The sequence below is a fragment of the Staurois parvus genome, unplaced genomic scaffold, assembly GCF_062004578.1.
Source record: "Staurois parvus isolate SC_StPar_1 unplaced genomic scaffold, SC_StPar_1.0 ptg000145l, whole genome shotgun sequence".
Taxonomy (NCBI): Eukaryota; Metazoa; Chordata; class Amphibia; order Anura; family Ranidae; genus Staurois; species Staurois parvus.
Window position 1 is genome coordinate 5097504 of NW_028317941.1, and position 543193 is coordinate 5640696.

General features: G+C 41.5%; 2 protein-coding genes and 1 pseudogene across 6 annotated transcripts; all 3 read right to left on the reverse strand.

The window, feature by feature from the left end:
• Positions 1-2270: 2270 nt before the first annotated feature.
• Positions 2271-282683, reverse strand: KCNQ4 (potassium voltage-gated channel subfamily Q member 4). Of its 3 annotated transcripts, none has more exons than XM_089673868.1 (14): positions 281895-282683; positions 122955-123045; positions 100821-100947; positions 74547-74722; positions 71971-72096; positions 67349-67459; positions 66475-66570; positions 34668-34756; positions 23855-23995; positions 20027-20244; positions 16250-16349; positions 15882-16013; positions 13605-13746; positions 2271-8160 (listed from the first exon to the last, which is right to left on the reverse strand). In XM_089673868.1, exons 1-14 carry the CDS (start codon positions 282167-282169, stop codon positions 7942-7944), a joined length of 2043 nt encoding a protein of 680 aa, XP_089529994.1. In that variant the 5' UTR covers positions 282170-282683; the 3' UTR covers positions 2271-7941. The 3 variants fall into 3 exon arrangements, with proteins under 3 accessions (XP_089529994.1, XP_089529993.1, XP_089529995.1); XM_089673867.1 differs by having other exon boundaries at positions 16250-16352; positions 281895-282682; XM_089673869.1 differs by lacking the exon at positions 23855-23995 and adding an exon at positions 21761-21805 and having other exon boundaries at positions 16250-16352; positions 281895-282681.
• Positions 110044-110670, reverse strand: LOC149464907 (isochorismatase domain-containing protein 2 pseudogene; annotated as a pseudogene).
• A 111117-nt stretch (positions 282684-393800) lies between the features above and the next one.
• Positions 393801-474864, reverse strand: NFYC (nuclear transcription factor Y subunit gamma). Of its 3 annotated transcripts, none has more exons than XM_089673871.1 (10): positions 474683-474861; positions 428500-428609; positions 415844-415915; positions 414245-414358; positions 411090-411185; positions 402066-402239; positions 401173-401331; positions 399108-399215; positions 394763-394822; positions 393801-394677 (listed from the first exon to the last, which is right to left on the reverse strand). In XM_089673871.1, the coding sequence occupies exons 2-10, from the start codon at positions 428599-428601 to the stop codon at positions 394558-394560; spliced, it is 1005 nt and encodes a 334-aa protein (XP_089529997.1). In that variant the 5' UTR covers positions 428602-428609; positions 474683-474861; the 3' UTR covers positions 393801-394557. The 3 variants fall into 3 exon arrangements, with proteins under 3 accessions (XP_089529997.1, XP_089529998.1, XP_089529999.1); XM_089673872.1 differs by lacking the exon at positions 474683-474861 and adding an exon at positions 455598-455888; XM_089673873.1 differs by lacking the exon at positions 399108-399215 and having other exon boundaries at positions 474683-474864.
• Between the last annotated feature and the right edge of the window lie 68329 nt (positions 474865-543193).

A 543193-nucleotide genomic window follows, 5' to 3' on the forward strand; every position in this document is an offset into this window, starting at 1 on the left:
AGTTCATTCATACTAGAAATATTTTTGCACACTAGTTTCTTATTTGAAATATACAGTCGGTTATGGTCCAACAAGTTTAATGTCAGCACTGCCTCTGTTAGTTTTTCAATTGACACCTTTCAGTGTGTAATTAATAAGATATTGATAGGGGTAATCATATATTTTGTTAGGTGCTGTGGTGGTTCCCCCTTTAGTTGCCCTATATCTCTTTGAGAGCCACATGAGAGGTACATGCTCCCAGAAGGTTTGCATTCACAGCTGTGGAAAAGAGTTGGAGGACAACAGTGAAAGAGTATAGAGGTGGGTAACCATCAGTAAAACCTGGGAGGGTAAAATCTACAAGTGCGTGCGACTCAAACTCTGAAAAACACTGGGTCAATGATCTCTGGTGAGTGCAGGGGGAGCACAAAAAGTTTGTTTGCATGAAGCACAGAGAAGAATACATATGGATTAAGATTGCAATGGTGAACTGTCTATAAAAGAAGGATCATTTAATACTGAATTGGACCTTTACTGGACAAATTATTGTTTATATAAGTTTTGGTGTTTTCGGTTGATGATTCAAGGGTAATAACACAATTTTAGTTAGGTGTTGGAGAAAGTGCTGTGTAAGGAATAATTAGTACATGTGGATAACCTGGCATAGGTTATTAATGAACAGCGGCAGTCTTTATTGTACACGGATCACTATTCTATCATTGAATTTGCTTTGTATTGCAGTATCACACACTGTATGTAACATAGCATGGTGAGCACATACAATTTCAGAATAATGTTCCTCAATGTAAAAGACTTGAAATATATCTTCATCTACTGTACATAATATCATCAAAAGATTTCAAGAAATCTGGAGAAATCTTTGTGTGCAAGGGACAAAGCCAAAATACAATAGGGCCCTCAGACGGCACTGCATTAAAAAAAGGTATGATTCTGTGATGGACATCACTGCATGGGCTCAGGAATACTTCCAAAACTAATTGTCTGTGAATACAGTTTGGTGTGCCAACCAAAAATTCAAGATAAAGCTCTATCATGGAAAAAGAAGCCATATCCAAACATGATCCATTGTGTAACTGTAGGGATGACAAGGTAGGCTTATATTCCATTCGCCTATTTATACCCAACCAACTCTTATAATGAAATTGCTGACAAAACACTTTAAAACAGGGGTGTGCAACCTTTTTACTCTCCTGGGCCACATTGGATGAAGAGAAATTGTCTTGGACCACACATAAAATACACTGACTAGGTGATAAGTAGAAAAACTTGATCACTGATATAGATAAAGTACCTATCTGAGTGATAAAACATATTTTTTTGTAATATTTTTCATTATAAAACTAAAAGAGGGCAACATAAAACTAGGACATTATTTAACATTGTTTTTAATAAACTATGCATAAATATCTGGTTTGATGGATGCAGTAGAAATTCTCAATGAATTCTCAAAGTGCTCATCAGATTTTGGTTTTAATTTTGCCCTTTGTGTACTTCATCCTTGAAAACAGTTGCTCATAAATATAGGTGCTATCGAAAACTGATGATATGAATATGGCGTGACTGTGAAAAGTGGGATATTTTTCTTTGTGAAGATAAAACTTCTAAAAGTCCAGTAAATAGATACTGTCACATTTTCCATTGGCTGCATGTGTAAATGCACTGTTACAATTAGAAAAAAAAAATAAAATTTTTGTAAGTTTACGTTTTTAAGTAAGTTTTGTGTTGGTCCACATTCATAGCTGACTTGGGCCATATGCAGCCCGTGAAGGTTAGACACCCCTGCTTTAAAAGATGTAAGAGTAGAAGATGTCACATTTTCTAGTCATTGTTTAAAAATTTCTGTGGAATGATCCCCAAAAGCATTTGAGAGGAGATACATGTCTAATACAAACAAGATAAAATCCATATAAGCAAAGAGAAAGCAGTAGGTTTGTCACTCATGGATACATTTAGGATTATTTATTAAATGGGATGGAAATCTACCTTCAGTGGGATTGATTTACTAAAACTGGAGAGTACAAAATATGGTGCAGCTGTGCATGGTAGTCAATCAGCTTCTAATTTCAGCTTGTTCAGTTAAGCTTTGACAATAAAACCTGGAAGCTTATTGGTTACTATGTAGAATTGCACCAGATTTTGCACTCTCCTATTTTTTCAACCACAATATGTCTGCTTATATAATGGATTAAACTGTAAGAATGTAGTGTATAAAACCATAAGAAATATATTTCATAAATGTATTTTTCAGCAGTGTAAAAAAACACACATCACACTTTCTAAGTAAAATTTATTTAAATCAATAAATTAGTGAGGTACATAATTGTTCTATTGCAAACGCATCTATTTCCAAGTCAAGTTTCAGTAGCTCAAAGCATTCTCCTAACCCTTTATAACTAGAATTATTCTTCCCCCTAAGACAAAAATACCCCTCTTTCTGATGATCCTACAGAGTGAAGGAGAAGCAGGTAAATGTCTGCTTTGAGGGGGAACCACCTACATTGGATGCAGATCCTAACTCCATGCTGGTGCATGCATAGCATTCGTATAGGAAGTGCAAGGTCCGATTATCACCAAGCACTAGGAGGCAGGGGGCACCAACCAAGGAGGACCCCACACAGCAAGTGATGCATAGGCAAGGGAGGGTGATTAGGTGAATACAATTTCACTAACAAACCTATATGATCTGATTTCTGGACTGAATTACTGGTAAACTTGTTTTCCTTTGAGAATGAAATGGGTACATAGTGCTATTGTATTGTAAATGTCCACAGAAATGCATATGGGGAACATCTTTTTCCTTCCCTGATTAGACTTCACCTAGCCTCTCAAAGATAATGCAGGGAACATTTACAAGTGACTGACAACAGAGGCCAACAGTGTGCAGTGAGGTAGATAGCCAGGTTACATACATACATTGTAACTCCCATTGTTGTATGGGAAAACGTACACACTGGACCAACAGGTAATGGGCCATTAACATTGAGAAAAATCCATACCATCCCTATAGCACTGGACTAATAGGATATGTGCTCTGAAATTTAAAAAATAGTGGGTCATAATAAAATATATCCACTGCCTAAGTAAAACAAAAAAATGTTCCAAAACATTTTATAACAGGAACCTTCAATGCGATGAACTGTCACTCTTCACAACTTGAATTCTGCCAAATGGGCAAAAGTCAGCAAGTGAAGGTGGCAGTTTACTAGACTTTTACTGAATGCTTCAAGCTCCAAGGATGCCTGCATGAAGATTCTTTTTTTCTTTCTCTCCAAACTCACAAGCTATACATATAAATCATAGTCAATAACTGTGAAAAATTTGCATACACATACGGCAAAAAAGACCAACTGTTTTTACAAAGGCATCTGCTTCCATAATGGCACCACAACTTCTACTACCCAGACAATTTAAATCAATGATCTCTAGATGCACATGGCTGTACAGGCATCACCTATGCTCAGCAAAGTTATGAAAGATACATTTTAAGAGCTGGTAAAAATACAAATAAATCTGTGGTATAAAATACCACACTTCAGTCTTATCTTTGTATATAAGATTTTAAACATAGTATCCATTGTATGTGAATGTGTGCGGTGTATACAGCAGTGTGCACCTGGAGATTAGCTACTGTATATAATTAAAGCCAAATTCCAGGCAAAACCTTCTATTTGGTTTTGGATTGAGTAGGGAAGGGATACAGCATCTGTCAGGTGTCCCTACTGTGGAGAGCTTAAATACATGGTAAGTCATCAGCACACCACGTTGCTTGTCCAAACCAAAATTAATGATGTTTCAGAGTCACTAAGGGAACTCCTTCTGCAGGAAAAATGAAATCATTGCTTTTGTCTAATGAAGGAGTTCTGTTGGTGACTCTGAAACATTTCTGCGTATTCCCTCTGATGATGTATCACATATTCAAGATTTATATTGCTGGTACCATCCATCATAGTCATTTAAGCACCCTTTTTTTGATGACTTTCTTACAGTAATGAAATGCACCTGAAGCAGTTGGTAATCCATCAACCAGGATGCAGACAAAAACAAAAACACAATAGTATGTTTAGGAAGCATCAGAGTTTCAATGGGTGTCTATGCTTTCCTTTCCCAATGAAAACTGCTCTAAATTTCATGTCCTTGTGTCACATGTTGGAGCTGTTTTACCTGTCTAGGATTTGTATTTCTGTCCATCCATTCCTGGATTTCACTCAGCTCTGTCACATAGCACAGCCAGGTGGATCACATCACAGTTAGATACTGCGGTGTCCTCTGCCCTTCCTCAGCCTACTGCCTGGATAGTAAAAAAGCAGCAGCAGGTCATCCTTCTGCTCACCCTGCCTGCTCATCAGCATGTTCTTTGTCAGCACATTTGCATGCAGCACACCTGGTTAGCTCCCAGTCAGACCCAACAAAGATTTCTGCTGTATGGTGCATTGCAAAAAAACTATACCAACTCCAACATTATAGATAAAAAGAGATTCATTAATTTGTGTCTTTAATACCCAAATTTAGTTCAGCTTTAACGCTTCCCAACTCAATCCATAACTGGATAGCAACAGAGCAGCAGTAGGTCATCCTTCTGCTCATCCTGCTTACTCATCAGCATGTTCCTTGTCAATCCATTTGCATGCAGCCCACCTAGCTGGCTCCCAGTCAGACCCAATAGAGATTTCTGCTGTATGGCGCATTACAAAAAAAACGATACCAACTCCAACATTATTATAAAATAAAGAGGTTCAATCATTTGTGTCTTTAATACCCAAATCTAGTTCAGCTTTAATGCTTCCCAACTTAATCCATAACTGGATAGCAAAAGAGCAGCAGTAGGTCATCCTTCTGCTCATCCTGCTTACTCATCAGCATGTTCCTTGTCAACTTCGGCTGGTTGGCTCCCAGTCAGACCCAATAGAGATCTCTGCTGTATGGTGCATTACAAAAGAACTATACCAACAATATTAATGAATAGTGTGGTGCATTCCTTTGTGTCTTTAATACCTACCTCTAGTTCAGCTTTAATGCTTCCCAACTCTATCCATAACTAAAAAAATACCCTGTACTACATGGTGCACACCCATGAGATTGTTGTCACCGCCAAACAGAATCAGTGAAGCTTTGCAGATGATATGTGTATACATTTTTTTCTGAGGTTGGAATGAAACCATCCAGGTGGAGGTGCCCTTGAAGCAAGCAGGTGGAAGAAACTTTTTTTCATTAACAAAAAGTACCTTCAACTGTAAATATGTACAGTACTTTAAGCATGAAACGTAGAATGTTTATTATGAACTTATATGGATATCTATCTTTGATGTATGAACTATGCTGTGCTGGCACCCAGTACAAATTTCCCAGGCTAACCAATATTGCTAATAAAGAAAATGTCCCTGTTTCACCAGACATCATGGATATTTGGATATGCCTACCAAGGAATGTGGCTTATTAAAAGCATGCTATATATGCTGAATACTGGAGCAGGTTGGGGTGAATGGGAATTTACAAATCAGAGATTAAAACAGCCTATGATGTGTTCTGTGTGATCAAAATACAATGTCCTGTTCTCGCATCCTCTCTGTTACTGATGATTGCATAAGTGTGTATAGTTAATACTGGCCATAACTCTTTTATCAGTAAACACAATGCATTACATTTAATGTACGTTTGATAATGTATGCATTGCAAAGTCAAACTACTAAGGAAATGATTAGACATCTAGTGTAATTTGAGGTATGGTACCTCAGTGCACATGGGCATTGCCCACCAGTTACATGCTTAGGGAGCAGAATAGAGGACATCATGCTATGTGTGTGTTTCCGAAGGACGGAAGACAGAGCAATGCAGCGAAGCACAATGCTTTGCATATATTTAAATAATGCTTCTCCTACAGAGAAAGCTGTGCAAATAATATTATTGATTGAACAGGGATCTTCCCCATAAACATAAAAATGACGTACTACATTCTACATCCCATCATAATCTGTAGCGAGCTGCATACAAGCATCAATCACACTCAGAATCTCTGCATTCTACCATGCAGGTACAACCAGAAATGTATGTTTGTGTAAAGATAGTTCAATGTGTACATATAGCTTTGTATGGAACATTTTCATTCAATCCACACCAAAAAAAAAAAAAAAGTATAAATTCCAGTGTTTAAAAGTTACAGAGAGGTCAGTAGTTCAAAAGAAAGGTGGAGATAATGCAGTAAATGCATTTACTGATTTTGAGTTCTAAAGTCCTTTAAGTCCCTTTGTTTAATAATATTTACAATGTTTAATAATGAGTTTATTAAATGGGTAGTAATTTTCTGCTATCGAGAAATGCTAGACAAACCTTTTTGACGTTGCACTGAAAGTGAGAGTTACAGTGACAGCTAAATTGCTTATCAACAGAACCAGAATTCTCTATTGTTTGTTTAATAATGATAACAGCAATGTCCTCTAACTCATAAGGTACCCTATGTATAAGAACAATATATGGCAAATCCCCTTTGACATAGAGTCGAGGCCTACCACTCTTCCTCCAACAGGTCTTGCAGTTAGTGCATAGAAGAGGAAAATTGTCCCCTTGGTAGAAAAAGCACTGACAGCATGTTGTATTTAGAGCTCAGCTCATGGGTGGAATATGATCAGCAGTAGACTTTGTAAAATCTAATCACTGATACCTAATGGATAGGTCGTAGAAGTCTGGTTGAAAGAAGATGCGATTTATGGCTTTCGACAAATCCTTTTTTTTTTTACAATATTCATTGCCCTCTGAACTAACTACAGAACTATACAACATGGTAAAGATGAAAGAACAACTTACCACCATGGAAATCTAAGGTCAGGCTATAGAACCAAAGTACATATAGTTTGTGTGTGTGTTTCTTTTCATTAATTGCATGTTTTTATTGCTATCAGTCCTAAATCTCTTTGGGCAGTCTGAGAATCACCAGCTGCAAAATGTGAGCAAAACTTGAGCGTCACCCTGGATGAACTGGGTAGTCAGTGCAAATCTGATTTGAGCCAAAATTATTCCCAAAAGGAAAGCGAAAATTATATTATTGGGTATTTATCTTTACACAAAGAGCATTGGTTTGTATTTTTGTATCAATAACTGTCATTCAGATATAATCACCCACTCATCAACATTCATACACACAGAGATCATCATACAAACACATTCCTATAAAGACATCAGTGTTGTAGACATTCACTGAAATACTTTAAGTCATCAGGTAAGTTCTTTTTTGCCCACACATTGTCCACTCCAGCAGATTACATTTTAGTATTCATAACGAATGTGTCCCTCTTCTTCCTCTGGAGATGAAGTGTGAACAACCAAAATCCATGCTTAATTAGATTGTTGAAAAACAGAGCAAAAAATAAAAAAATAAAAAAAAAAAGACCTCAGCAAAAAGAGCATTAAGTAACAAGCTCAAATTTCATGTGCACCAGTCCACCTGCTGCCCCACACTCAGGAGATGAAAAATCAACAGGAGCAGCATCTGCATAATAAAATCTTTGAGGCACTTTCTAGAGGCTGAGTGTTATACAAAATGGTATTCGCCATTTTAGCAAGACAAGGAAGCAAGAAAGGACAATGCTAGTTGTAGCCACAGTGCAGCTCATTATTGTAACCTGATTGACATCTCAATCGCTTCATAGCCGAGACTAATGACGAGTCTCCTTTCAATGGCAACGTGTCTCAGAGAGAATATATGGCTTGTCAAGTCCTCCTCACCTCTCTGTCACATTAGCAAAGAAATCCCATTTCCAGAGGTCCCCACTGAAATTGCATAAGAATGATTTAGGGTCATTTCTTTTTAAAATGTGGAAAATACAAGAGTCAATCCAGCAAGTTTACATAATCAAAATGACCAAATGTGGTCTTTGTTCCTGTAATTGTAATGAAATACTTCTTCTTTTAGAGCATCTCAAGTCAGGGAACGCCTTTTCTTCATGTAACTCATTCCATATTATTGCTGTCTGAGCGGGAAATATTAAGTGTCTGTGCAGACACGGATATATCTCCTTGATCTACTGGACTATGGTAGTCAGATGTCATATCCTGGTCTATTAGGGGCATATGCAAGGAAGTCAGTGTGAAGGAGCTCACGGGGCCTTTCTTCAGACACTGAGAATAAAAGCCAAGAAGAACATCGAGCTTCTCTTCAATAGACTGGACCTTGAAAAGAAAATTAACCTATTAGATGACAATAGATACTCATAGTAACATCTGATGAATGTAAGAATAACAATTATGTTACCAATTCTTTCCCAAAATAAGGGGGTAAAATAAATCATTTAAGGCTCAGTTTTGAATCTATAATCTAATAGGTTTAGAGCGCTGAGCACATAACTTGTCCATGCAGTTTGATTCACCTGACACAATTTAGTTTAGGCTGTTCATGGATCATTCTTTAACATATTTGACTAAGTCTGTCAAATCAAATCATTTTCAGCATCTGTGAAGAATGTTGTGTGGGAAAATGATAGATGTTACCTAGAACAGCACACACATACTGATGTGGTCCTTGTATGCCGAACATCCATAGGATCTGTTTAAAATGCAAGTGGATAGCTATTGGCTTTTTAATGTTGGAGATGGCATGCACATGGCACTTTCAACTTAAGCCCAAAAAAAAAATAGGATTGCTGACTTACCAGTAAAACTTGGAGAACAGTACAGGACACAGGATCTTGGTCCTACCTTTGAGTTATATACAGCTACCTTCAGGTGACTGGACAATAGCAATAAAAAAAAAAGCCACAGGAACTTCCCATATATAATCCCTCCCACTCCTAACACACCTTAATTTTTGTAGCAAGCAATAGAGAGATTATAAGGAACAGAGGAAAAAAGAATGCCTGAATGTGCACCTGGTAGAACTTGTGTGAACAGAAGCCTGCGTGGCAGCCTTACCAATCTGATAAAAATATACCCGATGCTGAGAAACCATGGAGAATGATAAGATCTTGTAGATCATAGGCTCAAATTATGACTTCTCTATAACCACCAAGCAATGATGGAGCAAGAAGCTAGGAGCTTCAGGAAGAACAAAGAAGGTATGCAACTGCTAAAAAGAAGCTGTAGCCGAGAGTAGGACTCTTATTGTGCACACCATGCCAAGATAGTGGAGAGAAATCTTTTTGTGATGTTTAGGAGCAGGATATTCAGTGGAAAGGATGTCCTGGTTTAGGTGGAGGGAGAAAACCCCCTTGAGAAGAAAGGAGTCTTTAGGTATTAGGACAACGTTGTTCTAATGTAACACTAGGAAATACCCTTTACAAAATAAGGCTGCTAACCTAGAGAACCTCCTTGCCGAATGATGACAAGAAAGGCTGCCTTTCGAGTGAGGTCAGACAAGGGCATATGTCCCCTTATGGGTCCAAAGGTAGCTTCTAAAGCACCAAAAGAAGCAGGTTAGGTCCCACTGAGTCACAGTATTGGGGAAGATGCAACACCCTGCAAAAAGCCTTAACTAGGAAAAAAAAGGCGAATAGCCTCTGAAATATACTGACCAGGGCAGGGATTTACCACATGATGGTACAAGATGCATCCTCGGGAGTACAGTACTTCCAGGAATTAAATTTTCTAGCCTCCACCATGCAAAGTAGACCTTCCAGGTGTGTATTTTTTTTAGAGAAGTTAGCCTTTATGAAGGTAGGGATAACCAAATCCAATAGGCTCCTGTCCTACAGGACCTTGACTTCAATTACCATGCTGTTAAGGCCAGAGACTGAGAAGGTCTGGATGATCCAGAAGGGCCTGCGGAGATTTCATCAGTCCTCCTGGACCAGTTTGGTGCAATAAAAATCACCAGATTGCTCTCCATCTCTATCCTGCAGAACAGATGAAGGAGGAAGGGAAGACATAGCTTAGGTTGAAATTGTCTACCCAAGCCACCAGAATGTCCACTGCAAAGGCCTGAGGGTTCCTGGACCTGGCCACACACCTGTCAAGTTTGTTGCTGAATTAGGATGCTAGAAGATCCACTTCTGCTGTCCTCCACTTGCGGCAAATAGCTTGAAAAACTTTATGGGTGGGAAGTCCATTCCCCTGATCAGTATGTTGGCAGTTGAGAAAACGGACCTGCCAATTTTTCACTCCTATATGTAGCCAGCGAACATGGTCAGAACATACAGCCCTGCCCAAGTGAGAATCAAGTTTTCTTAGAGCAGCAAGACTTATAGTGCATCCTTGATGGTTGATGAATTGTAGACAGCTGTCATGGCATAGCCTTGGCAAAACTGGATTCTGGTCAGGTGACCTTGCAGCTTAGTCCAGCTTCCTCCATCGACCATGTCCCCTGTACCAAAAGGGTATCCAGGACTCCTCTCCAGCCTGTTAAGCTGGTGTTAAGCCGTTGTGAGAACCCTCCATGTCTTTGGGGGAAAGGATTTCCCTGGTCCCAGTGCTGACCCAACAACATCAGGCAAAGTCTGACATTTTAGGGCAGATACATGGGGCTGACCAAGTCTTTTTTTGTCCCATGCTGCCAGAATGTTAAGTTGCAACTGTCTGAAGTGAATCTGGGCATACAGCCCTGCTTAGAAGATGGATACCATCAGATCCAAGGCCTTCATGCAAGTATGAATCAAGGGCAGCCTTGGGACTAGAGGACCTGGGAACAAAAGTAGAGGAACAGAAAATACTGCATAGGGCCATATCAAATGTTCTAGGGATGATTTTGGATAATTGAGGATCCAAATGAACGTCTGTACTGTCCTCTAGGCATTGGCTGATAGAGTTAAGGAGGTCTTTTAACAGTAGATTGTCCAGGTATCCCACAACATGTATCCCCTGAGAATGGAGAAGAGCTAAGTCCTGGGCAAGCTCTTTGTGAAGACCCAAGGTGCTATAGACAGGCCAGAGGGGAGGGCAACAAATTGGTAAAATTGAGCACCCACAGCAAATTGCATATAGTTTTGGTGTAAGAATCTCTGATGTCCACAGAAGGCCTAGGAAGACGGAAGGCAATGATTCCATGTGGAACCTTTGAACTCAATGGAACTCAGATCAAGAATGGGCCAAGTGCCTCCATTTGCCTTGAACTGTGAACAAGTCTAAACAAAAACCCTAAAATTGTTCCTCGATTGAGACTAGGGTAATGACCCTAGTCAAAAAGCATGGAGAGTTTGTAGCCCCCAAAAATGAAGCTCTTGACCTAAATATCTGAGCTTTCTTTTGCCATAAGGCTGACAGACGTCCCTCCACTTTGACAAGTAGGGGCGCTCCTTTAGTGGCAGACAATCACTCTCCAGATAACTTGCAGAAAGGGTGTGTGGTTGAAGGGCCAATGCCAGTTCTCAGGAGAAGGCAGGGGATCAGACTGGGGACAGTTGTCAGAACAGAGCTCCTTAAGTGTAAATATGTGACTTAAAGTTATAATAAATCCTTAGGTTTTTAGGGACTTTCAGCAAATGATTTAATCATTGCTGAGTATGTAGCTTCTTTATCTTTTAATCCTTGCCTATGTTGCAGTTTAAGCTCATGCCATGTCTGATGTCCCAGTACTCCTGCTTCAGGGTGGTTCCTTTCTCTTGCAGCATGCTATGGAGCCACCCTTGCATGCAGGGACTAGAGTTGTGTGCTGTTGTGCACTGAGACAGTAGGACCCGGCAGCATTGAAAGTTGTGAACTGCAAGTGCTGGGGTAAGAATTTTTACACACAGTTACAGGGGAACATTTTGTTTTATTTTGCTCAGCCTGTTAACCCCTTGACGCCAACGTCACACAAATATGCGGCCTCACGGAACTGGGCTTTTTTCGTGGGGCCACATATTTGCGTGCCTGTCTTTGTGCTGGGAGCGCGCCGCACTGCGTGCTCCCAGCACAAAGACCGCGGTGTCACTGAGAGCCCTGGGTCCTGTTCTAACGATCGGGACCCGGGACTCCCGATTCTGGGTCACGTGATCGCTGTGATAGCCTCTGATTGGCTATCACAGTGATCAGTCACTGTACAGCCCGGCCCCCTTGTTTTTTCTCTCTCTATGAATGGAGAAGAGAGATACATTGTATCTCTCTAACTCCTGACATAGAGAGATGAAAAAAAGTTTGTAGAAAAAAAAAAAAAAGAAGATAAAAAAAAAATTATAAAAAAATAAAATAAAGAAAAATTCCTAGATCAAGGTTTGATCTAGTTCTGTGCCAGGGTTAGTGTTTGGGTCAAGGTCAGGGTCAAAGGTCAAGGTGAAAGGTCAGGGTCAAATGTCAGGATTTAAAAAAAAAATGGTATCAGTGTCAGTTAGCGTTAATATCAGTGTCAGTGTGTTTTAGGTAAAAAAATGCGTACTATTGTTTCTGGGCTGTACTACGGGTACAAACAACAAATAACATACACATATATGGTATCGCTGTGATCGTCAAGAGCTGGAAAATTTATTTTGGCTTGTACTATGGAGGTAGGTTATGGTCGTAACAAGAAACACAGCTAAATAAAAAAAATGATTTTTTTTTTTACTATTTTGGGCCAGTTTTCCTTTGATAATAAAAAAAAATTAGGAGCTATCCATTACCATTTACCACCAAATGAAAGCCCAATTTGTCCTGAAAAAACAAGGTATAATCCACCTGGATGTACAAAGTAGTTGTGATGATATGTACGGTTTTACTATCACATGTCAACGTTGCAGAATTGTGCTTAGACATTTAGATTTGTTTTACCCTTAGGCGTGAAGGGGTTAAGCTAAAAACAAGTTGAGGATTTATAACTATTTTAAAGGTTTCAGGATAGTGTGACTTTCTAATCAACTAGGTCTCCTGGAGATTACTATGCTATGGGTATTTTGGAAGGCTGAATTTGTTGGGAGAACCTTACAGCAATCCTAAAATACAGAGATAGAGACAAATGGTGTGGTTTGGTGATTGAAAATCACAGAAAGTTATCACAACGTAAATGATACAATGTCAACAAAAGTGTGATTTCCATGTAATGAACCACATTTGCTTTCATATCTAGAGCATGATAACCTATTCCTACCTGTGTAATCCTTGCTGGTGTAATTAAAAATGTCCACAAGAACAATAGCAGGCAGGCATATGTCCCTGATGGGTTAAACTTGTTCCTAACCTCAGGTCCAGATATGGCTGCATCCTTACATTTTCAGCACAAGTATTGTTTTCTTTTTTTTTTTTTAAGGAAGAAACATTAGAGGGTCCACAATTCTGTTTTAATATCAAATCTTGTTAGAACTACTACTGCTGCTACTACTTAATCTGAAGTGCTACTTGACTTCTTCAATGCATAATGTTCCTGACTTACCTTGAAAACAATTTTCAGACTTTTTTCCTGAATGGACTTTACCATGAGTAGCTGGTAAGCCTTCTCTGACAGCCCAATGTACATGGAAAGCAGAGTTTTTGATAATGGAGTACAGCACAAAAAACATAAATCAGATCAGACATATAATGCAATTTTAAATTAAATTATATGTGGCCATCTTGACATTGAGTCAAGGAAATGTAATCACAATCCAAACATGTTTTTATTTTGGTATATGCACAGTGGAAGGACTTTCTTTATATTTTGTAAAGAAAGGGAAATTAAACTTAACTGCTAAAAATATTCCAACATTTGGAAATCTCTTTTCATTTTGACCCAATACTATGTACAACATGTTGCTTACCTGCTTCTCAACCTTCACCACTCTTCCCATCATACTCAATTCATCAGCAGCATCTACTTCATGTCCAATAGGGGGTTTCTCTCCTTTTTCACGTGGCTTCTTCTCCACTGGAACAGGACCTCGGCCAATAATTTGGTCTACTCTGTGAGTCAACGTTAATAAAACTGATTATATATGAATGCCTTTGGGTCAGTCTTTAACATCATCAAACATTTTACTCCACTTTATTCCACTTACCAGCACTTTAAAAAAAGCATTGAAATCAATCTGATTTTTAAAATTCTAGTTTCCTGACTTATTGCTCACCCTCTCAATGTGCACTGGGTCAATGATCTGGAACCAGTATGTATATTCGGAGTACTGACTGTATGCTGACTTCAGTTGTTGCATGCTTGTTTTGGATCTAGCATATTCTAAAGAAGGTCAGCAATGGCAGTCTTGTGTTTGTCTCATAATAATATTCCTTACATTGTTTTTCAATATGCATCATCACCTTGATTTAAAGGAAAAGACCTCTTCTACTAGACATTTATACATTTTTCAACTAAACCTTCATTGTCAATTACTGAAATTATGCCTGGTTGCATATTTAGTAATAAATATTTGGCTCCTTTCATTTTTTATACGGTTCCCCTGAACACTTTTCCAATCTGTTGATTAGAGCAGTGTTAGGCTTCTACTGCTGTGTAGTACAGTCATGGTTTTACTCTCCTGTGAGTTAGCAGTACAAGGCTATTTTAATTCTTGCTACAGCACTTACTAGTGTACTAAAAAGTAAAAGGATTAATTTGGGCTTTAACGTATATGTAAACCTAAGAACAAAAATGTAATATATTGGAGGTACAGAAAAATACCTACTGATCCTGCCAGAGATGAAGTGTGCTTGTAGAGACCTGTGTACTGCATTGAAATCTCAAAATATGTTATCACATTTCCAGCTATCTATTGTGGACAACATACAACCTCCTAGTAATGGATGGTCATAACCCCTGTCAGTTTATGTTTTGCCATCTGGGGAGAATTCCATCCACTTCCTGTCCCATAGCCAAAACAAGAAGTGAGAGATTATCCCTGCAAATTAAGAGAATCCCTAGGGGACTCCCAGGTCATCAGAACTAGTGTCCCCATTGGAAGATTTCCCCTTTTTCCCTCTTCACTGGGGACAACCAAAATATTGGGATTTTCTTTTACTTTCACTTTCAGTGATAATGGTAAACAGGACAAGTAGAGAGGGTGAATCTCCCTAATGGGGGCACTGACAGCAACCACAACTGACAGGGGATCTAATTCCTCTCCACTCCGTCCAAAACATGGCTTTAGTTGTACTTTAACAGATTTTCTGCATTAAGGTAAAAAATGTCCCAGTAGCAGTATCACCTACCCCCCTTTAAATACTTACCTGAGTTCTCACTTGATCCAGGGTGTGCCTGTCTGTAGCAGCTCTCTCCTCTCTCCCTGAATTCACAAGACAGAGAGGCAGCAGCTCTGTGCCTATCTTCTAGATTGTAAGCTCCAAGGAGCAGGGCCCTCCTATCCCTCTTGTATTGAACTGTATTGTTGCTGTATTATCTCCTGTTATATTGTAAAGCACTGAGCAAACTGTTGGTGCTATATAAATCCTGTATAATAATAATAGCTGCAGTCTTCTCTCCTGTCTCTTCCTCATCTCACAGGGACTCAGGCAGCTACAGGAGCCACTGACTCCTGCTGCTGTCAAACATTGTGAGCAGAGAGCAGGGGGCGGGGCCAAGCTGTGTTGTGTGCGTTTATGGATGCACGCAGCCCAGATCAGGAGTGAGCTTGCAATTCTGCCCCCATAGCAAGTGGCTTGCTATGGTGGCAAGTACAGAAGGGGAGGAGCTGAGAAAGTCAGTGGGAGATCCAAAAAAGGAGGTTTGGGTTGCCCATTGAAACTCCATTGCACAGAGTAGGTAAGTAAAACAAGTTTGCTGTTTTAGGGGAAAAAGCTGCCCTTACAACGGCTTTAACACCCATACTAACCATCCCTGTAACCCTACTACTAAAACTAACCATTCCCAACTTAATTGTATTCCATTTGTTTCCATATTCACCTCTCCTGCACTGGGGTCCTTTGCTCCAAAGATTAACCCTTCCTGCACTGAAATATAGTTTCACTGGAATCTGCTGATTCGCGAAATGGTGCAGTTTCTCCCAATACTAGTTTGTGAAATTATTATTATATACAGCCAGATAAATCAAAGGGGTTTTATTTATAGTAGTATTACAATCCATCCTATTATGTAGTTGACCACTGACCGACACTGGAGGCTTTTTATTCGTCCCAACATATCTAGATGGCCAGCAGAGTACTGCTCAATCACATCCTTCACATCGTATGGACGGAGAGTCTCCTTGAATTTCCTCTTTGCTACAAGGAACTTTAAGATCCTATAGGGACGACACATAGTATAGAAAAACAGTCTGGGTCAGAATATTACATACTTTATTAATGTAAAACTTTTAAACTAAAAGGCATATAATGTAATATAATACCTATAAATGTGCATTTTTATAAAAGGTATTCAAGTGTGCATTGTTTAATCTGTTTTATTTAACAGCTGTCCAGAATATTATTGTGTTTATTCATATCCATTCTGCAGTACATAACAGTATGCTATGCTCACCGAAAGGCTCTGATCAGTGTTTTCACAGTTGGCATTATTTCCTCCATAGTTAGATCACTGGGGAGCCTCTTCTCATCATTACTGTCATCTCCTACTCCCTCTGCTGGGAGGAAAAGATAATGTTCACATAATTGTGGAATTGCAGCCAGTTACTGTCTACCTCTTTTAAAGAGCACACAAATTGCTAAAAATGCAGTTTCCATTGGTGTATGGGTCATTTGGGGATTTCAGTAAAAATGTATGTTGCCCTCTTACTAAGCAACATTAAATACAAATATTACACATTGCTGCAAACAGCAATAAATTTCAGTCTGGCTGTGTACCCCTTTTACTTATCTATGCTGCAGTGGCATGCAAAATGTAGTTCATTACAATGAATTTTGAAGATTTGAAGCTTAGTACTGCATTGGTGTAAAAAACAAAGTTGTAGACACCAGCCCTGTACCCAAGGCATATCAAATCTTATCCCTAAGGCTGGAAAGCAGTAAAGGTGAAGCTCCCCTTTTTAATTACCACTTTAGTTCTTAAAGACATTGGGATCATCTGCACATCTGATGCCTTATGAGGTGGTGATAGACATAAAAATAACCCGTATTAATAATAAAACAAAATTCACATGTGAGGGGGAGAGTAAGCCATCCTCTCACTCTGTGGCAAAAGACTTTATGTTGAAATCGCATTGTGCCCATAGGACAGTTGTTTCTCAATCTGACCTTAACCAGCAATATTCACCTTCCTTGTCACACTTATTTGTATTTAATGATAAATTCCTGTATTGCAAATTGGTACCATGTTAAAAAATAAATAAATTATATATATATATATATATATATATATATATATATATACACACACACACACACACAGTTGTGCTCAACAGTTTGCATACCCTGGCAGAAATTGTGATATTTTGGCACTGATATTGAAAATATGACTGATCATGCCAAAATGCTCTTTTATTGAAGGATGATGATCATATGAACCCATTTATTATCAAATAGTTGTTTGGCTCCTTTTTAAATCATAATCAACAGAAATCACCCAAATGGCCATCATCAAAAGTTTACATACCCTGGAATGTTTGGCCTTGGTACAGACACACAAGGTGACACACACGGGTTAAAAGGCCAATTAGAGGTTAATGTCCCACATCTGTGGCTTTTTAAATTGTCAATGTATAAATAGTCAATGAGTTTGTTAGCTCTTACGTGGAAGCACTGACTAGGCTAGATAGTGAGCCATGGGGATCAGAACTGAACTGTCAAAAGTCCTGCGTAACAAGGTAACGGAACTTTATAAAGATGGAAAAGGACATAAGAAGATGTCCAAAGCCTTGAATATGCCAATCAGTACTGTTAAATCACCTATTAAGAAGTGGAAAGTTCAGGGATAACTGACAGAAGAATTGTCCAGGATTAAAAGAAAAGGCAACCTCAAAAGAAATACAGGCTGCTCTGAAAAAAAAATGGTGTGGTTGTTTTTAAGGAGTACAATACGGTGATACTTGAACAAAAATGAGCTGTTTGGTGGAGGTGCCAGAAAGAAGCTTTTACTGCACCAATGCCACAAAAAATCCCAGTTACAATATACCTGACAACACCTTGACATGCCTAACCAGGCCTTTTTGTGTCATTGATGCAGTAAAGGCTTCTTTCTGGAACCTCGACCATGCAGCTCAATTTTCTTCAAGTGTCATCCTATTGTGCTCCTTCAAAACAACCACACTGTCTTTTTCCAGAGCAGACTGTATTTTTCTTGTTGTTACCTATGGGTTTCCCTTTGTATCCCGAACAATTCTTCTGGCAGTTGTGGCTGCAATCTTTCTTGGTCTACCTGACCTTGGCTTGGTATCAAAAGATCCCTGTACTTTCCACTTCTTAATAGGTGATTTAACAATACTGATTGGCATATTCAAGGCTTTGGACATCTTTTTATGTCCTTTTCCATCTTTATAAAGTTACATTACCTTGTTATGTAGGACTTTTGCCAGTTCTTTTCTGATCCCCATGGCTCTGTATCTAGCCTAGTCAGTGCTTCCACGTAAGAGCTAACAAACTCATTGATTATTTATACGCTGACACTAATTGCAATTTAAAAAGCCACAGATGAGGGACATTATCCTCTAATTGCCATTTTAACACGTGTGTGTCACCTTGTTTGTCTGTACCAAGGCCAAACATTCCAGGGTATGTAAACTTTTGATGATGGTCATTTGGGTGATTTCTGTTATCATTATGATTTAAAAAGAAGCCAAACAACTATTTGATAACAAATCGATTCATATGATCTTCATCCTTCAACAAAATAGTATTTTTTGGTATGATCAGTCATATTTTCAATATCAATGCCAAAATTTCACAATTTCTGCCAGGGTATGCAAACTGTTGAGCACAACTGTATATATATATATATATACATATATATATATATATATATATATATATATATATATATATATATTGGGTTTTTTTTGCAGGCGTTAATTTTATATTTTTTAAAAATAACAATGGCGTGGTGATCTGCCAGCACCTGCACTGTGTTCACAGATCACGGGTATAGTATGGTTTAGACTTGCTGAATCTGCATTCCTTCTTCTGCTGGACATTCTTCAGCCTGCGCATGATCAAAGGATCTATTTATCTGAAACCCTGTATCTTTAACTGCTTTCTTGAATAAATTTAACATGGGTCGGATTTTGTCTTCCTCCTGCTTTGACCACCTGTCTGTGAGATCACATTTCTGCTCCACAGTTCTTGGTCTTGGTTTGCCAGCTAATCGGCAATCATCATCTGAGCTTTCTCATATGTTTCAATTCAGTGTGTTGGCAGTATGACATCTGTAACAGCAGCAGCTGTCGTGAAGACGTGACACACTTCAGCTGCATTTTGGCAAGAGTTCCACACCCCTACTTTTGACCTGAACGAACCACCACATATATGATATAAGTTGTTCTTTTTACAATTTCATGTTATTCATCTGGTTCAGTGGATTGGCTTTCAAAGATTTTTATGGGTATACCTGCTTTATATTCCAAGTGGAAAGTATACACCATGGATATCCAGAACAGGTCTAAAGCTTTATTCAGGGATCACATCATGATTACAGAAGCAACGTTTTGGACCCTTGCAGGACCCCTTCATCAGGCATCTGACATCATCAGGTCACATGCCTGATGAAGGGGTCCTGTGAGACTCAGAAACATTGCTTCTGTTCTCATAACGTGATCGCTGAATAAAGCTTTGGAATATCCATAGTGTGGTGGTGACATACTTTCCACTTTGAAAAGTTTTTGTTCCCAGCCAGTGGTTGCTGCAGCACCCATTCACATTCTCAGCCACTTTCAGGAACATGTGGGTTGGGAATATTATGCCTGCTTTAAATTCTGGGGGGCATAATTACAATGTCTATGTTTCCAGCTCTACCCACAGTAATTTTACAAAATCAAGAGGTAGCCTTTCTTTTACCAATTCTTTCTATTTGTATTTTACAGCATAGAGAATACAGCCAGAGGACAAGGATTCAATTGCTTGGTGAAACTACTGCAGCAAAGGTCTGATCTGAGCGCTCTAGCAGATGAACCCCCACTTAAACATCTAGGGCAGTCAACTGGTAATTCAAACCTCCAAAAATTAAAATGTTAGTATTGGATAAATTTAGCCTTTAACATTTACATTTGAATAAACCTTGTCCGTAAATCATCAGATTATTCCTTTCACAATTTCTGTTTATTTCTAAAACAAAAGGTCCTTGGATACATCAGCAAATCCATTTACTCACCATCTGTCTGTGGTTTTGGTTTAAGCCTTAAAGAAGCCCGAAACCGTGTACGGTCATTAAAGCTCCAACTCTTCTGCACCTTGGTAGGGCTAGGTGATTCTGCAGGAAGGTCTAGTCCAGGAGAAGTGCTTTCTGGAGGAGCCAGATACTGTTTGCTGCGTGCACTCTGTTTTGGAGCACCGGTACCCCGCATTCGATCTTTCAGTCCTACCTTATTGCTAGGGAGTTGGGTAATACAAAATACAAATAGTTTTTATGAAGATTTTATAAAGACAACTTGAAAGCAGATAACTGAGCCATGGAACAGGGGAGGTAGAAACATATTAAGGGTAGTGAAAAGGAAAGAAATAAAAGAATTGTGAGGGGACAGGACAGCGACAGAGAACAAAAGGTATTCTCCTTTCTCTTAAGTATATGTGCCTATTCTTTATGCTACCTCTAAAAAGGAATACTTTAGACACTAGTAGAGGTTAGGAGTCACTGCTTCTTCTAAAAACATATTTATTGATGCCTGTGGGACTTGCAATAAAGTTTAGCCCTTTAAAATGTATTATTGTAAACCTTTCAGAAATCCATGCATTTTCTGAACCAAATGACAACAAACCAGACTGAATTCTCATTATGGTGAAAATATGGTCGGATAGGGGTCCAAGATTAAAACATAAGGTCTTGCAATGTTTGCTAAAGCTGTGGCTTTGACACTGCCCTCACATTAAAGAACAGTGTAAAAACATGGATAACGTATGCTAAAATATCCATACATTATAGATTTCAAAAAGGACCCTGAAAAACAGATTTTAAAAAGACTTTCTTCTTGAACAACAACTCTTTCACCATGTTGAGTACTCATGTCTGGAGTTATCTAACAAGCCATTCTCTGAGGAACAAACCTTCTTTAAATTAGTCCTCCCAGGCAATGAACAGCCTCAATTTCAAAACATGGCCTTTTACATTCCATTTCAAACAAAATCCCAAGACCACAAGACAGATCTGTAAAGCACCTTAGGTATGGCACTTGCTTCACCTGGAGATAGCCTCTTGTAGTGTGTTATAATATACTTCAGTACAGCATGCTGCCAAGGCAGGCGATTCTACAATCCTCATTCCTCTATTGCGATGCTTCACACCTCATTCCTCTACTGCGATCCCAGGAAACCATCTGCATGCAAACACATCTTAAGGACACTCTTAAGTCCTTGTCAGCCATGAGTGCCACCATAGCTGGAGACCCTCATAGCAATGAAAGGGTTTAAGAAATATTGCGACTAATTTAACCCTATGTGTGCCAGCAAAATTGAAAAATGTAAAAATACATTTTTTATGATACAGTATAACTGCTGGTACTTGATGGATTAAATTAAGAACTTAAAGTGTTGGGGGAATAGTCATAAAACAATACATTACAGCATAAATACTATGAAAGATGTCTATATATTATGACACAATGGATGAGGGACAGCTCCAGATAAACAGCTGCAAATGAAAACTTTAATATAGACCTAATATAGGGCCAGAATTTTAGTTTAGGAAACTTTAGCTTGTAATAGTTTGCTCCCTCTTTTCCTGTATCCCAATACATAGAAACCCTCTGGTAATTTTAGCCAGCTTTCTAGATAGGAAGCACAATTCTCGGACCTTCCTTATGTAAATAGAGCTTTTATTTTAGGCTGGTCTTTATGTGGCCAATTCAGACACGCACATGCATATCATCATCCCATTCCAATGGATAAATACCTGGGCTTCCAACCAGCGTACAGACGAAAGAAACTCCGCTTATTACTGTAAAAAGGTCAGTGGTTACTATTACAAAGAGTTCAGTCTGCTAAAGGAAGGCAATTGCTGGAAATACGAATTTTATGTAAAATATAATTTTATATAATGTTGTTATATACACAACAACAAGGTTGTCTTGGGATGTACATTCTTAGTTGACTATCAATCATTTGAACAATTGGTAAAATAAGACATACTTCATCTATGCAACATCAAGTCCTGTATGGATTTAAAATTTTATTAAAAGCCACTTGTTGGCGCATTCCTGTACTTCTAGTCTCCCTATACAGTATGGAACCATAACAAAAGCCTGCTCAAGCAAGACAGAAAACTGTAATGAAACAACACCATAGAGGAGAAATATATCCCTATAATTGGTCATTGTAATCCATCAGCCTGTCTCAGGGATGATAGCATTTACTATACTAAACGAACAAAAAAAATGAGGTATAATAAAAGAAAGCAGGGATTGTAAAGTGAATTTAGTGACAAGGTTAAGAAAGGAAAGTAGGTGACAGTCACAAACAATACACTGACAGTCACAAAACACAGAAGACATAAGACACTTCATAGTCAAAGGGGCCAGCAAACCTGTTTTCAGATGTTCGCAATGCACTTCACAGGCTAAACATTCATATGATGTACCGCATTACAGCAAGCTCTCACATTCTGTTCTGTGTAAACAAGAGATCCTTCAAAGAAAACCACTGCCTACTGTGCTTGATGTATTTACAAATTTCAATTTTGACAGGTACGAGACCTCTTATCTCAAAGCATAGAAGTGAGTTCCAATATAGTGAAAAAATATTTACTGTCATGGTATGCCATATTTATGAAGAAAATAAATGTAATATTATTTAGAGAAGAGCTAAGCAATAATAAATATTAGGATCTTTGAAAGTCTCTTCTTCCAAAAAAATTATTTCCTCTTCTTGCTAGCAACTTTTTTTTTTCTTTGGTATACTGCCTGAAGTGCAGCGCAATTTGCACTCCCGGCACATTCTGACATAAAAACGTTGGGCCAGAAGAAGTGGAGAAGATGACGGCAAATGGAGTGATTAAGAATAGCACCGAACTGTCAATGATGGCATTATGGCAAGAGCATCCCTTAAAAATGGCAATTAAGGCTTGCTTTAAGCACAATGAAGCTCCAGAAAACTCTAGTAGGCATGAATATAATATGCCATGCCTTGGTGCAAGGGTGATCCAATGAACCTTATTAGCTTTACTTACCCCAGTATACTTCTGTCACTGCTTCTTTCTCAGAATTCATTTAATAACCTAGCAGTGAGGCTTATGCTGTCTTTATTTGTGCAATCCCTGCCCTTTATGTACATTTTAGGCTTCATGCTCCCCTATCTCCTATCTAACCTTGCTGCTCTGGGTACTGGTCAACAAGTGCCTTATGGTAAAAAAAAAAGCCATAAGCATGTACTGTACCTATTGTGCAATATACAATACTCTATAAAGTCCAATTTTTATAAATGGTACCAGTTCCCATGGTTTATAACTTCATGCTTCCATGTATATTTAATGTTGTGCATATTTTATTTTGTTTATTTAATGTAAATTCTAACTGATGTAATCTAAGTGACTGATGTTAACTGATGGTAACACATGTAAGCGTGTACAAGCACCTAAACTCAAGCAGTAAAAAACTGTTGGCTTCCTTTAGTATGGTTCTGCATGCTAAGGAAGGCTACTTGTGTGTGAATGCAGTCTATAGTAGCTATGTGAGTAATGGGAAGCAAATAATGTGTAATTACTGATGGGCTCACTTGAAGTTACAAATTGCAATGTCACTTTGTTTACACAAACACAGATTACAGCGAGGCTGCAATAGTTCAGAAAGGAAATTCTTGATGGATTCAATCATGGCAAATAATTTTATCCTAACTGCTAAAAATTCACAACAACCTTTATAAGAGAAATACATAAATACATGGATTATTCTTCATGCCCCTATATGCATTGCTATGCTGTTTTGCAGGCCTCTCTGCCATGAAACGCTTGGACAAACACTGGGCACTTCTAACACTGGCAGGACACCCATACCTTTCCCCTGCACAGAAAGGATGTGCTGCAGATTTCAGAGCAGGGGATACTGGGTGATAGCGAGGAGATCCCTGACAAAGCCTAGCTCCTCCATTTCGGCTGCGGGTTCGATGCCAGGTATCAAACAAAAGAAGTAGCTCTCTGAAGGGTGAATATACAATAGCAAGTTATCTCTGATGGAAATAACAGGAGATGGAAGCAAATGATGAGACAATATTTAAAAAATAAACTTCATCTACATCTAGAATACTTGACATCCCAGAGCAAAATACTATCTTATGGCAGCCAGTAGTTTTGTTATTTATATATACATATATACTTGATATGTTTAATATATATATATATATATATATATATATATATATAAAAGTCATTTTTTTACATACACCAGCCACTTTATTAGGTGCACCTGTTCAATTGCTCGGTAACACAAATTGCTAATCAGCCAATCACATGGCGGCAACTCAATGCATTTAGGCATCTAGATGTGGTGAAGACGACTTGCTGAAGTTCAAACTGAGCACCAGAATGGGGAAGAAAGGGGATTTAAGTGACTTTGAACGTGGCATGGTTTATTGGTGCCTGATGGGCTCACTAGAGTATTTAAAAAACTGCTGATATACTGGGATTTTCATGCACAACCATGTGTAGGGTTTACAGAGAGTGGTCCAAAAGAGAGAAAATATCCAGTCAGCGGCAGTTATGTGGACAAAAATGCTTTGTTGTTGTCAGAGGTCAGAGTTGAATGGATAGACTGGTTGTTGCGACATTCAGGTGGTAGGGTTAGAATTTGGTGTAAACAACATGAAAACATGGATCCATCCTGCTTTGTATCAATGGTTCAGGCTGGTAGTGGGTGTGTAATGGTGTGGGAGATATTTGGCACTGGTAAGGTGCACCTAATAAAGTGGCCAGTGAGTGTATGCATATATACATATATATATATATATATATATATATATATATATATATGTATTAAATTTGTATTTTTTTCCATGACCTGATGGTCTTGTAGCTGCTGCTGTCTACCAAAAGAGCTCAGTTTTAAAGATGGTAAAATATGAATGTTGAACAAATACCATTTCCATTGTCATTTGGTAAAATTTGCATGACTACACATCTGTGAAGGTTCTCACATATCAAGGTCATAGTATAGCTATTAATAGCTAGTCACATTCATCTGGACTTGTTCTCTAAAATTTAAGATGTTTCATAGCATTTCCAAGCCACTTCTTTTATTCTAATGAGTGTCAGGAACATACCCTAGCATTTATATCCACACAGGTAGCAAAGTCACCCTAAAGCCGAGCTATGCTCACCTTGGATCCAGCGATGCAACATTTCTAAGCTCCCTGCCAGATTCTGGGTCTTGATCGCTGGCCGCTTTCATTGGTTGAGCAGGGATGACTTCACTCCCATGCATGCATGGGAGTTCATTCAGATTTGGCATTTATACAGTAAGCTGCGTGTGCGCAGCTCCACCCTACAAGGGCAGAAAGGCAGGTAGGTAACGTTAACGCAGAAGAGACAAATCATGTCTCTTCTGTGTTAAAATTCCTGCCTGGTCACCCTTTTTTATTTTTTGACCTAAAGTTCCACTTTAATACATTCACTATGGAATGATTGCCTAAGAACAGAATGGGATGTGTGAAAGTTGTAGAACCACCCTGTTCTATTTACATAGTCCCATCCTTGGTTTCAGGAAGTCTGTATATATATTAATCCCTGATTTACATGGCTGTAGATTTGAATTGTCAAACTGCTGGGTAGAAATGTTAAAACAGAATTATATGTGGAAGACAGATGGTGTTGAAGGCCCCTTCCCCTGTTCAGGGATAGTTGCTCCAGTTTTCACATTGTACTTTTCACATTCTGTGCAAGGTAAAAGATTCACTTAGCTCCCCCTTTCTCATATTGCCTCACATCCTTGATCTTCAATATCAAGGTCCTATTGCTGGTTTTAGTGGCTTTAGTGAAAAGGATCCTGCCACAGTACATGTTGGGTTTACATTTAATTTAAGGAAGGTTGTGCCCATGTCAAACCTGCAAACCTGTTGCTTGAAGCAACTTACCAGGATCGCTCAAAAGGGCAGAAAAACTACTGACTTGGTTGTACAGCATCATTCCCTTGCTGGCTGGGTGAGTGAAGTGTTGATTCCTTGCTGATGGCAATGATGCAGGATCTACCTTTAATGCAATTCAGATATGTCTCACTCATCTGGGAGCTACACTGCACAAAGAGAAGAGTATTCTTCTTCCTTCTTTAGTGATCCCATTACTGTTTAACTGTTGCTGGCACCTGGATCCCATCAGTGATATTAGGTCAGTGGTAGGGTTACAAGAGTTGCTAGTGTTAGGGATAAAGGGAGGGTAGACTTACAGTGAGCAGTTACAGAGAAAGCAAACTTGAGTGTTAGTGGTATAGTTAGTGTGAGTGGGAGGTTTACAGTGAAGCTCAGTGGTAGGGTTAAAGGCAGGGATAGTGTTGAGGTTAGTGGTAGGGTTACAGGCAGGGATAGTGTTGAGGTTAGTGGCAGGGTTAAAGGCAGGGATAGTGTTGAGGTTAGTGGTAGGGTTACAGGCAGTTATAGTGTTGAGGTTAGTGGTAGGGTTACAGGCAGGAATAGTGTTGAGGTTAGGGGTAGGGTTACAGGGAAGGCTAGTGATAGGGTTACAGGCTGGAATATTGTGGAGGCTAGTTGTATGGTTCAAAGGAGGGTTACTGGTAGAGTTACAGTGAGGGTTAGTGCTTAAAGCGATACTAAAGGCTGTTTTTTTTAAAATAACAAACATGTTATGCTTACCTGCTCTGCACAGTGGTTTTGCACATAGCAGCCCCGATCCTCCTCTTCTGGGGTCCCCCGCCACCGCTCCTGGCCCCTCCCTCCTGTCGGGTGCCCTCAGATCAAACAACTTGCTATGGGGGCACCTGAGCCGCTGCTCTGCGTGTCCATTCACACACAGAGACTCCTTATTGGCTCATTGGCTGTGATTGACAGTAGCTGGAGCCAATGGGGAGGTAGAGTCCCCAGCTCTCGTGCACAGCGCTGGACCACAATGGTGCTCAGGAGAGTATTAGGGTGCCTGGGGGGAGTGCTGCACATAGAAGGTTTTTTACCTTCATGCATAAAATGTATGAAGGTAAAAACCCTTGAGCCTTTAGAACCACTTTAAATTAGTGGTACAGTTACAGGGTTAGTGATAACCTAACAGAAAACGTTTTTGTGAGAGTTAGGCATTAGGAGATTAGGGGCTTGTATCAGATTCCTACAGTATGAATCAGTAGATTCTAGTGGCTAGGATCACAGGTGTATGCAAACAGCTTTGGCTGGAAAGCCTGTACAAAGCAATGACAGGCTGACAGGAGCCAGGGCTGTTTGCATGTATTCACACGTCCATTGCTCTGAGGAAGAAAGGATCTCCCTTTGAAACGCTCCAGCCTTTCACGAGAGTCTCCTTGTCTGAGATTTGCACGCTACTTGATCTCCTGTGATCTACTCTTGGATACTATATGCTTTTTATATTGCTACGTTTATGAGTACACATCTTATTTTAATAAAATCTTTGTATTGCTGAGGTAATGTGCAAGGTTAGTGCACTTTCTTTTGTTCTTATTTGCAGTGTTGTTCAGGCTTCCCCAGCCTTACCTAATGGCTGCACAACCTTTGATAGCTTGGTGGACGTGGTTTACGGAGGCCGATTTATCCAACTGTTCTGGATCTAGGCCTCTGAGCGCTGGAGATGTCGTCTTGATTTTTTTACAATCTTTCTGTGTCCAGGGTCAATCTTCCATTCCTAACTACAGGTAACAAATGGATGCATGAATACAAACAAAAAGCAATGGTTCTGGTCAATCTGATATTGCTTTTTGCAGGCTTCCCAGCTACAGCTGTTCATAAACACCTATGACCACAGCCACGAGAATTCACCAATTCAAGTTTATCCTTGGTGTATAGCTTTGTGCCAAAATCTACCAGCGTCATCTTTCTGTCAAAGAAATCTAGTGTATCAATAAATAAAACCCATATAATGAAAAGATAAAAATTTTGTACAATTTAACTCTGACCCAGAGGGCCATGTTTTTTGGCTAGGGTACAGAAAACTTGAAAAAAAACCCCAAAAACATTATATTTAAGAGGGGATCCAAAACTCAAACAATTTGTATCAGTATTGGTAGTATAAACATTACCATCTCATAATGCAAGCCAGTGAATATGTACTAATGAAACATCAAAATATAGGTATACCTAGTTATGTGCAAAACAGCCCATAATGTTTAAGCAATGTACAAGCTCATTGTAGGGTCAGCATTAGTAGTTTACAATCAAATAAATCTAACCTTCAATGCAAATCACCAAATCATGTTAAATCCCAGCTAGAAATGCTTTAAAATACAATTTTCTACCCTCCCACGGTATACAGCATCATCCTGGTACAACAGCTCAAATTCCAGCAACGTATGGGTACATTGCTGGAGCTGAAGTGCCCTTATTTATGCAATGAGAACAGCTGGAACATTAATTTATAGTTAAAGAAAAATTCCAGGCAAAATTACTAAATGCTTGTTTCTGTCTAGGGACTCGGAAAGCAAAGATATACTTACCTAATCCTGCGGTCCTCCGAGCGCAAGACCGGTTCCTGATGCTCCTGCCTCCCTGCACACTAGCGGTCTTGTGAATGGGCTGTTCCTGACATCATCGCACCCACAGACCATTTCCAGACGTGAGAATGGCAGGAAAGGCCACCGCTGGATATGGGGGAGCATAGTTTTCCAGAGGATTTGAGGAATGGGAAAGAACAGCTTTTCTCTGAGCCCCTGGACAAAACGAGTACTTCACCCATGCAGTGCAGGCACAGCCCCACTGCATGGGAAAATAAAAGTTTTGACCGGAGCTCTGCTTTAAATGTTTACAAAAAAAGGTATGTCAGCCGATACAACAAAATACTACCCATAAAGCTGTACAGTATATCAAACATATCTATAAACAATATACCTATGATATAAATAAATACGGGATTACTGTAAACCTTCTACTTCCTGAAGAAAGAAAACTTGAAACTGAAGTATCATTGGTAGAATTAAATGTAAGACAGTTAAAAGAGCTTGAACTCAAAGCGGAGTTCCAGCTAAAAAAAATAAAAGTCAGCAGCTACAAAAACTGTAGCTGCTAACTTTTAAAATACAGCCACTTACCTGTCTCTTGTTCCAGCGGTGTCTTCACCACCGCTGGTTTCACTGGCCATCTTCTCTCAATTGGCACAGGCATTTTCAGTGTGGGCACTCAGCTGTGACAGTTTGTGGCTTCACTGCCGGGTACCCACTGCGCATGCATGAGAAACACTGCGCTTTGCGAATGGCCCTCAGTCTTCTGGGACCTGTCATGTGCCTCAGAAGTCTACGGGGAGGGAGGGGGGGAGAACAACTTCCACTTCCGAAGAAAGCAGCAGAAGTGGGAGCGGGTACCTGTCAAAATTGGGTACCTGCTCTCCCCCTGCTCCCAAAAGGTGCCAATCCTTAATCAATCTTACTAAACAACCTGCAAAGCAGTAATTGTACAGACTACACCCTTCAATATTAAGAATCTACAGTGACAACCTCTATTTAGAGTAAAGTTCACTGATACAATAATTGTTTCAATGGCAGGAGCAGCAAGAATCTAAAGACCATTCATTTAGGAGTGTAGATGATAAGAGTAGACCTAGCCTGGCCTATTCAAAGTAAAGTGACATTGTCTATGAAAAGGCCTCAACTCAACCCACTGCTACTTGCCAGTGTTCTCCAGTCCTCTTCCTCTGTGTCAACTGGCTCCAAAATACCCCATATTGACTGATGTCTAGAAGGAGCAGTGACATCACCCCTTTGCCTTGTAGAAGTGCCTAGGCCTAGCAATTGGCTGCTAGATCTAAGCATTGTCACATATGAGGAGGTCCCATGCTTCCCCATAGCTGAAAGCACCTGGTATTTTGTGCTAGTGGAAGCAGAGGAAGGTGTGCCAGGAGATCACTGAAGAGGTATAAGTGTTTGGACACTAAATGGGCACATTGACAGGGTCTCTATAATAGCTGTTGAATAGAGGGGTCCTTCCTAACTTTCCCCATGTGATAATAAAGAAATACCCATAGCTAAGGAGCTGGACATAATTTAAAGGATTACACCTCACTGATTTGGGTTGTGGGGAGTTAGGTAAAAAAAATTGGAAGCATACTTAGTCGAGTAATCGCTTCAGTCTGCTATTAGCTGCATAATAAACTGTAATTACATGCGTTTACACTGCATTTTGGTATGTAGCCTTCTATTCTTTTAGTCCTTTACTGTTTGAAATATTATACACTTACAAAGTGCAATCTGATTATTGCAACATCTTCAAGAAGTGTCGGAAATCCTCCCTGTCAGCATTCTAAGGCCCTGTGTGTGCAGGCTTTTGTTCACTTCATATTTTACATTCTCATTCAAGTCCATGGGAATGCAAAAGATACTTAAGAACTCAGATAAAAATGTTTGTCATTTTATTTATCGTATATAGCACTTGGTTCCATTCTGATGGTGGCCCCATTGTCCCCTGAGCACACTTTTATATGCTGGATTTAGCTCCATCCCCTTTTAATGGCCAGGTTATGGGCGTTCCTGTGGGGGGAGGTACAGCTAACACAGAGCCCCTGTGATCTGTCACTTTTATGAATGAACAATCAGCTGTGTTTGTAATAATAGTAAAAGTCCACTTAGAGCTGCGGCTCTGTGTGTCTATCTGTGGCTGCTTTTACACATGCACAGCCCCTTTATGATCAGTGATGTTAGAAATGGAGCCATGTATAACAGTGCCTAACAGTGCTAACTGCTCACCCATAAAGATGAACGATCACTTGCACTGCAATGCTGTTTGATCCATAGGCTGGGCTATGTATGTGTAAAAGCAGCCACAAATAAAAACATAGCACTGAATGGCAGCGCTGTTCTCCATGGCAGCCCCTGCTCCCTGTGACAAGAGATGTAAATCACAAAACCTAACTCTCCTAACAGTGTTGTTGAACAAGGAGGGAAGCTGTCCAACAAGCTGCTTAGCACATGGGAGACGAATTTGAATGGGACCAAGTACTATATGCACTTGGTCAGTGAGGAAATAAATACAATTTAAAAAATTGTAATAAGACTTCTTCTTTAAATCAGGTCAAATGGCAGTTCAAATGCACTTGTAACTGACTTCCTAACAAGTTGCTGACCACCCTACAGCAGTCACTCTGTATACATACAGTTGTGTTCAAAATAATAGCAGTGTGTTGAAAAAAGTGAATAAAGCTCAAAATCCTTCTAATAGCTTTTATTTCCATACACACAAATGCATTGGGAACACTACACATTCTTTTCCAAATCAAAACATGTAGAAAAATATATCAAATTTGTGTTGTTCCTCTAAAAAAATTTAAGAAAAGTGAATATTAGACTGTTCAAAAAAATAGCAGTGTTTGTATTCTTCTTTACAAACTCAAACATTCACTATATAAACTGAAAAATGTTTGAAGATTTTGCTTTCCTTTGAATCACTTAATTAATATTTAGTTGGATAGCCACTGTTTCTGAGAACTGCTGTACATCTGTGTTGCATGGAGTCAACCAACTTCTGGCACCTGTGAACAGGTATTCCAGCCCAGGATGATTGGACTACATTCCACAGTTCTTCTCTATTTCTTGGTTTTGCCTCAGAAACTGCATTTTTGATGTCACCCCACAAGTTTTCTATTGGATTAAGATCCGAGGATTGGGCTGGCCACTCCATAACGTCAATCTTGTTGGTCTTGAACCAAGATGTTGCATGTTTACTGGTGTGTTTGGAGTCGTTGTCTTGTAACACCCATTTCAAGGGCATTTCCTCTTCAGCATAAGGCAGCATGACCTCTTCAAGTATTCTGATGTATTCAAACTGATCCATGATCCCTGGTATGCGATAAATAGGCCCAACACCGTAGTATAAGAAACATGCCCATATCATGATGATTGCGCAGCCATGCTTCACTGTCTTCACAGCGTACTGTGGCTTGAATTCAGTGTTTGGGGGTCGTCTGACAAACTGTCTCTGGCCACTAGACCCAAAAAGAACAATCTTACTTTCATCAGTCCACAAAATGTTGCGCCATTTCTCTTTAGGCCAGTCAATGTGCAAATTGTAACCTCTTCAGCACGTTTTTTCTTTCAACAGTGGGACTTTGCGGGGGCTTCTTGCAGATATCTTGGCTTCACATAGGTGTCTTCTAGTTGTAACAGTACTCACAGGTAACTTTAGACCTTCTTTGATCTTCCTGGAGCTGATTGTTGGCTGAGTCCTTGCCATTTTGGCTATTCTTCTATCCATTTGAATGGTAGTTTTTTGCTTTCTTCCACGTCTTTCAGGTTTTGGTTTCCATTTTAAAGCATTTGCGATCATTTTAGCTGAGCAGCCTATCATTTTCTGCACTTCTTTATATGTTTTCCCCTCTCCAATCAACTTTTTAATTAAGGTACGCTGCTCTGAGCAATGTCTGGAACGACCTATTTTCCTCAGAATTTCAGAGAGAAATGCACTGTAACCAGCATATACAACATTTGCTGCCTTCCTTACTTAAATAAGGGCAATAATTGCCACCTGTTCTTCAAAGAATGAATGACCTCACCAATAGAACTCCACACTGCTATTATTTTGCACATGCCCCTTTCAATTAGTGATTCAATTACACAGAATCAGCAGCATGCATGTCATGACTGTTGGTTCTGTTGGATTTCTATTACTCTACTACACCTGCTAGTAAATTATTTGCCATGTAGAAATATCATTTCTACCAAAAACAGTGATTGATCAGGTTAGTGATGTCTGACTGCTATTATTTTGAACACAACTGTATATGTGATTCTGCACTTCCAGATAGGGGGCGCGGACATGTGCTGCCGGTACACCGCTTCTGCTGTGATTAGTCACAGCATAAGCCGATCAGCGGATGGATAGATGATGGCCGGCAGAGCTCCGTCCTGTCAGCGGGGTTGTGCTGGATTTTCTTTCCATGCAAAGCAGTGAATAAAATCCAGCACATTTCTTAGTAAAAGCACCGAAAAGTAAGCACAAACACACTGGTTAGGGACACAGTTGATCACCCTAGATGTTTAAACCCTTCCCAGCCAGTGTCATTAGTACACCGACAGTGTATATTTCTAGCACTGATCACTGTTTTAGTGTCACTGGTTCCCACAAAGTATCAGTTAGTGTCAATTAGTGCCATCTTGTCCACTGTAATATCGCAGTCCCACTATAAGGCACTGATCACCACCATTACTAGTATAAAATAACTAAATAAATAAAAATTTGAGTATACACTCACTGGCCACTTTACTAGGTACACCTGTTCAATTGCTTGGTAACACAAATTGCTAATCAGCCAATCACATGGCAGCAACTCAATGCATGTAGGCATCTGGATGTGGTAAAGACGATTTGCTGATGTTCAAACTGAGCATCAGAATGGGGAAGAAAGGAGATGTAAGTGATTTTGAATGTGACATGGTTTATTGATGCGTGACGGGCTGACCAGAGTATTTAAAAAACTGTTGATCTACTGGTATTTTCACGCACAACCATCTTTAGGGTTTACAGAGGATGGTCCGAAAAAGAGAAAATATCCAATAAGTGGCAGCTGTGTGGAAAAAATGCCTTGTTGATGTCAGAGATCAGGGGAGAATGGGCATGCGACTTCAGCTGTGACATTCAGATGGTAGGGTGCAAACAACATGAAAAGCATGGATCCATCCTGCCTTGTATCGTATTGTAATGGTGTGGGGGATATTTTCTTGGCACTAGCAAGGTGTACTTAATAAAGTGGCCAGTGATTGTGTATCCCACAGTTTGTAGTTTGCGCAAACCAATCAATATACGCTTATGGGGATTTTTTACCAAAAATATGTAGCAGAATACATATTGACCTAAATTTATGACATTTTATTTTTTACATTTATATTTTTTATTGGAAATTTTTTATATAAGTAAAAATATTGTTTTTTTTTTCAAAGGTGTGGGTTATTTTTGTTTTATAGCACAAAAAATAAAAAGCACAATGGTGATCAAATGCCACCAAAATAAATCTCTATATGTGGGAAAAAAATTACATCAATTTCATTTATGTACAGTGTTGCAGGGTCGTGCAATTGTCAGTTAAAGTAACACAGTGCCAAGTGGCAAAAAAAAAATGGCCTGGTCATGAAGGGGGGTAAATCTTCCGGAAGTCAATCAAAGAAGTGTTTCAAACTGATGTTGAATTGATGGCACCATGGACACAAGACCAAAGCCCATCCACATTGGGCCTTAGGGAGATATGTGTCGATAGCCAACTTGATGCTGAAATCAATGATACCATACTTTTGCAGAAACAGATCATTACTTTGTCTAACAATGTAAATCAACATACCAACATATTATTGTCTTAATATCATGGGGCTAGCTCAGAATACATAAATAATGTCAGTCTTTTGCAATGTCTCTGACACCAGCTTTACCATGTACTATTTGTATTTGCTTCCTTACTGGAACCAGTTGTTTTTATAAGTATCCTAAATCTCTATAGTGTTGACAATATCCTGTATACAGTTTAGGGATGTCCCTCTATTTCTAGGTTATGTAAGAGGAAGGGTGGGATTATCATCCAGTAAAACATCCTTTTTAAGCTGCTAACACGTCATGTGTTGTAGGAAAGTTCTGATGTTATTTTTGTACTCCTCTTTTTAATCTGACTAAGCTAAGTACCTACGATTCTCATTAGTCACATCATACGACGGTCCCAATGTGGTGGCAGCACTCACCTGAATGAAGGCAGGATACTGTCATAGTAATACCATGTGGCTGTGAGGTAGGACCGACTCACATCTGTAGAATAGAGACGCCAGGCAGCCTTTAAAATAGAGAACAAACCTTTCTGTCAGTCACCACACTACTGAGTTATATAATACAAATATTAGGTATAAATCAAACATAAATCAATTTAACAATGCTATATAAAACAAGCACATTACTACCCTTAAATAAAATGTACAGTATCCTTCACTTTCAATAAATGTTATTGAAATACATTTGTAAGAGATACATTGGTTGTCATGTGTACGGATAAACGCTTGATAAGTCAAAGACTTATCAAGTCAAGAGCGGTAATACATCATAATACAGCTAACTTCTGCAAAAGGTATAAACTGTTTCCAAGCCTTCGCTATAGTTTGTTTCACTGCCAGCAACACATATGTAGCCAGTTTAAACTGGTATTTATTGAGGCCCTGAGGTTTCAGATGTAGTAGGACATGCCACGGGTCCCTTGGGAAGAGAAAGGTTAATAACGAGCATAGAAGTTTAAGGACTTTTGTCAAGAACATAGGACATGTCCACCAAATATGGAAAACATCTCACAGAGTGAAACACCCCCTGAATCAGGTGCCAGGGGTAGAAGGATGGAAATATGTTAGGCGGGACAGAACAAGATACCACCTCATGACCATTTTGCAGGCTGATTCCATGGTGAGGATATTAATGGAGCAAGAGGTCAGTGTGGTCCAGATTTGTGACCAGCAGCCCCTGTCTTTGACACTTTTAAGATCTCTTTCCCACCGGGAAACATAACTGTATTAGGGTTTTGGAGATTATTCAACTGAGTAAAGGGAAGATATAGGTTTAGGGGACAAAGGTGTCTGATGACAAATATGTTCGAACAGCAAAAATTGGGTCGTTGGGTCTTTATCAGCAAGCACTGAGGTTAACCAGTGTTTGGTTTGTAGGAATTGGAAAAGTTCAGTGTGAGGGGCTTGGTATTTATTCCTAATTTCCACCTAGGTGTAAATAGAGGAACCAATGAGGAATGAGTGGACACAGTAAAGTATGTGGAAGATCCACCAATGGAAAGCACTAGGAGATTCCAGGCCTGGTAAAAAAAAGTGGGTTGCCCAAAAGGGGGAAAAGTGGCAAATGGGGGGAAATTAGGCAAAATATACAATATCTTTAATGCATTTATATATATTTGTGAGAGCATCTTATTAATATATGCTAATGCTTTAAAAATCTTGTTCCTTTGTATAATATGCAATTATATATGTTCCTAGCAGTTACATTTGTTCGAAACATACACAGATTCTGCTTCTTGCTTTGCAGCGCCACTCAACAGTTGTTCTTTACTGCTCCTTCTACAAAAGTCAAATTGAAAACAATACAAAACAACTAGAGCAATAGCGCAGATTAGTTGGTTTGCACCGTAAGGTTCCAACTATATAAACTTAGGTGCCAACCCCCACCTAATGGGGATCATTTACTAAAACTGCATGGTGCAAAATCCAGTGCAGCTCTGCATAGAAGAAACCAATCAGCTTCCAGGTTTTATTGTCAAATCTCAACTGAACAAGCTGAAGTTAGAAGCCTTCTGCCTACCATGCTCAGCTGCACCAGATTCTGAGTGCTCTCATTTTAGTAAATCTACTTCTTTAAAGAAACAAACAGCACAGTGATGCTAGATCATCCAAATATGTATCTCTCCTAGTGACAAATTCTTGGTCACCTAATCACCAAACATCCCAAATATGTGATGAGATTGAACCTCTCAGCAATGAGGCAATCATTTATGAATCAAACAAAGTATATGTATTACACATGTACACATATACATGTGAAAACAGTGTTTTAATGTTACAGCTTAGTTTGTTAAAGGAAGTTGAAAAATAACAGATTTACTGGCAGGATCACCAGGTTAAAATACAGGGAAAAAAAGCCTAAAAAATAAATTAATGCAACCACCATATCTAAGAATTAGTAAGCTGCAATATATGACATTTTTTTTTATTCATTACCACTTTAATGCAATGGACATGAAAATGCAAAATAGCTCACATGAATGTACATACGTGGTAACACATTACAACTTATTGCACCAGTGCTAAGGGGCCCTTACCTTACCTTGACTGTAAATGCTGAATACAGATCTCAATGGAATTTCTGCTGTAGCTTTTAATACACTTTCGGCAGGCTTAAGCAAGCTTCGGCATTGCCAGAATATTACCAAAACATTCTGAAGACTGATAAAAGCTTGTAGGTAACATAGTGCAAGGGTCCGAGGTGGTAATGTACATAGTGCAGGGGTTTGGGGTGGTTAACCTACATAGTACAGGCGTCTGTGGTGGGTAACGTACATAGTGCAAGGGTCCAAGGTGGGTAACATACATAGGGCAGGGGTCTGGGGTAGGCAACATATATATTGCACACATCCGGGGTGGGTAATGTACATAGTAGTGGGGTCCAGGGTGAGTAAAGTACATAATATACACACATACATACTCATACACACATACAAAGTGCAAACATACACAATCACAGAGTAGTATTGTTGGCATCTTCAGTTCCCATGTTTCAACTCCCACTGGCTGCTTATATGCTTCCTCCCTGGGGCAGCTCGCCCCTAGCCTGTCCAATTTTGCTTCTGCACAATTCCCCCTCCTTTCCCTCCCACCTCTAAACTCGCAACAGTTTAAATCTCAGAATTAGGAATTCTGAAAATGTAACGATTCTGGTAATGATCCAGAAACCAGGGCAAAATTCCACATGCAAAGTTCCCAGGTATTAGTGTAGGGATTGTAGGCAGTGGTCTTTTAATAAATACTGTATGCAAACCCTTACTGAAAGTCCATTAGATAGCAAATGCACTGTACCTTGGGGGATTTCAGGGTGGAGAGAAGGAAGGATTTTTATATTTTGATGCTGCTTATGTACTGAAGATTTTTTACAGCCTCTTCCTGTCCACATGTACTACAGTCATAGCAGGCTGCAGGTGTTTATTCACAGGGCATATTCCCTATTTGTTTCTGGGTGCATTTTTAAGGCCTTTTTTGTAAAAACTGTGTAATATTTCTGGGTATTATGAATGAGCACAGAAGCTTATTTTTTCCTTTGGGAGAGCATGGCACAGGGTGATTTACAGGACAGAAGATTTTGGGACATGGGGCAGTGTTGTCACCTTAATATCATTATTGCTAGATGTTAGCTTACATAAGATTCCTGTGATTGGATTTACTTCTACTATAACAAACTACTTCAACAAACTGCTTGAGTACTTCAAATTGCACTGCTGGGGTACATTTTCGTATGAGCCCTGTCTGTGTCCACAGACCTGTACTCCTAAAAATTCTTTTAAGGACCAATATCTGTCCACAACAACTGATTGTTACTTCAACTGTCAACACCTTAGCCACTTTTTAACTTAACTTTATCTTCTACAGTATCTTCTTTCTTGTACAAAAACCCCTAACTGTGCTCTTTGTAGTAAATATGCACCTGTAATTGCTAGTTAGAGTAGTCCAGCTGCTGGTAAATTTGGAACTGCTGTGTCATCTGTGGTCTGTTAATTCTTGTAGTAAAACTCCTACATGTGCTCTTTGTCTCTACTGCATTTCAGACAATTCTCCCTGGTTACAAATTCCCTGCGGCTGGCAATTTTTTTAAATTTTAACTTTTAGCTTGGGTGGTTAAAGCACATCAGCCAGTTGTTACTGACACTCCATTTTAGAGTTTAAGAGTACCTTTTTTTTTTAAGCAGCTCATTCCACCCCCCAACCCATGCATAGATGGCCCTGTCTGACATGGCACAAGCTGAAGAGCAGGCTAAACCTCAAGGTGCATTATGGGCCACCTTCAGCCAGTGGTACATCCTTGAGACCCAGTAGTTCATAGATATAATCACTATCTTTCACGTCTTTTTGTTGCGTGCTTGACCAGTGCAGGAAAAGCCTTACAAGTATAAAATATATACCTACTGTCCCGGATCCCCCACACGCCACGTCCACAGCGACTAGCTAACCGAGGCACGCACGTGCGGCCGTGACAGGGGGTATGAGGGAGTAAAGAGGACTTAACTTTGAATATATAAAACCATATATAAAATCAGCCATGATACCCTTTCACAGCCCGCACTACCTTTGGCCACCACCAGATGGAGACTCCACTCCAATCCAGCTGGTCAACCACACACTGGCAGATATAAATCTTATATACAATCTGGTGCACTGATTAGAGTTGAGGACCAGCTTAGTGATTACACCCTTCTAAGGTCCCTCCAGCTACCTACAGCTTGAACCCTGGTGTTAATCACTCTTCTACTGTCCACACCCCCCCCACACAAGACACACCACAAAAGGCAGCCTGCCACCACCCAACAGTTTATTCGCAGAACGGTCTGATGGGACACCCCACACACACACAGATCTCCATCTGGCATATCTTTTACCTTTGCAATCTGCATACAATCTGCCCACACACAGTGCAATTGCATACAGATTGGCAATGAGCTTGACCGAACATTTAAAGGCACTAAAATACAATACAATCTAATCCAATCTAATCTCTCCAATCTAATCTCTCCGAAGATATGAGCACATGCTTACACAGAAGTCACTAATTAATTTTAAGATTTAATTTCCCGAAAGTGGGCAGTGCATAAAATATCTACAAAATATAAAAAGTTACAGAAATACAAAAAATACAAGAAGACACACAAATGACTATTCACTATAAAATAAAAAGGGAATAAAACAGAATAAAACTTTTACCAAGATCTATCCTGCGGCCGGAGCAAGTCAGAGCGTCAGCAATCCGTCAGTCAAATCAAACTGGCTCCATACGAATCACAAATGTCCCAATGCCGGGTACTCCTTTTATGGGGATATGGACGTAGGTGGGACATTAGTCCTTGGCCATTTGACCATGGGGGTCTGCTCCTGTACCGGCCCACAGGATGTTCTGGATGCTGACCTGCCCAAGTTCAATCGGACTAAGACCGGCTTGAAACACCAAGTCGGGGATTGGATTTCCTACACCAGCACATCAGTCCGATCGCAACAGTACCAAACACCATTCGACTGTCGCAATCCAGCGCCACCTAGCCATTTCCTTCATTTTCCTGTCCTTCTACCTAAGCCACCAATATGGTTTTTATGTGCCAATGTAGCCTACAGAATGCCCTACAAGAAGGGAGCATTTCCATCTCTCTGCAACTAATATTTTAGCTTTTATGAGAGATGAAACATACCCCTTTTGATGTATGGATATACTTTTTAGCTCCCCCAGACAGATCGAGCCCCCTGCTGTCATGAAGCCGAAATGTCTGGCGCCACTTCCTTTAAATTGGTTTCACCAGAAGGTGACAACCTTATTAACACAAAGGTGTCACATCCCTGAAGCTGGGCTTTTCAGCCTAATTGATGCCAATTGATGACCCCTGTCTGAGTACCTCATTTCCCCAATGACAAGGACTGAATACATCCTTAATGACAATGGAATGTCCCTACAGTTACGATTACATATTGCTACAGATTGCATCCTATCTACTCAAATCTGTACATTTAAGTCACATGTACATTACATCATGTCACATGTACGTTACACCTACATGTTTCTGCCCTTTCTATCTTGTTTTAGGGACCGTTGGTTTCTCATTCCTTGTTTAAAAAGACCTAATCTGATTCTCTCTGCACTTTAGAAATAGCTTTTTTTTAAACTATTACTTGAAGCCATCACCTCTGCCATTACCTGAGCTGACAGCCTTATCTTGCAAGGAATAATTATTTTTATTTTTGCATGAGGCCTGGGAGTTCCTATTTTATAAAGATTGTGCCCAGTTTGTGTTGCTGTCCTTGCCCAGGGTTGCTTTACCAGGGCAGGGACACACTTAAAAGGAAACAAATATAACATTTAAAATATATTTAAAAAAATAGTAAAAATATAAATAGTTAAATGTATACCAACTACAACCAAAGAAGATTTGAAGAAGGGCAGCCTATGGCCGTAGGATTCTATGCTTATCTTTTTTTGTTGCCTGCCATTCCCCCTGGCTGTATCATTTCTCCCATCTATTTTCTGCTATCTGCCCTTCCCCTACATTGTAGAAGGGTGGGAGGCCTTTGTAATTTATGCATAGGGAAAAGGTAGCATACAGGCCTACAACTGTCTTTTTTATAAAGGTAGTAACCAGTTTGCATCATTGTTCCTGCCCATGTTTTTTACCCAGGACAGGGACAATCTTACAAGAAAACAAAATGTAAAATGTAAACAAAAAGTTTTTAAAAATTGTGCAAATATGGAAATTAAAAATGCATATACTAAAAGTGCAAACACAACATCCAGTCTATGACAGTTGAAGTCCACCTACAGACTGCCTCTCTGATATGTCTGACCACCGAAGCAAGACTTTTGCAAGAAAAGACAGCCTATGGGTGTATTGCTGCTGCCTGCCCTGTTTGTACAGGTTAGCGCATCCATTTAATGCCGCCTGCCTTTCCTCCTGAGTTGTGGAAGGGTCGGTAGCTTTTCTGAGTTCTGCATAGGGACAAGCTTGTGTATAGACATAGAACTTTCTTTGTTATAAAGCTAGTACCCAGTTTGCAAAGCCATCCCTGCCTGTGTTTACTTCACTAGGGCAGGGATGGTTTTACAAGAAAAAAATAAAAAAACAAATGATAAATATGATATAGTCATCCCCCATGCGCTTGATTCAAAGAAATGGTGTATTTCTTATGTTACCCTCATGTCAAAAGGAGAGCAACCTACCTGCTTTATGATATTTTTTCAAACTTTTTTTGCATTGGTACATGTCCTCTACAGCAGTGACCATCTCGCCATTTTTTTTAATACATTTTTTTAAAATAAATTCTTGCCTATTAGTTTTAAAAATGGCTAAAATGTATTTCCATGATTTGCCCCCTATAGACTTTCCTTTAGGTTCGATTTCGAGCTTGATATTTTTTGTGCACAAACCTCCAAGGAACCAAACCCAGGCACATTAGCTCATCCCTAATGACTACAAATTATCATTGCAAAAATATTATAATGATTATTATAATTATTATTAAGCAACCAAATTGTACAGAGGATGTGCATATGAAAAAATACTGTATGTGTCCCCACCTTTTTGCTCTAAATTTTTGGCTGTCAATTAAAGAAAAATGTAAACCCTGTCACAAACCAGGAGTCTGCAACCTATATTTCCATTCTCACATGCTTACTTTAATTGATTCTGAGGATGCACGTTGGTGTATAGTATGTGAACAAGGCAATACAAATAAAGTTGCATCCCAAAAAAAACTGTGGGGAGGTTCAGTGAACCACAGGCTTTTGGAACTCTTATTTGGGGTTGAAATAAATCTGCTTCCCACGCTGGCATTCTGCAAAGTATGTTTATTTTAGTAGCCATCAATTCCACTTTTTAAATATCTCTAGTCATTCCCAAAGAGCAAAGTTACTATACTGTTTGTGAAATCTGTGGTTAATAAAATATTATACATGTAAAACTATGAACAGAACTTTTATGTTCATAAATTTCCCTTTCAGTGTATTGCCCAGAAAAAAAGAATGACAAACTACTAAGGCATGAATCATTATTATTCAGATAATATGGTTTTTGCATCATATATACAGTATAGTTATAGTAAATTGCATTCTAAACAGTATTTGACAACAAATCTAATAGCCTATTAGCAGTCTAGCAAACACTGACTTGTTTATTGAATAAAAAATAATTTTTAGCATCAGCGTGCAAATAATTGAAGTTATTATTGCAATGTTTACCTTGACTACTTTGTGACTTTTACATTCTTACATTCTTGCATTTTCTTATTTCAGTTATTTTATTTAACGTAAAGCTTTGTAGATCAAATAGATTTGTATATTAGCCACTTGAAGTAAGGCAGGTATGCCAATACAAGGATCCTGCCTATCTGCTCAACAATAGTTGAGATAAAATATCAGCCACATGGGGAGGGCATTTTTTCAGTGAGTTAACTCATATATTTGCATTGTGAGAAAAAGCAGTACAACCATTACAAAGAACTGCAAAGCAAAATAGAGAACCAAAGTATGCTATAAGCAGATATGGCTGCCCCCATGTACATATATGTACAAAGTATTCAAAGAAACAAGGTTTACAAAACATTAATAAACATCGATAACATTTTTGTAAAGCTTCTCTACATCTGCTATCTAAAATAACATTAAAAGAACATATATTTTCACATATGAACTGTGTCTGGGACCACCTGTTCTAAGTAGTCCAAGTAGTCCAGTTCAGTTTCTTAGGCCCCTGTCTGTGAGTGCACCACAGGGCTCTTTTCTTGGACCCCTCTCCTTTTCATCTATATTCATGGTCTTCACCAACCGGTTAGCTCATTGAGCTTTAAATATCAGTTCTATTCAGATTGTACTCAAATCTATTTTTCTAACCTCACTTCATGATCATCTCTTGTTCCTGACTGTCTACCTTTCATTGGTTGAGATTTAAAAAGCATAAAAGTAAAAGTATGTGTGATAATGTCTTACGGCGCCCGTCAAAAAAAGAGGAATTCTAATTGAAATAAGAGGCGTTGTATCCTCTACTCTTCATGATTCCATTCCCGATCCAGAGGGTAGATTTATCACTAGTTTTGTAAAGCGCTGTGCAAACTGTTGGCGCTATATAAATCCTGTATAATAATAATAATAATTATGATCTGTACTATTAATGCTAAACCCTTTACATTTGTGTCTGTATATGCCCCAGAATCGCAGCAAATGAGATACTTTCATAAGCTTTTCAAACAGATCTCTAAAGTGCGACAAGGTAATCGGCTTATATGTGGAGACTTCGTGGAACACTATGGAACACATATGGGTGGATAAGTAATTTTACCCGGTGCAGTCAAGAAGTAGTGCAGTGCAGTGGAGACATTTCAAAGTGTGATATAGAAGGAATTAATGTAATTAAAAGATAGAACTATGGCTGCACCCTCCCCCCGCATGGATAATCTTAACTGCTCAGAGCGACAAGCTTTAAAAAAACGCAAAAACATTGTCATCTGTGAAGCGGATAAGGGGGTGCTGTAGTCATTCTTTCATCTACAGACTACAAAGCTGAAGCCCTTAGACACCTTAACTTACTGCCTTCTGAAGAGCGACCCTACCAAAGTCTTCAAACACCAATTATCACATCTCTTAGATCAGGGTAGAGATCTAGGTGTGATATCTTTGAAATTAGCGGAGAATTTGATGGTGGAGCATCCAGTTGTGCCGGTGTTCCACCATCTACCCAAAATATATAAAGGAGATGTCCCGGTGATAGGAAGACCAATAGTAGCTGTCATTGGTTCTCTCTCTGAAAGGCTAGGGGAGTGGGTGGACCAATTTTTACAAACTCTTGTAAGACTACCAGGGTATGTAAAGGACACTTCATCAATACTACTACAGGCACAGGATACAGAATGGCAGGATAACTTTACATGGATTACAATGGATGTAAAATCCCTTTATTCTAACATTCCTCATCACTTATCCATAGAAGCTCTTAAATATCACCTGTCCCATTATGCAAACTATGATCCAGTGGTAAAGGAATATTTAGTACATGTTTATTTTTTATTGGAGCACAATTTTTTTATTTTTGACAGAGCTTTTTACTTACAATGCCAGTGAGTTTCCATGGGTGCCCAATTCTCACCCTCAATGGCCAATTTATATTTGGGTTGGTGGGAGGAACTTTTCCTTTTTTTCAATCTTAACCCTCACAAACGACATATTTCATGGTACACTAGGTTCATAAACAATATGACCCTTATATGGAACCATACTGACACCTCTTTGATGCAATTTGCCAAATGTGTTAATAATAATGATCTAAATCTTAAATTTTCATATGAAACTGGGAAAATCTCTATAAATTTTCTTGATGTGACCCTGACAGGTGATGTTAAAACAGGCAAGGTGTCTACACAAACTGTCCATATGCCAACTGCAGGAAATTCACTCCTGGCTTCTAGTTGTTACTCTAAACACACCATTTAAGCCATTCCGGAGGGTGAATTACTAGAGCCAGGAGGAATTGCTCTACTATGGATATATATGAAAAAGAATGCACAGTGATTTCAAATAGACTTCGAGATCGTGGTTACAAGAGTTGGCTTTGAGATTGTGGTTACAAGAGTTGGCATATTGATAGGGCAAAACATTTAGCCTCCAGTAGATAAAGAGCCTCTCTACTTGATCATGCCCATAAGGTGACTAAAGATACAGTAAATAATCCTGTCACTTTTGTTACTACTTTCTCAAAAGAATAAAAACAAATTGTCAGCATCATCAAAAAGCGTTTGCCAATATTATTTGCTGAGGATCTTGCGTCCATCCTACAGGAGGGATGTCGCTTTTCTAATAGATGTTCCCGCACTTTGGGTAATATGTTGTCTCCCAGGTTTTTCTCTCCAAATCCCCTGATAAAACATGGCTTTCAACCACAGGATCATATTGTTGTGGTTGAAAGCACTACAAACGTCAAACCATCACTTCTAATACCACTGGGAAAACTTATCCCATATGAGAATACATAAACTGTGCCTTGACCTTTGCAATATATGTAATGGAATGCACAACTTGTGCACTTCACTATGTGGGATGCACGATCAGACCTCTATGAGTTAGGATAGCAGAGAATTATAATGACACAAGCAACCCTAATGCAAAAAACATCTCCAATGTTTCCAAACACAGGGAGGTACATTTCACTAAAATGGGCTCTTTCAGAGTCAGCGGCTTAGAAAAGGTTACCAAACCAGTGAGAGGGGGCATATGCACCATATTTTATTGGAAAAAGAAACTAAATAGATTTTTTTCTTGCAGACTAGAATACCTGCAGGACCTAATCACAGGTAGGACAGGGATTTATTTCTTAACCATTTCAATACCGTGCAATTTTACACCTTCCTGCCCAGGCCATTTTTCACGTTTCAGCGCTCTCACAATTTGAATGACAATTGTGCGGTCATACAACATTGTACCCAAACTAAAATTGTATCATTTTCTTCACACAACTAGAGTTTTCTTTTGGTGGTATTTAATTTCCGCCGGGATTTTTATTTTTTGCTAAATTAACTAAAAAAGACCAAAAATTTTGAAAAAACCACGTTTTCTTTGTTTCTGTTATAAAAGTTTACAAATAAATAATTGTTCTTCATAAATTTAGGCCGAGATGTATTCTGCTACATGTCTTTGGTGAAAATAACCCAAATTAGGATGTATTATTTAGTTTGTAGGAAAGTTATAGAGTTCACAAACTATGGTATATATCTGAATATTGATCAATCCTGAAGTACTGACAGCCAATCTAATTTCTTGAGGTCCAAGAATGTCAGAACAGTACAGATATCCCCCAAATGACCCCTTTTTGCAGAGTAGACAGTCCGACGTACTTCATAAGAGGAATGGCGAGTTTTTTGAAGTTGTATTTTTTTTGTCATAATTTTTCGGAAAATAAAAAAATTAAAAAAATTATTTTCACTATTTTTTTTTTTTACATACTGTCACCAGTGCAGTACAGCATCATCATATAACTGGCATGGCGGTGAACAGGGATACTGACTGGTGACAGTATGAAAAAAAAATATATATATATATTTTTTTTTTTTATTATTTATAATTTTTTATTACATTTTTTTTATTTTTTTTTAAGATTTTTTTTTCATATTGTACTATGACCAAAGTAGTACAATGTTACCATAGTAACATTGTACTACTTTGGGGAAGTGATCAGTATTTTTTTTTTTACACAATTTGCTTATAGAATTACTTTGCTATAAGCAAGCATTTACCTGAATGAAATCGATTTCATGAAAACGAAAATGACCCTAAAAAATGTTGATTGGCTCTAGTTTCCATGATATATTCACCCATCTAATGACGTAAGCCATTCAAAATTATGATGCAACTTCAGCTGCATATTGCGCAATTGATACTGGTGACCAATAGAAAATTGCATGTATACTGAGATGATGCAATATTAGCCTTTAATTGCATCACTTCACTGCATAAAAGCTGCAGTATCTGTAGCTGATTGTAGTTCGACAGCGTCTTTACATTTCGTTTTATGCTTATATAGGCTACTCAGTAATGCCTCGAACTTGTGTGAATAAAGCAGATAATTTCTGCTATATCTGCAGTGAAATAACTTTTATCTCACAAAAAAGGAGGATAACAGGAATGATTAAGAAAGCCTACAACTTGTATTTTGGCTGCAAGATAGGAGACCAGGACAAGAGCTGGGCACCACATATATGCTGCAATTCTTGTGGGACGGCACTGGAGCAATGGTTGAATGGAAAAAAGGCATCTATGCCTTTCGTTGTGCCAATGATTTGGAGAGAGCCAACAGATCATGTTAGTAATTGTTACTTTTGTATGGTGCCTCCAATTGTAAAAGGGCTAAATAAGAAGAAAAAGTTATCTGTGCACTATCCAAATATTCCATCGGCAATACGTCCAGTTCCTCATGGAGAGGGGCTACTAATTCCTAAAACACCAGAATCCTTCGTGGTTGAGTCAAGTGAGGAAGAACCTGAAGCGTGTAGTCACGTGCAGTTGTAAGAGATAGCCCTTTCCTCGAATACAAGAGAAAAGCCAAGAGAAGCAAAACCGACACAAACTGAAGACAAAACTAGTGAGAATCCTAAGTATTAAAATGATTCAACTTAGCTTATGGCTATAATTTTTCTTGGTAATCCTATGCAATATATTATGCCATTTAGGCTTTGTTATGTAGTCAATATCACTTGCTTTATATTTGTGGAAAGACATCTATCTATATAATTATTGTGCATTATGTAGTCATTACGCCTATAGTAGAAAACTTTCCGTTTACAGAAAAACTAGAGCCAATTGACAAATTTCATTGTTATATTTGAACTCAGAATGTGAAATTCATTAAGAAATGGATCCTTTTGTTTCCAAAACTGGCAAAAAATAAAAATTTGTTGAACAATGTAATCTATTGAATTGCCTGATGAGTATGAGGAGGAGTCTCTTTATTAGATTCACTTATTTGGTATATATAAATGTAATGTCCTGACTTTATGGCTATGACTAAAGCTTACTGCTGAAACGTGTAAGTCATTTGAGATGCATATTTTACTTGTTCAATAAAGTTTACTTTTTGGGAAGATGAGTGTCAGCTATACCAATCCTCATTATTCAGTTGTATCTGTGCTGGGAAGACACACAGAGCTAGAGCACTGACATTCCACCTCCGTGGGGATTATTTCTGGGTGTAGCACCTACTTGTTCATACTTGCCCTCTGATGAAGTCCTATGGACACATATAAAATCTTCAATGGTAAAGGTTCAGTATCTTCCTACCCTTCTTTTAGAAGATCTCTGAAAACAGCTAAAGATAGGTAGTTTACCTATGAATGTTGAGTCATCACTGCTAGCATAGCAAGCTCTGTTTAGTCAATCAGGCATATCCACCAATACCCACCATATACGTATGCCAATGGTGGTGTTGAAAATCCATATACCTTACCTCTCCATTAAGAAATGGACAGACCAGGACATACAAGGGTAGAACACATAATGGATAACACCGTACTTAAACCCTTTCATAAACTGACCAGACAATATGGTATCCCTGCCACGGAATCCTACACATATCTGAGAATTTCCCAATTTTTGTGTTTTAACCCTTTACCAAATCTTCGTCTCTCCACTGTGATATGGAATCATTACAATTTACCCTCACCCTCCCAGAGCTGCCTTTAAGGAGGAGAAAAAGGGGCAGCTGCCCTGGGCCCATTCATTGCTGTCGGGCCCAAAGCAGCTGCCCCATACTTTCCAACTGTCCCAGTTTGTATTTCCTTGTCCCTTGAAGTCTTTGTTCCCGGGCTGTGTTCAGATATCACAGTGTGAAGTGTTGTGACTTATGCTGTCCAGGTCTGCCCTATTGCCATGTGAAGACAACTAGTGTGCAGACTGTGTCAGCATTCACATATAAATAACTGACATTCACATGTAAATAGCGGCAGCATTCATATTTTAATAGGGCCAACAATGTGGCATTCATACTGTATGTAAATAGCGGTCAGTGTCAAAACCTCCCTTTGTGGTCCCCCTTAAGTTGGTGGTCAGTGCAAATTCCCCCTTACATTGGCAGCCAGTGTAGAAATGTATTGGTTGTTCGTGTAAAATTCCCCATTCCATTAGTTGTCAGTGTAAATTCTTCATTACATTGGTGGTCAGTGCAAATTCCCCATTACATTGGTGGTCAGTGGAAATTTCCCTTTACATTGGTGTGAAGAGCAGAATTGCCCTTACATTGGTGATCAGTGTAAATTCCCCCTCATACTGGTCATCAGTGATATCCCCCCTAACATTGGTGGTCGGTGTAGAAATGTCACTACCCATCCCCATCCAGCACTGCCATTGATCCCATCCACCTCCAGCACTTCCACTCACCTCATTCCCCCAAGTACTGTCACTGATCCCGTCCCCCATCAGCACTGTCATTCATCCCATCTCCCCAGCACTACCACTTATCCCATCCTCCCCACCACTGCCACTGATCCCATAGTAATAGTGTTTAGTAACCTCTAGCAACCACTCAGTGAGCAGTGATGATGTGCAGTGACCTCTAGCAGCCAAACAGTGAACAGTAGTGATCTGCTGTAGACTCTAGCAACCAATCAGTGAGCAATAATGTTGCGCCCTAACCTCTAGTAACCAGTTAGCAGTGATAATGTGCAGTAACTTCTAGCAACCAATCAGTGAGCAGTAATGATGTGTAGTAACTTCTAGCAGCCAATGGGTGAGTGGTAATGATGTGTAGTTACCTCTAGCAACCAAGCAGCAAGCAGAAATCATGTGCTGTAACCTCTAGCAACCAGTCCGTGAGTGGTAATAATATCCTGTAACCTCCAACAACAAATCGCAATAGCTGCCTAATCTGCTGCAGTAAACTCATTTTGAGTTTAACTGCTATTTATTGTATGTCTCAGAGCAGGCAGAGAGTGAATTTGCATGGGGGGTTGGGGGTCCAAGAAAAAGTTTACCCAGGGTCCTATCAATATTAAAGACGGCCCTGCACCCTCCATAAAAAAACTCTCTATTTTACAACATTCTTCACAACAAGCTAACCTTTTCTAAACCTGCCCCCCTACTAAAATGGGAGGAGGATCTACAAATTTCCATACCACAGTACAGTGGCTACATGCCTTCTAGTACATATCTTCCATTGCGTCAACCACTGGGAGTTCTCACAAAAAATTACTGCCCGATGGCTTCTCACACACTTCTGATTATCAAACTTCTACACTTCTATATCCCCTCTGTGCTGGCGCTACTGTGGACAAACTGGCAATCTATATTATATTCTCTGGTCATGCAAAAGTCTTACTAGTCTCTGGAACCAAGTATTTCATCTCAATCCTCTGTTACTGGTATCTTGACTAAGCCTAATCCAGCCCTAGCCATCCTTGACTTAGAAATCGAGAACTTCCCGGCTAGCTACCAATCTATAGTCACACATATACTACTAGCAACTAGATTAGTTATAACTAGACACTGGTGGAAAGACTTAGTTCCAAATTTGTCTGAAGTGGTAGCCTCCGTTAAGATTTCTTATGAGTATGAAAGAATGTTGTCATTAAGACTAGTCTCCAAGACCAAATTTGATGATATCTGGAAACCATGGAATATATGGGTTAATACTTAAAAGTTTTCATTGCACTCTGGATTGTATGCTGTAGCAATCGTGCACACCGAGATGGACACGGTCATCCATCTTGTTAAGAATCTTCCATTTTGTACCATCTCTCACTCCCATAATCAGCTTTCCTCACCCCCCCTCCCTCTCTGTTGAGTGACATGTGGTCTGTTTGATGCAGATCACAGGCAGCACACTCCATGGGAGGGCGTCTTGGCTATAAATCCCACTGGGGCCTAGTTGTCTGTTAACTTCGCAATCTAGGCTCGTAAAGCCATAAACCAAGTCCTTCACTGAGTTCAAAGGACATTCCGGGGGGGGGGGGTCGTAAAAACAGACTTTTAAAAACTCACTTTTTCATATAAGTGATATCTTCAAATAGGACATAATTACACAAACATGGAGCACATATTCAGACGGCTGACGTTAAGACAAGATATTACACCCTCTATCTGACATATATAGGAAAGCGGAGAGCAGAAAGTTATATCTCCTGAGCCATTCAAGTAGATATGTCATGTTTCATATCTAACCGGTCCGCAGATGCGGCTGCATATTAATCTACTCGTGGATAGAGAGTTGTATGTCTCCAGGGTAAGTTATGAACCATAATATAATTTGTGCAGGTTTTGGTCATAGCCTGAGGTCCCTGCCTACACACCCCCCTCCCCAAATGAGGTGATTGGTTGCAGGGAGATACCCCGTGGAGTTGCTAGAAAAAGCTAAACTAGGCTGAGTGAGCTGTGTGTAAGAGTTGAAGATTCTCCCTTTAACATCTGAACTGACAGTGGGAGATAAGAAATCCTTTTGGCTCATGAAACTTGAAGCTGCTTAACCCAAGGCTTTTTGGCAAGTACTTTATCTACCTAAACTTCTTTCTGTTATCTCTTTGCTGTGCTATTGTTCTCTGTATATATATGTATATACAGTGGGGATCGAAAGTTTGGGCACCCCAGCTAAAAATTTGTATTAATGTGCATAAAGAAGCCAAGGAAAGATGGAAAAATCTCCAAAAGGCATCAAATTACAGATTAGACATTCTTATAATATGTCAACAAAAGTTAGATTTTATTTCCATCATTTACACTTTCAAAATAACAGAAAACAAAAAAATGGCGTCTGCAAAAGTTTGGGCACCCTGCAGAGTTAATATCTTGTACTGCCCCCTTTGGCAAGTATCACAGCTTGTAAACGCTTTTTGTAGCCAGCCAAGAGTCTTTCAATTCTTGTTTGAGGTATCTTTGCCCATTCTTCCTTACAAAAGTCTTCCAGTTCTTTGAGATTTCTGGGCTGTCTGTCACGCACTGCTCTTTTAAGGTCTATCCATAGATTTTCAATTATGTTGAGGTCAGGAGATTGTGAAGGCCATGGCAAAACCTTCAGTTTACACCTCTTGATGTAATCCCCCGTGGATTTTGAGGTGTGTTTAGGATCATTATCCATTTGTAGAAGCCATCCTCTCTTTAACTTCAGCTTTTTCACAGATGGCATCAAGTTACCATCCAAAATTTGCTGAAATTTTATTGAATCCATTTTTCCTTCTACTCGTGAGATGTTCCCTGTGCCACTGGCTGCAACACAACCCCAAAGCATGATTGATCCAACCCCATGCTTAACAGTTGGACAGAGGTTCTTTTCATTAAATTCTGTGCCCCTTCTTCTCCAAACGTACCTTTGCTCATTCCGGCCAAAAAGTTCAATTTTAACCTCATCGGTCCACAGAACTTGTTTCCAAAATGCATCAGACTTGTCTATATGTTCATTTGCAAAGTTCAAACGATGATTTTTGTGGTGAGGACGTAACAGAGGTTTTCTTCTGATGACTCTTCCATGAAGACCATATTTGTACAAGTATCTCTTTATAGTGGAATAGTGTACCACAACTCCAGTGTCTGCCAGATCTTTCTGGAGGGATCGTGCAGTCAAACGTGGGTTTTGAATTGTTTTTCTCACAATCCTGCGAGCTGTTCTGTCTGATATTTTTCTTGGTCTTCCAGATCTTGCTTTAACTTCAACTGTTCCTGATGACTGCCATTTCTTAATTACATTCCGAACAGAGGATATTGACATCTGAAAACGCTTTGCTATCTTCTTATAGCCTTCTCCAGCTTTGTGAGCGTCAACTATTTTCAGTTTCAGTTTTCTAGACAACTGCTTAGAAGAACCCATGGTGCTGATTGTTGGGGCAAGGTCAGATGAGTCTGGGCATTTAAAACCTTTGAGATTGACATCACCTGGTCTTCCCAGACGATGATTGAGAACAATCTATGACACTGGCATGTCTCAGCTTTGCAAAGGGGGCAGTGCATGCTATAAATTCTGCAGGGTGCCCAAACTTTTGCAGACGCCCTTTTTTTGTTTTCTGTTATTTTGAAAGTGTAAATGATGGAAATAAAATCTAACTTTTGTTGACATATTATAAGAATGTCTAATCTGTAATTTGATGCCTTTTGGAGATTTTTCCATCTTTCCTTGGCTTCTATATGCACATTAATACAAATTTTTAGCTGGGGTGCCCAAACTTTCGATCCCCACTGTATATATATATTGGCTACATCTTTTTCTGTAAATATTTTTATTGCACCCTTTTGACCTTTTAGTAATAAATCTTACTTTCTGAAAGTGTTGAACTGTTTCTAAAGCCCTTTAATGCAAACTACGAATTCCTGCCTCTGAAGAACGCTACTGTGTGTGTTTTAAACTTTGGTATATCTCTGCCTGCGGTGACAGTGGTATACTGACAATTATTCAAACATCATAGTGTTATTGCTAATATTGCAGATTTTCCTCTTTCTCTGTACAAAAAGGAGGTGGTGGCAGTGTGAAGGGTTAATTGCGTAATTAACCTGACCCAGTAACAATTGCTCCCAGGCTGCAGATACACAGATTGTGGTTCATTAGCTGGAAAATCTTTGTGCAGAGTTCATCTGGGCGTGGCATTGTTCCGCATGTGACAGCGTGGTTTTAGATTGGCTAGTCCTTCGGTCACGAGTTTGGTGAGAAGAGCTGGGGTTTAACGCCGCAATCGTCACATATGCCTCTCTAAATAACTATATGTGGCTCCTTGTGGTCTTCACACTGATACTTGGATAATTTAATGTACATGATAGGTTTTCTCTACACCTTTGTACCTTGTGTAAACTTCAATAAAAACTATTAATATGAAGATGAAATGCTAGGGGTGTATTTTTCAAAGTGACTTGGATGGAAGGGTGAGTTTGCTTAGAGTATTAAAAATGAACTCAACAGCTTTTTTAGTTTGTGGTGCCCAGATACAACTAAGTTCCACTTAAGGTGCGCAATAAAAACCCCTTATTTCTACTTTGGATGATGTACTGGAATTACATTCAGGCAATACATTGTGGAAAATAGCGCACCAAGGGGGGATTCTCTGTGCCCTCTCTTTTCTTCTGGGATCTAGCTATATGGGAAGAAAGCCTGGGGGCTATAGAATAAATATTTTGAAATTCAGATCTAAGAGAAGTCGATATTTAACAGTATAGCATTTCAAATCTAATTTTCAGCAAGTTTAGGTAAGCAAGTGTAGTGCTTATTCCCATAGGAGACACTGTACATTTTCCCAGGTTCTTCTCTAGTGGACTGCCCGGCAGCCAGGCACACAAGCACAGTCACTCTTTTCCTCAATAAGCAGTGTAGGGCTGTTTTGTTTTTATTTTTGGAGAACTTGGATAGGGTTGAGGGAATTGAGTGGGATACGCCAAAAACAGAAACTATTTACAAACTGAGGACAGTGAACTCCTTTCTGTAAAGCTGAAACAGAAGTCCTTGAATATAGCAAACTGTGGACTTGGCTTGTAGTAGAAACAGTTAAAAGCAGAGCTGAAGCAAAAGTCACTTCATATTGCAAACTGTGGACTTGGCTTTGTAATAGAATCAGTTATCAGCACACAAGCTCCTTCCTTTAGAGCAACAAAAGCGGAGTCCCTCCAGAGAGAACTAGATACACTAAGCTCTCCAGAACACCAGCCAATGTTCTCTTTAGCAAACACACCACTGACTCTCTAGCATAAGAGGGGTGGCAGCAGCCTGAAAGTCTCTAAGATCTCTCACTGCAGTCTGTACTCACAGAATATCCAGGGAAAGTTGGTTGCCTCCTTCCTTCTCCCATGCAACACCTTCCTCCTAAGATACCTGACTAGATCTTCAGCAGACAGCCCCTCAGTCGGCTCTCTGTAGCTTCAGCATCCAGGACCTCAGGTCGCCAACCTGAGGCCTCACAAACAGCAAGCACATGGCAGTGTTGCCCTGGAGGGCAGTAGCCCTCAAGGCCGGACTGATCCTCAGCATAGAGAGACCCAGAAGCCCAGTCTCTCAGAGTATTTAAACAGTTACCCAGAAGTCTTTAGGGTCCTTACTCCCTGGGATTGGCCAGGGCTACATAACTATTCTTACTGCCATCTGCATAGCTCTACACCTATGTTCCAAAAAATTCTACAACTGTCTGGAAAGCAGAGGAAGCTATCAGACTAGCAGCATCTGAGAACACTGAACTGACCTAATTAATCAGCTGCACTGGTTACAGCAGGCTAACAAAAACCTAACATACCAAACAAAAACACACCTAGCTCCACTGAGCACAGTCAGCCAGCACTAAATGTAACCATCTAGGAGAGTGCTACATACAGTCAGGTCCATAAATATTGGGACATCGACACAATTCTAACATTTTTGGCTCTATACACCACCACAATGAATTTGAAATGAAACGAACAAGATGTGCTTTAACTGCAGACTGTCAGCTTTAATTTGAGGGTATTTACATCCAAATCAGGTGAACGGTGTAGGAATTACAGCAGTTTGCATATGTGCCTCCCACTTGTTAAGGGATCAAAAGTAATGGGACAATTGGCTTCTCAGCTGTTCCATGGCCAGGTGTGTGTTATTTCCTCATTATCCCAATTACAATGAGCAGATAAAAGGTCCAGAGTTCATTTCAAGTGTGCTATTTGCATTTCGAATCTGTTGCTGTCAACTCTCAAGATGAGATCCAAAGAGCTGTCACTATCAGTGAAGCAAGCCATCATTAGGCTGAAAAAACAAAACAAACCCATCAGAGAGATAGCAAAAACATTAGGCGTGGCCAAAACAACTGTTTGGAACATTCTTAAAAAAAAGGAGCGCACCGGAGAGCTCAGCAACACCAAAAGACCCAGAAGACCACGGAAAACAACTGTGGTGGATGACCAAAGAATTCTTTCCCTGGTGAAGAAAACACCCTTCACAACAGTTGGCCAGATCAAGAACACTCTCCAGGAGGTAGGTGTATGTGTGTCAAAGTCAACAATCAAGAGAAGACTTCACCAGAGTGAACACATGAATACAGAGGGTTCACCACAAGATGTAAACCACTGGTGAGCCTCAAAAACAGGAAGGCCAGATTAAAGTTTGCCAAACGAGATCTAAAAATGCCTTCACAGTTCTGGAACAACATCCTATGGACAGATGAGACCAAGATCAACTTGTACCGGAGTGATGGGAAGAGAAGAGTATGGAGAAGGAAAGGAACTGCTCATGATCCTAAGCATACCACCTCATCAGTTAAGCATGGTGGTGGTAGTGTCATGGCGTGGGCATGTATGGCTGCCAATGGAACTGGTTCACTTGTATCTATTGATGATGTGATTGCTGACAAAAGCAGCAGGATGAATTCTGAAGTGTTTCGGGCAATAATATCTGCTCATATTCAGCCAAATGCTTCAGAACTCATTGGACGCTGCTTCACAGTGCAGATGGACAATGACCCAAAGCATACTGCAAAAGCAACCAAAGAGTCTTTTAAGGGAAAGAAGTGGAATGCTATGCAATGGCCAAGTCAATCACCTGACCTGAATCCGATTGAGCATGCATTTCACTTGCTGAAGACAAAACTGAAGGGAAAATGCCCCAAGAACAAGCAGGAACTGAAGACAGTTGCAGTAGAGGCCTGGCAGAGCATCACCAGGGATGAAACCCAGCGTCTGGTGATGTCTATGCGTTCCAGACTTCAGGCTGTAATTGACTGCAAAGGATTTGCAACCAAGTATTAAAAAGTGAAAGTTTGATTTATGATTATTATTCTGTCCCATTACTTTTGGTCCCTTAACAAGTGGGAGGCACATATGCAAACTGTTGTAATTCCTACATCGTTCAACTGATTTGGATGTAAATACCCTCAAATTAAAGCTGACAGTCTGCAGTTAAAGCACATCTTGTTCGTTTCATTTCAAATCCATTGTGCTGGTGTATAGAGCCAAAAATGTTATAATTGTGTCAATGTCCCAATATTTATGGACCTGACTGTAAGTATCCTTTAGTCAACATGTATGAGGTAAGGCCAATGTGAAAAATGCTTTCCCTAGTCTAATGTTAGCCGAAATCTGACTGGTTACTATGGGCTACTATACTTTGTATGTTTTTGTTGCTGTTTGCAGCACCCTATTATATAAACACGGTACTGAGTTAGTTTACTAAATTGTTGGATCTGTTAATAATGAAGCAACCAATCTGATTCCAACTATCATTTTGTCTATTGCAAGCTATAATATAAAAGAAAAAAAGGTCTTCCTTTGGAAACCCCTCCACTTTACTTTTCCTCTGCCATAAAGCACCCCTAAAAAACAGAATGGAATTTCACCACGTAAAACATATCTGCTGTCTTTTAATGGCATTTTACATAATATTTATTGAAGATCACACCATTTTCCACTAATAGGTGAGAAAGCAATCTGCTTTATGTTACTGTCAGGAGACTGAGATCCTTCTATTCCCCCAGTGGGTTTGATAGTTTCCAGCTTCCAAAGATCTCCCCCCACCTCAAAGTATTAACACCCCCCATGCACAAAGAGCTTAACATTTATAAACCAGCAACTGCCAGGGTTGGGGAGGGGGAAGACCTGGGCCTTTTTATTTTGATGGGAAAATAAATACCTTCCATAGCAACACTCTACTCTCCCCTAAATATTATGGCAGTGAGCAGAAAATTCACTCACGAGGACAAGAGCTCTGCATACTCAACACAGCCCGAATAGCAAGAAAACACACTTTTCTGTAAGCAAACACATAACCGGTATTCAGACAACAGCAATATAAAAGCAAGCTTTCATTCTCTCTAATATAAACATTACTTTATGGATGCACCTTATTCCTACAGCAAAGTAGGAATAGCAAAATGAATTGGAGCCAAATAGAACAGATAGGCGTATTTGTATGCCTAGACAACAAAGGTGTGCAAAAATCAGACGCCTACAGTAACCAAATGGATTTTACCTTTCATAGTTTAGAGCCGCTATGACAATGAAGCATTATTGCAGACTGTTAACTGCTACTGCACTTCATATATTATGGATAAAAAATTGACAATACTATTTTTTAAAAGATATTCTTAAAGGAGAAGTGTGGGAATTAAAAAAACAAAACATACATAGTCACCTCTATGTTTGCAGCATTGCTGTGATGCTGCAGTTGTCCCCCACCGGCTCTAAGCCTGAGAACTGAATGATCATATGACCTCTGATCACTCAGTATAAAATTGGCTCTGAGCAGACAGAGGTGACTGTCAGTCACCGGCTCTTTACTCTTCCCCTCCAGCACTAACTGGAGCGAAGGGCTGAGAGGAGGAAGAAGTGGCTGGCTCAGGCCCTTAGCGGCACGTGGCAATGCAAGTAGCCAAGATTTGACCTGATGCTGGTTAGGAAAAGTATAGTGTTAGGAAAATAGGAAAAGTATAGTGTTTTTCTAGAAATCACATATTTTGAGTTTGAGGCAGTGAATGTGTTATGACAGTGGTGGTCATCTAACCTGACATAAACAAAGGATCACATATAATAAGCATTGGATGTAATCACACAGAAAGCTATCAGAGACTGCAGACATGCAACAGGCGTTTGTCAGAGACCATGAGCATACTACAGGATATTGTCAGAGACTATGGGCATACTACAGGAGATAGTCAGAGACTATAGGCATACAACAGGTGATGGTCAAAGACTATGGACATATTACAGCAGATGGCCAGAGACTATGGGCATACTACAGGAGATGGCCAGAGACAATGGGCATACAACAGGTGATGGTTAAAGACTATGTGCGTACTACAGTAGATGGTCAGAGATGATGGGCAGACTAGAGCAGTGTTTCTCAACCTTTCTTCAGTCAAGGCACCCTTTCAAACTATGGATAATCTCAAGGCACTCTTTACAATTATGCCCAATCTCAAGGCACCCCAATCTAAAATGTAAAAAACTATTCTACACACATCCAGTACACCCAATGTTAGAGGTGATTTATTCTTCCAAAGCAAATGCACCTACGCACACTGGTACTGACTAGTATTCCAGTGTGTCTCTCCCATTTTCTCTACCTCACTCTGCTAATGTGACCCCAGTTCTGACGCAGAGGGGAAACCAAGGATGCTGTGCATGTACCCAATATCCTCTTTATCAATTAATGATGTCGTCAGTTGGTAGGATGCTAGCAGCTTGAAGGTCATAAAAGTGCACAATGAAAACTTGTAGCTTTGTGTACTAAAAGGCAGGATTGATCCACCTGCTGGCTTGTATATAATTTTGGGACATTTTGCCAAGGCACCCCTGAAGAAGCATGAAGGCACCCCAGGGTGCCTGGGCACCCTGGTTGAGAAAGGCTGGATTAGACGAGAGCATCAGAGACTATGGGCATACTAGAGGAGATGGTCAGATACTATGGGCATATGACAGGAGATAGTCAGAGAATGCACAAATTATATAGGAGTTGTTGAAGACTGGGGACATGCTGCAGGGTTTAGTCATGAACTGGAGTCAGCCATGGAGACACATTACAACAGAAGGATATCACTGTTAGTATGGCCTTTTTACAAGTCAATACTGAAATAGTTGTGATCCCTTAAAAATTATTCATGTCACATTTGATATTTCTTATAAAATATCAGATGGGAAAAAAAATGAGAAAACTGATGGACAGCACAGAATACAATAGGACATTGAAAAACAAATAAACCAAACCATTTAACGCCAGTCTAAAGAAATTTCTTCCTTCACTGGTTAAAGAACAAAAAACAATGACTACTGTCTTCAAGGGCCATACAATAAATGCCAAACAGCAGCATGCAGCCCCCAGGCCATAGGTACATTCCAAGGCCTTATGATTTGTTCTTTATTACTGTATTAAAATAGAATTACTGTATAGGCAAAACCTTTTTTTCATTTTGGATAGGGTAAAGGAGGGTTATTCAGTATTTTTGCCATCTGTGTCACATTGGGGAGATTTACCTTCACTTCCTGTCTCATAGCCAAAACAGGAAGTGAAAGCAAATCCTTGCAAATGAAGGGAATTCCTTGGGGCCCCCTAGGTCATCAGAACTAGGGTCCCCATTGAAAGATTTATCTTCTATTACTTTTCTGGGGACAACCCAAAATTTGAGGTTTTCTTTACTTTCATGATAATGGTAAACAGGGCAAATAGAGAGGGTGAATCTCCCTATTGGAGACAGACAGCAATAAAAACCTAATAGGTGTTCTAATCCATAGCAACTTTATCCAAAATGAAAACAAACGTTTTGCATTTAGTTATACTTTAAATGTAGAAACTTGTAAATTAACCATTAGAGGAAGCTCTGAGTTCATCTCTGTCTTATTCCCTTTTGCTGTTTAACAGTTGTTGAGAAATATTAGCCTAACAGAGTGTGCATTGTGTCCAAAGAGTCGGTTGACTCACAGAGGTTGCATTCCTACAGGAACGGAGTTTATTCACTTAGCAAAGTGAATGTTACTCTGTGTTCACTTCAATCAATGGGAAGAAAAAAACACTCTTTTCTGTACATAATTGGGTATTTACGGTAAACACAGCTTCACTTATATACTTGTAGCCAGGTGTCGGCTACTGCAAAATAGTGTCTAGAGGACATTATCAAGCTGAACCATACACTCTACCGCCTAATGCCAGACCGTTACACCACTCCCTGCCTATAGAGTTGGGGAGCTGTTGTTTCTGTAACAGAGCAGAGGACCTTGGGACCGGTAGTCTTGCAGTCAACCCTTTCTGTATTTTACAACCCCTTCGGAACTACAAATTCCACAAAGCTGATCCAACAAAGTATTATGGGAAAGGCTTTATATTTGACTGTTTCTAACGAGCTTGCTCTCTCGGCCCGGGACATTAAAGAGGACAGTAGACTGCAACACTGAATGTTCACAGCTGCTCTCAAATATCCAGCAATCTTAAAAGCCCTTTTAAGCATCATCCACCATGGCTGTCAGCACACTAGCAGCCTACTGTATAACTGCTGTGCCTTCTGTGGTGATATAAAGAACTACTCAGTTCATTCTGTAGTGCTGGAAACTACATTTGTACCAGGATTGGTGAGAGAACAGCTGCCCACCTTTCTGTTTACTCAGTTGTATAAAGAAACTACTAGTGGACACCAGTTTAACTAAATCAATCAAGGAATCCTTGCTTTGCTACCTCCTTAGTTCTGTCTGCAGACCTAACTCTGTCATTCTTCATTACTCTTCACCTTTAAAGGGCCTCAACGTGTTAGTAGAATATACTGTCCCCAACCTTTGGATTGATTCTATTCCGTATCTACAACTACTCATCACTTACTTAAAATGGTGCCCCTTCTCCTATACAACTATCCATAACAAGGCATTCACGTGGTCCCATTGCATTGCATCAGTGGTCACAAGGGAGCTGGTGGTTTTGTTAAGTCTCACCGTCACACACAGGGGTTGATTTACTAAAACTGGAGAGTGCAAAATCTGGTGCATGGTAGCCAATCAGCTTCTTACTTCAGCTTGTTCAATCAAGCTTTGTCAGTAAAACCTAGAAGCTCATTGGTTTCTTTGCAGAGCTACATATGATATTGCACTCTCCACTTTTAGTAAATCAACGCAGCAGTGTTGCACTCTCAACAGGCACCATTGATGGTTATTCACAGTCTGCTAACATTATTTTTTGCATTGATTTCACCTTGTGTTACCATTACTTAATATTTCAAATTGAGTACATAACTGTAAAAAGTATGTAACCCCCTAAGTGTTAACTTGGGTCATTCTTGAGGTAATAAGTACAATTGTGATTATTGAAATATTGTATACATTGCCCTATTTTCTTCTCTGTGCTGGGTATTATTGGTAACATCGTTTGCCTAACCATGTCTGAACCTAGAGTGTCAGAAGGCTGGAGGAGTTTAGCAAGGTCAGAGCAGAACCAGAGGACAAGCACTATCCAGCGTCATACAACAGTAGCACTACATGCTAAACTCCGTGAACATTCACTTTCTTAAGGAAACAGCTTCTACTCCTATTTTAAATCAACCCCATAGACTTCTATCATGGGAAGTATCAGTAAAGCACAATCATTATGCATCCACGCAAAGAAGCTGTTGCCTATCTAATTAGCAAAAAAGACTGCCCCATGAATATATATATATATATATATATATATATATTATTGAAAAAAATTTTACAATTTGCTATTTTATAGGGTTATTGTATATATGGTTTGCCAGTCATCATTCCAAGCAACTGCATGAAGCTGTTTCTGGTTATAAAATGTATTGTACACTTTAAATGGCAAGTGGAGATTTGCATGACTGTGAGAACTCTAGACATCCATGGTAACCCAGAGAGACATAGGGATCTATTTATGCATATCTTTATGTTTTCACCAAAGATTCACACAACTTTCACCCAAGATTACATCTTCTTTCCAACTGAAAAATGTGTACATCCTGGGTGAAAACATTGATAAATAGGCAGCATAGGAACTTTATTTTGTTAAAAGAGTATAGAAATAATAAAAGCCATAAATATATATATATATATATATATATATATATATATATATATATATTGCTACCTATGTCCCATTAGGGAAATCTGCCTTTGACACAACAGTGAGATGGAAAGTGAGATGGAATCTATCCAAAGTGAGAGGAAATTCCAATGTCACCTTAACAGGGTTCCCCATTGGAATATTTCCCCTCACCTCCTTTCCAGTAACAACTGCAACATTTTGGATTTCCCATTGCTTCTTCTCTCTGTAACAGTGGTCACTTAGGACAAAAGAGGGGTAAATATTTCCAATGTGGATACAGACAGCAATAAAAACCCTTCTTAAATGCAACCAAAAAAAAAAAAAATCACTATTTATACACTTGTATGCATCTTCTGCTTATCTCAGGGTATTACTCATGATGGTGCACATAAAGAAATACACTTTCCTTCTTATTAGTCGGTGTCAGTTTGGAAATCCATTTATTCTGCTGCATAGAAGCTGCAAACCCCTCGTGTGAAAGAATATTTGTTCTCTCTGTATCCTGCAGACATTGTTTTCCCTTGTCTGTGTTCCAGACACAAGCACTAGGAAACTTTATCTGTCCTTTTCTGCAAGGAACTGGCTGACAACATTTAGTTTTGTAATTAAGCAGAAACCATTGAGTACTGTCCGTGATACTTTTTTTATTTGCACTAACATACAATTTTTAGGACAAGCTTTTGGTTTATGTCCCCTTCTTCAAGGTCCAAGTACTGCTTGGACCTTGAGGAAGGGGACATACCCCAAAAGCTTGTCATTAAAATTTTATGTTAGTGCAAATAAAAAAAGTATCACGGACAGTACTCAATTGTAATTAAGCACTATGTCCTATGGCACAGCACAGCTCCTTCATGTGTTTACATTAACACTACTTTTATTTGAAGACATCCAGAGGTAACATCAAATTATGAGGCAGCAAGCCTGTACCCTGTGGAGTAGTCAGGTTTGTTAATATTTATTGCTCTGAAAAACATTAAATTTACAAGTACCCCCAATATACACTAGTTATACTTTTCTGATTTGTATGAGAACACTGATGCTGGACAGGTAAAGAAAGAGTGACAGAAAATATACACATGTATACGTACACAAAAAAATCTCAGTTAAAGCGGAACTAAACCCATCAATTTAATGGTTTTGAAAAAATCAGTTACAGTACATGCTGTCACATTTACCTGTGCTTTCAACCAAATTGCCAAACCATCAAATGGCTGGTGTCATAACTGATTACATGTGCAGCACCATAGTAGTTGAAGATCAAACACAGGCTAAGATGGCAGCTTCCATGGCTGTAAAGGATAGGAGGGTTTAGTTCCACTTTTAAGCGGAATTTTACTCAATAACAATTGATACAAAATAATGTTCTTTAGCAAGGAACATACATTCCACTTTATTAATTATGCAATCAAAATGACTGTGTGCTGTAAATTGCCCCCAGCATTGTTCCTGTTTCTTCTTGCTGGAGCCTGCCATTTTGTTGAAGCCCAAAGCCCTGAGTAGCAGTTAAAGCATAACTAAACCCTCCTATACTTTTCAGCCAAGAAAGCTTCCATCTGATCTGCAACTGCCATGGTGCTGCACATGTGATCAGTTATAACACCAGTCTTTTGATGGTTTGACAGTTTGGTAGAGAATACAAGCAAATGTGACAGCATTCTTGGCATGCAGGGAATGTAACTGTTTTTGAAACTGTTAAATTGCTAAGTTTTGTTCCGCTTCAATCTTTTTTTTTTTTCAAAAAGCAACTTTGTTAACGAAAAAGATGGTACAAATTAAATGATCCACAGTTCAGAGACGGAATATACAGAATAAGCATTTGCTAAACCAATAACAGGTAGTAGGTACATTATACTAGGAACGAAAGAACAATAAAGTCAGTCTTCCCATGGAAGGGTTCACGTAGTTGCAAAAATACTGTTAGACAGAGCCAGACAGTTAGAATCAAAATATTGGGCACATTGAGCCACCTATCCCATAATTGGGCACGTTAAGCCACCTATCCCATATTTTATTACACTTCATGGGACAGCCCCTGTGTAAATAAATCAATTTCTTATAGGGGAGTGTCGAGTCAACTTCTATCAACCAAGCTTGGAGGGTAGGAGGTGCAGCCTGCATTCAACGGCGTGCCACTAGTTTTCGAGCACTAAAGAGGGTTTCATGCAAGAAGGTCATGAAAAACTTCAAGAACTGCAGATCCAGAAGGAGGCCTAGCAAACACGATTTAGGGTCTAGTTGAAGGGGAAAACCCATATGGTAATGCAAGAACTTGATAATTTGTTCCTAATATGTCTGAATAACTGGACAGGACCACAGCAGATGGAAAAAAGTACCTGTATCCCCTGAGCAGCGAGGACACAGAGGGTTCTGCTCCAGGTAAAATCTAAAAACTCTAAGTGGGGTTAGATAAGCTTGGTGTACTATATAGAGCTGAGTAAGTCTATCATGTAGTCTTGGTGAAACTAGTTTAGCATCTTCTAGTAACTCATCCCATTCCTCTACTGCCAGAGACCCAACACCCGGCTCCCATCATGTTTTGGCCCTATCCACAATACGGGTCACCATGGGAGAATGGATTGTGGTGTACAGTAATGATATCAATTTAGTGGGTTCAGTACCAGTAATAACGTCTAGAAGGGAAAGGGTTGGAAGAGAAGGGACCTGAGCAGGAAATTGGACCCGCAGAGCATGCCATAGTTGCAAATATCTAAATAACATATGGTTTGGAAGATCAAATTCCTCTTTTAAGGTTTGGAATGCCTTGGGTCCAGAGGTCGTAAGTACCTGGTATAGATATATAACCCCTTTAGAGGTCCATAGCTCAGGGTTGGGAATAGAGATGAGTTCAGGTAACTGGGGGTTGTGTGTGAATGGTAGGGAGGGCATTCATTTGCCTGAGAGCCAACTTTCAGATGCAACTATGATCGTGTAGTAGAGGTTCAGGTGCCGTGGGGGTCCCTACCTGCCTATTTCCCCTTAAAACCACTTGTAGGGGGGATAATGATATATGGCCTGGTTGCCTACAAACTAAGGCCTGATGATGAGCAGCTTCAGACTTGTCTAGGTCTGCTTTAATCTTTAGACTTTCAGCAGATCAGCCTCTACAAATTCAGCACAGTGCCTAAAAATGCCAAAACATGAAGAGCAACTGAGCAAGTGCAGAGCAGGGTGAGACAGTGTAACACTGGATTTTAAACAGCATAGACACTTATTTTGAATATTTTACATAGCTATACACACAAAAGGGGCCAGCCTAAAGTGATCTAGCAAGACTTAATTTCCTGAGTAAAGTTCCACTTCAAGCTGGCCACAGACTACTAGAATTTCTTCCCAAATTTTTTGTTTTAAGAACATTCATTCAATTTTCAAATCATTATTGGGATCATATCACATTCATTTTTGACATTGCAGTGACAGGAAGATTTTTTGAGAATAAATAAATTTCTAACAGTGAATGTGTTTTTTATTTAGTAAAGTCTAAATGACATTGATCAAGTGTACTGGAAATGTTTTGTACAAATGTTCTTTCAAAAAACTAATAGTGTATGGCCAGCTTTAGGTCTGGTTTACACTGTTTCACAGCTGCAGGGATAAGTCATTAGTTCTTAAGGAGCCGGCACCCACTGGTGTTCAAACAACAAGGGACTCATCTGTGCTGTCAGCCAGGGATTCCCAGCTGAGAGCAGAATGTAAATAATGAGCCTGCCAGTAAAAATTTGAGGGATCCTACGCAAAAAAAAAGGTGTAGGTTCCCCCTCAAAATTCATACCAGACCTTATCCAAGCATGCATCCTTGGTGTACTCAGCCAAGGGGGAACCTGGCCAATGGCAGGGATGAGTTATTGGTTGTTAGGTCGCCAGCGGGCACCGGATCCTTAACAACCAATGATTCATTCCTGCTGGCTGATGGCAAGGATGAGTCAAAATGCAGTAATATCTAAAAAGCATCAAAGCAAAACTAAATCACACACACACACACATATATACATATCTATATAATTGCACTGAAAATCCGATCAAATTGCAGCTGCACTAATGTGAACCTAGCCTTAGGAATGAGCATGTGTTTGTTGCAAACTGAGCTGAAGTCTGAATCCAGACGTCAGCTGTCATTCCTGGACAAATGAGCGGCGGGCAGGAAAATTCCTGCACCCCAGCTGACATACACAAAGGGGCAGAAATACTCATGACATCAGAGATCTAATATGACCACATGGCCCAGGAATGACAGCTCATTCCTAATCACAGTGGATCCTGCAACACTGCAGCAGTTGTGTCACATCCTACCTTACCTGTATAAGATTAGCTGCAGGAGTCCGACGCTTCTCAAAATGTTTTTGTCTGTGTTGCTCTTGAACTTTTAGGGCAAACCCTGAACCCAGGATCCCCTGTAAAACAAGAAAATATTCCTAATTAGTAGTACTCAGGATTAAAAAATCCTATTGGTTTATTTTTAACTGCTTGTGTCCCGATGGAGGGTTTTTCTCGTCACTTGCTGTCCTGGAGATGCAACAGCAAATAGGAAATCTTTTTAAAGGGAGCATAATTCTCAGAAAGCGGTCATAGGAATAGGCGAGGTTTTTCCCTCACTTCTTGCTGTGGAAAAAGTTTGGATAACCTATCACTTTCTGTCTCGGTGACAATGGTAACCAGAACTCCCCAGTAGGAACACAGAGAGCAATAAAAAGCTGACAATGGAAAAGGGGGCTTATTCACATATGAGGTTGAAGGGTCTTAAAGCCAGGTGGTTGAGCCACGGTTTTATTGCCCTTCAACCACAAACTTGAACACTAACATACAGCCATTCATGGCTGTACACATGACTCAGCGATGCAAAAAAAAAAATGACAGCATGCCAAAGCCAAACGCAACTAATGCAGTTCTGTGGGGCTGCATCTGAATCATTGCTGCAACTGTGTGCAATGCACATGACTGCAGCATGATAGTACAAAAATTATAGGGTTAAATCGGACAGTGAGAAGGTAACATATTACCTCTTCACCACCTGTCAAACACCTCTGAAAAGCAATCCAAACATGGATTGATTTTCAGAAAAGCAGCAATGCCTGCTGCATTGGTCAACGAGCCCTAACCCTTCTCCACTTTATCCGAAACAAAAAAAAATGCCTTTCTATACATTTTAAGAAACACATTTTGTATACTTACTGCAGGGAGCGCAAAGAAAGAGATGCCTAGAAGAGCAAACCCAGCAGCCAGGACTCTCCCCAGCCAGGTACGGGGTGTTTTATCGCCATAACCAATAGTGGTAAGAGTGATCTAGTGGAAAACACAGACAGCATGAATACATACAATTGCACTAAAGGACACAAACAGAAATAAAAGGTTTAGCTAAATAGCATATATAATAGTTTTTGTTATATTATTTTGACCATTTACAGGTTTATAAACTGCAGGGTTTTTTTTAAACTGCTGATATGAAATGTTTATTTTAAAAATAAACATAATATATGGGGTGTGCCCATAAAGCTCAGTGTGCAAAGCATGCTTGGGCTTTCCAATAAAATGCCTGTGTGTAAGCAGGGGTTAATTAGTTCTTCCTAAAAATCCTCCCAGGAAGTAAGGTGCGCTCACTTCCTTCCTGGCAGGATCCTATTTAAAATGGTTCTTCACCCTAGAAGCAAAAAAATAAATGTCAGCGGCTACAAATCAGGTGAGCAGGTGGATGCCGCTCTGGCCACACCCTTTGATGTTCCACCAGGTCTTGATCACAGAGGTATAGCTGCTAAGTTTTAATAATAGGACACTTACCTGTCCAGGGATCTAGGGCCATCCTCACCTAGGTCCCTGGCACCAGCATATTTAATTTGGGGGCAGGGGCGGACTGACCTTTTGGAAACTCAGGCACTGCCTGAGGGCCCAGGGTCAGTAGGGGGCCCCATGAGATGCCACTGGTACCTTTTTCATAGGATTTTTTGAGTTTGGGCAAGGACACTAAGGACCCATGATTTCCTATTGCCCGGGGGCCCCATGCGTTTTCAGTCCGCCCCTGTTTGGGGGGCAGGCTGTGGCTGCTTGCGACTTCACAGCCAGCTTTCTACTGCACATGTGCAAACTGTGCTGCGCTTTGTGAATGGTCCCACAGCCTTCTGCGACCTGTGACGTGTTCCAAAAGGCTAGAGTGAGGAGGGGGGGGTATTTCCACTCGGATCATCTAGGCAATCCAGGGGGGGAAGGCAGAAACTTCCCCTTTTGTGTGAAGTTCAGCTTTAAGGTATAATGGAGCATAGCTAGTATTGAGTAGACTGATGGGAATGGAAAGGTCTGGTCATAGAGACGCACTATGACTGAAGCAAATTTACTGAAACTCAAGGATGGGCACCTCTCATGCCGGGTGATGGCAGAGGTACACTTTTGAATTAAAGAGGACCTGGTATTGACTACTGAGATGGAGAGCATTTTTATTACTAAATGTTATTGTTGTGCTGGGAATAAATGGAGTTGAACCAAGCCTCTGGCTGAATTATGGTGAATCAAGTGGAAGCTTGCTATCTCTGAAGGTGTGAGCTGGGAATAGACATGTGCGGTTTGCTTCTCTCCAAATTGAAATTCAGACACATTTTTCGTTGTGTATGTGAATTTCCAAAATATAATGGTAACAAATTTAAACGAATCGGAAATAAGGAAATTAAATTTTGTTCGAAATCAAAACAAACTGAATTCAAAAACAAGACTAGAATAAAATAGAAAAGAGTCATATAATAATAGAATAGAGTAGATAAGAATAGAAAATAAAAGAAAAGAAATGAAAAGAATGGAAAAAAAATAGACCAGAATAGAGTACAATATAAAATTAAAGACTAAAATAGAAAAGAATAGAGTTAAATGGAATAGAATAGAAAATAATAGAATAAAATAGAATAGAAAATAGGGAAATAGAATAGAAAATAAAAGAATAGAATATAAAATAATAGCATAAGATAGAAAGAATATAACTGTCTTCCAAAATTTGACTTTTGAATAGAATAAATTCAAATTCAAATAGAATAGAAAAGAATAGAATAGAAAAATAAAATAGAATAGAAAAAAATGGAATAGAATAAAAGAAAAAGAGTATAACCATCTTCCGAAATTCGAATTTCGAATAGAATAGAAAATAAAAGAATAGAACAAAATAGAATAGAAAATAAAAGAATAGAAAAAAATAGAATAGATAAAACAATATAACAGCATAGAATAAAATAAAAAAAGTCTTCATTAACCGTTTTCCCGCCGCCCTATAACAGAAATACTGCTAAATGGCGGCAGGGGCGAGCAAAATCACATATATATATATATATATATATATACCGGTATACGTGATTTTGCATTTCCAGGTAAGGGGCGTGTGCGCCCTACCCTCGCTGCCATTGGCGGCCTCGACTGTCAATCGCCGGATCCCAGCCGATGATTCCCCGCCGGCACCCGCCGATCACCGAGTATCACGGATAAGGGAGAGACCTGTATGTAAACAATACAGATCTCTCCCATGTCAGCTCCTGCACATTGCTTTGTATGGCTCCTAATACCTTCTATTGATGACATTGTTGGAACTAGTACAAGTAGATGTGTGTCTGCACTTTATCTAGAACAGGCTGATCAGGAGGTCTGTTCAGTTTAACAACTCCATCTGTCTTGAAATGACAGTTCAGGGCTACTTTTTACCAGCTTTGGAATTAGTGAATGCATTCCCATGGCTTAATAAACTAATGTGCTAAATTTTTGATGCACTAAAATATAATTTAGCCTGATCTGCACCAGATCCCACTCTTGCAGTATTTTTATACATTCTCAGGAAAGAGGTAGTCCCAGCATATGTTAGGTGCCTAAAATAGCAAGTTATTTCTTGCTTGAGTAGAAACACTACATTTAAGTTCAGAAGCTGCAAGAGTTGTGGTCCATACTCTGGGAGTGCAAACAAACTGTTTAAAATGTGCAATCATCTTATACTCAGTTTGCTAGATAATGTAATAAAATTATACAATGAATCACCCTAGTAAGTTATCGTAAAGTTATCATAAAGGAGGTAGCAAAAATTATTAGATGTTCTTGTTTTAAGTGAAATCGGGTTAATAAAAAACTGTATATATTGTAAGAATTTAGTAAAATGACCTATAAATTATTTTGTGTCTGTTGTAGATAGTAAGACAGGACATGGCAGTGCATTTGCTGAACAAGAGTGAAAATCTGCCATAAAAATCAATTTTTATGTGTTTTATTACTTTTTAAATCAAACTTTAAAGTGTTACTTAACCCACAACAGTAAAATCAGTCTGTACAGGCAATAAAGCATGCTTGTTATACTCACTGTGAAGCTTAAGGGTTACTCCTCTACATTGTGTAAAAAAGGATGCTTAGTCCTGTCTTTTCTGATCCTCCCCTTCTTCCACTGTCCCCGACTCATCTCCTGGTAGAACAGAGCCTTGGGGGCAAGCTGCACATGCTCAGTTTAGTGTGTATTGCTAGAAGGTATTTTTTGTTCTTGGGAGAGTGCATGTGATCAGTACAGAACAAATCAGCACTGTCCAAACAGAGTGTCAAGGGCCCTGCAGTCTCATAGGACAGTGGGAGGAGAATGAAAACTCCTCCTACAAGCTTAAACCAGTGCTCTGCTGGACACTGACAGAAGTCACAAGACTACTCTAACTGCTGTTGAGAAAAGGCATTTAACAGTGACGGCAGGGTCCTGGGTTTAGTAACACTTTAACCCCCCTGGTGGTATTCCCGAGTGTAGCTCAGGGTTAACTTTCAGTACCAAAAGCGGTAACACCGAGCTGCACTCAAGATTGCCGTGCAGCATTGCTCTGGGATCCCTCTATCACTTAACTTGTCCTGCGCTCCCGCGATGTCCCCCCTGCAGCGTTCCCGGCCATGTCCTCCGGCCGATGTCGACATCTGTCTTCCTGGTTCCGTTCCCTGCGAGTGTCGGGATGTACGGGGGACGGAACCGGCGGGAAATTAAAAAATGTAAAAATTTCTCATTCACTCAATACACTAAAATCTCATAGTATTCCATTACTGTATCAAACCATTTGATCCTTAGATTGTACGCCCCTTGAGGGTTAGGGACTGATGTGAATGTTCAATATATATGTAAAGCGCTGCGTAAATTGATGGCGCTATATAAGTACCTGCAGTAAATAATAAATAATTTTGCATACATTTTGTCCCTAGTGCTTTGTCCTGTGCCCCGCCTGCATTTTTGCCGTTCTTTCTGCCTGAAAACTGAGAAACATCCATGGCATCCAAAAAGCGTCCCTTTAGGTCAAAAGAGATTTTAGACCAGCTAGAGAACAGCGATAGTAAATTAGAACTACTTGCAGAATTGAGTGATAATGATTTGTGGGGAAATTCATCATCAGACACTGAAAACGATTTTGCGACTGAACTCAGCAATGTGTGAACTTGGCGCTCTATTTCAAATTTCAGTGTTTTTGGTTTGATTACATTATTGAATTACATTTTTTATTATTATTATTATTATTATATTATTATTTTTAATGATTATTTATATTATAAATTTATGCTTTCGTGTTTCAAGTTTTATTATACCCGGGATGTTTACTAGACTCTTGTTCGGACAGAACAAGTGAGTTAGTGCTAAGAATTACAGGCCTACAATAAAAAAGCAACATATTTCTATGCAAAAAAATGTACCACTTTGAGCACAGAAATACTGACATAATCAGACTGCTAGGGATTAGAGCAGGCATGTTAATCCACATACTTTTCAGACATCACTAAACACTTCACAACATGCTCTTTGTATCACACATCAGAGGAAAACGTACCGTTCCCCACCAAAGAGAGTCAGCATAGGTTGAAAACTCTTTGTTTGCATCTTTTTCTGCCAAGTAGACCAGGAAGGAGGCAAAGATTAGCACCAGAAAACCAATATACCACGCAGTGATCAGCTCCTGGGGATAGGAAACGCAATGACATGGTTTATATTTATGAAGAAGATAAAAGTTAATCTGAATTATCCCTAAATCAATATTCACACTTTTAGGAGTGTAGGGAGATAAGCCCTGGTTCACACCAGTATGCTTTGTCATGCATTTTGACATTTCCAAATCGCATGACAAGTCACACGCCTTTTCCAGCAAGGGAACGATTCAAATCGGTGCGACCCAACTTTGCGGTGCGGCATCATTTTTGAAAAAAGATTCCTGCACTATTTTTGGCGATTTCATGTGCGACTTGCATAGACATCTGTGCATGTGAAGTAACGGGATGTCAAAGCCGCATTCAGTGTGAACCAGGGCTAAAGAAGCTTCTGTGGGGCAGGATCACATGTTTTTGGTTCCACAGGTTTTTAAAATAGGGGTGCCTAAAATAAAGACAGTAATGTGTATTTTTTGCACACTCCTATAAGGGAGCCAATGGGGCCAAGAAAACCCCATTCTGCTTCAATAGTAGCTCATGTACGTTTTGGAACTTTAGGCGTTGGTGGCTGAAGGGGATAAAAATCACAAGTACATTTACTATTAGTATAGTCTTAGCTTTACAACTCCCATAGTTTGCACACTAACATATAGCTGTTAAAAGAGAAGCATGGAAATGCTTTTTTAAACAAAATCATAGGGTGGGTGCCGCATCGGTCCGATGCCGCATCTGTCCCCCGCCTGCTCGAAGTATGAGAACTCAGCGTTCGCATGACCACTAATTGCTGCGTTCTTACAGCCACTCTGAGCAGAGAGCGGTGACTATCAGTATAAACCACAGGAGAAGTACAGCCAAAAGAGCATTGGCTGTACTTCTCCTTTAAGTGAATGCAGCTTCCTCTGCTCATATGTGTTCATAGATTAATGGCTTATTCACACCAGGGTACAGTCATTTTCTCTGCTTGTGCACAACAAAATCAATTGTTCTCTATGTGCCCTGTTCATTCCACAACACTAGTATCCCATGCAAGCTTTTTTTCTGCGTAGGAATCTGCAACATGTATAAAACCCATTGAAACACGCATGAAAACTGATGGGAACTGATGTCTCTGCAAGTGAAATCTGCGTGTCAAGTTTCCATCAGTTTTCATGCATGTACGGTGTGAATGACCAGACAGAAATTGATTATTGTGGTGCCAAATGATATATGTTAATATATTAACCCCTAAAGGGTGTTTCCAGCTCCCCCTAAAAAGTGAATGCGACACTTGCAAGTGAATTAGTGATGAACAGATAGGCGCTGCGCTCAAATAGGGTAAGTAGCATAAAATGTAGGTATGCACCCTATACTCCCCATATAATAGCTAAATGATGAGTTTTGTGGATGAATACCAATAAATAATAAAATATCAAACAATACATATACCAAATATAAATGAATTAAACATATAAAGTGACTGAATATTCTAAATGTTATAAAATTAGGAATATTCAGTCACTTTATATGTTAAACAATACACATACCAAACATAAATGAATTAAAAATGTAAAGTGACTAAATATTCCCAATTTTATACAATTGGGAATTTTCAGTCACTTTATATGTTAAATTCATTTATGTTTGGTATATGTATTGTTTGATATTTATTTATTGGTATTCATCCACAAAACTCTTCATTTAGCTATCATATGGGGAGTATAGGGTGCATATCTACAATATATGCTATTTACCCTATTTAAGCACAGCGCCTATGGTGTGAATGAGCCCTAATGGGTGTGCAAATCACTATTGGAAAAATCTGTGCTAATTTGTAAAATCTCTCTAAACAGGCAAAAAGGCCAACCTGATTCTAAATAGGTTGCACAAACATCTAGATCCACAAATGTTGGAGAGCCACAGGTTGGCCATTTCTGTGTTACAATATGGTATTTCTACAGTATGTTACAATATGGTCACCTGGCTTAAGTCGGCCATAGATGGATCGAATCTCGGCCGGGTTCAGCAGGGATAGGCTAAAATTCGATCCATCTACGAGCAGGCTGGTTGTACTCAAATCAATCCATCGAACGACTTCAGTACAACCAGCCTATTGGATTTTCTCCTGTGATCACTGCGGGTGGCTGTAGACCCTAGCAGTGATCATTGTGTTCTGCCAGCAGGGAAGGCTCCCTGGTGGAACACCACAATAGTTCTGTGGGAGGGATTCCCCCATCAATTCCCCACAATGACTGTGTTGATGGGGGTATCAAGCTATTTTCTTTTCTTCCACCCGTGGTGGGGGAATCAAGCTATTTTCTTTTCTTCCACCCGTGGTGGGGGAATCAAGCTATTTTTTTTTCTTCCACCCGTGGTGGGGGAATCAAGCTATTTTCTTTTCTTCCACCCATGGTGGAAGAAAAGAAAACTTTAGAATCTATGGCTTGCTTTAATGAAACTGTCCTGCTTATGTATCAAATCTGAACAAAAAGATCAAATAGTTTACCTTGCTGTGAGCATATACTACTGAACCCAGCAATTTCCAAGTGCCTCCTCTCCGGTCCATGCGCACCATGCGTAGGATCTGCAGGAATCGCATACTGCGTAGAGCTGAGGTTGCAAAGATGTTACCCTGAGTCCCAGCTGCAATAACTGCCAGTGAAGCTACCAGGACAATGAAATCTATAGAAAGTAAAAGGAATATACATCAAAGGCAATATTGGTCTCTATTTCTAAAACATCCTAAATTTATAGATCAGAATGTACCTACTTGACAAACATTGTGTACAAATGGGAGTAGGATAAAAGACTGGGCATAGGCCAAGGCTGACTAAACAATATAATCAACATTGTCCTGTTGATGCAGTTGCTTTTATATAGGCACAAATAATTCACTGTTCAACTGCTCTTATGAGAAAATATTCTTCAAAAAAAATTGTAATAAAATTGTGTGTTTTGTAAACATACATCATCATCATCTCATTTCTGCAAGAAAGATCTTTCTGCATGTTAGGGGTCTAATCAGCTGTTATTTGACTAATAGAAAGTGTATCTAAAGCCAAAACGTTTTTGTTTTAGTATAGAGTAGAAGGAATTAGAACCCATCAAGTTTTTGTTGTTTGTGTCTCTGCTAAGGTGGATTTAACCTTTATGTGTTCTGATGACCACTGTCACTGAGACAGGTAGACCGAGTGGAAATCTTGACATGGGAACTTCTGGTAACAACTGTCTAATAGCGATGTGCATGACGGAAAAATGTGTTTCTTTTCGGATTTGCTCATTAAGCTAATAATTTAGTTTTGTCATATTTGTTAAGTTAGAATGATTCGTTTTTGGAATTCATTTAAATTCGGATTCATTTCATAAATTCCTTATTTTCAAATCGATTCAAAATTCGAATTTCAAAATTTGAAATTCAGAAGATGACTATTCGTTATATTTTATTCTATTCTAATCTATTATTTTTTTTTTCTATTCTACTCTATTCCTTTCAATAGTTTTTTATTGTTTTTTTTTTTTAGTATTCTTAAGTACAAAGTACAAACTCGACCGCTTTCTAGTACAAAAACAGAATCACAACTATGAACAGCAGTCAACAGCAATCCTTTACAAATGGAACATAACTAGCATAGGTAACATTCTAAATAACTTGACAAAGGAGTGGAAATAAAACATGCATTTTGTGTCGATTAGTTAGTGCACAGATAGGGTTGTCTATTTGTAGCTCAACAACTGACAGTGGTAAAAGGGTTATATCATTTAAAGTGGAGTTCCGTTCACTCTGTAAAATAATAAAAGCAGTTAGAAAAACTGTAGCTGCTGAATTTTAAAAAACAGCCACTCACCTGTCCCACAATCCCACGTTGCCCCCGCCGCAGCCCGTTTCACCAGCCGTCCTGTATTCCAAGCACCGGCATCTTCAGTGTGGGCACCCAGCTGTGACAGCTTGCGGCTTCACAGCTGGGTTCCCACTGTGCATGCGCGTGTAGCGCTGCGCCTCCTGAATAGCCCCGTTGTCTTCTGGGACCTGTCACGTGTCCCACAAGACTTCGGGGAGGGAGGGTAGGAGGACAACTTCTGTTTCTGATTGCCAAGGCGAACGCAGCAGAAGTGGTAGCGGGTACCTGTCAAATTTGGGTACCCGCTCCCCAAATGTGCCAATCCTTAATGGGGAGCGGGGGACCAATCTTTAAAGCGGAACTTCCTCTTTTGGGTGGCACTCCGCTTTAAGATATGCGAAAATGCTATCGAAATAAGAGATGTGTAGGACACCTCGTGGTTTGTGGGGCATCCCTGTGGAACAGCCAAAAAACGGGATTCAAAAGACGAGAGAAGAAAGAGAAAATGGAGACAGATTGGCAGGGGTGGACATCCAAAATGCTTGAGTTCAGTTTGTAATGTTTAATGAGGTTATAGTGAGGCGAAAATGTTCGCTGAAATCTCGGGGTGGGTGTGTTGGATCTGTGGAGCCCAAGTTTTGAGGAATTCCTCATGGGTGTCTGAGAGGATGCTAGACAGTTTTTTGTTTATTAAGAAGAAGTCAAGGCGGCAGTGAACTGCTGTTTCTAGGCTTTAGCTATGGTTTGTTTGGCTGCCAATACTATGTGAGTGGCTAGTTTAAATTGTTGTTTAGACATACTCGGAGGGTTTAAGTGTAAGAGAGTATACCAAGGGTCTCTCGGAAAGGGGCAAGTAAGTAATGATTGGAGTAGTTTGAGAACCTTTGACCAAAATCGGGAAAGCATAGGGCATGCTATTCTACTCTATTCTATTCTTTTATTTTCTATTCTTTTATTTTCTACTCCTTTTTATTCTATCCCTTTATGTTCAATGCTGTTCTATTCTATTCTGTTTTATTATATTGTTTTTTATTCTGTTCTATAAAGCAGCTTACATAGGATTCATCATCTTATTTCACTTTTATACCTTACTGTATTTATTGCAATATTTCCATTTCAAATGTGAATTCATTTTCAAATTTGGATAATTTGTTTCATTATAATTTATTTTAGGTTTGTTCAAATTTGTTATTATTTTGATTATGAAATTCGGATGCATCCAAATATTGATTCGTAGCTAAACAAATCCAATGTCTACTGTCTAATCGAAGATTTAATTCACATTGAAGATACTGTATATCCTCCCATTTTATACTGTGTCTACAAAACAGAATAGGACACAGATGGCAAAAATAAAACTCTACTCAAAACTCAAAAGGAAAAAAAAAACATATCTTTAAAGGAAAACTCCGTTCTCAATAAAAAGACAATGATCATAGCACATACAGTTGATACAAGCGTCACTTTGTAATTTAAAGGTATGACAAAAATACCTCTCCTTTTTATTCTGCAGATGCAGAAAATTAAACATTATTTAATGCAACATGGCAAACTGTTGGTGTTCTGTACACTACTGGTGTGCAGAATGCTCCCAGAAATGTCACTTCCTGCCTGTGTGAATGGATCACTGATTTTCTGAGACCTCTGTGCTAAGATACACTGGTGGGTGGTACTGCTGGGCACAGTTGGGTGGCACTACTAGGCACTGATGGGCACAGGTGGATGGCACTGATGGGCACAGGTGGGCGGCACTGATGGGCACTGATTATCAGTGCCCTGATGATCGGTGCTGATCAGTCCTTTGACAATTGCCAGTCATAGGCAGTACTTTCCTCACACTGTGACAGCGTGAGAAAAGTGCAGCCGATAACCGCATTTACCGGTGATCATTTACAACTGCATTTACCGGTGATCTGCGTTGTCATTGGACATGGCTGATAACATGGTAAAAAATTGCTGTGATTGACCTTTTACCACATCACGTGATCAGCTGTGTCCATAGGACACAGCGGCCACAGGGATCGCCGGGTACTCCCCCCCCCCGGGGATACGCGGGAGGGTGCGTTCTGGGAGGACGTCATATGACGCCCTCCCAGAACTGGCCGGCCACTGTGAAGCCATCTTTCAGCTATCTGCGGTCGGCAAGTGGTTAAATCAACTGTGGCCTTTTTCAGCACTTTCTTATAAGACCCCTTTCACACAGGCGTTCCACTGGTCCGCTTTTCATCCATCTGTTGACGGATTAAAAATGGACATCAATCCATCTCTATGGAAAAATGGATGTAAACTAATTATTATCCATTTACATCAGTTTTCATCCGCATCTGTCAACATCTGTTTTTTTTATGGAAAAGGGATGTAAATGGAGAAAAGGTCAATTTTTGCATCTGTTTTTGCATTGGTAATGGATATAAGAAACTGATGGCAAAACTGATGAAAAACTGATGTAAAACTGGTATAAAACTGAATCTTTTTTTCTTTGAAAACAACGTGACTGAACTGATGAAACAAACGAAACTCCCATGTAAAAGGACCCTAAAGCTTCAATTTATAAAGTGAGTGGGCAATATTTGTATATGAATGGTCTCTTCAGTCTTATCCATTGAAACCTAAATCTCCTTCAGAGTAGTTGCTTTTGGTCTTCTTGCATGGTCAATCAATTTTAATAAATGGTCTGTTCTTCTAAGATTTCCAGCTCTGTCATATTCTTTCCATGTCATAATGATTAATTTAACTGTACTCTAGGGATTGTCTGTGATCTGTGCATTTTCTTGTATATATAGCTTGTCTTTTCCTTTTTAATTCCCTTTACTTGGAGCTGCCTAGAATGTTTTTTTTACATTCATGGAGTAAGTTATATCATGACACTGAATGACCAGAAATTTGAGACGTAAAGCAGGCCATACATGGGTCGAATTCCGAACGATTTTTCGATCTAAAATCGAAAACATTATTCGTTCTGTAATCCGATGGTGCCACCAATGATTTAAAAAATCGGATGTTTTTCATGAATTTTCCAGCATGCCTGATAAACGAAATGGGGAGGAACCACAAAAGTCGGCTGGTGCCATTGCCCCACTAACAGAGCGAAAATCTGACGATTAATCTTAGGTCCGATTTTCGAATGAAAAATCGTTCGAAAATTGACCCATGTATGGCCAGCCTAAAGGTGGGAATACACGATTAGAAAATAGACCGATCGGTCATCCAACGACCGAGAGGCGTTCGTTGGTCGAAATCGTGGCCCAATCTAAAAAAATTGTTTGTTGTGCAATACGTAATGTTGACATCTTCCGTACAAGTGGAAGTGATGCGGTGTGCGTGTGACCTTGTAGCCACGCCCTTCCGGCCAGAAGGAGCGATATACACAACAATTAACAGCAATGATTATAATATAGTTTAATACATTAACTATATACATTAATAGTGATACATAAAATATAATCTGCAGAATTCTGGTTTCATTATCTCATTAGGCCAATCTACTTTTAACATTTGGATTTTTCGTTCGTGTTTACGAAGATTCCTTGGACATAAACATTCGGGTCATCTTCTGTTTCCGCTCATGCGTGATAGATTTTTTTCGTACGACCGCCATACCACCGTATAGAAAATTGGTCATTCATATGCGAAACAACAATATTTTTCACTGTTGTTCAACCGGATTTATTAGTTCACAATATAGTTATCGGTTAAAACATCCTGCCCATCAAGGCAGAGAAAAACGGTTGTTCATATGCGAAACAACAATATTTTTCACTGTTGTTCAGCTGGATTTTTTCGTTCACAATATTGTTATCGCTTAAAACATCCTGCCCATCAACGCAGAGAAAATCGTTCGATCAGTGGTTCCTCAAAAATTTTCAGACGATTTTCTTATCGTGTGTATGGGGCTTAAGTCTGTTCTGTCTGTCTATTGATCCAGATACAAATATTACAAACACCTGAAACCCACTGACTACACTGTCACCCCTGATTCACATATATGCGGCTGTGCGGGCTGCATTCTGCATGGGCATGAGAGCCCATTCATTTGAATGGACTCCCGTGCGACGCAAGGAAGAAGTCCCTGCACTTGTTTGGAAAACGCAGCCCACATGGGAACCTCAGTTCCCAGTACGGTTGCGTTTTCTAGTGCGGGCGGCGTGCCATTAGAATTAATGGCACCTGCCCGCGGGCCCGCATTTCTCTGTGTGGGTGGTGGATTTTTGTGTGGATCCACAGCGGCACCACCCGCACAGATGTGAACCTAGGGTCATGCTCTCTCATTTAACTAATTATACTTTATATTGTAAAGCGCTGAGCAAACTGTTGGCGCTATATAAATCCTGTATAATAATAATAATAATAATAATAATTATACGACATTGCAAACAAATGGGTTGCACTAGTGATGAATGATTTAGGAGTGTCATATTAAAGAGAGTGTATACTTATGCAGTCAGTTATTTTTATTATACATCATTTAAATCACTTTGCAGAGATTTGGGATTAGTTTAACATTAACTCATCTATTTCTGTTTATCAATAGACACTGTTCTATGATAATAAATCTTCAAAACTTCCTAGGGGGTGAATACTTTTCATAGACATATATAAACTATATTGGAAAATGATGTGGTTAGAAGTTAGAATTCCCCTTTATTTAAACAAGATCAGCACATTCTTATCAATGCAATGACTATTGTGCATATTTATATTAAAAGGAATGTGTTAGTTGCAGAAACCTAGAGGAACATACTAAAATCATTTTTCATTGTAAAATAACATCTTCTTGCCACAGGTCACTGCCCTTTGCATAACATTCCTGCTCTCTTCAATGGCTTAGAATTTGACCCTACAAGCACAGCTAATGGAATTCTCTCCACTGCAAATACAAAGATTTTCGATGTAACCTTTTGGTCAAGATGCATGTCCTCACTAACACCTGCAGATTAAAATAGGCCAAGTACATTTCAAAATAACATATTCCCAGTTGGTCTCTGCAGAATATAGCTTTTGTTGTTGCTGCATTTGCCATAGAGATCGGTCATAAACTGAAAATATATTTAGACACCTAAACAGTAGACTTTTAAAGCTGAAAGTGTATCAATACCAAAATATCCAAATACTCCTGTCAGGTTTTATGGCTATCTGAGGCTCCCTTTAAGAGATTTGCCTTCACTTTCTGTTCTGGGGACAACCTTTTACCAGACAAGAAATGAGGGAAAATCTGCAACAGACAACAATAAAGCTGACAGAAGTTTTAGCACTCTGCTTTACTTAAAGTGTATCTAGACGCAAACCGAAGATGTAATATATTGCAGCTTACAAATCCTTTCATGTTGTGGCTGTATTTTAAATGTAGGGTTTTTTTGGTTTATTTGCACCTAGCAATCAGGCTACACTTACTCCTACACTGAATCTATGGAGAATCAGCATAGCCAGTGTAGGGAACTGTAATTTTATACACTAGTTGTGGTTTGTTTACATCCATATACAGCCACAACCATAGAGGTCCCATTACAGACAAGTCCCTGGGTGTGCTTCCTGCCCCTACAAGGAGGTCAGGAAATCCCAGGATGTTATATAGTTGTTTTCCAGGAAGTATCAGGCAGAGGGTACCAGCCTGCCATGTGCTATGTATCTGGGGAGAACCGTCTGGGGATTCTGTGAGTACTGATCCAGATTAACAAGGCTGTTATCTATTTAGTTGTTACTGAAGCAGATTAGGTCTGCCTCTGTTATATTTCAACTTCTGTATAGGAACCCTAATATCTCTGTAAGAGAGAGATTTGTGGTTCATTATCATTATTCTATTTACACACTGCACAATCCTTATAGTTGTATATATATATTTATATAGATCCGTGTTTTCACCTGCATAAGTCTGTCAGGTGAACTTTCTGTTAATTGCAGTGTATCTTTGCAGCCTCTTTGCTTGAAGAGCCTTATTGGTCTGGATCTCTCTTTAGCTAGGATTAGCATAGGGAGTGTTGGATAAGATTAGGCTAGAGGTAGGTTAGCCATCCGACGGCCACTTAGACAGATAGAGGCCCGGTTGCATTGACAGCCCAGTTTAGGGATAGGGACTAAGAGTGAGGATAGATAGGGCATTTTATCCTTTTAGGTGATGCATCGCTGACCTTCAGACAAGCAGTGCAATCATCCGCATGTTACTTGGACGCCATCACAGCATCTAAAGTGGAAGCGTGCATCTTATGGACTCTCACCTCTCCAGGGGCCCCTGCAACCGGACTGCACTATAACCCATGGTTGGAGGTATTCTGTATACTACATGCACATATACCCGGGTATAATTGCAACCTCCCAATTTATGCTAAATTGTAATTCCTGAATGTTATTCTTATGCATCCTGTTTTATGTGGCTGCTTTATATAAACTTTGCATTAATCTCATACAGGTGTGGTGACATGTTTTCATGTTAGAAATATAAGCTGGGTGCATTAATACTGCTATGTATAGTTACTTTAAGTTGTCTACATGTTACATTCCTAGAAAGGGGTGAGTCTCCTCAATTGCAGGATCCCTATTCTAGGTGGAGGCACTGCCATTTGTATTATCACACAACCCCCTCTTCCATATAGCGAAGGCTCAGGATTGCCTACTCATATACAGGTTAGCGCCATAGCTTGTTTGGTGTGGGCCATTTCACATAACCCCCCCCCAAAACAGGGCTACATTTGGAGGCACTGCTGAGATCGAAGTGGGTTTAATAGTCAGTCATGGAGGAGCAACACGAAGAAAAGTGGCACCCTCAACCTACTCATAGAAGGAGGTACCTTCCCTCTGTCCCACAAAACGTCAGTGTAAAAGAAGAACAAATGCCAGTTAACTATTCTTATCAGGAAGATGTCAATATTTCACAGTCTAGTGAGAATGCTGTTGGCACTTTAAATCAACTGACTGAGATGCTAGCACAAGGGTTAGAGGCAGCACATTATAGAAAGCTAAAAGTGTTCTCTGGTAATGTCCCTGTACCACAAGGAGAAGAAGCTTTCGAAGTTTGGAAAGAGCACACCCTTCAATGCTTGAAAGAATGGTCCTGCTCAGAGGAAGGCAAGCGTCAGCGTGTTATGGAAAGTCTGCGATCTCCAGCAGGAGAACTAATCCGCTTGTATCGAGATACCCATGAGGGGGTAAGTGCAACAGACTATATACAAGTACCGTCTGACCATTTTGAACCATACTATGACCTTGAACAGATGGTTGCTGACTATCGTATGACCCGTCAGAAAGAAGGAGAGAGTGTTTCCACTTTTATTAATCGATTGCAGTTACTGTTGTCACGTCTGGTGTATCACACTGCTATACATCCTGATGCAGTGAATTCAATGAGAACTAGTCAATTAGTACGGGGGTTGTCACCTCATCATCCTCTCGCACAGCTCCTCAAAGTGAAGTTATCTGATGATGATCTTCCTCTTCATGGACTAATGAAGTTAGTGAAGAAATTGGAAGCTGACATTCAGTTTAGCACCCCTAAGAAAGTGAAACAACCTTTTAAAGAGGACCTCCCTTCTCGTCCTGTTCAAAATGATCAACCTGAATTCACTTGGTCCAAGTCTTCCATTAACAAGCCCGTTGCATTACACAGAGGGAGAGACTCTAGAAAGTGCTTCAGGTGTGGTCAGACGGGCCATTCAGCTAGACAATGTCATGACGATTATGAGGGAATGGTGCAAAGTGTGTCATTCCCTGTACAAAAGCACAAAGGACGACTGAAATATTCAAAGTCAGGATCAAAACAGCCTATCATAGGCTCCAAGTCCATTGTTAACGTTACTGTCAACGGACTTAAAACTTCAGCTTTGTTTGACACTGGGTCTCAAGTTACCCTTATCTATCGTTCCTTCTATCAGAAGCATTTGAGCAACACACCACTTCAATCTACTGGACAGATGAAGTTGTGGGGGTTGAACTCTAAGTCATACCCTGTTGATGGAAGCCTGCGCATAATTGTTACTGTACCTGGTTTAGAGGACAAAGGTGTTCCTCCCATGGAGATCACGGCACTTGTGTGTCCTGACACTGGGGACTCCAATGCCGCTCCTGTGATATTAGGTACTAATTGTAAAGCAGTACACTGTGCTTTTCAGAAGTTTCTTGAAGGAGGTCGAACTGCTTCTTTTGATCAAACTGAACTGTCTTCTGATCTTAAAGAGCTTTGTAATGTCCTCTCTGTTGGCTATCAACACGGAGTGGTGTATCACATCGGTAGGCATGCAGTGGAAATTCCTCCAGGGGGAGAGAGAATACTAAGGGTTGCTTCCAGCATTGCTCCTGAGCTACTTGGAGATGGCAGTTACGTCCTTATGGAAACACCTGAAGAGATGATCAACAAAGAGGGGTGGAAGGTGATTCCTGAAAGGAAAGACTGGAGAGCCAGAGTGGACCTATCTACAGTTGTGACTGTGAGAAACTGTTCACCTTACCCCGTTGTAATTGATCCTTACCAAAAGGTAGCCCATTGCTATCCTGTGGTTGGTGTTAACCCCTATGCTGAAGTGTGCAAAGTGCAAGTTGAAGGTACCGCTCCTACTGTTGAATTTGATCTGACTGATCCAAACTTATCAGAGCTTTGGGTTCACAGATTGACACAGCAGTTATCAGGATTACCAGAAGTATTTTCTATGGATGAAATGGATGTAGGCTGTGCCAAAAGTGCTCAACACACTTTCAGGCTAACAGATGCCACTCCCTTCCGGGAAAGGCCCAGAAGGATAGCTCCAAAGGATGTTGATGAGCTCAGACAGACCTTACGTCAGATGAAAGATCAGGGGATCATTGCGGATAGTAAAAGTCCCTATGCTTCACCTATTGTTGTGGTAAGAAAGAAGTGTGGATCTATTCGCCTATGTGTGGACTATCGAACCCTGAATCGAAGGACAATACCTGATCAGTATACACTACCCAGGATAGAAGAGGCTTTGGAAGCTCTGAATGGAAATCAGTGGTTCACAGTTCTTGATTTGCGGTCAGGGTACTATCAGGTTCCAATGGCTCCTGAAGACCAAGAGAAAACAGCCTTCATATGTCCTTTGGGCTTCTATCAGTTTACCCGCATGCCACAAGGAATAAGGGGTGCACCAGCAACATTTCAAAGATTAATGGAACGCATTTTGGGTGATTTAGTGCCACGAGAGTGTCTTGTGTACCTCGATGACATTATTGTATTTGGAGCTTCATTGGAGGAACATGAAGAACGTCTCATGCGAGTGTTGCAGCGTCTAAAGGAGGAAGGGCTGAAGTTGTCTGCAGACAAGTGTAAGTTCTGCCGTTCATCTGTTACCTATGTAGGCCACATTGTTTCTGCTGAAGGAGTGGCCACAGATCCTGCCAAAGTTGAAGCAGTTGTGAATTGGCCACGACCTCAGAATATCACAGAGTTACGTTCATTCCTTGGATTCTGTGGTTATTACCGCAGATTTGTAGAAGGATATTCCAAAGTGGCCAAGTCCCTACATGACTTGTTGAAGACTGATTCGAGCGGTCAAGAAAAACAGAAGAAATCCACCAAAAATCCTTTTGGCGATAAGTGGACTTCAGCCTGTGAGGATGCCTTCATTCACTTAAAGAAGAAGTTAACAGAGGCACCCATTCTGGCCTATGCTAATGCTCGAAAGCCGTATGTTCTCCATGTAGATGCTAGCTTTGAAGGACTGGGTGGAGTGTTGCACCAGGAGTATCCAGCTGGGTTGCGACCAGTTGCCTTCATCAGCCGAAGCCTTACAGTTAGCGAGCGCAATTACCCAGTTCACAAGTTGGAATTCTTAGCTCTCAAATGGGCTATTGTCGATAAGTTACATGATTATTTTTATGGAGCAGCTTTCGAAGTAAGAACGGATAACAATCCTTTGACATATGTCTTAACCACAGCAAAACTAGATGCCACTGGACATCGCTGGTTGGCTGCTCTATCAAATTATCAATTCACCTTGAAATACAAACCTGGTCCAAAGAACATTGGTGCAGATGCGTTATCCAGACGCCCTGGGTTAACGCCTGTCTCTGAAGACAATGAATGGGAGGAAGTCCCTGGTCCTGGTGTTGGAGCACTATGTTCTATGGCTGCAGTAGTGGACGATAACGTGGCTTTCTCAGAGATGCGGCTCATAGACTCCATAGGAAGTGGACCTGATGCTGTACCAGACATGTTTGCTTACCCAGCAGCCGTAGGCTCATTTGAGAACTGTTCTATATCTCCTCAGCGGATGATTAAGAGTCAAAAGGCTGACCCTTTGATTGGACCTTTATATAGAGCAGTTAGTATTAATGATCCAGAGATATTGAAGAAAACCTTGCCTGCTGAATGTAGCTCATTTCTGAGAGACTGGGATAAATTCAGGATTGAAAAGGGCCTACTCTACCGTGTGACTCTGTATCATGACCACCCAGGGAGACGTCAACTGGTTCTCCCTTATTGTTTTCGAAAGATGGTTTTCAGAAGTCTACATGATCATCATGGTCATTTGGGGCCTGAGAAGACCTATGGCTTGATTCAGGACCGCTTTTATTGGCTCAGAATGAGAGAAACTGTGACTAGCCTTTGTAGAAGGTGCCTCCGTTGTCTGAGACGAAAAACCCTCCCAGTTCGAGCTGCCCCAATGGGACATTTACAGAGTTCAGGCCCCATGGATTTGGTCTGTATCGATTTTCTATGCATTGACAATGATTCAAGAGGAATTGGGAACGTGTTGGTAGTGACTGATCACTACACCCGGTATGCACAAGCTTTTCCTACCAAGGATCAAAAGGCAGTGACAGTCGCCAGAGTGCTTTGGGAGAAGTATTTCATCCACTATGGCTTACCCCACAGATTGCATTCGGATCAGGGAAGAGACTTTGAGAGCAGACTACTTAAGGAATTACTTCAACTGCTCAACATCCATAAAAGCCGGACTACCCCTTATCACCCTGAAGGTGATGCTCTCCCTGAGAGATTTAACAGAACTTTGCTTGATATGTTAGGTACTCTACAGGTTGATGATAAACGTACTTGGAGTCGTAAAGTTGAAGCCATGGTTCATGCTTACAATAGCACAAGACATGAGACTACGGGATTCTCCCCTTATTTCTTAATGTTTGGAAGGGAGCTTAGACTGCCAATAGACCTCTTGCTAGGGGTCTCCACTGATGGTGTCGATCATCAAAGTCACTATCAGTATGTAGCTCGTCTGAAAGATACCCTTAAGTCAGCTTATCGTTTGGCTGAAGAAAATGCTGCCAAGATAAATGAAGGGAACAAAAGGAGGTTTGATCGTCGTGTGAGATACAGAGAATTGAAACCTGGTGACCAGGTATTGCTTAGAAACCTGGGCCCTTCTGGGAAGCATAAATTAGCTGACCGATGGAGGAATGAGATTTTTACAGTGGTGAGCAAATTACCTGGAATTCCTGTGTACAAAATAAAGGGACCAGAAGGTAGAGTAAAAGCTTGGCATCGAAACCATTTGCTCCCTATTCCTCAAGTCACTGATGATGATGACTCAGAAGATACTGTGGGAAGGGACTCCCCACAACCTCAGGCTAACATTACAACTGACCCTCCTGACTCTAATGAGAGTGACTGGACTGTAGTTCCTGAGATTCAGAGCCCAACAGCTTCTCCTCTTCCAAGAGAGGCACTGAACCCTAGATCTCCAGAGTTTGTGCCTGAGTCAGTGAGTACGCCTAACCAAGGATCTAGTTCTACTCCACAATCAGTGCCATCTCTTCCCATGACACAAAGCCCTCATTCAGTACCTGAAAATCAGGGATTACCTCATAGGGAAGTGCGTAGAGGAGGAAGGGTTAGACATCCACCACCTGTTTTGACTTATGATACTTTGGGAGATCCCAGCATCATTCCTCAGCCCCATCTCTACCATGCCTGGGTAGGGGCAGTATCTAATCTGGTCAATATGCTACCTGTATTTGCATCACCTGGCATGTATTTATACTAATCTGTTGTTTTCTTTAGCAAACCATTGTAATGGAGAGAGGACAACGTTGTGTATTTGAAATTGAATTTCATTATTGTATATAATGTGAGCTTCCTTTGACGGGACGTAAAGGTTTCACCAGGGGGAGAGTGTAGGGAACTGTTATGTTATACACTAGTTGTGGTTTGTTTACATCCATATACAGCCACAACCATAGAGGTCCCATTACAGACAAGTCCCTAGGTGTGCTTCCTGCCCCTACAAGGAGGTCAGGAAATCCCAGGATGTTATATAGTTGTTTTCCAGGAAGTATCAGGCAGAGGGTACCAGCCTGCCATGTGCTATGTATCTGGGGAGAACCGTCTGGGGATTCTGTGAGTACTGATCCAGATTAACAAGGCTGTTATCTATTTAGTTGTTACTGAAGCAGATTAGGTCTGCCTCTGTTATATTTCAACTTCTGTATAGGAACCCTAATATCTCTGTAAGAGAGAGATTTGTGGTTCATTATCATTATTCTATTTACACACTGCACAATCCTTATAGTTGTATATATATATTTATATAGATCCGTGTTTTCACCTGCATAAGTCTGTCAGGTGAACTTTCTGTTAATTGCAGTGTATCTTTGCAGCCTCTTTGCTTGAAGAGCCTTATTGGTCTGGATCTCTCTTTAGCTAGGATTAGCATAGGGAGTGTTGGATAAGATTAGGCTAGAGGTAGGTTAGGCATCCGACGGCCACTTAGACAGATAGAGGCCCGGTTGCATTGACAGCCCAGTTTAGGGATAGGGACTAAGAGTAAGGATAGATAGGGCATTTTATCCTTTTAGGTGATGCATCGCTGATCTTCAGACAAGCAGTGCAATCATCCGCATGTTACTTGGACGCCATCACAGCATCTAAAGTGGAAGCGTGCATCTTATTGACTCTCACCTCTCCAGGGGCCCCTGCAACCGGACTGCGCTATAACCCATGGTTGGAGGTATTCTGTATACTACATGCACATATACCCGGGTATAATTGCAACCTCCCAATTTATGCTAAATTGTAATTCCTGAATGTTATTCTTATGCATCCTGTTTTATGTGGCTGCTTTATATAAACTTTGCATTAATCTCATACAGGTGTGGTGACATGTTTTCATGTTAGAAATATAAGCTGGGTGCATTAATACTGCTATGTATAGTTACTTTAAGTTGTCTACATGTTACATTCCTAGAAAGGGGTGAGTCTCCTCAATTGCAGGATCCCTATTCTAGGTGGAGGCACTGCCTTTTGTATTATCACACAACCCCCTCTTCCATATAGCGAAGGCTCAGGATTGCCTACTCATATACAGGTTAGCGCCATAGCTTGTTTGGTGTGGGCCATTTCACATAACCCCCCCCCAAAACAGGGCTACACCACCCTTGGACAGCTGCATTGTCAACCTGTGGAGTGGGTAGGGTTAGATAGAATAGTAGATACAGATGGGCTTTACATATCTCACTAACAATTTAAAGCCTAGCTCCAGCTAACACTTTTCAACCTCTTGCTCCCCACATAACATATATGTTGTTTAACACTCATGCATATGCATCCATGGACAGCCAAAGTTTCTGTGTTGACAGCGTGCTTGCTGCGCACTCCCAGCACAGTGACCGAGCTGTCATAGACAGCTCTCGATCTCTAGTTATGATCAGGAGTCAGTGGGATCAATGGCGTCCCTAGGGGGGTGCTGGGGGTGCGGGCCGCACCAGGTAACACCATCACAAGGGGGTGCAGAAGCAGGATGCCAGCAGAGCTTCTGTGCTCAGTGAAGGTCCTGGCCAGTTATTGGGGTGATTCCGGATTACAAGCACTGTGACAGCTGCCCCTGGTGCAGCAGTAAAATGAGTATCCCGTGAAGATATGTATCCCCTGAAACAAGTGCGCATGTGCCTGTTTCAGGCCGAAGAAGCCGATTACCGATCTCCGACTTCAGCACAGAGCTGCCACAGTTAACCCCTTACAAGCTGCAAACCGCTGAAGCGGATCCCGCGGATCACTATGGGTTGCAAGATCAGTTAACCCCGTATAAGTTCAACCTATATGGGGTTAACTGATCTTGCAACCCATAGTGATCCACGGGATCAACTTCAGCAATTTACAGCCTGTAAGGAGTTAACTGTGGTAAAGTCAGAGATCGGCTTCTTGCATATGCGCAGTTGCTTCAGGGGATACATATCTTCATGGGATACTCATTTTACTGCTACACTGGCACCGCTCCTTCCTCTCTGGAGGGGTGACACCACGTGTTACCGCACTGGGTGACACCAACCCTAGGGACGCCTCTGAGTGGGATTACTCCCGATCATGTATCCGCTGTGCCAGCCAATCACAATGGTCACGTAATCAAAAAGTCTGTCCCTCCCCTGGATGTAAACACCCATTTAAAGAGCTGGTCAAGGAGGGGTTACATATTTACAGAAACAGTTTTTTCTCTTTTGGAGTAATGTTTTTAGCTAAATGAAGAAAAGTTAACTATTGTAAATGTAGCCAATAAATGAATAGACCTCCCAGTGATTTTATTACTAGACTGCAGCTAGGGGGAGCTCTACTGTTTAGAGTAAGTCCATAGGAGAGCACTACCATCTAGCTTACATTAAACACAGAATGCAAGTGAGCAGCACATGTGCTGTGCTCTCCTTTGCCTAATATAGGTTAGTCACACTTTGATTATGTTATTATTTTTCAGTTCAGTTTCATAATATGTTTGTTTTTGTATTGTATATGTCTGTTAGTGTTCTATATGCTAGTGATGGTAACCTCTTTAACAGAAATTGGTGTGATTCCCTTGTGGCCTGCAGTATACTGAAGGTAATTATCTGTATGTTGTGATCCATTTCTGCCACTTACTGAACACAGGGTGCTGCCTGATTGGTATGGGCACAATTTTGGGAACCCTTGCATTTTCTCACCTGGATGCAAAGTATCCTCTGATTAGAGGAGGTGGAGTTGTGGGGCGGTAACATCATGATCTCCACTCCATCCAATCCTAGAACACTTTGCATTCATTACAAAAATGCAAAGTGTTCTCTGAATGGCACCCATGCTGATCAAGCAATGTACTGTGTCCAGTAAGCAATTGAAAGGGGATAAAGGTTTGCCAGATATTCAGCTATATTATAGGGCTCTGCACTTGGAGCACATGTGGTTAGTTGGTGTATTCAGGTAAGGGTGAAGTCGTGGGTGGTGATAGAACAGGAGTATTCCTGCTGTTCTATAGTCCTGTGCTCCCTTTTTACTGTCTTTGCATCTGCTATCCCTTGTCGTGTACCTGATAATGGTTGCTATGTTAAAGGTCATGGTCTCGACTTTTCCTTTAGTGGATATCTCACCTTCCCCCTTCCCGATGATACCTATTATAAGAAACTTCATAGTTCAGAGTTCATAACTGGCACCTCTGCCAGACACATTGATCAACTCCTAGATGCAAGCAAAATTCCTCTCCTACACTTTGTGAATCCATTTGGCTGTTTACTACTCTTGTCTATTCAGCAGGCAGTAGATCCTCCTGTCAACATGTGGCCGGCGTATAGGATTTGTCGCTTTCTGACGACTACTGTAGCTCAAACAGGCCCTATCCCGGACACTATGAAAACCTATGAAATTAATTTTCCTACAAGCCCTATCTTAAATTCTCACCCACTGGGATACATCCCTTCTACAGAAATGAAAGAGTGAGCTGGGTATGACCTTTTACCTTGCTCAAATTGACACAGCCATCCTGTTTAAAGTCATCCATAGCCAATAAATTGCAGGAGCAAGACTATAAGATCCTCTCAGATTGGTACCAGGCTCCTGCAGTTCTCTATGCAGTTCTTCTCTAAAATCTTTCTGCAAACATCCAACCTGTGTTGGCACTGTTATTCAGAAGAGAGTACTCTTTCTGAATATCTTCTGGAGCCGGCTAAAGGTATTCCCATTTTGGGAGGGTGTCAGACAATTGGTCCTTCAGCTTACTTCGCTAGACTTGGCTGTCATCCCTTCAGCTATTTACTACATCTTAATACATGCAGCTTACCCGATCTAAGTCTTCTTTAACAATCCACCTCCTGAAAAATACTCCCCCAATCTCTCTTTGACTAGCTAAAATGAATGATATTAGAGGAAATGGAAAGTCTTACAGTTTCTCTCTAACCTAAAAGAAAAGTTTTGTAATGCTTGGTAACCCTGGACAGCTTTTATGTGCTCTTCTGCATACCAGGAGTTGTTACACCCTTCAGACATAAAGGTGACTTAAACTACCTGGATGTTGTCCATGGCTTATCCTCCAAGATAGGATTGCGAAGTGTATTTATGAGCCCATGGCGAAGTGTATTTATGAGCCCATGGCGAAGTGTACATTACTGACTTATAATAGCCTGCATTCTCTAGCCCCTGGAGCAAGATTTGAAAAATTTACCTTGGGGCACAATCCATACTTAAGTGCTATTAAACCCAACAACAAAAATGTATTATATTGCAGCCTACCAATTATGCAATGTTTCAACTTTTTTTAACAGACCAATCTGTCTAGGAAAGGGGTAGTTAGAAGGTTGAGACAAACCATTTAACACTAACAGGGGTGTGTACAATGCTTTTGTTTACTTGTGTCAGGCTAGGTTCACATCTATGCAGGTTGCAGTTGATGAGTTATCCGGTATGTTTTGCGTTTTTTGAACACGAGTTTTTCCTGCATTTTGCAGTTTGTTTATTTTTTGCTAATAGACAGGTATGACAGCTCTGTTCATGTAGTGCAACTTTGATTTGACTTTGATGCAACTTTGATGCTACTTGAGTGCCAGAGAGTCTAAAGTTGCATCAATGTCACATTACATGAAAAGAACTGTCATACTTTTCTGTTAGCAAAAAAAACACCACAAAATGCATCAAAAACACAGCAAAAAACGCAACACTTGCGAACTACATTTCTAGTTATTTGTAAAAGAACTAGTCCTAGCAGCCAGAGTATCAATTGCTCAGTGTTGTTGGAAATTTACAGTACCTTAGACATAAACTTAACTGGATCATGATCAATGATAAGATGACAAAATACTAAATGATATACAAAATAAATTTGAATTGATGTTGAATCCAATACAACTCCACCAAGTAATTTTCATCATGAGACACCTTCAACTGAGAAATCTGTTCCCCCCCAGCCCTCCTTCTCTTGATCTGTTTTTTTTTCTTCTTATATTTGGCATTTCTTCACTGGTAATGACCTGTTTAGCTGTTTGGTAGGCACATTTGATAACCATACTAGTATAACTGGAAGATATTCAGACCTCTCCACAGACAACTTTTATTCCATTTCGTGCTTGGTGGAGGTTTGAGTTTCTTTATGCCTACTTGGGTAGGCAAGTTCACTTTATTTTGTGATTATCTGATAAAATGGGGTTGATTTACTAAAGGCAAATAGACTGTTTACATTGCAAGGGAATTTTCCCCAGAGTTTAGTAAATGTGGTGAAACATCACTTCACATCTGTGGAAAATTCCCTTGCAATGTGCCACATCCCTTGCAAAGTGTACAGCCTATTTGGCTTTAGTAAATCAACTCCTATGCTTTGGTGATTGTTGTGTGATCAAAACAAATGGTCATTTGTAAATGGATAAAAATTAAGAGTTTTTTTAGATAAATCTTTAAAAAAAAAAAAGTGGTTTCATGGTTATTCGTCATCACAAGTCAGAATGCATAAATTATCCGAGGCATTGATGTATAAGAGCAATATGTACATTTCTTTGCCAAGATGCACTGAAAAAAAAACCCATTATGGGTTCCTATAGCTTACAAATATTTCCTTCCTAATTCAGACATGGGTTGATTATCATGGTGTAACTGGGATGTGCTAGAGTTCAGTTACAGATACAAGATATTTCTACAAAGAAAGCATATGAATGTTTAACACTTATTTAAACTATTTATCAAAGTCATTAAGGCTTTGTAGAATCCACAAAATTCTGTCAATTCAACCAGAGCAAATATTGACTGTATCGTGTAAAAGAGCATGGTCAATGAATACTAAAATATTTTTCCACAACACCGAAAGTAGCTATGAACAACTGACTAAAAAAAGCTGTTTTCAGCATATTTAATATGCTGTGTGTGATCGTGTGAAGAGCCCTGCGGGCACAAATGATCCTTACTCCATCTCATGTGCCATTTTCAAGGTGACTGGTCTAAAGACTGCACACCTTAAGTGACTTGAATTAATTGTGCCTGATTCAACCATCTAGTTTTCCAGATTATGCAGAGCAAGTGAAAAAATAATAGTGAAAAAAAAGCTGTCTAAGAGATTTCCTGCTTGCTATATTGTTGTTCTCTCAACTTGTATTCTAGCTTGCTGTTGTTACCTGTATGGTGCCTGTAAACTACTTTAATTGGCAACTAACCCACCAAGTATGGATAGTCTTCAAAGATAAGTTCACCTTTCGTAACATTTTCTGGGTGTAACATGTTACAAGCAAACCGGCCCCTGCCCTCTCCCCCCAATCTCCGTTGTGATAGCTAGCAGGGGATCTTCTCCTCCCCACTGGCTGTCACAATTTTAAAAAATGCAGCTCTGCATGCTTGGCCGCGTCATTCATTCACAGTGTTCTGTAAATGAATGAACTACAAGTCCCAACAGCCTTTGCAACTTCAGGACACCTAAAAGTCATCCCCCCACACTGCATGGGTTATCTGCTCGTTTATGTCCAGGGGCTGAAAAAGCAGTTATACTTATCTGATACACTGCTTCTCCAGTAGATGACGCTCTTCCATGCTCCAGTGGTGGATTGTTCCCCTGCATCCTCACATTCAATGCAGGGCTAGGGTCCCTTTAGGAACTTTAGCAGAAAAAAAAAAAATGCTTTGTCTCTTCAGCATTATAGTTACTTGCCTGCCTGTCTGTTCCTGTAATGCCTCACAACAGTTTTTTTATTTCTGGTGTGAGGACTCCAAAATCCATACCGTTGGATTATATAATATAGCATGCCAAAGATCAGTCGATACTAAAGGTTCAGATGTTTTGTTTTAAAAATAACCAACATGTTATACTTTTCTACTCTGTGAAATGTCCTCCTCTTCTTGTGCAATGTCCTCCTCTGCTTGGGTCCCTCACCGACACTCCTGGCTCCTCCCCCCCGCTACTTGCTCTGGGGGTAATTATGCATGCTTGCTCCTGAGCTGCTAAAATACCGCATGACTCTGTGGCACGCAGTGTGGCTCAGCCCTGCACCCCGCTCCCTCCTTACTGGGAGCCAATGGCTCCCCTGCTGTGTCTGAGCCAATGAGAAGGGAAAGACCCGGGAGAGTTGATGCTCTTCTGCATATTGCTTGATCAAGATAGGCATCAGGTAAGTATTAGGGGGCTGAGGGGGTAGCTGCACACTGAAGGTTTTTTACTTCGCCTTTAGAAACCCTTTAAAGCTTCTTCTCTGACAAGTTTCACCCACAAATGGGGATTTTTTGAGTGAAATGCGTCAGCAGAAGGGTTACCTTGGTGAGGATCTGTTGTACTACATCTGGTATATTCCATTTCCTCATATTCATTAGAATAGTCTGGTGTTCAGCCTTTTATTTTTTGTGCAGTGGTTCTTCTGTGGAACTGGAACAAGCTCCTTCATATGCCAGCACCCAGCAATCTGGTGAAGAGACCGATTCTGAAGTTTGTGAGTGGCAGTTGTTTCTGCTCATTTTTTTCTTTTTAAATTTTAGACTTTATAATCACAGTAGTGTATGGGTATCACAAACAAATGGTCTGTGTCCAAGGATTTCCAGTAAGGTTCACTGCTTTACTGTATATGCCTAAGGATTCTATGGGGAAAATTCACTAAGCCGCTCAGTGTTTAAAAAAAAAAAAACTTTAGCATTCACTAAAAAAGCTACTAAAATACCACATGACTTATTTTATTAAGTTATGCGGTATTTTAGTAGTGAAAACATGTAGTAATGTATCAGCTGCCAGCGGGTTCCCCGCTGATAGCTGAATGTAAAAAAAAAAAAAAAGAATTGCTGGCAATTAAAAATTAAGAAATAATATGGTGTGCTCCCTCCATCCATACCAAGCCCTTGAGTTTGGTATGGATTTTGAGGGGAACCCCCCCTCCAAAATAAAAAAAAAATGGCATGATTTTCCCCCCAAACCCTTATCCAAGCATGCAGCCCAGCAGGTCACATGCCCTCAACTTGGGGGTGTGCTTTGGGGCAGGGGGGGCTTTACAATTATTTTTTCTTACATTCAGATGTCAGCAGGGAACTCCATTGACAGCTGACTACTCATTGGTTGTTGAAGACACGACGACTGCCCACTCCTTAACAGTCATGACAGTTACTGGTTGTTAAGGATGCCCCTTAACCAGTACATACCACATGCTTCAACCATTACTTAATTACCACATGCATTTAATTATTTCCTTCTGTGAATTGACTTTAAAGGTCTTTTTATGCGGTATTTGCCAAGCATTTTTGCTATTTGCGGTAAATACTGCATACTATCAGTAGTGAATTGACATTTTCAGTATCGCAGGTGATATGTGGTCACCTGACCAACATAACGCATTTGATAACCTTTAGTGAACTGTCCCCAGTATGTTTATACACAATAATGCCAAAAGTATTAGGACACTTGCCTTCCGTAGGGTTCAATATTGAGTTAACCCATCCTTTTGCAGCTATAACAGCTTTAACTCTTCTGGGAAGGCTGTCCACAAGGTTTAGGAGTGTGTCTATGGGAAAGTTTGACCATTCTTCCAGAAGTGCATTTGTAAGGTCAGGCACTGATGTCGGATGAGAAGACCTGGCTTGCAGTCTCCGCTCTAATTCAGGTTGAGGTCAGGACAGGCCAGGCCAGTCCAGTCAAGTCCCTTCACTCCAAACTTGCTCATCTAAATCTTTATGGACCTTGCTTTGTGCACTGGTGCGCAGTCATGTTGGAACAGGAAGGGGCCATCCCCAAACTGTTCCCACAAAGTTGGGAGCATGAAATTGTCCAAAATTTCTTGGTAAGCTGACACTTTAAGAGTTCCCTTCACTGGAACTAAGGTGCCAAGCCCAAGCCTTGAGAAACAACCCCACACCATAATCTCCTCTCCACCAAACTTTACACTTGGCAAAATACAGTCAGGCAAGTATCATTCTCCTGGCAACCGCCAAACCCAGACACGTCCATCGGATTACCAGAGAGAAGCATGATTCATCACTCCAAAGAACATGGAGTCCAGAGTCCAGTGGCGGCGTGCTTTACACCACTGCATCCAATGCTTTGCATTGCACTTGGTGATGTAAGGCTTGGATGCAGCTGCTCGGCCATGGAAACCCATTCCATGAAGCTCTCTATTCTCTGTTGTTGTGCTAAACTGAAGGCCATATGAAGTTTGGAGGTCTTTAACTATTGACTCTGCAGGTAGTTGGTGACTTCTGCACACTGTGCTCTTCAGCATGCGCTGACCTCACTCTATCATTTTACGTGGCCTACCACTTTGTGTCTGAGTTGCTGTTGTTCCCAGTTGCTTTCACTTTGTTATAAAACCACTAACAGTTGACTGTGGAATATTTAGTAGCAAGGAAATTTCACGGATGGACCTATTGCACAGGTGACAACCTATCACGGTACCACAGATAAATTCACTGAGCTCCAGAGAGCGACCCATTCTTTTGCAAATGTTTGTAGATGCAGTCTGCATGCCTAGGTGCTTGACTTTATACATTTGTGGCCATGGAGGTGATTGGAACACCCGAATCCAATGATTTGGAGGGATGTCCCAATACTTTTGGCAATAATGTGTATATGAATAACTATCATATAACAAGCTGTATTCTTTGCAGTATAATTGTACCCATCTGAATAATAAATTTGCTGTTCTTTAAAAGATTACTACATTTTTAAATGACTGCAAATGCTCATAGATTTGATGAAAATGCATATACAGTGCAGCACAGGCTTTGTATTTTCACTGCATATATATTCACCTGCATTCTCCATCAGTATTTCAACTGTGGAGCATAAGGGCATTGCTCTATGGTATTTCTCTCTCATGATATAAAGAAATTGTGACGCTCTTTGTGTAAAAATTTGCTGAACAGCCTTATTTCACCTCAAACAATCTATCTAGTAGCCATGACAATGCTGGCTCTGCAATATCTCCCAGTTTAACATCTCTTCAAACTTTCCTGCTCCGTTACAAGGGGAGACAAAACCCCACTGTGCAGCTGTTGTGCTGACGGGGGAAGATGGAGGGAGGGAAAAAAGGCTTTGTCCCATAGGAACTGTAACATCTGTACATAGGGAGTAAGAATGAATGGAAAGAAAAAGGAAAGAAGAAAAGACCGGCCAACGTACAAACAAATCCATTTAAAATGTATGTAAACCCAAGAACTAAATTTTAATAAGTTACAGTTTACTAGCTCTTACATCTATTGGTTGTATTAGTTTTCATGTTTAAGTCTTTTTTTGTTATCTATATTTGAATCTGCTGATCCAGTCAGTCACACACGACCTCTTCTACCATGATAGTGTTTACTGTACTGTATCTATGGTGGAGTCGCATTGTCACTCTAGGACACTAAGGGGTTGATTTTCTAAAACTGAAGAGTGGAAAACCTGGTGCAGCTGTGCATGGTAGCCGATCAGCTTCTAACTTCAACTTGTTCAATTAAAAACCTGGAAGTTGATTGGTTTGTATGTACAGCTGCACTAGATTTTGTACTCTCTAGTGTTAGTAAATCAACCCCTAAGTGTGCTAGGTCAGTGGAGGGCAATCTTTTCTTTCAACTGAGCCAAATCTCGCCAAAACCACGATTGAAATTTATTTTGAGAGCCACATTTTTAAAACTGAAAATACATAGGATGGTACACTGTTTTTAGTTTCAATAAGTTTTTATAGTAGTTCATCCCCCATAGTAATTCACCCCCCATATAGTAATTCATCCCCCCTATAGTAATTCATCCCCCATAGTAATTCATCCCCCATAGTAATTCATCCCCCCTATAGTAATTCATCCCCCATAGTAATTCATCCCCCCTATAGTAATTCATCCCCCCTATAGTAATTCATCCCCCATAGTAATTCATCCCCCATATAGTAATTCATCCCCCATAGTAATTCATCCCCCATAGTAATTCATCCCCCATATAGTAATTCATCCCCCATAGTAATTCATCCCCCATATAGTAATTCATCCCCCATAGTAATTCATCCCCCATATAGTAATTCATCCCCCATATAGTAATTCATCCCCCATATTAATTCATCCCCCATATTAATTCATCCCCCCTATAGTAATTAATCCCCCATATAGTAATTAATCCCCCATATAGTAATTCATCCCCCCTATAGTAATTCATCCCCCATAGTAATTCATCCCCCCTATAGTAATTCATCCCCCATATTAATTCATCCCTCATATAGTAGTAGTAAGTAAGTAGCAAGTAGTAAGCCAAGTCCCCCCTGTGTCAATTCACTTACCTTTGCTCCGCGCGTTCCTCTCGTCGTGTTCCCGCGCCGTACCGGTCTTCAGGGTGGACTGTGAGAGGAGCCTAGCTCCTCTCACGTTCGTCACGCTGCCCCGCCTACACACATCCTGACAGCCAATCACTGGCTATCAGGATGTGAGTGGCAGCGAGACTGGCCAATCATTGCATTTGAGCGCGCTGCCCTGGCTGTTTTTTTTTGGATCACGCTGCAGAGTCTCTGCCGCCAGAGAGGAGGGAGGGGAGCGGGCGCCCGGCACACAAGAGCCGCATTAAAGCGTGTAAAGAGCCGCATGTGGCTCGTGAGCCGCGGCTTGCCGACCACTGTGCTAGGGCTATAGAACAACCCCCATCATCTCCATAACATAGAGGGAGCAGATTGGGACAGGCCTTCACAGGAACTTAAACCCACACTGCAAGAGAAGAGAAGTTCATCGCTCTTTTCACATGGCAGTATGGCCTGTCAGTGTCAAACCCCAGTCTTTTTTTGGGCACCTGGGAGGCACAGGTGCAGTATCCAAGCTCGGCTGCCTATCAAAATTGTTGATTGGCTGAAATACGTAGTGGCTGAACGCTTTACCTAGCTGTACTCATTTTTTGGGCTATATGTACACTCACCAATCAATTTATTAGGTACACCTGTTCAATTGGTTGGTAACACAAATTGCTAATCAGCCAATCACATGGCAGCAACTCAATGCATTTAAGCATGTAGACGTGGTGAAGACGACTTGCTGAAGTTCGAAAAAAGCATCAAAATGGGGAAAAAAAAAAAAGGGGATTTAAGTGACTTTCAATGTGGCATGGTTGTTGGTGCCAGACAGGCTGGTTTGAGTATTTCAAAAACTGCTGATCTACAGGGATTTTCATGCACAACCATCTCTAGGGCTTACAGAGAATGGTCCAAAAAAGAGAAAATATTCAGTGAGCGGCAGTTGTGTGGACAAAAATACCTTGTTGATGTTAGAGATCAGAAGAGAATGGGCAGACTAGTGGCTGCAACATTCAGATGGTAGGGTCAGGATTTGGCATAAACAAAATGAAAGCATGGATCCATCCTGCCTTGCATCAATGGTTCCGGCTGGTGGCGATGGTGTGGAGGATATTTTCTTGGCACTAGCAAGGTGTACCTAATAAAGAGGCTTGTGAGTGTATTTAGAAACATATCCAAAATGCTGGCACTAGATGCTGCCAGCAAGGCTGAATGCTGCACCTTTGCCTCCCAGGTGCCTGAAAACACAGGGATTCGACATCGACAAGCCAAGTAGTTGATGTACTTGAGGCCTTAGAGCATGGGTGTCAAACTGGTGGCCCTCCAGCTGTTGCCAAACTACATTTTTTGTACATTTACTAGTTTTGTAACAGCTGGAGGGCCGCCAGTTTGACACCCCTGCCTTAGAGTTTACATACACTTTAAATACACACCTACAAGAATAATGAGTTGTCAGCTTCGATATCTTCATATGATACTATACATACTGAAAAACACATCTTTAAGAAAAGTGATTTTTTTTATAAAATATTTTGACTGACATCTCAGTGTCTTGTTGAACTTACCAATAACACAAAAAGGCTTCCTTGCAAATCTTAGACGTCCCTTCCATCCTCTGTACCGGCAGCAGCACCCAGCTGACCAAATTCGAATGACGTACTCCATGCCAAACACGACAATCATCACAAATTCCTGGTGCATACAGAAGAGTTGTTACACAGCACAGTAATCTGTAAACATACATAAATTAAAGCACCAGCAAGTATGTAACATTGACAACATGATATCTAATACATTGGAAAAGGGTTGTGCTGGCCTAATTATAGCATTTGCAGCCATTGGGACTTATGTTGGAGTTCATCAAGAAACATAATCCAGAACCAGGGCCCTATTTAACACTCATTTTGCCTAGTCGTACATGATTCATAGACGCTTTCTATAGACTCTAACCTTTTTTTAACGAATCAACAGTGAAATTTAAAATGAGAATGTACTATTTAAAGTAAGATGTTCTTAAGGCAAACTGAAGTTTCACATTTTTACACTTTATTGTTCTTTACTGTGGTATGTTTTTTGATTTTTATCTGGAAATGCCTAAAATACAATTTTTTTTCTATCCTAGTGGACTGTGTTTCCTGTTCTCCTACTTCAATGCTCTATGTTGGCATTGGTGAATCATGATCACATCATTTATGGTAGTGCTGAGGAAGAGAAGAGGTGTGTCTGGTCCCATCGGTTAGATTACAGGACGCATTGGACAGAGTAGATAAACTCTTATACCTATTTTATGTGCAGTTGTATTTGGACAGACTGGGGTTTATTCACTAAAGCTGGAGAATGCAATATCAGGCTCGCTTCCGCATTGAAGACAATCAGATGAGGTTAGAAGCTGATTGGTTTCTATGCAGAAGTGAGCATGATTTTGCACTCTCCAGCTTTAGTAAATAAGCCCCACCATGCAACTGTTTCTGTATAAACAGGGAATTAAAGGTAAGACTATTGAAGTAGCACTTGTTAGTACAATGGTTTTATGACTAAATATATTTTTTTATGGCTTACATTGGGCTTTAATACACAGAACTCCCAGGGTCAGCCATCTACAGTAAGTTATCTACCTAAAGTGTGCCTCAGGTTTCTTCTAAGCAGCCCCTATGTCTCCTTCCTAAAAAGGTTAATTGGTTGTCCATTCCGCTTCCCCCCATCTTAACCTTCTTCCCTGGGCAGAAACACCTGAGTGCGTAGCACTACATTTGGCCCTGCCCAGTCCTCAGTTACATTCCTATGTTCAGTGGCACAATATGTTATCTTTTTTTAAAATACTTAGAATAAATATAAAGCATACTAATGTTGCTAATAGTATAAAGATTGTCTTTAAAGAGATGCTAGAGTGGAGTTAAAGAGGACTTCTAATGGTTTTGTTTTGGGCCCTGTTATCAAGCTAAAACCTAAAATGGCTCGAAAGTGATTGCCACTCAAATTTGACCTATTCCATGCTCTTCATTTCTGTATGTCTCTGTGTGTTTTGTTAAAAATAACAAACAGGTTTATACTTACCTACTCCGTACAATAGTTTTGCAGAGCAGCCCAGAACTTCTTCTTCTCAGGTCCCACACTGGCACTCCTGGCTCCCTCCTCTATTTGGTATGCCTCTAATAGCAAGCCCTATGCTATGGGTCACACTTGCAGGCTTGCTCTCGAGCTGCACTGCCTGTATCCAGAGATACAGACAGCAGCTTGACTTGGCCCCGCCCCCTTGTCGCAGTATTTGACTGACAGCAAAGGCTGGGAGACTGGGAGTGAGAGGAGAGAGATGGGCACAGTACTGTATTGAGTGAGGACTGAAGTATAAGGGGGCATGAGGGGCAATACTGTTACCTAAACATTTTTTACCTTAATACAAAAAATGCATTAAAGTAAAAAATGCTTATGCTTTAGAACCACTGTAAACAGAAAATATAATGAGAAGCCCATTTTTCTTGTTTTTCTGTTATATTTGTATGTAACAAAGATACATGGGACTCTAAAAAGGAAACTATAACTGTCAGTGTATAAATACCACAGAGTATGTATATATATAAAAATTCTTGCACATTATTGGATGATGAAAATCACATTTAGTAAACTCTGGGGAAAACGAGTGCAACTGCACTTGCGAAGTGCACAGTCTATTTGCCTTTAGTAAATCCAACCCATTGCGTGTGCTTAAGAGGCAATGGGGTTGATTAACTAAAACTGGAGAGTGCAAAATCTGGTGCAGCTCTGCATAGAAACCAATCAGCTTCCAGGTTTTTTTTTGGCAAAGCTTACTTGAACAAGCTGAAATTAGATTGGCCATCATGCACAGCTGCACCAGATTTTGCACTCTCCTGTCTCAGTAAATCAACCCCATAGGCTGTATATGTGATACAGTACAGTGTCAATGTGATGCATGGGACTCTAAAAAAGGAAATTATAACTGTCAGTGTAAAAATGCAACGGGATATGTTTTATAGTTTATAGCCTGGCTGCCTGAACCCAAAATAGACACCTGGCTTTCAATGACATCAGGAAAGAAGATGGCCGCCCAAGACTCGGCATGCAACCTCTGAATCACAGCAGGACGCGTCTGTATCCACTGTGCAAGTGAGTATGTGAATTCAGGATGTCCCAGCAAACCAGGAAAAAAGGGGACAGACAGCACTCATTAGTTTAATACTCTTTTTTGTTTATTTTGATAAATTCTGTATTTAAAGTACCTTACTCCCTTTGCCTGGGGGACAAACCATATACACTCACTGGCCACTTTATTAAGTACACTCGTTCAACAGCTTGGTAACACAAATTGTTAATCAGCCAATCACATGGCAGCAACTCAATGCATTTAGGCATCTAGACGTGGTGAAAATGACTTGCTGAAGTTCAAACTGAGCATCAGAATGGAGAAGAAAGGGAATTTAAGTGACTTTGAATGTGGTATGGTTGTTGGTGCTGGACGGGCTGATCTGAGTATTTAAAAAACTGATGATCTACTGGGATTTTCGCGCACAGGGTTTACAGAGAATGGTCTGAAAAAGAAAAAAATATCCAGTGAGCGACAGTTGTGTGGATGAAAATGCCTTGATGATGTCAGAGGAGAATGGGCAGACTGGTTCAAGATGATAGAAAGGCAACAGTAACTCATGTCAATATGGACCAAAATCTCTGAAGAATGTTTCCTTGTTGAATCTATGCCACGAGGAATAAGGCAGTTCTGAAGGAAAATTGGGGTCCAACCCGGTACTAGCAAGGTGCACTTAATAAAGTGGCCAGTGAGTGTAAGTGCTGCCTCCATCCATGGGACAAGTCGATTGAGAAATAATGTGGTTCCTGGGACTACAGAGGATGTATAGGTGACTGCCTGCCCATGTTTCTAATAGAGCTACCTGGTAGTCTATGGCCCTCATTACAGAGAGCAGGAGTAAAACTATGCCTGTTTCAGGACAGCCATGTTTTTTTTTTTTGATCCAAGCTTGATCAGTCTTTGTGATCCATCTGATTGTGATACATGAGTCTTTTACATATTTCAGTCTGACAAAGGCATAATGACTCTACAACCACTAAGTGCTGTAAGTTCCTAACAGAAGGGTTAAAGTACTTTTAAAACGGCATTCAATTAATGTTACTAGCCTCTTTGGCTCAGGTGATGTCCGGAGTTGATGGTCTGTAGATTCTGAATGTGATGACTTGGTGTCTGTAAAAATATAACTTTATGCTTGTCATCAGGGAAGTTTACTGTACGTGTAATATAACATTACAGAGTAATGTTTTCCTTCCTTTGCAGTTGCATACAGGAAGATCAAGAGAGCTTATGTTATGACGGACAAGTAATTGACACTGATCCCCTCTCCATCATATTGATTTAATAGTACAGGGTAGGTCTAGTTTCCCAAACATCAGCAATGTGTCCTTTGCCATCTCCAGCACCTTTTTCACAAACAAAGACAATTGCGCTTCATCAAAGGAGAGACACAAGGACTTCTTAATTTATTCTTCGCGTCCGGAGTGAGGACTCCTGACGTCAGCCGTTTGAGGCATACAAAGTAGGGGTACTGGAAGTTCGTTGCAAATGAAACAAGAAGAGGATTGTCTTGGTCAGCAAAGAATGATACTGCAAGCCCCTTGTAAAAAGTCATATTACTGAATAAATATTCTGAACAGAAAAAAAACAGACTAGGCGAGGAGAGCCACGGCACACATTTTTTCATTTTACTAATAAATGTGTTCCCATTCGGTGAACAGGTAATTTGGAATGATCCTTTTAAATTACTTTGGATTTGGAGTTGGATTTGCAAAGGTTGGCAGATGTGAAAAATTCAAAGAAGTCTGGTCACACGTTAGAATCCAAGTGTACAATATACTCACTTTAGATATACTAACACAGAAATCTAAAGATATTTGGGTTCACATAAGAACCAATGCAGCCATACAATTTCCATAATTAGTATAAAACACTGATTGCGTAAACTGGAGAATACGTAAAGCTGGCCATTCACGTAACAGCTTGATTGTAAAATCTCCTAGTTGATCTACCATCAAATATAGTGTAAGGATCCTTTCACACAGGCGTTCCGTTTTTTTTCCTCAGTTCAGTCATGTTTTTTTAAAAAAAAACGGAAGAGCTTACATCCGTTTTTTCATCCATTTTACATCCACTTTTCATCCATTTTACATTGGTTTACATCTGGTTTTGATCCGTTTAGATTAGTTTTTGGTCCGCTGACATCCGTTTACATCTGTTGACATCAGTTTTTGTTAATTCTGGGTTTTTTACGGAAGAACAATAGGGTTTCCTCCGTTCAAAAAAATGGATATTAACGGATGCGGACATTAACGGATGTAAAAAGATGTTCATCCGTTTACATCCGCAAGTCCATAGAAATACATGCAGGTCCATTTTTAATCTGTAAATGGACAGATGAAAAACAAACATACGGAACGCCTGTGTGAAAGGGGCCTAAGGGAATTTCTAATGGATACCAATGGAATTGCCTGTCTAGAGTGGCCCTCACATTACATAGTCTTAAATAGTAAATCTATTGGAGTCTGCACAGAGATTGTACAATCTGACTGTAATGAGTACAGTCTTCCTAAAGCAGAACTTCACCCAAAAGTGGAAGTTCTGCTTGTTTGTACCCCCCCCCCCATACTTCCACATTTGGCACTTTTTTGGGAGAGTGGGTACTTGGTTTTGACAGGTACCTGCTCCCACTTCCAGTCAGATACCATGCGCAGTAGGAAACCAGCAGAAGATGACGGCACCTGCACCCAACGTCGATTGAACAATTGGCTTAGGTGAGGACATTGCTGGGTCCCTGGACAGATAAGGGACCTTATATTAAAGTCAGCAGCAACAAAATTTGTATCTGCTCACTTTTAATTTTTTTGGTGGGGAGCTTGGAGCTCCGCTTTAAAGGGGTTTTGCAGAGATTGAAAAAATTAGATAGTGATGTGTGTAAGTATTCTAACACCAGTCAACTTAAATACATATTTTCAATTGTCTTGATCTTGACTGTAAAATATTTGTAATAATAATTTTTATATTAGTTTTTTTTCAACTGTGAAATCTTATAGCGGAATTTACCTCAATTGAAAAAAAAAATGCTGATGGGTAGGGTTTTTATGACAAGACAGACCCCAGTGGTCTCTTCTGTCATAAGTGCCTCTCCCTGCCTGTCAGCGGTAATGTACGCAGAGACACACACAACAATGAAGAAAGTGACTCTGGTGCGCATGTGCAGGAGTGACATCATCATGGCCTGGCCATTCAAGCAGCTGAACAGAGGAAACATGGAAGTAAGACAGGGAGAAGATGAAATGTGCTCAGGACCAGCTGGAGCTCTGACAGCACAGTGTTAGAGGGCTTCATTTGACAGGTAAGTCTGCCATTACATACTAATATGTGATGCATACTAGTACTTTATGTCAAAGCTCCTGGTATATATAACAGTGTTTAATTCCGTTTAACACACATTGCAGCTCAATGTAGCAAAATACTTAATTGTTTGGTAATTCTGCAAGAATAGCCTGGGATACTGAAAGGAGAAATATTGGGGTTGGTTTACTAAAGGCAAACAGACTGTTTTTGTAATGTAGTAAACGTTGTAAAGAATACCCAATCAGGGGCAAGGAAAATAAATAGTAAAAAAAAAATTTTGTGCACATTGGATAATAGAAATCAGCAGAACTTTACAACATTTAGTAAACACAGGGGAAAACGAGTACAACTGCACTTGCGAAGTGCAGTCTATTCGCCTTTAGTAAATCCACCCCGTTGCTGCATAGTTACATAGTTAGTCTGGCTGAAAAAAAGACAAAAGCCTATCCAGTTCAACCATAAAAAAAAAAAAAAAAGTTATAATCCTACACCCACAGTTGATCCAAAGGAAGGAAGGCAACCCCCCCTCCCCCCCAGCAAAACATGATCCAATTTGCTCCTGCATGGGGAACAAATTCCTTCCTGATCCCCTGAGAGGATATTCTCTGGATCAACTTTACCTATAAATATTATCCAGTTATATTCTGTGTATCCAAGAAAGAATCCAGGCTTTTTTAAAAGCAATCCACTGAGCCGGCCAGAACCAACTCTTGAGGGAGTCTATTTCACATTTTCACAGCTCTCACTGTGAAGAAGCCTTTACGTATTTGGAGATTAAATTTATTTTCCTCCAGATGTAAAAGTGCCCCCTTGTCCTCTGTGATGACCTCAGGGTGAATAATTCTACATCGAGTTCACTATATGAACCACTGATGTATTTATACATGTTGATCATATCCCCCCTTAATCTCCTCTTCTCAAGAGAGAATAAATTCAGTTCCTCTAATCTTTCCTCATAAAAAAAAATAAAAGCTTTTAGCAAGACCCAAAGAAGAAAAAAAAAACAACTACAATTACCAGCAATCACCAGCAGTCAAAAGTAAGACTTTTTCACTCTCCACTCAAATCTCCCACTCTTTTTAGCTATCAACCAGCAAAAAAAAGCCAGTTTTGTGTGTGATTAAGAGGCATAGTGGTTGATTTACTAAAACTGGAGCATGCAAAATCTGGTGCAGCTCTGCCTGCAGGTTTTTTTTTCAAAGCTGAAGTTAGAAGCTGATTGATTACCATGCACAGCTTCACCAGATTTTACACTCTCCAGTTTCAGTAAATCAACCCCATAGGCTGTGTATGTGATACAGTGCAAGCAGATCTAGCAGCCAACTTCTGGGCCCAAGCACTATTATGTGACAGAGGAAGTGATGTCACTGCTCTTAGTGTGCCACACAGTTGAAACTGTGGATTCTGGTGCCAGTTGTCAAGGAGGAAGGAGCAGAGGGGATTGCTGTTCAGGTGAGCATCAGTAGGTGGTGGTGGGGGAGGAGGGGATTTAAACAGACGGTATAACTTTGGTAACTTTATCTTGAATGGACACTGTATTAATACTTCCTTAAAAAACATCTTTGTTTACAGAGATCAATAGCTGAAGCTCTGATTAAACATACAATGGAATGAATCACAGAAGTGGCTCATCTTGCCACTTGGAGACAGTCTGAAAGCAAAGTTACTGATTTGCTATCTTCTTATAAAAAAAAATCATAAAAAATTATAGAAAAATTGTAGAAAAAAAAGGGATGCAGCGCTCCACCACAAACATCGATGTACAAATTAACTAATCCATGTGGTGTAAAACGAAAAATTACTCAAACCCCCATCCTCCAATGCATTTCACTCAGCAATGAACTGTATAATAATAACTTAAAGCAGGACCCAAGGAGAAATAGTTTTTGACATTTGTTATGTACCAATTAATTGTTTATAATCATGGGTGTTTCATGTGCAGATGCTGCAGCTTTAATGAAACCAAAACTTAGAATCACTTCTCTTACAGTCAAGAACATTACTTGCTCTCCCCCCGCTTCCATTGATAAAACATCCTGAATTCTTTTCCAGAATACAAGACGTCTGTTTATTGACCAAGGAGAGGTCCTGACATTCAACTGCCGTTCCTCGCCCCTTGTCCAGAAAAAAAAAACACATTCTTAACCAAATATTTATTATACAGTATATGTCATACAAATTTTTTTTTGATTTACCAAATCCTATTTATTTTATTCCAGCAAAAAAGTTTTCACTTCTGTCTTTGTTCTATAGGAGATTTCCCTCATTTTCTGTGTTCCTGGGACAGGAAGTGGTAGGGAATCTACACATATAGGACGCACATAACAACAGAATTCTGACTGAGGTTCAAAGGTTAAGATCCTTTGTCCTAATTATAGTACCAGTGGTTTTTACACGTGCAGAATGAAAAAAATTAGTTTAATTTCAGATCAATTTCTTAAGTTACTATGTTAAGTTTTGTTGAATTTGTAACGGAATTTGTTTTGTTTCATTTATTCATTTTTGACTGCATTCAAATTTTTTCCAATGGATTCAAAGTATCGGAGTCGAATTTGAATAAAAAATATTGAATCGATCCAAATTCCTTGTAAAGAATAGCTGGTTTTGTTCAATTCAAAATTTGAATTTCGGAAGATGGAGATATTTTTCTATTTTATTCTATTCTACTTAAAATTCGAATTTTGGAAGACAGCTTTTTTCTTTCTATTTTATTCTAATCTATTTTTTCATTTCTATTCTATTAATTTCTTTTCTATTCTGTTTTATTCCAGTCTATTTTTTTCTGTTCTATTCTATTCTTTCCTTTTCATTTAGTTTCTATGCTATTGTTTTATTTTCTATCTATTCCTTTATTTTCTATTGTATTCTGTTTTATTATGTTCTATTTTATTCTATTCTATTCTTTTTGAAATTTGAATTTTGGAAGACGACTATATTCTTTCTATTTTATTCTATTCTATAGGAAATTCAGATTTTGAAATATGGCTATATTCTTTCTATTCTATTGTATTTGAATTTTTAAATTAGAATCTCGAAAGACAGCTATATTCTCTATTTTATTCTATTTTTTCTATTCTATTCTTTTATTTTCTATTCTATTCTTTTCTATGCTGTTCCTTTATTTTCTATTCCATTCAATTCTTTTATTTTTTATTCTACTCTATTACTTTCAAAATTCAAATTTCAGAAGATGGCTATAATCTAATGCGGATGTGAATGGCTCCCTCTGGGCAGGAGCTCTGTATGTGGCACACTGGTCACTGTCACTTTCTTTCCTTGTGCAGGGTGTTTTGTCTCAGTCTCCTCCTGTATTTTTCTGCAGGCATCCTGTCCCTAGTGTGGATAGAACATTTTCACTACCTTTGGTTTGTCTGAGAAACACTGGTAATTATATTTTACATTCATGTCAGTATTTTGAAATCAAGGATTGATATGTTTCCCCATGGGATCTTATGTGGCAAGATTTTATTTTAAAAGAGAGACAAGAGGCCGCTGTCAGGAACTGGCTCTATTATGAGTTTCTGAACCTGTTTAAATTTGGGATGGGAAGAGTCCTGCAGTAACTGTAAGATCACCCCTTCACTTGTGGATAGAAAAGCTCCACTTTGCTTAAGGCGGTTAAGAGCCACAAGACGGTCCACCTATTTCAGTCTGCTCCAGTCTGGTTACTTCATCCACTGTGTCAGCCAGCGGCAGCTGCGAGATGAGAAAGCATCAGCTACAACATGGACATCAAAGCCCTCTTCCAGAAGATCCAAGGTGGTACTCGTAATGCAGGCCTGTGTCTCAATGCCGCAGAGAATAATAAAACATCTCTCAGGAAAGGACTGGAGTTCCTTCTCCACTTCTGGGATCAACATAGTGAAGCAGGTCTTGGAGTATTTCTTGATGCCATCAGTTCCAAGCTCTGGCACGGTGGGACCAAGTCCTTTAGGGTATTGTTCAGTCACTATAACTGGTATCTCTAAAATTTTGCCAGCCTGCAGTAGCCTGGAAGCCACAGACACAATCTTCACCGCACGTCACCTGCACACTTCCGGTATCACACCGCAGTGAAAAAGTGAAACTCATATATTATATAGATTCATTACACACAGAGTGATATTATTTCAAGCATGTATTTCCTTTAATTTTGATGATTATGGTATACAGCCCGTGAAAACCCAAAATTCAGTATCTCAGAAAATTAAAATATTGTGAAAAAGTTCAATTATTGTAGACTCATGGGGGTTTATTTACTAAAGCTGGAGAGTGCAAAATCAGACTCACTTCTGCATAGAAACCAATCAGCTTCCAGGTTTCATTGCCAAAGCTTCATTGAACAAGCTGAGGTTAGAAGCTGATTGGTTTCTATGCAGAAGGGAGTCTGATTTTGGACTCTCCAGCTTTAGTAAAAAAAACCCATGGTGTCACACTCTAAGCAGCTAATTAACTGAAAACACCTGTAAAGGTTTCCTTAGCATTTAAATAGTCTCTGTGTCTGGTTCAGTAGGTTTACAAAATCATGGGGAAGACTTCTGACTTGACAGTTGTCCAGAAGACAATCACTGACACCCTCCGCAAGGAAGGTAAGTCACAAAAGGTCATTGCTAAAGAAGCTGGCTGTTTACAGAGTGCTGTATCCAAACAAATTGATGGAATGTTGAGTGGAAGAAAAAGTGTGATAGAAAAAGCTGCATAAGCAGCTTTAAGAGGATTGTGACGTAAAGGCCATTCAAGAATGTGGAGGAAATTCACAAGAAGTGGTCTAGGTTGGTGTCAGTGCTTCAAGAGCCACCACACACAGACATATTCGGGACATGGGCTACAACTGTAGAATTCCTTGTGTCAAGCCACTCCTGAACCAGAGACTATGTCAGAAGCATCTTACCTGGGCTAAAGAGAAAAAGGACTGGATTGTTGCTTAGTGGTTCAAAGTCCTCTTTTTGGATGACAGTAAATTTTGCATTTTATTTTGAAATCAAGGTTCCAAAGTCTGGAGGAAGGGAGGAGACTGAGGCACAGAATACAAGTTCCATGAGGTCCAGTGTGATGTTCCCACAGTCAATGATGATTTGGGGAGCCATGTCATCTGCTGGTGTTGGTCCACTGTATTTTATCAAATCCACAGTCAGCGCAGCCCTCTACCAGGAAATTCTAGAGCACTTCATGCTTCCCTCTGCTGACCAGCTTTATAGAGATGCTGAATTAATTTAACAGCAGGACTTGGCCTTTGCCCACACTGCCAAAAGTACAAATACCTGATTTAATGATCGTGGTATCACTGTGCTTGATTGGCCAGCAAACTCGCCTGACCTAAACCCTATAGAGCACAGATGTCAAACTGCGGCACAGATGTCAAACAGCTGTTAAGAAACTACAAGTCCCATCATGTCTGTGCTTTTAGGAGTCATGCTTGTAACTGTCAGCCTTGCAACGCCTCATTGGATTTGTAGTTCTGCAACAGCTAGAGGGCCACACTTTGACACCCCTGTCATAGAGAATCTCTGGGGTATTGTCAAGAGGAAGATGAGAGACACCAGACCCAACAATGCAGATGAGCTGAAGGCAACTATCAAAGCAACATGGACTTCCATAACACCTCAGCAGTGCTGCAGGCTGATCTCCTCCATGCCACACCATACTGATGCAGTAACTCATGAAAAAGGAGCCCTGAGTACTGAGTGCATACTATACTGTACATGGACATACTTTTCAGTAAGCCAACATTTCTATATTAAAAATCCTTTTTTTTAATTGGTCTTATGTAATATTTTAATTTTCTGAGTTACTGATTTGGGGTTTTCACTAGCTGTAAGCCATAATTACCATAATTATCAAAATTAAAAGAAAGAAATGCTTGAAATATATCACTCTGTGTGTAATGAATCTATATATGAGTTTCACTTTTTGAATTGAATTAATGAAATACATTAACTTTTTGATGATATTCTAATTAAATGAGATGCACCTGTATTGTTCATGGGAGGTGTATGCATGAGCAGCACTGGTGATCAGTTATAGAAGATATTGGTGCTTAGAGATATTGGGACACGTGGATAATTTGGTGGAAGATCTTACTGCTTTTAACTTTTTTGGACTTTATTATTTATAGTGAAAGTTTGTGGGTTGAGCAGCAAATTTTGCTGCAATAGTTAGATTGTGACATCTAGAGGGAAATTATCCCGTTAGCTGTCACAATGAGGGTTCCAATGTAAAATGTTATAATGTTACATGTCACACCGTGAATGTGGGTGTAACATATAACATGTTACAAAAGGTGAACTTATCCTTTAATAAAAGAAAAGTCAGCTAGTGGCACTTGGTGTAAAAAAGGTAATAACTAAAAGAACTAAAATCACTTCAACACTTCACAATTCAACATATTACACAGGCACTAACCAAATTAGTCTCCAATACTCTAATATCCAGCAAGATTCTCTACTATTGCATTTCTGTCTTGGATGCCCATTACCTAATGTAAATGATAAGGCCAGTTTATTGCTTCATCATATCCTGACAGCATCAACCTATTTGTTTTTTCAGTTTGCACAGAAAATAACTGATGTAAGATATATGGAATATCTTTCAGCGAGTTTGAACAACAAACTAGAATAATTTAATGCTGTTCGGGAAACCTGGGAATTGTTCTAAGAGGTCTGTTATGTCTGACACTGCACTATCATTGTTAAATTGTTTTTCTTGTTCTTCCAAACTTCTATTGCATTAGTTACCATTCCTTAGGAAATTGTAGTGTAGCTATAATGGCCATATTCAATATTCACAGAGCAACCACTGAAGAAGTCCAATACAAAAAAAAATCTGTATGTTTGTTTGAGTGCCGTAGATAGTGATAGATAGATAGATAGATAGATAGATAGATAGATAGATAGATACTGTAGATATTTAGTCCTTTCACTGTTTAAATACATAAGCCTGTAGGTATCTATGATTTCTCGCACATACTTTGTACATGCTCCTCTGTTTAGAACTTCCTCTTCTACCACAGCTGTTCTACCTGGAAAAATTGCTGCCACTGACTGTCAGTGTGCCGAGTCTCTATCTGTGTTGGCAGGCCTTGCTCATAAATGCATTGTCACAATATTATTCTTGCTTTAAATTTTTTTAAACCTGCACATTATATTCTTTAAAACAACAGTGAAATATACAGTATATATATATATATATATATATATATATTATTATACAGTATTTATATAGCACCAAAAGGTTTGCTCAGCACTGTACATTATAGAGGGGGACAGAACATGAGACAATGCAGTAACAGAACAATACACAAGGGGTTCGAGAGCCCTGCTCTTTCGAGCTTACAATCTATATTTATATATAACATTGTGCCTATATCCTATCTTAATCAGCTCTAATGAACTATCTCCTCCTCTTCTCTGCTTAACTACTCTAAATTTTTTCTTCCTTTTTTGTAGTGTAACTTTTTTTAAAAAAAATTGTATTTAATATAGTTTACAACTATACAATGTAAAGGCCAAATCACATAATGCAACATCCATAATTCAACTTCACAACATCTCCAAGATACGCCCGTTCTTAACCTCTGACACTACTAAGCAACTTATTTACTCCCTTGTTATCTCTCGCCTTGACTATTGCAATTCCCTCCTCATTGGCCTACCTCATCGCAGGCTATCCCCTCTTCAGTCTATCATGAATGCTGCTGCCAGACTCATCCACCTTACTAACTGTTCTATATCTGCCATCTCTCTCTGCCAATCCCTCCACTGGCTTCCCATAGCCCACCGGATAAAATTCAAAACATTAACAATAACCTATAAAGCCATTTATAACTCTGCCCCAAATTATATCACCAATCTTGTCTCCAAATATCACCCAAACCGTCCTCTCCGCTCCTCCCATGACCTCTTGCTCTCTAGCTCCCTTATCTCCTCCTCCCATGCTCATCTCCAGGACTCCCCCATCCTCTGGAACTCTCTACCCCAATCTATCAAATCACCTACTCTTCCCACTCTTAGGCGATCTCTGAAAACCTATCTCTTCAGGGAAGCCTATCCTACCTTCAACTAATAATGGAATCTTCTGTTCTTCCTATCAGTTCATCCCCCACAGTTATTACCTTTTGTACGACCAGACCCTCCCTCTTAGAATGTAAGCTTCAAGGAGCAGGGCTCCCCTAACCCTCTTGTATTGAACTGTATTGTTGCTGTATTGTCTCCCTTTATATTGTAAAGCGCTGAGCGAACTGTTGGTGCTATATAAATCCTGTATAATAATAATAATGAAATGTGCACTGTCTATCTACAGCATGGCTGTTCAACTAATGATACAATCTGTGAAGTTCCATTTGTAACAGAGCCAGCTGAGGGGATGACACACCTGCTACAGCCATCCCCTCCTGAGCATGCTCTCTGGAGAAGCATTTCTCCTGTTCAAAATGTGGCCTAGTAAAAATTATTAAATACTGTGCAGATAGTCACTACGGTATTTTGGTGTTGTTTTTAAATGCTGGATGGAGTCCTGTTCAAATGTGACTAGTGAATGAATTGAAGACTGTGTAAATAGGCACTACAATAATTTTGGGTCCTTCTTCAGTGAAATAAATATACTCTAATGTTAATGTTTTTTTAATTAAAAGTTGGCTAGTGTCTCTTATAATAATAATTAAAGTGACTGTAAATGTTTTTACATGTCATTTTTTTTTTTTAAATACAATTTTCTTTAAAATAACAAACATGTTATACTTAACCTGCTGTGTGCAATGGTTTTGCACAGGGCAGCCCAATCCTCCTACTTTTGGCTCCTCCAATCTCCACTGAGTGCCCCCTTAGCAAGCCGAAGAATGTATTAAGGTAAAAAACCTTCTGCCTTTAAAACCACTTTAAATACTGTGTTTAATTAAACATTAAATAGTGTCTCTCCTTCTCAAAATGGGGCCTACTGAAAGTGGTTAAATATTGTGCATGTCACTACAATATTTTTTTAATAAAAGAAATACACTTTAATTATTTTTAAAATTAAAATTAAGTTGTTTAATTAAAAGTTGACTGGTGTCTCTTCTATTCAAAATGGGACTTATTAAACGTGATAAAATAATGTGCATAATGCCTAATTTCACTACAATATTTTTAAATAAAAACAAATACACTCTAATGTCAGCCTAGTGCAAGTGTTTAACTACTGTGAATGTAGTTACTATGATATTTTGGGGCTTTATCTAGTCAAGCAAATATAACCTGTTGATTTTTTCTGTTGAAAGCTGGCTGGTAAATGTCCTATTCAAAATGCGGCCTAGTGAAAGTGCTGTGCTGACTTTTGTCTGTGAAATAAAGCATTCTAATTTTGATTTATTACATTTTAAACTGGGACTTATTTTTATTTTGTGGTTTGAATAGGCAGCCATCTTAAAAATGATTGCCATACCAAGGCTCCTGTACTTATTTTAAACAATACGTATTCAACTCCCCAACACTATTTTTTCAATTATTCAGGCTATATTCTGAAGGTTCCTATGCAACTATAAAGCTCCCGGAATCAGCATGCTAACCATTACCATGTCCAAACTGACAGGAGACATTGGCTCCACCAATATTCAAAAACATTACTAGGCAAGCCACCTCGCGCACATAGTGAACTCAAACCGCCATAAAAGATAGAAAGACTGGCATCATATTAACCTTTATTGGGATGTCCTGATCAACTCCTGCTCGTGAGTTAAGAGGCAATGCCTCCCTTCTTCTAATCCTCTCACTCCACTACAGGGGCTTCCTTAAATATATTCCTCACAGTCTGCAAAAATGTAGTGATCTCTAAAACTGCCAGCTCTTTGATCTTACTGCTGGAAACCTATAATTGCCATCTGGCCAAAAATCAGTAATTTTTTCTTTGAATGACACTCTACTCCAGACTTACAGCCCAGACTTTCTTTGATAAGAGCACATTTAGTGATTTAAGTGCCCTTAAAACACTGAATGAAAATAATCCAATGGCATACTCAAAGGCTTCCCGATAAGACACTTTTTGAATTCCCCACAACACAGGCAACATGATGTCCAAACTCTTACACCTTTTTGAATCTGTTTGTCTCCCATTCTCACATTTGATATCAATAATTTGTACTAGCTTCTTTCAAACCCTGTCCCTACAATTGGGAATGGTAAATAGATCTTAACCAGCATTACCCTGTCTTTTCACCCTGCTCCATTCTTACTCTACCATACCACATAACCATGAAACAATAATAACTGAAAAAAAATATAAACTGTTTTGCATAAGTGTATGGTGATGTGCTCTGCTTGTTTCAGCAAAAAATGTGTCAAACCAAAGCCTCATAGTGAGGGGATGGCCAGCCTTTTTCCATGAAATTGTCCCCTTCAGTTATGCTTTTAGTCTGGTGCATCCAGCCACCAAAAGGATATGCATCAAGGAGGTTCTTTGCCATGCCTCAGACTGGGGCAGTTTGGAAAAAAAGGGGCAAAAACTTTCTACTATTTTTATGGGAGGGGTTGCAGCACAGAGACATTGGCCAAAATAGTTTCTCCTCCCTACCACCAGCACCACAACACTCCTATTTTAGGATTAGTGGAGGAGGAGGAGGAGGAAAAGGGTGTATCAGCAGTTATAAAAATCTGCAGCTGCATGTCCTTGAAAAGAAGCAGGAAAAAAAGCATTAGCAGTCCTCAAAATAAAATGGCTTCTATGTATCTTTAACCACTTGCCCTCCTGAGGATTTACCCCCCTTCCTGACCAGGCCATTTTTTGCATTACGGCGTTGTGTTATTTTAACTGACAATTTCGCGATCGCGCAACGCTGCACCCAAATGAAATTTTTGTCCTTTTTCTTCCAGGAATTGAGCTTTCTTTCGGTGGTATGTGCGTTTTTATTTTTTGCGCTATAAAAAAAAAGACCGACAATTTTGAGACTTTTTGCTATTAAACATGTCCAGTAAAAAATGTCATCATAAATTTAGGCCAAAATTTATTCTGCTACATGTCTTTGCTAAAACAAAAAACCCAATACATGTAAATTAATTGGTTTACGTGAACATTTTAGCACTTACAATTGGTGGTATAGATACTGGAATTTTTTAAATTAATTTTTACTAGTAATGGCGGCGTACAGCAGGACTGCGGCGGACATTCTGACACTGGGGGGAACTGACTTGGTTTCACTGACATCCCCAGTTACACCAATACAGTGATCAGTGCTGAAAAAAAGTAAGACACTGTACTAATGGCACTGGGCAGGAAGGGGTTAACATGAGGGATGATCAAAGGGTTAACTGTGTGCTGGGAGTGTTTTACATAGGGGGCCATGTCAGCATGCTTCACTGTAAGCACACTGCTTTGGATGGCTGTTCTGTGCACAGCCATCCAAAGCATTGTTCCCGAGCTGACAGGGAGGAGAACTGTTAGTAAACAAAACAGTTCTCCTCCCCGTCGGAGATCATCGGAAATCACCAGGCGCTGTCGAGTAATCACCGGCCGGGACCTGGTGATTGACAGCTGTGGCCGCAAATGGCGGTGCAGGTAGGGTGCATGCGTGGCGCGCTTGGCTCACGTGCGCCCCCCTGCCCAGAAATTCAAAACCACTTATATATGTGATTTTTGCGCAACCGTGCCACCCTGTAGCAGTATTTCTGCTATAGGGTAGATGGGAAGCGGTTAAGGAGGAGAGGGAGAAAAAGGATGCATTAGCAGCACTCTGCAAGAAAGGGCCTGCTATGCCCCTTTGCAGAACGAGGAGGAGAAATTTGCTACCCTTTCAAGTGCTCATGTACTGTAATGATGTTCGCCAATGTCTACCCAACACATACATGAAGTCTCTGTTCTAAATATACTGGGAATGATTTGGTATACAGGGATTGGAGAGGGTTCATGGAATGAGGAAGGTTGTGGTTTTGAAGTGTTTTTGTGCACTCCGTTTTGAGATTATAGTAAACTTTAAAGACAATGCAGTGTGGGGCAGCAAAAAAAAGTTCATAAACTTGACTAGCAACCTTCTGTGCACTGGCTTATTTGCACAAAGTTGAGAGCTTAAGCTTTATTTTTAGGAGTATAATATCCTATAGCTTTTAAATCTGTCGCGGCTGCTACTTCTACCAGTCATTTTAGGCATGTTGCTGCTAGATAAAAAAATCTGGTGTCACAGTCAAAGCTACCTTTTTATAGTTATGATTAATCAGATTGGTGTACTGATGCTGTATTTAAGCGATCGTAAAAGGAAAAATTTGCTATTCATCTAAAACACCATATGCAGTGTAAAGGCATCTCCCAAACATAAATCGGAAGGATTAGTGTTTGTCTCATGTTTTCTTGAATGTTGTATAAAAAAGGAGGACCCCCTTACTGCTGAATAGTATATTAAAAATGTATTTTTGCACTGGCACATGTTCCACAGGGCAGTACCTGGCTCCCGTGCCCTTTTTTGACAGTCCTTTAGACATTAGCCTTGAAAATGGCCAGAATTATTTTTTTAGATCTTTTATTCAGTGAGGTTAAAATTTAAGTTCACAGTTTTCAGACTTCATAATGTATTTGACGAATGGCCAATAATCCAAACCCGAGAATATTCACTCATTGTTAATTGCTAGGCCTTGAAACTCCAATTGTTAGCACTTTTTAAGAAGCTCTGTAGCTGCCTTGATCCATGATTAATTGCCAGAGTGATTTGCAGAAGCATCAGCTAGTTTAATGGGGGCTTAGCACTGTGTATACACACCTGATATATTGAAGCCAGTTGGAAAAAGGCTTTGATCTTAAAATGTAAACTCTGAGGGAAACCACTTCATTTGGAATTTACCCTTTTAATGAACACGCAGATTTTATCCTCCCACTGCGCTACAGCCAAGGCAGCTACCTGCCACTTGTAAAATTCTAAGTAGCTGGGGACTTTGGAGGCTACACCAATCCTAAGCAGGTTAGACAGGACATACACTGGTAAGTACCCATTTATAAAAACAGAGTAAGAGAGTAAATAATCCCTCTTAGATTGTAAGCTCCAAGGAGCAGGGCCCTCCTAACCCTCTTGTATTGAACTGTATTGTTGCTGTATTGTCTCCCATTATATGCTAAAGCGCTGAGCAAACTGTTGGCGCTATATAAATCCTGTATTATAATAATAATAAAATCTCTTCCAACTTTGACAAACACAAAAATTATTATTATTATTATTATTACACGGGATTTATATAGCGCCAACAGTTTGCTCAGCGCTTTACAATATAACGGGAGACAATACAGCAACAATACAGTTCAATACAAGAGGGATAGGAGGGCCCTGCTCCTTTGAGTTTACAATCTAGGAGGGAGGGGCTAGTGGTACAAAAGTTAGTAACTGTGGGGGATGGACTGGTTGGAAAAGTGGAAGATTCCAGTATTAGCTGAGGGCAGGATAGGCTTCCCTGAAGAGATAGGTTTTCAGAGATTGCCTAAAAGTGAGCAGAGTAGGAGATAGTCTGATAAATTGGGGTAGAGAGTTCCAGAGGATGGGGGAAGCTCTGGAGATGAGCATGGGAGGAGGAGACAAGGGAGCTAGAGAGTAGGAGGTCTTGCGAGGAGCAGAGAGTATGGTTTGGGTAATATCACAAGATTGGTGATGTAATTTGGGGAACAGTTATAAATGGCTTTATACGTTATTGTTAATGTTTTAAATTTTATCTGTTGGGCAATGGGAAGCCAGTGGAGGGATTGGCAGAGAGGGGTGGCTGATACCAAATGGTTAGTAAGGTGGATGAGTCTGGCAGCAGCATTCATGATAGACTGAAGAGGGGATACTCTGCGTTGAGGTAGGCCAATGAGGAGGGAGTTACAATAGTCAAGGTGAGATATAACAAGGGAGTGAATAAGTTGCTTAGTGGTTTCCGACATTAGGAACGGGCGTATCTTGGAGATGTTGCGGAGGTGAAGTCTACAAGATTTGGACAGTGATTGCATTGGGGACTGAAAGGACAGATGGGAGTCTAGGATTACACCTAGTACCCTGGCATGAGGGGAGGGAATGATGATTGTGTTATTGATCTTGATGGAAAAGTCAGGGGAGGGGGCATGGGCTGGGGGGAATACTAAGAGCTCAGTTTTGGAAAGATTGAGTTTGAGGAAGTGGAGTGACATCCATGCCGATATGTCACTTAGTAGGTTAGTAATGCGAGAGGAGACTGCAGGGGTGAGGGGTAGAAAGATAGATTTGTGTGTCATCAGCATAGAGATGGTACTTAAAGCCAAATAAATAATACAAGTATTTTCTGGCATGCTAGAAAATGTATTTGTCTCTTCCGTATAGGAAAAAGCAGGGAACCTTCTAAAAACATACACTAAATGGTGTATTTATAAGAAAAAAATAATTGCAGAGTATATTTGTTCTGTACGATTGAGGGCAAAAACAAATATTATTAGACTATTTTCTCTCCAGATCAAATGTTTTTTAATCATAAGAATAGAGTGAATCAAGAAAATACTGTATTATGTCAACTAGATGGAGCTGATGATCATAAAAAATAAATACCGTACATATTTACTATGATTGTCAGTTCTATCTAGTGGTTATAATGCATACCTTCCTGAACCACTCTATTCTAATGAATGAATATTTGACCTGAAGATAAAATAACCTGATAACATTCTTTTGTGCCCCGGTTTGCACAGAACAAAGGTACATGCAGATTCACAGCATGAATAGCTTTGCCATTTGAAAAAATAAAAATACACCCCTATGATTGTCAGCTGTATCTGGTGGCTATAATGCATATGTTCCTGAACCACTCTATTCTAATGAATGAATATTTGACCTGGAGATAAAATAAGCTAATACCATTCTTTTGTGCCCCTGTTTTGCACAGAACAAAGGTTCATGCAGATTCACAGCATGAATAGCTTTGTCATTTTTAAAAAAAAATACACCCCTATGATTGTCAGCTCTATCTGGTGGCAATAATGCATATGTTCGCCAACCACTCGATTCTAATGAATGAATATTTGACCAGGAGATAAAATAACCTAATAACATTCTTTTCTGCCTGATTTGCACAGAACAAAGGTACATGCAGATTCACAGCATGAATAGCTTTGCCTTTTTTTTTACGATACACCCATATGATTGTCAACTCTATCTGTTGGCATGCATATGTTCCCCAACCACTCGATTCTAATGGTTGAATGATATTTGACCTGGAGATAAAATAACCTAATAAAAATTTTTGTCCTGGTTTCTCAGAACAAATATACATGCAGATTCACAACATGTATAGTAGAAATCTACTACTGTGATAGAAAACAGTATTATAAGGAGTGGGTACACTTTTGCTAGTTTAACTGAAAATACAAAAGTAATCAAATTCTGCATTATAAAAAAAACAAACAAAAATGCAATTAACCTAATCTCCTGTTAATGATAGCAAGCGACTAGAACTAAGTGAGGCACAGGAGGAGAGGAAAAACAAGAGTACATATGTAGAGTTTATATTTAGAAAGCATAATTCTGCCCATGGTGTGACAGTGTTGTGATTCTACATCATAGCAAAATAGCTCCACTGGCCTAAACATGGTTGTAACTACATGACATATTGCTTTGCTTTATCCGCTGTTTAAGAAATGTCAGAGATGCATAGCAGGGATACTCAACCATTTTACAGTTTATACACAGTCTGGCCCTGTATGACAAAATTGTATAAAGTCTAACCAGCTGCAGAAACTCAGCCAAACAAGGAATGGAGCATGGGTTCAAAAGGTAAGAGGGGGGTAGTAGATTAAGTTAAATTGTTACTAAACCCACAACAGTAAAATCAGTCTGTATATGCAGTAAAGTATGCTTGTTATAATCACTGTGGAACCTAAGGGGTTAATCATCTGCATTGTGTAAAAAGCCAGTTTGATCCTGACTACTCTGACCCTCACCTTCTTTCAGTGTCCCTCTCTTATCTCCTGATAAGACATATCATGTGGAGTCATTCTGTACATTCTCAGTTTGGTGTGTATTGCTAGAGAGGTTTTATTTTCTTGGGAGAGTGCATGCGATCAACACAGGGCCAATCAGCACTATCCAGACAGAGGTCAGGGGTTCTGCATCCTCCTAAAGCAGAATGAAAACTCCTCCTACAAACTTTAACCAGTGCTCTGCTGGACACTGATCTAAGTCACAAGACGGCTCTAACTGCTGATAAGAAAAGATATTTAGCAGTTTATATTTACTAAAATAATTTCACTTCCATGTTTTGTGTACTGTGGGAGATCAGATAGAGTGAATGCAGGGTCCTGGGTTTAGTAACACTTTAATGGATACTAAAGGTGATAAAGCAAAAGGTAGAGAGAGAGAAAAAGAGCAGAAATATAGACTTCTCACCAGTATGAACAGGCCTTTGTTGGCTAAATTATGATATTCGGGAATTGTGGAAAATACAGAGAGCACCAGGCAGCTGAACACAAGGAAGAATCTGTAAAGAGAAGAGGGGAGTGACATCAAACACACATATTTTACACAAAGGAATACCATTGCCATCACTCTTCTAATACTATTACTATTAATAGAAGCAATAAGAGTAGCAGAACAATAGCATTCCTTATTCTATAAGGAATTGCAAACACAAATGATAATGTGCGATAGAAATGCTTATGTGTATTCTGCCTCCTGCATGTTACTCCACACATTTACATCCCCATTATTTATTGCACTGCCTTACCAAGTAGGTAATTACAGTAGTAATATGGATTATCTATTTTAAAACATATTATGTAGAAGAACATAGAGCTGTTAGAAATAATGGGAAATATATTTTTAAATCAAATTACATTGTAAAATGCCCCCCTTGTACGAGATGTCTGCTGTCAGCCTGATATTCAGAAAAAACATGAACTGTTATTCATATATTTCATTTATCCACAACCATACATCTGCGTTGAGTACTTACTGTATAACACCTACACGTACTACTCAGTATCAAAAATCCATTTGCAGTCTGCATTACCTACAAATGGCCAAAAGAGGGAGCACAAAACACAGCCTGAGGCTGATACGGTACATGGCTTTGAATAGGAAGAGTATTACATTGTGAGTCCCTACTGATTTATGTAAAAATGTATATATAAAAAAAAACACATAAGCTGGTTCATTTTTAATAAGACTAATGTTAATCATAATAATCATCCCCCTTTAACGCACATATGTTTTATATAAAACAAACAAACCCAATAAAAAAATCCCTCTTTCTTAATACATTGTTGCAATGGCTGCTGAGCAATAAGCAGTGTAAAACCAACTGTTTTGATGTCCAATTACTGTACTGCAAAGGTCAAGAACTCTAGACACTGTTCTCTTCCTGTAGATTGCAGGTAATTATTTAACATGGCCATGTGCAGATTTCTGTATTATACTGTAACATTAATCTGGACACTGGCAGACTCAAGCAAAACATGTGACTTCATCTAATTAGTGACTGGTGCATGTCCAAGTTCTGTTTTCTTGATGACAGATTGCCTTTAATCACTACCTTTTTCAAATATGCTAGAAAAGAATTGGAACTCAAGCATGTTTAAAAACCATTTAGCTCAAAGTTGATTATTTTCTATGAGAACCAGACTAATTTGTCATACTTCTGGTGCTAAAAAAGCCCATACAAATATTTTAAAAAGGCAGTAAGAGAGACATTTGCTCTATGCTCTTGATTTGTTATGCCGCATTTCTCAGCACAAGGAGGTACAGGCAAAATTTCAGCAGCTGTGAAGAACAGGACTGTGAAGCTGAACACAAGGGTGCCTTACTGCACATACTTGCAAACTCACTTATACAAAAACATCAGCTGCATAGTCAGAGATAGTTACATAGTTTGTCTGGCTGAAAAAAGACAAAACTCCATCCAGTTCAACCATAGAAAAAAAAAAGTTATAATCCTATACCCACAGTTGATCCAGATGGAATTTATACACACGCCATCTGTACTACTAAAATTACAAACCCTTACTGTGTATTGCAGAATGCTTTGCCAACAAACACATATAACAACACCCTCCAAACTATCCACTCTCCCACCCTTTCCCTCAGTACACACTACGAGGCTTATATACAGAAGTTTGCATTTTTTAAAAATTATTATTAAAAAACGACTTTGCCTCCAAAAAATAAAAAAGAACTTATTATTATAGGAATCTATATAGATCTACCAATTTACACAGTGCTTTAGATATGGTAAATTCACATTAGTCCCTACCCTAACAAGCTTACAATCTAAGGTCCCTATCTTCACTAATACATATGCAAGGGAAGATTAAACTACTAGCATGTTTTAGGAGTGTGGAATGAAACATGTAAGTACAGAAAGAACATGCAAACTCCACGCAGATAATGTCTTGACTGGGATTTGAACTGAGGACTACAGTGTTTCCAGACAGAAGTGCTTACCACTCAGGGCTGTACAGGAGAAAAGTCAATAGTTTCCTCCACCCATTCTAAACAGCATGGATGGAGGAATCTGCAGAGCCAGCTATTATATTCACCCCTGGCTGACTAATACGTAAAATTGGGCAGCACAGTAGCTAAATGGTTAGCCCTTTCACCCACCAGTGCTTTTGGTTCAAATCCCAACCAAAGCATCACCTGCTTGGAGTTTGCATTTTCTCCCTGTGCCTCCAGGTACTCTGGTTTCTTCCCAAACTCCAAAAGACATGCTGGTGGGTTCATTGGATCCTGTCTAAAGTGGCCCTAGTATGTGTATGAATGTAAGGTAGAGACCTCAGATTGTACACCCCTTGAGGGTTAGGGACTGATGTGAATGTATAATATATATGTAAAGCATTGTGTAAATTGATGGCACTATATAAGTACCTGAAATAAATAAATAAAACATTGACTGAAACTGATTTTTCAATCAAATTTTGACAAGGCCACACACAGCTTAAATTTCTTCAGCCAAATGTATTAAAAGAGGTATAGACTCCAGAGAGTGATATCATTTTACCCCTGTACATATCATTAGTAAGACCTCATCTGGAATATGCAGTTCAGTTTTGGGCACCAATTCACAATAAGAACATTGGGGAACTGGAGGAAGCACAGAGAAGGGCAACTAAACTGATAAGAGACATGGAGGAGATCAGCTATGAGGAAAGATTAAACTGAATTTATTCTTTCTTGAGTAGATGAGATTAAGGGGGGATATGATCAACATGTATAAATACATCAGTGGTTCATATAGTGAACTCGGAGTAGAGTTATTCACCCTGAGGTCATCACAGAGGACAAGGGGGCACTCTTTACATCTGGAGGAAAAGAAATTTAATCTCCAAACACGAAAAGGTTTCTTCACAGTAACAGCTGTGAAAATGTGGAATAGACTCCCTCAAGAGTTGGTTCTGGCCAGCTCAGTGGATTGCTTTAAAAAAGGCCTGGATTATTTCTTGGATACACAGAATATAACTGGATACTAATATTTATAGGTAAAGTTGATCCAGGGAATATCCGATTGACTCTCAGGGGAATAGGAAGGATTTTTTTTCCCTGCAGGAGCAAATTGGATCATGCTTTGCTGGGTTTTTTTGCCTTCCTCTGGATCAACTGTTGGTATAGGTTTATAACTTTTTTTTTCAATGGTTGAACTGGATGGACTTTTGTCTTTTTTCAGCCAGACTAACTATGCAACTAATTCAGCAGCTAAAATTTGAGGTCTTTATTCTAAGCCAAAATCTCACTCTGTTGCTAACTCTTGTGGCACAGTAGTGATGAGCTCAGACGTGTTCAGATCCTAGTATAAACCCTCCTGAGCAAGTCCCACAATGTATACATGTAGCAGCAGGACGCGCAATGTTTCAGCCACTTATGATTGGTCCAGTACAGTGACAGCTTGTAGACAAGTGCAGTCTATTTTTTCCATTGTAGGGTGGCGCTCATCCAGTGCAGTACAGCAGCTGGAGGGGAAATCTAGTAAAACCTGGTTTCTCTATGGTTTACCTTGGTTCCCTAGAGCAGCATTCCAGTTGGCTACACTGCATCCAGGTGACCCTGGTGGCCATCTTGGGTCATGCAGAGTCCCTGCCCCCAGGGTCTGGCACACATTTGTAAAGAGGCTAGTGAAGGGAGAGCATACTCATTTGTCAGGGACAGCACTAGCAGCAGGGACAGGTTCCAGAGGAGTAGGGAAAGTCAGGGTCTACATCTGCACTACAGCAAGCTCCCTTTTGGATTGGACCAGCCAGGCCACATTCCACCCTCCCTTGGCAAGTTTGCAAATCTTTAATATGTTTACTTCTCTTTATCCTCCACAATATGTTTGTTGTGTACTGCAGTTCTTTACTACACCAGTTGTCAATTTTGTGTCTTAGTATTTTGTTTGTGCAATTAAGTCCCTCGCAAGTAATTTCTAATTAAGTGGCGATCCTGTCATTAATTCTTATTATTACCTCCCCTAATTTGTTTTAGTGATTCAGAATGCCCTAGCCAGTGACATACATCAATGCATCATGGTAGGGTCAGTCTCAAACATTTATAGTTAATTACAGTGAGAGTAGTGAAAGTGATAATATAAAGATTGAGGATAGTTTTCTGATTGCCCTGGATTTTTCTTAACCCCCAGTTCTGAAGCCCATGGCAGCACAGTGGCTAAATGTTTAGCACTTTCACCTAGCAGTACTAGGGTCATAGGTTCAAATCCCAACAACATAACCTGCCTGGAGTTTGCATGTTCTCCCTGTGCCTGTATGGGTTTTCTCTGGGTACTCCGATTTCCTCTCACACTCCAAAGACATGTTGGTAAGTTATTTGGTTCCTGTCTAAATTGGCCCTAGTATGTGTATGTATGAATGTGAGTTAGGGACCTTAGATTGTATGCTCCTTATGAGGGTTAGGGACTGATGTAAATGTACTAAATATATATACACATATAAAGTGCTGCGTAAATTGATGGCGCTATATAAGTACCTGTAATAAATAAATCATGGCCTTTACTTTTTTTTAATGATGAGACCATATATGCAAATATTTATATTCTTAATTTGCTGCTGTTGGTCGGCAAATATTAAACATGCTATAGCTTTATTAAAGTGATAGTAAACCTATATTTTTTTAACTAACAAACATATCATACAGTGAGGAACAGAAGTATTTGAACACCCTGCGATTTTGCAAGTTCTCCCACTTAGGAATCATGGAGGGGTCTGAAATTCACTTTGTAGGTGCATTCCCACTCTGAGAGACAGAATTTAAAAAACAAATTCACATTGTATGATTTTTAAAGAATTTATTTGTCTTCCACTGCTGAACATAAGTATTTGAACACCTGAGAAAATCAGTGTTAATATTTGGTACAGAAGCCTTTGTTTGCAATTACAGAGGTCAAACGTTTCCTGTAGTTCTTGACCAGGTTTGCACACACTGCAACAGGGATTTTGGCCCACTCCTCCACACAGATCTCCTCTAGATCTGTCAGGTTCCGGGGCTGTCGCTGAGCAACATGGAGTTTCAGCTCCCTCCAAAGATGTTCTATTGGATTTAGCTCTGGAGACTGGCTAGGCCACTCCAGAACCTTCATATGCTTCTTATGGAGCCACTCCTTGGTTATCCTGGCTGTGTGCTTCGGGTCGTTGTCATGTTGGAAGACCCAGACACGACCCATCTTCAATGCTCTGACTGAGGTAAGGAGGTTGTTGCTCAAAATCTCCCAATAAATGGCCCTATTTATCCTCTCCTTAATACAGTGCAGTTGTCCTGTCCCCTTTGCAGAAAAGCACCCCCAAAGCATGATGTTACCACCCCCATGCTTCACAGTAGGGATGGTGTTCTTGGGATGCAACTCATCCTTCTTTTTCCTCCAAACACGACGAGTGAAGTTTAGACCAAAAAGTTTTACTTTGGTCTCATCTGACCACATGACTTTCTCCCATGCCTCCTCTGGATCATCCAGATGGTCATTGGCAAACTTCAGACGGGCCTGGATATGTGATGACTTGAGCAGGGGAACCTTCCGTGCAATGCATGGTTTGAAACCATGATGGCGTAGTGTTCTACCGACAGTGACCTTTGAAACTGTGGTCCCAGCTCTCTTCATGTCATTGACCAGCTCCTCCCTTGTAGTTCTGGGCTGATTCCTCACCTTTCTTATCATCAGTGATACCCCACGAGGTGAGATCTTGCATGGAGCCCCAGTCCGAGGGAGACTGACAGTCGCCTTTAGCCTCTTCCATTTGCTCTAACAGTTGATCTATTTTCACCAAGCTGCTTGGCAATTGCCCCGTAGTCCTTTCCAGCCTTGTGTAGGTCCACAATTTTGTCTTCTGGTGTCTTTTGACAGCTCTTTGATCTTGCCCATGGTAGTAGTTGGTGTCTGACTGACTGTGGGGTGGACAGGTGTCTTTAAAGAGCTCAGACAGGTGCTACTAAGTTAGATTAATGAGTGGAGTAGAGGTGGACTTTTTAAAGGCACAGTAACAGGTCTTTGAGAGCCAGAATTCTTGCTGTTTCTTAGGTGTTCAAATACTTATGTTCAGCAGTGCAAGACACATAAATTCTTTAAAAATCATACAATGTGATTTCCTGATTTTTTTTTAATTTTGTCTCTCACAGTGGTAATGCCCCTACACTGTGAATTTCAGATCCCTCCATGATTTCTAAGTGGGAGAACTTGCAAAATCGCAGGGTGTTCAAATACTTCTGTTCCTCACTGTACTTCCCTGCTTTGTGTAATTGTATGGCATAGAGCAGCCCAAATTCTCCTTTTCTGATGTCCCCTGCTGGCGCTCATGGCTCCTCCCCCTGTCAAGTGGCTCCATAGCAAGACATTTGCTGTGGGGGCACTCATGCGTATTCGACCTCAAGCCTATAGACACATACAGTGAGGCGAAGCTCCCTATTCTCTCCTCACAGGCTGATTTACAGAAAGGGGAGTCAATGGCTCCCACTGCTGCCTCCATGTTCAGTGAGGAGAGAGAGAGAGAGCAGATAGATCCGTTGCTCTGGGACACAGTGCTGGATCAAGATCGGGCTTAAGTAATTATATAGGGGGGAGGTGGGGGGAGCTTAATGCAGAGAAAGGTACAAAAAAAAACTTCTACCTTTACAATCATTTTAATATACTCTTTCAAAAAATATCTTACATTATCAATTGTAAATAACTTTAAAGGCAGGATCGCACTGGGCTGCATGGTAAAGTGCAGCATTTTACAATGCAGGCATTTGTCACTAGGACTGGAAGACATCAGTGCAATGCAATGACAAGCGAAGCCTTCCAGTGCACTGCGGATAAATGTAGACATGCCTTGTGGTGTGAACAGGGCACATAGAAAACAACAGTTGACTGGCATTTTTCTATACTCAATAAATGGCAGTCAATGCAATGGCACATAGAAAACAGTTGTTTTAAATGCACAGTGAGAACAAGCCCTTAAGTATAACTATGGATTTTTTTAAAATTAGAACAACTGTCAGGTTTTTATTGTTGCCTGTGCCCCCTTTAGAACAGATGGTCCTGTTTACCATTATCACAGAGTAAAAGAAAATACCAAATTGTGGATATTCCTATGAATTCTGTTAGAATTTGGGTCTACAGTCACTTTTTGTCCTGGTTGCAATGGTCAACAGAACAAAAAGAGAGGGGAGAATCTCCCTAATGGGAACACAGACAGGAATAACAAACTGAGGCTCTAACCCTTCCCTACTTAGCGCAAACTATGTACAAAGTTTGGGTTTCACGTACACTTTGAAATGTTTTATTTGTACACGTGTATCCACTGGAAACAAATTTGGCACTGTATCATCTGAAATGTGGAAACAAAAGGTCTGCAATGTTCCCTTTCTTCCAGTACTATTCATAAAAGAAATTACACACTTCACTGCTATTGTCAAAAGACAGCTTTATCCAACAATTGTTTGCCAGCCTTTTAATAAAATAGTATTTTTGTTTTTTATTCCAATCTGGGGTGGTATCCCTTTGTATCTGGACTGTATTGATGCTTTGTTACTTAACCCTATGCATTTCGTAAATATATCTTTAAGGTTTCATCTTCTTTTTCATTATTATTGGCCTCACTGTTCAGGATGACTAATGTTGCTAGCTGACAAAAAAAAATCCTACATTTTTTGACTCTACATTTTTAAGGCCTTTCAGTAACTCTACCTTTCAAGGCGATGATGGGGCCTGCAGAATACCAAGATATGGCTGCCCAAACAATGACTGCACCGCCACCATGCTTTACCATTGGCACAAGACAGTCCAGGTCGTAAACTTGGGACAGTGTTTGCCACACGTAAACATGCCTGGTGTGTAGGAACAGTGTGAAGTTTGATTCATCGAACCATGTTACAGTCTTCCATTGATCGATAGTCCATGATATATGGGTGTTGCATCACTCTCCCTTTTGTTTGGGTACAGTGTTGCATGGTCACGCAATTGTCATTCAAAATGAAAAAGCACTGAAAGCTGGCCTGGGCAGGAAGGGGTGGAAAGTGCCCAGTATAAAAGTGGTTAAAAATATTCATTGTAAATAAAGAACAGCACACATAAACATAAGACAATAAACTGTTAGAACTGGGTCATACCAGATGCAGTCCAGTGCAAAACCTATAGACTTCCCCAGTAACATTCCATTCCAGGAGTGAGTATTGGATGCTCTTTAAATGGGTCAGAAGATGCAGCCTTTACCTGAAATACGTAACAGATTTTGGTTGCCTTTTCTGAACACACAGCTAAATCATGAATGTAAAAAACTACACAGTAGTAATTGGGACTTAATTTAATCACAGATGAAAAATGTTTCTCTGCTATGTAAAGAAATTCACAGAATTATTTGTATTTGTTGTTTATGCTTTGGCATTGGTGCCCAAGCGCATAGACGGTGCTTTCAAATAGCAGGTCTAAATGCAACTTATCTAAAAGAGTAATTTTTCACATTAGAGATTTTAAAGCAACAGTAGACAAATAATGATAAAATTCATACCAAAAAACATAAAAACATAAATATAAAAAAAAAAGTTGAACTAAAGAAAACTGCTCACAAAAACACCTTCTAAAAAGGAAGAAAATCAGCAGATTATCAGCCAAATTCATTTCTCTGAAATGACTTTTTGTTTCCTGCTCTTGTCTAATGTGTTATGTTTAGGGCTCGTTCACACTGCCCACACACTAAACGCTCCGTTTTAGCATGCGGGCAGCTGTCAGTTTTTGGCTACAGTAAGCAGTGGTGAGGGGGTGGTGTGATGAGCATTTAAGCATGGACACAGGAGTCAATCCATCCCAGCACCCAAGGCATGATGAAAATGTACTTTGAGTTGCACTTGTGCAGCCCAGTGTGCACTCAGAAGAAAATTATTGGCAGGTAAAGCAGAAGCTTTTATGGCAGTATAAATATATAGAGTCTCTTTAGCAATAAAAGCCTACCTGCTAGCATATTTTGTAAAAGCACTTTAGTTCTGCTTTAAGCATTATGCAGAGTAAATGTTGTGCAGACATATGAAGTTCTACAGTACATGTATTGAATAAAAACAGATGCCAAGAGTGATTCCGACCATACTGTGTCCATGCAGACGCAACAACACACAGAGATATACCTGTACAAAACGAGGAAACTGCTACTGTGCAACATCCAACATAATAAGAACAAATACTGAAAAACTATACATGGAATACAGGATACAATGGTTGATTTACTAAAGGCAAATATACTGTGCACTGCAAGCGCAGTTGCTCCAGAGCTTAGTAAATGTGGTAAAGCTTCACTTTGCAAAGAATGTGACCAAACAGCAGTGCTAAAAAAATTAAATAAATTGATTAAACCATAAGTAAACGTACAAAAAATTATATTAACCACTTCCCGTCCGGCCCATATATATAAACGGCTGGACAGGGGCAGTGCAGTAGCAGGTTGCCGTTCATAAACGGCTCCCGCATTTTCAACCTGTGCACGTTACCTGGGAGCGCGCGGCACTGCAATCCGGTGCCCGCTGTGTCCTCCGGACACAGTCGAACACCGATCGTTGTACAGGACCTCTGTGTGAGGTCCCGATCATGTGATCACTGATTGGCCAATCAGTAATCACATGAATAGGTGTAAGCAAGATGTCACTTCTGACATCATTGCTTACTACGTGTGAAATCTGTGAATGATCACAGAGGTCGCATGGTACAAGGCTATTCACAACAGCCTTGTTCCATGTGACAAGCTGTGACCAATCACAGATTCACAGTATTTCTCAATGGCTGCAAGAATGCAGCCAGAGAGAAGGAGAAATGATTGCTTTTACAGCCTTTATCGGGGTAAAAAAAAAAATGTAAAAAAAAAAAAATCTTCATCACCTCCCATAAGTAGTACAGTGTCACCATAGTGACACTGTACTACTTATGGGGGATGAGGAAGGGTGACAGTAGGTTTATAAAAAAAAATAAAATAATAATATAAAAAAATAAAATAATAATGTAAAAAAAGTTTCAAAAATTATAATTTTTGGTTATAAACTAATTTGGGTTATTTGTTTTGTTTTACTAAAAAGATAGCTGAATACATTTTGGCCAAGATTTATGAAGAAAGATTATGTATTTGCCAAATGTTATAAGAAAAACTCTTTTTAAAAAAATTTTTGGACTTTTTTATTTACATAGCAAAAAAATAAAAATCCCAGTGGTGAATAAATACCACCAAAATAAAGTTTTATCTGTCTCAAAAAAATGCTAAAAAATTCATATGGGTACAGTGTTGCATGACCGCGCAATTGTCATTCAAAGTGTGACAGCGCTGAAAGCTGAAAATTGGCTTGGACAGGAAGGGGGTAAAAGTGTTCAGACTTGAAGTGGGTAATAAACAAAAAGTCCCAAATGAGTAGTAAATATTGTGCTCCAATCAGAAAATAGTGCTCAAAAAAACTCTCCACTGTGCCCACATCATCCGTGACTTCAAATCCTGCCCGCACTCACCAGATGCAGTGGACTCTTAGCTGATATGGCTTAAGAGTCAAACAGGCTTAAAGGTGGGGTACAACCTCCACAAATGTACCCCACTCAGGAAATCCTTGATTGACACTCTCCAAACGATCACCCATAGATGGATAGCAATGCAAAAGAGATAACAGAAACACCAATAGTGTAATACTGTATAAACCTTTTAATGATTAAAAATTGATACCCATATTGCACTCACATTTTTCAAATATTTTTTAAGCCTTTTTTAATATAGACTCCTCAAGCAGATAACTGATCCCATCACATTAATCCATGGAAGCAAAATAGCAGATCACATCAGCATTAGAAAGTGAACTGGCATCAGTCTATGGAGATGTGCTCTATTCTCCAACAAAATAGCTCTTGGAACGCTGCAGGCAGCGTGCGTTCCACTCACCGGACATGACGTCACGAAGCCTCTGTCAGAACCTCCTGGAGGTGGGGTGAAATGCGTTGACTCAATTCTTTGCAAAGAATACCCAATCACATGTCAGGAAAATAAAAAACAGCATTTTTGCTTTCTAATGATATAAATCAGCACAGCTTCCCCTCAGATCTAGAGCAACTGCACTTGCAGTGCACAGTATATTTGCCTTTAGTAAATCAACCCCAATATGTGCTATTGAGTCCATACGTACATAAAAAAGAACAGATACTCAAAATTACACCTAGTATACAGAACAAGACAGGTTCTGCTTTCAATTCTTACACATATTATTTAACATGATTTCCTCTGGGACAGGTTCACATCTCTGCGTTTTCACCCTGTGCGTTTTTTTGGAAAGGGTCAGGAACTTTTTTTAATACAAAAAGTTGTGTTTTTGGTTCTATAGCCTTCAATGGAAACACTGCAGAAAAGCATGCAGTGTGTTTTTCCTGCGTTTTTGATGCATTTTTGATGTGTTTTAAATCTGCGTAGCAACAAGAAGAATTTTAAAAAATGAAAAAAACACCTCAAAAACGCAGCAAAAACGCAATGCAGAAACGGCTCAAACGCAACCTGCATGGGTGTGAACCTAGCCTAAAAACAGACACTCAGAATTATATCCAGCACAAGGTACAGAGAGATGCTACTGTGCAGCATCCATGCATAATGAATAAGAACAGATACTGAGAATTACAACCAGCGTATCCATAAATACACATTATGAATGTGTAACCTGTACTGTAGCTGATAACTACTGTGGAACTTCTTCCTATAATTCCAGACTATACTAGAGAGCACTACAAATATGAACACTGATCATTGGTTTTAGGCACAACAATATGCTCACAAACACATTTTCATTACATATAGAAATTACTCATATTTTATAACACAATAAAAAAAACAACCTACACACTGATACTATAGGTACTTCTGAACCACCATTGTTGAATTACATATCAGCAATTATAAATGTCTCAGTGTAGCGAATAAACTCCAAAGTGTTTCAATTTAAGAACAAATCTTCATCGGGGGGAAGAAAAGAGAACAGTGGTTTGATCTGATGCGTAGATAAAAACATTCATGCAATAACAATCAATGTAATAATGTAGCAATGTACAACACATTATATCGTAAAATACACCTACAGGGCAATCATCAGCAAATAGAATAAAATGTGTCTCGGCATTCCATATCTCACAGCTTAAAGCTAGGTGAACACAAGGGGCACTACAAATTCATCAAGGGAATCTACTGTATATGAAAATAAAAAAATTACAAAAACAAGAGTGTGATAATTGTGCACACAGATATGGACAATGACAACCATAATTTGGATCATACTCTGCAAATGTCATTCTCACTCCAAATCAGTCTCCCTCCCTTTTTGTTTGAATGGCATGTGGTGTGAGTGTATTATGGGTTCAAAAGGGCATTGGGCACAGCTGGATACGCTTCATGGTTGTAAACCAAATTAGCTGGTTCCATGATGTCTGACAGACCCTTGCCTTGGCTGGGTCGTAAAGCTATAAACCAGTCAGCCACTGGACATGAAAGCATTCCAGAGGGGCAGTAAAACATACATCCCACTTGAAACCACTTTTTCATACAATTTCATAAATCCCGGCAGGAACAAGGTACAATAAAACAAAGCATATATTCAGAGAGGTCAGTTTAATATGAGTCACCTGATACCTTACACCCCTAGATAATGTCTACCAGAGAGCAGAAAGCGATATTTCTTTAACCGTCACAGCCAGATATGTCATATTTGATGTCTGGGAGTTCAGAATATGGTTCTGTATATTAACCTGCAAGTGGCTAGGCTGCTGCATGCACCTATGGAAGGTTATTGACCATGGTATAAACGAATGAGGGATTTGGTCATAGCCAGGGTCCCCGCCTAAACACCCCTCCCCAAATGAGGCGATTGGTTCTCTGCTTTAAGGAGACACCCTGCTGGGTTCCTAGAAAACAGGCTGTCATGCCTGGAGAGAGGGATGAAGAGATTCTCCCTTATAACATCAGGAACCAACTTTGGGAGAAAAGGTACCCTTTTGTTCAGGACACTTGAACTCTGCTTACACCAGGACTTCTGCAAGTATTCTACCTTCTTAAACTTCTTTATTTTATCTCTCTGCTGTGTTATTGCTCTCTCTATTTATATATGCAGTTGTGTTCAAAATAATAGCAGTATGTTGAAAAAAGTGACTAAAGCTCAAAATCCTTCTAATAGCTTTTATTTCCATACACACAAATGCATTGGGAACACTACACATTCTATTCCAAATCAAAACATGAAGAAAAATATATCAAATTTGTGTTGTTCCTCTAAAAAAATTGAAGAAAAGTGATTATATTAGACTGTTCAAAAAAATAGCAGTGTTTGTATTCTTCTTTACAAACTCAAACATTCACTATATAAACTGAAAAATGTTTGAAGGTTTTGCTTTCCTTTGAATCACTTAATGAATATTTAGTTGTATGAGCACTGTTTCTGAGAACTGCTGTACATCTGTGTTGCATGGAGTCAACCAACTTCTGGCACCTGTGAACAGGTATTCCAGCCCAGGATGATTGGACTACATTCCACAGTTCTTCTCCATTTCTTGGTTTTGCCTCAGAAACTGCATTTTTGATGTCACCCCACAAGTTTTCTATTGGATTCAGATCCGGGGATTGGGCTGGCCACTCCATAACATCAATCTTGTTGGTCTGGAACCAAGATGTTGTATGATTACTGGTGTGTTTGGGGTCGTTGTCTTGTTGGAACACCAATTTCAAGGGCATTTCCTCTTCAGCATAAGGCAGCATGACCTCTTTAAGTATTCTGATGTATTCAAACTGACCCATGATCCCTGGTATGTGATAAATAGGCCCAACACTGTAGTATGAGAAACATCCCCATATCATGATGCTTGCGCAACCATGCTTCACTGTCTTCACAGTGTACTGTGAATTGAATTCAGTGTTTAGGGGTCATCTGTCTCCGGCCGCTAGACCCAAAAAGAACAATCTTACTTTCATCAGTCCACAAAATGTTGCGCCATTTCTCTTTAGGCCAGTCAATGTGCTCTTTGGCAAATTGTAACCTCTTCAGCACGTCTTTTTTTCAACAGTGGGACTTTGCGGGGGCTTCTTGCAGATAGCTTGGCTTCACATAGGCGTCTTCTAATTGTAACAGTACTCACAGGTAACTTTACACCTTCTTTGATCTTCCTGAAGCTGATTGCTGGCTGATTCCTTGCCATTTTGGCTATTCTTCGAATGGTAGTTTTTCGCTTTCTTCCACGTCTTTCAGATTTTGGTTGCCATTTTAAAGCATTTGCAATCATTTTAGCTGAGCAGCCTACCATTTTCTGCACTTCTTTATATGTTTCCCCCTCTCCAATCAACTTTTTAATCAAGGTACAAAGTTCTTCTGAACAATGTCTGGAACGACCCATTTTCCTCAGAATTTCAGAGAGAAATGCACTGTAACCAGCATGTACAACATTTTGTGCCTTCCTTCCTTAAATAAGGGCAATAATTGCCACCTGTTTTTCAAAGAATGAATGACCTCACTAATAGAACTCCACACTGCTATTATTTTGAACATGCCCCTTTCAATTAGTGATTCAATTACACAGAATCAGCAGCATGCATGTCAAGACTGTTGGGTCTGTTGGATTTCTATTACTCTACTACACCTGCTAGTAAATTATTTGCCATGTAGAAATATCATTTCTACCAAAAACAGTGATTGATCAGGTTAGTGATGTCTGCCTGCTATTATTTTGAACACAACTGTATATATTGGTTACATCTTTTCTGTAAATATTTTTATTGCACCATTTTGACCTTTTTAGTAATAAATCCTATTTTCTGAAAAGTGTTCAATTGTTTATAAAGCTCTTTAATGCAAACTAAAAATCCTTGTCTCTGAAGAGTGCTACCGTGTGTTTTAAAACCTCTGGATATATCTGTTTGCGGTGACAGTGTGTATACAGATGCTTATTCAAACATCATAGTGTTACTGCTAAGATTTGTGAGTTTCCTCCTTCTCTGTAAAAAGGTGGTGGTGGCAGTGTGAAGGGTTAATTGCGTAATTAACCTGACCCAGTAACAATTGCTCTCAGGCTGTTGGCACCTAGATTGGGGTCCAGTGAGCTGGAAAATCTTTGTGCAGGGTGCAGCTGAGAGTGGCATTGTTATGCAAGTGGCAGTGTGATTTTAGATTGGCTAGTCCTTCGGTTGGTGAGAAGGGCTGGGTCTGACACCGAGCCCGTCACAAAGAGGACCTATGTCCAAAGGAGTGGGGAGTACTTTTTACTTAGAGCGACCTTATCAAAATATGAAAGTGGCCACTTGGGGTCAATCTGAGCAGAAAAAGAGAGGAACTGCATAAGGAAAAAAAATGCCTTCATAAATCAGTTTTGTGCTAACACAGCAACACAAAAATAAATATTAAATTCTTTGGGCAAGTACCCCAGACGTAATAATTGGCATTTGGACAATACGTGACAAAAAAAGGTTAGGTCATCCAGAAATTGCACATTAATTTTTATCTTGTCCACCATCAAGCATGCCAGAAAGGTTTTCCAAGTCATGCATGTGGCTCCAGAAATAAGCCCAACAAAACTCCAATGGACCTAGAAAATATGTTGCATAATGGAGAAAATAAATCCATAACCCAGAAAGCCAGAGCCAGTACTCAATGTTACTAAGAGATACATTCCCAAAAACAAACAGAAAAAAAAAATAAACTCACTTAAAATCCTCTCGTTCTCTCCAGCATCAATTATGATAATAAACAGCCTCATGTACTGTCCTGACACTACCCAATTTCTACCAAACACATACCTGAAATTTGTATTTTAACGTATTGGAACAAATGTTATTGGCAATATGGGGATGGGAAAGAGTTCACTGAATGTGGGGTTGTGGATTTGAAGACCCTCACAAACTGTTCTGTTAAACTGCTGTACCATTGGTCATATTCTACAAAGTTGAGGAAAATTTTTCAAAAGTAAATTTTCCCGTAGCTTTTACATCTGTTGCAGCAGCTACTTCCACTAGTCAATTCAGACCTATTTGCCACTGGATTAAAAAAAAATCTGGTTTTGTAGCTAAAATTACCCCAAAACCTTTTTTTTGTTCAAGTTGATATGAACCAGATTGAGGTGCTGCTGCTGTGTTTAAGCCAAGCTAAATGTAAAAGTGAAAAAAATCAATAAACATCAAAAATATGTGATGCCAGAATATTGTGTCACTGATGCTGTTCGTGAAAATTGTACTTTTCTGTAACACCACACACAAATAACAGACATCTTCCAAGGATGTAATATAAAGGATTGGTGTTTTCCACTCTCAAAGTCACATTAAAAGGACCTTCTCCCTGCTATATTGTATTCAAAAAATGTGTTTGCATTGGTAATGTTTGTCATGGCAGTGTCAAGCTCCCCATGCTCTTTTGTGGCAAAATCTTACCTATTAGGCTTGAAAATATCCAGAATTTAATATAAAGATTTGCCCTACATATACTGTAATTGGATTTGATGCTCAGTTTGGGATTCATGGACTTCATGCAAGATTTAATGCCTCTAGAATGGAACATGGGCAGATTGGCTCATGTGAATCATGCATAATGTGAATTTAAAGAAAGCAACATAAAATATTAATACCCTAAAATAAGTACAAAAATGCATCTGTGTTGATTTCCTTTTGTTATTTGAGCTATTTTATGTATTAGGGAAAAAAGGAGCAAAAACAGTTTTGCACTCTTTCCACCACATATGCTTGTACTACTGTTTCTTTAAAATTTGCAAGTTTTACATAGACTGTTTTTTCCTATATTATAATGAACCTCTGATAACAACAAAAGACAACAATAAATGCAAAAAGGGGAAAGTCATATTATTGCTTTTCTCTTTTTGTTTTTATACTATTTGTATGACTTTGGTGAATGGATCTGAGTTGTTAGCGCATATCCATTCAAAGTACTCTGAATCAGCATTGTTCCCGCTTGACCTATACAGATTCTAGGGATGACCAAATCTGTACAGGTTCATTTGGCAGGGGGTTTGCCAGATTTTGTTGGAAAGTTGGCAGTGAATCTTGCTAAAGTTCATGGGGTGTGGGGGCTTCCAGTTAGTAAACTCTGGCCATTTTTTGGGCTAATGGGCAACCTGTTGGCAAAAAAAGGCATATAAAGCTGCAGACTACTACAGGACACATGTACCAATGGCAAAAATGCAAAAATTGCAAAATTGTAAAAATACAGGGGGTTTGCCAGATTTTGCTGGAAAGTTGGCAGTGAATCTTGTTAAAGTTTATGGGTTGTGGGGGTTTCCAGTTAGTAAACTCTGGCCATTTTTTGGGCTAATGGGCAACCTGTTGGCAAAAAAAGGCATGTAAAGCTGCAGACTACCTCCGGAGACATGTACCAATGGCAAAAATGCAAAAATTGCAAAATTGTAAAAATACCGTACAGTGATAAAAAAAATCCTTTTCGTATGGCTTCAAAGGAAACACGGAGATACACAAAACACTTGTGCAAATGTTCATTATGAGTCTTTCGTTATACCAGGTTGCAATGTTTATATATATTTATATATATATATACAGATGGCATTTGAGTATAACCTTTTTAAATAAAAAGGTTTGCCTTCTATTATTTAAAACAAAAACATGGACTAATAACACATATAATGTGGTTCCAGGCTATATATATACAGTACTGGGCCAGGATTTAATTAAAATGAAACAATCCATATAGGAATTGTGTGTAGAAAAGTAGCATTATTTCATTTTAAATGGATTTCACCGAACAGCATCTGTGACATCAGGAGTGGGGGCTTGATTGGTACAACACTGACATACAATGGTTAACTGATAGACTCAACAAAATCTCAAAAAAAACTTCAAGTATCCATGGTTCCCCAAAGCCTGAGAAACAGATCCTGCAAATGGTGTATCTCCAATTTCCTGGGCTTTTGGGATCTAGCCTTCCTGCCCTGTGATGCATATATAAGGTGGGAAGGCTGGGTACTGGGGGTTCTCATAAATTCCTGGACCCACCCCACAAATATGCTGTGACACCATTCCACAGAGGGCAACTGCTGGGACCTGCAGTCCATCCAAGGGCACTGGCTTATCAGAGAACTGCCACACTATGGACTTCCACCAGTTTATGGACTTCTACCTGTGCAAGGTATGCCCAGCCAACTGCAACCTAGAATGGGGGAAAGAGGGAATGCCTGTCTTAAGGCCCCCTTTCCTATGGGATTGCAACAGTTGAGAAGTTTCAAGAATCCACATTTTTTTGAATACAATATAGCAGGGAGAAGATCCTTTTAATGTGACTTTGAGAGTGAGATGGCCATAAGTTTCAAGGCCAGCCTTGTCCCCTCAGGGGATCCTTTATTGAGCAGGTTTCAAGGCTCCCCACACAGCCTATGGCACGTGGGGAGACTTATGGAAGGTCACATGACCTGCTGGAATTTTCTGGAAGGGTCTTGGGGGGCTATATAAATGAGGTTCTGACCCCAGGATTTCACTCTCCTCTCTCAGGAGGCATCTCTGTGGTGCTCTCCTCCCTCCTGCCCCTTTTCTTCATTGCAACCAATTAATTTGTGGTAGGGTCACCTTTAATGTTAAAGGGGGACTTTATTTTTATAAGAATCCATTCAGTTTGAGTTCTAATGGCTAAGCTGCAATTTTTGTTTCCTAATAAACTTAAGGGATGCTTGCTAAGGTTGTAATAAAATATTTATGGCTTGAGTCATAGTGACTGAGCCATTGCTTAAGTGAGAACATTTAAAGTTAAGATTTGTTGAATTATATTATTATTTATATGAATTAATAAAATATTTATTGTTAAAACCAACAATAAAATGGCTGCGGCCAAGTTATCTACCAAAAGAAAATTGTCTGTTTTGGTTTCTTTGACATATTGCGTGTGGTCCAGTCCCATAGTAGTGAGGGATGGAACACTCCTAACTGCGTTTTATACTTTGAGAAAACTTTCAATAAAGTTCATTAAACTTTTACCTGAGCCTGGTCAAGCCTGGTAAGTTACTTACAAAGTGGTGCATGAAAGTCAAAGGCAGCTAAATGAACTTTGGTCAGGTAAAGCACATATGGGGTATGAAGCAAGTCTGTTTGTAGGCAGGTGCGGTTTGTTTTCTCCATTGCATGTGAAGCTCAAACTAAGTGACAACTCAGCCTGGAGAGGAAGTCCAAGAAAGACAACGTTTCTCTATGGTTTCCTGGGTCAGTTTCAGTTGCTATGCTGCACCCATGTAACCCTTGGCAGCCACCTTGGGTCAGCATGGTCTATTTAAGTCCCTGTACTTGGATTTTGGCACGCTTCTGGTGTGTGGCCAGTGTAGGGAGAGCAACCCTGCTTGTTAGGTAAAGTAACTAGCAGTAGGGTAAGGTGCCTGACGAGGAGGGAAAGATTAGGGACTTGCTATCCTGGAAAGGAGCTTCCCTCTAGAGAATGGAATGGTCAGGCCGCGCTTCACCCCTGAAACAGACACTTTCGACACCTCTTCGCCTCTACATCTGACTACACTGAACTGTGAGTTATTTCCAAAGAGGTGCTCTCCCGTCAAGTTCCAAGATTTACTGCAACCAGACTCTGTGTGTTTACTGCCCACACCACACTGCACCTTCCCACTTGATATAACGGATTATCTCAGGATCAAGAGTGGAGAAGGAAGTAGTTGCCACTGGGAAACAAGGACTGGTGTAAAGTGTTTTAGCAGCCTGTCGTGACGTGTGGTAACTGGGTAAGGTGGGGTGTCCTCCGGTAGCGAGGGAGTCGGTGTTCTGGCTGCCTCCCTAGCTGTTAGTTTCCCATAGCAACCAGTACCCAACCCAACCTGCCTTATGGAGACCTTCAGCCTAGCCACATGGTACAGGAGAGAGAGAGCAAGGAGTTAAGTGAGAGCAAGCACTGGTTAATTTCACCTGAACATGGCCTCTGCCCAGTCCCGGGCATTGGTGAGTGCATGCACAGAAGGTACCCCATGTGCAGGGTGAGTGACCAGCCCACTGCTTGGGGTAGCCCAAGAACCCCATGGCTTACAGCAAGTAAAACCACAGCGAGCCCACAAAGTAAATGTAGAATATTTATTGTGTATGTATAACTACGAACTTATTAATTTTTTCCTGTTTTTTATGATGAATTTTGTAAGAAGTTGAAATATAACAATGTTTTAATAGTAATTCATGTCTTTTTCATCAACACAGCTTCACAAAACCTAAAGTGGGGTCTTTAAAACCCAAGAAATGCCTTGTGTTATTGACTGTTGGACCAACCCAAATCTACTGCCATGCAAGGATCTGAAAAAACATATCCTATAAAGAAATGAGTAATAGGCAGAAGGGTGGCTATGACAATGGCAAACTGTGAAACAATTATTTTATTAATTGTAAAATGCATTGTTGTGTGTTGATGAGCAGGCTATTTGTGGTCAGAAAATTGTGCACTTTAAGAAACTATGGATCAATGTTTTAGATGTAGAATAACAATGTATGAAGTTTTAATCATAGTTTATATTTTATACATAAGAGGGCACCTTAATAGTCCCACATTTTCTTTTTTTTATTCTCATCAACAAGTAAATGTTGTCCCCAAATACTGCAAACTTAAAAAAAGGCCCTATTGTTATAAAATAAAAGCAAATGTTCCCCAAAAAAGTAATTAAAATCCTGTAGTACCACCATGAAACAAAAGCCCACTTTTTAAAAAGGAAAGTTTTGCATCACAAAGCAAAAAAAAAAAAAGGATATGGAAAGAGGGCAGCTAAAAGTGAACACTGCCTTCAAATCAACCACAAACTAAAGTTAGAAAAAAAAGACCCACTAATAAGAACCCCCACCCCAATCAAAAAAGGCAACAATAGCCCACTTTTTAAAAAATGAAAACCTTGCACCCAAAAATAAATAATGAACAGCTATGGATGGGAGGAAAGCTGGTAACTAAAAGTGAACACTGCCTTCAAGTCAACCATAAACTAAAGTTAAAGAAAGAAGCCCCCAGTAATAAAAAACCCTAAAATAGGACAACAACAAAGGGGTGATTGCCCAAGGACTTAGCAATCGAATATTTTGCTAACACCACTGCAATTCAGAAAAGTAAAGAACAGTTTGCTAACTAACCCTAATCTTTCCCTAACCTCTCTCTACAGGAGTTTTAATACACTGACACTATGGCTACTCTGAATCCTCTTTACCAGTAAGTTTCATCCCTAGTACTGTGCAGCATCCATACATACAGAATAAGAAGAGATACTGAGATTTACACCAAGCCTACAGGACAAGAGAACTGCTACTGTGCAGCATCCATACATACACAATATGAATATATACTGAGAATTACACCCAGTATACAGAACAAAAGATATATATGTCCCGTGGGTAGATAGGTGGTAACAAACCAGTTGATTCCCTGGATATAAGGGTGAGTTGACATAGCTACATGTATGGGTTTGACAGCATACAAAAGGAATTAGATAAAGAAAACTAGAAAAGCTACAATTTCTGGGTAAATTGTGTGAAGTGTTCTTGCCTCCACCAGCAGTCTACAACTGGAGTGGCGGAGTAACTGGGTGGAGTGGCTTGAATAACTGTTGTGTGGTTGGAGTGGCTGGAGTAACTGTGAAAAGGTTTTGTCAGCTTCACTCTAGTTTTGAACATTCCGCCATTCATTCCTATGGGACCAATTTCACCACAAAAATGCCGATATTTCGTGAACCATTCGGCGAAACGTTCCACAAAGTAATAGCACACCAATCGGGAACAATCCGCACGTTTTGGTATATTACTGTCTATGTAGTGTAAAAACTGTGGGAGGAGTTAGGGTGGTAAATTTGGCTATAATAATAAGAATATATATGTGAGATAACAGTAAGTGGTCTTGCCATGCAAGAACACTTAATAAATCTAACATATCCATCTGAATGGGGCAATTTATCCTACTTCCTCTAAGGTGGACTGAGGAGTGGATCAGCTCTGCAGACGCTGCAATCTACTGCCTTCACAACTGCTGAGCATTAACAGAAATTAAGACGGACATTTATTTGCCGGCTCTTGAAATGTTTTAACTGGGATTTTAAATATTTAATAAGGAGCGAGGATGCCGCAGAGAGAAAGAGTCACGCTGTGAGAAAGGAGGGGATAGTTCTGTACAGATGAGGGATACTGTGCTTTTGTGTTTTAACCCATTAAAGGCAAACTTTTACAATGGCTACCATTTATGTTAGCAGATTATACACTGCTTCTACAGAAATCCATTGTCACTTGTTTCTGATGTGTTGGCATGTTTGTGAACACCTGTATGTAGGGGTTAAGCGTCTGGGTATGTAACAGGTAACTACGTATGGCGCTATGCTTCTATGCATGTGTGGGTCAACCAATTAGTATTCTTTCTTTCTTTATATTTCTCTTTCTTTCTTTCTTCCTTCCTTCAGTTCTTCCTTCCTTCCTTTCTTTCTTTCTTTCTTTCTTTCTTTCCTTCCTTCCTTCCTTTCTCTTCCTTCCTTCCTTCCTTTCTTCCTTTCTATCTATCTAGAGCAAAATGTACAAATGTTGATTCTAAGGGAAGGTAGAATGTATTTGCAGCAACTTTGACACCGTGCATTTGTAAAATAATGTCAAATAAGAAGAAGTATATAAGAGAGGTACAAATCCTCCTCCTCCGATCAGCAGAATCACAAACAGCTGCCTGGGGGGAAGAATTTGACTTATACCTCCCTCTTGTTCTGGTATCACTTACCCCCAGGAGACGCCTCACACACCCCCCGTCTTGCTTACTAGGCACTACTGTTCTCCGCTGTACGTCTACACACTCTTCTTGTGCCATTAACTGTTCTATTAGCCCCATTGCTCAAATAATGTTCAGAAATAGATTTAGAAACAAACTGTTTCTAGCTCCATCCATTACAGTCAAATGTAATTCACAAACCTTTTGTTGCACTGCTATTAATAAGTACAGAGATACAAAATAATTTTCTTTAATGAATGCATCCTGGGGGATTGCTTTGGCATTAAGTGGGGTTTTTTGACAGCACAGTCTTCCATGTGAATAAAGAAATAAAACATCCTATTTTCTCCAGCAGTGAATATGTTAAACTGTTACGGCGACAGCAGCTGTCTCAAACAGTTGTATATAACTATCAGGTAGAGAACGGTTAATTCCAAGGAACAATGAGGGGAGGGGATGATGGGATCACGCTACAAACTCCAAATTTGTGTGTTTTTTTTTTTTAAATATATTTTCCCTTAACCAGCATTTCTAAATGTAGAAAGCTGTGAGTGCGGTCATGTGATCTCTGGATTATACACCAGTGCCTATCCTGCACAGAGAAGCCACACCAGCTTACAGCTCACAGGAGGACAACTTAACCCACTGGAGAATGAAACAATCGTATTTATTACAGAGCAGACTCATCCATAAAGTACGGCTTACAACTGTCTCTGTTGTACGTTATTACTGGGACCGTTGTTTCCCTTCTGTTTCAAAGCCAAGGTTTGTGTCTACGTGGAGACCAGCCTCAACCAAAAAAATGAATGGCCTAATAGCAAAAGTCCCCAATGGTTGATGCCCAGATCAAGGAAAGACCACAACAGAGGTGAAGAAAGGGGAGCGATCTCATTATTATTTTACACATTTCATTTTTGATATATGCTGTTTAAAGTAAAGCTAAAAGCAACTTTTTTTTTTTATTTTGGATAGAATAGGATGGAGGGTGAGTAATAACAGCTGTCAGTTTTTTTGCCATCTGTGTCTCATTCTCTCACCTTAGAGGGATTTCCTCTCACTTCCTGTTTTGGTTATAAGGCAGGAAGTGAAGGCAGAGCTCACCCTTCATTTCCTGTCCTATAGCCAAAACAGGAAATTCCTCCAAAGTGAGAGAATCCAGGGGTGTCATCAAAACTAGTGTCCCCATTGGAAGATTTCACTCTCGGTGATAACGATGAACATGGCAATTAGGGTAAATCTCCCTAATGGGGGCACAGACAGCAAAAATAACAGATCTTCTAATCCACTGTATTCAAAATAAAAAAGTTTTGCTTTTAGTTATACTTTAACCGCTTTCCCGCCACACTATAGCAGATATACTGCTACAGGACGGCATGGGTGCGCAAAATCACATATATATACATGATTTTGCATGTCTGGGTAGGGGGCCCTACCCACGCTGCTATTCGCGTCCTCGGCTGTCAGTCACTGGGTCCTGGACGGTGATTACTCGCTGGCAACCGGTGATTGAGGAGCATTATCGACGGAAGGAGAGAACTGTATGTAAACAATACAGTTCTCTCCCCTGTCAGCTCCTGCACACTGTTTTGAATAGCTCTGCAGTGTGCTTAGAGTGAAGCACACACACACAGCATACAGTAAAACAGCACGCAGCACACATTTAACCCTTTGATTGCCCCACATGTTAACCCCTTCCTGCCCAGAGCCATTTGTACAGTGTTAGTGCTTTTTATTAGCACTGACCACTGTATTGGTGTCACTGGGGATGTCAGTGACACCAAGTCAGTTCCCCCCAGTATCAGAATGCCCACCGCAGTCCCGCTATAAGTCACTGATCTAATAAAACAATATTAATGGCGCCACAGAAAAAATCTAATCTCAATGCCCCAATGGCTAATTACTCTTTAACCAGCTGCAAACTGCGCCCTCTAATAATAGGTGTATAAACAAAACACAAAATAATTTGCGCTAGTAAAAAACATATATAAATACACATATATGTATATTTATATATAAGTTTTTTACTAGCGCAAATTATTTTGTTTTTTGTTTATAAGTCACTGATTGCTGCCATTACTAATAAAAAAAAAATTAAATACCAGTATCTATACTGCCATTTGTAAACGCTATAACTTTCACGTAAATCAATTGATATACACGTATTGGGATTTTTATTTAGCAAAGACATGTAGCAGAATACATTATGGCCTAAATTTATGATGAAATTTGATTTTTAACTTTTTTTGGACATGTTTAATAGCAAAAAGTCAAAAATATAGTTTTTTTTCTCAAAATTGTCAGAATTTTTTTTTATAGCACAAAAAATAAAAAAGCACAGGTGATCAAATACCACCGAAAGAAAGCTCTATTTGTGGGAAAAAAAGGATGTAAATTTAATTTGGGTGCAGCATTGCATGACCGCGCAATTGTTGGTTAAAATAATGCAGCACCATAACGCAAAAAAGGGCCTGTTCAGGAAGGAGGGTAATTCCTCTGGAGGGCAAGTGGTTAAAGGGTTTGTAAAGATTAAGCTTTTTTTAAAATAACAAACATGTCATACTTACTTTCTCTGTGAAATGGTTTTGCACAGAGCAGCCCTACCTCCTCTTCTCGGGTTCTCCGCCGGTGCTCCTGGACCCTCCCTGCTGCTGAGTGCCCCCATGGCAAACTGCTTGCTCTGGAGGCGCTTGTGCTTTCTAGTTGCCAAGCTGCCTCCATGTTTCTATGAGACACACAGAGCACAGCCAGTTCCAACCCCCCGCTACCTCCTCACTGGCTGTAATGGACAGCCAGTGGCTCTTGCTACTGTGTCGTAGCCAATGAGGAGGCAGAGAACTGGGAGAGCTTCTGCTCTCGTGCACATTGCAGGTTCGGGCTCACGTACATATAAGGGGAGGCTGGGGGGGTAAGCTGTAAAATGCACGAGGTAAAAAAAACCTTCAGCCTTTAGAACTGCTTGAAGCAAACATACTAACTTTCTGAGATTGGAAAGAGGAGCACCTTTTATTACAAAGTATGTAGGCAAAGGACACACTCCTGTTAATTTATATGCAAAAACTGATTGGCTAAACCGGTGTTTTTATTTACCACTTCATTCTTTTTATATTGACCTTTTAAAATAGTAAATGCATGGTTGTTGGTGCCAGACGGGCTGGTTGGAGTATTTGCTGATATCATGCCCACACTGTAAGTCAGATCTTATAGAAACTTGATCTAATCCTCTGTTTCATCTTATAATTTACTTAAAGCTGAATCCCATTAAATTAGCTGAATCCCAATTAAATTATGTCTTTTTAAAAATAATCTTAAGTATTTTTAAAATGCAACAAGTACTGTATAAATACCTGATTTTGTTTGGCTTTCAACCTTTTGTAATCTTCTATAAAGAAGCTCTGCAGGAGGGGAAGTATAAGAGCTTATCAAGTGTCCTATGTTCACATGTGTGAACAAGGAATTGGCAGTGAGTGATCTAATGATGTTGGTTAACTGCAGCAGAGAAAAAGTCAGGTCACCAAGTTAGCTGTGCTGTCTGGCAGGACTATGTAAATCTCAGGACTGTATGGACAGAAATACAAACCATTTGACAGGTAAAGCAGGCACCATATATGCATTTCAATATCTGTTTACCTGGAGTTCACCTTTACATTATTATTATACAGGATTTATATAGTAAAAACAGTTTGCGCAGCGCTTTACAATATAAGAGAGACAGTACAATTGCAATACATTTCAGTACAGAAGGAATATGATGGCCCTGCTCGTGGAGTTTACAATCTAAAGGAAGGGGGAGGTGATACAAAAAGCGATAGCTGCAGGAGATGATCTGGTGGAGGTGATTCAAGTACAGCTATTCAGTGGAGGTGGGGTAGGCTTCCCTGAATAAGTGAGTTTTCAAAGACCGCCTAAAGGCAGACAGGGTGGCTGCTGACCAGACATACTTTGGTAGGGAGTCCCAGAGGATGGGAGAGGCTCTGGAGAAGTCCTGGAGGTGAGCGTGGGAGGAGGTGATGAGGGAGCTAGAGAGGAAGATGGCTTGAGAGGAGCGGAGTGGGCAATTTGGGCAATATCTGCAGATGAGGTTGGCGATGTAGCTAGGGGCAGTGTTGTGGATGGCTTTGTAAGCTGTGGTTTGTACTTTGAATTTTATACGTTGGGTTAGTGCAGTGCTTCTCAAATAGGGGGGGTGCGAGGCTCCGTCAAGGGGGGCGCGTACAGGGGTGGGCAGAGGGCTGCTGTCTCTTACCTGGCTCCCGATGATCCATCCAGGAAGCGCTGCTCCTTCCGTCACTCCGGCCACTCCCTCACTCCTGCCGCTCGGCTCCGCCTCCTCATTAGTGATTGGCCGCCAGAACTGTAGCTCAAGAAAGGTACACAGGCGGCCAATCACGGGCGAGGAGGCGGAGCCAAGCGGACCCGCGAAAATCGAGTGAGGGAAAAGCCGGTAAGTGTGTGCTGCAACCACATATGCTGGCTGCAGCAGCACCATACTGCAACAGGGGTCAGCAAGTGTCATTGGTGTCAGTGGGAGGAATAGTGCCGCATCATTGGTGTCACTGATACTAATGATGGGGCATTATTCCTCCCACTGACACCAACGATGGGGCACTATTCCTCCCACTGACACCAATAATGGGGCACTATTCCTCCCACTGATACTAATGATGGGGCATTATTCCTCCCACTGACACCAACGATGGGGCACTATTCCTCCCAGTGATACCAACGATGGGGCACTATTCCTCCCACTGACACCAATGATGGGGCACTATTCCTCCCACTGATACCAATGATGGGGCACTATTCCTCCCACTGACACCAATGATGGGGCACTATTCCTCCCACTGATACTAATGATGGGGCACTATTCCTCCCACTGACACCAATGATGGGGCACTATTCCTCCCACTGACACCAATGATGGGGCACTATTCCTACTTATAACAATTTTATAGACAAATGATACTATTTACAGTAGCGCGGGGGGGCGCGAAATGTTTTCTTCTTCCTAGGGGGGGGGGGGGGGGGCATGACAGAAAATAACTGAGAAGCACTGGGTTAGTGGAACCCAGTGAAAGGATTGACAGAGAGGGTCAGCAGTCACTGATCGGTTGGTAAGGTGTATGAGACTAGCAGCAGCATTCATAATAGACTGAAGGGGGGATAGCATGTGTAACGGTAGACCAGTGAGGAGGGAGTTGCAGTAATCAAGATGGGATAAAACCAAGGCGTGGATAAGTTGTTTTGTGGTGTCATTGGTCAGAAAAGGGTGGATTACATAATCATGGAAGGATAAATCAATGGCTCATGTACACTGCAGCTGCTAAACTCACATTTAGGAAATGTTCAGCGGTTTTTAAGCAGCCCCTGAACTCACCCTAATGTTTTCCTATGAGTCCATGTACACATCTTCATTTACAGTCTTTTTTTGAATGCAGAAAACTTGCGTTCAGCAGTCGATTTTATCAGCGTTTCAAATGGAAAATGCTTGTAAACGAGGCTAAACGCGTTTATAATCGGTTGCGTTTGAAACATTTTTTTAACTCTTCCAGTTCCCGATGCTGTCCAGAGCCTTTTTTCATCATGAAAAATGCAGGCAAAGCGTTTTCAAGGTACTAAAATGGACAAAACACTGAACACAGGATGTTCCTACCAAGCTTGTCACACATTGTAATGACCAATTCACAACTCAGACTTTTCAGGGCATTCTGGGCATTTTGGAGATTCTCCTGTGCTTAGCTTGAAAAAAAATGCTTCTAAACTCAAACGCGCATAAACGCATTCGGCAAACCCCGCTAAACAGACTTTTTTTACCCTACGTTTTCCAGCAGTCAGTTTCCATCTGAAAGTTCAAAAGTGTCCCGTGTACATGGGGCCGTAGACTGCACATCTTTATTCTATACAATGTCCAGATATCACGGCCATCATCCAGTTCTGAGTCCTTATACTGAGGGTATCATAACAAGGATGGGGAGTGGGTATACAAAAAAATACTAAAACTAAGACAGTTGCATTACATTTAATCACACTTGAAAACCTTTGTTCTGTATATGCCTGTTATTTATTTTTTTATTTTATTCTATGTATACTGCAGCATACTCACATCAGTCTCTATTTTTGAAGGTGCTTACAACCCAATGTCACTTTCACAGCCCTGCAGACATACACCAGGCCAGTATATGTTAAGCCAGTTAGCCTATAAAATATGATTAGGCACATACTAGCCTGAAACGCGTTAACATTTGCTCACAGCTCCTGTCACTCTGTTACCTTGGTGAATTTTACTGCAATAAAGATTTCAATTTGTGGACTTTCCCGATGTGCCGACATCCCATTTGCTTTACTACAAGCATGCAGGATTGTGGGAATATACAGAAGAAAGCTGTTTAGAGGAAAAATAGATCTCACAGGGCCCGCCACTACAGAGACTGGGTTATTTTATGCATAAATAAACTACTTAATTGACTTCTAAAGTGACTATTTGGCTGGTTGATCACACCCACACTCTATTATACAACATTGTCTGTATTGATTATTAGTTTGCAGTGTCTTTAGCAGCATACAAATAAGCAAAGTTTTATGAAAAACCCTGGTGAGATGTGGTATATCTATAAACACATGCTAATAATAATCTATGTACTACAATACAATGGGGAAAATTTTTGATAAATGAAAGCAAAAACATAATGTGTAACCCCCATGCTATTTATAGACAGGCTTATTTTTTTAGCGAACTCTTCTGAAAATAATTATAGTTCCACCATAATGGCTAAGAATAATTCCCTGTTGACTAAAATGTATGTGATATTGACTTACTGAGCATAAACTCTTATCTCCTTTTTTTACTGTTAATTACATGACAATATATGATATTGTTTTTGTGACTTTCTGTGAATTTTGTCCATCAGGGTTCAATTATAATTACACTTCTCAAAAAAAATTAAAGGAACACTTTGAAAATCAGATTTCAACGGGAAAAGATATCATGCTGGATATCTATACTGATATGGACTGGGTAATGTGTTAGGAACATAAGGATGCCCCATCGTTTGATGGAAATGAAAATTACCAACCTACAGAGGACTGAATTCAAAGACACCCCGAAAATCAAAGTGAAAAAATGATAGAGCAGCCTAGTCCATTTTGCTGAAATTTCACGACAGCAACTCAAGATGGTACTCAGTAGTTTGTATGGCCCCCACGTGCTTGTATGCATACCTGCCAATGTCGGGGCATGCTCCTAATGAGACGACAGATAGTGTCCTGGGGTATTTCCTCCCAGATCTGGATCTGAGCATCACTAAACTCCTGGACAGTCTGAGGTGCAACCTGGCGGTGTCAGATGGGCCAAAACATGATTCCCAGAGGTGTTCTATTGGATTTAGGTCAGGTGAGCATGGGGGACATTCAATGGTATAAATTCCTTCATCCTCCAAGAACTGCCTGCATACTCTCCCCACATGAGGCCGGGCATTGTCGTGCACAGGGAGGAACCCAGGACCCACTGCACCAGCGTAGGGTCTGACAATGGGTCCAAGGATCTCATCTGTGAAAAGCACAGGGTGCCAGGGGCAGACCAGCCATTTCTGGTGTTCAATGGCAAATGGCAATCAAACTCCATGGTGCTGGGCTGTGAGCACAGAGCCCACTAGAGGACATCGGGCCCTCAGGCCACTCTGATGAACTCTGTTTCTGATTGTTTGGTCAGAGGTGTTCACACCAGTTGCCTGCTGGAGGTTATTTTGTAGGGTTCTGGCAGTGCTCATCCACAAAGGAGCAGATATTGGTCCTGATGATGGGTTAAGGACCTTCTACAACACTGTCCAGCTATCCTAGAGTAACTGCCTGCCTCCTGAAATCTCCTCCATGCTCTTGAGACTGTGCTGGGAGACACAGGAAGCCTTCTGGCAATGGCATGTATTGATGTGCCATCCTGGAGGAGTTGGACTGCCTGTGCAACCTCTGTAAGGTCCAGGTATCACCTCATGCTACCAGTAGTGACACTGACTCTAGCCAAGTGCAAAACTAGTGAAAAACAGTCAGAAAAGATGAGTAGGGGAAAATGTCAATGGCTTCTACCTGTTAAACCATTCCTGTTTTGGGAGTAGTCTCATTGTTGCCCATCTAGTGCATCTGTTGTTAATTTCATTAACACCAAAGCAGCTGAAACAGATTAACAACCTGCTCTGCTACTTAACTGACCAGATCAATATGCCAGGAGTTTAATTGACTTGATGCTATACTCTGATTAAAAAGTGTTCCTTTACTTTTTTGGGCAGTGTATTATTTGTCAATATGTATACAAGTTGTTAGAAGAAATATTGAACTTTAAAGCTAGCTGTCAAAAAGAATTGATGTGCATAGCATATATTTGTGATTTTATGCAAAACTCTCACAGTATTTGTACAACATACAAATGATTTTCGGGGTGCTAGCACTGTACAGCACAGTAACTAGGTTAAACAATGTTACCCCCATCAACTATTGTTCTGTACAGACTGTGCAGATATAATTATGTGCACTGCTGCCTGGTTTCAGTTTGCCCAACACAGACTGAACAGCAGATATTTATGCCAGGTTAGAATAGGTCTCATGCACACTGGAGCTATCAAATGCACATTTTTCAGGCATTTGACTTTTTTTCTGCACCTAAACATCCCTCTATGTTAGCCTATGTGTCCATGCACACATACTGTAGGTGTTTAGAGTCATGGGTATTTAGGGGCATAGGTCTGAAGGCAGCAAAATCGTGTTCAGGAGAGAAATGGTTCAAAAAATGCCCAATGCACCTAAATGTGTGTAAACGTGCCTAAACTCTACGCGCATTTAACGCTTGAGTGTTTATTATTTCAGTGGCCATAATAAATGAATAGTAGAATAAGTTTGTTTGAAAAACGCAGCTTTAGGCGCATTTTCAACGGTGCTTTATTCCTGTCAGGAGCAAAGTTTTAAGAGGAACCTAGTGTGAACACTGCCAACAATGTGTATCGACAGGCACTTCCTTTCTCTGTTCATTTGCATCATTATTATCCCTTCCAGTAGACTCATAAACACTTCTTGAGATGGACCATTAGCATCTGTGACAGATGCTAATCAGGAATGAAGTTGGAGTCGAGACGAGAGTCAGAGGGCTGTTTCATCATCCATTGTGGATTCATTTGGGGTTTATTCCCTAAAGCGCTCCTGGTTTTTCATTGTTTGAAAGCCAATAATCTCTGGTAAGCAGCCATCTTCACTTTCATTTCCACTGGACTTTTGGGAAGTCTTCATGTTTTTTTTCTCCTTCTCTTTCTGGATTTGTGGTCATGGGAAGCATTTCTTGCACATTTGTGGACTCATTTTCTTTTTATAACACTTAACATGCAAAGGCTTTTTCTTCAAAAGAACTGATTCTTCTTACATGTGTTTTGCAATGCATTATTATGTATGTTTTGCAATGTTATATTATTCTCACTTGTTGTGATAAGCGCTGCACTTCGTATGAAATGTTTTAAGAATGTGCATTGTGCTATTAACTAGCAAAAGAAAAAGAGCAAGGGGGAGAACCTGGTAATGTGGCCTGATCAAGTTTCCTTTGCAACAATAAGCACAAAGAACTCTATGGGACACCACAGGTTCCACAGTGCAGACTGCATTTTATAAATGAGATGTAAAATGCAGTCCATAGTGTGGAGTAATATTGCAACGTCCAGCAAAGAGATTTGTGTTAACAAAAACACACTGCAACCTTGCCTATTCAAGACAAAGTGACAGTTCCTTTCTACAGTCCTCCACTCCCTCAGTCAGACTCACCTTACCAACTCTTCCTTGCCGCTTCTGCCTCTACTGTATCTGGCAATAACAGCCAATGATACTAGGTATAAGGGAGCATGTGTCCTCCTCCCATGTGACAATGTTTGGGTCTAACAGGCAATCACTTGGCCTAGGTACTGTCACATGATCAGGGAAGTGACATCTTTGATCCACTTAGTATCCAACATCAGCTGACATCTTGGATTTCAGTACTGACTGCAGTTGAAGCAAGAGCTGCAAGGGACTATTGGTATGATGGGGATACCTTGGGATGGGGAGGCCTATACAAGGATACTGTCACTTTGCCCTGCATATCTTCATTAGCTCCTTCTACTGAATGCAGCCAATAAAAAAATAATGCTATCCACAGGAATATTACTAAAATGGTTCAAAGAGTGCTTACTGTGATTTCTTAGAGAGAAAAAAAACAACTACAAAGTTATTACCAACTTAGTGACCCCATGGCTGTGGAGTGTTAACCATGTGGGCCCCCTGCTATACTATTACCTTCCAGTATTCCCCTCTCAGAAGGAGTGGATTAAATGGGGTGACCAGAAAAGGGCCACTCTTATCAAAGCATCTCTGTCTAATGCTAATACACACAAGGATCCTGGGGATACACAGTATGCCTAGATTCACAAATGTGCAGATCAGGAGAGCATGCATACTTGCATGCATTCCTGACCCGCACGTACTGTAAAGGCGCTACTCTGTGGCAGCACCATGCATTTCCATGTGGCCCGTTTAAAAAAAAAAGGATCAGGGACTTCTTTCCCTGCTATTCTCTTAGTTACAGCAGCCCATTAAAATGAATAGGCTCCTGTGTCTGCTACATGCACACGCAAACACGCACTAACATGTGTGAACCTCCAGGTAGTGATTGATCCTCTCAGATTGTCCACTAATTTGTGGATGATAAGTCGAACAAAACAGTATACAGATATCCGGAGACTTACAGAAGATTTTCCAGAACCAGGAATTGAATCGGATTGTGTTGTCAGAGACAATGTAGATTGGCATCTCATGAAGCCTATAATTTTCTCTAGATAAATAAAATCACCAGAGCTACAAGGAAAGGGTAAGAAATGTACCATATTTGAAAAGTGGTCAACCACTACCCAAATAACCGTAAAGCCATCAGAAAGAAGGAGGTCGGTAATAAAGTTCATAGAGAAGTGGTGGTTTTCTGGGAATGGGTAGTGGTAAAGGAGGGCCTGAAGGTGCATGGTTTGGGCACAATTCACACAAGCGTTTACATAGTCCTTTACATCCTGTTAGAGATTTGAGCACCAGTATAGATGGGAAAAATTGTGAGAAGTCTGTGGGTACCAAGATGTCAAGAGAGCTTGGAGTCGTGGACCCAATGTAGGACTTTAGTGCTTAGCACCAAAGGCACTGGAGTTTTGCCAGTGGGAGTAGCGAATTCCTGTAAAGAAGTCAGAGCCAGGATGTGAGTGGTTTGAATGATGAATTCTGGCTTTGGAAAACAGTCACTTTGAAATCCAGGGAATCAAAGGAGTGAGAGAGCTCATCAACTCTTGAGTTAGCAGTCTCAGGCTTTAAAGTGACCACAAACTTGAACCAAGAAAAGAACAAGGCTAACAGGTTTTAAAAGGGTTTAGCTGATGGGCAGTTTCTAAATATTGGAGGTTTTTATGGGCCGTAAAAATGTTGATGCAATGAGATGATTGTTCTAAGTGATTGTTTGGAGCCAGTTTGATAGCAAGCAGTTCTCAATCTCAGATAGAACAATTCTCTGCTGGTGAGAATTTTTTTAGAAGAAGGTGCAGGAGCACCTAGCCCCACTGAGGGACAGAAACATCATGACACCAACTCCCACGGATGACGCATTGACTTGGATACAGAAGGGTTTTTGTCTAGTTTCATTAGGGCAGGCCTAGATAGAAAGGCTTGTTTCATAGCGTGGAAAGCTTTAACTGTGTTAGAAGGCCAGTGTTTTGGGTGGGTATCTTTCTCGGTGAAAGTGGCTAGAGAACTGAGCAACAACATCAGAGTAGTGGTTAGTGAACAGCTGGTAGTAGTTTGTGGATCGCATAATTGCATAGCTTTGACACTGTTGAACAGGGGCCAGTTTGAGATAACAGCAACTTTCTCAGGGTCAATGGAAAGACTGACTGTAGAGACGGTGCAGCCCATGAAAGGCACCTGAGGGACTTTGAAGAGACATTTCTCAGCCTTTGCAGGACACAGCAGACATGACTGTATCTGTGTGTGGGCAGGTCAAGGGAGAAAACAGCATATTATCAAGGTAGACAACACACTCATACAGGAGATTTTAGAAGATTTTTATTGACAATGTACTGGAAGACTGCAGGGGCATTACAGAGGCCAAAAAGAATTAATAGGTACTTGTAGTGAGCATCCCTGGTATTAAATGTAGTTTTCTATAAATTTTTGATGCAAAATAGGGTGCATGCGCCTTGCAGTTCTAATTTAGTGAATACGTGCGCCCCATGGAGGCAACTGGAAGAGCTAACATGACAAATTGTGCATGTTCTTCAAAGTTCCAAGCATGTAGCTTGGTCACTAAAGGGTAAAACATTACAACTCTTGCCAAAACAACAAGACTCAATATACTTACTGGCTATGATTTATATTAATGTATAATGCTGGTTTTCCTCCTTCCTTACACTTAAATATGCATGCAGAGGTATCATCAAGAGATAGATGCATAAAAGGGTGAGGTAAGAGGCATTAAATGTGGTCACAAAGATGAGCTGAATGTATACTTTTGCAAACAATCTATATACTGCATGTTAGTAGTTCTGATGTATGCTATATTGTATAACATTCTACATAGAAACCCTTTGCTCATTCAGTATATCTGTCAATAAAACCTCTAATTCTTTATTATTTGCTTTCAGCCTCATGCACACTGGGCATTAGAAAAACGCAAGTAACATTAGCTGTAGCATACTGCAATAAAAATGTGAGGTTTTTTGCTTATTTTTTAGCTTTTTTTTTAGCTTTTTGCAGCTTTTTTTTAGTTTTATTCAACCTTTGCATTTTTTAGCAAAGCTATACTCCCACAAAACCTTCAGGCTCATAAACACTGGATAGCCACTTTTTTTTTTAGCGTTTTTCAGCTGTTATCAGCATTTTTCAGCTTTTATCAGATAGAGCATTTTTACAGCTAAAAAAACTCCTCTTGAAACCCACTAGTTCTTGGGGTTTTTTCCAGCCAGAAAATGCTCCTGCCAAAAAACGCTGATTAAAACCTATGTGTGAATAAACACGTGCTGGGGAGTTTACTGGCTGTAGAAAAAAATGCCAGAAGCCAAAAACAGCAGCTGTAAAAATGTCCAGCGTGATAGATTTTTTTTATTCTAAACTCCAGAATGTAGACTGTCATGTAGACTAAAGTGAATTTGGCTGCATTGCACTGACTTCTAGTACATTAATTGCAAATGTGATATTCCTATTTAATCATAATCACTCCCCAATACGCTAAAACATTCCCAATCATTAAAAGATAATTGGATGAATCTTGAGCAAAATACCAAACCTCTGCTAGAGCAGCATGTGACTATGACAGCAATAGTTTACATATATAGATATATATATATATATCACATGCGCATTACCCTAAGCTCATTTTTCATCTTAGCTCTCACCTCTGGGACTGATTCCATTCTTGAGCCCAGTGCCTTGGGTATAGTCATGACCCCAACCACTGCAAAAATTTGGTCATTAATACTTAGAATCCAGTTTTGAAATCCAGTGATAAATGAGTGTTTCTGTTCGATTAACTATAGGCTGTTGTATTTACAAATACAGGTCTAACTGAGTCATGTGCAAGACATGAGATCTAGATCAACTTTAAATCTGACAACAATATAATTTAAACATGCACAAAAATGGCATAATTTATTTATTATTTATTTCAGGTACTTCTATAGCACTGACAATTTATGCAGCGCTTTACATATATATTGTACATTCACATCAGTCCCTAACCCTCAAGGGGTGTACAATCTAAGGTCCCTAACTCACATCCATACATATACATATTAGGGCCAATTTAGAGAGGAGCCAATTAACCTACCAGCATGTCTTTGGAGTGTGGGAGGAAACCAGGGTACCTGGAGGAAACCCACGCAGGCACAGGGAGAACATGCAAACTCCAGGCAGGTGGTGCCGTGGTCAGGATTTGAACCAGCAACTTTAGTACTTCCAGGTGGAAGTGCTAGCTATTTAGCCACTGTGCTGCCCCAATATGCCCCACATAATAATCTGTGATATCAGCTAGCAATGTAACCATTCTCCTTTTTTTTTTTTGTGCACGCGTGGACTAAATGCACACCTGATCATCCTGGAAACTGTTAAGCGATAGGCCGCTGTAAAACTGGAATCAGTAGATCAAGTAGGAGCAACTTCATTCACCAACACGTCACACTAATAATATATCAAATGTAAAAATAGATCTTGTATGGCTGTTTTCTTAAGACAGCATTACTTCACCCCCATAGATTTTAGGTACAATACAATGGCATTATCAAGTGCTCTGGGAGAAGAATCACCGGAGCCATGTGTGGTGAACAGTGACAGGAATGATACAGCCTATCCATGTTTAAAATAGTATGATCACATATACTGACAAGACTAGTTTTTTTTTTTTTTTAGATCTATGTCTGTTTAATTAAAGAGTACTTAAAATTGTATAATTTGATAATTTGTGACCACAGAGAAGCCAGTGTGCTTTATTTATAACAGTGTCTGCCTTAGAAACAAAGGTGCAGATATCTGTAGAGTCATATCAGAAGGCAATGATTTATAGCATAATCTGCACTCTTTCCCAATTAGTTCATTATCATTGAATTATGATAGCCTACTAAGGGAACCCCAATTAACCTTTTGCACATGAAATATTGTTCACATGCAGTGACCTATAGCATCCAATAGAATTTCAGTTTGCTTTGGGTTACTGCACTTTGCACATTAACCTAGGCAGAGGAAGCCTTAAAAGGAGTATAGGCATAGGCACAGCGCCTATTTTTTTCAGTTCTCTTTATAAAAGTACCATCACCTTACCAAGCCAATGTTGGGCTAAATGGGTCACAATTGTCATGTTTGCAGGCTCCAGAAGAAATTCACAATCTAAATTTCTCCAGGGAATAAATACCTGGATTTTTTCAGTTGATAGCTATTTTTCACCCAAAGATGAAGTCAAGAGAAGGAAACGCTGGAAACCTTTCTCTTTTGCATAAAGTTGCACATTTATGACAGTATGACCAAGCATGTTCCTAAAACAGTTTAGAAAAAAATCAGTTATCAGTTGGTTTGTATCCCTCTTTTTCAACAACTAAGTCTATAAACACTGTATGAGATCTGATACTGCAGAAAGAATGGTCACTGACATAACAGAAAGAAATGGACAACTAATGGTCAGTTATTGTGTATAAGGATGAAATGTGTTGATCTCAGGCTATGAAAAATGACTATTAAAATATGTCATTATAATTTGCTTTCCTATTCAGTAAATATATTTATACTAGCACTGTAATATATAATTTATTTATTTATTTCAGGCACTTATATAGCGCCATCAATTTAAGCATGGCTTTACATATATATTACATTCACATCAGTCCCTAACCCTCAAGGGGTGTACAATCTAAGGTCCCTAACTCCCATTAATACATACACATACTAGGGCCAATTTAGACAGGAGCCAATTCACCTACCAGCATGTCTTTAGAGTGTGGAAGGAAACCGGAGTACCCGGAGGAAACCCATGCAGGCACAGAATAATAGATAAATATATTAAGCTTCAAATAATGTGTAAGTATGGACACCCCTGCAGATGTAAAATAGTACTGGAGGCATTTTTCAACACATGATTAACCCCTTTGCGCCTACGTCACACAAATATGCAGCCTCACAGAACAGGACTTTTTTCCATGGGGCCTCATATTTGCGTACCTGTCTTTCTGCTGGGAGCGCGCCGCACAGAGCACTCCCAGCACAAAGATCGGGGTGTCACTGAGAGCCCCGGGTCCCGTTCTAACGACTGGGACCCGGGACTCCCGATTCCAGATCCAGATCACTTCTGATTGGCTATTACAGTGATCAATCACTGTATAGCCCGCCCCCTTTGTTTTTTTTCTCTATGAATGGAGGAGAGAAATACAATGTATCTCTAACTCCTGACACAGAGAAAAAAAATTTGGTTAAAAAAATAATAATTAATAAATATGAAAAAATAAAATACAAAAAAAAAAATACCTAGATCAAGGTTTGATCTAGTTCAGTGCTAGGGTAAGTGTTTGGGTCAAGGTCAGGGTTGAAGGTCTAGGTCAAAGGTCATACTTTTTTTTTTTTTATTGGTATAAGTGTCAGTCTCAGTGTGTTTTAGATTAAAAAAAAAAAACGTGCAGTATTGTTTCTGGGCTGTACTACAGGTAAAAACAACAAATAACATACACAAATATGGTATCGCTGCGATCATTAAGAGCTGGAAAATATATTTTGGGTTGTTTTTTGGACGTAGGTTATGGTAGTAACAAAAAACACACAGCTAAATTAAAAAAAAATATTATTTTTTTTATTATTTTGGGCCAGTTTTCCTTTGATAATAAAAAAAAAAATCAGGAGATATCCATTACCATTTACCACCAAATGAAAGCCCAATTTGTCCTGAAAAAAGGTATAATTCACCTGGATGTACAAAGTAGTTGTGATGATATGTACGGTTTTACTAACACATGTCAACTTTGTAAAATTGTGCTTAGGCGTTAACATTTGTTTTACCCTTAGGCGTGAAGGGGTTAAATGAGATTGACTAGCCTCCAGGAGCTTCAACCAACCTACGACTAGTCCCAGGTATACATAGCGTAGAACAAGAATCAACAACCTAAAGGGCTCATGCACACGGATGTTTGCAGGCACACATCTACTCTAGCCTGGGAAGCCATAGGTGACGCATACATCTGGACATGGCTGCATGTGCTCATACTTGCAGTGTTTACCCAAATATGGCCGAATATAGCCATTTACTTCTATGGTCAGCTGTGCATTTCACCTGTGACTTCCTGGCCACAGAAAAATGCTGAGATTTTTACACTAAAGGAGATTTGTAGCTCACCATTCCTTAGATGTAATGGCTGCATTGCTTCCATTTTAAAGTGTAAGTAAACCCTCACCTTAAAACCGTAAAACATCCCACTCAGTTTAAATTAGAAATGAACGGCAAAATCTTTGTGTTTATATAAAAAAAAATTATAAATACCTTTTTCTTTCCTTTTTTTATAAATGATCACATACCTTCTGTTCTCAGCTGCATAAGCTGGGAGGAGAAACAGCAGCACACTGATCTTCCCAGTGAATGGCTGTGCAGTGTGAGGGTTGTTTCAGGACAAGTCTGATCACTGGACAGCAGGCTAAGTTCTCACCACCACTAGGAAACTGACCAAGCTGTGCTTTCCTACCTAGTGTGGTCAGTTTTTAATAGGAAAACAGAGGGATTGGCAAGAACACTAGGGGTTTCACACAAAGGAAGCAATACAAAGAGAACAGGTGGAAGGAAGCTGGGGTCAGGGCTAAGCCACTCTGTGTTTGTCTATGGAGCGTGGCTCCATAGACGCACACAGCTCGGGAGTGAGCACATACGTGTCCCCCTATAGGAAGCAGCTTGCTATGAAGGCACATGAAGAACAGGAGGAGCCAAGATTGTTGGCAGGGACCCCCAGAAAAAGAGGTTTGAGGCCCCTCTGTGCAATACAACCAACAGCACTCCACAGTATAATGCACAATGTCTGTCTGTAGAGTAGGAGCCAACACATCCTATGAAGAAACTACGCATCCCACAATCCCTGGGACTCAGTCTAATGTCCCACAAGTAAAAACCTGCATAGTAATTAGACCTGAAACAGCCACAGGCAGGCTGAGCAGCGAAGGGAAGATTTGTGTTATTACATTAGCACTCCTACATTTGTGATGCAACACAGTAAAAATGGTGAGGCAGCGATTGGACATTGACCCAGAACAAGTTGCTTCTCCCTTTGGTGAATAGAGACAAGCTAGGTGAATGAACACATGGACAAAGTGGAATCAAGCAGCCATTACATTACACACTGCAGCCACAACATGTGAGCCTATCGATATATTGTAAGGCAAACAAACAACACAGGAAATATAACTACATTGTTGTTATTATTCAAGATTTATATAGTGCTAACAGTTTGCTCAGCACTTTGTAATATAAAGGGGAGACAGTGCAGTTACAATACAATAAAATACAAGAGGGTTTAGAAGGCCCTTCTAAATATTTATAACAATAAAAACATTTCAAAGTGTACAATGCCCTTAAAAATTCTGCCATTTGTTAAAAGGTCTGTGTTTATATATATATATATATATATATATAGTTTATGCATAATTACAAGCTGCCAACACTCATTCAAATCTGATTGTACAATTTCCTTTAGATCGATCAAATACTGTAGTGTAAAGGCCTGTCTGTTTGGATATAAATGGTGGTAGACCTCACAATGGTCAGGGTAACTAAGAAATTAGGTGGGTCTTTACCACTGTTTGCACATATTGCAATGCGTACATTTTATTATTAGCATTTAACAAGTATGTTTATGCCTAGAATTGCCACACTGTCAATTTGCTATTTCTCACTGTGAACATTTCTAAATGCACAAATGATTCTCTAAGCACTAATTATGCATTTTTAATCAATAGGAAAATCTGCAAAATAGCACTATAAAGATAAAAAAATGCTACATCTTATTGAAAAATCAGGCCAATGTGGGTTCACGTGCATGATCAGAGTTAGTAATAATGGATATAGAAATGTTTACTCATAACTTGGTTAGAAAGGAGATTGTAACACATAAGCAATGCAGTTAGTTCGACACCACAAAGAAGCACAATAACAATAAAAGAGGTCAATTAATGGTCTAAAAGCTTTAGCACTCTTTAAATTTTACAACAAAGATGTGTGGAAGAAATTACATTTGTTCTGGTGAGTGTGAACGGGACATTAATATATATATTTATATACATCATGCAATCTAAACCATATTTGCCATTATAAACAACTGTTAAATTAAATATAACAATTAACCCTATCTAAAATATGAACATGCATTTGAAAAAAAATTATTTGCTACCCCTTAAACATCTGATATACCTTCTTAGTAGTCCCATCACCAGTGGCATCCCGAGGCAGGTGCGAGGGGTGCGGTCCACACGGGGTGACACCGACCGCACGGGGTGACACCGGACACGCTTCACAAAAAGGTAAGTTGTAAAGCAAGCCGATGATCCCCGCAGGATGGATCAGATCCATCCTGCGGGGATCATCGGCTTTCTTTACAACTTACCTTTTCTTGGAGCAAGTCCGTTGTCACCCCGTATAGGTTGCATGCCGACGATCCTGCGGGATACGGGGTGACACCGGACCTGCTCCAAGAAAAGGTAAGTTATAAAGCAAGCCAATGATCCCCGCAGGATGGATTGGATCTGCGGATTGAGCATAATGGATTGGAGTCCGATCCATTATGCTCACTCCGCAGATCCGATCCATACTGCGGGGATCGTCGGAGGGGGTGTCACCAAGTGTTACTGCACCGGGTGACACCAACCCTAGGGACGCCTCTGCCCATCACTGTCACATTTTCATAATTTTATTTAACTCCATTTAAATTATAATTGCAAAATCATACAAGGCTTTTGTTTTGTCATCTGAAAAAGCAACAAATGTACAAATTTACAGATGCACTTGATTTCTAAAGTTACCTGTTATAGATTTAAAAGAGCCAATCAATAAAAATGACAATAATTGTACTAATAATAATTCCTAATCCCGCTCTCTTAATTCCATTTCCCAAATGAGGAAGAACCATGTTCCAGTTTAAAGTTGTCTGTAAATTATCCTCCAGGCCATAATATATACCGTCAAGCCTTGTAGGCTAGCCGTACATCTTAGAGGGCAGTTGGACTTGCAGGAACAATCTGACCCACTCACTGGAACACATCTTGTGATCATGAGATTTGAGAATGGTCTATGATTCTACAGGGTTGATTCTCGATTTAGCAAGTTTATGTAAATGAACAGGAAAGGGGAGCAGGTCAAGTGGTACAGATAGATACTGCCAGTATCACTTAACACGCCGAGAACAACAGCACTCATGAAACCTTTCTAACCTGTTCAATCAATGTTCCCCTAAATAAGGCCGGATTGGGAGACGCTCATCGTATGTCCATGGGCTGCTTCACTCATCACAAACCAGTAGGTTTCCCCTTTAGATAAAATTGATTGTCTAAAACACAGGTGTCAAACTGCTGGCCCTCCAGATGTTGCCAAACTACATGTCCCATGAGGCATTGCAAGATTGACAGTTACAAGCATGACCCCCAAAGGCAGAGGCATGATGGAACTTGTAGTTTTGCAACAGCTGGAGGGCCACCAGTTTGACACCCCTGGTCTAAAAGAAAGAGTATATGGAAAAGCTATCTGAGATGACAAACTTATTCATTCTTTGTCTAGACATAAATCAATACAAACGATATGATCAAGTACCCAATGTTTAATTGTCAAAATAAAGCATATACTGTAGGGATGCACCAATACCCTTTTTTGATCGTCAAGTAGGAGTACAGATACTTTCAGACAAGTACTTGTTGTTATCGAGTACCAATGTTTTGCGTTGTGATTTGCGTTAATACAAAATGTGTGGACGTAAATTGCACTGCAAAGAATAGCATGCGGTTTGAACAGGAATGTGATTCCTGTCCAAATCGCATGCTGTTTCCCCACTGCTCCTGTGTGAATGCAGGCTAGTCACAGCCATCACGGTGCTGACCAATTAGAAACCGTCTAGCCTGTACTGTCATCACTGCAAGGAGAGGAGAGAAAGCCACTTCACAGGTCTGGGGATTTATAATCCCCATGGCTTCCTCTCCTCTCTTTTGCAGGGATGACAGTACCGGCTAGATGGCTTCTGACTGGTCAGCACCATGACGAATGATGCTGACACATCAAAAGCCGTCTAGCCTGTACTGTCATCCCTGCACTGAGAGGAGAAGAAGCCTCGGGGATTTCAAATCCCCAGCTTTTCTTCATCATGGAATCAGTGCAGGGAGGCTTCCTGCACTGCTGCTATATGAACAAGCCTGGGTTCACACAGGAGCGGTTGGGAAACTGCAAGCGATTCAAACAGGATGGCACCGCATTCCTGTTCAAATCACGTGTTATTCTTTGTGGTGCAATTTGCATCCATACATTTTGTACTGACACAAATCACACCGCAATGACTAGGAATGGACATTCAGCTTTATTCTGCCATTCTGACACAGTTAAAGGCACATCCAGGTTAATATGGCACACCAGAAGACATTTGATCAGACATTTGTAAAAGTCTTCATCTAACGGTCCACTTTATTGCTAACAAAAATTAAATGCATAAGAGGAGTTTATTACCTTTTATATCAATAGTACCATTAGACATAGTTTAATACATTGTTGTATCTTGTATTCTCATATGAAGTGGACTTTTACATCTAATGATTCTGTTCAGAATTCTTCTCATGTGCCATAAAAACCTTCATTTGTCACAAACAAGGTTCCGTTAGATTGTGTAGTAGAAAAACTCAGCTTAAAAAAACAATGCACACAAGAGTCCTTTGGGGTTTAGCGCTTACAAGCATACTCTGACAGCAATTACAGATGGAAACAGCTAAGGGTTCAATAGAAAAAGTAAATAACAGCAGTGACAGAGCACCCTTGTCTTGTCCAAAAAATATATATAACAGCAGGAAGGGAAGAAAAGGGAAAATGGAAATAGAATATGTGGAATAGATGGAGCTAGTAGCAGTTAAAAAGGCACAGCAAAACCAAATCCTTTCAAATGCACAATATCTATTTTACAACAAAGTAAAAGATTTTTCTACAGTTGTGACCAAAATTATTCAACCCCCACTGAAATTGAGTGTTTTGGCCAGTTTGACATTGCTTTTGATCATTCAGTCATCTTGCTTACATTTACATTAAAGAGGCACTTGTAGGTCAGACAAATATAACATAACAGTTATAATGAAATAACCACAAATGTCTTTTCTGTGCTCACAGCATTATCAGTTTTATTCAACCCCCAAGTGACATTCAATCTTAGTACTTAGTACAGCATCCTTTTACAGTTATAACAGCTTTTAAACGTGAAGCATAGCTTGACACAAGTGTCTTGCAGCGATCTACGGGTATCTTCGCCCATTCTTCATGGGCAAAGGCCTCCAGTTCAGTCACATTCTTAGGCTTGCGCACTGCAACTGCTTTCTTTAAGTCCCACCAGAGGTTCTCAATCGGATTTAAGTCTGGTGACTGCGATGGCCACTCCAAAATGTTCCAGCCTTTCCTCTGCAACCATGCTCTAGTGGACTTGGAGGTATGCTTGGGATCATTGTCCTGTTGAAAGGTCCAACGTCTCCCAAGCCTCAGGTGTGTGACGGACTGCATCACGTTTCCATCCAATATCTCCTGGTACTGAAGAGAATTCATGGTACCTTGCACACGCTGAAGCTTCCCTGTACCTGCAGAAGCAAAACAGCCCCAAAGCATGATTGACCCTCCACCATGCTTCACAGTAGGCAAGGTGTTCTTTTCATCATAGGCCTTGTTCTTCCTCCTCCAAACATAGCGTTGATCCATGGGCCCAAACAGTTCTAATTTTGTTTCATCAGTCCACAGAACACTATCCCACAACTTTTGTGGTTTGTCCACATGGCTTTTGGCATACTGCAGTCGACTCTTCTTATTCTTTGGAGACAGCAAGGGGGTACGCCTGGGAGTTCTGGCACGGAGGCCTTCATTACGCAGTGTGCGTCTTATTGTCTGGGCTGAAACTTCTGTACCCACATCTGACAAATCTTTTCTCAGTTCCTCAGCAGTCACACGGGGACTTCTCTCCACTCTACGCTTCAGGTAGCGCACAGCAGTCGAAGTCAGCATCTTCTTTCTGCCACGACCAGGTAGCGTTTCAACAGTGCCCTTTGCCTTGAATTTGCGAATGATGCTTCCTAAGGTGTCTCTTGGTATGTTTAACATCTTTGCAATCTTCTTATAGCCATTGCCCTTCCTGTGAAGAGAAATCACCTCTTCTCTTGTCTTCCTGGACCATTCTCTTGCCTTCACCATGTTTGTAACCACACCAGTAAATGTCTAGAAGGAGCTGAGTATCACAGTCATTTTAAAGCTGCCTAATTGGTGCTTATTATGCTTGATTGCTGCTCGGTGACATCCACAGGTGTTTTCAATACCTGATGGAAAGCACCTGTATGAACCTCTGTTCTTCAGAGTGGTAGTCTTTAAGGGGTTGAATAATTGTGGCAATGAAGAAACCACATAAGAACCATTTACTACTGTATTACATAAACAATTGATGTCATTTTAGTTGCATTTGGGTAGTTACAACGTCCTTGTAGGATTTGATTCTGAATACAATTCCAAATGTACACTATAGTCCCTAAACCCCTTTACAGCATTGGGGGTTGAATAATTTTGGTCACAACTGTATATCCAAAGTGACCACAGCACATGATGTGTGCATTAGGAAAGACAAGAGAAAATAAATATTCTGGAACAGTTCCAGCTTAATATCTACAGTATGCCATGCCGGAGATGCCAATTCCCCACCTATAATTCGGGTTACTGAATGTTTCCAATGTGTTTGTCAAACTGGTAATCATGACCTTAATATGTAAAAAAAATTGCAAAGTTGAATTTTCTACAATATTTATTAATTTATCTATTGATATTTGCTTTCAGAGAAATTACTATAACTGAATATTAGGTTTGTCTGGCACAGTCTCTTACTTTACACATTATGACTTGGAAAGAGAGTAGCTTGAAACCTTCCACGTTTAAGATCACTGGTGTAAATATTTAATTCAAAAGAGGGAAAATAACAATGAGCTGGAAATATGATTTCCTCTGTTTATATTACATTGCATATTAAAATGTATCTGAAGAGAAAACTTTTATTTCTTTGGATTGAGTGATCAGGAGTGGGGTAGGAACTCTTGTCAGGTTTTAATTGTCTGTGTTACCATTAGGGAGACTTTCTCTCTTTGGCCTGGAGACAACTGTCAAGGGGATGGGACATAAAGGAAAGTCCAAAACAAGATTTGATTCTACTAGATCTGTGGATTTTCCTACTCACTACCACTAACTAAGCACAAACATTTTGACATAACTGCTTAAAAATACTTTATTCTATTTCACTGAATTCTAAGTACTTTAATTTTTTTTCTTTAACCTTTTGGCGCCGGCCGCATGCAAATGTGTGGCCTCCCGGCGTCTAGGGCCTGACACCGAGCGGCCGCACATTTGCGTGTAATTAAGAAAAACATATGTGCTGAGAGTACGCCCCCTGCGCACTACCAGCACACATGTCCGGTTACTCTCGGAAAGGTGCCGATCTCCTCTTGCGTCAGGACCTTTCCAGGTCATGTGACTGCTGTGACCTTGAATCACGGTGGTCAGATGACCCTACAACCCCGCCCCACCTTCTGAAACCCTTAAAGGACCGGGAAGCACCAGCACCAACGGGTTAAAGAAGAACTCCGGGATAGGCAAAAAAAAAATCACCCATTAGTACTAAAAACACAAAACAGTTAATAGAATTTTGAAAATCCTTACCATTTAGGAGAAAAGTCTAATGACCTCATCTCTGTAATTCAAAAATAACAGCATCTGCTCTGCCAAGGAGGAGATGAAACAGTAGGGATTACATCATATACTCTCCTCTCTCTCTGCAGTAAAAGGAAACTACAGTTCCCATCAATCACAGGAAACTGCAGCAAATGTGGGCAGGTACATCAGGCCTGTACATGTTGAATGTGTCTGATAGTTTCGGTCTGCCCACCACTGCAAGTGGGAGCTGAATTACATCACTGCTTCCTGGAGGAAGATCTACAGAAGGGAGGTATGAAGACAAGTGGCTGGGGGAATAGGAGGCATAGCAGCCACCGGTCTTACAGACAGGAAACCAAAGAGTATTAACAGTTTGACTTGAAAATGAATAGGCTATTTCCAAACAACTACTAAGTGAACCAGAAGATGGATGACATATTCAGTGAAGGTAGGAAATCAGCAACAAGTAGATGTAAAGAAGTTTTTGTCTGGAGTTCTGCTTTAAGTACTAAAGATACTTCAAACAAGCAACACAAATATGAAAGATATTGCAATGTCAAATCTTACAGAAAGTTACTTCTTAGCAAAGATCTACTTTTAATCTGCTTTACATGCTGTAGATAAGAAGCCAGTAAAATTAGCGTTCATAGAGGTTATTGCTACAACCAGGTTCTCACTGAATAGTAAATATGTGCACCGTTCCCTTCTCCTGGCATCTAATGCCTAAAACCCACTGCAGCCCCTCATTCCATGCTCACTTTTTAACCCAGTGCTGCTGGTTCTCCACTTCTTGCCAGTTATTATGTTTTCAACCTTGGAGCCACCAATAACAATGCAATATGAATATCTCTATTGTAAGAGTTTATTACACTTAAAAGAATAGAAGATGGTCAATTATGGGGATGGCAATTCTTCATTATGATTTTATTCCTGTTTAAAATTGCTGGATATGCATATTTGGTAACCGAATTACTATGTCTAATTTTTCCCAAGGACACAGTTTTTGTATTCTGTATCAGTTCTCAGAGGTTTGACTAAGGAGAACTTGCAGTGATCTGACAGTTATCCTACGTTTTTTGCAGGGGTGATGGACTTGAGTAACCATAAGAATGTAATTAAAACTGGCAGTAACTATGCCAAGATCTTGGTGGGCTCCTGTCAGTGTTTAGAGAGTTGTTATCTCCGTTGAGTTAAGCTTGGCAGGACCCTTGGAAACACATCTGAGGGGTACAGACTGACATATTTAGTTACAAACTTGGCAAACTAGCTGCCATTTCTTTAAGAAGCTCAGTTTAATCCTGAGCAGGTGATACCGGATTAAAACATTTCTCACCCTCCAGAATTGTGAGAATGTATTAGCAAGCTTCCAAATGACTCCTTTACTAATCCATACTCAGACTTTGGATCTAGCCAATTGTATATGATTCATTCTATGTTAAAGGATACCTGAACCTTTTGGAGAAAGTGACAGATATCCCTCTGTTTTAAAAAAGGAGTTTACACTGTGTGATCTGCTCAAGGCCTGTGCAATATTTTTCTTCTTCAGGTCCAATTTAAAGGGAAACTGTCATTAGAAAAACAGGATAAACTAAGCAAGAATAATAGGTACCACAAAGCCTCTGTACATACTGGTTCCTTGGTAGAATGTGGGGTTGGTTTACTAAAACTGGAGAGTGAAAAATCTGGTGCAGCTCTGTATAGAAGCCAATCAGCTTTCAGGTATTATTGTCAAAGCTTAATTGAACAAGCTGACGTTAGAAGCTGATTGGCTATCTTGCACAGCTGCACAAGACTGGGATTTCAACCACTGGATATGGTTGTTCAAAACTCTCCAGATAATGGATTGAGGTTTTGCAAACTATCTCAAAATAATATATGCCTACACCCATTGGTATGTCTGCTGGGTGCATTAGATGCTGAACTATATCAACCGGGGGTTTATATCATGGTTTTATGGCTCTTGTATCTTGCTAGAAAATTGATTGCCAGATCTTGGATGTCACCTGCCTCTCCAACAAGAAAGCAATAGGAAGATTATGTTAACTTACTTATTGACACCATAATGCCCTTCATAAATTCGATCTGGTTTGGCACGGTTGGTTGGATATTCCAGGTTTAGCTCCACCACAGTTAGTTATGAACAGACTACTACAAATGTAACAATCATTGGTTATTTACAGGGTACATTTACTGTTTTGGTAATATTTTGTGTCTGCTGTAGGATTGTCTATTATCCCACCATTAGTTGGGTACTGTTATATATGCATAAACCCTTGCCATGTTTGTTTGTATGGGTAATACAGGTATTTGCACAATATTACATGACTTTTTGTGAAGCGATGTCTTTTCATTCTGTATTATGCTATTTGTGTTATTGTTTGTTATGGTGTATGTTTTTTATGACACCTCAATCTTCTTTCTTTTTGCTCATTTATATTAATAAAAAGAGTTTGGATAAAAAAAAACTTTGAATCTACTGTATATGTGCTAAATATGTTATGCATGTGTTCCTACTCTGATTTTGTCATCAGCCTAGGACAGTATATATACATGGTCCTTGACAACATAAGAAAAAAATGAAATGCCCATGTGCAGAGATAGACAGAAAAGAAGGTCATACCATCTTGGTATTTGTGTGACTATTACATTTCAGCACATTCAAAATTTGCCTGCAAGAGTACAAACATTCAGAAATTTAAACTATTAACTCATGTGCCTTAAAGCAATTGTAAACCTTCAGGGTTTTCTTCCATTAAAATAACAAACCTGTTATACTTACCTGCTCTATGCAGTGGTTTTGCACTGAGCAGCCACAATCCTCCTCTTCCCCTGCCAGCACTCCTGACTTTTACCTCGGGTTCCTATGGGCGTCGTTCCCGAGAGAGGCCGATTGTCACTATTCAGACACACAGCCCGGCTCTGCCCACCCTCCCACTTTTTGTTCACAGGTTTTGATTGACATCAGCAGGAGCGAATGGCTCTCACTGCTCTCAGCCAAGCCTATCTGAGCTGGAAGAGGAGCTGCTGCAGACATGCACAACACTGAACCATGATCTGGCTCAGGTGAGTATTGAGGAGGGGCTGCGGGAGGAGCTGTCTGTAAAGGGTTTTATAACTTAATGCAGGGAATCCATTAAAGTAAAATCCTTTAACCTTTACAACCACTTTAATTTCACTTGCAAATCTGTGAAAAGATGCCAATTGTTTGTATGCCTTTTAGGCCTTAAGTACTTACAGGGAAAACAGTCTCACAGAAAAAAACATCCAGAAGATGTGGGGTATGTACCCAGCACTTGTTAGAACCAAAGAATCTACTTGAATAGATGGCAATACTAACATTACAGAACAGGTCCAGTTGAATGTTAAAGTTGTTCTTTAATTTTGCTTTCCCTGGTACCCCCTCCCATCACCATGCTTAAATTTTTAACAAAGCCTTTCTGTTTTCTATACATACTTTTATTTTAGACCCAGGTCTCTGCGCTTCTCTATGCAATACAGTCAGATTATGGCTGATGGGAGGGACCTGGAAGGTGCTGTACATAGGTTCCTGAAAACTTCACAGTGTACTGCCTCAGTACACCCCTTAAAGCCCATAGCCCTGCTGCAAGCAGTGGGCTGGCTCTTGGGAAGAGTTATGCAAATATCAAAATACCTTATTCGATTGGTGCCAGTTTGGAGGAGTGCGTGTCTTAGACAGTTTACATTTGTATGCAGAATGCACAGAGTAACACCCTCACATTATGCTGAGCCTCCTTAATTGAAAACAAATGACATCCAATAAATCAAAAAGGCAGGCCAGGGATAGTCAGGCTGAAAATAGATCTAGAACAGGGTGTCCAACCTTCTGACTTTCCTGGGTCACATTGGTGGAAGAAGAATTGTCTTTGTCACACATAAAATACACTAACAATAAGGTAATTAGGTAACAATCACTGATATAGATAATGTACCTATCTGAGTAATAAAACTTCATTTTTTTGGTAATATATTTAATAACCCCTTCATGCCAGCGCCTCCCAGCCCTTTAAGGGCTTTCTGACACCAGGAGGTGGGGTGCGGCTTAGGGTCATGTGACCGCCGTGATTGGCTGTCACAGCAGTCACATGATCGTAAAAGTCCCGATCACAAGCAGAGATCAGGACCTTTCCATGGGAGCGCCGACACGTGCTGGGAGTGCGCTGGGCGGGCACTCTTAGCACATGTTTGTTTACATATGGTACGCAAATATGTGGCTGCTCGGCGTCAAGGCCCATCCACTGAGAGGCCACATATTTGTGTATACTCGGTGTGAAGAGGTTAATAAAGTAAAAGAGGGCAACATAAAACTAGTGCGATATCTGACACTGTTTTTTGATAAACTAACCCATCAATATCTGGTTCGATGGATGTAGTAGTGATTCTCAATGAATTCTCAAGGTGCTCATCAGATATTTTGGTTCTAATTTTGCCTTTTGTGTGCTTTGTCCTTGAAAATAGTTGCTCACAAATATAGGTGCTGCCGAAAACTGGTGACAAGTATAAGGCATGATTGTGAAGAGTGGGATATTTTTCTTTGGGAAGATAAAATATATAAAAGTCCAGTAAAGAGACGATGTCAATTTTTTTTTTTCGACTGCATGTGTTCGCTAAGTATAAACACATTTTCACCAAAAATTTGTTCACAAAAATCAACATTTTTATGTTTTTGTATTGGGCAACATTTATAGCCATCTTGGGCAGCATGAGGCCCATAGGCTGCAGGTTGTCCACTCCTGGTCTAGAAGATGGTGCACATCCTCCAGTCAGGAAATGAGACAGGTTTCACCTGACTTGCTGCAGCTTCTAATGCACTCAGCATGTGCAGTGAAATAAAAAGAAGGAATTTCAGTACATAACAAGAGCCTGTACAACTGCATAAGATCGAAAGCAGGGCTGGAGTTTAGCTTTACCTATTACTAGCTATGTAGTGTTTCAGATAAATGGTAATATTCACAAACATTCAGAACAGCTTATTATGGTCACTACAAATTTTCAGATTCTCTCACTAATTCTGTCCTGAGACACTACTAAGATAACAATAGTGATCATTGCACTTGTATACGCTTTATCGGCCAGAGCAATCTTTACATTTCTGCTATGGGCCTGATTGATTCAGCAATAAAATTGTTGTGTATTAGTTTCAAAACAACTAGCGTTACTGCAGTAAAAAGTCTAAATATACAAGTTTAAACCTTCTGAGATGCCGCTCTCTCTCGACCCATGTAGAATATTTTACGGCCTCAGTCAGCACTACTCCACTGACCATGCCCCTGATATGTTTCGCGCTGCCCATCGGCTCTATGACTAAGTCCCAATGGGTGCTGTAAAAGTTGTCAGGAAGCGTGGTCAGTGGAGTAAAGCTGGTTGAGGCTGTATAACACTTTACATGGGTCAGGTTTGAAGAATGGTACCCTGGATGCTATATAGAGAACTGCTGGGTTTGTTAGTTTGGATGCGGGCACCCCCACAAACAAGGACCAGGGGGAGAGAGGCTCTCCTCTCACTTGGAGCAGCGCTTCATTTCGTTTCATTATACAAGTTTAAATATAATTGTTAAAGCAAATATATATATATATATATATATATATATATATATATATATATATAAAACAATTCAATAGAAAACTATTAGCCAAATGGAGAAGGGTAAGAAGGAGTGAATTTTGGCTGATTAGAGCTAACCAAGTGCTAACAAGGGGTTAAATAAGAACAAATTCCATTAAGAAATTAAGATAAGGTTGCTTTAACAGACATCATAGACAGATCAAAGTCATACCCCAGATGAATGAAATAGTGTAAATACTGAGTGAGATTTAACACCTGAAGCAGAATTTAATGTATCTAGTGCTCCTTGCACTGAAATGGTTAATGAACTGTTTGTTTTCACCACTCCACAGATCAGGTAAATGTAGTTTATAACTGATCTGCAGCTTTGATTTTTTTATAGCGTTTTAAAAGGTTGTATTTAATTGTAATTGAGTCCTCTTCATTTAAAGCTATTGCTGGATTAATTTATTATATAAACAGAAATTGCTTACATTAACAGAGTTTTGACATTTTACTAAAAGCTTACATAGAAGGGAATACATGAATAAGTCATTCCTAGCAATGAAGGAACAGAAATCCGTTGTTTTGTCGTGCACTTTTTTGTACCTTTGCAAGCTAAGGTTGCACCCTGCATACCTAATGCCTAAGCTTCTGAGTCTATGTCCAATAACTGTACACAATGTACTCATATACTGCAATTGTACTGACTTTTAAAGACGTCTTTGTGGTGAAACTACTCTGTAAAAATGCAGCCCACTAGACAGACACCCATGTGCACAACTATCCAAGTATAACTGATAAGAAAAGACTGACAATTTTATGGTATGTTATATATGTCACATACACCCAGCCAGGATATTTTTAACTGATGCATTTCACTTTCACATAGGGCTTAACAAAAAAGACTGTTTTATGATTGAGCCCTAGATTGGAGTGAAGCACTTCAGAGGAGCAGATGTGCAGTGATTTTACAAACAAAAATTGTATCCATAGGACATAACACACATAATAAAAAGCACAGCTTGTTTTCCTTACAGTACTCTAGGTAAACCAACTAAGCAACATAGGATTGTCTTAGGTAGGTTAGATAAGAGTATGAAAGGTGCTTTTCCTCTGTATGAGTTATTTGGCCATTTGTGTTATCTGGTCTCCCCATATCTTCTGTTCTATTTCAGAACAGCAGATGGTTTATGAACCTGTAGAAATCCTTAATAAATATTCATTTCTTTCCAAAGACAACAACATATTTGTATTTACCCAAAAAATAATTTTCTTGAAGTTCATTGAGGAACACAGGAATTCAGTTTTGTGAAAAAATCAGTACCAAAGACCAGCAAATAACACACAGATGGTGGGACCTCAATGGACAAGAAAAAAGAGTTTACAGTAAATACAAAAGTATTTTTGTTCTTGTCCATTGAGGAACATGGGAATTCAAAAGCAGTCAGGGCACCCAAAAGCACTCAAAATGGAGAGTGGGCAACAGTCGTCCACAGAACCAAGAACATTTTGGAAACTGTCTGTAGTACAGAAGTACCTTTAGGAGCAACAACTGAATTTGGACGGGTGAAATATGAAATGAAGAGACATCTCAGAAAGACATGAAAACTACTGTAACCAAGGGGAGGCCACAAAGGATCAACCTGGTTCTCCAGACCAGGACAGAGATATCATAGTACCTGAAGAAAACTGAGCCTGAGCCAGTGAGAAGCTGTAAAAATCAACCAGCAATTGGTGAAATAACACATTTACATTAAAGGGAGGAAACCACTCCAACAATGAGATGTGGCCAACAGAAAGAAAAATGCTGGGACAAGTTCCAGGGTAACAGGTTCCCCGAGGGAACATGGACAATTAAAACAGGTCTATAAGAGAAGATAAGGCCCAAGCCTTATATTCCTAATTCTTAGTATTCAGGGAAATGAGGTACAGATATCTAAAAGACCTTTGTAGTGCCTTGAAAAAGCATTCATTAAATTTTACTCATTTTGTCATGTTACAACCAAAAATGTAAATGTATTTTATTGGGGTTTTATGTGATAGATCAACACAAAGTGGCACATACAGTTGCAAGTAAAAGTATGTGAACCCCTTGGGATTACGTGGAGTTTTGCATGAATTGGGCATAGAATGTGCTCTGCTCATCTAAGTCACAACAATAGAAAAAACACAGTCTGCAGAACATAATACTACACAAACATTAGATGTTGCCATGGTTTAATTGCACATAACATGTAAACATTCACAGTGCAGGGAGGAAAAAGTATGTGAGACCCTAGCTTAATGACTTCTCCCAGAGCTAATTGGAGCCAGGAGTGAGCCAACCTTGACTCCAATCAGTGTGATGATATTGGATGTGTTGCTGACAGCTGTACTGCCCTTAAAAAACACACACCTGTTTTGGGTTTACTGGTTTCAAGAAGCACTGTCTGATGTGAACCATGCCTCGCAGAAAAGTGCTCTCAGAAGACCTACGATCAAGAATTGTTGACTTGCATGAAGCTGGAAAGGGTTACAAAAGTATCTCCAAAAGCCTTGATGTTCATGTGTCCACGGTAAGACAGACTGTCTACAAAATGGAGAAAGTTTAGCACTGTTGCTACTCTCCCTAGGCGCGGTCGTCCTGTAAAAATGACTGCAAGAGCACAGCGCAGAATGCTGCATGTGGTAAAAAAGAATCCCAGAGTGTCAGCTAAAGACCTACAGAAATCTCTGGTGCATGCTAACATTTTTGTTGACACATCTACAATGAGGAAAACATTAATCAAGAATGGAGTACATGGGAGGATACCACGGAGGAAGCCATTTCTGTCCAAAAAGAATTCTGATGCACGTTTGAAGTTGGCAAAAGAGCACCTGGATGTTCCACAGCACTACTGGCAAAATATACTGTGGACAGATGAAACCAAGATTGAGTTGTTTGGTAAGAACACACAACACTATGTGTGGAGAAAAAAAGGCACAGCACATCAACATCAAAACCTCATCCCCACTGTAAAACATGGCGGAGGGAGTATCATGGTTTTGGGCTGCTTTGCTGCCTCAGGGCCTTTACGGATTGTTGTCATTGATGGGAAAATGAATTCCAGAGTTTATCAAGACATTTTGCAGGAAAACGTACGACCATCTGTCCGCCAACTGAAGCTCCGCAGAGGATGGGTGATGCAACAGGACAATGACCCAAAGCATACAAGTAACTCAACAAAACAATGGCTGCAACAGCACAGAATACGCCTTCTGGAGTGGCCCAGTCAGAGTCCTGACCTCAACCCGATTGAAATGCTGTGGCATGACCTTAAGAGAGCGATTCACACCAGACATCCCAAGAATATTGCTACACTGAAACAGTTTTGTGAAGAGGAGTGGTCCAAAATTACTCCAGATCGTTGTGCAGGTCTGATCTGCAACTACAGGAAACATTTGATTGAGGTTATTGCTGCCAAAGGAGGGTCAACCAGTTATTAAGTCCAAAGGTTCACATACTTTTTCCTCCCTGCACTGTGAATGTTTACATGTTATGTGCAAGTAAACCATGGCAACATCTAACATTTGTGTAGTATTATGTTCAGCAGACTGTGTTCTTCTATTGTTGTGATTTAGATGACATTCAGAGCACATTTTATGCCCAATTCATGCAAAACTCCACGTAATCCCAAGGGGTTCACATACTTTTTCTTGCAACTGTAATTGTGGAGTGGAAGGTAAATGATAAATGGTTTTCAAACTTTTTTACAAATAAATATCTGAAAAGTGTGGCATGCATTTCTATTCATCCCCCTTTACCCTGATATCCCTAACTAAAATCTAGTGGAACCAAATCTTCTTTAGCAAAGATTTGAGCTGAACAGCCTTGCCCATTAGACTTATTGTCACCAATGCTAGATATCTATAAAAGGTGATCCAATTGAAGCTTGCAGGTGTTAGGCCCTTCGGAAGGGTCCAGACTGCAGGAGTCCAGAAAGCTGACCCTCTTCAGAGAAGGTCGCCTGAGTGTTCCACAATAACAATGCCAGAAAAAGGCACTAAGGTGGACATAAGGTCCAGTGATTCTAGAAATAACAAATGCCTCTGGAGGACACCGAGGGGCAGGGAACAGCAGGAAGTGGTACATACCAACCTTGTACGTGAGGGGGTCCCTCAGGAGAGGTATAAAGCTGAGGTATACCAAGTGCAAGGAGGAAATCATAAATATCTTGGGATAAAGATGTCTCCTGAAAAAAGTGCTGTCAGTTCATGTGGGATACCACTCCTGAAATCAAGTTACTACTAGAGTGGAAACAGGGAAACCTAGGGTGCGGAGAACCCAGTCAAACATGGGAAAATACACTGTGTGTAGTAACATCAGAGGAATGGTGAGGAGCAGCTGAAGGACATACCAGACACAAGGGTTTAGCCCAGGGGTGGGCAAACTTTTTGACTTGAGGGCCGCAATGGGTTCATATATTGGACCCAGGGGCCGGACCAAGAGTAGATGAATGATGTGTATGTGTCATCCATAGTAAGTATAGTAATATTCCCCCATAGTAAGCATAGTAATTAATCCCCCATATAGTAATTCATCCCCCATAGTAATTCATCCCCCATATAGTAATTCATCCCCCATAGTAATTCATCCCCCATATAGTAATTCATCCCCCATAGTAATTCATCCTTCATAGTAATTCATCCCCCATATAGTAATTCATCCCCCCTATAGTAATTCATCCCCCCTATAGTAATTCATTCCCCATATTAATTCATCCCCCATATAGTATTTCATCCCCCATAGTACTATTCCCCCCCAAGTAGTAAGCCAAGTCCCCCCGTGTCAATTTACTTACCTTTGCTCCGCGCGTTCCTCTCGCCGTGTTCCCGCGCCGTTCCGGTCTTCAGGGCGGACTGTGAGAGGAGCCTAGCTCCCCTCACGTTCGTCACGCTGCCCCGCCTACACACATCCTGACAGCCAATGTATCACGCTCCGCGGGCTGGATTAAAAGGTCCGCCGGGCCGTATACGGTCCGCCGGGCCGTATATGGCCCGCGGGCCGTAGTTTGCCCATTGCTGGTTTAGCCTGTAAGCTACAGGGAATGACCTGAGCACCCATATACTCTATGAAACATAAGCCTTCTCCAGTGGTGTAGTCTGTGTTCCAGGCATTTATAGAGTTTAATAGGCAGCAGTGGGGCTGGTTGGTGCACCAGTATGTTTCACCTGCACCTAAAAACTAAACACTAGAGCCTCATGCATCGGGGCTGCAAGTTTAGTGTGCAAAAGACCTTATGAGTTCCTCAGAATGTTCAAGCATTTAGATGACTCAGTGGGTACTGATGCACAATTTTGAAAAAACAGCCGTTATACCAAACCCCCTAGATACTGTGTAAGAAAACCTGTCGCTCAGAATTATCTTCCCAAACAGGTAGGCAACTTATGTGAGAGCCCCAAAATAAGTGGCTGAAGTAAAGGCTGCCAAAGACTCCCATAAAAAACTCTGGAACACTAGTCTGTTTGGGGCAGCAGATAACTCTATCTGGACTTTTAACAGTAACTGGAAATTTAGCTAACACTCGTAGAAGTGATTTTTCAGAATACAGGGAAGAACTGCAAAATAACTTGCTTTAGTTTACTCAATTACTACAGCTTGAATGAAACCTTTCTTTCTTCAAAACAATAATTCCAAACCGAAGAACCAATTAATGCTAAAGTGTCTGAAAAGCAAAAAGGTGAGCATCCCACATTCACCTTTTTAAAGTCTGGTGTACTTTTTGAAAAATATAGTTTTTACGCATCATCTAAATAAACTGAACAGCCTAGAGCAAATTTGCCTTGGTACACGGAGCCAAAAATGGGACAATATGCAAAGCAGGTACATACTGCATAAGTAGAGAGCATACCATAAATGAAAATGTTAAAGATTCAGGAAACAGAGGCAGCTGAAAGTGTATCTATAAGTGACTTTCTCAACCTTTTTACCCCAGAGGAAACCTTGAAATATGTTTCTTAGGGAACCCCTGCTAAATGTCATTGTTCGGAATCAGTGGGAAGAATGCCACTCTTACAAACAGCTACATAAATATTTAATTGGTGTCAGGCTGCTGGATCCGCTGAGTGGTGTTGGACCCAGATCTATACAGGCAGATAGGAGGTCAATTAGCCACAGCTCAAGGAACCCCAAGAAATCTCTGGAGAAACCCTAGATCCATGGAACCCTGGTTGAGAATAGCTCATCTAAACCAAAATATTTAAACCAAACATGTTGTATATGTTCTATGTTCCTGTAACGTCAAAAAGTCCTGCTTTCAATACATTCATACCAACAAGATGTATTTACAGGGTAACAATCTTTACTCAATTTGGCTGCAACATTATCACCTTTTCATGTGCAGTCCCGAGTTGGATTACAAGCACTGTTTGCTGGCACATTCTGCTATAGTCACCACAATAAAACTGAAGTTTAGCTGTTGCTGGAGCGTGTACACGTCCACAGGAAGATCATACAAAGAGTGTACAGAATGTGCTCAGTGGAGGGAAAGAAAACTGTATTAAGGTACGTAACTAAAAAATAATGCAATTCTGTTTCATTTTCATTTTGTTTCATCTGTTTCTTTTGTAGGAACTTAGTTCTACATTAAACAGATAATACAACTTTGCCTGTTCAGAGCAAAGTGACTACCTAGCCACATTCCCTAGCTGTCCCCCCACTATGCCATGAGGTGAGCTCATGACTTTAGCAGCCAATTACCTGAACACTGCCACATGGAGAATGGGGTGGGTTGCATGCTGTAACTCCCATTCTAAATTCTAGCACCAGTTGAAGAAGAAAAAATGAGGAAGGGTTGTAACAGCGCAAACACTGCAAAGTCCTGGGAAATGGTAGTATGGGTGATGGTGGTATTAGTGGCTACTGTATGAAGAGCGTAGGATTCCGTGTGGCACTGAGGGCAAGGCTTCCAAATAAGCTGTAGCAACTTCTGTAGATGAGAAAAAGGAGAGAAGCGCCTCTAAGTGCAATAAGTCTTTTAATTCAAGTCTAAATGTAGAAACACTCACATGTGTGAAGTAATCATAAGCATAAAAACCGTGGTTAACAATAGTTAACGGTGGGGTGGTAACCCGGGTGAAGAGCCGTCATCTCTCTGCGATGTGGGGAGGTCAGCTCTCGGCTGGAACAGCGTGGTGGCTGGAGGGGGAACAGTGGTGAGGCCAGCCTTCATGCACGTCCTCCCTCAAAGCCGGATGGAACGCACGCTGGAACGTAGCGGCGGCGTGGCCGTGATGACGTCAGATCCCAGGGTGCACTGCGACGCGTTTCGGAGCATGCACTGGCCGTGGAAGGCGGAAGTGCACTCCTTTTTCAAGCAGGGGGAAGTGGATGAACAAGGGTGAATATATAGGGAACGTGAGTCTAATTGATCAATTAACCAATTAACCAGTGATTGACCATTGCTGTCAGGTGAATAGTGTAAAGTCATGGATGTTAACTGGGGGGTAAAAGGAAACCAAATGGAAAAAAGAGAGGATGTAATAAATAAGAAAACGGAAGACGAAAGAAAAAAAAAAAAAAAAAAAAAATTATGTTCTGGGAGATTACTGGGGTAAAATGTTCACCTTGCAGCACTGGCACATCAATTATGTAACAGTAGTGAGCAGATATTTAGTGGTAATACAGCATGATTGCAAGATGATACAGCATGATTGCAAGATGATAAACATATTGGTAATAATACATGCAGATGACATTATAAAAAGTAAATTACATTGTAAAAAATAACAAAAGGTTATAAATAATAAACTAAAAATTGGATAAAAAAAAAAAAAAATTCGATAAAAAATTTGATTAAAAAATTCGATTAAAAAAAAAAAAAAAAATTATAAAGAAAGGGGGGGGGGGGGGGGGAAGTATCATTGTGAGTGTTGAGTGGCTGTGAATGGGAAATTGTAGTGTTTATAGTATAGTGTTAATGTCTAATTCCTCGTTGAGTCCGCCTGGGGACAATGTATCTAATGTAAATATCCAATAAGTTTCTTGTGAACAGAGTTTTTTGAAACGATCAGACTCAGAGAGATTGTTGTGTATGGATTCTAAGACCCATACTTGTAGGCCATCAGTGGATTTTTGGTGATATTCAAGGAAGTGGCGGGGGACGCTATGTTTGTCTTTACCATCTTCAATAAGACGTCTGTGCTCGCCAAACCTGGCGCGGAGGGGTCTGATGGTTCGTCCCACATATAGGAGGCCGCAAGGGCAGGATATACAATAGATCACATGATCAGTGGAGCAGTTGTAAAATTCTTTGAATGAATAGGTTTTTCCTTTTGTGGTGAAGTTTTTTTGTCCGTGTTTAACGAATTGGCAAGTTTTGCATAGCGCTTTGTTGCATCTATACATGCCGACAATGGGTATGAGGCAGATTGTGTTGAGTGTGTTGGTGGGTGGGTTGTATTTGCTGGGGGCAATCTTGTTTTTAAGGTTGATGGCTTTGCGGTAGGTGTATTTTGGTTTTTTATCTAAGATGTCTATTAAATGTGGATCCTGTAGTAGTATCGGCCAATGTCTATTGATGATAGACTCCATTTTGTGAAAGTTGTTGTGGAATTTGGTTATAAATCTGACCTGGTTGGGAGGCTCTGAGTTATTGTGTGTTTGGGGTCTACCCTTGTGGTAGAAGGAGTGGGCCTCATCTACTAGCTTGTGTGGGTAACCTTTGTCTAGGAATTTCTTTATTAGAATGTCACTCTGGAGATTGTAATCTGAATCTGTGGTGCAGTTTTGTCTGAGACGACAGAATTGTCCTTTAGGTATATTTTGGATCCATTTGGGGTGGTGGCAGCTGTTGAAGTGGAGGTATGAGTTGCCAGATACGGGTTTGAAGTGGTTTTTTGTTAATATTTGGAGATTGTCATGGTATAATTCGAGATCTAGGAATACAAGAGTATGTTTGTGGTGAGTGGAGGTGAAGGACAGTCCAAAAGGATTTGAATTGCAATGGGTTACGAACTGGTCTACGTGTGATATTGGTCCATCCCAGATGACGATAATGTCATCTATGTAACGGCCGTAAAAGATGATGTGGGCGGCAAAGGGATTGTTGTGCCATATGTGTTTGTCCTCCCAGAAACTCATAGTCAAGTTGGCATATGAGGGTGCAAAGTTGGCTCCCATGGCTGTACCTTGAGTTTGTAAGTAGAAATCGTGGTTGAATGTGAAGTAATTGTGTTTGAGGCAAAATGAGGTGGCGTCTACTATAAAGGAAGATTGTTTGGGGTTGAGTGATGGATCCAAGGATAGATAATGCTGGATGGCGGTGATGCCTACATCATGGGGTATCGAGGTGTATAGGGAGCAGACATCTAACGAGACCCAACAATAGTCGGGTTCCCAGGAGTATGTTTGGAGTAATTCTAGCAAGTGTCCGCTGTCCCGGATATATGAGTGTTGAGCCTGTGCAAGGGGTTGTAGGAAGTGGTCGATATATTGGGAGAAACCGCTGGTAATGCTCCCTGTGGCCGCTACGATTGGTCTTCCTGGTGGATTATTTGGATTTTTGTGTACTTTGGGGAGAAAGTAAAAATACGGGGTGTTGTAGAAGTCTTTAGATAGAAAAGAGGCTTCCTGCTTGGTGATGACACCATCAAGTAAGGCTGTGTTCGTTAGTAGTAGTGCGTCCTGTTTGAATTCGGGTAGTGGGTCTTTAGTTAATTTGGTATACGTGGATGTGTCTGAGAGGAGTCTGAGGGCTTCGTCTATGTAGTCAGTGGTATTAAGAAGTACAATGCCGCCGCCTTTATCGGCGGGCTTGATAATAATGTCCTTATTGTTTGATAAAGTGGTAATGGATTTTTTTTACAGTGTTTGGTAGATTAGAGGCGGAATGGTGCTGGTTGGGATTGCACAATTTGATGAATTCCGAGTAGACTACTCTATAAAAACTTTCCAGGTAGGGGCCCTTAGAATGTGTGGGATTGAATACTGATTTGGGTCTCAGCGTAGTGTGTGCCACAGGTGGGGGGTATAAAAGTTGTGAAGTGAGTGTAAAATCTAAAGGTGGGCCATCATCAGGGTGAGACTCAGCAAATAATTGTTCTAATATGTCTAAGGCGTCTGAGTCAGATGGGGTTGAGGGGTTGATATTGTCTGTGTCAGGTGAAATGGCTGTAGGCTGAGTTTTTTTGGATTGAATGTGAAAGAATCTTTTTAAGGTGAGATTGCGTATAAATTTATTCAGGTCTTTGAATAGTGTGAATAAGTTGGGTGGGGAAGTTGGGGCAAAGTTTAGACCGTGATTGAGCAGAGAGATTTCAGTTTGTGATAGTTGATGGTTGGATAAGTTGAAGATTTTTACAGTTTGCGGTGTTTGTGTTTGGTGTGTGTTGCGGTGTTTATTTCGTCCCCCCCTACAGCCTCTGTGTGTTTTCTTTTTCCGTGGGGGGGATTTTGACCTAAAAAAGACGGTGAGGTGTTGGTGGGGGAGTGGTGAGCAGAAATAAAAGTGGGGTTAAGATGAAATCGGAAGGCCAAGGGTGATGACAGTATGGGCATCGGTGGATGGGGATATGGGTTGAGGGGTGTTTGTGTGGGTGATGGGAATCTGAGTGCCATTAGGTGTGGTGTCACCAGTTATGGGTATAGGGGTGGTGATGGTCTGAGGTATATTTATAGGGTTTTTTTGTTGTTGGTTTGTGGAAGTGTTATTGGGAGGTGTTTTAGTGTTGGGGCGAGACTTGGGTGTGTCTTTATTGTGCAAGCTTTTGTGGTTGAAGTGATTGGTGTGTTGTGTGGGATATGATTTGGTGAATCGTGTTTGAATGAGAGGGGGGATGGGTTGTCGTGGTGTGGTATGTTGTTGTGGTGTTCTAGATGTGCGGGGGAGGACTAAATCCATGAGGGCGGGGATGCTGTGATTTTTCCAAGTGAAAACTCTATTGTGGTTATAGTCATCTAGATCTCTTTTAAATTTGGCAATTTTGTTTGATACTATGAGGTTCTCTTGATGTTTGGTGTTCTTTTTTAGAGTTTTTAGCCACTGTGTGGGTAATTTGTGTCCGCTGTCTAGGAATTCTTGTAACATGATTTGGATGTGATGTGTATGCTGTTGGAATTTGTTCTCTCTTTGGGAGATGATGACTTCTATCCACTTGGTGGTACAAAATTCAGAGAGATTTTGCCAATTTTTGTGGTTTGTAGGATCCAAGAAGGGGCAGGCCTTTAAGATTCTCAGGCCTCTAGGGGTAATCTTGTATGTAAGATATTGATTGAGGAAGAATTTGTCCCACCATTGGTGGTTGGCGATGGAAATGAGTCTTTCTAATTTTTTAAATTTGCCCCCAAAGAGATAACGTGTCTTCCTTGGTAATATGACAAGATCAGAAAATAAATCAGATGGAAAGAGGGTAAAGAAATTGTCTAGGATATCGTATCTGATTGCCTCAATATCATGGAGTAGCTCCATGATGAAGGTGAATAGATGGATAAGTATTCAGTGGTGTATGAGAGAGGGGAAGGAAAAAAAAAAAAAAAAAAAAAAAAAATTGAATTGTGTCAAAAATAGATTGTATCAAAATTGTTTGAGAGAAAAGAAAGGAGAGGAGGAGAAAAAAAAAAAAAAAAAAAAAAAGGGAAAGGAGAGAGTGGTTAATTGACAATTAGTTATGGAGTAGTGAATGAGTAAAATAGTGTTGGTAATACAATGAGTTAAAAAATATTAAATCATAATGATGGTCAAATTACAGAAAACGACCAAATAACTAAATACTACAAATAAATGTCTAGGTATACATGCATGTACACATATATGCACATTAAACACACATATGTTTGCCAACCTATGCACAGGCATGTACATGTGGAGGACTAAGTGAGTGGATGCTGCTGGTACTGCTACATGAGCACAAAATGATTCAGAAAAAATGAGGAAGGGTTGTAACAGCGCAAACACTGCAAAGTCCTGGGAAATGGTAGTATGGGTGATGGTGGTATTAGTGGCTACTGTATGAAGAGCGTAGGATTCCGTGTGGCACTGAGGGCAAGGCTTCCAAATAAGCTGTAGCAACTTCTGTAGATGAGAAAAAGGAGAGAAGCGCCTCTAAGTGCAATAAGTCTTTTAATTCAAGTCTAAATGTAGAAACACTCACATGTGTGAAGTAATCATAAGCATAAAAACCGTGGTTAACAATAGTTAACGGTGGGGTGGTAACCCGGGTGAAGAGCCGTCATCTCTCTGCGATGTGGGGAGGTCAGCTCTCGGCTGGAACAGCGTGGTGGCTGGAGGGGGAACAGTGGTGAGGCCAGCCTTCATGCACGTCCTCCCTCAAAGCCGGATGGAACGCACGCTGGAACGTAGCGGCGGCGTGGCCGTGATGACGTCAGATCCCAGGGTGCACTGCGACGCGTTTCGGAGCATGCACTGGCCGTGGAAGGCGGAAGTGCACTCCTTTTTCAAGCAGGGGGAAGTGGATGAACAAGGGTGAATATATAGGGAACGTGAGTCTAATTGATCAATTAACCAATTAACCAGTGATTGACCATTGCTGTCAGGTGAATAGTGTAAAGTCATGGATGTTAACTGGGGGGTAAAAGGAAACCAAATGGAAAAAAGAGAGGATGTAATAAATAAGAAAACGGAAGACGAAAGAAAAAAAAAAAAAAAAAAAAAATTATGTTCTGGGAGATTACTGGGGTAAAATGTTCACCTTGCAGCACTGGCACATCAATTATGTAACAGTAGTGAGCAGATATTTAGTGGTAATACAGCATGATTGCAAGATGATACAGCATGATTGCAAGATGATAAACATATTGGTAATAATACATGCAGATGACATTATAAAAAGTAAATTACATTGTAAAAAATAACAAAAGGTTATAAATAATAAACTAAAAATTGGATAAAAAAAAAAAAAAAAAAAAAAAAAAAAAATTCGATAAAAAATTTGATTAAAAAATTCGATTAAAAAATTCGATTAAAAAAAAAAAAAAAAAATTATAAAGAAAGGGGGGGGGGGGGGAAGTATCATTGTGAGTGTTGAGTGGCTGTGAATGGGAAATTGTAGTGTTTATAGTATAGTGTTAATGTCTAATTCCTCGTTGAGTCCGCCTGGGGACAATGTATCTAATGTAAATATCCAATAAGTTTCTTGTGAACAGAGTTTTTTGAAACGATCAGACTCAGAGAGATTGTTGTGTATGGATTCTAAGACCCATACTTGTAGGCCATCAGTGGATTTTTGGTGATATTCAAGGAAGTGGCGGGGGACGCTATGTTTGTCTTTACCATCTTCAATAAGACGTCTGTGCTCGCCAAACCTGGCGCGGAGGGGTCTGATGGTTCGTCCCACATATAGGAGGCCGCAAGGGCAGGATATACAATAGATCACATGATCAGTGGAGCAGTTGTAAAATTCTTTGAATGAATAGGTTTTTCCTTTTGTGGTGAAGTTTTTTTGTCCGTGTTTAACGAATTGGCAAGTTTTGCATAGCGCTTTGTTGCATCTATACATGCCGACAATGGGTATGAGGCAGATTGTGTTGAGTGTGTTGGTGGGTGGGTTGTATTTGCTGGGGGCAATCTTGTTTTTAAGGTTGATGGCTTTGCGGTAGGTGTATTTTGGTTTTTTATCTAAGATGTCTATTAAATGTGGATCCTGTAGTAGTATCGGCCAATGTCTATTGATGATAGACTCCATTTTGTGAAAGTTGTTGTGGAATTTGGTTATAAATCTGACCTGGTTGGGAGGCTCTGAGTTATTGTGTGTTTGGGGTCTACCCTTGTGGTAGAAGGAGTGGGCCTCATCTACTAGCTTGTGTGGGTAACCTTTGTCTAGGAATTTCTTTATTAGAATGTCACTCTGGAGATTGTAATCTGAATCTGTGGTGCAGTTTTGTCTGAGACGACAGAATTGTCCTTTAGGTATATTTTGGATCCATTTGGGGTGGTGGCAGCTGTTGAAGTGGAGGTATGAGTTGCCAGATACGGGTTTGAAGTGGTTTTTTGTTAATATTTGGAGATTGTCATGGTATAATTCGAGATCTAGGAATACAAGAGTATGTTTGTGGTGAGTGGAGGTGAAGGACAGTCCAAAAGGATTTGAATTGCAATGGGTTACGAACTGGTCTACGTGTGATATTGGTCCATCCCAGATGACGATAATGTCATCTATGTAACGGCCGTAAAAGATGATGTGGGCGGCAAAGGGATTGTTGTGCCATATGTGTTTGTCCTCCCAGAAACTCATAGTCAAGTTGGCATATGAGGGTGCAAAGTTGGCTCCCATGGCTGTACCTTGAGTTTGTAAGTAGAAATCGTGGTTGAATGTGAAGTAATTGTGTTTGAGGCAAAATGAGGTGGCGTCTACTATAAAGGAAGATTGTTTGGGGTTGAGTGATGGATCCAAGGATAGATAATGCTGGATGGCGGTGATGCCTACATCATGGGGTATCGAGGTGTATAGGGAGCAGACATCTAACGAGACCCAACAATAGTCGGGTTCCCAGGAGTATGTTTGGAGTAATTCTAGCAAGTGTCCGCTGTCCCGGATATATGAGTGTTGAGCCTGTGCAAGGGGTTGTAGGAAGTGGTCGATATATTGGGAGAAACCGCTGGTAATGCTCCCTGTGGCCGCTACGATTGGTCTTCCTGGTGGATTATTTGGATTTTTGTGTACTTTGGGGAGAAAGTAAAAATACGGGGTGTTGTAGAAGTCTTTAGATAGAAAAGAGGCTTCCTGCTTGGTGATGACACCATCAAGTAAGGCTGTGTTCGTTAGTAGTAGTGCGTCCTGTTTGAATTCGGGTAGTGGGTCTTTAGTTAATTTGGTATACGTGGATGTGTCTGAGAGGAGTCTGAGGGCTTCGTCTATGTAGTCAGTGGTATTAAGAAGTACAATGCCGCCGCCTTTATCGGCGGGCTTGATAATAATGTCCTTATTGTTTGATAAAGTGGTAATGGATTTTTTTACAGTGTTTGGTAGATTAGAGGCGGAATGGTGCTGGTTGGGATTGCACAATTTGATGAATTCCGAGTAGACTACTCTATAAAAACTTTCCAGGTAGGAAAAAATTAGAAAGACTCATTTCCATCGCCAACCACCAATGGTGGGACAAATTCTTCCTCAATCAATATCTTACATACAAGATTACCCCTAGAGGCCTGAGAATCTTAAAGGCCTGCCCCTTCTTGGATCCTACAAACCACAAAAATTGGCAAAATCTCTCTGAATTTTGTACCACCAAGTGGATAGAAGTCATCATCTCCCAAAGAGAGAACAAATTCCAACAGCATACACATCACATCCAAATCATGTTACAAGAATTCCTAGACAGCGGACACAAATTACCCACACAGTGGCTAAAAACTCTAAAAAAGAACACCAAACATCAAGAGAACCTCATAGTATCAAACAAAATTGCCAAATTTAAAAGAGATCTAGATGACTATAACCACAATAGAGTTTTCACTTGGAAAAATCACAGCATCCCCGCCCTCATGGATTTAGTCCTCCCCCGCACATCTAGAACACCACAACAACATACCACACCACGACAACCCATCCCCCCTCTCATTCAAACACGATTCACCAAATCATATCCCACACAACACACCAATCACTTCAACCACAAAAGCTTGCACAATAAAGACACACCCAAGTCTCGCCCCAACACTAAAACACCTCCCAATAACACTTCCACAAACCAACAACAAAAAAACCCTATAAATATACCTCAGACCATCACCACCCCTATACCCATAACTGGTGACACCACACCTAATGGCACTCAGATTCCCATCACCCACACAAACACCCCTCAACCCATATCCCCATCCACCGATGCCCATACTGTCATCACCCTTGGCCTTCCGATTTCGAACAATCATCTTAACCCCACTTTTATTTCTGCTCACCACTCCCCCACCAACACCTCACCGTCTTTTTTAGGTCAAAATCCCCCCCACGGAAAAAGAAAACACACAGAGGCTGTAGGGGGGGACGAAATAAACACCGCAACACACACCAAACACAAACACCGCAAACTGTAAAAATCTTCAACTTATCCAACCATCAACTATCACAAACTGAAATCTCTCTGCTCAATCACGGTCTAAACTTTGCCCCAACTTCCCCACCCAACTTATTCACACTATTCAAAGACCTGAATAAATTTATACGCAATCTCACCTTAAAAAGATTCTTTCACATTCAATCCAAAAAAACTCAGCCTACAGCCATTTCACCTGACACAGACAATATCAACCCCTCAACCCCATCTGACTCAGACGCCTTAGACATATTAGAACAATTATTTGCTGAGTCTCACCCTGATGATGGCCCACCTTTAGATTTTACACTCACTTCACAACTTTTATACCCCCCACCTGTGGCACACACTACGCTCAGACCCAAATCAGTATTCAATCCCACACATTCTAAGGGCCCCTACCTGGAAAGTTTTTATAGAGTAGTCTACTCGGAATTCATCAAATTGTGCAATCCCAACCAGCACCATTCCGCCTCTAATCTACCAAACACTGTAAAAAAATCCATTACCACTTTATCAAACAATAAGGACATTATTATCAAGCCCGCCGATAAAGGCGGCGGCATTGTACTTCTTAATACCACTGACTACATAGACGAAGCCCTCAGACTCCTCTCAGACACATCCACGTATACCAAATTAACTAAAGACCCACTACCCGAATTCAAACAGGACGCACTACTACTAACGAACACAGCCTTACTTGATGGTGTCATCACCAAGCAGGAAGCCTCTTTTCTATCTAAAGACTTCTACAACACCCCGTATTTTTACTTTCTCCCCAAAGTACACAAAAATCCAAATAATCCACCAGGAAGACCAATCGTAGCGGCCACAGGGAGCATTACCAGCGGTTTCTCCCAATATATCGACCACTTCCTACAACCCCTTGCACAGGCTCAACACTCATATATCCGGGACAGCGGACACTTGCTAGAATTACTCCAAACATACTCCTGGGAACCCGACTATTGTTGGGTCTCGTTAGATGTCTGCTCCCTATACACCTCGATACCCCATGATGTAGGCATCACCGCCATCCAGCATTATCTATCCTTGGATCCATCACTCAACCCCAAACAATCTTCCTTTATAGTAGACGCCACCTCATTTTGCCTCAAACACAATTACTTCACATTCAACCACGATTTCTACTTACAAACTCAAGGTACAGCCATGGGAGCCAACTTTGCACCCTCATATGCCAACTTGACTATGAGTTTCTGGGAGGACAAACACATATGGCACAACAATCCCTTTGCCGCCCACATCATCTTTTACGGCCGTTACATAGATGACATTATCGTCATCTGGGATGGACCAATATCACACGTAGACCAGTTCGTAACCCATTGCAATTCAAATCCTTTTGGACTGTCCTTCACCTCCACTCACCACAAACATACTCTTGTATTCCTAGATCTCGAATTATACCATGACAATCTCCAAATATTAACAAAAAACCACTTCAAACCCGTATCTGGCAACTCATACCTCCACTTCAACAGCTGCCACCACCCCAAATGGATCCAAAATATACCTAAAGGACAATTCTGTCGTCTCAGACAAAACTGCACCACAGATTCAGATTACAATCTCCAGAGTGACATTCTAATAAAGAAATTCCTAGACAAAGGTTACCCACACAAGCTAGTAGATGAGGCCCACTCCTTCTACCACAAGGGTAGACCCCAAACACACAATAACTCAGAGCCTCCCAACCAGGTCAGATTTATAACCAAATTCCACAACAACTTTCACAAAATGGAGTCTATCATCAATAGACATTGGCCGATACTACTACAGGATCCACATTTAATAGACATCTTAGATAAAAAACCAAAATACACCTACCGCAAAGCCATCAACCTTAAAAACAAGATTGCCCCCAGCAAATACAACCCACCCACCAACACACTCAACACAATCTGCCTCATACCCATTGTCGGCATGTATAGATGCAACAAAGCGCTATGCAAAACTTGCCAATTCGTTAAACACGGACAAAAAAACTTCACCACAAAAGGAAAAACCTATTCATTCAAAGAATTTTACAACTGCTCCACTGATCATGTGATCTATTGTATATCCTGCCCTTGCGGCCTCCTATATGTGGGACGAACCATCAGACCCCTCCGCGCCAGGTTTGGCGAGCACAGACGTCTTATTGAAGATGGTAAAGACAAACATAGCGTCCCCCGCCACTTCCTTGAATATCACCAAAAATCCACTGATGGCCTACAAGTATGGGTCTTAGAATCCATACACAACAATCTCTCTGAGTCTGATCGTTTCAAAAAACTCTGTTCACAAGAAACTTATTGGATATTTACATTAGATACATTGTCCCCAGGCGGACTCAACGAGGAATTAGACATTAACACTATACTATAAACACTACAATTTCCCATTCACAGCCACTCAACACTCACAATGATACTTCCCCCCCCCCCCCCTTTCTTTATATTTTTTTTTTTTTTTTTTTTTTAATCGAATTTTTTAATCGAATTTTTTAATCAAATTTTTTATCGAATTTTTTTTTTTTTTTTTTTTTTTTTTTTTTTTTTTTATCCAATTTTTAGTTTATTATTTATAACCTTTTGTTCATTATTTATATTTTATTCTATTTTTTACAATTTTTTACAATGTAATTTACTTTTTATAATGTCATCTGCATGTATTATTACCAATATGTTTATCATCTTGCAATCATGCTGTATCATCTTGCAATCATGCTGTATTACCACTAAATATCTGCTCACTACTGTTACATAATTGATGTGCCAGTGCTGCAAGGTGAACATTTTACCCCACTAATCTCCCAGAACATAATTTCTTTTTTTTTTTTTTTTTTTTTTTTTTTTTTTTTTCTTTCGTCTTCCGTTTTCTTATTTATTACATCCTCTCTTTTTTCCATTTGGTTTCCTTTTACCCCCCAGTTAACATCCATGACTTTACACTATTCACCTGACAGCAATGGTCAATCACTGGTTAATTGGTTAATTGATCAATTAGACTCACGTTCCCTATATATTCACCCTTGTTCATCCACTTCCCCCTGCTTGAAAAAGGAGTGCACTTCCGCCTTCCACGGCCAGTGCATGCTCCGAAACGCGTCGCAGTGCACCCTGGGATCTGACGTCATCACGGCCACGCCGCCGCTACGTTCCAGCGTGCGTTCCATCCGGCTTTGAGGGAGGACGTGCATGAAGGCTGGCCTCACCACTGTTCCCCCTCCAGCCACCACGCTGTTCCAGCCGAGAGCTGACCTCCCCACATCGCAGAGAGATGACGGCTCTTCACCCGGGTTACCACCCCACCGTTAACGATTGTTAACCACGGTTTTTATGCTTATGATTACTTCACACATGTGAGTGTTTCTACATTTAGACTTGAATTAAAAGACTTATTGCACTTAGAGGCGCTTCTCTCCTTTTTCTTCTCTAGCACCAGTTGACCCTAGAGCTCAGACAGGGGGGAGGTGAATTATAGTGGCAGCAAGGAAACATGACTGGGTAAGTGTAATGCCTGGAAGGTGAGCTATTTCCTCCCACTGCCTGGGTCCGCCTATTGGTCTCTTAAACTCACCACACTTGTTACAATCTGCTTCAGATCTAACAACAATGTAGGACAATGGCCTGTCTAATTGGGTACAAATGGATTGGATACATTAGGAAGGTTTTCATGTTACATAGATTTTGTTAAAGTGGTTCTAAAGGCTCAAGGTTTTATTCACCTTCATGCATTCTATGGTGGGGGCGCTGATGGGGGTCCCAAAAAAAGGAGGATCTGGCCTGCTTTGTGCAAAACCACTGCACAGAGCAGGTATGATGGGTTTGTTATTTTAAAAGAAAAAAACAAGACTTTAGTATCACTTTAAATATAAAATTGATTGTATTAAGATTGTAAGGCCAGATTGTAATGTGTTTGCTGACCATTATTGTGGTCATTTAACCACTACACATGCTAAGAGGGGTTGGAGTAATGCTAGACCTTTACTGAATCAGCTGAGATTTGCATTTTAGTTCAGCTCCCTTTATCTCTCTGAATCAGCTGATAGTACTGACATGTTTTCTGCTGTAAGCTACTTCTTCTTAATGCATTTTTTCTTCATATGCTCAGTTTAAATTCTCAGGGTTTGTGACAGGTTTCTTCAAAGCTAAAACTGCAAAAGGTAACTCAATATACGTTAAAGTGATCTAAAAGCCTTCTTTCAGTTAAAATAAAAAATAGGTTTATACGTATCTGCTTTGTGCAATGGTACTGCACAGAGTGGCCCCAAACTTCCTTCTAAGGTTGCACACTGGCAATTTATGGTCCCTCTCTCCTGCTTGTGCCCCCATAGCAAGTTACATGCTATGCAGCACACGTGCAGGCAAGCTCGCATGCTTGGCTGTGTGCGTCCATGGACACACACTGCATGGAATGGCCCCACCCACTGCTCCCTCCTCACAGGATTTGACGGACAGCAGCAGGAGCCAATGGTTCCTGCTGCTCTCAGTTTGTCCTGTGAGAACAGGAAGAGAGGAGAGAATAGCTGCAGTCATGCACAGCGCTAGATCGTGAAAGAAGACAGGTAAGTTTTTTGGGGGTCACAACAAGTGATAAAACATAATGCAGGGTATACATTAAAGTAAACAACATTTTAACTTTAAAACCACTTTAACATCCAGGGATTAGATGCGTAATATGCAAACAATAGGTTTAATTTCAAAATTGTAGGTTCTTTGAGCAAATTACAATTGTCGCAAACTTCATTGCAGGTTTTTACTTGCTTCTGTTCTGTAGATACCAATAAAGACCACCACAAACTTAGAGCTAAGTAGGAGTGTGCTTCTTATAGGTACACGATTCGTCCCATTGTTGCATAAAGAGGAACAATGAATGCCCAGCCAGGGGCGGACTGACAACTCATGGGGCCCCCCGGGCAATAAGTGATCATGGAGCCCCTGTATTCTTGCCCAAACTCAAAAAAGCCTATGAAAAAGGTACCAGGGGCATCTCATGGGGCCCCCCTACTGACCCCAGGCCCTCGGGCAGTGCCCGAGTTACCAAATGGTCAGTCCGCCCCTGTGCCCAGCACAATTAGACACATTTGCAATATATCACCAAAAATGAAAGGCTCGCAGCAGTATGTCTAATGACCTTGTTGGGAACATGAATAATTTTACCCCAAGCCATGTGCAGACTTCAAGGAAAGGGCCATGGCGCCAACCTGGCCCTATGGAAATGCAAACCAACCTGAAGCTGGTCAAATGCAGGTCAGAAGGATGTCAACTGAAATGTACATGTCAATGAATTCTGAATGAACTCAGAAGCCTCTCAAACTGATGCCATCCACACAAGCCAATTCCTTGATTGCAGAATGGGACTTTTTTTAGGTGGTTTATATATGAGTATTATTCCCACAGTTGCAAAGAAAAGGTTTGCAATCAGTGCTTCGAATTATACACATGAAATCACAGAAAAGAACATGATGATGTAAGACTTCCTGCACTAAAATGAAAGAACTGGTTGTAGTTGTCACAATAAAAAATGACCCCATTGATAAATGGGCATACATTTGCCAATATATATTTTAAAAGTTGGATTTTTTGACTGTAGGTGAAATAATTAATATAAAAAAACATGCACCAGAAAGATTTGCCTGTACTAAATATTTAGTAAATGTCACTGCCTTATAAATATAACCATTAAAATTCCTAATACCACAATTATCCTACTACTGATTAATACTTTGAAGAGTTCAATACAGCTAAATTGCCAAATGAAATTGAAAAAATTTCGGTAGTCCTGGATTCTCTAATGATATTGTTAAATTAAATGAAAAACCTACTTTTTTCAGTTTGGATAAAGCAAGGGAGGGTTACAACCTGTCAGGTTTTTTTGTCATCTGTGTCCCATACAGATTTCCCTTCCTTCCTGTCCTAGAGCCGAAACAAGAAGCCCCTTCAAAGTTTGGGAATTCCCGGTAATCAACTAGTGTCCCCATTGAAAGATTTCCTCCATTCTTGTTCTGGGGACAAACCCAAAATTGGGATTTTCTTTTAATTTCACTCTTTGTGATAAAGGTAAACAGGACAATTATAAAGGCTGAATCTCCTTTAACAAGACATGCATGACGATAAAAACCTGACCTGAGGTGTTCTAATACTTCTCCACTTTATGCAAAACATTAATTTTCCAGTATGCCTGAATAAAACCATGCTACATATTGTAGCAGTTCAGAAATATGTGCCTAAAATATTTGGTTCTTCAGATAAAAGGTTGATACAAATCTTTATCATTTGTTAATTCTTCATTCAGGAAGCAATAGAAAGCATACTAATCCAGTTTTGTTAAAACTGAACATCTTGCAGCTATTGAAAAATTTCATCAATGTATGTACTTTTTACAGTTAAGTGCATTAATCTTTATTTTAGCTTTCTTTAATTAACTGCATAGTACTGCTCGGACTGAGAGAAGGAGGGTCAGCGCTGTTAGCCAATCAGGCTTTACCACTTTGCACAACGCTGTTTATCGAATACAAAACAACTTGCTGACAGGAGGAGAGAGCAAAGGGAACAACCAGTATGCTGATAATATTAATATTATTATTCAGGATTTCTATAAAGTCAACGGTTTGCGCAGTGCTTTACAACATGAGGACAGACAGTACTACTTATTAGTGTAATCTGAAAGGGAGGGTCAGGTGATACAAAATGTAATAATTGTGGGGGATGAGCTGATGGAGGAAATAAAAATAGCTAGGTGGGGCAGGATAGGCTTCTCTGAGATGTATTTTCAGGGATCGTCTAAAAGTGGACAAAGTAGGAGACAGTTAGACAGATTGGGGTACAGAGTTCCACAGGTTGGAAAAAGCTAGGGAGAAGTCCTGGAGGAGAATATGGGAGGAGGTGACAAGGGAGCTAAAGAGCAGGAGGTCTTGGGAGGAAGAAAGAGAATGATTTGGTTGGTATTTTTAGACTAGGTTAGTTATGTAGCTGGGGCAGAGTAGTGGATGGCTTTGTAAGTTGTTAGTATTTAAAATTTTATTCCTTGGATGAGTGGAAGCCAATGGAGGGCTTGGCACAGAGGGGTGGCAGACACTGCATGGTGGTAAGGTGGATGAGTCTGTGTCAGGGTCCTCTCCACGGCAGGAGTTCTGGAAGATCTGGCATTTCTGCCAATACTCTACATGGCCGCAGAAGTACACATCAGCCTCAGTCTGGTGCCAGACGGCCTTTATAAGGAGGCTTACTACTTCCTCTGGTTGCTGGATGATCTCTAGCTCCCCGTTCCCTGTTCCTGTTTCCTGTGTTTCCGACTTGTGATTTCCTGTTACTGACTCGGCTTGCTCCTGGACCTGTCTACTCTGATTTACCCCTGATCTGACCTCGGCTTGGCTTATGGATACTCTCTCTCTCTCTCGCTCCTCTGTGAATGACCTCGGCTTTCCCATCTGACTACGTCCGTTCTGATTCCCACCTGGTACCTGACCTTGGCTTGAGCGGACTACCCAGTAAACATCCAAATCCCGGAAGGGCTTGCATACCACGGACAGGCGCCTCCTGTCTGCAGACCTATCTCCGTGCACCAGCTGTGCTTCTGAGTGGACCACCAACCAGCACCAGCATGCGACCTGTGCAACTTTGGGCCTGACTCCCGCTGTCCCACTCTCAGGGGAGTCTGGAACTTAGCTGCAAGGGAAGCCCTCTCTCCATTGGCCTCCATCACCATGTACATGATAGTCTGGCAGCAGCATTCATGATGGCCTGAAGGGGGGATAGCCTATGTAAAGGTATTCCGAAGAGGAGAAGTTGCAGTAGTCAATGCGAGAGATGACCAGGAAGTGAATTAGCAACTCTGTACTCTCATTGGTTAGGAAGGAGCATATTTTAGAGATGTTGTGGAGGTTGAGGTGGCAGGATTTGGACAGTGATTGGATGTGAGGCCAAAACGAGAGTTGGGTCCAGGATTGCACCTAGCCCCCTGGCATTTGAAGATGGGTTAATAGTTGTACCATCGATCTTGACAGAGAATTCAGGGGAGGGGCTCATGAGGGAGGAAATATTACAAGCTTAGTTTTGGATTGATTGAGCTTGAGGATGTGGTGTGACATCCAGACTTATATATCGGTCAGTAAATTAGTGATTCATATGGAGACTGGTGGAGTTAGCTGTGGGGTAGGGAGATAGACTTGGATGTCATCAGCTTAGAAATGGTATTGGAAGTCAAAGTAGGCTATCAGCTGACCCAGGGAGTAGGTGAAGATAGAGAATAGGAGAGGTCCAAAAACAGAACCTTGGGGGACCCAGACAGAAAAAGGAAGATGAGAGGAGTAAGTAGAAATGTAAGTGACACTGAAGATATGGTGGAATAGGTAGGATAAGAACCAACAAAGATTACAGTCATGGAGACCAAAGGAGTGGATTTTATTTTTAGGGAGGAAGGGGTGGTCAACTGTACCAAAAGTAGCAGAGAGGTTCAGAAGCAGGAGTACAGAATAGTGTCCATTGGCTTTAGCCATTAGTAAATCATTCTACCTTCACTGGTAAATCCATAGGTTGTGTTTAGGTCAGTGACCAAGCTAGTGAGGTCATCAGCCTGGCTATGCTGCCTGAAGGAATCCAAATGATTGGACTGCCTATACATAATGACATATTGTTAAACAAGCAAGTTTGTTCAGAGGGACCAATTCACAAATTGAATGCAGCATATCAGACCTATGTATGACAAACCTAATCTCTCATGGCACCATCAAACTAGCTCCAAGTAAATCAACATTTTTGACTAATTGATCTTTTTAAATTCCTTAAACTATAATCCCTCATTCATTTTGGCTGCTGGGACAGGCTCATTTGAAAATTGCTACGGCATTAAAGTAATTTTTCACTAGTACTTCCTTACTAAGATTTGCTTAGGGCTTGTACATGTACCTGTCTTCCCTGTACAACTCTTCTGTAGCATTAGTTAGAAATGTACTGTAAAAAAAGTGTATTAGTGAAAGTTTGTAAACTTCAGTACAAGCCAGCTTGGGTATATTACAAACAATTTTAAAGAGATGTCTTAGCAGAGGCATGCAAAGGGTATGACGGCAGGCCATGGCCACAAAAGAACTACATAAAAGTGTATGGGGATGATTAAATGTACAGAGTTAATAAATAAAAAAACAAAAAAGTTGCATTAAAGATTAAAGGGTAATAACATAAAAAGGGTAATAACATAAAAAGTAACACAGCATATACATTTGCTACACAAGCCATGTTGTCAATTAAAATGACCTTTCCATTTCTATGTGTAGCCCCTGTTATTTTCACTAAAATGTAATGCAATATGGCAACCTGGAGGTGTTCAGTACACTGTTAGTGTACAGAACTCCCCCACAAATGTCATTCCCCTGCAATAGGAATTTCAGGTTTGGTGAGATACTCCACAAGGGTTAAATACGTCTGAAAGACATGCAGCTCTTGCAGCTTTTTTCATTACAACACTTGGAGAGCACTAGCCGACTATAATGAAACAGAACCGCCAATTCAGAATCAGTATCTAAAAGGCATGGTGAAATAAGTAGCTATTTCTTCAGAGCAACAAAAGGTAGGAATCCGCTACAAAACTTCTTAAAATCCCTCGAATGTACATTAATCACTAGGAAAAGTTTTATTCTCAACAAAAGTGGTTACCCTATAAATGGCATAAGTTTACACCTATGGTCTAACACTGGTGGCTTATTCTAAGTCAGTACAGGAAAGTAGGACCATTTCTATACAGTTTTTTAGTTGCAGACAGCCAATCCTAGTGGACATCCACCATTACTATTCACAGGTTACCAACAGAGACCAACAGAGACTGCTCTGCTAATGATGAGGGAACCATTCAGTTTGCTGGACAATCACTAAATACAATACATACTAAAAAAAAATCTGCAACCCCTAATACACCTGAATTTCTCTGTCATCTACAGGAGCCATGTCTTCTAATTTTTTTTGGTCTTTTCAAGGCCAATTTGCAAACATCTGGGAAAAAACAAGTGGCTGGGAAATGTCATGGGGACATGTCCCAAAAACATTTTTAAATACCATTCAGCAAGGGGCAGGGGTTCAAATAAGACTTAAAGGATAACAAATTAAAAAATACCATGAGGTGGTTCAGGATGTACTAAAAAAAAAGTTAAAAAAAGCCTCTAAATGACAGTTTCTTCCTTGTCAGCATCTGTTTGTAAATAAAGTTGCCAGGGAATTTTCAGTGGTGTCAATTGCCACTGTCAGCATATCCTCAGAAGACAACAAGTGCATTCCTGGCCCAGTGGATTTGGGAGTCTGTGAGGATGAATTTATCGTAATCCCAAAGCCCCTGTTAAGATAAGAGGTTATCATATGTGAATGAGTAAGGGATACAATGTACCACTTGTTACTCATTAAAAAAAAATGGCAAAAGAGACACGATAGCCTTTTATTAAAAAAAGCACACAGAAAAAAAATTCACACAATTTAAATACAACTTTATCAACAGCGGTGTCCCAAATCACACCCCCATAAAACTCCATACCAGACCCATATCTAGGATAAAGGTCTAGTATGGATTTTAGGGGCATTCCGTGCTATTTTTTGTATTCTTTGACATGGGGTTCTTAAAAATCCATACCAGACCCCTATATAGGCATGCAGAAAATGCGGTTATGAAAAAAGGAGGCAGCAAGCATGCGCCCCTACCCCCTCCTGAACCATAACATGCCACATGTCCTTCAGAACAAAAAACTATTATGTCACTTGGGATGTCTGCTGACTTGTTTACAATCTGAAACAAGCCAGCAGGTAGCCAGCTTGAAGCTGTCATCTAGTGGCAGTAGTAATACTGCCACTAAATGAATGACCTCTGATTGCAGCAACCGGAGGTTTAGGTGAGTGGGTGAACTAACCAACTCGGGCCATTTAGTTTGACTGTTTAGTAAACTGAGAACAGCTTCGGTCCTCATAAAACCCATAGTCTGTGTTTGGAAAACTGAGAAGAGCTTGGGTTAAGGTCAAATCCATGTTCATATGTTGGGCCTGGTGTAGTTTCACGGGGACTTTATATTTATATGTAGATTTTTGTATAGTCATGTGAAAATGTAAGTAACGCCCCCCCCCCCATGTCTCATTGTATGTTTTTGACAGTTCCTCCATGCAAAATTCTTTCACTTGCAACATATTTGTGGGTTCCTTTGCATGAACTGGCCATTTCAAATGGGATTCAAATCAGGGCTTTGATTAAGCCAGTCCATAACCCTTCATTTCTTCTTTTTCAGCCATTCTTTGGTGGGTATTCTGAGTAGGCTTCAGATCATTCTCATGTTGAAGGATCTATTTTTAGTTCAACTTTTGGACAGATTGCCTCATATTCTCCTCAAGCACACATTGACATAATGCAGAATTCATATTTGACCCAATGACTGTAAGCTGCCCAGGTCCTGAAGCAGTAAAGCAATGCAATCCATAACATTTCCATCACTCTGCTTCACTGTTAGCATTAAGGACTTCTGAAATGCTGTATTCAGTTTGTGCCAATCATATCTAATCTTACTGTGACCAAAAATGTTATCTTTGATTCATCAGTCAACAGCACATTGTTCCAGACTGCATACTGTATATGATCAATGGCAAACTGTAGTCTTGCTCTAATTTTCTTTTTGCACAGCGAACGCTTTTTCCTGGCACACCTGTCATTCAGATTAAATTGGTGCAGTCTTTTTCAGATTGTGTATACATTCATTGTGACACCAGCTGTTGTAAGAGTTGCCAGATTTCTCTGTGCAATTTTGGGGTTCTTGAAGACTTCTTTTAGAATCAAAAGGTCAGCTCTGTATTTTCTGGGTTGGCCAGTCCTGGACAAATAAGCCATTATTTGAAATCTTTGCCACTTGTAGATTTTTATATTTACAGTGGAATGATTAATTTCAAATAATTTGACAATCTTTTTAAATCCCTTGCCAGACTCAAAGGCATCCACAACCTTCTTTCTAAGACTGTCAGAGATATAAATAAGACAAGTTTCACCTGCATACTCCCTAAGGAACTTCTAATTATTGGCACCAAAACTGGAACACCATATTCCGTTTTCACGTATTTGAAGTAGTGGTAAATGTAGGGGTGTACTTACTTTTTTCATATAACAAATTTGCACATTTGTTCATTCTTACTGAAAATACCAGGCAATGAGAGATCTGCCATACAACTGCTGAACTTGTCAAAGCTGTTCCCTCAGACTAAAGCTGCATATACACTAGTAGATTTTCATTCTAAATCTTTTGTTTCAGAATGTTTGTTCAATTTTTTCATCATGGTGTTTTCAAAATGTCAAAAAAATTTGGAACTGCTTTCGAAGAACATTCATCAAGCCATTCAATGTACTGATAATTATTATACACATAGGTTCACTCCCTTTCCTACAGGAAAAAGGACATCCTTGGTCAGAATTTTAGGAGAACCTCTGCAAACTATGAAAAGCACCAATGACAGTACCCATAGATTTCAGTAGCAAGGAACCCCAGTCTAAAGGCTCGTTCACATGTGAGGTTGGGGGACAGCAAAACCATCGGAGAAGCAGTTGGTGGTGGTGGTGGTTTTGCTGTCCCCCAATCTCATGAGTAAGCAAACCCTTACACTGGTGTGCCTCGAGACTGAAAATATTAATGGGGGGGTGCCATGACTGAAGAGGTTAATCTACTTGACTTGTGCAGGTGTCTTATTTACACTGGAAGCAATGTTGCAGAGATGAGTACATATAGTCAAAAAATATATTAGAGGTGTCTTGTCCTAAAATTGTAACAACACAAATCTCCATGCGGGTAGACGAGGTCAGGAGTTTATGTATTGCTGATGTACTCTTGCAAGATATAATCTCTTTGTATATGTGTGAATTGGGAAATAACAATCTTGGTGATCAGATAATTTCTTAATATGCCATCACTGTTTTTTCCTGTGATCGACAGGGAAGATTGCGCTTGAAGAGTCACCCAATTGCTAAGTATATCCAAAAAAGCCTATAATTCGGTATGGATGTTCCTTTGCTGAGCCTTATATAATTGAGCTGATAGTATGTAAAGGCAGTTAAACTTTGTAAAGCATAGAATCATTTTCAGGCATGGGACAGAGCTATGTGACAAAGAAGGAACATTTTGCTCTTATAAAACTGCAGCCTTCTGTTCAGCCACTTTTTTTTCTCTAATACTTTTTGCTTGCTCTGGCCTTTTCTTTGTATCTTTTACCAGCTAATTAACGCTTCCCTAGAACATAGTGACAATTAGCAAGGCTGCAAATACTCATTTCAATTAGACGACACTCAATGAATGAGAGGGGACTCCTTTTCTCCTGGAGGGCAATTAACCCGCTTTCATATGGGTCTTCACTATTTCCTACTCACTACACAGCTGTGGCAGTTGTTGCCGTAATCTGCTGCACAATTTTGCAAGTCCGAAAGTGAGAGGATTAATAGATTAATGAAATTTGCAACTAATACACTTGATACTATAATCTTTTGCTCGATGCTCACCCATGTGCTCTTACAATTAGCTGGCAAAATTAGTAATTTTCAAATGCAAGCCTAAGAGAGCACGCAATGCAATGCTCTGTGGACTTAATTACCTGTCAGCGGAAAACGAAAGGAAGTCAACACAGAAATACACAGTGGTGATAGCTTTTAGGGTTAGTTTGCATGACTAATTTTATTCTAGAAATAATTGCTTTGATAAAGTCAACTACATGGCAGGCAGTTGCTGTCTCACTCAAAAGGAAAATAGGTTTCCATAGATTTGGACAGAGATAAACAGAAATAAGTGACATGCGCCATTTCTTATAGCAGGCAAACCTTAATGGCATAAATTGAAGCAATGATCCAAATACCAACTACCTCCGTAAACAGCGAAACATAATGCTGCACTGACCATGGTCTCCAGAGATGAGCACTTCCAACTTCCAAGAGAAGAACACAAAATAAGTCACACAGTGCGAAACAGCTTTCATTCTAATGTGACTACAGAAATTCAGCAAATAAGAATTGCTGATGATGCGATTTTACCAATACACTAAGGAGAAAAATGCTTTTACACTTAATTAAGGATTTAGAGGTGCCTTGTTATTTCTGATTTTCAAAAATGTAAAATAATTTTTTTAAATCTTTGTCTTCTCTGTGGATAGGCCTTTTCTTCTTTCATGTCATAAGGCTTTGACCTACATAAATAATTACATAGTATATAAATACTATGTAATTTGCCTCCTGACACCTACCGCTCACCATGTTGCTGACCCACACCTTCAGTTCTTGAAGATGTCCAGCTTCTGTTAATGCTGAACACCCAACAAATAGCTAAATGCACAGATAAAATACATACACTATATTGCTGAAAGTATTGGGACACCCCTCCAAATCATTGGATTCAGGTGTTCCAATCACCTCCATGGCCACAGGTGTGTATAATTAAGCACCTAGGCATGCAGACTGCTTCTACAAACATTTGTGAAAGAATAAGTCGCTCTCAGGAGCTCAGTGAATTCAAGTATTACTGTGATAGGTTGCCAGCTGTGCAATAAATCCATCCGTGAAATTTCCTTGCTACTAAATATTACACAGTCAACTGTTAGTGGTATTATAACAAAGTGGAAGCAACTGGGACCAGCAGCAACTCAGCCACAAAGTGGTAGGCCATGTAAAATGACAGAGCGGGGTCAGCGTATGGTGAAGTGCACAGTGCGCAGAAGTTGCCAACTGTCTGCAGAGTCAATAGCTAAAGACCTCCAAACTTTATGTGGTTTTCAGATTAGCACAGTGCATAGAGAGCTTCATGGAATGGGTTTCCATGGCCGAGCAGCTGCATCCAAGCCTTACATCACCAAGTGCAATGCAAAGCGTTGGATGCAGTGGTGTAAAGCAAACCGCCACTGGACTCAACAGCAGTGGATACGTGTTCTCTGGAGTGACGAATCTCACTTCTCTGTCTGGAAATCTGATGTACAGTATGTGACTAGGTTTGGTGGTTGCCAGGAGAACTGTACTTGCCTGACTGCATTGTGCCAAGTGTAAAGTTTGGTGGAGGGAGGACTATGGTGTGGGATTGTTTTTTAAGGAGTTGGGCTTGGCCCCTTAATTCCAGTAAAGAGAACTCTTAAGGCATGAGCATACCAAGACATTTTGGACAATTTCATGCTCCCAACTTTGTGGGAACAGTTTGGGGATGGCAACCCTCCTATTCCAACATGACTGTGCACCATTGCACAAAGGAAGGTCTATAAAGACATGGTTGAGTGAGTTTGGGGTGGAGGAACTTGACTGGCCTGCACAGAGTCCTGACCTCAACCCAATAGAACACCTTTGGGATGAATTGGAGCGGAGACTGCGAGCCAGGCCTTCTCGTCTGACATCAGTGCCTGACCTCACAAATGTGCTTCTGGAAGAATGATCAAACATTCCCATAGACACACTCCTAAACTTTGTGGACAGCCTTCCCAGAAGAGTTGAAGCTGTTATAGCAGGAAAGGGTGGGCTAACTCAATATTGACCCTACGGACTAAGACTGGGATGCCATTAAAGTTCATGTGTGTGTAAAGACAAGTGTCCTAATACTTTTGGCAATATAGTGTATAAGGGAGCTGTTTTACCTGCCAAGGATTTTGTATTTCTATCCATCCAGTTCTGAGATTTACACAGTTCTGCCACACAGCGCAGTATGGTCTGGCAGGGGTGACATCCTGATTTTTCTCTGCTTCACCTCTCAAAATGAAGACAATACTGTCTAGATATTCAGTCTTCAGTCAACTGCAGAGCTAGTGCTGGGCTTTCTTCTACACATTATAGCACTAAAGCGTCCTTCATTATATGTTTATTTGTACATATTGGAAAATGTTTATCGATTATCGACTGCAGATGCTGATCAGTGTATTTTGACAGCAGTGGGAACCGTTGTCAGAATACAATGGCTCAGTGGGGGAAAAAGGGGACTACTTCATGTACCTTGTTTGTCTGGATGCAGAGATCTGTTTTTTTATTTTGTTCAGCCTGCTGCCTGAGCAAAAAAAAAAATAGACTAACAATGTATGACCAGCTTTAGGCCTCATGCACACAAGGTGTTTTTTCAGCCACTTTTAGGGGCTTCAGAATTTTTTTTTTACAACTTCCAAACGCCCTTCCATATTATCATATGTGTCCATGCACATATAGACTTTTAGAAGCTTTTAGTGGCAAGGGCTTTTAGGAGCTGTAAAAAAACACTGCCAGTGTGTTCAGGAGCAGCAGCATTTGGCAGAAAAAACTCTTGATGTGTCTAGATGCGTGTAAACGTGTGTTAATACTAGGCGCGTTTAGCGTCTGAGCGTTAATTCATTTCAATGGCAACAATAAATTACCGTATTTTTCGCTCCATAAGACGCACTTTTTTTCCCCCAAAAAAAGGGGGGAAAATGTCAGTGCGTCTTATGGAGCGAATATGGAGCGGCCGGTCAGGTATTTCCGCCACCGCCACCATGTCAGAATACCGGGCTGGCTGCTCAGCTCTTCTCTGCAGCAGGACCTTACCTGTTCCTCGGTCCAGCGCTGTGCTGTCTTCCCGCGCCAGCAACTTTAGTGTGGACACCCGGCTGTGACAGCTGGGTGTCCACTGCGCATGAGCAAGAAGAGCTGCGCTTTGTGAATGGTCCGGCGTCTTCTGGGACACATGACAGGTCCCAGAAGATGCCGGGCCATTCACAAAGCGCATCGCTTCTTGCTCATGCGCAGTGGGCATCTGGCATAGGGAGGACAACTCCACGGAAGTGGGAGCGGGTACCTGTCTCTGGTCATCCCCTGTACTGTGTCCGCAGTCTCTGGTCATCTCCTGTACTGTGTCCACAGTCTCTGGTCATCTCCTGTACTATGTCTGCAGTCTCTGGTCATCTGCTGTACTATGTCCGCAGTCTCTGGTCATCCCCTGTACTGTGTCCGCAGTCTCTGGTCATCCCCTGTACTATGTCCGCAGTCTCTGGTCATCTCCTGTACTGTGTCCACAGTCTCTGGTCATCCCCTGTACTGTGTCCGCAGTCTCTGGTCATCTCCTGTACTGTGTCCGCAGTCTCTGGTCATCTCCTGTACTGTGTCCGCAGTCTCTGGTCATCTCCTGTACTGTGTTTGCAGTCTCTGGTCATCTCCTGTACTGTGTCTGCAATCTCTGGTTATCTCCTGTACTGTGTCCGCAGTCTCTGGTCATCTCCTGTACTGTGTGCAGTCTCTGGTCATCTCTTGTACTGTGTCCGCAGTCTCTGGTCATCCCCTGTACTATGTCTGCAGTCTCTGGTCATCTACTGTACTATGTCCACGGTCTCTGATCATCTCCTGTACTATGTCTGCAGCCTCTGGTCATCTCCTGTACTATGTCCGCGGTCTCTGATCATCTCCTGTACTATGTCTGCAGTCTCTGGTCATCTCCTGTACTATGTCCGCAGTCTCTGGTCATCTCCTGTACTATGTCTGCAGTCCCTGGTCATCTCCTGTACTGTGTCCGCAGTCTCTGGTCATCTCCTGTACTGTGTCCGCAGTCTCTGGTCATCTCCTGTACTGTGTCTGCAGTCCATTGGTTCAGAATATTTTTTTTCTTGTTTTTCTCCTCTAAAACCTAGGTGCGTCTTATGGTCAGGTACGTCTTATGGAGTGAAAGATACAGTGTTATTCTGGCCAAGCACTTGCCACCTGTAAACGCACCTAAACGCTTGTAAAAGCTAATTAAAATAAAAACCCAAAACAAAAAAAAAAAGGGAACGATGGACCACTCTGTCTTTTCTACGTTTCTATAACCTTACAATCAGCAAGAAACAGACTCACATTTTTCCACATTTGTGAATAACCTCCAGTAAGTTTATTCACACACATATAAATCACACACAAACAGTATCACAGTTAATTCACACTCATGCCTTGCAGACAGATTTATGGCCATACAGCCAAAGACCTAATTTATACACAGCTCTGAAATGTCTCGTATGTACCTCACACATGGATGGCTCTGCATTTATGTGTTTAGAGCTGATCTCTGGTAAGGTACCATCACAGTGTCCTCTCACTGTCTTTGTCCCTTTACTTGGTTCAAAGCAGCAACCGAGCTATAGTAAAATACATATACTGCTTTTGCTGGAAGGAGTGATTTATTACTCCTTTCATTTTCTTGGCAGAAGCAGAACGTGCTAGCATATGAGGGACAAAATATGTTAATCTCCCTTGAATCTTGTAAGATTCCTGAAGAGTGAGTCGTCTGATCAGGGGACAGCTGTGTGAGGCGATCATGGTTACAAGAACTTGACTGCCAGGATTCCCTCACACAGCTTCAACTACAAAAGGCAGCCGTGAGAAACCTGCCCTGTCTGTATCTTCATAAACTGAGGGACCGTACTGAAACAACTCACAGCACATTTATTACACATTCTAGTGCACTATAATCAGTCCTCCAGGGCCAGATTTCTGCTCATCCAACACAAGCAATGGCCTAGCACACCAGGACTGCCATGGGCAGCACTGAGCTTGACTGCTGAGAAGCATAGGCTCATTTATGATCAACTAATAAACCAATGCTTTGCCCCTTAAAAAGACACAGAAGCTAATTAAGTTGGAAATAGGGCAATGACACAGCTTTATTGAACGTTGCAAATGTAACAACTTTCTAAATGTACCAAACAACATTGCCAGTCACAGTTATACTGTGAGCACCCATAAAACATCAACGTACATAGTCTAAGAGGCCTGACTTTACCATCGGTACCAGACAGGCATTAGACTGACCCCAGAACTTAGATTGAGGGCATAGCCCATAAAGCTACATCTATTGCTGACAAGGTCAAAACTGCCAATAAAACCGTGACAAAACATCACAACAGGCAGGAAGGTGGTCAACTCTTGTGTCAGCTGAATCTCCTCAGAGCAGTTGGGCGTGCCCCAGTGTAGCTTTTTCCTAAAGTCCATGCCCCACCCAGTCACCTCAGGTCTTTGTAGCCAATACTACGGGAGCCACTTAACTTCCCTTTTAGGTTCACGCCCACAGTGATGCCATGCTTCCAGCAGTCAAGACTCCCTTTTCCTAAAGAAAGTTCAAGGAGCCATTCCACATATCCTGTTGTTGCCTTTCAATAACACATTACATAATGAAAGGTTGTAGACTGGAGAGAGCAACTGGCAAACCACCCATGTGTAATGCCTTACTCTGTTTCCTATATTGGTCATCCATTCCGGCCGCTTTCCAGGTCACATCTGCAGTCAGTCATACTGCCCCCAATGCTGATCGTCCTGCTTCCTCTGCTGCTTTCCACGCCTATGTGACTCAGCATCCCATTTTCCACAAGCCTTTGCCCTGACTGCTACTTTCTTGTCTTCCATTGACCCTTGGCATCCTATTTCTTGGGCCTTGCAGACTTGACTACTTGCTTGGCATCTTGTTGCTTTACAACGTGGCCACACTCTTTGTTCCACTCTCTTCACTTTCCATTGGCATTGGGGCTCTCTGCCCAGGACTTGCCAAAGATTTCAGTATGTAGCCTCATTAGCTACTATCTGTCTGACCATCTGAGCCTTGACCACCCCTCACTTGCTAACTGACCACGTTTTGCCTTCCATCTGGACTGAATTCACTGTACATTACTGATTACACTTGTGCCTGCTGCCTGAACTGACCCTTTTTACGTTATACCGACTAAGCTTTACCAAATGCCTGGACTTACCTTGGCCTTTGTACTTACCTCATTATCACCTGTCATCTTCATTAGCTGACATCACTCACCTATCAGCCCCATATCCTTTCAGAATCACTACCTCAAGCTGATTAATCTTTTGCCATTGACTATGCACCTTTTGAGGTACCTATGAGTATTTTCCTCAGCCTCTTGCAGTGTAATAGGTAAATTTTTTTACCCTTTGCTCTACTTTCTTGTGTTTGTTAGCAGCAGAATGAAGCATAGTGTAATCATTCCTGGGGACAACTAAGTACCGCTAGGCCTGCTTGCCTTACAAGAAAGGTGGCTGATGAAAGTGAAATTACACTAGCCAGACATATTTTCTGATCACACTCCCTTTGGTAATAATTTGGGATGGGGCAGGAGGCAGTGGCAAGCTGCAAAAATACCTGGAAGTATAAGAGCTTTGCCTGTCAGGATTTTGAAAGTTGCTGCATGCTGGCCTCCCTTAAAGTAGTTCCTGCCCCTTGGTTGCTTGAGGTTGGCAATGGCACTCAAACCTCCTTAGATGGGAGGATATAAAGTGTGGTTGTAAGGGAAATCATCTTGAAAAAGAGAAGACTTTAATTATCGTTTGTTAAAGGTTTCTGACCAGACAAAAGCCTAGCTTCCCCCTTGGGGGGGGGGGGGGGGGTAGTATTCTCACTTGGGGATTCTTGCCAGGAGAGCTGGGACTTGATAAGGAAAAAAGAGAGAGGATCTATGCTTCCCCAATACCATAGGCATCGAGTTCACCCAAAACGTTTGCAAACTGTACTGTGAGAAATATGGAAGAAAGTTATTTGTTTAAACCTGAAGTGAAGCACATGAAGATATAAAAGCAAGTTCTAAACTTAAGTAAATGTTTTACGCAACCATGTCTGACTGGATCTCTCCTTTTTCCTATGGATTTACCTATTAAGTCCTTTGCCAGGGATAAATATTATTATTATAAAGGATTTATATAGCACAAACAGTTTGCACTGTGCTTTCCAATCTAAAAGGAGACAGCACAGTTAAAATACAATAAAATACAAGAGGGTTAAGAAGGCCCTGCTCATAAGAGCTTACAATCTCATAGGGTGGTGCCAAAGGTTATAACTGTGGGGGATGAGTTGATGGAAGAGTTAAAAGTTCAGTTGTTAGTTGAAGGCATGATAGGCTTCCCAGAAAAGATGAGTTTTCAGGGGTTTGGGGGAGTATTACCAGCTTAGTTTTTAGAGAGATTTAGTTAGAAGTGGTGCGACATCCTTGTTGATATGTCAGTTTGTAACTTAGTAATGAGAGAGGAGACTGACAGAGTGAGGTGAGAAGTAGAGAGATACATGTAGGTGTCATCAGCGTAGGGATGATATTGGGAAACCATGGGAGGTTATCAAGTGACCAAGTGAGGAGTTTTAGTTTGAGGAAGGAAAGGGGTCCAAGAACAGAGACTTGGAGGACCCCTAGAAAGAGGAAGTAGAGAGGAGGAGACAGAGTTATAGGTAGCACTGAAGGAGCACTGTGCTAGATATCAGAACCAGGAAAGAGCAGAATCTTGGAGGCCAAGGGAGTAGAGTTTATTGAGAAGAAGACGGTCAACAGTATTAAAGGCCGCTTAGAGGTCTAGTAATATGTATGTAGTAGTGGCTATTGGTTTTGGAAGTTAGTAAATTGTTAGTGAGTTTTAGCAGGACAGTTTTTGTGAAGAGCTGCCAGTGAAAGGCAGACTACAAGGGGTCAAAAAGGTTGTTTTCAGTGAGGTAGGAGCTCAGATGGTTTTATATTAAGCGTTCTAAATGTTTAGAGATGAATGGGAGCAAGAACATAGGTCTAATGTTGTTCAGGTTGGTGGGGTCCATTTTAAGTATGGGGGTGGTCTTTGCATGCTTTAGAGGGGAGGGGAAGGTGCCAGTAGATAGGGAGAGATTGAAGATGTAAGTGAGAAAGCATAGGATAGAAGAAGAGAATTACCATAGTAGTTGCGAGTGAACAGGATCCAGGTGACAACTGATCAGGTCAGCATCTGAGAAAGGTTTGGTAGCCTCTTCAGTAGTAGCCAGTTCAATAAAAGGAAAGCGATGAATGTGCTGTTAGGCAGGGTATGTTACATGGGGAAAATAAGGTGTACAGTGGAGGTGTCCTCGAGAATTGCATCAATCTTGTTTTTGAAGTGAGTGACAATCTCTTGGGCAGTGAATGAGTTAGTGGGCAGCGGGGTTGGGGGACAGAGAGTTAAAGGTAGAAAACAGCCCATGTTGACTGGATGAAAAGCTATTAAAAAGAATGACAAAGCTTTATTTTGCAGCATGGAAGCAGGAATTGTATTTTAGAAGGGCACATTTGTATAGAGTGAAGTCCTGCAGGGATTTGGTTTTACGCCACAATCAATCAAGAGCATGGCTATGTCTATAAATAGTATGTGAATGGCTCTGTTTTGGAAAGGGGTAGTTGGCCTGTCCTAGAGTCACCACTGCTGTGGTATTGGGTTTCCCTTCTTCTGAAACCAACTGTTTTCTCTTGGGCTATGGTGTCTCAATGGCCCCTGGTGTCAGCAAGGGAAGCCAAGGTAGTAGCTTGGAACCACTGGCACATATAGATTATTATTATTATACAGTATTTATAAAGCGCCAATAGTTCGCTCAGCGCTGTACATTACAAAGGGGGACAGATACCTGTACTTTATACCTACAACAAGTTTTTCTGAAATTACATCTCTTTAACTTGATTGTTCTATGATAGGGGAAATTTTAGCTGTAATATAAACTTTGATGGAACAGCATGTCTCAAGCATTCTGTTTCCAGATGAGAAGCACAGAAACCTTATAACAGAAGATTACAGAATATCACAATATTAGTTGCTGTGTTAACAGTAAGATCAACACATTGAATTATTCATTTATCTTGTCTTTTTTTGGGAGGTGGGGAAGAATAGTATTGATAATACAATGCTGCCACAAAGCTTTTAATCAATACCAATGTGAATACACAGTCTTTGGCAGAAGAAGTGAAAGACCTCTTTACTTCTTCAACCTTCCTTGCGATGGTGGCCTTGTATAGTTTGTATGAAAAACAGCAGACTTTGGTGTCTAATTGGGTGGATGATACAATTAAAATGAGGTCATGACAAAGGTAAATAAAGTTAGATAGATCACTGATGAACAGAATGAATAGATGAATGTTTCAAATAGCTATAAACATAAAAAAAAACGAATTATGGCAAAAGCAAATGTACTAATGATAGTATATGACAGTTCCACTTAAAAATCAATATTTATTTAAAGCATATAGGCTGAACCAACTACCTGGAAGCTGCTATAAAACTGGTATGATAAAAACTATACACATTCAGCATTAAATCTAATACCTGTAGCAGGAGGCAATTTTAATTTTCCCCAAACTGAAACCATTATTTATTTCCAAGATTACATCCCCTTCTAGAGGGTCTTGGATATATGTTTAAAGCCTCCATATTCTAATGAATGAATCTTACCTAAATTGCCAATAAGTGAGCAGATTTTCTATTAAGACAGAATTTAAAATGCTGATTCTAACATTTAGGTACTACGGGAAAAAAGCTGAACCAAATAACTCATTCTTAGATGCCTATTCATTCTGCTCTGCACATACATCGAATTAATCCACTCTCCTTTCCTTACAAAGAGATAAATGGGGCTGCAAAACAACACTAAGAAATATATCACTCTTTTCCACTCTTTTCTATCTGCTGGCCAGAATAAACTCAGAGAGAAGATAAAAAGACTGTCAACATGTCCATTCAATCAGGCTTGTAGCTCATTAGGGCCTATTGAAAGTTAACACACAAAAAATTGCCATTAACACATGTGCATGAATAGCCAAAACGATTTTTTTGGATAGAGTAGGGAAAATCACTGTCAAGTTTTTAATAGCTGTTTGTTGTCGTTGCTGTGGAGATTTACCCGATTTGCCCCTGTTACATGTCAACAGGACAAAAAGCGATTCAACATTTTAGAGTTGTCACAAGAACCAGCAGTACATCTTTCAGTGGGAGAATTTCCCTCACTTAGTTAGATTTCCCTTTAATTTCTGTTGCATCTATGGGAGAGGAAGTGTAAGAAGCTTTCCCGCACAGAACACAGACAACTCCATTCTAAGGCAGCTACTGGTGTAAATAAATCAGAAGGGCAACAATTTGAAGGCATTGCTTTCTATCTAAAGTATACCAAATAACCTAGACTACGTCTGGGGCTATGTATCTACTGCTTTGCACCTACCGTAATTGTTGGGCTTTCCTCCCTAGGGGGAATAGAACAATATTTTACAGACAAACCTAATTATTATTAATTCAGTTTTTTATGAGTCTCCACTTTACTGTAATCTCAGCATTGAAAGATGATTGGCCGCCTTGGGTTTCTACACATTGTATATTTTCCCTTTTACTTTATCAAACACCGGCTCCTTATGTAGCTGTAAAATAAAGTTGTTGGACAAAATTATGGAAACACCGGGTAAAAGAACAACATTGTTACCTAATATGGTGTTGGACCACCTTTGGCATCCAAGACGGCCTGGATTCTCCTGGGAATTGACAAATACAAGTCTTGGATGGTGAAAAATGGAATCTTATACCACTCTTAATGCAAAAAACATTCCAGTTCTTGTGTGGATGCTGGAGGCGGAAAACAAGGCCAAACCTTCTAAAAATTTGACCATAGTGGCTCTATGATAGTGAGGTCCGGTGATTGCGGAGTCCAGGTGCGAGACTTCATCTGCATGCTCGTCAAACCACTATTTGACACCAGCTCTGTGAACTGGAACATTATCATCCTGGTAAGTGACACTGTCTTCAGGTAATAATGTCTGTGCCATGGGGTGCTACGTTTTAAGGTGATGATGGGGACTGCAGAATACCAAGATATGGCTGCCCAAGCCATGAGTCCTGGTCGTAATCTTGGGAACATCCAACCATATTACAGTCTTCCATTGATCGATAGTCCACAATTTATGGGTGTTGCACCACTCTCTCTCTCTTCTAAGCATTATTATCGGTCACTATTGAAATTGCAGCTCGCCTGTGAATGTTTTGGAGTTTTTGTGGACATGGGCTTTGGAAGACTGATATTGAACTCTGCAGTCACTTTTGTCACTGTCGTGTTCATGCTGACCGTGCTTATGTTTATCAGACAACGTTTTCCCAAAAACTGTATATAGTGTCATAGCCTTTGATACTGTACTTCACGACACCGCAAATAAATTGGCAACTTCAGTCACAGAGGCAGCAGCTAAGTGGACATAAACAATTTGCCCTCTATTAAACTCAGTAAGCTCTGACATGACTCCGTATTAATAGCAGCGCTCGCAGTAAATTATAAAAGTGAGGCTTCCCACCTGTTAGCTAGGTGTCTCATCACACAGAGGAAGCAAAAGAGTGTTACATCACTTCCACTTTCACATTCTGAGCTGTACAATATGACTGCTGCTCTGCCAAAATAATGACTTGCCTAAATAAACTACTATTTCAAATACCATGTCATCATCATCATCAAAGAAGCCTTATCATTCAGCTTTATTTAACAAATACATTTCACAGTTTTCATGTTTATCAGCACTGACTTATTATGCAGCTCTCTGCATTCAGTCACATCCTAGACTCTAGGAGCCCAATCTGCCTCCCACGGGGTGTATACAGCCTATTGGCACTTACTGTGCGGCCCTCAGAGCCCCTGCAGACACTAGCTTGTTTTGATGCTTACACATGCCCTTGAAGAAAAACTATATTAATTAGAGCAAATTTTAGTATTTTATAATTTGATTCGTTTCTTGCACACTATCTTTGCTGTCCATACTGTAGAGCTAACCTCTTAAGGGTTGCTGGATTTTTGGATCCCCCGTAAGCTTTGCACAGCCAGGCAACACGCATTTTTCCACACTTTCTCCCAGAGTCAATAAAACAGTCCCTGAGCTTGGTTTTGTTGTTTTTAATGAGGGTCGACAACTTGAATGGATTCTAGATTCTATGGGATGCCCAAGGAACTGTAAAACGTGAGGACAACTTCTTAGCAAACACTACAAAATATGGATCAAAAATCTGCAACAGTCTCAAGAAGGAGCATTGAATCCCCTCTAATGTACCTCCTCAGATTTCAGATGAAACTCTCCTCATCCACTCGGCTGTCCTGAGGGTATCCCTGGGCAAGGGGTCCCAGAATCCACTGTGAAGCAGTACCAGATGAGGACTAGTTGGTTATTGCAGTTGACTGCCCTCTCCCTTCTGTGGCCCAAAGGGTGTAGAAGTACTTACACTGTCCTGTCCTATAGCTTAGTAGGTTGCCACTGCTTCCAGGCCTTACGATGGACTGGTTCCTTCCCTGCTGACAGGCTGTCTTCCCTAGGAGACTGTAGTGAAGAGGATGACCCTTTTGTCTGCGTCTAGCCTGTAGGTAGGCCACCGACCCTCCCTGGCACCCTCTCCTAGGCTCCACACTCCAGCACCTTCCTTAGTCCATCTTCCAACCGAACACCAGCACTACCGCTGCACAGGCTCTCTCATATTTAAGGGTTGATCTTAGCCCCCACGCCTGGCATCCTGCCTGGGGATTGGCTAAATTCCCTTAAACATGCAAGTCTAGGTCTCCTCCCCTCTTCTGCTCCTCTTCTAGAAAGTTCCTCCAGTTTCTAGAACGGTGGGAAGGGTCCAGAAGCCCTAACCTATAGAGCCTCTCAGCCTTACCTGAGGTAACCTCACTTCGTCATTCCCAGCCTGACTCGTCCCAGGCTTCTAACAAGCCTCTGACTAACAAAAAAACCCTATCTACCTAGAGGGCGCCTCAATATGTTTTCTCTTTTTGTGTTTTGATTTTTCCTCTGTTCTTATATAATAGATCTTGCTGAGAAATACATCAAATGTGTCACTAGTAAATTTGAGAAGGGTTGTAGGAAGCCCAGTTGAGGAAGCAATGATTTTTAATGGACCAGTAATAGCCATAATCTCTAGCGGTCCTATGTAGTGCCTCTTGACGTATCTCTCTATTTTTCAACAACTCTTAGAGCATGATCAAAATCTATGGCCATCACCTGCTACAAGTCTGAAGTATCTGGCAGTTTTCCGTAGCATTACATTCACAGAATACTGTATTACGTACATCACTTCAGTGATGTCAGGGGCTGCACATATGGCCTCCTATATTAAGTAAATTGACTACTACTGTCCCAGAGCAGCGTTTCTCAACCTTAAAGAGTCCTCAGGGGTGTCCCGGAAAAAGGATGAAAAACTTGCTACACGTTAACTCCTGTAAAAAGAACAAGAGTGAGAGAGCACAGCCTGCACCTCCTCCCGACTCTCCCCTCCTTTCTCTTTCTATCTGTACTCCTCTCGGCAGCAACTGAATTCTGTGTGGGCTGCCTGCCTCCATCCAACCAACCACTGACATCATCAGTTGCAAAGGACAGGTCAGGTGGAATGCACAGCATTCAGGGTTGCCGACAAGAGTACAGATAGAAGCAGAAAAGAAGAGAGAGCTAGGAGGAGGTGTAGGCTGTGCTTTCTCAGTCCTGTTGTCTACAGGAGTTAAAATATAGTTCTAGCAGAGTTTAAAGGGTTTAATTACATCCCCCATTTACTCCACAGACTGCTGGGTGGAGGAGGTTAGGGGGAGAAAGAACAACCCCCTGGCAAGATGAGGTTTTGTGCTAGGAGAGGGTAATTGGGGAGGGGGGGGGGGGATCTGTGCTAGGAGAGGTGATTTGGCTGAGGAATTTGCGCTAGGAGAGCCAAATTTGTGCTAACGGGAGATTTGTGCTAGCAGGGGTACAAATTGTATGTTTTTGTGCACCACACGAATGCATTCCCTTTTGCAAATGCACGCGGATGCCATTAACTGATAATGGCATCCCCATGGATCTAGCAAATGCATGTGCATTTGCGCCAGCTATGCGGTACAAAGCATTTTCATGTGGCAAGATTTGCATAATTCACGTTCATAGAGCAGCCACTTAAAAGACATGACACGTGGGAACATTCAAAAAAGTGTGCTTGTGGATTCACCTCTTAGGCTGGCCATACACTATACAATTTTCTGTCCAATTTCTGCCCAATTTCCTTTAGATTTGCCTTCAACAATGTTGTGGAAGAGCCTGCCTATTTGGATACAATAGAAAGTATTGTTAGGTTTCACCTCCTATTATATGGTTTTTGGTAAATGTAAACCAAAAATCTTAAGAAAATTGTATAATGTATGGCCAGCCTTAAGGTGGAAATACACGAATAGAAAATTGAACGATCGTTCGAGAAGCGTTCGTTCGGTGGTCGAAATCGTGGCCCACATTAACCAATCTAAAAAAAATTGTTTGCAGAGCAATACGTTTTTGTTGACGTCTTCCGTACAAGTGAAGTGATGCAGTGTGCATGTGACCTTGTAGCCACGCCCTTCCGGCCAGAACAAGCGATTAACACAACAATTAACAGCAATGAGTATAATATAGTTTATTACATTATCTATATACATAAATAGTGATACATAAAATATAATCTGCAGAATTCTGGTTTCATTATCTCATTAGGCCAATCTACTTTTAACATTTGGATTTTTCATTCGTATTTACGAAGATTCCTTATAGATAAACATCCGAGTCATCTTCTGCTTCCGCTCATGCGTGATAGTGCTTGATAGATTTTTTTCGTACGACCGTCATACCACCGCATAAAAAATCGGTCATTCGTATGAGAAACGACATTTTTCACTGTTGTTCAACCGGATTTTTTTGTTCACAATATCGTTATCGGTTAAACATCCTGTTCATCAATGAAGATAAAATTGTTCGATCAATCGTTCCGCAAAATTTTTCATACGATTTTCTTATCGTGTGTACCGGGCATTACTTTGAACTAGCCCTCAGATTAGGGTTGCCACCTCAACTTGTTAAACACGAACACACATTAACCCCTTCATGCCGGATCGTCCCAGCATGAAGAGGAGTTCCTGCGCCGGGAGGTGGGCAGGACGGGGCAGGGCTTAGTGTCATGTGGCCGCCGTGATGTCACGTCACGTCACATGATCGGGAAAGGTCCCGATCGAAAGACCTTTCCGTGAGTACCGCACACGTGTGCTGGGAGCGCGCAGGGCGCGTGCTCTCAGCACATATGTTTTTTGTTACATGAACGCAAATGTGCGGCCTCTCCGCGTCTAGGCCCAGATGCCGGGAGGCGCTACATTTGCGTGCAACAGGCGTGAAGGGGTTAATTACACAGGTTCTGAGGCAAATTGAATGCAGACAAGGCACTAAAAGAGTTTAATTACCACCTTAATCAGCCCCAGAACCTGTATAATTAATATGTGTTCGGTTGTACAGGGATGAGGTGGCAACCTTACCTCAGACTGCTGTGCCTTGAGATTGTTCACAATTCCAAAGGGTGCCTTGATTGAAAAATGGTTGAGAAACACTGTCCTAGAGCCACAAAGTCGATGCTAGAAGATCTCAGGTCTGGACAAGGAATAGATCGTTATATATTGCCCATGAGCTGTCACTTAAGCAGGCCATACATGGGTCGAATTCCGAATGATTTTTCGATCAAAAATCGAAAACATTGTTCGTTCTGTAATCTGATGGTGCCACCAATGATTTCAAAAATCGGTCATTTTTCATGAATTTTCCAGCATGCCCGATAAGCAAAATGGGGAGGAACCACGAAAATCAGCTGGTGCCATTGCCCCACTAACAAAGCGAAAATCGGCCTATTATTCTTAGGTCCGATTTTCGAGCAAAAAATCGTTTGGAAATTGACCCATGTATGGGCGGCCTTACTGTGGATCCTGCTCTGATTAAGGTCTGATTGGGAGAGTATCTCCACTCCCTGCCTCTCAGTCCATTCTACCACTGGCCTAATATGTTAGTTATTCTACTGATTCCGAGTGAAAAAAAGACTGTAGAAAAGTTCTAAATAAAATAAAAGCTCACATTTGAATATGATTGCATTTACATCGCTACCTATATATTATGCAGTGGTATATTAATTTGTCTGTCTTCAAGTGCTAAACCATCTTCACACATGGTAGATTACTGTGCTGTGTCTCAGTCTCTCATCAGTGCATTGCTTATTATGAACTTGAAATCACAGAAATTAAACCAACACTTAAACACACCTGGCTCCCTCTAAATGAGGCGCTTTAATCAGGCGTTTCAGCATGCTCTGCCTAACACCTGAAAAATCACCAAATTTGCTATAGATACGTCATTTACTTGTAATGCAGGCCATAGACGGGGAGAAAACCGGCCTGGTTTTTTTTTAGAAAAACGAAAAATCAGTCATTCAATCAGCCGACGTTACCACCATTGGTAAAAAAAAAGTCTGCTGATTTTCGTCCCGTCTACGGCCGGCAATTAATATAATAAGAATTTGAATAAGAAAAAGAAAAGAAGAAATAGAATATGCAGAAGAAGAAGAAATAGAATATGCAGAAGAAGAAGAAATAGAAGAAATAGAATTTGAATAAGAAAAGAAAAAGAAGAAAAAGAATATGCAGAAGAAGAAGAAATAGAATATGAATAAGAAGAAAAAGTTGCAACATTGTATCTATTTGTATCCATTTCGGATACAGATGTTTCTATTCAGATACAAATAGATACAATGTTGCTATACTTTTAAATGTCAAATATAATATCGGACTGAAATTCTTTTTTTTTCTTCTTCTTATTCATATTCTATTTCTTCTTTTCCTCTTCTTATTCATATTCTATTTCTTCTTTCTTCTCCTTCTTATTCATATTCTATTTCTTCTTTTCTTCCTCTTCATATTCTATTTCTTCTAATTCTTTTTATTCATATTCTATTTCTTCTTCATATTTTATTTCTTCCTTTTCTTCTTCTTGTTCATATTCTATTTTTTCCTTTCTTCTTTTCCTTCTTCTTTCATGTCACTGCTCATGCGCATTTTTTAAAATTGGTAAAAAGAGCGGTCGATTTGTCCATCATTTCTGCGAAAATCGGCAGAACGAAAAATTTGGCCAATTATTTTCCAACAGGACCGATAATCCAAAAGAGCAAAAATCACGAAAAAACGACCGACCGATTACCGCACTAACAATCCGAAAATCGGCCAATTTTTTTTTCGGGCGATTTTTCGGCCAATTTTCCACCCATCTATGGCCCGCATAAATATTCATAGCACCCATTCTGTCACTTTCAGTTGGCTCTATGCTCCTGGGAGTTTTTGGAGTTAGCGCGACAACGAAAAGGTGACTGCGCCAATGAACTTAATAGTACAATATATTTGGCTTTACAGCTCGGTCACATCAAGCCTGACTTTGAAATCGTGCAACTTACAGTGAAGTCGCATGAATTCAAAGTTGGGGGACATGCCGATTTCAAGTGCGATTTGCAAGACAACTGACACAGATGTCTATGCAAATCGCATAAAAAGTAGTGCATGTGCTACTTAAGAAATCGGTGTGGCTCTGACCAAGTCAGAAGTACACCGATTTGACCGCTGTAATTGTGGACAATAGGGTGCAACTTGGCATGCGATTTGCAAGTCACCTGGCATGCCAAATCGCACCCGATGTGACCGGGGACTTAACAGCAGCTACAGTAACATATACTGTATATAAAGGTTAATTTACACCTGAGTTGATCTCTGAACAGGGATTTCAGCTTTTCAGATGACAGGCATTCGGAAGGCGATACTGCTGCCTCCTAAATGAATTTTTTTTCTTTGGCTTATGGTTACAGCTTAGTCCCATTTATGTGAATGTGTTGCCTTTGGTGGCTGTAATGCCCACCAAAAGTGACAGAGACATGACGAAGCAACGTGGCCACAGAATTTGTAGAACCCCTTTTAAAAGCTTAAAGCAGTATTAAACCCAAAACAAAAATGTAATATATTGCAGCTTACCAATCATTAGATGTGGTAGCTGCATTAGTTTTCTATTCTTTGGCTTTTTTTCCCCTCTGTTTTCATCTGGTGATCTGGCCAGTAACAAACCTCCTGTATTAGAGTGCTTACACTCTGGATGAATGGGCACAGGACTAGACATGTGCGATTCGTTTTGTTACTAATCGAAATTCGGATGAAATTTTCGTTATTTATTTATTTCAGGTACTTATATAGCGCCGTCAATTTACGCAGCGCTTTACATACATATATTGTATATTCACATCAGTCCCTAACCCTCAAGGGGTGTACAATCTAAGGTCCCTAACTCACATTCATACATACACATATTAGGGCCAATTTAGACCGGAGCCAATTAACCTACCAGCATGTCTTTGGAGTGTGGGAGGAAACCGGAGTACCCGTAGGAAACCCACTAAAGCACAGGGAGAACATGCAAACTCCAGGCAGGTGCTGCCAGGGTTGGGATTCAAACCAGCGACCCTAGTACTGCCAGGCAGAAGTGCTATTCGAATTTGTGAATCACAATTGTAATGAATTTCAACGAATCCAAAATAAATTGTAAGCAAATGAATTATCTGAATTCGAAAATGAATTTGAATGTGAAAATGTATTGAATTTGAATTAATAAATACGTTTGAGTTTGAAAGGGAAACATAATGCATTAAATACAGTAAGATGTAGAAGTGAAATAAGATGATTCCTACTTCTGCTGCTATATAGAATAGAATGTAAAAGAATAGAATAATACAGAACGGAACTGAATATAAAAATAGACTAGAATAGAATGGAATAGAATAAAACTGAATAGAATAGACTACAATACAATAGAATGCAAAATCAAGGAATAGAATAGAAAAGAATAGTAAATAAAACATTGAATAGAATTTTAAACTTTTTTATAGAATTTAAAAAAATAGAATAGAATAAAACAGAACAAATAGAACTGTCTTCTGAAATTCAAATTTTGAAATTCAATTTTCGAATTCAAATTTCAAATTGATTTGAAAATAACAAACATACGAAATGAATCCAAATATATGAAACAAATTCCAAAAATGAATTATAATGAATATGACAAAACAAATTTATTATTCTAACGCATGAATCTGAAAGGAAACAAAACAAATGTTTCCGTCATTCACATCTCTACACAGGACACAGCAGACAGCAGCAGTGTCAGTGTGGGGGGGAGGGGATTGTTAAATGTATTAGCAGATTTGAACACAATCACAAATGGAAGCCAAACTCCAGCTCACACTTCAATCAGTTATAGTAAACAGCTTTTTTTATTTTGGGATAATGGTTTTACATGAATAAATGCTGATCATTTTAAATACCCCTTTCAGTGGTAAATGGATTGTCTCATCCATGTAAACTGATACATTCTGCTGGAGATCTTAAGCTTCTGAAAAACTGCAGACTTGCTGGCTGGATCACCAGGTGAAAATAGAAGAAAGCCTAAAAAAGGAAACTAATACAGCCACCACATCTAAGAATCGGTAAGCTGCAATATAATGTGTTTTCTATTGGGTCTAATACTGCTTTGAGGGAAACGGTTAGGGAGCATTAAAATGTGGCTCAACCACCTGTTCCCCCCCCCCCCCAACAACAAGTGTAAACTAAGCTTGATAGCAAGTGTAAACTCACCAGATATTTATACTTTACAAATGTTCATTGATTACTCACTTCAGCTCTCATACCCATATACTCCTATAGGCCTGGTCATAACTCAGGATGCCAACGTAATACATACATACAACACATCTATTTTTTATTTATTGACAAACTTTCTTTTTCAATTTATTCTTCCATTTTTGCCATCTATAGAAATGTTCGTGTAATATTCTATATTAAACAAAATAATACAACATATTACCAGAAGTATTGGGACGCCTGCCTTTACATGCACATGATCTTTAATGGCATCCCAGTCTTAGTCTGTAGGGTTCAATATTGAGTTGGCCCAACCTTTGCAGCTATAACAGCTTCAACTCTTCTGGGAAGGCCGTCCACAAGGTTTAGGAGTGTGTCTATGGGAATGTTTGACCATTCTTCCAGAAGCGCATTTGTGAGGTCAGGCACTGATGTCGGACGAGAAGACCTGGCTCGCAGTCTCCACTCTATTTCATCCCAAAGGTGTTCTATCGGAGTGAGGTCAGGCCAGTCAAGCTCTTCCAATTCAAACTCGCTCATCCATGTCTTTATGGACCTTGCTTTGTGCACTGGTGCCATGTCATGTAGGAACAGGCAGGGGCCATCCCCAAACTGTTCCCAAAAAGTTGGGAACATGAAATTGTCCAAAATGCCTTGGTATGCTAACACCTTAAAAGTTCCCTTCACTGGAACTAAGGGGCCAAGTCCAACTCCTGATTCCACACATTAGCAAAGGTCTCACTCTGCAGTGTGCTGAGAGGGGACAGGTTTTTCTACTCAGGTTGTGGCTGCTTTCTGAAAAAAAATGGCCCTTTTACACGGGGGTTCTTTGTGTCCGTTTTTCATCCATCTATTGATGGATAAAAAACAAACATCAATGCATCTCTATGGAAAAACGGATTTAAACAGATGATCATCCTTTAACTTTGCGTCCATCGACATCTTTTTTTTAAATGGATCAAAGCCCTATTTCTGTTACTTTAAAAAAAAGGAACGTGTGAAAAATGAGAGATCCCCCGCTGAGTGATCGGATCCACTCACCGGACCGCTCCATCTTAAAGGGGCCTTACACATTGCGCACCTTTGTTTTGATGCATCTTTAGTGTGTTTAGATGATTAGGACAGAAAGTTCTGTCAAGCAGGTATGAATAAACTTTAGCGTTCAGATGTAATTCCAGAGTTTTCAGACCTTTTTATGAGTGGTACTTGATGGCAAGGCGTACATGGTTTCCAGTGACAAAAATGAATTTGAAAATAACTACTCTTTGGCTTTCGGTTCACTGTCAATGCATTTGAAACACAAGTTTGACATGTCAGGCAAGAAGAAAAGCAAATGTATGAGACATATCTTCTGTTGGTTGAACTAGATGGACTTTTTCAACTATTTAATTATGTTAATTTGATCACTGTGTTTAATAAGTGGGTGGCTGGTAAATGAATCACAATTTCCATGCTGCTATACTGGAAACCAAGTCTATTATCAGCGAGTATGGATCAGCAACATCAGATGTGAAATATGTAAAACAGAAAGTGGTATACCATAATTTGTGCTGTGCATTAAAGCGGTAGTAAACCACAATTTAAAGAGAAAAAAAAATAACCTGCAAGGTAATGTCATAATGTGCTAGTATGCGTTGCATACTAGCACATTATGAAGGACTTACCTTAAAACAAAGCCCACCTTCCAGGTCAACGATCTCTGGCTGTCTGTCTGGCAGAGCCGCAATGACGTCACTCCCGTGCATGCACGCAGGAGTCCCGAGCCATGGCACAGTGCTCTGAATGAACGGCATAGGTATGCCATTCCTTCAGAGCGCATGCACCAGCTGTCAAAAAGAGTGAATATCTCCTTAACGATGCAGGTTTAGGAGATATTCATTTTACCTACAGGTAAGTTTTACTATAAGCTCACCTGTAGGTAAAATGATTAAAAAAGAGTTTACTTCCACTTTATGGAACTGGACTGCCCACCAAGTTCTTGTTCCTCTGCACGTGGAGGTGCACTGGGGAAGCTTGCCAATGTCTCCGCCAAAAACTAGAGTACCGACACTGACAATCAATTGGTGGCCTTGGTGGTAAAAGCAATAATATAAGAAAATAAGTAGCTCCTGATGTCAGCACCTGTCTTCCACAGATATCATTTTGGAGTTTAGGCAATAAAACCTGGAAGCTGAATGGTTTCTATGCAGAGCTGCACCAGATTTTGCACTCTCCAGTTTTAGTAAATCTCCTCCAGTGAGTCCAGTTATGTCACATGAGCTTCTAGAACTGCTCAGAAGACCAAAGCCTTGTGTATAGAAGAAGATATTAATGTCATGGTTCAGCTCCTTCCAACATGGACACTGCAAAAATAATAGCTGGAATGTAGTTGGTTAGCTGTTCAGAAAATCTCAGATACTGTACTTTTTTCAGAATTTGGCTGAAATGTCAGTTGTTACTGGAATATGGTGTTATTGCATGATTGTTCAGATTTAACAGAAATCCCTATCATATCTACTTAGTCAATCTTCAGACCTCTGTGCAGTATGATCTTACTATTGCTGACAAAGGGAGTGGGTGCGGATAAATGCAGATGGAGGAATTGCAAATGAAATACATTATCACCTAGGTGGCACCTCAAATTTACGAATTCCTCAAAATATCTTCTTATTTCATATACTCTTGAAAACTTTATTTGGCTTCTTCAGTGAAAAAAAAGGGGGTCCGTGTAACCACTTCATCATTTGGTGAATCTTCAACACAATGCTCTAAGGCAGTGGTCTCCAAACTGTGGCCCGGGGGGCCGAATGTGGCCCTTTGCATACCTTTATCTGGCCATTGGGGCACTATTCCTCCCACTGATACGAGGTACTATTCTTCTCAGTGCCTTCAACAATGGAGCAATAATTCCTGCACTGACACCAAGAGTGGGGTACTATTCCTTCCACTGACACCAATGATGAGGCACTATTCCTCCCACTGACATCAACAGTGGGGCACCATTCCTCCTACTGACACCAATGATGAGGCACTATTCCCCCTAATGACACCAACAATGGGGCACAATTCCTCCCACTGACACCAATGATGAGGCGCTATTCCCCCTAATGACACAACAATGGGGCATCATTTCTCCCACTGACACCAAAGATGAGGCACTATTCCTTTCACCGACACCAATGGGAGACCGCTATTTCTCCCACTGACATCAGTAATGGAGCACTATTTCTTCCACTGACACCAATGATGAAGCACTAATATTTCCTCTAACACCAAAAATAGACTTTTTTTTTTCCCATGACACCAGGGCATTCTCTTCTCCCACTGGCCATGGTCCAGCCCCCCTAAAGACTGAAGCACAGTAAATTGGTCCTTGGATTAGAAAGTTTGGAAACCCCTGCTCTAAGGGAGTATGCAAGCGCATGCTTAACTCATTCCCTGATCTGTTGTTTCTCCTTCAGCACTTCACCAATTCCCCAGATACTATTATGGTCTAGCCATTTACATATAATGATATTTTATGAGTGCACCCTATTGGTTTGTTTACACTTGTGGTCAGGGGAGCAGTAAAAACAGGCAGTTGAACCACATTTTTCCCCTAACCCCCACCCCCCCCCTTCCCGACCAGGAGGCAGATGGGGTTGTACACATGCAATGCTGCTGTGGCAGAAATAAATCCCTCTGTCACATTTGGCAGTACTTTATTAAATACAACTGCCCTGTAACTGTGTGCAATGCATTGGTGTTGTGGAGCAGCATTTACAGCAGCCTTTCCCAACATTTTTATCCTAGAGGAACCCTTAAAATGATTATAAGATCTTGGGAAAACCCTTCAAAAAGCAATTTGGAAATACCACTTACATCTATGGCCAATGGTGGTCAGAATGTCACCTTTACAGACAGCTAAAAAGATCATTGGTATCATGCAGGCTCTGCCACGTGGAATTGGTCCTGGAACTATACAGGCACCATTAAACTGGAGGTAAATCAGCCCCAAGGAACCCCTAGCAACCTCTGCAGGAACACTAGGGTTCCATGGAAACTTGGTTGAGAATGGCTAATTTACAGGGTTAAAACAGGTGGTGAGGAGGCGAGGAAAAGCAATCCACTGCAGATACAATGCTGGAAAACGAATCACCGCAGATCCTATTTCAGATGAGTGCAAAGTCTGCCGGTTGTATAAACAAAGCCCGTTTCTCAATCTTTTCAACACAGAGTAACCCTTGAAATAACTTTCGGGAACCCCTGCTAAAAATTACTATATCTACAACTCAGGTCTTTTACTTTTTTGCCTTCAATTATCCCTTTAAAGGATCGTGTACTGCAGTTATTATGTTTATCAGAAAACAAGCAGTAGTTTCCATACACTGCACCGATGAAGGCCAAAAAACCTGAACCAGTTGCATGCAGTTTGAAATAAAAGGCCTTATAAAATGATGCTGTTTCTATACAATAAACCAGTGGCCTTGGATGTACAGTTGGCAGAAAGTAATGATTTGCATGGATCCTCCCACCATCCTCTAATGAAGAATTATCCCCTTAGCCCTATGTACAGTAATTATCCCTGTGTTGACACCTTCTGTTCTGAGAGCGCTCTGTTGTGCTTCACAATAGCTTAGCAGAAGGCTTTATGATTCTTTTGGCCCATCTCACCATTACCTTAACAATAACCATTACCAGGTTATGCCTGAGACTAAAAAAAAAAAAATAACATTCAAAAATCATTTAGAAAAGTATTATATATTAAAGTGATTGTAAAAGGCCTTTTGGCTAAGATCAAGTGTAGTATCTGTTCTTATCAGTGTCCAGTGGGGGTGCTACCGACCATTCTAGTTTACGGGGATGGTTGTTGTACAGTACCCTCACTGGTATGATGGGGGTCCGGAAGGCTAGTACCGGAGGGACAGAAACCAGGGAGCGCCATGATTCGTTCTGGGGCCTTGGGAGTAATTCCTCTGGGGAGACCGGAAAGACCCAGTTCCTCCTGGTTTGAGCATGCTACCTTGGTCTGGCCTGGGGCTGAGGAGGCAAAAAGTCCGCAAACTCAGTGCCCCCTGAGGAGACGCGCTCAGGGGTGTCACTAGTAACACTTGGGTGTGGGACCCCACGGTGTGAAGATGACACATGGCCACTGTTTTTACACTCTTTTTTGCACAGCGCCCTAAGGACCAGGTCTTTTGGCTAAGTCCAGGGCAATTTTTGCTACGGGCCTCAGGGCCTGGTCTGTGCACTATTAGGCACGGTACCACTTTTTTATTTTTATTCTATTTATTTATTCACTCCCACGTTTTGTCACTTTTTGCTTTCTTATGTGTGTGTTTTTCACGGATGGAGGGTGTGGGTCCTCGGGCCTTACCTGAAGTCTAGGGGGAGGATGTGTGGCCATACGGTTCCTTCCTCCCCTGATCCCTAGGGGGTTTTCTCTTCGGGAGAACCCCCTTGCCTAGTACTGGATGTCCGGCTTCGGCTGGGCATAAGGAACGGTGGTCCACCAGGCCTTTTGGCCAGGAGGACCAAATGGGAACCTTGTCCCTGTCAGGAGCTTCGTGCCCCGGGGGATCGGGTGAACGGTCCAGCCCTTTCGGGGGTAGGACAAACACACCCCTAAGTGCACGTTTTTCGTGTGTGTGTTTCTGCACTTGCACTTTTTTGCGGACACTTACGGGTTTTTTCGTTATAGTCTCACGTTTGCGGACTTAAAAAAAAAAAAAAAAAAAAAAAAAAAAAAGATTGTAAAGTCAGTTTGTTTGTTTGTTTGTTTTTTACAAAATAACAAACTTGCAATGGTTTTGCACAGAGAAGCTCCTATACTAATCTTCTTGGGTCCCCTGCTGGTTCCTCGCTCCTCCTCCCCTTTGCATAGTAGGCAGCTTCCTATAGGGGAATGCAAAGAAGAGGAGGAACCAGGAGCACCAGCAGGGGGCCCTAGGAGAGGAGGATTGGGGCTGCTGGACCCTGAGCTGTGTGTGTCTATGAAGTCATGCTCCATAGACTCACACAGCACGGCTTGGCCCCGTCCCATGCTTCCTCCTTATGACTTCCTGAGTTCCTGTGAGAAGAGTGGAGAGGGATGATTGCAGTTGGGCACAGGGCGGGATCCCTAACAGGTTCAGGTAAGTATTTTGGGGGGGGATAATTAGTGGGCTGTTTTTTACCTTAATACAGGGAATGCATTAAGGAAAAAAACACCCCGCCTTTAGAACCCCTTTTCGGCTGCATTCACACTTGAGCATTTTGTAGCTCCAAGCTCCAAAAAATCTCAAACCTAAAAAATCAATTGTTCTCTATGGTGCCTGTTCACGCCTGATTGCGCAAACAGGCACCATAGAGAACAATTGATTTTTTAAGTTTGAGAGTTTTTGGAGCTTCAAGCTACAAAACGCTCAAGTGTGAATGCAGCCTAATGTTTGTTGCTTTCAAATTAACCTAGCAGGTGGAGCCTTTTCACAAGTGTACCTGTGTATTCTTTGCTGCTCTGCTGCAAAAAGCCCCTTATTTACAGAACTTAGTAACTTAATGAAATGTACACAATTACAAATAAGATATGATCAACCTCCCTCACTGATGCTCGTTTTAGAATCCTGTATAGAGGTTTGATACGAGAGAGTCTGAAAGAAAACCGCCTCTGCAGTGTTCATCTATTACAAAACTATAATCCTCTGTCACACCAGTGTCATGGTTATATAATATATTCAGTGATTATTTGTACGTTGAAAAATTAAAACTTCATACACAGAGTAAAAAAGGTCTAAAACACCAGTTAAAAATGCATATATTTAAAAAAAAAAATAGACCCCAAGCCCTAAAATTTCCTTTTAATGTGTTCATTCAACCTGATATTTTCATTATAAGTGCAGTCTAGCAGTCTATCTCTACATTGGCCAGAATTCTCTGACAGAGATCTTGTAACCCATTACATTTGCTGGTGCAGCAGAGGTAGTCCCACTCACAGTTGCATTTTTGTATTGAAAAAAAAAATATGAATAAATGGGAACCCTTCATAATGACAATTTGGCATTCAAATGCAATTTCTTTTCCCAAAGCATCTGAAACAAACACTCACCAAGCACTTTATTAGGTACACCTGTTCAATTGCTGGGTAACATAAATTGCTAGTCAGCCAATCACATGACAGCAACTCATTGCTTTTAGGCATCTAGACAGGGTGAAGACGATTTGCTTACGTTTAAACCGAGCATCAGAATGGGGAAGAAAGGGGATTTAAGTGACTTTGAACATGGCATGGTTGTTGGTGACAGACGGGCTGGTCTGACAGGTATTTTAACCACTTGCCTACTGGGCACTTTTACCTTCTTCGTGCCCAGGCCAATTTTCAGCTTTCAGCGCTGTAACACTTTGAATGACAATGGCACAGACATGCAACACTGTACCCATTTGAAAATGTTATCATTTTTTTCACACAAATAGAGCTTTCTTTTGGTGGTATTTAATCACCACTGGGTGTTTTATTTTTTGCACTATAAACAAACAAATGCAAAAAAAAAAAAAAAAGTCTTACTTTGTTTCTATTATAAAATTTTGCAAACAGGTAATTTTTCTCCTTCACTGATGTGCGTGAATGAAGCTGTACTGATAGGCAGCACTGATGGGCTCTGATGAGATGGCATGGATAGGCAGCACTGATGGGTACTGATTGGCTGCACTGATGAGATGGCACAGATGAGGCAGCACTGGTGGGCATTGATGAGGAGGCACTGAGGATGCTACACTGATATGCAGCAATGATGGGCACTGATAGGTGGAACTGACTGGCACCGATAGGTGGCACTGATGGGAATCGATGACTGGTGGCACTTACTGACAGCACTGACTGGTGGCACTGCTGGGCGCAACTTCTGTGCAGCACTGATGGGTGGCACTGCTGGGCACTGATGGGTGGAACTGCTGGGCACTGATGGGTGGCACTGCTGGGCACTCTTCGGAGGCACTGCTGTGCACTGGTGGAAGGCACTGCTGGACACTGATCATCAGTGCCCTGATGATCGGTGCAGATATACTCTGTGTCATTTGCCAGTTATCGGCAGTACTTTCCTCACGCTGTGACAGCCGATAACCAGTAATTGTATTTACATTGTGATCTGCTGTGTCATTTGACATTGGCGTGGAATTGTTGTGTTCTGAGAGGATGTTATATGACGCTCTCCCAGAACATGACAACTGCGCTGTAGCTGTCATTCGACTATAGAGCGGTTGGCAAGAGGTTACAAAACTGCTGATCTAATGGAATTTTCACGCACAACCATGTCTAGGGTTTACACAGAATGGTCTGAAAAAGAAAAATATCCCGTGAGCGACAGTTGTGTAGACAAAAATGCCTCGTTGATGTCAGAAGTCAGAGGAGAATGGGCAGACTGGTTCAAGATGATAGAAAGGCAGCGGTAATTCAAACAACCACTCACTACATCCAAGGTATGCAAAATACCATCTTTGAATGCAGATGGGCTACAGCAGCAGAAGACGACATTGTGTGCCACTCCTGTCAGCTAAGAACAGGAAACGGAGGCTACAATTCTCACAGGCTTACCAAAATTGGACAATAGACGATTGGAAAAACATTGCCTGGTCTGATGAGTCTCGATTTCAGCTGCGACATTCAGACAGTAGGATCAGAATTAGGCGTAAACAACATGAAAGCATGGATCCATCCCACCATGTATCTGCGTGATGCTATCATGTCAATATGGACCAAAATCTCTGAGGAATGTTTCCAACACCTTGTTGAATCTATGCCAGGAAGAATTAAGGTAAAAGGGGGTCCAACCTGGTACTAGCAAGGTGTACTTAATAAAGTAGCCAGTGAGTGTATAAGAAAAGGGCTGCTGAAAATGGCAACCTCTACAGTAGTTGAAATATTAAGCCTCGTGCACACGATGAGAATATCGGACGGACGATCGCCGTTTTTTTTCGCCTGCTAGTCTCACATCGAAAATGAAACAGTTATTAGAGAAAATTCTACTATGAAAGGAAAGAATTTCGAAAGTGATGTCATGTATTGTATTAAATTTGTATTGTATTTTTGGACAACTACTGTTCTTGTCCCTTCGGATATTGTCACACAAATTGTCGTGATAGGCTCTCGAAAGCTGTATACTAACGATCCGATTATCGGATGATTGGTCCTCGTACAAAAATTTTCGGACAATATTCTTATAGTGTGTATGGGGCATTAGTTTTGGGCAGACCTGATCCTTTACCATGTCTACAATCTGTATATATGTATGTACATAACTCATAACTGACATGTAGTCTTTTAACCGGTCCACATTGCTTGTTTCTACTCACTAAATATCTCCGTTTAATGGATCTTAAAGGTTGGTTATATGGACGAGGCCTTTATGAAAAAGTAAATCAAACCATGAGTAAGACAGATGTAAACTGCACTTTCGATCTTGCTGTCAGTGTTAATGTGACGAACCCTCAGTACAATATCTCTTGGGATCTTATTGAAGGTTTCTATGTCCACCTGCTTGTGTGCACTTTTCTCCTTCTATTATAGTCCTGACTCCAGTGCACAGACTTCTGGCCTTTCTGATCTACTAACGGGAAATAAGAAATGGATGGGGGGTGGGGGGTGCTCTAACTGCTTGTTAGCAGTCCATGGGTTAAAAGCTTATTCCATTTCCTGAGCCAGGGGAATTGAGATGAAAGCTGGTTGTTCATTCAGAACCGGTAACAGAGCGTTCTCTGTACCCATTAATACCAAAGGGCCTCACAATGAACTGAAGCAGACACTGTATTTATTCAGATGTCTGCAATGACTTTTTGGAGCAATTTTAGCACTGTGATTTGTAGAATTCGGAGAGCAGCAATCACAGGCTAACAATACCTTACTTTTGCTTTCAGTCTATGGTGTCAGAAACCAAGTTGAAAGTTATTTGAAGTAAGTAGCTAAGACAGCACATTGTGAAAAGGAGGGGTAAAAGACAGCAATAGTATGATGGATGAATTATTGAAGGGAGTTTCTGGAATCACCATTTCAAAGTCATAAATATTTCATAGAAATATTACCGCCCATGTGTCTGCTTATAAATATAAAGCTAGTGTACTTGCATCCCATAAAAGGGAAAGCCTGGTGCCCTTGTTATTGCCTGCATACTGTAAGTCCTCATGCACACTGGGCGTTTTTACAGCGGCTGTTTTTGGCTTTTGACTTTTTTTTCTATAGCCAGTAAACTCCCCAGCATGTAATCCTATGTGTCCATGCACACATACACTGTAATCAGCGTTTTTTGTCTGGGACGTTTTTTGTCTGGAAAAAAAACCAGGACTAATGGGTTGCTAGAGGAGTTTTTTAGTCAGTTATAGCTTTATAAGCTCCTTTATAAGCTTCTTATAAAGAAAAACAAGCTTGAAAGTTTGTGATATCATGTACTGTATTTGTATTGTATTTTTGAATGACTACTGTACTGATTAAATGAAAAACATACAATCTGGTATCGTACGTGAACATTTTTCATGCTTGTCCCTTTGGTTGTACAACTGGGGGAATCAATGATGGAGAAGGATCTGGGAGTTATGGTAGATCACAAGCTTAATAATGGCATGCAATGCCAAGCTGTGGTTTTTAAAGCAAGAAAAATCCTCTCTTGTATTAAAAGAGGTAAAGACTCCAGAAAGAGTGATATCGTATTACCCCGGTACAAATCATTAGTAATACCTCATCTGGAATATGCAGTTCAGTTTTGGGCGCCAATTCACAAAAAGAACATTGAGAAACTGGAGAAAGTACAGAGAAGGGCAACCAAACTGATAAGAGACATGGAGGAGATCAGCTATGAGGAAAAGATTAGAGGAACTGAATTTGTTCTCTCTTGAGAAGAGGAGATTAAGGGGGGATATGATCAACATGTATAAATACATCAGTGGTTCATATAGTGAACTTGGTGTAGAGCTATTCACCCTGAGGTCATCACAGAGGACAAGGGGGCACTCTTTACATCTGGAGGAAAAGAAATGTAATCTCCAAACACGGAAAGGTTTCTTCACAGTGAGAGCTGTGAAAATGTGGAACAGACTCCCTCAAGAGTTGGTTCTGGCCAGCTCAGTGGATTGCTTCAAAAAAGGATTGGATTCTTTCTTAGATACACATAATATATCTGGATACTAACATTTATAGGTAAAGTTGATCCAGGGAATATCCGACTGCCTCTCGGGGGATCAGGAAGGAATTTTTTTCCCAGCAGGAACAAATTGGATCATGATTTGCTGGTTTTTTTTGCCTTCCTCTGGATCAACTGTGGGTATAGTATATATATATATATTTTTTTTATGGTTGAACTAGATGGTTCAGACAGACTAACTATGTAACTATGTTATTGTCGCATGTGCTGCTGTGATCGGCTCTCAAAATCTGTATACTAACAATCAGATTTTCGTATGATCTCCTCCTCGTCTGAACATTTTCGAACAATTTTCTTATTGTGTGTATGGGCCTTAGAGTTCATGTATAAGTTTCCCATAAAAATTGCCTGATATACAGTATGTGTGATAGTGCTGGACCAATAGAAGTGAAAGTTGGTTCCAAATGGATCTATGATTCAGTGTTTTTTTCTTCAAAGAAGCAGATCCACGGCTAGAATATAATGTGGCTGGACCCTGTTCAGATCCTAGGCTGCTAGTGACAAAGGAAGCGCTATCAGATGGTAAATTCACGGATGTGTAAGGAGGAGCACCTGATACAAAACTTCATCTCACTTGAAGAACTTTTTGAAACATAATAATAATAGCATGAGCTACAGACAACACGTTTCAGGGCAAAAAGCCTCTCCCTTCTTCAGAGCTTGAGCAGTCAATGTTATAATAGACTCACAACAAGGGATCCATGTTAAGAATTGATGAAGATGGATTACTTTAGTGCTGTTAGGAGACATTTGTCTTCATCAAGCCTTAACACAGGTCCCTTAGTGCATTCTGTCATGATTTTATTAACATCAGCTTCTCAAGCCCTGATGAATGGAGAGGCTTTTTCCTCCAAAACAAGTTGGATGTATCTGATGGCCTTACCCATTTGTAATCCTTTTAGTGAGATTACCATTTAGACCTGGTTCACACTAGTGTGATTTCCAATGCAATCGGAGCCGCACAGAATTGCATGACAATGGAAATCACATAGTTTTCAGTGGTGTCTGTGCACATCAATGTAACACATCACAGCACAATTTTGGAAAAGGTTCCTGTACTGCTTTGGTGCAATTCCAGTGCGATTTTGGCCCAATAGAATATGCAAACCACATCCAAACCTCAACATAACTGCACTGCAAATGAGATCAAAACTGGATTGCAGTAGTGTAAGCCTAGCTTTATAAAAGGCACTCCTCTGTACACACCCAGGAATAAAATAAAAGTTGGAACATGATTTGTTACTGTTGGTAACAACTTAAATTTGTATGCTTATTATTTTACTTAAGTATAATGAAACAGAAGTTTTCAACTGCACTTCTTTTCAGTGCAAGATATGGCCATTGATAAATATCATAGGACAACAGCAAATTCATCTGACTATAGTTTCCAGTAATGATAACTTAATCGGATATCTCTTTTGATATTACTCAGTAGTGATAGAAAGGTATATCTAAAATTAAGCAAACTATTTCCTGTTGTGCTTTATAAAAACAGAGAAAATACACTGCTCCAAAAAATTAAAGGAACATTTAAAGGACGTTGTCAGGCATGCATACAAGCACGTGGGGGCCATACAAACTACTGAGTACTATTTTGAGTTGTTGCTATTAAATTTCAGCAAAATGGCCTAGCCTGCTGCATAATTTTTTTCACTTTGATTTTGTCTTTGAATTCAGTCCTCTGTAGGCTGATCATTTTCATTTCCATCAAATGATGGGGCATCCTTACGTTCCTAACACAATACCCAGTCCATATCAGTATAGATATCCAGCATGATATCTTTCCCCATTGAGATCTGATGTATTTTCAAAGTGTTCCTTTAATTTTTTTAAGCAGTATATATATATATATATATATATATATATATATATATATTTATCCAGAGCGTATATGTTTCTTCAAGGTAGACACCATCCAAAAACATCTTTCTAGTTTTGTATAGAATTGTAACGCACACCACATACATTACAATCTGATGGTACAATCCTTTAGCTCCAACAACTATATAGGCCTGTTTAATTAGATACATCATGATTGGATAGTTTAGGAAGGTCCTCATATTGCATAGTTTGGAAAATTCTACAGTTGACCGTAGGGACAGATTGTAATGTGTTTGTTGCCCTAAGGCTTCATGCACACTGGTTTATTTTAAATGCCATTTCTCCTAACAGGAGAAAATCAGCATTAAAACTCACCTAAGCTGCATTGTTTCAAACCAGTTTAGGGGATTTAGCAGCATTTTGTGTTTGGGTGTTTATTTCATTTGCCAGAATTTTAATTTATTCCGGACATTGAAATAAATAAATACTGGAGTGTTAAACGCGCCTAGTGTTTAGGAACATTTGGCACTTTAAATGCCAGTAAACTCTTGTCCTGAATGCAGTTTCTGTGCTTTCAGAGAAATGCCAGTAAACTCAGCTGCCTGTAAACTCCTCTAGACAACTATGTTTCAGAACTTAGAACTTCAGAAAAAAAGGCTCAACTGTTCCTAATCGTTTCACAGCTGCAGTTTACAAGAGGCCTTACAGCAGCACACCAGATAAGTGGTTAGCACTTCCACCTGGCAGCAATAGGGTCATCATTTTGAATCCCAACCAGGGCAATACTTGCCTGGAGTTTCCATGTTCTCCCTGTGCCAGCATAGGTTTCCTTTGGGTACTTTTTTTCCTCTCACACTCCAAAGACATGCTGGTAAGCTAATTGACTCCTGTCTAATTGGCCCTAGTATGTGTATGTATGAATGTGAGTTAGGGACACCTTAGATTGTAAGCTCCTTGAGGGTAGGGACTGATGTGAATGTACATTATACACTATATTGCCAAAAGTAATGGGACACCTGCCTGTACACGCACATGAACTTTAATGGTATCCCAGTCTTAGTACGTAGGGTTCAATATTGAGTTGGCCCACCCTTTGCAGCTATAACAGCTTCAACTCTTCTGGGAAGGCTATCCACAAGGCTTAGGAGTGTGTTTATGGAAATGTTTGACCATTCTTCCAGAAGCACATTTGTGAGGTCAGGTACTGATGTTGGACTAGAAGGCCTGGCTCGCAGTCTCCACTCTAATTCACCCCAAAGGTGTTCTATCGGGTTGAGGTCAGGATACTGTGCAGGCCAGTCAAGTCCCTCCACCCCAAACTTGCTCATCCATGTTTTTATGGACTTTGCTTTGTGCACTGTTGAGCAGTCATGTTGGAACAGGAAGGGGCCATCTCCAAACTGTTCCCACAAAGTTGGGAGCATGAAATTGTCCAAAATGTCTTGGTATGCTGTAGCCTTAGGAGTTCCCTTCACTGGAACTGGGGGGGCCAAGCCCAACCCCTGAAAAACAACCTCACACCATAATAATCCCCCCTCTACCAAACTTTATACTTGGCACAATGCAGTCAGGCAAGTACTGTTCTCCTGGCAAACGTCCAAACCAAGACACGTCCATCAGATTGCCAGACAGAGAAGTGTGATTCCTCACTCCAGAGAACACGTCTCCACTACTCTAGAGTCCAGTGGTGGCGTACTTTACACCACTGCATCTGACGCTTTGCATTGCACTTGGTGATGTAAGGCTTGGATGCAGCTGCTCGGCCATGAAAACCCATTCCATGAAGCTCTCTGCGCACTGTTGTTGTGCTAAACTGAAGGACACGCAAAGTTTGGTGGTCTTCAGCTATTGACTCTGCAGACAGTTGGTGACATCTGCACACTGCGCTGACCCTGCTCTGTCATTTTACATGGCCTATGTGCTGTTGTTCCCAGTTGCTTCCACTTTGTTATAATAGCACTAACTGTTGACCATAGAATATTTACTAGCAAGGAAATTTCACAGATGGACTTATTACACAGGTGGCAACCTATCACGGTACTATGCTTGAATTTACTGAGCGCCTGAGAGTGACCCATTCTTTCACAAATGTTTGTAGAAGCAGCCTGCATGTCTAGGTGCTTGATTGTATACACCGGTGGCAATGGAGGTGATTGGAACACCTGAATCCAATGATTTGGAGGGGTGTCCCAATACTTTTGGCAATATAGTTTATATGTAACGAGCTGCATAAATTGTCGGCGCTTTATAAGTACCTGTAATAACAGAACTTCTGACACTTTTTATTGCTGTCTGTGTCCCCATTGAAGACATTTGTCATACTTCACTTGCTTCACAGAGGTATGACAGGAAGTGAGAGTATATCTCCTCAAATCAGGGGAAACCTCAGATTAGACATCTGTCCCCGCAATGGTCCCCGCTCAACTCCTCTTCTGGTGACAGTTGTACATTTTTACATTTCCCATCACTTTATCTCCTTGTATCAGCAGTAATCAAGATAGAAAAAAGGAGTGAATCTACTCAGAGGACTCTAAGATAACATTAAGAAGATTACACGCTACCCAAAAGTAAAAAAATAGGTTTTGGCTGGGATTTTATAATCTTTTTAAACAGAATGATATGAACACCGAGGTTAGCAAAAGTTTATGTAGAATTTTCACAATACAGTATTTATAACCCTCCAGTCGTAGGCTCTTCATACTGATTGGCTTGAAAAAATCTGACCTATCCAATCATTTTTTGTATTCTCATTTAAATCAATCCACAGAAATTGTAACTCAATAAATTGATGAGAAGGTGGGTGGGTGTTTGTACAGAGCGTCTCTTCCTGGGATAGTAATAGGCAAAAAAAAAAAAGTAAAAATGGACTTTATGTGGTGCTCAAGAATCCTCTACGCAACTTTATATTAAAAACCTACAGTGTTCTTTATTAGTGAAACATCATAGAAACATTGAAAATGTAAAAGAAGCTTCCTGTCTGGCTATCTCCTTGGAGCCCAAAATACAGAATGGAGCAGGCCAGATCTCATTTGGGGGTGCAGTAAAAAAAAATTCAGAGGGGCATACTGTTAACACTGTGTGTGAATCATTGACAGCCTGTCACAGATGCAGGGAACCAGCATTCCCTCGTTCACTTGGTGCTTCTGTACGACCCGGGAAGTAATGTCTGACTGGCAGTGCAGAAGCAATGCTGGGCTGAACAGGGAACACTAGTATGCATTAGCCTTTCATTAGACTACAATGAATTAAAAGAACATGTGCCCTGTATATGTCCCTACCAGCATCTTATTTTCCTCATCTGAGTGCCCTTTCTAATCAGCTGTCCTCATCAGATTGCCCGTTATATCAGATGCCCCAATCAGAGTGCCCCCTTACATCAATTGGCCCCCTCAGAGTGCCTCCTAAATCAACTGTCCCCATCAGAGTGCCCCCTTACATCAACTCTTCCCTTAACGTTACTAAACCCAGGATCCTTCATTCACTCTATCTGGTCTCCTACAGTACACAGAACATGGAAATGCAATTATTTTAGTAAATATAAACTGCTAAATATCTTTTCTCATCAGCAGTTAGAGCAGTCTTGTGACTTCTATCAGTGTCCAGCAGAGCACGTTAAAGCTTGTAGGAGTTTTCGTTTTGCTCTAGGAGCATGCAGAACCCTTGACCTCTGTCTGGACAGTGCTGATTGGTCCTGTGCTGATCGCATGCACTCTCCCAAGGAAAAAAAAAAACCTCTCTAGAAATACACACCAGACTGAGCATGTGCAGAGTGTCTTCACATGATATGTCTTATCAGGAGATAAGAGGGGGACACTGGAAGAAGGGGAGCATCAGAGAAGTCAGGATCAAACAGCATTTTTACACAATGCAGAGGATTAACCCCTTAGTGAGTATAACAAGCATGCTTTACTGCATTCATAGACTGATTTTACTGTTGTGGGTTTAGTAACAATATAAAGTGGTAGAAAAGTTAATGAGAAAACTAAACAAATGATCCCCCCTGCAGGTTTTAGCCATAATTTACTAGTATGCATTGCACACATTATGAGTGCTGCGCTCTGGCCGGCTCCTCAGCGCTTTTATGTCTTCCAGGTTTTGTATTTTCAGCCACTTGATTGACCAGGCTGGGGTGATGTCACTTCCGAGCATGTGTACAGGGCAGGGCCGACTGACAACTCATAGGGCCCCCGGGCAATAGCGGATCATGGGGCCCCTGTGTCCTTGCCCAAACTCAAAAAAGCCTATGGAAAAGGTACCAGGGGCATCTCCTGGGGCCCCCTACTGACCCCGGGCCCTCAAGCAGTGCCCGAGTTTCCAAATGGTCAGTCCGCCCCTGGTACAGGAGTCACATCGCTATGGCACAGAGAGCAGTCCATAAATGTGACCTGAGCTGTGCATGCAAGTGTACAATCCAAACGCACACGTTCCTGCGTTAAAAATGGCCGTGTGTATAAGTAGGTGCTGCAGCGACCGTCGGCTGGAACCGAACAGAATCGGCAAGGGAGAATGTCACCAGCACACCGAGGATCACTAATATGGGTCCAAAAGTTTTAACTCCCCTGGTGGTATTCCCGAGTGTAGCTCGGGGTAAAGTTTCAGTACCAGAAGCGGTAAACCTGAGCTACACTCTGGGTTACACTGCATTGCTCTGGGATCCCTCGAGCACTTACCTTGTAATATGGTCCTGCAATGCCCCCCCTGCAGCGTCCCTGGCCAGGTCCTCCGGCCAATGCCGGCATCTATCTTCTGAGTTCCGTTCCCTGTGAGCGTCGGGATGTACGAAGGGGGGAACCGCCGAGAATTTAAAATTTTAAATTTGACATTCACTCAATACACTAAAATCTGATAGTATTATATTACTATATCAAAGCATTTCACATACATTTTGTCCCTAGTGCTTTGTTCTGTGCCCTGCCTGCATTTTTACTGTTCTTTCTGCCTGAAACTGAGAAAAGTCCATGGCCTCCAAAAAGTGTCCCTTTAGGTCAAAAGCGGTTTCAGACCAGCTAGAGAACAGCGATAGTAAATTACAACCACTTGCAGAATTGAGTGATAATGATTTGTGGGGAAATTCATCATCAGACACTGAAAACGATTCTGCAACTAAGCTCAGTGATGTGCGAACTTAGCACTCTATTTCAAATTTCAGTATTTTTGGTTTGATTACATTATTGAATTACATTTATTATTATTATATTATTATTTGTTATGATTATTTATTATATTATAATTTATGATTTCGTGTTTCAAATTTTATCATACCCGGGATGTTTACTAGACTCTTGTTCGGACAGATTTCAGTGAGTTATTCCTAAGAATTACAGGCCTACAATAAAAAAAACAAACAACATATTTCCATTGAAAACAATGTAACGCTTTGAGCACAGAAATACTGACATAATCAGACCAACAGGGAGGTTAATGAACGATCACATTGTTTGCAGCTCAGCAAGGGAGAATGTCACCAGCACACCGAGGATCACCAATATGGGTCCAAAAGTTTTAATGAACGATCACATAGTTACAGCACGGCAACGTTTCGGAGCCTCGCAGGACCCCTTCATCAGGCATGTGACCAACACGTCACATGCCTGATGAAGGTGTCCTGCGAGAATCCGAAACGTTGCCTTGCTGTAACTATGTGATCGTTCATTAAAACTTTTGAACCCGTATTGGTGATCCTTGGTGTGCTGGTGACATTCTCCCTTGCTGAGCTGCACATGCACGGCTCAGATCACATTACTTGCTGTCAAACAGGGGGGGAGTTATGACAGAAGAGATCTCTATAGTCTTTTCTGTTATAAAAACCCTGACCGTCAGTGATTTTTCCATTTTAGACTTTACTAGCACTTTAAGAGTGCCCCTTTACATCAACTGTCCCCATCAGAGTGCCCCCTTCCATTAATTGTCCCCATCAGACTGGCTCATGGGTTGGTGCACTCTCATAGACCTGGGGGGACACAACTAAAATCTGGGGGGGGGCATGGCCCATCCCAGCACCCCCCTAGATCTGGGCCTGGAATGGAGAACAAGAAACTGAGTATATGAACATGATAATGATGTTTCAGTAATAAAGAATATTGTATGTTTTTAATAAAAAGTTGTCCACAGAAATAGCGATTATCACCTAAGCCAAAAGTGGCTGCGATAGGCGACAATCTTCAGTGTATGGGATTGGTAACACAAGCTGTTATTATTACCGTCAGCATACAAGCCAAGGTAATTGACCTTATATTTAACCTTGACATCATGGTCGTCATGTCTTCTCTGTGACTATATTCTGTATAAAAAAAAAAAATACAGTCAAGAATTCGTCTTTCCACTCAAACTATGCTTAGCATTTCTATAAACCAGCACGTAAGTAGGAGCTGTTTCTTGTGACGTTATGAAGTAACTGGAAAGTTTGTCTTTAAATACCCATCTAGAGAAGCAGACATTACGCAGAGATGTTGTCTGACTAGAAGGCAGAGGATATACAAGCCATGCCTTCAAGTGTTAACATGTTCCATTCCTGACAAGCACAGAGCTGCATGCTTGGTAAGGGAGATTACATTATGGCAAATCCCCCTGCGGAAAACTAATACTTCAATGAATGTGTATCTGTAGAGAAAATGAAACTGTATAGGACAGCAGGCAGCAGATATTCCATTTAAACTGGATAAATAATGATACAACAACACCAGGCTGGATAAAATAGGCCGCGACCATTTTATTATTGCTTTTAATGAAATATAACAAGTAAGCTCTTCCATAACTTTTATTTAAAAATATCCAAAGACTCAAAAACGGCTCAGCCACTACGGCTCAAGCCAGAATAATTGAATAACTTCAAATATCCATCATATGAATTCATATATAAACATAACTTTAATCATATCAAATTGAAAAGACAAAAACCAACCACTACAGTTCAAGTTTACTTAACCCCTTGGCGCCGGCGCCTCCCGGCCTTTTCAGGGTTCCAGAAGCTGGGAGGCGGGGTGGGGTTTTAGGGGCATGTGATCGCTGTGATTCGCTGTCACGGAGGTCACATGATCAGGAAAGGTCCCGATCGAAAGAGCAGATCGGGACCTTTCCATGAGTACCGAACGTGTGTGCTGGGAGAGTGCAGGGATGCACGCTCTCAGGACATATGTTTTTTTTAATAGAACACAAATGTGCGGCTGCTCGGTGTCTAGGCCCAGACGCCGGGAGGCCGCGCATTTGCGTTCAGCTGGCACCAAGAGGTTAAGCAACTGTCCCCCTTTAACTGCTTGCCCGCCGCCCTATAGCAGAAATACTGCCACAGGGCGGCACGGCTGTGCAAAATCACGTATATATACATGATCTTGCATTTCCGGGTAGGGGGTGCAGGTGCCCTACCCACGCCATCATTGACGGCTTCAGCTGTCGATCGCCGGGTCCTGGCTGGTGATTCCCCACCACCACCCAGCGATGGGCAAGTATCACTGACAGGGGAGAGGTCTGTATGTAAACAATACAGATCTCTCCCCTGTCAGCTCCAGCACATTGCTTTGTATTACTCTGCATAGCACAGACATGCAAAGCAATGTGCTTACACTGTAAAACACACACACTCCCAGATTGTAAACTCTAACATGCAGGGCCCTCTGTTTCCTCTTGTACCAAATTGTAATGTAACTGTAATGTCTGCCTTCATTTTGTAAAGCGCTGAGCAAACTGTTGGCGCTATATAAATCCTGTATAATAATAATAATAACACAGCACAAAGTAAAACAGCACACAGTTAACCCTTTGATCGCCCCAGATGTTAACCCCTTCCTGCCCAGTGCCCTTAGTACAGTGTCAGTGGTTTTTATTAGCACTGATCACTGTATTAGGGTTCATGTACACGGGGCTTTTGGAAAACTCTTCTGGACGATAGAAACTGACTGCTGGAAAACGTAGGTTAAAAAAGTCAGTTTAGCCACATTTGCATACCGCATTTATGTGCGTTTGTGTTCAGAAGTGTTTTTAAAAGATAACCTCAGGAGACCATCCCAAATGCCCAGAATGCACTGAAAAATAGTAAAACATTAACTATTTCAGACATTTTGAGAGAAATAGCGAGAGCAGAAGCAGAGAGAGCAGTATGTGTTGAGATTCCATGTCTTTTCTGGTTGTATTCACTATGGATCCCATCATGAGCATAATGCAGTGCGTTCTACCATTTTTTTCCTTCACACGAAACCTGGAACTGACTGTGCTGTGTACCAGGTCCATTTGAATACATGGAAAACGCTTTGCATGCATTTCTGATGATGAAAAAAGGCTCTGGACAGCATCTGGACATGGGACAGTTAAAAAACGCTTATAAACGCAGTTAACCGCTTTTACACACGTTTTCAAGCGTTTCAAACGCCAGTAAAATCTACTCTTGAACGCAAGTTTGGTGCATTCAAAAAAACTACTGTAAACTCAACTGCCTGTAAACGACTGTAAACAACTATGTGTACATGGACACAGGAAAACATTAGGGAGAGTTTAGGGGCTGCTGAAAAAAACACTGCACAGCTGCTGAATGTCAGTTTAGAAGTTGCAGTGTACATGAGCCCTAAGGGTCACTGGAGATGTCACTAATGCAGGCCATAGATGGGTCGAAAACCGTCCGTTTTTTAACAAAAAAACGAAAAATCAATCGTTCAATAGGCCGACGTTACCACCAACGGTAAAAAATCTTCTTCTCCTTCTTTTTCTTCTTCTTTCTTTTTTTCTTTTTCTTCTTCTTTCTTTTTCTTCTTCTTTTTCTTGCAGGTCACAGCTCATGCGCTGATTTTTTATCGGTAAAAAGATCGGCCAATTTGCCCATCATTGCCTCGAAAATCGGCCGATCTGCAAAATCGGCGGATTTTTTTCCAACTTTACCAATCAAAAAATGTGCCAAAATCCAGAAAAACGGCCAACCAATTAACCCATTAACAGTGCGAAAATCGGCCAATTTTTTTTTTCGGCCAAAAAATCAGCTGATTTTCGACCAATCTATGGCCTGCATAACAGTTAGTCAGTTCCCCTCCAGTGCCAGAATGCCTGCCACAGTCCAGCAGCCCCGCTATAAGTTGCTGATCACCGCCATTATTAGTATTAAAAAAAAAAATTCCAGTATATATTCCTCAGTTTCAGGCGCCTCAGAAGGCATATAGTCGGTGGTGCTTCCTCCCACCCTTCCGTGATGTCACGGCCATTTATTATGTGGTAGTGTCACCTTTAATGATTAACCACTTGCCCTCCAGAGGATTTACCCCCCTTCATAACCAGGTAATTCTCTGCGAAACAGCACTGCGTTATTTTAACTGACAATTGTGCGGTCATGCAACGCTGCACCCAAATGAAATTTGTGTCCTTTTTTCCCACAAATGGTGCTTTCTTTTGGTGGTATCTGCATCTTTTATTTTTTGGGCTATAAACAAAAAATACCCACAATTTTGAGGATTAAAACAATATTTTTAGACTTTCTGCTATTAATAAAATGTAAAAAATTGAATTATGTCATAAATTTAGGCCAAAATGTATTCTGCTACACATCTTTTCTAAAAAAAAAATCCCAATATGTGTAAATTAATTGGTTTACATGAAAGTTATAGCATCTACAAATGGTGATATATACTGGAATCTTTTTTTCTACTAGTAATGGCAACAATCAGCGACTTATAGCAGGACTGCTGCGGAAATTCCGACACTGGGGGGAACTAACTGTCACTGACATCCTTAGTGACACTGATACTGTGATCAGTGCTAATATAAAGCACTAAAACTGTACTAATGGCACTGGGCAGGAAGGGGTTAACATCTGGGGCAATCAAAGGGTTAACAGTGTGCTCTGTGTGTGTTTTACTGTGTGCTGTGTGTGTGTCAGCACATTGCTTTGTATTGCTCTGATATCAACAGCAATATAAAGCAGTGTGCTGGAGCAGACAGGGGAGAGATCTGTATAGTTTACATACAGGTCTCTCCTCCATTCATCAGGTTCATCAGGTGCCGGCGGGGAATCACTGGCCAAAACCCGGTGATCGACAGCTGGGGCAACCAATGGCAGAAATGCAAAATTATGTACATATACGAGATTTTGTGCAGTCGTACCGCCTTGTAGCAGTATTTCTGCTATAGGGCGGGGGGAAAGCAGTTATTTTCTTTTTTTTTTACATCTTTCGCTCTTGCAAGCTAGTGTGTGGTGACTGACTGAAAGCTTTACTCAGAGGATAGAGCCCTCAGCCACTTGTAAATACAAACAAGTAAGCTTGGGCAAAACAGGCTTACGTAAAGCGAAGTTCCACTCAAAAGTGGAAGCTCCGCTTATTTGGCTCCTCCCCCCCTCCAATGCTATATTTGGCACCTTTTGGGGGGAGCAGATACCTGGTTTTGACAGGTACCCGCTCCCACTTCCGGCTCAGTTTGCCACGGCAAAGTGAGCCGGAGGTTTGGACCCCTCCTTCCTCCCGCAGTTTTCTGGGAACTTTCACAGGTCCCAGGTGACTGCTGGACCAATCAGGAGGCACAGCGTGACTCGCACATGTGCAATGGGCACCAGTCTGTGAAGCCGCAAGCTGTCACAGCCTGGTGCCCACAGTAAAGATGCCGGTGCCATGGAGGACAGAAGGAGAGAAGGGACTGCGTGAGTGAGTACATCGCTGGACCACGGGACAGGTAAGGGCGTGTTTATTAAAAGTCAGCTGCTACAGGTTTTGAAGCTGCTGACTTTTAATAAACGCTAAAATGGCTGGAACTCCACTTTGACCATTGGAAGACCTTAAACATAGGAAATAATACCCTAAAAAACCTCAACAAAATGTCTAGGGCATATCTCATTATCTCATAAACAAAATATTCGCCCTCTGCCACAGCTCCCTCACCATTATTATTGGCAATCCCCAGCTGTCAAAATGACAGTTGGGAATTGCTATGTATTACACAGCAGAAGTAGTTGCCGAAATCCATTCCTTTGTAAAATTACACTTACAGATCGTTTGCAAGTGTCACAGAGTAAAACAGTGTAACAAAGGTATTTTTGCATGCCACCAATTAAAGAAACCATTTCAGAAAAAAAACAAAAAATAAAAACCATTTTTATTTATGCCCATTTTTAACCCTTAGTTATACAACTTCTTATTTTCCTTCTCTCTTATTTATTATTTTTCTACTTATTTTTTTTTAATTAAATTTGTTTACCATTAATATTTATTTTTTTTATTTTTTATTTGTTTTTTTTTCCAGTGTCACTTTTAAAAAATTTGCAAAATTTTTAAAAAAAGGTGCCTTTTTAACTTGCACATAACTTTGCCATGCCTTGTACAGAAACATAATTTTAGTGTCATTTTAAACAGGACAAATTTTAGAATATAATGTATACATTTTAGTTACAGTAAACCTACTTTTTTAAAACTAACACTGGTCACATTATTTATTATTATTATTATTATACAGGATTTATATAGCGCCAACAGTTTGTGCAGTGCTTTACAAAATGAAGGTAGACATAACAGTTACAATACAATTTGGTACAAGAGGAAACAGAGAGCCCTGCTCGGAGTTTACAATCTAAGAGAAGTGTTTATATCTATAGATTACCTAGAAAATAAAATATTTTTTTGCATATAAATGTTGCCAAAAAAAGCCTATTTTGTCTCCGTAAATAATGACAAAGTTATCACCAAATAAACAGGCCCATAGCAGAAATGTAAAAATTGCTTTGTTCCCCAAGCGGTATAAAGGTTTGAGAGCTGCAGTGGTTAAAGCTGCCCAAAAATGAGGGCTACTTTTACAGGGTTCCCTAACAGAGTGCTATGTGCCAGCAGTGTTCCAGGGGGTTGAATGGGCTCATTTTTCACACCATTCATAGTCATACAGTTAGATCAGTTTGATATTGTGTTTAAGAGTGATCCAACTATCTCTAGTCTGGGATGGCAATTTTCGTTTCCTTTTTAATCAGAAAGTTTATTTTTAAAGTTGAGCTTTAGGCAGACAGCAAAAACAATTAAAAATTTCTGAACAGTTTTACCTGCCAAAAATGTGCAACTCTGTTCAGTCAGCCTTGTGATTCACACATTCACTGTACAGCCAGGAAGAAGAATCAACTGTATCTCCTTGCAGCTGTGTCATCTGCCTTGTCACTAAACACTGAATCAGTAGCATGTTGATGATTATTCCTGGTCCACTAAGCAGGCTGGAGCAGAGCTGACAAGGCAAGCTGCAAATTCCTAATCATTCATTCAAAATACAGAAATGCTCTCTACCTAGATGTGGAGTGTGGCAGGAGTATGGTAATGATAAGATTGAATGAGTAGAATAACAAATCATTAGAAAGGTTGAACAAATAAATATGAAATTAAACAGCATATTTAGTTGAACTGTAAACTTCCAAGAAAATGTTAAAGTATTTCTCATAATTTTATTGATTTAAAATTCTGCTGTCAAGGCCGAATAATGATTTCAATGCACAGATAAGAATATTCTTCTGTCTTACCCCCGGTTCACATATCTGAGTTCCTGCGGTTCGCATTTTGCACGGGCACGAGAGCCCATTCATTTGAATGGACTCCCGTGCCCCGGGACACGCAGAGAAGAAGTCCCTGCACTTCTGAAAACGCAGCCCACACGGGAACCTCGGTTCTCAGTACGGCTGCGATTTCCAGTGCGGGAGGCGTGCCATTAGAATTATTGGCACTCGCCCGCGGGTCTGCATTCCTCTATGTGAGAGGCACCACCTGCACATATGTGAACCTAGCCTTAAAGCCATATGATTAAGACAATAAAGAGCAGAAGAATCCTAAAACCAGAAACTTGCTGTTCACTGAAGAAAGGAAATTACATAAACATTGATATATGCCAGGGATTTCCAAATGGCCCACGGGCCACATTTGGCCCACTATGAGGCTCCATGCACACTAGCGGTTTTTTTAACCTCCTAGCAGCTATTATCAGCATATTTTTTCCCCCTAGAAGCTAGTGTTATCCTATGTGCCCATACACATTACTTTAGGCTATTAGCATTTTTGAGCTTCAGCATCTAGCAGCAGAAAAAAATGTTTTTGTAGAGTTTATTGGAGTGTTTTTCCACCAGAAAAAAAAATGTTAAACGCTGCTAAACACTAATAAAAAGCTCCCAACAGATGTTTTCTAGCTTTTTTCCTTTTTTTTTGTACAATACTGTAAAAATGCTAATAAAACGCTTACACTTCTAAACGCTACTAAAAAAAACTATTACCAGCATTCTTTATTTAGCATTTTTGTAGCTTAAAAAAAAAACCTGCTAGTGTACATGAAGCCTGAGAATGTATTTAGGACTCTAGAGTCAGTGGTGTATCCACAGCCTGAGGATTTAAATAAGCTGGTCTCCACTTTTGATGGGGACCCTGATGAAAGGAGGGGGCTTTGATGGGGACCCTGTTGTAACAGGGAACTCTGATAACGATGAGGAGCTTTGAAGTAATGAGGGACTTCTAGTGTGATAGGGGACTCAGATGTGAAGGGGGGCTCTGATGTAATGGGGATGTTTCTGCTGTGAAAAGGGGGGTGGGGGGGACTTCTGATATTAAGTTATTTCTTTATTTATTTCATGTTATGCATTCATGTACAAAATTGATTTTCTTTTCCTGGCATGTGAAAATTTGTAAAATACATGTTGCCATATATGTCAAAATAGCATAAGGCTAACATTAATTCAAAAAAACATTATAGCATAATAGCTTAAAGCAGAGTTCCACTCACTCTGTAAAGAAAGAAGAGTCAGCAGCTACAAAAACTGTAGCTGCTGACTTTTAAAAAACAGCCACTCACCTGTCCCAAATCCCACGTTGCCCCTGCCGCAGCCCGTTTCACCGGCTGTCCTGTATTCTGGGTGCCGGCATCTTCAATGTGGGCACTCGGCTGTGACAGCTTGCGGCTTCACAGCTGGGTGCCCACTGCACATGCGCGAGTAGCTCTGCACTTCCTGAATGGCCCCGTTGTCTTCTGGGACCTGTCACGTGTCCTACAAGACTTCGGGAAAGGAGGGTAGGAGCACAACTTCCGTTTTTGATCTCCTAGGCGATCGCAGCAGAAGTAGGAGCGGGTACCTGTCAAATTCGGGTACCCATTCCCCCCCCCGCTCCCCTTGCCAATCCTTAATGGGGAGTGGTGGACCAATCTTTAAAGCGGAACTTCCCCTTTTGGGTGGAACTCCGCTTTAAGGCTAAGTCTATGCAGAGCGCTGAGAATCCTGGGAGTTGTAGTTTGAGATGGCAACCATAAAATGGGTTGAATAGACTCCTTACACTACAGATCCTAATAGGCACTGTGCAGGAGGAGGAATGAAGGGATGATTTTACTTAAACTGCCTGGGAAGGTTCTTCATCTTGGCACTGAGGGAGCTAGAGGGAGTACCTCTGTCTGGATATTGGCCCCACCTTCTACAACCAGAGGTCACCACAGCATCCCGGGGACTGGTGAGAGGTCTATTTGCCCATTGCTGATACTTCTAGCAGGGACTGAACTACAGAGAGCAGGATACCAAGTGTACCCAATTCGTATGCACCCATACTGCACTCTATACTGCACTTATTCCAAATCTAGACTGCACCTATACCAGGGGTAGGCAACCTGAGAGCCGCAGGACTACAAGTTCCATCATGCCTCTGCAAGTCATAGCTGTAACTGTCAGTTTTGTAATCTTTGCAATGCCTCATAGGAAATGTAGTTCCACAACAGCTAGAGAGCCGCAGGTTGCCTACCCCTGACCTATACCAACCCTATACCACATTATACTGAACATTTACTGGATCTAAACAACATTTACCTTGCACCTGTGCTGAGACTATACTGTACCTATACTATACCTATATAGCATGCAGATTAACCGGGACTGTAGTTAAATGCACCGGAGATTTTGAAGGGCCCCAATAATAGCCGGCAGATGAACATCCCAAAGGACTACCCCTCCCGTAATAATTATTATTTATTCATTTGTTCCCCTTTCCCCTCCACTACCATCCTCCTTTACTTTTGGACAGTGCATATCCAGTCGGTCTAGGACTAGCATCGCTGCCATCCCTCTGGCAGTATAATTACAGCACTCAGTAGATTAAACTTTACTACTGCCCACTGCTGCACTTCAGGTGGCCTTGCTGCTGTTTATGCTGATCTGGACGACAAATGTCATCTTATGTCTAGTCCTTACTGTTAAACATTTGTATGCTGAATTGTGTTATTATCATTGTTATCCATTTTATGCTTGCCTAGTTACCACTACTGAGTGACAACACTTTAAGTTTCCCTTTACTACCTGGTGTGGTGGCCTGTTTTCTTTGATAGCACTACTATTGGGCACTAAATATTACCTTCAGTGAGTTCCTTTACTATTGTATGTTTGTACATGTAACCTGATGTGTTAGAAAGGGTGAGGCAAAGAACAGACGATCCATTCTAATCAGCATCTCATACAGGGCAGCGCTACATATATAATACATATACTGTATGTTTGGAGACCCTTGATATATACTAGTAGAAAGCTGCTTGTATTGTTATAGTGGGTCAGATATCACACCAAAAATGATAGACAGATAGATAGATAGATAGATAGATAGATAGATAGACTAATGTAATGTAAGATAGATAGATAGATAGATAGATAGATAGATAGATAGATAGATAGATAGATTCGGTGGCGGAAATGTTTCGGCTGAGAACACCCCTTTCGGCCATCAGCCAATATGAAAAAAAACACCGATACAGGTGCTGAAAAAACCCTGCTGCCGCTGCAGCCCCTCACCCACTGCTGCTGCCTCCACCGCTCGGTAGTTCTCAGCCTTACCTGAGAAACCATAAAACGATCCCAGCGCTGGGCATAGAGATAAGTGAAGGAAAGATGGCCTCCATTCATCTCTATGCCCTTGGAGGACCGGAGCGATGTCACTTCCGGTTCCGGACATTTTTTTTTTAAAGCACTAAATCAATGCTTTTTGATCTAATGCTTTACATTGCAGAGGAGAAATGTGGGGTCTTAAAGAGGACCTGTCCATAAAGAGGACCTGTCACTAATTATTTCTATCACAAGGGATGCATGCATTCATTGTGATAAGAATAAAAGTGATTACAATTTTTTTTAAAGCGACAGTGCAAAAAACAAAACAAGAAAACATTAAATAAATTTTTTTTAAAAAGTTTAACGTGCCCCCATCCCCCCGTGCTTGCACTTAGTGGTAAATGCATACGTAGGCCAGAAATGTTTTAAGTATCACTCATGGAGATTTTTAAGTAGCGCAGTTTCACGCCATTCCGCGAGTGTGCACAATTTTAAAGCGTGACATGTTGGGTTTCTACTTACTCGCCGTAACATCCTCTTTCATATTGTACAAACAACTTGGGGTATATATTTTTTGGGGGTTTTTTTAATCAAAGTTTATTTTCTTCCAAAAAATATATATTCATTTTTATAAACTGTGCATTTCGGTTTCGGTTTTCAGCCAAGTGCATTTTGAATTTTCAGTTTCGGTTTCGGCACCACCCTTCTTAAATCTGAATTCCAATAAATGCAGTTATGTATTTATATTAAGAAAATGTTTAGGGTCCATCTAGATCAGCCTTTCTCAATCTATTTAACACAGAGGAACCCTTGAAATAATTTTTTGGTCTCGGGGAACCCCTGTTAAAAGTTACTGTATCTACAACTCATGATACATTAGTGTGATGGTCAGTGGGAAGAATGTTCCTTATACTTGTGGTCATTGAGAAGAATTACCCCCTTCTAGATAGCTAAAAATATCAGTGGTGTCAGTGGCAACATTTCTGAGAGGCAGATATTGCTCATTGCTCAAGGAACCCCTAGCAACCCCTGGAGGAACCCTAGGTTTCCATGTAACCCTGGTTGAGAAACCATGATATAGATCTATGCATGTGCAGAGGTATGGATTTTTGTAGCATTATGCTGATGCGTTGTCATGCATCAATTGCATTTCATTTGTGCACTGACTGCATTTTGATGTGTGCTGATACGTATTTTCAAAGCATTTTTGAATATACAGTAGAATATAAAATTGACCAAGGCTTGTTATAGCTGTTAACAATGCATCAGATGTGCATTATACATTCATTTTGATGTGCAGCAATTGACTTCTATGGGCCTCCCAATGCACTAAAACACAGAAAAAAACCCGATAGGTTGTATTTTTCAAAACACACTGCACTGTAGCACTATTTTATTATGGTGAGGTAGACACCTTTTTTTTAGCTTGTTGCAATGTATGCCTGAAATGCGACAATGTAAAGACCTCCAGTGTACTTTAAATGCAACTATTAACTGAATTTAACTTGATTTAGGTCTCTTCTAATCTTCTGTACCGTAGACAAGGAGAGGGAAGGGCATCACTGTGAGTCAATCAGGTGTGCTGTATGCACACATGTTGACAAAGGAACATGCCAACAGGAGGAGAGAGCAGAGAGGTAACCTTATCATTATTTTGCTCCTTCTTCACTGTCCAGTGAAAGACTTGTGGAGCTACTGTAGGTGACCTAGCTGTTTTGCTGAAATAAAGCAAGGAAATGTGAGATCATCATGGTGGCTGTGCTTTCTGGCAGGGTTATTTAAATCTAAGGACTGGTTAAAAATACAAATCATTTGTCAGATAAGGCAGCCGGCATGTATTTCATCTGTGTATTTAGCTGTTTACCTATAGTTCAGCTTTAACCACTAAGAGACTGATTTATTAAAACAAGGGAAATGAACATTAGTGCAAAAGTGGAGTCGTTGGCAATACCAACGAATCAGGACTTTGCTTGTATCTTATAAGAAAGTAAAACAAGAATTCTGATGATTCACTATGGGCAATAACACCACTCTTGTGCTTTTTTTTCTTATCAGTTCTGACATAGCTTGATTGTCAAACATCCAGCAAACATTTGCTATAAGCTGTGCTCTGACAGTAGGAAGATTTTGCTACAACAGTGGCATTCCCACAAGAAGGCGGCTTTAGTGTTGTTATGGTGTACTGTAAGTTTTAATTTTTTGAAGCGTTTTTGCGTGAAAAAATGCGTCTGGTATATCTGACCAGCAGTCACTTCCTGTACTCCGGGAAAATGGAGCCGTCTTATTGAAATCGCACCTTGCAGGCTATTTAAGTGGAGCCCGCACATGACGTTAGCAGTGGGCGTACCCTTGAAGACGTGCATGCACACGAAACGCGTAGGAAGGAGCCATACTTGCTGACGTCACCCTACCGCTGCCGAAGGTCAAAGCGGCGGCCATTTCGGTACTCTGTTTTTATCTTCTTTCCATATTTTGTTCCATGTGGATCATTTTCTTCATGCTGCAATAAAATACTGCACTATATACCATTTCTGGGCTCCTGTGGTGAGCTATTCTTCCTAGGAAAGGGTCCACCTTCATTTTTCCTGTGGCGGAGCAGTTCAAGTTAGAATCTTCTGACTGCTTTCTGGTTCCCTGATGTGATGTGCAAACATGCTATTTACCAGTAGCTTTCTGGCAGAGGTGGTAGATTCCCTCACTGGATCATTATCAGTTTTATCCTTTACTGTGATTGCTGTGCCTTCTAGTCCCACAGACACTAATACATTTTTATATATATTTTATGGACTACATTTATTTCACTTTATATGGTGCACTTGACCGTTTCACTTGATCTTATATAATTTGTTTAGAGCTGCACTTTTATACCATTACCTGGTAACTTGTGATGGTTAGGAATAGCAGCTATTGGGAGTTATTTACTAAAGCTACATGGTACAAAATCTGGTGCAGCTCTGCATGGAAACCAATCAAATTCCAGGTTTTACTGTCAAAGCTTAATTCAACGAGCTGAAGTTAGAAGCTGATTGGTTACCCTGCACAGCTGTACCAAATTCTGAGTGTTCCAGTTTTAGTAAATCTCCCCCTTTGCAGAGGTTTTCTTCAATATGACTAACCATAAATTCAGAAGCAATATAACATGAACAAAGTGCTCCATAAGGTTGTTAGCCTTGTGCATTTACATTGTGAACATGATGCTCTTGTTTGACCTCTGATATAGCTTTTATTGGCTTATAGCAGTCAGACTAATGGAGCCTTAATTATTAACGTTTCTTACATGAGAACAATGCATATTATTCACAATCTATCAGATATACTCTCTCTTTAACAGTATTTTCCACTACGAACTTGAATCTGCTTTACGTTGCTTATAAATAAATAATAACTGATAAATTAATAGAAGAGTCCTGTTTAGATGTCCTGTAGACCATTATGTGTCAGGAAGGTAAGAAAGGCTTATGTGGTCCTATGTTCAATTAACTTAAAGCTCTGTTACCAGTCTTGTGGGGACTGACAAAAAAAAAGCGTAGCAGAAGTGTTGAAATTCAGGCCTTTGATGGAGAAGATGCAAGCTCCCTTCAGCAATATGAAAAACTCTCAGCGCACTAATGGCTCGTATCCATGAGTCCATGAGTCCAAAATGTCCGTAGCTATATTACCGCTTAGGTGGCAGCCATCCCAGAGTAAGCCATCTCTGTAAGCATACTGTTTTGCTCTCTATATTATTATTATTATATAGCGCCAACAGTTTGCTCAGCGCTTTACAATATAAAGGGAAACAATACAGCATCGATACAGTTCAATACAAGAGGGTTAGGATGGTCCTGCTCCTTGGAGCTTACAATCTAAGCTCCCTTCAGTGCCGCTCACATAACCAAAAGCCTAGACATTTGGCCATGTGCTCCCTGTGGGCAGCAATACATACTGTAGCTTTCAGTCAACATTTGTGCGCCGGTCTACTTAATAATACTTGGAGACATAAGATCATCTGATATGACCAGGGTGGATTTGATTTAAATCAAACTAATTTAAATCACGATTGAAATCATGATTTAAATCACTAGTCAGTAGGGCTTGATTTAAATCCTAGTTTTCTACATAGACTAATTCTTGCTGGTATAACTTTATTATGCAAGTAGATGAAGATTTTTAGAATAACAACTTTTCATATTAGTTTTTTTATCCCCAGTTTAATAAGTTAATCATTCATATTTGGACAACTTTTCTGTTGTACTTAGGAAGGAGAAAAATAATCATTACCTTAATAATAACAATTTAAATAGATTTATTCATCTGAAACAATAACATTACAGCATATGTTATTTGCTTAAACAAACATCCATGTTTGTTAACTAATTTGGCTAAACAAAATATATATATTTTAAGAAACTTAGACTGTCAGCCCCTTCCTCCTCACACTTAGGTGTCCGTTTATGAACCAGCGGTAATAGATCGCTGCTCAGTTCTCCGGCATTCTCGGAGAACACAGTTCTCCTGTGAATGCAGTTTATGAAGCAGTTCTCCGAACGAAGGGAGAACGGTCTCCAAACGCTGGAGAACGGTCTACAAACTCTGGAAAACGGCTCATTTTACTATAATCTCGTGAGATTACAGTAAAAGATCAGTTTACTAAACAGAGGTAAATTATCTCTGCTTAGTTTGCGGTCGCTCTGATTCTCCAGCTCTGGGCTGGAGAATCTGGAGGGAGAACACAGATCTCCAGTGAAGGGCTGACATGATCTCCTGAGTGTCATAAACTGTGAATGACCAGAGAATAGCTGAGATCCGTTGAATCGCAGCTATTCTCTGTGTCATAAACGGACACCTTAGTTTCACTTTCTTCTTGTGCAGATCTATTTCACTCCACACAATCAGAAAAATATTGTTTCTATTCTATTCACTGAACTTCTTGAAGCTTAGCACTGAAGGGGTTGATTCTGTATTCATAGATTTGTAGAAGTTAGGATTAAGGTCTTTTTCTTAACTCTGTTCATGTTATAACATTTTTGCTGTGAAGAAGAGGCATGTGATCTCCGCTGAGTCAAATTCAGTTTTGAGAACTGCAAAAGTAAACCAAGCATCTGTGATAAAATCTTGTAGGCAGAGAAACTGCCCAATAATCTTACAAAAACCTCTGGAAGAGCATGACATTGTGAATGGATTAATGGAATTTATTTACCAAAACAATTAAACATATACAGCCTTATTCTACATAATTAAAAAAACTAATCTTTATTTCATGATGGAATAACCTTTGGATGGTAATATATTTTCCTCAAAAAGCATTTTATTCAAAAAAATCTGATTTAAATAAAAAAAATCCAATTTAAATTTAAAAAATCTGATTTTTTGGATTTTTTTTTTAAAAATCATTGATTTTTATCCACCCTGGATATGACCAATTTGGGTTGGGTATTCAACCAAACATATGCCCATGGCCATTCCATGAGCTAAATAGATATCCTCTTGCAGGTTACTCACAAAGGAATCATTTATTGGATGATTGTGCTTCCCTGTGATAAGGCCAGCACCACAGGTGTCTTCTCGGTGCATAAAGGACAACTTCACTTTCTGTGACATTTTCATTTAAAGTTCCCACTTCAGTGTAACTCACAGAAAAAAAATGCTTACCTTCAGGCCCACTCTAGACATATTCACTGTGCTGTCATGCTAGGTGCTGCACGGTCTTTGCACCAAAAAGATCCCACCGGGTCCTGCACCTTCTGTGCAAGCATTCCATAGCCTCATTCCTTCCTAAAGCTTGTTCCACACTCCTTGAGCATACAGCCATTCAGAGGAGTAAGAACCAGCCATAAGAACAAAGGACGCAGTGCCAAGTGTGAAGTCTATAAAGAATACCTACACTTTTGTATAATTATCCTTTGAGTTACCACCAGCAACCTCCCCAGCATGTTCATGCTCCTGCCAGATCCACAGTGTTACCCTTTAAACATACACATACTCATACTAATGACAAATGCATGTAAATTTAAGCTGTGATCATTCAAATTGGTGATTTACTAATTGTCCTTTAGATCTTCTGACTATAATCTCAAGAATAAAGTACATTAATACTATAGTGGTTGATTTACTAAAACTGAAGAGTGCAAAATCTGGTGCAGCTCTGCATAGAAACCGATCAGCTTCCAGGTTTTTTTGTCAAAGCTTAAAGGATAAGTTCACCTTTTGGACAAAAATAATAAATGCACATTTTCTTTTGCAGATTTTGTCCAAAGGACCCTGGAAAGCATTGCACCAGTGATCAGTAAATTGCTGATGCCATGCAGGTCTCCAGCAGACCTGTCAGAATATCTGCTTGCCGTAGGGGATGTATGACCAAGCAGATATTCTGAAAGGAAGCTTGAATTAACTACCATGGCGCTCCACAGTGCCATGGTAGGTCATTGAAAACTACAAGCCGACAGCTGACGGGACTTGTAGAACTCTGTGAATGAGTGACGCAACCGTGTGGGCGGGACCCCGCACAGCTTCGCTGTTTTCAAATTTGGCAGATAGTATGAGGAGACTTCTCTCCATACTATCTGTCAGAGGGAGGGAGGGACGGGTGGACCATGTAATATGTTCCTAAAGGTAAACTTATCCTTTAATTATAATCTCTAAAAAATGCAGCGCTCAAATGAATAGGTCTCTTGTAAGATCATAAATCAAACATATATAAATATAAAATACAAATAAAGAGCGTTTATATAATAAACGCATGTGAGATGAGCTAGTGCTCAGTCCAGTATGAAAACCAATGTAAAATTATTTAGATTCTAAGAAGTGTTACACAAGGGTGCAAAATTGCATTGGAAGGCGCAACATGGTTTATCAGTGACAATCAAAAACTTCAAAATGGTGCAGATTTGTGTGTCAGGTGCATGTGGAAAAGAGGGTAGGTTGCACTAACCAGACAGCGCAAATTACAGCGCTTTTGAGTAATCAAGACCACTCCTGGCCATCATCACCCTGGAATAAAAGGGTACATTTGGCAACAAGTCTGCACACAGCCTCTCCTCCACTAACACTCTCCGGATCACAGGGAAGATTCCATTTCACTCTTACGCACCCAATGATAAGCACTTAAAGGGATCCACCTTAGTGGCTCAAAATAAATGAGCCAGAGAAGAAAGTGCTATCAAGTGCAGTAAGTTTATTAATTCAGCAGCAGAATCATAAATATGAACATAGTAAACTCACATCTGGACCATAGGAATGCAGCTATTGTGTACAGGAATGTAAACACAAATCCAAGATGGCCGCTGGCCTCCCTCGTGGCTCAGGCAGTCTAGTATCACTAGTATCAAGAGGTATAAATATTGATCGTCGCGCATGCGCAGAACCGCGGCATGACGCCATCTTGGTATTTATACCTCTTCACTGGCAATGGCAAGTTCCCTTTGAAAACATGCAAGTGCACGAAATGCATTAGGGAGGAGCCAAGCCAGTGATACTAAACTGCCTGAGCCACGGGGGAGGCCGGCGGCCATCTTGGATTTGTGTTTACATTCCTGTACACCATAGCTGCATTCCTATGGTCCAGATGTGAGTTTACTATGTTCATATTTATGATTCTGCTGCTGATTTAATAAACTTACTGCACTATATAGCACTTTCTTCTCTGGCTCATTTATTTTGAGCCACTAAGGTGGATCCCTTTAAGTGCTTATCATTGGGTGCGTAAGAGTGAAATGGAATCTTCCCTGTGATCCGGAGAGTGTTAGTGAAGAAGAGGCTGTGTGCAGACGTGTTGCCAGATGTACCCCGTTTATTCCAGGATGATGATGACCAGGAGTGGTCTTGATTACTCAAAAGCGCTGTAATTTGCGCTGTCTGGTTAGTGCAACTTACCCTCTTTTCCACATGCACCTGACGCACGGATCTGCACCATTTTGGAGTTTTTGATTGTCACTGATACACCATGCTGCGCCTTCCAACGCAATTTTGCACCCTTGTGTGACACTTCTTAGAATCTAAATTATTTTACATTGGTTTTCATACTGGACTGAGCACTAGCTCATCTCACATGCGTTTATATAAATGCTTTTTATTTGTGTTTTATATTTATATATTTGATTTATGCTCTTACAAGAGACTTATTCATTTCAGCACTGCATTTTTTAGAGATTATTGTTTAAAGGGTTGGAGGTTTAACCTTATATGCCAGCTGCTGTTTGCATATTTCTAGCGCTTGTTTATCATTTTATCGATTTTATCCTTTAATTGAACAAGCTGAAGTAAAGCAGGCCATACATGGGTCGAATTCTGAATGATTTTTCGATCAAAAATCGAAAACTGTGTTCGTTCTGTAATCTAATGGTGCCACCAATGATTTAAAAAATCGGTCATTTTTCCAGCATGCCCAAAATGGGGAGGAATCATGAAAATTGGCCGCTGCCATTGTCCCACTAACAAAGCGAAAATCGGCCAATTATTCTTAGGTCTGATTTTCGAACAAAAAATCGTTCAAAATTCAACCCATGTATGGCCGGCCTTAGAAGCTTATTGGCCACCATGCACAGCTGCACCAGATTTTGCACTCTCTAGTTTGAGCCCTGGTTCACACTGTGTGGGCTGGTTGCAGGTGCAGGAATCGTATCTGTTCCCACACCCACAACCAAATCACACTGCTCTTATGAGACGTACATCACTGCTATTTATTCTTAATGGCACCTCCATGAATCCTAGCATTTGCGGGCGTGGGAACCACACGGAAATCATATTGTCAAAAGTCAGACGCATTTTAAAAAGATGCATGCACCTTTTTTCTGTGGGAAATGCGAGCATAGCAGAAAATTCAAGTGAATGCGCTGCCGTGCCCAAGTAAATGCAGGCCGCACGGTCCGCAATAGTGTAAACCAGGGCTTAGTAAATCAACCCCTATGAATATACTGTATACAGCATCTTAGTTGTTATACAGTATATACTATCACAGTATATATAGAAAAACTAAGAGGGGTGAATATCTTGATAGGGTAATTATCTTATCTGAGCATTACTAGCAATAATATGTTACTATGCAGGTTCAGAAGGGCAAAAACTCAGGTTCATGTTTTTAGAGAGAGAGAGAGAGAGAGAGAGAGAGAGAGAGAGAGAGAGAGAGAGAGAGAGAGAGAGAGAGAGACTCAATCTCTTATGGGGTGACAACAATCTCCTAATAGTGCTTCTGCACTGTCACTATATCATATGCGCCCCTGGTGTGATATAAATGCAACTGGTGTGATTCCCCATAGCAACAAATCAGCTTCTATCTTTCACTTTTCACTTAACATGTACCGGTAGTTGAGACAAATTTTGTCTTAGATACATTTGAAAAGTTTGTCTTAATCTGGCCATAGCTGGTTCAAATTTGAACCTGCTGAACCAGCGGAGATTCAAACCATCTATGGGCAAACTGAATGTAATTAGTTATAAGACTTTGGTACAATCCGCCTGCCCAATTTTTCATGCGATTATTGCCAGCAGCTATAGCCGCTAGCAATAATCACTGTGTTTTCAAAGCAGGGATGGCGCCAAAGTCCCCCCTCTCCCCGGGCTTCCTGTCGGGAAAACACAATAGCTGCATGGGTAGGATTCCCCCATCAGCACTGACTGTGTTGATGGGGGAATTGAGTGACTTTCTTTCTTGCAGAAAAGAATATTGCATTGTCTATAACCTGCTTTTGACACACTGAATGTAGTCAGGATATGGCTGCAAAGAGGTTTGAGGAGATCGGCAGCACTAAGATACAAAAACAGTATTTAGAAGAATGAGTTTATGATACATAGTTATGTCAGCCAGTTAGGGTTTATGGTCCATTCATACCTTTCCAATGCAGTCACCCACGCTAGCATTTTGCAGTGCCATTCACTCTGAACGGGACCCCAATGCAGCTTCTAAACACATGTACTGTAGTGCACCACAATGTGCAGTAATACACTACTGTGCATTGTGGTGCACTGCGTTGCAAAAAAATTGTGCATATCCATTTTTTTTAATGCTTTGGTGTGTTGCCATCCCATTCGTTTGAATATGCTGCCTTAACACAATACGTTATTGTGTACAAAAAGCATGTTCACACATGTTCATTAATGGATTATACCAGGAATTCAAAGTCTGAATGGACCCTAAATATACAACCGATCATTAAACCATTGACAGAATGTTAATTTACTGGAGAAAAAAGTTACAAAATTACAAGGATGGGCAGAATTATCACTTTCCAGCAAATTAGGTGAGATATACCAATATATGAAGAGGTTCTGCAGTTGGGGAAGTGAGAAGCCTGGTGGCAGCATTTATAATGAACTACACTAACATAGCTGTCAGCATTCCAGAAAAAAATTTAGACAACACATTACTATGATGAAAAAAAATAGCAGTGCGATGCTTCTCCTTGCCTGGTGGGACATTCTGCAGAATATGGGGGTAACAGGAAAATTAGTAAAACGAGGGGACTGTCCTGCTGATCGCAATGCACTTGGCAACTGTTAAAAAAAAGAGTATGCAAAAAGGAAAGCTAGTTAGTAGTCCTGCTGAGATTTAGTAAAAGCTAGAATTTAGACTGTGGTTGCCTCAGTACTATGTTTTATAGATATTTAGGTTTATTTGATAAAGTATAATAATAATAAAGGTATAGGCCAGAACAGTATGCGATCCTTGTGCTGTATATTGAGATGTGTATGATGAATTAACCCTTCAAATATGCACAGGATTTTGTTTGTCAAGCCATGTGTAACCCTTCACAAGTATATTAAACGTATCTTCTTTAACATACTGTATATAGTGTTATATGGTTCAATAAATATCGTATACCTTTTTCTGCTACAAAACACGTTTTATAGTATTTATAGTTATAGCTATGCTCTAATGTCATTTTTCAGAACACATTCTATAAATTGAACTATAGACTAAGGTAGATTTATTACCCATCACAGTAATTTCTACACTACGAAAATTACAGCTAAAATCTGATTGGTAGTTACAGCAAACGTCCCCACTCATACAGACACAGGTTTTCTAAATCAGCACCAAAATAATGAGCAGGGTTGCTGATTTCAGCATCCCTTGCTTCAGCCTTTGGGACACTCCAAAACGTTGCTGTCATTTTTTATGATGGGATCACTGGCTAGTTTGACCAAGCACAGTCTATTTATGTATGTCACAAGAGAGCATGACTCTAACAGAGAACCACAATGCTATAATCTTGCAAATAAAGGTCTTGTTACTAGTGGAAGTGGGGGCAGAGCTGATAGGGGCCACTCTGATACACATCTAAACTGTAGGGTTAAACCGCGTCCTTAAAGCAGAAAGCCAAAGTGTTACAATATTCAAGCATAACATAATGACCAGTCAATAAATAAATCACAATGTAATAGTATTGTAACAACATGTACAATGAATAACAACATGTACCATCAAAATAAACACAGGTAGATGCAAAAATTAAACAAATAAAATGAATAGCTATATATACATGTTCTACTAAGCACTATTTGCATCGTAACCAAAAGCTCAGGAAAACTCCAAATAACTGAATGTCCTTTCATTTATTAATTAATGTATAAGTGTATTAAAATTATGGGGTTATAATGCCTCTAACAGTCATTCATACTTGTGGCATCATTCAAATATTAGGAGCTGTGTGTGTGATCATTGCCAAAGGTTTGGGGGGGGGGGGACATCATTCCACAGCCAGTGACTTCTCATCAGAACATCTATAAACACAAAGCAATTCTGGGGTCCAGGTATCAGATCAGCTAAGGGCTCATGTACACGGGGCATTTGGAAAACTCTTCTGAATGATGGAAACTGACTGCTAGAAAACATAGCTTTAGGGCTCATGTACACTGTCGTTGATAAACTCACGTTTAGGAGCTGTTCAGTGTTTTTTTTCAGCAGCCCCTGAACTCTCCCTAATGTTTTCTTGTGTGTCCATGTACACATCGTCGTTTACAGTCGTTTACAGGCAGTTGAGTTTACAGTAATTTTTTGGAATGCAGAAAACGTGCGTTCAGGAGTAGATTTTATCAGTGTTTCAAACGCCAAATGGTTGTAAAAGCGGCTAAATGCAGCTAACTGCGTTTATAAGCATTTGCGTTTGAATTTTGTTTTTTAACTCTTCCATTTCCAGATTCTGTCCAGAGCTTTTTTTCATCATGAAAAATACATGCAAAGCATTTTCCCGGTACTCAAATGAACCCGGTACACCATACTTTGAGGTTTCGCATAAAAGAAAATATGTTAGACACTGCTGCAATAATTTCTGCACAGAAATGAGCTGGAACACATCCAAACACCACAAAGAAAAAAAAGACAGCTAATCTCAACACATACTGCTCTCTCTGCTTCTGCTCTCTCTGCTTCTGCTCTCTCTATTTCTCTCAAAATGTCTGAAATAGTTAATTTTTTACTGTTTTTCAGTGCATTCTGGGCATTTTGGAAGGTCTCCTGAGGTTATCTTTAAAAACGCTTCTAAACACAAATGCTCATAAACGTGCATAACCACGTAATGCGGCTAAACATGTTTTTTAACCTACGTTTTCAGCAGTTTCCAATGTTCAGAAGTGTACCGTGTACATGGAGCCTAAAAAAAGTCAGTTTATCTGCGTTTGCATATGCGTGTTTATGTGCGTTTGCATTTAGAAGCGTTTTTAATAGATAGCCTCAGGAGACCTTCCAAAATGCCCAGAATGCACTGAAAAATAGTGAAATAGTGAGCAGAAGCAGAGAGAGCAGAATGTGTTGAGACGACCTGTCTTTTCTGGTTGTATTCACTATGGATCCCATCATGAGCATAATGCAGCACGTTCTACCATATATTTCTTCACGCAAAACCTGGAACTGACTGCGCTGGTGTACTCGGTCCATTTGAATATATGGAAAACGCTTTGATGATGAAAAAAGGCTCTGGACAGGATCTGGACATGGAACAGTTAAAAAATACTTCTAAACGCAAATGCTTATAAACGCGGTTAACTGCGTTTACATGCGCTTGGCGTTTGAAACGCCGGTAAAATCTACTCCTGGACGCACGTTTTGTGCTTTCAAAAAAATGACTGTAATCTCAACTGCCTGTAAATGACTGTAAACGACATAGTGTACATGGACACATAGGAAAACATTTGGGAGAGTTCAGGGGCTGCTGAAAATAACAGCTCCTGAATGTCAGTTTAGGAGCTGCAGTGTACATGAGCCCTAAGACACACGTTAGCAGTTCAGCTACTAAAAAAAAAAAAGAAATACTAACAGGATATATTTACTAATCTATTAACGTTTTCTTAAGGTTTCCTTTCTAAGGCACTTATTAGATCATCTTACTTTATAGTGTGGTAAAAGGTAAGTGCTACAAACAGGTATATAATATTCAAAATGGTTTGCTGTATAGCATAATGTAAATGGGAATGATTTATTATAACCACAGCAACCAAAGAGCAATAACTTTCCATCTGCTTAGTGTAGACCAGCCTTTCCCAACATTTTTAACAAGGAGGAACCCTAGCAATAATGTTCTTGCCTCAAGGACCATATGCTAACAATTACTATATCTACAGCTCATGGTACATTGCCACGATGGTCAGTGGGAACAATGCTCCTTACATTTGTGGTCAGTGGGAAGAATCTCTCTCATGCAGATAGCTTAAAAGACCATACACATCAGTGGGAACATAAGTGAGAGGCAGAAGTTACTCATTGATAAAAGAACCCCCATCAATCTCTGGAGGAACCCTAGGCTTCCATAAAGCCCTAGTTGAGAAACGCTGGTTTAAACAGTTAAAGAAATTGTCCTGTGATTGCTTCTGTCGGTGACTGCATACCTTTGCACAGAACTCAAACTTTAACACAAAGGAACCCTAAAATAATATTTTTGTCCCAAGGAACCCCTGCTAATGTTTACTATATCTACAGCTCATGGGTCATTATTATGATGTTCAGTAGGAAGAATGTTCCATGCATTTGTGGTCAGTGAGAAACATCTTCCTAATACAGACAGCTAAAATGATAGTTTAAGTCAGTGGGATCTTATCTAAATGGCAGATGCTACTCATTGATCGAGGAACCCCCAGCAACCTCTAGAGGAATCCTAAGCTTCCACAAAACCATGGCTGAGAAAGCCTAGTGTGTAACGTTACAGAGGTTTACTTTTGGTTGCTTCTACCTTTGCTCAGAGTCTTTCTCAACCTTTTTAACACAGAGGAACCCTTAAAATAACATTTGTGTCTCAGGGAACCCGATAATTTTTACTATATCTTCAGCTCATGGTACATTATCATGATGGTCAATGGGAAGAATGGTCCATGCATTTGTGGTTGGTGGGAAGAATCTTCCTAACACAGATAGCTAAAATGATAATTTAAGTCAGTGGGATCTTATCTAAGAGACAGAAGTTACTCATTGATATAAGGAACCCCCTGCAACCTCTTGAGGAGACCCTAGGCTTCCACAAGATCCTGGTTGAGAAAGGCTGGTTTGTAAAGCTATAGAAGTTTAGATGTGGTTGCTTCTACCTTTGCTCAGAGCTTTTCTCAACTATATTAACACAGAGGAACCCTTAATATAACATTTCAGGGAACTCAGGGCACCTAGCTAATTTACTAGATCTACAGCTCATGGTACATTACCATGATGGTCAATGAGAAGAATGCTCCTTACACTTGTGGTTTCTAGAAAGAATCCCCCTCATACAGATAGCTAAAAGAAACATTTACATCAGTGGGTATTTATCTGAGAGGAAGTTACTCATTGACCAAGGAATCGCCAGCTACCTTCTGCAGATCCCTGGTTGAGAAAGGCTGGTGTAGACAGTTGCGATGACCTGTGATTGTTTCTGTTGGTCAAAGCACACCTTTGCACAGATTACATTGAAGCAGCATTTCTCAACCTGTTTACCCCAGAGGAACCCTTGAAATAATTTTCATGTCACAGGGAACCCCTGGATTGGTTCACTGGAGGTCATTAGAAAAGTGCCCACTGCATTGATGGTCACTCAGAAAAATGCCCCCCTTAGTATGGTGGTTAGAATTAGAGATGAGCGAATCGAAGTATCCGAAGTGGAATTCGAGTCGAATATCGGAAAAATTTCGATTCGTGCCGAATCCGAAAAACAGCCTAATTCGGACGCGCGAATCGAAATTTTTCCGAAAATGGCGGCTGACATGTGCGGCGACGGAGCGGGGATGTCGGGGAAGGCGCGCAGACAAGGCGCGCTGCCCCATAATGCATTCCTCAACGACATGTGATCGCATCAGCCAATCAGCAGCCAGCCAGCCAGCACTGTGTAATGGTCGAGGTATATATAGCGGCCATTTTGGAAATCTTCATTTGCCTGCAGTCATTGAACAGAGGCAGACCGCTCTGTACTAGGGACAGGGACAGAGTTAGGGCCACAGAAACGAGAATTGGGGACAGAGAGAAGTTACTTAGGGACAGAGAACCATTACTCAGGGACACAGACTTGTTAATGAGGGCCACAGAATCGTTATTTAGGGACAAAGAAACGCTAGTTAGGGCCACAGAATTCATACTCAGGGACAGACAGAATTGTTACTCAGTGCCAGAGAATTGTTACTTAGGGCCACAGAAACGTTATTAGGGCCACAGAATTTTTACTCAGGGACAGACAGAATTGTTACTGAGTGCCAGAGAATTGTTACTCAGGGACAGACAGAATTGTTACTGAGTGCCAGAGAATTCTTACTCAGGGCCACAGAATTCATTCTCAGGGACAGACAGAATTGTTACTCAGGGACAGACAGAATTGTTACTGAGTGCCAGAGAATTGTTACTCAGGGACAGACAGAATTGTTACTGAGTGCCAGAGAATTGTTACTCAGGGACAGACAGAATTGTTACTGAGTGCCAGAGAATTGTTACTCAGGGACAGACAGAATTGTTACTGAGTGCCAGAGAATTGTTACTCTCACAGACACAAAATTGTTACTTGCACAGACACAGAATTGTTACTTGCACAGACACACAATTGTTACTCAGGGCCACAGAATTCATACTCAGGGACAGACAGAATTGTTACTGAGTGCCAGAGAATTCTTACTCAGGGCCACAGAATTCATACTCAGGGACAGACAGAATTGTTACTCAGGGACAGACAGAATTGTTACTGAGTGCCAGAGAATTGTTACTCAGGGACAGACAGAATTGTTACTGAGTGCCAGAGAATTCTTACTCAGGGACAGACAGAATTGTTACTGAGTGCCAGAGAATTGTTACTCTCACAGACACAAAATTGTTACTTGCACAGACACAGAATTGTTACTCGCACAGAGACAGAATTGTTACTCAGGGCCACAGAATTCATACTCAGGGACAGACAGAATTGTTACTGAGTGCCAGAGAATTGTTACTCAGGGACAGACAGAATTGTTACTGAGTGCCAGAGAATTGTTACTCTCACAGACACAAAATTGTTACTTGCACAGACACAGAATTGTTACTTGCACAGACACACAATTGTTACTCAGGGCCACAGAATTCATACTCAGGGACAGACAGAATTGTTACTGAGTGCCAGAGAATTCTTACTCAGGGCCACAGAATTCATACTCAGGGACAGACAGAATTGTTACTCAGGGACAGACAGAATTGTTACTGAGTGCCAGAGAATTGTTACTCAGGGACAGACAGAATTGTTACTGAGTGCCAGAGAATTGTTACTCTCACAGACACAAAATTGTTACTTGCACAGACACAGAATTGTTACTTGCACAGACACACAATTGTTACTCAGGGCCACAGAATTCATACTCAGGGACAGACAGAATTGTTACTGAGTGCCAGAGAATTGTTACTCAGGGACAGACAGAATTGTTACTGAGTGCCAGAGAATTCTTACTCAGGGCCACAGAATTCATTCTCAGGGACAGACAGAATTGTTACTCAGGGACAGACAGAATTGTTACTGAGTGCCAGAGAATTGTTACTCAGGGACAGACAGAATTGTTACTGAGTGCCAGAGAATTGTTACTCAGGGACAGACAGAATTGTTACTGAGTGCCAGAGAATTGTTACTCAGGGACAGACAGAATTGTTACTGAGTGCCAGAGAATTGTTACTCTCACAGACACAAAATTGTTACTTGCACAGACACAGAATTGTTACTTGCACAGACACACAATTGTTACTCAGGGCCACAGAATTCATACTCAGGGACAGACAGAATTGTTACTGAGTGCCAGAGAATTCTTACTCAGGGCCACAGAATTCATACTCAGGGACAGACAGAATTGTTACTCAGGGACAGACAGAATTGTTACTGAGTGCCAGAGAATTGTTACTCAGGGACAGACAGAATTGTTACTGAGTGCCAGAGAATTCTTACTCAGGGACAGACAGAATTGTTACTGAGTGCCAGAGAATTGTTACTCTCACAGACACAAAATTGTTACTTGCACAGACACAGAATTGTTACTCGCACAGAGACAGAATTGTTACTCGCACAGAGACAGAATTGTTACTCAGGGCCACAGAATTCATACTCAGGGACAGACAGAATTGTTACTGAGTGCCAGAGAATTGTTACTCAGGGACAGACAGAATTGTTACTGAGTGCCAGAGAATTGTTACTCTCACAGACACAAAATTGTTACTTGCACAGACACAGAATTGTTACTTGCACAGACACACAATTGTTACTCAGGGCCACAGAATTCATACTCAGGGACAGACAGAATTGTTACTGAGTGCCAGAGAATTCTTACTCAGGGCCACAGAATTCATACTCAGGGACAGACAGAATTGTTACTCAGGGACAGACAGAATTGTTACTGAGTGCCAGAGAATTGTTACTCAGGGACAGACAGAATTGTTACTGAGTGCCAGAGAATTGTTACTCTCACAGACACAAAATTGTTACTTGCACAGACACAGAATTGTTACTTGCACAGACACACAATTGTTACTCAGGGCCACAGAATTCATACTCAGGGACAGACAGAATTGTTACTGAGTGCCAGAGAATTGTTACTCAGGGACAGACAGAATTGTTACTGAGTGCCAGAGAATTGTTACTCTCACAGACACAAAATTGTTACTTGCACAGACACAGAATTGTTACTCGCACAGAGACAGAATTGTTACTCAGGGCCACAGAATTCATACTCAGGGACAGACAGAATTGTTACTGAGTGCCAGAGAATTGTTACTCAGGGAAGACAGAATTGTTACTGAGTGCCAGAGAATTGTTACTCAGGGACAGACAGAATTGTTACTGAGTGCCAGGGAATTGTTACTCTCACAGACACAAAATTGTTACTTGCACAGACACAGAATTGTTACTCGCACAGAGACAGAATTGTTACTCAGGGCCACAGAATTCATACTCAGGGACAGACAGAATTGTTACTGAGTGCCAGAGAATTGTTACTCAGGGACAGACAGAATTGTTACTGAGTGCCAGAGAATTGTTACTCTCACAGACACAAAATTGTTACTTGCACAGACACAGAATTGTTACTTGCACAGACACACAATTGTTACTGAGTGCCAGAGAATTGTTACTCAGGGACAGACAGAATTGTTACTGAGTGCCAGAGAATTGTTACTCAGGGACAGTCAGAATTGTTACTGAGTGCCAGAGAATTGTTACTCAGGGACAGACAGAATTGTTACTGAGTGCCAGAGAATTGTTACTCGCACAGACACAAAATTGTTACTTGCACAGACACAAAATTGTTACTTGCACAGACACAGAATTGTTACTCGCGCAGACACAGAATTGTTACTCAGGGCCACAGAATTCATACTCAGGGACAGACAGAATTGTTACTGAGTGCCAGAGAATTGTTACTCAGGGACAGACAGAATTGTTACTGAGTGCCAGAGAATTGTTACTCAGGGACAGACAGAATTGTTACTGAGTGCCAGAGAATTGTTACTCAGGGACAGACAGAATTGTTACTGAGTGCCAGAGAATTGTTACTCGCACAGACACAAAATTGTTACTTGCACAGACACAGAATTGTTACTCGCACAGACACAGAATTGTTACTCGCACAGACACAGAATTGTTACTCAGGGCCACAGAATTCATACTCAGGGACAGACAGAATTGTTACTGAGTGCCAGAGAATTGTTACTCAGGGACACCTAATCGTTGAATTAAATAGTATGTCAGACAACATGCAGAGGAGTGGCAGAGGAGGCAATGTTTTAGGAGCGAGCAGACGTGGCAGCAGAGGAAGGGGTCGAGGCAGCAGTATTCGCAGCCAGAGGCCAGTGCTCCCGGTGTCATCCAGCGGTCGTGTCTCCACCGACAACCCTGCCGTCATTGATTGGTTGGCTCGGTCGTCTTCCTCTTCCCAGGTCACCTCTGACACCTACAGCCAACGGTCGGTGGGTACGTCAGACACAACCGTTAGTTGGCATGGCCCGGGACCAAGCCCACTGAAATCACGTGTCCTCTACCTGCCCCTGTCCTTTGCTGTTCCCTCACCAAGCGAAGTATCGCATGCTGTGGGCTCAGCCCCACTGTACAGTGAGGAAGAGCTAACAGAGGGCGGTCAGGAACGGGGGGAGACATCGGCCTTTTCAGCAGCCAAGCGAACAAGTACTGGCGAGGAGAGTGGCTCGGTAGCCGGTCTAGAGACAGGTCTGTCTCCTGACCCAGACGCAGCCGAGGGGGCTAGTAGTGAGGCGGAGACCCTACTTGATGATGAGGAGGTTGATCGCACTTGGCAGCCTCGTCGTCATCAGGCAATTTCTTCCGCATCATCAGGAGAAGAGGGTGGCAGCTTGGCAGCGAGCAAAACAGTCGGTGGGTTGCCCAGGAGACAGCAGCAGGGTCGCATCAGTGTCAGTGGAGCCAAACGTCCACGGAGTAGAGCACCAGCTCCACTGCAGCCTACCACCACGGCCAGTAGTGGTGCCGGTGCGCACGGAGGAAGTAGCAGTCAGCCAGTGAAGAGTAGCGGGGGCAAAGTTTCCTACTCGGTGGTGTGGCAATTTTTCCTCAAGCCGCCCGAGGAAGTAAACGTAGCCGTATGTCGACTATGTGGCCAGAAATGCAAGCGTGGCCAGGGGGCCCATGTTGGGACTACAGCGTTGCGTCAGCATATGCAGCGTCACCATTCGGTGGCCTGGGAAAACCGTGATAAACATACGGCGGTTCTGCCTGCCCCAGCCCCCGCTCCATCACCCGCTCCGTTACTTGCTCCGTCACCCGACGTCGTCAATCGCCCTCTATCAGCCAGTCAAGGCTCCAACACCTCTGCTGAGGGGAGTTGTCGCTCATTGGCATCTTCCGCTCGTTCAGATGCTCCTTCTCCTGCTACTCCTCTTCTCGGATTCCGTCAACAGTCTTTCTTGGAATCCGTATCCAAGAGACAACAGTTTGCGAGCACGCACCCGACGGTGCAAAAGCTGAACGTCCTCCTGTCCAAGTTGCTGGTGCTGCAGTCCCTCCCTTTCCAACTGGTGGACTCAGCACCTTTCCGAGAAATGATGGCTTGTGCCGCGCCGCGGTGGAGAGTGCCAAGCCGTCATTTCTTTGCCCAAAAGGCAGTGCCAGCCCTGCATTCACATGTAGAAGAGATGGTGGGCCAGTCTTTGAGCATGTCGGTCTCTGCCAAAGTGCACGGCAGCGCCGACGTGTGGAGCTGTAACTACGGTCAGGGACAGTACATGTCATTTACGGCCCACTGGGTGAACGTGGTGCCGGCACAGCCGCACCAGCAACTTGGACAGGTCACGACGCTTTTGCCTCCACGTTTGCACGTCCTTGGTCCAGCAAGCATGTCCGCCTCTACCACCTCTTTTTCCGCCGTGTCCTCAGCCGCCACCCCCGTGCCAAGTCCCATTACCCGACCGGCATATCACATGTGCAGGGCGCAACGGTGTCACGCTGTGCTGCACCTGGTATGCCTTGGCGAACGTAGTCACACAGGGGAGGAACTGCTGAGTGTAATGAACAGAGAAATCGACAGATGGCTGTCTCCGCGCAAACTAAAAATCGGAACCATGTTGACTGACAACGGAAAGAACATGGTGTCTGCTCTGCGTCAAGGAAGGTTGTGCCATGCGCCATGCATGGCTCACGTGTTCAATCTGGTTGTCAAGCGGTTCCTAAAATCCACCATCCCACTGCAAGACATCCTTAAAATGTCACGTAAACTGTGCATGCATTTCAGCCATTCCTACACCGCAAAGAACACCCTCATTGAGCTGCAGCGGCAGAACGGAATTCCACAGCATCGCCTGATCTGCGACGTTGCAACAAGGTGGAATTCAACCCTACACATGTTAGACCGCCTTTACGAGCAGCGAAAGGCCATCACCGATTTCCTGATGTTACAAGCGGATAAAGGTACTCCCCTGTGTAACTTCGATGTCAGCCATTGGCAGCTCATGCGTGACACCTGCCGCTTGCTCAGGCCCTTTGAGGAGGCCACGCTATTCGTGAGTCGGCAGGACTATGGGATGAACGACGTCATTCCTCTGTTGCACGTCCTGGAACAAATGCTGTTAACAATGGCTGGTCAGGGTGCGGTAGACGTGGCGCACAGATCTCAACGCCACATGACCCCTGTGGGGGCAGGACAGGAAGAAGAGGAGGAGGTAGAGGAGGACATTTGTGCTCAGGAATTATTGAGTGAAATGGGTGGTTTTTCCACTCAGCGGACAGGAGTGGAGGAGCAGGAGCATCTGGTAGAGGAGGAGGAAGAGGAGACAGAGGACCTAGACGCACCGTGGCAGTATGCTGTGGAGATGGAGGCAGGGAGTCCCTCGCATTCCTTGGCACAAATGGCCCATAGCATGCTCGGTTGCTTGCGTAGCGACAGCCGAATAATAACCATCAGACAGAGGGATGACTTTTGGCTGTCCACCTTGTTGGACCCTCGCTACCGTTCAAAAATGGTGGCCTTTTTCACACCTGCTGAGAGGGAGGCCAAAATAACGTACTATAAAAAACACCTATGTAGTCAGCTGGTCTCTGCCTGTCTGCGCCAACGTCCATCCTCAGACACTGTGGGCCCTGTGCGCTCGTGTTCCGCTGCCATGGCAGCAGGGGAGGGGTGGGGTGGTAGGAGCAGTGGCAGCTCCACCAGCAGCGGCTGCCTCAGTCTGCAGTCGATGATGAGTAGCTTTCTTCACCAGCGCAGTGAGGAAACTACTAACCAGCCGCAGCAGCAGCAGCAGCATCAGGTGGACCTGGAGCAGGACCTCAAACAACAGGCTTAGGCCTACTTGGACAGCACCCTGCCAACCGAGGTAGACAATCCCCTTGACTACTGGGCAACGAAACTTGACCTTTGGCCCCAACTAGCTGAATTTGCCCTTGAAAGGCTGTCATGCCCGGCCAGTAGCGTGGCATCGGAGCGCGTGTTTAGTGCGGCAGGAGGTATTGCAACTCCGCGGAGGACACGACTGTCCACCCAAAGTGTGGAGAGACTCACGTTTGTGAAAATGAATCAGGCGTGGATTAGTCTGGATTTCAAACCACCAGTTCCTGACACAACTGACTAAATCCGCCATGAATCATGCCCCAAACATGTGCCACTTTCAGGTCTCCTCACACTGCTGGTGTGTTCCATTTTTTGTCATAGGGTGCTGGCAGATTACGGGCCTCCCATAGCTGCTGCCAGGCCCCTAATCTGCCATGGGCCCCTATACCGCCTCCTCATGCTGCTGCCAAGTCCAGAGTCTCTCATGGGTCCCTGTACGGCCTCCCATTGCTGCTGCCTCCATCGCCACACTCTGCCATGTGCCACTTTCAGGTCTCCTCACACTGCTGGTGTGTTCCATTTTTTGTCATAGGGTGCTGGCAGATTACGGGCCTCCCATAGCTGCTGCCAGGCCCCTAATCTGCCATGGGCCCCTATACCGCCTCCTCATGCTGCTGCCAGGTCCAGAGTCTCTCATGGGTCCCTGTACGGCCTCCCATTGCTGCTGTCTCCATCGCCACACTCTGCCATGTGCCACTTTCAGGTCTCCTCACACTGCTGGTGGGTTCCATTTTTTGTCATAGGGTGCTGGCAGATTACGGGCCTCCCATAGCTGCTGCCAGGCCCGTAATCTGCCATGGGCCCCCGTACCGACTCCTCATGCTGCTGCCAGGCCCGTAATCTGTCATGGGCCACTGTTGTCGCTTGTTGGCATATTCCGCTCGTTCAGATGCTCCTTCTCCTGCTACTCCTCTTCACGGATTCCGTCAGCAGTCTTTCTTGGAATCCGTTTCCAAGAGACAACAGTTTGCGAGCACGCACCCGACGGTGCAGAAGCTGAACGTCCTCCTGTCCAAGTTGCTGCTGCCAGGCTCGTAATCTGTCATGCGCCCCTGTACCGCCTCCTCATGCTGCTGCCAGGTCCAGAGTGTGTCATGGGCCCCCGTACCGACTCCTCATGCTGCTGCCAGGCCCGTAATCTGTCATGGGCCCCTGTACCGCCTCCCCATGCTGCTGCCAGGTCCAGAGTGTGTCATGGGTCCCTGTACGGCCTCCCATTGCTGCTGCCAGGCCCGTAATCTGCCATGGGCCCCTGTACCGACTCCTCATGCTGCTGCCAGGCCCGTAATCTGTCATGGGCCCCTGTACCGCCTCCTCATGCTGCTGCCAGGTCCAGAGTGTGTCATGGGTCCCTGTACGGCCTCCCATTGCTGCTGTCTCTATCGCCACACTCTGCCATGTGCCACTTTCAGGTCTCCTCACACTGCTGGTGGTTTCCATTTTTGTCATAGGGTGCTGTATGGCCTCCCATTGCTGCTGCCTCCACCGCCACACTGTGGCTCCACACTCTGGTTTTGGCCCCGTGACTGCCCAAATGAGTGAAGTGTGCGGTGATTCTAAGATCGACGGCACTCATCTGCATGTCATACTGACTGACAGTATTATTTCTCTTCCCCAGCAGACTCCAAGGGCATTTAAATTAAAGGTACAGTGTTCTGCACTAATATTAAGTCTCTCTGAAGCCTAGAAACACCCTTTTTTAAGTTAAATTCACAGCGAATTTATTCGACTCGAATCGAATATTGTCCACGAATTCGCCGAATCAGTCGAATCGAATTTTTCATTTCTTCGCTCATCTCTAGTTAGAATGCCACCCTTACAGTGTCATGCCATTGGTTCTGTAGTGGTGATGGACCTGGATCTATGAAGGCACCATCAGATGGGAGGTCAGTTAACCACAGCTCAAGGAACCCTAGCAACCTCTAACCCCTTAGTATGGTGGTTAGAATGCCACCCTTACAGTGTCATGCCACTGGATCTGCAGTGGTGATGGACCTGGATCTATGAAGGCACCATCAGATGGGAGGTCAATTAACCACAGCTCAAGGAACCCCAGCAACCTCTGGAAGAACCCTAGGGTTCCACAGAACACTTCTCAGAAGGGCTTCTTCGGAGCTCAGCAGTGGAGTTCACGTTCAGGCAGCAAGAAAAAACACTCATTCATAAGTGTCCAAAGTGTCTCAAATCCCAAAACAAGCTTCACTATGGTTTTAATAAAGATCCTCAAGCTAAACAACTGACTTTTACAAATGTCATCTCTGAAAGTGTTCAAACTAGGGCATTAATATTAATGACTTCCTTTATCCTTTGCCTGAATAATAAATCGTATATATCATGAAAAAAAAAATCCAAACACGGACTGCACTAGTAAGTGCCATGGCAACACTGGCAACATTACAGATCCCAGAGACCCAGGCAGACAGATTTGCAGAAACCCATCGGTAGATTTTGCACGGCAGAAATAGTACAATAATCACATTTACATTGACCCCTTTACTTGCAGAGTATCTGTGGTTCTTAAGGGAACATCATTCTTTTTTAGTAACTGTTTTCCTTTATCCTGAAACATGAGGATAATTGTACTGTATGATCAGAGGAAGGGGCATCTAGAAATAGTTGTGTACCTTCTTCTGTATTGATAGATAGGCAGCTCTGCGGTGTATAGGAGTTACCAGCACACGCCATGTACACTGCTGCTCTACGGATGATTTCAGGTGGGTGATACTGACGCTACAGACAAATTACCAGTGGCAGGATTGCTAAAGAGGCTGCCTGTCTGTCCCTATGGAATCACTCCCTCTGTAGTCAGACACAACCAGATGCCGCTCAGTCGCTGGCCTGAACACTGCTTTAGACTGTAAACTCTCATGAGCAGGGCCCTACCTACCCTCTTGTATTGAATTGTATTGGAATTGTACCATCTCCCTTTAGTTTGGGCAAACTGTTGGCGCTATATAAATCCTGTAAAATAATACCAATCAGGGGCCATTTAGCCACTCGGGCACTAGCTGATCGCCCGCGGGCCCCATGAGATGCCCCTGGTACCTTCAATAGGCTTTTTTGGGTGTGGTTTGAATGTGAGCGAGGACACAGGGGCCCCATGATTTTGTATTGCCCAGGGGCCCCATGAGTTGTCAGTCCACCCCTGATACCAATAATTAGTGATGGGAGCAACATCAGCTACACAGAGAGTCATTCCATTGGGACAAACGGGCAGCCTCTCAGTATTCCTGCCACTAGCAAATTGGACAAAATCACCAACGGCAGGATTGCTAGCAAAGTTCCCCGTCTAACATCAGCCTACAGCTGACCATACACTATCCAATCTGATTCTACAACATATGTACAATCTCCATTAGATTTATCCAAACTATAAGGACAAGTCTAAAAAACACTTTCAGCCCGGGTTCACACTGATGCGGTGCAGCACATCGCATGTAACCGCGCCGCATTCCTGTGCAAATAACATGCGATTTCTGTGCGGTGCAGTCTGAGCCATACATTTTATATGGCTCAAATCGCACCAAAAATGTGAAAATTTTCCATGCCAGAATCGTATCGCATGACTGTTCACACCCATGCGTTCCGGATCTGCACATCGCACCGTGTTTTGCGAACTGATTTCGGGGTGTCGTTACCTTAAAATATACACCCGCAGTGGTTCGTATGAACGGGGTGCAATTATGATCTGGTGCGGAAATCGCACAGAAACCAGTGTGAATTCTGCACCACATCAGTGTGAACCCAGGCTCAATTTGTAACACAGACCCTCATACTGCATAGTTGGTGGTAGATCTAAGCTTAGATTCACACCTAAGCGTTTTCCGCAGCGCACAGCAGTCCATTTAACATGATTTCCTATGGGACATGTTCACATCTGTGCGTTTTCCATAGCCTTTTGCAGAAACGCGCAGCAGTCTATTTAACATGATTTCCTAAGGGACATATTCACATCTGTGCGTTTTCCATAGCGTTTTGCCGAAACACGCAGCAGTCCATTGAACATGATTTACTATGGGACACGTTCACATCTCTGCATTTTCACCCGATACATTTTTTAGAAAGGGTCAGGGACTTTTTTGAACACAAAAACTTGTGTTTTTGGTTCTATAGACTTCAATGGACACGCTGCAGAAAAGCATGTATTGCAGTTTTGCTGTGTTCTTGCTGCATTTTTCATGCGTTTTGCATATTAAATCTGCCTAGCAACAAGAAAAATAACAAAAAAAAACGCAAAATGCATAAAAAACATGGCAAAAGTGCAGGTGCAAAAACGCAATGCAAAACGCAATGCTGAAACGGTCCACACGTAATCTGCATAGGTGTAAACCTAGCCTAAAGGAGATTGTACAATCAGAACGGGCAATGTATGGTTCCCTCAAAGCTGGCCAGACATTATACAATCTACATTCTATCTCCAGCTAGATTGAACAAAATAATGGGATCTATGGACAAACCTAAAGAAACTATTCAGTATTAAATCAGGTATGCCGTGAATGATTTGGTTGCTGGTACAGTAGATCTAAAGCTGGCCATATGCTATACAATCAGATTGTACAATCTTTGTATGGTCTCCTTTAGATTGGCCAAAACTATGTAATGTGAGGACAAACCGAAACGATGCATTTCATTTGTATCCAGTCAGGCATGGCTCTTCACTACATAGTTGCTGGTAGATCTAAAGGAGATTGTCCAATCAGATTGTATAGTGTACAGTAAGCCTATAGAGGATTGTACAACCAGATGATATAGTGCTTGGTCAGCCTACATACACTGTACAATATCTGATTATACAATCTCCTTTACATCTACCAAAACTTCGTAATTTGAGGACAAACTGTAACAATGCATTTCATTTGTATCCAGTCAGGCATGCCTTTGCACTAGGTAATTGTTGGTAGATCTAAAGGAGATTGTACAATCAGGTTGTATAGTGTATCGTCAGCCTAAAGGGCATTGTACAACCAGATGCTATAGTGCTTGGTCATTGTACACACCGTGCAATATCTGATTATACAATCTCCTTCACAACGGCTAAAACTATGTGATAAGAGGATATACCTAAACAATCTGCTCAGTATCAAATCAGGCAGACCCTTGCACTACATAGTTGATGATGGATGTAAAGCAGATTGTACAAGTAGATTGTAGAATGTATGGTCAGCCTAAAGCAGATTGTATAGTGTATGGTCAGCCTAAGGTGGACTGCATAGTGTATGGTCAGCCTAAAGCAGATTGTAGAGTGTATGGTGAGCCTAAAGCAGATTGTATAGAGTATGGTCAGCCTAAAGCAGATTGTATAGAGTATGGTCAGCCTAAAGCAGATTGTATAGTGTATGGTCAGCCTAAAGCAGATTGTATAGTGTATGGTCAGCCTAAAGCAGATTGTATAGAGTATGGTCAACCTAAAGCAGATTGTATAATGGATGGTCTGTCTAAATCAGGTTGTACAATCAGATTGTATAGTGTACGGTCAGTGTAAAGCGGATTGTATAGTGTATGGTCAGCCTAAAGCAGATTGTACATGTAGATTGTATAGAGTATGGTGAGCCTAAAGCAGATTGTATAGAGTATGGTCAGCCTAAAGCAGATTGTAGAATGTATGGTCTGTCTAAATCAGGTTGTACAATCAGATTGTATAGTGTACGGTCAGTGTAAAGCGGATTGTATAGTGTATGGTCAGCCTAAAGCAGATTGTACAAGTAGATTGTATAGAGTATGGTGAGCCTAAAGCAGATTGTATAGAGTATGGTCAGCCTAAAGCAGATTGTATAGTGTATGGTCAGCCTAAAGCAGATTGTATAGAGTATGGTCAGCCTAAAGCAGATTGTATAGAGTATGGTCAGCCTAAAGCAGATTGTAGAATGTATGGTCTGTCTAAATCAGGTTGTCCAATCAGATTGTATAGTGTGCGGTCAGTGTAAAGCGGATTGTATAGTGTACAGTCAGCCTAAAGTGGATTGTATAGAGTATGTTCAGCCTAAAGCGGATTGTACAATCAGATTGGTCCCATGAATGGCGATTGTCTAGTGTGTGGTATGGGTAGAAGAAGTGAGGACTTACATGAAGACATGGTAAATGAAGGCCCATCCTCGGGGTCTCTCCAGCACGTTGTACAGATAGTTCTGTAGCCGGCGGTACCTCTTGTGCGATGCGGAGCTCCGCGGGGGCCCGGGTAGAGGGGTGCCGAGGAGCCCAAGGCGCCGGGGGCTGCCGCTGTCAGTCTGCACCGCTGTCAGTGCCACGAACTCCATGCCGCTGTCCTGGCCGGAGACGGGTGCCAAGGACAAGGATGGCACCCGGCCATTGTCTGTCTGGGGCTGTGCCCCCACTGCCATGATCCCTCTAGGAGCTCATCCCAGGGGCTCTCCGGAGAAGGTCTATGGGTGTCGGGCAGTCGTCGGATGGAGTGGTGTCGGGGAAAGTTTGGCTGCCATTCCAGTGAAAAGTTTGCGGAGAGCGGAGCAGTGAGCTGCCTGGCAGCCAGTGGCCGGACTAGCAGTGTTGTCTCCTATTAGATCCCCTCCTTACTCCAGAGTCCACCCCCTCCCCGATCCGTGCGGGTGAGCTCCTCCAGGCAGCACGGTCCCCGATCCAGCAGCCAGTGCCAGCCTGCCCACTCTGTTCCCTGCCACGTGCCTGCTCTGTCACTTTACTATGTTCATGTGCACAGTCCCTCCACCCCCATCTTCCTTCCTCTGCTGCTCTCTGCTCAGCTCACTGTGCCATGCCCCGGCTACAAGCAGCCCGACCCCCGGGGGCACAAGCAGTGGGCTATGGCTTGTACATGCCAATATTCCGCTGGGCGCCTCGGTGTGAAGAGCTGCCAGTGCCAACTGCCCACGCGGACTCCTGTCTGCTGCCAGCCCAATGGGTATCTAGTGATGGGCGGCCAGCTACAGGGCTGACACAACAAGGCTCCCCAGAGGGGGAAGGACTCTGCACACAACTTCATGTTCTTGCAGAATACTTCTCTCCTCCAGTCTTGTCACTGCAGTCTCCTTGTGAAAATGCTAGGTGCCAAAATGTGTCACTGAAAAGACACTAAGTAAAAGGCATTCTTATGGGGACCCTGATGTAAGGGGGACTCCGCAGAAGACCCTGACTCTTGATGGGGTTCCTGATGAAAGGGGGACTCTGAAGTAAGGGGGGACTCTCATGGGGACCCTGATGTAAGGAAGAGCTCAGATGTATGATGCGTCCTCATGGGAACCCTTATGTAAGGGGGATTCTTATGGGGATCCTGAAGTAATGGAGACCCTGTAGAAAGATGGGGCTCTGATGGAGACCCTGATGTAGGGGGCTTCAATGCAAGGGTGGACTCTCATGGGGACCTTGAAGTAAGGGATAGCTCCAATGTAAGTTCGACTGTCATTGGTATCCTGAAATAAGGGAGACTCTGATAGACACCCTGCAGTCATGGGGGAGCTCTGAGGGGGGCCCTGTTGTAAGGGAGAGCTCCAATGTAAGATGGACCCTCATGAGAACCTTGAAGTAAGGGGAACTCTGATAGAGACCCTGCAGTCAGGGGGGAGCTCTGAGGGGGGCCCTGTTGTAAGGGAGAGCTCCAATGTAAGATGGACCCTCATGGGAAACCTGAAGTAAGAGGGACTCTGATGGGGATCCTGAAATAACGGGGACCCTGAAGAAAGGTGGGACTATGATAGAGACCCTGATGTAAGGGAGGGCTCCAATGCAAGGTGGACTCTCATGTGAACCCTGAAGTAAGGGGAACTCTGATGGGTACTCTGAAGTAATGAGGGGAGTCTGATGGGGACCCTGATATAAGGGAGAGCTCCGATATAAGATGGACCCTCATGGGAACCCTGAAGTAAGGGGGACTCTGATGAGGACCCTGATAAGGGGGGCTCCAATGTAAGGGGAGACTCTGATGGGGACCCTGAAATAAGGGAGAATCTTATGTGGACCCTGAAGTAAGGGGGGACTCTAATGGGGACCCTGATGTAAGGGAGGGCACCAATGTAAAATAGACTCTCATGGGAACCCTGAAACAAGGGGAACTCTGATGGGTACCCTAAAGTAAGGGGGGACTCTGATTGGGACCACAATGTAAGGGAGAGCTCCGATGTCAGATGGACCCTCATGGGAACCATAATGTAAGAGGGACTCTGACAGAGATCCTGAAGTAATGAGGACTCTGATGGGGATCTTGAAAGGTGGGACGCTGATGGGGACCCTGATGTAGGGGTCTCCAATGTAAGGGGGACTCTGATGGGGACTCTGATCAGGATTGTGATGTAAAGGAGAGCTGTGATGTAAGATCTCATGGTAACCTCATGGGGACCCGGAAGAAAGGTGGGACTCTGATGGAGACCCTAACATAGGGGGCTCCAATGTAAGGGGGACTCTGATGGGGACAACATGCAGTAAAGCATGCTTGTTATACTCACCGTGGAGCCTAAGGAGTTCATTATCTGCATTGTGTAAAAAGGATGTTTGATCCTGACTTCTCTGATCCTCCCCTTCTACTGTCCCCAATCCATTTCCTGATAGAAAAGAGCCTTGGGGACAAGCTGCACATGCTCAGTTTGGTGTGTATTACTAGAGAGTTTTTTTTGTTCCTTGGGAGAGTGTATGTGATCAGCACAGAGCCAATCAGCACTGTCCAGACAGTGGTCAGGGGTTCTGCATCCTCCTAGAGCAGAAAGAAAACTCCTCCTACAAGCTTTAACTAGTGCTCTGCTGAACACTGATAGAAGTCACAAGACTACTCTAACTGCTGATGAGAAAAGGTATTTAGCAGTTTATATTTTCTAAAAAAAATTGCATTTCAATGTTCTGTGTACTGTGGAAGACCAGGTACAGTGAATGCAGGGTCCTGTATTTAGTACCACTTTAAACCATTTGCTAAAATTTTTACCCAGCAGTTCAGTTTACAACTTTCAGTTGCTTCAAACTTCTGCTCTCTCATTGATGCTTCCCTGAACGTCTGGCCTTCACAGGAGAGAGTTAACAGTAAACAGTAGAGTATCAAGCCAGGCTGTTAGCTGGGAGAAGGGAGAAGGGAAGAGCAGGGGAGTACCTTGCCATCCTAGGCTATGGGGTTGTGTGTTTCTATTGATCCACACAGTGTAGAGAGATCCAGCTTTAGTCTCTGCATACAAGGGTGACTCCACAGTTTGCTGCAAGAGAAAGGAGCCACTATGAAACAGGAAACCTGGGGCAGTGGTCATGTCACCAGTTTAAATGGAAACATAGCCAAGGATTAAAAGATATAGATGCTGCATACTCTGTCAGATTAAATTAGATGCTGAAAGTGCTTAAAAAACTGAAGGTTTAATATTACTTTAAGAAAAAGAAGAAAACAGTGTAATGCGCAGGTTTAGCATGCGGACTGGGATGAACAAGTCCTAAGGGACTGTTGAAGCTGGTCTCCATCTCAAAAGCTAGTTGCAGGTTCATGATGCTGACCCAATAGCTTTAAACCCAATTTCAGTTTGGGCACAAAAGGAAAACGTTTGTCCCCAGAGCTTTTTAAAACCATATTTGTTTTTTAATTTCAATCAGGAAAGCCAGACCTATACTGTATATAATGTATAGTCTGCTTTAATTGAAACATCACCTTTCCTGTATGCATTAGTGGTCCCTGAACCAGTGTCCTCCAATCCTGTTTGTGGGTGTGTCCTGTGTCTAGCAGCTGCAAAGAAGTCTCCATTGCGTGTCTGCTGAAAGTTTTGAAAGTAGTTCCTGCACTCCTTTTTGTGATTTCAGGTGCGACATACATAGACTTCTGTGCATGAAGTCACACAGATGTCTTCCAAGTTGTACCTATAGTCGTGCTGGCATACGACTTTGAAATGGTGCCACTTCAAGTGAAGTGGCACGATTTCAAAGTCAGATCCTCTATGAACACTGGCTCAATGTCACATTATCGTATTTCTTTATTTACTTTCAGTTAGATTAAAAAAACAAACAAATAAAAATATAGGGATGGGTTTAGTGTTTTAGGGCTGTGATTCAGTGTTTAGTGTTTTAGGGTAGGGGCTTTTTGTAGGGAATAATATTTTATTAGAAACTTTTCATCTGTCTCTCATCTACGCGAGATAATACACTCTAATTTGTATTTCATGATAAACTCTTCCCTGTCTCTCCCTCTCAAAATGTGGCCTACTGATGCTCCTTACATTGTGTGCATGGACTTTTTACTATGTTTCTGGCTTTTTTTCTGTGAAGTAGTACACTCTATTTCTGATTTCTTAATTACAACTCACCTAGTCTCTCCTTTTTAAACCTTGGTCTACTAAAGCTGTTACCAGAGTGTGCAAGAAGTCTGTATGTTATTTCTGGCTTTTGTTTCTCAAATAATATGCTCTAATTTTATTTAATGATAAAATCTATCTGGTCCCTACGCCATACATTGCTGACCAGTGTGATTTTGAAGTGCATTTCTTTACTCACTTTTGACATTTTATTACAATTTTAAGACAATACAGTGTGGTTCTGTGAAAAAAAGAAAATCACAAAGTATGCTACAAAACTGTTTTGCTACTGGCCAATTGGACCAAAGTTAAGCTTTACCTATGTCTTTTTTAAGGGTGAACTTTCCTATAGCTTTTAGCTTGTGGCTGCTACTTCCACTGGTCATATCAGCCCTTTTTCTTGCTTGATAAAAATTCAGGTGTCACAGTCAAACCTACCTAAAAAGTTTGAAAGTTGAAATTGTGGTGCCACTGCTGATGTAGTTGAGCCAATCAATAATGTGAAAGTAAAAATAAATCAAAGACATATCCAAAATATGTGATGCTAGAATATGGGTTTGCTGATGCTGTCCGTTAAAATTGTAATGTTCCATAACACCACATAATGCCTAAAGGCATCCAAGCATGTGTTTGAAAGGAATAGTATTTTTCCCATGTAACTCTTGAAGTTTCTCAAAAAAGAGGACTTCTTGTCCCCATATTTTGGTTGCATTGGTACATGTCCCCTATAGCAGTGCCAAACTCTATAGACTACAAGTGGGTTTAGATTAAAATTCACAATTTTCAAAATTTATGATGGGATTGACAGATGTATGCAAACCAAACCCAGGCTAGTTTGCTAAGCCCTAATGTGCTGGTATCATACTATTGTCTTTAGATGTCTACAGGATCAGTTTCCAGCATAAACATTAACACTTGTCTGAGCATACTGGTAAGGTAAACACATAAATTCCTCTGATTCTACCTTTTTTTTGGGGGAAACGATAATGACTAGATGAATGTTATTACCTATTTAATTATTATTTCGCTCCAAAAATATTGACTGGCATTGTCATGATGTTGTCACCTGATCCAGTCAAAAAATAGCTGTTGAACAGAGTTGAACTTATAACTACTATCTTACATCTTTGGGTACCTTTAATTGTTGGCCATCAGGAGGTGACAAGCCTCCATAAATAAAAATCTCTATTTGTTTTCTGAGTCTCTCCAGACCTTCCAAGACTATTACATCTGGGCCTGTACTCCCCCTCCCAGCTCCTGCTGTACCTCTGCTCTTTAAATGTGTTTAGTAATGCTAACGGGGCATTTACTAACGAGTGCTATTGCTATTCTCTAGAGACCTATGATATGCACTCCCTCTTCCACTCTCCCTCCCTCTTGGTTCCACTTTTCTTACCTAAACAGTCAGTATAAATGACTTGCTCTTCTGCCATTGTCTTTTTTTTTTTTCGTTTTGCATCTCCTATCCTTACACTTTAATTTGCGCATTTTCATTTTCATAGATTATATTAGTTTTAGGAATACTGTAAAAAAGTAAAAAAGGAAGACTAAAATATTTTTTGTCAAATGTACACTAATTGCTAAAAAATAAGGTAAAATTGATTTACATTTGTTCATATGCAAAGATCAGTTTTTATATATTTGTTTTAAACAGATCACTCTGAGGATTTATCATACAAACAATTAAATGTGAGCTTGTTGGCATTTATAAACATATACCTACAAGGGACGTTCAAGTCAAACCCGGACTTTTAATTACAGTGGGGCAAAAAAGTATTTAGTCAGCCACCAATTGTGCAAGTTCTCCCACTTAAAAAGATGAGAGAGGCTTGTAATTGGCATCATAGGTAGACCTCAACTATGAGAGACAAAATGAGAAAAAAAATCCAGACAATCACATTGGTTGATTTGGAAAGAATTTATTTGCAAATTATGGTGGAAAATAAGTATTTGGTCACCTACAAGCAAGCAAGATTTCTGGCTCTCACAGACCTGTACCTTCTTCTTTAAGAGGCTCCTCTGTCCTGCACTCATTACCTGTATCAATGGCACCTGTTTGAACTTGTTATGTCAACGGTCAGTTCAAAGACCATTAATCAAGATAGCAGACAACAGTGTTAGTGCGTGCATAGAACAGTGTGTAGTGATAAAGTTTCTTGTGAACGAAGGCGTGTATCTACAGGAGACTTAAGCATGGTACGGTGATGAGACACTCAGCCGCAGTAAGACATTTGAATGGTGTAAACATTTCAAAGATGGCCATAATCCATCAGTGATGATCCCAGCCATTGTAGTTCCCAGCCCACAGCAGTCATTCTTGTGAACATTCAGCACATGGAACGCCTGATCCTGGATATTCGACACATAACCTGTTGTGAAATTGCACAAATCTTCCTGTGGGAATGGTGAACACAATGATGACAAAGTGAAGCAGGCTGTCACAGGATAGTTCAGGGCTACTGACAAATCTTTCTATGCCAAAGCTTTCCAGGCATTAGTTATATGCTGGGATAAGTGTATAAATGTAGCAGGGGAGTATGTAGAAAAATAAATGCAGTTTCAGCATCTTGAAATGTGTTCTTTTATTATATAAACTCAAAAGTCCTGGTTTGACTTGAACACCCCTCTTATTATTTTCAAGGCAAAAAAAAAACCATTCTGGGGAAACTTTTCTTTTTACGCTCTATATAACTTGGCCTGACTTTTTTAAATCTATCGCTTACCATACATTAGACTAGGGAGATGGATCTTACAAAGTTTCCTGGGATCTTTTTTGAAAATATAAAAACGTGACAGGTTCCCATCAATTGCATTAGAGCAGTCCGGAAATGAGCACAAATGGTAGTATGATCATCTTTCTGTTTCACTCTCTGTAACGTACATGTGACATGATGTAACGTGCATGTGACGTAAATGTACAGATTTGAGTAGATAAGATGCGATCAGTAGCAATATGTAATCGTAACTGTAGGGACATTCCATTGTCATTAAGGATGTGTTCAGTCCCTGTCATTGGGGAAATGAGGTACTCAGACAGGGGTCATCAATTGGCATCAATTAGGCTGAAAAGCTCGGCTTCAGGGATGTGACACCTTTGTGTTAATAAGCTTGTCACCTTCTGGTGAAACCAGTTTAAAGGAAGTGGCTCCAGACATTTCGGCTTCATGACAGCAGGGGGCTCGATCTGTCTGGGGGAGCTAAAAAGTATATCCACACATCAAAAGGGGTATGTTTCATCTCTTATAAAAGCTACAATATTAGTTTCAGAGAGATGGAAATGCTCTCTTCTTGTAGGGCATTCTGTGGGCTACATCTGCATATACAAATCATATTGGTGGCTTAGGTAGAAGGCCAGGAAAATGCAGGAAATGGTTAGGTGGTGCTGGAGTGCGACAGTCGAACAGTGTTTGGTACTGTCGCGATCAGACTGATGCGCTGGTGTCGGAAATCGAATCCCCGACTTGGTGTTTCAAGCCGGTCTTAGTCCGACTGAACTTGGGCAGGCCAGCATCCAGAACATCCTGTGGGCAGGTACAGGAGCAGCCCCCCATGGTCATATGGCCGAGGACTAATGTCCCGCCTACGTCCATATCCTCATAAAAGGTGTACCCGGGCATTGGGACATTTGTGATTCGCATGGAGCCAGTTCAATTTGACTGACGAATTGCTGACGCTCTGACTTGCTCCAGTCGCAGGATAGATCTTGGTAAAAGTTTTATCTCTGTTTTTTATTCCCTTTTATTTTATAGTGAATAGTCATTTGTGTGTCTTTGTATTTCTGTAACTTTTTATATTTTGTACATATTTTATGCACTGCCCACTTTCGGGAAATTAAATCTTAAAATTAATTAGTGACTTCTGTGTATTTAAGCACGTGCTCATATCTTCAGAGAGATTAGATTGGATTAGATTAAATTGTATTGTATTTTAGTGCCTTTAAACACTCAGTCAAGCTCATTGCCAATCTGTATGCAATTGCACTGTGTGTGGGCAGATTGCGTGCAGATTGTAAAAGGTAGCAGATCGGCCAGACGGAGATCTGTGTGTGTGTGGTGTCCCAGCACACCGTTCTGCGGATAAACTGTTGGGTGGTGGCAGGCTACCTTTTGTGGTGTGTCTGGTGTGGGGGTGTGTGGACAGTAGAAGAGTGATTAACATCGGGGTTCAAGTTGTAGGTAGCTGGAGGGACCTTAGAAGGGTGTGTAATTACTAAGCTGGTCCTCAACTCTAATCAATGCATCAGATTGTTTGTAAGATTTGTATCTGTCAGTGTGTGGTCGACCAGCTGGATTGGAGTGGAGTCTCCATCTGGTGGTGGCCAAAGGTAGTGCGGGCTATGAAAGAGTATCACGGCTGATCTTATATATGGTTTTATATATTCAAAGTTAAGTCCCCTTTATTCCCTCATACCCCCTGTCACGGCCGCACGTGCGCGCCTCGGTTAGCTAGTCGCTGTGGGCGTGGCGTGTGGAGGATCCGTGACATTCTCCATTAATGCTCCATAATGCTACTTTATTTTTTAATTTTTCCCATTTTTTTTAATATAGTGTAGAGCCAATATGCAGTGTTTTCAAGAGTACATATAGTAAAACAAATTTTCTGAGACAAACCATTCTCACCGCAGTCAAACAAATATGCAACTACAAAGTCTAGTGCCATTTTGATTACATGTCACGTAACTTACCAGGCCAACTCAACTGTGCGCCGTTTAGCCATTTGCTGCCTGAAATCCCGACTCAGCGGTAATGTCAACTCAGCACTGCGGATCCCTGGTGACATTATTGGCCAAACATGGTCATGGCCATAACCTGTAAGTTCAGTTGAACCAAGCTTACAAGTAGTTGCAGTGGAGTGAGAATGGGAGCAGAGCAAGGAAGTCTAACGTTGGCCCTAGTTCCATTCATAGACAAAGACTGATTTTCCCAAAGCTGGCTATACATGTGGGAAATTTGATAAGATATGGAACTTCCAGCTCCATGTTTTGTTGTAATCACAAAGCAATCAAAAACATAAAATGAGTGCAAGGAAATCAGATTCAAATTGCCTCAATTGAACATGGCAGACAAATCCCTTTGCTTTCTGCAAAATTACTGAAGTTTTTCTTTTTTGCCATTTTTTATTCCATCTTTCATTAAACTGTATTGAACCTGTCAATTCAATGTTCATTTTCAACTTTAAACTCTTGTGTGTTAAATTGCTTTGTGTCTGGCCATTACTTGCAATTGTATGTATAAATACCAGTGGAAGATTAGTGATTGAACTTGAGTGAAGGGTGCAAAGTGTATGGCCAGCTTTTCAGTCAGATGTGTACTTATAATACTGGGTTCAATTACAATGTTTAAAATGACTCTGTCACACAGCAAAGAACAAAAAAAGAACTCCTGGTAGAGGAATAGATATTTTATTGACACAGTAGTATAGGGGCTGGTGGATGGATCCACAGCCCAAAGCACTCACTAGAAGACCAGGCATTTGACACACCCAGAAATATGCTAGATGCACAAGATTCTTTGGGCACTGTAGCTGTTCTAAAAGGCATGGGCGGCTAGACAGATAAGTAAAATGCCTTTTCTACAAGGGATTTATTTTCTGTGATATATTCACGTTGATGCTGAAGTTTAGCTAAAAATAGACATAGCTTTAGTGTCCTAACTTATCTGTTTTAAAGTATAACCCACAATGGGCAAGCAGCTGGATCCTCTAAAAATCTTCTGTGCAGCAATGCCCAGTACTCTTCCTGCTGCTGAACTTCCAGCACAGTGAGGATTAAATACTCCAAGTCTTCTGGGGAACTGCAGTGAACAAGCATCAGATGGGTACCAGCCCAATCCACCCTTCTCCTCCATTGGGATAAGTTGTTTCATAGTGTACTCTATATGCAACATGATCTGTCAATGGGGGAGAGAATCCTGTGACTAATCAGACTATAAATATATCGTTGTGACTATCTATTCTGTATATTAAATATACTAAAGTATACCTGCTTGGGTATAGGTATCTTTATACTTATAAATACTGTATATCTAGTTTTTGCCATTTTCTTTTTAATTTTTAGATAGTCACAATGTATTTTTGAATAATAAAATGATTGTACTTTTACCAAACTCCATCATAGTGAAACCTTTGTAAACAAGGAGAATGTATGATGTACTGGTACAGGCTCATCTCTGCAATGAAAAGATGCCCCCTAATGACACTACGGCACATGCAGCGTAATAAATAGTTATACTAGATGAAGGATTGACGTCTAAGCAGATATCTCTAAATATTGCAAAATATTAAAGCAAATCTGTTGCATATTAGGCAGGATGACATCACTGTGACATTACTGAGAAGCATATTGAAAGCTCTTTTACATTTATGCTACAAAGTCAGCAGCAAGGCCAAATATAACACTGGGCACAGTAGGTTTGGCTAAGGAGGAAGCCTTTCCCTGTATAGCTATCAGCGCACATTTTGTCCACCTCATTGTCTCATATAAGTTTATTTACATAGTCACTATAATATTTTAAGCAAAGTTTAGTCTAGTAACATAATGTAGCGCCCTCCTAGTTAGGCTGCTAGGTAAATTTAGTTTTTGGCTTCTACTGTAAAGGAAAGAATTTCGTGATGTGGTCCTAACTACACTGAGTCCATCCTTAAGCGCAGGTGTATCTGGGTTTGCCATTTCTTTACTGATGAATCATGGGCTGTTCCAGTCTGCCTTTACCTGTGCTCATACTACTTCATGGTTCTCAACCATGAACCGTCGGCTGTTCCAGTCTGCTTTTACCTGTGCTCATATTACTTCATGGTTCCCAGCCATGAACTGTGGGCTGTTTCAGTCTGCTTTTACCTGTGCTCATACTACTTCATGGTTCTCAATCATGAACTGTCGGCTGTTCCATTCTGCTTTTGCCTGTGCTCATATTACTTCATGATTCCCAGTCATGAACCTTGGGTTGTTTCAGTCTGCCCCTAACTGTGCTCATACTACTTCATGGCCCCCAGCCATGAACCATGGGCTATTCCAGTCTGCCTTTACCTGTGCTCATACTACTTCATGGTTCCCAGCCATGAACTGTGGGCTGTTTCAGTCTGCTTTTACCTGTGCTCATACTACTTCATGGTTCCCAGCCGTGAACCTTGAGTTGTTTCAGTCTGCCTCTAACTGTGCTCATACTACTTCATGGCCCCCAGCCATGAACCATGGGCTGTTCCAGTCTGCCTTTACCTTGTGCTCATACTACTTCATGGTTCCCAGCCATGAACCATGGGCTGTTCCAGTCTGCCTTTACCTTGTGCTCATACTACTTCATGGTTCCCAGCCATGAACCATGGGCTGTTCCAGTCTGCTTTTACCTTGTGCTCATACTACTTCATGGCTCCCAGCCATGAACCATGGGCTGTTCCAGTCTGCCTTTACCTTGTGCTCATACTACTTCATGGTTCCCAGCCATGAAATATGGGCTGTTCCAGTCTGCTTTTACCTGGTCTCATACTACTTCATGGCTCCCAGCCATGAACCGTGGGCTGTTCCAGTCTGCTTTTACCTGTTCTCATACTACTTCATGGTTGCCAGCCATGAACTGTGGGCTGGTTAAGACTGCCTCTAACTGTGCTCATACTACTTTATGGTCTGTGAATTGTGGACTGTTCCAGTGTACCTACAATAAGTCTATTGCAGTCTATTGCTACTGCATAGGAAGTGTCCTCTGCCAACAATACTTGACGTTTTGGAGTATCTCACACAACCCCAAATCCCCTCCCAAGTTCTACTAGCAAATAAAGCTTAAAAAGACAACCCCTAGACTGATCAATGAGCTGGGGGGAATGGACTGTTGTTGCTGTGTGCCTGGCTACCTCTGCACTATTTGGGAAATAGCTTCTTTAATCTACAGTGGCCCCTCCAGGTGTAGCCCTACAATAAGAAAATGTTCTGTGTAAAATAAGTGATGCTAAAGCTGACCATACATGGATCAAAATTTGGCTGGGGCTGGCCATATTTCGATCCAAGTATGGGCTGGTTGTACACAAGTTGATATGTCAACCAGCCTGTCACTGACCAGCCCGAATGATTACTGTCACCAGCTATAGCTAGCAACACTAATCACTGTTTTCTGGTGGGAAGTAAGGCTCCTTGCCAGCAGAATGCAATAGTGCAGCAGGAGGGCTGCCCCCCATCAGCACTGAATGTATTGATGAGGGGAATCAGGGAATTTTCTTTCCTTCCACCTGTAATGGAAGGAAAGAAAATTGCATAACAAATGGCCTGCCTTAAAGCAATTGTTTTTGTAGAGGGCTGCTGTATATTGCTGGGTGCTAATGAGGATATGTCCACATGTACCGGTATAAATACAAGTTTTACCAATAAGTAAGCTTTGCTAGCATGTAGCAATAAACATCAACAGCTTTAATCAGAACAATTGCTTTCCTTCAGCTTATAAAAAAAAAGAACAAGATACAAAAAAGACACCTTGGCCTCATGATATACATATCAAAAAAAGTAAAATGGTATTCTCAAAGGCAAGTAAATACTTCACTTTAAAATATCCACAACCTGGCTTTCTATTTTAAAGCAAAAAATGTACACACCATGTGAGCACAACTTATACTTTTTAGAATTAAAGTATTACTAAACCCACAACAGTAAAATCAGTCTGTATATACAGTAAATCATGCTTGTTATACTCACTGTTAATCCTTCACATTGTGTAAAAAGGCTGTTTGATCCAATCTTCTCTGATCCTCCCCTTCCTCTACTGCCCCCAGTCCATATGCTGATAGTACAGAGCTTTAGGAGTCAGTAGAGTGCTTTTTTTAGATGTGGATGTGATAAACACAGGACCAATCAGCACTGTCCAGACAGAGGGTCAAGGGTTATGCAGCCGCATAGGACAGTCAGGGCAGAATGAAAACTCCTCTTACAAGCTTTAACCAGTGCTAAGCTAGACACTGATAGAAGTCACAAGACTGCTATATACTGCTGATGAGAAAAGATATTTAGCAGTTTATGTTTAATACAATAAATGCCTTTCTATGTAGTGTGTATTGTGAAAGACTTGATATAGTGAAATTATAAATTAACTTTAAATGAATACATATTTTACAAGGTCAAGATGGCATGTTTGGTTTTAGTGGTTTTTTATATGCATCAAACCTTACTGTCTACGTTATGAGCTGCCAGTTCTCTAAGAAATTTGGATTTTTAGCGCTTTGCCTAGTCTGAGATGATATCATCAGTCTGCTGCTGGCAGATGGAAAAAAGGAAAGATCTCCTCTCCTGTAATAAGACTGTACATTGTAACTTGGTGGCAAGTCACAAAATGAAAGGATGCAGCCAGGGCCAGTGCTAGACTATTTTTGCGCCCTAGCCAAGACCAGCTACTTGCACCCCCCCCTCCCAACAAAAAAAAAATGTCTAAATTCTGAGCCTGTGCAGGGATGCTTTCTCACCTCCTTGCCAACGTTAGCTCCATGTGTAGACTAACTAGGGAGTTGGAAGGAAGCGATGTTGCGTGCAGCACGGCTTGTGTGGCAGGCCATTGGCTGGATAACTGTTCTTCATGGATTGGCTGAAGTTTGCAGGAGACATCTTTGTCTCCAGCTAATATCATCCAATCCTGTCTGGGGACAGTGACATCAGAACTCAGAAGTGACGTTTTATGAACAGAAAGGGGAAATCAGTGAACAGGTGTTCGCTAATCTCCCTCCTTCCTACCAATGGCATCTACCATACAGGTCCCAGGTCCACTGACGGGGGGGTGGGGGGTGGAAGCGATCTGGAGGCTGCATAGCTATTGGATCATTTCAATCTGACAGTCAACCTGTCAGATTTACACATATTCAAATGAAATGCTACCTGATAGTTCTTATTTACACTTGTGTTTGAGGGACATTTTACCGCCACCCGACCACAACCACTCCCCGTTATGCTGCAAAGGCACTGCCAGCAGGGGGGTACGGCAGCAGAGGAGAGGGGGATGGGGTTATACAACACTCCGCCACTATTGCTATACTATGGTAGCAGTGCTTTTGCAATGTACTTCAAACACAAGTGTAAATAAGAACTAACAGGAAGCATCTCATCGTGCTTATGTGATCATCATCATTATCATGATGATGATCATACAGTACAGAAGGCACTGTATGTCTGTCTTTATACAGCGTATGGCTGTACTGCCCTATTGGCCTAGTTTGCCTAGTGGTAGCATGAGCCCTGGCTGCAGCAGGGGGCTGATCAGATATTTGTGAATATGGTCAAGAACTGCACAGGCACCATGTACATAATTGTGTTATCTCTGAGCCAACATCTTAGTCCAGGAAGCATTTTCTGGTCATGGATGATGCCTCCAGATTTGTTTTTCTGAGCAGATGAAACTGTTATCTTGGGGTACTGTGCCTGTGATCTCTGTGAGAGGTAACAAGTACCTGTAAGGGTTATACTTACACATGACTTAGCAATACGCAAATCTAATGATAAGACAATTTATTTATTTTATTTATTACAGGTACTTATATAGCACCATCAATTTACACAGCATTTTACATATAAATTGTACATTCACAGTCCCTAACCCCCAAGGGGTGTACAATCTAAAGTCCCTAACTCACATTCATACATACTAGGGCCAATGTAGACAGAAGCCAATTATCCTACCAGCATGTCTTTGGAGTGTAGAAGGAAACTGGTGTACCCAGAGGAAACCCACGCAGGCACTGGGAGAACATGCAAACTCCAGGCAGGTGATGCTGCGGCTGGGATTCAAACCAATGACCCTAGTACTTTAATATCTACTGATAAATAAGTCATATCAAAAGAAAAAAAAAATGAAAGGAGTATATTTTAGACTGTCTACCCCAGGAATCCCCAGTCACTGTCAAAGGAGCCACGAGTATCTTTCCCCCAACTTAGAAGTCTCTCATGGTGGCTTTTTAGCAACTAATTGCAATCAGTTTTTCATTTTGACCACTACACCATACACTTCTGGATTCACTACATTTTAACATGGATCAGAAAATGACTCAAGTTGGGGATTTCTTGTTAATACAAGTATTATTTATTTCTGTGTTAGGCACCTGCACTTGGCATTTCTTGCATGTTACCATCTGATGCATTTAAAAATACATTCCAATACTAATTGATCCCTAATGCACTCATTTTCAACTAGGTTTCACTGAAACCCTTGGGTTCATCTAGAGCAGCCTTTCTCAACCAGGGTGCCCAGGCAGCCTGGGGTGCCTTGAGGTTTCTTCAGGGGTGCCTTGGAAAAATGTCTAAAAATTGCCCAAAACTTGTATACAAGCCAGCGGGTGGAACAAGCCTGCCTTTTAGTTACACAAAGCCACAGGTTTTCATTGTGCACCATCATGACCTTCTAGCCGCAGGCATCCTGACAACCAATGACAGCATCAACTGATAAGGAGGATGTCGGCTGCCTGCATAGCATCCTAGTTATTATTATTATACAGTATTTATATAGCGCCAACAGTTCACTCAGCGCTGTACATTACAATGGGGGACAATACATGAGACAGTACAATAACAATACGGTGCAAAACACAAGGTTTTAGTTTGCCCCTCCCCTGCCCCTCTCCATCAGTGCTGGGGTCACATTAGCTCAGTGATGGATAAAAACTGAGGGAGAATAGAAACAATGGAATACTAGTCAGTACCAGTGTGTAAAAGTGTATTTGAAAGAATAAATCACCTCTAATGTTGGGTGTTCTACACGTGTGGATGTTGCTGCGTTATATAAAACTATTAGAATAGTTTTTCACATTTTAGAATGGCGTAACCTTTTAAAATTATGGACAGTCTTGAGGCACCCCATTTTAGAACAGGGTGCCTCAAGACTATCCATAATTTTAAAGGGTGCCTTGTCTGAAAAAAGGTTGAGAAACACTGCTCTAGAGGCTGCTAAGGATTACTTGAGCTGTGGCTGATTGACCTCCCATCTGATGGTGCCTGCACTTCGCAGAGCCAGCTGAATGACACAAAGGATATTGGGTCTGAAGGTCTTTTAAGATGTCTCTAAAGCAGGAATTTGTACCACTGGTCACCAATGTAAGGAGGAATTTTCCCACTAGCCCCCAATAAATTGGTTTTAGTAAGAGTTCACTGAGATTTGGAAATTATTTCAAGGGTTCCTCTGGGGTAAGAAGGTTGAGAAAAGCTGGCCTAGGAGATTCAAAGGATATTCACATAGCCACGGGGCAACATAGGATAAGGATCCCATTCCTGTGCCTACAACTCTGCAACTAGCACCACACAGTGTGAGACACCTGGCGGGGGGATTTTTAATGCAAATGTATATGCAGTAACCTAGTAGCAAAAGAGATATAAATCAACAATGAAATAGCAAACAGTTAAACTATAGCAATGCATATATTGCAAATAGATGAACAGTAAAAATGAAATATACTGTGGAGAAACACTTATTTGGTGTAGAGAGCAACTTCTGTTAAACCCCAACCTGGGGGCAATCCTATCTAGGGAGTACTACAAAACCACCATGACAGTCTAGCAGTCTATATTATAGTCCCCACCTTTTCCACTGTGCTTCTGGTGAGTGCATATAATTTTTCACAGATTCACTGATCACTGGAAGTCACGATCTGCATTTGGATTCATTTATTATTTGGACTCTATATTTGCCTGCATTGATTATTTGTATATTCATTCCACCACAATCACCATTTATTTTCACCATTGCACTGTTCCTCCAGTGCGTCACTTTATTCATCATATTTCGATTATACTACTAGTGCACTTCAGTGCGATAATTGCATTTATTATATGTCACCATAGCACCGATCAGAGCGCTTCACTGCGATTGTATTCATTTTGCATATTCACTTTTTAGTCACTTTGTTGTATGTTTATTATTTATATTTAATTTTTTGGGTACGTTTAACATACTGTTCCTTTTCATTTGCGCTGAACCTTTTTTACACTAATGTCCTTTTAACCCCTTGATGCCAACGTAACACAAATATGCACTGCACTTTTTTGCTGCAGGGTATCTTCCTTTGTGCTGGGAGCACGGTCCCAGCACCGAGACCGGGGTTTCACCCAACTGTCAGGACCCGGAACTCCTGATTCCGGATCACCTGATCACCGTGATAGCCTCTGATTGGCTATCACAGTGATCAGTCACTGTGAAGCCGGCTCCAGGGTTTTCTCCCTCCGAATAGAGAAGAGAGACACATTGTGTCTCTCTCTCTCCTTGCAGAGAGAAAAAAAAAATAACAAGAAGGTTTGATCTAGGTCAGTGCCAGGGTTAGTGTTTGGGTCAAGGTCAGGGCCAAAAGTCAGGGTCAGTATACTTTGGGCAGGATTTTCTTTTTTTTTACATATAATTTTAAATTAGTGTTAGTGTCAGTGTGTTTTAGGTAATATAAAAAAAAAAGAAGCAAAATGTGCACTATTGTTTCTGGGCTGCACTACGGGTACAAATAACAACGTACACTTATCTGGTATTGCTGCAATCGTCAGGATCAGGAGAATTTATTTCAGGTTTTTCTTTGGTGGTAGGTTATGGTAGATACAAGAAATATATAGCTAAATTGAAAAATCTTTTTTTTTACAATTTTTTTACTATTTTGGGTCAGTTTTCCTATGGTAATGAAAACAAAATTAGGAGATATCCATAGCGATTTACCACCAAATTAAAGTCCAATTTGTCCTGAAAAAAACAAGATGATATGTACAGTTTTACTAACACCTGTCAAAGTTGCAAAATTGTGCTTAGGCATTAGGATTTGCTTTACCCTTAGGCGTAAAGGGGTTAAGAATGGAAACAGGCACTGACTCTGTGTTACTTGATCAAAGTGTAATGTGGTTTTGGTCAGGCAGTGGGCTCCACCAACATCTGTGGCTCTCGCCAATGCCCCAGAATGGCTGTCGCTGTGCCTCTTTTCATCTCAGGTGCAGAAGTGAGCTATTTGATAGCAGCCAAATCCCCTCAGAAAAGCCTCCACACTTCTTCTCAGCACCAGCAAATCAGCAGGGAACCAGCTCTTCGCTTTTGCCCCAGTGCTTTGTGGGATCTGCAATCCCCTTCTTCCAGTTTACCAAGATAGCTCAGTCTGTCAGAACTACATCTCCTACAATCCATGCAGTCCACATCCTGTGTGTCTTAGTGGGTAGAGAGCAGGCTCAACACTGGCTTTACACAGCTTTACAATAAGGCCCCAGGCACACAGGAGCATAGGCTTCCAGGGGTGGAAAAAGCAGAGTTAAAAATACGTCTAAATCTGCATTTTGTCAATGCATTTAGGCGCATCAAACTCTTAGGCGTTCATTCATTCCATTGGCCAGAATATTAATTTATTCTGGCCATTGGAATAGACGAACACCCAAGCACTTGGCACACCTAAAAATGTTTATGTGTGTTTACACATGAATACAAGTGTACAATCCAAACGCACATGTTCCTGCATTAAAAATGGCTGTGTGTATAAGTGGGTGCTGCAGGAACTGAACAGAATCAGCAAGGGAGAATGTCACCAGCACACTGAGGATCACCAATATGGGTCCAAAAGTTTTAATGAACAATCGCATAGTTACAGCATGGCAACGTTTCGGAGTCTCGCAGGACCCCTTCATCAGGCATGTGACCAACAAGGGGCCCTGCGAGACTCCAAAATGTTGCCTTGCTGTAACTGTGATCGTTTATTAAAACTTGTGTGCCCATATTGGTGATACTCGGCGTGCTGGTGGCATTCTCCTTTACATGTGATTAGGCCAGGGGCGGACTGACAACTCATGGGGCCCCCGGGCAACAGGGGATCATGGGGCCCATGTGTCCTTGCCAAAACTCAAAAAAGTCTATGAAAAAGGTACCAGGGGCATCTCATGGGGCCCCCTACTGACCCCGGGCCCTCGGGCAGTGCCCGAGTTTCCAAATGGTCAGTCCGCCCCTGGATTAGGCACATCATTTTTGACATTGGAAGGAACTATCTAACCTGTTTGACTGAAGGGCACTAACTAGCCTCTCTAGAGCTTGCTGGCCCTGATTTTTTGTGCCAGTAAATGTGTGCATGGACACTTAGGCTAACAAAGAAGGGCATTTAGAGGCAGAAAAAAAAATGCAAAAGGCCTCTAAAAGCAGTGTTTTTATTGGCCAGTGTGCATGATGCCTAAGAATCTCCTACTGTAGCTGTGCCTGTCTAAAAGTGTACTCTGCTGCACAGAAACAGAGTCCTTTTCCTGTCAGTGCTGCAGACTGAGCTACATTTGCACATGCCCAGCAACCATCCAGAGTGTTTGTTAATATCCCTTTTATTTTATTGATATACATGTGATTTTATATATTTACAGTTGTGTCCAAAATTATTCAACCCCCAATGCTGTAAAGGGGTTTAGGGACTATAGTGTACATTTGGAATTGTATTCAGAATCAAATCCTACAAGGACGTTGTAACTACCCAAATGCAACTAAAATGACATCAATTGTTTATGTAATACAGTAGTAAATGGTTCTTATGTGGTTTCTTCATTGCCACAATTATTCAACCCCTTAAAGACTACCACTCTGAAGAACAGAGGTTCATACAGGTGCTTTCCATCAGGTATTGAAAACACCTGTGGATGTCACCGAGCAGCAATCAAGCATAATAAGCACCAATTAGGCAGCTTTAAAATGACTGTGATACTCAGCTCCTTCTAGACATTTACTGGTGTGGTTACAAACATGGTGAAGGCAAGAGAATGGTCCAGGAAGACAAGAGAAGAGGTGATTTCTCTTCACAGGAAGGGCAATGGCTATAAGAAGATTGCAAAGATGTTAAACATACCAAGAGACACCTTAGGAAGCATCATTCGCAAATTCAAGGCAAAGGGCACTGTTGAAACGCTACCTGGTCGTGGCAGAAAGAAGATGCTGACTTCGACTGCTGTGCGCTACCTGAAGCGTAGAGTGGAGAGAAGTCCCCGTGTGACTGCTGAGGAACTGAGAAAAGATTTGTCAGATGTGGGTACAGAAGTTTCAGCCCAGACAATAAGACGCACACTGCGTAATGAAGGCCTCCGTGCCAGAACTCCCAGGCGTACCCCCTTGCTGTCTCCAAAGAATAAGAAGAGTCGACTGCAGTATGCCAAAAGCCATGTGGACAAACCACAAAAGTTGTGGGATAGTGTTCTGTGGACTGATGAAACAAAATTAGAACTGTTTGGGCCCATGGATCAACGCTATGTTTGGAGGAGGAAGAACAAGGCCTATGATGAAAAGAACACCTTGCCTACTGTGAAGCATGGTGGAGGGTCAATCATGCTTTGGGGCTGTTTTGCTTCTGCAGGTACAGGGAAGCTTCAGCGTGTGCAAGGTACCATGAATTCTCTTCAGTACCAGGAGATATTGGATGGAAACGTGATGCAGTCCGTCACACACCTGAGGCTTGGGAGACGTTGGACCTTTCAACAGGACAATGATCCCAAGCATACCTCCAAGTCCACTAGAGCATGGTTGCAGAGGAAAGGCTGGAACATTTTGGAGTGGCCATCGCAGTCACCAGACTTAAATCCGATTGAGAACCTCTGGTGGGACTTAAAGAAAGCAGTTGCAGTGCGCAAGCCTAAGAATGTGACTGAACTGGAGGCCTTTGCCCATGAAGAATGGGCGAAGATACCCGTAGATCGCTGCAAGACACTTGTGTCAAGCTATGCTTCACGTTTAAAAGCTGTTATAACTGTAAAAGGATGCTGTACTAAGTACTAAGATTGAATGTCACTTGGGGGTTGAATAAAACTGATAATGCTGTGAGCACAGAAAAGACATTTGTGGTTATTTCATTATAACTGTTATGTTATATTTGTCTGACCTACAAGTGCCTCTTTAATGTAAATGTAAGCAAGATGACTGAATGATCAAAAGCAATGTCAAACTGGCCAAAACACTCAATTTCAGTGGGGGTTGAATAATTTTGGACACAACTGTATATATATATATATTGAGCCATCATGACCCTTTAACTTTATGAGCTTGACGTTCCAAGACTAGTCCTCCTTTGGTTCTAGCATGCCTATATTTCTCCAATCCCCCTCCCCCATTGTGTTTTAGCTGTTACCTTTTCGCTCAGCAGCTATACCAAAGCACAGTCTAGGTTCCGCCGTACTTCTTAGCTGTGTATGTAACAATAACCCTGTGTGCCTGATATTTTTACCTTTGCGCATAAACTGCTGACTCTGGCTTCTTTCGCTAAACCACTTTTTCACACAGATGGGGGCCACCAGGCATCTATTCTTTTGTTCCTTCGTCTTCCCGTTATTTCCTTTTTGCTGAAAAGCATTTTAATCACAGGCTACAACAGTTTAGTAAATCAAAAACCAACACAAGAAAGGGAAAAAAAAAGACATCGGTTGTTTACAGCCAGCTAGGGGAGAAGAATGGGAAATGGATATTCCTGAGGGGCTTCATTGTATAGATACCAATAGATGAGATGCGGTTTAAAGCAGAACCATCCAAAATAAATCTAGCACTTTCTATACAGCAGTTCACTAATTAGATAAAGGAACATGTTTTTTTGCTGAGTTTGCCATCATCTGGATTGGTAGAGCCATTTTGAATTTTTTTTTTTTGTATAGCCCAGGCACAAAGCACTATCAATACCCCTTGGTATTAAGAGCTGCCAACATCAGTACGCACTTTGGAACCAGAGATTTAGAGCTGAATTGTGGCTAATTTTTATTTAGAGTGTGGAGAAGGGTTAAACTCAGTGGAAGATTTTAATTGGAGGTTGTAACCCCTCTACTTTGTCTACAACTAAAGAAATTTTTGGATTGGGTCCTAATTAAAAGCACCACTACATGTTGAACACATCAGTAATATTAACCATATGAATATGTGCTACCATACAATTTGTATATAGATCAGGGGCGGACTGACAATTCATGGGGCCCCCGGCCAATTGGGGATCATGGGGCCCCTGTGTCCTTGCCCACACTCAAAACACACCCAAAAAAGCCTATAAAAGGTACCAGGGGCATTTTATAGGGCCCCCCACTGACCCCGGGCCCTCAGGCAGTGCCCCAGTGCTCGAATGGTCAGTCCGTCCTCGATATAGATGCACTGTTGGACAAAAGAGCTTAGGATCCACACTGGATTTCTAGCGCTTACAATTCATAGTTATATAAATGGTAAAGTTGAATAATGACACCAGTCTTTTCGAAAGCCTCCTTGTGACATCAGAGTTTTGTGTACATGTAGGTCCACATTGAACATTTGTGGGATGTGTCAACTGAGAAAAAGGAAGCCCCAGCACAATTAAAAGACATTAAAGTGATACTAAACCTAAAAACGTTTTTTTACCTTAAAATCCGGTCACATCGGGTGCAACTTGGCATGCGATTTGCATGCCATGTAACTTGCAAATTGCATGCCAAGTCACACCTTATTGTCCGCCATTAGAACAGTCATATCGGTGCTGTTCCAACTTGGTCAGAGCCGCACTTATTTCTAAAGTAGTGCATGCACTACGTTTGGTGTGATTTGTATAGACGACTGTGCTAGATGTCTTGCAAATCGCACCTCAAATCAGCAAGTCACTGTAAGTTGCACAATTTTAAAATCGGCTTTGATGTGACCAGGGCGTAATGCATTATTTGCATTAAACCGGAGTTCCACCCAAAAGGGGAGGTTCCACTTTAAAGATTGGTCCCCCTCTCCCCATTAAGGATTGGCATCTTTGAGGAGTGGGGGAATTTGACAGGTACCCGCTCCCACTTCCGCTGTGATCGCCTAGGCGATCGGAAATGGAATTTGTCCTCCTACCCTCCCTCCCCGAAGTCTTGTGGGACATGTGACAGGTCCCAGAAGACAACGGGGTCATTCAGGAAGTGCAGCGCTACTCACGCATGCGCAGTGGGCACCCGACTGTGAAGCCGCAAGCTGTCACAGCTGGGTGCCCACACCAAAGATGCCGGTGCCTGGAATACAGGACGGTTGGTGAAATGGGCTGCGGCGTGGACAACGCAGGATCATGGGACAGGTGAGTGGCTGTTTTTTAAAAGTCAGCAGCTACAGTTCTTGTAGCTGCTGACTTTTATTTTTTTACAGAGTGAGCGGAACTCCGCTTTAGGGTAAAAAACATTTTTAAGTTCTCTGTGCTTCCCCTTCCCTGTGTGAATGGGAAGAGAGGGGGAGAAGAGATAAGCGCTGTGTATGGTTGCATCTCTTCTCCCCTCGCTTCCTCTTCACACAGGGACTCGAAGAGCAGCAGGAGCCATTGGCTCTTGCTGCTGTCTTTCAAGTGTGGTGAAGAGAAAGTGGGGGCGGTGCTATGTTCAACTGTGTGTGTCTATGGAGCACTCAGATGCTGGCCCAGGCACCTTTTACTTCTTTTCTCACAACTCTCTGGGCTCCTGGATATGCCTTCCCCTGTGTACTAGTGAAAATGCTCCCGATACCTGAAACAGATACTTTTCGATTTGTGCCAATACAAAATGAATGGACACAAATTGCACTGCAAAGAATAGCATGTGATTTGAACATTCCTGTCCAAAGCACATGCGGTTTCCCCACCGCTCCTGTGTGAACCCAGGCTCGTCATAGCCTGAGTTCACACAGGAGCAGTGCATGAATTCCCCCCCCCTCACTGATCACCAGCTTTTCCTTCTGTGACAGCATGGGTTTGGTGCAGGGAGGTTTTCCGAACCGCTCCTGTGTGAACTCATGGTATGATAAGCCTGGGTTCAAACAAGAGCAGTGGGGAAACCGCATGCAATTTGGACAGGAATCGCATTCCTGTTCAAATCGCATGCTATTCTTTGCAGTGCAATGTACATCCAAAATTTTGTCCTCATCAGCATGGGGACAAGGTTCTTTGAGGGAGGAGGAGCCCCAAAGCACCCCCCCCCCCTCATGTTGAGGGCATGTGGTCTAGTATTTTTCGGGGGGAAGGGGTTCACCCCCCCTTCCTGACCTGCTAGGCTGCATGCTTGGATAAGGATCTGAAATGGATTTTGGTGGGATCCCATGCTGTTTTCTTTTTTAATTTTAGCATGGGGTTCCCCTTAAAATCCATACCAGACCAACAACAAAACAACCAGCTTGCAGCTTTCACAGCCAGGAGCCCACTGTGCATGCACGAGTAGCACTGTGCATGGTGAATGGTCCCGCAGTCTTCTCGGACCTGTCATGTGTCCCAGAAGACCTTGGGGGGGGGGGATGTAAAAGGAAATGTGTCAGTTAGTTTACACCTGCCTACATCCAACTAGATCCAATCCACTAAAAACAGACGGACAGGGATTTGTTCCCCTTCCATCCAGCAGATCTGATTGGATGGCAGTTGGATATAAACGGACAGGCAGTCCATTTACATCCAACCGCTCATAGAGGAGAGGAGGCTGTGTTCATGTCCACTCTGCATAAGCGGAGCAGACATGGACCTGTCATTCACCTGCTCAGCAGAGATCAGCAGACAGATCCCCTGCTGAGCAAGCGGATCGCAAGTGGAGTCCACCCAGTGTGAAAGGAGCCTTACAGTTACTCTCTGTCTGATAACTAAGCAAATTCTGTTTAATTGTAACCTGAGTGACAATGGGTAAACTAAATGTATACAAAATGTGACGGGAATATAATATGGCAACAGGCTCTCTATAAAAAATAAATAAATAAATAAATATCTGGTAGTATGTTATGCGACAGACATTTTTTTTTGTATTTGATGAAGTTCTTCAATTAGAAGTAACAAGACAAACAGTTTCCTGCTCATTTCCTGGAAACAAGATAACAAATGTAAAGAGAAACTTGCGGCACATAACACCTGCATCAATGTTAACGGAAAGATTTCATGATTTAGGGTCAAGTTTAATTTCATATATTGTATTACTATTGAATAATATTTTTATTTTACATAAAATATATTACATGGAGTGCACCCACACATTTTTATAACAAAGAATTTAGGGTTTTCTTAAGAAACAGCACAACGGAAGCTGTTTCCTCTCTTTCTCTCACTGGTTGAATGTCTGTGTGAAACTGTAAGAGCAGTAGATGAATAACTTTCTGACTTGTTCAGTTGTATAATTGAATCTGATCTTTTGCTATAGACCTCTTTAAGCAACAGGCTCTTTTCAACAGAGCAGCTAAAAGAGCCAAGTTGACATGTGAAAAGCAAACTTTAGCTATACCTGTTGGCTAAAAATGCTTAAAGGAGAAGTATACACTTTATAAAAAAAAAAACATTATACACACCTAGGTGGATGCAGCATCGATCGACACTGCATCTGTCTCCCACCCGGCTCTGCAGTGAGCGATCAAACAATGCACTGTTCTAGGTGGATTGCTGAGAGGCTGAGCCAGTTGCGGTCCAGGCTTCTGGGTGAATCCCAACCATATGATCAGGAACATTTCAGAGCCTGGACTGACTCTGTGATCTCAGCCGACAGCAGATTTTAGCCCACTCTCAGCAAACTGGTCACAGGAGTGCAAAACGAACCCTACTCCTGTGATCCATAGGAGAAGTATAGCCAAAAAAGTTTTGCCTATATTTCTACTTTAAAGGAAAAATTTACAAAAGTTTCTCTTAGGCTATAAAAAAAGAAAAAAGTTTGATTATATTTTTTCAATGAAGAATATAATGAGTAAAGAGAATTTATAGAAATAGAATTCCCTTATGCTATAAGCAACATATTTTGATGTAATTAACATAATTAACAGTAGGCAGTTCAATATTCTAAGGAATGTTTTACCGACATACACCAAGGTGAAGCTGAGTAAGCATGAAAATTTATAATTTCATTGGCTGTCCATTCCTAAAGATTTATTTGTCTGGACAAAATATTGTTCCATAAATGTTACTAAAAAAAAAATAATATGTTCACAATAGTCACATAAGACAGTGCCAGCAAATGATGAAAGTATGAAGCAAACCTTCCATGTACAGGAAATACGAGATAAATGATGCTAATAGGGCAAGCAGCACAAGTCCACAAACGTCCAGCTTGAGGAAATAGTCCTCTAATGTTATCCACAGTCTCACTTAGGGCAGCTACCACAGAGTAGAAAGCAACCTCTGTAATGGAACAAAAATGGAGAAAAGAGGGCGCCTATTAAGTGTTGCATTGAGATCAGCCACTTTATTAAAATACAATTGACAACTCACTGGGTTATCAGATAAAAGGCATATGTCCACAAGAACACAGCTTCCAGACCTAGTGATGTCTCTTAATGCTTGTGCAGCTACCTAGATCTGTGTGGAAGGCTCTGGGCTCCTGTAAACTGAAATAGGAAGTGCCAGTAACCAACTGAACTCCAGGATACACACGCGTAAGCTCCATGTACACTGCAGCTGATAAACTCACGTTTAGGAGCTGTTCAGCATTTTTTTCAGCAGCCCCTGAACTCTCCCTAATGTTTTCCTATGTGTCCATGTACACATCATCGTTTACAGTCATTTACAGGCAGTTGAGTTTACAGTCGTTTTTTTTAATGCACCAAACTTGCGTTCAAGAGTAGATTTTAGCAGCGTTTCAAATGCTTTTTTTTAACTCTTCCATTTCCAGATGCTGTCCAGAGCCTTTTTTCATCATGAAAAATGCATGCAAAGCATTTTCCCGGTACTCAAATGGACCTGGTGCACCATACTTTGAGGCTTTGCATGAAAGAAAATATGTTAGACGCTGCTGTAATAATTTCTGCACAGAAATGAGCTGGAACACATCTAAACACCACAAAAAAAGACAGCTAATCTCAACAAATACTGCTGTCTCTGCTTCTGCTCTCTCTATTTCTCTCAAAATGTCTGAAATAGTTAATTTTTTACTGTTTTTCAGTGCATTCTGGGCATTTTGGAAGGTCTCCTGAAGTTACCATTAAAAAACGCTTCTAAACGCAAATGCTCATAAATGCGCATAAACGTGCATAAATGCGGTATGCAAACACGGCTAAACAGACGTTTTTTAACTTACTTTTTATAGCAGTCAGTTTCCATCATTCAGAAGTGTTTTCCAAATGTCCCATGTACAGTACATGAAGCCTAAGGTCTAAAAACAAAACAATCTAATTTAAATGTACCACAAGATTGTAGTCTGGCCTTTTATATAGGATTGTGCTCTATATAGTTGCTGCCAAATGAAACGGGTTATGCAGAAATTGTAAAATTGTAATCTATGTGACCAGTTTTAAGACAGCCATAGACTTAACGTGGTGGTTGCATATACAGGCATGATCCAACCACCCTAGGCATCCAGAATTTTTTTTTTGCTTCCTTAACACAATCCTCTGTGTTGTGCAACTATTTAGTATTAGTACACCGCAGACACCTCCAAACTGGAAACTGGATAAGGTTTTTTAGTCTGTCCTCTTCCAATGAAAGACTTAGGTCAGCAGCTATTGTTAGTGCCTATAAACATAAGAATGTTTCTTGATCCAACCCTTGTCATATAACCTATTTAACCTGTTGGACTGATCATTCCCTCTAGGGACAGCCATATACTGCTAGTGGGTTGAACAAAAATAACCCAATATGTAGCACAAGACTGGCTCTCCCTCGTAGCTGGGATACACACCTCAATCTTTCCAGTCTCCAGGGTCTTGTAGTTGTGAATTGCCCAAGTTCTTATAGCACAACCACTTTTCTCACCTAATTCACTTTTTCACATGTATTCACATACAATATAATAGCTATATATTCAAGTAGACTTTCCAGGGGATAGCACTACCTACCCCCAGAACAACTTGCACAGTCCTTAAGATATTTCACGTGGTTCCCTCATATACTTACAGAGATTTAGTGGTGCCCATGCTGTCCAAAGTATAGTCTCTCACTCTTCCTATAGACCAGGAGTGGAATCCTCCACATTCTAACTTCACCCAGAGGGTAATAGGGAGGATATTAGCTATTCCAGCCCTCACTAGTAGCTTCACACACAGTTGGAATGTGCAGTCAGGTCAGCTTTTACATGGAAAAAAGGTTATTTACAATGTAAAAAATAGCTAGTAATATCAAAGGCATTCTGTTGAAGGCAGAACAAATAATTTCTCATGAATGGTTTCAAATGGACAGTTCCTTTACTTTAGGTAAAGTGCACACCACTGGTCATGTGCTTGCCAATGTTCTATAATAATGTACTTTCCTTCTCTGTCCAGTACAGATGGAATTACTGTGTCCATCCTGAGGGGTAATCACTAAGAGGAGAAAGTCTTTAAGAATTGACCCTACATGTTGAGGCTTGTCAGCCTTCCAAAACAGCCCCATATGTGATACAAAACATGATATAATTACTTTATCATAACTTTGACAAAATGTTAGCTCAAATTTTGTGGGTATTCAGTGCCATTATTAAGCTTATGGCTAATGTAGTCAGGTACCTCCAACTCCTGCAGCTGCTTGAATACCCAAATAGTGACAGCATCTGATTGAATGCAGTCACTGTTCAACTGACAAGTTTCCACCGACACTTTCTTGTGTGATAAAAAATAAAAATATACCTGCTAAACAACAAATTGTTACAATCCTCTCTTGTATTAAAAGACATATAGACTCCAGAAAGAGAGAGAGATAGTTTTACCCCTGTACAAATCATTATTAATACCTCATCTGGAACATGCAGTTCAGTTTTTGGCACCAATTCACAAAAAGAACATTGGGGAACTGGAGAAAGTACAGATAAGGCAAACAAACTGATAAGAGGCATGGAAGAGCTCAGCTATGAGGAAAGATTAGAGGAACTAAATGTATTATCTCTTGAGAAGAGGAGATTAAGGGGGGGATATGATCAACATGTATAAATACATCAGTGGTTCATATAGTGAACTTGGTGTAGAGCTATTCACCCTGAGGTCATCACAGAGGACAAGGGGGCACTCTTTACGTCTGGAGGAAAAGAAATTTAATCTCCAAACACGGAAAGGTTTCTTCACAGTAAGATCTGTGAAAATGTGGAACAGACTCCCTCAAGAGTTGGTTCTGGCCAGCTCAGTGGATTGGTTTAAAAAGGCCGGAATTCATTCTTAGATACACAGAATATAACTGAATACTAACATTTATAGGTAAAGTTGATCCAGGTAATATCCAAATGCCTCTCGGGTGATCAGAAAGAATTTTTTTCCCTGCAGGAGCAAATTGAATCATGCTTTGCTGTTTTTTTTTGCCTTCCTTTGGATCAACTGTGGGTGTAGGATTATAAAGTTTTCTTTTTTTAATGGTTGAACTGGATGGACTTTTGTTTTTTTTCAGCCAGACTATGTAACTATTATCCAGCTTAAAATGGCCAAATAAAGTGGCACTAACCTCACTGCTCTGGCTAAATTAACATAATCTCATGGGTTGGTCCCCAATTCCACAACCCAAAAAAGTATCATCCCTTCATCCCTCTCATCCCCAGCATGAGCCTGCAGCCAGAGGCAGTTCCTTCGGAAGTAAGCTGTACATACACAGAAGTTAGGGTATTCTCAAATTTCAATTCACTCCTTAGCATGATTCAGATGGGTGTTAAATTGGTGGTACTCTAGCCAGAACATGTGTTTGTGTAATTTATATTGTAAAGCGCTGAGCAAACTGTTGGCGCTATATAAATCCTGTATAATAATAATAATAATAATGTAATTTGCAACACATCATTTAAAGCAAAAGGCAAATAAAAGTAGACCATATTTATTATTTGATGTGGCAAAGCTATCCATACATGAAACTTTTTACATTTTGTTAATCAGCCAGCAGGCTGACCAAAAAAAAAATTAATGGATTCCCCCATCCTCACAAGCGGGGTGGATACAGGAATCCTCCCTGTTGCACTATTGTATTCTGATGATTGGATGCAGGCACTGAACAAACAAAAATTCGCCAACATTCCCATTCGATAGGAGTTGATCATTAGATTGAGTCCTCTTGAATAGGAACGGCCATAGATGGATCAAAATTCAGCCTGCTAAATTGTCCAAATATCAATCCATCTATGGCCAGCTTTAGTCAATGTAAAAAGCGCAACAAGCATAAAGAAAGCCTCAACATTGGACATAGAGAGCTACATTCAAGATATGATAATGACTGCAGTCAGAATAGAAAAGCAATAGAAGGTGAAAGTAAATGAAATGAGGTTTTACGATTTTTCAGAGGGAATGCAATAGCAGACTGGGTGGGACGGGCAATTCTGCTCTGTCATTACATACAATGCCTTTCTGGAGCCAGGATTTCCCATACCTATCAGTCCACAACATTATTTTTAGGTTGTCTGCTCCAGCAGAAACTTGCTGAAGCTATATTTCTATGCTTAGATCTAGTGTTTGATTTCCTATCAATCACCCAGAAAGGAAATGGAAAGTGAAGTGAGTTCTTAAAATGGTTTAGAAAAGTATTTTCTTAAGATGTTTTATCTGCTGCTATATCAGATTTTTTTGCGATTGACTTCATTATCAGCAATATTCTATTATATTGTCTTAAAGGATAAGCCCATCTAGAATGAATAACATTATTTTTGGGGCCATGGTAAAGGTACCTGTTGTGTATTTAGAGACATGTGCTGAGCAGCATGTCCTCCATGGGTACAGCCAACCATGTGGTGGGAGAGCATAGGCACTATTCTTTCTTGGATATAGAATGCTCCCCCAAATCTACCAGGAGGGCAGGGTCTAGCTGTAAAGTCAGAGAAGACACGTTCTTATCAGAAGGGAACACATAAGAGACTTTTTTGGTTTAAAGCTGAACCACTATAGGTATGATTTGTGGCATAGTGACATTGGTCTATGTGACGGGAGTCACTTTGGGTGGGGGGCCCATGGAACCCAGGTCACTTTGGAGAGGTGGGGATACCCCTGTCTCAGCTCCCCATATCTCTCTTATGTGTAAATCACCCTGTGCCTGTTAGGGGTACAGGGTGATCTGTCCCAATATTGTGTGGGCCTTGTCTCAGACTGTGTAGACATTTTTAGGAGATAGGTGGGGGTTGTTGATTGTTTAACCCCTTCACTGCCTGACCAAGGGGGAGGATGCTGTTGATGCTGACTGGATACATTTGACACAGTGAACAGAGAGAGGTCACCGACTGACACAAGAGTTGGTGAGAAGCTGCTGACCAAAGCCGCATTACACTTTGATCAAGTAACACAGAGTCAGTGCCTGTTTCCATTCTTAACCCCTTCACACCTAAGGGTAAAACAAATCTAAATGCCTAAGCACAATTTTGCAATGTCGACATGTGTTAGTAAAACTGTACATATCATCACAACTACTTTGTACATCCAGGTGGATTATACCTTGTTTTTTTCAGGACAAATTGGGCTTTCATTTGGTGGTAAATGGTAATGGATATCTCCTGATTTTTTTTTATTATCCAAGGAAAACTAGCCCAAAATAGTAAAAAAAATTTTTTATATTTAGCTGTGTTTCTTGTTAGTACCATAACCTACCACCAAAAAACAACCCAAAATACATTCTCCAGCTCTTGATGATCGCAGCAATACCATATATGTGTATGTTATTTGTTGTTTGTACCTGTAGTACAGCCCAGAAACAATAGTGCGTATTTTGTTTTTGTCTTTTTTTTTTTAAGTAAAACACACCGACACTGGCATTGACACTAACTGACACCAATATTTTTAAATCCTGACCCTTGACCCTGACATTTTGACCTTGACCTTTCACCCTGCCCTTGACCCAAACAATAACCATGGCACTGAACTAGATCAATCCTTGATCTAGGTATTTTGTCTTTATTTTTTTTTTTATTTATCTTTTTTCTATGCCAGGAGTTAGAGAGATACAATGTATCTCTCTTCTCCATTCATAGAGAGAGAAAAAAACAAGAGGGCCAGGCTGCACAGTGACTGACCACTGTGATAGCCAATCAGAGGCTATCACAGCGATCATGTGACCCGGAATTGGGAGTCCCGGGTCCCGATTGTCAGTGACACCGCAGTCTTCATGCTGGGAGTGTGCACTCCCAGCACAAAGACAGGTACGCAAATATGCGGCCCCACAAAAAAGCCCAGTTCTGTATGACGTCGGCGATAAGGGGTTAATGTTATGTGGCTGCATCCCATTGTTCTATTGTTCTATTGTTTGTCTGGCTTGGGAGCAAACTATTATGGGATGTATGTGTTTATGTTTATTAGCTTAGTGTGTGTGTGTGGGGGGTGTCTCCAGCAGCCCTCCCTCCTGATGGGACTGTCTACTGGTGTGAAGTTTGAATACCTGTGTGTCTCTTGTTACTAAACGTAGATTGCCCTGCCCTGTATCATTATGCAGGTAGGGGGGATTGTCCCTTGAGTGTATATATCTTGTATCTATGTTCAGACAGACTGGTGTCGTCTAGTCTTGTATGGTTGGCTGTGGTGTCTGTAGTTGGTGTTTGAATGGAAAAGCGGTATTCTAACGGAAGTACTCAAGCGCAGTTTGGTTCAGTTCCATTACAGTCTAGCATAGACCAATGTAGGTACACATATTTCATTTGTCACTGTGGAAGATGCAAATCACCATAGTAGCTGCTGCTGCTACTACTACAGTGATAGCAGAATTTTTCTGGGTACTGAATGCACGGTGCTTTCTGATAATGTGGGGAACTGCATCAGTGACATCACAATCTCCACCTTGTCCAATAAGAGAATGCCTCTGAAAAAATTACAAGCCATTCTGTGAATAGCAGTGGACACTGGGCCCAGAAGACCACTGCAGTAGCAGCAATTAATACAGTGATCTACAGCTACCACCACGACAGTTCAGGTATGACATATGCATACTTACATTGGTCCAAGCTGGTAGGTAATTGTAACATCAGTATAGCCAAAAGCACTGTTGTCAATATATTTTAAAATTCAAATGACTCTCCAGGACATTGGAGCCTTTTCCATCTATGCATCTCAAGGAACATAAAGTAATGGGTGCTGGAATACACACATTCAATATAGGCAATACATCAGACAGTGAAAGATTCAAACCTTTGTAAATGAAAATAAAAATTGAAATATGGTACAAAAATGATCCTATTCACTTAACAGAACATAGTGATATATAGATTAATTCACTAAACTATTCTCTACGTCAGTACAACATTTACATTTTGCACAAAATTTTCCATCTTATCTGCAAAAATTGCTAACAGGCATACATGCTGTATCAGGTGAAAGGCACTTTCAAAAGGTGCAGTGCCACCTCTGACCACCAGAGGGAAGAATATATTTAGAAAAATGTCATTAGTTCAGTGAATTAAAAAAAAAATGGGAATGTTAGTTTACCTCTGCCTGAATTTGGATACATTGTTGGGTCTCACACATCGTAACAGTCTTTGTTTGCTTCCTGAAACATGCAGTTTACAAAACCTGGATTTGTTGTTGCATACTGTAACATGCAATATGTCTGCATTAAAGCAGAACTAAACTCTCAATCAAAATTAACTATTTTAAACCACTTCAGCCCCGAAGGTTTTCTCCCCTTCCTGACCAGGGCATTTTTTTGCTGTTAGGCACGGCACTATTTTAGCTGGTAATTGCTTGGTCATATAAGACTGAAAAATGTGGAGAAAAAAAAAGCAATATTTTCTACTTTCTGTTATCAAATAATCTCAAATTTAATCATAAATTCAGGCCAAAATGTATTCTGCTACGTGTCCTCCATAAAAAAAAATTCCAATACATGTGTAATATTTGGTTTGTGTGAAAGTTAGCGTCTACAAACTATGGTATATTTTTTGGTAAATGGTAAATATGGTATATATTTTGGAATTTACCCAGCTTTTACTTTCTGACTGCCTATCACATTTCTTGAGGTGCTAATATGCAAGGACAGTACAAAAATTCCCCCAAATGACCTCTTTTTGGAAAGTAGACACCCCAAAGAACAAGCGTAGATGCATGTTGAGTCCATGGAAGATTTAATTTTTGCCACAATGTTTTGAAAACTTTTTTTCTACACAAAGTTGTCGCTTAAATGATATATTGCTCACACTTCCCTGATGGAAGAAAAATATATTTGAAATATATTTTAAAAATATTCTTCCCAAATATATTGACATATATTTTGAAATGCTACAATTTTGGCCATATTCAATATCTTTCAAAATATGTTTCAATAAATATATATATATACTGCATGTTGAAATGCATTTTTATTACAAAATATATGAAAAATATTTTTAAAAATACATTTCAAATATACTGTATGTCTTTAAAAATACAAATCTACATTTTTGGAATGCATTTACAAATATATGTAAAAATATATGTTAAAATGACTTTTTTATATGTTACAAAAAATCTAAAGAGTATATTTAAAAACTATCTATTTACAAAAAATGTTTCATATATTTTGTAATATATAAAAAACGCATTTCAACATGCAGTATATATATATATATATATATATATATATATATAAAACAAAATATATGAAACATATTTTTAAAAATATATATTTTTAAAAATATGCAAAACTCGCCTGACCTAAACCCCATAGAGAATCTATGGGGCATTGCCAAGAGAAACATGAGAGACATGAGACCGACCAATACAGAAGAGCTGAAGGCCGCTATTGAAGCATCCTGGTCTTCCATAACACCTCAGCAGTGCCACAGACTGATAGCTTCCATGCCACGCCGCATTGAGGCAGTAATTGCTGCAAAAGGGGCCCAAACCAAGTACTAAGTACATATGCATGCTTATACTTTTCAGAGGTCCGATATTGTTCTATGTGCAATACTTGTTTTATTGATTGCATGTAATATTCTAATTTTCTGAGATTGTGTATTTGGGGTTTTCATGAGCTGTAAGCCATAATCATCACAATTATGACAAATCACAACTTGAACTATCTTGCTTTGCATGTAATGAGTCTATCTCATATATTAGTTTCACCTTTTAAGTTGCATTACTGAAATAAATGAACTTTTGCACGATATTCTAATTTTTCGAGTTTCACCTGTATGTAACAGAGGGCATATGATGAATCGGGTCTGTGGACCAATATGACTACAATTCATTCTTTTTTTAATGCCCATGTTGAGGTTTAGGTCCAAAAAAGTTTTACGTTTGGAAACCGTGATAGTCTTCCATGCAAATTGTCTGGCAAGAGCTGAATTTTGGTGGGCAGCGATGTATAAATTCCTTTGGCCCACAATATATAAATATTGATCTGTACAAACACGATACTAGTAATGGTGTTGATCAGCGACCTATACTGTGAGTGCGATAGTGTGACCCTGGCTGGGAGGGGCGCTAACTGACCCTGACGTTATCTGATGTCGCTAGTACCAGAAATACAGTGATCAGTGAAAAATTCTATATACTAACACTGTACTAAGGGCACTGGTGTGGTGAAGGGTGATAAAAGAGTTAATAGGGGCGATCAAAGTGTTAAATGTGCTAATTTAATGTGTGTATGTAAAATGTAGTGCTTTTACTCACAGTGTGGTGTTCTCTCTCCTCTCCCTGGACCAACAGGAGGGTCAGCAGGGGCCCAAGCATGCATGTTCACACACAGAAATAGAAAGCGACATAAGGCATAAGGCTGCGTCACTTTGCCCTGACCCACCGCTTGCCCAAACATAGTGGGCTGGCGGGCAGCAAATAGTTAAAAAAATCTAAAAAATCTAAAAAAAATTAAAAAAAAACTAATTTCTCAATTTTTTAAATATTTTTTTAACATAATTTTTTATTTAAAATACTTTAAACAGAGTAGTGGAATGAGGGAGGTGATAATTCTATACTTCAATTAAAACAATAATGACTGTGAAGGTAAAATAGCATCTACCATGTTATTATACAAAAAAGCAGGACTAATTGTGCAAGATAAGCCTCATTGAGTTTTGTGCATTGATTACCTTTACATTGCTAATACATAACCTGTTATATCAACGAAATAACAGGAAAAATGAGGGAAAAAAAGCTTTGTGAATGGACTCTTTAACCTGTAATAACTCCCAGGAACCCTTTCTTATTTAAGATGTGGGAACAATAAATCAATTCTTGATGTTTATCAGAACACAATAACTCACATTACTTACAAAAACTACAATTTATTATAAATTATGAAATTAAAAAGTCCCAAATATATTAACACTTGTCTTCCACCAGCTGCTGGTACAACAACCATTTCAGGGCTGTTAAAATAACTCTGACACTAAACTAATAAAATAAAAAAGGCTCCCAAGGACAGGAACCTAAAGATACAATTTACCTGCAGCAGGCTTCCGGTTCCTGCGATTATATCCAAAAGTTGGGCCATTCAGACTGGCAGAGCTCCAACAACTACCCGTGATGAAGCATGACACCCTTTATACACATTCCTGTTGGCCTGTGAGTTATCTATCTCTATGTAGCACTACCCAATTGAGGGCTGTTGAGTATTTTTGGGTTCCCTGTCTATACTGAGCCTGTTTTGGAAGCACAGCCCCTAGTGACACGTTTGTGAAGCTTGGACCAGGAGGACTGCCTGGCTTTGAAACTTAAAATAAACACACAGTTTAACCCCCCCGGCGGTATTCCCAAGTGTAGCTCGGGGTTAACAAGAAGCGGTAACCCCGAGCTCCACTCGGGATTACCCTGCAGCATTGTTTAGGGATTCTCTCTTGCACTTACCTTGTCCTGCACTCCCGCAATGTGTCCCCTGCAGCATCCCCGGCCATCTCCTCTGGCCGATGCCGGCATCCATCATCCGGGTTCCGTTCCCTGTGAGCATCAGGACGTATGGGGGACGGAACCGGCGGGAAATTCAAAAATTTTAAAATGTGACATTCACTCAATACACTAAAATCTGATAGTATTACATTACTGTATCAAAGCATTTCACATACATTTTGTCCTGTGCCCTGCCTGAATTTTTACTGTTCTTTCTGCCTGGAAACTGAGAAACATCCATGGCATCCAAAAAGCATCCCTTTAGGTCAAAAGCTGTTTTAGACCAGCTAGAGAACAGCGATAGTAAATTAGAACCACTTGCAGAATTGAGTGATAATGATTTGTGGGGAAATTCATCATCAGACACTGAAAACGATTTTGCGACTTTGCTCAGTGATGTGTGAACTTGGCACTCTATTTCAAATTTCAGTGTTTTTGGTTTGATTACATTATTGTATTCAATGTATTATTCTATTATTTTTTATGATTATTTATTATATTATAATTATGATTTTGTGTTTCAAATTTTATCATATCTGGGATGTTCACTTGACTCTTGTTCAGACAGATTTCAGTGAGTTATTCCTAAGAATTACAGGCCTACAATAAAAAAACTACATATTTCCATGCAAAAAAATTTACCGCTTTGAGCACAGAAATACTGACATAATCAGACCGCTAGGGAGGTTAAGGTGAGCAAATATTCTAATTGTATTGAGGTCAGAGTATTAAGTGTGCAAGCACAACAAGAATGACATTAGATGTGCATAAAATTATCACTATCAGAAAACCCAAATGACATGCAGGATCAGAATTTAAACAACAGTTCCAGCTTCTGAGATATTTCTCCCCAAGTGAGGTGAAGTGAACTATCGAGATGTCAGGCTAACTCACTTTTGGGTTCTCAGTTGCTATTTTTTGCGTTTGACTCTTGAGATGAATGCTTTTGTTATAAGCAGTCCCCTTTTGTATCACTCCAAAGAATGGTGACAAATCTTCTGCGCGATTGATGGGGCCCTAGTTGGTGCACCTCAAGGTTCAGATCCCTCCTTGTGTAACATGCAAGATGTCCTTAAGATGGTGTAGCCAAAGAATGATTCCCCCTTTCAGTGATGTTGAAACTGGGCAAGGTCTCCCCAACACAAAAAGTGAAGCAAGAATTGGCTAAAATTGAAGAATGGGGCAGAAGCAGACTTCAGCAGAGGTTGAACTAGTCTGGTGAAGCAAGTTCCTTTGGAGCTGGAAGAGGCTTGAAATGAGATACTAGTGTAATCCTGTCTGCAGGGAACGTGCTGTAGCCCTGCAGTTTCAAGATTATAGTGAGACACTAAAGCAGTAGGCCTAATACAGAATGGACTGGGCAGTCTGCATCTCAGTGTGATTTCCCATTTATGTGATTGGCTGACTAATTTTCCCAGAAGTTTGCACTAAGATTTAAGCCACAGTTTAGGCATCCCCTGCAAGATAAATTCCATTTTTGGTGAGATACTCCCAAAAGGTTAAAGTGATACTAAACACAAAAGGGGGAGATAGAGAACAGCAGGATCAACCAGTTTTTTTGCAGAATACAGAAAATTAATCTCATAGTGACTGAGTGAGTATGAGCAGCATGTAATGCAGAATTTATTGATAGTTTGTTGTGACGTGGGCTTAGTGACACTCTAATCCAGGGCTTAAAATTTCAAGCATAGACCTACTAGCCAGGCATAAACCTTACTCTCCATCAGTTGCCCCACCAAACCTTGCCTGGCATTACTGTGCTCGCCAGAAAGGAATTTCCCCTCGCATTTGCGAATGGGCGAGCGGAATTTTCAAGCCATGCTTTAATCACTTCTAAAGGCATGCATACCCTACATTATTCCTTATTAGAACACTGCAAGGGCACAAGCTGATAATGAAAAAGTCACTCCCATTCAGATTTAGGCTCCATGTATACTGTAGCTGATAAACTTACGTTTAGGAGCTTTTCTGCGTTTTTTTCAGCAGCCCCTGAACTCTCCCTAATGTTTTACTATGTGCCCATGTACACATCTTTGTTTACAGTTGTTTACAGGCAGTTGAGTTGACAGTATTTTTCTTAATGCACCAAACTTGCTTTCAGGAGTACTGTAGATTTTATCAGCGTTTCAAACGCCAAACGCTTGTAAACGCGGCTAACCGCGTTTATAAGCATTTGCATTTGGAACATTTTTTTAACTCTTCCATTTCCAGATGCTGTCCAGAGCCTTTTTTTCATCATGAAAAATGCATGCAAAGCATTTTCCTCAAATGGACCTGGTACACCATACTTTGAGGTTTCCCATGAAAGAAAATATGTTAGACATTACCGCAATAATTTCTGCACAGAAATGAGCTGGAACACATGCAAACACCACAAAAAAAAAGACAGCTAATCTCAACAAATACTGCTGTCTCTGCTTCTGCTCTCTCTATTTCTCTCAAAATTCTAAAATAGTTATTTTTTTTACTATTTTTCAGTGCATTCTGGCATTTTGGAAGGTCTCCTGAGGTTATCTTTAAAAAACACTTCTAAATGCAAATACTCATGAACGCTCTTTAACGCGGTATGCGAACGTGGCTAAACAGACGTTTTTTAACCTACGTTTTCCAGCAGTCAGTTTCCATCATTCAGAAGTGTCCCGTGTACATGGAGCCTGACTCTGCAGACAACAAATAGCTTTCTCTTCAGTGCAGAAACAGGTAGTAATTTGCAACTATGTTTGTTTTTTTTTCCTCAACAAAAGTGAAGTTGAATGTTCAATAACATTAACCCTTTGGCGCCGGCGCCTCCTGGCCCTTTAAGGGTTTCAGAAGCCGGGAGGCGGGGTTTAGGGTCAAGTGACCGCCGTGACACGCCGACACAGCGGTCACATGATCGGGAAAGGTCCTGGTCGAAAGAGGCGATTGGGACCTTTCCGTGAGTACTGGAAATGCGTGCTGGGAGCGCGCAGGGCACGCGCTCTCAGCACATATGTTTTTTTAATAGACCGCAAATGTGCGGCCGCTCGGCAGCGTCTAGGCCCAGACGCCGGGAGGCTGCACATTTGCGTTCGGCCGGTGCAAAGAGGTAATGATGTGGGTGGACATACATACTTTTGTCTGATAGGAGTAACCATTTGGGTGCAGGAAACTTTTGTATATGCTCTTCTTGATTTTTAATACCAAGCTATGCCAATTCTGCCCAAGACAAGTGTATATAACCTAATAATATATAGAGCTACTTGGAATTCTTGCTTTGGATTGGAGCTCATTTTAGAACTAATTTTCCTTCATTTGATAGACATAGTTTTATTGGAAGCGGTACGTTTTATAGTAGCCTAAAGCAGAGCACAGTTCTGTCAACTGTAGTTTTATCATTTCTTGCTGAGCTTCTGAGAATCTTGTGGTGTCAGCATCCTGTGAGGCTAAGAGGGTCCTGATAAAGTCATTAACCTGTAAAACTTTTTTTGTTAACTTCAGATACTAACTTTGAAAACTGCCTAGTTTAAAGCTATCTACCTGTTTTCTTTTTCTAACCATTCACTAGTGTACTGGTGACAGCAGATGCATTGAGATACTATGCTGATGTTGTGACAGCACACAGGTATACACTGCAAAGGGAAGGGTCCATTCATGCCTCTAAATTGAAAGTAAGTGCATTTTACGCATATTTGCAGGCAGGGGCGGACTGACAACTCATGGGGCCCCCGGGCAATAGTGGATCATGGTGCCCCTGTGTCCTTGCCCAAACTCAAAAAAGCCTATGAAAAAGGTACCAGGGGCATCTCATGGGGCCCCCTACTGACCCCAGGCCCTCGGGCGGTGCCCGAGTTTCCAAATGGTCAGTCCGCCCCTGTTTGCAGGTGTACAGTTTGACGTGACCGTGCAATACTTTTCAGATTTCCTCAGCTGTCATTGAAAGGGCATTGCTTTTCTGAATAGGAATGTATGTTGTTTTAAACATTTATTTACACATACAATTGAATGAAGCAGAGAACTGGTGCATGCGCTTTCTCGCTTCCCTGTTTTACTAAGTTTTAATAAGAGAGAGAGAGAGAATATGAAGGCAAACAGCTTTTTCTGTGCTCTCCTTTTAGCAAATACATTGTTTTGTTATACTGGTTTCATGGCTGCACATTATATCAAGTGGAAAATAGTGTATTTTCAGTGCTATGTTAGATTATCATCTGAGATTATTTTGAAATGTTTAACCTAGTTTCTATTTTTTTTTTTAGTTATAACATGTAAAGATCTGTACATTTTCCATTACAAGCAGGTTGGATGAGCTATTAAAATTACTCTTCCTAACAACTTAATGCAGGGTGTCAAACTGGCGGCCCTCCAGCTGTTGCAAAACTACAAGTTCCATCATGCCACTGCCTTTGAGAGTCATGCTTGTAACTGTCAATCTTGCAATGCCTCATGGGACTTGTAGTTTGGCAACAGCTGGAGGGCCGTCAGTTTGACACCCATGGCTTAAAGAGTATGACCAGGCATTTCCCACCCTCTCCCCCTTTTGATCATGTCCCAGCATTATTTTTTCCTGCTATAATTATTCCATGCGTATGCATGTGGAGAGGAACAGAGAGTGGTGAGGGATAGGTGGAGTTCTGTAGTCCACCAATTTAAAAAAGCACAAACAGAAATGTAGGATATCTGTCAGATCAACTGGTATTTTTGTCTTCTTGTAGCATTTTTAAATACATAAAATATGGGGCAATACTATATGCATGTATTGGGGGGATATACTAAATGTATTGGGGCTCATTCACACCATTGGCTACATTATACCACAGTCACTGGTGTGTGCTGTGAAGGGAGCAGTGCCAAAGGGGTTGATTTACTAAAACTGGAGAGTGCAAAATCTGGTCCAGCTGTGCATGGTAGCCAATCAGCTTGTTCAATTAAGCGTTGACAAAAACACTGGAATCTGGTTTCTATAAAGAGTGTCACCAGATTTTTAGTAAATCAACCCCTATGTGTTATACATGAAACATCACACTGCATACTTTCTTTTTCAAATTCCATTAATCTTCATTTACCACAGCGGGTTGTGATGCAGTGTACTAAGTTGAAAGTAGCAAATTTCCTACTTTTGGTGGTAGTTTGTGGAGAGAGAGACCCTCACAGGCTCTCCTTGCTATGGGGGCACCCGCTGCTCCGTGTGTCCATTCATACATGGAGCCACAGCTTGGCTCCACCGCCTCTCTCCTCATTGGCTGACTGACTGTGATTGACAGCAGTGGGAGTCAATGGTTCACGCTTGCTGTCTCAGCTAATGAGGAGGCAGAGACCCGGGACAACCGAGGCTGTTATTCACATCACTGGATCGCGATGACGCTCAGGAAAGTATTGAGCGGCCTGGGGGCACTGCTGCACACACAAGGTTTTTTAAATTCATGTATAGAATGAAACCTTCAGCCTTTACAACCACTTTAAGCTCTGGGAAAAATGAGTGCAGCTGCACTTGCAAAGTGCATCTGCCTTTAGTAAATTCACCCCATTGCCCCGTCTGGTCCTTTTAAATTACTGCCTCACAGTTGCCTTGCTTCAAGCTCATCTCTTTTGCAAGTAAATGATAAATATTTGATAAGACTTTACATTACCTTTACAGTATATATTTATTTGTAAAATAAAATGAATGTACAAAAGTTAAAAAACAAAGGAAATAATTCAAAAACATTAAATGTAAAAAAGAAAACAATTAAAGTTTCTCTTTAACCACCCGGGGTAAATTTCCATGAACTAAAAGGATATTTTGCATCTTGTTAAATCACATCATTATATTATAGAGGCAAAGTAGCAAACATTAGCAAAAAAACTCTTTGCCATATTTTTTCTTTTGTTATTTTAATTAGCACAAATTACAATTATGTAACAAAAAAATTAGGACTCGTTTACACCACAGAGGCCACTATGATTAAGCCCTACATGGGTGAAACATGTTGGAGGGGATTTTCTGATGGGTTGAGAGCCAGCTCAAGCCATTTTGCAATCATTTCTTTTGTGATTCACTATATTGGTGTTTAGTCCTTGGAAACATTTGTCACAAATGACAATTCATTCATTCCTATTTACTGGGATATGGTGACTAGCAGTGACATGAGGTTGGGTGCAGTGCAAGTCTGCATTCTTACGCAATATACTGCGACCCAATCCAAGGAAGTGTTGTTAGAAAACAAATTTTGTGGGTAGAAAAATGTTCTGTATTTTGCATGTGCCTATACAATGTACTCTTGTTTCCTTCCATATACATGAATACAGTAGCACAAAGCCATTCGTGTCAATGACAATGACACTGCATGGGCTGCCTGGTAGGAGAAAATATGTCAGCAGTTACACTGAACGGGTTTAGCTGGCCCATGTGCAAGAGCCCTTATGGGTATTGTTAATGTTTATATACTGTTTATATCCTTTAGAAATAATTTCTTTTAGTTTCTGTCATAATTCAGGTTGTCCTTAAAAATGTGCTCTGTCAGTAAATGTTAAATGTTTTGTAAGTAAAAAAAAAAGATCATGGGAGGTTGGCAACCCTGGCAAGCACTGTGGACTAGACATTGCCTTTATTTCCTTCGCCATTGGTAATGGCTCCTTGAATGTGCTTTTGCTATCAGATGTCCATTGCCAGAGGAAGTACATCTTTATATGCAATTAATCTGTGCTCTGTATTCTATACCCAAACTGATCACCAGCTGTTGCTTCTATAGCACCAGATATATTTTTTATTTTGCAAGATATTTTTATATCTCATACAGTGCTAAGTGTGTATATACTGTATATATATATATATATATATATATATATATATATATGTATATATAAATTTTTTTTTCATTCAGCAATAAGGTTTTAACAAGTTTTACATAGGTGAAAAAATAAAAATGCATAATAAGATGGTCACCTTTAAGACGCAATACACTTTGCATATACAGTATACAGTATATCATAGTTTTTCTCATGCAATAGTGTGAATACAAAGCATTATTGACTTTAACTTTACCTTTCGTGTGTGTTTACACACCTGTAGGTCTGCGTTATGGGTATGAGAATACAGAAGTCATTGTTAGAATTGTGCTTTCTGTGCTGTTGAGATATTAAAGAAACAAGAAAAGACAAAAACACAACATAGTAACAAATATAAGAAGCGCCACAGAAAATAACAAAATAAATAAAATAATAAGCAGCACCTCTAACCAAAAAAGGTGAAAGTGTGTATAAATAAAGAGTGCGCTAATTATTCACAAAAAATGCAAGGATAAATAATAGAAATAATAAATAAAATCCATAAATATAAACATAAATCCAGCCACCATAAACAGTGATAATCCAATATCAACTTAATGTCAATCTTGAAACAAACACCCATGTGCAAATCCGACACCAGATGAAATGAATACACTCACCAGAGCTATATGCTGATTAAATTATAAACCAGCATGATAGCATTTTACTCTGGGAGCGATGATCTGCAGGATATCCCAGTAGAGGAACAGCAACCAATAGTGATCCAATCAGCACATATGGAACAGCTAAGCAGCACATATGGAACAGCTAAGCAGCAAATGGTTTTCCAATAACATGGGCAAAGCTCGAGGAATCAGAAGAGATATGATGGTGCAGTACATTTAAAACCAGTAAAATTTTATTAGTAAAGTATAACACTCACAAGGAAGGTGTCTAGCCTGTGTCTCACTTGACGTCTAGTGACGAAACGCGTTGGGTGTGGCCTAGTGGACGTGACGTTGGCTATGGGATCGCGGTGCAGGAGGTTCATCCCTTGGTTTTTCCCTCATGGATGTGTTATTATAGAGGCTGGCATTGCTGGTGTTGGCTAGACACCTTCCTTGTGAGTGTTATACTTTACTAATAAAATTTTACTTTAATCAGCATATAGCTCTGGTGAGTGTATTCATTTCATCTGGTGTCGGATTTGCACATGGGTGTTTGTTTCAAGATTGACATTAAGTTGATATTGGATTATCACTGTTTATGGTGGCTGGACATATGTTTATATTTATGGATTTTATTTGTTATTTCTATTATTTATCCTTGCATTTTTTTGTGAATAATTAGCGCACTCTTTATTTATACACAAAAACACAACATAGAAGTGCTTGTAAAGACTCAAGGTTTTTTACCTTCATGTATTCTATACATGAAGGTAAAAAACCTTCTTGGTGTGCAGCAGCCCCCCCTCCCCCAATACTTACCTAAGCCCCATCTCCATCCAGCAATATGCACGAGAGCCTCAGCTCTCCAGGGACTCTTCCTCCCCATTGGCTGAGACAAAAGTGGGAGCAGGAGGATCGGAGCTGCTCGGAACAAAACCATGGCACTAAGCAGGTAAGTATGACATGTATATTATTTTTTTTTAAATTGCCATATTACTTTAACCCAGACTTCTTTCCAGATGGATATTCAAAATCACTGTACTTTGCAGAAGGGATGTTCTAGCCAATTTGAGCAATTGGTCAGATAAGTTTCATAAGAATTGTTATTGCACACTAGCATTTGTTCCAATACACTGATCTTTTAGATCTTGTATTGTATCTAGGTAGGAGGGTGAGGTAGTAGAACATTCATAGTTTATCCATTATTTATTTTAGCTGCTAGGAGTAAGTGCAGGATACTTGTCCTGGATAAAGGTGGAAACTCATCTATGCCGATGTGTAGTATGGCTAATTCAACTGAGGTTCATTTTACATCCAGCCATTTTAGACAAGTATAGACATCTTGTTCCAAAAAGATATTAGTGATTTACAAGACAAAAACATATGAACCAGTAGGACCATAGCGGGGATTGAGTATGAGTAAATTTATGTGTTACAAATTGGAAAGTACTATCTGTGGTATAGGCACCTAAATAAACAATCTTGATCCTGCATGAGTAGTGAACAAAATTGTTGTCTGGCTAGACTGTGGAGTCTACCCTAGTATCTGGGATTGGTTATAGTCTCCTCTATCAATAGGGACACTTTTTGGACTTTACAGACAGTTGTAAGGAGTTTATGGAAATAACTGCTCTGTTTCTTATTGAGCACATTTATATGTTTATAAGGTACATTATGAATTTCACTGATTTCGCTTATTAAAACAAAATATCATCCCTCCGGATATGAGATGCAGTACACTCGTTTGAATGCATGAGAATCTTTCATAAAGGTACTCTACGCTTTTTTCCCCTGAGTTGGTGGTATATACGTGCAGGATGTTCTTGCGTTTCAGTCCCATGGGTTCCTGGCTGAAAACTTGAGTTTCTTGGTTCAATAATATGTTCCATTTTAGAGTGTGGAATTCTTTCAACAAGGATGATCTTTTAAAAAGGCTATTATAGCCTTGCATGTTTATCGTAATTAATTTAAAGCCTATGTAGTGCTACCCTCGTGAGGACCACTGTGCTTCTAGGTACCCCTAAGCTCTGCACAGCCAAGCAACACAAATTTTCCACACTGGCATCCACAGTCAGTGAACAGTCCATGAGCTTGATTGTTATTATTTTATTAAGGGAAAATAACTTGGATAGGGTAATAGGGATTATGGGATGCCCAACTTGACTGAACCAATGCACGGGGACAACCTTCCTATTTACAGAAATGTTCCTTTCCTTGAAAGTCATCAGTCTTTGCGGATCAGTAGCAGCAGCCCCTTATGGGTGAGGGATTCGCAGCTCCTCTGAAAACCAGCTTAACTTGCAAATTACATGCAGAGATGTCTCCTCTCCCCTGTAAAACTGCTTCCCGCTCCACAGCCTGGAGACACTACCAGCCCTCCTGGTTGCTCTGAAGATCTCTCAGAACAAGGATAAATGATTAAGCACAGCGCTGTCCTTTGAAAGCTTGCTACATGTAGCAGCCTCTTCTCTTGTGAATCCCTGGGTGTGCTGATGTACTCACTCTGTTCTCCTTGCTCCCACTCCTCCCAGGTCTTGATCCTGTTCAGCCTGGAGGCCAGCCCCCCTAGACCTAGGGGACCCCTCCTAGGCCCCCGACAGTCTCCACAGCACTCCATCTTCTACCAAACTCCCCTGCCAGCCCAACTATCCCATATTTATAGGTTGCTCCACCACTAAACCAGGGATTCCAAACCTGGGATTGGTTAGACTTCCATAAACATGCAGATTAGGTCTCCACCTCTTCCGCCCACTGGCTTCTGGAAGGTTCTATGGTCCTCTAGAGCCAGGTGGAGGTGATAGAGTCCCAACCTGTTAAGCCATCCAGCTTGACCTGCAGTAACCCAACCTTAATCACAGGCTCACACAGTTACCATGAGTCATACACAATAAATTTACCTATGCTATACTATACTAGAAGCACACAAGAGGATGCTACACCTATTTGGATGAGTGGTTAACATTTGAGTTAACATAAGGGGGAGGTTAGAGATATAGTACATCAAGCTAGTCAGGATATATAGGGATCCCTGGTAGAAGTTCAAGTGGCTTGGAAGTCTTCATCTTTGTGTCTGGTATATGTGATGTTACATTCCAATACTTCAATTTTTTGGTTTAAGCAATTCTGGACAAAGAGACTGGTTACAAAACATTAGAAAATAGTATGCATTAAGACGTTCCCTGAGATAAATTTCAGGTATAATATACAGCTGAAGACGATTAGAAAACTGGTAATAAAAAAACAGTGCTTTCAAGCATAGCTCTTAGAGCAAACTGCATATTATTGTGAGGTAAGCCTAATCATTGTATATTTGGCAGTTATCAGTTGTCAGTCAATGCCATTCAGGAGTCACTTTAGAAGGGATCAGATCGCTGGGTATTGCAGTGTTTTCAGGGCTCTGGCAATAATAAGTTCATAGTCCTTAGCTTCAGGAATTCAGTCTTTGAGAAGTTGGAGTAGGTATGGTTATAAATCTGCTTATGTCTCTGACTTCAGTATACACCCCTGAGTTTAAGGTTATTCCTTCTGAAGCAGTCCTCATTGTCAGCTACTTTCATTTTTAACTATTAAATTTCTGCCTGCTGGTCAGATTAGTAATGCAGCGATTTCAGGGCTCTGACAATAATAAGCTCATAGTCCTTAGCTTCAGGAATTTAGGCTTTGAGAAGTTGGAGAATGTATGGCTGTAAATAGTCAAATGTCACTGACTCCAGTATACCTCTGAGTTTAAGGTTATTCCTTCTGAAGCAAGTCCTTATTGTCAGCTACTTTCATTTTTAACCATTACATTTCTGCCTGCTGGTCAGATTAGTAATCAAACAGGTCATTGTGGACTGTGAATATGTAATTTATGTTGTTTTTCTACTTTATATACTCGGTTTCCTAGGTCTTGGACATATAAATCGATTTTAGTAAGGATAGAAGACATACAGTTTCTTGTAGGAATGTTTCAGGTACATTTAGCATGTCTTTCACAGCAATAGGGTAATTTTCTATGTGCACACAGGAGTGAGTCAGAAGGAGGCAGGAAGTGCTCTGTAGATGGATAGCTTCTCTCCTCTTTCCTGTTTTTGCTTAACAGGCCTGTGCATCATAGAAGAGTCATGGGAAGAGTGCTCACCGTGAAGGTACTGGCTTTGCTCCTGCCAGGGTTGTAAAGGCTGGTCAGCTTTCAGTTACTGTACCGATGATAGACACTGCAAAGCATCATCAGTTCAGGGAGTTGCATATTGGTCTGGGATAGTCCACTTATTCAGAGTCCTATAGTCTATACTCATCCGTAAGGTACCATTCTTTTTGCGGACAACTGCAATGGGAGAAGCATAGGGACTCCTTGACTCCCAGATGATCCCGGCCTTCTTCAGCTTGGCCATTTGTTCTCTTAAATTTTCTAAGTCCCCCAGAGGGACTCTTCGGGCCCTCTCTCGTTATGGAGTATCCTCCTTGAGTCTAATCCGATGTTGAGCATTTTTGGCGCACCCAGCATCCTACTCAATCCAGAGAACACCCTCTCCCAGCTGGTCAATCTATATCTGGCTCTCCTCTTCCACTCCTCGGAGAGAGGGAAATCTTGTAAGCCAAACTCCTTCCTACCAAGGTCATCTGGTTTGTTCGGTGTACTGACTGGGGTGTCCACATGCACATGCCCCAGTAGAGCCCAGGCCTTCAAAGTTATAGGATCTTCTGTGTTGTTACTGACTTGGACTAAGACATTTCCTCTGTTGCGTTGCAGGGCCTTTATCGTATTCACTTCAGGAATAATCTCCACCCCAGCTATTCCTTATGTACTCTGTGTTTCCAACACCACAAAGGGCCCCGGCTGGTCCCAGCTCAGCTTGACTCTGGCTCTCAGACAGGTGACCGCCCCCAGCTGGAGCACTTTCTTTCCAGGGCCATTCTTCCAAACTTTTCCCACTTCCTCTTCTGGAGCCAGTTCTCTGACAACACTCTGATACACTTGTCAGAGTTTTGGGTGGATGCTCTCTATAGGTACTGTGTTCTGTTCAGCTAGTGGAGTAAGAAGTCTGCGTACTAAGTTGGTGTTGGTCCCAGTTAGTTGTGAACACTGCTTTATCCCCGCAGGCCTGGGGCAAACGATTGCCAGGGTGTCAAAAGTCTCTACTTTTCCTGTCAGATTTGGCCCGAAGGTCAGATGGATAGGTATGTAACCATCATAAGGTCACTTCAGGGTCCCGATTCCCCAGATCTCCATTTCCTCTAACTTCTGGATGGGGATGGGCTTCAGGTGTTTCTCATAAAAATCCCTATAGAGTAGAGTCACCTAGTCCCCAGTATCCAGCAAAGCTTTGGCGTATATTCCCTCCACTTGAATGAATGACCACTGGAGATGGGCCTAATAGTTCATTTGGAAGTCTCTCGGGTTGAGGCTTGGCACTTCTGATGCAGGCTTTCCCAGGTTTACTTGCTCGCTTCCGAAAGATTGGCTTTTCCAATTTCTTAGAGTGGTGTGTATTAATTTCTTGTGCTAGAGTCCCAGTCAGCGGAGTTGGAGGCTGACTTGGCTCATGGACTACTAATAATGGGAGTCTGGGTGGTTTTGGTCTCAAAGCATTACGTTCCTTGAGAGCTGGAGCTCGGAAAATTGTTCAGGCCCTCAGCTGGCTCCTTCACTGAGTTCCTTGGAAGTTTTCTGCCATCTTTGGAAAGAATAGTTTCTTTAAGGCTTGTATCACTTCAGCTGTCCGGTCGGCCACGGATTCAGTCTGTGGGCATTGAGCCCGCAAGTGTCCTAGTTCCCCACATTTGAAACAATGTCTGGGGTACCCTGGTCTGGTATCCCCTCTCCCAGCTGACATAACCGACACTGACTGTCCCATTTCCGACATGGCCTTCTGCATGGCAATGCAGGCCTTCATAACCTGTCCCACAGTCTTTTGGACTTCGCAGAAAGATTGTAGAATCATTACTTGAGCTTGAGCAAATTGAGTCAGGGTCTGCACTATGCCATCAATGGTGGCCATAATTTGTGCCCCAGGCACCCCCTCTGGGTTTGAAATGGATTGGGTGACACAAGAGAAAGCACTGGGCCTGATTCTGCCTTGGAGTTCAGCCTTCCTGGCCTTGGCCACCATCAGAGATTCCTCCTCTGTTATGGTCTTTAGCAGCTTTGAGTATGTTACAGCACCATACGAATAACTGATCCTAAGTTTCTGTACAATTGGATCCATAGGTTGGGTTCCCTTCTGTACTTGAGTCCATAGAGCCCTGCTGGCACCTTCTGCTTTACCCCTCCTTGGACAGCCACCTGGTGAAAGATCTTGTCCAACTTCTGGACATAGTCGGACAGTTTCTCCCCCTCTTGTTAATAGGTGTGTTCAAAAAGATAGATCAACTCTGTGCAGTTCTCAACCCGCCCAAACACTTCACGTAAGACCTCAAGACACTCATGGGCAGTACAGATTGTCTTGTCCCATTTTAAGTTATGTACAATGTCTGAGGATTCAGCCTGCAAGCTTTCCACTACCCTCTGTTTCTTTATAGTGTTGGCTACTTTCCATTCTTCTATAGCCTGGAGGGCTTGGTCCACCCTTGTGTCGAAGTAATCTTCCCCTAAGGATGTAGGAGTCTTCCCAGAGAAGAATCTTAGTCTCTGATAGTTGTGATGGGTAATAGAGACAGAGTTTCTTAGTAAAGTCTTTATGAACTTCCCTAGTTCAGCCAGATAAGCAGCAGATATGCTTCCCCCAGCATCAGCGGAAGTAGACGGTTCTGGCTCAGGGGTACCTTTCCGTGAACTCTCTCTGCTTGCTTCAGTAACACCAGATCTGAACACCTGTGTGGTTACTGTGTCAGTCAGGTGTATACTTTGTTCCTCGAGCAAAGGGGGGATCCCTTTTGCCCACTCAATTAACACCAAGAAATTGGATGCATCTGGATTGCTTCTGATATCAATGATGTTTCATTTCTGGTCAGGTATGCAGGCTGATAACATCTGCTCAACCTGTTCTTCTGGCCAGTCATCTCCAGGAAGGCTCAGCATGACACATCACTCCAGTTTCCCATTCTCCTCCTGGTAACAGGCAATGATTTTAGAGGGTTCCATGCTTTCTTTCTGGGGATCACAGATTCTCTGAACAGGAATATCTCGGACGAGCCCCCACATGTAGCACTACCCCCTTAGGGATTTATGAATCATTTTTGGGTTCTCTGTCAATCTGGACCTCTTGTTGAAAGCCCAACCTCAGCTGACACCACCACCATTCTTTGGTGACCTAGATAAATTACATTTATAGAATGGACTCACACACAGAGTAGTATAAACGAAAATTAAGTTTATTTTGGATTTGGAGGTAACTGGGTCAAGAATAACAAAACAACTCTGGCATTGGCAGCAAATCTGATCACTCTTGGCAACTGTGAGCAAAAATAACAAAATTCACAAATAAACAACAGTGTCTGTTAGCAGGTCTGCTTTCAGAAATAATCTGCTGCCTCTAGTCTGAGGGGACTGTTGAATCCCAAGTGAGCAGGAATGACTATCAATAACAAATACTCTCACTGTGGGTCCTCAGAACTAGATAACAAGGATTAAATGTGAAATAAAGAGAATTCTCAGTTATAATTACCAGTGTCCCTTTTAAGACCTCTTTAATGTCTTCTGTGCACCTGTTGGGGCCCAATTGGTATGAAGTTGCATCAAGGAAGATATGATAGTTCCTCAGGATGGTCACATCAGAGATAGCAAGGGAAAAGGAGAAGATTCAACACTTCCCTGATTGATGGTAAATAATTAGTGCAAGGCTTCCTTTAAGAACTCTGACCATGAATTGAGCTGGATGTAGTAAATAGGAACAATTCAAATAAATGTTTATGGACAAAGACAACTCGCTCTGAATGTCAAAGATAAAGGTGAACAGTAGTAGGAATCCTGCTCTGCAGAGAGCGAAATTGACTTGCTGATTTAGTTGGCACTGCTGTATCTTGGACTGTAACGGTATGTCAGCTTAAATGATAACTGTACTGCAGATATAGTCCAACAATGGCGCTGGTATAACTAGGCCACAAATTGTGATGCTGTATGTAATAGTCACAACTACAGTCAGGTCCATAAATATTGGGACATCAACACAATTCTAACATTTTTGGCTCTATTCACCACCACAATGGATTTGAAATTAAACAAACAAGATGGGCTTTAACTGCAAACTGTCAGCTTTAATTTGAGGGTATTTACATCCAAATCAGGTGAACGGTGTAGGAATTACAACAGTTTGCATATGTGCCTCCCACTTGTTAAGGGACCAAAAGTAATGGGACAGAATAATAATCATAGATCAAACTTTCACTTTTTAATACTTGGTTGCAAATCCTTTGCAGTCAATTACAGCTTGAAGTCTGGAACGCATAGACATCACCAGAAGCTGGGTTTCATCCCTGGTGATGCTCTGCCAGGCCTCTACTGCGACTGTCTTCAGTTCCTGCTTGTTCTTAATGTTAATGTATTAATGTTCACTTTGTTAGTGGATCCATGGGACCCTCTCTCCCGATCAATATGGTTCGGCGGATTGCCATGATCCGTCTTTCCCGATGGATAGAGACAGTCTACGGGCCCTCTGGTTCAGACTTGGTGCTCTGCTTTGTCTCCTGCTGTCACAGTTGCCTGCCTGACAGTGTGGCAGGCCAGGCGGTCAGTGAGTTCTTTCTGCGCTCTCTCTCCAATTCTGGCACCGCCGCCTAGTTCAGCACTTCAGCCGACAGCACACCTCCTTCTCCTTTAATCTCCCTCAGCACTCTCCTGGCCAATCTCCCAGGATTTGATAGTTATATGCCCCCACCCACATGCTATCTCTCATGCTAGATGTAGTCCTAGGCACTCTGCTTATCAGCCATGTCCTGCTGTTCAGAAATACAAGTTCCATAGGGCTGTTTTGTCAATGTGATTAACCCTGAATAGCAGGCCACCGCCATCTAATGTCCACTTTAGTATATTGCAAGTAATAACATTCCAATGGGTTACACTTGAAAACTTGTTTATGATTCACAAATTTCCTGTGTTTTTTTCTTTGTTAGATTGCACATGTTTTTATTTGTATTCTAATACTATGTTCCTTTATTAATTTTTGGTTTCACTATTATAGTTTTTACTGAGCACAACACACTATTATGTTTTTATTAAAAAAGTGCTGCAATCTTCAAATGCTCTTACTTGACAGTGCGCCAATTTATATTTTCCAGTAATTATTCAGCAAAACTTTATAAGTAGGAAACACCAGATGCAGAGAGGTAGAAAGGTTCAAGAAACACTGTCACCTGGCATATACAGGTCAAAGTGACCACCTCTTTCCCCAGATAATCCAGATATGAAGATCCCACTATGTTAAGGTAATAAAATGATCTTCTCACCTCATTTTTAAGGTTACTGCTAATTGTTAGTAATGTCTTAGCACCTCTGAATTAATTGAGATGATCATTTAAGGAACTTTAGAGTACTCTACCTTCATCCTAGGTGTACAAAATTAAAGGGTCACTGTCATCTTGCCCATTCAGGCATTTTAGAGGTGAATGTTCCATAGGAAGGAGCAACTAGTGAATACTGAAATGGTGAATATAAAGTGTTGTCTTTAAATGTAATTTTGCACAATGGCTGCCCCAATCCCTTTCCATCTAAGACTGAATGAACAAATTGTTTCCCTATGAGGGGAGTCACAAAGGTCTTACACTAACAGTCCATAAAATGGTATCTTGTTTGTGGTTCCATGACCCTACAAATCAGACAGATAAAATAACCAAATTCTATAATCATTTCACATGCTACATGTGTGTATTATCAAGAAAGTATATTTGTTGTTTCATAGATCGTAGATTTACAAATAAAGTAGCATTTCATTGTATGGAATATTGCAGAAGTGGAGAGATGAGGAAATGGAAATGTGTGTGCAGCTTACGTTTTTGTTTTGATATTGAATGAACAGTTTTGGATTAAAAAAAATTTTAAATTTTTATGATTGATATGGTATAATTTGAACATTGGTTGCAAATACCTAATTTTTAATACTCATGATCACCATCTTCTAGCTTGGATGTTTAAGGTAGCTTTTATGCATACTTTATAGAATCTATACAGAAAGGAACTATTCCCTGCAACAGCTCCAATGAAGTATTAATGAACAAAAAAAAACCACGTCATAGCATAGCACTCTGATCTCATTTGTTATTCCTACAAAGATGTCAGATGAACATTTCCTAAAAGCCTTCGTAATGTTACACTCAGTGGGAGTTGTGAAGCTCACTTCACTCAGTAGGACTATCAGCTAAAATACTGTGCATTAAACTTTATTGGGTATTTCTCAGATGAGGTGACTTCTGAAGCTCAAACACTGCTCTACAATGAAATCAGATTAGGCTGCATAGACCTGGTGGATGATCACCCAGATTATGAGTCAAATATACCTCCAAAAGTTAGGGGAAGTCTTACCATCACACGTACAGTTGTGTTCAAAATAATAGCAGTCAGACATCACTAACCTGATCAATCACTGTTTTTGGTAGGAATGATATTTCTACATGGCAAATTATTTACTAGCAGGTGTAGTAGAGTAATAGAAATCCAACAGACCCAACAGTCATGACATGCATGCTCCTGATTCTGTGTAATTGAATCACTAATTGAAAGGGGCATGTTCAAAATAATAGCAGTGTGGAGTTCTATCAGTGAGGTCATTCATTCTTTGAAAAACAGGTGGCAATTATTGCCCTTATTTAAGGAAAGAAGGCAGCAAACGTTGTACATGCTGGTTATAGTGTATTTCTCTCTGAAATTTGGAGGAAAATGGGTTGTTCCAGACATTGTTCAGAAGAACAGCGTACCTTGATTAAAAAGTTGATTGGAGAGAGGAAAGCATATAAAGAAGTGCAGAAAATGATAGGCTGCTCACCTAAAATGATCACAAATGTTTTAGAATGGCAACCAAAACCTGAAAGACGTGGAAGAAAAAACTACCATTCGAATGGATAGAAGAATAGCCAAAATGGCAAGGACTCGGCCAACAATCAGCTCCAGGAAGATCAAAGAAGGTCTAAAATTACCTGTGAGTACTGTTACAATTAGAAGATGCCTATATGAAGCCAAGCTATCTGCAAGAAGCCCCCGCAAAGCCCCACTGTTGAAAAAAAGACGTGCTGAAGAGGTTAAAATTTGCCAAAGAGCACATTGACTGGCCTAAAGAGAAATGGCGCAACATTTTGTGGACTGATGAAAGTAAGATTGTTCTTTTTGGGTCTAGTGGCCGGAGACAGTTTGTCAGACGACCCCCAAACACTGAATTCAAGCCACAGTACACTGTGAAGACAGTGAAGCATGGTTGCGCAAGCATCATGTAATGGGGATGTTTCTCACACTACGGTGTTGGGCCTATTTATCGCATACCAGGGATCATGGATCAGTTTGAATACATCAGAATACTTGAAGAGGTCATGCTGCCTTATGCTGAAGAGGAAATGCCCTTGAAATGGGTGTTCCAACAAGACAACAACCCCAAACACACCAGTAAACGTGCAACATCTTGGTTCCAGACCAACAAGATTGACGTTATGGAGTGGCCAGCCCAATCCCCGGATCTTAATCCAATAGAAAACTTGTGGGGTGACATCAAAAATGCAGTTTCTGAGGCAAAACTAGGAAATAGAGAAGAACTGTGGAATGTAGTCCAATCATCCTGCGCTGGAATACCTGTTCACAGGTGCCAGAAGTTGGTTGACTCCATGCAACACAGATGTACAGCAGTTCTCAGAAACCGTGCTTATACAACTAAATATTAATTAAGTGATTCAAAGGAAAGCTAAATCTTCAAACATTTTTCAGTTTTTATAGTGAATGTTTGAGTTTGTAAAGAAGAATACAAACACTGCTATATTTTTGAACAGTCTAATCACTTTTCTTCAATTTTTTAGAGGAATACCACAAATTTGATATATTTTTCTTCATTTTTTGATTTGGAATAGAATGTGTAGTGTTCCCAATGCATTTGTGTGTATGGAAATAAAAGCTATTAGAAGGATTTTGAGCTTTATTCACTTTTTTCAACACATTGCTATTATTTTGAACACAACTGTATATGACTTTGTTGGAAATCCCATTCCAACATATCTGACATTAAGATGGATTTGGCTGCTATAACTCCATTTTGAGAATGCTTTCCACAAAGTTTTGAAGTGTGTCTGTGGAAATGCTGGATAAAAATATTTGGCTAGGTGTTCACTAGGACTGAAGTCAGGGCTTGGTGCCAGCCACATGAGTTCTCCTACACCAAACCATTGTCTTAATGGAGCTAGCTTTGTGCACAGGGACACAGTGCTACTTGAGCATAAATGGTATTTCTCAATAAGCTGTGGTACTAGCAAGACCCTTGACTGGAAACAACTCAACTCAATAATGTAGAAGGAAAGTCCACATACTTTTGGTCATCCAGTGTACTTATCCCTTGTCTAACATATTTCTGGGTAAATTTTAGCATACCTTGATGGCCAGAGGGCAATATGATGATTTCACCTCCAGTGTATGATGACAAATTTTATTGTTGTAGCAGAGTGCTCCTATGCCTGCCTTCCCCAGTGGTGATCATAGGTTGCTTTACCTCCATTACTTACAATCCCCTGTGCTCCCATCACACCTTAAACTTGGTATACAGGTACCAAAATTCGTCCATCTTCAGCAGGAACTGGACGAATTTCAGTACATGTGTATCCCTCTGATCCTAGATTGTAAGCTCTAATAAGCAGGGTCCTCTGTTTTCTCTTGTACCAAAGTGTATTGTAACTGTTATGTCTACCTTCATTTTGCAAAGCGCTGTGCAAACTGGTGGCGCTATATAAATCCTGTATAATAATGATAATGAACAGTCCTGCTGTAAAACCAGTATTTGATCAGCGCATACAGCCAATGGCTGCAGGACTGATTTGAGTATTCCGATGGGAGAGAATCTCGCTGTCAGAATATAATAGCATGGAGGGGGAGATCCCTGCATCCACACCGCTTGTGTGGATGTGGGGTCTGTCAGTTAGTTTTCTTTCAACCTACTGGTTGAATGAAAAAAAGAAAACCTGTCAGTATATACCCTTCTTTAGGCTATACCCACCTTCCTGTGCTCAGCGGGATCCTGCCTGATGGAGCAGTTGTAAGAGGGCAAGCTAGTTAGCTGTGACCAGGTACAGGACCCCATGTCAGAATTGATGTGCAGGCAATCCAAGGGCACAAAAGAATGCACTAATCTAAAGCTAGACATACATGAATCTAATTTGGCCAGATCAGCAGGCACCAGCTAAATTTTGATCTACGTATGGCCCCTCTGGTTGAACAGAAATCAATCTACCGATCCACTTCTGCTCAACTGCCTTGCTAGATTTTCACCACTTAATCAGCGCTGCAGTCTATAGTATGCAATGCTGCTCAATGTATTTTGCCAACAAGGAAGTCTTCCTGCTGTCAAAATACAATGACACATCAGGGAGGAATACCCTCAACCACCAGGAAAGGTGTGGAGGGGGAATTGGGTCAGTTTTATTTTGATCAGCTCGAGTCTTCTGTGGACTGCTTAAGCCCAAGTCCCTTTGGTGGATATTGTCCAGACAGATTCCTCAGTACAGCTATTCAAATGGGGTGGCATTGTTTACAGCTGCCAGGACTGCTTAACCAGAGACTTCTGTACCTCTGTTGAGCCTACTGTGGGTGCAGGCTTCTTATTAGCAGTAGTTTGGTTTTAACTTGTTAGTCAAGCCCATCTAAAGCTAATTGATCTAACACTACCCTCGCCCATTGACAATGCTGCTGTCCAAGGGTGGCCTCAATAGAGTGCATCCACCCTAAGACAGGAAGTGTGTTACTGGTTTTGGTTTAACACCATAATAGATCTTCCAAGTAACATGCAGGCAGCAAGGGAGAGCAGAGGAATTGACTCATCAGTCAGTTGTTGCTCCTTAACTGTCCAATCACAGGGTGAGTACAGGGAGGCCACTAGGCTGTATTGCTGTACTGTGATAGAAAAATATGAGGTCACCATCCTTTCTGTAATGTGTAAATCCCAGGGATGGCTGCACAGAAATTAAAATTCTTTAGCAGGTAGAACAGGCCATCTATATGTCTTTCATCTATATGTATTAGCTGTTTGCCTAAGGTGGTTAGGCTTCAAAAAAGATGCTAGGTGAAACAATTTACTACTGCTGAATGATGTTATAACCTATTACTGGGTGATATAAAATCTGCTGCTGGGTAATAGGCTATGCCCTACATATACATTGCCATGTTAAGGGTGCCCATCTATTAAAGTTACAGTGCCCCTTCTTTGCTTTCACTAATACACGTTGGCTTTAGGAGATTCTCTATTCTAAAAATTGTGATCACTGCCAATCTGCAGAAAAAACAACACAGGGATGTATAAAATCACCATTACAGGTCTGCTGCATAAGTCTTTTTCCTCCCTGCTGCATTGATTTTTGTTTGACAGCCTATTAAATGATTGCTGGTGAAATGCTTACTATGGTACAGTAGCTTTAACAGTCGGAACATAGGCAATTAACTTCTCAGTTATGTTGCTTCTATCATCACCATTTACTTACCTGAAGGGTAAAATCATTGTAATGGATATGTCTGTTTCTGAGGATGCTGGATAGCTGAATAACTTTGCAATACTGATGCTGAGACTTGAATTTCCAGATCTTCACACCTGCTATAGCCATTAAGATGTATTTCATTCATACAGCAAGAATGTTTCTATCAAGGAATATGCAAAAGGTAAAAGCTGATATGGGTGCTGTAGGAACCATGAGATCACAAAGCAGGGAAATCAGATCATCAAGAAAAAACAAAAATGGGAATATCATTTTGTATTTAAAATCTAAGTGCACTTTTTCTTGTTTAACATTTTATTGATTTTAAACAAAAAAATACAATTACAACAAGGAGCTTTAGGTAAGGAGATTGGAAACGTATAGGTTCACATCTCTGATCACTGAAGTGTGCAATAACAGATAATACAGTGTGAAAAAAGACTCATTAGCCTTGTAAATATCTGCATGAAGAGCAACAACACACTGCTAAGTGGAAAATTAATAGACCACATCGGTTCACAAGGGTCCTGGGTAGGGACCTGCCCCAGTGAGAATTATGCCAATGAATTGAAGAAATAGAAAAAATGAAGAGAACAGATAAGAAGAAAAGGGACAAAGCAGGGGCAGAGGGAGAGGAAAGAGATGGGGAGGAGGGAGAGATGGTCAGGGGGTAACCTAAGCCCAGCCAAATGACCCCGATCGAGGCCGCTCCAAAATTTAGAGTTCAAGAAAGCCTACGAGCACTTTTAAAATAAAATGATCTTCCTATCACTAGGACCGTTGTAGAGGCAGAAATTGGAGCCCACAAAAGACATGAATTAGTAGTGGCAGAGTGAAAATTTGAGGGCTTCACTGATAACTGAAATATCATTATTGAACCAACAAACACCATGTTTTATTTCTCTGCTCCTTCATCAAAATAAGCCATACATTTGTGATATATATTTTGTGCTCTTTTGATCAAATAACTGCTGCAGCTTGACTGGAAGTTGGCAAAATTTACAGCCTTTGGTAATCTGAAATAAAGGCGAATGTGAACCTCTATTTTTTTAAATTTAGTCCTGAGTAACAGGTTTTCTTAAAGTGGAACTTTACCCATGGCAACTTGCTAAATAACAATTTTCTTTAGCAAGGAATATACGGTACATTCCACATTAATAATTATACTACCAAAATTAGTTTGTGCTGTAAATAGCCTCCAGCATTGCTCCTGTTTCTTCTTGCTGGAGGCTGCCATTTTGTTGAAACACAGAGCCCCTGAACAGCAGTAAATAATAAAGAGGAACTAAACCCATCAATTTAATAGTTTAATGGTAAACAGTTACATTCCTGGAATACCAGGACTGCTAACTGTCACATTTGCTTGTGTCCTCAACCAAACTGTCAAGCCATCAAATGGCTGGTGTCCTAACTGGTCACATGTGCAGCTTCATGGCAGTTGCAGGTCAAACAGAAGCAACTTCCTTTGCTGTAAAGTATAGGGGGGGGGGGGTAATTTCACTTCAAGTCTGTCAGCAGATCGACCTCTACAAATTCAGCGGCGCCTAGCAGGACTTAATTTTTTTACTAATGTTTCACTTTAAGTGCCAGCCCACTCCGCTTTGGGTGGAAGGGTGAAAGGAATTGAAATATGTTTTTGTTCCAAGGATTTAAAAAGGTTGTGTTGATTTAGAAAATATGTGCTGCATATGTGGATGTTACCAGGGTTCCTTCATCCACTAACTTATGTATCTAGAAGATTCTACAAGAACTGTGTGCACCTGAAGTTCTGAAATCCACCCAAATACAGAACATAATTTTTTTCACTGTTGCTGCTAGATTCATCAATTCGTTCACCTTGAGAAATAAGACTTCCTTGTTTGGTTTTGATAGATTCCTAAAAAGATATACAGATATAGTTGGTAGCCTTTAGATTACATTTAGACCCGTGCATCTTCACGTGTTGTAATCAATGATTAAAGCACATGTGAGGTCTTGTACAATTTGCCAAATGGTGAATTTTGCATTCAAATGTGACACAGCTCAAATGCATGTATTTTAGCACAGATTGCAGAAAAGGCTGTGACTGACAAGCTTTACCTGCAGTACAAACAAATCATAATAGGATTAGTTGCATCCAAAGAAGTAATGCAAAGCAGATGAAATGTAATCTAAGAACTCTCATCCAACTTACATCATTAAGACAGCCCATACTTTATTCAACCAGAATACATTGTTCAACCAGCAGAATGAATATAAAATGAACCTATTCTCCATCCACACATTCGATGCTGATAGGGAAATCATGCCCACTGAATTATTGGTAGGCAGCAGGGAGACTTCCCCACAGTCAAAATACACTAATCAGCCCGGTGGCTGCACTGATCAATCAGGAAAACCTGATCAATCAGGAAAATGAACCTATTCTCCATTCACACATTCGATGCTGATAGGGAAATCACGCCCACTGAGTTATTGTAGGCAGCAGGGAAACTTCCCCACAGTCAGAATACACTAATCAGCATGGTGGCTGCACTGATCAATCAGGAAAACCCAACAGGGTGGTTATACAGAAGTCAATCAGTAGATCAACTTCTGTACAACAGAAGCTTGAAAGCTGTCACCTACTATATTCTTATATTACTTTTTCTCCCTACCTTGGAGTTTCCACTTTTTGCATTCTCCATGATATAAAAGCAATGTAAAAATGACTGGACTTTTTAATGCAAAACTCTTAACCGTATTGGGATGCCAACGCAGTTCCAATCATGGATCAGAGCCTTGTACTCTACCCTGTTGGATACCTTTTGCATCAATGGCTTTGTTTTTGAACCCATGCAAATAAGTAACAGAGCCAGACAAGGATGCCTCTTCTCCCTGCTAATTTTTGTGTTCACACTGGTACCATTTCTACAACATATCTGATATAACCCTGATATCAACGGTTGGGTAGGAGGAGGTCATCACCATAAGTTAAGGGCATATGCTGATGATTTTCTTTTCTATATCACTAATATCACCATTTCCCTCCCATCCCTCTTGACAGAACTCCATTCCTATGGTTCCCTATCAAATTTCAAAGTAAATGTTCAAAAATCAGAGATCCTCAAAGTTTCTCTTCTATTTAACACCCTTGCATCTATATGCCCAAACGTTTCACTTTGTTGGACCAGACAAGCCTATGAATACTCATGCACGGAAATCTCGTAAAACTTCAATCTCTTCTTTAAACTAAACTTTTTGTCGATCTTTACTTCTCTATGAGGAGCCCTTGAGCGCTGGACAGATTTAGCTATTTCCTGGTTTGGCAGATGTAACGCCTTAAAAATGAACACATTGGGGTTTATTTACAAAAGCTGGTTCACTCAGAATCTCATGCACCTGTGTATAGTAGCCAATCATCTTCTAACCTCAGCTTGTTCAATTAACCACTTCCTGTCCGGACACATTTACCCCCTTCCTGACCAGGGCAATTTTCAGCTTTCAGCGCTATCACACTTTGAATGACAATTGCACGGTCATGCAACACTGTACCCATATGAATTTTTTACCATTTTTTTGAGACAGATAAAGCTTTATTTTGGTAGTATTTATTCACCACTGGGATTTTTATTTTTTTTGCTATGTAAATTAAAAGTGTCCAAACATTTTGAAAAAAAGTGTTTTTCTTATAAAATTTTGCAAATAAATAATATTTCATCATAAATCTTGGCCAAAATTTATTCCGTTATCTTTTTAGTAAAAAAAAAAAAATGCCAAATTAGTTTATAACCAAAAATTATAATTTTTAAACATTTTTATTTACATTTTATTTTATTTTTTTATATTATTATTTATGTTTCTTTTTTTTTTTTTTTACATACCGTCACCCTAGCAGTACAGCGTCACCATGGTGACACTGTACTACTTGTGGGGGGGTGATGAAGATTTTCTTTTTTTTTTTTTTACAGTGATTGCTTTTACACCCATATAAGATGTAAAAGCAATCATTTCTCTCTCTCTGCATTCTTGCAACCATTGAGAAATACTGTGTGAGCTGTGATTGGTCAGAGCTTGTCATATGGTACAAGGCTGTTGTGAATAGCCTTGTACCATGTGACCTCTGTGATCATTCACAGATTTCACACGTAGTAAGCAATGATTTCACAAGTGACATCTTGCTTACTACTTTGCATGTGATCACTGATTGGCCACTCAGTGATCACATGATCGGGACCTCGTACAGACGTCCGTCCGATGATCAGTGTTTCACTGTGTCCGGAGGACACAGCGGGCACCGGATTGCGGTGCTACGCGCTCCCAGGGAGCGTGCACAACTAGAAATAGCGGGTGCCATTTATGAACTGCAACCCGCCCCTGGAATGCCACCGTCGTGCCGTTTAAAAACAGTAGGCAGACGGCAAGTGGTTAATCTTTAGCAATAAAACCTGTAAACTGATTGGTTTCTATAGTGAAGTGCACAAGATTCTTAGTGAACCAGCTTTAGTAAATAAACCCCAATGCCTCACCTATTATATCTGTTTTAAACCTTACCTATCTACCTATCGCATATCTTACCAAATAATGGTGAGTGTACATTCTCAGGAAGACCCCACATATCTGAATACCACATTTACTCACAGTCAAAAGGATATCATTCTGTTCTTCACTCAAAATGCCTTGATCAGTTGCAAGAAATTACCTGCAAGCTCATATCACTTTGGTATGCATTTTGCCCTTAGTGACACTTTAACCCAAACATAAAAACAAAAAATGTCTGTCATTGAACATGCTTCTTTTTCCATGAAGCTCTACCATATAATTGAGACTAAACTGTGGCACCTGATAATTACCATCACTTTCTATACCAAGTGATATTTTTAAAATAATGTATTTATATGCTGAATCTGGATGTGAACCTCTAAATAAATAATTGAAGAAAAAAAATAAATGTAAAATCCACAATTGGCAATCTCTCCTGTTTGCAGACCCAGTCACTCAAAGAATTTCACCACTGTGTTCCCTGATGGATATAAAAATCATTTGCACATTGACTGGCTATATCTATTTCAAACTGAATTATTTCTTTTGGGTATACTGACCTTTTAAGGCAATAGTCTAACCCGCATTTAACCACGACAAAGTGAAGTGCTAAAATAGTTCAAATCAGGCAATTTTTATATGAAATGCCTCAGGGCTTAAAACTCCCTTGTCTAACCAATGCTAACTAACTGCATTTCTAAACTGATGTTTGCAGCGAGTGAAAGGGTCGATCTGACCCAGCATGCCCTTTTCACTTACTGTGTTCTTTGCTTTTGTATTTTTGATGAATGTCAAAATGGAATACACTTTTCATTGTAGGATCACATAGCAACACATGCTCAGGGCTGTGTCACTAAAGCAGGAAGCATTTATGAAGGTTCATCAGGGCAGGTGTCAATTGGTAGACAAGATATCATTGAATCATTGTTGGGAAATGCAAATAAAAGGCCAGGATTTTATTACTTTATATCTGTTATTGAGATTTCCCCATGCTTTATGTCCTGATGACCACCCCCACTAGAATAGGTAGTGGTGGTCCTCCCTTCTCCATGGCTTAGTGTCTAAGCCATAGTTTAAACCTACCTTAGAATATGGGGTGTTATGCCTTAGGGTGTTTGCACTCCGCTCACTGTATTCTCCATATTATATAATATATGATAAATCCAACAACAAAAGATGGGAGTAGGTAGTGAGCAGATCTGGGCAAGGTTAGATTTACACTTCCTGAGCTCCTGGGCCTAGTGTCTTCTGCTGCGCCCCATCAATCTAACAAGCTCAGATAGAATAGTCACACAAGGCATAGTGAGTTTGGGGACAGACAGGCTGTAAGACAGTTCATCAACTCAGATCAGCTAGATTACCTAGGTATAACAACAGATGCAGCACAAACTGTCTTCAACTTTGACTCCAGTTCAGGTCAGGCCATACAAAGTGGAGCAGTGTGTGTTATATAAGTCCACTATTCCACCAATCAAAGAGCAAGTATGAGAGCCCAGCTGGATTGCAGTGGTAGGGAGATCTATATTATACATGCTATGTGTTACAGTCAGTAAAATAATGTTTATGGGTGGCTTTGTGTTCCCTCTGGTACACCTGCTCTTTTAGTCCAATGGTTGTTTTACAGAAATCTGCCCAGAAGCTGCATTCACATCTCTGTGTTGCGGTAATGTGTTGTTTGTCAAGAGTTTTGTTAAATTGTGTTTTGCAGGTAAGGCATTTTTGTATTAGCAAATTAAGAACAGTATAATCTGTGACATCAATTGTTGCTGTGTGCATCTTCTTCCTTTGTTTTTCTTTTTTGTTTTCTGGGTTTTGTATCTTTTGTGGTGTTTTGTGCTCTTCCACCATGTCTGGGGAAATGGTGTATTTCATTGCAGTAGCTTTAGTATCCTCATATTTTTGAATGGAAAAAGAGAGAAAGAGGAGTAGGTGAAGAAACGGGGTCCACCTGGTCATTGCAAATAGAGAAAAGAGAATTTTTCTGAGTACAGGAAGATGTCACTGAAAAGGTTAGTTCGAGTTCTAGTTATTGTTGTTGTCTTATCCTGTCTATTAATCCCCCAATTTCTTTTTGCACAGTTTTGAAGAGGTGCTGGGTTTACTTAGTAGCCATTTGGAGCACATGGGCACATTCTTTAGAAACAGTATATCACTTGCTGAAAGGTTAATTATCCCACTGAGGTAAGTGTTGATCTTTCTAAATAGTTTTTTCTTTAAGTTCTAATCTTCCCCTGCAGGCCTTAAAAACAAATGAACACACAGACAGGTATGTGAAAAGTAGAAAAAGTTTACATAATTTCTTATTTTAATAACTGGGGAAAAAAATGTCCAAAATGTCCATACACGTGAAACTTGCCCAGTAAATTAAATTTGTACCAGCTGACCAAAAATTACATCAATTATTCATAACTTTTTTAACACTAAAAAGTAACATAAACAACATTGATAACCTTATGAAAATGGCACCTGATAGATGTTGTTCCTAAGGTGGATGTGTTGGAAACAGAAAAAATGGCAAAGCATAAGGATTTCAGTGACAGTGGGAGAACAGCTCTTGTAGAATGTTCCTGGTCTGCAGTGGTCAGGACCTACCAAAGGTGGTCTACTGGCAAACAGGTGACAGGGTCATGGGCAGAAAAGGCTCATTGATGTATGTGGGGGGTGAAAGCTGACCGGTGTAGTCCGATCCAATAGAAAAGCTACTGTATCTCAAATTGATGAAAACATTAAAGCTATTTTGGTGGCAAAAGATAATAAAATCCCACAACAGGTAACTATAAGAGGAATACCAGTTTGATCAGAGCTGCTGATAAGTGGTCAGTGATTGGACAGGGTCATTTGACAACATTGCCATATTCATTGCTTTTGCATAATGTCTAAGTGACCAAGATGTATGAAAGGATTTGGCACCTAAGTCCTAGGAAGCATATTAGTTGGATAGGGTTAGAAAGGTTGGGGAAGGTAGTGATAGTATTATGGTGCTGGCTGCTAAGATGGTGCTGGCAAAGGAGGGGTGGTAATAGCACTCATACGGGCTGCATAGGACCCCTAGGGAGGTGGTGGTTCTGAGGATCGGTATTTAGGATCCTGATCAAAACAGAATGGTGGTGTCAGGAATGGACTTGCCAATAATGGTGGGACTCACCTGCCTTGTGGGCTGCAGTACCAGGGCTGGCAAGCGGGTGCTCTCAGCAATCAGAGACTCTACCCTGCAGTCAGCCAAACACCTGAGGCTGATTGCAGGTGTATTTAAGGGATGGCCAGACCTGCAGTCTGTGCCTTGGTGAGTGTTTTTCCATGGGCCCCTGTATCTTGTTACCTGCATTCCTGTTTCTGTTCCTGTTACTGTTCCTGCCTGACTGACTCGTTGCCGACCCTGCCTGATCCTGACCTCTGCTGACTTCTCCTGTTTGATCCCTGGCTTGTGACCCCGACCATTCTCTGCCTGACCCCCTGTACCTACCTGCCCGTTAGTTGCTGTACCCGGCTCGTGACCTGACTACTCTCTGCCTGCTCCTCCTGTTCCTACCTGCCCGATTGTTATTGACCCGGCCTGCCTGACAACGCTTGCGTTGTATATATTGTTATCTGTGGGTGGTTTGGTTTGGTTCGTTTGCACTGTGTTTATGTTTTAGTATTGCACTGCGTTTTGTATTGTTAGTATTAATAAATTATATTGTTTATAACATATCTGAAGCCTGCGTTTCCCTGCGTCAGTTCACATACCTCTGGTCATACCCAGAGCCCTGACAGGTGGAATGAACATGGCAATGTATCGTATGACACCTGACCACATACTAGCTGTAGTTCCACATGCACCATTTTGATTAGTCCTCCAGATTCCATGAAAACATCAACTGTTCAGAGAGGTTCTATTGGCCATGGTGGCCATAATGTCCAGCATACAATGGAAGTCTTGTCCTGCCGCCCTCCCTGCCTAATTTGTTAGGGATGATTAGCGGCCATGCTTTATGTGCAAGGGGGATCACAGAATATAATATGGTAGCTTGTGTTTGTGGCTCCTGAGGTTCTTGAACCCCTTCTTTACTGTCTTCCACTGCACTAGGAGCAACCCAGTTGCTTTCCATGCTGTAAATGGAAATTTGGTCTTAGAACATCCCAAATTCTTTAAGCTATATTTATAAAAACATACATAATCACAGATGCTAGCTTATTTCATCATATTCAAAACTGGCCAAAGAAAATCCATTTCACATGCATGGAGCTCCACTTCTGTACTCCTGTAGAAGTCTTTGATGGTGTGCATATGTATCCTTTAGGTTCTTTCACTTTGTCTTAATCAGTTTCACTGTTAAAAGAAAAAGAAAAATCATATATATATATTTTTTTAATTTCAGGTACTTAGCAATCGGGCAATCATTGGTTATTTTGCACTTTGCATGAATGGTTGGAAAATCAATGTTAAGCTTTATGTTATCCATAAAACCTGCTCAGTCATATGGGATGTGCTGAAGGATGTAGTCATGAAAAACCTACAAAGGAAGATGGGTCACAGATTTCTGATGTTTTCTGGGAATGCTGCAATTTCCCCTATCGATGGGAAACAAATCTGGATTGTGAAGTGAATAGGAAATGGAAGCAAGTACTTTAATTATAAAAAATATTTTCCTTTTGTTTCACTTGTCATGACTGATGCAAAGTATTGCTTTAGGTATATTCACATAGGGTCGTATGGGAGCAGCTCTGACTCCAATATTTTTGGCCACTCTTCATTTGAACAGATGCTGTGTGAAGATGGACTTGACCTTCCTGAGAACTGTCCACTGTCAGGAATAAAAGTCCCAGCTCTACCAAATGTATTTGTGAGGCATGTGGCCTTTGCCTTGTAGGAGCATCTGTTAAGACCCTATTCGGGTCACAATCTAAATTTACATAACAAGGTGTTCAATTATCGCCTCACTAGAGCATGCAAGTTTGTGGAGTGTGATTTGGAATCCTTTACAATAAGTGTAGATTTTTTGTACTATCAGTGCAGTTAAAGCTGCATGTGCACTGCACAACTTTGTTTCTCAGCATGATCATCTCCTTTTGGAAAACTCAATAATCCACAACATGGAAAGGGCCCACTGGAAAGGGGCTTGAGGAAGCATGCAAGGTACACATATCAGGGATGAATTAGAAACCTACTTTTTTGTCTCCAATGGGACAGGTCACATTACAGCTTGAGGCAGTGGAATAATTTTACATTATATGAAGCATTTTCATTTGTACTCCCTTTTTCTTTTTAGGAAATATATCTCCTGTGGTATAGTGTATTATTTAGTTGCTATTAAAATCATTAATTTTTTGTGAGTTCCTGTTGTGATGATAACTGAGATGCCACTTCACACAATTATTGTGTAGCACTCTCCTAGCGCAGGATGCTATGTAGGTAAATTTAGTTTTTGGCTCCTTCTGGGAGGAGCAAGGGAGCAGCGATTGGTATGGTGTGTTCAGGGTTTCACAGGCTGGGCATTTGATTGCTTCCCCCTGTCTCTAGAAGATGTTTCTGGAGCTTAGGGAAGTAGAATTCACATAACCAGCCTGAATATTGATCAGGGCCTACCCAATCCCTGGGGAAGTGTGCCCAGATGGTAGCTGGAATGCTGGTAAATAGTCTGAGGCCCTGAGGAGATGGTTGTTCCCCAGCAAGGAAAGTTCCAAGCCCCAGGGGGCTATTGCCCCTGAGGAAGCATGTGGACTGTTCTGTGAGGTCTCAGCAGTGGCAGAGCTGGGACCTAGAAGTGTTCTGGAACTGACTACAGGACAGATCACCAAAGGGATCTGGTCAAGAAAAGGACTGTCCCACACAATTGGTTGTGTCTGGAGGGGGTTGGAAGGTGGCAGCTGTCCTAGAGACTTGTTAGTAATGACCCTGAATTGATTCCTGATGACTGTGTGGGATATACATGCCAAAGGTTGCTTGGACTGAGAATGCTCTCACAGGATCTCAGATCCTTACTATTCCCCATCCTCAGCAGTGTTCTGGACTGCAAACGTAGAGGAGAGTGCTCCCCTGTATTTTGCAGTGTTCTTCAGATTGCACTGGGTACCAATAGCTGTGCAGTGGTGCAGGGTAACTAGATATTAAAGATACTTGCTTTATGGTCCCCAGCTGTGCTGTGTGTCCTTAGACTGTACGATATTTCCAGTTGCTTAAGGAGAAGATTGTTATCTAACAGCCAATTGCTAACCATTTTGGAGTATCCCTTTCCCTAACTGCCCCTCCTGTTCTACAAGGAATAAATCACAAAAAGACAACCCCATTGACAGTGTATTGGATCCAGAGGGAATGGATTGTAAATGGCCTCTAGATTGTGAGCTTGAGTGGATGGCGGCCTCTGTGCTGTTTGGAGGAGAAACAACTAAAGTCAGTGGCCCCTGCGGGGGTAGCACTTCAATGGTTTACATGTACTGTATGTCTACCCAGCTTTGCATTATCCTAACAACACTATATAAGCAAATGGCTCACATACATGGTAGTTTACTGCAAAACTACTAACCAGGTTGCATAAATAAAACCCATGAAGGATACCATACAGTGTCATAGATCAGTGTTTCTCAACCTTTTTTCAGTCAAGGCACCCTTTAAAATTATGGACATTCCCAAGGCACCCTTTAAAATTATGGACAGTCTTGAGGCACCCCATTCTAAAATATGGTGCCTCAAGACTGTCCATGATTTTAAAAGAGCACCCCATTCTAAAATGTGAAAAACTATTCTAATAGTTTTATATAATGCAGCAACATCCTCACATGTAGGACACCAAACATTAGAGGTCATTTACTGGTACTGAATAATATTCCAGTGTTTTTCTTCTCCCTCAGTTTTAATCCATCATTGAGCTAATGTGACCTCGGCACTGAAGGAGAAGGGCAGGGGAGGGTCAAACTAGGATGCTGTGCAGGCAGCTGACATCCTCCTTTATCAACTGATGACACTGGTTGTTGGGGTATCAGCGGCTAGAAGGTTGTAATTAGAGATGAGCGAATTATTCAAAAATTCGATTCGGCTGATTCGCCGAATTCGTGGAATAAATTTGATTCGAGGCGAATATATTCGCTGCGAATTTAACTTATAAAAAGGGTGTTTCTAGGCTTCAGAGAGCCTTTATATTAGTGCAGAACACTGTACCTTTAATTTAAATGCCCTTGGAGTCTGCTGGGGAAGAGAACTAATACTGTTAGTCAGTATGACATGCAGATGAGTGCCGTCGATCTTAGAATCACCGCACACTTCACTCATTTGGGCAGTCACGGGGCCAAAACCAGAGTGTGGAGCCACAGTGTGGCGGTGGAGGCAGCAGCAATGGGAGGCCATACAGCACCCTATGACAAAATGGAACCCACCAGCAGTGTGAGGAGACCTGAAAGTGGCACATGGCAGAGTGTGGCGATGAAGACAGCAGCAATGGGAGGCCGTACAGGGACCCATGACACACTCTGGACCTGGCAGCAGCATGAGGAGGCGGTACAGGGGCCCATGACAGATTACGGGCCTGGCAGCAGCAGTGGGCGGGCGGTGGATGCAGCAGTATTCGGAAGCCAAACACAGGCCTCGGTTAAAAAGCGGAAGCCGTCAGCAGCATGAGCAGACGACAGAGGCACATGGCGCAGGGTGGCGGTGGAGGCAGCAGTATTCGGAAGCCATACACAGGCCTAGGTTAAAAAGCGGAAGCCGTCAGCAGCGTGAGCAGACGACAGAGACACATGGCGCAGGGTGGCGGTGGATGCAGCAGTATTCGGAAGCCAAACACAGGCCTCGGTTAAAAAGCGGAAGCCGTCAGCAGCGTGAGCAGACGACAGAGGCACATGGCGCAGGGTGGCGGTGGAGGCAGCAGCAATGGAAGGCCATACAGCACCCTATCACAAAATGGAACCCACCAACAGTGTAAGGAGACCTGAAAGTGGCACATGGCGCAGGGTGGCGGTGGAGGCAGCAGTATTCGGAAGACATACACAGGACTAGTTTAAAAAGCGGAAGCCGTCAGCAGCGTGAGCAGACGACAGAGGCACATGGCGCAGGGTGGCGGTGGAGGCAGCAGTATTCGGAAGCCATACACAGGCCTAGGTTAAAAAGCGGAAGCCGTCAGCAGCGTGAGCAGACGACAGAGACACATGGCGCAGGGTGGCGGTAGATGCAGCAGTATTCGGAAGCCAAACACAGGCCTCGGTTAAAAAGCGGAAGCCGTCAGCATCGTGAGCAGACGACAGAGGCACATGGCGCAGGGTGGCGGTGGAGGCAGCAGCAATGGAAGGCCATACAGCACCCTATCACAAAATGGAACCCACCAACAGTGTAAGGAGACCTGAAAGTGGCACATGGCGCAGGGTGGCGGTGGAGGCAGCAGTATTCGGAAGACATACACAGGACTAGGTTAAAAAGCGGAAGCCGTCAGCAGCGTGAGCAGACGACAGAGGCACATGGCGCAGGGTGGCGGTGGATGCAGCAGTATTCGGAAGCCAAACACAGGCCTCGGTTAAAAAGCGGAAGCCGTCAGCAGCGTGAGCAGACGACAGGCACATGGCGCAGGGTGGCGGTGGAGGCAGCAGCAATGGGAGGCCATACAGCACCCTATGACAAAATGGAACCCACCAGCAGTGTGAGGAGACCTGAAAGTGGCACATGGCAGAGTGTGGCGATGAAGACAGCAGCAATGGGAGGCCGTACAGGGACCCATGACACACTCTGGACCTGGCAGCAGCATGAGGAGGCGGTACAGGGGCCCATGACAGATTACGGGCCTGGCAGCAGCAGTGGGCGGGCGGTGGATGCAGCAGTATTCGGAAGCCAAACACAGGCCTCGGTTAAAAAGCGGAAGCCGTCAGCAGCATGAGCAGACGACAGAGGCACATGGCGAAGGGTGGCGGTGGAGGCAGCAGTATTCGGAAGCCATACACAGGCCTAGGTTAAAAAGCGGAAGCCGTCAGCAGCGTGAGCAGACGACAGAGACACATGGCGCAGGGTGGCGGTGAATGCAGCAGTATTCGGAAGCCAAACACAGGCCTCGGTTAAAAAGCGGAAGCCGTCAGCAGCGTGAGCAGACAACAGAGGCACATGGCACAGGGTGGCGGTGGAGGCAGCAGCAATGGAAGGCCATACAGCACCCTATCACAAAATGGAACCCACCAACAGTGTAAGGAGACCTGAAAGTGGCACATGGCGCAGGGTGGCGGTGGAGGCAGCAGTATTCGGAAGACATACACAGGACTAGTTTAAAAAGCGGAAGCCGTCAGCAGCGTGAGCAGACGACAGAGGCACATGGCGCAGGGTGGCGGTGGAGGCAGCAGTATTCGGAAGCCATACACAGGCCTAGGTTAAAAAGCGGAAGCCGTCAGCAGCGTGAGCAGACGACAGAGACACATGGCGCAGGGTGGCGGTAGATGCAGCAGTATTCGGAAGCCAAACACAGGCCTCGGTTAAAAAGCGGAAGCCGTCAGCATCGTGAGCAGACGACAGAGGCACATGGCGCAGGGTGGCGGTGGAGGCAGCAGCAATGGAAGGCCATACAGCACCCTATCACAAAATGGAACCCACCAACAGTGTAAGGAGACCTGAAAGTGGCACATGGCGCAGGGTGGCGGTGGAGGCAGCAGTATTCGGAAGACATACACAGGACTAGGTTAAAAAGCGGAAGCCGTCAGCAGCGTGAGCAGACGACAGAGGCACATGGCGCAGGGTGGCGGTAGATGCAGCAGTATTCGGAAGCCAAACACAGGCCTCGGTTAAAAAGCGGAAGCCGTCAGCATCGTGAGCAGACGACAGAGGCACATGGCGCAGGGTGGCGGTGGAGGCAGCAGCAATGGAAGGCCATACAGCACCCTATCACAAAATGGAACCCACCAACAGTGTAAGGAGACCTGAAAGTGGCACATGGCGCAGGGTGGCGGTGGAGGCAGCAGTATTCGGAAGACATACACAGGACTAGGTTAAAAAGCGGAAGCCGTCAGCAGCGTGAGCAGACGACAGAGGCACATGGCGCAGGGTGGCGGTGGATGCAGCAGTATTCGGAAGCCAAACACAGGCCTCGGTTAAAAAGCGGAAGCCGTCAGCAGCGTGAGCAGACGACAGGCACATGGCGCAGGGTGGCGGTGGAGGCAGCAGCAATGGGAGGCCATACAGCACCCTATGACAAAATGGAACCCACCAGCAGTGTGAGGAGACCTGAAAGTGGCACATGGCAGAGTGTGGCGATGGAGACAGCAGCAATGGGAGGCCGTACAGGGACCCATGACACACTCTGGACCTGGCAGCAGCATGAGGAGGCGGTACAGGGGCCCATGACAGATTACGGGCCTGGCAGCAGCAGTGGGCGGGCGGGCGGTGGATGCAGCAGTATTCGGAAGTCAAACACAGGCCTCGGTTAAAAAGCCGAAGCCGTCAGCAGCGTGAGCAGACGACAGAGGCACATGGTGCAGGGTGGCGGTGGAGGCAGCAGTATTCGGAAGCCATACACAGGCCTAGGTTAAAAAGCGGAAGCCGTCAGCAGCGTGAGCAGACGACAGAGACACATGGCGCAGGGTGGCGGTGGATGCAGCAGTATTCGGAAGCCAAACTCAGGCCTCGGTTAAAAAGCGGAAGCCGTCAGCAGCGTGAGCAGACAACAGAGGCACATGGCGCAGGGTGGCGGTGGAGGCAGCAGCAATGGAAGGCCATACAGCACCCTATCACAAAATGGAACCCACCAACAGTGTAAGGAGACCTGAAAGTGGCACATGGCGCAGGGTGGCGGTGGAGGCAGCAGTATTCGGAAGACATACACAGGACTAGTTTAAAAAGCGGAAGCCGTCAGCAGCGTGAGCAGACGACAGAGGCACATGGCGCAGGGTGGCGGTGGAGGCAGCAGTATTCGGAAGCCATACACAGGCCTAGGTTAAAAAGCGGAAGCAGTCAGCAGCGTGAGCAGATGACAGAGGCACATGGCGCAGGGTGGCGGTGGAGGCAGCAGTATTCGGAAGCCATACACAGGCCTAGGTTAAAAAGCGGAAGCCGTCAGCAGCGTGAGCAGACGACAGAGACACATGGCGCAGGGTGGCGGTGGAGGCAGCAGCAATGGAAGGCCATACAGCACCCTATCACAAAATGGAACCCACCAACAGTGTAAGGCAGTGGTTCTCAACCTTTCTAATGCCGCGACCCCTTAATACAGTTCCTCATGTTGTGGTGACCCCCAACCATAAAATTATTTTCGTTACTACTTCATAACTGTAATTTTGCAGTGGGAGGACTAGCGCCCCATCACTGATGTCAGTGGGATGAATAGTGTCCCATCGTTGGTATCAGTGGGAGGAATAGTGCCCCATCATTGGTGTCAGTGGGAGGAATAGTGTCCCATCATTGGTGTCAGTGGGAGGAATAGTGCCCCATCATTGGTGTCAGTGGGAGGAATAGTGCCCCATCATTGGTGTCAGTGGGAGGAATAGTTCTCCATCATTGGTGTCAGTGGGAGGAATAGTGCCCAATCATTGGCGTCAGTGGGAGGAATAGTGCCCAATCATAGGCGTCAGTGGGAGGAATAGTGCCTCATCATTGGCGTCAGTGGGAGGAATAGTGCCCCATCATTGGCGTCAGTGGGAGGAATAGTGTCCCATCATTGGTGTCAGTGGGAGGAATAGTGTCCCATCATTGGTGTCAGTGGGAGGAATAGTGTCCCATCATTGGTGTCAGTGGGGGGAATAGTGCCCCATCATTGGTATCAGTGGGGGAAATAGTGCCCCATCATTGGTATCAGTGGGAGGAATAGTGCCCCATCATTGGTATGAGTGGGAGGAATAGTACCTCATCATTGGTATCAGTGGGAGGAATAGTGCCCCATCATTGGTGTCAGTGGGAGGAATAGTGCCCCATCATTAGTATCAGTGGGAGGAATAGTGCCCCATCATTGGTGTCAGTGGAAGGAATAGTGCCCCATCATTGGTATGAGTGGGAGGAATAGTGCCCCATCATTGGTATCAGTGGGAGGAATAGTGCCCCATCATTGGTATGAGTGGGAGGAATAGTGCCCCATCATTGGTGTCAGTGGGAGGAATAGTGCCCCATCATTGGTGTCAGTGGGAGGAATAGTGCCCCATCATTGGTGTCAGCGGGAGGAATAGTGCCCCATCATTAGTATCAGTGGGAGGAATAGTGCCCCATCATTGGTGTCAGTGGAAGGAATAGTGCCCCATCATTGGTATGAGTGGGAGGAATAGTGCCCCATCATTGGTGTCAGTGGAAGGAATAGTGCCCCATCATTGGTATGAGTGGGAGGAATAGTGCCCCATCATTGGTATGAGTGGGAGGAATTGTGCCCCATCATTGGTATGAGTGGGAGGAATAGTGCCCCATCATTGGTGTCAGTGGGAGGAATAGTGCCCCATCATTGGTATCAGTGGGAGGAATAGTGCCCCATCATTGGAATCAGTGGGAGGAATAGTGCCCCATCATTGGCGTTAGTGGGAGGAATAGTGCCCCATCGTTGGTGTCAGTGGGGGGAGGAATAGTGCCCCATCGTTGGTGTCAGTGGGGGGAGGAATAGTGCCCCATCGTTGGTGTCAGTGGGGGGAGGAATAGTGCCCCATCGTTGGTGTCAGTGGGGGGAGGAATAGTGCCCCATCGTTGGTGTCAGTGGGGGGAGGAATAGTGCCCCATCGTTGGTGTCAGTGGGGGGAGGAATAGTGCCCCATCGTTGGTGTCAGTGGGGGGAGGAATAGTGCCCCATCGTTGGTGTCAGTGGGGGGAGGAATAGTGCCCCATCGTTGGTGTCAGTGGGGGGAGGAATAGTGCCCCATCGTTGGTGTCAGTGAGGGGAGGAATACTGTCTCATCGTTGGTGTCAGTGGGGGGAGGAATAGTGCCCCATCGTTGGTGTCAGTGGGGGGAGGAATAGTGCCCCATCGTTGGTGTCAGTGAGGGGAGGAATAGTGCCCCATCGTTGGTGTCAGTGGGGGGAGGAATAGTGCCCCATCGTTGGTATTAGTGACACAAATGATGGGGCACTATCCCTTCCACTGACACCAATGATACTTACCTTGCTGACCCCTGCTCCAGCCTGGGTTCGCTCTCTCCCTCTCCCATCTACAGCCTGCATACCTGGCTGCAGCAGCAAAATTTGCACTTACCTGTCAGCTGTCTTCCTTCTCTGGCCTCTCTCTTCACTCGTTCCTGCAGCTCCCTCGATCTTCTTCGATCTCCGCGCGCTGCCGCTCGGCTCCTCCTCTCCAAGCTCCACCTTCTCGCCGGTGATTGGCCGCCTGTGTGCCTCTCCTGAGCTACAGTTCCGGTGGCCAATCAGCGGCGAGGAGGCGGTGACAGGGGCAGCATATCATCCCGCCCACACATCGCCGGAGACAGCAGCGGTGTCTCGGTTCCTAAGACCATCGGAAATATGTGTTTTCCGATGGTCTTAGGCGACCCCTGGGAAATGGTCGTTCGACCCCCAAAGGGGTCGCGACCCCCAGGTTGAGAACCGCTGGTGTAAGGAGACCTGAAAGTGGCACATGGCGCAGGGTGGCGGTGGAGGCAGCAGTATTCGGAAGACATACACAGGACTAGGTTAAAAAGCGGAAGCCATCAGCAGCGTGAGCAGACGACAGAGGCACATGGCGCAGGGTGGCGGTGGATGCAGCAGTATTCGGAAGCCAAACACAGGCCTCGGTTAAAAAGCGGAAGCCGTCAGCAGCGTGAGCAGACGACAGGCACATGGCGCAGGGTGGCGGTGGAGGCAGCAGCAATGGGAGGCCATACAGCACCCTATGACAAAATGGAACCCACCAGCAGTGTGAGGAGACCTGAAAGTGGCACATGGCAGAGTGTGGCGATGGAGACAGCAGCAATGGGAGGCCGTACAGGGACCCATGACACACTCTGGACCTGGCAGCAGCATGAGGAGGCGGTACAGGGGCCCATGACAGATTACGGGCCTGGCAGCAGCATGAGGAGTCGGTACGGGGGCCCATGGCAGATTACGGGCCTGGCAGCAGCATGAGGAGGCGGTACAGGGGCCCATGGCAGAGTGGCGGAGCGTAAGCAGCTAAAATTGAAGGCCATACAGAGGCCTATGTTAAAAAGTCCCCCCAGCAGCAGCGTGGGGAGACGACTAATAGTCGTCTCCCCACGCTGCTGCTGGGGGGACATTTTAACATAGGCCTCTGTATGGCCTTCAATTTAAGCTGCTTACGCTTCGCCACTCTGCCATGGGCCCCTGTACCGCCTCCTCTTGCTGCTGCCAGGTCCAGAGTGTGTCATGGGTCCCTGTACGGCCTCCCATTGCTGCTGACTTCATCGCCAGACTCTGCCATGTGCCACTTTCAGGTCTCCTTACACTGTTGGTGGGTTCCATTTTGTGATAGGGTGCTGTATGGCCTTCCATTGCTGCTGCCTCCACCGCCACCCTGCGCCATGTGCCTCTGTCGTCTGCTCACGCTGCTGACGGCTTCCGCTTTTTAACCGAGGCCTGTGTTTGGCTTCCGAATACTGCTGCATCCACCGCCACCCTGCGCCATGTGTCTCTGTTGTCTGCTCACGCTGCTGACGGCTTCCGCTTTTTAACCTAGGCCTGTGTTTGGCTTCAGAATAATGCTGCCTACACTGCCACCCTGCGCCATGTGCCTCTGTCGTCTGCTCACGCTGCTGCCAGGTCCATACTGATTCATGGCCCCCTGTACCGGCTCCTCATGAACGTGGTTCAGCGGGTCGTCGACTATCAAGAGTCCAATGGCAGAGTGGCGGAGCAGAAGCAGCTTCAATTGAAGGCCATACACAGGCCTAGGTTTAAAAGTCCCTCACAGTTAATTCCAATAACGAACTCTACTCCTCCGTGCAATCTACTTACGAGACCCTGGGCAGGTCTGGGTCCAATTTGTGGTAGAGACTGGTGTTGTTCAGCCATGCTTGAGCGAGTAATAACAGGTCTGTGCTGCCCTTTGGTGTCTGGCTTAATGCGCACAACACTGAACGTCCCAGCGTTTGTCAACGATTTGCCGTTAAGTGATGCAAACCCGCTGAACCACGTGATTTCAGTGGGCTTGCTCCCGGGCCATGCCAACTAACGGTTGTGTCTGACGTACCCACCGACCGTTGGCTGTAGGTGTCAGAGGTGACCTGGGAAGAGGAAGACGACCGAGTCAACCAATCGATGACGGCAGGGTTGTCGGTGGAGACACGACCGCTGGATGACACCGGGAGCACTGGCCTCTGGCTGCGACTAGTGCTGCCTCGACCCCTTCCTCTGCTGCCATGTCTGCTCGCTCCTGAAACATTGCCTCCTCTGCCACTCCTCTGCGTGTTGTCTGACATACTCTTTAATTCAATAGTGGTTGTGAAGCAGAAAGTAACGATTCTGTGTCCCTGAGTAACAATTCTGTGTCCCCGAGTAACGATTCTGTGTCCCTGAGTAACAATTATGTGTCCCCGAGTAACGATTCTGTGTCCCCGAGTAACGATTCTGTGTCCCCGAGTAACGATTCTGTGTCCCTCAGTAACGACTCTGTGTCCCTGAGTAACGATTCTGTGTCCCTGAGTAACGATTCTGTGTCCCTGAGTAACAATTCTGTGTCCCTGAGTAATGATTCTGTGTCCCTGAGTAACAATTCTGTGTCTGTCCCTGAGTAACGATTCTGTGTCCCTGAGTAACAATTCTGTGTCCCTGAGTAACGATTCTGTGTCCCTGAGTAACAATTCTGTGTCCCTGAGTAACGATTCTGTGTCCCTGAGTAACGATTCTGTGTCCCTGAGTAACAATTCTGTGTCTGTCCCTGAGTAACAATTCTGTGTCCCTGAGTAACAATTCTGTGTCCCTGAGTAACGATTCTGTGTCCCTCAGTAACGATTCTGTGTCCCTGAGTAACGATTCTGTGTCCCTCAGTAACGATTCTGTGTCCCTGAGTAACGATTCTGTGTCCCTGAGTAACGATTCTGTGTCCCTCAGTAACGATTCTGTGTCCCTGAGTAACGATTCTGTGTCCCTGAGTAACGATTCTGTGTCCCTGAGTAACGATTCTGTGTCCCTCAGTAACAATTCTGTGCCCCTGAGTAACGATTCTGTGTCCCTCAGTAACGATTCTGTGCCCCTGAGTAACGATTCTGTGCCCCTGAGTAACGATTCTGTGTCCCTGAGTAACGATTCTGTGTCCCTGAGTAACGATTCTGTGTCCCTGAGTAACAATTCTGTGTCCCTGAGTAACGATTCTGTGTCCCTGAGTAACGATTCTGTGTCCCTCAGTAACGATTCTGTGTCCCTGAGTAACAATTCTGTGTCCCTGAGTAACGATTCTGTGTCCCTGAGTAACAATTCTGTGTCCCTGAGTAACGATTCTGTGTCCCTGAGTAACGATTCTGTGTCCCTGAGTAACAATTCTGTGTCCCTGAGTAACGATTCTGTGTCCCTGAGTAACAATTCTGTGTCCCTGAGTAACAATTCTGTGTCTGTCCCTGAGTAACAATTCTGTGTCCCTGAGTAACAATTCTGTGTCCCTGAGTAACGATTCTGTGTCCCTGAGTAACGATTCTGTGTCCCTGAGTAACAATTCTGTGTCTGTCCCTGAGTAACAATTCTGTGTCCCTGAGTAACAATTCTGTGTCCCTGAGTAACGATTCTGTGTCCCTCAGTAACGATTCTGTGTCCCTGAGTAACGATTCTGTGTCCCTCAGTAACGATTCTGTGTCCCTGAGTAACAATTCTGTGTCCCTGAGTAACGATTCTGTGTCCCTCAGTAACGATTCTGTGTCCCTGAGTAACGATTCTGTGTCCCTGAGTAACGATTCTGTGTCCCTGAGTAACGATTCTGTGTCCCTCAGTAACAATTCTGTGCCCCTGAGTAACGATTCTGTGTCCCTCAGTAACGATTCTGTGCCCCTGAGTAACGATTCTGTGCCCCTGAGTAACGATTCTGTGTCCCTGAGTAACGATTCTGTGTCCCTGAGTAACAATTCTGTGTCCCTGAGTAACGATTCTGTGTCCCTGAGTAACAATTCTGTGTCCCTGAGTAACGATTCTGTGTCCCTGAGTAACGATTCTGTGTCCCTGAGTAACAATTCTGTGTCCCTGAGTAACGATTCTGTGTCCCTGAGTAACAATTCTGTGTCCCTGAGTAACAATTCTGTGTCCCTCAGTAACAATTCTGTGTCCCTGAGTAACAATTCTGTGTCCCTGAGTAATGATTCTGTGTCCCTGAGTAACGATTCTGTGTCCCTGAGTAACAATTCTGTGTCCCTGAGTAACGATTCTGTGTCCCTGAGTAACGATTCTGTGTCCCTCAGTAACAATTCTGTGTCCCTGAGTAACAATTCTGTGTCCCTGAGTAACAATTCTGTGTCCCTGAGTAACGATTCTGTGTCCCTCAGTAACGATTCTGTGTCCCTGAGTAACAATTCTGTGTCCCTGAGTAACAATTCTGTGTCCCTGAGTAACGATTCTGTGTCCCTGAGTAACAATTCTGTGTCCCTGAGTAACAATTCTGTGTCCCTGAGTAACAATTCTGTGTCCCTGAGTAACAATTCTGTGTCCCTGAGTAACAATTCTGTGGCCCTAAAGTCTCTGTGGCCCTAACTCTGTCCCTAATACAGACAGGTCTGTCTCTCTTGAATGACCGGAGGCTAATGGAGAATTCTAAGATGGCCGCGATTTATAGCTCCACCATTACACAGTGCTGGCTGGCTGGCTGCTGATTGGCTAATGCGATCACATGTCATGAATGAATGCATTATGGGTCAGCGCGCCTTGTCTGCGCGCCTTCCCAGAGATCCCCGCTCCGTCGCCACACATGTCGCCGCCATTTTTGGGAAAATTCGATTTGTGCATCCGAAGTTTGCTAATTTTCGGATTCGGCACGAATCAAATTTTTCCTAATCTTCGAAACGAATTCCACTTCGCCATGTTCGATTCGTTCATCTCTAGTTGTAATGGTGCACAATGAAAATCTATAGCTTTGTGTAACTAAAAGACAGACTTGTTCCACCCGCTGGCTTGTATGCAAGTTTTGGGCAATTTTTAGACATTTTGCCAAGGCACCCCTGAAGAAACCTAAAGGCACCCCAGGGTGCCTGGGCACCCTGGTTGAGAAAGCTGTCATAGGTAAACAGATGCAACAGATTTCCTGTATTACCTTTCGCTGTGTCAATGAATCCTTGCCAATCTGAAAACATTTGGCTGGCTATCTGGTCCCATGCCCTCCTCATACTTGCTCTGTTCTTATACTTATGGTTTTGAGGAACATAAAAACAGGGATGCTCCTTCACCATCCTAATAAATGCCTCAGGATGAAATGAGAGATGAGGACTAATCCATCTTGAAGGGGATTTGTGTGCAACATGGTTATTTGATCATTTCATGCTGGGGAAGTACCTGCTGAACATAACATATGCTCAAAAAACATGCATGTTGCATGTTTACAAGGCCACCAATTCTATGGGTCTCAAAATGCCCCAAAAACAGAAATATGCCTGAATATATTCTCAAAAGAAGTTCCAGAACTTTTTGCAGTGACAGGCATTTGGCTACAAGCCGAATCGGATATCGTATGTACTCTCCAGCGCCTCAGGAAATGCACAGCCAAAGGGAAGCCAAGGGGACCAGGACAGCGACAACCAAAGGAAATGCTTCAGGGGTGCAGCCCTCCTCAGATGGGGAGATCAGCCACTAGATAGAGAATAAACAGGTGGCGCACACATCTAGTGCATTATCCAAGGTTTATTGAAAGGTATGAAAAGTAAAAAACATACTCACAGACGAAGCATGTATCTAAAAAGAATTTGCATAATGACGATGGCCACAACGGCAAGCAAGGTGTTCCAACTGTCAGTGCGGTCAAATGGCTGACGCGTTTCAGTAGCTCTGAGAAAAGGGATTTGTCCCCGAAATGCGTCAGTAATCTGACTGCACTGACTGCTTTTTAGATACATGCTTCATCTGTGAGTATGTTTTTACTTTTCATTCCTTTCAATAAACCTTGGATAATGCACTAGGTGTGTGCGCCACCAGTTTATTCTCTATTTGGCTACAAGTATTTGAATGTTCAGGTGTGTACAGGCACCTGAACAAAGAATTGATCTTTTCAGTTTGAGCTTTTTGACGCTTCAAGCAAAAAAAACGCTCAAGGTATGAATGGGGCCTTAGATCTGGGAACTCAGTCACTGAGATTTTGCCACCAGAGTTTCTGTGAGATAAAATACAATCATTTCGCTGGAAAACTCTTCAGTATCTACCAGAGATATGATTTTGAGTGGACTAACCTTTTGACCAACTTTTAGATCAAAAGCTTTTTAGCCATAAGCCTTTAATTATATACATAGAAATGGGTTGCCCTCTTGTGGGCATTGCTAGGAAAAACAAGGAACCTAACACTATTGAAGTTTTCTTACTTTGAAAAAAAAAAAACTAGTCTCTGTAGTCATTGACATTGAAAGGTATTCTGCAACTCAAAAGTACTTGAAAACCATGTTTCTATGCATGCACATAATGCACAATACTTATTTGCAAAGATGCATAATAAAATAGGATTGCTCTGTTAGCGGTCTTGTTAGACAAAATTTTGCACAAACTGATGACAGTTTTCTCCCATAGCAGGGGTCTCCAAACTTTCCAAACAAAGGGATAGTTTACTGTCCTTCAGACTTTGTGGGGGCCTGACTGTGGCCAGTGGGAGTAGAAAATGCCCTGACGTAAATGGCAGCAAACAAAGCCCCATTATTGGTATCAGCGTGAAGAATCGTGCCTAACAGGGGCGGACTGACCATTTGGAAACTGGGGCCCGGGGTCAGTAGGGGGCCCCATGAGATGCCCCTGGTACCTTTTTGATAGGCTTTTTTGAGTTTGGGCAATGACACAGGGGCCCCATGATCCCCTATTGCCTGGGGGCCCCATGAGTTGTCAGTCCGCCCCTGGTGCCTAATCATTGGTGTCAGTGGGTGGAATAGAGCCCAATCATCGGTTTCAGAGGAAGGAATAGTGCCTCATCCCTGATATCAGTGTGAAGAATGATGCCTAATCATTGGTGTTAGTGGGAGGAATAGAGCCCAATCATTGGTGTCAGTGGGAGGAATAGAGCCCAATCATTGGTGTCAGTGGAAGGAATAGAGCCAAATCATCGGTGTCAGTGGGAGGAATAGTGCCCCATCCCTGATATCAGTGTGAAGAATCATGCCTAATCATTGGTGTCAGTGGGAGGAATAGAGCCCAATTATTGGTGTCAGTGGGAGGAATAGAGCCCAATCATTGGTGACAGTGGGAGAAATAGAGCCCAATCATTGGTGTCAGTGGAAGGAATAGAGCCAAATCATCGGTGTCAGTGGGAGGAATACTGCCCCATCCCTGATATCAGTGTGAAGAATCATGCCTAATCATTGGTGTCAGTGGAAGGAATAGAGCCCAATCATTGGTGTCAGAGGGAGGAATAGAGCCCAGTCATTGGTGTCAGTGGTGGGAAAATGCTCCATCATTGGTGTGAGTGAGAACTATAGTGTCCCATTGATGGGGTCAGTGGTAGGAATAGTACTCAACTGTTGATATCAGTGACAGGAATTATGCCCCAATGTTGGTGTCAGTGGGAGGAAGTGTGCCCCAAGGGCCGGATAACGGCAAACAAAGGGCCACATCTGGCCCCCGAGCCGCAGTTTGGAGACCACTGTCCTATATTATTAGACAGAAATCAGTTGTGTCTGAAAATATCAGTCCCTACTACCTTAGGTCACAATTTAAAAATGTAGACCTTCGTAGGTTGTTTTTTCTCTTGCAGTTTGATGCATTTCTGCACTATTTAACCTTTTGTTTGTATTGTATATGCAGGGCGGCATGGTTGCACAAAATCATGTATATATACGTGACCTTGCATTTGCAGGCAGGGGCCGCACTGCCATTTACGACTTCGGCTGTCAATCACGGTCCCAGCCCGTGATTTTGCCAGCGCCCTGTGATTACAGAGCATCTCCCACGAGGGGGGGGGGGGGAAGAACTGTTTATAAACAATACAGTTGTCTCCCATGTCAGCTCCTGCACACTGCTTTGCATGGCTGTGCTTACAGTGAAACACAGACACAGCCCACTATGTAAAACAGAACACAGCACACAGCACACAGTTAACCCTTTGATCACCCCACATGTTAACCCCTTCCTACCCAGTGCCATTAGTACAGTGTCAGTGCTTTTTATTAGCACTGATCACTGTATTGGTGTCACTGGGGATATCAGTGATACCAAGTCAGTTCCACCCAGTGTCAGAATGCCCACCGCAGTCCCGTAGTCTCCCTATAAGTCCCTGATTGCTGCCATTACTAGTAAAAAAAAAAAATCCCAGTATATATACCACAATTTGTAAAAGCTATAACTTTCACATAAACCAATTAATTTACACATATTGGGATTTTCTTTAGCAAAGAAATGTAGCAGAATACATTTTGGCCTAAATATATGACAAATTTGATTTTTAAATTTTTTTTACTGGACATGTTTAACCACTTCAATAGTGGGCACTGTTACCCCCTTCGTGCCCAGGCCAGTCTTCAGCTTTCAGCACTGTCGCACTTCAGCGCTGTCGCACTTTGAATGAACACTGCACACATATGAAATTTTTATAATTTTTTTCACACAAACAGAGCTTTCTTTTGGTGGTATTTAATCACAACTGACTTTTTTATTTTTTGCTAAATAAAATTAAAAAAAACCTAAAACTTTTGAAAAAAAATCATTTTTCTTTGTTTCCGTTATAAAATTTTGCAAATAAATAACATTTCTTCATAAATTTAGGTCAAATGTATTCTGCTACATTTATTTGGTGAAAATACCCCAAATTAGTGTATATTATTTAGTCTGTAGGAAAATTATAGAGTCCACAAACCATGGTATATATCTGACAATTGATCAATCTTGATGTACTGATGGCCCATCTAATTTTTTGAGGCCCCAAAACACCAGGATAGTACAAATACCCCCCAAATCACCCATTTTTGGAAAATAGACAGTTCAAGGTATTTAGTAAGAGGCATATTGAGTTTTTGGAGGTTGTAATTTTTGTTACAATATTTTGGAAAATGTAGAAATTAGAAAAAAAAATCACAACTTTTATTTTTCTTTTTACATTTTGTCACCAGTCCAGTACAGCGTTATTATATAACTGGTGTGGCGGTGATCAGAGACAATGACTTGTGACAGTATGTAAAAAAAATTTTAAAAAATCATTTAATTTATATTTTTTTTTCAAATTTTTCAATTTTTTTTTATTTTTATTTTTTTTTACTATTTTTTTTTTCATCACACTGTGACCAAAGCAATACAATGTTACCATAGTCACATTGAACTACTCTGCAAAGTGATCAGTATTTTTTTTTTAACACATTATGATTGCTAATACCAATGTATTTCATTGCTATTTGCAATCATTGTTACTGAATGAAACTGATTCATTCAGTCTTTTGTTGTGATTAGCTGTGATTGGGAAAAAATTCATCACATGATGCAGATGGGCTGTGATTGCCCTGTCTGTATCATGTGACTGCTTTGACCAGTCACAGCTAACAACATAATTGTATACAATGGATGGCATGACAGAAAGCCATCCATTGTATACAATTTACATGTGATCTGCTGTGATTGGTCACATCGGTCGCATGACACTGGCAACGGGCCGGTGTAGTGATGTCATCGGCTGTGTGGCCGGTGACAGATTGTGCTGCTGCTTGGCCCTGCGGCTGCGTGAGCGACTCGTTTTGACAGGACATCATATGAAGCCCAGTCACAACGAGGAGTGTCCAGCCTGGCTGTCAATCTGCTATAGGCCAGACGGGAAGGTGTTAATAGCAAAAATTCAAAAATATTGTTTTTTCCTCAAAATTGTTTACCTTTTTTTTTATAGCGCAAAAAAATAAAAACGCACAGGCGCTCAATTACCACCAAAAGAAAGCTCTATTTGTGGGAAATAAAGGAGATAAAATTAATTTGGGTGCACCGTTGCATGACTGCGCAATTGTCAGTTAAAGTAACGCAGCATCGTAATACAAAAAATGGCCTGGTCAGGAATGGGGGGTAAATCCTCAGGGGGGCAAGTGGTTAAAGAGACATAGTCATCTAGCCCATGCAAGGCAAAGTGAAAGTGTGTCTGCAAAGACCCCTCTGATTGTTCCTATACTCACTTTGCCAGCACTCCTTCTCTAATCCTTGCTCCTCTGCAGCTAAAAGACTGGTGTTGATGAAGTAGAGGAGTGGTGACGTCACTCCCCTGCTCATGTGCTCTGGCCTATAGAGATTGGAAGCCAAATGTGAGCAGGGTCATGGGAAAGGAGGTCCCATGCCATGACTGATGGGAATGTACAATATATATGTGTAAAGCGCTGCGTAAAGTGACGGCTCTATGTAAGTACCTGAAATAAATAAATAATTAACACAAAGTGCACAGTATTGTTGCCAGCTGCAGAGGAGCAAGGAACATTGAGGGTGTACTGGTAAGGTAAGTGTAGGGTATTCTGGGGTGGGGGAGATTTGCAATGACACTCTCAATTTGTCCTCCATGGGCAAGGTGACAATGTCTCTTTCAAGAAACCACATTTGAACTTAATGAACGTATGTGTCCATGGGATCTTAATGCTAAATATCTTCTGTTCTGATAATCTTTTACATTGACACTGATGAACGAAGGGGTTTGGGTGAAAATAATTTTGCCCCAGTGGAAACTCAACTTTTCTAATTGAGGCAAAATATTTAAACATGTAAAAAATTGTGAGACCGTTTTTGGCACAAGCATGGGTCTAGGTCAGTGTTTCTCAACCTTTTTTCAGTCAAAGCACCCTTTAACCACTTGCCTACAGGGCACTTATACCCCCTTCCTGCCCAGGCCAGTTTTCAGCTTTCAGCGCTGTCACATTTTGAATGACAATTGCGCGGTCATGCAACACTGTACTCATATGAAATTTGTGACATTTTTTTGAGACAGATAAAGCTTTCTTTTGGTAGTATTTAATCAACTCTGGTTTTTTTTTTCTAAACAAACCGAAAACAACTGAAAATGTGTTTTTGTTATAAAATTTTGTAAATAAGTGATTTTTCTCCTTCACTGATGTGCGCTAATGAGGCTGCAGTGATGGGCACTGATAGGCTGCACTGATGAGCACTGATGAGGAGGCACTGGTAGGTGGCGCTGATGTGCATTGACAGGCATCACTGATGGGCACTGAGAGGCAGCACTCATATATGGCACTGATAGACAGCACTGATAGGTGGCACTGACTAGCACTGATAGGCAGCACTGACGGGAACTGATAGGTGACACTGAAAGGCAGCTCAGATGTGCACTGATATGTGACATTGATGTGCACTGGTAGGCACTGATTTGTGGCATTGATGTGGAACTGATGGGCACTGGCAGGTGGCATTGATGAACACTGACAGCTGGCACTGATTGACATTGACAGGTGGCACTGCTGGGGCTACACTGATCATCAGGGCACACTGATCTTCAGTACCCTGATGATCAGTGCCCATGTCCCCTCTGAGGAATGCCGATTACCGGCTCTCCTCTCCTCTTGAGCTGTCAGCGTGACAGCTCGTGAGGAGAGAAATGCCGATAACTGGCATTTCCTTATTTACATGCAATCAGCTGTGATTGGACACAGCTGATCACATGACTTAGCCGACGTCTTCCGAAAGAAGCACCACAAATTGCCACACCGCACGCCCCCAGAGCCGTGCGCGCGCGGCTAGAGTGGTAAGACGTCATATGACGTCCTCCCAGAACGAGAGAACTGCCTTGCGCCCATCAATTCGTTATATGGTGGGCGGGAGGCGGTTAAAATTATGGACAGTGCTGAGGCACCCTTTAAAATTATGGACAGTGCTGAGGCACCCTATTCTAAAATGTGAAAAACTATTCTAATACTTTTATATAATGCAGCAACATCCACACAAGTAGGACACCCAAAATTAGAGGGGATTTATTCTTCCAAAGCAAATACACTTTTGCACACTGGTACTGAGTAGTATTCCAGTGTTTCTCCTCTCCCTCAGTTTTTCTCCATCACTGAGCTAATGTGACCCCAGCACTGATGGAGAGGGGCAGGGGAGGGTCAAACTAGGATGCTGTGCAGGCAGCTGACATCCTCCTTTATCAACTGATGATGTCATTGGTTGTCAGGACATCTGCGGCTAGAAGGTTGTAATGGTGCAGAATGAAAACCTGTGGCTTTGTTTAACTAAAAGGCAGTCTTGTCCCACCCGCTGGCTTGTATACAAGTTTTATTCAATTTTTAGATATTTTGCCAGGGCACCCGGGTTGAGAAAGGCTGGTCTAGGTCTAGGATATTTTAAAGGAGCTTCTGTAACCCTCAGAAACCTTTAAAAGCCCACTGCTAAAAACCACCCAAATATTTCAACAAAAATGTTTCCTGAAATTTTGGAGAAATGAAAACTCTCAGTTGCACTCATCACTACTAATGGTCATTATTACAAAACTCTCTTATATATACAGTAAACCAATCTATTCGTGTTATGTAATTTTCATTTAGTGACCCAGTACAGCTTGCTGAACAAATGGAACAAATTATCTCTCATGGAACTACGCCATGGTCAATGAATCAATATGCACTGGTACCTGTCTAAGGCTGGGACTATGTGTGTAAGGTTTCCTGATGGGAAACTGGAGGTAAATATGGAAGCTGTTTTTTTCTTGTTTTGGAAACTGTAAGCTGCAAAGCTATTACATTAAAGGATAAGTTCACCTTTTAGACTAAAATAATAAATGCACATTTTTTTGCAGGTAAAAAAATGTGCATTTATTATTTTTGTCTACAGGAGCCTGGAAAGCATTGCACCAGTGATCAGTAGATGCTGACGCCATGCAGGTCTCCTGCAGACCTGTCAGAATACCTGCTTGCCGTACGGGATGTATGACCAAGCAGATGTTCTGACCTACCTTCATGAACTACCACAGGGCTCCACAGCATCATGGTAGTTCATTGAAAACTATACGCTGACAGCCGCTAAGGCTGCCGGGACTTGCAGTTCATTCATTCATGGAAGTCCGTGAATGAATGACTCAGCCGTGTATGCGAAGCCCCGCATGGCAGCGCTGTTTTAAAATATAACAGATAGTACGGGGAGACTTCTACCTGTACTATCTGTCAAAGGGAGGTAGGGGTGGCAGTGCGGCTATGGTAACATGTTACATGTTCCACCATAAAAACAGGTGGAACATGCAACATGTACCCAAAAGGTGAACTTATCCTTTAATTTTCCCTTTGTATTTGAGAAGCCCCAACTTGAAATAGATTTTGCGGAATTAGGGAATTCTGACTACATTGGCTGTGTACTTGTTCTGGGCTAGTGATTGACAAGGTAAAAAAGAAAGGATGGCAACAATGCATTTTTAAAGCTGAACTATATACAGACATTTAAAAACGTACGTAATTGTGTTATGTATTTATTGAAAAAAAATCATGACATGTATCTTTACATAGAACTAGCAAATGTACCTGAACCTGTTTTGATAACGGACTCTTGTAATCATCTGCACAACCAGGGCCATCTTTAATATTGATTGGACCCTGGGCAAACTTTTTCTTGAGCACCCCAACCCCCATGCAAATTCACTCTCTACCTGCTTTGAGACATACAAAAAATAGCAGTTAGACTCAAAATGAGTTTACTGCAGCAGATCTGGCAGTGATTGCAATTGGTTGCCGGAAGTTACAGTATATTATTACCGCTCACCGACTGGTTGCTAGAGCTTCCTGATTGGCTGCTAGAGGTTACTGCACATCATTACCACTCACCCATTGGTTGCTAGAGGTTACAGCACATCTTTACCACACAGTTGATCAGTTGCTAGAGGTTACTGCACATCATTACCGCTTACTGATTGGCTGCTAGAAGTTACTGCACATCATTAATGCTCACTGATTGGTTGCTAGAGTTTACTACACATTATAACTGCTAACTAATTGGTTACTAAAGGTTAGTACACAACATTATTGTTCACTGATTGGTTGTTCGCGTCTACAGCAGATCACTACTTTTCATTGTTTGGTTGCTAGAGGTTACTGTAAATCATTACTGCTCACTGATTGGTTGCTAGATGGTACAGCACATTATTACTATGGTATCAGTGGCTGTGGTGGGGGGGATGGGATAAATGGTAGTGCTAGGGGGATGGGATGAGTTACAGTGCTGGTGGGGGATGGGATCAGTGACAGCACTTGGGGGAATGGGATGAGTAGAAGTGCTGGGGGTGGATGAGATCAGTGGCAGTGCTGGATGGGTGGTGTCATTTCTACACTGACCACCAATGTTAGGGGGGATTTATTGATGATCAATGTAAGGGGGGATTTAAACTAACAGTCTAAGGGCAATTCTGCTCTTACCACCAATGTAAAGGGAAATATACCCTGACCACCAATAAAATGGACCACCAATGTAGTGAAGATTTCACACTGACAACCAATGGAATGAGGAATTTTACACCAACAACCAATAAATTTCTACACTGTCAAGGTAAGGCAGAATTTACACTGACCACCAACTTAAGGGGGCTTCAGCATGGACCACAAAGGGAGGCTTCCACACTGAGCGCTATTTACATATGAATGCCACATTGCTGGCCTATTTACATATGAATTCTACCACTATTTATATATGAATGCCGGATATTTGCATGTGAATGCTGACATGGTCTGCACAAGAGTCATTTGTACATGGCAATAGGGCAGAGCTGGACAGTATAAGTGACGGCACTTCACATTGAGATATCGGGACACAGCCCTGGAACAAAGACTTCAAGGGACAAAGAAATGTAAACTGGGACAGTTGGCAAGTATGGGTCAGCTGCTTTGGGCCCCACAGCAATGAATTTGCCCCTCCTTAAAGACGGCCTTGTGTACAACAGCAGTGTCACTGGTAGATGAAGGTCCAGCACTCAGAGCTCTATGGATGTATACAGTGCTGTTAGTTTGACAACATACTTAAAAGAGGAGAGAGCACCATATGACCTCATCACAGTGCAGTAAAGTGGAAAGACAGTGCTGGACCTGTAGGGTTATCTCATAAGTGATCTGTTTTCCAGGCAGGCATGTTCTACACCCCAGAGGATCTCCAGAGTCTCCTTGGCTTTTAGTGTAATGTACCAAAATTGGAACTGAAGTGCCACACCACTGCTAAGAGGTCCAGCTACACCTTTTTACCATTAAAAGTTAGGGGTACAATCTAAAAACTATCCAATGTGTTTTGGGGGTCCAAGAGCGCCCCCTTTTGTCAGGGCTTGTATGACAAGAATGTGAACAAGCCAAAAGTGAGCTGGACCTACATTGAAAAATTTTCCAGTGTGAGTTACAAACATCGACCTTGTAAGGAGCTTGTTTTGTAGAGGAATATGCATGCAATGCAAACACATTCAAGTGTCTCAGAAATGTGCAGTATTTTTTTTTTAATTTAAAGCATTGTATATGCATACAGTAACTGCTTTATAAATTGCCTCCTGATGTATTAGCTTTGAAAATTGAGCCTTTTATGCATTATTGCACATTCTTGCACAATCACAAACTGCTTTCCCCTCAATGTGGCCTGGTTATAGGGACCTTAGCATCGCAGAATGTACCTGGCCCACAATCCACCCCTCCCCCATTATAGTACTTAAGAGTGTTTTAAGTATGTTGTATATTGAAAATAAAATATTCAGACATAGGGAAAATAAAATCAGAATGAAGCAGGACTGTACAGAGAGAGCTGCAGCTTCGCGGTATCAGGGAGAAGTTTTTTCTCCTAGAGCTGCATACATGTACTTCTATCAGGGACTTAGAAAAAGTGTCCTAATTTGCAGGGTCACTTTTTAAGCACTCAGTCCACTATGAAAAGTTCACTTGTGGTCGTGTACTATTCAGCAAATAGCTCTAACCATGCTCAAATACTGTTCACCCAAGGACAAAGCACTGCTCTGAACTGAATTTAGCATGCAGTCATTATAGCATTTCCAATTTCTCTCACGGGGAAAACGAAGGAGACAGCTACAATCCTAGTTTGCTCTGAACTCCAGTCTACTTGTCTTTGCTCCCCACAGCAAGTGACCATTTCTGAACTCTCTCTCTTCACTTAGCCTACTAGCCCCAATTTAGATCGGAGACAATTAACCTACCAGCATGTGTTTGGAGAGTGTTGGAGGAAACTAGAGCAGGCGTAGGAGACTTACACAAGGAAAGCAAGAACATAAAAACTCCATACCAGGGGCGGACTGACCATTTGGAAACTCGGCACTGTCCGAGGGCCCAGGGTCAGTAGGGGGCCCCATGAGATGTCCCTGGTACCTTTTTCATAAGCTTTTTTGAGTTTGGGCAAGGACATTGGGGCCCCATGATCCCCTATTGCCCGGGGGCCCCATGAGTTGTCAGTCCGCCTCTGGTGCCTAATCATTGGTGTTAGTGGGAGGAATAGAGACCAATCATTGGTGTCGGTGGGAGAAATAGAGCCCAATCATTGGTGTCAGTGGAAGGAACAGAGCCCAATCATCGGTGTCAGTGGGAGGAATAGTGCCCCATCCCTGATATCAGTGTGAAGAATCATGCCTAATCATTGGTGTCAATGGGAGGAATAGAACCCAACATAAAAACTCCATACCAGGGGTGGACTGACCATCTGGAAACTCGGGCACTGCCCAAGGGCCCGGGGTCAGTAGGGGGCCCATGAGATGCCCCTGGTACCTTTTTCATAGGCTTTTTTGAGTTTGGGCAAGGACACAGGGGCCCCATGATCCCCTATTGCCCAGGGGCCCCATGAGTTGTCAGTCCGCTGCTAGTTAAATACAAAAACCAAAACGTTAAAGTCAGCTTTTTTTTTTACTCTTTTCTCAATAGCACTGTTTAAATAGGGATAGGACACATTTCTGTATCTAAGGCTCATAGGGCTTAGGGCTTGTTCACACTTGTGTGATAGCTATGAAAAATGAAGCAGTGCTCATTTTAGATTGTAATGTCCAAGGAGCAGGGGCCTCCTATCCAGGGGCGGACTGACAACTCATGGGGCCCCCGGGCAATAGGGGATCATGGGGCCCCTGTGTCCTTGCCCACACTCAAAAAAGCCTATAAAAAAGGTACCAGGGGCATTTCATGGGGCCCCCTACTGACCCCGGGCCTTCGGGCAGTGCCCGAGTGCTCAAATGGTCAGTCCACCCCTGCTCCTGTCCCTCTTGTATTGAACTGTGTTGTTGCTGTATTGTCTCCCTTTATATTGTAAAGCGCTGAGCAAACTGTTGGCGCTATATAAATCCTGTATAATAATAATATTGCACCTATACTGTAGTGTTTATGATGTGGTTTTAACATGTTTTCATTGTGGTTTTGAAGGATTGAAAAAGCATTAAGAAAGCTTGTTAAACTCCTGTTAAAGTGTTATTTTTCTAAGGGAAGTGCCTAGTAGTATACTGCACCAAAGAAGAAAAAAAAATGGGCCCCCAGGTGATTTATGTCATAATGTGCTAGTATGCACCCCATACTAACACAATATGACAGACTTATCTGAAAACGAAGCCCACCAGTGGGGCGATGTCACAGGTCACAGCGCTAACATCTTCACCCCGTCTTCCTTCTGGATTTGTGGGCTTGAGCCATATGAATGTCTAAGCTGTGATGAGGTCACTCTCGCATTTGCGTGCGCAAAACATGGCCGTGGCACAGAGCTCTGAAGGAACGGCACGGGTATGCATATTGTCAACGGCTGCTGCAAAAGTAAATATCTTCTAAACAGTGTATGATTAGGAGATATTTACTGTACTTATAGGTAAGCCTTACTTATATAGGCTTACCTATAGGTAAAAATAAACATGGTGACGTTACCACCACTTTAAAGGGGAAGGGATGCAGAGGAAATGATTTATCTGCTTTGAGGCACGGGTAAGTTGTGGTGTAATAGCAGGCATTTTGGTGAATTCTCTGGAAGATGGATTTGTGTACTTTAATCTCTTTGACACTTGTCTTGGTCAAGCTCAAGATGATCATGTAAAGAACGGCCCAGGAGAAAAAAATTAGGGTGTTGTGCCGGTATTGGGTGCATCCCAAAATGTTACAGAAAATTTCCAGGAGGCATTTCTATACTCTTTGCCATAGAATTGCAGTTGTACTATCCCCCCCCCCCCTTGCACCGATTCCACTGTTGTCCAGGCCCCCCTGTGTGGCTGGGCCCTCCACAGGAGGACCAGTGGTACTCCCCTATCAGCGGCCTTGCACACAGTGCATTGCAGTTTGTTGTGTATAGGGTGTAGCTGCAGACCAGTCAAAATGCTCATACTGACCTTTGCCCACAGCCAAAGTGCCTACAATGGGCATGTGAGCATCACAACTGGACCACACAAGCAATGGAAGAAGGTCACCTGGTCTGATTAATTTAAAAAAGGTTTTAAGAACATGATTTCAAAGTTTTGTCTTGGCCTTCAGATTCTCCAGATGTTGATCCAATCAAGCATCTATGGAATGTGCTGGAAAAACAAGTCTGTACCATGGATGCCCCACCTTGCAACTTACAGAATAGGTGGATGCACCATCGATCCAATGCAGCATCTTTTCCCCCGCCAGTTCTAGGGGTGAGAATTTATTGATGATACAGCACTGATCACTCAGTTCTCCTCGCCGCTCTGAGAAGAGAGCGGTAACTGTCAGTCACTGCTGTCTGCTCTGCCCACCACCTCCCGACGCTCACTGGAGTGCTATGCTGTAGAGGGGGCAGGAGGGGATGGCTCAGACTCTCAGTGGCTTGCTGAGAGGCTGAGCCAGATGCTGATCCAGGCTTCTGACCATATGGTCACAATCCTTCCCCAGCCTAGACCGCCACTGTGACGTCAGAAACCTGGTCACAGGAATTCAAATCAGCTTTGGCTGTACTTCTCCTTTAAAGGATCTGCTTTAAAATTCTGAGTGAACCAACTTTAGTAAACAAACCCCAATGTCATTGCATGGTCTTGACAAATGGTGCAACGTAGTACATGGGCGGCGTGATAATGTCATTACATGGTGGTGCGCATACACAGTGTGCATGATGACAGCTAATTTCGGTGCCACTATAAATATAAGACCACAAATGGTGGCCACCATTTTATGATTCTTTTTTTTTTTTGTAGTACATCCTTATTTCCTTTTATTATATGACACTTCACCATACTTCATTCACCCCTGACAAGAGCATTTTTTTGGATGAAACAATGGGTTTTGGGTCTTTTGTTCAATTTAGTCCTTTACCTCTGCAATACTAGACACTCTCAACCTCTCTCCTGCCCAGGCCAATTTTCATATTTCAGTGCTCTCACAATTTGAATGACAATTACTCATGCAACAAAATAAACTTGTATCATATTTGATGAGTCAGGTAGAGCTTTTTTTTGGTGTTATTTAATCACCACTGGGTTTTTTTATTCTATATAACTATATAAACAAAAAAATCCCGAAAATGTATAAAAAAACCCCATATTTTTCTTAGTTTCTGTTATACTGTTTTTCAAATAAATATTCTTTCTTCATAAATTTAGGCCAAACTGTATTCTGCTACATAATCTAAAAACTATGGGATATACATTGCTCAAAAAAATTAAAGGAACACTTTGAAAACACATCAGATCTCAAAGGGGAAAAATATCATACTGGATATCTATACAGATATGGACTGGATAATGTGTCAGGAACGTAAGGATGCCCCATCGTTTGATGGAAATGAAAATTATCAACCTACGGAGGACTGAATTCAAAGACACCCCGAAAATCAAAGTGAAAAAAATGATGCAGCAGGCTTGTCCATTTTGCTGAAATTTCATTGCAGCAACTCAAAATGGTACTCAGTAGTTTGTATGGCCCCCAAATGCTTGAATGCATGCCTGAAAACGTCAGGGCATGCTCCTAATTATTTGACGGATGGTGTCCTGGGGTATTTCCAACCAGATCTGGACCAGGGCATCACTGAGCTCCTGGACAGTCTGAGGTGCAACCTGGCAGTGTCGGATGGACCGAAACATGATATCCAAGAGGTGTTCTATTGGATTTAGGTCAGGCGAGCATGGGGGCCAGTCAATGGTATCAATTCCTTCATCCTTTAGGAACTGCCTGCATACTCTCGCTACATGAGGCCGAGCATTGTCATGCATCAGGAGGAACTCAGGACCCACTGCACCAGCGTAGGGTCTGACAACGGGTCCAAGGATTTCATCCGATACCTAATGGCAGTCAGGGTGCCATTATCTAGCCTGTAGAGGTCTGTGGGTCCCTCCATGCATATGCCTCCCCAGAGCATCACTGACCCACCACCAAAAAAGTCATGCTGAATATTACAGGCAGCATAATGTTCTCCACGGCTTCTCCAGACCCTTTCACGTCTGTTACATGTGCTCAGGGTGAACCTGCTCTCATCTGTGAAAAGCACAGGGCGCCAGTTGTGGACTTGCCAATTCTGGTGTTCAACGGCAAATGCCAATCAAGCTCTATGGTGCCAGGCAGTGAGCACAGGGCCCACTAGAGGGTGTCAAGCCCTCAGGCCACCCTCATGAAGTCTGTTTCTGATTGTTTGGTCAGAGACATCCACACCAGTGGCCTCCTGGAGGTCATTTTGTAGGGCTCTGGCAGTACTCATCCTGTTCCTCATTGCACAAAGGAGCAGATACCGGTCCTGCTGATAGGTTAAGGACCTTCTACGGCCCTGTCCACCTCTGCTAGAGTAACTGCCTGTCTCCTGGAATCTCCTCCATGCTCTTGAGACTGTGCTGGGAGACAAAGCAAACCTTCTGGCAATGGCACATATTGATGTTCCATGCTGGAGAAGTTGGGCTACCTGTGCAACCTATGTACGGTCCAGGTATAGTCTCATGCTACCAATAGTGACACTGACCCTAGCCAAATGCTAAACTAGTAAAAAAAAAAAAAAAAAGGCAGAAAAGATGAGTAGGGAAAAAAATGTCAGTGGCCTGCACCTGTAAACCATTCCTGTTTTGGGGGTCGGCTCATTGTTGCCCATGTAGTGCACCTCTTGTTAATTTCATTAACACCAAAGCAGCTGAACTGATTAACAGGCCCCTCTGCTACTGACCAGATCACTATCCCAGGAGTTTAATTGACTTGATGCTTAATTTTTTTGAGCAGTGTACATTTGAAAATTGATCAGTCCTGATATACTGACTGGCTATCTCATTTCATGGGGCCGGAAAATGTCAGGATACTAAAAATACTCTCCAAATTACCCCTTTTTAGAAAGTAAACAGTCCAAGGTTATTTTGGAAAAGGCATGGTGAGTTTTTTGGAGTTGCAATGTTTGTCACATTTTTAATAAAATTAAACTAAATTAAATGTGTTTTCTTCACATAGTTTTCACCGAACACATTTTTGGAGGCCCTGGAGCACCAGGGCAGTAGAAACACCTAAAAAAAATTGCCACACTTTTGCCAAAAGTTTTCGGAAAATTCAGGAAAGAACATGACATTTTTTTTTACACAAAGTTGTCAATTTAATAAGTTATTTCTAACACACATTGTAGATATTCAATTATACCCCAAAACACATTCTACATGTATGAGACGTTTTTACAGCCTAACCACATAGAGGGGCCCAAAATCCAAGGAGAGCCTTCAGGTGTTCTAGGGGAATAAATTATACATCGAATTTCCTGACTAATATTTTTGGAGGCTCCAGAGCATCAGGATAGTGAAAACACACACAAAATGAGCACATTTTAGAAAGCAAATAACCCAAGGTATTCTTTTAAGAGGCGCAGTAAGTCTTTTGAAGACTTCATTATTTGCAACAAGATTTTGGAAAAAGTAGAAAGATAATGAAAATTATTTTTTACACAAAGTTGTCAATTTAATAAGATATTTCACACACAGCATGGGCTTACTTAGAATTACACCACAGAACGCATTCTACTACTCCTTTTAAGTACGGCAGTACCACATACTGTATGTAAGACTTTTATACTTTTTGGACTGATTATATACTGGGCAGTATATCTTGTGTATCACACAACTTAACCATTCGTATCAAAACCAATGGACTGTAATGGTCTCCTTTATAAGAGTGGTCAGGGACTATAAGAGTGGTCAGGGACTATAGCTTACTGTATTGTCACCTATAGCAGTCACAGTTTCTACAAGCCAAGCAAGCTTAGCCTACTGGTACATTGCTGCCCCCAGGAATGTCATGTTCACTTGACAATGAGGTACAGGAGGCTGAGGAAAGGAAGAACAAGAGTTCCTGTGGTTCCAGGAGTGCAGTTGTCTGCAGGGAATGGCTGGAACTGGTATCTCACTGGAACACAGTCAGTCAGAAATGCAGATGGGTCAGCAAACAGGTAAAGGATCGATCCAGGCAACAGGCAGAAATGTGGTCAACAGACCAGGGTCTGCTTTAATACTGCTTTAGGCATGAGGGTGGTCATTACAGCCAGCCAGCTAGAATTTGCAGAATGAAAGGTCAGCAACAATAGCAGTCCGTTTCTCTAAAATTCTATCTCAAAAAGATATGAGTGCTTCCTTAACCTCTTCTTGCCAACTGTACACATACAGTATTATGCAGGCTCAGGTAAGTGGATGTTTATCTGTGGGGCCACAGATATGTGTACCTGGGTTTGTGCTGGGAGTGCATTGCACAGCGTGTTCTCACCTAGAGCCCCAAGTCTTGGTGTAAGGGTTGGGAAACAGGAGGCCAAGTTCCAGATCACTTGATTGCTGTGATAACCTCTGATTGGCACACAAAGCGATCAGTCCCTGTGCAGTCCACTTTCATTTTGTTTTCTCCTCTTGCATGGAGAGAAAGATACATTGTATCTTTTTTTTATTCTAGGGGAGAAGTGTGTAAACAAGGAAGACCAGGAAGTGTGTGTAAAAAAAAAAAAAAAAGTGCACTATTGTTTCTGGGTCTTACAGTGGATACAAACAACAAAAAACATACAAATGTGGTATCACTGCAATCATCAGGAGCAGGAGAATTTATTTTGGATTGTTCTTTGGCGGTATGTCATGATCATAACAGCAATATATACAGCTTAATATTTAATTTTTTTTCTTTTATCCTGATCCAGCTGCTCAGTCTTAGGCCCCATTCACACTAGGGCATTTTGAATTGCAGGCAGAATGACCGCGTTTCTGCCTGCGATTTCAATACACTGTGCTAAAATGACAAATTGCAGAGCCGCGTGTTTAGGTGTCTCGCCCAAAAGAGGGTCAGTTTCTTCTTTTGGGCGTCCCATGATACGGCTTGCCGCGATTGCAGCATGACGATAATGCAATGCGTTTTCAAATGCCATTAAAATGAATGGCACCTGAACATGTGGTTCCATGATTTGTCATTTTAGCAGAGTGTTTTGAAATTGCAGGCAGAATCACAACAATTCAAAACACCCTAGTGTGAATGGGCCTAAGCCTGTCAGGAGGAGGATACAGCTTTCTTCTATAGCTGTGTCTCTGGTCCCAACACTGGCTGCATTCCATCATTTGGCTGTCAATAATGTACCCCTCTTCAATGAATTGTGAGTGCACTAGTTTTTAATTGTTAAAGTAAAAGTTTTATTCCATTAGATCATTGTGCTCTTTCCTTCTGTCTTTGACTTCTCATCATTCCTTGTGCTGTTGAAAAGAAAGCTGCAGGTTCCGGACCTTTGTGATCGAAAGACAAATTTGTTAACCCTATGGTGGATTGTGCTCAAGTTTGCTGGATATCGCAGAAGGGATAAGTGTCTAATTCTTCTCCAGTGTTTCTAGTAATATGAGATTGTAAAATTTAGTTCTTAGGCCATTTCTTTTGATTTGAGATTAAAGCAGCAAGAGGGTAGAGTTTTGAACTCTATTTTGTACCCCTTTGCAAACACTAATTGAAGCCACAGGTGTGGGAAGTCTGTAACGCAAGAGATTCAAATTAACAGATGTCCCCCTCACTTATTTATTTCAGGTACTTATATAGTGCCATCAATTTACACAGCACTTTACATATATATTATACATTCACATCAGTCCCTAACCCTCAAGGGGCGTGCAATCTAAGGTTAGGAGAGTGCTCCTTCAGTGCGAGGAGGGCTTTGGGGGAGACTATGTGGGCCAAAACTTAAGTCTGCAGACATTATTTTAAAGAAGCAATTGGACCACTGTGCAGGATTTGTGCACTGGAAGATGTATATTTCCTCTGACTTGTTTAATGTTTTAATAAACGCATAGTGTTTTAAATACTGTGCAAGGAGGATTCTTAATTCTTTTTGAGCACCATTTCACTGGAGGTATTATGCATTACGAGACTCTCATCGATCCGGGTGGGCATCGTATGACATCCTTCCAGATCGCGGGGCCACGCTGTGGTGAGATCTGTCACTAGCTGTGTACCTCATACACAGCCGGTGACAGATCTGTGTAGCTGACCGTTGCCAATACTATGTGACCAATCACAGCAGGTCACATAACAATTGTAAACAATGGATGACTTCCTTTCACACCATCCATTCTATACAGTTGTGATTGGTACAGTGATCACATGTACAGACTGGGCCAATCACAACCCATCTGTCGAAGAATTACCTGTGGCCAATTACAAACCACAATTCATTCATTCAGTTAAATGCCTGCTTATAGCAAAGAAATTCTTTGCTATAAACAATCATGTGTAAAAACAAAATACTGATCACTTCCCCAGGGTAGTAGTGTTACTATGGTAACATTATACTACTCTGGTCACAGCGTGTTATGAAAAAAAAAAGAAAAAAAAGACAGAAAAATGTAATAATAAAGGAAACGTTTTTTTTCTTTTGTACCGTCACCAGTCAGTGCCCCTGATCAGTTACGTGATGACGCTGTACTGGAAAACATTTTTTTTTTTTAATTTATTTTCCATAAAATGAAAAAAAATTACAACTTCAAAAAACTCACCATGCCTCTTACTAAATACCTCAGACTGTCTACTTTGCAAAAAAAGTGTCATTTAGGGGACACAGTGCCTTGAAAAATTATTCATACCCATTGAAATTTTCCACATTTTGTTATGTTACAACAAAAAAATGTAAATGTATTTTATTGAGATTTTATGTGATAGACCAACACAAAGTGGCACATAATTGTGAGTTGGAAGGAAAATTATGTTTTTCAAAATCATTTACAAATAAATATCTGAAAAGTGTTGCATGCATTGATTGATTGTCAGATATATATTCTATGGATTCTATAAATTTCCTACAGATTACATAAAATACTGATTCGGTTATTTTCACCAAATAAATGTAGCAGAATACATCTTAGCCTAAATTTAAGAACAATTATTTATTTGCAAAATTTTATAACAGAGACAAAGAAAAACACATTATTTTTTTCTCCCAAATTTTTGGTAATTTTTCGTTAATTTAGAAAAAAACCCAGTGATGATTAAATACCACCAAAAAAAGCTCTAGTTGTGTGAACAAAATGAAAAAAAATTTAGTTTGAGTACAGTGTTGCATGACTGCACAATTGTCATTTAAAGTGCGAAAGCGCTGAAAGATGAAAATTGGCCTGAGCAGGAAGGGGGTAACAGTGCCCGGTATTGAACTGGTTAAAGTGCAAGGTGCTTGTATATATAGTAAGTCCCAACTTACGAACAAGTTCCGTTCCATGGGAACATTCGTAAATCGAATTAGTTCGTAAGTCCGACAAAGTGAATATCAATCTCAATGAATACAAAGAACAATTTTAAAAAAATTTTGAAAAAACTGAGTTTTATAGAACATCATTTGTTTAACTCATTACATGAAAGTAAGGTTCATAATATAACTTAGTTTACAAAATCTTCTGTTTTACTTAAGATTAATGCAAAAATTAATTAATACACCAAAAATTACATCTAGTATTTTGTATGACCTCCATGATCTGTGAAGACAGCAACAAGTCTTCAAGGCATGGAATTGGAGAAATATTGCAACATCTATCTTTTTCCATTCTTCAAGAAGGACCTCTTTTAGAGCCTGGATGCTGGATGGAGAGTGATGCTCAACTTGTCAATTCCCCATAGGTGTTCAACTGGGGTTCAGATCAGGAGACATACTTGGCCACTGAATCACTTTCACCCAGTTCTTCAGAAATGTAACAGTGGCCTTAGATGTGTGTATTGGGTCATTGTCATGTTGGAAAAGTGCAGAACGACCAAGGGCACGGAGTGTTGGTGGCGTTTTCTTTTTCAATACAGAGCGTATTTATGAATTCATGATTGTCGCAAACGCGCGCATCCGAGATGGACACGGTTCAACCATTTTGGTTTCAGACTCCATCTTGCTAAGGGTATCCATTTTCTCCCCTCATTCCTTCCCCCTCCCTTCCTGAGAGGCACAGTGACAGATGTGGCTGGTTATGGGTCGCTGACAGGCCAAGGCACCTAATTTGGTGCCTAGCAGTCTGTGGAAGTGTAGCTTTTCTCACCTAGGCCAGGATAACTCAGCTGTCCTAAGAGAATTGGAGACTCACTGTCCCAGAAGCTGTAACATTTCACACCTTGTAAGGAGATAAGGCAACTCTCCCAGGAATTGAAAGAATTGTAACCTCATAAAACCTAGCTCAGCTTAGGTGGCAGGATCAGATAACGTCTGGTAAAATCAGTTTTTCCCCTATGTTTTATATCTTGAAATATGGAAGACTTACATAAAAACCAGGCACCTCGTCAGATGGCCAATGCGCAGACGAATATTTTGATGGGTCACTCGTCCACCTCAGATCATCAGGGGAGCCAAAAAATAGAACTCGTACACCGTGTAACGTACAATTTCATAATTCATATCTACATGATCCTTAGACTTATCTGCATAATAAAATACCAGCGGAGAGATTGTCACTTGTGCAGCTGGGAAGTTACAGGCCAGAATATGAATTACGGAAGATGCTGGTTCTAATTTTGGGTTCCGCCTGCCAATCCCTCCCTAAACAGAGTATTGGTCAGTTACTCAGAGCCACCCCCTTGCTGGGGAACTTTAAAAAACAGGCTAGCAGGCCTAAAGAAGTTGAAGACATCTCCTATCTTTCCATCGTAACATATGGAGATCAAATCCCACTTCTGCTCTGCAACTTGGATCTGCTGACCCAGGACTTTGGGCAAGTACTTTAACTCTTTCCTTTCTCTATATCTCTTTGCTGTGCTATGGTTCTTTGTGTGTGTGTGTATATATATATCTTAGTTACATCTTTTTTTCGGTAAATATTTTTATTGCACCGTTTGACCTTTTAGTAATAAATCTTCCTTTCTGAAAGTGTTGAACTGTTTCTATAGCTTTTAATTGCAATTTACGAATCCCTGCCTTTAAAGAGACGCTACTGTTTGTTTAACCCTCTGTATAAAACGGTCATAACACAGGTCTTTTATACAGACGATTATATTGACCATTATAGTATCATAGCTGAAGCTGAGTTTCCTCTTTCTCTGTACCAAAAAGGAGGTGGTGGCAGTGAATGGTTAATTGCGTGATTAACCTGACCCAGTAACAAGCGCATTCAGGCTGCAGGCACAGATTGTAGTCCATTAGCTGGAAAATCGCTGTGCAGAGTGCAGCTGGGTGTGGCATTGTTACGCACATCACATCGCGATTTCCGATTGGCCAGTCCTTCGGTCACGAGTTTGGTGAGAAGGTCTGGGGTCTGACACCGCGATCGTGACATATTGGTGGCAGCGGTCGTGGGATTGTCGCATGTTGGTGGCGGCAATCTTGCAATTCGTGACAATGATACCACTAATAAAATGCAGCCCCACAGAAGGACACTGCCACCACCATGTTTCACTGTAGGCACAAAGCATTTTTCTTTGTACTCCTCAGCTTTGTGATGTCTTAGTTTTGAAGCCATGAGTTCCAAAAACATTTATCTTGATCTCATCACTCCAGAGTTGTTCATGGGCTTTAGGAGAGGTTTCCTTTGTGGATGACAACCAAGCATACCATTCCTCTGCAGTGTACGCCATATTGTGTCACGGGAAACAGTTGCCACAGTTTGGCTTTTGTAAACTTGCATGGCAATTTTCTTCAACCCTCCTCATCAGAAGACATTCCTGTCAAGGCGTTAACTTCCGTTGATGGCCTAGACATCTTTATGAGATGGTTGCAGTTCCAGCTTTGTTAAATTTTTGTATCACTTTTGCTACAGTATTCTGAGAAGTAAAGCTTTGATGATCGTGTAGCCTTCACCTTTCTTGTGTAAAGAAATTATTTTCTTTCCTAGGCCTTGTGACACTTCTCTTCCAGGTGGTGTGAATTGCTGACAGTATGAAATGGGAAGGGGTTTTCTTTGTTATATAACCTTTTATAATCATCTGTCTGCTGGACACGTGTTTAATGAATAATTAGACTCACCTGTAGTTGAATTCTTGTTAATTAGGATTTTGTTGGCGAAAATTTAGTTTTGCTCCTAAGATTTTCACTGGGATGTATTCATTTTTGCAACATGGTCTTGAATGAATTTTCTAGGAAAAATACTGTGTGTGCAAATTAACAAATCTTATTTGCAAACAATGGCCCACATTTGTGGGAGTATTTTGAAGTATAGTGTCCCATAAAAAAAATGTTGATTCTAAAAGGAAAGGTTGTCTGACAAATCTGAAGGTGTAGGTAGGTAGGGGGGGGGGGGGGTGGGGTGTGTGTGTGTGTGTGTGTGTGTGTGTGTGTCCTTTTTCAGATCTTTATCTGATGCTGGCTACTCTGAGAGCCATACATATCTTTTCTTTTAAAAGGGAAAAAAAAAATAAATTATAGCTATTTAACTAGCATAATAGTAACATTTTATTGCATAGAAGGCAATAAGGGCTCGTTCACACTAGCTTCGCCCTCTGAAGAGTGATGTTTGGATCGATTTTCAGAGAGCATTTTACACTTTTAACTCCACACTAGTGCACTGCAATTTGAAGTATAGTGTCCCATAAAAAATGTTGATTCTAAAAGTAAAGGTTTTGACAAATCTGTTGGGGTATACTCATTTATTTGTGTGTGTACACACACACACACTATACTGCCAAAAGTATTGGGACGCCTGCCTTTACACACACATGAACTTTAATGGTGACTTAGTCCGTAGGGTTTAATAGGCTATACCAGCTTCAAACTCTTCGGGGATGGCTGTCCATAAGGTTTAGCAGTATGTCTATGGGAATGTTTTGACCACTCTTCCAGAAACGCATTTGTGAGGTCAGGCACTGCAGTCGCACAAGAAGGCCTGGCTCACAGTCTCTGCTCCAATTCAGCCCAAAGGTGTTCTTTGGGGTTGAGGTCAGTACTCTGAAGGCCAGTCCAATTCCTCCACCCCAAACTTGCTTTTCCATGTCTTCATGGACTTTGCTTTGTGCACTGGTATTCAGTCATGTTGGAACAGGAAGGGGCCATCTCCAAACTGTTCCCACAAAGTTGGGAGCATGAAATTGTTCAAAATGTCTTGGTATGCTGACACCTTAAGAGTTCCCTTCATTGGAACTAAGGGGCCAAGCTCAACCCCTGAAAAACAACCTCACACCATAATCCCCCCTCCCCCAAGCTTTACACTTGGCAAAATGCAGTCAGGCAAGTACAGTTCCCCTATCAACTACCAAACCCAGACACATCCATTGTATTGCCAGATAGAGAAACGTGATTCATCACTCCAGAGCAGTGTTTCCCAAGCTTTTTACAGTCAAGGCACCCTTTAAAATTGTGGACAGGCTTGCGACACCCCATTCTAAAATGTGAAAAACTATTCTAATAATTTTATATATTGCAGAAACATCCACACATGTAGGACACCCAACATTAGAGGTAATTTATTCTACCAAAGCAAATACACTTTTGCACACTGGTACTGAGTAGTATTCCAGTGTTTCACTTCTGTGTTTATCCATCTCTGAGCTAATGTGACCCCAGCACTGATGGAGAGGGGAAGGGGAGGGTCAAACTAGGATGCTGTGCAGGCAGCTGACATCCTCCTTATCAACTGATGATCTCATTTGTTGTCAGGACACCAGCGGTTACAAGGTCGTAATGGTGCACAAAGAAAACCTATGACTTTGTATACAAGCTAGCGGATGAAACAAGACTGCCTTTTAGTTACACAAGTTTTGGGCAATTTTTAAACATTTTGCCAAGGCACCCCTGAAGAAACCTCCATGCACCCTGGTTGGGAAAGGCTGCTCCAGAGAACACATCTCCACTGCTCTAGAGTCCAGTGGCAGCGTGCTTTACACCACTGCATCAGACGCTTTGCATTGCACTTGGTGATGCAGGGGATCAAATAATTATTTTCCTCCACAGTGTATACACACATACACACATATACACACACACACACACACACACACATATATATATATATATATATACACACATATATATTATATACACACACACCTCAAATAAAAAAATGAAAGAAACCCTTTGAAAACACATCAGATCTCAATGGGGAAAAATATCATGCTGGATATCTATACTGATATGGACTGGGTAATGTGTTTGGAACGCAAGGATGCCCTATCATTTTGATGAAAATTGTCAACCTACAGAGGACTGATTTCAAAGACACTCCAAAAATAAAAGTACTCATTGCAGCAACACAAAATGGTACTCAGTGGTTTGTATGGCCCCCACGTGCTTGTATGCATACCTGCCAATGTTGGGGCATGCTCTTAATGAGTAGAGGAAAGAGAGGTGCGCCAGACTAAGTGCAGTAAAATCATAACAGTTTATTGCACACAAGATATTAAAAACTCACAGGACGTGGGTAAATATCAGGCATCAGGTATAAGGAGGAGGACGTCATCTGAGCTGCACATCACGGGCGGATAGCTGCAGTGCCAGGGTATTCACAATGGCTGGCGCTCCCCACAGGAAGGAGCGAGGACGGCAGGCGCAGTTACCGGAAGTCGCGGTGCAGAGAAGAACCGTGCTCAGGGCGGGCGCTGCTGGTCTCTCACATCAGTGTGGGTGATGGGGCCAGCTTGAGGCGCATCAAAGATGGCCGCCGAGCGGAAGTGACGTCAAGATGTTGCTGGGAGTCGTCCCTTGAGCGCCAGCCATTGTGAATACCCTGGCACTGCAGCCATCCGCCCGTGATGTGCAGCTCAGATGACGTCCTCCTTCTTACACCTGATATTTACCCACGTCCTGTGAGTTTTTAATATCTTGTGTGCAATAAACTGTTATGATTTTACTGCACTTAGTCTGGCGCACGTCTCTCTTTCCTCTACTACAGAGTCCGGTTTACTCTAGAGAGTGCAAGCCTCATGACGGTGTCTACATTGCAATATATACATACACACACACACACACACACATATATATATATGTATACACACCATCTATTCCAACCTAGTACTGTCTGTACTACAAGTCTTCTTCCCCCCTCCTCTTACTACTCAAGCTGCACAATCCACCCTGTACTCCCATTACATTATATATAATCATATGCCCCACCTCCTGTTTTATTTCATTTTTTAAAACTGAACTATTTTTATATCGCCTAAGACTTTCTGTGTGAACTCTATACCCACCACCACCTCTCTTGCGCCAATTACATCTTCTGTTCATGCGCTTAATGAGAAGACGGATGGTGTCCTGGGGTATTTCTTCCCAGATCTGGACCATGGCGTCACTGAATTCATAGACAGTCTGAGGTGCAACCTGGCGTCATCGGATGGACCGAAACACGATAGCCCAGCAGTGTTTTATTGGATTTGGGGCAGGTGAGCGTGGGGGTCATTCAATGGTATCAATTCCTTCATCCTCCAGGAACTGCCTGCATACTCTCGCCACATGAGGCCGGGCATTGTCATGCACCAGGAGGAACCCAGGACCCACTGCACCATCCTAGGGTCTGACAATGGGTTCAAGGATTTCATCCTGATACCGGATGGCAGTCAGGGTGCCATTGTCTAGCCTGTAGAGGTCTGTGCATCCCTCCATAGATATGCCTCCCCAGACCATCACTGACCTACCATCAAAACAGTCATGCTGAACGATGTTAAACGCAGTATAACATTCTCCACGGCTTCTCCAGACCCTTTTACGTCTATCAGAGTGAACCTGCTCTCATCTGTGAAAAGCACAGGGCGCCAGTGGCAGACCTGCCAATTCTGTTGTTCAATGGAAAATGCCAATCAAGCTCTAAGGTACCGGGCAGTGAGCACAGGGCCCACAGGCCACCCTCATGAAGTCTGTTTGTTTGGTCAGAGACTAACACCAGTGGCCTGCTGGAGGTCATCTTGCAAGGCTCTAGCAGTGCTCTTCCAGTTCTTCTTTGCACAAAGGAACAGATACCAGTTCTACTGATGGGTTAAGGCCCTGTCCAGCTCTTCCTGTCTCCTGGAATATCCTCCATGCTCTTGAGACTGGGAGACACAGCAATCCTTCTGGCAATGGCACGTATTGATGTGCCATTCTGGGGAGTTGGACTGCATGTGCAACCTCTGTAGGGTTCAGGTATCATCTCATGCTACCAGTAGTGACACTGGTAACTAGTGCAAAACTAGTGAAAAAAACAGAGAAAACAGTAGGAAAAAAATGTCAGGGGCCTTCAGCTGTAAAACCATTCCTGTTTTGTGGGGTTGTCTCATTACTGCCCATCTAGTGCACCTGTTTATTTCATTAACACCAAAAGCAGCTGAAACTGATTAACAACCCCCTCTGCTACTTAACCACTTATACCCCCTTCCTGCCCAGGCCAATTTTCAGCTTTCAGCGCTGTCGCACTTTGAACGACAATTGGGCAGTCATGCAACATTGTACCCATATGAAATTTTTATCTTTTTTTCACACAAATAGAGCTTTCTTTTGGTGGTATTTTATCAGCACTGGGTGTTATTTTATATAAAGCAATTAAAATAAAAAAAATAGTTTCTTTGTTTCTATTATAAAATTTTGCTAACAGGTGAATTTTTCTCCACTGATGTGCATTGATGTGGCAGCACTGATGGGTGGCACTGCTGGTCAACTGCATTTACCCGGTGATCTGCGGTGTCATTGGATACAGCTGATCACATGGTAAAAGGCCGCTGTGATTGGCCTTTTACCACACCATGTGATTAGCTGTGTCTGTAGGACACAGTGATCACAGAGATCGCTATGTGCACGCCGCTGGGGGTGCGTGTTCTGCGAGGACATCATATGACGCCCTCCCAGAACTGGATAACCGCACTGTAGCAGTCATTCGGCTACAGAGTGGTTGGCAAGTGGTTAACTGACCAGATCCATATCTCAGGAGTTTAAATGACTTGATGCTATACTCTGATTAAAGTGTTATTTACATATATACATGCATACATACACACACACCAGGTAAAATAAGTATTGAATACATTTTTTTCAGTAAATATATTTCTAAAGGACATGAAATTTACACGTAACAGCCCATGCAATCCATACAAAGAACACAAAACAAATAAGTTCGGAAATTACATTTTGTGTAATAAAATGGAATGAACAGGGGAAAAGTATTGAACACGCTAACTGAAATTTATTTATTACTTCGTACAAAATCCTTCGTTGGTAATGACAGCTTTAAGACGTTTCTTGTATGGAGATACTAGTCGCATGCATTACTCAGGTGAGATTTTGGCCCATTATTCCAAACAGTCTTCACATCTTGAAGGTTCCGTGAGGTTCCATGAACTCTGGTCTTTAGTTCTTTCCATAAATTTTCTATTGGATTCAAGTCAGGCGATTGGCTGGGCCATTTTAGAAACTTTGTTTTCTTTCCTTGAAACAAAATTGAGTTTCCTCGGCTTTGTGTTTGGGATCATTATCTTGCTGAAATGTCCACCTTCGTTTCATCTTCATCATCCTGGTAGATGTCAGCAGATTTTTATCAAGAATGTCTTGGTACATTTTTCCATTCATCCTTCCTTCAACGATATGAAGTCTGCCAGTACCGTATGCTGAAAAACCGCCCCACACCATGATGTTCCCACCTCCAAACTTTACGGTTGGTATGGTGTTTTTGGGGTGATGTGCAGTGCCATTTGACCTCCAAACATGGTGTGTTTTATGGCATCCAGAGTTCAGTTTTGGTCTCATCTGACCAGAGTATATTCTCCCAGTATTTCACAGGCTTGTCTAAATGTTGTGTAGCAAACCTTAAAAGGAGCTTCAACATGCGGTTTGTTCAGCAATTAAGTCTTGCATGGTAAGCTTGGCCATGGTGGTTGAGTGCATTACATATGATTTTCTTTGAAACAATTGTACTTGCTAATTCCTGGTCTTTCTGAAGATCTCCACAAGTGTTCCTTGGCACTTGGACAACGCTTCTGATTATTCTTTTCACTCGTCGGAAATCGTGCGAGGAGCACCTGTTCATGGCCGGTTTATGGTGAAATGATGATGTTCTTTCCACTTCTGGATTATGGCCTAAACAGTGCTCACTGGAAGATTCAGAATTTTAGAAATCCTTCTGTAATCAATGCCATCAGTATGTTTTGCAACAATACGGTTGCGAAGGTCTTGAGGGAGCTCTTTGCTCACGTGTGACACCTTGGTAATGAGACACCTTTTTATAGGCCATCAGTTGAGACTGAACCAAAGGATATTAATTTGCACTGACAAGGGGCAGAATTGCTTTCTAATTGCTGATAGATTTCAGCTGGCGTCTTGGCTTTCCATACCTTTTTTCACCTCCCTTTCTTAATGTGGTCAATACTTTTTCCCTGTGTCATTCCATTTTATTACACATAACTTAATTTCTGAACTTACTTATTTTGGTTTCTGTGTATGCATGGATTGTCAGAAATATATTTACCAAGAAAAATGGTGATGTGTTCAATGAATGAATGAATGTGTAATTTATATTTATTACACACACACTTACATCAGTCCCTAACCCTCAAGAACATACAATCTAAGATCCGTAACTCACATTCATACATACCCGTACTAGAGCCAATTAACCTAGCAGCATGACTTTTGAGTGTGGGAGGAAACCCACACAGGCACAGGGAGAACATGCAAACTCCAGGCAGGTGGTGCTATGGTTGTGATTGAAACCAATGACCCTAGTGATTCCAGGCAGAAGTGCTAACCATTTAGTCAATTAGGTGGTTTGCCTTGTTTTTTTGCTGTGGTTCCTCCTATTTCTATGAGTGAGGGTAACTCCCTAGGGGGTACTCAGAGTAGGGTGCAGAATCCAAGGTAAGCCTGTCTGGAAGGAAAAGTGCAACAACCTGGGTGCAGACTGTTCTATAGTGAAGACCTTGGGCAAAATGGTAGGAGGAAGTGGCTGAGTACCTCATAAAGGGCTCTAAGTAGAAATGACAGTAAAAAGTGTAACTTGTGGTATGATGCAACACTGGTCATCCAACAGACTAAACACTTAGTGGTTGAGGTTAAGCACCATGTTTGAAAAGTTTACACTGTAAATGGACGGTTCACCAATTTTTGAGACTATATTCTAATGACACTTCTAGTTGGTGTGTGTGGATCACGATTTATGGGATATATACCACACAAGTCCACGTGCTGATATTCAAGATTTAAAGGGGCAGTTCACTATTAAGGACAATTATTTGATATCTGTGTGCACAATTCATGTAGAACACTGGTTATGTGCAGTTCTATGGATTCGTATATGCATGTATTGATTAGACGTCTGGTATAGCACACATTGATTCTCGCAAGCATAGTAGTTTCTTTTTTGCACGTATTTATTGTTTAGCACTATATTTTGTATTTATATAGTTGCGCTGCATTTTCGATTTGTTGATTTATACTGTAAATACATTCAGATATCTATCCATGACACTGTGCAGTGATGGCACCCAACAGATTTCTCTCATCACAGGTTTTTAACATAACACAAATACGTTATTCTTAGTAGAATAAACATCCTTAGAAGTAGTGGTCTTCATTGGTTACGTAAATTATGCTTTAAAAAAAAAACACATCAACAAGAATTGTATCTAAAAAGAAATTTATTGCTGTCTGTGCAGAGATTTTTACATGCATTCAATGCAGACAAGCACAATAATTAAAAAACAAAAAAAAAAACCCCCCCAAAAAAAACAAAACCTTAGCCCTCTGTGCTTATTGATAATGGATCACAGAGGACTGGAACAGGGGTGCTTGAGTTTTTGGAAGTCAAAAGGGCTAATGGCCCTTTTTGCCAAAAGAAAAAAAGGAGGCAGGATTGAGTGTAAACAAAAATGAACAGAAATATAAAAACAGCTAGGTTTGGGTACAGATGAAATGAAGGACATGTCCTGCCACTCATCTACATGGTAAGGTGAACACTTTAGCCCTTGCAGAAAGGATGCCTTGTGGAACCCCACTGAATCATTGCACAAGTGTTTGACCAGTCATTTTATGGAAAACATTCCAGGGACAGAGAAATTCTGCATTTGATAGTCTGTTGCCCCTGGATAATCCTACAACCAATCACCAGCAGTAAAATGGAGATTTCAACGAAGAGCTTACATACAAACCACTTCTCTGCTGGGCACACTAGTGTATACGTTTCAAAAACAAAACATCTGGACAACGCACCAGATAAAAGTTTCCATAATCATACCATTTCAGCATGACTGGAGAACTCTAGTCCCATTAGTGCATTGTGTATCTCTGGAGAGAGAAACACATACGTGTACATGTTTATGTATAGGTGTTTGTGTGCTCCTGTGCTTCCCACTGCCCATTCCTTCTCTGGATATTTTATCAGTCTCCCGAGACCTGTGTGGCTGATCCATCAGATGTTTGCCCGCTTGACTGGATGAACAAGGGCTGTGTGATGTCCTGTCCGGCTGGCATGGTAACTTGCTGGATCTGGTATAGTTGCTGGAAAGAGTAAAGACATTTTATAATAAAATGTAAAAAGAAAAAAAAGATTACATCGTATTTTTCTATACCGAAATCATCTAACCTGTCCATCAGTGAACTGACTGAACTGCTGCTGGCCTTGCTGGACATCTGCTTGTGCAATCTGAGGGTGAGAAGAATAAAAACATAAACAATAAATTAGTCGGGAGTTTCCATTGAACAGGAAGTGGTAACAGTGAGGATGAAATGTAGAGGCTAAGGGACAGAGACAAACATTGGTTGGCTGTCCCCTGCCTAAGTAAACAATTTATGATTCTCACAATTTCTTGTCCCTTAGCAGTGGTGTTAGACACTACAGGGGAATTAGAGAACCAGTGGGACATGGGACAGTTCTCCCTGGGTCACAGGTAAGTATTTGGGTGCTATAGTCAGTAGGAAATGTGATAGGCAGGTAGGCTTAAAGCAAGAATTAAAATTCCCAGAGGCCACTTAATAAAATTTTCTTCCAGCAGAGGACCAAATGACACGATTGTGCCATTATGCAGCCCCCCCCTTTACATCACAATCCCCATATTTACATCACGGTGCAATCCTTTACATTACGCCCGTTACATTGCTTCCCTCTTTACCTCACAACACCTCCTTCATATCAAAGCCCCCTTTGCATCGTAGTCACCCATTTTTACATCTCAGCACTCTTCACATTGCATCCCCCCTTACAATGCAACCCTGTTATGTTATAGCATAGTAGTCCACGCTTTACATATAAGCCCGTCATAACAGCACAACCTGCCCTTCCAATACATCAGTGTGCAAATTCTCCCCCCCCCCCCCCCAGCTTCCAGTCCTACCTTACAGCTCAGCTTAACTGGGGTGTTGGTGTTGTACACCTGATGAACCTCCTAATTTCTGTTGTGCACGCAAATGGTAAACCAGTCAGAAATTCCAAGCTACAAAATGTCTGTGATAAGGAAATTTTCTGACTATGCTTGCTATTATCTCCTAGGAAGGATATGGACTGATTGTCAGACTATCATGATTGGTTATATTTCAAACATGAATATCATCTGCGTTATCAAACCAGGAATATTCACCCACTAATGGCATAATCACTACTTAATCTAGCCAATAACCGACAGCACCTATTATTATGTTGTCTATGGCCTCAGCATTGACACATCTAATGAATCAAATCACTTTAGTCCTGAATGAGACCAGCTGTTTGCTGCTTGAGAAAAACAGCCAATTTGAGGAGACATAATGATGAAAGTTTACTAAGACTGGAGCAGCTCTGTGCAGTAACCAGTTTCAAGCTTTCATTTTGAAAACTTAAAGTGGTTCTAAAGCCAAACTGTTAAGCCTTAAAGCATTCCCTGCATTAAAAAGGAAAAAGCATCCCACTAACCCCCCAACACACACTTACCTGGCAACTCTCATTGCTCCTGATGCAGGCTGTCCTGGCTGCAGCACCACTCATTTCTTCCTGGTTTCACAGGAGACACGGAGAGCAGTGAGAGCCATGGGCACCCGGGGCTGTCATTTAAATTCCTGAAAAAAGGGGGCATGGCCCACTGGAGCTGTGTGCGTTTATGAATGCACACAGCCTAGGTCGGGAGTGTGCTTGCACAGATGCCCCCATAGCAAGGTTTGCTAAGGAGGCAACAGCATGAGTGGGGGACTGACAAAGAGGAGGTAAGGGACCGTTCTGTGCACGGAACATAACCTTAAGTTAAAAAAAATTAGACTGTAATAACCTGCCTGTAAGTGAACAAGCTGAAAATACAAGTCAATTAATTGGCTGCTATGCACAGCTGCTCCAGATTTTCTCCTCCAATAGTAGAAAAACTCCCCCCACCATGAGCTTCATTTGAAAATAGGTCTAATGCTTTGGCTATTTAGGCCTAGGGCAGCCAAAATGAATTTGGATCACTCTCTCCTGACAGAATCCATGTTTGCCCCTGATGTTATACAGAAATTATTCATTTGGAGACATATTTATTAATAATGTAACTAAAGTTTGGCATGAAAAAAAAAAATGGGATTTTTTGTCAGCATAAAATCCCTTTCTCTGAATTAACTGACAGACACAGCATCATCTTTATCCATAACCAGTGTTTTATAGCTCCACCTACAGAAGTAGGACACTAGGCAGAGAAAAGAAAAAAAAAAAAAAAAAAAAAAAAAAACACACTTCGGCAGTCCTCTCTGGGCAAAAAAAAAAACCTTTTTTATAGGCCTCCAGTCAGTCTCAAGCAGTGTCAAAAGAGAAAACTCCATAGAGGGGTGGGTGCTATGTCCATCAATGAACTCAGAGAAAGATTTTATACGGTTTTCTCTTATGTTCACTGATGGACACAGCATCTTCTTTATCCATAACCAAACAAGGATGTCCCCAACCAGTGCCATAATGAGGTGAGGACAAAAGCAACCAATGGACCAATACCCAGGGCAACATGCAAACACTCCAAACCATCAAAAGGGGTGCCCTGGAAACAAACTTCAGCCTGGAAAACAGTGTGGCCAAAACTAGCATCGGAAGATGCCAACACATCAAGCTTATAGAACTTTGTAAATAAACTAGCTTATGTGCACAGATGACCAGGTTGCCACTTTGCAAACTAGAGAAGCAGACACCTGATGTTGGAACACCCAGGAGGAACTAACCGCCTTGCTGGAGTTTGCCGTGACAGATAAGGGGGCTCCCTCCCCTTAACAGCATACGCCTGTCGAATCAAACAGGCAATGGCAGAAGAGGCCATCAGGCCTCGAAAAGGCAGCCGTCACAGAAAGGTACGCGTGAATTGCGTGAACCACATCCAGGGAGTGCAGAGCCAAATCCTTAGGGTGCGTCGGCCAAGGACACAGACAATATTATTTAAATGGGAATCTGACATTTGGCCGAAAAGAAGGGGAGGGTCGAAGCACCACCTAATCCGTGTGCAAAACCAGATAAGGCAGCCTACAGGACAAGTCAGCCAAGTATACCCTTCAAGCCAAAGTGATAGCGACCAGGAAGGCAACTTTCTATGAAGGATTCAGTAAGTGAATATCCCGAATAATCTCAAAGGGAGGGTGCTAAAGAACGGACAGCACCGAATTTAAGCCCCATGGTGGCAACAGGGAGCGTACAGGAGGCACCACATGACGAACCCCCCTGAATGAAGGTGTGAACTATAGCATGCATGGCCAAGGGACACTGAAAGTAAACAGCCAAAGCAGAGACTTGACCCTTGATCATGCTCAAGGCCAACTTTTGATCCAGGCCACGCTGGAGGAACGCCACACCCAAACCATTGAGAATGAGCAAGGATGAAACCCCAGAGATTTGCACCAAACAGAAGCTTTCCAAGCGCAATGGTTATATATATATATATATATATATATATATAAAGCTGCCCCTAATATGGTGGATGACCACGCTTGTGCATATGTATATGTTAAAAAAGGTAGGCGCTACATATAAATATGTGAAATGTGCAAGTGCTTAAGAGGCTAGTGGTATAACTACATCAAAAAAGAGCACTTAAACCAGTTATCAAGTAGCGCATAAATTCTTGTCTGTGTAAAAAATGACAAATGTATATATAAATTAAAAAAATGTATAAAATCAGTAGAATACAAAATATGGACTAATCCTTGTGTAGATTTGGTGACAGACCACTCAGATAAACCAGACAGATAATCCTTCTGAGTGGTCTGGCACCAAATCTACACAAGGATTAGTCCATATCAAACACCATACAAGTATTGGAGGCATGTTGGGAGTTCCTATTCCTTAACTTATGGCCATAAACAGAGAGCTGATAGAGGGGAGATATTTCCTGAAAGGATGGTCTCCTCTATGACCAAAAAGTGCATCTGACCACCTTAAGTAGGTTCAAAAGGTCTGGTGAGTGAGCAATCTTTACTTTTTCCTGTTGGCACGTGGTGAAGATATGTCACTTTTTTGGTTTGGGTCACAGTTTAAAGAAATTGAAAGGACTCCCATCTTTATTTAAACACAAATTTACCTGCAGACTTTTAATAATTTTTTGGTTTATAGGTTTTCTGTAAAGGTTGTGGAAACATAGCACTTACCCTGAGGGTCAATTCAATTATAACGGTCCTATTTCGGGGTATGTAGTGATACTAGTCTCTTAAGCACTTGTACATTTCACATATTTATATATAGCGCATACCTATTTATAATATACATAATTTCAGGAGGACTATAGCAGAGAGGGTTTTATGCCCAAAAAAGACTTTCTATAGGAGGTTCTGAAGTTTTCTTTCGGCCTAGTGTCCTACTCCTGTAGGTGGGGCTATAAAACCCTGTTTGGTCATGGATAAAGAAGATGCTGTGTCTGTCAACGAACATAAGAGAAATGGCCTCTCTGTTACCAACACCAGGACTCACTAACTGAACATGAAAAAAAAACAATTACTATAGTGAACACATGAAACATTACCTGCTGAGCATTGGCTGCTAAGGTCTGGATCTGCCCCTGCACCACCTGTGTCCCAGATACAGGCTGCGCAAGACGTATGTACTGCAACTGCCCTGTGTTAAGCTGAACCTAGAAACAAAACACAGACTCAAATATAATCTTTTCTTTAAAGTAGGGGAACCAGGGAGAACATTGGCATTTCAGTTTTTAGAATACTGAGTAAATTGTATTCCCAAGTGGCCAGTACACCTAAACTGCCTATACTGAATACAATAGGATTTTCACTTTTTTGCTTATTTTAACCTGGTAATCCTGCCAATAACCCAATTTCTGTCCTGGAGTGACAACGCTGCTTGGTAGAGTGTGTTAGGGGTAAAGAAAACTGCCAAGACTACATAACATCTCTTCTTCTCCATAAGAGGGTAGGTGTAGGGCAGGTGTTTTGGGCTCAAAAGTGATACCAAGGAACAAGGCTAATTGATAACAGTTTAGGAGGCGGAGAGTACAGGAAGTTATCAGCTCACAAGACTTCTAACAGGATAAACAGCTTTTTTGGCACTTGTAAAAACAGATTAAATAATACCATTGCTAGTGTTTTTTTTATATTAAGAGAAGTATGGTCAAGGCTTTTTGGCCATATTTATCTTGTGGGTCAGACAACTGCACTTGCTTTTGCTCTACTGTGACCCAGAATCAGCCACTGTCAACTGACTTCACAGAGCTGCTCCAGGCTCTGGAAGGATCCCGACCATAATGTCTGGATCCACCCAGATGCTTGACTGACAGTCGGCTCCAGCTTTCAGCGCACAGTTAATAGTCTAATGAGATCTTTAAAGTGACTGTAAAAGGTTCTAATTAAAAAGAAAGGAAAAACAAAAACAAAAAACACCACAACATGTTATACTTATCTGCTTTGTGCAAAGGTTTTGCACAGAGCGGCCCCGATCCTCCGGTAGATATCCTGGCTCCTCTACCTGCCAAGTGCCAATAGCCTCTTGGGGGGCACTCGAGCAGACTCGCTTCCGAGCCTCGCTCCTGTGAATGGACATTGTCCATCCTAACAGAGCGCTGCTCTGCCCCCTGCGCTCTCCTCATTGGCTGTTGACAGCAGCAGGAGCCAAAAGCCGATGGAGACACAGAAGAGCTGTTTCTCTCATGGACATTGCTGGCTCAAAAAGGGGCTCAGGTAAGTATAAGGGGGTGGGGGGGGAATTAGGGGAGGGAGTCTGCACCAAGAAGGTTTTACCTTAATGCATGGAATGCATTAAGGGTTAAAAAAAAAGCTTCTGCTGTTAGAACCACTTTAAGATAATTGTATTTCCACAGGCTCCCACAGGCATGAACCTGGAATTTAAACTAAAGTCAAGACCATTTTGGATAGAGCACGGGAGGGTTTTATATCTTTTTATGCCATTTGTGACCTTTGGGGAGACTTCCCCTTCACTTCCTGTCCCACAGCCAAAACAAAGTCAGAACAAATCCATCCAAGAAGAGGGAATCATGAGGCGTTACCAGACCTTGTGTCCCCATTGAAAGGTTTCCCCTCCGTTATTGCTCTGGTGTCAACCCACAAATTTGGGATTTTCTTTTGATAATGGTAAACAGGACAATTAGAGAGAGTAAATTGCCCTAACTGGGGTGCTGACAGCAAACCCCCCCCCCCCCAAAAAAAAAGAAAAAAAACAACTGACAGGTGTTCTAAACCCTCTTCTCCGAAAAAAAAAAAAAAATTATCTGCAAGCATTAATCAAATGCTGTTTTTCAACACGCAAGTTAAAGCGGCTTTTTTATACACAGACCAAAAGTTGGGCCGTTCCTGCTGCACTGGCACATTTTTGACGTGTACCAGGCTTTATGCAGACGCAGCTCAACAAATCTCCAATTGATGGATTTTACTGGGCGACTACGGATGCTCAGGAATCAATGCCATCGTAAATAGTGGAGACACAAACATACATAATTGCACTGAAATGAACGTGACTGCTTATTCTTCAGAAAGACCGTGTTGATGTCAGTTATTCCTATCATCCTATGTCTATGGGTATATTTAACCTAAATCTAGGCAGCAACCAAATCTGGTACGTACTGGAATCTGCTGGATTTCTCCTGTGTTGGTGATTATTTGCTGCATAACCTGCATAGTTTGTCCTGTTGCGCTCTGTCCCTGCTGTGCCTGCCCTTGTGGTTGGGCCTGGACAATCTGGACCTGCTGCCCTTCTCCAACTTGCATTGTTACTGGCGTACTCTGCACAAGAAAAACAACATTTGAAAATCAGTGACTTCAACTTGACAATTCAAACAGTTAAAATAGATATACATTGCAGTTCAACACATCTTAAAGCGGAGTTCCACTCACCCTGTCAAAAAAATAAAAGTCAGCAGCTACAAAAAAACTGTAGCTGCTGACTTTTAAAAAAAACAGCCACTTACTTGTCCCTCGGTCCCGTGGTGTGTCCCCAGTAGCCAGTTTCACCGGCCGTCCTGTATTCCAGGGGACCGACATCTTCAGTGTGGGCACCCGGCTGTGCAGCTTATGGCTTCACAGCCGGGTAACCACTGCGCATGCGCGAGTAACGCTGAGCTTCATGAATGGTCCTGTAGTCTTCTGGGACTTGTCCCGAAAGACTACAGGGAGGGAGGACACCTTCCGCTTCCGATCGCACCCGGAAGTGGCAGCAGGTACCTGTCAAATTCGGGTACCCGAAGGTATTCTGGGATTTAAAGAGTTGAGATACTTTCTACTTCAAACGTTCTATAAACTGTATATGTACCTTGAAAATTGTTGGAGTTTATTTTATACAGCTTAACAGCAGATTCCCTTTGGAGGCGGTACCCACCATTCGATTAAAGGTTTCTCAAGTGAACAAGAAAGAGCAATTGGCATGAGCAAATAGCACAATTAGAAACTGAAGAACATAGTCTTGCAACCAAAGTTAAAATAGCTGCTTCAGTAGCCATTTGTGTTTATTGTTGGCTAACCTGTCCTTGTTGAGGCTGAGCAATTATAATCTGCCCAGGCTGCAGGGTAGTTGTAGAGGATGAATTCTGTTGACCAGTTGTTTGTCCTTGTACTTGCACAGCTGCTGGTTGTTGGGCCAAAGTAAAGTAGTACTGGACGGGTTCTGCTGGTGTGACTGTCTGCCGGACTTCTTCCTACATGACAATGCAATGGGAAACGTAGTAAAAACTAAATAAAAAAGGCATCAATTTAGCTTCAGCATTTAATGGAAAAAATTAAGACAGACTGAAAACCAGCAGTGGTATTTTAAACGTTTTTTGAATGTTAAAAAATATTTAAATATTATGTGTCCAGTAAATGGCAGTGTATTTACATGACAAAAGCAGGACACCGTGTACTGCAACATATACCACAATACACCCCATCTTATAATTTAGTATTGGGTGGAGACTGACCGATCTACCCAGGACATTGGAATTCCCACGTCCCTGGACAGACATCCTTCTGAATTCTTAATACACGTTTAATGGGCTGCTCATTTAATCTAACTCAAGGTCATTCCATCCTGTTTGCTCTGCCACCATACTGTAAATATTCACACTTACATGGGGTATACACACACACACTAATAGTTTTCATCCAAATGTACTGCTTTCCCAATCAGACACTAATATAAAGATACAGTGCTGGAGGATTAACTAATCAAGAGATACTTGTTAAATTACTTTAGACACAGCTTATGTTTTTCATGCAGGCTTAATGCTAATTTATGCTTCAGCAACAGCAGGCAATCTAAACACTGTACAAAGTACTGTTAATTTGAAATTAAAAGGAGAGTGAAGGAATTAACTCAGTTTTATTTGCTATAGATACTCTATTCCCAGCACAGGAAACAGCACTTCACTTTTGGGGGAGGGGAATAATCCAGAATGATAACAGTGATGTGGAGTCAAACATTTACAAATGTGCATGTTGAAGAATAGTTGAGAATGTGCACATATTTTGCCATGCATCTATTGTGAATAAAGCCTACATAAAACAAGTGTATTAAATAGCATCCCCAAACTGGTATTCTGCAATAAGAAAAACATGGTTTTCATTTTGTAGATTCCAAGATGCCAGTTTTCACTACAGCGTCTACAGGAATGAAATTCAAACAGCTTAAATAAAGGAGACCTGCGACACAGGCTCCTAAATATGGAGACTGCAACCTCAAGACTCTAGAGACAACAGAATTTTAAAAAAAGATAACAGACATTTGAAAAATGTAAATGCCCGGCTGTCACAAGTCAACAAAAATATGACATGAGGCAATTAGGAAAGGTGAGACTAATAGTGTCATAGATACATAAACTACTGGCAAACACTAAGGCCTCATTCACACCATGGTGCAGAGGTGCAAGTTATTCTGCAAGGGCACATAGAAAACAATTGTTCTCCATGTGCCCTGTTCACTCCACAACACTAAACTCATGCTCTGCAAAGGGAATCTGCGCAGTTATCCCATCAGTTTTTATGTACATATGGTGTGATAGAATCAAGTGGTCCATCAAGGATTCTCCATACACCTAAAAGAGTAAACCTTAAAAAATGTAACAAACAAGAGCAAGTTTGTAACTATATACTGTCAAAAGGAAACATTTGTACTTACATTGATAAATGGCTGTTCCTTGCGCACTGCTCCACCCTCAACCACCAACTTGTTTACAGTTTCTGATATACTATATGCTGAACAGAATACATCAGAGGTCTCTCTGTGACCCTATCAAAGTCCAGCCAACATTCTATGCAGTGTCATTTCTGCTGAATCAGCTGAAATTGGTGCTAAGGGTTGTCCTGTCAGCACCAGCCAACTGGACTAAAATTAAAAACAAAATTTTTTTTTTTTTAATTTTATCAGCTCAGCGGGGTAAAAAAAGGTTGGGCCTTACAGTGACCACATCTCATCAGATAACCTTTTTGTGTATTCAGACAGCTGTAGGTGTCAGCATTGTTTGACATAAGATGGCAAGGGATATAGAATAAATTCTCTCATGTTCAGCCCGCATTTCAGCCAACTGCTTTGGTCAATCCTCTACAGAATTTTTTAATTATTTCACATCTGTGCTACATGAGGTCAACTTCTAAAAAAGTTGGCTCTAAAAAGGTGACCACTGATCTATGGGATTTTCCATGACAGTGGGAGTAAACACCCTTCTCCCAGCCACCATATATTCACAGCTGAGAGTGTAGGATGTTTACAAACACTGCATCATGGACCTTTGAAGCAGGTTCCTCCTCTGCCCCATGAACAAAAAAAAATCCACTTTTTTTTTTTTACTTCCTGTAAACTAAATATCGTGGAGTACAATACAGGACACAGGCCCAAATAAACCCTGGGTTAAAGGCTGCTGCAAAGCTTTAGTGGACATGCCCAAACCCCCCAGAGGGTACCCCTTTAACCCTCTACCTCACTGTAAGACCTCAGGTTTTTTTTTTTTTTTTTAGCAGGCACTGCAGAGTAACACATGAAACGAAGAAGAGCGCAGCCTGGGCCTTGTACTTTAAGATAAGGCATTTAAAGGCCAAGTCAAAATTCGTCTTAACTGAATTGTACAGTACAGGACATAGGCTAAGTATTCACAGACCCTGGGATGTCCCTGAGCAATGAATAAGAAGGATGGGCAAAAACCAGGTAAACAGAACTGTGACAATGTGCTAAAAGGCCCAACAACAATAAAAGGTCAACAGACCCAATTTAGACTGCTACTGCAAGGCACTTAGATCATAAAGCTGCAGAAGCAAAAGCTTGTACATTAACACAGTAGAGGAAGAGAAAATATGAACTGAAGAACAGGTGGCAGTCTTGCAAAGCTGGGCAACAGGCTTCATGTTGGAATGCCAAGGAAACAACCAATGATCTGGTGGAGTGCATGCATAGGAGTGTTAACAGGAAGTGTTATCCTTTTGAGAGGAACTCTCTTATCCATCTGGCACTCTTACGGAGTTACCATATTCCTTGAACTGTGAGGGACATGAACACTCCTCCCCAGCCTATGAGGCTGACACCTGTTATCACCCTGCATGGGTGTGGTAGAAACAACTTCCCTGTTGTCAAGGCTGGATTGGAAATGTACCAAACTACGGAGTTCCTTGCTTGGCTGAAGAGTGTATAGCTTGGTGATAAAAAGGAGGGTGCTTGTTCCAGGAGAGATACTGCGTTGGAGAGGACCTGAATGAAACTAAGAAAAGGGGATGGCCTCGTAGGCTGCCATAACGCCTAGAATACTCAGATCTTAAGAACAAAGATATCCCTCAGTGAGATTCTAAGCGTGAGATCTTAGAAAGGATTTGATTTACTAAACAGAAGGCTTTTGCCTGAGTTGTGTCCAGAATGAGCCCCAAGGTGAATGGAAGGCTGGAAAACAGACCTTTGAAAGATGATTATCCAAATGAAAGCATAAAGCATCTGAGTTCTGAAAAGGGCAGGTAGGGGTACAAGTAACTGAGAAAATTTTAGGTGTAGAAGATGTATCAAATGGCAGTGGCAAATTGGAAGTGTTTTCCTCCTATTGCGAAGCACAGGATGTGCTGATGAGGCTGGTAAATGGGAATGAGCATCTTGGATGGCTACTGACGCCAAGTATTTCTCTGGTCTCAGAGGCAATAACTGATCTTGCGGATTCCCTGCAAAAACTTAGGAATGTCAGGGTACTTGTTTAGAGACTTTAGGTCCAGTTTAGGGTAAATACTTTGCGTTTTGGCACCATGAACATGTTTGTACTAAACCTGTCCTTCAAAAGGACCAGAACAACCACTCGCACAGATGCCCAGGTGGCAGCCTTGCTTATCTGAAATACAAATGCCTGATGCTGAAAAGCCCAAGAACATATCTGGTAGTGTGTGCCTTAACTGGGAAAGTTCCTTAAAACTAAAGACTTTGATAACTTATCTAATCCACTAAGAAAAGGTGGAGAAAGACAGGGAGCTCTTTAGGAGGAGCCCACAAGGAGCCCAGAGAACCCAATTTCTGAAAGGAAGCAGTAGCAGAGAGAAGTTCTCCCAGCACACACTACATCCAGGTAGTGAATAAATATTTCAGAGCAGGATGTAAGGAAGGACAATATCCTGATTTAGGTGGAAAGCAGAGACCATCTTGAGAAAAAAGGTGGTCTTCAACATAGACTCTCCTTTCAGAGGATATAGCCACAGGAAAGGCCACCGTACAAGTAGGGTTGGCATAGATAAGGGAATATCCTGTAGAGCAGGGGTATCCAAACTGTGGCCCGGGGGCTGGATGCGGCCTTTTGCCAGCCTTTAACCAGCCCTTGGGGCACTATTCCTCTGATTGATACAAGGCACTATTCCTTCCACGAATACCAATGATGGGGCAAGAATCTTCCTTTTTATGCACCATCAAACCCTGAGGTCATGTTTATTCTCACTGATGCTAGGCGCAGGACATTTTCTACCCTTACTGACCACAGTCTGGCCCCCCTAAAGTCTGAGGTACAGTAAACTGGCCCTTTGACTGCAAAGTTTGGAGACCCCTGCTGTAGGAGGCTCAAAGGGTGAATAATGAAGAGAATAGAGAACTAATTTGAGTTTCCCAAGGGAAAACAGGGACGCAATAGGGGAAAAGATGTGAGCTACTCAAAAGAATAAAAGGCCTTATCTAAAGAGTGAGAGGCCAAAGGTGTCCGAAACAGAATGGATAAAGCGAGATTTGTCCCAGATCCATCTGGAATATGGACAAAGTATGCCTTATGGAATACTATGATAAAAGTTCCTCCAATTACACCAAGCAAAGTAAACCTTTAGGCTGCAATGTTGGAATTTAAAAGAACTCCACTTTCTGGTCTTCATGGTAGGGAATACCGAATCCAAAAGACCTCTGTCCCTCAGGACTGATTACAACAGCCCTGCTGTTAAAACCAGTAACCAAGAATGAAGCACTGGCCCTTGGGAAAGAAAATCTAGTTGGGTCCATCGGGTGCCAGGAGTCTGAGTACCATGTCCTCCTGGGCCAATCTGGTGTGAGGATAAAACCCAATGCCCCCCTTGATCTTGCGGCATTGGCAAGAGAATCTGTAGGGCTAGAAAGGCATAAATCATGTTGACTGATACCACAGCGTCACGAGAGCACCCACTGCAAAGGCCTGAAGGTCCCTGGACTTGGTAACAAACCTGTCCAGAAGGTTGTTGAAACAAGACACTAGGAGGTTTCCCACCTGTGGCAAAGGTCTTGAAAGCACTCCACATGGGGAGCATATTAGACACTGACACAGATCAGAAAGTATGTCTGTTGTCCACATCCCATGGGTTGAAAATTGGCAGACAAGATCAGAATGCTCTTTGGACAAGGTCACGGCTGTAGTCTACATTAGTCCTTGGATCGCTGGAGAAGATATGTATTTTTGCAAAAGTAGGTTCCTGTCTTAGCATTGGAAGATGAGGAAAGAACAATAGAACCTTTTCTAAACTGTTAGTAGTCCCACTTCAGTACCATTTGGGGCTCAAAGGCAAAGTCAAAGACTTAGGTCAGAGGGGGGGGTAGAAGGTGCATGGCTGTGACCCCTGCAGTCTAAGACCTCAAGACTAGAAATACTACCCATGAATAACATGGTCACAAATCATGAACTACAGACAGGAAGGATGAGTAAGGTGTGGCCAAAGGCCTAGCTGAATGAACAAAGGAAGGCAGAAAGTCAGAATGACGCAACCACCAGAAAAAAGTGTTCCAGATCCCTTATTACAGATGCCTGTACTACAATCCCAAGAAAGTGCATACGTTTTTCAACATAAACTTCTGCATATGGTCCGCCAATGTGTGTGCCAATGTCACCAACGGAGTACTCACAACCTCCAAGCTATCTGGATGTAAATTACAATTTTCCTGCAGTGGCACACATCTATTTAGTATTACCTTGTTATACAGGGCATCACATTTTATTTAAGAAAAAAATGCCTAGAGGATTCCTGGGATGTTTGACATCATTTGCCTAGGCCTGGAAACCAGGAATTAATTAAAAAAATGTTAAAAAAAAAAAAAGTTAAACAAGTAGATATGATATACTTTCTTAGTTACTAATGGTAGAAACTGTTGATTGAGTGAAGTCCCACTTTAAGATGCTGTCACAAGCCACATACAGTTGTGTTCAAAATAATAGCAGTGTGTTGAAAAAAGTGAATAAAGCTCAAAATCCTTCTAATAGCTTTTATTTCCATACACACAAATGCATTGGGAACACTACACATTCTATTCCAAATCAAAACATGAAGAAAAATATATCAAATTTGTGGTATTCCTCTAAAAAATTGAAGAAAAGTGATTAGACTGTTCAAAAATATAGCAGTGTTTGTATTCTTCTTTACAAACTCAAACATTCACTATAAAAACTGAAAAATGTTTGAAGACTTTGCTTTCCTTTGAATCATTTAATTAATATTTAGTTGTATAAGCACGGTTTCTGAGAACTGCTGTACATCTGTGTTGCATGCAGTCACCCAACTTCTGGCACCTGTGAACAGGTATTCCAGTGCAGGATGATTGGACTACATTCCACAGTTCTTCTCCATTTCCTAGTTTTGTCTCAGAAATTGCATTTTTGATGTCACCCCACAAGTTTTCTATTGGATTAAGATCCGGGGATTGGGCTGGCCACTCCATAACGTCAATCTTGTTGGTCTGGAACCAAGATGTTGCACGTTTACTGGTGTGTTTGGGGTTGTTGTCTTGTTGGAACACCCATTCCAAGGGCATTTCCTCTTCAGCATAAGGCAGCATGACCTCTTCAAGTATTCTGATGTATTCAAACTGATCCATGATCCCTGGTATGCAATAAATAGGCCCAACACCGTAGTATGAGAAACATCCCCATTACATGATGCTTGCGCAACCATGCTTCACTGTCTTCACAGTGTACTGTGACTTGAATTCAGTGTTTGGGGGTCGTCTGACAAACTGTCTCCGGCCACTAGACCCAAAAAGAACAATGTTACTTTCATCAGTCCACAAAATGTTGCGCCATTACTCTTTAGGCCAGTCAATGTGCTCTTTGGCAAATTTTAACCTCTTCAGCACGTCTTTTTTTCAACAGTGGGACTTTGCGGGGGCTTCTTGCAGATAGCTTGGCTTCATATAGGCATCTAATTGTAACAGTACTCACAGGTAATTTTAGACCTTCTTTGATCTTCCTGGAGCTGATTGTTGGCCGAGTCCTTGCCATTTTGGCTATTCTTCTATCCATTTGAATGGTAGTTTTTTGCTTTCTTCCACGTCTTTCAGGTTTTGGTTGCCATTCTAAAACATTTGTGATCATTTTAGGTGAGCAGCCTATCATTTTCTGCACTTCTTTATATGCTTTCCTCTCTCCAATCAACTTTTTAATCAAGGTACGCTGTTCTTCTGAACAATGTCTAAAACAACCCATTTTCCTCAGGATTTCAGAGAGAAATGCACTGTAACCAGCATGTACAACATTTGCTGCCTTCCTTCCTTAAATAAAGGGCAATAATTGCCACCTGTTTTTCAAAGAATGAATGACCTCACTAATAGAACTCCACACTGCTATTATTTTGAACATGCCCCTTTCAATTAGTGATTCAATTACACAGAATCAGCAGCATGCATGTCATGACTGTTGGGTCTGTTGGATTTCTATTACTCTACTACACCTGCTAGTAAATTATTTGCCATGTAGAAATATTATTTCTACCAAAAACAGTGATTGCTCAGGTTAGTGATGTCTGACTGCTATTATTTTGTACACAACTGTATATGTAGATTAAATCAAGGTGTGGCTCCCATAAATTCCACTGTGTTAAATTGCAGGCAACCATACATTTACCTAATAAGTGAACACAATGCCTTCTCCAATGAGGATTGTCACAGAAGAGTGTAGCAGCCAACAGCTGTAAACATCCGACTGAAAGCTCCTTTCAGTCGCACAGCTTCCAGTCAAGGATGTTTACAGCAGCTGAAACTGCCTGCAGATTTGTTTTTTGAAAAATACCAACGTCCTAAAAAAGGCTATTCACTTGACCCAAATGGCTTACTAGGACCACTTTACATGCTCTACTTAGAATCAGTTAAGCAGCACTCTTAGAAACAAACATTCTCTCACTTCTTTGGCTGAGAATGTGGTTTTAGAAGATAGATTTACCAAGAGACACAAAGCTACACTTTCAGGAGTACACACTAAAATATACTGAATTTGATACTCCGACAGATATCAGTTTCATTAGTTATGCATTATAAAAGGTCCATAAAACAAACCACACATTGACCCAAGTAAAAGGAGAACTCTCACTGATAAATTAGCAAGTTTTAGTATCTTAAAAGAAGGTATAAGAAATAATAGAATGACATAGAAAATGGTATAAAATATGGTAAAGTGAGAGCTGTAGGATTCAACATACAGCTAACTATTTATTTAGTGATATTGTAGAAGATAATCATCCAGTGCCTTTAGGAAACCTCTCTTAAAAATGTGAGCGTGTGGCCAGGCTATGGCCCAATATTCTTAAAAAGCAGTAAATTAAAAAAAAAACCAAAAACCCCACACTGAAGTCTGTAGCTGCAGGCACTCCAATATCACAACATTAACGCTGTGGTTAGGTTACAACCATTTATGAGAAGTTTACTGTACCTGCTATTCGTCTACATTGGAAGGCAAGCACACTCTCAATGTTGCTAATGGGAGCCAGGGAAGACAAGCTGTGATATCAGTGCCTCTGCTATGACTTTGAGGATAAATTGCTCCACAGTGCTTGCAGCAACACAGGTCTAGTAAGAAATTGCTCCATATATCCTGCAGCTAGAGGTCAGTGAAGGCTTGAATTTTGCAAATTGTTCTAAAGTCAGGTCACTTAGATCATGCATCTTTCACATTAAATTATTGTTTTAATCAAACAAAAATGAAATCACCTAAATATACCTGCATACTGTGTTGAACTGTAGCCACTGTATTTGCATTAACAAAACAGGTGCACCTAATAAAGCTGCAACATTATAAATACTGTAAAGAAACAACTTCACTATTACTAACTTGTGAGATACTCACCTGACGTTTTGGAGGCTTTAACTCATCACGAGGAACAATGTCAATGAGGAAATCAAACTGGTCAAACTTGGTGATCGCCATGGCTATATCATTCCTCTGCAATGCAAAAGAAAAGAAAAAAAAAAAAAAAAACCAAAACAATAAAAAACAGCATACATTAGATCACAGATTTATAAATGTAAGATGAGGCCTAAAATAAGGTCAATGGCACCTAAACACAAATTCTTCAAAGCATGATTTTATACTTTGTATAGCTACTTGCTAACTGCGGTATAGCCGAATGACGGCTACAGCGCGGTTATCAACTTCTGGGAGGGCGTCATATGACGTCCTCCCAGAACGCGCCCTCCCACATGCCCCGCGATCTCCGTGATGAAGTAAAAGGCCAATCACAGCGGCCTTTTACCACGTGATCAGCTGTGTCCAATTACACAGCAGATCACGGAGTAAATACAGTAGCTGGTTATCGGCAGCACTTTCCTCACGCTGTGAAAGTACTGCCGATAACTGGCAGAGGTCACAGAGCAGATCGGCGCGGATTATCAGGGCACCGATGATCAGTGCCCTGCAGAAGTGCCACCCAGCAGTGTTATCAGTCAGTTCTGCCAGCGCAGCCCATCAGTACCACCTATCAGTGCCCATCATTGCTGCATATCAGTGCAGCATCATCATCATCATCAGTGCCGCCTATCCGTGCCATCTCATCTGTGCAGCCTCATCAACGCACAACAGTGAAGGAGAAAAAAATTCTGTTAGAAACAACTTTTTTTTAATTATAAAATTTTGCAAATTATTTTGCTTTTTTTTTGCTTATAGTGCGAAAAATAACCCAGTGGCGATACCATCAAAAGAAAGCTCTATGTGTGTGAAAAAGAATGATAAAAATGTCATATGGGTACAGTGTTGCATGACTGTGCAATTGTAAAAGTGCGACAGCGCTGAAAGATGAAAATTGGACTGGACACGAAGAGGGTATAAGTGCCCAGTAGGCAAGTGGATAGAGAGGCTGTGCAAAAGGTTGTTGTGGCAAAAAAGTAAGCCTCACTGATATTTTCATCAAAGTATGTCTTTAGACAAGTCTTTTTTTTTTATTGGAAGAATTAAATTTGTATTCTTGTCCTTTCCCTGCTACAGGGGGATTTCCCCTCACCTTGGGAAGATTACTTATTGTCTGTTGTGTCTCTGAAGGCTAGGCTAATCAATGGGACATTGACCATAAAAAGACAACTGACATACACACAAGTAATTTTTGGCTAGAGATATACCCTAACCACATCTTCAATTTCTGGACACATTTAAATGTGCATCTGCACATTTGAAAATTACTAAACCTTCCAAACATTTTCTGGGGAAAAACCCAACAGGACCCTGGGGAATAAAATGGTACTTGTTGCAACTGTTTATGTCACAGAAAATTAGAGCACGCAGATAACAAAATTTTCAGTAAAAAAATTTACAAAAGTTGATTTAATGCACACAAACATTTCACTTTAACCACTTTACAACCGTGCTGTAGCCAAATGACAGCTACAGCGCAGTTGTCCAGTTCTGGGAGGGCGTCATATGACGTCCTCCCAGAACGCGTGCGCCCGTCGCTGTCAGTGATCGCTGTGTCTTACGGATACAGCTGTTCACATTAATAGGTAAAAGGCCAATTACAGTAGCCTTTTACCATGTGATCAGCTGTGTCCAACGACTCAGCAAATCACATAGTAAATACAGTTGTCAGCAGCACTTTCCTCACGCTGTCACAGCATTAGGAGAGTACAGCTGATAACTGGCAAACATCACAGAGGACATCCGCACTGATGATCAGGGCATTGACCAGCAGTGCCACCCACCAGTGCCGCCTGTCAGTGCCCATTATTGCTGCATACCAGTGCAACATCATCAGTGCCTCCTCAATGCCCACCAATGCCAACACATCAGAGCTTCCTATCCATGTCACTTCATCACTGTCGCCTATTTTTTGTTGTTGACATTGTTGAGTTTAGTTTATTAACCACATCCCGACCGCCCTATTGCAGATATACTGCTACAGGGCGGCAGGGGTGCGCAAAATCACACACACACACATATACATATATATATACATATACATATATATACATATACATATATATATATATATATATATATATATATATATATTATACATACATACATACACATGGGATTCTGTGTTTCTGGTTAGGGGGCGCACACGAGCGCCGTACCTGCGCCGCCATTCGCACTCGCAGCTGTCAGTCACCGGGTCCTGGCCAGTGATTGCCCGCCGGTGTCTGGCGATTACCGAGAATCTGTGACGGGGAGAGGGGCTGCTTTGTTTACTAACAGTCCTCCTCTCTGTTAGCTCCGGCACACTGCTCTGGATGGCGGTGCACAACAGTGTGCTTACAGTGAAGCACGAAAACACCACCCCCCACTAAAACACTCCCAGCACACAGTTAACCCCCTTGATCGTCCCTCATGTTAACCCCTTCCTGCCCAGTGCCATTAGTACAGTGTCAGGGCTTTTTTTTTTTAGCACTGATCACTGTATTGGTGTCACTGGGGATATCAGTTCCCCCCAGAGTCAGAATACCCGCTGCAGTCCCGCTCTAAGTCACTGATCGCCACCATTACTAGTAATAAAAAAAAAAAAAAAAATTCCAGTATATATACCGCCATTTGTAAAATGCTACAACTTTCACGTAAACCGATTAATTTACACATATCAGGATTTTTTTTTTTTTTAGCAAAGATGTAGCAGAATACATTTTGGACTAAATTTATTTAGAAATTGTATTTTTAAAATTTTTTTACTGGACATGTTTAGTAGCAAATTCAAAAATATTGTTTTTTTTTTCCCCTCAAAATTGTCGGTCTTTTTTTTCTAGCGCAAAAAAAAATAAAAAAAAAAGCACAGGCAGTCAAATCAGATACCACTGAAAGAAAGCTCAATTCGTGGGGAAAAAAAAAAGGACGCAAATTTAATTTGGGTGCAGCACTGCATGACTGCGCAATTGTCAGTTCAACTAACGCAGCGCCGTAACGCAAAAAATGGCCTGCTCAGGAAGGGGGGAAAATCTTCAGGAGGGCAAGTGGTTAAATATACGAGAAAAGAGCTGTGCTTTTCACGAAATCTCCCAAGTTTGGCTTTACTGGTGCATTACCTGCAACGTTCTCCTTTTGTTATCCTCTGTGTGAATCCAGGCACGCAGCGTCAACTCTGTTATAAAAATCTGAGCAGCTTTGGCAAAAAGAACTGGAGCTTCTGCACTGATCATCTATTGGTAAACCAAGAACATTTCTCAGAATCTATTTCAATATTTGTAGACTATGCAGCATTAATAAACAGCCAAAATATTCTAAATATTTGTCGATACATTACACATTAGAAAACATTTTTTTTATTCCTGTCAGTACTGTAAAACCGAAAAATGGAAGGTATGCACATATTAATTTCACTGTGTTATGCTGCATTGTAAAACGGGATGATCCAGCAGGACTGCATACCAGCTGCTGCATTGTAACACAGTGGATGGTGTGAACATACCCCTACAACCCATACCATTGTCCAGATCTGGCCAAAATACTGTGGGGCTGATTTACTAAAATTGGAGTGCTAAATCTAGCGCAGATGTGCATGGTAGCCAATCAGCTTCTAACTTAAGCTTGTTCAATTGGGCTTTGACAAAAAAAAAACAAAAAAACAAAAATGGATTTGTTTCTATGCAGAGCTGTACCAGATTTTACACTCTCCAGTTTAGTAAATCAACCTCTGTGTATTGCAAATGTGTAATTTACAGCACAATGTATAGAATGGTATGCTGTGGAATTATACACCCACATTGTTCCACTGCTGTACAGTATACAGAATGCTGTCTAAAAATGCACAAATTTGACCAATATTACAACCCTGTCCTTTTGGCTGGGTTCTTCCATTCATCACACCTTCCAAACCTAAGCTACAGAATATATGTTCACCCCCATTTAGCGGTTTACGATCGTTTTTTCCCACCAAGGGCCAACAACCATTGTGTTCCCCTACCTTCACCAGCACAAACATGCATAATGCAAACGTGTATGTTTCTGCATCAATCACTTGTGAGCGATTGGTATGTGTGCCACTTGTTACTGGCCACTTTCTGAAGGCAACTTTACAGGTACTATCAAAGCCAGGAAGGTTAAAGTGGCACTAAAGGCAGGGTTTTTTTTTTTTTTTTAACCTTCATGCATTCTATGCATGCCAGTAAAAAAAAACCTTCTGGGTGCAGCTCCCTCCTACTTACCTGAGCCCCATCTCAATCCAGTGATGTGCATGAGATCCTCGGCTCTCCTTGGTCTCTCGATGCTGTGAACCAATGACGAGAGAGAGCCATTGGCTCTAGCTGCTGTCAATCACAGCCAGTGAGCCAATGAGGAGAGAGCGGGGGCAGAGCCGAGCCAAGCTGCGTGTGTGAATGGACATCAATTCACAGGAGTGCGGCTCGGGAGCAAACCTGATCAAGTGCCTCCATAGCAAGAGGCTTACTATTGTGGGCACTTGGCAGGGGGGAAGAGACAAGACTGCCAGCGGGGGGCCCAAAAAGAAGAGGATCAGGGCTGTTGTACTAAATTATTGCACAGAGCAGGTAAATATATAATTTTTTTTTTTAATTTAATCTTTAGAATCACTTTAAGAACCAATGTCCACATTTGATATAAAAAAAAGACGGAGTCTGGATAAAAAGACCAGTAGTGCAGTACATGTAACAAATTGAAAAAATTACCTTAACATCTTCATCAAGTTTCATGATCTTCTTTATGCGAGCCAGTGGGAGTTCCTGCACCCGGAAATCTTTCTGTGGATTAGGAAAATAAACCAAACTAAAGATCAGAAAATAAGGGGGAAAAAAAATAAATATTTTTTCTTAACCATACAACACATGTTACATGCTGGGATCCAAACCCCAAGGAGGTGGTTCAAATTTACAATTCACAGGAACTTGATCACCAAGATATCCAGTTGATCTCCATAAATTACTGTATTTTGTTCCGTTTTGCTGAATAAACCTTTTTTAATTGAACACACTTTTTGCAAATGCTGCTCCAGTTGCTTCCAGTGTTTAGGAGAAAGTAGTTTACCAATACAATGAGGGCTCGCATATCCCAACAGTCTGTTTTACCAGAATTTAGTTGGATATTATCACAATCTGTCTGAAACCAACAACGACTGCAAATAATTCCAACTGAAGGTAAACCTTTTGGGTTTCAGTATGAATTTATGGGTCGATGAATTACATTTCTGGCATTAGATAATGCTATAAGGCTACGTTCACACTAGCCTTGTGTGCAGGCGGCAGAGAGGCGTTTGGGAAGCGTTTTTACCGCTTCCCAAACGCCTCTGCCAATTCTGCACATTACAGCACATGGTGCTGTTCTAACGGGAGCGTTTGCGTCGCGGCAAAACGGACGCCTCTGGACGAGTCAGGAGGCGTTGAAGCCTCCTATTCTCGTCTATGGTGCCGCTCCGCAAACGCCCGGCGTTTGCGATGCGGTTGCGACGCGGTTGCGGGGCGTTTGCGGAGCGGTAACACCACTCAAACTGTATTATAGGCGTTTGTGGGGCGTTATTAACGCTCGGCAAATGCCTAGCAACTGCCGCTAAACCGCGCATGCGGAGCGTTAAAAAACGCTCAGCAAACGCCGGACCAACGCTTGCCAAACGCTATAGGGGCGTTTGGCAAGCGTTGGCAAAACAGCCAAGTGTGAACGAGCCCTAAGACTTACTGAGCTTGAACATAATGTGAACTGCAAGACATAATATTGATGTAAAAGCTGGCTGGGAGCAACAGCCTCTAAAGTTGGGAGTCACAGAGGGGAGTGTGTGTGTATTTATTTGTACACAATTTTGCATTTCCAGGTACAGGGTGCGTCCGCGAGCCGTGGATGTCAATCACTGGGTCCCGACCGGTGATTACCTGCCGGCACCCAGTGATTACCGACAATCACCGATGGGGAGGAAGACTGTTTTGTTTACAGTCTCCCTCCCTGTCGGCTCGGGCACACTGCCTGGGATGGCTGTGCACAGCCATCCAGATCAGTATGCTTACAGTGAAGCACACACCTCTCGCCCTAGTAAAACACTCCCTACACAGTTAACCCTTTGATCGCCCCTCATAAACCAGTGTCAGTGTGGTTTTTTTTAGCACTGATCACTGTATTGGTGTCACTGGGGATGTCAGTGGCACCAAGTTAGTCTCTCTCCTCCCCCCCCACAGTGTCAGAATGCCAGCTGCAGTCCTGATAAAATTTGTTGATTGCCGCAATTACTAGTAGGGGGAAAAAAAAAAAAAATTAAAAATTCCAGTATCTATACCACCATTTGTAAACGCTATAACTTTCACATAAACCAATTAATTTACAAGTATTGGGATATTTATTTATTTAGCAAAGACATGTAGCAGAATACATTTTAACCTAAATTTATGAAGAAATTAGATTTTTTACTGGACATGTTTAATAGCAAAAAGTGAAAAATATAGTTTTTTTCCCCCCAAATTTGTTTTTTATGCTTATTATTATTATACAGTATTTATAAAGCGCCAATAGTTCGCTCAGCGCTGTACATTACAGAGGGGAACAGAACATGTGACAGAACAATACCAATACAATGCAAAACATGAGGGGATCGAGGGCCCTGCTCTTTCGAGCTTACAATCTAGGAGGGAGGGGATGGTGGCACAGGAGGAGATAGCTGTGGGGGATGGAGTGGTAGGAAGAGTGGAGGAGGTCGGCAAGTTAGCAGGGGGCGGGGTAGACTTCCCTGAAGAGATGGGTTTTCAGGGTGCGCCTAAAGGAGAGGAGAGTAGGTGATAATCTGATGGGTTGGGGCAGGGAGTTCCAGAGGATGAGTGACACCCTGGAGAAGTCCTGGAGGCGGGCATGGGAGGAGGAGACCAGGGAACTAGAGAGAAGGAGGTCTTGTGAGGTGCGGAGTGTGCGTGCTGGGTGGTACTTGGATATTAGGTCAGTGATGTAGTTCGGGGCAGTATGGTGGACAGCTTTGTAAGTCAGCGTTAGGATTTTGAATTTGATCCGTTGCGCAATCGGAAGCCAGTGGAGGGATTGGCAGAGGGGGGTGGCGTAAACGGAGCGGTTGGAAAGGTGAATGAGTCTGGCAGCCGTATTCAGGATGGACTGAAGCGGGGATAGCCAGCGGCGAGGCAGGCCAGTGAGGAGGGAGTTGCAGTAGTCGAGTCGTGATATGATGAGGGAGTGGATGAGCTGTTTAGTGGTTTCTGGAGTTAGGAACGTGCGGATTTTGGCGATGTTGCGGAGGTGGAGTCTGCACGAATTTGTTAAAGAGTGGACTTGGGGCTGGAAGGATAGGTTGGAGTCCAAAATGACACCAAGTATTCTGGCCTGCGGGGCGGGTTTGATGGTGGCGTTGTTGGACATGATGGAGAAGTCAATGGGGGGTGGTGTCCGGGCTGGAGGGAAGACCAGAAACTCGGTTTTGGAGAGGTTCAGTTTAAGGAAGTGGAGCGACATCCAGTCTGATATGTTGCTCAACAGGTGTGTGATTCGGGCGGAGACCGAGGGGGTGAGGTGGGAGGTTGAGAGATAGATTTGTGTGTCGTCGGCATAGAGGTGGTAGTTGAAGCCGTGAGAGTGTATGAGTTGGCCAAGGGAGGAGGTGTAGATGGAGAAGAGAAGGGGCCCGAGGACAGAGCCTTGAGGGACCCCAACAGAGAGGGGGAGTGAGAGGGAGGTGGTGGCATTATAGGTAACGCTGAAAGAGCGTTGTGACAGGTAGGATGAGAGCCAGGAGAGAGCAGAATCTCTGAGGCCGAGGGAGTGTAGTTTTTTTGAGGAGGAGGGGGTGGTCGACTGTGTCAAAGGCCGCAGAGAGGTCAAGGAGTAGGAGCACTGAATAGTGGCCATTAGCTTTGGCGGTTAGCAGGTCGTTGGAGAGTTTGAGTAAGGCAGTTTCGGTGGAGTGTAGGGGACGGAAGCCGGACTGTAGGGGATCGAGGAGGTTGTTGTCGTTGAGGTGAGAGCATAGGCGGGCATAGACTAGGCGCTCGAGGAGTTTAGATGTAAATGGGAGCAGGGAGATGGGTCTGAGGTTGTTCGGATCATTGGGGTCCAGGGAGGGCTTTTTAAGTATGGGGGTGATGTGTGCATGTTTCAGAGGGGAAGGGAAAGTGCTGGAGGAGAGGGAGAGATTGAAGATGTGGGTGAGGGAGCGTAGGATGGAGGGGGAGGGAGGTTGTAGGAGTTGTGAGGGGATAGGGTCGAGGGGGCAGGTGGTGAGGCAGGCATCAGAGAGGATTTTGGAGACTTCTTCGATGGTAGTAAGGTCAAAGGTGCGGAGTGTTGGGGGAGCTTCAGTATGAGGAAAGTAGGGTGGGGTGGGAGAGGAGGTCAGAGCAGTGGTGGGGCCGTGGGAGAGGGGTGTAGAGAGGGTAGCTGAGTGAGGGGGAAGGGGGTTGGAGGGAGTTTGAGCAGCGACGAAGTCCCTGTGGGTTATGTCGAGGGGGAGGGGGGATGAGGGGGTAGCTGTGTGAGAGGGGACGGGTTGAGAAGGCGTGTGAGTTGCAGCAATGTCCTTGTGAATTGTGTCAATCTTGTTTTTGAAGTGATTGGCAATCTCAAGGGCAGTGAGTGAGGTGCTGGGTGGAGGTGGGGGTGGCGAGAGTAGAGAGTTGAAGGTGGAGAAGAGTCGGCGAGGATTGGAGGAGAGGGCCTTGATGAGGGTCAGGAAGTAGGCTTGTTTGGCAGTATGGAGGGAGGAGGTGTAGGTGTGGAAGGCAGATTTGTATCGGGTGAAGGCTTGTTGGGATTTGGTTTTGCGCCATAGTCGCTCCAGGGCACGACTGTGTCGTTTGAGGGTTTTGGTGTGATCAGTCTGCCAGGGCTGGAGCGGTCGGGGTCTGATGTTGCGTGTGGTTAAAGGCGCTAGTGATCATAGCCAAGTCGGGGCAGGACAGGGGGAGGATGCGGTCATGGAGTTGATCAGCTGCGGAGTGGAGGGAGGCAGGGTTAAGGTTGCAGAGGTTACGGCTGGTAGAAGTGTGACATTTGGAGGGGTAGGCATTGGAGGATGAGGAGATAGAGAAGGTAATCAGGTTGTGGTCAGAGAGAGGGAAGGGGGTGTTAGTGAGGTTGTGGGGAGCGCAGCGGTTGGAGAAGACAAGATCAAGGATATTACCGTCGGAGTGGGTGGTGGATTGTATGCACTGTGCAAGTGCAAAGGAGGAGGTTAAATGGAGGAGACGGGCTGTGTCCGGGTTGTCGAGGTTGACAGGGATGTTGAAATCCCCAAGGATGATAGTGGGTAGCTCAGAGGAGAGGAAGAAGGGTAGCCAGGAGGAGAAGTCTTCCAGGAAGCGGGGTATGGATCCAGGAGGCCGGTATATCACAGCAATCTTCAGGGGGGTTGGGGAGAATAGTCAGACGCAGTGGGCCTCGAAGGAGGAGAAGGATAGGGAGGGGGGGTTTGGGAGGACTCGGAAGGTGCTCAGCGGTGACAGGAGGAGGCCAACCCCACCACCTTTACGACCGTTGGGCCTGGGTGAGTGGGTCCAGGTGAGACCTCCGTAGGAGAGTGCAGCAGGGGAGGTAGAGTCAGTCGCCTGGATCCAGGTTTCCGTAATCGCCAGGAGGTTGAGGGAGCGGGAAACAAAGAGGTCGTGGATGGCGGTAAGCTTGTTGCACACCGATCGGGCGTTCAGGAGTGCACATGAAAACGGGGGGGGGGGGGGGGGGGGGAGATTTTAGTGAGCAGGGGGACAGATACTAAGTTGCGGGGGTTGCGGCAGGACGTGGAGGCGGGAGGGGTTTGTGCGGGTGAGGGAGGTGGTGGAGGGCCAGGATTCGGGGAGATGTCCCCCGCGGTTATGAGAAGGGTGAGAAAGGTGGCATGGGAGCGGGATGTGCAGGAGCGTGAGAAACTACTAGTGGAGGTGTTTGGGTCAGTGGGAGAGTGGAGTAATAGGAGGAGGTGGTGGGTGCCATAGAGGGGTGAGGGAAGCAGTGAGGGCACAATATACAAATGTTTGGAGGAGCAGAGGGATATAGTGAATGGATTTTGGGAATAGAGGAGAGGAAAATGAGAAGGAGGAGTGGAAGAGGCATTTTGGGGAGGTGATGAAAGCAATAGTAGGGAGATGATAGCAATGAGGGGTAGATGTTTTGGGGTGGAGCAGAGGGGTAAAGAAATGAGATTTGGGAACAGAGGATAGTAATATGAAGAGGAGAAGAGGGGTGTATTATATAAAAGGTACATGGAGTGGGACTCAGGTATGTAAAAGATGTTTCCTTGCAGTCTGTCCAGCATGCAGTAGTTGCTGTTGTTGTGTCTTCCTGCTGCTTAAGTTCTCCTGCTTTAGTTCAACTGCTGTGTTTAACTGCTCTGCACTCATTCAAAGCCGCACTCCATCATAAGCAGCACCCCCATCAGAGACTGTGCCCCCCATCAGAGATCTCCCCCATGAGCTGAACTAAATTTATAGGGAGATGCTCAAATGAGCATTCAACTCCGCCACAATTAGAAGCTGATAAGGCTCACATGAATAGTGGGGGATGTTTCTTAGGAACCAGGCCACAGTCATAAACCTGAGTGCGCCTAGAGGTGAGGACAAGTCAACAGATACACAGATATAATTACAACATTTGTTCAGAATTTAACAGGAGTCAATGCGTTTGTCTGGTTAAGAGTGGAGGTAGCATTAACCGCACAGGTGAACAAATAGCACCAAAAGAAAGCTCAATTCGTGGGAAAAAAAGGATGCAAATTTCATCTGGGTGTGGCGTTGCATGACAGCGCAATTGTCAGTTAAAGTAATGCAGCGCAAAAAACGGCCTGGTCAGGAAGGGGGGGGGGGGGGGTCAACCCTCTGGAGGGCAAGTGGTTAACACACTTTAGGCTATTTTCAGACTGCTCCAGTGCAAAAACGTGCTAAGAAGGCATATGAATTTTTTTTTTGTAAAATAACGAACATGTCTATACTTACTTACTATGTGCAGTAGGTTTTCACAGAGCAGGCTGGATCCTACTCTTCTCAGGTCTCCTGCAGACCCTCTTCTCCTGGCTCCTCCTGTCTATCGGGTGCCACCACAGCAAGCAGCTTGCTATGGGGGCACCCACTGCTCCGTTTATCCATTCATACATACAGAGTCGCGGCTGGGCCATGCCCCCTCTCCTCAGCCGACTGGCTGTGATTGACAGCAGCGGGAGCCAATGGCTCCCGCTTGCTGTCTCAGCCAATGAGGAGGCAGACACCCGAAACAGTTGAGGCTGTCATTCACAAAGGGCACTATTCAGTGCTCCTACTCCTCGACCTCTCCGCGGCTTTCGACACGGTTGACCACCCCCTCCTCCTCAATAAACTGGCCTCAGAGACTCCGCTCTCTCATGGCTCTCCTCCTATCTATCACAGCGCTCCTTCAGTGTTACCTATAATGCTGCCACCTCCCCCTCACTCCCCCTCTCTGTTGGGTTCCCTCAAGGTTCTGTCCTCGGGCCCCTTCTCTTCTCCATCTACACCTCCTCCCTTGGCCAACTGATACACTCCCATGGCTTCAACTACCATCTCTATGCCGATGACACGCAAATCTATCTCTCTACCCCTCGCCTCACCCCTTCAGTCTCCACCCGAATCACTAGCCTACTGAACGACATATCGGATTGGATGTCACTCCACTTCATCAAATTAAACCTTTCCAAAACTGAGCTCCTAGTTTTCCCCCCAGCTCGCATTCCCCCCCCCCCCCCCCCCCCGACTTCTCCATCAAGACCAACATTGCCACCATCAGTCCCACCCCCATGCGAGAGTACTAGGTGTCATCCTAGACTCCATTCTGTCTTTCCAGCCCCAGGTCCAATCACTGACAAACTCATGTACACTCCACCTCCACAACATCTCCAAAATATGTCCGTTCCTAACCCTGGAAACTACTAAGCAACTCATTCACTCCCTTATCATATCACGACTTGACTACTGTAACTCCCTCCTCACCGGCTTACCTCACCACAGGCTATCCCCGCTTCAGTCTATCCTGAATACTGCGGCCAGACTCATCCACCTTACTAACTGCTCCGTATCCACCACCCCCCGCTGCCAATCCCTTCACTGGCTTCCGATTGCCCAACGCATAAAATTCAAATTACGAACATTGACGTACAAAGATGTTTATAACACTGCCCCAAACTACATCACCGACCTGATATCCTTATACCACCCAAAATGTACTCTCCGCTCCTCACAAGACCTAACTCTCTAGTTCCCAGGTCTCCTCCTCCAATGCCCGTCTCCAGGACTTCTCCAGGGCTTCCCCCATCCTCTGGAACTCCCTACCCCAATCCATCAGACTATCGCCTACTCTCCTCTCCTTTAGGCGCTCCCTGAAAACCCATCTCTTTAGGGAAGCCTAAGCCCGCCCTCAACTAATTGCCGATCTCCTCCACTCTTCCTACCACTCCATCCCCCACAGCTATTTCCTCCTGTACCACTATCCCCTCTCTCCTAGATTGTAAGCTCCAAAGAGCAGGGCCCTCTAACCCCTCGTGTATCGAATTGTATTGTTACTGTACTGTCTCCTATTGTAATGTACAGCGCTGAGCAAACTATTGGCGCTATATAAACACTGTATAATAATGAAAAAGAATAACATCGGTGGATTGCGATGGGGCTCAGGTAAGTATTGAAGGGGCTGGGGGTACTACTGCACACAGATTTGTCTTACCTTCATGCGTAAAGGTAAAAAACCTTCAGCCTTTACAACCACTTTAATGAATCACTAACTGCAACAAGCAAGCAGTCAGGGAAGTCACAAAAATCTGAACTGCCATCTTCAATACATATTTCAGTTCAGTGCCTCACTAGGCAAAGACACCTTTATAAACAAGTGAGCAGTAAAATGCTCACATTTCTGTCCTTGTGGGTTTAATGTAAAACAGGGATGTGCAGGCTAGGCTGGATGTCAAAATGACTGGGTGTTTTCTCACATACAAAAATTTACAATCAAGCTTATCAAATACCAAGATTACTGCCCTTATGCCGAATCACTTCCCCTGTAAGGTCATCAAAGTCAAAAATGCCTCATGTTAAGGACACCTTATTGTAGTGTCACCTATTCAGGCCTGCACTTCTTACCATCCAGTGGTTTCCAAAGGAGGAAATCTCTATACTGGATAACAGTTCTAATACATGGATGTGCAATTCCGATAGCCCGATGCCTGGGACATGCAGTTCCGGGCTAACACACACACGGCAAGCAGCAGGGTATACCAGCAAATCGCAAAACTGTATGTCTATTTTTGCCTGAAGATAGCACAAGGTGGCTGCTGAAGATCCAAGCTCTGAACCACTCAAGGCTCCTCTGCTTACCAAATGAGCTAGTTTGCCCTGTCTGAATGCCCAAGGGCAAAAAGTCCCCCACACACTTCCAGGCGAGCAGGGTTGGCTGGAATCCCATCCTTAACTCGGCCTGGCGGTCACCCAAGATGGCACCGACTCGCGCTGCCAGCTTCTTCAGACAGACACAGCATGTGCCTTGGCACCTCATTCTACTGATGCAGCAGAAGACTAGACGGCTGGCGGCTCCTCTGCCAGCCTTACTCCTGCAGTTTTGGGGTGATCCTCCACCACAACCTCAGAGTCCTCTATGGATTAAATCCCTGTCACCTGGGCTGATGGGGATCTCCATGACAACCTCTGCTCCTTTCTCTCTCGACTGGATGACATGGCACAGAGATGTCAGGGTGCCTTTTGGCCATGAGCTGGGACCCTTACTTGTTATACGGTGTCACTGTTATGCTGCCCTTTGCTTTGCCCTGGAGGTTATAGTGAAATCTGCCTGTCCTGGCTCCCCCAGTCCTGTCTTCCTAATCCCTCATGAACTCTAGCTCCCCTCCTAATAACCCATTCCCCCTACCTGCTCCTGCTGCCCCGTCCTGTCCCTTGCCTATAACCGGCAAGTGTGATTGGACGCAGTGATTGGACGCAGCTGATCACGTGTTAAAAGGCCGCTGTGATTGGCCCTTTATCATGCCATGTGACCAGCTGTGTTCAAAATGACACAGCGATCACAGGCCGCGCCTGGGGCGCATTCTGGGAGGGCATCATATGATGGCCTCCCAAAACTGGACAACAGCGTTGCAGCCGTAATTCGGCTATAGCGCAGTCAAGAATAGGTTAAAAAGCACCAGACATTCCTATATAAAAAAAAAAAAAAAAAAAAAAAAAAAACACAAATAAAAAAACCCAAAAAAACTAATAAACATATCAACCCGTCTTTTTATCAATAAAGACCCAATTTAAATTTTATTCCCTGGACAAGTAGTTTCCACAATCCTGCAATATAAAATTTGGGAATTGGAAAAGGTCTTCCCTGCTACATTTTATGGCTTCCTATGCCTTTATGGCCACACAGGGTGCAGAGAATAGAGGGACCTACTAACACATTGTAACAAAACATATAAAACCATTGTATCAAAAACAGTGATCTCAGAGAACAACAACAACGAGGAAAAAGAAGGAAAGTGAAGTGGAATAAAAAAAGAGAAACAAAAAGAGAGAAAATGAATAATGGATAAAAATTTAGAAAAAATTATAAATGAAAAGTAAAATGAAAAATGAAATACAGAAACACAGATAAAAGCAAGTAACTATCCCAAGAAGATATGGGCTAAGAAGCCACATTTGTAAATAATCAAAATTTAAATTATACAAAAAAAAAAACAAAAAAACAAAAAAACAAAAAAAAACACGTCTACTTGGGATAAAGTACAAAAAAAAAAAAATTCACCAAAAACCATACATACTCAGACCAAAATATATCAAAACAGCAGAGAAAATATGTATCAAAAGTGACGCATCAAAAAACAAAGAAAAAATCCCAAAAGGGAAAAGAAAGACGGTATTAAAGATGTGTGTGCACATGCTCCTTTCTTGTTCTCGGAGATCACCATTTTTGATACAATGGTTTTATATGTTTTGTTACAATGTGTTAGTAGGTGTATCCTCAGGATTCAGGAGTGCCGATTAGGACAGGTGTTCTTAAATAACTAATACCTATATAAAACAGCACTTTTGTTTTTTTTCTTTGTTATGATTAAGCATGCAATCGTGTGAAACACGTTAACAGGTCCTGTATTCATGTCATGGTGTTTTGTGTGTCCTACGGATCAATAAATACACACTATATTTATCAATCCTCCGGTGTGTGGCTGACCCTTCTTCCTGTTGCACTGTGTGGTGGCGAGCCAGAGCCTGCACCTGTCGTGGATTGATCTGGATTGTTTGCATGAGCGGTATACCTCTGTTCTTTGAATACTTGCATATGTCCAGTGCACAATAACTTTCTATTGGAACACTGGCATACTTTGTTTAGTTTCGCAGATACTCATGTCCAATTTTTGTAATTTAAAAGGGTCAAGCTTCTAGCTGGCTCCAGCTGCAGTAATCTTTTCTACTGTTGAATTTACAGAATCTCTGGCAATCATGGGAAGTTGTAACAGTCATTTAAAAATACCAAAACGAAAGAATTAGCTTGCGCTGTTTGGTATGCCCTTCAGAGCTACACTTTCACTATGCAACCTTAAGGACCAAGTCAATGAATTGTCACAAGTCTCTCCATACTGCAAATTTTTGTCAGTTGAGCAGATGAAAGTCTCCGTACTTATTCTAACAATGCAGTCAAAAGCTGAACTGAGCTCAGCTATAAGCCCTCGTGGTCATTTCAGGTTCTCTTTTTAAAATGACAGTCATATACTTAAATGTCATGAAACCAGGGGTGTTAAACTCCATTTCATCACGAGCCGTATCAACATTATGGCTGCCCTCAAAGAGTCGGTTGTATCTGTAAGACTAGATGTCCAGAGCACCCATCCCGCATTACATCAGATGACAAGAATCCCACACCCTCCCTAACATCACCGTGCACCCCCTTTGGTGGCACAGCTAGAAAGCAGAAAGTGCAGGGTCTGGAGGAGGACCAAAGGAAAGGAGTCAGTTACCAGAGTCTGTTGAATGCCAAGACCAGGGGAGGCAGAGATGAGGGGTGCTGCAGTTGCACTGAGAGGTGCAGGATTTGGCAGAGGAGTTCTATTCTCTGCTCTGCTGAGACAAGGGGGTACCTGCAGGAGTGGTGCAAGGGCCACATGAAATGGCTTGGAGGGCCGGATTCAGCCCATGGCCCTTGTGTTTGACACCTGTGCTCTAAACCCTCTTGCCTTGGGAATGAATTGTAACTATACGGTCTCCCTTTATTTTGTAAAGTGCTTTGCAAACTGCTGCCGCCATATAAATTCTGTATATTAATCTACACACTCCTTATGAAATATCAATAACTAGGCAATGCAAAGACCTGTCTAAAACAATCCATTTAACTTCAAATCCAAATCCAGTAGGCTCTTGAAGAATACAACTGTGTGTGACTGGCTTTACATTTCGCTTGCAAAAAAATAGTACTCATTACTCGTACAGTTCTGTGCAGTGGTTTTGCACAGAGCAGCCCGGATCCTCCTCTTCTCAGGTCCCTGGCTCCTTCTTGTCCGGTGCCCCCGTAGCAAGCAGCTTGAGCAGGAGTGTTCCCAAGCCGCAGTTCTGTGTGTGGGCACCACCCCCTCTCTCTGCGCATTGGCTGGCTGGCTGTGATTGACAGCAGCCAATGAGGAGGCAGAGACTGCCTCCTTCTCCTTGATGTGGCTTAGGCAAGGGGGCTGGGGGCACTGCTGCACACAGAAGGTTTTTTACATTCATACATAGAATGCATGAAGGTAAAAAACATTGAGCCTTTACAACCAGTTTAACTTTCCTACCTAAATTTCCTGTTTAAATGCTGCTTAGGAGAGATGAAAGATGCTATAGTTTAAAGGGTACATGCATACAAAAATTGATAAATAACCATTCCTATTGTCTACTCAATATGAGCGATTCGTAAATGCCTGAATTGCCATTACGTCAGATTTAGCTAAACCTATGGATGACCAAATTTCTTGTAGATACCTGTGTACTGCAAAGAATTCTTAGGCATCCTAGTGTGCAGACAGATTAAACCTGCTGTCTTTACATTTTCAAGTTGCAAACAGGCTTTTACATACAGAGGGGCAAACAATAAATTTAACTATTCCTTCTATTTAGTCATACAGGAAGAAGACTGGGCTTTACTGCATCTCTCACAGGATTGGGGGAAAAAAAAAATGGTCTCTACAAAAAGGACACTTTCTCCTTCTGCCATCCTAATTGCACTCTGCTTTACAGATCACTAGAGGGGCATTTACATATCTGTGCAACAGAATAATTCAAATGTGGAACAATAATAATAAAACAAACTTTCTAGTGTGACAATGTAAAATACACCATAGTCACCCTTAAGTGTGTGCGCACTTGCAAGTGTAGAATGGCACTGTAAACAGTATTTTTCTTCTACTTACCACTGTAAGGTTGCGAATATCTTCCATCACTCTTGGCCAAAACGACTGCAAATTTTGCTGTGCATCAGAGTTCCCTGCACCAAACCCCCCATCTGTAGACATGTTCAGACCTGAGAGAAAGAAAACGGATTAAAAATCAAAGATCTGAAAAAAACAAACATACAAGCAATAAACTTCCAAAAAGGAGCAGAATATCCACTGAAATTGCCTGGTGTTACCAGCATAAAAACTAAATGGCCTGCACTATGCAGTTCTGCAGCCTCATGCTTATCTGCAATGCACTATAGAAAACCGAACAAAGGATTAATTGAGAAAGGGGCTCTCTGTGTATGAGTGAGAGAAATGTAGCACAAGGATCTCAACTGAATATGTACACTAGTATATAGCAAGAACTATTTACAGACAGTTAACGACACTAAAGCAATGTGACAAGGCCCTGCACGTCCTCAAACATTTAAAGGCAAAACACAACCAAGAAAGAATTCTGTGGGAAACTCTACATTGCTGCAGATGTTGCAGGGCAGTGCTATACAAGAACTTCATTGTCTTAAGAGAGAGAAGAAAAAAAAAAAAAAAAGGCGTATATCTGTTATTTGAAAATACTACTACAATATATCCCAATGAATGAAAAGCAGAGCTCTGTAGCAGACTTGCTTGTTGTAGAGCAATGTAATATTAACACACAGCCACCCGGAATGTGGTTTCCTTTTTCTGCAGACACTAGGAGTATATGACAAAGTAGTCGTCATGATCAGAAATAAGGACGTATTGCTCAAAGAACCATTCTGCTGCCAAACATGTCTGGAGTTTTTCTTAAAATTGCAAACTATATATTTACAGAGAAACTTTTCAAAAGTGCAGCTTCAGGACTATTTGAAAGATCAGACAAGAAATTTGTGGCTTGTATACAGGGGCTTTTCTTTGATGTTGAACTGTTTCTTTTGTCATACAAAACAGGAACAAAAAAAAAAAAAAACACAATACAAAGAAACAAGCAGCTTGAAGCTGGGTGAAACTGCTAAGACGGTTCAAACGCAGATCAATGTTCTTGTGTATGAACTCTGAATGATATCAGAAGCATCTCAAAATTAGGCCAAAAGTACTTTGCCTTCTTGCTAAAGGCTTGTGCTGATGGGAAGTCATCTGAACAGATATGGAGAAGCCTGGTAACTAGTGATTGGTCTAGTGCTGTCACATGGGGATGAAGAGGGGAATTCTTCCTAAAAATGTAAGGAGCATTCTTCCCAATGGCCATCACACCAACGTACAGTGAGCTGTAGAAATAGTAATTAGCAGGGGTTAGAAGTACAGGCTGAGAAAGGCTGATCTAGAATGAAAATGACCAGTATCTGCAAAGAGACTGTAAGGTAATAGCTATAACTATATATAACTATGTCAAGCGTATTCTCTGAAAAGCATAAACTGGTCAAACAAACAAAATAAAAGAAGATCAGAAGATGCAACTCCTTGGACTTCACTCGTAGCGTGCCTTCGCTTTTGTGCAAAGTAGTTGAATTCCTGGAATTCAGCTTTTACTCTACAACTTTTACCTAACACTGAATATCATTTTTGGATAGACTGGCCATCTGGACTTCAAAATTATTGGCCCTGGGAAACTTTTGGAGACTATCTCTGCAAACAATAATATATATTGATCTTTTAGATTGTAAGCTCCAAGGAGCAGGGCCCTTCTAACCCTCCTTGTATTGAATTGTATTGTCTCCCGTTATATTGTAAAGCACTGAGCGAACTGTTGGCGCTATATAAATCCTGTATAATAATAATAATAACAACAACAACAGTATTCAGGAGCATGAACTTTTAAATGTATTTCAAAATCATTTATTTATAATTTGTCTTCACATTTACCCAATAGAACTTGTCTTATAACGGAGACCTCATATGAGGTTTTGCAGGGCAAATTATAAAATTAAAGCTTAAAATATGATTGGCCAATATGGTTCACACCTCCACTTTTACTTTCATAGATTGTTCATAAAATCGCTAACTACAGTGTTTCCCAGACTGAGTTTAACAGCCTGGAGTTACTAAACACCTTCCACCACCCTGTTTTATTTGTAGCCACAAAAAAGTGGTCAGAGTCTAAAAATATCAAGTGTGTTCTCTTTCAAGTATTAACAAAACCTTTAAACAGCTCCTGACATATGCCAAGTGTACTTGCTGCTATGAATCATAGAGCATGCAGCTAAATTTGGCTCCACGCTGCGAGTTTTGGATTCTGCAGTTGTAAAACTGCAAGAAGTAAATCAGATCCCTGAACATTCAACACAGTGACTCAATCACTGCTTCCACTGGTCACAAACAAAACAGTATGGTGTACACTGTACTGGCAATGAGAATTAATCAACAAGTAGGTTTGTAAAAGGAATTGAATATTGAATGAAAGAATGAATCCAGGTGTGGTTGTATTTATCTGCAGTGGTAAAATAAAGGTTAGTTACAATTATGTGTCCTTTATTTTATATGGAAAATAATTATGATCCGTTATCTATAAAAGACTAATGTGATAAACGGGCTTATTAAACCAAAGGCTACAATCTATTTCCGGGATTATCACCCTCATTCTGAGGGTACTGTTCATTAATCATTTGCACAAACATTTAAATATGTTGCACAAGGACTCTATGAGCACTATGGGTTAGCCACAGGGACATTTTATAGAAAAGCGAATTTAGACTTTCTCCCCATGTAAATTCAATGTACAGGATTTGTTGATTTTTGAAGCCACAATAAACCCACCAGCATCCAAGTTTAAATAGTTTGGGAATAAAACAAAAACACAGTATGTGGCTGTTCACTTTCAGTCTCCTCTATGGAGATTCAACAACTTCCAGAAATGAACTATATATGCCAGATGACCAAAACCCCTTGACGCCGTCGGCACACAAATATGCGGCCTCACAGAACTGGGCTTTTTTCCATGGGGCAGCATATTTGTGTACTTGTCTTTGTGCTGGGAGCGCGCCGCTCGGCGCGCTCCCAACACAGACACCGCGGTGTCACTAAGAGCCCCGGGTCCCGTTCTAACGATCGGGACTCCCAATTCCAGGTCACATGATCGCTGTGATAGCCTCTGATTGAAAAAATACCCAGATCAAGGTTTGATCTAGTTCAGTGCCAGGGTTAGTTTTAAGGTCAGGGTCAAGATTTAAAAAAAAAAAAAAATTGGTGTCAGTGTTAATGTCAGTGTGTTTTAGGTAAAAAAAAAAAAAAAAAACGACAAACAAAATGTGCACTATTGTTTCTGGGCTGTATTACAGGTACAAACAACAAATAACATACACATACATGGTATCGCTGCGATCATCAAGAGCTGGAAAATTTATTTTGGCTTCTTTGGTGGTAGGTTATGGTCGTAACAAGAAACTCACACAGCTAAATAAAAAATATTTTTTTTTTTTACTATTTTGGGACAGTTTTCCTTTGATGATAATAATAAAAAAAAAAGGGAGCTATCCATTACCATTGACCACCAAATGAAAGCCCAAATTGTCCTGAAAAAAAATCAAGGTATAATCCACCTGGATGTACAAAGCAGTTGTGATATGTACGGTTTTACAACGTTGCAGAATTGTGCTTAGGCGTTTAGATTTGTTTTACCCTTAGGTGTGAAGGGGTTAAGCTATCCACGGTCAACAATGAGCCTAGACTACAATGCCTTCACTGAATTTCACCACCACCAAACACAGCTTCTTACCAACTGAGTAGACCAAGTCATAGGTGGTCTAAAACAGCATGTTTCAATCAGGGATCATTAACCTACGGATCAAAAACCAACAATGAGGATCACAGCAGCAGGATACTCCAAAGGCATTCGAGAACTAGAAGGTACATCAGCAGAAATTATTTACTAGCAGCACTATGCCTCCATCATGCATCCAGTTTTTTTCTTTTATGGGATAACATGTATGAAGAAGACAGAGTGCAGATAGTGAATCCCTGCTGATGTGCCTTCACCTACAGCCATTAACCTAGAATCTCCCCCCCCAGACAGAATGGCTTTTGTTGGAAAATAAATAATAGTGGCTAATTAGCCGCTGGATTGCTTTCAAAGGCAGCAGGAAAAAGGGGTCTACGGTGGTGTACAATTTTAAAGCATGACATGTTTGGCGTCTACTTATTCATCGTAACATCATCTTTTAATTTTACCAAGCAATTGTGTATTATATTGTGTTTGCGTTTGAAAAACCGCTGCACAAATATTAAGTGGCAAAAAGCACCCATCATTTCATTAACTAGGGCCTCCGCTTCAAAAATATATAATGTTGGGGGTTTTTCTAGCAAAAAAATGCTGAATATTGCATATGTAAAAATTGTCAGGATAGGCCTGGTCTCAAAGTGGTTAATGTGATTTGGTTCACCTGGTGCAACACATAGAACTTGTCACTTTAACATTGGTAATTTTAATATTCATGCCACAAAACTGGCACATTTCCCGTTGTTAATTTCCCCCAAAGTCTTTTAGTATGCATGAGCCACAAGATTTTGTGGTCTTCGAGCTATGCCCTTGTTGGCACAACCCTGCTCAACAAAAGTTGACTTGCATGGTGTCGCTGGTAAACAGATGACAGTTTTCAATGCCAATGGCTGGACAACCGGAGTGCAAACACAAGCATGGTGCTTTGAATTTATCAAGGTACGCTTGTGATATGGCCGTTTAGTGTTCACTGAGTAAATCCAGGATGACCTTCCATTTAAGCTGAATAAGGACCCAGACTGGTTTCCAGCTGATAAATGCTGCATTTCATTAAAGAATTATGCAGCTAAATACTTCTGGAAACGTTTTTGGGCTTGTTCACATTGGCAGCTGGGGGGCAGTAAAACCTAGCAGTTAAGCCATGCTCTTACTGCACCCCTAAAACCGCTGCTGCCAGGTGTGTGCACTTGGCACAGCTACGATGCTTTGCGGTTGCAAGAATTATGCACGGTCGCTTTCAACCCATTCAAGTGAATGGGGCTGTTCTGCATGCATCCCGCAGTAGTGTGCAATGCATGTGGTTGCAGCACACTAGTGTGGAGTTAAAAGTGTAAAATGCTCTTTGAAAAGTGATCCAAAACAAATCACTGTTCAGAGGGCAAAGCTAGTGTGAATTCACCCTTATTGCCTTCTATGCAATAAAATGTTGCTATTATGCTAGTTAATAAGCTATAACTTTTTTTTTTTTTTTTTTTTTTAAAGGGAAAAAAAGTATGTATGGCTCTTGGAGTAGCCAGTATCAGATAAAGATCTGAAAAAGGTAAACACACACTTTTCTCACCTAGGAGATGGGGAAAAGCATGAAGTCACTTTGCTTTATCTCCTAGATGACACCCTTACAAAAGTAAATTACATAAATTGGTAAACACCTAGAAATGAAGCCTGCACAACTACAATAATTTAGGAATAAACACTCAGAATCTTGCATAAGTATAGTTGTGATTGGTTAACCCTAAAACTATCCCTATTTAGATAGGCACTTAAAGTCATTTATATTTAGGAAAATGTACTTATGGTGATACTGATGCGCAATTCAAGAGCAGATTACTGTGAAGATTAGGCCTAATCTGGTGGAAATTGGTAGTGAAAAGTGCTACCAAAGCTGATCACGGTCAGCTTGTCTACTTAACAGATGGAGCAAGTTCAGTCACAAACCACATGTGTCAGTGACTACAGGCCTCTAAAGACTTTAAAAATTTGCTGTGTGTTCTGAAAGTTAAGTCTAAAACGTATTTATATTGTAATTTACCAAATTCCTTTTCCAGGCCAAGTTGTAAACAAGAGCAAAAGACACCTGTTGATCTTTCCAGAAAGGCAGTGTTTTTGTCACTAAGACCGGCCACAGAAGAGTCAAAAACTGAATGTTCTGTCGAGTGAAATAAAAAGAAAAAAGAAATTAAAAAAAAGGATAAAAACAAAACAAAAAAATTGTGCCATCATTTGGTTAAATTTTCTACAAAAAACCCAGCATGTTGGATCGAGCACTTTAGATTACGGCATGAAAATTGCGTCTTGAAGCTGGCACACCAATGATGTGAACAACAAATATCTGACAATCGACAAAAATCTGAAATTGGTTCTTGACTTGTCAATGGCATGCTTTACTATGAGGTACACTAAAATCACGTTAACTTTCTTTCAAGCCATCTTGTGTAAAATTTGCAGAATTATCAGGTGAAAATGAACAAAGAAAAGTCTGAAAAAACGAATGAAAGCACAAACCATGTAATCTTCCTTCCAAACCATCCTGTGTACACTACAATGTAATGGAGATGGAAATGAAGACACTTTTGTAGACCTCTTCTAAAGTGACAACCATGGCTCCCCAACCATAGATACAGCAGAACATGAGCACTGTCGCTCAGGGAAAGAAAGTGTTCCGAGGATCAACAGGTGAAAATGAAGAAAAAAAAAGAAGAAATGCAGCCAACCACTTCAACGACTAGTAAGCAATATATATTCTCAAAATTCAATATGGGACAAAAAGTACCATATTGAAACTTGATCACTTGGTGTCCATTGGTATCTTGAAGTGGTTGTAAAGGCTGAAGGTTTTTTACCTTCATACATTCTATGCATAGCCAGTCAGCCAATGAGGATAGAAAAGGGGGGGGCAAGCTGCAGCTCCATGTGTGAATGGACACACTGAGCAGGAGGTGCCCCTATAGCAAACTGCTTGCCATGGGAGCACCCGACAGACAGGAGTCAGGAGAGTCTGCGGGGGACCCAAGAAGAGGAGGATCCAAGCTGCTCTGTGCAAAACCAATACACACAAAGTAAAAACGTGTTTTTTTTTTTAAAACAATAAGAACCTTTAGAATTGCTTTAAGGGGAATCCTTTCAGACTGATTTTGTAGTAGTAGAAGCTAAATGGCACTGCTGATCACATTACACCAGTGATCTGTAGCCACACAGACATTCTTTGCAGCAGCTACAGCAGACTATATGTAGGCAGTTATTATAAAACTACATTTGTGATAGTCCTTCTGGCAGCTGTAAGTGTAACATCCATAATCTGTGCTCCCTCATATTTACAGTGCATCCAGAAAGTATTCACAGCGCTTAACGTTTGCCACATTTTATGTTACAGCCTTATTCCAAAATGGATTAAATTCATCTTTTCCCTCAACATTCTACAAACAATACCCCATAATGACTATGTGAAAGAAGTTAGTTTTGAAATCTTTGCAATTTATTAAAAAACAAAAAAACCACACACACACGTACATAAGTATTCACAGCCTTAGCCATGACACTGAAAATTGAGCTCTGGTGCATCCTGTTCCCACTGATCATCCTTGAGATGTTTCCACAACTTGCAGTCCACTTGTGGGAAATTCATTTGATTGGACAGAATTAGGAAATGCATAAACCTGCCAAACAAGGTCCCACAATGAACAGTGCATGTCAGAGCACAAACCAAGCCATGAAGTCCAAGGGGCGGAGTCTTCTTGTGACATCACCACACATCAGCTGTTGGACTGATACCGCGCCTGATTTTAAATTTGTTTCATTGCTTCCTTTGCACCAAACCAAAACACAAGTGCAATATTTTAACTTCATAAAATAGTTATTTTTTACTGGGTTGCACTATGAAGTTTCTTCTGTTTTAACTCTTCATACATCATAGCAGAGAGTGCTTTGAAGTGGTATATCAGCTCCTGGGGAGCTTGCAGCCGTCCATCCGTCTCCTTTGGAATCGGTATTGAAAGTGTCAATGTGGAGTTGGGACACTATCGGCTGTTTGAGCTCTATAGCTTGAGATCAATCTGGTTTGGTAAGAGGCTTGTCAGCTTTCTGTTAAGAGCACCATTGAGCACTACAGAACTTTTTTGGAAGATTTATTCAGCACGCAGCACTTTTTCTTTACATTGGATTGGGGACTTTATATACCAATATTTGTTCATCTGCACAATGTTTATTGACTTATATGATATATTATGTTGATCTTTGTATTATCATATACACAGAAATTGATAAACAGTTATTTTAGTTCTTTTATATTATTTGGGTTTTAAGTGAACAGCACATCTTTTATACAATTCCAAGGAATTGTCTGTAGACCTCCAAGACAGGATTGTATCAAGGTACAGATCTGGGGAAGGGTACAGAAAAATTCCTGCAGCATTGAAGGTCCCAATAAGCACAGTGGCCTCCATCATCCATAAATGGAAGTTTGGAACCACCAAGAATGTTCCTAGAGTGGGCCACCGACCAAAATGAGCGATCGAGGAACAAGAGCCTTAGCGCCAGGGAGGTCACTCTGAAAGAGCTCCGTTTTTCTGTGGAGATTGGAGAACCTTCCAGAAGAACAACCATCTCTGAAGCACTCCACCAATCAGGCCTGTATGGTAGAGTGGCCAGACGGAAGCCACTCCTCAGTAACAGGCAAATGGCAGCCCGCCTGGAGTTTGCCAAAAGGCACCTGAGGGACTCTCAGACCATGAGAAACAAAACCCTCTGGTCTGATGAAACAAAGATTGAACTCTTTGGCCTGAATGCCAAGCGTCATGTCTGGAGGAAACCAGGCACTGCTCACCACCTAGCCAATACCATCCCTACAGTGAAGCATGGTGGTGGCAGCATCATACTGTGGGGATGTTTTTCAGCGTCAGGAGCTGGGAGACTAGTCAGGATCAAAGGAAAGATGAAAGCAGCAATGTACAGAGACATCCTTGATGAAAACCTGTTCCAGAGCACTCTGGACCTTAGACAGGGGTGATGGTTCATCTTTCAACAGGACAACGACCTAAGCACACAGCCCACAGGAGTGGCTACGGGCCAAGTCAATGTCCTGAAGTGGCCCAGCCAGAGCCCAGACTTGAACTCAATTGAACATCTCTGCAAAGATCTGAAAATGGCTGTACACCGACGTTCCCCATCGAACCTGATGTAGCTTGAGAGGTACTGCAAAGAAGAATGGGAGAAATTGCCCAAAAACAGGTGTGCCAAGCTTGTAGCATTATACTCAAAACGACTTGAAACTGTAATTGGTGCTTCAAACAAAGTATTGAGGAAAGGCTGTGAATACTTATATACATGTGGTATTTTCGCTTTTTATTTTTAATAAATTGCAAAAATTTCAAAACGAACTTCTTTCAGGTTGTCATTATCGGGTATTGTTTGTAGAATGTTAAGGAAAAAATTTTATTTATTCCGTTTTTTAAAAAGTCTGCAACAAAATGTGGCAAAATGTCAAGTGCTGTGAATACTTTCTGGATGCACTGTACATGCCTTCACACTGCACTTGCAGAACATCCTAGAACTTCAGTAAGTGTTGGTGCCCTCTCACAATTTTCTCTGAAAACTTTAAACTGCTAAAAGTAAAATTGGCATCCATCGTTATTTATTTTATTTATAATAAAAATCAAAGCTTTTGATCCAACTGAATATTTAAATTCATAAAACAAATGGAAATGGCAGATTTAAAATACCACTTCAAGGGTTAAATGCTCATTTAGTCTAGGGTGCACAAATACTTACCTTACGCCTGGCTCCTCTCCATCCATGCAACCAATCACCCAAAGCCTTCTGAGGCTGGATTCACATTGGAGCATAGTGTTTTTCGGGCGTTATGTCACATTTACATAAAGCATTTTTTGGCTTTTTTTTGTTTTTTGTTCTTTTTTTACCTTCCCCATCAGCTTTTATTATTTTTTTTTTGGTTAGTGTCATAGAATGTTTTTTCCTCCAAAATTATATAATTACCCAGGTGGATGCAGCATCAGTCCAATGCTGCATTTGCCCCCCCCCCCCTTATTGGCTCTAATTTTTAGAATTCAACAATCACATGACTGCTGATCGCTGAGTACTCACCGCCGCTGTAAGCAAAGTACGGCGATTGTCTGTCACAACTGTCTGCTTTACAGTATGCTTTGCTCTAAAATTCTGTGACAGTGTTGGTATTTCATTCTGCACTTACGCTGGGTCCACACTAGCCCACAAGCTGGCATTGCACCTGTTCGTGCAACCGCAACAACCCACAATGAAATAGCGCTGCCCTTGCAAGACATGTGGGGCTGCCATTCATTCTAAGGCTCCATGCACACTAGCGTTTTTTTTTGTAGCTCAAAAAAGACTGAAAAAAAAAAACCAATAGCATTTAGTAGCGTTCAGAAGCGTTTATGAGCATTGGTGTTTTAATTTGCATTTTTACAGTACATGTAAAAAAAAAAAAAAAAACTCCTAGTAGCATTTTAGTAGTGGTTAGCATTGTTTTCTGCTGAAAAACCGCTCCAAAAACTACATAGACTTTTTTCTTTTTTCTCTACTCCTAGATGCCGAAACTCAAAAAATGCTAAAAAGCCTAAAATTAGTGTGTATAGGCACAGGATAACACCATTTAACTTTTAGGAGCAGAAAAAAAATATATGCTGATAATAGCTTCTAGGAGCTTAAAAAAATGCTAGTGTACATTGAGCCTAAATGGCACCCAATGCATTTCAGCCTGCAGCATGATCAAGAGTGCGGGAACCGCAGGGTCAAAAACACCGCATGGTTTCCCTGCAGCCATGTTTTTAAAAAGGTGCATTCACCTTTTTTGTGCGGGACACGCGGCACAGCAGCCAAACAAATGGGCTGCCGTGCCCGAGCAAGCACGGGCCGCATGGCCTGCACTAATGTGAACCAGGCGCTATAGCATTCATCTTTGCCATGCGGGTCTACATAATTTTGTTTATCATTTCCTTGGACAAACATCTCCTATTTGTTTTCTGTGGTCCACGGTCAAGGCATTACACAAAATTATACCAATAGCACTACTTTTCTCTATTTAAAGCTGAGCTCCAGCAATTCAGCTACTTTCTAAAATGTGCCGGATTACCAATGAGTTGAATGTCACCTTGTGGGCCACTTATCACTTTAAATTTACATGTTTACTGAGCACCTGGAATGCAGCCATCTCTATACTTCCAGCACTCTGATGATGGGTCGCAGCTCCTAAAGCGACAGTCTTGTGCAGCTGCTCTGCCCTCTCCTCCAATCACAGAGCACTTTGTATTACGTCAACCCATTCTCTAAATACAAAGCAAAGCATTCTGTGAATGAACAGCAGAGGGGGAAGACTGGACAGAGTGTCTGCTTTTTGAGAAAGCAGCCTCTTTTCTGTTTGTGTGCAAGGAGTGTTAGCTGTACTACAAGCACCAAGTAAAACTGTCAATAGTAAATAACATATGTCCATAAGGTGCCATACATCTCACTGGACTTAACACATAGTGAGAAAGCACATTATTTATTTCAGGTACTTGTATAGCGCTGTCAATTTACGCAGCGCTTTACATATATATATTGTACATTCACATCAGTCCCTAACCCTCAAGGGGCGTACAATCTAAGGTCCCTAACTCACATCCGTACATACACATATTAGGGCCAATTTGGAAAGGAATCAATTCACCTACCAGCATGTCTTTGGAGTGTGGGAGGAAACCGGAGTACCCAGAGGAAACCCACGCAAGCACAGGGAGAACATGCAAACTCCATGGAGGAGGTGACATGGTTGGGAATTGAACCCATGCCCCATTTACTGCAAGGCAGACGTGCTAACCATTAAGCCACTGTGCTGCCCATTTAGAAAGTAGCTGAATTCCTGAAATTCAATGTTAAATAGGCTGACTGACATGCAGGAACACAGAAAACAGTTAAAGTACATCTACAGTCAAAATGGAAAATCATACAATTATTTTCCGCCTAGTCCCATCATTCTAAATGATCCAGAAGTTTATAAAAACTTAAATTTTGTGAGGAATCCTCACACATTTACCTTCTTGAATTTTGTGACACATGTTCACTGTGCCCTGTGAGCAAGCACTGCAGCGTCACATTTCACAGAGCCTGCCTTTTGAACTTGGCTCAAATTCAGTCCACAGCATCTACTATATTTCAAATGTAATGCCAGGCACCTTTCTTTAGCTCCCTTTCAGTGCTAGACCCTCTCTACCTCAAAATTCACTGCAGAACTGCAATGTACAACCACCAATGAGTAGTGTGGGGACAATTCTGTATTTGACTTGTGACTCGATATGAGGGCATGGGTCAGAGAATCTATGATAAAGGGTCGCTTCAGTGAACACAGCACCTTCTGTAACTCACATTTAGTACCCAACCATACCCTCTTTAGTTCAAAATTTACATCTGAGCTGCACCTTCTCAAGAGCACCAATGAGTGGTGGTGGGCACTTTTCTGTATTTGATACTTGTGACTAGATACAGAGCCACAGGTCATGTTATTTCAAAGGTGCATTTGTAGCTTAGAACTTAATGCATAGCACCTTCAAGTTCAAAATGTACCACTCAGTTTACCTACAAATTCATTGTCCAACTGCAACGTTTGCCACAGCGTCACTGGCAGATGCTCCATATCCACCCAACCAGATCATTTTCCAGCTTTACACTTCGCTAACACTCAGACACAGTAGCTCTGGCATGCACCATGACACAAGATTTATTCATACAGCATGCCAGAGCTGCAGTAACAATCCTGCCCACCCACTACTTGTCAATCATTCCCAGCAGACTGGATAGGAATAAGCGGTGGGTGGGTGGGTGGGCAGTAACAGACAGGTAGTAACCACCTGCAGCCAGATCCATCATTTGTGTACTGCTGGGTTCCCTGTTCTCAAAACCTGCCCTGTGAGACTCTCCAGAGGTGTTAAACATTCTGCCAGCAGGCACCTTTTCCTGCTAAAGGTGTGCATAGAGAGATTTTCTGATGTCCAAATATCTGACAACTCTGCCTTAGAAGGTAGATAGATGAACAAGCACAATCTAAGCTTGGTCAGGTAAAGGAACCTTTGACTACACAAGAGAGCTCAATAAACATGTAAGGTCAGGAAAGCGGACCGTGCAAGTTGAATTCAGAAGAGGTAAAGGAAGCCCAGGGAAGATGTTAGTGGGTCAGTTAGACAGGAGTATGTGATTGGGATATGTGAAGTATTCCATTCCTTTAAACCCACTCACAGATGCTCATTGTCTGGTGGTAATGACAAAACACCAGGTCAGTCAACCTTTTTTGATAGAAAATAAATGAAAAACTGTCATTTTTGTTATCCTATTGGGAATATTTCCTTAAAGTGGAGCTCCACCCAAAAGGGGAAGTTCCGCTTTAAGAACTGCTCCCCCACTCCCCATTAAGGATTGGCACCTGGGGGGCGGGGGGGAGCGGTTACCCGAATTCAACAGGTGCCAGCTGCCAATTGCGGTCGGACCGCCTAGGTGATCGGAAACGGAAGGTGTTCTCCCTCCCCATAGTCTTCAGGGACACGTGACAGGTCCCAGAAGACTACAGGACCATTCATGAAGCGCAGCGCTACTCGAGCATGCGCAGTGGGTACCCGGCTACAAGCAGTCACAGCCGGGTGCCCACACTGAAGATGCCGGTCTCCAGGAATACAGGACAGCAGCTGAAACGGGCTGTGGGGGACACACCACGGGACCGAGGGACAGGTAAATGGATGTTTTTTAAAAGTCAGCAGCTACAGTTTTTATAGATGCTGACTTTTATTTTTTGACAGTATGAGTGGAACTCTGCTTTAAAAACTACCTGTTCATAGACTAAAAAGGAGTAATAAGAGCTAAAAACAGAAAAAAAACAAAACACCATCTTTGTTTTCAATGGAATGGGTGCCCCCCTGAAAGAAGGGAAGAAAAGGAAAAAAAAACAAACAAAAACACCCCACAAAAAAAGCCCACAGTCGGGTTTTTTTTTTTGTAAACACTTTCACACACTATCCAAAACAAAAAAAAGTTGTCTTCAGATCTAATTTAACAAGCTCATAGACATGAGTGTATTCCTATCAGTATTTTTTGAGGTCTACAAGGTGGTGGAATGCAACCGCAATGAACAAGCATTCAGGGAAACAAACCTGTTTGGCATGTTAAACTTTGCCCAAACGCTAATGCTCCATGAGTGGAGAGCTCCAGGGGGCATTTTGGACTTCAGCAAAGAGACCATTGCTTCCCCACAGAGAGCAAGGATTGTTTTCTGCAGCATTCTGGCAGGAGCAGACCTTTATACTCCAGCAAAGGTGACTTTCTAGAGAACCTGTACCACTTTACAAGCATTTTGTTTTGAAGCACCTGAAATGGTTTTAGCAGCCTTAAACTGAAATGTCACTTAGCTCTTAAAAACGATCGTTGAAAACACTATACTAAATGCAGCAGACAAACATTTTTTCTTTTACACCAGCCACTACTGACAGCTTCTTTAGAAAACATTAGCGGCTTAGCTGTCATGCTGACCTTTTGACTTCCCTCCGATATATTTTTTTCATAGCAATGACAGCCTCTTGAAAGCACCCCTTAACACACCTTCTCTGCATTTCTGTCACTTTTCTTCCAAGCAGCCACGAGTCAATCCTGCATTAGCTTTATCACAGGGTTGATGGTGTTCTCATGTGACAGCGTTTCTGGCTAGTGAATGGCTGCTGAGTCTGGAGTACTGAACACAAGAAAGTCCCCATGTTTCCCAATGCCAGAATCGGCAGGTATTTTGTGAGGGCTACCACAGAACAAAGCAGCAGAGGAGCATGGTGAAACAGTGTAAGAGATCCAAGGGGTGAGCTATTAGGAGCCTGGCAATATGCCCTGAATGAGACAGAGTCTCTTTTAAATGGTAAATACATGTAAATGTTACATATCATTTAAAGTGTTACAATACTTTTCACAACACTTCCCCCCCCCCCTCCCCCAAATGGATGTCCCCAACTTTGCTCAGACACGATCCAGGATCAGAAGCTACTCTCTAGAGTAAGATCTCAAGTTTGTACAGCACCCTGGTTTTATGACGGACCAGAGCAAAAAAAAAAAAAAAAAAGGGAGAGAACACTACTGTGCAGGGGGCATGTCAGCACAAGTTTTGCTCATTTGAGGACAGGCAGCAGCCTGCAGCACAGCCTGGAAACTGACCACGCTGGGATGGGGTGTGCTCTCATGCCTAGTGTGGTCAGTTTGAAATAGGAAAACAGGTGGACAAGCTAGATCACCAGATTTCACAAAAAGGAAGCAAGACAAAAGGAACAGGATGCTTTTTACACAAAGTACAAAATCAACAGGCACATCAGGAATATAAAAGATTAGGGTATAATCACAAAATGGATGGGGATGATGCCAAAGGGCACCATCCCTCTTCTAAGGATGGGTATATACATCTAAACTAAGCACAGGTAGCAGAACACCTGTGGCATTTACTTTTTGTTTTTGTGGAGGAAGGCAGTTTTGCTTTACCCACCTACTCTAGGTTCACTGTTATCCCCATTGCTAGCAGAGTGGATACTTTAAAAGTAGAACTACACTGCACCTGAGCACCACAAACTAAAAATGCAACTTAAATTCATTGTTAATATTGAAAGCAAACTCAACCATCCACATCTCTATGCTTTTTTATTTTTATTTTGCTGTTAATTTTGAAAAAAAACACCCCCTGGTATTTCTCATAGTGGCCATCTTGATCAAGGGCAGATGATTCATGTAGCATTTACTTCCTGGAATCCATCTAACCTTAGCTCAAGTATTGGCTGAGCTGAGAACACCGCCCTTCCCTGCTGAAGGCTCCTGGGATCCACATCAAGTTGACCCTTTTATTTTTGGTCTGTGATAGCCAGCATCACTCATCTCTTTTCTGGCACAGTTCCACTGTAGTCTAGGATGCTTAGTGCTCTTTGCCAAACATGTCGCATGTGCCACAGGTCTTTACTACGGCCAGACATGAACCGAGAAAAGGAAAATGCAATGGGCACCTGACCACAATTTAATATTACAAAGATAAATGGGGGTTGCAGGTCAAAGAAATAGAGCAATCACGTGGAGGGTTTTGCCAAGGCTAATAGAACACCCATGCTGGAATTGGGCCCCTTTTGCATGCATTTGTATGCTTAAATGCTTTATTTTACATCACTTGTGCATTATAAATACAAAAAAGGAGGGTTAAAGGGCATGTTAAAACGTACTTAAAACACATGAAAATGTTACAACATAACAGTGAGAATGGGCAATAACCTTGATGACCTTAGACAAATATGCAGGAGTTCTGGCTCCACTGATTATACTTTGAGATCTGGAACAAGTATTAAAAAATCAGAAGATCAACACAACAACCTGAAACTAGCATTTTCAGTAAGAGGATGCACACTGTAGGCTACCCATTTTATTTAGTGCAGCTTTACTTCAGCAAACAAATTAGCACTTGCATGCACCTGCCTAGGTCAGCGAGATCTGTAACTACTAACCTGCTTACATCCAGTGCAATTACTGTGGAGCACTAAATCTTACAAAATGGGAGAGAGGCTATGGACAGGAAACAATTTAATGCCAAAGAAATATTTATACCAGCCAATAATCAATTTAAGACCACTGTACACAGAAGCTCCTTTTTCAATTCAAATATTTTCCATGACATAAATTGAAAAATCATGAAAATCTATGGCGTATGCTACATTATTATTATTATACAGGATCTATATAGCGGCAACAGTTTGCTCTGCGCTATACAATATAGCGGGAGACAAAACAGCAACAATACAGTTCAATACAAGAGGGATAGGAGGGCCCAGCATGAAATTGTTTCATAAAACAACTCCTTGCAATGTGAAATCAGTCAGTGAATACAGGAAGCATTAACAAAAAAAATCCACTTTGTTACAAGCCTAATGCAGCAGCTGAGTACACAGTGCTTGGTGCACTGAAGAAAAAAAAAAAAAGAAAAATCACACAGCTGCTGTCTAGTTCCCACTTTCATTTGCTTTATAAAAAAATAAAAAAAAAAAATCAAATTTGCCAGTAAGCTCAAAATATATGTCTGCTGGAACCTGCCATTGTCTGACGTACAAACTACATCACTGCTCAAGAATAATGCAACTAGCAAGCCAGACAATGTCTGCCATTAAGAAAGCTTGAGACCATTGAGGATTTAAACCCACTGAAGTGACTGTCCTCAGGAGATACAGATATAAGAACAAATTCTCCTATATAAGTTGTACCTGTGTATCTGTACCCCTCCTCCACAGCTGTTCAAAGTGCAGAATTTCTACAACTTTCTGACCTTTTATAATGCAGGGAACTGAAATGACAGTCTTCAGCTCTCCTCTCTGAAATCTGCAGATTGGAGGGAAGTTGCAACTCCCTACACAAAGGAAAAGAGCAGTGGCTATCAGACTGTGCTGGAGCTCCCTCCTTGTCACCTTTTCTCTCAGCGTCAGGAAAACTTATCAGAAGTGACTCATGCAGACAGAAGATCGAAGCAGCAGACAGAAATGACACAGTGCTCTGGATTGAGACACGCACACACTGTAGAGGGATATGCTTTGTTCTTATTTCATGTCAGCGCTTTACAACCACTTTAAATTTACATTATTAAAGTCTTACTCCAGCCATTTTTTGTTTCAGTTTTGAACAGAGCAAAAATGGGTTAAAGTGACACTAAACTATTTTATATTAAAATTATTCAAAAATATCAAGTAAATAGTTTTTTCACATTGTTAAGGTTTCCATTACCGTGTTTCAGGCTTTTTTTTGTTCCGTGCAAGCTCCTATCCTCCACTGACACGCTGCACTGCTACTACTGTAGAGCAAGCAAAGCTGATATTTCTGGTCACAAGATCAATTCTATGAGTACTACCATTCTCATACCGCTGAATTTGTCTGTGCAAAAATGTAGTCCATCTCTGGGACAAGCAGGAAAGGGTGACTACGTGCACATACACAAGGGGGGGCATACGTAGTCACCCTAGAACAGGATATTTGGGAATAGAAGAAAATAGCTTGCATATGGGTGATTAAACAAAAAAGAAGAGAGGGGAAAAAAAAAAAAAAAAAAGGTACAATCTAGTTATATTTAAACACACTGTGCTTCTCCATCCATACACATACATTAGTTTATTGTGTCACTTTAAGCTGCCCATACACAGCCTTCAGGCTCTGGGAGGTATCTAAACGACCTATACTTATAGCAGGGGGGAGAGAAAACTCTTCCCTTCCAGAAAACTCCCAGAAATAGCAGCTGCCTTGTAGCTGGGACGCTCCCCGCTGATTCAAAACTCCCTCACAAGCATGCTCTCTCCCAGGATGTCATCTCAGAGTTTTTTAGCTAGTCTTTGGAAGGTACGCAAATAGCCGATACCTATAGCAAGGGTATAAAAAAGTAAAAAAAAAAATAAAAAATTTAGCAGAAGCTGCAGTTTGTTTTGATTTACAGGCACATCTTACCTGCTTTTTGGCAAAGGTGAATTAACCCTTTAAAGTCAAGCTGGCCCAAAGTAAGCATGTAAAGTAATCCCATTCTTCGAGTCCTTCAATTAACCACTTCCCGACCGGCCGTTGTATATAAACGGCCGGACGGTGGCACTGCAGGGTCGGGTGGCCGTCTATAAACGGCCTCCCTGCACCCTGCTTGTGCACGCTCCCTGGGAGCGCGCAGCACCGCGATCCGGTGCCCGCTGTGTCCTCCGGACACAGTGAAACACCGATCGTCGGACGGGACCTCTGTACGAGGTCCCGATCATGTGATCACGGATTGGCCAATCAGTGATCACATGCAAAGTAGTAAGCAAGATGTCACTTGTGACATCATTGCTTACTATGTGTGAAATCTGTGAATGATCACAGAGGTCACATGGTACAAGGCTATTCACAAAAGCCTTGTACCATGTGACAAGCTGTGACCAATCACAGCTCACTCTGTGTGCATTCCTGCACTCATTGAAAAATACAGAGAGAAAGAGAAATGATTGCTTTTACATCCTATATGGGTGTAAAAGCAATCAGTGTAAAAAAAAAAAAAAAAAAAAAAATCTTTATCACCCCTCACAAGTAGTACAGTGTCACCATGGTGACACTGTACTGCTAGGGTGACAGTATGTAAAAAAAAAAAAATAAAAATAAAAAATATAAAAAAATAAAATAAAAATGTAAAAAAAAAATGTTTAAAAATTATAATTTTTGCTTATAAACTAATTTGGATTTTTTTTTTTTACTAAAAAGATAACGGAATAAATTTTGGCTAAGATTTATGATGAAATATTATTTAATTGCAAAATTTTATAAAAAAAACACTTTTTTAAAACATTTTTGGACATTTCATTTACATAGCAAAAAAAATACAAATCCCAGTGGTGAATAAAAAACACCAAAATAAAGCTTTATCCATCTAAAAAAAATTCATTTGGGTACAGTGTTGCATGACCGCGCAATTGTCATTCAAAGTGTGATAGCGCTAAAAGCTGAAAATTGCCCTGGTCAGGAAGGGGGTAAAAGTGTCCGGTCTGGAAGTGGTTAAAACGTTTTGCACCATAGTTTAAATTAGAAGACTGCTAAAGAGGTCTAGTCCTACCAGAGAGTACAATTCCCACAGTACTTCTGGCTCTTTAGGGATATCAATGCTGTCCATCTGTTAGATACTACCACTGGTGTCTTGTCTCCACCTCCCCCCTTCCCATCTCCTCCCCGTCCACCACTCAACCATCTACATAAAACGCATGGACAAAAACAGTTAAGCCAGGTACGCACTAGTAGTCTTTCCATTGGCGAGTAGGCATGTCATTCCTCAGGTCCCGACCAGAGATTCCCCGCCGGCACCTAGCGATCAACATGCAAAGCTGATGGGAAAGACCTATGTGTAAACACAGGTGTCTCTCCTGTCAGCAAGGACATGCGGTTTTGTATTTCTCTGCACAGCAGAGAAATACAAAACAGCATGTCTCCAAGGTAAAACAGCACATATAGTAAAGCACACACACAGCACACAGTTAACCCTCTGGTTGCCCAAAAGTTAATCCCTTCCTGCCCAGTGTCATTAGTACAGTGATGGTGCTTTTTATTAGCACTGATCACTGTATTAGTGTCATGGGGATGTCAGTGACAGTCAGTTCCTGCCAGCGTCAGAATGCCCGCCACAGTCCTGCTATAAGTCGCTGATCGTTTCCATTGCTAGAATAAAAAAAAAAAAAAATTATAAATTATATATACACTACCATTTGTAGATGCTAGAACGTTCATGTAAACCAACTGATTTACACGTACTGGGATTTAAATTTATTTTTTTTTTTTAGCAAAGACATCGCAGAATTTTGGCCTAAATTTATCATGAAATTAGATTTTTTGACATTTTAATGTTTTTGTAAACAGTTTAATTTTTAAAAGTCAAAAGCAAATTTTTTTTTTTCAAAACTGGTCGATCATTTTTTGTCTATAGTGAAAAAAATAAAAACCACGGAGGTGACCAAATGCCACCGAAAGAAAACTCTATTTGTAGGGGGAAAAAAAATGTAATTTATGTACAATGTTGCATGACCACGCAACTGTCAGTTAAAATAACAGCGCCGTATCGCAAAAAATGGCCTGGTCAGGAAGGAGGTAAAATTCTCTGGAGGGCAAGTGGTTAAAGGCTGGATTTTGTTTCATTTTAATGGCATGCACCTGTAGTATTTATGATCAAATATCTATAGCCACAATTAAGGGCTCTTTCACATGGAAATTCCGATCGGGTCCGCCTGCCTGTTTTTCAGGCGGTCCCAATCGGAACTTCCATTCTCCTCTATGGAGTGGTGGGTGTAAACGGACATGTGCGTTTACAGCCGACATCCAATAAAAAAGGGACGGATGGGGATCCAATTCCCCTTCCATCCATTGGATCGGGTCCCACATGGCCACAGCATTCAGTCAGAGAGTTCTGTGAATGAACTACAAATCCTGCTGTTGAGCCCATACAAGCACACAGATACACAGACAGGTTGGTAGGAGCTCTGCATGGCACCAGTGATCTGACTACAGGTGCAATGCTTTTCAGGCTCAAAAGAAACAAATGCACATTTTTTTACCTGCAAAAAACAAAAAAGAAATTGGCTTTTTTTTTTTTTTTTTTTTTTTTAAAGTGAACTTATTCTTCAAAAGAACTACTGCCAAGAAAGTGCCAGTAGAGCAACTTCTAATTCCACCAATTATGTTTAGGATGCATGTTTTCTAAACAAATATTGGACTTGTCAACCTCTGAATCAGAAAGTACATTGGTTAATCTGAGCCAACTCCATTTCCACCAAAAGGCATGTGATGTGAGTCAACCAATAAACAGAACAAATTTGGAAATGAAGCCGATAAAGAAACCCACACACTAGGGATTCTGATTCACCAGAAAATGACAAGATCCTTGGGGGGGAAATAAACACCACATCTTTCCCCCCATTCAATACACCTTAATTGAACTATAGGTCAGCCAAATTTTTTTACAAGCAAAATGTGTGGCACCAGCATAGGTCTTAGCAGCAAACAATACGAATTATAAACTATTTGGCATCCTGATACATGGACATCAACCTTATGCAGTCACATTTTGCTTTACCTTTCTAAAATTGCTCTGCAATTGCCCAACAATCCTTGACAGTTTAAAAGCGCCTTTAGCCCTGGTTCATACTACCATGATTTCATTGCGAGTTGCAAAACAGGTAAAAATACACTGATTTTAACAGGTGCCGTCTTAATTGCAGCGGCTTGAGTCGCTGTGATAAATAAAAAAATAAAATTGATTATTTATATATATATATATATATATATATATATATATAATATCATCATATTGATCTGGTCAGTTAAGTAGCAGAGGGGGTCGTTAATCGGTTTCATCTGCTTTAGTCAGGGGTGTGGAAAGTTTTGAAAAAAACTACTTGTCCAGGGACTAAATCGGTGTCGCAATCTACTTGTCCCTCAGGACAATCTACAAAAAAACAAATTTTAACCAAAACAGTTTTTAAATCTGGGTATACAAAAGGAGGGGGAGGTGCAGCGCTATACAAACTAACAGACAATAATGAAATCAAGAATCAAATTCAAATAATAGACAGTGACTGTGTGCTAATAAAATAAAGCCACTGGATGCTACAGTAGGTTGGACGCCACGTCGCCGGCGCCACGAGGGGCCCCGGTGGCCATCTTTGTTTTGCATCTGGGTCAGTATTTTTTTACTCATTGGATTGTCTCTGCCATCCTGTGCCTGTATATTAAATAAATACTTTAAGGATATCACACTATGTGGCCCTCTCTGTTTATTTGAGCTCTGGTGAAAACCAGCCAGATCTACAGAGCAGTGCCAGGCAGCGAAAGTCATGCTGACCAGATCTGACCAGACCAGTCTGATGACACCAGAGGTCCAGTGACAGTATATACAAATGCGCATAAAGATTGCGTACCTGGTGAGTGCGCAATCTTTACATTACTTATCACCCTGCGGTTCCAATCATTGGACGTCTGAGGATCATCTCGGATCTTAAGAGCAACCCTTCATTGGACTCTTATTTATTTTGCACTTCTTTCACTTTATAGCCACCATCCAGTGGCTTTATTTTATTAGCACACAGTCACTGTCTATTATATGAATTTGATTCTTGATTTCATTATTGTCTGTTTGTATAGCGCTGCACCTCCCCCATCTCTGAAGGTTGTATATGGTGCCTTTTTTGGTGTACAGCTGCTGTTTGTCTATTCAAGCGCTCACTAACTCTGTTTTTTTTGAGTTTTTAAATCTGCTTTATGTAATGTCTGGGGCTTTATGGCGACTTAAAAGTTTAATATTTTTAACATTGTGCTGTTTACCTCCTCCTCCCCTCCCTGTCTCCAGCACTGCACCCAGGGAATAGCGTGGAGAAGAGAGACCTTGCAGTGTAATGAACATCGATTGGGTGCTTGTCAAAAAAGGGGAGTGTCAGGCTCATCCTTTATCCATTTTGCTGCCACAGCCGTCTTTTGCACATGTTTAAAAAATAATTTAAGGCCTATGGATGAAACAAAACCCCCAACATTATATAATTTCTGAAATCAGAGATCCTAGAGAATAAAATAGAGGTAGTTTAAATTTTTTATGTCACACAATATTAATCACAAAGGTCTAGGAAATGCAAAAATTTCAGTTAATTTTAGGGCACAAAAAGCAATAAATTATCCTATTTTTTGTGAAATATAAGACAAGGTTGTAGCGAGTACATAGATATCCAACATGCCAAACCTTAAATTTGTGTGCACTCGTGAAACACCAGCAAACTTTAGTACCCTATATTTTCTATAGGTGGCATTTTTAAAGCCCCTTATATGTCATCAGTTTAGTGTTACAAAGGAGGACTGGTGCTGGAATTATTGTGCTCACTCTGGCGTGTGCGGCGATATGCAACATGTGCATCACAATCGATGTTTGCATGTGTAGGCGCCCCAGCGCATGCTTTTGCATCCATACATATGTGGGGGCCTTGAAAAATGGGGGGGGGGGTGTTTATATGGGCAGCACAGTGGATAAATGGTTAGCACTTCCGGCTGGCAGTACTAGGGTCGTTGGATCGAATCCCAACCACGGCACCACCTGACTGGAGTTTGCATGTTTTCCCTGTGCTTGCGTGGGTTTCTTCTGGGTACTCCGCTTTACTGCCACACTCCAAAGACATGCTGGTAGTTGAATTGGATCTGGTCTAAATTGGCCCTAGTGTATGAATGTAAGTTAGAGACCTTAGAGATTGTACGTCCCTTGAGGGTTAGGGACTGATGTGAAAACACAATATATATGTAAAGTGCTGCGTAAATTGACGGTGCTATATAAGTACCCGTAATAAATAAAATATGCTTGGGTGTAACTTCCATTTAAAAAAAAAAAAAAAAGTAATCACAAAAAGACCATGGATATCTCCCTTGTGCTCCCCTGAATGTAATGCAGTGCACATCGCATTACATTCTTTCTCAGCCTCAATGACCGAGAATCTGTCAAACAGGGACACATCTGCTCCCCTCCCCTTCTTGTCCTTATCCGGAAGTGATGTGACATCACTTCCGGGTCAGGGCAAGTAGGGGAGGGGAGCTGGTGTGTGCTCTCCTCCCTACCCTATACCACATCCCGCCAGCACCCACTGCACCAGTCCTGGGCCCGCAGATGGGCAAGCGGAGACGGGGACATATTGCAGGCAGGGGGGAGAGGCTGGCACTGTGGGCTGTGTGGAAGCAACGCTTCCACCTGACCGGTGAGCCCTGCTGCTTGCCCACAGCAGGGCTAAAGGAGAAAAAAAAAAACAAAACAAAAAAAAAAAAAAACACCTAACTGCATGTCCCAGACGTCGGGCGATATGATTTGCACATCCCCGTTTAGTGTTACTCAAATTAACAATAGGTGCAAGATGGGCAACAATGAGCCTACCCCCAAGTCAGGAATAGTTTTACAGGTGCAGGCCACTGACTTTTTTCCCTGCTCATCTTTTCTGACTGTTTTTCAATAGTTTTGCATTTGGCTAGGGTCAGTGTCACAACTGGAGGCATTAGGCAACACCTGAATCTTACAGGGGTTGCAGAGGCAGTCCTCCAAGATGGCACATCAATATGTGCCATTGCCAGAAGGTTTTCTGTGTCTCCCAGCACAGTATCAAGAAAATGGTGGGGATTCCAGGAGACAGGCAGTTACTCTAGGAGAGCTGGACAGGGTCATAGAAAGTTCTTAACCCATCAGTAGGACCGGTATCTGTTCCATTGTGCAAGGAGGAACAGGATGAGCACTGCCAGAGCCCCACAAAATGACCTCCAGCAGGCCACTGGTGTGAATGTCTCTGACAAAACAATCAGAAATAGACTTCATGAGGGTGGCCTAATGGGCCCTGTGCTCACTGCCCGGCACCACAGAGCTCGATTGGCATTTGCCTTTGAACACCAGAATTGGCAGATCCGCCACTGGCGCCCTGTGCTTTCACAGATGAGAGCAGGTTCACCCTGAGCACATGTGACAGACATGAAAGGGTCTGTAGAAGCTGTGGAAAACGTTATGCTGCCTGTAACATCATTCAGCATGACCGTTTTGGTGGTGGGTCAATGATGGTCTGGGCAGTTTGACACCCATGTGCTAGACAATGGCACCCTGACTGCTATTAGGTATCAGGATGAAATCTTTGGACCATTTGTCATACTCTACGCTGGTGCAGTGGGTCCTGGGTTCCTCCTGGTGCATGACAATGCCCAATCCCATGTGGCGAGAGTATGCAGGCAGTTCCTGGAGGATGAAGGAATTGATATCATTGAATGGCCCCCATGCTCGCCTGACTTAACTCCAATATCATGTTTCGGTCCATCTGACACTACCAGGTTGTACGTCAGACTGTCCAGGAGCTCAGTGATGCCCTGGTCTAGATCTGTGAGGAAATACCCCAGGGTACCATCCGTCGTCCCATTAGGAGCATGCCCAAACATTGTCAGGCATGCATACAAGCACGTGGGGGCCATACAAACTACTAAAGTACTATTTTGAGTTGCTGTAATGAAATTTTAACAAAATGGACTAGCCTGCTGTATCATTTTTTCACTTTGATTTTAGTCCACTGTAGGTTGATAATTTTCATTTCCAATAAATGATGGGGCATCCCTTATGCTCCTAACACATTACCCAGTCCACATCAGTATAGCTATCCAGCATGATACTTTTCCCCATTGAGATCTGATGTGCTTTCAAAATGTTCCTTTAATTTTTTTGAACACTGTAGTTCCTGCACTACTTTTGTGCAACACCAACGCAACTTGGCCCCATAGACTTCCATTTTAATTTCACAGAATTCACAGCAGCATTTTTGATTTCATGCACTGATTACGATGTAGCAAAAATATATATATGGAAAATGTTCTTAGTAGAAGTCATGATTTATAGTTATGAAGTCCCAATAGCTTACTCTGAAAAGTGTACTCATCCTTTCTGTACATTGCACTAGGTTATTAAAATTTCATTAAAACCTGCATAATTTTATTTCTAAAAACAACCAATTCAAACAATAAGGAAAACTGTGGTTTTAAGGTGTGTTCTCACCCAATTAATACCTATTTTGACATTCAAGAAACGTATACCTGTGTTTTAATGTTTATACAAAGTAAAAAAAATGTTTAAGATACCGCAGAAAAGAAAAACAAATGTACAATTTATTGACTGACACACACTATACAAGAAAGCTTATACGCAACTTTTTTAGTCTCTCTGTAGAGCTACACAAAGTTTGTCCTTCAATTTCCAAACTCCAAGGCAGCAGCATTTCAAGGTCATGCAAACTGAAGGAGGCCTATCTTCAATATCATGATGCTAAATAACAAAACTGCAGCAAGAAAAAAAAAAAAGAACCATAAATCAGAAAGGCCATCAGTAAAGAAAACTTGCCATAGTGACTGGAATACTGTGCTCTTGCCTGCAGAGTTCCTTGTGTCTGGGTTGGAATGTGTTGCTGCACATCAAACATTCCAATGACCTTCATACCTTATTCGAAAATCTAAACTAGCATCAAGTCAAGACTCTATAAACTAGCAAACATGCTAGTGCAGTTACTGGCTGACTATTAGAAGCACAATTGTAAACTACTGAAGGGCATTACTGAGCGCCTAGAAGCGACAGACAACAAGCTTACCTGCAAAGCGCAAGGGCAAGAAAAAAAAAAAAATCCCTCACCAAAATTAATCGGTAATGTCATGTTCCATTGACTTTACAGACCATTAACCCCTTAATTTATAAGCATTTTCCATAAAAAGTGTCTTTCACTGGAATTATATGGCACTGGCATTCGAAGCTAAAGTAACAGCTGTTCTGTACATCAGGAATTACTCAAAGGCACGTTGTGTATGAATTTTCCTGGAAAGGACACCCATGTCTTAAGCATAAGATTTCATGCAAAAGCAAATTTTGCAAAAGTAATTTTGCCCAATTAAATGGATGGTGCATTCTCAGAATATTGAAAAAAAATTCCCAAATCCACAGGATGCACCAATGTGTACTCAGATTGTGTGTGTACATATACGTATGTTAACACACAAACATTCACTCACACTTGCATTTCACATGACCTTACCCAAATAAAATTCTGAATAATATTTTAATGCACTGCCTCATCTTGAAAATTATAAAGTAAACTTTGTACAGGTTTCATACCTCTGCATATCAACCTAAGTGTAAAATGGAAAAAAAAAAAGAAAATCCACACACTAATGTACAAGAGGTGCAGCAGAAGGTATGCCAGGAATGCAAGGGGCCATTTTCTTAGACAGTACAAACTTGAATTTCTCAGAGTAAAGAGGAAAAACAGCATGCAGTATTTACTTTTATGCACAAAAATACAAAAACAGAACTTACCATCGACACTGCAAAATTTCAGGACATTCTCATTTCACAAGACCACGGCACAGCTCAAGCACTTATATTTTTCCCCTTCAGCTTCACTCTCACTAGCCCTCCCCCCTCTCGGGAAAGAGAAAAAAGGACAAAGGCATGAGGACATGCAAGGAAGATACTGTGCAATATCCTTTTCTCAAACCCAACAGACAGAACCTGCTCTCCTTGCAAACTCCTCGCCATTTTTCTTTGTCTTTCAGCTGACCCCTGTCTATGTAAAAAACTCCCAAGTCTCCAATGAAAAATCCTGCAGCCTCCTTCCACTTTAACAGTCAAAGGCATTCAATCTAGCTTGCTACATGACACCAACACCCGCCTTTCCTCCTGCCCTATTTGCTGCTGCTTGTTATTTGAGGACACTGCTCAGCTACCATTGGCAGATGAGATAATCAATCAGCTCCACTGTAACACTTCCTGTTTAAAGTTACCTTGAGACAAACAGGGGTCAGACCAAGTGACTTTAAAGAACGGAGTGCATTCATTAAAATGTATTCACAGTTTGAGACAGCAAAGATCTGTATTAATAAAATGCACATATATTCCTAGATTTTTAGATGACCTTTCATTTACAATTTGTGCAAATCAGCACAATTCATTTAAAGTACCAGCAGATTATCTGTGCAGTTTAAAAATTAAGCAAGAGTGTGTGTAAATATTAGCCTACATATGGAACACAGAAGGGGACATTTTTACAATACACTTATGCCAAAAAAAAAAAGGGACATAAGGCGCACTCTGGACACAGTATCCAAGCGCTTTTTTTTTTTCCAGCAGTGTAGTCAAACACAAAGCTAACAGCAGGTTTTACACTACATTAATGACAATTATTACCCAACGGTCTACACGAGTCAGCAAATTTTTCAGCTCTGTTTACCAATGTAAAACCCGCATGTTCTGCATTTTACAGCATTCCTACATGAGTTGTAGACATTAACTATGGTATTGTTTAAAAAAAAGTTACTGTAACTCTGAACTGGGAGAAGGGAAGAAGCCAACATGCTGCAGCGCCACAACAAGGTAGTACACTGGCATGAGTAGCTGCAATTTACATGGAGGAGAGTGACAGATGTGCAGGTAAATTAGGTTGTAGAAGTGAGATTTTTACATTTAGATACGCTGAAGAACTGCCAGGTGTTTGCACAGAGTATCATTTTAAAATCACTTTGTACTACTTTTTCTCATTTTGCAAAATACCTCTGAAGAACATTTAGGTGTTGGACAAAAAAATGGAAACACTACATGACTAGCTGGTGTGAAAGTGACGTTTTGCGTTGAAAGTGGAAGGGATGCAACACTCCTTTTCGATTCTGCTGTGTGATGAGACACCTAGCTAACAGTTGGGAAGCCTCACTTTCATCATGCACTGCTACTGTGTTTCCCCAAAAATAAGACAGTCTTATATTTTTTTTTTTGGCTCAAAAAAAAACAAAAAAAAAAAAAACACCACTAAGCCATATTTTTTTTTTTTAATGTCCAGGTGTGGACAGGGGGTGCAGAGATGAGCTGCAGGCAGTTGTGGATAACGGTTACTATAGAGAGGGCCAGCTGATCACAGCTGTGATCTACAGTCAGGTGTTGCAGAGGTGCATGGACAGGTGAGTTTCAGATAGGGTGCAGAGTCGAACTGTGGCCGGGGGGTGCAGAGCCCTTCCCCCTCCACTGCCCTCATATGGTTAGCTAGCTTTGCAAAACAGCCGCCAGCAGCTGGCCCCTCTCTATAGTAACTCCCATTTCGGATCCTATCATCCCAAACAGTGCACCAAGCGCACTTACTCACCGCTCCGCCTCTTCCCCACTGGCCGGTGATCACCCATGGGGCATCGGCTTCCATGCATTAGGCTGCAAGATGAGAAGCCCCGCCCCTAAACACACTGCGCCCACAGATATCTATTCCTTCCGTCCCGCAGGGAGTACAGAGGAAGGGAGGTTCTGTGGAAGCAGATGGTGCTGTCACTTACAAGAAAGACTGTCACTTGCAAACATGAAAGCCACGCTATTGGTGTGCACAGAGCCAGTGCCAGAGGTGGCGGAAGGGCGTTCCTCCACATTCCGACTCAAAAAAGAAGCTGATCACAACTAGGTCTTATTTTTGGGGTAACTCTTGTACTTTAGCAATTCCCAAAAATAGTACTAGGTCTTATTTTCGGGGAAACAGGGTATTACTATAGAGTCATATCAGAACTTACTGAGCTTCAAAGAGGGAAAACTGTGACTGAAGTTGCCAGTTATTTGCCGTGTCGTGAGGTACAGGATCAAAGGTTATGACGGCATATGCATTTTCTGGTAAAACGTCATGGGAAAAGCATAAACGCAATTAACACAGTCAAATGACCGGAAGAGATAAAAGGACAGTTTTCAGTCCTGTGAAGACAGAATGAGCTCTGCAGTCACTTCTGCAGCAGTTTTCTTTTATTCTGGGCCACAATCCTGTGCAATGTCATTTTATCTCTTTTGGTCAGCGGACCATGTCGATTGCACTTATGCGTATCCAACGTTTACCTGGAAACAGTATATGCCGTCATAACCTTTGATGCTGTACCTCGCAACACTGCAAATAAATTGGCAACCTCCGTCACAGAGGAACCAGCTAAGCGGGCACCAACAATTTCTCCTCTTTGAAGCTCAGTAAGCTCTAACAGGACTTCACATTACTAGCAGTGTATGCAGTGAATGATGAAAGCAAGGTTTCTACCCTGTTAGCTAGGTGTCTCATCACACAGCGTAAACTAAAAGAATGTTACATCTAATTTCAAACGTTAAACGTAGTCACTTTCACACCTGCAAATCGTAGTGTTTCCATTTTTTTTTAACTAACCCTTGTAACTTACATTAGGAAATGGTGCTTTTGTCAAGCCACCACCCTTTTGCCCAGTGAGGCCATGTACTCCCCATCCTTTCACTCTCTTTCCGCACATTTCTAGAGTGGAGAGAGAAGTCCGGTGCAAGCTTGGAGACTTGCAACTTGTGCAGGATTAAAGACTCAATCCCCTATGACAGGGCCAGCCAATACCTGAGCAGTCAATCACCATTGCTCTTGTGTAACTGGAAGGGAAGCGAGTCAGTCTCCCACATCCATACAAGAATTGAAATTCAGCCAGTTCAGCAGTTACTGGCTGACTTTCACATTCCAAGTATAGGCAAGGAGGTTGTACAGAAGTCCATCTACTAATCGACTTTTGTACAACGGCCCAGTCAGATTTTTGTTGCTCGATCAGTGTTGCAGGCTATTGCCTGCAGTCGTGATCTGTGTATTCTGACAACAGAGATGTCTCCTTTCTGTCAGTGTGTATGGATAGGGGGGAATGGAATAAGGTTTTTTTTTTCCCCACCAACCTGCTAATTGAACGGAAAAAAAAAAAATGGACTCATCAATAGGCTACCATAGACATAGCTTCTGGCAGCCAATGGGGGGGAGGGGGGTGGGGGGCATGACGCAAGTAAAGGGTAGCTGGAAAAAAAGCAGTGTGTCAGGTAAAGGAAAAAAAAACAGTCTTGATTAATCATTATGATTTGGATCATATTTTAGGCATCTTTTCTACTATGATTTTACAAACTACAGAGATTAGTGGTAAATGGGACCTCTTTGCAGGACAAGTTTGAAACAAAAATTCAGAAAATAGAGCAAGGATTAATAGCAAATAACTGCTGAGCTCATGCTCACTGACCTGCAACAATGAAGAGGGAATGGTCTATACCTGCCACGCAGGAGGTTTTCCACCTTTATTAAAAAAGACTTTGGAAACTCCTTTGTGGACAGACTTGTGCTAAGCAGCAGGGATCTGCCCATTTCAACAGATTCCTGCTGATTAGCCGTTTCAGCCTACAAGAGGAGCTTTAACGAAGCCCAAGAACTCTGACCTGCGCTGCTTTGATGGAAGAACATAGGTCTACACTAAGAAACCCATGGATTTCAGTGAAGATTTTCTCAGATCCGAGAGGGTCTGAAGATTGTAGGCAGATGTTCATATAGTAGCCCAAACAGTGTCTAATACGAAGGTTGGTTGTAGGCCTTTGTGATCTGTTCTAGTGCTCACTGGCTGTGCTCAATGGCTCCCGCTGCTGTCTCAGCCAATGAGGATAGGGAATCCCAGGATAGCCAAGACTCCAGTGTACATCGGTGGATCGAGAGGGGGCATGAGTAACTGGGGGGTGGAATGCTGCGCACAGAAGGTTTTTACCTTCATACATAAAAAAGGTAAAAAAAACCTTGAGCCTTTACAACCACTTTAAATCGTAATGGTAGTCATTACATATAAAATGTATACTTCGTAAAAGCCACAATGAATGTGAGATGACGGAACTAGAAAGCTGAAGGCTCAAACAACTTTATGAACCATAAGAGTTCATGACACTGAAAATCTTTTTCCGCAATATGCATTCACCAATTGCATTCAGAAAGAGTTCTTATGCTGTCACCAGGATCCAATGTTATAGCGCTCTCTTTCTGAACACTACTAATGAACCATTTTTTCAACAACTTTTGTGCTTGTATTAAGTTCTGCTTTCTGCTTAGCACTACTTCCAATTGTGCTCTCTCAGCTATGTCCATGGGTACCCATTCACAAAAGTAAAGGGGAGGTGAAGTGTAGAGGCGACATGTGTACACAAACAGACAGTTACGTGTTCAAAAATGGAATCCTGTAAAGGAGAAGCTCTGTTTTTTTAAGTTGGCAAAAACCTCACACAAGTAAACCTTTCATTTCAGAGAAATATATGAGCCGTCATTGCGAACATCCTTGAAAATGAGGATATTAGTTGCCTGTCTCTGGCTTTGAGGACTCATTCAGCTGGGCACGGTGACCCATTGTCTGTACGAAGCCACTTTTTGCTGTGTGTGCATCCACCTCGGAGCTGTGCTCAAGGCAGCCCATAGAAGTTGCGCAGACACAGCAGGTGCACGGACACAGTCGCAAGTCAAAATTTTACATACAACCAGGAGAAGGTGAACGAATCCAAATGCATTTTATATTTTAATACGTGACCATTTCCAAGCAGCCACTGCGTTTGTATCCTTTTCTATGGGCTGCCTGCGCTCAGCTCTGATGCGGATGCAAATGCAGCAAAAAGTGGCTCAGCAGAGGATGGGTCTCAGCACCCATCTGAATGAGCTTCAATCCGGATTTGGAAAACGTATGGAAAAAAAAAAAAAAATAATCTGCATAGTTCTTCCAGGTCCACTCAAATCATCAGATTTATAGCTAAGCAAGCACTTAACAGAGTGTTCAGTATTGTCTGCCTCTGACAGGTTTCTGTAAGTTTGACCTAACAAACAAGATTTTTCTGATAGGAAGATGATCAAAAAGAGGGGTAATTTACACATCTGCATATATACTAAATAGTTAAAGCAGCCCTAAAATAAAAAACTAAATCGTTCCTTGGGAACCTCACAAAAAAAGGCAACTTCAGATATTTTTACACCAAGAAAAATATGTATATTTAAGCCTTCTGCCGTGTGTGTGTGTGCGCATCTGATGCATAGGAAAAAAAAAATGGATTTTTTGTTAGGGACCTGTAAAGCATTGCACCCATGATCAGCAGATTGTGGGTGTAATGCCACAGTGCTGAAGACTGTCTGTGTATCTGTTTGCCTGTACCTCCAATGCGGGCAAGCAGTTACACTCTGATAAGGAGCTCAAATGAACTACCTAGAACACGCAACAGCGCTGTGGTAGTTCATTGAGAACTACAAGCCAACAGCTACAGAGGCTGTCAGGACTTGTAGTTTTCCCAATCACAAAACTGTGAATGGATGATGAGGCCCCTGGGTCCTGTCGCACGCCCTCTTTTTAATTTTTTTTCCCTAAATTGTGACAGCCAGCCGGAAGAGGGTGTATGTGTGTGTGGAAGAAGATGCCCCACTAGCTGTCACAACAGTGGAGGGGGGGGGAGGTGGTTGGAGTGTCTGTGGCGCCTGGTGCTACAGTAACAGGTTACATGCTACACCAGGGTTGTCAAACTGGCGGCCCTCCAGCTGTTGCAAAACTACAAGTCCCATCATGCCTCTGCCTTTGGGACTCATGTTTGTAACTGTCAATCTTGCAATGGCTCATGGGACTTGCAGTTTGGCAACAGCTGGGGGGGCCGCCAGTTTTACACCTGTGTGATACACCCTGGATACTTATCATGAGAATCATACTGCAATGGTGTGCACGTGTTTTCATGCTTTAGGCAGCCCACTGAAAAAAAAAAAAAAAAGAAAGCGTCCGAGAAATAAGAAAATGAGTCACCCAGTGCTGGGCATCATGCAACAAGCAGCACATGTTAGACCTAATATGACTGATCCCATCTTAGCAAAGGGGTAGGCATGAAGACAAGGATTGCAAACTATGAAGAGCATGTGAAATATGAATTCTTTAGGGCAGTTGCAAGTGTATTATGCTTCGAAAATTGGCCACACATGAAAGAGACTGCTGAAAATAAATCCTGTTTTAGTTGTAGGATTAAATAAGGCGTTCGGATCACACTGTTGCTATTCCTACAGAAACATTCAAATGTGGCCAGCCCTGTTTAGAATGCAGTTCAGTTCCACGTTGAAGAAATGTATGTGGACATGAGAATTCCATCTAACACCCAATGCAAGTATCCTATTTATTTTTCTGATATAAAATGGCATGGGGCTTGTCTCGGGAGTGGTAGGGGTAGTGACATCTTATTCTTTACTTTGCCCACTCGCGAGAACCAAAAACAGTCAGACCTAACAGACTTAAAGCAAACCTGTATTTTACGCATTCCGGGCAAAGTTGACAGGTTTACTTGAAAACCTACCCACTTCCCTGCAGATACTTCTCTTCACTACACTTCCCAGCATGGAGAAATAAACTGGTATTAAATGGGCAAACATTTTTTGTTTTAAAAACATGCAATTTTGAGTAAAACATTCAATATTTAGGTTTTTCTGGTGAGGTTCACCTATCTATAACACTGGAATTTTCTTCACATTCTATCAGACAAGAAATCTTTTGGGATATCTGTTCTCTCCTTTACTGGAAAAAAAAAAATCTTTAATATAAATGAAGGGACATCGGAGGAATCAGTTACAAATCTGGAAAGCACTTTCTGGGCTCTATGGGTAGCACAGACGTGTCAGTTTTCCGTTAGGGCACATTTAACACCACTCTCCCTAAATAGTATTGCAGCTTATAGGTCCCTTTGATGTGGTGGCTGCATTAGTTTTCCTTTTTCAGACTTTGTGTTTTAACCTCCTAATCCTGCTTATCTCATTTACTGTCCTAGACTGAGAATCATACTGAGCACCGATAACCCTAGGAAAGGACTATACAACACCTCCCCATCTTCCGCATAATGAGGAGGCTTTTTTTTAGTCCATAGTGACAGCTGAAAACCCTGATAAACGGTCAAGAGGTAGAGAGGGGGTTGCATATACAGTACTTAATAGTAGCGCCTCCAAATGGAAATTCTGGTGTCGAAACCGAAAATTCAGGATGCTTTTGGCCGAAAACTGAATTGGGCAGTTTTTAAAAACTTGTATATTTTTGGGGAAAAAAAAATTACACTTTAAATGATTAACCCCCCCCCCCCAAAAAAAAAAAACAATATATACCCCAATGTTTTGTAAAATATGAAAGAGGATGTTACGGCAAGTAAATAGATACCAAACATGTCATGCTTTAAAATTGCGCACACTCGTGGAATGGCGTCAAACTATGGTACTTAATCTCCATGGGTGATGCTTTAAAAATTTCTACAGGTTAGCAGTGTAAAGTTAAAGGAGTTTTAGTGAGAGAATTATTGCTCTCGCTCTGACGTTTGTGGCGATACTTCACGTGTGGTTTGGACACTGTATACATATGTGGGTGTGGCCTATGTAAATTTAATCACTTTTATTCCCATCACAAGGAATGCATGCATCCCTTGTGATAGAAATAATTAGTGACAGGTCCTCTTTATGGAGAGATATGGGGTCAATAAGACCCCACATCTCTCCTGCAACGTAAAGCATTAGATCAAAAAAAGAACTGATCTAGCGCTTAAAAAAAAATTTAAAAAAAGGCATTGTTTACAAAGTACCAGAAGTGACATGGCTCAGATGAGTGGAGGCCATCCTTCCTATCTCTATGCCCAGCACTGGGATCGTTCGATGGTTTCTCAGGTAAGGCTGAGAACTGAGCGGCAACCGGTGATGGCAGCGGTGGGCGGGGTTATTTTCGGCACCTGTATCGGCGCTTTTTTTTTTCCCCATATCGGCCAACAGCCGATAGGGGTGTTTTCGGACGAAACATTTCAGCTACCGAAATTTCGGTGCACCCCTAGTACTTGCCCATTTTCAGAGCGCACAGGTTCAGTCCTGTGATCCTGCACCCATGTCAGCCAGTGGCTGCTAGAGGAATGGGAATACAAACAATGGCTGGGATATGGAAGCGTATAGGTGACGTCACAGATCCAGGCTTTACCAGCTCCTCTCACCTGCAGCTGCCAATGGCTGACACAAAGGGGGAGATTTACTAAAACTGATGCATCCAGAATCTGGTGCAGCACTGCATGGTAGCCAATCCACTTCTAAGAGCCAATTCATACATGTACAAGTTATCATGCGACTTTGGGGTCCAAAGACACGTGACAAGTCACACCCCATGTTTCCCAAGGAGTACCATTCATATCTATGCAGCTTCAAGTTGCAGCGGCTTGAAAGTAGTTCCTGCACTACTTTGGTCCGACTTTCATGCAACTTGAGGGCCATAGACTTCAATATAAACCCTCTGAAATCGCACCAGAATGTTATACATGCGACTTGTGTGTAACTTTGTACCGCACAAACAGTTATCCTTGCTCAAAGTCGTATTCCTACAAAGTCGCATCAAGTCACACTATAAAGTCGCAATGAAAAATTTGCACGATTGTGAATGGATCCCAACTTCAGTTTATTCAGTTAAGCTTTGGCAAAAAAAAAAAAAAAACACCTGGCAGCTGACTGGTTTCTATGCAGAACTGCACCAGATTTTGCACTCACATGACCAAACAAAACTGAAAATAGGTAAATATTAGTGGTGCACCGAAATGAAAATTCTGGTGCCGAAACCGAAAACTCAAAATGCAGTTTTTAAAAATGATTTTTTTTTTTTAAAAAATACACTTTGATAAAAAAAATTATATATATATATATATATATATATATATATATATATATATATATATATATATATATATAATTTTTTTTGTAAAATATGAAAGAATGTTACGGCTAGTAAATAGATATCCAATATGTCACAATTTAAAACTGTGCATGCTCATGGAATGACGTGAAACTGCTGTACTTTAAAATCTCCACGGAGTGATGCTTTAAGAATTTCTACAAGTTAGCCGTGTAAAGTTACAGAGGAGGTCTAGTGCGAGAATTATTGCTCTTGCTCTGACGTTCGTGGCGATACCTCGTGTGTGGTTTGAACACCATTTACATATGTCGGCATGGCCTACGTATGCGTTCACCACTATTATTTAATGTTTTATTTTGGGTTTTTTTTGTTGTCTTGACCTGGAAGTGATGTGACGTCATTTCCAGGTCCCCGTTTGGAAGATTCCTGGTCATTGAGGCCAGGAAAAAAAAATGTAATGTGGTGTGATGTGCACTGCATTACATTCAGTGGAGTACAGGAGAAATATCCAGCATCTTTTAGACCCTGGATGTCTTTTTAAAGAAAAAGAAAAAAAAAAAAAAAAAAAAAAAAAAAAGGGAAAAACATTTTTTTTTTAAATGGAAATTATAACCACCCCAAATTTTTCAAGGCCCCCCACACACATGTATGCACACACAGACATAAAAGCACGCACTGGGGCGCCTACACATGAAAACGATTGCAATACACGTTACATATCGCCACGCATGCCAGAATGAGAGCAATAATTCTAGTGCCAGACCTCCACCGTAACACTAAACTGATGACCTATAAGGGGCTTTAAAAGCGCCACCTGTAGAAAATATAGGGTACTAAAGTTTTTTGCCATTTCCCGACTGCACACAAATTTAAGGTTTGACATGTTGGATATCTATTTACTCGATGCAACCTCGTCTTTTATATTTTACAAAAAAAAAAAGGGATAATTTATTGATTTTTGTGCCCTAAAATTAACTCAGGTGTATTTTTCACTGAAATTTTTGCATTTCCTAGACCTTTGTGATAATATTGTGTGACAAACAATTGGAACTACCGCTACTTTATTCTCTATGATTTCATAAAATTTATAATGTTGGGGGTTTGTGTCATCTTCAGGCCTTAAATGATTTTTTAAATGTGTGCAAAAAAAAAAAAAAAAACACAAAAACTGCTCTGGCAGTGAAAGGGATAAAGGATAAGCCCGACCCTCCCCTTTCCTGAGGAGCACCCAATCAGTGCTCATTACACTGCAAGGTCTCTCCCCTCCATGCTAGTACCCGGGTGCGGTGCTTGAGACAGGCAGGGAGGAGGAGACAAACAGCGCAATGTTAAAAATAATAAAAACGTTTAAGTCGCCATAAAGCCCCTTTTGTTTTTAAAAGCCCAGACATTACTTAAAGCAGATTTAAATACGGTTTGGTTAAAATTTATGTTTTTTTTATCAAGACAAGTAGATTGTCATGAGGGACAAGTAGATTGTGACACCGATTTAGTCCCTGGACAAGTAGTTTTTTCAAAAATTTCCACACCTGTGTGTATGTTTGAGATATATATATATATATATATTTTTTTTTTTTTTTTTCCCTCTTACTACTAACACCATAACCTAGAACCAAAGCAGGGATATCACATATGTGTATGTTAATTGTACCCATAGTAATGAGTAAAGCTCAGAAATAGTGCGCATTTGGCTTTTTATTTATCCTATCCAAGACATACTGCCACTAATAATTTAAAAAAATGCTTAAAAAACCAAAAAAAAAAACAAAGAAGAAACTAATGCAGCTATCATATCCAAGAATTGGTAAGTTGCAATATAATGTGTGCATGTGTACAAAATATCCACCGTAATGCACAGGCATCTGATTTAAAATAACTGTGTGCACCAAATTAACATTACATTTTATTTGACCAATGTAGCTTAGTACCAATAACTGAAACATTAAATCTGCCACTGCGCGTTATTGTTCAGCCATTTCAATTTTACAAAAGGTAAAAAGTTGCTGGGACCACAGTACAATGCTTTGGTGCAGTGGTTAATGCTTTAACATCAACATTACAGACAATGACTTGATATTTGCAAACAAATAGCAGCAGGAAAGCTTAAGGCTTAAAATAATGAAAAGACCCTAATTTATTATGACAGTACTAGAAGACTGCCCAGCAGCTTCCTGCATCTGCCAGAAGCCAACATATATTCCCTGTTGTGACCACTTGCTCCTGAAGTTATCTGTGTTTAGGGATATATTTATTTCATCAATTCCGCGCTGGAGGGGCAACCCATAATTTGCAAGTAACAGTAGGAAAAGATGCATTTTCAAGAAAAGAGAAACATTAGATACAACTTTCAATTAAAACAAAGCAAAATATTAGCAATCTTCCAGTGTTATGTCACAAAATTACAAAAATGAACAGTTTAATTACAAATTATTAAAAGATTTGGAAAACAAAAAATTACAAAGTTACTATAAAACGTTTATAGGGAAAAAAGGCCATTAGCTTTTGATGTGCCAAGCTGAGCATGGGTCTTTTTTGTAAACATCAGCTGGAGGGCTGAGCAGATTCCTGGATCCGCACAGGCCATGTGGCTGGAGGAACCCTCCCTGCTGTGCCATTGTTTTCCGACAGCTGTGACTCCTCTGCTGTCAGAATACACTGATAGGGAAAAAAAAAAACAAAACCCTGCTGAACCTGATTACTGATGAACCATCCATAGCCAACTTAACTAACTATGCTTAACCCCCCCCCCCCCCCCCCCACATTCTGCATATACTGTATTAAAAAGATCTGTGTACTTACCTACTTTTCTTCCAGTTCAGTCATATGGAGAGCATTCTTACACAGGGGAGTTGGAGGTGCTAAATTGCCTGACCAGGCTAAAGTCCACTGTTGGCTGATGTTACTCAGGTGGTCCAGGCTCTGAAAAGATCCGGACCGCTCCACCCAGAAGCCTGGAACAGCACCTGGCTCAGCCTCTCAGCAATCCACTTAGAGGCTGAGCCAGCTGCACCCGCGCCCTCTACAGCCCAATGTTACATTGAGCACCGGATGGGCAGAGCAAAGAGACGAAGTCTGTCAGTCACTGCTCTCTACTCAACGCAGAGGGGGAGAACTGAGCAATCAGCTGTGATTGATTACTCAGTTCTCAGTGCAGAGCTGGAAGGGGATAAATGCCGTATCCATCTAGGTGAGTATTTATTTATTTTAAGTCCATACTTCTCTTTAGCAAGATGAACACTTGATGGGAATGCCCTTTCCTTGATTTTGCAGAGACCCATGTTTTGGACCTAATTCCCTATCTTCCCCCCTATGGGCCCCTTGATCAAGCTGCCTATTTGTCCCATCTATTTTCTGGACTGTGTGAATCCTATTGGTGGGAGAGACATAAGTATTTGCCGATAGTGTTTTTTGTGTACCACACTGAAGGACTCTCAGAAGTTTCAGAACTTTCATTCCATGCTTGTGACATGACTCATTGGCAGGAGATAGGAGAGGGGGGTCAGTATGCCTTTTCCCATCTCTCTCCCTCCCTGGACACAGCAATGGTGAAATCCAGCTGGGGTAACATCACCCAAAAGGACAACCTCTTACTCTTCTGCTAAATGTGAGTTTTAAAGGAGCATACATTATATCGGCTTGTGAGGGTGACTAACTTTCCAGAGGAGTTAACGTACTCCATAGCTTTGAGAGCATACTTCCAACAGTCACCTTGTCTATTTCATGCAGCGACTTCCCACTTTTGGCACTATGCTTCTGGAACAGGGCACTAGAGTCAGGGTAGGTTTTTATGGGAATGACTGATGAATTATGCTGGCGGCTGGTATCAACATTTATGGACACACACATACATATATATTTGCACCGAATTGAAAATTCTGGTGCCGAAACTGAAAATTCAGGATGCATTTGGCGGAAAACCGAAATGGGCTGTTTTTAAAAATGAAAATATATTTTTGGAAAAAAATACACTAAGCAAAAAATTATTTTTTAAATTTGAAAGGATGTTGTGGCGAGTAAATAGATACCCAACATGTTATGCTTTAAAATTTCGCACACTCGTGGAATGGCGTCAAACTATGGTACTTAAAAATCTCCATGGGTGACGCTTTAAAAATGTATATAGGTTAGCAGTGTAAAGTTACAAAGGAGGTCTAGTGCTAGAATTATTGTACTTGCTCTGACATTCGTGGCGATACCTCACATGTGTGGTTTGAATATGGTTTACATATGTGGGCATGGCTTACGTATGTGTTCACCACTACGTGCGAGCTTGGGGGGATGGGGGCACTGTTAACTTTTTTTTTTTTAAATTTATTTAATTTTATTTTTTTTTAGATTGTCCCTTTAAAAAAATTTTAATCACTTTTATTCCTATCATAAGAAATGCATCCATCCCTTGTGATAGAAATAATTAGTGACAGGTCCTCTTTATGGAGAGATATGGGGTCAGTAAGACCCCATCTCTCTCACAATCTAAAGCATTAGATCAAAAGATATTGATCTAATGTTTAAAAAAAAAATAATAATATACACACACACATATACACACACCCCATATTCTCTATTTCCCATCCTTTTTTAAAGTGGTTCTAAAGTTTACTTTTTTTTACCTTAATGCATTCCCTGTATTATGGTATAAAATGTTTTTGACACTAGCGAGACATTACATATCCAACAATCATTCTAGGGTCAATATTCACTGTTAACTCTAAACTGATGACCTGTAGAGCTTTTGAAGCATTGCTTATGGAAAATAAAGAGAAAAATTTACTTTATTGTACTTTTTAATGAAATTGATAAATTGTTGCACAAATATTGTGTGACTTAAAAATTGCAATTACCACTGTTATAGTCTTCATGGTCTCTGCTTTCTGAAAACTTTTGACTGGGGTTTTAAACAAATCTTCAGGCCTTAAAAGATGTTTTTATGTGTGTGTAAGGCTACGTTTACACTAGCGTTGTGTGCAGGCGGCAGAGAGGTGTTTGGGAAGCGTTTTTACCGCTTCCCAAACGCCTCGGACAATTCTGCACATTGCAGCACATGGTGCTGTTCTAACAGGAGCGTTAGCGTCGTGGCAAAACGGACGCCTCTGGTTGAGTCAGGAGGCGTTGAAGCCTCCTATTCTAGTCTATTGAGCCGCACCGCAAACGACCGGCGTTTGCGACACGGTTGCGGAGCGGTAACACCATTTAAACTTCATTATAGGCGTTTGTGGGGCGTTTTTAACGCTCGGTAAACGCCTAGCAACCGGCGCTAAACCGTGCATGCAGGGTTTGCCGAGCGTTAAAAAAGCTCCGCAAATGCCGGACTAAGGCTACGTTCACACTAGCCTTGTGTGCAGGCGGCAGAGAGGCGTTTGGGAAGCGTTTTTACCGCTTCCCAAACGCCTCTGACAACTCTGCACATTACAGCACATGATGCTGTTCTAACGGGAGCGTTTGCGTCGTGGCAAAACGGACGCCTCTGGTTGAGTCAGGAGGCTTTGAAGCCTCCTATTCTCGTCTATGGTGCCGCTCCGCAAACGCCGGCCGGGCGACGCGGTTGCGGGGCGTTTGCGGAGCGGTAACACCACTCAAATGCATTATAGGCGTTTGTGGGGCGTTATTAACGCTCGGCAAACGCCTAGCAACCGCCGCTAGGCCGCGCATGCGGCGTTTGCGGAGCGTTTGCCGAGCGTTAAAAACGCTCCGCAAACACCGGACCAACGCTTGCCAAACGCTATAGGGGCGTTTGGCAAGCGTTGGCAAAACAGCCTAGTGTGAACGAGCCCTTACACTTGCCAAATGCTATAGGGGCGTTTGGCAAGCGTTGGTAAAACAGTCAAGTGTGAACGAGCCCTAAAATATGTAAAAATGACCGTCAGTGAAAAGTTGATGGAAACAATGAATATACCATAGGAAGAATTTTGTTTTATTTGTGAAACAAATGAAAATTAAAAATTGGCTGAGAAATCCAGCCAGAGTTGATAAAGCGGATCTTTGCCCTATAACTGGACTTGGCTCCTCTCCATTAGCTCTCCCACTGTACATATATAGGGTGGGTTTTTTTTTTTTGTTTCTTTAAATTTCTTTTTACCACTTAAAGACCAAGCTTTTTTGGCACTTTGTTTACATGTATCAATTAGTATTTTTGCTAGAAAAATTCTTAGAGCCTCCAAACATATTTTCTTAAATAGGAGGCCCTGGAGAATAAGCAGCGGCTATAAAAAAAAAAAAAATTAAAAAATTAAAAAAAAACCAAACTATTTTTTGGAAAAAAAATACATGAACACCTTGGGACACTCGCCATTATCACTGGGCGTCATATGACGTCCTGTCAAAACTAGCTGTTCACACAGCCGCGGGACACAGCTGTTACCACTGTCATGTGACCGCTGTGACCAATCACAGCAGATCACATGTCAACTGTATACAATGGATGGCTTCCTGTCATGCCATCCATTCTGTACAATTATGTTGTTAGCGGTGACTGGTCAAAGCAGTCACATGATACAGCCGGCCATTCACAGGCTATCTGTATCATGTGATCAGCTTTGCCCAATCACAGCTAATCACAACAAAAGACTGAATGAATAAGTTTCATTCAGTAACAATGATTGCAAATATCAATGTGTTAAAAAAAAAAAAAAATCCTGATCACTTGCTCAGAGTAGTTCAGTGTTACTATGGTAACATTGTATTGCTTTGGTCACAGTGTGCTGAAAAATAAAATAGTAAAAAAAAAACAAAAACCCAAACATTTGAAAAAAAAAAATACAAATTCAATTATTATTTTCACCAAAGAAATGTAGCAGAATACACTTTGACCTAAATTTATGAAGAAATGTTATTAATTTGCAAAATTTTATAACCTGAAACAAAGAAAAGTGCATTTTTTTTCCCAAAAGTTTCAGGTGTTCGTTTTATTTAGCAAAAAATGAAAAACTCAGTGGTAATTAAATACCACCAAAAGAAAGCTCTATTTGTGTGAAAAAAAATGATAAAAATTTCATATGGCTGCAGTGTTGTATGACCGCGCAATTGTCAGTGCGACAGCGCTGAAAGCTGAAAATTGGCCTGGGCAGGAAGGGGGTATAAGTACGCGGTATTGAAGTGGTTAAAATGTTAATGCAAAAAAAACAAAAAGGAGAAAAAAAAAAATACATAACACAATTTTTTGTAAATCTAAAATTTTACTATCCACAGGTGATGGTTTAAAAGCCTTTGCAGGTTTCCACTTTAGATTTATAGAGGAGGTCTGATAGTAGAAGTACTGCCCAAAGAACTGACGTTCATGGTGATACCTCACATGCGTGTGACAATAAACATGTGCGTTCACCATTGCGCAAAAGCACAGAGGAACTTTAAAATTTCTTCCTTATTTTTATAATTTCATGTTATTTTGTTTATCACTTTTATTGCTGTAACAAGGAATGTAAACATGCATGTGACAGCAATAGGCATGCGACAGGTATTCTTCAACAAGACCCAAAATCCCTCCTCTGCCCTTAAAAGCATCTGATCACACCAAGATTGGTATGATAACATTCTTTTCATTTTAAAAACCGGCGTCAATTATATCCAAGTAAACCGGAAGTGATGCAAGGTTATTGCTTCCAGTTCCCTACATCAGAGTCGAATGGAGCGGTTCTACTCTATAATCAGCCAGTGAAAGCGCCGCCTAAGCGATTGGGTGTCCCAGTGGGACGGGACATCCCGTTAAAGCCTTGTTAGCCACTTGGAGTGCAAGTACAAGAGCCGACCGCTGGCTCTAAGAAACTGTACTGGGATGATGCCTGCAGTTGTGGGGATCATACTAGCACAGTGGTCGGTAAGCCGCAGCTCGCGAGCCACATGCAGCTCTTTACAAACTTTAATGCGGCTCTTCTGTGTGCCGGGCGCCCGCTCCCCTCCCTCCTCTCGGGCGGCCGCCCCAAAAGTCAGGACTCCGCAGCTAGCCCAGCAACGGGCAAAGTATGGCCCGGCGGACCTTTTAATCCGGCAAGCGGAGCGTGGCAAATATTGGCTGTCAGGATGTAGGCGGGGCAGCGTGACGAACTCCTCTCCTCTCACAGTCCGCCCTGAAGACCGGAACGGCGCGGGAACACGGCGAGAGGAACGCGCGGAGCAAAGGTAAATGAATTGACACAATATGGGGAATGAATTACTATAGGGGGGATGAATTACTATAGGGGGGATGAATTTTCAGTTTTAAAAATGTGGCTCTCAAAATAAATTTCAATCGTGGTTTTGGCGAGATTTGGCTCAGTTGAAAAAAAAGGTTGCCCACCACTGTACTAGCATAACCACCTGAAGTCCAGGGGCATAAGGTTAAAGCAGAGTTCCACTCACTCTGTAAAAAAATAAAAGTCAGCAGCTACAAAAACTGTAGCTGCTGACTTTTAAAAAACAGCCACTTACCTGCCCCACGATCCCACGTTTCCGCCGCTGCATCCTGTTTCACCGGCTGTCCTGTATTCCAGACGCCAGCATCTTCAGTGTGGGCACTCGGCTGTGACAGCTTGCGGCTTCACAGCCAGGTGCCCACTGCGCATGCGTGAGTAGCACTGCGCTTCCTGAATGGCCCCGTCATCTTCTGGGACCTGTCACATGTCCCACAAGACTTCGGAAACGGAAGTTGTCCTCCTACCCTCCCCGTTTGCCTAGGCAGCAGAAGTGGGAGCAGGTACCTCTCAAATTCGGGTACCCGCCCCCCCCTCCTGAAAAGGTGCCAATCCTTAATAGGGAGCGTGGGATTAATATTTAAAGTGGAACTTCCCCTTTTGGGTGGAACTCCGCTTTAAGAATTAGTTTCAGGCTGCCCCCTCATCATTTGCCTAGGTGAATGACATCAGTGCTCTCTGCGATGTGACGTTGACATCCCAAGAAGAAAGGCGAGCCCTGCATATCAATCTATTCACTAACAGAGGAGGTCCTAGCAGCGTATCATGGAAAGGCCACAACAGAACCAGAAGCACTGGTGTAGCTTTCCAATGATGTCACAGAGAAACATGGTGACGTGAGCCCTTTAGGCAACTGCTTAGCGGAGGATCTCTGCAGGACAACATTGGATCCACTATGTGTGTATCTGAAGTGTGCACAGCCCAGCATCAGGTATGCGGGACAAGAGAAAAAAAAAAATGGGGGGGGTTGAAATTCCTCTCCACCTCTGTAGATCTTTGTTCCCCGCTATCTGTAATATACAGCCCCCTATGTTAGGGAGGAGAGAGGGAGGTGTTGTGTAGTCCTAACACTCCTCTCCTAGGGTGATAAAACTGCTCCCTCCTGCTAGGACAGGATGGTTGTCACCATAAGACAGGAAGTGTGTTCCTGGCAGGTTCACTAGGTAAAATAAAAGACGGGAAAAAAAAAACTAAACGCAAACGAATGCAGCCACCAAATCTAAGGAAGGGCAAGCTGCAATAAAGTCAGTCTTTGGTCTAGATATGCATAGAAAGAGGCAAAACCACCAGGATCTAGGGACTGTGAAAAGAAACTGTGTTGCCCATGGCAACGAATCACCATCAACCTGCCTTTCTACGTGTGCTGGGGAGACCTGTCCAACCTGGCCTGACCTCACACAAGAGAACATGGCAGGCTCGCTCTGTCCCTTTCCCTTGTACAGTCATCACTCCACAGATCATTCTGCAGAGGACTACAGCTCCTTCTAAACAATAGAGACCCGGATGAGCTGTGTGAGGCGCCATGCCCCATCCTCCGGTCCATCATCTCTCCCTCCTTTCCAGACAATCTCGTTTCCGGACTAACCGACCAATCACACCGGGCAGACCGTGGCCTCCACCAATGAGCGGACCCGAGGCGGGGAGAGAGCGGCCTGTGACCGGTACACACGGCAGTCCTCAGAGCCCCGCTCACTGAGCCTACAGGAAACACGGCGCCGCTCTACACACAGACCAAACCGCACTCACCGAGCAGCTCCCCTCACAGCTCACTCACCTGGCAGTCAGGGCGGGCACAACAGGCGTTGAAGGCCGCACTACGAAGCTAAATCAAAGTACGCGCGTCCAAGGGAGCCTTCCGTTACCGTGTTACCAGCGCCACGGGAGACGAGGGGGGAGGGGCCGGCGGGAACCGAAACAAGATGGCGGAAGCAGGAGGAGGGTATTACCGCTGCTAGAGGAAGTACGCATGCGCTTCATGTTCTGGGCCCACCCAACATGCAAGGAAAGCGTAACCAATAGGAAGGCGAGGGGCGGTGTTAGACAGCCAGAGGTCATATTTCCACAGCAGTGCGGCCTATAGGGTTTGATTTGATCCGGAGAGAGGGCGCCTGAATCGGAGGTGGCTTCATTCATACTGCTGGAACCTGGCGCAGGAAGTGATGGAGGAGTAGAAACCGACTAGACAGCAAAACCAATTAGGAAATGTGCACTTGGAATCTAATTGTGATCAAAGTGTATGTATAACCAACACATATTTAAAATGGATTTAGGGCTGGTTCACACCAAATGCAGTCTATGATTGCCACCTCATCCCTTTAAAACCAAACACATTAATGGCACAGGTTCTGAGGCTAAATTAATACAGACAAGGCACTAGGTCAGTTTAATTGCCACCTTAAACAGCCACAGAGCCTGTGTAATTAATACCGGGCTAGACAAATCCCAGGTCACAATGGTGACTAGAAATTGTGTCCTGGTGCCAGGGTTTACACATATTGCCTCCCATAGACTTCAATGGAAAGTCTTGCCCCATAGACTTCAATGGCAAGTCTTGCCCCATAGACTTCAACGGCAAGTCTTGCCCCATAGACTTCTACGGGAAGTTGCCTCCCATAGACTTCTACGGGAAGTTGCCTCCCATAGACTTCTACGGGAAGTTGCCTCCCATAGACTTCTACGGGAAGCTGCCTCCCATAGACTTCTACGGGAAGCTGCCTCCCATAGACTTCTACGGGAAGCTGCCTCCCATAGACTTCTACGGGAAGCTGCCTCCCATAGACTTCTACGGGAAGCTGCCTCCCATAGACTTCTACGGGAAGCTGCCTCCCATAGACTTCTACGGGAAGCTGCCTCCCATAGACTTCTACGGGAAGCTGCCTCCCATAGACTTCTACGGGAAGCTGCCTCCCATAGACTTCTACGGGAAGCTGCCTCCCATAGACTTCTACGGGAAGCTGCCTCCCATAGACTTCTACGGGAAGCTGCCTCCCATAGACTTCTACGGGAAGTTGCCTCCCATAGACTTCTACGGGAAGCTGCCTCCCTTAGACTTTTACGGGAAGTTGCCTCCCATAGACCTCTATGGGAAGTTGCCTCCCATAGACTTCAACGCGAAAATGCCTCCCATGGGCTTCAACGGGAAGTTGCCCCCCATGGGCTTCAACGGGCAGTTGCCCCCCATGGGCTTCAACGGGAAGATGCCCCCCATGGGCTTCATTGGGAAGTTGCCCCCCATGGGCTTCAACGGGAAGATGCCCCCCATGGGCTTCAACGGGAAGATGCCCCCCATGGGCTTCAACGGGAAGTTGCCCCCCATGGGCTTCAACGGGAAGATGCCCCTCATGGGCCTCAACGGGAAGTTGCCTCCCATGGGCTTCAACGGGAAGTTGCCCCCCATGGGCTTCAACGGGAAGTTGCCCCCCATGGGCTTCAACGGGAAGTTGCCCCCCATGGGCTTCAACGGGAAGTTGCCCCCCATGGGCTTCAACGGGAAGATGCCGTGTGGCAAATTGCATCGCGCGACGTCCCGGACACTGAAAACCCATGCTAAAAAACAAAAAAACCGATGCTGCTTCCTAACTTTTTTTTTAGCTGGCTCCTAGTTTGAAAGCAAATTTGTCAAGCCCTGAATTCATGTGTGCTCCGCTTTACAGGGATAAGGCAGGCCATAGACGGGCCGTTTATCGGTCGATAAACGAAAAATCGGTCGGCCCCGTTGCCGATGCTGCCACCCATGTGGATTTTCCAGCATGACCTATAAAAATAAATGAGATCCGCGAAAAACAGCCGACAGGCTGGCCCCACTAACGGCGTGATTATCGGCCAATTTTTCATGCGGACGAAAATACGGCTGATAAACGACCCGTCTACGGCCTGCATATGGTGGCAACGTTATGCAGTCCAATGAATTTTTTTTTATCTTCAAAAAGGCATGGGCAGTAGAATATATGGATTCTAATGGCACAGTTCACATCAGTGCAGTCAGTTCCAGTGCAGAACAAAAAATTTAAAACAAGCTGCATTTTTCCTGCACTGAACTGTACTGGATCGTGGCAGACTGCACTGGAACACACCTTAGCACATAAAAAACACACCTGAACGCACGTGTCATTAGCCCCTTCACATTAGTGCCACTTCTGATGGGAACAGGATCGCACAAGAAGGGAAATCACATTGTTTTGGTGCCCTGCAATTTCTGCGCCATAGACTTCTGTGTTAGACAGGGAACTTCAGTCCCCATTTATTTATTTTTGCTTGTTCTCTAAGCCAGTGTTTCTCAACCTTTTTTCAGTCAAGGCACCCTTTAAAATTATGGACAGTTGTGAGGCACCCCATTCTAAAATAGGGTGCCTCTAGACTGTCCATAATTTTAAAAGGGTGCCCCATTGTACAATGGATTTGATTTAAATCAAACTGATTTAAATCACTAGTCAGTAAGGCTTGATTTAAATCCTAGTTTTCTACATAAAGACTAATTCTTGCTGGTATAACTTTAATATGCAAATAGATGAAGATTTTTAGAATAACAACTTTTCATATTAGTTTTTTTATCCCCAGTTTAATAGGTTAATCATTCGTATTTGGACAACTTTTCTGTTGTACTTAGGAAGGAGAAAAATAATCATTACCTTAATAATAACAATTTAAATAGATTTATTCAACTGAAACAATAACATTCCAGCATATGTTATTTGCTTAAACAAACATCCATGTTTGTTAACTAATTTGGCTAAACAAAATATATATATTTTAAGAAACTTAGACTGTCAGCCCCTTCCTCCTCACACTTAGTTACACTTTCTTCTTGTGCAGATCTATTCCACTCCAAACAATCAGAAAAATATTGTTTCTATTCTATTCACTGAACTTCTTGAAGCTTAGCACTGAAGGGGTTGATTCTGTATTCATAGGTTTGTAGAAGTTAGGATTAAGGTCTTTTTCTTAACTCTGTTCATGTTATAACATTTTTGCTGTGAAGAAGAGGCATGTGATCTCCGCTGAGTCAAATTCAGTTTTGAGAACTGCAAAGTAAACCAAGCATCTGTGATAATATCTTGTAGGCAGAGAAACTGCCCAATAATCTTACAAAAACCTCTGGAAGAGCATGACATTGTGAATGGATTAATGGAATTTATTTACCAAAAAAATTAAACATATACAGCCTTATTCTACATAATTAAAAAACTAATCTTTATTTCATGATGGAATAACCTTTGGATGGTAATATATTTTCCTCAAAAAGCATTTTATTTAAAAAAATCCGATTTAAATTAAAAAAACCTGATTTAAATAAAAAAAATCAGATTTTTTTTTTTTTTAAATCATTTTTATCCACCCTGATTCTAATACTTTTATATAATGCAGCAACATCCACACATGTAGGACACCCAACATTAGAGGGGATTTATTCTTCCAGAGCAAATACTTTTGCACACTGGTACTGAGTAGTATGCCAGTGTTTCTCTTCTCCCTCAGTTATTATCCATCATTGAGCTAATGTGACCCCAGCACTGATGGAGAGGAGCAGGGGAGGGTCAAACTAGGATGCTGTGCAGGCAGCTGACATCCTCCTTATCAACTGATGATGTCATTGGTAGTCAGGACACCAGCAGCTAGTAGGTTGTAATGGTGCACAATGAAAACCTGTGGTTTTGTGTAACTAAAAGGCAGACTTGTCCCACCTGCTGGTTTGTATACAAGTTTTGGGCAATTTTTAGATATTTTTCCAAGGTACCCCTGAAGAAACCCCAAGGGCACTCTGGTTGAGAAAGGCTGCTCTAAGCTGTACTGCTGGCTGTCTTACAATTAAAAAAATTATACACAGCCTGTAAATTCAGTGTTTTCTGCTGCTGTGCTTCAGGTCCTGCACTGAAATCTTGTTTACTGATGTCATCAGAGGGCTGGCCTCTCATCTAGAGTTCATCTGGCCTGCAGATTACGTACCATTTCACTTGTGCAGCACACAAGATTGTCCAGTACATGTGCCGTGTGCCTAAGATTGCCCCAAAGCCAAAGAGGCTTAAGGGCTAGTTCACACTATAGAAACGCGGACAGATGCGTTCCAGATGTATTTTTGCATGACCGTTTTTGGCATGTTTTGGTGCGTTTTTGATGCATTCCAGTTAATTTTTTTCCCCTATCTTTTTCTTCAATTTAAATAGGGACATGTACATTCCAGTGCATTTGTGGGGTGTTCCGGTGTGTTTTTTTTATGCATTTTACTGCGTTCCAGTACAGTTCTGTGCAGAAAAAATGCCTGTTCTACTTTTTTTCCTGCAACTGGAACGCACTGGAACTGCAAGCACTGATGTGAAGTATGACATTGACAACCATATACCCTACTTTCTGTGCGTTTTGTATGCAGAAAAAAAGCAACTGAAACACATGTAATGTGAACTGGCCGTTAAAGAGAAGTAGTGCTTTTTTCCACCCATTTATACTTACCTAGGTGGATGCAGTCCCTTGCTGGATCTAAGTGTGAGAATTCAGCAATCACATGACCATTGATCGCTCAGTTCTCACAGCCGTTCTGAGCAGAGAGTGGTGGCTGTCGCCGCTTTCTGCTCTGTCGCCCCACCCCCCTGCACTCACTGGAGCGCTGGGCTGTGGAGGGGGAAGGGAGCGGCTGGCTGAGGCTCTCTGCGGCTTGCTGAGAGGCTGAGCCAGGTGCCACTTCAGACTCTGAGGTCGATCCCGACTGAATGAGTTGCACTCCTGTGATCCACAGGAGAAGTACAGCCAAAAGAGCTTTGGCTGTACTTCCCCTTTAAGTCTCCTTTAATGCGGTGGGTCGGATCAGATCCATCTGTCAGTTTTTCAGGTGGACCTGGTTGGATGGCCTATTCAGCCCTATGGACAGGCGGGTGTAAACTGCCTTGTGCCTGTTTACACCCACCCACCTCCAGGTCCAATTTGGTCCACTTAAAAAAAAAAAAAAAAAAAATGGAAGGGGATTTGTCCATATAGGTAGATTGGAGGGAAGTTGGGTGTAAATGGACAGCAAAGTCCATTTACTCCCAGCCGACCATAGAGCAAAGTGGGCTCTGTCCATGTCTGTTCTGCATAACTGAGCGGACAATGACCTGTCATTTGCCAGCTCTGCTTTGATCAGCAGGGAACCTAAGCGCCGATCTGCTGATCGGGGCTGAGTCCGCCCAGTCTGATAGGGGCCCTAAGGGCTCATTCACACCATGGTGCAGAGACATCAATTTTTCTACACGGGTTTTGCAAGGGCACAACAAAATCGTTCTCTATGTGCCCTGTTCACATCACAATATTAGTATCACGTGCAGATTTTTTCTGACAGGAATCTGCAGCGTGTATAAAACTAATTGAACCGTGCTTGAAAACCGATGGAAACTGATGTCTCTGCAAGTGAAATATGCTCGAGCTGTTTCTCCACGTATGGTGTGAACAAGGCCTAAGGGAGGGAGAATAAGGCAAAATAGCTGGCACAGGTACTCCAACAAAAGGGAATTGGGGAGAGGAGCAAATGTTAGTTTCTGTATTTGTAACAGGAGGTGGGGGGGGGGGGGGGGGGGGGGTGAAGAATATGTAGTGTGTACAGGGTGAAGGTTCACTTAAAGGGCCAGTTCATACTGGGAATCACACAGGAAAGCACTATGCGCTTTTGTTAATTTAACATGTGATGTGGAGCGATTTGAGCTCATTCATTTTGAATGGGCTGAATTATACTGCACCGCACCAAAAGTCTTTCAAAAATGCACTGCAATCGGGTCGCATGGTACTTCTGTACCATGCGATCCAGAACAGACAAACGGATTGAGTTTGAAGCCTGCATTTAAGTTGTCTTTAACATTGAAACTCTTTCCAGATCACTGCTGCAAAGCATTTTGAGCACAGTGCAGGAAATACGCACAGAATGCGGGTTTCCTGCACCACGTTCTAGTGTAAACTGGACCTTTAGAAAAAATAAACCTTTGCAGCGTGTGAGCTGAATCTCCCAAGCAGGTACACAGACAGAGTTCAATCCCAATCACCTTTCCAATAAAAAAAAAAATAATTTTCCTAAAGATACACTTTGATTTATTGTAAAACAAAAAAAAAATACTTTCAAATGTAAGTTCACCTTTCCAGAAAAAAATTGAAAAGGTAAACTACCACTCTACATTGTCCCAATCCCTGGTCCTGGCTGTACTCACCTCTGTGAGTGATGAGCTCTCAGTGTCCATGTAGCTAATGCAACGCTTTGGGCACTTTAAATCCCTGCTCTTTTCCCTCTTCTTTCTGCCGCACTTTCAGAACGGATCAGAGCGATTCTGACTTGCTAGCGCTGTCACAGAGCATTGCTCTGATCTGTCCGATAAGCTTGGCCACAAACAACTCATCATCCACATAGGTAAGTACAGCAGGGACTGGGGGTGGGGAGGGTGTGCAGTGTTCACCTTTTCATTGTTTTATGAAAAGGTGAACTAACCCTTCAAAATAATAATCTGAACAATGCTGTTCTGGCAATAAAAACTTTGACTACTTATGTTTCGGAACTTCGTCATGTGTCCATTACTTTGCATCGGACCTTTGTGCTGACACCTAGTGGCATCCTGTGTAACTACAACTTATTACTATTCTGAAGTGGTACAACCCTCTTGAGATCCAGACTATTGCATATTTGAATTAGTTGGTTTAGTCCTTAGCTAGACCCTGTCCTTTCATTTGCTTTAGTTAGTTTTCAGTCTTTATAATGGGCACAAGGGGTAGGAGGTCAGTCATTGCCCATTTACACTTTGATTTGACTGTTGAACATCCATGTATTGGATTTTACAGGAAAAACTATGTTGGATTGGACTGCTGTGTCTTATTGAAGAGTTGAGCTGTCTGCAGAGTGTTTAATTAGCAAATGATCTTACTGACCAAATGGACCAAGGTCCAAGGAGGTATGTCAATGCATCAGTCGGTGCTTGAAGCAGAACAATTTACTTTTCGGCCATCTGAGTCTGGGCACAACTATCGTAGCAATGCAATCTCAGGCAATATCTTTAACAATAAATGCGGCAGGGAGTATTAAATTCTGCATCCTCTGCCACTCAGTGCATTCCCTTCCTCATACCCCTACTTCACCACATGACAGAGATGGTTGAAGGAAGGAATGCAGACATTTGACACTCCTAGAAGTGTCAAATGTTTAAGTCTTTGGTGGGGTCTGCAACGCTGGAACACAGAGGAGTTCCAACTCAGTGCTTTCTATTGCAGGGGAACATTGGTCAGATAAATCAGGGAAAGTGACACAGTTGCTTTAATTAGAATAAATGCAGCCTACTTAGCGACCAGTAAGTGTTGTGATAGTAGGTACTTGGTCAGTAGAATATAACAGAGCACAGAGTGCAGGTGTATGTACATGGTGCCCCTTACATTGCTGGTCAGTGAATGCAAAAAGAAAACCCCATCATTTGTTTTTGTGAGTGTAAAAACAAGCCCTATTTTTGGTGTCATTAAAAATGATTCCATCATTGGTTGGTTGTGGGAACAATTCAACCCTCATCATTAGTGTCAGTATGGGCAAAAGTAAACCCCATTATTAGGTTAGCCATATTGGGCTCAATTCACAAAACGGTTTCTACCACTTTAAGAACTGCGGTAAAATACCTCTTAGCTTTTTTTTTCATTTCCAATTCACTAAAACAATGCAACTAAAATACAGCATAAGCTATTTTATGAAGTAATGTGGTAATTTAGTAGTTATAATTATACAGGATTTATATAGCGCCAACAGTTTGCTCAGCGCTTTACAATATAACGGGAGACAATACAGCAACAATACAGTTCAATACAAGAGGGATTTGAGGGCCCTGCTCCTTGGAGCTTAGAATCTAGGTGTGAAATTATTTGTCATCCTTAACAACCAGTAAAGAACATAGTTGTTAAGGAACGGGCTGCCGGCAGCGTCCTTAACAAGCAGTAAATATCATGGTTGTAAGGAATGGATGGCTGTCATGTCTCTAACAACCATGACTTATCCAATATCAGTGGGCTTTCCCACTGAATGTAAACAAAAAAAAACCTGTATTTCAAAAAACAGCATGGGGTCCCCCCCAAATGCATACCAGGCCCTTTGGGTTTGAAAACCCCTCTCCAAAAAAAAAAAATGATGTGGGGTCCCCCCAAAATCCTTATCAGACCCGTATCCGAGCATACAGCCCGGCAGACCAGGAAAGGGGGGGGGGGGGAATGCTCGCTCAAATCATACCAGGTCCCATGTCCTCAACATGGGGGGGATGCTTTGGGGGAGGGGATGACAACTCTGTAGCCTCCCATCACTAAATAAACTAAGGGGTGGGGCCACCCCTTATGATGCCATTGTTCATGTTGGGTTGACGTCCACCGAAGCAGCGCTCCTTAAAAACCATGATATTTACTTGTTGTTAAGGATGCTGGCGGATTCCAGCTCCTTGACAACCAGCTGAAATAAAATACATTGTGTAAATATCGCATGCCTGAACCACTTTTTATTTACTGCATGCATTTATTTCTTTTAGTGAATTGATGTTAAAGCTGTTTTATGCAGTTTTTACCCCAAAGGGATAGTGAATTGACATTTTCAGCATCACATGCGGTATTTGGGAAAAATGTCAGATCACCTAAATACTTCCTGCGATTTTGCTTTGTGGTATTTAACATGGATGTTGAGCTGGAGCTGAATGGGATGTTCAACTTAGAAGCACTTTAGATCACTTCAGAATAATTTGTAAATGCTTAAAGACTTTTAGAAGCGCCTGTACCAGACCCATGTTGAATCTATGGGCTACAGGAAAAACAGTAAAGGATGCAGTCATAGACCTGCACAGGGCTTCCAGTCAAGTCTAAAAAACAACAGGCAGAGTCCATTTCAAAGTCCATGTGAACGGGGCCTAAAATAGAAGATTCAAGCAGATAAATTTGCTTTGACATCAAAGTTTGAGTGTCTGTAGGCTTCAGTAATAGAAATCCAGCTCTGGTCATAAGGTTTACATAAGTAAATGAAGGTGATGGAAGTTCATCTGCACCCACGTGGCATGGTTGCAGCTGTGATTCCAGAAAGGTATTTAATGCATTTATCTACTTGTAAAAGCTTTCTTTGTGTAGACATTCGAAAGCCCTAAGACTGCTGCTGGCTGCCACAGTCTTGGATGTGCCCTAGCAGACTCAAAGCTGCCATTTAACCCCTTGAAGTCCGGACACTTTCACCCCCTTCCTGTCCAGGCCAATTTTCAGCTTTCAGCTCTGTCACACTTTGAATGACAATTGCGCGGTCATGCAACACTGTACCCATATGAATTTTTTAGCATTTTTTTTGAGACAGATAAAACTTTATTTTGGTGGTATTTATTCACCACTGGGAATTTTATTTTTTTTTGCTATATTAATGAAAGTCAAAACATTTTGAAAAAAAGTGTTTTTTCTTATAAAAGTTTGCAAATAAATAATCTTTCTTCATAAATCTTGAACAAAATTTATTCAGTTATCTTTTTTAGTAAAATAAAAATAACTCAAATTAGTTTATAACCAAAAATTATAATTTTGAAAAAAACATTTTTTTTACATTTTTATTTTTTTTTTTTCTCCTTTTTTTTAAACATACTGTCACCCTAGCAGTACAGTGTACTAGTTGTGGGGGGTTATGAAGATTTTTTTTTTTTTTTTTACACTGATTGCTTTTACAGCCTTTATGAGTGTAAAAGCAATCATTTATCCTTTTCTCTGGCTGCATTCTTGCAGCCATTGAGAAATATGGTGAGAGCTGTGATTGGTCACAGCTTGTCACATTTTACAAGGCTGTTGTGAATAGCCTTGTACCATGTGACCTCTGAGATCATTCACAGATTTCACACATAGTAAGCAATGATGTCAGAAGTGACTTCTTGCTTACTACTCTTCATGTGATCACATGATTGGGACCTCACGCAGAGGTCCCATACAACGATCGGTGTTCCACTGTGTCCGGAGGACACAGCAGGCACCGGATCGCAGTGCTGTGCGCTCCCAGGGAGCTCGCACAAGCAGGGGGCGGGAAGGCTGTTTATAAACGGCCACCCGCCCCTTCACTGCTCCCATCAGGCCATTTATATATGTGGGCCGGACAGGAAGTGGTTAAGTAACACACTATAGCAGGGGTAGGCAACTTTTGAGAGGTGGAGATCTACCTGAAAGAGATCAAAATCACTGGGTTTTATATTATGGAAGCACTATAGTACACTTAAGTGTTTATTTGTAAAATAAATATTTTAAAGAAAAGAAAATAATATATAAAACAAACAGTGTTAACATATCACTTTCCATCACATATCCAAAAAATAACAGGATTATTCCACAGGACAGTGGGCAGAGCCATGCAAATAATTGCTTTACACCAGACTGGGCAGATGCACATTTTGAACTTCTAGTGTGTAGTGCAAATATAGTTTAATAGTTCCAAGAATACAGAGCATTCTGTGAATGGACAAGGGTAGAGGAAAGTGAGGGTGAATGTCAGGATCTCTTCACTATAAGAAAGCTGCAACTTTCAGCCACAGTGGCGGAGGTTTGACACTGTCCACAGCAGGGTGGATTTGATTTAAATCAAACATTTAAATCATGATTTAAATCACTAGTCAGTAAGGCTTGATTTAAATCCTAGTTTTCTACATAGACTAATTCTTGCTGGTATAACTTTAATATGCAAGTAGATGAAGATTTTTAGATTAACAACTTTTCATATTAGTTTTTTTATCCCCAGTTTAATAGGTTAATCATTCGTATCTGGACAACTTTTCTGTTGTACTTAGGAAGGAGAAAAATAATCATTACCTTAATAATAACAATTTAAATAGATTTATTCAACTGAAACAATAACATTCCAGCATATGTTATTTGCTTAAACAAACATCCATGTTTGTTAACTAATTTGGCTAAACAAAATATATATATTTTAAGAAACTTAGACTGTCAGCCCCTTCCTCCTCACACTTAGTTTCACTTTCTTCTTGTGCAGATCTATTCCACTCCAAACAATCAGAAAAATATTGTTTCTATTCTATTCACTGAACTTCTTGAAGCTTAGCACTGAAGGGGTTGATTCTGTATTCATAGGTTTGTAGAAGTTAGGATTAAGGTCTTTTTCTTAACTCTGTTCATGTTATAACATTTTTGCTGTGAAGAAGAGGCATGTGATCTCCGCTGAGTCAAATTCAGTTTTGAGAACTGCAAAAGTAAACCAAGAATCTGTGATAATATCTTGTAGGCAGAGAAACTGCCCAATAATCTTACAAAAACCTCTGGAAGAGCATGACATTGTGAATGGATTAATGGAATTTATTTACCAAAAAAATTAAACATATACAGCCTTATTCTACATAATTAAAAAACTAATCTTTATTTCATGATGGCATAACCTTTGGATGGTAATATATTTTCCTCAAAAAGCATTTTATTTAAAAAAATCTGATTTAAATAAAAAAAATCCGATTTAAATAAAAAAAATCCGATTTTTTTTTTTTTTTTTTTTTTTTTTTAAATCATTGATTTTTATCCACCCTGGTCCACAGTATCAAGCATTTTTAGCAAGGATTTTTACAGTTCACAGCAGCCATTCAGACCTATGATAACCTATCAATAGAAGTATCTTATTTGTACACAGCAAAAGTCAGGAAAAAAAGGGATCTGGAGCTCTGCTTTAAATTTCTTCTAAAAAAATAATAAAGCACTGATTGATGTATATTTGTAGTGTGAGATCATCTAAGGCACTGCTAGTGGTGATGTCATTACTCTGCTTATCACTGTTTTTTTTTCTGGAGAGAAAGTTGTACTTTAAAAAAACTCTTTGCTACTGCTTCATTCATTTTGTAGATTTGTGGTTTCTCCCCCTCTCCTGCTGCATGTTGATGATACCCTTCCACCAGTAATCAAATCACAAGTCATCAGGGTAGAGCTCTGACAGGAGGAATTAAAGCCCTGTCTCTAATAATACTGCTGCTCCTGCACAGAGATACAGTAGGGTGGATTTACTAAAGGCAAATGGACTGTGCACTTTGCAAATGCAGTTGTTCCAGAGCTGAAAGGAGGTGCAACTTCAGTTTGCAAAGAATACCCAATTACATGCAAAGAAAATAAAAAAAACACATTTTTGCTTTCACAAAATTGGATGATGGAAGCTCCAGAGCTTCCTCTCATTTGTTAAGCTCTGGAGCAACTACACTTACATAGTACTACTGTACTTGCAAAGTCTTTTTGCCTTTAAAATCTAATCCAATGCAGAACAAGGCATGGTCAGAAATGGAAGAAAAATTAGCTGCAGGGAGACCACAGACAATATTTATGACTAGTCTTTTGCCCCCTGATTGCCATTTTTTGGCACAGTCTTCTTAGGTCAGGTCCTTTTTAAGGCATTAAAACATTTTTCTCTCTCCTGATGCTCTGAATTTATCTCTTTTATTTACAATTTACTGAGTGCACAGAGTACAGCTATTGCTATATTTCCAGCGCTCTGATAGGACTGTGGCTGCTTTTTCACATGGCAGCCATTCTGCCTGCCCCTGCTCTGTTGTCCAATTACAGAAGGCTTTCACATAATACAAAAGTGTTCTGTGATTGGACAAGAGGAGGGGCCCAAGGGCCCAAAAAAGTGGCAGCACCTGACCCTGCAGCAGCTAAGATCCGAAGTAGAGCTAGAAGTATAGCTCATAACAGACAGTGCCTAAATACTCATGGTCGCGGCATCTACAGTAAGTATATCCTGCACTGAGACAGCAGTTGTATTGACATGTACACACCAAGAAGATGGCGCAGACTGGTAGGCATATAACTACTATAAGGTGAGGGGTTAAACAGAGTCCATGTATGGTGTAGGGCAACCAATTACAGGCCTCAAAGCAGTTGCACTAGGTGGTCAGGGCATACTGGGTAGCTTTTTTCTTATTTTTTTTTAGATAGAAGAGTCGACACAGTAGGTGTCTCAAGAGAAGAGAAAGTAGGGAGCTTCAGTGGGGACAACAGCTCAAGAAACCCATTTCCCATAGAGACTTGCACTCCATTTAAGAGTAGGTCAAATAATCATCTGAGAAATAAAACAAATCCCAATATAGCCACCATTTGTTGTGTTCATTTGCTTGTCCCTGACAGTAGCAGTCAGGTGTTCCATCTGTTGAATATCGCTCACTCTGTCAAATCAGTGCAACAACGTAGGTGGACATAGTAGTTTCCACATGCTAGGAATGCATGCCCTGGCAGCATTCAGAAGATGGTTCAACAAGGACTTATGAAAGCCATAGACAGGTCGAAAACTGGCCGTTTAAAAAAAAAAAAAAAATTGGTCGTTCAATAGGCCGACGTTACCACCAATGGTAAAAAAAAAAATCAGCCGATTTTCGTCCCATCTACGGCCGGCATTTAATTACTTCTGTCCCTGCAGAGAGCTCTGCTATTATATTTGACATGAAAAAGTATTGCGGTTGCAACAATGTATCCATTTCGGATACAGATGTTTTTATTCGGATACAAATAGATACATTGTTGCAACCGCAATACTTTTTCATGTCTATAATAGCGAACTGGAATTCTTTTTTTTCTTCCAGGTCAGGGCTCATGCTCAGATTTTTTATCGGTAAAATGATCGGCCGATTTGCCCATCATTTCCGGGAAAATCGTCCGGTTTTTTTCGACCCGTCTATAGCCTGCATTACGGTATCTCTTACTGCACATAGAAGTTAATAGCACTGTAGCTGGGTTGTCAAAAAGAGAAATGTCCATAATTTTAGGAACAATCTGCAGGACCTGTTGCCAAAAAAGGGTGGAGCTTGGGACAGCCCTAGAAGATATGGAGTAGTTGCCAGTCTGGGAACTGCATCGCCAGCATAAGGGGCTGTGTCCGCCTCAAGGTTTTTACCTTCATGTAAACCCCCCCCAAAACTTACCTGGGCCCCATCACAATCCAGCAATGTGCATGAGAGCCTCAGCTCTCTGGGTACTCTCCCTCCTCATTGGCTGAAACAGCAACAGGGAGCCATTGGCTCCCTCTGCTGTCAATCACAGCCAATGAGGAGAGACAGGGGGCGGGGCTGCTTGCTCTATGGCCACTTGGCAGGATGGAGGGGCCAGGAGCACCAACAAGAGACCTGAGAAGAGGAGAATCAGGGTTGATCTGTGCAAAACCACTGCACAGAGCAGTTAGTGTAACATGTTTTTTTGTTTTGTGTTTTTTTTGTTTTTTTTTTTAATAAATTGCCTTTAATATCACTTTAACCAATAGTAACCTGGTACATTTATAAAAAAATGTCAGAATTCCTGGAGTTCAGCTTTAATTACAATTAATGAAATGTAGCATATATAATGATTTGATAGCAGAACTTTTGTAAAAAGCCTTAAAGATTGCTTCTGCAGTTATGCAAGTAATGCCAAAGCATTTAAAACAATTCTTTTACTAGCTTTATCAGGTCTGCATCCCGACAGTTTAGCTTTTGTGCTAATTATCCCATTCTGTTGCAGATGCATCCCTTATGCCACCTAATTGCAGCTTAGGGAGAGTAGACCGTTTTTGTTTTTTTTATAGGCAGTGTTTGCTGCATTTTAGACCTGACGCTGGCAGAAAAAAAAAAGACTGTAATCAGAGTAGATTTTCAAAACTGTGACATCTGTCTGTATTCTCCAGCTTTTTTTTTATAAACAAAATCAAGAAAATGCAGCTGTTCTACTAACACAAGTTTACCAGAGCTGTAAAATAGTCACATAGCAGGCACTGTTATCATACAAATACCTTTACTGGGACATTTGGAGTCCTACACATACTTCAATGGGTGATATAGGGAGAACAGATATTCACCATATGGAGCCTCCTTTATTTTAATTTAAAAAAAATGATCATTTAACATGGAGTACATCCATTCCAGGTTGTTGAAAGGGTGTTCTAATTAGAAAGCCCAACACTGTCTGTTCAATTGTTAATTACTTTAGTCTTACTGAAAATCCATACAAGCCCTTATGTGTATTCAGCTGTGCATGTATTGAATTCACCAGACTAGCAGGAGATGCATATAAGCTATTCACAGCATAGTAGTAAATCAGCATAACATTTTAAGTTAAAGGGGAAGAAAAGAAAAGTCTAAATAATATATATATAATTTATTTGTTTTGGTTGAATGCTCCCTTGCACAGAATTGCAGGATTATGTGACTAAAAATAGGTAAAAGCCTAAGCCCTATAGGTAAGCACAGAGATTTGGAAAAAAAATGCAACAATGCATAGAAATGTTGGTTGTTGTTAATGAGCCCTTAATCAGGGATGATCAGATAAACCAGTGTTTAACATTTATATATACTATTGGAATAGGGGGTGCACTGAATATAGATGATAGCATGAGGTGACTTTAGCGCACATTGATATTGCTTAGTTTTGTGTTTTTACCTTTTCTCTCAAAAGATGCAGCAGTGTTTTACAAACAGACAGCTGTACTTTGAGCATCTCACTCATTTGCGGGGCCTACCCAAACAAACACTATCCCCACTCCAGTCGATCCTAAACTCAGCGGCTAGACTCATCCACCTTACCAAGCGCTCCACATCTGCCTCCCCCCTCTGCCAATCCCTTCATTGGCTCCCGATTGCCCAACGCATCAAGTTCAAGCTGCTAACCCTGACCTACAAGGCCATTCACAATGTCGCCCCCGAACTACATAACTGACCTGATACCCAGATACTACCCTACCCGTGCCCTCCGCTCCTCACAGGACCTCCTGCTCTCTAGCTCCCTGGTCTCCTCCTCCCACGCCCGATTGCAGGACATCTCTAGGACTTCCCCCATCCTCTGGAACTCCCTACCCCAATCCATCCAACCTCGCCTAACACCTGACCTCACCTAACAACTAACCTTCTCCACTCCACCCACCACTCCATCCCCCACAGCCATCTCCTCCTGTGCCACCTTCCCCTCCCTCCTAGATTGTAAGCTCGAAAGAGCAGGGCCCTCGAACCCCTCGTGTAGTGTATTGTTGCTGTCTTGTCTCATGTTATGTCCCTCTTGCTACTGTACAGCGCTGAGCATACCCTTTGGCGCTATATAAATACTGTATAATAATAATAATTTACAGTTAGGTCCATATATATTTGGACGCAGGCACAATTTTAGATTTTTTCAGGTATTTACCAAAACATATTCAAGCTATAGTTATAGTTATATAATGGTTATGGGCTGAAAGTGCGCACTCTTGGGTTTAATTTGAGTGTACATCCAAATTGGAGGAATTACAGCTCTTAAGAGTAGCCATCCCCACTTTTTTTCAAGGGACCAAAAGTAATTGGACAATTTGAAGCAAAAGCTGTTTCATGGCCAGTTGTGGGCTACTCCTTCCTTATTTCTTCATCAATTAAGCAGGTAAAAGATCTGGAGTTGATTCTAAGTGTGGTATTTGCGTTTGGAATCTATTGCTGTGAACCTACATCATGCGTACAAAGAAGCTGTCCATGCAAGTGAAACAGGCCATTGTAAGGCTTCAAAAACAAAACAAATCCATCAGAGATAGCAGCAACATTAGGAGTGGCCAAATCAACAGTTTGGTGTGTTCTGAGGAAAAAAGAATGCACTGGTGAGCTCAGCAACATAAAAAAAGCATGGACATCCACGGAAGACAACAGTGGTGGATGATCACAGGATCCTCTCTATGAAAGAGAAAGAAAAATACATTCACAACATCCAGAAAAGTGAAGGACACTCTCCAGAAGGTGGGTGTATCATTGTCAAAGTCTACAATCAAGAGAAGACTTCATGAGAGCAAATACAGAGGGTTCACCACAAGGTGCAACCCATTCATAAGCCTGAAAAATAGAAAAGCCAGACCAGTAATGGAAAAGCATTCTTTGGATGGATGAAACTAAGATTAATCTGTACCAGAATGACAGGAAGAAAAAAGCATGGAAAAGGCTAGGAACAGCTCATGATCCAAAGCACACAACGTCATCTGTAAAACATGGTGGAGGTAGGGTGATGGGGCGTGCATGGCTTTCAGTGGCACTGGGTCATTGGTGTTTATTGATAATGTGACAGAAGATAGAAGTAGCCGGATTAATTTTGCAGTGTTTACAGATATACTGTCAGCCCAGATTCAGCCAAATGCAGCAAAGTTGATTGGACAGCTCTTCACAGTACAGATGGACAGTGATTCAAAACACACTGCAAAAGCAACCCAGAAGCTTTTGAAGGAAAAGAAGTGGAATATTCTGCAATGGCCGAGTCATTCACCTGATTTCAACCCAACTGAGCATGTATTTCACTTGCTGAAGGCAAAACTAATGCCAGAAAGACCCACAAAGAACCAGACTTAGACTGGGAGGGAATATTGGCATCGATTAACACAAAAATCAAACCTATGTGGCTTACAGCCAAAGGTTAAAACTATAAATAATAAGAAAAGAGCTTTTATTAAATATAAAAATGAAAGAACACTATCATCGTTTAAATATTACAATATTAATAGTAAAAAGGTCCGGTCTGAGCATATAGGCCCTTTACAAAATAATCTAGAGTGGGTGATTGGGGACAAAGAGAAGGCAAATTTATTTAATACCTTCTTCAGCTCTTGTCCATAATGGGCATGGTATTGACACATTGGCTCACAATTGATCTGATCCAGAAATATTTAGACAGAATAATGCAGGCCATAGACGGGTCGAAAATCGGCCGATTTTTCTTTTAAAAAAACGAAAGATCGGTCGTTCAAGCGGCCGACGTTACCAGCAACGGTAAAAAATCAGCCGATTTTCATCCCGTCTACAGCCGGCAAAAAGTGTCCCTGCAGAGAGCTCCAATATTTGTTCTGACAGTTCCTTGACATTTATAGCGGTTGCAACAATGTATCTATTTGTATCCATTTAGGATACAGATGTTTTTATTCGGAAACAAATAAATACATTGTTGCAACCGCTATAAATGTCAAGGAACTGTCAGAAGAAATAGCGGAGCTCTCTGCAGGGACACTTTTTGCAAGACTGGAATTCCTCTTCTTCATCCTCTTCTTCATCCTCTTCTTCTTCTTCATCCTCTTCTTCACCTTCCTCTTCTTCTTCTTCATCCTCTTCTTCATCCTCTTCTTCTTCTTTTTCATCCTTCTTCTTCTTCTTCATCCTCTTCTTCTTCATCCTCTTCTTCTTCATCTTCTTCTTCTTCATCCTCTTCTGCTTCATCATCCTCTTCTTCTTCATCCTCTTCTTCATCTTCTTCATCTTCCTCTTCTTCACCTTCCTCTTCATCCTCTTCATCCTCTTCTACTTCTTTATCCTCTTCTACTTCTTCATCCTCTTCTTCTTCTTCTTCATCTTCTTCTACTTCTTCATCCTCTTCTTCTTCTTCATCCTCTTCTTCTTCATCCTCTTCTTCTTCTTCATCCTCTTCTTCATCTTCCTCTTCTTCACCTTACTCTTCATCCTCTTCTTCCTCTTCCTCTTCTTCATCCTCTTCTTCTTCTTCCTCTTCCTCTTCTTCATCCTCTTCTTCTTCTTCCTCTTCCTCTTCTTCTTCCTCTTCTTCTTCCTCTTCCTCTTCTTCTTCTTCATCCTCTTCTTATACTTCATCCTCTTCTTCTACTTCATCCTCTTCTTCTACTTCATCCTCTTCTTCTACTTCATCCTCTTCTTCTTCTTAATCCTCTTCTTCTTCTTCTTCCTCTTCTTCCTCTTCCTCTTCCTCTTCATCTTCCTCTTCATCTTCATCCTCTTCTTCTTCTTCATCCTCTTCTTCTTCATCATCCTCTTCTTCATCATCCTCTTCCTCTTCTTCTTCTTCCTCTTCCTCTTCCTCTTCCTCCTCCTCCTCCTCTTCCTCCTCCTCCTCTTCCTCCTCCTCCTCCTCCTCTTCCTCCTCCTCCTCTTCCTCCTTTTCCTCCTCCTCTTCATCCTCTTCCTCCTCCTCTTCATCCTCTTCCTCCTCCTCTTCATCCTCTTCCTCCTCCTCTTCATCCTCTTCCTCCTCCTCTTCCTCCCTCCTCCTCTTCCTCCCTCCTCCTCTTCATCCTCTTCCTCCTCCTCTTCATCCTCTTCATCCTCTTCCTCCTCCTCTTCATCCTCTTCCTCCTCCTCTTCTTCATCCTCTTCCTCCTCCTCTTCTTCATCCTCTTCTTCTTCTTCATCCTCTTCTTCTTCCTCTTCTTCTTCCTTCTTTTTGTCTTCCTTTTGCAGGTCACTGCTCATGCGCATATTTTTTTATCGGTAAAATATCGGCCGATTTGCCCATCATTGCTGCGAAAATCGGCCGATTTTTTCCAACTTTACCGATAAAAAAAATCTGCCAAAATACCGAAAAACGGCCACTAACGATCCGAAAATCGGCCGATTTTATTTTCGGCTGAAAAATCGGCCGATTTTTGACCCATCTATGGCCTGCATAAAGGTGCATAAAGCACCAGGACCGGATGGCATACACCCACGCGTCCTTGACCTCTCCCGCCTGCCATATAAGGTATTGACCGGCGCAAACAAAGGGGTTCTCTCATTCTGGAAGGATGTCATGTGACGTCCTCCCCCTCTAACCACGCATGCACGGCTCCAGGAGCGTGCAGCGTGGCGATCGGTGGTGCGCTGTGTCCCTTGGACACACCGGATCAACAGAAAGAGCCGAAGATGTTGGCTTGGTCATGTGATCAGCTGTGTCCAATCACAGCTGATTGCATGTAAATAGGGAAATGCCAGTTATCAGCATTTCTCTCCTCACGAGCTGTCACGCTGACAGCTCAAGAGGAGAGCCGGTAATCGGCATTCCTCAGAGGGGACATCTACACTGATCATCAGGACACTGATGATCAGTGTAGCCCCAGCAGTGTTACCTGTCAGTGCCCATCAATGCCAGCTGTTGGTGCCCATCAGTGCCTCATCAATGCCACATCAGTGCCCATCTGAGCTGCCTTTCAGTGTCGCCTATCAGTTCGCATCAGTGCTGCCTAGCAGTGCCATATGAGTACTGCCTGTCAATACCCATCAGTGCCACCTACTAGTGCCTCCTCATCAGTGCAGCCTATCTGCCCATCACTGCAGCCTCATTAGCGCACATCAGTGAAGTAGAAAAATCACTTATTTACAAAATTAACAAAAACTAAGAAACGTTTTGGTTTTTTTTCAACATTTTCAGGGTTTTTTTTTGTTTGTTTAGCAAAAAAGAAAAAACCCAGAGGTGGTTAAATCCCACCAAAAGAAAGCTCTATCTGTCTCAAAAAATGATAAAAATGTCATATGGGTACAGTGTTGCATGACCGTGCAATTGTCATTCAAAGTGCGACAGCGCTGAAAACTGGCCTGGGCAGGAAGGGGGTATAAGTGCCCTGTAGGCAAGTGGTTAAAGAATTGAGCTCTGTCATTTCAAAGCCAATGTTTCTAATTTTTAGGGACTCTTTAATAACTGGCATAGTACCATTGGATTGGCGTAAGGCCAATGTGGTGCCATATTTAAAAAGGGGTCCAAATCTTTACCAAGTAATTATAGACCTGTTAGTTTAACATCTATAGTTGGGAAGATACTGGAGAGTTTATTAAAAGACCACATAGATGAGTTCTTGCTGGAAAAAAAATATTTTAGACAGCATGGATTCATGAAAGACAGAAGTTGTCAAACAAATCTGATTTCTTTTTATGTGGAGGTGAGAAAAACCTTGGACAGTGGTGGTGGTGGACGTGGTATACTTGGATTTTGCAAAAGCTTTTGACACTGTTCCGTATGTAAATTGATAGAAAACTGGCTAAAAGATTGTATTCAGAGAGTAGTGGTTAATGATTCATACTCTGAATGGTCTGGGGTCATCAGTGGTGTACCCCAGAGTTTGGTGTTGGGACCCTTACTTTTTAATATATTTATTTATAAACGATATAGGGTCTGAGATTAAAAATCCTATTTCAGTCTTTGCAGATGACACCAAGCTGTGCAGTGGAATAACATCCTTACAGGATGTCTTCAACTTACAAGCCGACCTCAATGCACTGTTTAATTGGGCAACTATGTGACAAATGAGGTTTAATGTTGAAAAATGTAAGGTTATGCACTTGGGGCTAAGAATATGCATGCATCATACATACTAGGGGGAGTACAACTGGGGGAATCAATGGTGGAGAAGAATCTGGGGGTTATGGTAGATCATAAGCTTAACCACTTCAATACCGGGCACTTTTACCCCCTTCCTGCCCAGGCCAATTTTCAGGTTTCAGCGCTTTGAATTACAATTGAATGACTTTGAATGACAATTGCGCGGTCCTGCAACTCTGTATCCAAACTAAATGTTTATAATTTTTTTCACACAACTAGAGCTTTCTTTTGGTGGTATTTAATCACCACTGGGGTTTTTATTTTTTGCTAAATTAACAAAAAAAGACCAAAAAGTTTGAGAAATACATGTTTTTCTTTGTTTTCGTTATAAAAATTTGCAAATAATTGTTCTTCATAAATTTAGGCTGAGATGTATTCTGCTACATTTCTTTGGTGAAAATAACCCAAATCAGTATTTATTATTTAGTCTGTAGGAAAGTTATAGAGTTCACAAACTGGGATATATCTGAAATTGCTCAATCCTGAAGTACTGACAGCCAATCTAATTTCTTGAGGCCAAAAAATGTCAGAACAGTACAGATATCCCCCAAATTACCCGTTTTTGCAAAGTAGACAGTCCGGCGTATTTCATAAGCGGCATGGCGAGTTTTTTGAAGTTGTAATTTTTTTGTCATTTTTTGGAAACAGGCTGTTTAAACAGGCTGAACTGCTGTAATACTGACACTCAGTGGCTGAATATCTCCTTGCCATGGGAACTCTGCCATACTGAAGTTTCTATCTGCCAAACCCAGCTCTGATAAAGAAGGGAGCACCCTTCGAAACGCGTTAGCCTTCATACCCCCCCTTTTTGATTTACCTGTAACCCTGTTTGGATTATGCTTACTTTTGCCTGTTATACAATCATTTTGTGAGTATATTTCCTTATTAATAAAATTAGTCACTATTTATTGAGGTAATGCGCAAGGTTTGTGCGCTCTTTCTTTCATCTTCCTCTACAGTTTTATTAAGCTTCACCAGCTTCATGATAGAGCTGCACAACCTCTGATCACCAGTGGAGGAATACACAACACGCTGCTTGTCACTAACGCCTGTTTGATCTGAGTCCTTGAGCGCAGGAGATAATGGATCTTTGGTGACTTCTTTCTTGGATACACAGAATATAACTGGATACTAACATTTATAGGTAAAGTTGATCCAGGGAATATCCGGTTGCCTTTCGGGTGGTCAGGAAGGAATTTTTTTCCCTGCAGGAGCAAATTGGATCATGCTTTGCTGGGTTTTTTTTTGCCTTCCTCTGGATCAACTGTGGCTGTAGAATTATAACTTTTTTTTTTATGTTTGAACTGGATGAACTTTTGTCTTTTTTCAGCCAGACTAACTATGTAACAACTGAAGACAGCTGCAGTTAGAGCCTGGCAAAGAATCAGAAAGGCGGAAACCCAGTCTTTGGTAATGTCCATGGATTCCAGACTTCAGGCAGTCATTGCCAGTAAAGGATTCTCATCAAAATATTAAAAATAAACATTTTATTTATGATTATGTTAATTTGTCCAATTATATTTGAGCCCCTGAAAATGGAGGGACTGTGTATAAAAATGGTTGCCATTCCTAAAATGTGTACTTGATATATATATTCAGTCCCTTGAATTAAAGCTGAAAGTCTGCACTTCAAATTCATTTGGATTGTTTCGTTTTAATTTATTCCGGTGGCATACAGAGCCAAAAGTATGAAAATTGTGCCTGTGTCCAAATACGTATATATATATATGGACCTAACTATATATAGCACATACACCAGACTGGGCTGGCTGTATTGTCCCAGGTTGTATTTCCTGTAAGCCACATGGCAGCCAGTCACACAGCAGTTCAGTCTCTCAACTCAAGAATCAGGCAGTGCATGTCATTTTGCTATTTAATCCTGCTTCTATTTGGGTAGGGAACAAGATGAGCCCTGAGATACTCCACAGTTAGTACAGTTAGATGTTATCTTTTTTACTGTCTCTTCAGGGTGCAGCCACCCCCTTGAAGCTAGTGATAGTGAACTTCAGCTCAGAGGACCCCATTGCGAAAGTAAAACCTGAGCTAGTGCACTTGAAACGTCTTTCCTAAAGGTTAGCAATAACCGTTCCTGGGATCTTTTCAGGCTTGTACTCACTGTGCCCTGGCTACTTTAATGCTTTCCTGCAGTACTAGCCAGCTCCTGTACTGTGTGCCTCCAGCTCAAATCTTCTGTGGACTTTTCACAGCTGCTTTTAGGAACTTGCACGTGGTTCCCCGAGCTCCAACTGGAGCTTGGACCCAGATAGCTTCTAAACTTCAGCTGAGTGCCCAGAGGGCACAGATCTCAGCCTGGGTCTTTTCCCAGGCCCCAGCCTATTTATATATACTCCTTTGCCCCCTGCTGGCCCTTCTTCCTGCCAGGGAAGACACCTGCCATTAGCTGAGGCTGTATGCAGGTAGGTATCTGCCTCCTCCAACCACTAAATTCTGGAACCTACCAGAATCCAGGAAAAAGCAGCAAAGCCTGGAACCAGCAGAATCCAGAACAGCCCAAAAGAAATTGAACTCTGCTCCTCTGCTACAGGGTAGCTCAAAATTAAATTTGCCTAAACTGTTAGCAACCTAGCCAGGGGGTGCTTCACTTAAAAAAAAAAAAAAAAAGGCCCTACCAACATATAAGAATCAAGAAGTCTTAGAGGAGGACCAGGGGACCTGTGTTAAGGTTTGATGAAAACTAATTTTTCTAGACTGCACTAAAGATGACTACTGCCTTTAGTGCCGCTAGATATTAGTCGTTTTCAAGCATTAACACGGGTCCCCTAGTGCTTTTTGTTGTGATTCTATTAACATCAACTGCTCAAGCCCTAAAGAAGGGTTGACTTTTTTTGCCCAAAATGTGATGGATGTATTTGATGCTTTTAACTAATAAATGTTTCAAATAGTCCTTCAAGTGAGATGAATCTTTGTACCTGGCGCTCCTTAGTACACATCTAAGAATTTTACCATCTGACCGATGCTTTATTGCTATCACAGATGTAGCAGCCCAAGAACAGAACATGGTCCACCTAAACTATATTTCAACCATGCATCTGCTTATTTAAAGTAGTTGTAAACCTCAGACATGAAATATAAACAAAGCATATTCCTCAATAGAGTGTACTTGTGGCAATTAAGAGCACTAGGTGTCATTTCTGTTAATATTCATAATATAATCATCAACATCATAAATGTAATGTTCATGAACATCAGTGTGTGAACATAATTCCAAAAGACAGTCCTATATCCACTTAAAGGATTTATTCAGTTATGAGTTATCTTCATGAATATAAGAACTTCTTCCACCAAAATTGTGCCAAAATTATAATATTTCCAACACGGTGACACCCCACCCTTCACTAGATGTGCTCTTACCTTGAATATATGACCAAACCACCAAACCGTGTGACGTCATATAGCACTTATGTCCTTATTGTAGAACTGGTATGTGTTCCCAGTCGGGTCAAATGAAACTGCACTCCTTATGTTTCCACCTCTCCTCCTTTTCCTATTGATCCTCCTCAGCCATGCCTGAATTTCACTTGACTTCAGCTTCTTATAATCCCCTGTATAGCACTGGGAGCCATTCAGGTAAACTGCTGCATCTGTTCCCTGCCAGTTCTAAGGGTAAAAATTCAGCGATCACATGACTGCTGATTTCTCACCGCCACTGTGAGCAGAAAGCAGTGACTTTCAGCGGCTTCCTGAGAGGCGGAGTCAGGTGGCGCTCCAGACTTTGGGGTGGATCCTGACCATATGGTCACAATCCTTCTTACAACACTTTGCCACTCTTTTAAGTTCAGCAGGTTAATAAAAAATCATTTAAAGTGCGTGATGAGTTTGGATAGACTTCACTATTTTAAAAAATGAGTACAACCTGAGAATGCTTTCCTTAAAAGCATCATAAACTTTCCTACATGAACCTTGTGTTTTTCACCTGCATAGGATGTGTATTGATCATGTAGTGTCATGGTGTCATTTGTTGCTCTGTATGTATAACAGCCTATAGTAGCCTGAATCTTCACATTCCTGTGTCAGAAGTTTCTGTCTGTGTTTAAACATGAGGCATTTGGCCTCATGTTTGGCCTCACTGCACAGGTTAAATCATGACCTCTGTCTGTAGTCTAAGAACTGACACTTCCTGTGGAACAACTATATATCCCTGAGTCTCTTAGTCTAGTGCTCTGCATATGAGAGCCAAACAGTAACTATATCTGACAAAAACACAAACAGGCAGAGTAATGAAGAAAGAGCTCATCCTACAGTGCTTCATCACATTAGCACTCCCACATTTCTGATGCAACACAGAGGAAATGACGAAAAAGTTGATGCTCCAAAATGCATGGTTTGCAATTGTGTTTGTACGCACCTGAGCATAGTGTTGCTTATAGCTGGAAAACGTACTTGAACTGCTTTTGAGCTACAAACTTCGAGGATTTTTGGCCCTGATAAAATTCAATGGGAGTGCCTAAAAAATGCACAAAAAACAAGAGAAATCATACACATCACACTTTTTTTTTTTTTTTTTTACCAGTAACTAGCTTAAATAAAACAAAAAAAAAAAGCTCCCATACAAAAGTCTCTACAAATGTGATCAACATTACTCAGCCAGAGGGAAGGGTAGCAGGTGAATGTAGGAATCCTCTGGTTCAGTCATGGGACTAAATCAAATAGAGGGGGACCAAATGGGATGATACAAAGGGCCCCTTTAACCACTTCAAGTCCAGACACTTTTACCCCCTTCCTGTCCAGGCCAATTTTCAGCTTTCAGCGCTATCACACTTTGAATGACAACTGCGCGGTCATGCAACACTGTACCCATATGAATTTTTTAGCATTTTTATGAGACAGATAAAGCTCTATTTTGGTGGTATTTATTCACCACTGAGATTTTTATTTTTTTTTGCTATGTAAATGAAAATGTCCAAAAATTTTGAAAAAAAGTGTTTTTCTTATAAATTTTGTAAATAAATAATATTTCATCATAAATCTTGGCCAAAATGTATTCCGTTTTATCTTTTTAGTAAAAAAAAAATAACCCAAACTAGTTTATAAGCAAAAATTATAATTTTTAAACATTTTTTTTTTTAATTTTTATGTTTTTTTTATATTATTATTTGTTTTTTTACAGACTGTAACCCTAGCAGTATAGTGTCACCATGGTGACACTGTACTACTTGTGGGGGGTGATGAAGATTTTTTTTTTTTTACACTGATTGCTTTTACACCCATAAAGGCTGTAAAAGCAATCATTTCTCCTTTTCTCTGGCTGCATTCTTGCAGCCATTGAGAACTACTGTGTGAGCTGTGATTGGTCACAGCTTGTCACATGGTACAAGGCTGTTGTGAATAGCCTTGTACCATGTGACCTCTGTGATCATTCACAGATTTCACACGTAGTAAGCAATGATGTCAGAAGTGACATCTTGCTTATTACTCTGCATGTGATCACTGATTTGCCAATCAGTGATCACATGATCGGGGACCTCGCACAGAGGTCCTGTCCGACGATCGGTGTTCCACTGTGTCCGGAGGATACAGCGGGCACCGGACTGCAGTGCTGTGCGCTCCCAGAGAGCGCGCACAAGCAGGGGGCGATAAGGTCATTTATAAACGGCCACCCAACCCTGCACTGCCACCGTCCGGCCGTTTATATACAACGGTCAGACGGGAGGTGGTTAATTGTCTGTGCTTTTTTCAGAGCTGCCTAGCAACTTGTCTTTGGTTATGAATAGCTCAAACCAAGGAGCTTACATCCTTTAGTCTCTGCATGCTTACCTGTAATTCATATAGCTGAAACTGCTGACCGTTATTTCACAGTGAAGAACAAAAGGACTTCACTGCATCAGCAGCAATCTTTCCTCCTTCCCTTCCAGGTTATGTTGCTGGCTTTATAAGGGTGAATTCTCTTTAACCTTATGCTTGATGGATAAATAAAGGTTTTTCTATGGTTGTTTTTTGTTATTTGCCAATCACATGGCAGCAACTCAATGCATTTAGGCATCTGGATGTGGTGAACACAACTTGCTGAACTGCAAACCATGCATCAGAATGGGGAAGAAAGGGGATTTAATAGACTTTGACCATGGCATGGTTGTTGGTGCCAGACGGGCTGTTCTGAGTATTTAAAAAAAAATGCTGATTTACTGGGATTTTCATGCACAACCATCTCTAGGGTTTACAGAGAATGGTCCAAAGAAGAGAAAATATTCAGTGAGTGGACCGAAAATGCCTTGTTGATGTCAGAGGAGAATGGGTAGACTGGTTCGAGATGATAGAAAGGCACCAGTAACTCATGTCAATATGAACCAAAATCTCTGAGAAATGTTTCCAACACCTTGTTGAATCTATGCTATGAAGAATTAAGGCAGCTCTGAAGGCAAAAGGGGGTTCAACCCGGTACTAGCAAGGTGTACTTAATGAAGTGGCTGGTGAGTGTATATGGGCAGGGTAGTCCATCTACATGTCTATTCTTTATCCTCATATATAGAGGATACTCATGACTTGATTAAGAAAATAGCTGACCTTACTATCGTGTAGACATGTGGGATTTGTTTTAAGATTTGACTAAGTTTTTGGTATTTGGAGATTCAGATGTATCCGAATCTCCGAATCACATTAGTAATGAATTTCAATAAATCTGAAATAAATTCTAATAAAAAAAAACAAATTAATTTGTATTCATTAATTTCATTCCTTTGTGACTTCAGAGGGTTTTGTATGTTCAATAATATTATCACACTCTGTGTTGTTATGTTTGGATTTTCACGCATAACCATCTCTAGCGTTTACAGAGAATGGTCTGAAAAAGAGAAAATATCCAGTGAGCGGCACTAGTGTGGACAATTCCTTATTTATGTCAGAGGAAAATGGGCAAACTGGTTCGAGGTGATAGAAAGGCAACAGTAACTCTAATAACCACTCTTTACAACCAAGGTATGTAGAATACCATCTCTGAACACACAACACGTTGAACCAGATGGGCTACAGCAGCAATAGACCACACAGGGTGCCACTCCTGTCACCTGAGAACAGAAACAGGGCTACAATCCACACAGGCTCACCAAAGTTGGACAATAGAAGATTGGAAAAACGTTGCTTGTTCTGATGAGTCTCGATTTCAGTTGTGACGTTCAGATGGTAGGGTCAGACTTTGGCGTAAACAATATGAAAGCATGGGTCCATCCTGCCTTGTATCAATGGTTCAGACTGGTGGTGCTGGTGTAATGGGGTGGGGGATATTGGCACTTGCAAGGTGTACTTAATAAAGCAGCCAGTAAGTGTATTTTGGGCACCCCTTAATAAAGCATTATGATCTTTCTGCCACTTTGAACCAAATTTATGGTATTTATGTGTATTGTTTTTATTTATAATATTACTTGCTATTTGCACATACCACGTACCATCCAATTTCCTTTTGATTTGTAATGTTCTTTCCAGAATCACTAGGCGGATCATGGATGCCTGGAAGAAAGTAGCTTCCCTATGCAACGTTTGGAAAAAGTTCTGGGGCTTGCAGCAATATCATTCACTTCACTACTATTGAGAAAACAAGGCCTCTCCATCACACAGAGATAATTGATCTTGCATGGCAAACTTTCTCCCCTTGAAGTCTTACATAGCACTCCTTGAATGAGTTAAGTGGCAGGGTGGGAGGAGCCCTGACCACACCCATTTTTAAAAAAAATAGTGACAGCGGAGTGGGCAGCAGCTCCGTGAGTGGGAACATGATACATGTTCCACATTAAAAATGTAACGTTCCCAAAAGTGAACTTACCCTTTAATTTTAGTCAATATCAGAGGTATAGATAGGGTGTACATGTACATTTAGATTAAATTAGCTAACATTTGTGTTATAGTAAGATACTTTGTATGAACTGGTATGTAAGTGCAAAAAGAAATACAGTACAACTGTTACTGGTTGGCTGATCTTAGATATCAAGCGGTTCCAGAAAGGGGTAGGAAGAGGGGTGAGGTGATGACTGAATTCAGGTGTGGAAGGTAAGGAAGAAATCTCCTATGCTTCCAGTTTGTGATAAGTAACTAAAGAAGAACAATGTCAGTCATTACAATGATGGGTTTGTTGGCAATGGGGAGAGAGTAGGGAAAGTGGAGGGGACATTAAAGAGTGGGGAGAGTGGTGAGTGTACAGATTAAGATGTAGTGAGTAATGAGATTAGGATCACAGCCTCAGAGAGATATAGAGACAAAAAGAGGGAAAAAAAAGAGAGAAAGCGGAGAGTACAAAGAAGATGTTGAGAGACAAAGTTTTACTAAGGGAGGGTGGTGGCAGAGAGCCTGGTCAGGTACATCCATCCACTGCATGATCAAGAACAGAGTAAGGAGAGGTCAATGTTTCAATTATATTCCAAACAAAGAAAACCATGTTTTCAAAAAATTGGAAGAATATTTAAAATTAGAAGTGAGTTTTTCATGAATCATGATGCCCATAATCAACTTTTTCACATCCATAAAGTTCAAGGTTAGCTGCCTCCAGGCTTTGGAAATAGTTTGACATGTGGCTAAGAAAATAAAGGATGTTAATTTCCTCTCAGGCCTGGTTAAGTTGGAAATGGGCCCATAAAGTAGCACTTCCTATGGGTTGTGTGCTAAGTTCTTGTTGAGTATGGTATGTATCAGGTTGTATATCCTTATCCATAATTTCCATCAAATATGCTGCATCATCACAGAGGTCTCGCAGTCCTAGAAGCAGAGAGGAGAGGCTGAAGGCACAAATGTGGATATTCATCCTGTGGTCATGTACCACCAAAACAAAACTTTGAGAGCGTACAGTATTCCTGGGCTAGAATTTTGGTAGGACATGTGGCTGCTGCCTGCCAGATTATGTTGCAATCTGAAATGTCTAGTGATTCCCCTAGATCTTGCTGCCATTTCCCATTTAAGGAAATGTTGTGAATGAGAATCATGGGCAGATGAGGCTAGGATCATGTACAGTATAAGAGGGAAAATTGACCAGTTAAGTGCATGGAGTTTTTAGTCTTGTTTTCGGAGGGGGGCAAATGCAATGGACTGATTTTCATCTGTTTAAATACTAAGTTCACCTTTTCATAATAAATTGAAGCCTTTTCTAATGTCATTCCTGCCCAAGCCTCCAATGTGCTTATCTGTCACTTACCTAGCCCATGGAACCCTTCAGTCTGCACCCTCACTGTTCAAAGTTACAACAAATATATTCTGAGCCCTGGCTTCCTGTAGCATCACGTGACCACCCAATCCATGGTAGAGAGTGCACTGGTGCCATTCATGCCTCCCACATTGAAAAAATAAAAAGGAAAGAATTTTTCCTACAAACAATTACAACAAAAGCACTAAAACAAGTGGGGACATATAGTGGTGATAAGTGAGAACAACATGTCTTACACCCTGTTCTTGTTACAAGCATACAAGATACAATGTTAGTGTTCTGGTAGTAAAACATTGCAGAAAGAAAGAATTAATAGTCACTTCATTTCTAGGGCCCCCACCATACATCATTTAGACTCTTTAAAAGCAGAGCCTCCCTTAAAAGTAAAAGTTTCGCTTTCCCTCTATATCCCCCTCATACCATTATTGATTTGTTCTTTTCTGGGAGCAGGTACCTATTTCTGACAGGTAGCTGCTTCGACTTCTGGTATTCTTGCCTAGGTGAGAATAGAGGAAGTTGCCCCCCACCTCAACTGCTTGGGACATGTCACAAGTCTTGGGAAGCTGCGGGGCTAGTCTGAAAGCATGGTGCATCTTGCGAATGTGCAGTGAAGAGCCAGCTGTGAAACATCAGGAAGTCATAGCCAGCTTCCCACAGCCAAGATGACAGTGCTGGGGACTCAAAGACCAGTGAAGAACCAGTTCACCTATCAGTGCCGCCTAACAGTTCCAATCAGTGCCGCCTACCAGTGCCATATATGAGTGCTGCCTTTCAGTGCCCATCAGTGATGCTTGTCAATGCCCATCAGTGCTGCCTATCAGTGCCCATCTCTGCAGCCTCATTAGTGCATATCAGTGAAGGAGATAAATTACTTATTTACAAAATTTTGTAACAGAAACAAAGAAAAAACTTTCGAAAAAAATTTTTTGAGCCTTTTTTAGTTTGTTTAGCAAAAAATAAAAAACCCAGTGGTGATTACATACCACCAAAAGAAAGCTCTATCTGTCAAAAAAAAAGATAAAAATTTTGTTTGGGTACAGTGTTGCATGACCGCACACTTGTCATTCAAAGTGCGACTGCACTGAAAGCTGAAAATGGGCATGGGCAGGAAGGGGGTAAAAGTGCCCAGTAGGCAAGTGGTTAAAGTCAGCAGTTACAGTATCACTGTTCTGCTTCTCCTTTCACTGTCCAGGTTAGGGCTGGTCCTGAAGAATCTGGGTTCAGAGGATATGGGTTAAATATTGAGATGAGCAGTGCGGAGATACAGTATTGGGACACCCCTCCAAGTAATTGGATTCAGGTGTTCCAATCACCTCCATGGCCACAGGTGTATAAAATCAAGCACCCAGGCATGCAGACTGCTTCTACAAACATTTGTGAAAGAATGGGTCACTCTTAGGAGCTCAGTGAATTCAAGCGTGGTACTGTGATAGGTTGCCACTTGTGTAATAAGTCCATCCATGAACTTTCCTTGCTACTAAATATTCCATGGTCAACTGTTAGTGATATTTTAATAAAATGGAAGCAACTGGCAACAGCAGAAACTCAGCCACAAAGTGGTAGGCCACATAAAATGACAGAGCGGGGTCAGTGCATACTGACGTGCGCAGAAGTCGCCAACTGTCTGCAGAGTCAATAGCTAAAGACCTCTAAACTTAGTGTGGCCTTCAAATTAGCACAACAGCAGTGCGTAAAGAGCTGTATGGAATGGGTCACCAAGTGCAATGCAAAGCGTCAGATGCAGTGGTGTAAAGCACGCTGCCACAGGACTCTAAAGCAGTGGAGATATGTTCTCTGGAGTGACAAATCACGCTTTTCTGTCTGGCATTTTCCAATGGATGTGTCTGGGTTTGGCAGTTGCCAGGAGAATGGTACTTGCCTGACTGCGTTGTGGCATGTGTAAAGTTTGGTGGAGGGGGGGTTATGGTGTGGGGTTGTTTTTCAGGTGTTGGGCTTGGCCCCTTAGTTCCAGTAAGGGAACTATTAAGGTGTCAGCATACCAAGACATTTTAGACAATTTCATGCTCCCAGCTTTTTGGGAACAGTTTGGGGATGTCCCCTTCCTGTTCCAACATGACTGGGCACCAGTGCAAAAAGCAAGGCCCATAAAGACATGGATGAGCCAGTTTGGGGTGGAGGAACTTGACTGGCCTGTACTCATCCACTGATCTCAACCCGATAGAATAGCCTTGGGAGACTGCAAGCCAGGCCTTCTCATCCAACATCAGTGCCTGATCTCACAAATGCGCTTCAGGAAGAATGGTCAAACATTGTCATAGACACACTCCTAAACCTTGTGGACAGCCTTCCCAGAAGGGTTGAAGCTGTTATAGCTGAAAAGGGTGGGCCAACTCAATATTGAACCCTACGGACTAAGACTAGAATGCCATTAAAGTTCATGTGCGTATAAAGGCAGGCGTCCCAATACTTTAATACTTTTGGCAATATAGTATATTATGTGGTCAATCAGAAAAGAACTGGGCAGGGCTGCCAACACTGCCAGGGATTTTAGTGCAACAGAAGCAGTGTATCATCAGCCCACAACAGGATGTTAGAAGCTCACTGGATTTCTGGCAGTCATTGGGTATTTTTCTGTCTCCTGCAGGAAGAAGAGACAAAACATGGGGAAATATACATGTATTTCAGAGATGTGCTAACATTTTTAAATTTTTTTATCCAGGCATACACTTTCATCTGCATATGTATATTTTTGTACATGCATATGACAAGGAAATGTCATTTGTATCAGACATCCCTTCAGAAGTTCTGCAGCATTCTAATTTTACACCAAGTGGCAACCCCTAATGGTCCCTAATGTATCCACAGATTTGAGTGTGGCTATACTGTATACAGTATATGTCCTAATTTCTATCATCATTATAAAACTATTAATCTTTTGTTATGGATGAAAGCGTTGGTGCCAACATTTTTACTCCCTTTTAGTGTGATTTTATATTCCTTTAACAACCATTAACTGTATTGTTACATGCAGCTATCCCATGTCTTGTCATCATTGCCATACAGACCTATAGAGGTCATCTTATGTTGGCTTTTGTAGTCTGTCCAAAATAATTAACTTATTTTAGCTGCATTAAATTTATCCAGGGAATTCTTTTGGTAACCACAAAAGCTGTGATATTAGGTGACATAGCTCAGTAATCAAATATTTTGGACTGTAATGGTAAGTCATTAGGGCTGCGATGCTAGAATAAATACTACTATATTAAGTAGTTAGTTAATTTGTAGTTCAGGGGCTGTTGTCAGATACAATATTGACACACCTGGATTCATGGTAAAGACAAATAAGCTCAACTAGTCTAATGGCCATTAAGTTTTAGGGACAGGACCAGATTGAAGCTAATTTACTGTAATTACACTACATTCTCATTAAGTATAACAGCACTTGTACTACACATAATACATTGGTATAGGTCCCGGCAGGCCAACTACACCTTTAAGACCATGTTACATGTTGCACCCATATTTAGTGTGTAGCATGTAACATGGTGCCAAGAGGACACCACCAACCCCCCACCTCCCCCCCTGACAGCTTGTGGGGGTTCTTCTCCCCCACAGCAGATGCCAGATTTGAAATCAGCGTGTTAACAGAGATCTGTGAATAAATGAACTACGTCTTCCACAACAGTAGTTCTCAATGAAGCACAAGTGTGGTAATCACCACACTCGTCATCTGTTGTCATCTACTGACATTTCCCCCAGCTCTCAACTGAAAGTCCATACATTGTCACAGACATAGTGCTGGAGGGGGAGTCTGTAGGAGCTTGGCATCTGCTATCCACTGATCATAATGGCAATGCTTTGCGGGCTCATTTGAAAAAATAATAAATGCACAAAAGGTAGACTTTGCAAAAGGTAGACTTATCCTTTAATGAAGATACATCCTGTTTCTAACATCATGGCCAGGCTCTATTTGCATGAAACAGGCCATTCATGGCTACCACTAGTGTGTAGTTTGGAGGCAGGAGACTTGCTGTGCAATGAGCTGAATGAACAAGGCCCTCTGATTTATCCTGTATTGAATTGTATTGTAATTGTACTGTCTGCCTTCATGTTGTAAAGCGCTGTGTAAACTGTTGGTGCTATATAAATCCTGTATAACAAGGGTCTCCAAACTTTTTAAACAAAGGATCAGTTGACTGTCCTTCAGGTTTTAAGGGGGCCGAACTGTGGCCAGCGAGAATAGAAAATGTCCCAGCATCAGTGGGAGTAAACACTGCTCCACCATTGGTTTTAATAGGAGGAATAGTGCCCCATTGTTGGCTTTAGCAGGAAGAATAGTGAACCATGGTTGGTATCAATTGGAGACATAGTGCCCCATCGATGGTGTCAGTGGGAGAAATAGTGCCCTATCATTGGTCTTAGCAGGAAGAATAGTGCCCCATCGATGGTATAAGTGGGAAGAAGAATGTCCCATTAATGGTGAAAGTGGGAGGAATGGTGCCTCATCATTGGTGTCAGTTGAAACAATAGTGTTCCAAGGGCCAGATAGAGGCAAGCAAAGGGCCGCATCTGACCCCCGGCCCACAGTTTGGAGACCACTGCTGTATAATAATAATAACTTGTCTCCCAGGTGCTGAATTGTTAGAGCTGCTAGTACAAACACAAATGTTGTGCATTTGTATTATAAACAGAGCTGCGCTGCCTGTGAGATCGATTTAGACAGATGCCTTGTGCCACTCATGGGGGCACGGTGGGGGACGGCACTGAGGCCGAAATGTCATATCTCCCAACTTTCTGAGATAGAAAAGAGGGGCACTTACTAACAAACAGTATGTAGGCAAATGACATACCCCTCACCAGAAGCGCATATAAAATGCGCATGAACAGCTGGTTTCTTCCCCAGGTAAGTCAGGCAGCACACCCATCAGTCATAGGACCATGAAGGCCAAGATGATTTCAGATAGGGATGATGACACCAAGCAGCATGAAAACCACAATGAGAAATCCTGAGGAGTTAGCTCACAAAAGAGCCAGAGAAAATCGGCTAATAGTGTAGCACTTTATTAAAGGTACAGAGTATCCACGTGGAGAGTACAAACAAAGTGTATAAAACAACTCACTAAGATGGCTGCCGGACCTTCGTGCGGCCCCGGCGGCGTAACGTCAATGCGCAGGGAAGGAGCCTGCGCATTGACGTCATGCCGCCAGGCCACACAAAGGTCCGGCAGCCATCTGACTTACCTGGGGAAGAAACCAGCTGTTCATTTTATATGCCCTTCTGGTGAGTGCATATAAAGGAATACTTTTCACGGATTCACCAGCACTGGATGTCACCTGTTTACGGATTTATTTTCGGGACTTTTTTATAACTATTGTTTATTGCACTTGTGTCATTTGGTATATGTTCACTATTGGTCACTATTCTTTTTTTATCACCGAACGCTGACCACTCAGTGTCACGGATATCATCACCACAGTTATCAGTATACTAATTATTGCTATATTAATTACTCATGAACTCTCGCACTTTAGACTGGTAGCGCTGATCAGAGCGCCTCACTGTGTCTGCCTTTCAGTATTGCTGCTATTCGTTATATTGCTGCTTCTATTCACCTTATTATTTATTTATGTACAGTTGCAAGAAAAAATATGTGAACCCCTTGGGATTACGTGGAGTTTTGCATGAATTGGGCATAAAGTGTGCTCTGAACGTCATCAACAGTCACAACAATAGAAGAACACAGTCTGCTGAACATAATACTACACAAACATTAGATGTTGCCATGGTTTAATTGCACATAACATGTAAACATTCACAGTGCAGGGAGGAAAAAGTATGTGAACCTTTGGACTTAATAACTGGTTGACCCTCCTTTGGCAGCAATAACCTCAACCAAACGTTTCCTGTAGTTGCAGATCAGACCTGCACAACGATATGGAGTAATTTTGGACCACTCCTCTTCACAAAACTGTTTCAGTGTAGCAATATTCTTGGGATGTCTGGTGTGAATCGCTGTCTTAAGGTCATGCCACAGCATTTCAATCGGGTTGAGCTCAGGACTCTGACTGGGCCACTCCAGAAGGCGTATTCTGTGCTGTTGCAGCCATTGTTTTGTTGAATGACTTGTATGCTTTGGGTCATTGTCCTGTTGCATCACCCATCCTCTGCGGAGCTTCAGTTGGCGGACAGATGGTCGTACGTTTTCCTGCAAAATGTCTTGATAAACTCTGGAATTCATTTTCCCATCAATGACAACAATCCGTCCAGGCCCTGAGGCAGCAAAGCAGCTCCAAACCATGATGCTCCCTCTGCCATGTTTTACAGTGGGGATGAGGTTTTGATGTTGGTGTGCTGTGCCTTTTTTTCTCCACACATAGTGTTGTGTGTTCTTCCCAAACAACTCAATCTTGGTTTCATCTGTCCACAGTATATTTTGCCAGTAGTGCTGTGGAACATCCAGGTGCTCTTTTGTAAACTTCAAACGTGCTGCAATCTTCTTTTTGGACAGCAATGGCTTCCTCCGTGGTGTCCTCCCATGTACTCCATTCTTGTTTAATGTTTTCCTTATTGTAGATGTGTCAACAAAAATGTTAGCATGTGCCAGAGATTTCTGTAGGTCTTTAGCTGACACTCTGAGATTCTTCTTTACCTCATGCAGCATTCTGCGCAGTGCTTTTGCAGTCATTTTTACAGGAAGACCATGCCTAGGGAGAGTATCAGCAGTGCTAAACTTTCTCCATTTGTAGACAGTCTGTCTTACCGTAGACACATGAACATCAAGGCTTTTGGAGACACTTTTGTAACCCTTTCCAGCTTCATGCAAGTCAACAATTCTTGATCGTAGGTCTTCTGAGAGCTCTTTTCTGCGAGGCATGGTTCACATCAGACAGTGCTTCTTGAAACCAGTAAACCCAAAACAGGTGTGTGTTTTTTAAGGGCAGGACAGCTGTCAGCAACACATCCAATATCATCACACTGATTGGAGTCAAGGTTGGCTCACTCCTGGCTCCAATTAGCTCTGGGAGAAGTCATTAAGCTAGGGCCTCACATACTTTTTCCTCCCTGCACTGTGAATGTTTACATGTTATGTGCAATTAAACCATGGCAACATCTAATGTTTGTGTAGTATTATGTTCAGCAGACTGTGTTCTTCTATTGTTGTGACTTAGATGACGTTCAGAGCACATTTTATGCCCCATTCATGCAAAACTCCACGTAATCCCAAGGGGTTCACATACTTTTTCTTGCAACTGTATATGCACATGTTTTAGAAGTCTTTCATTTGATTAATTCATTACTTTAGCGGTGCACCTTTTATTTTTCATTCACTAGTGAGGATACCAAGGGCAGTCCTTTAGTGCCAGCAGCTTATACCTTTCTACACACCCATAGCGCTCACTGACATTCCATATACAAATTACATACCCCTACCACACCTCCATAAGATGGATATTTAATACACAAAAAAATGTATTATTCAAACCCACAAGTGCTTTTTTTACCACTACTATTCCTTTTTACTGGCATTCGAAATTTACAGATGCAAACATTTTCAAATTGGTTGAAAGTCTTAGCACTGCAAAACATTTTTGGATAGATAAATAGTGCATTTTTATACTGTTTATACATTAGACATTTTAATACTATTTATAGATTAGACTAAAATAAGGGAAAATGGGGAGCAAAGAGGGACCTTGTGCTAAGTGAGGGACAATCCCTTCAAATCAGGGACAGTTGGAAGTTATGCAGAATGTCCATGCCTGACCACAGAACCACAAGCACAACATTACTGAGCTCCTTGCCTTGCTGCCGATGCAGCAGCAGAGCCTGTGCAGGTTCCAGTTTAGTGAGTGTGGTGCTGTTATCCACTGCTCCCGCAGTCACCTGCCTGTGTGACAGGTGCAGTAGGTGGGGAGAAATGTTTGCTCATTGATGCCAAACATCAGTCTTACTGCACTGATTGATGTCCCCAAGCACACCCCAGATTATAAAGTCAACCTTTCCTTAACAAAAATTTTGCCTGTCAGTTCAAAACTCCTTTTGAAAATTCAAACTGCCTTGCTGCTATATCGTAATGATCTCTGGCTGCTGATTCAGTACAAGTATCTATACCAAAAAAGTCACAGTAAAGTCTAAATGACCCATAGTAATGGAGCAAAAGGGTCATCATGACAGCTAGACAGCTATCATTTTCAGAATGAGAAGTTAGCAATGTTAGACTCTATGTTTCTATCTTTATCCATAAACTCAGAACTCCTCTTTTTGTTAGTGCTCTGCATGCTTACTGTCAGGGATGCTGTTAGAAACCATGGGGCCCCATACAGCCAACCTGAAAAGGCCCCCCCCCAAAAAAAAAAATCACAGTTTAATATGCTTCAGTTATCAATGAACACAGTGAGTGATCGGTACCGAGCACTCATTGTGTATATTCAGGAAGGGAAGGGGCTGGTAAATATATTTATGCCCCTTCCCTCATTCTCCATCCTGAAGGATCCTATTGTGTGCTTGCAGCTCCTGGTGGGTAGAAAAGGAGTGAGCCTGGCAGCACTTGGGGGTGGGGGTGATGGGGGGGGGGTCAAATACTGGAATCGACCCTCTGTATGGCTCTCTCTGCAGCAGCTGAAAGCCAGAGGGAGGGCAGAAGAAGCCAGTTTTCAGCTACTGCTGCAGAGAGAGCCATGCAAGGGATCAGTTCCATTCCATAATCACCCCCACACTGTGTCGATCACCCTCCTTTCCCACATCCGATTCTCCCAGCTGCCTGGGCCCCGTACAGGAGGACCAGTGGTACCCCCATATATACGGCCCTGCTTACTGTACGTGAGCTGTTGGGCAGGCAATGACCTGACCCACAGATCACTGAAGTACAAAAGAGCAGGAGTTCAGAGTTTGGGTTAGAGATGAGTTCAAAGAACACTCAATCTCATATACAGTATACTTGTCACTTTGATGAAATTCAAAATCCATCCCTTCATATGCTGCACTAGGCACCACCTTGTACTTATTGATAGCTTTATCTCTTCTCTTCTGTTCCAATGCCCACTATCACCCCCCACAAAGTAACCATCAAATCTCAAATCGTATGTGACAACAATGGTCCCTGACAATTTGCTGTTCAAGCATGGCAATGTGAGGAGGCAGGTCACCTAGGTCACATGTGTCCCCACATCCAGATGTACCAGGAATTTTACAGGCAGTACCTACAGAAAACGATCATCTTAGAGGAGGAACAGTGGTCAAGCTTGACATCAGAGAATTGCAAGCATGGGGTAGGTGGGTGATATGGATTTTTTTTTTTAAGTAGAACCAAAGCTTTTTTTTTTCAAAGAATTATTCTACTTAAAGTCCCTTCCCCTATTTTCTAGAGAATATGCATTCACAGCTATTCCAAGATGGTGAAAGATGTTACTATATAGTACTTGCACATCTAGACTGGCAAATAGTGTGTCTGATATGATAGCAAGTGACCTGTTCTATTGCTTTTTTTTTTATTCTCAATACATTTTTAACAAATTTTCAACAATACAAAAGGAAGAAGAAACAACGTCAAAGGGGACATTCTGGGTTAAAATTGTGCCTCGCAAGGCTTGATGTACAGTAAATTATCACAAGTCAAAAAGGATTGAGTATAAATATTCAATGGAATGGTACCGAAAGCAGCTATTGTCACATTATGGACACCAGTCAACCTGTGCTTTCCAGGCTTTGTCAAAGAGGCCGATCTATTGAATAGAAGTTTTTTTGTACTGGTAGCTGAGCTTGACTAGTGCAACAACTTCAGAGCGATTCAATGCCAGGTTATCCCTCCAGTGTCTAGCTATGATAAGTTTAACTGACATTAAACTGACATTAAACATGGATTACTACTACTGTATCTTATAGGACGGGAGGTAGTTTTCTAAAACAAGATGCAGTATTGCTAAATCTGGGTCAGGAGGTGTTAGAATACCTGTGATGTCATAAATAATGGAGAATATTTTCCTCCAGTAACTCCAGTAAGGCATTTGCAGGCCCAGAAGATGCGGAATAAGGCTGTTATATTGCTTTTGACGCCACTCAAAGTAGAGTTGAAAGCATATTCCTGTGTCCAACAGCATGTGGTGCAGACTTGTCCTAATACCAATCTAGAGGGCTAGTTAATGAGGAAAGGATCACTGCTACTCCTGACCAGACCGGGTGAATAAAAGATAAGGACCGGCCTCAGCCTACATGTCTTTGCCAAACCACACACCCTAAGGTGTTTCACGCTGCCCACCAGGGCTTAGTCATAGGTTCCCTATGTTGTGATAGTAGAGATGTGCACAATGAAAAAAATAGTTCCATTTTGGATTCATTTAAGTAAATCTTTTTGTTTTATTGTATTCATTATGTTAGAATGATCCGTTTTCTGAATTTGTTTCAAATATTGGGATTCGCTTCATATAGTCCTTGCACCAAATTCCAAGTTTCGGAAGTTATTTTGGAAGATTTGGATTCATTTGTTATGTTATTTTGGTGACTAGATGCAACTTGTTTGTGACTTCGATGCGACTTGCTTGCGACTTTGATGTTTTGCTTAAATTTGGGTTTGGCCAATCATACAATACAGAGTGTGACAATATTACTGACCTTACAAAACCCTCTGAAGTCACAAAGGAATTAAATTAATGAATACAAATTAATTTGTTGTTTTTTGTTAGAATTTATTTAAAATTTATTGAAATTTGTTACTAATGTGATTTGGAGATTCGGATACATCTGAATCTCCAAATACCAAAAACTTAGTCTGATTTCTGGGCAGCACAGTGGATAAATGGTTAGCACTTCTATCTGGCAGTACTAGGGTCATTGGTTAGAATCCCAACCACAGCACCACCTGCCTTGAGTTTGCATGTTCTCCCTGTGCCTGCTTGGGTTTCCTCCGGGTACTCCAGTTTCCTCCCACACTCCAAAGACATGCTGGTAGGTTAATTGGCTCCTGTCTAAATTGTCCCTAGTATGTGTATGTATGAATGTGAGTTAGGGACCTTAGATTGTACGCCCCTTGAGGGTTAAGGACTGATGTGAATGTACAATATATATATATGTAAGAGTGCTGCGTAAATTGACGGCGCTATATAAGTACCTGAAATAAATAAAATAAAAAATAAAAATAAATTTCAATTCTTAGCAAAACAAATTGCACATGTCTATGTGATAGTAAGGTCAGCTATTTTCGTAATCAAGTCATGAGTGTCCTCTATATATGAAGATAAAGAATAAACATGTAGGTGGAATATCCTGCCCGTATACACTCACAGGCCACTTTATTAGGTACACCTTGCTAGTACTCGGTTGGACCCCCTTTTGCCTTCAGAACTGCCTTAATTCTTTGTGTCATAGATTCAACAAGCTGTTGGAAAGATTCCTCAGAGATTTTGGTCCATATTGACATGAGTTACTGTTCCCTTTCTACCATCTCGAACCAGTCTGCCCATTCTCCTCAGACCTCTGACATCAGCAAGACATTTTTGGTCCACACAACTGCTGCTCACTGGATAGTTTCTCTTTTTCGGACCATTCTCTGTAAACCCTAGCGATGGTTGTGTGTGAAAATCCCAGTAGATCAACAGTTTTTTAAATATTCAGACCAGCCCGTCTGGCACCAACAACCATGCCACATTCAAAGACACTTAAACTCCCTTTCTTCCCCAGTCTGATGCTCGGTTTGAACGTCAGCAAGCCATCTTCACCACATCTAGATGCCTAAATGCACCAAGTTGCTGCCATGTGATTGGCCAATTAGCAATTTGTTACCAAGCAATTGAACAGGTGTATCTAATAAAGTGGACGATGAGTGTATTTACTCACTCTTTGGGTTAAATTCTGACTGCCTGATACTGTATAATAGGATGGCCTGGTGGATCTTGTTGATTTTATGTACCTTTGATAAGGCATAAAATGTTGCAACTGTCAGATTGAGATTATGAATGTAATTATATTTGTCTTTTGAGATCAGTTTCACCTACAGGTTAATGCTTTTTATATTTTTGGCAACATATGTTATTTTTAGTTGTGTATGAATAAAAGTTATGTTTTAGGTCTTAGCGGGTTCTGTGAATAGAGGGATTGATGCACAGCTCTCACACTGATTTATCAGCATTAAAAACCTGACAGGTGCTCTAATGCCTTTCCAAGCTCCAAAAAAAAGTATTGCTTTTAGTTATATTTTAAGAGTAAGATTTTAAAATAATCAGAAATTACTACTTTTATATGACATATACGTATGGCCATTAGGATCTGAAGTCATAAATGTCAGCCCATTAAAGGTGGCCTTGTGGGCAAAGAATAGAAACCCCTATTTAGATTTCAGGGTAATCTAACAAAATGATGCGGTGCAACACAGGAAAATGAATTGTGTAGAACTTAGAATGGCCCCAAGATGGTGCTGCACTGCAGAACTGTCAGTAATGCTTGTGCCTTTCTTACTCAGTCATGTCCTGAACTGTCATAATTAGCTGCATTCATCTTCCATGTTCTTGTCACTGTACACTATTATGGATAATATACTATTTTCATCTGGAATATGGAATGTTGTCATCTGTCAATGCCAAAAGTCTTTCTATTATTTTCCTAAAGCCTAATGTTTATTTTAAATAAAACCTTGCCAGCCAACGTACAGACTAACAGGTCAGTACCCATTTTTCTTTTCTAAAAAAAAAAAGCAAAAAAAAAAAAAAAAACACAATTTAATGGAAGTAGAATTATGAATGTGCTTGCATAATGAATGATCAGTAATGACAGCTTTATTAAAATGACTGAAAGTTACTGCCCCAGAACAATATTTAATGCAGAGCTAAAGTAAAAGAAAAAAAAAGAAATTGTGAGTAGACATGCTCTTTATTTCAGAAGGGACATGCTATATCTTTTCTGGACTAAGGGCTCGTTCACATCAGATGCAGTCCAGTGTATTTCTATTCTGCATCAGAAACGAATGGACAGTATTTAACATGGATTCCACTGGCCCTAATTCACACCAGTGCAGTGTGTTCCAGCACAGTGAACAAAAGTAGAACATGTTGCTTTTTTTCTGTATGGAACACAGCAAAACGCAACAAAAACATGCATGCAGAAATGCATCCACAGAAGGCCTGGTTCACACTACTGTGGCTTTGGGGGAGGCACAGCAGCCCATTCATTTGAATGGTCTGTAGTGCTCCTGAAAACATAGGGGAAAGGTCCCTTCAGCATTTTTTAAATCACAGCCCGCACATAAAGAACAAGTACAGTGTGATACCCAGTGTGGGAAGCAGCTGCTGTGATTTCCAGTGTGTCCGCACACATTTCCTGTGGTTTTCTGTGCAGGTGGCTATGGCTGTGGGAAGAGGTGCAATCCAGCAGCTGCAATTGTCTGAACAGGTGTAAACCTAGCCAAAAACAAACTTAAGCCAGCCATACATGGGTCGATTCCAAAAGAATTTTAAAAAAAATATTTTCAAAGAATTTTTGTTCGAATTTCGCACCATTAGTGGTGCACAAAAACGACCACTTGTCGCGTGACCATTGAATTTGAGTGATTGGGCATGTTGGAAATTTTTTGAAAGACTAACAAATTTCTAACCAATGATGGGAGAATCGTATGAGAAATATAATTGAAAAAGAAATGAGCATGAGCTGTGAGCTGGAAAGAAAAGAAAATTCTTGGCCATGAAAATTCTTTTCTGTAGCAACATAAGATGAAATTTGAAGGCTTGGTTGGTCAAATTTCAAAATCAATGGTGGCACCATCTGGTTAAAAAACACACAACATTTCCAATTTTCTAAAGAAAATTTTTTGGAATTCAACCAATGTATGGCCTGCATTACTTGCCTGTTCAGAACCTCCTTTAAACCAGCCATACATGGGTTGAATTCCAAAAGAATTTTCTTTTGAAAATCTTTTCTAAGAATTTTCATTCGAATTTGGCATTAGTGAACCACAGCAACATCTGATTTTTGGGCAGCCATCCAATTTGAGTGATTGGGCATGGTGGAATTTTTTTGAAAAACAAATAAATTTCTAATCAATGATGGAAGAATCGTGCAAGAAATGTAATTGAAAAAAATGAGCATGAGCTGTGACCTGGAAAGAAAAGAAAATTCTTGGACACGAAAATCCTTTTCTGTAGCAACATTAAAGGTTGGATGGTCAAATTTCCAAATCAATGGTGGCACCAATGGATTACAAAATGCACAAAATTTCCTATTTTCTAAAGAAAATTCATATGGAGTTTGACCCATGTATGGCCTGCATTAGAATGCGCATGGGCAGCTCAGTGTACATTCTCAGTACACCTTGGTGCCAGCATGAAAGCACTCCTAAGTCATCCCCCACCAGTAAAACAATACGGCCGAACACCCAGCACCTGGAATAAGCTGTTGAAGATGTTGGCATTGGCAAGGAGGGTAGGGGGGCTCACAGGCATTGCATTGCTGGAGCAGGTATATGCAGATTTCAGTATCACCTTGGAGTCCTTGCACATGGTCACAAAAAAGGTAAAGTTTTTATCAGTACAGATTTCTTTTTGTGGGTCTGAACCCAGTGCATTGTTTTCACGGAGTCAATATACAGACACCATACAGTGCATAAAGATCAATAAAACTGTGCTGTATTCAGATCCATAAACCAAAAATAGAAATATTTGCATCTGTATTCAGTACTTTATTCATGTGTGCATCTGCAGTGTATGCGTATAAATGCATCAACATGCATATGTAGATGTATTCCTTAGGCCAAAGAATTTTTGGATGTTTATGCATATGGACATTAATGCATCTATACATGTGTACCTACCACTCTAGATGAAAGAGCAGAGGGGGCAACTTTGGACAACAGCATTGTCATTCTGGGGGTGGAGTGTTAGATGTACTAGCAGATTTAAATACACTAAGCAAATTGAAGCCAAACTCCAGGTAACACTTTATAAGCAGTTACAGCAAACAGTTTTTTTTCCTTTTGGGATAAAGGTTTTATATAAATAAATAAATAAATAAATAAATAAATAAAAGATGATCATTTTAAACACCCCCTACTAGGGCTAAAAGGTTTGTCTCATAACTGATACATTCTTCTGGAGAGCTTTTTATTTTGAAAAACAACAGACTTACTAGATGGATCTACAAATGAAAATAGAAGAAAGAATGCCTAAAAAAGAAAACTAAAGCAGTCATCACATCTAAGAATTGGTAAGCTGCAATATAATAAATGCTTTTCTTTTGGGTTTAATACCACTCTCAGAATCTGTTCAGTTTTTGTTGAAATGAATGGTCTAGTGTCAGGGTTTCCTTAAAGCTGAAGTTTAGGTATAGACCAATGTAACTATGTAAAAACTCAGTAAAAATTGCTATACCTGAAATTCATCTTTAAATGGATTGTGAAAAGAGACCTACAGAGCAGAGGAGCAATGAATCACTCATTCAGCTATGTCTGCAATTTTAGCTTCAGCCATTGACCCCCGTAAACAACAGTCTTTTTCAGAAAAGTAATATTAGCCCGGCAGAAATTTGTCAGTAGACTAGAGATTCACCCGCCGGTGGGGAAAATGTAAATATGACATAGTCATATGAAATATTTCCTACTTCTTACCTGGCTATTTTGTAATAGTAGAAATATAAAAAACTATACAGATTGTATGGAATGAAGATTCAGTTTATTACTACTGTGGCAGGTTATGGAATCCCTTCCTTCCCTGTACTATTGGAAGCAGAAGTCTGGCAAGGGAAAAGGAAGAAAACAGACAACTGCAAGAGAGAAAGAAACAGATTGCATGTCTGTCTGGTGCCTTTATGTTTGTAAATAAATATTAAAGTAATACTAAAGGCTTACGTGGTTTTTTTTAAAATAAAAAAGGGGTTTATGCTTACCTGCTACAGTCAGGTCCATAAATATTGGGACATCGACACAATTCTAACATTTTTGGCTCTATACACCACCACAATGGATTTGAAATGAAACGAACAAGATGTGCTTTAATTGCAGACTGTCAGCTTTAATTTGAGGGTATTTACATCCAAATCAGGTGAACGGTGTAGGAATTACAACAGTTTGCATATGTGCCTCCCACTTGTTAAGGGACTAAAAGTAATGGGACAATTGGCTTCTCAGCTGTTCCATGGACAGGTGTGTGTTATTCCCTCATTATCCCAATTACAATGAGCAGATAAAAGGTCCAGAGTTAATTTCAAGTGTGCTATTTGCATTTGGAATCTGTTGCTGTCAACTCTCAAGATGAGATCCAAAGAGCTGTCACTATCAGTGAAGCAAGCCATTATTAGGCTGAAAAAACAAAACAAACCCATGAGAGAGATAGTAAAAACATTAGGCATGGCCAAAACAACTGTTTGGAACATTCTTAAAAAGAAGGAACGCACCGGTGAGCTCAGCAACACCAAAAGACCCGGAAGACCACGGAAAACAATTGTGGTGGATGACCGAAGAATTCTTCCCTGGTGAAGAAAACACCCTTCACAACAGTTGGCCAGATCAAGAACACTCTCCAGGAGGTAGGTGTATGTGTGTCAAAGTCAACAATTAAGAGAAGACTTCACCAGAGTGAATACAGAGGGTTCACCACAGGATGTAAACCATTGGTGAGCCTCAAAAACAGGAAGGCCAGATTAGAGTTTGCCAAACGACATCTAAAAAAGCCTTCACAGTTCTGGAACAACATCCTATGGAGAGATGAGACCAAGATCAACTTGTACCAGAGTGATGGGAAGAGAAGAGTATGGAGAAGGAAAGGAACTGCTCATGATCCTAAGCATACCACCTCATCAGTGAAGCATGGTGGTGGTAGTGTCATGGCGTGGGCATGTATGGCTGCCAATAGAACTGGTTCTCTTGTATTTATTGATGATGTGACTGCTGACAAAAGCAGCAGGATGAATTCTGAAGTGTTTCGGGCAATATTATCTGCTCATATTCAGCCAAATGCTTCAGAACTCATTGGACGCCGCTTCACAGTGCAGATGGACAATGACCCAAAGCATACTGCAAAAGCAACCAAAGAGTTTTTTAAGGGAAAGAAGTGGAATGTTATGCAATGGCCACCTGACCTGAATCCGATTGAGCATGCATTTCACTTGCTGAAGACAAAACTGAAGGGAAAATGCCCCAAGAACAAGCAGGAACTGAAGACAGTTGCAGTAGAGGCCTGGCAGAGCATCACCAGGGATGAAACCCAACGTCTGGTGATGTCTATGCGTTCCAGACTTCAGGCTGTAATTGACTGCAAAGGATTTGCAACCAAGTATTAAAAAGTGAAAGTTTGATTTATGATTATTATTCTGTCCCATTACTTTTGGTCCCTTAACAAGTGGGAGGCACATATGCAAACTGTTGTAATTCCTACACCGTTCACCTGATTTGGATGTAAATACCCTAAAATTAAAGCTGACAGTCTGCAGTTAAAGCACATCTTGTTTGTTTCAGTTAAAATCCATTGTGGTGGTGTATAGAGCCAAAAATGTTAGAATTGTGTAGATGTCCAAATATTTATGGACCTGACTGTATACCTTTGTATCTTTATATAAATAGACACGAAGCAGTGTTGTTTATAAACACTGATTCAGACTGCTTTTTTGACAGCTAGAGCTGCCAACTTATTTGAGTATACAGTAATGATGGCTATGATTAATCACAGCCATCAATTATGGTATGCTGGGAAGGGGGGAGGGGAGGGTCCTAGAATCAGGGCAGAGGGACTGGAGTTTTTTTGGGAGGGGGTGTGTATAACATGCCCAAAGTCTGTAACTAGTTAAAAATAAAGGAGGCCTGGCTGCAATCCAATCCCTGGCACTATACCCCACAGACTTACTGATCCAGCAATGCCGCACTGCCCATCTTCTAGGATGAATGATAGCCAATGTCATTCAACTCACTTTCTGTCATCGCAGAGCATCAAGGTCCTGACCCCTACCTGGACTCACAGGAAAATCTTGCAGAAAGCAGTGCCACATCATTACATGATGCTGCTGTCTGCAGCACTCAGGATTAACCCACTGTTGGAGTATGTAGAGGATAAGTGACACCATGTAACCTAAGACACCTGAAAAAAAGGTATGTACTGTATGCAGTTTAAGGGGTGTATGGGTGCAAATGGGAAAAGGAAGGATCCTAAGCCCTGGAGTTGGACTTTAAAAAGACACTGCCACCATAATCATGCAGGGCAAAGTGAGTATCTTTGTAAAGGCCCTCCTGACCCAGTTAGGCCTCATTCACAAGGCATTGTAACTCCAGCTGTGGTAAAAATCCAGCAGACTCCTGTGGCTGTATTTAAAGTGTTACTAAACTCAGGACCCTGCATTCACTGTATCTGGTCTCCCACAGTACACAGAACATAGAAATGCAATTATTTTAGTAAATATAAACTGCTAATTACCTTCATGAGCAGTTTGTGACTTCTATCAGTGTCCAGCTGAGCACTGGTTAAAGCTTGGAGGGGGAGTTTTCATTTTCCTCACACTGCCCTATGAGATTACATAATCCCTAACCTTCTGTCTGGACAGTGCCGATTGGCCCTGTGCTGATCACATGCACCCTCCTAAGAAAAAACTCTCTAGCTGTACACACCAAAGTGAGCATGTGCAGAGGCTTTGTTCTATCAGGAGATAAAAAGGGAAACTTGGAAGAAGGGGAGGATCAGAGAAGACAGGATCAAACATCCATTTTACACAATGCAGAGGATTAACCCCTTAAGTTCCACAGTGAGTATACTAAGCATGCTTTACTGCATATACAGACTGATTGTACTGTTGAGGATTTAGTAACACTTTAAAGTTGCTTGCAGATCCAGTAGGTGTGACTTCTCAGGCCATAGAAAACAATGACAGGCTGACAGCAGGCATAATCATCTGTGGCCATAGCTGTTCAAGGGTGTTCATATGTAATCACATGTGGAGTAAAAAAAAACTTTTTTTTGCTTTATTTGGTGTATCGATAAAGCTGTGCATTTTTAACTCCCCTGGACATGTGACAATGCTTGGGTCTGGCAGTTGGCTGCACATTCTCCATCATACCTGAAAGCACCAGATATTGTTGATGGGAGAGAAGAGGGTATGCTGGTAAGGTAAGTATAACTGGTGCGTAGGGGGGGAAAAAGAGCATTAAATGAGCATGGTGACAGTGTCCCTTTAAGTCCATGCCCTTTTCTTATTTTGCATGAAATATGTCAGAACTTCTGACTGATCTACAAAGAGCTATGGATGATCTTTTTTAATTGTAATTAACTTTTTGTGTTTGCAATAATTTTTACCATATGAAATGCCTAGTCTACTGTGTGAAAGCAAAACAAGACTTCAAGATTTGTTATTCTGAAAGCACATATACACAGAAACAGAGAGGATTGCTTGGCTACTAAATTGCATCAAAATAAAAATAAGAACTGCATATTTGGTGCAAAAACTGAGAAAATGGACATGTGTGTGAAAAAAAGGTCCAGCAGTTTAGCAAACTTTCTGATTTAGCTGCTGTCCACAGTCTTTGGGAGCACTTCCTATATATTCTTTAGAATTATTTGCCATGCCAGACAAAATAGTGGTCCAATGCTTCACAAACAAATAATTACATTCAACTCAGTCTATCCAGCTTAAAGCTGGCCATACATTAAACAGTTTTCTTGAACAATTTCCTTTAGATTTACCAAAATCCATATACAGGCTTACCTCGGTTTACGAACTCCATAGTTCACGTACTTTTCAGTTTACGAATGAAAATCCATTGAAAATAATGGCTCAGTGTACAATTTTTTTTTCCGCAATACGAACTGACTAATTGGTTTTCAATGCATTTACAATTTTTTTTTTAATCATGTCCGTGTACAGTACTATGCCTTTAAAGTGCACTTTATAAAGAGTTTTGAACAGATAAGACTTTTTTTTTACTTTTTTTCTGACCTCCGGAACGGATTAATTGGTTTTAAATGCATTCCTATGGGAAACAGTTTACAAATTTTTCGCAATACGAAAAGTCCTGCAGAATGAATTAAATTCGTAAACTGAGGTACACCTGTAATGAGGTCAAGCCTAAACACTTTAGGCTTGGTTCACATATATGCACTTTGCATTTGATGCTTTCTCCAGTGCTTTTTGCAGTTTGTTTTGCATTTTTCTACAGGCGTTTTTGATGTGTTTTCTATGCATTTTTACTGCATTTTGTTCAGTTTTTTTTTGTTAAAGTGGAAGCTTTTTTTTTTTGCTGGGTAGAATAAAAATGCAAACTGCAAAAAGTGGCAAAAACACTACCATGCATTTCAGCAGCTTCTCCATTGAACGCTATTGTAGCAAAAGTGCTGCTTTTTGCTTTTAAAAAAGTCCCTGACCCTTTCCAAAAACATAGCAGCTCAAAAAAAGCATTGATGTGAACACGTTCTATAGGAAACCATGTTAAATGGACTGTAGTGCTTTTCTGCAAAAAACACTAAAGAAAGAATTGGTGTGAACAGAGCCTTAAATTGTATCTAGTTAGGCAGGCCCTTGCACTGCACAGTTGAAGGTAAATCTAAAGGAAGTTGTACAGAAATTGTACTGAAAATTGTAAAATATATGGCCAGTCTAAGGCTGAGACTCTTAGATCTGTCTGTGTGAGCCCAGGAGGACACATACATGCTTTTGTGCTGCTCACTGCAATCCGCACTAAGGTTCTGAATGTAATTTACTAGGCCAGCTCAGTTAATGGTTATTATTTGACGGGTTTCAGACAGCTTAGTCAGTAAGGAGAGCAGCACTATCTCTGGAAATCCTCTTATCTCCGCTGAGGAGGACAATCTGATTAACAAAAGCAACTTCCTCTCCGGCAATGCAAGACAGGGACACCTGCAAGAGAAAAAAATGAGCAATACCATATGTCTCTTAACGCACAGACAATAACGATCAAGAAAAAGCTTTATTTTACTGCTCTTCTCCAAGCATTGACCTCATCTACAGATAGAAAGTACCAAAGAAAAATAGGAAAAAAAACAAAGTGTGAATCACCCATTCATCCAGCTATTTGGCTTCTTCATGATAAATGGACAGATAAACAGATACACAGAAAGACTTAAGATAGATAGATAGATAGATAGATAGACAGATATTCTAATAGGAGATAGATACTGTACATAGTTACATAGTTAGTCCAGCTGAAAAAAGACAAAAGTCCATCCAGTTAAAGCATAGAAAAAAAAAAAAGTTATAATCCTACACCCACAGGTGATCCAGCAGAAGGCAAAAAAAAAAAAAACCCCAGCAAAGCACGATCCAATTTGCTCCTGCAGGGGGAAAAAATTCCTTCCTGTTCCCCCTAGAGGCAAATGGATATTCCCTGGGCCAACTTCTTTACCTATAAATGTTAGTATCCAGGTATATTCTGTGTATCTAAGAAGAAATCCAGGCATTTTTTGAAGCAATCCACTAAGCTGGCCAGAACCAATTCTTGAGGGAGTCTATTCCACATTTTCACAGCTCTCACTGTGAAGAAACCTTTCCGGGTTTGGAGATTACATTTCTTTTCCTCCAGCTGTAAAAAGTGCCCCTTTATCCTCTGTGATGACCTCAGGGTGAATAGCTCTACACCGAGTTCACTATATGAACCACTGATGTATTTATACATGTTGATCATATCCACCCTTAATCTCATCTACTCAAGAGAGAATACATTCAGTTCCTTTAATCTTTCCTCATAGCTGATCTCCTCCATGTCTCTTATCAGTTTGGTTGCCCTTCTCTTTCTCAAGTTTCCCAATGTTCTTTTTGTGAATTGGTGCCCAAAACTGAACTGCATATTCCAGATGAGGTCTTACTAATGATTTGTACAGGGGTAATATGATATATCTCTCTCTGGAGTCTATACCTCTTAATACAAGAGAGGATTTTGCTCGCTTTAGAAACCACAGTTTGGCATTGCATGCCATTCTTAAGCTTGTGGTCTACCAGAACTCCCAGTTCCTTCTCCACCATTGATTCCCCCAGTTGTACTCCCCCTAGTATGTATGATGCATGCATATTCTTAGCCCCCAAGTGCATAACTTTACATTTATCAACATTAAATCTCATTTGCCACATAGTTGCCCAATTAAACAGTGCATTGAGGTTGGCTTGTAAATTGGAGACATCCTGTAAGGACATTATTCCACTGCACAGCTTGGTGTCATCTGCAAAGACTGAAATGGGATTTTTAATCTGAGACCCTATATCATTTATAAATATATTAAAAAGTAAGGGTCCCAACACTGAACCCTGGGGTACACCACTGACGACCCTAGACCATTCAGAGTATAAATCATTAACCACTATTCTCTGAATACGATCTTTTAGCCAGTTTTCTATCCAATTAAATACAGATTTTTTCCAAGCCCGTAGACTTTACCTTCCACATTAGCCGTGTGGGGGGAACTGTATCAAACGCTTTTGCAAAATCCAAGTATACCACGTCCACCGCCACCCCTCTGTCCAAGGTTTTGCTCACCCCCTCATAAAAGGAAATCAGATTTGTTTGACAACTTCTGTTTTTCATGAATCCATGCTGTCTTTTGCTTAAAATATTTTTTTCCAGCAAGAAGTCATCTATGTGGTCTTTTATTAAACTCTCCAATATTTTCCCAACTATAGAAGTTAAACTAACAGGTTTATAATTACTTGGTAAAGATTTTGACCCCTTTTTAAATATTGGCACCACATTGGCCTTACACCAATCCAGTGATACTATGCCAGTCATTAAAGAGTCCCTAAAAATTAGAAACAATGGCTTTGAAATGACAGAGCTCAATTCTTTAAGGACACGTGGGTGTATGCCATCCGGTCCAGGTGCTTTATTCACCTTTATACTGTCTAAATGTTTTTGGATCATATCAGTTGTGAGCCTGTGTGGATCATCTGGATCTGTGTCAATTCCATGCCATTATGAACAAGAGCCCCCCCATACTCTTTTGTATACACAGAGCTGAAGAAGGTATTAAATAAATTTGCCTTCTCTTTGTCCCCAGTCACCCACTCTAGATTTTTTTGTAAATGGCCTACATGCTTGGACCGAACCTTTTTACTATTAATATTTTTGAAGAATTTTTGGGGGTTGGTCCTGCTATCTTTTGCAATCTGTCATTCCTTTTCAATTTTTGCGGCCTTTATTTCCTTTTTACATATTCTGTTATATTCTTTGTAATGTTTAAATGATGATAGCGTTCCTTCATTTTTATATTGAATAAAAGCTCTTTTCTTATTATCTATAGCCTTTTTAATTCTGGGCAATAAGCCACATAGGTTTGATTTTTAACCTTTTAAACTTGTTGCCCATGGGAATATATTTTGCAGTGTGTTCACATACAGTCTTTTTGAAGAACTCCCATTTCTGTGTTGTGTCCATAAATGCCAATATTCCCTCCCAGTCTAAGTCTTGTAGAGCAGCTTTCAGCCTTGGAAAATTACCTCTCTTGAAATTGAGCGTTTTTATTTTTCCTGTATGTGATTGCTGTTTACAGCTAACAATAAATGAAATCATGTTATGGTCAGTGCTACCCAGATGTTCTTTTATATGGACATTCGTAACAAGCTCTGCATGGTTTGAGATTACCAGGTCCAGCAGAGCATCATTCCTAGTAGGGACCTCTATAAACTGTACCATAAAATTGCCCTGTAGTAGGTTTAAAAATTTTTGCCCTTTAACTGTTCCTGTAGTACCATTACTCCAGTCAATTTCTGGGTAGTTAAAGTCCCCCATTATTATCACTGTCCCAGCTCTTGCAGCCCTTTCGATCTGTGCAAGGAGCCGAGTCTCCACCTCCTCATTAACACTGGGAGGCTTATAACAAACTCCAATGATTACCTTTGTAGTAAGCACCCCCATGTGCAGTTCCACCCATAATACTTCAGCCTCATCACACTCTCCATCAACTAGGTCTTCTTTCACACGCGCTCTGAGATCACTTTTCACATAGACATAGACATATTTACTCTGTCTCTGCGAAAGAGAACATAGCCAGGAATATTAATAGCCCAGTCATGCGAAGAATGAAGCCAAGATTCAGCAATACCAATTAAATCATGGCTCTCTTCATGCAACAAAGCTTCCAACTCACCTATTTTGCTTGGCAGACTTCTGGCATTGGTGAACAAACACTTTAATTGATTGACACTTTGTTCACACGTATTTTGCATATTTTTTATTTGCATACAACTGGTACCAATTCCACTGGTTGTTTGTAACATGGGAACCTTCCTATCATCTGCCATAGCCTTACCCCCATCTTTCCCCATTCCACCCACCAATAAGTACTGAACCCTGTCTGATCTGTCTACCCCGTTATAATCTAATTCTCCCTCCCCCTCCATCCTAGTTTAAATACTCCTCCAGCCTTCCCATAAACCTCTCCCCTAGCACAGCAGACCCCCTTCCATTTAGGTGCAGACCGTCTCTAGCATATAGGTTGCACCCCAATGAAAGTTCAGCCCAGTGCTCTAGAAACCCAAATCCTTCCCTCTTACACCAGGTCTTCAGCCATGCATTGAGTTCTCTAATCTCCCCCTGTCTTTCCTGAGTTGCGCATGGCACAGGTAATATTTCAGAGAATATCACCTTGGAGGTCCTTCCCTTCAACTTGCAGCCTAGTTCTTTAAATTGATTCTTAAGGAGCCTCCACCTTCCATGTATTCTGTCATTGGTTCCAACATGAACCAAGATAGCTGGGTCATGCCCAGCTCCTTCCAGTAATTTATCAACCTGGTCCACCACATGCCGAACCCTGGCACCAGGGAGACAGCAAACCATTCAGTTGAGGCGATCCTGGTGACAAATTATTCGATTAGTCCTTCTGATCATAGAATCCCCTACTACCACCAGCTGTCTAGGCCTTCCTGCACTACCCTTACCACCCCTCCCAGATGGTCTGCCCTCCCGGCTGTTAGGGATAGCAGTGACATCCAGGGCTGCCACCCCTGAGCTTGCCACCCCCACATCTTCAGCCAACTTGGCAAATCTGTTTGGGTGCACAAACCCAGGGCCAGCCTTCCTTTTCTGTGAGCCCCTACCACTCCCTCTTGTTACAGTAATCAATCTTCCTACCTGATAATCCTGATTAGCCCGTCTGCCCTACACATCAATCCCATTAGCTACCTGCTCAGAGAGCAGAAGACCCCTTTCAAGGTTGATAGTTCTGCCCAGTGTTGCAACTTTCTCCTCCAGACCTCTAACGCGAGATTCCAGAAGGGCAACCCATTCACATCTGTCACAGCGGAATCCATCCTGGAGCTGTTGCTCCATTGCTGCATACATGCGGCACACTGTGCACTGCACAAAACCTTCAACCCTGCTAGCACTCATATCCAAGTTGCAATATTAACAGGAAAGATCAGTTGTCACTTACAGGTTAGTAAACTCCTGTTTTCAACTCCGGTTTTTTAACTCCACTTATCAAATGTCCACTTAGTCAAAAGATCCGGCAAGCAAAATACAGGCAAGCTCAGAGTGAGCTCTACAGCAAGTTATATAGGACCTGCATCACCTCTGACCAATTAACCCCTTCCCTTAATTAGCAGAGTGAAGGAAGACAAGGAAAGGAAGAAAAATAATGCTATTTAACAAGTGATAGAAAAAGAGATTTAAAAAAGTAAAAGCTTTTAGCAAGACCCAAGTAAAACTTTTTAAAATTTCCCACTCTTTTAAGTGATCAGCCAGCAGAAAATTCCAGATACGTACATAGATATTCTAATAGGAGATAGATAGATAGATAGATAGATAGATAGATAGATAGATAGATAGCTAAATATTCTAATAGGGGATAGATAGATAGATAGATAGATAGATAGATAGATAGATAGATAGATAGATATTCTAGTAGGGGATAGATAGATATTCTAATAGGAGATAGATAGATAGATAGATAGATAGATAGATAGATAGATAAATAGATAGATAAATATTCTGATAGATAGATTGATAAGAGCAGCCCAGGGGCAGACTAACAACTCATGGGGCCCCCGGGCAATAGGGGATCATGGGGCCCCTGTGTCCTTGCCCAAACTCAAAAAAGCCTATGAAAAAGGTACCAGGGGCATCTCATGGGGCCCCCTACTGGCCCCGGGCCCTCGGGCAGTGTCCAAGTTTCCAAATGGTCAGTCCGCCCCTGGAGCAGCCTATCGCTTCATGGTGGGCTGTGATGGTCTCTCCCCGGCCGCATAGGCGTGCACCTTCACAACGCACAATGTCGGTGCGGTGATGCCACGTGTCACGCCGACACCAACACACAAGGTAGACCTGGAGAGATGCGTAGTCGGAAGGAGGACAACCAAGCCTGTCTTTGATGGAGATCACTGCCACGCTATCCCTCAGGTCATAAAGGCTGCCCAAAACCGGATGACCAGGGGATGGCAGCCCCTGTATGCCAGGGAGGCAGGGAGACAGCAATAAAAACAAAAAATAAGGAACCTAGGGGAACTGGAAGAGAAAATTAATGGGAAAAGAAAAAGGGGGGGGGGAGAGGAACTGAGAACAATGGCAATCACATCCACATAATGTAACATATAGAAATAAATAACACATTCAAAATAAACAAAAAAAAACAACATCAAAGTGAAAATGTAATAAAGAAGCAAACCCCATAGTTGTTATGTATTAAATGGCAAGAAAAGAAATAACTATATTATAATGGGAAATTTGAAATCACAAAAATGTACATAAAAGATGAATGAGAAATCAGAAATCCTTTTCGCACACCCCTGAAACAAAACCTTCCAAGATGGGCTTGAAGGACATGGATTCATTGAGGCCAGTGAAAGTTGTGGCATTTCATTTATGAATCCATCTAAGCTCACTCTGAAGTAAACTCTTATTCCAATCGCTTCCTCATGGGCTAGGATGAACTATATCCAAAATTAAAAATTTAATCTTGGGAAAAACACCCATGGAAAACCAGCTGCATGGTGTCCCAATGGTACCTCAACATTATTGGATTTCATGCTAGAAATGTGGCGATAATCTCGACGCTAGAATTCCAATTTTTTTTTACCTACATAGAAACAGTTACAATCACTGGTTAGCAGGTAAACTATACCTTCCCCAGGTGGCTCCCAACAAAGACTGTGCTTTGTATGTGCTGCTGTCCGATATACTTTCTGTCTTGCCCCCCCCCCCCAGTTGCCCGGAGCAACCAGGGCGCCTTATCAGTACACAGACATCCTTCGGCTGCTCCACAGGTGGCCACCAACAAAGCCAATGTGACTGCAAGGGACAGTAAAGTGCTCATCGTTAATGTGCTTGCCGTTGCTTGGAGAAACCGGAACGGCTCATTGTTGCAAATCAGTCTTTGCGCTGTTGCACAAATGGCAACAACAAGTGACTCTGCTTTAACAGTTATCTGCCTCTTTGCCATGACTAAAGGATTACAAATACTTTATTGTCTTATGAAGACTGAACGTGGTGATTCTGATGACGACCTTGCATTTAGTGAGGAGTGAGCTCCGTACCCCTCGGATGCCCTTGGCAACCACTGCGGGACAGCATCGTTCCCAGACATTGCTTTTCAAGTGCTAGATAGTGAAACGTTTGTGCCCTGCCAGCAGGATACAGTCATCACTGTGCTTGCCGTCCAGCTTAAGTCATCTGTCTCTTTGCCACTACTAAGGGATTACAAATACTTTATTGTCTTATGAAGATTGAACTTGGTGATTCTGAGGGCGACCTTGCATTTAGCGGGCAGTGAGCTCCATCACCATGTTTGACATCCAGCTTAAGTCAGCACACCGGGGGTTATTCCTTGGTGGGAAAGTCCTAGTACAGCAGTCTAGCCGGCGCTGAGAGATCATGAGAAGGGGTGTGGCCACACCTACCAGAATGTCCACGATTACGCCCAAATGCCTATCCTTAAAACCGACCACTACACCCACCACGTGGAGAGAAAGAGTGAGTGGAGAAAGATGGAGGGCATCTTGTCAGTTTACACAAAAGTCCATCACCCTGAGCTGATCCTGGTGGGCACAGGAGTCCGCCTCAAGCATCATGGCTGCTTTACCCTGGGAATGATCGAGGACACCAAAAGATTATGTCTGGTTTGTCCGGAGTACAGGAGGCCGACTGCACTGGTTGGAGCATTAGCCAGGTGTGGACATTGCAGAGAACCTCTGGACCATCATCTGCCCAGTGATCTGGCACCTCGTAGCTACGTCGTGGATTTACAGACAGGACTCTGCACAGAGAGACTGGAGAGCTAGAAAGAGAATATGATCAGAATAAGCTACACCAAGCGGGGTCACAGGACCGTGACTTCCCTGCCACTGTTGCGGACCATCACAGCAGAGAAGGGTCGCACACCGCCGTTCCTTGCTTGCCAAAAGACACCAGAGGGCCGGAGTCTACAGTTACTGTTCAGCTGGAATTGGTCAATGCATCAGATCAGCCGGCCTCGCTTACCTGCCCTGACCTCTCTATTTGGAAGGAGCCTAGCTGCGGGGATGACCAGTCCTCAGGTGAGCCAGTGGAGAACATTAGCAGACGGGAGGTGGAATCACCCAGTCTACTGGTGAGGTTTAGGCCGCTGGAGATAGAACAGGAGAGATGGACCTCTGAGGAAACAAAGGAGGAATGGGACAGGGGAGACTTTACAGTTAAGCTGGACTTACAGACGGGATCGTCAGAACCCCCATACACACAAGACTCTGCTGGATGATCCTGCTGGTCGGAGCCAGTCAGGATTTCTTCCTATGTCCCACCATCTAAGTCTTCTACTTCACCCTGGCCTAAGACCAGGGCCAGACACTGATGTGCAGGAGGTGGGTCATCTGCTCACCAAAGTTCTGAGTACAGCCTGGGTTGCGTGGCAAGAGAAACATGTCCCGTTTCTCCTAGCTGCAACAGGAGATACAAATGAGAGTAGTGGTAGAATGGGGCCTGGACTACCCCTACGTCCCTCAAGACATTGTGAACTTAGTTGAAGAGTCCTGGAAACAATTAGAGGAGAACTTGATCTGGGACCACATGCACGTCCCCAAATACCTGAGAGGGCCTCTTTTGGAAGAATCCTGGACCCACTTTCAGGACATCAAAAAAGAGTGGACCATTCACAAAGATCAGGTGGTGGTCGTGAAAGAAGGGCAGCCAAGCCAAAGCAATTCTGTGGCCACCCAGAGACCTGATGTCTCCATAGTCAGACAGCCCAGTCCGTGGAAGTATTATTGAGACTCTGGTTTAGTGGGCTGTTATTTCATACAGATAATGCCAGACTCTTTGTTTTTTTCCAGATAAGCTGTCTTTGTTTTGCTTTGGAGGGGATACTCCTTAAACAATGACTAGAAAAAAAAAAGAACCCAAACAATTATGGTTCTCATTTAGTTGCTATCATGGCTTATAACCCTTCATTTGAAGAACAAAGAATGTATTTACTGATGAAGGGCCTCCTTCTAGGGGGTGGTTCTTCATCCCTATGTTAATATTTGTTGGTTTACCCATACAATTATGGTAATACATTCATTCCTGCTGCTAGTGAGTTAGCATTAGTCAGGATATGTAAATACACTGCTCAAAAAAATTACACATTTTAATCAAAGTACAGAATCATCAAGTCAATGAAACTCCTGGGATATTGATCTGGTCAGTTAAGTAGCAGAGGGGGTTGGTAATCAGTTTCAGCTGCTTTGGTGTTAATGAAATTAACAACAGGTGCACTAGATGGGCAACAATGAGAAAACCCCCCAAAACAGGAATGATTTTACAGGTGAAGGCCACTGACATTTTTTCCCATGAGACGAGACCTGGACCCTACAAAGGTTGCACAGGCAGTACAATTCCTCCAGGATGGCACATCAATATGTGCCATTGCCATAAATATGTGCCAGTGCCATGTGCTATTGCCTTGAGACTGTGCTGTGTCTCCCAGCACAGTCTCAAGAGCATGGAGGAGATTCCAAGAAACAGGCAGTTACTCTAGGAGAGCTGGGCAGGGTCGTAGAAGGTCCTTAACCCATCAGCAGGACCGGTATCTGCTCCTTTGTGCAAGGAGGAACAGGATGAACACTGCCAGAGCCCTACAATATTGGCCTCCAGCTGGCCACTGGTGTGAATGTCTCTGACCAAACAATCAGAAACAGACTTCATGAGGGTGTCCTGAGGGCCCAATGTCCTCTATTGGGCCCTGTGCTCACTGCCTGGCAACATAGAGCTTGATTGGCATTTGTCATTGAACACCAGAATTGACAGGTCTGCCACTGGCGCCCTGTGCTTTTCACAGATGAGAGCAGGTTCACCCTGAGTACATGGGACAGACATGAAAGGGTCTGGAGAAGCCATGGAGAATGTTATGCTGCCTGTAACACAGTTCAGCGTGACCATTTTGGTGGTGGGTCAGTGATGGTGTGGGGAGGTATATCCATGGAGGTACACACAGACCTCTACAGGCTAGGTACTGGCAATGGCACCCTGACAGCCATCAGGTATCGGGATGAAATCTTTGGATCCATTGTCGGACCCTACGCTGATGCAGTGATTCCTGGGTTCCTCCTGGTGTACGATAATGCCTGGCCTCATGTGGCAAGAGTATGCAGGCAGTCCCTGGAGGATGAAGGAATTAATACCATTAAATGGCCCCCATGCTCGCCTGACCTAAATCCAAAAGAACACCTTTGGGATATCATCTAATGCCGCTAGGTTGCACCTCAGACTGTCCAGGTCCACATCTGGGAGGAAACACCATCTGCCGTCTCATTAGGAGCATGCCCCGACATTGTCAGGCATGCATACAAGCACGTGGGGGTCATACAAACTACTGAGTACGATTTTGAGTTGCTGCAATGAAATTTCAGCAAAATGAACTAGCCTGCTGCATCATTTTTTCACTTTGATTTTTGGGGTGTGTTTGAATTCAGTCCAATGTAGGTTGATAACTTTCATTTCCATCAAACGATGGGGCATCCTTACATTCCTAACACATTATTCAGTCCATATCAGTATAGATTTTCAGCATGTTATTTTTTCCCCATTGAGATCTGATGTGTTTTCAAAGTGTTCCTTTCATTTTTTTGAGCAGTGTGTGTAATTGTGTAAATGTGCACATATGCAAAATCTCTATTTTTTATACTGATTATTTACATTTTCTGTACATATTTCATTCCCCTTCCCAGTTATTGTACCCCCTTTACCCTCCCATTTTTTTGTATAGGGGGCCCTGGGATCAGGAGCTATTTTGTGTTCTTTTTAGCCATCAGCCAATGAGGACATGGCTGTTTTTAGCAGGGGGTAAATGTAGCATCCTCCTAGTGCAGCTAGGGGGAGCTAGACCCTAATGGTTAGTCAGAAGCTGGTTAGCAGCTCAGGTGTGATAGCCAGAGGGGTCAAATTGTGGTCAGGGCTGAGAAACTCTGCAGGCCAGCCCCTCTGAAACTTCCCCCTGCTCTGAGGCTTTCGGAGGAGGGCCTTGGAGGCAGTTCATGGATCTAAGGAGTGGGTGGTCGTACTCTTGAGGTACCTCAGCCAGTTCCCAACAGAAGACTTGGCAAGGGGCTGGGAATCTCTTAAAAGTGTAAGAGCCTGCTCAGTAGCAGGAGCATGAGGAGTCAGGTGGAAGAAGGAGTAGGAAGATGTGAGGTTGGAGAAGGAAGGTTGCCAGATTCCTAGTGGGATAGGGCCTGCCTGCGAGCCTGGAGCTGGAAAGGATGAAAAATTGGGAATCTCTGGCCCCCTGAGAGAGGACCACCTGTTTGGCAGGGAAGGAGCAGCCCAGTTGATAGGACTGGTAGCAGCAGTTATCCCACAAGTGGTACAGGAGAGGTTCCAAGTGAATACACATATACCCCCTGGGCGGATAGGGGAAGGAACACTCTGCTGGGAAATCAGATTAGCCCCCTGCTGGTGAATGTTCCCCTTATTTAAAGGAACAGGAACCATATCCTCTGCTCAAGAAGAAAGTCTAATTGCTGGGTGAAGAGGAGTTCACCTAGGGTCTGGGGTGGAACAACTAGTAGCTGCTGGCTAGCACTCCACTAGAGAATGTGTTGCTGAAGAAGAGAAGTGAATAGTTCAGGAAGTTGTCTTCAGATATTGGTTCCCTTGGACATCTTATACCCCTTTACCCTATGCAAGTTCTAGTCCCCTCAATAAAATAATAAAACCAACGCACAATGACTGATTTCTGTCTTTGGATGAGATCTTGTGTGAGAAATGCTAAATGACTGGCTATGCAGAACTATAAGGGGACCCAAATTCATCAGCAATCCCTAAGGGGTTAGTGCTACAAAAGTCTGCTTTATTTTTTATTTTCAGCACAAAAAAACACACATTTAGCAAAAAAATGAAAACAAAATGCATTTATATGGCAATGATAATTCCCACCTTAGCTGACTGTTAACATAGTCCTCCTACTTCCTAGCAGCTGCAGAGAGCCTGGCCGTACAGGGTAAGTGTTTTTGTTTCAACATTCATAGAGAAAAACATTTGTCAGAATGTCAGTTCTTGCCATCACTGAGTCAGCTACTTTCATTTGAAAGCCTTGGCCTGCTATATGACAGACGTACAGTATAAAACATGTTTTATTACCACATGTTCAATATTTCCTGAAGGAAAAAACACATTCACAATTCGAATTTTGTTTAGAATTATGCTTGTTTTTCATCCATTTCTATTTCCAACCTGCTCCTGCAAAGTTTCATATCACTACTGTTGAAAATGAACATCGATTTGTCCCCAATAACCAATAGAAAAACAAATAAATGTTTTGAAAATGAAAAATTTCTAATAAAATTGGTCAGCTTTATTAGGCAGGTTAGGAAATTGTTGCAATTACAAATGTCTAGGTATTCTCATGTTTATTTCTTCTGTTTATATTTGTATGACCAAAAAAGTGGAGAAAATTTTCTTTTGTTTATATTGGTATTACACAAAAAAGTGGAGAAACAAAAAGCCAAATCAGACACATTTCACGCAAAACTTAAAAAATGGACTGGACAAAATTATTCGCACCCTCAATTTAATATTGGGTAGCACACCACTTGGAAAAAATAACTGAAATCAATCACTTACTGTAACCATCAATGAGTTTCTTACACCTGTCTTTTGGACCACTTTTCTTTCGCCAACTGCTCCAGGTTTCTCAGACTGGAAGGGTTCCTTTTCCCAACTGCTGTTTTGAGATCTCTCCATGAGTGCTCTATAGGGTTGAGATCTGGACTCATTACTGGCCAGTTCAGTACTCGCTTTGTCTTAAACCATTTCTGGATACTTTTTGTGTGCTTTGGGTGATTGTCCTGCTGTAAGACCCATGACCTCTGAGGGAGACCCAGCTTTCTGACACTGGACCCTGCATTGCACCCCAGAAATCTTTGGCAGTCTTCAGATTTCATAATGCCATGCACACGGTCAAGACCTCCAGTGCCTGAAGCAACCCCAAAACATCAGCAAACTTCCACCATGTTTGACTGTAGAGACTGTATTCTTTTCATTAATCTGTTCCCGCCTGTTCAATAGGAAAATGTTACAGCCAAGCGGGACGTCGTATGACATCCTTCCTGGATCGCGCCCTGCGTGTGCCCACGGGGCCGTGCTGTGGTGAGATCTGTCATTGGCTGTGTACCTTGGACACAGCCAATGACAGATCTGTGTACCGGCCCACTGCTAGTACCATGTGACTTGCTGTGACCAATCACATGACAATTGTAAACAATGGATAGCTTCCTTTTATGCCATCCATTGTATACAATTGTGTCACTAGCTGTGATTGGTTACAGTGATCACATGCACAGACTGGGCCAATCACAACTCATCTGTATCATGTGATTAGCCATGGCCAATCACAGCTAATCATAAAAAAAAAATCCTGAATTAATTGATTAGATTCAGTTAAATGCTTGCCTATAGCAAAGAAATTCTTTGCTATAAGCAATCATATTGTGTAGAAAAAAAATATTGGTCACTTCCCCAAAGTATTACAATGTTACTATGGTCATAGTTATTAAATACCACCAAAAGAAAGCTCTAGTTGTGTGAACAAAAGTATAAAAATTTTGTTTGGGTACAGCGTTGCATGACCACGCAATTGTCATTCAAAGTGTGAGAGCGCTGAAGGCTGAAAATTGTCCTGGGCAGGAAGGGGGTAAAAGTGCCCTGTATTGCAGTGTGGTTAACAGGGGCGGACTGACAACTCTTGGGGTCCCCGGGCAATAGGGGATCATGGGGCCCCTGTGTCCATGCCCATACCCAAAAAAGCCTATTAAAAAGCCAATGAAAGGTACCAGGGGCATCTCATAGGGCCCCCTGCTGACCCCGGGCCCTCGGGCAGTGCCCTAGTGCTTGAATGGTCAGTCTGCCGCTGGTGGTTAAAGGCCTCATTGCTTTTTTTGAAAACAGTAGAATGATGGGCTTTACCAAATAGCTGTCATTTTGTTTCACGTGTCCACAGCATTTCCTCAGGTAAGTTTTGGCAAGCTCCAATTTGGCTTTTTTATGTCTCTGTGTCAGCAGTGGGGTCCTGCTGGGCCTCCTGCCATAGCATCCCTTTTCATTTAGATGGTGACGTGTAGTGTAAACAGTTGTACCCTGTGCCTGATGGTTAGCTTGGATTTGTCTGGAAGTTGATCGAGGTTCTTTATCTACCATTCGAACAATCCTTCTTTGATCAATTTTTTTTCTTTCATCCACATCCAAGGAGATTAGCTACAGTGCCATGGTCAGAGAGTGGACACTCTATGGAGATGGATTTGTAACCTTGAGATTGTCCATGCTTTTCCACAATTTTTGTTTTGAAATCCTCAGACAATTCTTTGCTGCTCTTTCTCTTCTCTCCATGTGTCACACAGAGACACACAACAGAAAGGTTGAGTCAGTTTTGCATCATTTTAACTGGTTCCAGGTATGACTTCTATATTGTCAGCACCTGTTAATTGATACAGGTGAGTTTAATTACAAATGACAGGAGAATCACAAACTTACAATGCAATTATTTCTTACAATTTTGAGAAGGTGCCAATAATTTTGTCCAGTCCATTTTTGGAGTTTTGTGTGGAATGTGTTAGCTTTGGCTTTTTGTTTCTCCACTCTTTTGTGTCATACCAATACAAACAAAAGAAATAAACATGAGAATGCCATGTTATGAGAGGCCATTACTGTGTGTGTGTGTGTGTGTGTATATATATATATATATATATATATATTACTCCAGTGCTTGGCCCTGCACCACCACCCTTCAAGCCCCAAGAGTGCCGCCTTATCTTTTATAATATGTATATATTTTATATATATACACAGCTTGACAAATCCGAGGCGCCATGTTGACTATAAATTGTATCCTGACACCTGGATTCACTCACTGCCTCCCAGAGACTTCAATGCAAAATTGCTTCCTATCGACTTCAATGCAAAATTGCCGCCCATAGACTTCAATGTAAAATCGCCTCTTGTAGACTCCAATGCAAAAACACCACCCATAGACTTCAATACAAAAACTCCTTTCAATAGCAATCCTATGTGAACCCTTATCTCCATATGCCACTCTACTCTATTACTTGTGAGTCTGGAATGCACCACTACAAATTCGCTCAGAACCCTTTTCATACTGGCACTGAAAACACAATACTTGTGGATCACATCTGTGTGAACCACCTCAGTAGGGACACATTATATCTAGCCTGTCATGCAAATATGTGATTTTGAAACCGCATCCAGAATCGCATATGTGTGAACCAGAGCGGCTCCATTCACACCTGGGAGTTTTGAGATCCTGGTAGAACTGCTGTGTTCTCAAAATGTAGATTCAGATGCCATTATTTTCAATGGCACCTAAAACATGGTGTGGTTTTGCTGTGATTGTCGTGCAGCAAATTGCATCGCGTGAAGCTTGTTGCCCAAAAGTTGTCTTTGCGCCAGTTGCTGACAACCCATGCTAAGATAAAAAAAATTGGCTCCTAAATTTTTTAGCTGGCTCCTAGATTCAAAGCAAACACCCCAATAAACGTCTTAGGAGCAAAGCTACATTTTAGACAACAAAATCCTAATTAACAAGAACTCAACTACAAGTGAGTCTAATTATTTATTAAACAGGTGTCCAGCAGACAGTTGATTACAAAAGATTGTAATTTAACAAAGATAACCCCTTCCCATTTCATGCTGTCAGCAATGGCACCACATGGAAGAGAAATGTCACAAGGCCTGAGAAAGAAAATAATTTGTTTACACAAGAAAGATGAATGCTACAAGAATATCAGCAAAGCTTTACTTATCAGTCAGAATACTGTAGCAATAGTAATACAAAAATTTAACAAAGATGGAACTGCAACCATATCACAAAGACGTCAAGGTCGTCCATGGAAGTTAACATTTCAACAGGAGTGTTTTCTGATAAGAAGGGTTGTCTCACGTACCTGGTTGGGGAGCCTGATGTGGAGAGAGGGCGTCCTCTTACAACCCCCGCTCGGAGCCCCTGGAAGTGGGAACAGGGGCACAGAGCCAGGAGTGGCAGGAGTGCTGTGTGGATCCTGAAGACCGTTGGCAGGTAGCTGGGGACCCAGGCGATCCAGACACAAGCCAGGTGTGAGTGCAGGAACGTAGGTGCAGCAGCAAGCAAGGGTGGCGGCAGTCAGAGTACGGATTTTGGGACCGCGCACCGGTGCGTGGATGCGGTGGCTGACAGGTATAGAGGTGATCCGGATGCAGGCTAGATGCAGAGCCGTGGGTACAGTGGCAGGTGGTTATGGTAGCCGACCAGATGCAGGTCAGGTGCAGGTGCAGGAAGGATAATACAGAGGAGTCAGGCAAGCAGGGTCAATATCAAGAAGGCAGAGAAGTACAAGAGGAGCAGACAAGAGAATGGTCAGGGATAGCAGGGGTCAGTGCAGGCGGAGTTCTTTCTTAGACGGGTATGCAGAATACAGGTATCAGGATCAGGAAAGTATTGCAGGAACGTTGTAGACCAGAAGGCAGTGATTTTACAGTGAAGCAGGTTTAAATAGCCCGCCTGACCTGACGTGAGCACTTACTGCGTATGCACAAGCTTTCCGCGCTACCGCACATGCGTGGCCGCACGCTCCCGCTCCTGCGCACTCGCACCGCCGCGACTCGAGGGGATCCATCGCACTGCTGCATGGCGACAGGATCCCTGACAGGTTGAAGAAAATTCCCATGCAAATATTCTGCAGTTAGCTAAAGCAGTAGAAAGCCAAACTGAGGTGATTGTTTCTCATGACATGGCATGCATGGGTGTCGCCCAAGAAAGAAGCCTCTCCTAAAGCCCATGCACAAAAAAGCCCACCTAGAATTTGCCAGGGCCCATGCTGAAAAAGAAGAAGACTTCTGGGGCTCTGTACTCTGGAGTGATGAGACCAAGATAAATGTTTTTGGAACTGATGGCTTCAAAACTGTATGGCGTCGCAAAGGTACAAAGAAAAATGAATATAGCCTACAGTGAAACATGGTGGTAGTAGTGTCCTTTTGTGGGGCTGCATGAGTGCTGCTGATGTTGGAGAGCTACATTTTATTGATGGTATTATGAATTCACAGATGTACTACTCTGTATTGAAAGAGAAGGTGCTACCATCACTCCATGCCCTTGGTCGTCATGCACTTTTCCAACACAACAATGAAACAAAACACACATCTAAGGCTACTGTTGCATTTCTGAAGATGAACTGGGTGAAAGTGATTCAGTGGCCAAGTATCAAATAACTAGAGGGTCTCCCCGCGCTGAGATGGAAACAATTGTGTGATAACACTACTAGCAGCTGAACACCTAATCCTAAACCTGTAGGTAAGTAGATATTAGTGAAAAAAGTGGTGTAGCACTCAGTACCAAATGCAATACATATAGTATATTTTAGGCTGCAACCTCAATTGTGGGGACTAAGGGTCAAGTTACTTTGATCCCTTTATGGGATTGGGTTCACTTTTAGTCACCTACTAGGTCTGCTGTGACCTGAATTGTGAGCACATAGTGTCGCCATTATTGATGTATCCAGTGGCCAAGTATGTTTCCTGATCTGAACTCAATTGAACACCTATGGGGAATTCTGAAGAGACAAGTTTAGCATCACTCTCCATCCAGCATCCAGGCTCTAAAAGAGGTCATTCTTGAAGAATGAAAAAAGATAGATGTTGCAATATTGCAACATGTCGCCAACTTGTTCATTCCATTCCTAGAAGACTTGGTGCTGTCCTTACAAAACATGGAGGTCATACAAAATACTGGATGGAGTTTTTGTTGTGGGGTGTATTCATTTTTGCATCAACTAAT

Coding starts and splice junctions, on each gene's coding strand:
- NFYC (XM_089673871.1), bottom strand. CDS start 428,601: ATGTCTACAGATGGGGGGTTTGGTGCAGGGAACTCTGATGCACAGCAA. Junction 402,240..411,089: donor TAAAGCCTCCAAAACGTCAG/GTGAGTATCTCA, acceptor ATTGTCATGTAG/GAAGAAGTCCGGCAGACAGT. Junction 399,216..401,172: donor GAGAAATCCAGCAGATTCCA/GTACGTACCAGA, acceptor TTTTGTTTCTAG/GTTCAGCTTAACACAGGGCA.
- KCNQ4 (XM_089673867.1), bottom strand. CDS start 282,169: ATGGCAGTGGGGGCACAGCCCCAGACAGACAATGGCCGGGTGCCATCC. Junction 123,046..281,894: donor TTCATTTACCATGTCTTCAT/GTAAGTCCTCAC, acceptor TTCTCTTTACAG/ATTCTTCCTTGTGTTCAGCT. Junction 8,161..13,604: donor TGGTGAAGGTTGAGAAGCAG/GTAAGCAACATG, acceptor TTTCTTTTCAAG/GTCCAGTCTATTGAAGAGAA.